The 510809-nt window shown below is 46.6% G+C and overlaps 7 protein-coding genes, 2 long non-coding RNA genes and 1 pseudogene across 23 annotated transcripts; 4 read left to right on the forward strand and 6 right to left on the reverse strand.

Annotated features, from left to right (window-relative positions):
• Window positions 1–125879: 125879 nt before the first annotated feature.
• On the reverse strand, window positions 125880–130766 carry LOC114101565 (sugar phosphate exchanger 3-like; annotated as a pseudogene).
• A 73409-nt stretch (window positions 130767–204175) lies between these two features.
• Window positions 204176–216630, forward strand: LOC139703228 (collagen alpha-2(I) chain-like). The gene is made up of 7 exons (XM_071606208.1): window positions 204176–204842; window positions 207825–207901; window positions 209523–209595; window positions 210441–210528; window positions 210809–211017; window positions 216058–216201; window positions 216542–216630. Exons 1-7 carry the CDS (start codon window positions 204176–204178, stop codon window positions 216628–216630), a joined length of 1347 nt encoding a protein of 448 aa, XP_071462309.1.
• An 11113-nt stretch (window positions 216631–227743) lies between these two features.
• On the forward strand, window positions 227744–235947 carry Begain (brain enriched guanylate kinase associated). Of its 4 annotated transcripts, none has more exons than XM_027946552.3 (5): window positions 227744–228125; window positions 229268–229334; window positions 230270–230377; window positions 233480–233563; window positions 234604–235947. In XM_027946552.3, the coding sequence occupies exons 1-5, from the start codon at window positions 227872–227874 to the stop codon at window positions 235945–235947; spliced, it is 1857 nt and encodes a 618-aa protein (XP_027802353.1). In that variant the 5' UTR covers window positions 227744–227871. The 4 variants fall into 4 exon arrangements, with proteins under 4 accessions (XP_027802353.1, XP_071463636.1, XP_071463637.1 ...); XM_071607535.1 differs by having other exon boundaries at window positions 234622–235947; XM_071607536.1 differs by lacking the exon at window positions 233480–233563.
• A 6302-nt stretch (window positions 235948–242249) lies between these two features.
• Wdr25 (WD repeat domain 25) lies at window positions 242250–376231 on the reverse strand. Of its 3 annotated transcripts, none has more exons than XM_027946735.2 (7): window positions 376175–376231; window positions 370472–371300; window positions 294287–294434; window positions 282958–283088; window positions 245884–246054; window positions 243137–243277; window positions 242250–242669 (listed from the first exon to the last, which is right to left on the reverse strand). In XM_027946735.2, the coding sequence occupies exons 2-7, from the start codon at window positions 371261–371263 to the stop codon at window positions 242448–242450; spliced, it is 1605 nt and encodes a 534-aa protein (XP_027802536.1). In that variant the 5' UTR covers window positions 371264–371300; window positions 376175–376231; the 3' UTR covers window positions 242250–242447. The 3 variants fall into 3 exon arrangements, with proteins under 3 accessions (XP_027802536.1, XP_027802537.1, XP_027802535.1); XM_027946736.3 differs by having other exon boundaries at window positions 376166–376195; XM_027946734.3 differs by lacking the exon at window positions 376175–376231 and adding an exon at window positions 373085–376140.
• Window positions 300056–310443, reverse strand: LOC114101636 (uncharacterized). Its single transcript, XR_011706519.1, has 4 exons — window positions 308006–310443; window positions 305913–306010; window positions 301679–301830; window positions 300056–300179 (listed from the first exon to the last, which is right to left on the reverse strand). It is a non-coding gene; the product is annotated as an uncharacterized lncRNA (long non-coding RNA).
• Window positions 376232–376326: 95 nt separating the features above from the next.
• Wars1 (tryptophanyl-tRNA synthetase 1) lies at window positions 376327–405544 on the forward strand. 4 transcript variants are annotated; one of them, XM_027946737.2, is made up of 12 exons: window positions 376327–376411; window positions 377238–377305; window positions 381413–381589; window positions 384700–384913; window positions 386479–386587; window positions 393655–393774; window positions 394252–394434; window positions 398479–398579; window positions 399747–399859; window positions 400017–400190; window positions 403524–403664; window positions 404339–405544. In XM_027946737.2, exons 3-12 carry the CDS (start codon window positions 381479–381481, stop codon window positions 404498–404500), a joined length of 1428 nt encoding a protein of 475 aa, XP_027802538.2. In that variant the 5' UTR covers window positions 376327–376411; window positions 377238–377305; window positions 381413–381478; the 3' UTR covers window positions 404501–405544. The 4 variants fall into 4 exon arrangements, with proteins under 4 accessions (XP_027802538.2, XP_027802539.2, XP_071463640.1 ...); XM_027946738.2 differs by having other exon boundaries at window positions 376329–376411; window positions 377235–377305; XM_071607539.1 differs by lacking the exon at window positions 376327–376411 and adding an exon at window positions 376963–377062.
• Window positions 405545–409082: 3538 nt separating this feature from the next.
• Window positions 409083–414682, reverse strand: Slc25a47 (solute carrier family 25 member 47). 2 transcript variants are annotated; one of them, XM_027946741.2, is made up of 6 exons: window positions 413959–414682; window positions 411984–412027; window positions 411644–411715; window positions 410810–410992; window positions 410310–410610; window positions 409083–409991 (listed from the first exon to the last, which is right to left on the reverse strand). In XM_027946741.2, exons 1-6 carry the CDS (start codon window positions 413984–413986, stop codon window positions 409711–409713), a joined length of 909 nt encoding a protein of 302 aa, XP_027802542.1. In that variant the 5' UTR covers window positions 413987–414682; the 3' UTR covers window positions 409083–409710. The 2 variants fall into 2 exon arrangements, with proteins under 2 accessions (XP_027802542.1, XP_027802541.1); XM_027946740.2 differs by lacking the exon at window positions 413959–414682 and having other exon boundaries at window positions 411984–413508.
• Window positions 414683–422990: 8308 nt separating this feature from the next.
• Window positions 422991–424401, reverse strand: LOC114101585 (uncharacterized). Its single transcript, XR_003584349.2, has 2 exons — window positions 423752–424401; window positions 422991–423515 (listed from the first exon to the last, which is right to left on the reverse strand). It is a non-coding gene; the product is annotated as an uncharacterized lncRNA (long non-coding RNA).
• A 195-nt stretch (window positions 424402–424596) lies between these two features.
• On the forward strand, window positions 424597–440018 carry Slc25a29 (solute carrier family 25 member 29). Of its 4 annotated transcripts, XM_071607542.1 has the most exons (5): window positions 424597–424882; window positions 432398–432441; window positions 435924–436115; window positions 437341–437424; window positions 438016–440018. In XM_071607542.1, the coding sequence occupies exons 1-5, from the start codon at window positions 424849–424851 to the stop codon at window positions 438763–438765; spliced, it is 1104 nt and encodes a 367-aa protein (XP_071463643.1). In that variant the 5' UTR covers window positions 424597–424848; the 3' UTR covers window positions 438766–440018. The 4 variants fall into 4 exon arrangements, with proteins under 4 accessions (XP_071463643.1, XP_027802487.1, XP_071463644.1 ...); XM_027946686.2 differs by lacking the exon at window positions 435924–436115; XM_027946687.2 differs by lacking the exons at window positions 424597–424882; window positions 432398–432441 and adding an exon at window positions 435646–435841.
• Window positions 431410–479761, reverse strand: Yy1 (YY1 transcription factor). 3 transcript variants are annotated; one of them, XM_027946683.2, is made up of 5 exons: window positions 478647–479756; window positions 461058–461220; window positions 452407–452467; window positions 450582–450740; window positions 445056–449787 (listed from the first exon to the last, which is right to left on the reverse strand). In XM_027946683.2, the coding sequence occupies exons 1-5, from the start codon at window positions 479317–479319 to the stop codon at window positions 449605–449607; spliced, it is 1239 nt and encodes a 412-aa protein (XP_027802484.1). In that variant the 5' UTR covers window positions 479320–479756; the 3' UTR covers window positions 445056–449604. The 3 variants fall into 3 exon arrangements, with proteins under 3 accessions (XP_027802485.1, XP_027802484.1, XP_071463642.1); XM_071607541.1 differs by lacking the exons at window positions 445056–449787; window positions 450582–450740 and adding an exon at window positions 451293–451489 and having other exon boundaries at window positions 478647–479761; XM_027946684.3 differs by lacking the exons at window positions 445056–449787; window positions 450582–450740; window positions 452407–452467 and adding an exon at window positions 431410–432760 and having other exon boundaries at window positions 478647–479761.
• Window positions 479762–510809: the final 31048 nt, after the last annotated feature.

Here is a 510809-nt window from a genome sequence, read left to right on the forward strand (position 1 = left end):
CAGCAAAAGCATTTGACAAAATGCATCACCCCTACATGCTCAAAACTCTATGAAAACTAGGGATAGTGGGATGATATCTCAACATTGTAAAAGTTATATATGCTAAACCCAAGGCCAACATCATTCCAAGTGGAAAAAAATGAAATCATTCCCTCTAAGAACTGGAACAAGAAAAGGATGTCTTTTTTTTTAACTACTTCTCTTTAACATCATCCTTGAAACTCTACCCAGAGAAATTACACAGATGAAAGAAATTAAAGGGATTCAAATAGGAAATAAAGAACTCAAACTATCACTATTTTGCTCACAACATAATTTTATACTTAGAAGATCCCAAAAATGCTACCAGAAAACTTCTAGAACTAATAAATGAATTCAGCAAAGTAGCAGGATATAAAATTAACACCCATAACTGAAATGCATTTCTATATATCAATGATGAATCCACTGAAAGAGAAATTAGGAAAACTCCCCATTTACAATAGCCTCAGAAAAAATATTTTGGAATCAATCAAATAAAAAGGTAGAAGACCTCTACAGAAAACTACAGAACACTAAAGAAAGAAATTGAAGAGAACTTGGAAAATGGAAAGATCTACCATGGTCTTGGATAGGCAGAATTAATATTGTCAAAATGGCCATACTACCAAAAAACATTATACAGATTTAATGAAATTCCAATTAAAATCCCAATGATATTCTTCATAGAACTCAAAAAAGCAATAACAAAATCTATTTGGAAAAATAAGAGACACAGAATAGAGAACAAAATTCTTAGCAAGAAGAGTGAAGTAGGAAGCATCACGTTACTAGACTTTAAATTATACTACAGAACTATAACAAGAAAAAGGCATGTTATTGGCATAAAAATAGACACAGAGACCAACAGTTCAGAATAGAAGACACAGAGATAAATCCACATAAATACAGTTGCTCATACTAGCAAAGGGTGCCATAAACATACATTGGAGAAAAGATAGCCTCTTCAGCAAATGGTGGTGGGAAAACTGGAAATCCATATGTAGCAAAATAAAATTAAACCCCTATCTCTTAATCTTCACAAAACTCAACCCAAAGTGGATCAAGAACTTAGGTACTAGAAGAGAGACTCTGCCTCTAATAGAACAAAAAGTAGGTCCACATTTGTATCATGTCAGCTTAAGACCTGACTTCCTTAACAAGACTCCTGAAGTGCAAGAAGTAAAATCAAGAATCAATAAATGGGATGGAATCAACTGAAAAGCTTCTGTACAGCAAAGGAAATAATTAAGAACATGAAGAGAGACCCTATAGAATGGGAGAAAATCTTTACCACATGCACCTCAGGTAGACCATTAATCTCCAGAATGTATAAAGAACTCAAAAAACTTAACACCAAAAAATTAAATGACCTAATCAATAAATGACACTCCATAGAAGAAGAACAGATACAGAAGAAGAAATACAATTGATTCACAAATATGTTTACATAAAACATCTCTAGCAATAAGGGAAATGCAAATTAAAACTACACTGGCAATCATCAAGAATACAAGTAACAATTAATGTTGGTGAGGAAGATGGGGAAAATGTACATTGACACTTCTATCATCAATAGAGAGGTAATCCAAACATAAATTCAGCAAAACCCTTCATATCTAAAAACTATCATGAATCAAATAGATTAACAGACATCAAATAAATATTTCATCCAAGAACATCTGAATTCACCCTCTCTCAACTGTTTGTGGAGTCTTCACCAAAAAAGATAATATTTTAGAACACAAAGCAAGTCTTAGCAAATATAAAAATAAAATTATATAATCATTTGCATCTTATATCATGATCAAGGAAAATCATAAACACAGAAAGATTGACCAGTACACTTTTGAACAATGAATGGATCATAGAGAAAATAAGGGAAGAAATTTAAAAATTCATATAATCAACTGAGAATAACAATACAACATATCATAATCTATGAGAAAGTAGGAAGACAGTTCATTCTTTTCCTTCCTCTGTGAAGTGCTTGTTGATTTCTTTTGCCCATTTATTCATTGGGTTATTTTTTATTTGTTCTGATTAGTTTTACATGACAATAGAATACATTTTGATACATCATATATAAACGGAGTATGACTTCTCATTCTTCTGGTTGGACATAATGTGGAGTTACATTATTTTATTTTATTTGTTCTTTCTAGATATGTATGACAATAGAGTTTATTTTTGACATATTATACATACATAGAGTAAGTATAACTTTTTCCATTAGGATCCCATTATTGTGGTTGTACATGACGTGGAGTTATCTTGGTCATGTATTCATATAAGGATAGAAAATTTATGTCTGATTCATTCTAATGTCTTTCCTATTTCCATCTTCCCTCTCTTCCCTTCATTCCCCTTTGTCTAATCCAACAAATTTCTACTGTTCCCCTCCCTTGTTGTGGGTTAGAGAACACAATGCTTTTGGGTTTTGGGGACTGACTTATACCACTTAGCATGATATTCTATAGTTCCTTCGATTTACCAGAAAATGCCATAATTTCATTCTTCTTTGTGGCTGTGCAATATTCATGTGTGTGTGTGTGTGTGTATTACAGTTTCTTTATCCTTTCATCTGTTGGGGGGCATCTAGGTTGGTTCCATGCTTGGGTATTGTGAATTTAGCTTCTATAAACATTGATGTGACTGTGTCACTATAGTGTGCTAATTTTAAGTCCTTTAGGTATAAACCTCAGATGGGGTGACTGGGTCAGATGGTAGTTCTATCCCAAGTTTTCTGAGGCATCTCCCTACTGCTTTCCAGAGTAGTTGCATCAACTTGCAGTCCCATCATCAATGTATAGGTGAACCTTTTCCCCTACATACTCACTAACAAGTATTGTTGCTTGTATTCTTGATAATTGCTATTCTGAGTGAAGTAAGATGAACTCTCAGTGTAGTTTTAATTTGCATTTCTCTTATTGCTATAATGTTGGACATTTTTTCATCTATTTATTGACCAATCATATTTCTTCTTCTGTGAAGTGCCTGTTGATTTCCTTTGCCCATTTATTCATTGTGTTATTTTTTATTTGTTCTAATTAGTTTTACATGTCAATAGAATGCATTTTAATACATCATATATAAACAGAGTATAACTTCTCATTCTTCTGGTTGTACATAATGTAGAGTTACAGCAGTCATGTAATCATATATGAACATAGGGTAATAATGTCTGATTTATTCTACTATCATTCCTATCCATCTTCCCTCTACCTTCCTTTCACTCCCCTCTGTCTAGTCCTAAATACCTATGGTCTTCCCCCTACCCATTGTGAATTAGCATCCACATATCAGAGAAAACATCCAGCCTTTGATTCTTTGGGATTAGCTTATTTTAGTTAGCATAATATTCTCCAGTTCCATCCATTTACCTAAAAAAGTCATAATTTCATTCTTCTTTAAGGCTGAGTAATATTCCACTGTGTATATATATATAGTTTTTTAATCCATCATCTCTTGAAGGGCACCTAGATTGGCTTCATTATTTAGCTACTGTGAATTGAGCTTCTATAAACATTGATATAATTGCATCACTGTAGTACACTGATTTTAAGACCTTTGGGCATAAACCTAGGAATGGGGTGACTGAGTCAAATAATGGTCCCATTCCAAGTATCTGAACAATCTCCATACTGCTTTTCTTGGTGGGTGCACCAATTTTCAGCCCCACAAGCAATATATGAGTGAACCTTTTTCTCCACATCCTCACCAACATTTATTATTGCTTGTAATCTTGATGATTGCCATCTGACTGGAGTGAGATGGAATCTCAGTGTGCCTTGATTTGCATTTCTCTAGTTGCTAGAGATATTGAACATTTTTATACATTTGTTGATCAATTGTATTTCTTCTTCTGTGAAGTGTCTGTTCAATTCCTTAGCCCACTTATTGATTGGGTTATTTAATTTTTTGGTGTTAAGTTTTTTGGGTTCTTTATACATCCTGGAGATTAATGGTCTATCTGAGGTGTGTAAGAAAAACAAAAGGAGACAGAAGCAAGGTGCAGGGGCCAAGTAAAAGCTGCTTGCCTGAGCTGCCAGCTTTATTTCTATCAATAGGTCACATTAGGTCATTGACATTTTTAGTACATATTGCTCATTGTATAAAGTTACTGTTATGTGGGCAGGTTTAGGTGCAGTGACACATTGGTGTTGTCTAAGAGAGTTCCTTTATTCCCAGAAGCTGAGTGTCTTAGATTAAGGTCGAGGCTAATAAGACCCTAGCACAGAGCTCCTCATGAAGGATATTACCATAGCAGCTAGGAATTGAGCATGTATGAGCTTACTTACTAGTTTTTGGGAGTAACTGCAGAATATTCCACCCATGGGAAACAGGGCAACCATTTACCCCTCCCCCCCCCAGGAGTTTGCTCACCAGAGGAATGCTACCTTGTACATTTTCACAGCCAGAATTCTTAGAGTTGCATGTGGTAAAGATTTTCTCTCTTTCTATAGGGTCTCTCTTCCCGTTTTTAATTTTTTTTTCCTGTGCTGTGAAAAAGCTTTTTAGTTTGATTCCACCCCATTTATTGAATCTTGATTTTACTTTTTTTTTGCTTTAGGGATCTTGTTAAGGAAGTCCATTCCTAAGGGGATATCAAGAAGATATGGGCCTACTTTTTGTTCTATTAGAGGCAGGATCTCTGTTCAAGTGTCTAAGTGTTTGATCCATTTTGAGTTGAGTTCTGTGAAGGGTGGGGGATAGGGGTTTAATTTCATTTTGCTAAATATGGATTTCTAATGCTAAATTAATTTATTAGTTCTAGAAGTTTTCTGGTGGATTTTTTTGATATTTTAAATATAGAATCACATCATGGGCAAATAGTGATTATTTGAATTCTTCTTTTTCTACTTGTATCCCTTATGTATCTTTCTTCTAATTGTTCTGGCTAGAATTTCAAAAATGATATTGATTAAAAATAGTGAAAGAGGGCATCCTTGTCTTGTTCCAGTTCTTAGAGGGAATAGTTTCAATTTTTTTCCATTTATACTGATATTGGCCTTGGGCTTAGCATAGATAGCTTTTAAAATGTTGAGGTATGTTCCTAGTATTCCTAGTGTTTTGAACATAAAGGGGTGCTGTATTTTGTCAAACACTTTTTCTGCTTCTATTTAGATGATCATATGATTTTTGTCTTTAAATCTGATGATGTGGCGAATTGCATTCATTGATTTCTGAATGTTGAACCAACCTGGCATCCCTTAGATGAATGAACTCTACTTGATTGTGGTGCACTATCTTTAAATATGTTTTGTATGAAATTTTCCAGAATTTTATTGAGAATTTTTGCATCTATATTCATCAGGGATATTGGTCTGAAATTTTCTTTCCTTGATGTGTCTTTGGTTTTGGGGTCAGAGTGATACTAGCTTTATAGAATGAGTTTGGAAGGGTTCTATTTTTTTTTTCTATTTCATGGTATAATTTGAGAAGTATTTGTGTTAATTTTTCTTTGAAGGTCTTGTAGAACTTAGCTGAGAATCTTCTGGTCCTGGGCTTTTCTTAGTTGGTAGGTTTTTGGTGACATCTTCTATTTCATATCTTGATATGGATCTGTTTAAATTGTGTGTGTCCTTATGGTTCAATTTGGGTAGGTCATATGTCTCTAGAAATTTCTCAATGTCTTCAAGATTTCAATTTTATTGGAGTATACATTTTCAAAATACTTTCTAATTTTCTTCTGTATTTCCTTACTGCCTGTCATGATATTTTCTTTTTTTTTAGTTTTAGGTGGACACAATATCTTTATTTTATTTTTAGATGGGCCTGTATTTTGAGCTACAGATGCATTTGCCAGGAATTGACTTCCTCAGTTACTAGCCCCCGTGCTGCAGCTGCAAACTGGCTCCTTCCTTTGTCCTCTGAACAACACCTAGAGATGGCAGCTTCTTTCTCCACAAAAGGATACCATGCAGTGTGTCCTTCAGGTTTGTTGGGTAATGTCCTTGGTCTCTACACACTCTGTACCCAGACAAACTTCAGGCCTCCCAAAAATGTGGGTTTCTTTAATTCCTTTATCCATCTACTATGCTCATGGAGGGACTACTCCTGATGGAGCTTCTGGTCCAGCTGTAGAGTTGGCTCTCCTGCTGGGGAATTTTTCCCTATTTTATTATATCCAACCTCTGTGTCCCTGGTCTGATTTGAATGTCCAGTTTTAGGTTATAGTAAAGTCCCTCCTCCTCCTCCTCCTCCTCCTCCTCCTCCTCCTCCTCCTCCTCCTCCTCCTCCTTCTTTTCTTCTTCTTCTTCTTCTTCTTCTTCTTCTTCTTCTTCTTCTTCTTCTTCTTCTTCTTCTTCTTCCTCTTCTTCTTCTTCTTCTTTTCACTCACCTTGCAGAGAAGTTGCCTGTCTGCTTTCTTGGTTTTACACCACAGAGCAGCCAGGAATGCAACTGCATCTATTCTGCCATCTTGGATCTCTCTGATTGGCTTTTTTTGTTTTTGTTTCATGATAAGTTGTTTGAGATTTTATATTTCCTGGAGATTAATGCTCTATCTGAGGTGGGTGGCAAAGATTTCTCCTATTCTGTAGATTCTCTGTTTATGTTCTTGATTGTTTCCTTTGCTGTGAAGGTTTTCAGTTTGATATCATCCCATTTATATTGGTTCTTCATACTACTTCTTGTGCTTTAGAAGTTTCATTAAGGAAGCTGATTCCTAAGCCAACATAGTGGAGGATTAGGCCTCCTTTTTATTCATATAGGTGCGGAGCCTCTGGTTTAATGTTTAGGTCTTTGATCCACTTCGACTTGAGTCTTGTGTAGGATGAGAAACAGGGGTTAAATTTCATTCTACTATATACAGAATAAGAAAAGTTCTAAGAGGAAAGTTTATAGCTATGACTTCCTAGATTAAAAATTAGAAAGATCTCAAACAAACAACCTAATGATGCATCTCAAGGTCCTTGAAAAACAGGAACAAACCAATTCCAAAATCAGCATAATTAAGGAAATAATTAAGGTAAAAGCCCAAATTAACTAAACTGAAAATGAAATAATACAAAAGGACCAATTAAACAAAGAGTTGGTTCATTGAAAAGATAAATAAGTTAATAAACCCATAGGTAAATTAATGAAAAGAAAAAGAATACTCAACTTAATAAATTAGTCATAAAAAGGAGATATCACCACAGACATCTCCAAAATCCACAGGATCATAAGGGACTACTTGGGAAACTTATATACAAAAAAACCCGAGGAAAATCTAGAAGAAACAGACACATTTCTAAACACATACAACCTACCAAAAAACCCAAGAAACTATAGAAAATCTAAACAGATGGATAACCAGTGATGAGATTGAAGCATAATAAAAAGCTTCCCAACAAAGAAAAGCCCAGGGCCGGATGAATTCACAAATGTGTTCATGCTCCTTGAATTATTTCATGAACTAGAAAGGAGTAGAAAATTCCAAAATTCATCCTCTGAAAACCACTATCACCCTCACACCAAAACCAGATAAGGACAAGGCATAGAAAAAACCATAGAATATGCCTGCTAAATAAAGATGCAAAAGTCATTAATAAGATATTAACAATTCAAAAACATGCTAAGTTGGTTTCACTCCAAGGATGCAAGGATGGTTTAATGAATGCAAATTAATAAACATAATTCATTACATCAATAGAATTAAGGGGGGAAATCACATAATCATCTTTAAAGATGCAGAAAAATCATTCAACAAAATCCAGCACCCATTCATGCTAAAAACACTGAAGAAATTAGGGATATATGAAGCTTACCAAAGCATAAAAAGGCTACCATTAAAAGGCTCTATATTATAAACCTAAAGTCTATGTCCTATTAAGTGGGGAAAAAACTAATAATATTTCCTTAAAAATCAGGAATAAGACAAGGATGCCCACTCTCACCACTCTTATTCAGTATAGTGCTTGAAATTTTAGTCAGAGCCATTAGGCAAGAGAGGGAAATAAAAGGGATACAAACAGGAAACAAAGAAGTCAAATCATCACTATTTGAAGATGATATGATTCCACACTTAAAAGACTCAAAGAACTCCACCAGAGGACAAAGAAAGTTGATAAAGAAAATTAGCAAAGTAATAGTATACAAAATAAAAATACAAAACCATCAGCTTTTCCATACACCAATAATAAACCCCATGAAAAAGAAATCTGGAAAATATTACAATAGACTAAAAAAGGTAAAATTCATAGGGATAAATACAACCAAGGAGGTAAAAGATCTCTACATTGAAAATTTCAGAACACCAAAGAAAGAACTTGAAGACCTCAGAGGATGGCAAAAAAACTTTCATGTTCTTGAATAGGCAGGATTAATATCATTAAAATGATCATGCTGCCAAAAAACATACTGATCCAATTCAATCCCTATCAAAATGCCCAATTACATTCTTCACAGAACTAAAAAAAAATGAATAGTCAAAAACTCATTTGGAAGAACAAAATACACAGAAAAGCCAAAGCAACTCTAAGCCAAGCACAAACACACACACACACACACACACACACACACACACACACACATTAATAACAATAATATAGAAGGCATCAAGCTATGTACATTAAACCCAAGGTCAACACCATTATAAATGGGGAAATATTGAGAACATTCCCTCTAAAAACTGGAACAAGACAGAGATGCCCTCTTTCACCAGTTTTATTCAACATTATCCTTGAAACTGTAGCCAGAGCAATTAGGCAAAAGAAAGAAATTAAAGGGATTCAAATAGAAAATGAAGAGCTCAAAAATATCCCTATTTGTGAATGGAAGTCCTATTTCTGGCTGCTCTGTGGCAAGAAAGCAGACAGGCATCTTCTCCACAAGGTCTCACCCAGATGGAATACAACATCTCAGAGAATGTGAGAAGACCCCTATACAGTGGATTTTCACAGAAATCACCAGCATTGCAACCACCCACATGAAAATCAGAGCCTCTGGGTAAGTCTCCGGACTCCAGACCCAAAGCCCACAGTTCTAGCTCAGGCACGGCTCACAAGCAGCTTAGCAGGACCACCTATCAGCACCTCTGCAGAACTCCAGACTGTGCTCCACTCCCACTCAGGTCACTCAACTGCTACCTATTCACAGCATAAGGCCATTGCCCAGCTCCCACCACCTCACCAGACATCCTGGTGCTGGAAGCAGACTGACTCCATCTTGGAAAACCTTCCTCACCATTTTTTGGAGGGCATGGTGATCAGATCAGATTGTCATTTGAACACCATATTATCCTACACCTGACCCCCAGTTCATTGTCCACCACCAGAAACTGTAAAACTTTTTATGAAACTACTGGTTATGTTTTAAATAATAATTGAATCCAACATTTCTGGACATTGAGATGAAACTGTAAATGTCTTAATAACAACAATTTGTTCATAGGTGATGTATTGTTGATATTGGAATCTGTTTACATTGTCCTTCCCCCAAAGAAGAGATCTTGGAACTCTACAAGAACACTACAAAACTATAAGGTAAAAACAATAACACACCAGACCACAGAGCTAGAAAGGAAGACACATAAGCAACATGAAAAGACAAGGGAAGAAAATATCACAAACAAATCAAGACAACACATCATTAGAAGCATTGGCAGCTACAGCAGAAAAAAAATTACAGAGAAAGATTTCAGGATAAACATAGTCAAAATGTTTTGGGATCTCAAAGAAGACATAAGAGAACAAATACAGGCAGTGAAAGATCACTTCGACAATGAGCTACATAAACAAATCCAAGAAGCAAAAGATCACCTCAACAGGGAGATGAGGTTGTAAAAAAAAAAAATAATTCTTGAAGTGAAAGAAATAATAAACCAAATTAAAAACTCAAATGAAAGCATCACCAACAGAGTAGACCACTTAGAAGATAGGACATCAGACAATAAAGATAAAATAAATCATCTTGAAAAAAAACATAAACGACACAGCAAAAATGATAAGAAACCATGAGCAGAACATTCAAGAAATATGGGATGGCATAAAAAGGCCAAATTTAAGAGTTATTGGGTAGAGGAAGGTATAGAGGTCCAAACCAAAGGAATGAACAATCTATTCAATGAAATAATATCAGAAACTTTCCAAACATGAAGAATGGATTGGAAATCCAAATTCAAGAAGCCTACAGGATGCTGAATGTACAAAATCACAACAGATCCACACCAAGGCATATATAATAAAAATGCCCATCATACAGAATAAGGAGATAATTTTAAAAGCCACAAGAGAAAGGAATCATATTACATATAGGGGAAAACCAATTAGAATAATGGCAGATTTTTCAACACAGATCCTGAAAGCTGGAAGATCCTGAAATAACATATATCAAACTCTGAAAGATAATGGGTGCTAAACAAGAATCTTGTATCCAGCAAAATTTAGCTTTAGATATGAAGATGAAGTAAAAACCTTCCATGGGGGGCTGGGGATGTGGCTCAAGCGGTAGCATGCTCACCTGGCATGCGTGTGGCCCTGGTTTGATCCTCAGCACCCACAAAGATGTTGTGTCTGCCAAAAACTAAAAAATAAATATTAAAAATTCTCTCTCTCTCTCTCTCTCTCTCTCTCTCTCTCTCTCTCTCTTTGAAAAACAAACCTTCCATGGTCAACAAAATTTAAAAGAATTTATAGCTAGAAAATTTACACTACAAAACATCCTTGGGAAAAATATTCCATGAAGAGGAAACAAAAAACAATAATGAAAATCAGCAGAGGGAGGTAGCACCCTAAAGGAAACACTAATCAAAGAAGAAAATCAAGTCAAGTTAAATAACAAAAATCAATAAGTATGGCTGGAAATACAAACCATGTCTCAATAGTAATCTTAAATGTTAATGGCTTACACTAACCAATCAAAAGACAAAAGCTAGCAGACTGGAATAAGAAAAAAAGACCCAACAATATGCTGCATCCAGGAGACTCATTTGATAGGAAAAGACATACACAGACTGAAGGTGAAAGGTTGGGAAAAGTCATACCACTCACATGGACTGCAGAAGCAAGCAGGGGTTTCCATCCTTGTATCAAATAAAGTAGACTTCAAGCCAAGGTTAATCAAAAGGGATAAAGATGGACACTACATACTGCTCAAGGGAACCATACACCAAGAAGGCATAACAATCATAAATATATATGCCCCCCAAAATACCCCAATACAGAGCTTGTTCATAAAACAAACTTTTCTCAAGTTCAAGAGTCAAATTGGCCACAACACAATAATCTTGGGTGACTTTAATAGAACTCTCACCACTGGATAGATCTTCCAAACAAAAGTTGAATAAAGAAACTATAGAACTCAATAACACAATCAATAACTTAGACTTAACTGATTATATATATATATATATATATATATATATATATATATATATATATATATATATATAATATTTCAATGTGCATCAAGCAGATGCACTTTCTTCTCAGCAGCACATGGATTCTTCTCTAAAATAGACCATATACTATGCCACAAATCAACTCTTAGCAAATACAAAAAAGTAGAGATACTACCATGTATATTATCAGATCATAATGAAATATAATTGGAAATCAACAACAAAATAAAAAATAAAAATTTCTTCATCACCTGAGACTAAGCAATATGCTAACTGAATGTACAATGGGTCACAGAAGATATCAAGGAGGAGATTAAAAAATTCTTAAAGTAAATGAGAACATAGACACAACATATTGAAATCTCTGGGGCACTATGAAAAGCAGTACTAAGAGGAAAATTTATTGCATGGAGTTCATTTCTTAAAAGAAGAAAAAGTCAACAAATAAATGACCTTGCTTTACATCTCAAAGCCCTAGAAAAAGAAGAACAAATAAACAGAAAAAGCAATAGAAAGCAAGAAATAATTAAAATTAGAGCTAAAAATCAATGAAATTGAAACAAAAGAAACAATTTAAAAAATTGACAAAACAAAAAGTTGGTTCTTTGAAAAAATAAATAAAGAACTTGAGCCATGGTAATGAAGAGAAGGAGAAAGAACTCAAATTACCAGCATACCCGATGAAAAAGGTAATATCACAACAGACAATACAGAAATACAGAGGATAATTAGAAATTATTTTGAAATCTTATACTCCAATAAAATAGAAGACATTGAAGGAATCGAAAAATTTCTTAAGTCATACAATTTTCCCAGATTGAGTCAGGAAGATATACACAATTGAAACAGACCAATATCAAGTAAGGAAATACAAGAAGCCATTAAAAACCTATCAACCAAGAAAGGCCCAGGACCGGATGGATACACAGCCAAGTTCTACAAGACCTTTAAAAAAGAACTAATACCAACACTCTTCAATTTATTTCAGGAAATAGAAAAAGAGGCAGTATCCAAACTCATTCTATGAGGCCAATATCACCCTGATTCCAGAACCAGGCAAAGACACATCAAAGAAAGAACACTTAAGAAAAATATCTCTAATGAACATAAATGCAAAAATTCTCAATAAAATTCTGGCAAATCGAATACAAAAACATATAAAAAAGATTATGCACCATGATCAAGTGGGATTCAAATCCTCTGAGAAAAAAATGAGGAAAACTACCCCATTCACAATAACCTCAAAAAAAAAACAAGATACTTGGGAATCAACTTAATGAAACAGGTGAAAAATCTATACAATGAAAACTACAGAACCCTAAAGAAAGAAATCAAAGAAGACCTTGGGAAGATGGAAACATCTACCTTGACCTTGGATAGGCAGAACTAATAGTATCAAAATGACCTTATTTCCAAAAGCACTATACATATTTAATACAATTCCAATCAAAATCCCAATAGCATTCCGCATAGAAATAGAAAAATCAATCATGAAATTCATCTGGAAATATAAAAGACCAAGAATAGCTATAGCAATCCTTAGCAGGAAGAGTGAAGCAGGTGGCATTGCTATTCCAGACTTTAAACTATACTACAGAGCAATAGTAACAAAAACAGCATGGTATTGGCACCAAAACAGACTGGTAGACCAATGATACAGAATTAAGGACACAGACACTAACCTACAAAATTACAATTATCTTATATTAGACAAAGGTGCCAAAAACATGCACTGGACAAAAGATAGCCTCTTCAACAAATGGTGCTGGGAAAACTGAAAATCCATATGCAACAAAATGAAATTAAACCTTATCTCTCACCATGCACAGAACTTAACTCAAAATGGATCAAGGACCTAGGAATTAAACCAGAGACTCTTATTCTAATAGAAGAAAAAGTAGACCCTAATCTTCATCATGTGGGATTAGGCCCCAACTTCTTTAATAAGACTCCTATAGTGCAAGAATTAAAACCAAGGGTCAATAAATGGAATGGAATCAAACTAAAATGTTTCTTCTCAGCAAAAGAAACAATCTGTGAGGTGAACAGACAGCTCACGTTCTGGGAGCAAATTTTTACCTCTCACACATCAGATAAGCACTAATCTCTAGGATATATAAAGAACTCAACAAGCTAAGCACCAAAAAAAAAAAAAAAACCCAATCAACAAATGGGCCAAGGACCTGAACAGACACTTCTCTGAAGAGGATATACAATCAATCAACAAATATATGATAAAATGCTCATCATCTCTAGCAATCAGAGAAATTCAAATCAAAACTACTCTAAGATATCATCTCACCCCAGTCAGAATGGCAGTTATTATGATGAAAAACAACAATAAATGTTGGAGAGGATGTGGGGGGAAAGGCACACTCATACACTGCTGGTGCGACTGCAAATTGGTGCAGTCGATATAGAAAGCAGTATGGAGATTCCTTGGAAATCTGGGAATGTAGCCACCATTTGACCCAGCTATTCCTCTCCTTGGACTATACCCAAAGGACTTAAAAACAGCATACTACAGGAACACAACCATATCAATGTATATAGCAGCACAATTCAAAATAGCTAAACTGTGAAGCCAACCTAGATGCCCTTCAGTAGATGAATGGATAAAAAATGTGGCATATATATACAATGGAATTTTACTCAGCATTAAAAGAGAATAAAATCATGGATGGCATTGGAGAAGATAATGCTAAGTGAAGTTAGCCAATATCAGAAAAACAAATGCCAAATGTTTTGTCTGATATAAGAGGCTGACTCATAGTGGGGTAGGGAGGAGTAGCATGGGAGGATTAGATGAATTCTAGATAGGGAAGAGGAGTGGGAGGGAAGGGAAGGGAGGAGGGGATTAGCAAGTGCATTGGAATGTGATGGACATCATTATTTAATTTAAAAGACTCAAATTGGCTGTCAACATAATTTATATATAAACAGAGATATGAAAATTATGGTATATCTGTGTAATAAGAATTATAATGCCAAAAAAAGTACATGTATAAAGGCATGAGTTGATGTGAGCATACTCTACATACAAAGAGATGAAAATTTGTACTCTGTGTGTAATAAAAATTAGTGCATTCTGCTGTCGTGTATTTAAAATAATTAATAAATCTTCAAAAAATCCCTATTTTCCAATGACATGATTCTATATTTAGAAGACCCCCAAAAAATACACCAGAAAACTTCTAGAACTCATAAAGAATTCAGGAAAATAGCAGGATAGAAAACTAACACCAAAAAATCAATTGTGTTTCTATACACTAATGATAAAACAGCTGAAAAGAGAAATTAGGAAAGCCATCCCATTCACAACAGCCTAAAAAAACCTTTGGGAATCAGTCTGTAAAAAGGTAAAAGACCTCTACAATGAAAACTACAGAACACTAAAGAAAGAGATTGAAGAAGACCTTAGAAGATGGAAAGATCTACCATGCTCTTGGATAGGCAAAATTAATATTGTCAAAATGGCCATTCTACCAAAAGCATTATACAGATTTAACGCAATTCCCTTTAAAATTCCAAGGATGTTTTTCATAGAAACAGAAAAAGCAGTAATGAAATTCATTTGGAAAAATAATAGGCCCAGAATAGACAAAGCAATCCTTAGTGAGAAAACTGAAGCAGGAGGCATCACAATACCAGACCTTAAATTATACTAGAGAGCTATAGTAACTAAAATGGCATGGAATTGGTACAAAAACAGACATGAAGACCAATGATACAGAACAGAAGACACAGGGACAAATCCACATAAATACAGTTATCTCATACTAGACAAAGGCACCACAAATGTACATTGAAGAAAATATAGCCTCTTCAAAACATGGTGCTGAGAAAGCTGGAAATCCACATGTAGCAGAATGAAACTGAACTCCTATCTCTCACTCTGCACAAAACTCAACTCAAAGTGGATCAAGGATCTAGACATTAGATGAGCGACCCTGTGTCTACAAAACAAAAATGTAGGATCAACTCTCCATCATGCCAGATTATGAAATAATTTCTTAAATAAGACTCCCAAAATTCAAGAAGTAATATGAAGAATCAATAAATGGGATGATGTGAAACTAGAAAGCTTCTTCACAGCAAAGAAAATAATTTAAAAAATGTGAAGAGAGAGCCTACAGAATGGCAGAAAGTCTTTGCCACCTGTACCCCAGATAGAGCATTAATCTCCAGTGTTGGGGAACCACAAATCAAGTCAAGATGGCGCCTGGCAGTTTGCCAGGAGGAGGGTTTGTGAGGCAACGCCACCGAGCCATTAAGATGGTGGAGATTCCTTGTTGGCTGACTGCTGTATCTAGATGATGCTAATTGAGTCAAGCTGTGTGTAATCAGTCAGGTATATATACCTCTGCTGTTCCGCAATAAAGCGGCTCCTGCTACCTTGGGTGCCCGCTACCTTGAGTTCCCGCTCAGTTCCCGCTGAATTTCCCCACAATAAAGCAGTTCCCGCTCCAACCTTCAAGTTGCTTGTCACCTCCTGGTTATTTTGCCCAGCCAGACTGCGGCATTCCAGAACTCAAAAAATGTAACACCAAGATACCAAACAACCCAATCAATAAATGGGCAAAGGCACTGAACAGGCAGTTCATAAAAGAAGATATATGAATGGTCAACAGATATTCAAAAAATGTTCAACTTCTCTAGCAATTAGAGAAATGCAAATTAAAACTACACTGAGATTCCATCTCACTCCAGTCAGAATGGCAATTATCAAGAATACAAGTATGTTGGCAAGAATATGGGGGGAAATTTTCACTTATACATTGCTGGTGGGACTGCAAATTGGTTCAACCACTCTGGAAAGCAGAAGGGAGACTCCTCAGAAAACTAGAAATGGAACCACCATTTGACCCATGTATCCCATTCCTACGTTTTAACCCAAAGGACTTAAAAAAATCAGCATTCTACAGTGACACAGCCACAACAATGTTTATAGCAGGTCAATTCACAATAACCATGCTATGGAACCAAACTTGGTTTGATGAATGGATAAAGAAATTGTGGCATATATACAGAATGAAATATTGCTTAGCCATAAGAAAGAATGACTTTATGACTTTTGCCAGTAAATGGATTGAGCTGGTGAATATCATGCTAAGTGAAATAAGCCAATACCAAAAAAAAACAAAGGCCAATTGTTCTCTGTGATGTGCAAATAATAACACAAAATAAGGGTTTGGAGGGAAGAAAAGAAATTCATTGGATTCTGATTCATTCAAAGAGGAATGAAGGGAAGGGAAGGGAGATAGAAATAGGAAAGACAGTGAAATGAATCGGACATAACTTTCCTATGTTCATATATGAATACACAATCGGTGAAACTCCACATCATGTACAACCACAAGAATGGGAAGTTATACTCCATATGTGTATGATATGTCAAAGTGCACTCTACTGTTATGAATTTCTAAATAAGAACAAATAAAAATGGCTGCAGAGCAATAGTAAAAACTTGTGGCACTGGCATAAAAATAGACACATAGATCAATAGGATAGATTATAAATCACAGAGAAAAACCCACATTGATATAGTTATCTGATCTTTGACAGAGGCATCAAAAACCTACATTGGAGGAAAAGACAACTTTTTAAACAAATGATGCTGGAAAACTGAATATCCATCTGTTGAAGAATGGAAAGTGGACCCCTGTCTCTCACTCAGCCCAAAAGTCAATTCAAAGTGGATCAAAGACTCAGATTCTACCAGAAATTCTGCAGCTGCTAGAAGAAAATGTAGGATCAACTGTGGGGACAAGTGCATGGAGAACTGCATACATGGCATACATTAAGGGCACATGAGTGGCAAACCACTCTCCTCCTGCTAGGTGTGTGAGTGGCGAACCTCCTACCACATAGGCACAACCCTGAGCATGAGGCCACGTGTGGCAATCCTGGCACTTGCTCCACGATCAACTCCTTGATTGGTTGCTGCAAGGACAGTTAGCAGAAATTGCATTGGTGGCTGCCTATAATCTGCTTAGGTACTCCTCGAGTATATATACATGGTAACTGAACAATAAAATCAGACCTGCTTCCAGCTTGATCTCTGGAAGCCTTGATTAGTGACTCTGCAGCCACTCCTTCCTCTACCCTGTTCTGTGGACCTCCTCGCTGGACAAGATAAAGCCCACACAATCAAAACTCCAGTTTATAGGTGCAAGCATCTACTTCCTCTATAAGAGTTTCACTAGTCATGTATTCATATATTAAATTTATGACCAATTCATTCTGCCTTTCCTATTCCTATTCCCTTCCCTTCATTCCTCCTTGAATGAATTAGAATCCAATGAATTTCTTTTCTTCCCTCCAAACCCCTACTTTGGGCAATCATCTGCATATCACAGAGAACAATTGGCCTTTGGGTTTTTTGGTATTGGCTTATTTCACTAAGCATAATATTCTCCAGCTCAATCTATTTACTAGCAAACTTCATAAAGTCTTGGTTTTATTCAGAAAATAAAGCCAAGAATTTAAAAATGGGATAACATCAAATTAAAAAGCTTCTGCAGATCAAAGAAAAGAGTAAAAAGAGAGAGTCTACAGAATGGGAGACAATCTTTGTCAGCTTTTCTTTCAACAGAGGATTAATATCCAAATTATATAAGGAACTCAGAAAACTTAGTGCAAAAAAGTAAACAACCCAGTCAATAAATGGACAATTGAACTAAAGAGACATTTCTCAAAATATAAATAAAAATGGCCAATAAATATATTTTATTTTGGTACCAGGGATTGAACTCAGGGACACTCAAACACTGAGCCACATCCCCATCCCTATTTTGTATTTTATTTAGAGACAGGGTCTCACTGAATTGCTTAGCTCCTTGCAGTTTCTGAGTCTGGCTTTGAACTTGCAATTCTCCTGTCTCAGGCTCCTGAGCCACTGGGATTACAGGCGTGTGCCACTGCAAGCAGCCCAATATATATATTGTAAAATGTCCAACATTTTTAGTAATCAGGGAAATGCAAATCAAAACTACACTGAAATTTTGTATCACTCTAATTAGGATGGAAATAATTAAGGATACAAAACAATAAAAGCTGGAAAGGATACAGGGGGATGGGAACATTATTGTTGATGGGATTGTAGATTATTAGCACAACCAACATGGAGATCAGAACTGAGGTCCCTCAAACTACTAGGAATTGACTATATAACTCAGCCATACTATTCTTTGGTATGTATTCAAAAGAATTAAAGCCAGCACACTACAGGGATACAAACTACCCATGTTTATAGCAGCACAACTCACAACAGTGAAGTTATGAAACCATCTTAGGTGTCCATAAACAATGAGTGGATAAAGAAAATGGGGGATATATGAATATATATGCCCCATTTTCATAATGAAGAACAAAATTATGTCATTTGCTGGAAAATCAATGGAATAGAGAACATCACATTAAGTAAAATAAGCCAGACCCATAAAGCCAAGGATTGTATTTTTCTCTCATATATGGAAACAAGAGGGGAAAAAAAGGAAAGAAAAAGGGCCTCAAGAAAATATAATAGAAAACCAGTAAAGAAAGAGGATCAGAGGAAGGAGGAAGGGAAAAAAATAGGTAGAACAAAATAACCAATTTATGCTATGTGTTTGTATAAGAATACCACAATCAATCCTATTATGTATAATGTTCCAGTAACAATTTTAAAGTATATGACAAATATTCCAACATTCATAAAGGTATAAAAGTTAACGTACTGAATACCTGAGTACACAGTACTGTACTTAACAACTAGTATAAGAAATAAAATTCAAATGTGTGCTTAAAAATGAAAATAAAATAATGCTTTCTTTAAACTTGAATAATTTGAGCTCCCACTTCCTATTTGGGTGTCCTTTATTTTTTATTCTTGTCTTATTGCTGTGGTTAAGACTACCAATAATATAACAGTATGGTGAAAGTAGACAGCCTGTGTTGTTCCTTATCTTAGAGGAAACAATTTCATCTTTCCTTTTTCAGTGTGATATAAGGCTATGGTTTTGTATAGGTAGCCTTTATTGTGGTGAGACATTCTTTTTATACATAATTGTTTTAAGAATTTTTTTATCATGTATCAAAATTAAAATTCTCCAAATGCTCTTTCTGGAACTAATGAGAAGTTTATATGATTTTTTTATCTATCATTCTATTGATGTGATGTATTATGCTTATTGATTTGCATATGTTTAAATATTATTGCATTTCTGGGCTAAATTCCACTTGATCAGGTTAGATAATCTTATATATGCACTGTTGGATTAAATTAGAAGTTTTGGGCCCATATTCAGCAGATACATTGGTCCAGCTCATGTGTTTGTGTCCTTGTCTGGTTTTGGATTCACAGTAATGCTAACCTCATAGAACAAGTTTGGAAGATTTCCCTTCCTTTCAATACTTTCAAATAGTCTAAGAATTCAGCAGTGAAGCCTTTGGGTTCAGGGCCTTCTTTTGTTGAGAGATTTTTATTATTGATCAAATTATTTGTTATTGGTCTGTTCAGGTTTTCTCTGTGTTCATCATTCAATTTTGACAAATTATATATCCAGAAATTTATTTATTTATTTTAGGATTTCTAATTTTGGTGCATAGTTATTCATAAGAATCCCCATCAATCCTTTGCATTCTGTGGTAATAATTCTAATATCTTCATTTTTATTTCTGATTTTGTTTGAGTCTCTCTGTTTTCTTGATTAGTCTAAATGTTTATTAATTTTGTATTTTCAAAACAAATCTTTGTTTAATTGACAGTGTTTTGTTTTGTTCTGGTTCTATGTAACTTATTTTTGATATGATCTTTGTTATTACTTTCCTCCTACTGATTTGGGGTTTGATTTGTTCCTGCTTTTCCAGTTGCTTGAGTCACATCATTAGAATATATTATATAATTATTTGAAAATTTTTATTTATTTTATTTATTTGTTCTTCTTAGTTGTACATGACAGCAGAATGCATTTCAATTCATCATACACAAATGGAGTGCAACATTTCAACTCTCTGGTTGTACATGGTGTAGAGATGCACCATTCAACCAATCATACATGCACCTAGGGTAATAATGTCCGTCTCATCCCTCCATCTTTCCTACCCTCATAATTCCTTCACCCACTCCACTTTGCCCAATACAAAGTTCCTCCATTTTCCCCATCCCTCCCATTATGGATCAGCAGCCACTAAACAGAGAAAACATTTGGCCTTTAGTTTGGGGGGATTAGCTTACTTTGCTTAGCATAATATTCTCCAACTCCATCCATTTACCTGCACATGCCAAAATTTTATTCTCTTTTAATGCTGAGTAACATTCCATTATATATATATATTATATATATATATATATATATATATATATATATATGCATGCTGGGAGCCATTAGCCAAGTAGGTATGACAATTTCCTTGCCAGCGTACCCCATGTTGCAGTGACATTGAATGTAGGTGACCTTGCTCAAGGACCAAGGCGGATTAGGGTGTTCCTGGTTTAAGATAATCGTGTTTAGGGCGTTCCCAGTTTAGGTTCCAGGTTTAAGGTTTAAGATTATTCCTGCTGGGAATAGGGCGTATCCTGCTGCCTGAGTTCCCCTTGAGTTCTCACGGGATTCAGAGTATTTTTTGAGAGATAGAAGCCCAGTGGAGGTGGATTTGGGCAGAGAACGTGATTTGGGGCAGAGAACGTGGATTTGGGCAGAGAACGTGGATTTGGGCAGAGAACGTGGATTTCCCCAGAACGTGATTGTAGACGGCTGGTGTGAGTTCAGGAATAAAGAGTTGCTGTTTGAATCTACAAGCTGTGTGGTGGCTCGTGATTGTGTGCCCAGCCAGACTGCGGCATATATATATATATATATATATATATATATATATATATATATATATACACATATATCTCCACAGTTTTTTATCCATTCATCTATTGATGGGCATCTAGGTTGGTTTTACAGTTTAGCTATTATGAATTCAGCTGCTATACACATTGGTGTGACTATGTCAAAATAGGTCCTTTGGGTTTAGACTATGGAGTGGGATAGCTGGGTCAAAGGGTGGTTTTGTTCCAAGTTTTCTGAGGAATCTCTATACTGCTTCCCAATTTGCAGTCCCACTAGCAATGAATGAGTGTGTCTTTTCCCCCATATCCTCACCAATAGTTATTATTTCTTGTATTCTTGATAACTGCCATTCTGACTGGAGTGAGATGAAATCTTAGAGTGGTTTTGATTTGCATTTATCTAATTACTGAAGATGCTGAACATATATTTCTTCATTGTATGTATATCTTCTTCTGAAAAGTGTCTGTCCAAATCCTTAGCCCATTTATTGATTGGGTTGTTTTTGTTGTTGTTGTTGTTTTGTTTTTTGTTTGGTATTAATTTATTTGAGGTCAATATATATTCTGGAGATTAATGCTCTATCTGATATTCGTGTGGTACAAATTTCCTCCCATACTGTAGGCTCTTTCTTCACCTCACTGATTGTTTCTTTTGCTGAGAAGAAGCTTTTTAGTTTGGGTCCATTCCATTTATTGATTCATGATCTTATTTTTTGTACTTTAGGAGTCTTATTAAGGAAGCTGGGGCCTAACCCAACATAATGAAGATTTGGGCCTACTTTTTCTTCTGTTAGATGCTGGTCTAATTCCTATGTTCTTGAACCACTTTGAGTTGAGTTTTGCACATGGTGAGAGATAGAAGTTTAATTTATTTCATTTTGCTGCACATGGATTTCCAGTTCTCCTAGCACCATTTGTTGAAGAGGCTATTTTTTCTCCAATGTATATTTTTGGTCCCTTTGTCTAGTATGAGATAACTGTATTTATGTGGGTTTGTCTCTGTGTCTTCTCTTCTGTACCATTGGCCCACATGTCTATTTTGGTGCCAATACCTGCTGTTTTTGTTACTATTTTTCTGTAGTATAGCTTAAGATCTGGTATTGTGATGCCTCCTGCTTCACTTTTTTTTTTTTTTTTTTGATAAGGATTGCTTTGTCTATTCTGGGACTCTTCTTTTTCCAAATGTATTTCATGATTGCTTTTTCAAGTTCTATGAAGAATGTTATTGGGATTTTACTAAGAGTTGCTTTAAATCTGTACAACAGTTTTGGTAGTATGGCCATCTTGACATTATTAACTCTGCCTATCCAAGAGCATGGGAGATCTTTCCATCTTATAAGGTCTTCTTCAACTTTCTCCTTTAGTGTTCTGTAGTTCTCATTGTAGAGTATCTACCCAAACAGAATCTGGAAGACATACACAGTTTAAACATATCAATTTTCACCTCTTTTTAAAATTAATTCCCAAGTATTTTATATTTTTGAGGCTATTTTGAATGGAGTAATTTTCACAATTTCTCTTTCAGTGGATTCATCACTTATGTATAGAAATGCATTTGATTTGTGGGTATTGATTTTATATCCTGCTACTTTGCTGGATTTATTTATTAGTTCTAGAAGTTTTCTGGTGGAATTTTTTGGATCTTCTATATATACAATCATATCATTGGCAAATATTGATAGTTCAAGTTCTTCTTTTCCTGTGAATATCCCTTTCTTTTGTCTGACTGATTGCTCTAGCTATAATTTCAAAAACAATGTTGAATAGAAGTGGTGAAAGAGGACATTCGTGTCTTTTTCCAGTTTTTAAAGAGAATGCTTCCAATTTTCCTCCATTTAAAATGATGCCGGCCTTGGGGTTAACATGGATAACTGGATAACTTTTACAATGTTGAGGTATAATTCTTGGTTTTTCTAACTTTTTGAACATGAAGAAGTGTTGTATTTTAATTCTTTTTCAGAAGCTATTGAGACAATCACATGATTCTTGTCTTTAAGTCTATTGATGTGATATATTGCATTTATTGATTTCTGTATGTTGAACCAACCTCGCATCCCTGGAATGAACCCCACTTGATTGGGTGCACTATCTTTTAAATATGTTTTTGTATGCAATTGGCCAGTATTTTATTGAGAATTTTTGTATCTATGTTCATCAAGAATATTAGTCTAAAGTTTTCTTTCCTTGGTGTATCTTTGTCTGGTTTTCATATCAGTGTGACACTAGCCTCATAGAATGAGTTTGGAAGGGTTTCCTCCTTTTCTATTTCATGGAATATTTTGATGAATATTGGTAGTTTTTCTCCTTGGATTGTCTTATAGAACTGGCTGAGAATCTGTCTGGTCCTGGGCTTCTCTTGGTTGATAGGCTTTTGATGTCATCTCTATTTCCTGGCCTGGATTTGCTATGTTTAAATTGTGTATGTCTTCTGATTCAGTTTAGGTAGATCCTATGTTTCTAGAAATTTGTCAATGTCATTGAGATTTTCTGTTTTATTGGAGTATAAATTTTCAAAATAATTTTTAATTATCTTTTGTATTTGTGTCCATTGTGATTTTCCTTTCATAATGAATTTTAGTAATTTGAGTTTTCTCTCTCTTTTCTTTTTCTTACCATGGCTAAGAGTTTATCAAATTTATTTTTTCAAAGAACAAACTTTTCATTTTGTCAACTTTTTAATTTTTTTGTTTCAATTTTATTGATTTCATCTCTGATTTTAATTATTTCCTGTCTCTTACTACTTTTGCTGTTGATTTCTGCTTGTTTTTCTAAGGCTTTGAGATGTTGATGTGTTTTATTCTTTTAATTAATGAGCACAATGCAATGAACTTTGCTCTTAGCGCTGCCTTCATAGTGTCCCAGAGATTTTGATACGTTGTATTGGAGTTCTCATTTACCTTTAGAAACTTTTTTATCTCTTCCCTGATGTTTTCTGCTATCCATTGCTCATTCATTATCATGTTATTTAGTCTCCAGGTTTTGCAGTAGCTTGTATTTTTTATTTTATCATTGTTTCTAGTTTTATTCCATTATGATCTGATAGAATACAGGGTAGTCTCTCTCTCTCTCTCTCTCCTTCCCTCCCTCCCTCCCTCCCCCCTCCCTCCCTCTTTATTTTTGTATTTGCTGAGAATTGCTTGTGGCATAATATATGTTCTATTTTATAGAAGGATACATGTGCTGCTGTGAGAAGAAGGTGTATTCACTTTATGATGGATAAAATATATATGTATGTTAAATCTAAATTATTGTGTTATTTAGTTCTATAGTTTCTTTGTTTAGTTTTTGTTTGGATGATCTATCCAGTGGTGAGAAAGGTGTATTAAAGTCACCCAGTATTATTGTGTCATGATCTATATACTGCTTGAAATCGAGAAGGGTTTGATATTGTAGATGCTCCATTGTTTGGGGCATAGATATTTATGATTGTTGTGTCTTGCCAATGTATGGCTCCCTTAGGCAGTATGAAATGGCCTTCATCATCTCTTCTAGCTTTGGTTTGAAGTCCACTATTGTTGATATTAGGATGGAAACCCCTGCTTGTTTATGTGGCCCATGTGAGTGATTTTTTTTTCATCCTTTCACCTTCAGTCTGTGGATGTCTTTTCCTATGAGATCAGTCTCTTGAAGCCAGCATATTTTTGAATTTTTTTAATCCAATCTGCCAGTCTATGTTTTTTAATTTTAATGTTAATTGTCTAGGCCATTAACATTCAGGGTTATTATTGAGACATGGTATGTATTCCCAGTCATTTTTGTTTATTTTGGGTTTTTAACTTGAGTTGGTTTCTCCTTTGATTGGACATTCCTTTAGTGTAGTTCCTCCCTTTGCTGATTTCCATTGTTGTTTTACATTTCCTCCTCATGGAATATTTTGCTGAGAATATTCTGTAGTGCAGGCTTTCTTTTTGGAAATTTCTTTTAACATTTGCTTATCATGGGAGGTTTTTATTTCATCATCAAATCTTCAGCTTAATTTTGCTAGATATAAGATTCTTTATTGGCATCCATTCTCTTTCAGAGCTTGGTATATGTTGTTCCAGGGTCTCCTATCTTTCATGGTCTGGGTTGAGAAATCTGCTGAGATCTGAATTGTTTCACCCTCTTTGTAATTTGAAACTTTTCTCTTGAGGCCTTTAAAATTCTCTCCTTATTCTATATGCTAGGCACTTTCATTATAATGAAACCTGGTGTCAATCTGTTGTAATTTTGTACATTTGGTGTCCTGTAAGTTTCTTGTATTTGATTTTCCAATTCATTCTTCATGTTTGGGAAAGTTTCTGATATTATTTCATTGAAGAGGTTGTGCATCTCTTTGGTTTGTATCTCTGTGCCTTTCTCTATCCTGATAATTTTTACATCTGGTTTTTTCATGTTGTCCCATAATACTTGGTGGTTTTTTCGTGGTTTCTTAGCATCTTCACTGTGTGGTCAACTTTATTTTCAAGATTGTGTACTTTGTCTTCATTGCCTGAAGTTCTATCTTCCAAGTGATATAGTCTCTTGTTGGTGATTTCTATTGAATTTTTATTTGGTTTATTGTTTCCTCCATTTCAAGGATTTCTGATTGGTTTTTTTACCCATAGTCTCTATCTCTTTCTTGAAGTAACCTTTTTATACTTGTATTTCTTGTCTTTTTATTGGAGTGATCATTTGTTGCCTGTATTTGCTCTCTTATATCATACTTTCCTTCACATGTCATTTTGGTTATGTACATTCTGAACTCCTCTGACATTTTATCAATTGTGCTGTCAATGGAATGTATTACTGTATCAGCTTGGTGTGTTTTGGGCAATATCTTCCCTTGTTTCTTCATGTTGTTCATGTGTCTTCCTCTCTAGCAGTGTGGTTTGGAGATATTATAGTCTCTGCTTTATAATCTTGTAGTGTCCCTGCAGATTACCAATACCTTGCCTGCTGGAACCTGGAAGATTGTCTTATAGGTCCTGGCTGTTGTCACTAGAGGGAAGGTGGCAGGGAGAGCCACCCAGTGCATTGGTAGATGAGCCCACAGTGCAGTCACTGTCCTCCTACTGCACAGTGGGCTGGGGTGGCTCTCCTCCTTCCATGAGGTGGGCTGGCCAGGGTCGCCATCATCTGCTGCTATTTTCATTTTTTAACTAGGCACTCACTGTTATAAATTTAACTCTTGGTACTGCTTATGCTGTGCCCATAATTGTTGATTTGTTGTGTTTTCATTTTAATTTATTTTGAGAAACTTTGTAATTTCCCCTTAACCTTATTGATCATTCTAAGGAATGTTGTTTGATTTCCATGTATTTGTCCAACTTATAAAGTTTCTCCTGTTACTGAGTTCTAGTTTTATTCCATTGTGGTCACAGAAGACATGTGCTGGCTCCATTTGTGTACAATGAATCAAAATGCATTCTGTTATCATATACACCTAATTAAACAAGTAAATAAATTATATACATATATACAGAAGATATGTGATATGAGTTTAATTTTTTTAATATTTGTTTAAGCTTGTTATATAGCATAATACATGGTCTGCTCTGGATAATGTTCCCTGTGCTGGTAAGAGTGCATATTCTGCAGTGGTTGCAGATGTTCTGTAAATACCTATTAGGTCTGCTTGTTCTACAGCGTAGTTAACTCTGATATTTCTTTGTTAATTTCTTTTGGGGGGTCTGGTTGAACTTTCCACTGATGCCAGTCCCCAGCTAGGTTCTACTTCTCCTTTTAGATCTAATAATGTTTGTTTTATATAATTGGGTACTCTGGCATTGGGTGTATATATTTGTAATAGCTATTTCCTCTTGTTGAATCAATCCTTTCATTATTATATGTTTACCTTCTTTGTCTCATTTTGTGGTTTTTGATTTAAAGTCTATTTTACCTGATGTAAGTGTAGCTATTCCTGCTCACTTTTGTTTTTTGTTTGCAAGGTCTGCCTTTTTCCTTCCCTTGACTCTCAGTCTATGCGTGTCCTTACTGGTGAAGTAAGTTTCTTATAGACAGCCTGTTGTTGAGTCTAGTTTTATTCCTAAATCAATTCATCTAGTCTATATCTATTAGTTAGGGAATTTAATCCATTTACATTCCATTATTCCATTTCATTACATTAGTAAATAAAGACATATTCTTGCCATTCTATTAATTTTTTATGGTTATGCTGTTAATGTTTCCCTTTTCCCCCTTCTTTCTTTATTATTCATTTTTGTGGTTGTTGCATTGATAAAATTTGATTCTCTTCTATGTATCTGCTCTACTAGTGAGTTTTGTACTTTCATGTTGACAGTTATCATCCTTTCACTTCTAGTATAGACAGTCATGAAGCATCTTAAATGGCCAGTATGGGGGTGAGAATTCTCTCAGTTTTTGTTTGTCTTAGAAAGTCTTTATTTTCCCCCAATTTTTGAAGGATATCTTTGCTTGGTATAGTAATTTCTGTTGAAAATGTTTTCTTTTATCTTTCAGAAATTTGACTGTTATCTCATTGTCTCCTGGACTATCAGGTTTCTGCAGAAAAGTCTCCTGTTCAAGTGGAAATTCCCTTGTGTGACTTAGCTCTTTTCTCTTGCTGTTTTTAGAATTCTCTCCTTATCTTGTACATTCAACAGGTTCATTACAGTATCCCTCAGAGAGGGTCCTTTTTGGTTGCATCTAGTAGGGACCCCTTGACTCTCTTGATGTCCATATTTGGAAATTTATCAGCAGTTGCTTTTGAATAAATTTTCTGCAACTTTTCCTTCTCTTCTCCTTGTGGAATAGTCATAATGTAAGTGTGTGCGTGGTTAATGGTATCCCACACATCTTAAAGGATTTCCTCACTCTTTTAAATTCTTTTCCTTTTAAAAAATCTGACTGGGTTATATTTAAAGGCCTACCTTTATACTGAGAAATTCTTCTTTTCATGGAGCTAGTGATCAAACCCAGGGTCTCCTGCATGCCAGGAAAATGCTTATTCACTAAATTTCCCCCCAGCTATACTGAGAAATTCTTTCTTCTGCTAGATTTATTCTTCAGTTGAATATCTCAACTGTATTTTATATTTCATTTAAATTGAGTTCTTAAGCTCCAAATTTTCCATTTGGTTCTTTCTTATGATCTCTGTCTCTTTATTGAATTTCTCATTGATATCATGAATTGTCTTCCTACTGTCATTGAATTGCAGTGCTGTATCCTCTTGTATCTTATTAAGCTTCCTTTAAAATCAGTCTTTTGAATTCTTTGTCAGGCAACTCATTGATTTCCTTTTGTTTGGGGTCTGTTACTAGAGAGTTATTGTGTTCCTTTGGAGGTATCATATTACCTTGTTTTGTCATGCTTCTTCAGTGTGGCCCTACACTGATACTTGTGCATCTGGTAGATCAGTTGCCTATATCAGTTTTACAATGTGGCTTTCATAGTAACAGATTTTTTGCTTGCAGTGAATCCCAGGGTGTCAATTGAATAGGCTGCATTGGCTTTGTTTCCAGCACTTGAGCACAGGGTCCACATAGCTTCTTTCATTGTAATCAGCATCTGCAATGTCTGCAGGTGTCTCAGTAGCTTAAGCTGTGGGGATAGTGGAATTGTGTCACCAGCTGGGATGCCGCTATTTTAGGCCAGACAGGTTCACTGGCATTTCTGGGTGCAATACACTGGGATGCCAATGAGAGGTGCCGTTAGTTTCCATGGATTCTGTAGGGGTAGACCCCCCCCCCATGCCCACATGGGTGTGATACAGCATGCCCAGTAGCACAGAAGGGTTTCTATCAGGGTCTGATGGCCACCTGGGGGCTGAGGATGCATCAGTGAGCCCAGACAGGCTGCATAGCCTGTCAGTGTACAAGAGTTGTATGGGTGACTTCTTGAGTTGTCCAGGGATTCATTTGCTGAGGATGTGTGCCTACCTGCTTTCCAGGGTCAAGGGTGAGTGGTAGGGCCTCCTACCTGCTTCTCAGGGCCTCTTCAGGCTGTTTCTAAGCTTGGGCTCCTCAGCTGCTTGTTGAGGCTGCAAGGTGATAGCAGGCCGCCCAGCTGCTTCCTGGAACTGCTCAGCTTCTTCATAGGACCCCCCTAGGCATTGTGCAGGACCTGGGTGGTAAATACACAGCATAGAGTGGGCTCTTCTCCAGGACAATGCAGCAGCAGAACCCACCCAGCAGCTCCCCATACTGAGCTCAGGGCCTGTGAGGCTGCAGGCATCTTCAGCGCCACATTCTTCAGGTGTCCATAGTGTATGTGTGGACCCCTGGGGGCTTCCTGTTTACTCTTTTCCCACTGAACAAAATCCCTCTTAGATCTGGGTTGATCTGGAAAAACAGAATAGGAGATGCTATCTGCCTAGGTCCCTTCTTTATAAGCTCATCTTATGTCTTCATGCTCGGCACCATCTCTGCCTAATCCCCCCTGCACCTCAACTGTTCCAGTAAAATTACTGGTTATTTCTTTGATCCTTTCTTGTAGAAGGAGGAGTGTCAGGCACCTCTAGGCAACCATCTCACCGATGTCACTTCCTCTTCTCTTCTTATAGGATACTAGTCATTGGGTTAGCACCTGCCCTATTGCAGTATGAGCTCATATTAACCAATTACATCTACAAAGACCCTATTTCCAAATGAGGACACCATCCCAGGTTTCCAGGTGGACATGAGTCAGTGGACAGTATTCAACCCACAATGGCACCCCAAAGATGGTCACGACCATCTTTGGTTTCTGGATTTTAGTCCCACCCAGGTCACACAGATATGCCGACTCAAGAATCATCTGGGCTTCTCCTTTGTCTCTCACCCACACCCACAACTCTCCCACTGTTTCTGCAGCCCTCTGGGCATATGGGAAGCTCACTGTGGTTGTCCATGGTCCACCTGGACTTATCTTCCCGTGTCCCTGGCAGCCATTGCACCTCGCCTCACCTCCCTCGGTCAGAGAAATGGGGTCTTCTGAGTTCCCCAGGCACGGCCAGGGTGTAAGAGCCCTCAGCCCTCAAGCTGGGCTGTAACCAATGCAGGTGCCACTGCTCCCGCGTCCCCTTGGGCCCCATGGTTCCCAAGCTCTTTGACTCAACAGAATCCAAACGCACTGGGACCTTAACCTGTAGCCTGTCCTGCACTCAGAGCCCACTGGGCTGAAGTCTGGGTTGATGTAGTGCCAGGAACTGGACTCTCCTCCCTCTGGGTCAGCCCTCAGCCAGTGACTGACAGGAGCCAGAGAACCCATACCCCAGCTCATTGCCCCTCACGTGGGCTGTATTATATCCCAGGTGGCAGCCCAGGGTTCCCCTGTGGGATTTGGCTCTGGGACCTCAGGACATCCTTGTTGAAGCAGCCTGCATGGACTCCCTGACATTTTGTCCTGGTTCCTCACCACCTCACCGTCACATCCTTTCAGGGTCTGCTTGTGGGGAATTCAGAGCTGGGGTTCTGACATCTTCCTTTATTCACATGACCCAGAGCCTTTGTCTTGTCCTCCTGCTCCAGTCACATCTCCTCCTTCACTCAGAAGCTCAAACCCCAACAGAGCCACACTCCCTGCTCCCTCCTCCTGCCTCCCCAGGCTCCCAGCATCCTGTCCCTCCCTCTATCCCACCATCTTCCCCACTTTCCTGTTCTGTGCCCCTCAACATTCCCTGTTTATTGCTCAAGTCCTGCCCCAGTGTCCTCTGCCCCCTCAGCTCTAGGAATTTCCGACAGCCTCTCCACCTGTGTGTCTCCTTCACTAGAACAGCAGCCCAATAGGAGCAGGGCCAAGTCTGAGCCACCTGTGTCCCCGCACTCTGCCAGGAGTGTAGGAGATATCAGTGGGTATTTGAGGACAAGGATGGCCAATATTATCCTCTCAGTGAAAGAAGGTCTGGGCACATGGTCTGACCAAAATCTTTTTTTGACTCAGAGACATTGAAATTCTCCAGTAAATATTTAATGCCCTTCCAAGCCCCAGCTGTTGTGGGAAAACATGCAAGGACACTCCTCTACCTCTAGGTCCCCTCTCCTGAGCATCTGCACATGCTGATCCCCTCTCAGGGATCATTCAAGTCACAGAAGACCATTGGATTGGATGATGGCTCCCCTACTGGGCTTAGTCGGCCCCAGGACTTGCCTCATCATTGTCCTCTGGATTAAAATTACCTGCTTAAATATAACGCTGAAGAAAGAAACTGAAGGTATTAGAAGATGGAAAGACCACCCATGTTCTCAGATAAGCAGAATTAGTATTGTCAAAATGGCTTTCTTATGAAAAGCCATTTGCAGATTCAATGCAGTCCCCATAAAAATTATATCTTCACAAAACTAGAAAAAAAAACAGTCTTTTAAATTCATTTGGAAGAAAAACAGACTCAGAATAGCCAAAGCAATCCTGAGCAAGGAGAGCAATGCTGAAGGCATCACAAAAAGTGATCTCAAGTCACACTACAAAGCTAAGGTCACAAGAGCAGCATGGTATTGACATCAAAATAGGCCTGAGGACCAATGGAACAGAAGACACAGAGAAAAACCCACGTACTTACATACAGTCATCTTATACTGGAAAAAGGCGCCAAAAACGTATGTTCGAAAAGAGAAATCCATAGGTAGAAGAAAAAAACTAGATTCCTCTTTCTTACCCTGAACAAAAGTCAAATCAAAGTGGATCAAAGACCTAGGAATTAGAAACTTTGCCCAGCCAGAAGGAAACATAGGGCCAACCCTCCATCATATAGGTGTAGGCACTGAGTTCCTCACAAAGACCCCTAAATCCCAAAAGAGAGAACCAAGAATCAATAAGTGGGATGACATCAAACTAAAAGGCTTCTACACAGCAAAGAAAATCATTAAGAGCACGAAGAGAATTGCAGAATAGGAAGATATATTTGCCAGCTACTCCTTTGAGAGTAGATTAATATCCAGAATATATAAAAAACCCCAAATGGGCTGGGGTTATGGCTTGTGGTTGAGAGCTTGCCTAGCACGTGTGAGGTGCTGGGTTCGATCCTCAGCACCAAAATAAATAAATAAATAAATAAATAAATGAAATAAAGATATTGTGTCCAACTATAACTAAAAATATGTATTAAAATCATTTTAAAAAACTACATTGAGATTTCATCTCACTTCTGTCAGAATGGCAATTATGAATACAAATAATTATAAATTTTGGTGAGAATTCAGGGGAAAGGTACACTCAAACATTGTTGGTGGGACTGCAATGTATGGAAAGCAGTATGAAGATTCCTCAAAAAACTAGGCATGATGCCGCCATATGACCCAGCTATACCACTTTTCAGTATGTATCCAAAACAACTGAAATCAGCATACCACAGCAAGAAAGCCGTCTTAATGTCTAGAGCAGCACAATTCCCAACAGCCAAATCAGGAACCAGCCCAGATGCCCATCAATAAGTGGATGGATAAAGAAAACGTGGTACATATACACCAATGCTCAGAACAACTCCACTGGGCAGGCACTCACCCCAGGAGACTTTGAGGAGTCTCGTGGCTGAGGTGTGGCGGTCATCATGTCTTGTCCTGTTGTAGCCGGAGGGTAAGGACGCCATCCTCTTGGTGGACAGTGAGGACGGGCTGATGGACTTTCCTCCATGCAATCAGCAGTTATTGACCAACTCCTGGATGCCAGGTACTGTCCCAGCAGCCCCCGTCCCACCAGTGAGCAAAACAAGAGAGAAAATCCTCTCCTGGAATTGACATTCTAGTCAGGGGAGACGGAAAACAAACAACCGATTAAACAGCAATGAGATGCCAGGTGGTGGGAATACCTTGAAGCAAAAGTCATCTGCTGAAGCAGAGTGCAGCGGTGCATGGCTAATGTCTGTCCTCTCCCACCAGCGTCACAAAGGGCCTCTCTGAGACAGTGCAGTGAGCAGCGAGACCAAGAAAAGAAACCCTGGAAAGAGCGTACAGCTGAGGAAACAGCAGTGCAAAGGCCCTGCGGCAGTAGAGGAACTGTGTGCACAGCAAGAGCAAGGGGGCTGTGGTGCAGGGAAGAGCAAGAAAGGGGTGAGGCACCTGGAGTGGAGGAGCAGTGGGGTCTGCAGTGGTGAGGGCCTCAGCAGGAGGTGGCCCCACTGTGGGAGCCTTGAGCCGATGGCTTCTGAAGGCTCCCTCTGGCTGGAAAAGAGCTTTCAGGGCCAAAGGCAGGGGCAGGAAGATAAGAAGGAAGCTACTGCAGCGGCCTCCAGGGGAGGTGGCCTGCAGCAGAGGTGACCATGGCTGGGACAGGATGGGTGGCCTGAGGCAGGGGGAGGCAGGCGGAATGTAGCCTAGGATGCTGCTGTCCCATAAGGTAGCCGCTACTTGCAGCTGGCCATTGAAGTTTAAATAAAATTAAATGAAACAGAAAAGTCATTTCCTGGGTCTCACTAGCCACATTCCAAGGGACAACGTGGAGGGGGACATTTCCATGTGACAGAAAGTCCTTCTGGTCAGTGCTGCTTGGTAGCAGCAGGGGAGCCAGGCCAGCTTGCAGGTGGGCGTGAGAGGAGCGAGGACACCTGAGTCCCCTCCAGTGCCACCCTGAGAGAAACCTCCCTGCGCTGGTTCTGTGGGCGGGATGTCCGCTCCTTCTGTCACCAAGCCTCGAACAGTGCGGGCAGTAGTGTGACCAGGGACGGCACAGCTGGACCCCTGCAGAACCCTCTCCCCTTCCCAGGCTCAGAAGGTCCCAGCAGCCCTTCCAGAGACCCCTGGGGTGGGGGACAAGCTGCCCGCCCCTAGCACGGGCCCACCCCTCCGGAAGGCGGCAGGAGAGGACACGCGCGGGGCTGGCGTGGGCCCCCTCTGTTCTCCTTGGGTAAGGCCCCCGGCCCCAGGCTCCCCACTGTGGGTCCAGGCGCCCCTTTCCTTCTGATTCCAAGGCTTGTGCCGCGGACAGAGCCCCCGCTCGGGGACGTTGGGGCCGGGTGTCTGCGGGCGCAGGGGGCGGGCAGGACTAGGAGGAGGATGATCAGCGTGCACACGGCCCGCTGGATGGTCCACACCGCTGCGGGCCAAGAGGCCAATTGCTGCCTTTCGTCACCGTGATCTGCAAAGTACAGGCCCCGTCACTCAGGCGCCGGTGGAACAGCGGAGCCCACTCTCAGCAATTATGAACCCGCCGAGCCTCCGACTCCTCCCCGCAGAGCCTGCCCCAGCTTCCCGGGGTCGGTAACCGGAGCCGTGACTAATTGCAGGGTGAAGCTCGGGGTCCGCTGCAGGGCCGCTGCAGGAGGCGGGGTCCGACCCACACCTGACCCTGCCTGGCCTCACTAAGTGACCGCGCTCCAGAAGGGCTGGCGCCTCTGTTTGGTGACACCGAACAGATGGACTGGCCTTGTCTGATGGTAGCAGGATGGCTGGGACCGGGAAATGATGGCCCCGTGCAGTGAACAGTTTCAGGTGCCCCCAGCCCCTGCAGAGACCCGCAGAGAAGCCTCTGTTTACACCATCCAGGTGTGGACAGGCCCAGGCGACCAGCTTTGCCTTTTCTGCTTTTTGGGGTGGGGGACACCTGCTGACCCTAACCCGGCCCTTAATTTTAGGGTTTATCATAAAAATCCAAAACAGAAATGAGAGCCGGCAAGGTGAAGACCAGGTGAGAGGCATTTTTACGTTTTAAGTGTGGCATTTTATAGACCAAAAGAAGTGCCAGGTTTGGGGTGTCTCTGGCCCCAGCTGACATGCAGGCATCAAGGTTTATAAGCCACATTCCATCCCAAGGCAGGTGCAGCCCACCTGGCTGGGCACTCGGTGGGGAAAATTTTGGAAGAATGGTGTTTTATTTCTCAATCGACTGCGGGGAGCTTAAGTTAGAATTTTCTTGATATAAATTCTCCTCCTCACCCCAAGAATCGCTGTTTGGCCTCCAACACTGGCTGCTGCAGGCAGACTTCAGAACACCCAGAGGAAACACAGACCATCCTGTCCCCACTCACTAGGGAAGCCTGGGGCCCCTGGGAAGAGCGCTGACCTTGGGATGGCTGCACAGGGGATCCGGCCTCTGCCGTGGGCTGCCATGGGCTCTGACAGGTGGAGACTGGAGTGTGGTCTCTGCAGGTCAGAACGTCCCGAGTCAGCGGCGGGATGGACTGACGCTTATGGATAGTTCATGGTGGACTCCTGGGGTGTTTCCACCCAGGCTACCTTGCCTGCTGGGCTCTGGTGCTGTGATCTGTGTCTCCCAGGACAGGCTTCCAGAAAGCTTCCACCAGGTTCAGAGTGGCCACCTGGCTGCTGAGACGCCAGTCCTGAGCCAGAGCAGGCCTGCCTGGATGGGATCTCTCAACAGCTCTTTGGCAGCTGAGTGCAGCTTCAGGGAATGGCTAATGAGAAGCAGCCATCAGCAGGGGGTGGTGATCAGAGTGCTGTGCCCAGGTGAAACCAGCCAGGCTCTATCCGGACCGCTGCTCGCCCTGCTGAGATTTCTAGTCTAAGCTCCATGCCCCACGTGTTCTCGTCGTCTGATAAATAAATAATCTGCACTCTGCCCTATTTGTAGGACAAGAGGCAGAAGGGCAGAGAGATCTAGAACACTGGCTGTGGTGTCAGCAAGCCCTGGGTTTGCATCTAGACTCCCTCATTCAAGAAATGACAACAGTGATGTCCATCTTAAGGGTGGTCAGGAGGGTTCAGTTATGCAAGGCCTGGGAGACCCTGGGACCAAACGAACACTCAGGAAATACTCCAAAGCAATTATATAATGTGTTGCGATGTGCAAATGAAAGTAGGCCCAGGGCTCATCACTGGATTCTGTGCTTACAATTAGAGTTTGTCTTTGAGTCATAAAAGGTTTGGGTCAATTTAGTTTCAAAGTTCACTTGGGGGCTGGGATTGTGGCTCAGTGGTAGAATGCTTGCTTGGCATGCATGAGGTACTGGGTTTGATCCTCAGGAGCATATAAAAATAAACAAATAAAATAAAGGTATTGTGTCCATCTACAACTAAAAAAATACAAAAAAAAAAAAAAAAGTTCACCTGGCAGAATCAACACTGGCCCTGCCGAGCCTCAGTCACCCACACCCTGGCCAGCAGGGAGGGCTGCGGCTCCAGGGAGCAGGGTGGCAAGCACCCAGACACATCAGGAGAGCCGCCTGCTGGGGAGGTGGCCCACCCCGGGGTGGTGCCTTATGACTCACTAAGAGGGGCACCAAGGGGTGGGGGTGGCAACGTGTCGGGAGACTCGTGAACATCGTGCATTTTTTTCTGCCCCGGAGTCAGTCTGCCCATGTTTGGAAACTGAGTCTATGCAGATGTGATTAACTGAGGCCATGCTGGATTAGGGGGGGCCTTCAATCCAGTATCTGGGGTCCTCATAAGAAGAGGAGAGGATGCAGAGAGACCCCATGGTAAGACAGCCCATGGGACTGGAGAAGAGGATGAAGCCATAGCCCAGGGACACCGAGAAGACCAGGAGCCACCAGAAGCTGAAGAGGCAAGGGAGGCCCCAGCGAGGGCCTGAGCAGGAGCCTGGCCTCCTGCACCTCGACCTCGGACTTCCAGCCTCCGGATGGTGAGAGGAGGTGTGTGCCGTTGGCCTCCACGCTGCTGAGAACTCCTTACAGCCCCAGGAAACACAGCAGGTGGGGGAGGCGTGGAGCCTGAGAGCGCAGGGGACCGGGGCTTCCATCCTGGCTCCACGTCTCCCTCCTCGGTGACCACAGGTTCCCACCTGACCTCTGTGGAGCCACCTGGGAAGCAGAGCTGTTGAAAGGGCCCGGATGGACAGTGAACGAGTCTTCTCCTTCCTCCTATGAAGAGTCCCCTCTCAAACGTACGTACCAATCCTACTTTTCTCCTGTCTTCCAACTTATTTTTTTCTTCTATAACTTTTAAAATACATTTCATTTCGAACCGACACCTAGTAAATGTACAAACTTATGGGGTCCAATGTGACAATGCATATATACAGTGTATGATGACCCCATCAGGGCAAGGGGCATCTCTGTCACCTCCGATTCACCATTTCTCTGTGTCAGGAACGAAAGGCGAGTGACTCACCCGAGTCGGAGATTCAACCAAGAGATTTTATGGGGGGGCTGCCTGAAAGAGAGGCAGAGAGCAGAGAGAGGAGAGGAGGAGGGCAGAGAGGAAGAGAGAGAGAGGAGAGGAAGAAGAGGAGGAGGGCAGAGAGGAAGAGAGAGAGAGGAGCATGTGCATACAAGCTTTGGCTTAAGAGGGTTGCCTAGGGGACGTGGCAGGTGCTGATTGGCAGGGTGACTCAGGAACAGCGAGCGGACCCTGTGTCCTGCGGGGATTGGTGGAGGAAACCTTTGAATTTGGTGCTCTTGGGCTTGGCGCCCTTTGGAGAGGAGGGGGAGGGTAAGGGGTTCCTTGATGTTCTCGCAGAGGGAAACTTAACTTCAGCGGAGAGTCTCCCGCACACCCAACCAGGAACATTCTTTACTTGTACTTGGAAACATACGATTAATTGTTGTCAGCCACAGTCCTCCACCTGTGCTACAGAACGTCGGAAGTCCCTGCTCGTATCCAGATGCTCACCTGGACCTCTCTCTCCCTCCCACCTTTCCTAGGCTCCACTAACCACTATTTTGTTCTGTGTTTCTTTGAGGTCAATTCTGAAGCTTCCACACATACAGGAGACTAAGTGGCACTTGTCTCTCGATTAACAATACCCTCTAGTTCCATCCATGTTGCAGCAGATGAGAGATTTTCATTCTTTTTATGGCCAAATAGTTTTCCAGGGTGCACCAGGTGTGTGCCGTGTCCGCCCGTTACATTTCCTGCGTCTGCTTACCCACTGATGAACGCCAAGGCAGATTCCGCGTTGTGGCTGCTGCGCTGAATGAACATGTGTGCAGAGGTCTTCACACCCTGATCTCCTCTTTATGGACACGGCATCCCATCAGGTAGTTCTCTCTCCCGTTTTCTGAGAGCCTCCACACTGGTTTTTCACAATGGCCACAGGAGTCTACGTTTCCCCAACAGTAGTCAGTGTCCCCCTTTCCAGACCTTCTCCAGCTGTGTTTTGAGTCTGTGTGAGCAGAGCCCTTCCGCTGCCGGGAGGTGGTATCTCATCATGGTTTCCATCTGCGTTTCTTTGATGGCTACTGGGCCTCTTATTTGCCGTTTGTAGACCTTCTTTACAGGAATGTCTCTTCAGGTCATTGGCTCATTTTCAGATCAAATCGTCACCCTTCTGAAGATAGTCTGCAACTAATTCCTCATCAGATGGCTCCCAGACACGTTCTCCTGTTCTGTGGGTTGGCCCTGCGCTCTGCTGTTGGTTTCCTTTGCGTGAAGGCACTTTGTAGGTTAATCCCACTTGAATTTTGCTCTTGCTGCCCGTGCTTTTAAGATCAGACCCCAAAAGTCTGTCTGACCAAGGTCCTGAAGTCTCTCCCCTGTGTTTTCTTCTGCTAGTCTGGTAGTTCAGGGTCTGACATTTCAGTCCTTGACCCGCCTTGTGTGGGTGCTTGGGTGGTGAGAAGGGATCTTGCTGCTGCCCGTGGACAGTGAGTGTCCCTGTGCTGTCTGTAGATGAGGCCGTCTGGGCTGCAGCTCCTGCTGCCTCGGTCAGAATCACTGGCTGCAGGTACAGGGGCATCTCTGCGATCTCTCTTCTGTGACGTTGGTCCACAGGCCTGTCTGATGCCAGAGTATGCTGTTTGGGCTGCCATAGCTTGGTTTTGAAGTCAGATGTGATAGCGCCTCCAGCATTTCTTTTGTTATTCATGTCTATTAATTATACTGAATAGTGGGTTCCATATGGCGTGTTCGCACATGCACATAAAATATTTTGATCATTTCCACTCTTCCACCACCCACCCTTCATCTCTTCTCTGCCTTCCCCTGTGCTTTTCACTAATAGCCCCCTCCTGATTCCTGTCACCCTTTTCCCCCTAGATTCCACGTTTGAAAGACAGCATGAGTCTGGTTTATTTTGTTTGACATGATGATCCATCTATTTTCCTGAAAATCACTTGGTTTTGATCTTTGTGGCTGAAAAACATTTTCTTTATCCATTCACCCCTTGTTGGGCAATGAGGTTGGTTCCATAACTTGGTTATGGTGATTGTGCTCCAATAAACACAGGTATGCAGGTGTCTCTGAAGTATGCTAATTCTTTCAGATACATACTGTTAGTCAGTTTTTCGTTCCTGTGTTATTACGTGGCAATAACAACTTAGAGGAGAAAGGTTTATTTGGGGCTTACGATTTCAGAGGTTCAGTCCACCATCAGTCAAATGCATTTCTCTGGGCTTCATAGGAGGCAAAACAACATGGTGGAAGGGGGTGACGGAAGAAAGATGTCAGCCAGGAAGCAGAGAGACCAAGAGAGGAGCCGGGAACCAGGCATCATCCAAGGACACACCTCCAGTGATCCACTTCCTCTAGCCATGCCCCACCTGCCTTTGGTTACCACCCAGTAGTTCTTTCTAATTATTAATCCATCAAGTGGATTAATCCACTGAGGAGGTCACAACTCTCATAATCTAATCACCTCACCTCTGAACATTCCTGAAATGCCACATTAGCTTTTCAAAGTCATTAAAGAATCAAACCATAACACATACCAAGGAATTCTATAACCAGATCATATGGTAGCTCTGTTTTTAATTTTTTTTAGGAAACTCATACTGATTTGCATAGTAGCTATACTAGTTTACATTCCCAGCTATAGCGTGTAAGGGCTTCTTTCCCCTGGAATCCTTGTAGCATTTATTGTGGTTTGTATTCTTGATGACTGCCATTCTGACTGGGGTGTCTTGGAATCAGTGTAGTTTTGATTTGCATTTCCCTGATGGCTAAAGATGTTAATCATTTTTTCAGATATAATTATTAGCCATTTGTACTTCTTTTGAGAAGTGTCTGTTCAGTTCATTTGCTCATTTATGGGTTGATTTTTAAAACTAGTAGCAGTCTTGGTATTAGTATTAAGCTTTTTGAGTCCCTCATATATTCTGGGTACTAACCCTCTGTCCAAGGAGTAGCTGGCCAAGTTCTTCTCCCCTTCTGCAGCTGTCCCACTCTTGTTCACTGCGCTGTGAAGAAACTCTTAAATGATGCCACATGTCAGCCCTTGCTGTTGTTTCCTGAGCTGTGCGAGTCCTGTTCCATATCTTGAAGAATGCCCCCTGTGTTTTATTCTAGGAGCCTATCCTTAGGTCTTGGGTCTGCTTTGATTAGACTTGAGTACAGGGTGAGGTACAGGGACCTTGTGTTGGTCTTCCCCATGTGGAGATCCAGTTTCCCCTGCTGTTTGTTAAAGAGGCTATCTTTTCTCCCACGTTTTTGTCAAGAATCAGATGACTGCAGCTGCATGGGTTTGTCTCCGTGTCCTCTATTCTATTTCCCTGGTCTGAGTCTGTTTTTAGGCCAGCACCAGGCTGCTCTAGTGATGTGGCTCTGCAGTATCATTTGAGATGGGTTTGTGATGTTCTTATTGCTCACAATTTATTTGGCTATTCTGAGTCTTTTGTTCTTCTATATGAATTTTAACATTGTTTTTTTCTACTTTGGTGAAGAATGTCATTGGGAGTCTGATGGAGGTTGTGCTGAATCTGTGTATCACGTTTGGTAACATGGCCATTTCAACAATATTAATTCTGCCTATTCAAAAACATGGGAGGACTTTCCGTCTTCTAGGGTCTTCTTAAATTTCTTCAGTGTTCTGTAATTTTCTTTGTAGAGGTTTTTTCACCTCCTTGGCTATGTTTTTTCCAGGTTTTTGTTCTTATTGTTTGTTTGTTTGTTCAGGCTATTGTCAGTGGGATTACTTTTTCAGTTTCTTTCTCAGTTGGTTCATTATTGGTGAACAAGCTACTGACTTTTGTATGTTGATTTTGTATCCTGCTACTTTGCTGAATTTTTTATCAGATCTAAAAGTCTTATGATGGCATTTTTTGAGTCTTCTAAGTATAGGATTATATCATCTGCAAATAGTGATAATTTGACTTCTTACTTTCCTGTTTTATCCCTTTTATTTTCTTCTCTTGCCTAATTAACTGCTCTAATTTTAAGTACTGTTTTAAACACGTACTGGTGAGAGCAGATATCCTTGTCTTGTTTCTGATTTTAGGGTAAAAGTTTTCAGCTTTCCACCATGATGTATGGTGTCGGCTTTGGCTTTGCCATACATGAACTTTATTATGTTGAGGTGGTATCCCTCGATGCCTAATTTCTTTATGGTTTTTATCATGAAGGGACATTGAATTTTTGCTGAAGGCTTTTTCCACATCTATCAAGATGCTCATGTGATTTTTGTCCTTGGTTCTATTTATGTGGTGCATTATGTTTGTTGATTTGTATATACTGAAACCTCCTTACATTCCAGGAATGAAGTCAACTTGATAATGGTGTAAGATCTTTTTAATGAGTTGTAGAATTTGCTTCGCAAGCATTTTATTAAGGATGTTTGTGTCTGTGTCAATCAAGGGTATCGACTTGTAGTTTTCTTTCTTTCTTGGGTCCTTATCCAGTTTGGGTACCAGGATGATAGTGGTGTTATAGAATGTGTTTGGAAGCATTCCCTCTTTTTCTATTACATGAAATCATATAGGAACCTGGGTGTTAGCTATTCTTTAAAGGTCTGGTAAAATTCACCTGGGAATCTGTACAGTCTGGACTTTTATTTATTTATTTTTTTTAATTCGTTTCCCATTATTGGTCTGTTTAGGGTTTTTATAACCCTCTTGATTCAATTTTGGTAGGTCATATGTGTCTAGAAATTTAATCATTTCTTCCAGATTTTCCCATTTATTGAAATCTAAGTTTTCAAAATAGTCTCTAATGATACTCTGATTTTAGAATTCTAGGTTTTGAGTGTTATTGGAATATCCCTTTTTTAATCTCTAATTTTTACTAATGAGGATCATCTGTTTCTTTTGGTTAGTTTGGCTAAGGGTTTATCAATCTTTCTTATCTTTTCAAAGAAACAACTCTGATTCATCGATCCTTTGTATTGATCATTAGTCTCTATTTTGTTAACTTCAGTTCTGATTTTTTAAATCTATTTCCTTCTATTATTTGGGTGTGTGGTTTATTCTTATTTTCCTAAGACCTTGAGATGTATCATTCAGTTATTTTTATGGGATCTTTCTGATTTTTTAATGTAGGCATTCATAACTATAAATTTTCCTCTTTCACTGTATCACACAGATTCTGCTATGTTGTTTTTTTCCATTTTCATTTGATTATAGGAAGGTTTAAATCCCGTGCATCTCCCAATTTCTTCAATGTCCCACTGATTATTCAAAAGTATATTGGTCAATCAATGTGAGGAGCAGTGACCTGAGCCATGGTCCCCGATTCCCTCATTCTTGTGTTGGGCTGGGAACTTCCTGTGCAAAGGTGCAGATCCTGATGGCCCAGTTGCTATGGTAACACAAGGCTACTTGCGAAGGCACACAGCTCTGTCAGTTGAAACCTTAGATTCAGACACCAACTCCCGAGGATAGAGAATTCTAGGAGCAACAAGATGACTGAATGTCTCACAAGTTTCACTGTGTCCTTCAGACGTCCTGCTTTGATCAAACTTTCTCACAAATAAACTGTTGATGATAAAATCTACATAATAAGTGTGCTGAGCTAGCTCTGGTGTCAATCAAGCCTCATCAGGGCTTGGCTACCCTCCTGCCCCCAACTTTTCCTCTAAGTGTGTCTGTTTGTCTTTTATCCATACCCTGACATGCTTCTGGTTTCTGAATTAATGGCTGTGCTGGACACGGTAGTTGGTGCATGAACAGGGACCAAACACAGGAGAACTTCTTCATTGGTCAGATGTGGGGGACACTCCTGAGACCATGGCAGATAAAGGATGGTGAGGAATGCAAGTTGATAGCTGGGTATAAAACATGGGGCAGCATGGATCCAAAGAACTGGATTTGTCTGTTGCTATGGTTATGCTTAAGTCTATGCTTGAATCAGGGAAGGCACAGTTACCACAGTTCTTAGAATCTGTTACTGAAACTTGCCCCTGGTTCCCTAAAGGGGGAGCAGTAAAGGTAGAGACATGGACAATGGGCACCCTGTTTAAAATGGTGCTTAAGGCTTAAGGAATAAAAAATAGAAAAATGGGCTCCCCACAGGAAACATAAACTATATCACCATGCTTTAAGAGAATAATTTTGCAAAAGAAAAATTACTTAAAATGTTCTATGCATGAGGTATTCCCTCTCAAACTCAAAAAAAGAAAAGCAGCCTTCCAGCTTTCCTTACTTCTTAGTTTCTGTAGATCTCTAGCTCTTCAGGCTTGCATTTAAAATGTAAATTGTGAAGGCCTACAGAGCCTACAGGATTTGCAAGACTTACAGAGAACCAGTAAGACAATAGGAAAAGACTGTCGTGTTTAAATCCCAGCCACCTGAGGCTGGGTAACTATTCCAGTTCTTCCACCCTATTTTCTTAACAACGACACCCTATTTTCTTAAGTAAGCTACAGAACTGGGAGGAAAAATGGAAAGATGCCAAATGTACAAACTTTCTCTTTCTTAAAATCCTTTTTATAAGGACTTCACAGGCTCCCACATTTTTTAAACATCTGAACTAACTCTAATCTGAGCTAAAAGTGCACTCTGACTTAATAAAGATGTTCTACATGCTCTTTTACTAAAGAATTATGGCTGTGTAATTTTTTTTGAACTCCTGTTTTTAAGAAAGTTTATATTTTTAAGCTCAAGATTTTATGGTAAATTCACATTTATTTTATGCACCTAAATTATTATATTTTTTGATCAGCCCTATTTTATCTGACTCTAAAGGTTTTTACACTCAGTCTTTGTTCAGAGTCCAATTTTTCAGAGGTTGACTCTCAAATACATTAGAAACTCTCCTTTTACTAAATCCTAAGGAGGACTTAGACATGGTGATATTGGGTATAAATCTGATAGTCATCAGGAGAAGTGGCCACCCGAACCTTTGATTTCAGTGTTTGTCATGGCTGTTAGGTTTCACACCTGGCATTTCCAACTGTACAGGCCTGCCCTTTATTTAAGTCATAATAGAAAGGTCTGATGGGATCTATTTTAATTTCTACAGGTTAAATCTAATAGAGGCTTTAACAGACATCTGTCACATTGCCTCCTACCTGTGAGCTCCACTTACAAAAAGTTACAGAATCTGTTTCTTGTCTGTTTTATGTATGTGCACACCTGTGTATGGTGTTGTTGTATCTACATATGTGTATATCATGTACATGGTACCAAAAATTGACATTTAGATAAATGAGCACTCATAATTAAAATTTAAATAAAAATGGATCCACATATCTTTTAGTTTACATAACTTAAAAAGTTCAATACAAATTAAGTAAACAGATAAGAAATAAATATGTCTTTAAAATTACTAATTCACAAGTTTTTCTAGGTGGTCAGACAAATAATAAAATCTTGGCTTTTATAAAACAGCTAAGAAGTAACATCCATTTATTTTAGGATTTTTCTTAACAGAAAAGAGATGGTTAATACTGTTAACTATGCTTTTTAATATCCTGCTTTAAATAGTTAAAAATAAGTTAAATTAGATTTAACATAAATGAGATTAATCTTCATAAATGTGTTTGTTAAAGAAAATATCTAATTAATTTACAAAGTTAAAGTGCCAAAACATCAACTGTTAAATATAAAATCAAGTATTCTTGACTTCTTAAATTCCATAAGGTAATATATTTAAACATTAAATGTGTTTTCTTAAATTGGTAAATTTTTTAAAAGTTTTGAGATTGCCTCATTTCTGTGTCTTCACTAAAAATGGTGTTGATAAGAGTTAAGGTTTTATCAGGTATAATTTTATATACAAAGAGTGTAAAAGATTTCAGCTGGGTTTCAATTAAAGTACTATAAAACACAAAAGTATTTCATCTTATTAAAATACAGTAACTAAATTCAGAAATTTTATAAAGATTATTTCAAAATATAAATTCAAAGAGATCAATAGCTAAGAAAAGATAAAAAGTTCTATATATAAAAATATTTTAATATAAAAAATAAAAGGAAAATGTCTCTGGATAAAAAGTTTTTTTATGGTAAAGTAAAAAGTTATAAAATTTTTAAGAAAGTTTGTGGAGACTAAATTTCAAAAGTTTGTGTGTAACTAAATTGGTTATAATTAGTTAGTCCATTCAATTAAAGTCATTTAAAGCTTTTTTTCTTTTAAAAAGAAAATTCCTAATCTCTGAGGCTGAAGGCCTTGTGCAGGGTCGTTGACATGGAGCATGCTTGTAGAAACATATAATAAAAAGTGGCTCTTTTCACAGACACCTGTTACATTTCAAGAGGCTAATTAGGCTTCCTAATAAAAAGGCTATGAGGGCTGGGGTTGTGGCTCAGTGGCAGAGTGCTTGCCTTGCACATATGAGGTACTAGATTCAATCTTCAGCACCATATAAAAATAAATAAACAAAATAAAATGTTGTGTCCATGTATAACTAAAAAAAAATTTTAAAAAGGGCTGTGAAAGGGAAAGAAGATTGGCATTTTCCCTAGACATAAGTTCAATATTGAGGTACTGATATAAACAAAAGTTTAACCCTCTATGTGTTAAAGTAATAAGGATTTCTTTTTTTTTTTTTTTGAGAATTTTAATATTTATTTTTTAGTTTTCGGCGGACACAACATCTTTGTTTTGTATGTGGTGCTGAGGATCGAACCCGGGCAGCATGCATGCCAGGCGAGCGCGCTACCGCTTGAGCCACATCCCCAGCCCATAAGGATTTCTTAAAACATTAATCTGCTCTTATCCAACAAGATTATTTCTTGTGTCTGTTAAGTTGAATTATTTAGAGAAACTAGTCTTAAAGGAATTGGGATTTGCACAATTTTGGTTAAAGAACAACTGTTACTTTAGAGTATTACACTATATAACTTAAATCAAAATTTTTTTTAAAAGCTAAACTTGCTTAATATAAAAACATCAGTGTAATTGTGGTGCTGTTACCAGCTTCTTTGTATTCTAAAAGTACTCATACACAAGTCTTTAAAATATAAAATATAAGATTTAGAAGACCAGTTTACCAAGCTGGTGTTTTCCAAACTAAAGTTTTCCATAACAGTGTTCTCCTACAGACTTACATAAAAATCACAAATTCAGCTGGAAATTTATTTATGTCACTTAATATTTGTAATTAGATAAAAATAATCTGTGATAAGTTATAAAATTTTGTGTTGCTCTTTACACTGGGATGGGAATTTAAATGCATTTTTGAAAGGCAATAAGGAGAGCCTAGTTTATTTAAAAGTTGACAATATGGGATGTAAAGACATTTTGCCACTTTCCAACAAAAGAGAGTTAAAAACTCTTTTAACTTGTTTGATTTATGTTTCATATGTAATGTAAAATCATGTTAACTGATTCATATAGACTCAAAAAATAAAACATAAACACTTTATAAAATAACATTTGAGAGGAGGATCCAAGAAGGTGGGCCAAAGGGAGGCAGCATTCTGTGTCGCTCTGTAACCTGGGACTCAAGTTGTAAGAATACTACTTCTCTGTGAGCAAAATTCCTACTCCCGTGTGGGATCATGGCCACAGTGACCCTCTAGGGCTCCAGGCCTTAGCATCAGAGTAGTCTCCCAACTGCTCTCCCATGTAGCATTACCAGGGGTGCCTGCCTGAGCAGGACCATCAGCAGCCGCAGAGAACTTTCAGGCACCCACCCAAGCAGAAATCACTGATGCCACTCCCAGGTGGACATCCAGCATCTTCCAACATGCAAGAACTCCAGCTGCCACTCCCTTGTGAACCCCCATCTACCAGTGTGGGGCTCGCCTGGTCACTGCCGTTTTGGGACTATGCAGCAGGGAGATAGTCCCCTACACGCAGTGGCCTGCTTGCACCCAGGAACTTCACAAGGCTCTGAAGTCAGCTGACAGCCACACACTGCACACCACAGAGCTCATCTCTGAAGTCATCATCCAATGCCATTGCTCGGTTCCCCCCACATGACCTGACAGCCCACTGCTGAAAGCAGGTTCCTCCATTTTGGGCCACCTTCATCACCATCTTCAGTTGGGACCACTCCCAGTTTTGGAACTCCAGCTGGCCAGGTACCCAGTTTCTAACTCCCCCTCTCCTCAGCAGCTGCTACCCTGGTACAGTGATATCCTGGTTAACTTCACCACCCCGAGGGTAGAGATACCAGCTAACAACAGAGAACCCACCTATTGGATGAGAAGGGAAGCAGGAAAGACATGAATTTCCAACCAAAACAATTCTGTTTCTTCTCTCAAGATTTTGTTTTTTCTCCTCTCCCTCTCTATTCTCCCACTCTCACATCCCCAACATATGTGAAACCAAGTACTATGCATGAATTAGGATTTTGAGGACTGGAATGTCTGAATAGTATATTAGAGTTGTGATTGAGATACACACACACACACACACACACACACACACACACACATATATATATATATATATATATATATATATATATATATATTCTTTTATCCCACCAATTTCTACTATTTTAACTTTTTTTTTTATTTTTCTCAATATATACATGTGTTTGTTTTATGTACTCTACTGTCTTCCCACTTACTTGTCTACCCAAAATATTACTTCCTCTCCCTTCTCCTGCTACTAATCTTCCTCTTTAGATTTCTCTTTCACACTCCCTAAGATATAACAACTCTATATCCTCACCTCATACCTCCTCAGCATATCATCTTACTCCTCACCCTCGGTTCTTTGTCCACCATCAGAAACTGTAAACCCTTTTACAAACCTACTGAGTATATTGTAGATAATAATTTAATTCACCATTTATGTACATTGTGACCAAACTGTAAATGGCTTAAGAGCAAACATTTGTTTTTAGGGTATACATTGTTTATATTGGGATCTATTAACATTGTCCTTCATCTCAAAGAAGAGGTGTTGGATCCCTACAGGGGCGCTATAAGCCTATAGCATAAAAATGATAACACCCAGGGCCCACAGTGCTAGAAGGGAAGACACACAAGCAATATGAAAAGACAAGGGAAGAAAGTGTCCCAAACATATCAAGATTCCACATTATGAATCCGTGGCCAGCTGAGCAAAAGAAATTACAGAGAAGGAGTTCAGAATGTACATGATTAAAATGTTCTGTGAATTAAGGATGATATAAGAGAGCAAATACAGTCAGCAAAACATCATTTTGAAAAAGAGCTACATAAACAAATACAGGAAGCAAAAGATTACTTCAATAAGGAGATAGAGGTTCTAAAAAAACAGAAATTCTTGAAATGAAAGAAATAATAAACCAAATTAAAAGCTCAGTTGAAAGCATTACCAATAGATTAGAACTTGGAAGACAGAACCTCAGACAATACAGACAAAATACGTAATCTTGAAAAGAATGTAGACAACACAGTGAAAATGGTAAGAGATCATAAGCAGAACTTTCAAGAAATATGGGATAGCATAAAAAGAACAAATTTAAGATTTGGATAGAGGGGGGAATAGAGTTCCAAACCAAAGGAAAGAGAAATCTATTCAGTGAAATAATATCAGAAAATATTCCAAACATGAAGAATGAATTGGAAAACCAAATTCAAAAGGCTTACAAGGATGCCAAATGTACAAAACCACAACAGATCCACATCAAGTCACATTATAATGAAAATGCATAACATAGAGAATAAGGAGAGAATATTAAAAGCCATGAGAGAAAGGAATCAGATTACATATGGGGGAAACCAATTAGATTATGTGCAGATTTTTCAAATCAGACTCTGAAAGCTAAAAGATCTTGGAACAACATATATAAAGCTCTGAAAGAAAATGGATGCCAACCAGGAAAAAATATTTATTTTTTTAGTTATAAGTATACACGAGATCTTTATTTTATTTTTATGTGGTGCTGAGGATTAAACCCAGTGCCTCATGCATGCTAGGCAAGCAATCTACCTCTAAGCCACAACCCCAGCCCCCCAACCAAGAATCTTATATTCAGCAAAATTAAGCCTTAGTTTTGGTATTGAAATAAAAACCTTCTGTGATAAACAAAAGGTAAAAGAAATTATAACTCAAAAGTCTGCACTAAAGAACATCCTTGGCAAAATATTTCATGAAGAGAAATTGAAAAACAACAATGAAAATCAGCAAAGGGAGGTATTACACTAAAGGAAAATCTAATTAAAGGAGAAACCAAGTCAAGTTAAATACCAAAAATAAATAAAAATGACTGAGAATACAAGTATGTCTCAATAATAACCCCTGATTATTAATGGACTAAACTCACTAATCAAAAGACATAGATTGTCAGATTGGATTTTTAAAAAAATACTCAACATTATGCTGCCTCCAAGAGACTCATCTGATACAATAATTCTGGGTGATTTTAACACACCTCTTTCACCACTGGATAGATTGTCTAAGCAAAAGCTGAACAAAGAAACTATGGAACTCAACAATACAATCAATAACTTAGATTTAACTGACATATATAGACTATTTCATCCTTCAATGAACAAATACACTTTCTTCTCAGCAGCACATGGATCCTCTTCTAAAATAGACCATATATTATGTCACAAAGCAACTCTTAACAAATATAAAAAAGTTGAGATACTACCCTGCATTTTATCAGGTTATAATGGAATGAAATTGGAAATCAGTGATAAAATAAAATTTTAAAAAAACTACTCCAACACCTGGACACTAAATAATATGCTACTGGATAAATAATGGGTTGCAAAAGACATCAAGGAGGAGATTAAAAAATTCTTAGATGTGAATGAGAACACAGATATATTGTATCAAAATCTCTGGGATACTGTGAAGGCAGTACTAAGAGGAAAGTTCATTTCATGGAGCTCTTTTCTTAAAAGAAGAAAAGGTCAATGAATAAATGACCTTACATTACATCTCAAAGCCCTAGAAAAAGAAGAACAAATCAACATCAAAAGCAGTAGAAGACAGGAAATAATTAAAAACAGAGGGAAAAAAGAACATGGAGGTGGGCGCGGAGAGATCAATTCTCTGACCTCTTCAGCTGCGCGGGCAAAGGGTGTCTTAAACCGTCTGAATGCTGTTTGCTCAGGATCACTAGGCAATGCTGGGCTAATGTGGACCTGGGGCGAACAGTCTGTGCCCCTCAGAACCCACACCAAGCCCGGAGTGGGTGAATTCAAGCTCCCCAATGCAGTTTCTGGCTGACCCACTGTGTCTCGCAGCCAAACCGCTGTGACTCAGCGCTACAAACGCTTCCGCTGAATAGAGAAACAACTCTTGGGTTCCTCCGTGAACCTTTTTGAGGTAATACCAACCAAGCCTTCATAGGCAGCGAGCACAGGATTGAGACGGGGCTTGGGAGAGCCGGTTAGGACCCACCGGTCACATCAGACACCCGGCAGAGGGAACGAACAGCCGCCATTTGCATGGGACATCACCATGTCAGAGAACTGACGTCACCAGAATGCGGCAGAGGGGATAACTTCATTGAAACCGGCAGCTGCAGGTGTGTAACCCCCGGCCCTCCCTCTCCACACAGAGGGGAAACCTCAAGGGTCCCTCCCAGCTCTCCCGAGAGTGTGATAGTCAGACCAAAGGAGTCAGGAGCAGTGCAGGACCGCGACGCATGACCCCCGGCTACCGCTCCCACCAGCACTGACAACCGAGGTCTCTTGCACCAGCTCCCAGGGGCTTGGCTACCGGAGGACAGGCAAAATACGCTGACGGTTCCCAGCCCCATGTTCCACAACCTTAGGGTCTGGGGGAATGGCAAGCAGGGAGAGTGTGCCCAGTCGTTCAAGAAAATAGGGCTCCCGAGAGCAGAAGACCTGGCGTGTAGCCAGTATTGTGTTGAGCGTCACCGGTGAGCAGGGCCTGACTGGAGGAAAAGTGGGGAAGTGACTAGATACCAGAAAAGGCTCTAGACACTCAGGATTGGAGACCCGCCCAGTAGGGGAGGAGGAGCTGCTTCACAGGGATTGGTTCCTGCGTATTGAGAGGAGAAGCTTGGCCCGGTGGGCACAGCTCCACCTACTGGAAGAGAAGTTAATCGAACTCTAAGACTGCATTTTTTCAAATTTTTCAAATTTTTATTTTTTATTTTTTTAAATTTTTTATTATTAGTTTTTTAATTTTATTTTTTTGTCTTTTCATTTCTTTTCAATTTCTTTAGTCCTCTTTTCTTGAATTCTACCTGTTTACTCTCATTCTCTTTAGCGACTTCTTCCCTCCACTTCTAATACCTTTCCTCCCAAGCATCACAACGCTGTTTATGTGTAACTTACTAAATGTGTATAGGTAAATGTTCCAAGGTGTTATATAGTGCTACCAATTCCCTAGCAACCCCCAAATACTCCAGACCATTCTCCTGTTAATATCCCTCATCAGTAGAGCAATTTTCCAAGGTTGCCAAGAGATACTAACCTCTATACCATCACATCACTCGACCTAAACATAAGTCCCAAGACCAAACCGCAGATCGCTATATGCCATCAGAATCCGTACACAGTTTAGGAAATGAATGAATCTGCTTTAAAGTGCAAAAAAATTCATCATCTCTAGTCATAGTCTCCCACCACAAAAGAGAGACTCCAGAGATACACAAAACCAAATAAATTTATAGAAGTAAACAGTAACTCAGCAGTCAAACAGAACCGGAAGTAACATGAGCAGCATGAAAAAGCAAGGAAGAAAAGGAGTACAAACAATGCAGGACAGCCTAAATATTCAGGAGGACCTAGAGGCATCAGAAAAATGGTCAAATAAAGAACTCAAGGAATACCTTATACAGATGGAATGGAATCTTAAAGAGGGCATGAGACAGCAAATTCAAACAATGAAAGAACACATTGAAAATGAATTACATAAACAGATTCAAGAAGCAAATAAGCAACTTTACCAGGAGATAGAGATTATTCAAAAAATCAAACAATAATCCTAGAAATGTAGGAAACTATAAACCAAATTAAAAACTCAAGTGAGAGTATCACTAACAGAGTGGAGCAAGTACAAGCCAGAATGTCAGACAATGAAGACAAAATATATCATCTTGAAAAGAGTCTAGCCAACTCAGAAAGGCTAGTAAGAAATCACGAGAAAAACATCCAAGAGATGTGGGATAACATAAAAAAAAAACAAACTTAAGAGTCATCGGGATAGAGGAAGGTATAGAGGGCCAAACCAAGGGAATGAGCAATCTGTTGAGTGAAATAATTTTAGAAAACTTTCCAGATATAAAAAAGGAAACGGATGTACAAATTTTAGATGCATACAGGACACTGAGCACACAAAATCACAGTAGACCAATGCCAAGACACATTGTTATGAAGATATCCAATATATAGAACAAAGAGAGAATATTAAAAGCTACAAGAGAAAGGAGGCAGATTACATTCAGGGGTAAACCAATAAGCTTAACAGCGGATTTTTCATCACAGACGCTGAAAGCGAGAAGATCCTGGAACAACGTATTTCAAACACTGAAAGACAATGGATGCCAACCAAGAATTCTGTATCCAGCAAAATTAAGCTTCAGGTATGACAACGAAATAAAAATCTTTCATGATAAACAAAAGCTAAAAGAATTTGCAGCCAGAAAACCAGCATTGGAAAGCATCTTGAGCAAAACTACATGAGGAAGAAATGAAAAACAATAACCAAAACCAACAGTGGGAAGTGCCTCAGTAAAGCTAGAGTGGGGAGAAAAAAAAGCTAATCATGGATAAACAAGCCAAATTAAAAAAAAGATAAATAACCAAACATGACTGGTAGTACAAACCATATATCAATAGTAACCCTAAACGTTAATGGCTTAAACTCACCAATAAAGCAACATAGGCTGGTAACCTGGATTTAAAAAAACAGATCCAACAATATGCTGCCTTCAGGAGACACATCTGATTGGAAAAGACATACACAGGCTGAAGGTGAAAGGTTGGGAAAAATCATACCACGCACACGGTCCTCGTAAGCAAGCAGGGGTGGCCATCCTCATATCAAATAAAATTGACTTCAAGACTAAGCTGGGAATGGAACCACCATTTGACCCAGCTATTCCCCTTCTCGGACTATTCCCTAAGGACCTTAAAAGAGCGTATTATAGGGATACAGCTACATCGATGTTCATAGCAATACAATTCACAATAGCCAGACTGTGGAACCAACCTAGATGCCCTTCAATAGATGAATGGATAAAAAAAAATGTGGCATTTATACACAATGGAGTATTACAGAACCCTAAAGAGAGAAATAGAAGAAGACCTTAGAAGACTAAAAAATGACAAAATCATGGCATTTGCAGGGAAATGGATGGCACTAGAGCAAGATCATGCTAAGTGAAGCCAGCCAATTCCTAAAAAACAAATGCCAAATGTCTTCTTTGGTATAAGGAGAGCAACTAAGAACAGAGTAGGGAGGAAGAGCATGAGAAGATCACCATTAAACAGGGACGAGAGGTGAGAGGGAAAGGGAGAGAGAAGGGAAATTGCATGGTAATGGAAGGAGACCCTCATTGTTATACAAAATTACGTATAAGAGGAAGTGAGGAAAAAGGGAAAAAAACAAGAGAGAGAAATGAATTACAGTAGATGGAGTAGAGAGAGAAGAGGTAGGGGAGGGGAGGGGAGGGGGGATAGTAGAGGATAGGAAGGGCAGCAGAATACAACACACACTAGTATGGCAGTATGTAAAAAAGTGGATGTGTATGGGCTGGGTATGTGGCTCAAGTAGTAGCACGCTCGCCTGGCATGCATGAGGCACTGGATTAGATCCTCAGCACCACACAAAAATAAAATAAAATATTGTGTCCACCTAAAGCTAAAAAATAAATATTTTTTAAAAAAGTGGATGTGTAACCGATGTGATTCTGCAATCTGTATAGTGGGTAAAAATGGGAGTTCATAATCCACTTGAATCAAATGTATGAAATATGACATGTCAAGAGCTTTGTAATATTTTGAACAACCAATAAAAAAAGGAAAAAAAATAATTAAAAACAGAGCTGAGATAAATGAAATTGAAACAATTGAAAAAAAATTGACAAACGTTGGTTCTTTGGAAAAGTAAATAAAATTGACAAACCCTTAGCCATGCTAATGAAGAGAAGGAGAGAGAACTCAAACTACTAACATCTGTGATGAAAAAGGTAATATCACAACAGACACTACATAAATACAGAAGATAAGTAGAAATTATTTTGAAAACTTTTACTCCAATAAAATAGAAAATATCGAAGGCATTTACAAATTTCTAGAGTCATTTGATTTGTCCAAATTGAATCAGGATTACACACACAGTTTAAACAAATCAATTTCAAGCAATGAAATAGAAGACGCCATCAGATTCCTACCAACCAAGAAAAGCCCAGGACCAGAGGGATACACAGTCGAGTTCTATGAGACCTTTAAAGAAGAACTGATACCAATACTCTTCAATTTATTCTATGAAATAGAAAAAGAGGCAGCACTTCCAAATTTATTCTATGAGGCCAATATCACCCTGATTTTAAAACCAGGCAAAGACACATTAAAGAAAAAAAATTCAGGCCAAATCTCTCATGAACGTAGATGTAAAATTTATTAATAAAATTCTGGCAAATTAAATACAAAACCATCAAAAAGATAGTGCACCACAATCAAGTGGGGGTGCATCCTAGGGATGCCAGGTTGGTTCAACATATGGAATTCAATAAATGTAATTAATCACATCAATAGACTTAAAAACAAGAACTATATGATGATCTCAATAGTTGCAGAAAAATCATATGACAAAATACAGCACCCCTTAATGTTCAAAACACTAGAAAAACTAGGGATAACAGGAATATATCTCAACATCATAAAGGCTATCTATGCTAAGCCCCAGGCCAACATCATTCTAAATGGAGAAAAATTGAAACCATTCCCTCTAAAAACTGGTACCAGACAGGGATGTCATCTTTCACCACTTCTATATAACATAGTTCTTCAAACAGAGCAATTAGACAGATGAAAGAAATTCAAGAGATACAAATAGGAAAATAAGAACTTGAATTAGCACTACTTGCTGATGATATAATTTTATACCTAGAAGACCCAAAAAACTCCACCAGAAAACTTCTAGAACTAGTAAATGAATTCAGCAAAGCAGCAGGATACAAAATCAATGCCCATAAATCAAAGGCACTTCTGTATATCAGTGACAAATCCTCTGAGAGAAAAATGATGAAAAGTCCCCCATTTATAATAGCCTCAAAAAAAAAATAAAATAAAATACTTGGGAATCAACTTAAGGAAAGAGGTAAAAGACCTCTACAATAAGAACTACAGAACGCTAAAGAAAGATTTAAAAAGACCTTAGAAGATGGAAAGATCTCCCTTGTTCTTGAATAGGCAGAATTAATATTGTCAAAATGACCATACTACCAAAATCACTATATAGATTTAATGCAATTTCAATCAAAATCCCAATGACATTCCTCATAGAAATAAAAAAGCAATCATGAAATTCATCTGAAAAAATAAAAGACCTATAATAGCTAAAGCAATCCTTAGCAAGAAGAGTAAAGCAGGTGACATCACTATAACAGACCTTAAGCTATACTACAGAGCAATAGTAACAAAAACAGCATGGTATTGTCACCAAAACAGACTTGTAGACCAATGGTACAGAATAGAGGACACTGAGACAAACCCACATAATTACAGTTATCTTATATTTGACAAATGCACAAAAAACATATATTGGAGAAAAGATAGCTTCTTCAACAAATGCTGGGAAAACTGGAAATCCATATGCAACAAAATGAAATTAAACCCCTATCTCTCCCCATGCACAAAACTGAAATCAAAGTGGATCAAGAACCTAGGAATTAAATAGAAACCCTGCATCTAATAGAAGAAAAAGTAGGCACAAATCTCCATCATATCAGATTAGGCCCCTACTTCCTTAATAAGACTCTGATAATACAAGAATCATAATAAAAAAATTAATAAATGGGATAGACTCAAACTAAAAAGCCTCTTCTCAGCAAAAGAAACAATCAGTGAGGTGAATAGAGAGCCTACAGCTTGGGAGCAAATTTTTACCACTTGCACATCAGATAGAGCACTAATCTCTAGGGTTTATAAAAAACTCAAAAAGCTAAACATCAAAAAAACCCCAAATAACCCAATCAACAAGTGCGCCAAGGAACTGAACAGACACTTCACAGAAGGTGATATACAATCAATCAACAAATATATGAAAAAATGGTTCAACATCTCTAGCAATTAGAGAAATTCAAATTAAAACTACACTAAAATCTCATCTAACTCCAGTCAGATGGCAGCTATTAAGAATACAAACAATGCATTCTTCTGTCATATATAAAAAAATTTTTAAAAGCATACAAACAACAATAAATGTTGGCAAGGATGTGGGGGGAAAGGCACACTCATACATTGCTGGTGGGACTGCAAAATGGTGCAGCCAATCTGGAAATCAGTATGGAGATTCCTTGGAAAACTGGGAATGGAACCACCTTTTGATCCAACCATCCCACTCCTCTGTCTATACCCAAAGGACTTAAAAACAGCATACCACAGTGACACAACCACATCAATGTTTATTGCAGCACAATTCACAATAGCTAAACTGTGGAACCAACCCAGATGCCCTTCAGTAGATGAATAGATAAAGAAAATGTCATATATATATATATATATAGATAGATAGATAGATAGATAGATAGATAGACAGACACACACACACAATGGAATATTATTTAGCAATAAAAAAGAATAAAATCATGGCATTTTCAGGTAAATGAATGGAGTTCAAGAAGGTAATGCTAAGTTAGCCAATCCCAACAAACTAAATGCTGAATTTTTCATAGTGGGGTTGGGAGGGGGAGCATGGGAAAATTAGACCAACTCTAGATAGGGCACAGGAGAAGGAGTGTGAGAGAAAGGCAATGGGGTTAAAAAAAAATATGGTGGAATGAGATGGACATCATTACCCTGAGTACAGATGTGAAGACAAAAATGGTGTGAATATACTTTGTGTACAACCAGAGATATGAAAAATTGTGCTCTTGAAAGACCGAAGCAATTTCATTCTGCTTGGGATCTTATTTTGCTCTGAAACTTAACCTCTGACTTATTGTAATCCTAAAGTCAAGAAAAAAATCTACAGAAAAGCTCTGTGGAAACAGTTCAGTTCTCTGAAAAGCCAGAAAAGCCGCAGATAGGCCAAGATAACCACATATCTGAAATTCCAGATGGCTTCCACCTAGGTGTGGTAACCAGTATCTAAACTAGAAGCCCTGCACTTTGGCACGTACGTACTCCCCTTGCGACATCCTCATGGTTTAAACCAATCAGTTTAAATGAATCCCCCTCTTGTAGTGACCAATCCCTCCTACCCAACTTGTTCCCACCAGTGAATGTGCTAATCATGTTTTAGAATTGTTATTTGATTTTCCCGCGGTGTGTGATGATTTGCTAGGAGATGCTATGATGTATGTGGGGGTCCCTGCCTTCTCCAAAGAATGTATAAAACTGCTGCAAACCCTGGGCTCGGGGCCTCTTAGCATCACCTGTTGCTGTGTGTGTGCGGAGGACCGAGCTAGCTCGCAATAAACACCTCTTTGCTGCTTACATCGATCTTGGGTCTCTGGTGGTCTTTTGGGGGTCCCAAATTCGAGCATAACACTCTATATATGTAATATGAATCGTAATGCATTCTGCTGTCATATATGACAAATTACAATAAAAATTAAAAATTTAACAAAAATAATAATATTTGAGAGAAAAAGATCAGTTTCAAAAAATAAAACACCTTACCTAAGTTTTGTCAAGAAGCCCCTTCACCTGAGTTAAAACTCTGGCTCTCACCTTATTTCATATCAAGATAACCATTCAGTTCATTTAAATTCAAAAGATAGATTTTTGTTATAGAATTACTATAATCTTGAAATGAAGAAGAAATATAATATATAGCTAAGTAAATGTTTGAGATTATAAAAAATGTTTTTTGGTTTATAGCTATTGAAAAACTGAGAATGTTTTTACTCTTGTTAATTTCAGTTTGTATTTTCCTTGTAAAAGGTATAATCATTGTCGGTTAATGCCTTACAAAAGTACAACTTCCAATATGACAACCTACGTCAATTTGAGAAAATAAGGCCATCACCTGTAGGACCAACAAGATGAAAGGCTGGCTTCCAGGACTTCTCCTGACCCATTTCATAATTTCACTGCTCAGCTTATTATCATAGACAGAAATCAGTCATACAGTTGGGGGCTGAGCCTTCCTTTCCTGTGGTGCCCTTTTCAGTTCAAGAACAACATGGCTTCGACAATCCTCATGCTAAACAGGTGACTTTTGCCAATTTTCCTGGCCAATGAGAAAACACTCATCAAGTCGTTTCTACCGTTTGTCTCTGTTGCAGTCCTGGTCCGTACTCCACATATTAAAACCGATAATGCTTCAGCTTATGCCGAAGGTCTTCTCTTTAACAGTTTTGTGATCAATAACACATTTATCTCCAAATTGGGATTTCTTCTAATCCCCAAGGCCAGGACATCATAGAACAGACTCACTTATCCCTTGACTTAATTTAAAAATAAATATAAAGAGTGGGTGGGGGGAGATAGAACCCCACTCTTGTTTGAATTATACCCTTTTTGTTTTGAATTTTTTGAATTGTGATCCTGAGGTTTGCACTTCTGCTGAGCCACACATGTCTTCCACTGCCGTCGGCCCATCAGGCCTAGTATAGTGGAGAAATTTACAAACAAGACAATGGAATGGACCAGATCCAGTAATAATATGGAGGAGGCCATGCTTGTGTCTTTCCAGAAGGTGCAGCTCACCCTATCTGGGTACCTGAATGTGCTGTTCAGCATCACCATGGAGGACCGGGAGACACAGTTCAAACAAATGAAGAGCCTGACACATCAGCTGAACAGATGGCCAAGTAGCAGGGAGGTATTAATTCTCCAGCCACCGTGGTTTTGACTATGCTGGCCTTATTGGGCTGTCAGGTAAGTAGGGTTTATGGGAAAACTTATTGGACCTATTTCTCAGATCCTCCTTTAGTGCATCTTGCTGTGTTGACTGAAGAATCTATTCCAGTATTTACTAATTATGCACAACCTGATGGGAGATTTTTGAGATAAACATATTACCCCCATTTAAAGAATTGGATTTAATTAAACTGGATATAGTGGGAATCTACCTATATGTTGGTCCCACAATAAAAATATCAGCTACTTAAAAGTGGTGTGGAAATAAAGACAGCATAAAGGGGAGCCATTATCACTGGCCCCTGGGATTTAAAAAAATATATCCACACAGTTAGAAAAATGGGACTCCCCAATGACATACCATGTTTCCCACAAACCATCCACCAATAACTTACTGCCCTAATTACACTACAATAGAACGGGTGCCTTTCCTAACTGGGTGGAGTTTGCCAATATTATACCAGTGCAACATAATGCCCTTGGAAGTCGTAAATTTATTCTGGACTGGTTTCATAGATTTGATAAGAGGCATCCACATTAAAAAATATGACTCCTGGAAGATTTTTTAGTAATATTTTGACCTTCAGTGATGGTGGCATACCAAAAGGTCTGTAGCATTTGATGGCTGCCTTAGATTTTATCAAATATACCAGCAACACCCAAGCTGAACTAATAAACAAGAGGTGTAAAGTGGCTTCCTGCCATGGCCCGCAGGCCTGGGTAGAATCTCCTTATGTTTTAATTTCTGGGAATATAAAAGTAAACAGGCAGGATTAAAATGCCCTGTGACTTGTCAAAGATGCAATCTAACTAATTGCATTACTACATATGATAAAGGACAGGAAGAGCTTGTGTTTTACCAACTCTCCTTTGTTATGACCCCAGCTAACATTTCAGAGCCCTGGAATTATTATGCTGGAGTTCAAGTCCTACAATAGATTTATATCCATCTAAATAGACACCAGCGTGCTCTTGGTCTTACTGTGTTTGGAGTACTCACTTTAATATCTGTTTTAGTTTTTGCCATAACATCAACCTTACTTTGGATAACAATGTTCATCACATTCCTTGTCCAAAAGCATTCAAAATGCTCATTTTCTTAATGATTTGGCTCAAAATACTTCCAAAGCCCTACAGAATCAGGAAAATATTGATGACAATATAGAAAATAAATTAAATGCACTGGAAGCTACAGTCATAAATATAGGAAATGAACTTGCTGCTCTAAAGTTCAGACAGTGGCCTCATTGCCATGCTGGCTACAAATGTGTTTGTGTTACAGCAGTAAGATATAACACTTCTCATGGCGTTGGTGAAAAAGGTAAAAAAAAAAAAATCATTTTATGGGCATTTAGCAAAGAAACAATAGCATTCTAGACCTTATGGAGTTACATCATCATGTCTAGAATATTCAAAAGTGCAGGAATGATCTTGTGGATCCTGCATAGCTTGCAAAACAAATACTTAACGATGTAAATGGTTTTAATCCTCAGAATATGTTAAACATACAATATGTACATTTTGGGAATTATGTGTTTGCTTCTAATACTCTTTTGTGTTATAACAATAGGATGCCTCATCTTCTGAAAGGTAGTCCAACAACTCCATATAATAGCTCATCATTTACACTTAAAAAATAAAAAAGGAAGGGGAATGTGAAGAGTTGTCTTGAATTATGGTCCCTGATTTCTGCCTGGCTGTGTTGATCTGGAAACTTCCTGTGCAAAAGCACAGGTTGAGATAGCCCAGCTGCTATGGTGATGCTGGCCAGAGGAGGATACGTGCAAAAGCACCAGCTCTATCAATTGGAACCTTGGATTCAGACACCAACACCCAGGGATAGTGAATTCTGTGCACAGCAAGATGACCTTAAGGCCTCACAGGTTTTGATGAATCTTTCAGACTGCCTATTTTGCTAAAAGTTTCTTGCAAATAACCTTTTGATGACAGATCCTATACAATAAATGTGCTGAGCTAGCTCTTCCCCATCAGGTGTTGGCTGAACCACTGGCCCCACCTTTTTATCTATGTGTGTCTGTCTGTCTTTTCTTTATCCCCCATCACCGCTGGGGTTTTTGAATTAACAGCCATGCTGATCATGGCAAATCTTCATGTGTTTGTCTAGTTTCTGAGGTTTCTCTTGCTGTCAATTTCTAATTTCATGAAATTCTGATCTGATAATATGCAGAAAATTATTTTAACATTTTTGTATTTTCTAAGACTTGCTTTGTACTAAAATATGAACTGTCTTGGAGAAAGTTGCATGAGTTGGTAAAAATATTGTGTGTTCTAATGTTGGATGGAATATTCTATAGACGTCTGTTAAGTTCATTTTATCTAAAGTATACTTTAACTATGTTGCTTCTGTGTTATTTATTTGGATATGGTCCCTGTGTGGATGAGCTGTCTATTAAGAACAACTGGATATTGAAGTCACTCACTACTATTGTATTGAGGCCTCTCTGTCCCCATATGTTGAGTAGGGTTCATTTTATAAAATTAGGTACACCAAAGTTCAGGCCATATGTATTTACAACTTTTATATCTTCTTGGTGGATTATTACCTTTATTAATATGTTGTGACCTTTGTCTCTTCTGACTAATTTTGGTTTGAATTATGCCTTTTTGAATATGAGTCTATCTACTCCTTGCATGTAGATTCCATTTGCATAGAATATCACTTTCCATCCTCACTTTAAACTTGTGGATGCCTTTGCAGTGAGTTGTGTTTTTACAAGCAATGAAGAGTTGGATCTTGTTTTTTAATAGAGTTTGTCAGTGTGTGTCTTTTTAAAAATTTTTTTATTTAGTTGTCAATGGACCTTTATTTTTTATTTATTTATATGTGGTGCTAAGAATCGAATCCAGTGCCTCATACAAACTAGGCAAGTGCTCTGCCACTGAGCCACAGCCCCAGTCCCGGGGTGTGTCTTTTGATTGGTGAATTAAAGCCATTTACACTCAGAGTTATTATTGGCATGTATGTATTAATTCCTGTCATTTTGTTGTTTTTCTAATGTTTGATCATTTCTAATTCTCATCTGCATATTCACTCTTCTAATAAGATTTTTTTCTTTTCTGTGCTTGCTTGTATTTTTCTTCCTCTTCTTTGTATAGGATAACTTCAAATATTTTATGTAAGATTGTGTTAATAGTCATGAATTTCTTTAATTTATGCTTATCTTCAATGGGATTTTTTTATTGATTCTGAAGTATAATTTTATTGAACATAGTAATCAAGGTTGACAATTATTTTTTCTTCTCTTTTATTTTAAATTTATTTATTTATTCTAATTTGTTATAAATGACAGCAGAATATATTCTGATTCATATTACACATATAGGGCACAATTTTTCATGTCTCTGGTCGTACAAAAAGTAGAGTCACACAATTCGTGTTCTCATACATGTACTTAGGGTAATGATGTCCATCTCATTCCACCATCTTTTCTATACCCATTCCTCCTCCCATTCCCTACCTCCCCGTTGCCCTATCCAAAGTTCCTCCATTCCTCCCATGTTCCCCCAGCCCCCATTAAGGATCAGCATCCACATATCAGAGAAAACATTCGGCTTTTGGTTTTATAGGATTGGCTTACTTTACATAGCATGATATTCTCCAAATCCATCAAATCCTGCAAATGTCATGATTTAATTCTCTTTAAATGCTGAGTAATATTCCATTGTGTAAATATACCAGTTTCTTTATCCATTCATCTACTGAAGGGCATCTAGGTTGGTTCCACAATTTAGCTATTGTGAATTGTGCTGCTATAAAATTGATGTGGCTGTGTCCCTGTAGTATGTTGTTTTTAAGTCCTTTGAGTATAGACTGAGGTGGGGGATAGCTGGGTCAAATGGTGGTTCCATTCCAATTTTTCTAAGAAATCTCCATACTGCTTTCCAGAGTGGTTGCACCAATTTGCAGTCCCACCAGCAATGTATGAGTGTGCCTTTCCCCCCACATCCTATAATCTCTAATTGCTAGAGATGTTGACCATTTTTTTTTATATATTTGTTGATTGATTGTATATCCTCTTCTGAAAAATGTCTGTTCAGTTCCTTAGCACATTTATTGATTGGGTTATTTTTTTTTTGGTATTAAGTTTTTTAAAAATTGTATATATATCCCAGCGATTAGTGCTCTATCTGATGTGTGTGTGGTAAAAATTTGCTTCCATTCTGTAGGCTCTCTTTTCACTTCACTGATTGTTTCTTATTCTTAGAAGAAGCTTTCAGTTTGAATCAACCCATCTATTGATTCTTGATTTCATCTCTTGCACTATAGATGTCTTGTTAAGGAAGTCAGGGCCTAATCTGACAGGATAAAGATTTGGGTCTACTTTTTCTTCTATTAGGTGTAGGGTCTCTGGTCTAATTCCTAGGTTCTTGATCCATTTTGAGTTCAGTTTTATGCATGGTGAGAGATAGGGGCTTAATTTCATTTTTGTTGCACATGGATTTCCAGTTTTCCCAGCACCATTATTGAAATGGCTCTCTTTTCTCCAATATATGGTTTTGGCACCTTTGTCTAGTATGAGATAACTTTATTCATGTGGGTTTGTCTCTGTGTCCTTTATTCTGTACCACACTGGTCTACAAGTCTATTTTTGGTGCCAGTACCATGCTGTTTTGTTACTATTGCTCTATAGCATAGTTCAAGGTCTGGTATACTGATGCCACCTGCTTCATTCTTTTTGCTAGAATTGCTTTAGCTATTCTGGGTCTCATTTTTCCAAATGAATTTCATGATTGTATTATCTATTTCTATGAGGAATGTCATCAGGATTTTGATTGGGATTGCATTAAATCTGTATAGTGCTTTTGGTAGAATGGTCATTTTGACAATATTAATCTTGCCTTACCAAGAATAAGGGAAATGTTTCCGTCTTCTAAGGTCTTCTTTAATTTCTTTCTTTAGCATTCTGTAGTTTTCATTGTGGAGGTCTTTCACCTCTTCCATTAAGTTGATTTCCAATTTTTTTTTTTTGAGGCTATTGAAAATGGGGTCGTTTTCCTCCTTTCTCTTTCAGAGGATTTGTCACTGATGTACAGAAATGCCTTTGATTTATGGGTGTTAATTTTATACTCTGCTACTTTTCTAAATCCACTTATTAGTTCTAGAAATTTTCTGGTGGAAATCCTCTAGGTATGGAATTATACCATTGACAAATAGTTATAGTTTGAGTTCTTCTTTTCCTATCTGTATCCCTATAATTTTTTAATCTGTCAAATTACTCTGGCTAGAGTTTCAAGAACAATGTTAAAGTGATGAAACAGGGCATTCCCATCTTGTTCCAGATTTTAGAGGGAATACTTTCAATGTTTTTTTCCATTAGAATAATGTTGGCCTGGGGCTTAACATAGATAGCTTTTACATTGTTGAGATATATTCCTATTATGCCTAGTTTTTCTAGTGTTTTAAACATGAAGGAGTGCTGTACTTTGTCAAATCCTTTTTCTGCATCTATTGAGATAATCATATGATTCTTATCAGTAACTCTATTGATGTGATGAATTACATTTATTGATTTCTGTACATTGAACCAACCTTGCATCCCTGGGATGAACCTCACTTGATTGTGGTGCACGATTTTTTTAATATGTTTTTGTATGCAATTTGTCAGAATTTTATTGAGAATTTTTGCACCTATTTTCATGAGAGATATTGGTCTGAAGTTTTCTTTTTTCAATGTGTCCTGGTCTGGTTTTGGAATCAGGGTGATAATCAGAATGAGTCTGGAAGTGTTCCCTCTTTTTCTATTTCATGGAATAATTTGAGGAGTGTTGGTATTAGTTCTTCTTTGAAAGTCTTGTAAAACTCAGCTTTGTATCCCTCTGGTCCTGGGCTTTTCTTGGCTGGTTGGCTTCTGATGGCATCTTCTATTTCATTGCTTAAAATTGATCTGTTTAACTTATGTATACCATTCTGATTCAGTTTGAGCAAATCATATGACTCCAGAAATTTGTCAATGCCATTGATATTTTCTATTTTATTGGAGTACAAATTTTCAAAATAATTTCTAATTAACTTCTGTATTTCTGTAGTGTCTGTCATGATATTTCCTTTTCCTTTACAGATGTTAGTAATTTCAGTTTTCTCTCTCCTTCTCTTCATAACATGGCTAAGGATTTATCAATTTTATTTATTTTTTCAAAGAACCAATTTTTTGTTTTGTCAATATATTTCAATTTTTTCTTTTGTTTCAATTTCATTGATTTTTAATAATTTCCTGTCTTCTACTGCTTTTGGTGTTGACTTATTCTTTTTCTAGGGCTTTGAGATGTAATGTTAAGTCACTTATTCATTGAATTTTTCTTCTTTTAAGGAATGAACCCCATGCAATCAATTTTCCTTTTAGTACTGCCTTCATAGTGTCCCAGAGATTTTGATATATTGTATCAATATTCTCATTTATCTCTAAAAATTTTTAATCTCCTCTTTGATGTCTTTTGTAATCCATTGTTTGTTTAATAGCATATTATTTAGTATCCAGGTGTTGGAGTAGCTTCTATTTTTTATTTTATTATTCATTTCTAATTTCATTACATTATGATCTGTTAGAATGCAGGGTAGTATCTCTACTCTTTTGTATTTACTAAGAGTTATTTTGTGGCAAAATATATGGTCCATTTTAGAGAATGATCCATATGCTGCTGAGAAGAAAGCATATTTGCTTACTGATGGATGAAATACTCTACACATGTCTGATAAGTCTAAGTTATTGATTGTTCTATAGTTTCATTGTTCAGCTTTTGTTTGAAGATCTATCCAGTGGTGAAGAAGTGTGTTAAAGTCACCCAGCTTTATTTTGTTGTGGTATATTTGACTCTTGAACCTGAGAAGAGTTTGTTTGGTGAACATAGATGTTCTGTTCTTTGGGGAATATATATTTATAATTATGTCTTGTTGATATATGGTTCTCTTAAGCAGTAATATCCCTCTTTATCCCTTTCATTAACTCTGCCTTGAAGTCTACTTTATTTGATATGAGGATGGAAACCCCTGATTCTTTTCACAGTCCATACAAGTTGTATGTTTTTTCCCAATCTTTCACCTGCAGTCTATGAATGTCTTTTCTATGAGATGAGTCTCTTTTTAAATTAATTTTTAAATTTTTTAAATTAATTATACATGGCATAGAATGGATTCATGCACTGAGATATATCATACATAGATGGGATATAATTTCTCATTTTTCTGGGTGTACATGGTGTAGAATTATATATATATATATATATATATATATATATATATATATATATATATATATATATCTCCAGACATTATATATATATAATGTCTGGGTCTCTTGCAGTCAGTATATTGTTGGGTCTTTTATTTTTTTAATCCAATCTTCTAGTCAATGTCTTTTGATTGGTGAGTTTAGCCATTAACATTCAAGGTTATTATTGAAATATGATTTGTGTTCCTGGAAATTTTGGTTTATTTTTGGTATTTAACTTGGTTTCTGTCGCGACCCCTTGCCCGCAAGGAAGACGCAACTCCGAAATCTTCTCTCAGTAGTTTTATTCGGGCCCTTGATATTTATTATTCTTTCTTCTTCTCCTCCTCCCGGATGCCCTCCCAGCCTTAATAAAGCATCCCAAGCCCCAATGCAAAGCTGCCGCGTGGAACTCTCTCACAGGGTGGTGAAAAATCATGTGCCAACTCTCTCAGATAAGGAGTTGTTTGTCACATACCACAGCGGAGCCAGCGCCATCTCGTAATGGCGACCATAGTCTGCAGAAACGGCAGAAGCGGCTCACCACAGTTCCCCCTTTCTGTTTTATTAAAACAATACAGGCGAGAGTAGAGGTCCTATCCCACTGTGCAGAAGTGGCTGCATAGTATGGCTCAGTCCTAAGGAGGGCCCTTCCCCAGATCCGAGGCCATATCAGCCGACGCCTTTTTTCGTGGGGCGGGGCGTGGACGCGTCTAACCCGCATGCAATAGGACATGCTCTCCTTGAGGTCCACGTCAAGGATCACTCAAGTGCAGTGCCTTGCCTCGCATCCTGTATCGTGACGATGGTGGACGAAGGGGGATAGCTGAGGCTGAACTGTGGCTGTATTAATGACAAACAAGTTGACAGCACCCTGAAAGAAAGGCACGGACTTTAAAGCGATAGAAAAGCACTAGTGTGAAAACCCATCTGCGTGCAATGGCAGTAAAACCGGCAGAGTGCAAGGGCTTTCCAACACTAAGAGAATAACAAGGAAAGTCATGTCGATCCCAGTGCAATGTTATAATAACTTGGGGTGCAACGACCATGACAAAGGTTTACTGTTTAAGATGCGCAAGCCAGACTTGAGGTGAGTTGCCATTTTCTAAAGCTGCAAGAGCTTGTATGATCATAGCCTTTTCTTGTGCATGGCGAGTTTTAAGGCGACAGAGAAACCACAAACAAAGTATAACACTGAAGCAACACATTGCACCAAAAATGCCTACTCCCACCCACTCTTTGAAGAAGGAAAAAGCAGAAGATATCCAATCGGTGAATTGACCCAAAGTCACTGGTTCGACACGGGTACTGTTCAAGACAGCAATCTGAGTTAGTTGAGACTGGATCAAGTTTTCTGCTGCCAAGGACCAGGTTCCGGATAGATATTCCCCGATGATGCGGGAGGCATTTCTGGAATCATTAAATCTGACAGAGGTTATACATAAATGTGCACGTTGGTCAACACAACCCAAAAGCACTAAGTCAGCCAATTCTTCTACCTGAGCTTGGAGTAAATCTATCCTTTGGTTGGCAGCTAAAATCCCTGACAAAATATGTTGATTAATTGAATTTTGGGATTCAAGTATGGTGGAAGTTTGTTGAATAACCTGATTAATAGTGGCAGCAGTTTGTACTTGGCTGGCCATGGCTACTCCAGCTGTAGCTGCTGCAGCAGCAGATACCGCCACAGCTGTCACTATAGCTGCCGTAATTCCAAAATCTCTACGGGTTCTAATCAATTCAACAATAGGAAAGGATTCTGGATCTGCAGTAACCGGGATCGGGACAAAGGTTGGAATTTTCATAATCACTGCCATAGTCCAGGAGCCATTCCAACACTCAGACAAGTAGCAAGTAACATTAGAACAATTAAGCATCCCCTGTAATGTAACATTAGCCAAAAGAAACAGGAACGGAGATTGGAGACAGACTGCTGCGGAGGGTAATGTAGCATTAGATAATTGTGAATTATTTGCAAAAATTTTAAGCCTCCTACCTCGCTCCGAGTCTTGGGTACTGCCAGAAACATTAAACAGCCAACTTTGGACTCCTAATATTTCCCTGGGGAAACACAAGCGCGGACTAGACTAGCCCAATCTGAGGGATACAAAATCTAGTAAGTCCCTCCACCTGAGTGAGAGTGAAAGCGGCATCTATGCCATAAGTGCGGACGGATTCTGCCAAGGTTTTAACTATCTTAAAGTCTAAAGGCTCATGATATCTTCCCCTATTATTGTCCTGAAACACCGGGTACACAAGTCCCATATCTGTATTAACTGTCCTCCAAACTTGCGCATGAAAAGACCTCCCGGAACCTTGGCTCCCCCCCACATACGGGGGTGGGGCAACAGGCATCATATCTTCTTCTAAATTTTCAACCTCCTCCTCCTCAGAATTCTGTTGACCAATATTAGATCCCTCCCCCTTCTTACAGTAGGCATGTGCGCCTTGTGTCTCCTTTTTCTTCTTTTTCATTTTTATCTTATGTAGTTGTTGTAACAATATATCAAGGTCCTCAGAACTCTCTGAGTCGCTTGTGTTCTCAGGCGTTCTGAATTCGGTCAAGTCTGGGTAGAGCCTTCTCCTATTTTTATCTTCAGGCTCTTTTGCCTTCTCACTACTGTTACTTTTGATACTCTCTGCCACTTCACTATGTGATCCTTCAGATTTTTCCTCATGTAGTTGTTCAAGAACGGCCTGACCCTCACTCACAGCTTCTTGGCATTTACCATCTGTAAGGCAACTACGGACCATTTTCCAAAGGGGTATCACCCCACCCTCTAATATGCCCTGCTCAGAAGCAAAGTCAAGATCTTTGCCTAATTTATCCCAACTAGGTACAGTAAGGCTGCCCGAAAATGCAAACCACGGTGCAGCGATATCTATCTTCTGTAAAAATCTCTGTAAAGTACTATGTTTCACTTCCAGGCCCTTGGAACGTAACAGGCCATCTAGGGCCAGGAGAAGCGGACTTGAAGATGCGGCACCCATGACACAACAACAAAGGAAGCACAAAAAACAAAAGCGAAAGTACACAGTGCAGCTGCAATAAAATGTAATGCTCTCTCTTTCTTTACAGAGGAGCTGCCCCGCTTTGGTCGCGGATCCCACTTACTAGGGACTAACCCCGCTTTGGTCGCGGATCCCACTTACCTGGGACTAACCGGTGCACCACCCCTGACTGCTGAAAGTTCTGGTTCCCGGGTCTCGGCACCACTTGTCGCGACCCCTTGCCCGCAAGGAAGACGCAACTCCGAAATCTTCTCTCAGTAGTTTTATTCGGGCCCTTGATATTTATTATTCTTTCTTCTTCTCCTCCTCCCGGATGCCCTCCCAGCCTTAATAAAGCATCCCAAGCCCCAATGCAAAGCTGCCGCGTGGAACTCTCTCACAGGGTGGTGAAAAATCATGTGCCAACTCTCTCAGATAAGGAGTTGTTTGTCACATACCACAGCGGAGCCAGCGCCATCTCGTAATGGCGACCATAGTCTGCAGAAACGGCAGAAGCGGCTCACCACAGGTTTCTCCTTTGATTAGTTTTTCCTATAGTGTAATATCTTCCTTTTATAATTTTAATTGTTGTTTTTCATTTCCTCCTCATGGAATATTTTGTAGTGTAGGCTTTCTAGTTGTAAATTCTTTTAACTTTTGTTTATCATGAAAGGTTTTCATTTAATCACCAAAACTAAAGCTTAATATTGCTGGATATAAAATTCTTGGTTGGCATCTATTTTCTTTCAGTTTGGTATATGTTATTCCAGGATCCTCTAGCTTTCAGGGTCTGAGTTGAAAAATCTGCAGAGATCATAATTGGTTTCCCCCTCTGATTTTTTTCTCTTGTGGCTTTTAAAATTCTTTCTTTTTTTCTGTGTTCTAGACATTTTTCATTATAAAGTACCTTGGTGAAGATCTGTTGTGATTTTGTACATTTGGTGTCCTATAAGCCTCTTGTATTTGATTTTCCAATTCATTCTTCATGTTTGGGAAATTTTCTAAAATATTTCATTAAATAGATTGTTCCTTCCTTTTGCTTGTTTTCTATGCCTTCCTCTATCCCAATTATTCCTTAAATTTGATCTTTTATGTTATCCCATAATTCTTGAATGTTCTGCTAATGGTTTCTTGCCATCTTCACTGTGTGGTCAACTTTATTTTCAAGATTATAGATTTTGTCTTTGTTGTCTAAGGTTCTTTCTTCCATATGATCTAATCTGTTGGTGGTACTTTCTATTGAGTTTTTAATTTTGTTTATTTTTTCTTCATTTCAAAGATTTCTATTTGTTTGTTTGTTTTTTAAAGAACCTCTATCTCCTTATTGAAGTAATCTTTTGCTTCCTGTATTATCTTTATTGAAATTATCTTTTGCTGATCATTTTAAATGATCATTTAATTCATAGAACATTTTAATTTTGTACATCCTGAACTTCTCTGTCATTTTTTCTACTGTGCTGAACATAAATTCTGATAATGTAGTATTTTGTTTTGTTTGGGGCAATTTTTTTTCCTTGTTTCTTTATGTTGTTCATGTTTCTTCCCGTCTAACACTGCAGTTCCAAGGTGTTACAATTTTTACTCTATAGGCTTATAGTGTCCCTGCAAGTTTCCAATACCTCTCTTTTAATAGGGAGAACAATATTAATAGATCTCAATACAAACAATATACAGCCTTAATCCAAACAGCTGCTATTAAGACATTTACAGTTTTGTTCCAATATATAAAAATGGTGACTTCAATTATTATCTACAATATAAACAGTAGGTTTGCAAAAGGTCTACAATTTCTAATGGTGGACAAAGAGAGAACCAGGGGTGGGATGTAGGATGAGATTTTAAGAAGATAAGAGGTGAGGATATAGAGTTATTGGATTTCAGGAAGTGTGAAAGAGAAATCTAAAGAAGTTGTCTAGTAGTAGGAGAAAAGAGAGAAAGTTATTTTGAGGAGACAAGAAAGTGGGAAGACAATAGAAGGAGTTCAAAAAACAAACATAAAAATTCTAAAAAAAAACAAAAATGTAAAAATAGAGGATAAATAATATACACAATGCAACTGTAATATACTCTTCAGATGACCCAGTTCTCAGTAGCCTAATTCTAGAAAAGTACTTGGTTTCATAAATGTTTGGGTTGTGAGGGCAGGACAAGAGAAAGAGACAGAAAAAAAGAGAAAAAATCTCAAAGGAACACACAAAGATTGTTTTTCTGTTGGAGTTCAGTATCTTTCCTGCATCCCTTCTAATCCAATAGGTGGGGTTGTCTGTTGTTTGCTGGTATCTCCACCCTTAGGATGGTGAATGTTATTAAGGTGGGAGGGTTGGTCTTGGGGGTGGAGCTCCTGAAGGTGGGGTATAGCACTTGCCTGTCCCTGGTGGGAGACTGCACCCAAGGGTCTCCTTGGGAGCCCGCTCATGTGATGTGGGCTCCTGGTCTTATCTCCTTATATTGCCTGTAGACCTCACAATTTCTGGTCTCTAATTTAGTCTCTAAACTATATCTCACTCACCCCCTCCCTTTCTACTTCCCAATCAGGAACCTCTCTCTCCAGAAGTCTTGTGGGCTGTGCTCTGGGGGCTGCACACCTGTCGTGGAGAGCTGTTTTGTATCAGGCAGCCCAGGACCAGGCTTTTTGAGCTACAGACCAACCCCATAGCCACAAGCTGTGCCCGGTTAGTGGCTTCAGGGGAGGGGGAAGTTGGGGACTATAGGTACCTTGATATTGTTTCTAGGCCCCCATCTGGTGTCCCAAGCTGGGAGTCACCCCAACTAAAAATGGAGACAAAAGTGTCCCAAGATGGAGATGGCTGCTTTCAGAGATGGGATGTGGAGTCAGGTCAGGCCCCATGGTGATGTTGGGCAGTGTGTTCAGAGATGCACTTCTGTGGCTTGCAGTTTTCTGGCTGGCGGCTATCTCTAGACCCTGTCCAGTGCTCCCAGATTCAGGCTACCACTTGTAGGGGACTATGGCAGTGGTCGCAGTGTCCCAAAATGGAGGTTACTGGGGAAGCCCCACATTGGTAAGTGTGGTGGCTGGAGGTCCTGCACATGGGCCAGATGTCCTGTGTAGCAGCAGCAGCTGGGATTCCTGTGCAGGTGCTGATGCCAGCCAACAATATTTTCCTTATGGGCTTGAAATACATCAAACCACACCTTCCCGAATGTTAGAGATTATGCTGAGAAATCTGTTATCTTGGTTTTGCCTTTATTAGTGATTCAACATTTCTCTGTTCTAAATTTCTGGCATTTTAACTATAATATGTCTTGGAGAATTTATTTTCTGGTCCTTTCTTTTGGGGGTTCTGAAAGCAACAAGTAGCTGAATGCTCATCTCGATTCCAACAGTTGAAGAATTTATGCTATTATTTTATTGAGTAGATTTTCTATACCAGTTGCCTGTATCTATAATCCCTCTTAAAGACTATGAGCCTTAACCTAGGTGTTTGAATTAACACAGGATCTTTCATAATTTTTCATCGTTTTTTTTTCTTTATCATCATCTGAATTTCTAATTTATCCACCTTGTCTTCAAGACCTAAAATTCTACTTCTACTTGATCTAGTCTATTGGCGATTCTTTCAACTGTTGTTTTTTTTTTTTTTTTAATCTGATGCATTGAGATTTTCTTTTTTATTTTTCAGTTTTTTCTTCTTTATTTTTTCCCAAAATATTTTTTTTTAGTTTTAGATGAATACAATACCTTTATTGTTTTTATTTATTTTTATGTGGTGCTGGGGATACATGCTAGGCAGACACACTATCACTGAGCTACAAACCAGCCCTTCTTTCTTTATTTGTTCTTTTTAATTATACATGACAGTAAAATATATTATGACATATGATACATACAAGGAGTATAACTTCCCATTCTTGTGATTGTACATGATGTGAAGTTACACTGGATATTTACTCATGTATGAAGGAAAGTAGGAAAGTTTTGTCTGAATCATAGAACTATCTTTCCTATTGCCATGCCCCCTCCTTTCCTTTTATTCCCCTTTGTTTAATCCAATGAAGTTCCATTCTTTCCTCCCACCCCATTACTGAGTGTTAGCAATCACATATCAGAGAGAACATTTGGCTTTGGTTTTTTGTTTGTTTGTTTGGTTGGTTGGCTGGCTTTAGTTTTGGTTTTGGTTTTTTTGTCATTGGCTTATTTCACTTAGCATGATTGACTCCAGTTCCATTTATTTACTGACAAATACCATAATGTCATTCTTCTTTAAGGATGCATAATATTCCATTGGGTATATATACCACACTTTCTTTATCCATTCAACTGTTGAGGAGCAAAAAAAAAAAAAAAAAAAAAGGTTCCGTAGCTTAGCTATTGTGAATTGAGCTCCTATAAACATTGATGTGGTTGCATCACTGTATTACAGAGATTTTAAGTTCTTTGGTTATATGCCAAGGAGTGGAATAACTGGTCAAATAGTGGTTCCATTCTTGGTTTTCTGAAGAATCTCCATACTGCTTTCCTTAGTGGTTGCACCAATTTGCAGTCCCATCAGCAATGTATAAGTGAACCTTTTCCCCTACACTCACCAACATTTGTTGTTGCTTGATAATATATTCTTAACAATTCCATTCTGATAGGAGTGAGATGGAGTCTCAGTGTAGTTTTAATTTTTGTTTCTGTAATTCCTCAAGAAATTGAACATTTTTTCATATATCTCTTGACCATTCCTGTTTCTCCTACTGTGAAATGCCTGTTCAGTTCCTTTGTCCACTTATTGATTGGATTACTTGGGTTTTTTGTTTGTTTGAGTGTGTGTGAGTGTGTGTGTTAAGTTTTTGAATTCTTTATATATCCTGGAGATTAATGCTTTATCTGGCATAGGTAGCAAAATTTCTCCCATTCTGTAGGTTCTCTCTTCACATTGATTATTTCTTTAGCTGTGAAGAAGCTTTTTAGTTTAAATCATCCCATTTATTGATTCTATTTTTAATATATTTTATTTATTCTAATTAGTTATACATGACAGTAGAATGCATTTTGACACATCATACATAAATGGAGTAGAGTTTCTCATTCATCTAGTTGTACATGATCATATAGGCACATAAGATAATAATGTCTGACTCATCCTACTATCACTCCTTCCCACATTTCCCCTCCCTTCCCTTTATTCCCCTCTGTCTAGTCCAAAATACCTCTATTCTCCCCATCCCCCTTATTTTGAGTTAGCATCTGCATATCAGAAAAGTAGCATTCAGGCTTTGATTCTTTGGAATTGGCTTGTTTCACTTAGCATAATATTCTCTTTGTCTATTCTGAGTCTCTTATTTTTCCAAATGAATTTCATGATTGCTTTTCTATTTCTATGACACATCACATCTATAGACTTACTGATAAGAATCATATGAAATCTCAACAGATGCAGAAAAAGCATTTGACAAATTATAGTCACCCTGCATGCTCAAATCACTAGAAAACTAGGGATATTAGGGTTATACCTCAACATTGTGAAAACTTTATATGCTAAAACCAAGGACAGCATCATTCTAAATGAAGAAAAAATTAAAGCTTTCCCTATAAAAACTGGAAGAAGACAAGGATGCCCTCTTTCACCACTTGTATCAAACATCATCCTTGAAACTCTAGCCAGAACAATAAAATAAATATTTATGTCCCAACAATGGAGCATCTATGTACATAAAAAAATTCTTCCCAATTTCAAGAATCAAATAAACCACAACACAATAATACTGGTGATTTTAACACACCTCTCTCACTACTGAATAGATCTTCCAAAAATAAATTAAACAAATAAACTATAGAAAACACCTTCAAAAGCTTAAAACTTAAGAAAATCCCAGGACCACATGAAATCTCAGCCAAGACCTACAAGAACTTCAAAGAAGAGTTAACACCAATACTCCTCAATTTATTTCATGAAATATAAAAGTAGGGAACCCTTCCAAACTCATTCTATGAGGCTACTATCACCCTGATACCAAAACCAGACAAAGATACATCAAGGAAAGAAAACATTAGACCAACATCCTTGATTAACACAGATGCAGAGATTCCCAATAAAATCCTGGCAAATAGCATTTAAAAACATATTTAAAAGACAGTGCACCATGATCAAGTAGGGTTCATCACAGGGATGCAATGTTGTTTTAACATGGAAATCATAAACATAATTTATCACATCAATAGACTTAAAGACAAAATATGATAATCTTAACAGATGCAGAAAAAGCGTTTGACAAAATTTAGCACTCCTTCAAAACACTAGAAAAACTAGAAATAGTAGAAACATACCTCAACAGTACAAAAGCTATATATGCTAAGTCCAACACGAACATTATTCTAAATGGAGAAAAATTGAAAGCATTCCCTCTAAACACTGGACCAAAACAGAGATGCCCTCTTTTACCACTTTTATTCAACAAAGTCCTTGAAACTCTAGCCAGAACAATCAGAAAAATAAAAAAAAATTAAAGGGTTATGAGTAGAAAAATAAGGACCCAAATTATTACCATTTGCTAATGACAGAATTCTATATTTAGAAAATCCAAAAATTCCACAAGAAAACTTCTAGAACTAATAAATGAATTCAGCAAAGTAGTAGGATATAAAATCAACACCCAAAAATTAAAAGCATTTCTATACATAAGCAATGAATTCACTGCAAGAGAATTAGGAAAACTACCCATTTACAATAACGTCAAAAAATACTTGGGAATCAATCTAACAAAAGAGGTGAATGACCTCTACAATGAAAACTATAGAACACTAAAGAAATAAATTGAAGGGCTAGGGATATATCTCAGTTGGTAGAGTACTTGCCTCATATGCACATGGCCCTGGGTTCAATCCCCAGCACCACAAAAGAAGGAGGAGGAGGAGGGGGAGGAGGAGGGGGAGGAGGAGGAAGAGGAGGAAGAGGAAGAGGAGGAGGAGTAGGAGGAGGAGGATGAAAGAAAGAAATTGAATAACTTAGAAGTTGGAAAGATTTCCCATACTCTTGGACAGGTAAAATTAATATTGTCAAAATGCCATACTACCAAAACAGTTATGTACATATAACCCAGTTTCTATTAAAATCCCAACGACATTCTTCACAGAACTAGAAAAAAGCAATCATGAAACTTATTTGGAAAAAAAGAGATTCAGAATAGGCAAAGCAATCCTTAGCAAGAAGAGTGAAGCAGGGTACTTCACATTACCCAACTTTAAACTATACTACAGATCATTGTAACAAAATCAGCATAGTGTGGACATGTACATATTGATATCTACATACAGACATATAGACCAATGGTACAGAATAGAAGTCACAGAGAGAAACCCACATAAATACAATTATCTCATACTAAACAAAGGCACTGAAAACCTACATTGCAGAAAAGACAGCCTATTCCAACAAATGCTGCTGCAAAAACTAGAAATCCATATGTAACAAAATGAAATTAAACCCCTGTCTCTTACCATGCATGAAACTCAACTCAAAGCGGATCAAAGACTTAGTAGAACAGGGACCCTGTGACTATTATGAGAAAGCATAGGCCCAAGTCTTCATCATGTCAGCTTAGAACTTGACTTTCTTAACAAGAATCATAAAGTGCAAGAACTAAAATTAAAAATGAATACATGGGACGGATTCAAGCTGAAAAGCTTCTTCTCAGCAAAGGAAACAATCAATCATATAGAGAGAGTGCCTATGGAATGGGAAAAAAATCTTTAACACATGCACCTCAGATAGAGAACTAATCTCCAGGATATACAAAGAACTCAAAAAACTTAACACCAAAACACACACACACACACACACAAACAATCCCATCGATAAATGGGCTAAGTAACTGAACAGACACGTCACACAAATAGAAATACAATAGATCAATAAACATATAAAAAGGTTTCATCATCTCCAACAATTAGAGAAATGCAAATCAAAACTACTCTAAGATTCATCTAACTCTAGTCAGAATGGCAATTAACAAGAATACAAGAAATAATAAGTGTTAGCAAGGATGTGGGAGGGTACCCTCATACATTGCTGGTGTGCATGAAAATTGGTGCAGTCAATCTGGAAAGTAGCACAGAGATTGCTTAGAAAACCCAGAATGGAACTACCATTTGACTCAGCTTTTCAACTCCTTGGTTTATACCTAAAGAACTTAAAATCAGCACACTACAGTGATGCAGCCACCTCAATTTTTATAATAACTCAATTCACAGTAGATAACTATGGAAACAACCTAGATGCCCTTCAACAGATGAATGGATGAAGAAAATGTGGTACATATACACAATGGAATATTATTCAGCCTTAAAGCAGAATGAAATTGTGTCATTTGCAGGTAAATGGATGGAACTAGTGAATATCATGCTAAGTGATATAAGCCAAAAAAAGTATATTTGAATATTTTCTCTGATCAGCAGATGCTAATCCATAGTGGGGGGGGGGGGGGGCTGTAGGGAAGAATTAAGAAATCTCAAATTGTGAGAAGGGGAATATGGGGCAGTGGAGATGGGAAGGATGGTAGAATGAGATAGCCATTATTACCCTATATACATGTATGATTACACTACTGGTGTGACTTAGCACCATATATAGCCTGAGAAATGAGAAGTTATGGTCCATTTGTGTACAATGTGTCAAAATGCATTTTACTGTCATATATAATTAATTGGAACAAAAAAAATAAATAATTTAAAAATCTTGCTTCTTAACATAGATTAATTTCTTTTGTTCTACCTTCCAGTTCACTTATTCTTTCTTCTGCCATCTCAAATCTGTTGTTAAGTGCATATAGAGTATTTTTATTTCAGTTATATTTTTAAATTCTGTGTTCATTAAGTGTTTCCTTTGATTCCTTAAATATGACTGCCTTCCAATCTCTAAATATATTTTAACAGGTGTTTTGCAGTGTTTTTCAGCTAAATCCTACATCAGAGGACAGATGCTCAGAGCTAGTTCCTATGGGCAGCTCTTTTCCTATATAATATGTAAATGTTTTGTTGAAATCTAGGTAAGTTAAGTAGTACCCTGAATTCCAATATTTTCCATAGGAATTGTTATTGTTTTTCTTATTTAGTAACTTTCCTGAACTAAGTCTGCGATATTTGTCTCCCACATAAAGTACAGTTAATGATGCCTTAAATTCTTATTTTTTTAAAACAAAATGATAAAATCTTAAAAAAATAGAAGCAACTCTAACACAAGGATTCTAAATAACTCTAACACAAGGAGACTAAATACATTATCAAATGATAAATGGATACTAGAAGATATCAAGGATGAAATAAAAAAATATTTAGAGGTAAATTACAATAGTGATATAATATATCAAAATCCCTGGGACACTATAAAGGCAGTAATCATTGCATTGAGATCATCCATTTAAAGAATAAAGAGTCAAGAAATAAATGACCTAATATTACCTCTCAAAGCCCCAGAAAAGGAAGAACAAATCAACACCAAAACAGTAGAAGACAGAAAATAATTAAAATCAAATCTGAAATCAATAAAATTGAAATAATTCAAAAAGAAGACAAAATATAAGTTTTGTTCTTTGAGAAATAAATAAATAAAGTAGATATACCCCAACCTTAATGAAGAGAAAGAGAAAACTCAAATTACTAAAATATGTGATGAAAAAGAAAATATCACAATGACACAACTGAAATACAGAAAAAAATCAGAAACTGTTTTGAAAATTTACACTCCAAAAAATATAGGAAATATTGAAGACATTCACAAATTTCTAGAGACATATCATCTATCCAAACTGAACCAGGAGGACATACATTATTTAAACAGATGAATTTCAAGTAATAAAATAAAAGATGCCATCAAAAACCTAAAAATTAAGAAAATTTCAGGACCAGATGAATTCTCAGCTGAATTCTACAGGACCTTCAAAGAAGAATTACTACAAACTCCTCAAATTATGTCATAAAACAGAAAAGAAGTTAACACTTCCCAATTCATTCTATGAGGCTAGTATCACCCTGATTCCCAAAATAGAGAAAGACATCAAGGAGAGAAAACATTAGACGAGCATCCCTGATGAACATAGATGCAGAGATTCTCATAAAATCCTGGCAAACTGCATACAAAAACATACTTAAAAGATAGTGCACCATGATCAAGTATGGTTCATCCCAGGGATGCAAGGTTGGTTCAATATATAAAATTCAAAAAATGCAACATATCATATCAATAGACTTAAATACAAGAATCATACACTAATCTCAACAGATGCAGAAAAAGCATTTGAAAAAATACAGCACCCTTCATGTTCAAAACACTAAAAAACTAAGGATAGTAAGCATATATCTCAACAGTATAAAAGCTATATATATATAAACACAAGGCCAATATCATTCTAAGTGGAGAAAATTGAAAGCATGCTCTTTAAGAACTGGAATAAGACAAGGATGCCCTTTTACACTACTTCTATCAAACGTCATTCTTGAAACTCTAGCCAGAGCAATTAGACAGGAGAAAGAAATTAAAGGAATACAAACAGGTAAAGAAGAACTGAACTATTACTGTTTGTCAATGACCTGAATGTATATTTAGAATATCTAAAAAATTCCACCAGATAACTTTTAGAACTAATAAATGAATTCAGAAAAATATCAGGAGATAAAATCAATATCTACAAATCAAATGCATTCCTATACATCAGTGGTAAATCTAGTGAAAGAAAAACTAGGAAAACTACCCCATTCACAAGAGCTTAAAAAAATACTTGGGAATCAATCTAACAAAAGAGGTGAAAGCCCTCTGCAATAAAAACTAAAGAAAGAAATTGAAGAACACCTTAGATGATTGAAAGATCTCCCATGCTTTTAAGTAGGCAATATTAATATTGTCAAAATGGCAATACTACACAAAATGCTATGTAGATTCAATGTGATTCCAATTAAAATCACAATGTCATTCCTTATGGGTTTAGAAAAAACAATCATGAAACTCATTTTGAAAAAGAAGAGACCAAAAATAGCCAAAACAATCCTTACAAAAAAGAGTGAAGCAGGAGGCATCATAATACCACACCTTAAACTATACTACAGAGCAATATAACAAAAATGGCATGGTATTGGCACCAAAATAGACATGTAGACCAATGATACAGAAAAGAAAACACAGAGAAAAACCTGTTGAGAGCCACAACCAAGTCAAGATGGCGCCTGACATTTTGCCAGAAGGAGTGGTTGAGAAGTAACGCCAGCGAGCCATTAAAATGATGATAATTAAGTTAAGCTGTGCATATTTATTAAGATAATGACTTATTGCTGTAACTGGATGATGCTAAATTGAAACAAGCTGTGTATTCAGTTGTGTAAATAAACCTCTGCTGTCTGGCAATAAGGCGGCTCCTGCTACCTCGGGTGCCCGCTACTTTTGAGTTCTCACGGAGTTCCCGTTGAGCTCCCGTTGGTTCTTGTGGAGTTTCTGTGGAGTTCTGGAGAGTTCCCATTGGGTTCTGTCAATAAAGTAGTTCCTGTTTGAACCTACAAGTGGCTCGTGACCTCCCGGTTATTTGTGCCCAGCCAGACTGCGGCAAAAACCCACATAAATACAGGTACCTCATACTAGACAAAGGCACCAAAAACATAATTGGAGGAAAGATAGCCTCTTCAACAAATGGTGCTGAGAGAACTGGAAATTCATGTGCAGCAAAATAAAATTAAACCCCTATCTATGTCTCATCATGCACAAAACTCAACTCAAAGTGAATCAAGGACCTAGAAATTAGACCAGAGACCCTGCATCTAATAGAGAAAAAAGTAGGCCCAAATCTTAATCATATCAGAATAGGCCCAAACTTCCTCAACAAGACTCCTAAAGCACAAGAAATAAAGTCAAGAATCAATAATGGGATACACTCAAACTAAAAAGGTTCTTCTCAGCAAAAAATACAATCAATGAGGTGAAGAGAGAGCCTTCATATTGGGAACAAATTTTTTTCCACAAGCATGTCAAATAGAGCATTAATCTCCAGGATATATAAAGAACTCAAAAAACTTAACACAAAAAAACCCTATTACTAAATAGGCTAAGGAGCTGAACAGATACTTCTCAGAAGAAAATATACAAATGATCAACAAATATATGAAAAAAATGTTCAACATCTCTAGTAATTAGAAAATGCAAATCAAAACTACACTAAGATTTCATCTCACTCCAATCAGAATGGCAGTTATCAAGCATACAAACAACAATAAGTGTTGATGAGGATGTGGGGAAAAGGCACACTCATACATTGCTAGTGGAACTGTAATTTAGTGCAACCACTCTGGAAAGCAGTATGGAGATTCCTTAAGAAACTTGGAATGTAACCACCATTTGACTTAGTCTATACCCAAAGAACTTAAAATCAGCATACTATACTAAGCAGCCACATCGATGTTTATAGCAGCTCAATTCACAATAGCTAAACTGTGGAAGCAACATATATGCCCTTCGATAGATGAATGGATAAAGAAGCTGTGGTATATATACACAAAAGAATATTGCTCAGCATTAAAAGAATAAAATTATGGCATCTGCAGGTAAATGGATGGAGTTGGAGAATATCATATATATATATATATATATGTGGATATATATATATATATGGATGCTGACCCATAATGGGGTTGGGCAAATGAAAAATGGAGGAACTTTGATTAGGCAAAGGGGAGAGAAGGTAGAGAGCATAGGGGAAGGAAAGATGGTGGAATGAGAGGAACAGCATTACCCTAACAACAACAACCATTACCATTTGTACGACTGCACATATGGTGTGACGCTGTATCGTGTACAACTAGAGAAATGAAAAGTTATTCTGCAATTGTGTACAATGAATCAAAATGTATTCTGCAGTCATATATACATAGTTAGAATAAATAAATAGATAGATAGATAGATAAAAGTTGTTTAAAAAAGAAATTGAAGAAGATCTTAGAAGATGGAAAGTCCTCTCATGCTCCTGGGGGATAGGCAGAATTCATATTGTCAAAATGACGATACTACCAAAAGCATTATACAGATTTTATGCAATTCCAATTAAATCCCAATGACATTCTTCACAGAATTAGAAAAAGCCATCATAAAATTCATTTGGGGAAAAAAAAAAAAGATCCAGGCAAAGCAATCTTACCAAGAAGAGTGAAGCCAGAGGCATCATAATACCAGATTTGAAACTATACCACAGAGCTATAGTAACAGAAACAGCATGGTACTGGCACCAAAATAGGCAGATAGATCAAGCAGAGATAAACCCACATAAATAAAGTTATCTCATACTAAGAAAAGCATCAAAAACATTCTATGTAGAAAAATAGCCTGCTCAACAAACTGTGCTGTGACAATCGGAAAAATCACATGTAAAAAAATGAAATTAAATCTTTATTTCTCACCATGCATGAAAATCAATTCAAAGTGGATTAAAGACTTAGAGAGAAAACCCAGGTGTCAGAGGGAAAAACATGGTGGCGGGAAGGGAGTGAACTACCCTGTGCCACATGCTGCCAAACCCGCAGATCTCACCTAGTCAGAATACTGCATCTCTGAGAGTGTTAGAGGACAGCTGCTCTCTGCAGAAATCACCAGCGCTGTGACCCCACATGGGGCTCTGGGCCTCAGAGTTTGAATAGGACACCAAGCATTGGAGCAGGACCCAAAGCCCAAAGTTCTAGCCCACATAAGACTCTGCAAGGGCCTTAGCAGAATCAACTATCAACACATCTGCTGATAGCCAAGTCTTTGCTCCACTCCCAAGCAAGTCACTCAGCTGCTACCTATCCACAATGCAACACATTCGACAAGCTCCCCCACCTCACCAGGCTTCCCCCACCTCACCAGGCTTCCCCCACCTCACCAGGCTCCCTCCACCTCATCAGACTCCCCGGTGCTGAAATCAGACCACTGCCATCTTGACTCAACATTCTCACCATATTAGCTGGGGGCAGTTCCCAGATTGGATCTCCAGCGGCCAGGTACCAGGTTTCCAACTTCCCCCCTCCCCAGTGGTAGTAACCCAACACAGTAGCTGCCCAACACAGGTGTGCAGTGTGACCAGGGAGCCACCCACGGGAGCCTGGGGGTGAGAGTTTCCTCAATTGGGAACTGCTAGGGGAGAGGGAGGTAGCTAAAGTCTGGAGCCTAAGAGAAAACCAGGAACTGAGAAATCTCCAGGCAAGAAAGGGAGATAGTAACGGGTGCTCAAGTCATATGAGTGGCCCCCAAAAGAGACCCATGAGGTGTAGTGTTTCTGCAGAGACTGGCTGGTGCCACTCCCCACATCCAGGTGCCCTGCACCAGAACCAGTCTTCCCACCCTGGTTACCTCTACAATCAAAAGGGCAGAGACACCAGCTTACAACAGATGACCCCACCTATTGGATGAGAAGAGAAGCAGGAAAGATATGGATCTCTAAAACTAGCTACAAACCTGGTTTCTTCCTTAGAGTTTTTTGTTTTGTTGTTTGTTTTTTCTCTTCTATCCCTCTATCCTCCCACCCTCACATCCCCAACATATGTGAAACCAAGAACTTTGCATAAAACAGGACTTTGAGGACGGAGTCATCTAAATAATATAATATAGAGGTGTTGTATATGCCCCTTTTTTCTTTTCCTTTTTATTCTTTCATTTTTCTTTCCCCCTCCAAATTTTGCTGTTTTAACATCTGTGTTTTTCTAAATACATATGTGTGTTTGTCTTATGTATTCTACTGTCATCCCACATACATGCCTACCCTAAATTACTTCCTGTCTATTCTCTTGCTACTAACCCTCTTCATTAGATTTCTCCTTCACACTTCCTAAGATATATTAACTCTATATCCTCACATTCTACCTCCTCAGCATATCATTATAAGCCCCACCCTGTTTATTGTCCATCGTAGAAACGGTAAACCTTTTTACAAAACTACTGATTATATTTTAGATAATAATTGAATCCAACATTTCTGTACATGGAGACTAAATTGTAAATGTCTTAATAACAACAAATTGTTCATAGGTGGTATATTGTTGATATTGGAATCTGTTAACATTGTTCTTTCCCACAAAAGAGAGGTCTTGGAACCCTACAGGAGCACAATAACCCTACAAGTTATTGTTTTTACCCTACAAACCTATAGGGTAAAAACAATAACAATCTAGACCCACAGAGCTGGAAAGGAAGACACAAAAGCAACATGAAAAGATAAGGGAAGAAAATGCTCCAAACAAATGAAGACACCACATCATTAGAATCATTGGCAGCCAAAGCAGAAGAAATAACAGAGAAGGAGTTTAGGATGTACATTGTTGAAATGTTCTGTAAGCTCAAGGAAGAGAGCAAACACAGGCAGTGAAAGATCACTTCAACAAGGAGCTACATAAACAAATACAGAAAGCAAAATATCACCTCAACAGGGAGATAGAAGTTCTAAAAAAAAAACCAAACATAAATCCTTGAAATGAAAGAAATAATAAAACAAATTAAAAACTCAAATGAAAGTAGACCACTAGGAAGATAGGATATCATACAATGAAGACAAAATATATAATCTTGAAAATAATATAGACCACACAGTGATAATGGTAAGACACCATGAGCAAAACATTCAAGAAATATGGGATACCATAAAAAGACCAAATTTAAGAGTTATTGGGATAGAGGAAGGCATAGAGGTCCAAACCAAAGGAATGAAATTATATCACAAAACTTTCCAAACATGAAAAATGAATTGGAAATCCAAATTCAAGAAGCCTACAAGATGCTGAATGTACAAAATTACAACAGATCCACACCAAGGCACATTATAATGAAAATACCCAACATACAGAATAAGGAGAGAATTTTAAAAACCATAAGAGAAAGGAATCAGATTACATATAGGGGAAAACCAATTATGATAATGGCAGATTTTTCAACACAGACCCTGAAAGCTAGAGGATACTGGAACAACATATATCAAGCTCTGAAAGAAAATGGGTGCCAACCAAGAATCTTGTATCCAGCAAAATTAAGCTTTAGATTTGAAGATGAAATAAAAACTTTCCATGATAAACAAAAGGTAAAAGAATTTATAGCTAGAAAACTGGCACTACAAAACATCCTTGGAAAAATATTCTATGAAGAGGAAACAAAAAACAATAATGAAAATCAGCAGAGGGATTTTTCCTAATGGAAAAAATACTCAAAGGAGAAAATCAAGCCAAGTTAAATAACAAAAATAAACAAATATGGCTGGGAATACAAACCATGTCTCAATAGTAACCCTGAAACTTAATGACTTAAACTCACCAATCAAAATACATAAGTAGCAGATTGGATTTTTTTAAAAGACCCAACAATATGCTGCCTCCAGGAGACTCACCTGATAGGAAAAGACATACACAGACTAAAGGTGAAAAGTTGAGACAAATCATTCCACTCACATGGACAGTGGAAGCAAGCAGGGTTTTCATCCTCAAATCAAATAAAGTAGACAAGCCAAGGTTAATCAAAAGGGATAAAGATAAACACTACATACTGCTCAAGGGAACCATACTCCAACAAGACATAACAATCATAAATATATATGCCCCAAACAATGGTGCAGCTATGTTCATCAAACAAATTCTTCTCAATTCAAGAGTCAAATTGATCACAACACAATAAACTTAGGTGACTTGAACACACCTCTCTCACTACTGGATAGATCTTTGAAACAAAAGTTGAATTAAGGAACAGGCCCAGCGGCCCGCCGGCATGGTAGACACATCACCCCAATTGGAGGAGGGGCAGAGTAGAGCCGCCGCCCGCACCTGCAAGGTAGGCAGACCTGCGAACGACCGGCAGGACAGGCCCAGTGGCCCGCCGGCGTGGTAGACACATCACCCCAATTGGAGGAAGGGCCCAGCTGCTGCCCGCAAAGTACGCAGACCATGTGTCCTGGAGAAGGGGCCCAGCGGCCAGCCGGCCTAGTTGAAAGATCACCCCAATTGGAGGAGGGGCACAGCCACCACCCGCGCCTGCAAGGTAGGCAGACCTGCAACCTGGAGAACAGGCCCAGCGGCCCACCAGCATGGTAGACAGATCACCCCAATTGGAGGAGGAGCACAGCCGCCGCCCGCCCCTGCAAGGGAGACTTTGCAACTATACAAGAGCAATATAAATATATAGAGGGAAAATTCAATAACACAACAGTTTCACCAAGCAGAAAGAAATGTGAGCAGTATCAAAAGACAAGGAAAGAAAGGACCACAAGCAATGCAGATCAACTCAACTTTAGAACAGGTAATAGCTGCAGCAGATGGAATGTCAGATAAAGAATTCAGGATTTGCATGCTTCAGATGATCTGGAGTCTCAAGGAAGACATTAGACAGCAAAATCAGACAATGAAAGATCACTTTGACAATGAATTACATAAACAAATCCAAGAAGCAAAAGATCAACTATACAGGGAGATAGAGGTTATAAAAAACAAACAAACAGAAATCCTAGAAATGCAGGAAGCAATAAACCAACTTAAAAACTCAAATGAGAACACTACCAGCACAGTAAAACACTTATAAGATAGAACATCAGACAATAAAGACAAAGTATTTCAACTTGAAAAGAACATAGACAGTTCAGCGAGACTCTTAAGAAACCATGAGCAGAACATCCAAGAAATATGGGATAACATAAAGAGAGCAAACTTAAGAGTCATTGGGATACAGGAAGGTAAAGAGGTCCAAACCAAAGGAATGAGCAATCTGTTCGACGAAATAATACGAGAAAACTTCCCAGACTTGAAGAATGAGACAGAATCCCAAATCCTAGAAGCCTACAGGACGCCGAATGTGCAAAATCATAAGAGATCCACAACTAGACACATTATAATGAAGATGCCCAACATACAGAATAAGGAGAGAATTTTAAAAGCTTCATGAGAAAGGAAGCAGATTACATTTAGGGGTAAACCAATCAGGATAACAGCTGATCTTTCAACACAGACTCTGAAAGCTAGAAGATCCTGGAACAATATATTTCAAATGCTGAAAGAAAATGGGTTCCAACCAAGAATTGTGTATCCAGCAAAATTAAGCTTCAGGATGGAAGATGAAATTAAAAACTTCCACGATAAACAAAAGTTAAAAGAATTTGCAGCTAGAAAACCATCTCTTCAAAACATCCTCGGCAAAACACTACAGGAAGAGGAAATGGAAAATAACAATGAAAACCAACAGTGGGAGGTAGTACAGTAAAGGGAAAAAATAATCAAAGAGGAAAAACAAACCATGTTAAGTAACATAAATAAACAAATATGGCTGGAAGAACAATCCATATCTCAATAATAACCCTAAATGTTAATGGCTTAAACTCACCAATTAAGAGACACAGGCTAGTAGAATGGATCAAAAAAAAAGACCCAACAATATGCTGCCTACAGGAGACGCATTTGATAGGAAAATACATACATAGACTGAAGGTGAAAGGTTGGGAAAAATCATATCACTCATATGGACTTCGGAAACAAGAGGGAGTGTCCATACTCATATCAAATAAAATAGATTTCAAGCCAAAGTTAATCAAAAGGGGTAAAGAGGGACACTACATACTGCTCAAGGGAACCATACACCAACAAGACATAACAATCATAAATATATATGCTCCAAACAATGGTGCAGCTATGTTCAACAAAAAAACTCTTCTCAAGTTCAAGAGTCTAATAGACCACCATACAATAATTATGGGAGACTTCAACACACCTCTCTCACCACTGGACAGATCTTCCAAACAAAAGTTGAATAAAGAAACTATAGAACTCAATAATACAATTAATAACCTAGACTTAATTGACATATATAGAATATACCACCCAACATCAAGCAGTTACACTTTTTTCTCAGAGACATGGATCGTTCTCAAAAATAGATCATATATTATGTCACAGGGCAACTCTTAGACATTATAAAGGAGTAGAGATAATACCATGCATCTTATCTGATCATAATGGACTGAAACTGGAAATCAATGATAAAAGAAGGAAGGAAAAATCATGCATCCCTTGGAGAATGAACAATAGGTTACTGAATGATCAATGAGTTATAGAAGACATCAAGGAGGAAATTAAAAAATTCTTAGAGATAAATGAAAACACAGACACAACATATCGGAATCTATGGGACACAATTAAAGCAGTTCTAAGAGGAAAATTCATTGCCTGGAGTTCATTCCTTAAAAAAAGGAAAAACCAACAAATAAATGATCTCACACTTCATCTCAAAATCCTAGAAAAAGAAGAGCAAAACAACAGCAAAAGAAGTAGAAGGCAAGAAATAATTAAAATCAGAGCTGAAATTAATGAAATCGAAACAAAAGAGACAATTGAAAAAACTGACAAAACTAAAAGTTGGTTCTTTGAAAAAATAAATAACATCAACAGACCCTTAGCCATGCTAACGAAGAGAAGAGAGAGAACTCAAATTACTAGCATACGGGATGAAAAAGGCAATATCACAACAGACACTTCAGAAATACAGAAGATAATTAGAAATTATTTTGAATCCTTACACTCCAATAAAATAGAAGATAGTGAAGGCATCGATAAATTTCTTAAGTCATATGATCTACCCAGATTGAGTCAGGAGGATATAGACAACCTAAACAGACCAATATCAATTGAGGAAATAGAAGAAGCCATCAAAAGACTACCAACTAAGAAAAGCCCAGGACCGGATGGGTATACAGCAGAATTTTACAAAACCTTTAAAGAAGAACTAATACCAATAATTTTCAAGCTATTCCAGGAAATAGAAAAAGAGGGAGAACTTCCAAATTCATTCTATGAGGCCAACATCACCCTGATTCTAAACCAGACAAAGACAATTCAAAGAAAGAAAACTACAGACCGATATCTCTAATGAATCTAGATGCAAAAATCCTCAATAAAATTCTGGCGAATCAGATACAAAAACATATCAAAAAAAATTGTGCACCATGATCAAGTAGGATTCATCCCTGGGATGCAAGCATGGTTCAATATTCGGAAATCAATAAATGTTATTCACCACATCAATAGACTTAAAGATAAGAACCATATGATCATATCGATAGATGCAGAAAAAGCATTCGACAAAGTACAGCATCCCTTTATGTTCAAAACTCTAGAAAAACTAGGGATAACAGGAACATACCTCAATATTGTAAAAGCTATCTATTGCTAAGCCTCAGGCTAGCATCATTCTGAACGGAGAAAAATTGAAGGCATTCCCTCTAAAATCTGGAACAAGACAGGGATGCCCTCTCTCACCACTTCTGTTCAACATAGTTCTCAAAACACTGGCCAGAGCAATTAGACAGACAAAAGAAATTAAACGCATTAAAAATAGGAAAAGAAGAACTTAAATTATCACTATTTGCAGGTGACATGATTCTATACCTAGCAGACTCAAAAGGGTCTACAAAGAAACTATTAGAGCTAATAAATGAATTCAGCAAAGTGGCAGGATATAAAATCAACATGCATAAATCAAAGGCATTCCTGTATATCAGCAACAAATCCTCTGAAATGGAAATGAGGACAACCACTCCATTCACAATATCCTCAAAAAAATAAAATACTTGGGAATCAACCTAACAAGAGAGGTGAAAGATTTATACAATGAAAACTACAGAACCCTAAAGAGAGAAATAGAAGAAGATCTTAGAAGATGGAAAAATATACCCTGTTCATGGATAGGCAAAACTAACATCATCAAAATGGCGATATTACCAAAAGTTCTCTATAGGTTTAATGCAATGCCAATCAAAATCCCAACGGCATTTCTTGTAGAAATAGAGAAAGCAATCATGAAATTCATATGGAAAAATAAAAGACCCAGAATAGCAAAAACAATGCTAAGCAGGAAGTGTGAATCAGGCGGTATAGTGATACAGACTTCAAACTATACTACAGAGCAATAGTAACAAAAACAGCATGGTACTGGTACCAAAACAGGCGGGTGGACCAATGGTACAGAATAGAGGACACAGAAACCAAACCACAAAATTACAACTATCTTATATTTGATAAAGGGGCTAAAAGCATGCAATGGAGGAAGGATAGCATCTTCAACAAATGGTGCTGGGAAAACTGGAAATCCATATGCAACAAAATGAAACTGAATCCCTTTCTCTCGCCATGCACAAAAGTTAACTCAAAATGGATCAAGGAGCTTGATATCAAATCAGAGACACGGTGTCTGATAGAAGAAAAAGTTGGCTACGATCTACATACTGTGGGGTCGGGCTCCAAATTCCTCAATAGGACACCCATAGCACAAGAGTTAATAACTAGAATCAACAAATAAGACTTACTCAAACTAAAAAGTTTTTTCTCACCAAAGAAACAATAAGAGAGGTAAATAGGGAGCCTACAACCTGGGAACAAATCTTTACTCCTCACACTTCAGATAGAGCCCTAATATCCAGAGTATACAAAGAACTCAAGAAATTAAACAATAAGAAAACAAATAACCCAATCAACAAATGGGCCAAGGACCTGAACAGACACTTCTCAGAGGAGGACATACAATCAATCAACAAGTACATGAAAAAATGCTCACCATCTCTAGCAGTCAGAGAAATGCAAATCAAAACCACCCTAAGATACCATCTCACTCCAGTAAGATTGGCAGCCATTATGAAGTCAAACAACAACAAGTACTGGCGAGGATGTGGGGAAAAGGGTACACTTGTACATTGCTGGTGGGACTGCAAATTGGTGCGGCCAATTTGGAAAGCAGTATGGAGATTTCTTGGAAAGCTGGGAATGGAACCACCATTTGACCCAGCTCTTCCCCTTCTCAGACTATTCCCTAAACACCTAAAAAGAGCATACTACAGGGACACTGCTATGTCGATGTTCATAGCAGCACAATTCACAATAGCAAGACTGTGGAACCAACCTAGATGCCCTTCAATAGACGAATGGATAAAAAAAATGTGGCATTTATACACAATGGAGTATTACTCTGCATTAAAAAATGACAAAATCATAGAATTTGCAGGGAAATGGATGGCATTAGAGCAGATTATGCTAAGTGAAGCTAGCCAATCCCTAAAAAACAAATGCCAAATGTCTTCTTTGATATAAGGAGGGTAACTAAGAACAGAGTAAGGAGGAAGAGCATGAGAAGAAGATTAACATTAAACAGGGATGAGAGGTGGGAGGGAAAGGGAGAGAGATGGGAAATTGCATGGAAATGGAAGGAGACCCTCAGGGTTATACAAAAGTACATACAAGAGGAAGTGAGGGGTAAGGGGAAAAAAGTTGAATTAAAAAATTACAGAACTCAATAATACAATCATTAACTTAGATTTAACTGACATATATAGAATATTTCAACCTGCATCAAATGGATACACTTTCTTCTCAGCAGCTCATGGATCCTTCTCTAAAATAGACCATATACTATGCCACAAAGCAACTCTTAGCAAATACAAAAAAGTAGAGATACCACCATGTATATTATCAGATCATAATGCAATGAAATTGGAAATGAATGACAAAAAAATAAATAAAAATTACTCCAACACCTAGAGACTAAACCATATGCTACTGAATGAACAATGGGTTGCAGAAGACATCAAAGAGGAGATTTAAAAATTCTTAGAGGTAAATGAGAACATAGACACAACATATTGAAATCTCTGGGACACTATGAAAGCAGTTCAATGGAGTTCATTCCTTAAAAGAAGAAAAAGTTGACAAATAAATGACCTCACTTTACATCTCAAAGCCCTAGAAAAAGAAGAAAAAATAAATAGCAAAAGCAGTAGAAAGCAAGAAATAATTAAAATTAGAACTAAAAATCAATGAAATCAAAACAAAAGAAACAATTTTAAAAACTGACAAAAACAAAATGTTGGTTCTTTGAAAAAACAAATAAAAATGACAGAACCATAGCTATACTAATAAAGAGAAGGAGAGAGAATTCAAATTACCAGCATACATGATGAAAAAGGTAACATCACAGCAGACAATACAGAAATACAGAGGATAATTAGAAATTATTTTGAAACCTTAAACACCAATAAAACAGAAGATATTGAAGGCATAGATGAATTTCTTAAGTCATAAAACTTGCCCAGATTGAATCAGAAAGATATACACAATTTAAACCGACCAATATCAAGTGATGAAGTAGAAGACACCATCAGAAGCCTACCAACAAACAAAAGCCCAGGACCGGATGGATACACAGCTGAGTTCTGCAAGACCTTTAAAGAAGAACTAAAACCAATACTCTTCTATTTATTTCAGGAAATAGAAAAAGAGGCAGTAATTCCAAATTCATTCTATGAGGCCAATATCACCCTGATTCCAAAACCAGGCAAAGACACATCAAACAAAGAAAACATTAGACTAATATATCTAATGAACTTGTACATTGCTGGTGGGATTGCAAATTGGTGCGGCCAATTTGGAAAGCAGTATGGAGATTCCTTGGAAAGCCTGGAATGGAACCACCATTTGACCCAGCTATTCCCCTTCTCAGACTATTCCCTAAAGACCTAAAAAGAGCATACTATAGGGATACTGCTACATTGATGTTCATAGCAGCACAATGCACAATAGCTAGACTGTGGAACCAACCTAGATGCCCTTCAATAGATGAATGGATAAAAAAAAAATGTGGCATTTATACACAATGGAGTATTATTCAGCACTAAAAAATGACAAAATCATGGCATTTGCAGGGAAATGAATGGCATTAGAGCAGATTATATTAAGTGAAGCTAGCCAATCCCTAAAAAACAAATGCCAAATGTCTTCTTTGATAGAAGGAGAGCAACTAAGAACAGAGCAGGGAGGAAGAGCATGAGAAGAAGATTAACATTAAAAAGGGATGAGAGGTGGGAGGGAAAGGGAGAGAAAAGGGAAATTGCATGGAAATGGAAGGAGACCCTCATTATTATACAAAATTACATATAAGAGGAAGTGAGGGGAAAGGGAAAGAAAAACAAGGGAGAGAAATGAATTACAGTAGATGGGGTAGAGAGAGAAGATGGGAGGGGAGGGGAGGAGAGGGGGGATAGTAGAGGATAGGAAAGGCAACAGAATACAACAGACACTAGTATGGCAGTATGTAAAAACGTGGATGTGTAACCGATGTGATTCTGCAATCTGTATTCGGGGTAAAAATGGGAGCTCATAACCCACTTGAATCAAATGTATGAAATATGATATGTCAAGAGCTATGTAATGTTTTGAACAACTAATAATAAAAGATTTTTTAAAAGAGAGAGGAGAGAGAGAGAGAGAGAGAGAGAGAGAGAGAGAGAGAGAGAGAGAGAATTTTTTTAATATTTACTTTTCAGTTCTCGGTGGACACAACATCTTTGTTTGTATGTGGTGCTGAGGATCAAACCTGGGCTGCATGTGTACCAGGCAAGCGCACTACTGCTTGAGCCACATCTGCAGCCCAGTCATTTATTTTTTACTTTTTCTTCTTTTAAGGAATCAACTCTATGCAATGAACTTTCCTCTTAGAACTGCTTTCATAGTGTCCCAGAGATTCCAATATGTTGTATCTGTATTCTTGTTCACCTCTAAAAACTTTTTAATCTCCTCCTTGATATCTTCTGTAATCCATTGTTCATTCATTAGCATATTAGTTTCCAGGTGTTGGAGTGTATTTATTTCTTATTTTATCATTGATTTATAATTTTATTCCATTATGATCTGATAGAATGCAGGATAGAATCTCTACTTTTTTATATTTGCTAAGAGTTGCTTTGTTGCACAGTATATAGTCCTTTTTAGAGAAGAATCCATGTGCTGCTGAGAAGAAAGTATATTTTCTCGTTGAAGGTTGGAATATTCTATATATGTCAGTTAAGTGTAAGTTATTAATTGTATTATTGAGTTGTGTAATTTCTTTGTTCAGCTTTTGTTTGGAAGTTCTATCTAGTGATGAAAGAGGTGTGTTAAAGTCACCCAAAATTATTGTGTTGTGGTTTATTTGACTCTTGAACTTGAGAAGAGTTTATTTGATGAACATAGCTGCTCCATTGTTTGGGGCATATATATTTATATTTGTTAAGTCTTAATGGCATATGGTTCCCTTGAGCAGTATATAGTGTCCTTCTTTATCCTTTTTGATTGACTTTAGTTTGAAGTCTACTTCATGTTATATGAGGATAGAAACCCCTTCTTGCTTCAACAGTCCATGTGAGTGGTATGATTTTTCCCAACCCTTCACCTTCAGTCTGTGAATGTCTTTTTCTATAAGATGTGTTTCTTGGAAGCAGCACATTTTGGGGTCTCTTTTTATCCAATCTGCTAGTCTATGTCTTTTGATAGGTGAGTTTAGGCCATTAACATTTAGGATTATTATTGAGACATGATTTGCACTCCCAGCCATTTTTGTTTATTTTTGGTAATTAACATGACTTGGTTTCTCCTCTGATTAAATTTTCCTTTATTGTATTCCATCCATCTGCTGATTTTCATCATTGTTTTCAGTTCCTCTTCTTGGAATATTTTGCTGAGGATGTTCTGTAGTGCAGGCTTTCTGGTTGTAAATTCTTTTAACTTTTGTTTATTATGGAAAGTTTTTATTTCATCATCAAATCTAAAGCTTTGTTTTGCTGGATATAAGATTCTTGGTTGCCATCCATTTTCTTTCAGAGCTTGGTATATGTTGTTCCACAATCTCCTGGCTTTGAGGGTCTGGGTTGAAAAATCTGCTGAGATATGAATTGGTCTCCCCTATATGTGATTTGATTCCTCTCTCTTGTGGCTTTTAAGATTCTATTCTTATTCTGTATGCTAGGTATTTTCATTATAATGTGCCTTGGTGTAGATCTGTTGTAAATTTGTACATTTGCTGTCCTGTAAACCTCTTGTATTTGGTTTTTTAATTCGCTCCTCATGTTTGGGAAATTTTCTGATATTATCTCAGTGAAGAGATTGTGCATTCCTTTGATTGAAACTCTGTGCCTTCTTCTATCCCAATAACTCTTATATTTGGTCTTTTGATGCTGTCCCAGAATTCTTGGATATTCTGTTCATGGTTTCTAACTTTCTTCACTGTGTGACCAACTTTATTTTCCAGATTATATACTTTGTCTTTATTATCTGACGTTCTTTCTCCCAAGTGATCTAGTCTGTTGGTTATGCTTTCTATTAAGTTTTTTATTTGATTTATTGTATCCTTCATTTCAAGGATTTCTGACTGATATTTTTCAGGGTCTCTTTCACTCTCTTGAAGTAATCTTTTGCTAACTGTATTTGCTCTCTTGTCTCATTGTTGGAGTGATCAATTTTTGCCTGTATTTGCTCATTTATATCATTCTTTAATTCACAGATCATGTTAATTATAAACCTTCTGAACTTCTTCCCTGACATTTCATCAACTTTTCTGTCCATAGTTTCTATTATTATAGTGTACTGGTTTGTTTGGGACACTTTCCTTCCTTTTTTTTTTTTCATGTTGTTTATGTGGAAGACACCATAAAATTTCTAGAGACATATTATCTACCCAAACCAAATCTGGAAGACATACATAATTTAAACAGATCAGTCTCAAACAATGAAATAGAAGATGCCATCAAAAGCCTATCTACCAAATAAAGCCCAGAACCAGCTGGATTCAAAGCTGAGTTCTACAAGACTTTCAAAAAGAATTAACATCAATATTCCTCAAATTATTTCATAAAATATAAAAGGAAGGAACCCTTCCAAACTCATTCTGTGAGGCTAATATCACCCTGATAGCAAAACCAGACAAAGACACATTAGAGAAAGAAAACTTCAGACCAATAGCTCTGATGAATGTATATGCAAAAATTGTCAATAAAAATCCTGGCAAATTTCATACAAAAACATATTAAAAGGTAGTGCACCAAAATCAAGCATGGTTCATCCCATGAATGCAAGGTTGTTTCAATATACAAAATTCAATAAATATAACACATCACATCAATAGACTTAAAGACAAGAATTATATGATAATCTCAACAGATGCAGAAAAAGCATTTGTCAAAAATGCAGCACCCTTCATGTTCAAAACACCAGAAAACTTGGGATAGTAAGAACATACCTCAACAATATAAAAGCTATATATGCTAAACACAAGGCCAATATCATTTTAAATGGAGAAAAATTGAAATCATGCCCTCTAAGAACTGAAACAAGACAACAATTTCACCACTTCTATCCAATGTTGTCCTTGAAACGCTACCCAGAGCAATTAGACAGGAAAAAGTAATTTAAGGGAAATGAATAAGAAAAGAAGACCTCCACCTATCACTATTTGTTATTAACATAAATATATATTTAGAAGATCAAAAAAAATCCACCACAAAACTTCTAGAACTAATGAATGAATTCAGCAAAGTAGCAGGATATAAAATCAACACCCATAAATCAAGTGCATTCTTATACATCTGTGATGAATTGACCAAAAGAGAAATTAGGGAAAATAACCCATTCAAAATAGCCTCAAAAAATAAAATACTTGGGAATTAATCTTAAAAAAGAAGTGAAAGTTTTCTATAATGAAAAATATAGAACACTAAAGAAAGAAATTGAATAGGACCTTAGAAGATGGAAAGTCCTCCCATGCTCCTGCACAGGCAGAATTAATATTGGTCATATTACTAAAGCATTATACAGATTTAATGCAATCACTATAAAAATCCAAATGACATTCTTCACAGAATTAGAAAAAGCAATCATGAAATTCATTTGGAAAAATAAGAGACTCAGAATAGCCAAATCAATACTTAGCAAGAAGTATGGAGCAGGAGGCATCACAATACCAGACCTTAAATTATACTACAGAGCTACAGTAACAAAAACAGCATGGTATTGGAGCCCAAACAGACATGTAGAAAAGTGGTACAGAATAGAAGGCAGAGAGACAAATCCACATAAATACAGTTATCTCATACTAGACAAAGGCACCATAAACACAGATAGCCTCTTCAACAAATGGTGCTGGGGAAACTGAAATTTTATATGTAGATTCTTCAACATCACTAGCAATTAGAGAAATGCAGATCAAAGTTACACTGATTCCATCTCACTCCAGTCAGAATGGAAATTGTCAAGAACACAAGTAACTGTAAATGTTATCTGCCCACCATTGAATGCTAAGGAAAAGTTGTCTGCTACAGAACTAGATTCACACTCAATACCTCTTTTTTGTTTTTTTGTTTATTTGTTCACTTTTTTTGGTACCCATGGATGGGGATGCAGATAAGTTAGGATCCACCTGCCAACCCTCAACCGTAGAGACTGTGAATTGATCTGGACTCTTCACCACAAGTTCTGAGCCTCAATCATTAACTTTGGGGTATGGAATCCTCCAAATTCCTCTGAGCATGGCAGAAGTGCCTGAGTCCACAGAATCTGGGCTTGGATGGGGAGATACTGTGCCACACTTTCTTCCAGTCCCTTCCTTGGAGTTATCAGATGCAGCCTTCTCTCCAATCCACACACAGCTGGTCTTCCTCCCTGTGAAAGATCTCAAACCACCAATTTTATTTTTTTAAGTTTTAAAATTTATTTTTTTATAATTAGGTATATATGACAGCTGAATGCATTTTGATTCATTGTACACAATTGCAGCACAACTTATTTCTCTGGTTGTACATGATGTAGCATTGCACCATATGTGCAGACATACCTCACATCCTACCAGCCAGGGTTCTCTGAGATACATGTTACAGTCACTCTTCTGTGTCCAGACTGACTCTCATGGTGAGAAAATTGTCCACTAGATTTTTGAGATAAAAAGGAGTTTCTGATCTTCTATGCTGCAAGTCTGGACAATGGAGGCCATCTGTGTACCTAGGGTAATGATGTCCATCTCACTCCACCATCATTCCTGTCCTCATATCCCCTCCAATCACCACCCTCCCCTTGCCCAGTCACAGTTCCTCCATTTTTCCCATGCCCCCTCCCATTATGGATCAGCATCCACTTATCAGAGAGAACATTTGGCCTTTATTTTTTTGGAATTGGCTTACTTTGCTTAGCATGATATTCTCCAGCTCCATCCATTTACTTGCAGATGCTATAATCTTATTTGTTTAATGCTGAGTAATATTCCATTGTGTATATATACCACAGTTTCTTTTTTTAAGGGAGAGGAGAGAGAGAGAGAAATTTTTAAATATTTATTTTTTAGTTTTTAGCGGACACAACATCTTTTGTTTGTAGGTGGTGCTGAGGATCGAACCCGGGCTGCACGCATGCCAGGCGAGCACGCTACCACTTGAGCCACATCCCCAGCCCCTACCACAGTTTCTTTATCCATTCATCTATTGAAGGGCACATATGTTGCTTCCACAGTTTAGCTATTGTGAATTGAGCCTCTATAAACCACTGATATGGCTGCATTAGTATAGTATGCTGATTTTAAGTCCTTTGGGTATAGACTGAGGAGAGGGATAGCTAAGTCAAATGGTGGTTCCATTCCAAGTTTTCTAAGGAATCTCCATACTGCTTTCCAGAGTGGTGCACCAATTTGCAGTCCCACCAGCAATGTATGAGTGTATCTTTTCCCCCACATCCTTGTCAACACTTACTATTATTTGTATTATTCTTGATAACTGCCATTCTGACAGGTGTGAGATGAAACCTTAGAGTAGTTTTGATTTGCATTCCTCTAATTACTAAAGATGTTGAACATTTTTTACATATTGTTGATTGATTGTATATCTTCTTCTGAGAAGTATCTGTTGAGCTCCTTGGCCGATTTATTGATTGGGTTGTTTGTGGTTTTTTGGTGTTAAGTTTTTTGAGTTCTTTATATATCCTGGAGGTTGTGCTCTGTCTGATGTGCATGTTCAAACACTACTTTTAAATGGAAGCACCCTCCACTTTCTTTTACTCAGCAGCACCACAGACTGACATAACTCATATCCTACCAGCCAGAGTTATCTGCAGATACATGTCACAGTCACTCTTCTGTGTCCAGACTGACTCTCAGGGAAAGAAAATTGTCCACTGGGTCATTGAGATAAAAAGGGGTTTCTGATCTTCTATGCTGTAAGTCTAGACATTGAAGGCCTTTTTAAAATGATTCTGTTACAGCATTATCTTAATGCACAGGGAACTGCTGGGAACCTCTTCTCTTGAGTCAGTTCACTATGCAGAACTCAGATCTAATTTCTCCTCAAACTGTATATTTGCTCAATAGGGGAGTCTGCATTCCTTAAGATAACTGGGATTATCTTTTTCACAGAGGGAAAATTCTCCTCTCCAACTGAGCTATTTGCCCAATACTGGTGCAGTCTATTTCTTCTTTTATTTATCTTATTATTACAAAAACAATATTTTAAGTTCTATCTTATCGCTGACTTTCTCAAGATGCACACCTGTGCTTTCCCATAGCCCCCCACCTAATTATGCAGCTCCATACCTATTAATTTAATTTTGGAGAAGAGTCAGTAAGAATTGAATGCTTCTATTCAGTCATTTTAACTTTACAAATTTGTTCTTTTCCCTTAGAATTTCTTTGATTATCCAGGGTCTTCCAGTGTTCAAAAAAATATTAATAAAATTATTATTTCCATTTTGGTGAAAAATGTCTTTGTTATTTCAACAACAATAACAATCCTTCTAATCCATGTACATGGGCTGTGTTTCCATATTTTTATACATTCTTCCATTGCTTTCATGAGTGTTTTATAATTTTCATAATAGAAACTTTAGCCACTTTCTTGGCTAAATTGATTCCTAGAGTTTTGTTGGTTTGTTGGGGTTTTTTATAGCCATCACAGATAGAAATGTTTTCTTAGCAATTTTGTTAGTGGCATATTAAAAAGTGTTGTGGGGTGTTTTTTTTTTTTTTTTTTTTTTTGTATTGACTTTTTTGTACTGCAACCTTCTTGAACTTTTTTTACAACCTATACAGTTTTTTTGGTAGAGATTTTAGGTTTTTCTCTTTATAAAATCATGTTGTTTGCAAACAGAAATAATTTGAGCTTTCCCTCCCTATTTGAATGTCTTTTGTCTTTTTCTCCTTTTTAAAAAAAATGGTATAATATAAGAAAATTGGGATTTTTTAAATAATAGATATTTGACATATAGAATTTATAACTTAATAGTTTACATATTTGCTTCAAATTTTTTCCCACATTTTTTATTACTGCATACATACTGATGGAACTTGTTATTATATACACATATATACACAATACATAATAATTTGGCCAATATCACTCCCCAGCACTCCACCCACCCCACCTTTCACCACTTGGTCCTTTTTCTCTGCTGATCTCCCCTTGATTTTCATGAGAACTACCCCCACCTTACTTTTCCTTTTTTCTCTCTAGCTTTCACAAATGAGAGAGAACATTTAATCCTTAACATTCTGATTTTGACTTACTTGACTTATTTCTCTCCATTTTCCTGCAAATGACAAAATTTTATCTTTCTCTATGGTTGAATAAAACATATATATATCTCCATTCTTTAGCCATTAATCTGTTGATGGACACCTAGGCTGGATCCATAGTTAGACTATTTTGAATTGTGCTGCTATAAACATGGGTATGCATGTGTCACTGTAGTATGATGACTATAATTCTTAAGGATAAATATCAAATAGTGGTAAATCTGGGTACATGGTGGTTCCATAGCTTGTCTTTTGAGGAACCTCCATACCAAAGTGTGGCATAGCTGGGTCATATGGTGGTTCCACGCCTTGTCTTTTGAGAAACCTCTATACTGATTTCTGTAATGACTGAACTAATTTGCAATCCCACCAATAGTGCAAAATTGTTTCTTTTTTTCTCCACATCCTCTTGGCATTTATTATTATTTGTATGCTTGCTAACTGCCAATGACCTTTCTTTTTCTTCTAGAAGTTGCATGGTTTCTGGTCTAATTCTGAAGTCTTTGATCCCCATTTGATTTATGTGCAGGATGAGAGATAAGGGTCTAGTTTTATTCTTCTATGTATGGAGAACCAGTTGTCCCAGCACCACTTGTTTAAAAGGCTATATTTTCTCCAATGTATTTTTTGACACATTTGTCAAGGATCAGATGAGTGTATATGTGTGGATTTTTCTCTATCTCTTCTATTCTGTACCATTGGTCTATGTGTCTGTTTTTATGCCAGCACCATACAGTTTTTGTTACTATATTTGAAGATAGGTTTTGTGATGCCTTCACCACTGCTTTTTTGGCTTAAAATTGCTTTGACTATTTTGGGTCTTCATTTTTCCAAATTGTTTTAGTTAGATTTTTCACAGCTGTGACTAAAAGATCTGATCAGAACAATTGTAGAAGAGGCAGAGTTTATTGAGGGGCTCACAGTTTCAGAGATCTCAGTTCACATACAGCCAGATTCCATTGCTCAGGGCTTGAGGTAAGGCAGAACATCATGGTGGAAGAGTGTGGCTGAAGGAAGCATCTCACATGCAGATCAGGAAGCACAAAAAGACTCTACTTGGGGCTGGGGCTAGGGCTCAGCAGTAGCACACTTTCCTGGGTTTAATTCTCAGCACCATGTATAAATAAAATAAATATCTATCAACAACTAAAAAAAAATTAAAAAGACTCTACTCACCAGATACCAAATATAGGCCCCAATATTATACCCATGGGGATACACCTCCTCCAACCACACCCTACCCAATTCAGTTACCATTCAATTAATTCCATGAGGGGATTAATTCATTGATTGGGTTCACCTAATCACAGATTAACCCAATCATAACCCAATCATTTCTATTCTAAACCTTCTTGCATTGTCTCACACATGGGAAACTCCCATCCAACCATGACACAAATGAATTTTATGTTTCTAGATCTTCAAAGAATGTTATTTGTAGTTTGATGGAAGTTTCCCTGAATCTGTATATTGCCTTTGGTAGTGTGGCCATTTTAATATAAATTCTGCCTATCCATGTACATGGGAGGTATCTCTATCTTCTGAGGTCTTCTTTAATTTCTTTTTTTCAATGTCTTTTTTTGGGGGTGGGGGGGGGTGTACTGAGGATCAAACCCAGGGCCTCATGCATGCAAAGCAGGCACTCTACCACTGAGCTATATCCCCAGCCCTCTTTTTTCAACATTTTATCATTTTCATTGTATTAGTCTTTCACTTCCTTGGTTACATTTATTTTTCGGAATTTTTTTAGAATGTTGGGAAAGAATTTTTTTTTTTCTGTTTTCTTTCTCAGCAGACTTATTGTTAGTGTGCAGGAAAGCTATTGATTTTTTTAGGTTGATTTTGTAACTTGCTACTTTGGCAAATGTGTTTATTAGCTCTAGCATTCTTTTGGTGAAGTTTTTGGATCTTCTAGACATAGGATCATATAATATGCAAACTGATAATTTATTTCTTTCCTATTTTTACCCATTTTAATTTCTCCTCTTGCCTGATTGCTCTGGCTAGAATTTCTAGCATTACATTAAATAGACAAATGGTGGTTCCTTTCCAAATTTTCTGAGGTATCTTGTCACAGATTTTAAAAGAGATGCTTTCAGTTTTTTCCCCCATTTACTATGAAATTGGCTTTGGGTTTTTTATGTATAGCCTTTACAATGTTTTATATGTAGCCTTCTATCCCTAGTTTCTTTAGTGTCATTATCAGTGTTATCATGAATGAGTGCTGAATTGAAGTCAAAGGACTTCTCTGCATCTTTAAAGATGACTAAGTGATTTTTGTACCTGATTCTATTTATGTGATGAATTATATTAATTTATTCATGTATTTAAACCATCCTTGAATTGATGGAATAAAACCAACCTGGTGGTGGCATACAACCTTCTTAGTATGTTATGAACATTATTTGCTAATATTTAGTAAGATTTTTGCATCTAAGTTCATCAGAGATATTGCCTGTGTTTATTTTTCCCCCGTGATGTGTCATTATCTGATTTTGTAGTAACTATTATAATGGCTTCATAAAATGAATTGGCAAGTGTTCTATCCCTTCCTATTTCTGGAATAATTTGAGGAGTATTGACATTATTTCTTTTTTACAGTTTTGATTGAATTCAGCTGAGAATCAATTTGGTACTGGGCTTTTCTTTATTGGATGGCTTTTTAACACTGCTTTTATCTCATTGATAGACATTGGTCTATATGGGTTTTTATTCTTTCTTTCTTTCTTTTTTTTAGCATGTCTACCCAATTTCTTGTTGTTCTAAATAGTTATACATGACAGTAGAATGCATTTTAACACATCATACATAAGTGAAGTATAACTTCTCATGCTTCTGGTTGTACAGGATGTAAAATCACACCAGTTGTGCAGGATCATAATGTCTGATTCATTCCACTATCCTTTCCACCCCATTACCTCTCCCTTCACTTCCCTAGCCCACAACCCTTTTTGTGAAATAGCATCTGCATATCAAAGAAAATATTTGGCCTTTGGTTTGGGATATTGGCTTATTTTGCTTAATATTATATTCTACAGTTCCAACCATTTACTGACAGATGCCATGATTTCATTCTTCTTTAAGGTTGAGTAATATTCCATTGTGTATACATACCACATTTTCTTTATCCATTCATCTGTTGAAGGACACCTAGGTTGGTTCCAGAGTTTAGCTATTGTGAGTTGAGCTACTGTAAACATTGATGTGTCTATGTCACTGTACTATGCTGATTTTAAGTCCTTTGGGTATAAACTGAGAAGTGAGATAGCTGGGTCAAATGGTGGTTCCTTTCCAAATTTTCTGAGGTATCTCCATACCGTATTTCCATAATAGCTGCACCAATTTTCAGTCCCATCAGCAAAGTATGAGTGTATGTTTCTCCCCACATCCTTGCCAACACTTATCATTGCTTGTATTCTTCATTATTGCCATTCTGACTGGAGTGAGATAGAATCTCAGTGTAGTTTTGATTTGCATTTCTATAATAGCTAAGATGTTAAATATTTTTTCATGTTTGTTGATCAATTGTATTTCTTCTTCTACAAAGAAGTTCAGTTCCTTTTCCCATTTATTGATTGGATCCTTTGGGTTTTTTGGTCTGAAGTTTTTTTAGTTCTTTATATATCCTGGAGATTAATGCTTTATCTGAGGGCATGTGGTAAAGAGTATCTCCCATTATATAGGATCTCTCTTTACATTATAGATTATCTCCTTTGCTATAAAGAAGCTTTATAGTTTGAATCCATCCAATTTATTGATTCTTGATTTTACTTCTTGTGATCTAGGGGTCTTGTTAAGGAAGGAAGATCCTAAGCCAACATGGTGGAGATTTGAGCCTACTTTTTCTTCTGTTAAGCACAGGGTCTCTGTTCTTGTGTATATGTCCTTGATACACTTTGAGTTTAGTTTTATGCATGGTGAGAGATAGGGATTTAATTTCATTTTATTATAAATTTCCAGTTTTGCCAGCACCATTTGTTGAAGAGGCTATCTTTCCTCCAATTATGTTTTTGGTGCCTTTATCTAGTATAAAATAACTGAATTTATATGGGTTTGTTTCTGTGTCTTCTATTCTGTACTATTTTTTCACATGGCTGTTTAGGTGCCAATACCATGCTGTTTTGTTACTATAGCTCTGTAGTAAAGTTTAAGGTCTGATGCCTCCTGCTTCACTCTTCTTGCTAAGAATTGATTTGGCTGTTCTGGGTCTCTTATTTTTCCAAATAAATTTCATAATGGCTTTTTCTAATTCTTTGAAGAGTGTCATTGGCATTTTTATAGGAGCTGCATTAAATGTATATAATGCTTTTGGTAATATGGCTATTTTGATAATATTAATTCTTCCTATCAAGAGCATGGGAGGGAGGTCTTTCCAACTTCTAAGGTCTTCTTCAATTTCTTTCTTTAGTGTTCTGTAGTTTTCATTGTAGATTTATTACAACTCTTTTGTTTAGGTTGACTCCCAAGTATTTTATTTTTTTGAGGTTATTGTGAATGTGGTAGTTTTTCTAATTTCTCTTTCAGTGAATTCATCACTGATTAATAAGAATGAATTTGATTTATGGGTGTTGATTTTATATCCTGATACTTTGCTGAATTCATTTATTTGTTCTAAAAGTTTTATGATGGAATTTTTTGGATCTTCTAAATATAGATTCATGTCATTGACAAGTAGTTGGAGGTCTTCTTTTTTATTCATTTCCCTTTAGTTTCTTCTTCTGTCTAATTGCTCTGGCTAGATTTTCAAGGATGAAGTTGGATAGAAGTGATAAAAAGGGCATCCTTGTCTTGTTTCAGGTTTTAGAGAGAATGCTTTCAATTTTTCTCCATTTAGAATGATGTTCACCTTGGGTTTAGCATATACAGCTTTTATACTGTTGAGGTATGTTCTACTATCCTTAGTTTTTCCAGTGTTTTGAGTATGAAGGGATGTGTATTTTGACAAATGTTTTCTCTGCATCTTTTAAGTTGATCATGATTTTTGTCTTTAAGTCTATTGATGTGATGAATTACATTTATTAATTTTTGTATGCTGAACCAACCTGGCATTCCTGGGGTTAACCCCACTTAATAGTGCTGCATTATCTTTTTAATATGTTTTTGTATGCAATTTGCTAGGATTTTATTGAGAATTTTTGCATATATGTTCATCATGAATATTGGTCTGAAGTTTTATTTCCTTGACGTTTCTTTGTCTGGTTTTGATATCAGGGTGATACTACCCTCATAGAATGGGTTTGAAAGGATTCTCTCCTTTTTATTTCATGAAGCAATTTTGAGGAGATTGGTGTTAATTTTTCTTTGAAGGTCTTGTGGAACTTGGCTGAGAATTCCCCTGGTCCCGGGCTTTTCTTGATTGGTAGGTTTTTGATAGTGTTTTATATTTCATTACTTGAAATTGATCTGTTTAAACCATGTATGTCCCTCTGATTCAGTTTAGGTAGGTCATATGTCTCTAGAAGTTTGTTGATGCCTATGAGATTTTCTTTCATTGAAGTATAATTTTAAAAAATATTTTCTGATTATCTTCTGTATGTCAGTTTTGTCCATTGTGATATTTACTTTTTCATCACATATTTTAGTAATTTGAGTTCTGTTGGAGGCTGCGATCAAGTCAAGATGACGCCTGGCAGTTTGCCAGGAGGAGTGGTTTGTGAGGCAATGCCACCGAACCATGAAGATGGTGGGGACCACTTATTGGCTGATTGCTGTCTCTGTAGGGGAGCAATGCTATGATTGGATGATGCTGATTGAGTCAAGCTGTATGTAATCAGTTAGATATATATACCTCTGCTGTTCCGCAATAAAGCAATTCCCACTTCAGCCTTCAATTTGCTTGTCACCTCTCAGTGATTTTGCCCAGCTGGACTGCGGCAAGTGGTAGCCGTACAGGGAACTCCGGGACGCTCGGGGGTAAGTGACAAGATAAGCTGCCTGTCCCTAGAAATAGATAGGATGGGAGGAAAGCTGCTCGCCCCTGAGGAACAGATAGGGTGAGAGGACGGATGGCCATTTCAAGAAAATAGAAAAATTGATACAATGTGTTTTTGTTTCATTTTGTTTCATTTTTGTTTTGTGTTATCTTAATGTGTTGTGTTGTCTTTGTTATGGAAATATGGGATCAGAAGTTAGTAAAAATCAAACCGAAAGGGTGTTAAGTAAATTGCTAAAGGAAGGAGGCACCCCAGTAAAACCAAGAACAGCTAGGGCATACGTTGATACGATACAAAAATGTAGCCCATGGTTCTTAGAGGAGGGGTTGTTAAATATACCACAATGGGACCATCATGGTGAAGATTTTAAAAAGATACAAAAGAAAAGCCCAGGAACTCTGCCAGTTGGCACATTACTATTATGGACATTGATACGATCTTGTTTGCTTAGTCCAAAACCTTCAGTTCAGACTATGGTAGAGGAAGGAGAAGATATCTTAGATCAAGTAAAAGAAGAAGTCTCTCGAGCTAGTCAGAAAGGGGAAGAAAGTTTAGAGGAGGAAGGGCTATCAGGAGAGGAGTTACAACAGGAGGCTGCTACTAACCCCTTTCTATCACCAAAGGGCATAAGTATTCAACCAACAGCTCCACCTATGTATATGGGGACAACATATGCTGGGTGGCCACCACCCCCCATAGTTGATAGATGGGATCCTGAGACAGGACCTCGAAGATTAGCATGCCCTGTACTTGAGGTTGCAGGAGGGCAGCGATATCACCAGGCTTTGGATTTTAAAACTGTAAAGCAGTTAAAAGAAGCTGTAGCAGCCTATGGTCCTCAAGCCACTTTTACCATAAGCATGGTTGAATCCATTGCAAGTTTAAACTTGACACCAGCAGATTGGGATAGCATGTGCAAAGCTGTGCTAAATGAAGGACAATATCTGTTATGGAAAGTTACTAATCAGGAATTGTGTATGGAGACTGCCAAGTGAAATGCAGCAGCCAGGCATCCACAGAGAAATCTAGATATGTTACTAGGAGAGGGACCTTATGAGGGTCAGCAGCAACAAGCTGGAAATGATCCTGCCATATACTTACAAATCGCTTCAGCTGCAATTAAGGCATGGAAGACTTTAAAAGGACATGGAGATTTACAAGGTCAATTATTTAAGGTAATACAAGGAGCTGATGAACCTTACACTGAGTTTGTGGACAGGCTTATGCAAACAGCAAGCAGAGTCTTTGGGGATGTAGAACAAGTGATGCCATTAATAAAATAACTAGCCTACGAACAAGCCAATAGATGGTGTAGGGAGGCTATTAGACCTGGGAAATATAAAGACTTAAATGCATATATTAAATTGTGTAGAGATATTAATGAACCAGTGGTACAGGGGCAAGTCTTGGCAGCTGCAGTAACCCAAGGAGTACAAGGTGCCAGGCCAAAAACATGTTATAATTGTGGTCAAGCAGGACATTTTAAAAGGAGTTGCCCCATAGGAGTAACAAAACTGGGGATGATCAAAAAAGAAAAATACCAGGTGTTTTCCCATGATGTCATAGAGGAAAACTTTGGGATAGTGAATGCCATTCTCAGACTACTGTAGAAGGTACTCCATTGCCAAAAAATGGATGGGGGGCCCGATGCCCCGGGGCCCACAACTACAGATATATGGGGCATTGAAGGAACCCAGCAACACCATCAGGGTAGCACCCAGGACACATTATCTGTTAACTCCCTTATCAGACAAATCAGAGGGAGCGCAGGATTAGACATCTGCGCCACCACCAGAGCAGTACTAACTCCAGAGATGGGAGTTCAAACCATTCCCACAGGGGTAAAAGGACCTCTTCCCCAAGGAACAGTAGGCTTATTATTAGGACGCAGTTCTTCTACTCTAAAAGGACTTATGATAAGTCCTGGGGTAATTGATCCTGATTATGAAGGTGAGATAAAAATTATAGCTAGTTCTCCAAGGGGTATCTCAGTAATTTCACCAGGAGATAGGATTGCACAGTTACTAATACTACCCAGTTTACATGACAAATTTTCTAGTCATACTGTAGAAAGAGGTTCCAAAGGATTTGGCTCCACAGGTATAGATTGGGCTATGCTTTCTCTAAATTTAGATTCTCGCCCTATGTTAAAGTTAACCATTCAAGGACATGATTTCAGTGGACTGCTAGACACAGGAGCAGATCTTAGAATCATCTCTCTTCAAGAATGGCCAAAAGATTGGCCCTTACAACAAGCCACTCAAATGCTTCGAGGCCTAGGAGTGGCGACTAATCCCCATAGAAGTGCAATGGTATTAGATTGGAAGGATCCTGAAGGATGTGAAGGAACTATACAGCCATATGTATTGGATCATCTTCCTATAAATTTATGGGGACGAGATGTTCTAGGTCAATTGGGATTACATTAACAAATAATATTCCACACATCAATCCAAATGTGCCCACTGTTATGGCTGGACAAGGTTTTAGGAAAGGAAAAGTATTAGAAGAACAAGGACAAGGTATAGCGGCACCAATACAAATAGATCAAAAAACAGATAGACATGGAGATTGGGTTTTCAGGAGGGGTCACTGAGACAATAAAAATTACTTGGAAATCAGAAAGGCCAGTATGGGTTCCTCAGTGGCCCATGACCTGGTCAATCAACAATTAGCGGAGGGACATATACAACCTTCTGTATCTCCCCATAATACTCCCATTTTTGTTATTAAAAAGAAATCTGGCAAATGGAGACTATTACAAGATTTAAGAGTTATTAATAATGAAATGGTTATCATGGGACCTGTTCAATCGGGGATTCCTCAATTGTCTGCTTTGCCAAAAACCTGGAATGTTTTAGCTATAGATATTAAAGATTGTTTTTTCTCCATTCCAATTCATCCTGAGGATAGTCCACGTTTTGCATTTACTGTCCCTGAGCTGAATCATGAAGGTCCTGATCAGAGATATGAATGGGATTACTCCCTCAAGGGATGGCTAATAGTCCTACTATGTGTCAAGTTTATGTTGACAAAGCAATCCAGCCACTTAGAAATCAAAATCCTGAACTACAAGTATTTCATTATATGGATGATGTATTATTAGCACACAAAGATAAAAATACATTGCTAGAATGCTATGCTATACTTACAAACTTATTAAAAAATTATAATCTAGAGATAGCAATAGATAAAGTACAATTAAATTTTCCAATTAATTATTTAGGAGTTCTATTATCCTCAACCATTGTCTGCCCACCAAAAATTCAAATATGAGTAAATCAATGTAAAACACCTAATGACTTTCAAAAACTCTTAGGAGACATAAATTGGATAAGGCCTTATCTAGGCATACCAACAGGAGAGTTGGGACCTTTATTTATATCTTAAAAGGTCCATCAGATCCAAATTTACCCCACATGTTAATGCCTGAAGTGAGAAAAACATTAAAACTCATTGAAACATATATGGAAAATATGCATCTGGATAGAATTGATATAAGTTTGCCTCTGTTATTTATTGTATTACCCACTGAAAATATTCCTACTGAAGTATTTTGGCAAGAAGGTCCATTATTGTGGATACATTTATCTTATTCTCCTAACACTATTCTTACTAGGTATCCTGAGGCTGTGAGACAATTAATACTCAAAGGAATAAAAGCAGCAAAGGGAGTGTTCGGAATTTCTCCTAATAAAATTATTACTCCATATACTATGGATCAAATTGATGAGTTAGCTAATGAGTTAAATACTTGGGCAATAATCATGTGCAAATCTATTTGTTCATTTGATAACCACTTACCATCTAACCCTTTGTTGTATTTTTGGTCCTCACATCCTGTAGTTTTTCCACAAATGACAAGAAAAACACCTATCATGAATGCTCCAATAATATTTACTGATGGGTCAAATAATGGTATAGCAGCAGTAGTTACCCCTGCTCAAGCTTTTACATTTTTAGTACCCAAACAATCAGCTCAAAAGGTAGAGCTTAATGCAGTATTACAAGCTTTTGTGATGTTTAAAGATTCTGTATTTAATTTATTTTCTGACAGTCAATATATAGTTAATGCTATAATATCCCTTGAAGATGATGGTAGGATTTCCCCTTCCTCTACAGTTTTCTCTTTGTTTTCCACTATACAAAGCCTAATTTGGGACAGAAAAGATCCATTTTTCATAGGATATATCAGGGCACATACAGGATTGCCTGGAGCCCTTAGTTTGGGCAATGACTTAGCAGATAAAACTACACATGACATACAGGTTTTTTCAATACTAGAAGAAGCTACAAATTTTCACAAATCCTTCCATGTCAATGCTAAACTTTACAAAATCATTTTAAAATAACTAAGGAACAAGCTATACATATAGTAAAACAATGTCAAAATTGTGTGACATTTTTACCACAAGTTAATCTTGGAATCAATCCTAGAGGACTGATACCTAATCATATATGGCAAATGGATGTCACACATTTGCCAGAATTTGGAAAATTAAAATATTTGCATGTTACAGTTGATACTTCTTCCAGATATTTGATGGGCTCCCTTCATGCCTGAGAAAAAACTAAAGATATTATATCTCATTGTTTACAAAACTTTGCCACTGTGGGCATTCCAAAACAGTTAAAAACAGATAATGGCCCTGGCTATACTTCTACTTCTTTTAAGCAATTTTGCTCATCATTTGGCATTACTCATATAACATGAATTCTGTATAATCCACAGGGACAATGTATAGTTGAAAGAGCTCATCAAACTATTAAAATGTACTTACTAAAACAAAAAGGGGGGATTGGGAAGGGGTATATATCCCCCAAAGATAAACTTAACATAACCCTTTTTACTTTAAATTTTTAAAATTTGGATTTATCAGGGCTCAGTGCTGTGGAAAGGCACATGTGTCCAAAAAATGTACATAAGCCCAAGGTACTTTGGAAGGACATTCTGCTGGACAATGGAAAGGTCCTGACCCACTGATTGTCTGGAGCCGGGGGGTCTGTTTGTGTGTTTCCACAGGGAGAACAGCAGCCAATTTGGATTCCAGAGAGACTAACTAAAGCGATTTCTACAGACCAAAAAGAACAGCTGATATCCAGAACTCCAGTTTAGCTATCCTTACATCTGCGACAATGGTTCTCCCACACCTGGAGGCTAATGAATAATGAGCATCATTGAGGCCTATTTCAAATGTAAAAAACCTTGAGGCTTACTTGTGGGAATACCTTCAAACCCATATGCAAGTTACAGGAAGAAGGATGGGATATCAAAAGAAGAGTCAAACCCAGGTGGTAGCCAGGATGCTTTTTTCATAATCTATTTTATTATGCTGTCTCCCACATCATAGAGTTCTTTCTTTTTTCTTTTTCTTTTTTTTTTTTTTTTTTTTTTTTTTTTTTTTTTTGACCCTTACCCTGGTCTTTTTTTAAAATTTATTTTTTAGTTTTCAGCGGACACAACATCTTTGTATGTGGTGCTGCTGAGGATCGAACCCGGGCCGCACGTATGCCAGGCGAGCGCGCTACCGCTTGAGCCACATCCCCAGCCCGTAGAGTTCTATTTTATTTTTTGAGCTCATAATTTTGATCCTACAGACCTAGGTTAATGCTTTTCTGATCAGTTCTATTTTTTGATCAACTGTGGAGTTTTTAAACATTGCAAAGGAGATTTCACCTGTGAAAAGCTACAAGGCCTTTACTATTGTGTTATGTGTGCACACTTGTGTTATGTGTTGTATGTCTGTATGTGCATAAGTCCATATGTCATACACATGATATGAAAATTGGCAGATATATGAGGAGTGCTCATAAAAAATGGATCCAAATATCTTTTATTCACGTGATTTAAACAGTTCAATTTAAATTGGGTAAACAGATGAAAGTAAAGATGTCTTTAAAATTAAACTTACAAGTTTTTCTAGGTGTTCAAAAAAAAACTAATAAAATGTTGATGTCTATGAAATAATCTACCTAAATTCAGAAATTTACAAGGATTGTTTTAAAATGTGAACAAAACTCCTGTTTGTTTACTTTCACCTTTCCTTTTCATTATATCTAATAATTCTGTTCAGGATAATGTACTAAATTGTTCAGAAAATTGTTTTCTTAGTGCCTGCTGGAATGCTACAAAATTTTCTTTAGCCATCATTGCCAGAATTCCTACCTTCATCCCAGTGCCAGTGTAGACAAAAATAAAAGAATGTCCAGTATTACTGAAAACCAAACGAGACTTCGTAATTACAGCTACCCTCATCACAGCTGTTGCTGTTTTTGCTGCTGCTGCTGCAGCTTCTGCAATAGCTATCACACAAACTGTACAAACTGCTGCATCAATAAATAATGTAACTCAACAAGTAGTACAAGCTTTACAAACACAAAACATTATTAATGATCATCTTAGAAATGGAATTCTGATGCTCAACCAAAGAGTCGATTTACTTCAAGAAGAAATAGACATATTAATGGATTCCTCTGCTTTAAGCTGCTTACAGAACCTACCTGGACTGTGTATCACTTCTATGCATTATGATAATATTTCTCGAGCAGCAGATCTTTCCAAACAACTAGGAGCCATGCTTAATGGCACACGGAATGTAAAGTTTCAAAATTTAACCAATCTATTGAGACAACAAATTGTAACTCTTAATAGTATCAGGGTGTCTTTGCCAATGGTGTCATCAGTGGTACAATTTTTCCAAGGGTTTCTCACTTGGAGCCGTCAATGGCTTGGAATTGTGGCAATTGTGCCACTTCTGCTTGTGGCAGGTTGTTTATGGTGCTTGTGTAGATTACACAGATCCACAAGTATGGCTAAATATATTGGGCCCGTAGTCAAAGATGGGTAAGATCCAATTACAATGGTACCAACCTAAGCCAGGAGGCTGACAGTTTGAGGTCAGACCATCCAGTGATGGGTAAGGACCATATGTAGTATTGGACTACCTAAGACAGGCATGGTCCCTAAACCACATACTTGTTGTTTAATAAAACAAAAATGGGGAGATGTTGGAGGCCGTGATCAAGTCAAGATGGTGCCTGGCAGTTTTCCAGGAGGAGTGGTTTTTGAGGCAATGCCACCGAGCCATCAAGATGGTGGGGACTCCTTATTGGCTGATTGCTGTATCTGTAGGAGAGCAATGCTATGATTGGATGATGCTGATTGAGTCAAGCTGTATGTAATCAGTTAGATATACATACCTCTGCTGTTCTGCAATAAAGCAGTTCCCGCTTCAACCTTCAAGTTGCTTGTCACCTCTCAGTTATCTTGCCCAGCTGGACTGCGGCAGAGTTTTCTCCCTCTTTCTCTTCAATAGAATGACTTGGGGCTTATCAATTTATTTATTTTTTCAATGAACCAACTTTTTGCTTTTTCATTTTTTTGAATTGTTACTTTTGTTTTGATTTCATTGATTTCAGCTCTGATTTTAATTATTTCCTATCTTCTACTGCTTTTAGTGTTGAATTGTTTCTCTTTCTTAGAAATTTGAGATGTAAAATTATGTCATTTATTCATTGACTTTTTATTATTTTAATGAATGGTCTCAATGCATTGAACTTTACTGTTAGTACTGTCTTCATAGTGTCCTAGAGATTTTGATATATTGTATCACTAATCTCATTTGTCTCTAAGTATTTTTATTTCATCCTTGATTTCTTCTGCTATCTATTCATCATTCAATAGAGTATTATTTTTCCCCATGTGTTAGAATACTTCTATTTTTTTCATTGATTTTTAATTTCATTCCATTATGATCTGATAGAATGCAGGGTATTATCTAATTTTTTGTATTTGCAAAGAGTTGCTTTGTGGAATAAGATATTTTAGAAATGAATCTGTGTGCTTCTGAGAAGAAAGTGTATTCATTCATTGATGGATGAAATAATCTATATATGTCAGTTAATTATTTAGTTCTAGAGCTTCTTTATTTAGTTTTTGTTTGGATGATCTGTTCATCAGGAGAGAGGTGTTGACATCACCCATTCTTATTGTGTTGTGGTCTGTTTGATTCTTGGAATTGAGAGGTATTTGTTTGATGTACGTGGGTGCCCCATTGTTTGGGGCATATATATTTACAATTGTTATGTTTTGTTGTTGCATGATTCCCTTAAGCAGTATGAAATGTCTTTCTTTGTTGCTTCTGATTAACTTTGGCTTGAAGTCCCTTTTGTCTGATATGATAATTTAAACCCCTGCTTTTTCATGCAATTCATGTGAATGATGTTTTTCCCATCATTTTATTTTCAGTCTGTGGATGTCTTTGCCTATGAGGTGATTTTCTTGGAGACAGCATATTGTTGGTTCTTGTTCTTTAATTTCATCTGACAGTCTATGTCTTTTGGTTGATGAATCCAGGCCATTAATATTCAAGGTTATTATTGAGATATGATTTATATTCCCAGTCATCTTTGTTTATTTCTGGTTTTTAATTTGAATTACTTTGTCCTTGCTGGTTTTCATTATTTTTTAAAATTTCATCCTCATGGAATATTTTGTTGAGAATGTTCTATAGTATAGGCTTCTAATTAAGAATTTTTTTAACTTTTGTTTATCATGGAATATTTATATTTCATCATCAAATCTGAAGCTTAATTTTTCTTGGTATAATATTCTTGGTTGGCATCCATTTTTTTAGAGCTTGAAAGATATTATTCCAGGACCTCCTATCTTTGAGAGTCTAGGTTGTATAATCAGGTGAGATCTGTATTGGTTGCCCCTATATGTAATTTGATATTTTTCTCTTGCAGCCTTTAAGATTCTATCTTTATTCTGTATGTTAGTCATTCTCATTATAATGTGCCTTGGTGTGGGTCGCTGTAATTTTGTACATTTCATGTTCTGTAAGCCTCTTATAGTTGATTTTCCATTTCCTTCTTTGCTTTTGAGAAGTTTTCCGATATTATGTCACTGAAAATATTGTGCTTTCCTTCAGTTTGTATCTGCTCCTTCACCTATCCCAATAACTCTGAAATTGATCTTCTCATATTATCCCATAATTCTTGGAAGTTCTGTTCATGGTTTATTACCATCTTCTCTGCATGGTTAACTTTATTTTCAAGATTATATATATTTGTCTTCATTGCCTAGGTTCTGTCTTTAAGTGGTCTAGACTGTTGGCGATGCTTTCCATTGTATTTTTAACTTTGTCTATTGATTCCTTCATTTTGAGAATTTCTGCTTGGTTTTTTTTCAGAATATCTGCCTCTTTATTGATGCGATCTTTCACTTTCTGTATTTTCTCTGTCATTTCACTCCTTATACCATCCTTTACTCTGCAGATCAGTTTAACTATGTACATTCTAGCCTCCTTCCCTGACATTTCATCTACTGTTTGGTCAATTGATTCTATTATTGGAGGATCTTGATTTGTTTGGGGTACTTTGTTCCCTAGTTTTTTCATGTTGTTTGTATGTTTTTCCATCTAGCAGTATGGATCTGAGGCATTACCATTTCTACCCTGTTGTCTTATGGTGTCCCTGAAGGTTTCTAGTTCCTCAACTTTAAGGAGAGACCAATATTAACAGCACCCAATATAAACAGTATACAGTCTTAAGCCTAATAACTCATTAAGATGCCTACAGTTTTGTTGCAATAAACTAAATGATGTGTTCAACTATTGACTACAATATAAACAGTAAGTTTGCTAAAAGGGTTTACAATTTCAAATGGTAGATAAAGAGAGAACAAAAGTGGTGTAGGGTGTGATGTTTATGAAGGAGGAGGAGAGAAGATAGAAGTAAAAATGTATAGAAAGATTGAAATAGGAATTGATAGAAGTTGGCTGTGATTATGATCTGATAAGATGCAAGGAATTGTATCTTTCTTTTTTTTCCAAGGATTTCATTCTGACCTAAAATATGGCCTATTTTGGATTCTCCAAAATAGGTTCCATGAGCCACTGAAAAGAAATTGTATTCAGCTCTTGTTGGTTGAAATAGTGAAATAGTCTTTAGATGTTTATTAAATCCATTTGATTAATGATAATCAGGGAAACATACAAGTGAGAGGAAAAATATGTACATAGTATAAAACATTAAAAAGAAAAAGCAAACGTATAAGAATACACAACAAAACTGTCAAATTTTATTCATATGTACCAGTCCTCAATAAACTGCTGCATGAAAATTACTTTGTTTCAAATATGGTAGATATGTGAGAGGGGGGAAAATCTTGAAGGAATATTGAATAATTGTTTCCCTTGGCATTCAAAAGTTTCTCAGGTTTCTTTCTCTGCTGATAGGTGGAGTTGTCTGGAGTTTGATGGTAGTTCTACTCTGGTGGGTGCTGGACTGGTTGGCTAGTCAAACTGATAGCAATATGCCCTCACACCCACTTCAAACCTTCTAACATGGTGTAGCCAGCCCTGCCCATCCCCTCATACTTCAGGACTGTCTGAGCTCAGAAAAGCCTGACTCTTCCCTGTCTCTCCAACCTGTGCTCACCCCAGGGAAATTGCCCCCAGTCTCCAACTTTCACCACCTCATATATACAGTCACTATCTCATGGATCTCGGCTTCAGATTCGCTATGCTCACCCATGTTTCAGTCCCACGATCCCAACTTGCTGAGACCACTAAGGATGTACTTACACTAAGAAGCTACCCTGCAAAGATGCTGCAGGATGGTGGTCACTAGTACTCTCAGCAGGAAGACCTCAGGTGTAGTCAAACCTTCAGGCACCCTGACACTGAACCTCCAGGCCCTGACCAGTGTCCCCAGATGGAGGTGGCCACGTGCAACCAAACCTGCAGGCACTCTGGCAATAGACCTCCAGGTGGTAGTGGCGGCAGCAGCAATCTGAGACTGAGCCTCTAGCTGCAGTTGAGACAGAGGCCCTGTACTCGATTTCTGTGTTCTTTCCTGTTCTAAAGAAAGAAATTACCCTGTTCTTCAAAATATTTCTATCCCTCATGCTTCCATTGTCTCCCCTCTTCTAGAAAGTGTTTTCTACTTAGGTTTTCTATATCCTCTTTATTGATTTGTCTAGACATGTGTTTATTTCTTCTAGGTTTTCCAACTTATTGGATAAAATTTTCAAAATAGTCCCCAGTGATCTGCTGTATTTCTGTGATGTCTGTGGTGATTTCTCCTTTTATCATCTCTAATTGTATTTATCTTGGTTTTCTCTTTTTTTGTTTCTTTGTTTAGTTTGGCTAAGGGCTTATCAATATTTTTTATTATTTCAAATAACAACTTTTGATTTCATTGATCCTTTGTACAGTTTCATGTTATTCTCAATTTCATTGACTTTTGCTCTGATGTTAATTATTTCCTTTCTTCTACCAGTTTTTGAATTGATTTGTTTTTCTTTTTCAAGGATCTTGAGGTACATCATTAGATTGTATATTTGGAATCTTTCTAGTTTTCTTATGCGGCACTCAAAATTATAAACTTGCTCTTAGAACGGCCTTCATAGTGTCTCAGAGGTTCTGTTATGTTGTGTCATCATTCTCATTTTCTTTCTTTTTTTGGGGGGGGAGGATACCAGGGATTGAACTCAGGGCACTTAGCCACTGAATCATATCCCCAGTCCTATATTGTAATTTATTTAAAGACAGGGTCTCACTGAGTTGCTTAGCACCTTGCTTTGGCTGAGGTTGGATTTAAACTTGTGATCCTCCTGCCTCAGCATCCCAAGACACTGGCCTCTCATTTGAATCCAAGAATTCTTTTAGTTTGTTTCTTGATTTCTTCTATCACCCATTCATTTTTCAAAATGCATTGTTATATTTCTATGTGTTTATACAGTTTCTGTGGGGATTTTTTATGCTGATTTCTAATTTCATTTTATTATGATCAGATAAGATGCAAGGAATTGTATCTTTCTTTTTTTTCTAAGGATTGCATTCTGACCTAAAATATGGCCTATTTTGGATTCTCCAAAATAGGTTCCATGAGCCACTGAGAAGAAATTGTATTCAGCTCTTGTTGGTTGAAATAGTGAAATAGTCTTTAAATGTCTATTAAATCCATTTGATTAATGATATCTTTCAGGTGCAATATATCTTTTCTGAGTTTGTCTGGATGACCTATCTAATGGTGAGCAATGGTGAAATCACCCAGTATTATTATCCCAGGATCTGTCAGAGACTTCAATTTGAACTTATATATAGTTGCACCCACATTTGGAGCATAAGTATTTATTGATGTTCTATTTTCTTATTGGATTATTCCAGTATGAAGTGGCTTTCTTTGTCTCTTCTGATTAGTTTTAAGTTGAAATCTGCTTTGTAAGATATGAGATTGGCTCTTCCTATTTGTTTTAAGGTTCCATAAACATTGTATATCAATTCCTATCCTTTCACTTTCAGCCTGTACCTGTCATTGCCTACAAGGTGCATCTCTTACAAAAAAACATATAGTTGGGTCTTATCTAATCCATTCTGCCAAGCCTATATTTTTAAATTTGAGAGTCAAGACCATTTACTTTCAGTGTTATTACAGAGATATGTTTATTAATTACTGCCATTTTGGTTTATTTATAATGTTTAATTTGGTTCTACTTTTCATTTGCTTAGCTACTTTTCAAATGATATTTGTTCATTTTGAATGCAGGGGTTTTTTTTCTTCTGTTTATTAAGTAAGTTCTGTAGTGACAGTTTAGTTGCCATAAATTCTTTTAGTTTCTGCTTATCTTGGAAGGTTTTAATTTCCTGTTCAGTTTTGAAGAATAGCTTTATTGGTTATAGTAATCTTTGTTCACAGTTATTTTCTTTCAAGATTTGGAACACATCACCCCAAGTCCTTCTGGCTTTTAGAGTTTGTGCTAAGAAATCAGAAGTGATTCTGATTGGCTTGTCTCTAATGTGACCTGAAGTTTTTCTCATGAGGCTTTTAAAATTCTATTCTTATTCTGTATGTTAGATATTTTAATTATAATGTGCCACGGAGAGGGTTTTTTTTTTTTTATTTTGTCTAATCAATGCTCTGAATGCATCCTGCATCTGAATTTCCTTCTAATTCACCATGTTTGGGGATTTTTCTATTGTTATTTTCCTGAAGAGGTTATCAATTCATTTATTCTGTGACTCATAGCCCTCCACAATTCCAATGATTCTTAAATTTGGTCTCTTAATGTTGTCCCAGAATTCTTGTATATTGTGTTTATGGTTATGTATTTTATTTTCTTTAATGCTGTTTGAAATTTTAAGGCTGGCCACTTTGTCTTCCTATTTTGAGATTCTGAGTTCAGCATCATCTATAAATTGACTTTCAATTGAATATTTTATTTGAGTTATTGTGTTTCATTTCCAAGGCCTCTGTTTTGTTCCTTTTCAACATTTCTATCTCCTTATTGAATTTCTTATTCATATTCTGTACTGACTTCCTTAATTCATTAAGTTCTTTTCTGTGTTCTCTAGAATCTCATTAATCATATTTATAATCATTCTTTTGAATTCTTTACCTGATATTTCATCTACCTCAATATCTTTGGAGTCAGTTTCTGGTGAATTATGATCTTTGGGAGAAGTTGTGTTACTTTATTTTTTTATATTTCTTGTATTTCTGTGTTGTGTTTTATGCATCTGTTTTTTAAAATATTTATTTTTAGTTATAGGTGGACACAATATCTTTATTTTATTTGTATATGGTGCTGGGGATCAAATCCAGTGCCTCATGCATGGTAGGCGAGCACTCTACCTCTGAGCCACAGCCCCAACCCCTTATGCATCTGTTGATAGGTATTTCTCTTTTGCACTTCTATGGGCCTTATTAGGGCACATTCTTCACTAGCCAATGTGTCCTAGAATAATCTAGATTGAGATCCCCCTTGTAGATGTGCTATCCATAGCCTTTGTGTTAATTCTCTGTTTTTTGCTGTAATTATGTTCATTGGTGGGATGTGGAGGACTTCCCCTATTCATTTCTACTTGTGGTCTAGTTTTTAGTTTAGATTTTTGTCTCTTCTATTCTTTGTATTAAAGTATAGCTGATGACTTAGTGTTATTAACTTGTGTGTGGAACAAGGTGCACTCTTTTGGTTAAGGTTAGTTCAATAGAAGAATCTCTACTTTGTAAACTTGTAGTGTTCCTTAGGTTCCCAACACTTCACAGAGTAGGTCAAAACAAACAACAGCAACAAACACTACAAACAATAGATCGCATTAAAATAAATACCCAGTTCCTACTATGACATCTAAAACATTAATTACCATGCACACACTCACACACACACACACAAAAAATAATGGTGGGGTCAGCAATTGTCAACAGTAAAAAAAAAAGAAAAGAAAAAAACATGAACTATATTTGTCTTTAATGCAAACAGCACGTGTCAAATATGTCATCCACTAATAATCGCATCAGTATTTATGGTAGTGGCCATAGTTATATAATCCAATTTGTTCTAAAAGATGGTAAAAATACAGTTAATTAAGAGAAAAGAAAAATGTGTTAGGAAGATGGAAAATAGTTTACAATTTCAAAAAATGAACAGAGAATGCAGAAAAGATATAAGGTGTGATGGCTACAGGAAAAAGAAGAAAAAATGTAAGAAATAAAATAATGAGAACAAAGAAGAGAGAATTTGGCTGTTAGTAGAAAAATAAAAAATATAAAATAAAAAGAAAAAGAAAAAGAAAAACCAGAAAGACAAACAATTGAAAAAATACAAAAAAAAAGTCTATAAACCAAAAACCCTAACCCTCAAAAGACAAGGCAAGGAAAAATAACTGCATTGAAAATGTTTAAAATGAGAAAAAGAAACAAATATGTATATAAGAAATCTCTCTCTCTCTCTCTCTCTCTCTCTCTCTCTCTCTCTCTCTCACACACACACACACACACACACACACACACACACACCACATGCACGTATACATGCACAAAGAATTAGAAAAAGAGAAAAGAACAGATTCTTAATAAAATGATAGAATTGTTTCCCCTGAGATAAGTCAAACTATTCAACAATAGATGGTCACTGTCTATGCCCAACTGACTTATTTTCTTCTTGAGCTATACAATGAGAAAAAAGGAAGAGCTGGGGGTTGTCAACCCCTTCCTCTTTTTGTGTTGCTCACTAAGCTACCAGTTGGAGTACCCTAAGACTCAGCTTCCTTTATCACTAGCATGAGGTAGATTAGAGTGGGAAGTACTGTCAGTTGGAGTTCGGTCCACACAGACCAGATTGGTGCACTTCCAGAATAAGGCTACTGCAGAGTTCTATGGGGAAAAAATCCTGGCTGGGGCTTAGGGTTAATCAGGCATTAGGAGCTTTTCTAATGTCTGCTCGGGAGAGATTAATCAACACATCCCTCGGGCCTGGAAGTTGCCAATATATGTTGGAGTTCTGAATATCAGGAGTATCCCCAAAATCCTACTCATGGGGCAGGGTAGCCGATCCTCCACACACTCCCTTTCCAGGCTTTGCCCCTGAGAGTGTTAATACCTGCCTGTTCAGTCCCCACCGCACTTCAGCTGGTCATGTGAACCACCATACTTAAAGGAGAAGTGAGTTGGTTTCCCCTTCACTTTTCCAGATTGAATCCCCCTGAGCACAATCTTCTTTGTACCAGTTTCACTCGTGTTCTTCTAGGTGCACCCTAGGCCACGTGGAAAGTGCTTGCCAGGACAGTGCAAAAGTGTTTGCTGTGGCTTTCTAGCTCCACAGCAGCTGAGCATAGCTGCCTCAAGATGGCTCTACCTCAGCCTTCCCTGACCAGTTGGGCAATAGAGAGCACTTTTCAAGAACCAGTTCAGAGTGCAGCCTCTAGATCAACTAAGTTCAGGTCTCTTTTCTGATCTTTTTTCATACCAAATCTGTGGGGGTTTTTTCTTTTTTTAATTTGTTCTAATTAGTTATACATGACAGCAGAATGCATTTTGACTAATTGTACACAAATGGAGCACAATTTTTCATTTCTGTGGTTGTACACAACATAGAGTCACACCATTTGTGCAATCATACCCATATATAAGGTAATAATGTCCATCTCATTCCACCATCTTTCCCACCCTTACACCCCCTCCCCTCCCATCCAAATCTAATTCCCATCTCCAATCCAAAGTTTCTCCATTCTTCCCTTGCTCTCCCCCATTCCCATCATGAATCAGCTTCCACTTATCAGAGAAAACACCAAATCAGTGTTTCTATCTGTGTTCTCCTTCCTCTGTAGTGAACCATCACCACTACCACTGCCACTGTCACAACTGGCTCACCTCCAATGTACTCTTTCTTCTTTGTTAAACATAACCAAATTTCTAAGTCTCTAAGACAATCTGACTGCCCAACTTTGAATTTAATGAAATTCCTCTTTCACCCACCTGTCTGATGAGCAGTAGTTTTGCTGTTTGAATCCTGAGCCATGGAGCAATTAGGAATGCAGCCTTCCTCTACTCTGCCATCTTGAATCTCTACTTTTTATTCCCTTGCTCACTGCTCTGGCTAATACTTCCAATAATATACTGAATAAGTATGGTGAATGTAGACACCCTTGTCTTGCTCCCAATCTTAGGAGACAATTTATTCTTTTCTTCATTCAATATGATGTAGGCAGTGGGTTTGCATATGTAGCCTTTATTGTGTTTAGACATATTCTTTAGATACCTATTTTTAAAAGTTTTTTAATAATGAAGCAATATTTTTATTTCACTGAATGTTTTTTCTGCATCTACTGAGATGATTATATGGTTTTATCCATCATTCTATTGATGTGATGTATTATGTTTATTTATTTGCATATTTTCATCATTCTTATATCTGTGGGATAATTTATACTTGATTGTAGTGTGTAATTTTTTCTGTGTGCTGTTGAATTCAATTAGATGTTTTGGTTTGGTTTGATCTTTGAGAATTTTTGCAATATGTTCATCAGGGATATTGACCTGTAGGATTTTGTGGGTGGAGGGGCGTCCTTGTTTGGTTTTGATGCAAGGTGTTAATTCTTCTTTAAAGGTCTGATAAATTTCAAGCCAGGCAAGATGACACACACCTGTAACCCCAGCAGCTCTGGAGACTGAGGCAGGAGGATCATGAGTTCAAAGCCAGCTTCAGCAAAGGTGAGGTGCTAAGCAACTCAGTGAGACCCTGTCTCTAAATAAAATACAAAATAGGGCTGGGGATGTGGCTCAGTGGTCAGTGCCCCTGAATTCTATTCTGGTACCCCCCAAAAAAGGTTTGGTAAACTTCAGCAGAGAAGCCATCTGATCCTGAGCTTTTCTTTGTTGGGAGACTTAATTATTGACTCAACCTCATTACTTACTATTGGTCTGCTTAGGTTTTCTATGTATCATGGTTAGATTTTGATATGTTCATGTGCCTAGAGAAATAAATATTCATTTCACCTGGAATATTCAATTTGATAACATAACAATTGTTCATAACGGATTTGCTGATCCTTTCTAATTCTGTGGCATCAGTTGTAATCTCTCTTTTTCACTTCTGATTTTGTTTGAATATTCCCTCTTTTTCTCTTGACTAGTCTAGCTAGATTGCTAATTTTGTCTTTTCAAAAAGCCAACTCTTCATTTTATAAATCTTTTGTTTCTTGGTTTTGTCTTCTTTTCTTTATTTGTTTTTAGTTTCTATTCTGTTTATTTCTCAGATCTTTGTAATTTCTTTCCTTCTACTAATTTGAGGTTTGGTTTGTTCTTGCTTTTCTAGTTGCTTGAGTTGCACTGTTATGTAATTTATTTGAAATTGTACATTTTTTAATGTAGCTGTTATTGCTACAAATTTTTTCTTAGTATTATTTTTGCTGTATCACCTAGATTTTGGTATGTTGTGTTTTTATTTTTGTTTGTTTTAAGAAACTTTTTAATTTCTCAATTGTCTTATTGGTCATTCAAGGAAATATTGTTTAATTTCCATGTATTTGTACAATTTCCAAACTTCTTGTTGTTTTCTAGTTTTATTTCATTGTGGCCCAAGAAAATACATGCTAGGATTTCAATTTTCTCAACTTGTCAAAACTTGTTTTGTGGCTTAACATGATTATCCTGGACAATGTTGCATGTGCTGATGAGAAGAATGTGAATTCTGTAGCAGCTTTATGAAATGTTCTGTGAATGTCTGTTAATTCACGTGATCTATACCATAGTTAACTCTATTTTTTTCTACATGATCTGTCCACTGTTGAAAGTTCTAAACTATTATTTGTACCAGGATCTATCTCTTCTTTTAGGTAAATATGTTTATAGATATGCATATGTACATATACATATGAATATAGATAGATATTTGTAATTGTTATTTCCTCTTATTTAATTGATCTTTTTGTCATTATATAGTTACCTTCTTTTTTTTACTACAAAAGTTTTTTTTCTCCTTCCTGTATTTTGTATCTTCCTTTTATGTCAGTAAACAAGCAATAAAGTGATCAAAAATCCCCATGATTAAATATCATTAACAAGTTCATCACACACATTTCGAAGTATAAAGCAAGAGATTGAAAAATATTTGCTAATCCAAGGCAAATTAGGTATCCCTCAAAATTGCACATTTCCCTCCTAGTTTGTTTGCATAATTTAGAATATATATAGTGACCTTAAAATACCGATTAATACAGAATTCACAGCCTTGAATACATACACTACCTTCTTCTAAAGACAACACCCCTCAGACCTAGAAGCCCATCAACGTGAGTCAACACCACGCTCTTCACACTTCTGGAACACTTCCAGGAATTTCCCCTAATTCTGTCTTCTGCTGAGGGAACTCCAGGAACCTGGTAGTGACAGAGATCAATCCTCCAAAAATAGGGCTGAGCAGATTCTCTTCCCAGAGGGCCCTGAAGTTCCCAGGCAGCAAATCTGGGGTTGAGAGCTACACAATGGAATGTTCAAGATAACTAATGTGCCTGATGGTCCTCCAGTTGTCAAAGCTGATTGTGAGTGAAGAGGCAGAACAAGTTGACAACAATTAGAAGATAGTCTGCTTCTTTAGCAAACGACTCTGAGACAGTGCCCGAGCCAACAAGCACGTGGCGCCGTCTTTCCCAGCTCAGCTGGTAGAGGTGTTCTGAGTCCATGATGGGTTTGCAGCTCAACCCTGCAGGAGCTCTTTTTTCAAGCTTTGACGCTTCAGAGGTGAGCCACTCTCTGCAAACTCGTTACCAAAGCTAAATGCCATGATCCTTTTTATTCACTATCCATGCAAACCATGCGCAGCTCTCTCCTGCTCATCAGTTCTTGAGGCTGCAGTACAGGGTCCAAGGCCAATATGATACTAGGGTTAAAGGCATAAACCTCAAAGGGCCAAACAGGGATGCAGGTAGGTTCATCCGCCATCCAGTACATTCATGAAACAACAATAAAAATCATCAAAAATAATTCCTATAGTGTAGAAAAATAATGCAGTCTTCACTCCTGGCCAGTCCAGGGTGGCTGGCAGTGTTGAAAGAGGTTTGGTAAGCCGAGGTTATATTGGCGCTCTTAGACAACCCCAAATGTAGTGAATTAAAAGATCTTATAGTCTCATGTGTCTCCCACTGTTCTTTTTTTCTTGTGGGCACCATTCATTCAATATGTGAGCTTGTCTCCTTTGTACAAGAGAGATTATTTCCCTCACTATTAATGGTGAGACAAACAGAATTGTACCAACTAGTCTGTGAAGAGAAGAAAGGATTAAATATGCAGTGACAACTTACTTCAATTAGAGCATCATGCTTTGGACATAAACAATGGGTTTGGCAATTACATTCATTTTGACTATTTAGAAAGATAATTTTGATCTTCAGTGAATTAGAAAATGACTTTTGAAAATTACAGTTAATTTCACAACATACTTAATGACATATTAGCTGTCAAAAAAGAACTTAAGTGAAGGATTTCCATTAGGTAGAGCAAAACACCCTTGCTGCAGCCCCAGCAAAAAGCAGGGTCTCACTGATGGAGATGGTCTTTCTACAACAGCATGACCACACCAGCAGGTTCTCCAGAAGCTACTTCCCTTGACTTAGCAGGGAGGCCAAGGGTGGAACCAGTCGTATGGCTCCGTCTCTGGAAGCCAGGAGGCAATTAAAAGAGAGCTCCAGAGGCTTCCTGGGGTTGCCGATCCCAGGGCTCCTCGGGCCAGACAAGAAGACAACCCCAGGTCCTAGGGTGGCTAAGGATGCCTCCAATCAGGATGGCCCAGATCTAAGGACAGGACACTACAGGCATCCTTGGAGGACAAGGCCACCACCAGACTCTCAAATAGACCTGTCTTGACAACTGTTCCACCAATAGTGTGGCAGAGTGTGTAACACACCTATTCATCACTCTGAAAGCACAAGGCCTTATTTCATATTGGCTATTTCCCAGAGAGTACAAAATCCCAGCCAAGAGTGTCTAAGGTGTAACTATTTCCTCCAGAGATGTTCATCATTCAGAACCTGCACACGGGGCAGTGTTAATCAGATCAATGCTTCTCTTTTAACTCTATGGTGCTTGGCACACACTGTAATTTCCTTCAGAAATCTCAAATTATATTTTAGCAGATACAGAGCAACCCAGAAGAGTACACTGATGAATGGTTGGCAGATCTTAAGTAACTCCCTTGTTGTTCTGGAATTATAAATGTCAACACTCATTAGACTCAGATCAAGGATAAACTGAGGACCCTTTTCCTCCTTGAGAAAAGAATGTGTATTTTTGACTAATAAAACATTGCTTTTCACAAAAGGGTCTTTAAAAGCAATCAGCAATTTTACTGCTTTTCAAAAAGTGACTTAAATAAATACTCTAAACAAAATCACCAAGAAAAATGACAAGTTTATGAAAAAAAAAGGCATACACTTACCATGAGAATGAAAAAGTAGAAAACCCACATCCATCCTAAGTTGTCCTGGATCCAAGATACCAAATACTGGCCCACCCAATGCTCCCAGTTCCATCAACAATTCCTATGACCGTTGCCAAAGCCTCACTGCTCTCTTGGATCAGCTCTTGGTGACCCAGGTCACCAAGCTCAGCTAATCATGTTAGAAGGTCCACCGATAAAAACCCTGTAACTGGCATCAGAAGCGCATGGGTGGACTTATTATTTGGAGAACGACTGTACCCAACAAGGGAGCCAACTGCAGGATCAGGCTAAGGGCCTGAAGCCTTGCAAAGTTCCACCTGTGATTCCTCCAACATTGTACCAGATGGACAACTGGTCAGCTTCAGCCTCCTTCCATCTGAAGATAAAAGGGCAACCAGAAGAAGAAGGAGTGATTCAGCAGTTTCAGGCAGGCGTAGGCCAGTGAATACGGTATGACACCAGGAAGACAGCAAGCCTGGTGGAAGCTTATCGCCTTCCCTCGGGCACCAGTTCTGGACTCTTGGATAGAGTAATTAGGCTCATATTCATCTTCGTTTCAGTACCGTTTTCTTCTGCTTCAATACCTGGGAGACCAATTTCTTCTGGTGACACCAGGAGTCCAAAGAAAATGACAATCCCACCAGCAAACTGCACAGACGCTGTCACCAGAAAGGCATACTCATAACCATACTGCAGAACAGATGAAGCTAGACATGCTCCCAAAATATTGCCCACAGAAGCACAGGCGCTCCAGAGACCAAAGGCAACTCCTCGCCACAGTGGGGGAGAACAGAAAAATAGTATCCACGTTCCAAGGGAAAGAGCAGCCTCCTGTGTACTGGGAAACACATGGTTGCTGCTCCAGATCTCTACAGGCAGCTCAGCTGTTGTGTTAAAAGCATTTGGGGTCCACTGCTTGGAGATACTAACCTTGACATTGCTAAATGTTTTTCTGGAAGCATGGAGCCACGGATAACTGGAGAAGGTGAGCAGGAATACAAAGACGTGGTGAGGGCTGAACCGCGAGAGCACAGTCCCTCTTGGGAAAACACTCGGCCAGGCCACGGGGCTCCAGATGCCTTCTCACCTCTGGCCTTGAAGTTTACTAGTGAATGATTGACATCATTGGTTCTCCCCGAGACCCGCAGGATTCCCACCTCACCTCCTATAGTCTTCTTCTTTGTCTCATTTTATGATTTTAAATTTAAAATCTATTTTATCTGATGGCTATTCCTGATCATTTTTGTTTCTATTGGCATGGTCTGTCTTTTTCATCTCTTCACACTCATTCTGTATGTGTTCTTACTGGTGAAACAAGTTTTTCATAAACAGCATATTGTTGAGTCCAGTTTTCTTGAACTGTTCGTTCAGTCAATATCTTTTAAATAAGAGAATTTTGTCCACTTACATTTTAGCTTTTTATTGATAAATAGACATACTCTTGTCATTCTGTTCATTTCTTTCTGGTTGTTGAATATCTATGTTTCTTTCTTCCTATTGTTCATCTTTGAGGTCTGGTACATAGACAAGTTCATTTCTCTTTTCTTTCTGCTCTACTGAGAGTTTTATACTTTCATGCATTTTTATCACAGTGGAGATTATCCTTATGCTTCTAGGGAAAACTCCCTTAAACATTTCTTGTAGTCAGGTGGTGACAAATTCTCTTAGGTTTTGCTAGTTTGGAGAAGTCTTTATTTCCCCATAATTTCTGAAAGATAGCTTTTCTGGTATAGTATACTCACTTTGCAAGGGTTTTTTTTTTCTTTCATAGCATTGAATATATCCCATTATTCTAACAGCCTATAAGGTTTTTACAGAGAAATCTGCTGTTAGTGTAATATAAATTGTCTTCTGTGTATGTGCTAGTCTGTTTTTATCACTATGACCAAAATACCCAACAGAACAACTTAAAGAAGGAAAAGCTTATTTGGGGGTCACAATTTCAGAGGTTCAGTGCATGTTGGGGTAAGTCCATTACTTTGAGCCTGAGGTGAGGCAGACAATGAAGGCAGAAAGGTGTGGTGGAGGAAAGCTTCTCTGCTCACGGCAGCCAGGAGGCAGATAGAGTAGTAGAAAAATCAGGGACAAGATATAGTGCCCAAAGGCATTCTCCCAGTGACCTATTTCCTTTAGCCACTCTCACCTGCCTACAGTTACCACCCAGTAGTGCATTTAAATTATTAATCCATCAAATTGATTAATCCACTGATGAGGTTATGGTTCTCATAATCCAGTCATTTTACCTCTGAAAATTGCTATATTGTAAACATTGGTGCATACTTAGAGCCAAAACACAACAATGTGACTTGATCCTTTTTCCATTTTTAGAATTATCTCTTTGTTTTGTACTTTTGACAGTTAAACTATAATATGCCTCAGAGATGGCATTTCTGGGGGTGTTTGTTTGTTTTTATTTCTTGAGCCTTACCTGAGTTTCTATATATGTTCAACTTTGGAAACTTTTTATGAATTTATAATTAAGTAGGTTTTATCTGCCCTTTCCCTTTTCCTTCTGGAATATCCTGAGAATCTTTGCTCACTTAATGATGTCACACAATTTTAAAAGGCTTCATTCATTTTTTTCATATTTTAATTGTTACATTATGATTATACAAATGGTGTCACCTATGTGCACACAACATAACAATATAAGTAGACAGTATCTTTTCCCAGCATTTTCCCCTCCTTCTCATCTTCACTCCCCCTTGTCCCTGCTTCAGTCAGCTTTGCATCACTGTGACCAAAATACCTGACAGGGAAAACTTAGATGAGGGACAGTTTATATGGGGCTCACAGCTTCAGAGACCTCAGTGCACAGGCATCCACCTCCACTGATCTGGCTCCAAGTTAAGCAGCACATCATGGGGAAAGAGCCCAGAACAGGAAATCTGCTCATCTCATGATAGGGTCAGGAAATGGGGCTCATAAGGAAGATGTACCCCTCCAGGACATGGTAGCAGTGATCCACCTCCTCCAGTCATGACCCACCTGCCTGTAATTACCCAGTCCATTTACAGTAGGTGAGGCGATTAAGTCGTAGTTCTCACAATTTAATCATTCACCTCTGAATATTCCTGCAGAAACACAGAAGTTATTTGGTGGGGGGGGTATGTTTAGATATGAGGTGCCCCCAAAAGCTTCTATATGAGAAAATGCAGGAATTCTCAGGGGTAAATGGCTGGATTGTGAGAATTGCAATCTAATCAGTCGATTAATCCACTAATATGGATTAACCGGGTGGTAATTGGGTTGGTTGGGTGTGGCTGGAAGAGGTTTGTCATGGGGGCATGACTTTGGCGTTTACATTTTGTCTCTGGTGAGTGGGGGGATCTCTCTCTCTCTCTCTCTCTCTCTCTCTCTCTCTCTCTCTCTCTCTCTCTCTCTCTCATGTTCTGAGCATTCTTTCCTTCCCAATACCCTTCTGCCAAGATGGTCTGCTTTATGTTGGGTCAGAGCTATGGAGTCAGTTGACTGTGGATTAAACCTCTGAAACCATGAGACAAAATTAACTTTTCCTACATTTTTCTTCTCAGATCTTTTGGTCACAGAGGTGAAAAAGCTAACAAAATAAAAAATTGGCACCTAGAAGTGGGGTTATTGCTATGACTCACCTGACCATGTGGTTCATAAGCCCTTGGAGCTGGTTTGTTGGGGGAGGAATTTTGAAGTTTAGAGATGCAAGCTGGAAGAGCCTTAGAATGTTGTAAACAGAGCTTAGAATTGGCAATTCTCGTGGAAGGTCAAAATAACTAAATGCTGATAGGGTTGTGGGAAGTAAAGATGGGGCTCATGAGGTTTCAGAGGAGAAATGGGACTCTATTGGAAATTGGAGTTCAGGCCATTCGTATCATATTCTGGAAAAAAAGTTGCCTGTGTCCTGAGACATTTTGCCCATGCTCTAAGACTTTCTATGAGGCTAAATTTAAAGGTAATGTACTAATTTATATGGCAGGAGAAATTTACAAGGCAACATAGCATTCAGGTGGTGGCATGAATATTGCTGTAAACTTTTATCTAAGTTTACTGTGATAATGAGGAACAGAAAGCAGAGCATAAAGATTTGAAAATCTTGCTATTTGACCAGACATGTGAATAAAACTGGGGCTAAAGAAGACGTGGATGTTAAAGACAATTATAGCCACTGAAGAAATGCTAAATACAATAGGAAACAATAGAAAAGATGGGTTGAGGGTATCTCAGAAATTGGCATGATCACACCTATGTCAGACTCAAGGGTGTAAAAGTAAATTTTCCTTTAAGAAGAGACTAAGGAGCACCTGCTTTCACAGTGGGGGGGGGGGGAGCACGAAGTTGTTTCACTGTTCTTAGTCAGACAGACACGAACATACTGCTGCAGACACTGTGGTCACAAGAAGCTAGGTTGCAGCTCAAGGTGGCTGCAGACCTTGGAGTAAACTATGTGGTGCTGTTCTGCAGGATTGCAAGATGTTGAAGTTAAGGAGTCACGGAGACTTCCACTGATATTTCAAAGGAATGCCTGGGAGGCCAGAGAAATGCAGCAGATTCTGAGTCCCTCTGGGCTGCCCCTAAGAGATGATGCATGAAGATGTAAGAAGGAAAGTAAAGCTGCAGCAGAGACCCTCAAGATCAAGAGATGTCAGTTCTGTGGGACATCTGTCAAGAAAAGATGTGTAAGAATGGAGCAGAAACAAGCCAAGACAGTGGCCATGTGGGATGGGGTCTTTTGGTCAGTTTTTTACTGCTATTACTAAAAGATTTGACCAGAACAATTTTAGGGGAGGAGATGTTTATTTGAGGACTCATGGTTTCAGAGGTCTCTGTCCATGGAAGTCCAACACCATTCCTTGGGGCTTGAGGTGAGGCTGAACATCCCAGGGGAAGTGGCTCACATGATGATCAGAAACCAGAGAGAGACATCTCCACTCACCGGGTATAAAACACGTACCCCAAAGCCACGTCCCCAGTGCCCCACCTCCTCCAGCCATACCCCACCTGCCTTCAGTTGCCACTCAATTAATCCCAGAAGGTGATTAATTCACTGATTGGGTTAAGGCTCTCGTAATCCAATCATTTATTCTCTGAACCTTCTTGCATTGTCTTACATGTGAGCTTTTGGGGGACACCTCACATCCAAACCATAACAGGCTTCAAGGTCATAGGGGCAGAGCTACACAAGTCCCTTGTAGAGAACATCACACTGTAATGTGCCTCAGATGCTGAATGGAGAGCTACAGGACTTATTTCCCAGGTGAACTTCAGTCTTGCTTTGGTCCCATCCCTGCCTTCTATGCCCCTATTTCTCCGTTTTTTGTAATGGAAATGTTTACTCTGTGCCACTGTATATTGGGTATATGTAACTTGCTTTTGATTTTTACAGATGCTCATGCTGAGAGTTTGCCTTGAATCTCAGAAGAGACTGGACCTTGACTTCTGGGCAATGCTGGAACTATTAGTACTGTGGGACTCTTAGAAATGGACTAAATATATTTTGCATCGTTATATGGGTATGAAATTTTAGGGACCAGGGATGGGATATTATGTCTCAGATATAATGTGTTCCCCAAAACTCATACTCATGTGAGAGAGAATTCAGGAATGCTCAGGGTTGAAATGGTTGGAATGTAAGAGTTGTAACCTAAATTGTAATCTCTCATGGATTAATTGGGTGGTAACTGGTGGGGCGGGAGGAGGTGGGTCACTAAGGGCATGACTTTGGAGTTTTCATTCTCTCCCCCCCCCCCCCCCCGCTTCTTGGTTCTCACATCCTGAGTTGCTTTCCTCCCCACACATCCTTCTGTCATGATGTTCTGCCTCACTTTGACCCAGAGCTGTGGAGTTAGTCAACTGTAAACTGAAACTCTGAAAGTCTGAGCCAAATAAGCTTTTCCTCTACATTCTTCTTGTCAGATCTTTTGGTCACAGGAATGAAAAAGCTAACTAGAAGAGAGGAAGCCTCATAACATTCTGCCCTTGACCCAAAAAAACTCATGTGCTGTTCACAATGCAAAATACATTTAGCTGATTTTCAATATTCCCATAGTCTTAACAGTTCCTGCATTGTTAAGTCTAGTCCAAGTCTAGTCCAAGTCCAAAGTCTCTTCTGAGACTCAGAGCAAACTCTTGGATGTGAGTCCCTATAAAGATCGAAAGCAAGTTACATATACCCAATATTCAGTGGCACAGAGTAAGTGTTCCTATCCCCCCCCCAAAAGAAGGGAGAGAGAAATGGAGCATAGGAAGGAGGGATGGGGCAAAAGCAAGGTCAAAGCCCAGGCAAACAAACAGGTCCTGCAAGTCCACATACAGCACCAAGGACACATGCCCTGTGATGTGCTCTCCAAAGGCCTTGAGCAGACCTGCCCTGGGCCTTGCCAGTTGTAGTGCACGTGGGCTCTCTTTAGCCTGCTTCTCTCCATAGCCTTCCTCTGTTCTTGGCAGATAGTCCAAGTTACTGGGATTTCTTCATTCCTGGGTCTTCATTTCAGCTTCAGCTTCACCTTTACATCTTCATCACTGCACCTTTGGGGGAAGTTCTCAGGGACACCAACCCTGCTATGTACTTTTCCTGGCCTCCCAAGCCCTCCTTCAAGATCCCAGTGGAAGTACTAGGGTTTGACTCAGTAGTAGAGCTCTTACCTAGCACATGTGAGGCACTGGGTTTGATCCTCAGCACCACATAAAAATAAATAAATAAGATAAAAGTATTGTGTCTATCTACAACCAAAAAAAATCTCAGTGGAATCCTCCATGACCATTTATCCCAAGCATCCTGCATTCCTAAAGTATCAGCACCACAGAGATGACACCAAGGTCTGCTGCCAGTGTATGCAACACCTGGGCCCTGTGGGATCATGGCTGCAGTGGTCTCTGAGTGCCTGCACAGCTCAGCATGGTGAGTCAACTCCCTGGAGCCCCCAGACAAGCAGGGTGCCCCCATGATCTCTCTCAAAGGAAATTTTCTTTTCTACATCATTGTAGAGCCTATAATGGGAGTGGTTTTGCATATTCCTGAGATGCCCTCAAGGAATCTTTCCTATTGTCTTTATGCAAAGTACTTAGCATCTTTTTAGGGACTGTAATCCCTTCAGCATGCCTTCCTTGGCCCAAAATTTACATGCACTTTCCTAGCCAAGTTGCAAGTTTTTAAAATCCTTTAACTCTGCTTTACGCTACAAATTCTTACAGTAAACCTGGCTAAAATGTGCCGGCAATATCCATGCCACTGACTGTTGTGCTTCCCTGAAATTTTCTCCACTAGTTTAAGTAGCATATCATCTTTGAATTCAGTCTTATGGTAAGTCTCATGACCTAGGGGAAAGGCAGCTAAGTTCTTTAGCAACATATAACATGAGTGGCCTCTAGTCCAATTCCGAAAAGAGTCCTCATTTTCCTCTGCAAACTTGTGAGTATGGTTCATATTCCTGTTGGCATTTTGATCTACTGAGCTTCCATTAGAACTGCCTATTAAGCTCTGCTCTCAACATTCTAATGCTTTTCAAGTCTGCATCTATAAATCTTCAAAATTTCTCCTGCAAACAATCTCCAAAGGCTACTGAACCACAAGCATGCTTCTTGACACCAATTTCTGTTTTAGTCAGCTTTGCATCACTGTGACCAAAATGCCTGACAAGAACAACTTAGAGAAGGGAAACTTTATTTGGGGCTCATGGTTTCAGAGGTCCCAGTCCATAAATGGCCCACACCATTGCTCTGGGCTCACAGCCAAGTAAGGGAAAGCTTCTCAGCTCATGGTAGGGTCAGAAAGCAGAGGTAGGTAGCCAGAGGGAAGATTCACCCTTCCAGGAAATGCCCCAGTGACCCACATTCTCCAGCCACACCCCACCTGACTAGTGACCACTCAGTCTATTCAAACTAAGATGGACTTAATAGGTTACAGTTCTCACAATACAATCATTTTACCTCTGAATATTCCTGCAGAAATACTGGCGTTTTGAGGGTGCTGCGCCCCTCCCCTGACTCAGGCAATGGCAAGGCCCTACTGAGGTGGATGGCACAAGGCGTCTATCCTCTGGAGGAGTGCAGTATGTTTCTGGGAATGGGCTGGTTTGTTTTTGTATTCCTTTAATAAGTATAGTTGCAACTTCTCATATGACCATTAAGTATGAAGGAAAAAACATGACTTTCCCAACTAATGCAACTACTTCTAAAGAATAGATCTGTTTGCTCTAAATGCAATGATTCAGCTGTGGAGCGTAAATTGTTAATGTCTAATGAAAAACTCCCTGTATTCCTGTCAAGGAAGTTTTTGAGAAATTAAATTAAAATCTAGAGAAGAAAAATTAATGTTAAGAAGACAGATTAGTGCTTGGTACTGGGAAACTTGTTCTTGTTCCTGTGCACAATGGTTTGTGCTCTTACTCTTGTTTGATTAAAATTAATAACAAGTCAACCACTTGCCGTAACCATGGCACCGGTTCCAGTCAGTAAGTCAAGAAAGAATAGTCAAGGTATAGGCCAATAGTTTGGGACATTTCTAACTATTATTAAAAGTTAACTAAGCAGAAAGAGCTCAAAGCAAAACGCGAACTGAAAGTACAAATGCTTGCTTATGCATAAGCCAAGATACATTCTTCTATTCTAATTGTAGCTACGTAATATTTTGTTTCTTTGAATAATGATTCCTGTTTTGTAACCACAAAGTACTGTGAGCCTGCCAAAATGAAAAGTATATATGATCGACTTCACAAGTAAAGATTGGGATCAACATCTTCACTTTGGTGTCTGTGTTGTTTCTCCACCCCTCTTTCGCCGACTCCTCACCATCCGTTCGTCTCCTGAGACCCCCTGTTGGAGCTGGTCTCTGACATGAGGGGACACTTCATTTAAAAAAAATAACTCCCTTTCCTCTACTCTACTGAACTACTAATCTCCCTTTGATTTTCATGAGAACCCCCCACACTTTACTTTTCCTTTTTCCTCTCTAGTGTCCACATATGATAGAAAATCTGACCCTTGATTTTCTGAAACTGGCTTATTTAGCTTAACATAATTTTTTTAATTCCATCCATTTCCTGAAAATAACATCATTTATTATTCTTTACCGATGAATAAAATTTCATTATGTATATATGCCACATTTTCTTTATCCATTCATCCATTGACAGACACCTAGATTGGTTGATTAATTTGGCTATTGTGAATTGTGCTGCTATAAACATAGATATGCATGTATCCTTATAGTACATTGGCTTTAATTCTTCAGGATAAATACCAAAAAATGGAATAACTGGGTCATATGTGGACCTATTCATTGTCTTTTGAGAAATCTCCATGTTGATTTCAATAGTTGTTTTACTAATTTACAATCCTACTAATAATGTAAAAGTATTCTTTTTTGTCTACATCATTTCAAGAATTTATTATTGTTTGAATTCTTGAAGGCTGTCATTCTAATTTAAGTGAGATGAAATCTCATGTAGTTTTTGTTTGCATTTCCCTAATTGCTAACCATGTTGAACTTTTTATTTTGGTACAGGTATTGAACCCAGGGGCACTTAGCCACTGAGCCACATCCCCAGCTCTATCTATCTATCTATCTATCTATCTATCTATCTATCTATCTATCTATCTATCTATTTATTTATTATTTTGAGACAGGGTCTCAATAAGTCACTTAAGGCCTCACTAAGTTTCTAAGGCTGGCTTGAACTTGTGATTACCCAGCCTCAGGGCATTCACCACTGTGCCTTGCTTTATCTGAGTCATTAATTTGTATAGTGTCTGTTTTATGTATTGAGGTGCACCAATATTTGAGGTATAAATATTTACTATAATTATATCTTCTTGGATTGTTCCTTTTACTGATCTGAAGGAAACTTCTTTGTCTCTTCTGATTTGGCTTAAAGTCTGCTTTGTTGGATATGGGAGTAGCTACTCCTGTGTGACTTGGGGCTGCATTTGAGTCCTATATCAATTTCTGTCCTTTCACTTTTAGCCTATGGCTGTCTTTTCCTGTAAGTCAGTCTCTTGAAAACCACATATAATTGGTTCTAGTTTTATTTATTTTTTTAAAAAATAATCTATCATGAGTCTGTTTTTTTAAAGAGAGAGAGAGAGAGGATTTTAAATATTTTATTATTATTATTATTATTATTTTTTAGTTCTTGGTGGACACAACATCTTTGTTTGTATGTGGTGCTGAGGATCGAACCCGGGCCGCACGCACGCCAGGTGAGTGCGCTACCCTTGAGCCACATCCCCAGCCCTGGTTCTAGTTTTAAATCCATTCTTTTAATTGGAGAGTTTAGAGTATTTATATTCAATGTTATTATGGAGATGTTGTCATAGTTTAGACATTAGGTATCCCCCAAAAGCTCACATATAAGATAATCCAAAAAGTTTAGAGGTAAAATGAATTGGTTATGAGAGTTTTAACCTCATCAGTGTATTAATCTCCTAGTAGGGATTAACCGGGTGGTAATCATAGGTTGTGGCTTGTGGAGGTGGGTCATTGGGGGAGTGCCTGGGGGTGTATATTTTGTTCTTGTTGAGTGGAACTATTTCTCTGCTTTCTAGTGCCATGTTATCAGCTGCTTTTCTCCACAGTTCTGCCCTGATGTTCTGCCTCACCTCAGGCCCAAAGAAATAGAGTTGGCTATATATAGACTGAGATCTCTAAAACCATGAACCCCCACTAATTGTTCCTGTCAGGCATTTTGGTCACAGTAATTTTTTAAAAATGACTAGAATAGATGTTTATTAATTTGTGCCATTCTGATTTATTTCTAATGTTTAATTTTGTTCTGAGATTTATCCATTTGTGATATCTGGATTTTGTTTTTGTTTTCTTCTGTGGGTATTATTTCTTTAAGTATTTTCTGTAGGGCCAGCTAAATAGTCATGAATTCTTTTAGTTTCATTATTTTGGAAGGTTTTTTTTCTTCTTATTCAAATTTAAAGGATAGATTTGCTGGATATAGCAATCTTGGATGAAAGTTATTTTCTTTCATGGATTGAAACACATCACTGTAAACCCTCTTGGAGTTTAGAGTTCATGCTGAGGAATCAGAAGTAATTCTGATTGGCTTGTCTCTAAATGTGACCTAATGGTTTCTCTTGAGGCTTTTAAAATTCTATCCTTGTTCTGTAGGGTAGGCATTTTAATTATAATCAGTAATGGAGATGTTCTTTTTTAATCTTGTCTATTTGGGGGTCCTGAATGCTTCCTGTATCTGCATGTCTATTTCATTCTCAAGGTTTGGAAATTTTTCTGTTATTATTTACCTGAAGAGGTTATTCATGTCATTAGCCTGCATCTTGCAACACTTTTTGATTCCAGTGATTCTTAAATTTGGTCCCTTAATGCTTTCCCAGAATTCTTGCAAATTGTGGCCATCGTTGCTTATTTTATTTTCTTTAATGTTGCCTGAAAGTTCAAGACTGGCCACTTTGTCTTCCAGCTCTGAGATTCTGTGTTCAGTATGGGCTACCCTATTAAAGAGACTTTCAACTGAATTTTTTATTTCATTTATTGTATCTTTCATTTCCAAGATTTCTGTTTGGTTGGCTTTTAATATCTTATCTCCTTATTTCATTTCTCATTCATATTGCTTTCCTTAATCCATCCAGTTGTTCTGCTGTGTTGACTTTAAATTCATTGATTGTTAGAGTCTGTAAACAAGTCAGGATGGCGCCTGGCAGCAATTGATTATTTTTATAGTCATCCTTTTGAATTCGTTATCTGGCACTTCATTCACTTTAATGTCTTTGGAGTCAGTTGCTGATGTATTATATACTTTAGTAGGTGTCACATTACCTTATTTTTTTAATATTACTTATGTTCTTACATTGTATTTTACACACCTATTGGAATGGATTTCTATTCCACTCTTATGTATGGGTATATTTAGGGCACAGACTTCGCATTCCAAAGTATTCTGTGTTATCAGATTGGTGTGAGTTTTTCAATATTATTTCCAAATGGGTTTTGTCATATAGTTTTTCTGCTAGTTCTTTGGTGATGATTAGTGTATTCTGATATACTCTTATAGTTTATTTTTGTCAGAGTTTGAGAATTTTACTTTCCCTGTAGGTCTCAAAGAGTGGGGTCCTTCTGTGGATGTGGCAATTGTGTCATAGAGAGAAGGTTATTTGGGGTGCATCCTCTGTGATGGTTCTTTTTCACTTAACTCTATATTCTAGAGGAGTGCAAACAAAAGTGATCTACATAGATCATAGATGTGTTCTTCACAGACTTTGTGTTAATTCTGTTTTTGCTGTAGAAATAGATGTCCATGAGTGGGACCTGAGAGCCCCCCTAGCTAGTCTGGTCATTTGTGTGGGGATTTTTGTCTACTTTGTATCAATGAGTTTGAGCATGGTTAGTGTTTGAAGTAAGGTGCACTGTTCTCTTTAGTTAGTTAGTTAGTTTTAGATAGACATAATACTTTATTTTATTTATTTATTTTTATGTGATGCTGAGGATTAAACCAAGTGCCTCACACATGCTAGGCAAGTGCTCTAACACTAAGCCACAAACCCAGCCCCTGCACTGTTTTCTTGACTTGTTTTTGGTGTAGTTCAGCAGCAAAGTCTGTACCTGAGAACTTCTGATGTCCCAGTAGATTACTAGCATCTCACAGAAAAGGAGGGCATAGAGAATAGCAACAACTGAAGCAAACAATATACACCATTAAAACAAACATCCAGTTCCTACTGTGACATCTACACCAATAATTACCACAAAAACATGTAGTGAGATCAGCAATTGCCAAGAGTAAACACAATAAATAGCCGTGAACTAGATCTACATTAAATAAACAACTGGGTTGGGGATGTGGCTCAAGCGGTAGCACGCACACCTGGCATGCCTGGGGCACTGGGTTTGATCCTCAACACCACATAAAAATAAATAAACAACTGATGTCAACATGGCCATCCACAGTACTAATAACTGCAATGACATGAATTGTGAGAGCAGAAGTTACATAAATCAAAGAGCTCTAAAAGTTGGTAAAAAAAAATACAATTTATTAAGAGCAAAGAAAGTATAACAAGAAAATAAAAGAGAATTTAGAATATTCAAAATGTGGACAGGGACCCATCTCAAAGCCCAAACCCAGGCCTGGGACCATCCCTGCCAACCCGTGCAGGAGCCTAGGCCCAGGTTAGGTCCAGGACAACTCCTGCCCCTGCCGACCTGCTGACCCACACCAGAGCCCAAGCCCAGGGCAAGGACTGCTCCCAACAACCCACTGGGAGCCCAGGCCTAGCCCACCTCCATCTTGAAAGACTGCAGCCATCACCATAACCTCCCCATGCAGTAGCCTCCACCTTGAACAACAGACAGGGCCTAGAAAGAAAGCTGCATCTCTGACAGGCATCCAAAGCCATTGTAGAGGACACCCTTCCAGCCCCACCCTTTCTGAAAGTGGTTGCATCCATCTTGGGACACCCCCACCGCTATCTTGAGTTACCTCTGCTATTGCTGCCACCACCATTAGTTGCAGTAGCATCCATCGAGGGACACCAGCTGGAGACAGGAAGCCCAACACCAAGGTGAGGTATAGGTAATCTATAGAGACACTACTAGCTTATAGGGTAGAAACTGTAATACTGTTGAGAGCCGCAACTGAAGCGGCCCCAGCAAACTTCCAGCTGATTGGCTCCTCTGCAATGATGCTCATTGGTCTGTTTCCTCGCCCTTTCAGACCACGGAGCTGCTCATTGGGGGACTCTTTTGGCTCTGCCCACATGATCCAGCCAATCTGCCCTTAGGTCCCAGAGCAGGGACCTAAGAGTGCCAGTTGAGATGCTCACCAGAAGAGCCGGTGGTGGCAGTTGGGCTCTCAGGGAATTCCTGGAGAGCTCGGGTGGTGCGTCGTGCATTCAAAAAATAAAGTTCGTTCCTGTTTGACAAGTGGCTCATGAATTGTGCCCAGCCAGACTGCAGCATTTAAAAAAATTATATTTGGATCCATTTTTTCATGAGCGTTTGTCTTATATGATATATGGACATACGCACATACAAACATACAACACAAAACACAAGTGTGCACACATAATATAATACATACAACACATAACATAATAGTAAAGGCCTTGTAACTTTTTACAGGTGAAATCTCCATTGCAATGTTTAAAAACTCCATATTCAAAAAATAGAAATGATCAGCAAAACATTAACCTAGGTCTGTATGAGCTCAAAAAACAAAATAGAACTTCATGATGTGGGAAAGGGCAATAATAAAATAGATATTGAAAAAAGAATCCTGGTTTCATTAGCCTCCAGGTGTGGAAGAACCACTGTCGCAGATGTAAGGATGGCCAAACTGGAGTTCTGGATATCATCTGTTATGTATTTAAACCAAATCATCTTCTTTTTGGTCTGTAGAAATTGCTTTAGTTAATCTCTCTGGAATCCAAATTGGCTGCTGTTCTCCCTGTGGAAACACACAAACAGACCCCCAACTCCAGACAATCACTGGGTCAGGACCTTTCCATTGTCCTGTTAGAATATCCTTCCAAAGTACCTTGGGCTTATGTACATTTTTTGGACACATATGCCTTTCCACAGCACTAAGCCCTGATGAATCCAAATTTTAAAAGTTTAGAGTAAAAAGTGTTATTTTAAGTTTATCTTTGAGGGATATATACCCCTTCCCAATTCCCTCTTTTTGCTTTAATAAGTACATTTTAAAAGTTTGATGAGATCTTTCAACTATGCCTTGTCCCTGTGGATTGTATGGGATTCCTATTATATGAGTAATGCCAAATGATAAGCAAAATTGTTTAAAAGAGATAGAAGCATAACCAGGGGCATTATCTGTTTTTAACTGTTTTGGAACGCCCACAGTGGCAAAATTTTGTAAGCAATGAGCTATAATATCTTTAGTTTTTTCTCCGGCATGAAGGGAGCCTATCAAAAATCCGGAAGAAGTGTCAACCGTAACATGCAAATATTTTAATTTTCCAAACTCTGGCAAGTGTGTGACGCCCATCTGCCAAATATGGTTAGGATCAGTCCTCTAGGATTGACTCCAAGATTAACTTGTGGTAAAAGGTCACACAATTTTGTTTTATTATTTGTCTGGCTTGTTCCTTAGTTATTTTAAAACGCTTTTGTAAAGTATTAGCATTGACATGGAACCTTTTATGAAAATTTGTAGCTTCTTCTAGTGTAGAGAAAATATGTATGTCATGTGTAGTTTTATCTGCTAAATCATTGCCCAAACTAAGGGCTCCAGGCAATCCTGTATGTGCCCTGATATGTCCTATAAAGAATGGATCTTTTCTGTCCCATATTAGACTTTGTATAGTAGAAAACAAAGAAAAAAACAGTAGAGGAAGGGGAAATCCTACCAGCATCTTCAAGGGATACTATAGCATTAACTATATACTGACTATCGGAAAATAAATTAAATACAGAATCTTTAAACATCACAAAAGCTTGTAATACTGCATTAAGCTCTACCTTTTGAGCTGATTGTTTGGGTACTAAAAATGTAAAAGTTTGATCAGGGGTAACTACTGCTGCTGTACCATTATTTGACCCATCAGTGAATATATTTGGAGCATTCATGATAGGTGTTTTTCTTGTCATTTTGGAAAAACTGCAGCATGTGAAGACCAAAAAGACAACAAAGGATTAGATGGTATGTGGTTATCAAATGAAACATTAGATTTTCACATGATTATTGCCCAAGTATTTAACTCATTAGCTAACTCATCAATTTGATCCATAGTATATGGAGTAATAATTTTATTGGGAGAAATTCCGAACACTCCCTTTGCTGCTTTTATTCCTTTGAGTATTAATTGTCCTACAGCCTCAAGATACCTAGTAAGAATAGTGTTAGGAGAATAAGATAAATGTATCCATAATAATGGACCTTCTTGCCAAAATACTCCTGTAGGAATATTTTTTGTTGGTAGTACAATAAATAATGAAGGCAAACATATCAATTCTATCCAAATGCATATTTTCCATATATGTTTCAATGATTTTTAATGTCTTTCTTGCTTCAGGAGTTAAGATACATGGTGAATTTGGATCTGATGGACCTTTTAGGATATCAAATAAAGGTCCCAACTCTCCTGTTGGTATGCCTGGATAAGGCCTTATCCAATTTATGTCTCCTAATAACTTTTGAAAGCCGTTAAGTGATTTGAGTTGATCTACTAGTATTTGAATTTTTGGTGGACGGACCATGGTTGAGGATAATAGAACTCCTAAATAATTAATTGGAAAATTTAATTGTACTTTATCTATTGCTATTTCTAGATTATAATTTTTAAATAGGTTTGTAAGTGGGCATAACATTCTAGCAATGTGTTTTTATCTTTGTGTTCTAATATAATATTTCTTTATATCGTCCATATAATGAAATACTTGTAGTTCAGGATTTTGATTTCCAAGTGGTTGGACTGCTTTGTTAACATAAATTTGACACATAGTTGGGCTGTTAGCCATCCCTTGAGGGAGTACTTTCCATTCATATCTCTGATCAGGACTTTCATGATTCAGTGCAGGGACAGTAAATGCAAAACCTGGACTATCCTCAGGATGAATTGAAATTGAAAAAAAAACAATCTTTAATATCTATAGCTAAAACATACCAGGTTTTTGGCAAAGCAGACAATTGGGGAATCCCTGATTGAGCAGGTCCCATAATAACCATCTCATTATTAATGGCTCTTAAATCTTGCAATAATCTCCATTTACCAGATTTTTTTTAATGACAAAAATGGGAGTATTATAGGGAGATACAGAAGGTTGTATATGTCCCTCTGCTAATTGTTGTTTGACCAGGTCATGGGCTGCTTGTATCTTTTCTTTAGTCAGGGGCCACTGAGGAACCCATACTGGTCTTTCTGATTTCCAAGTAATTTTTATTGTCTCAATGACCCCTCCTGAAAATCCAATCCATGTTTGCCTGTTCCTTGATCTATTTGTATTGGTGCTACTATACCTTGTTCTTGTTCTCCTAATCTTTTTCCTTTCCTAAAACCTTGTCTAGCCATAATAGTGGATGCATTTGAATTGATGTTATTGGTTAATGTTAGTCCTAATTGATCTAGAACATCTCGTTCTCATAAATTTACAGGAAGATGATCCAATACATATGGCTGTATAGTTCCTTCACATCCTTCAGGATCCTTCCAATCTAATACCATTGCACTTCTATGGGGATTAGTCGCCACTCCTAGGCCTCGAGGTGTTTGAGTGGCTTGTTGTAATGGCCAATGTTTTGGCCATTCTTAACGAGAGATGATGCTAAGGTCTGCACCTGTATCCAGTAGCCCATTAAATTCATGTCCTTGAACATTTAGTTTTAGTATGGGGCGAGAATCTAAATTTAAAGAAAGCATAGCCCAATCTACACCTGTGGAGCCTAATCCCCTGGAACCTCTTTCTATAGTACGACTGTATATAGGTGTATAGTACACCCCCACCGCTATCTTGAGTTACCTCTGCTATTGCTGCCACCACCATTAGTTGCAGTAGCATCCATCGAGGGATTCCAACTGGAGACAGGAAGCCCAACACCAAGGTGAGGTATAGGTAATCTATAGGGACACTACTAGCTTATAGGGTAGAAACTGTAATACCTCAGATCTGCACTGCTAGAAATGAAGATACACAGACAATATGAGGGGAAAAAACCAAAGGAAGAAATTTCCCCAAACAAACCATGATACTACAATAATAGAATCCATGGACAGCACAGTTGATGAAATGTCAGAGAAGGAGTTCAGAATGTTCATAATTAAAATATTCTGTGAATTAAAGAATGACATAAGTGAGGAAGTACAGTACAGGAAAAAATTGATCAATCAAAGATATAAGAGAGCAAACACAGGCAACCATTGATCACACTACAAAGAAATAAGGGAGCAAATACAGGTAGCAAAAGATTAATTCAAAAAAGAGCTGAAGGGGCTGGGGCTTTAGCTCAGTGGTAGAGCACACACCTCACATGTTTAAGGCCTGGGTTTGATCCTCAGCATCACATAAAAATAACTAAAGGGGGCTGGGGATGTGGCTCAAGTGGTAACGCACTCGCCTGGCATGCGCAGGGTGCTGGGTTTGATCCTCAGCACCACATAAAAATAAAATAAAGATGTTGTGTCCACCGAAAACTAAAAAATAAATATTAAAAAACTCTCTCTCTCTCTCTCTCTCTCTCTCTCTCTCTCTCTCTCTCTCTCTCAAAAATAAATAAATAAAGATATTGTGTCAAACTACAGCTAAAAATATTTTTAAAACAAGAAAGAAAGAAAGGAATGGAGATTCCTAAAAAAGAAAAAAAAAGAAATCCTTGAAATGAAGGAAACAATAAACCAAATTTAAAACGCAATAAAAAGCATCATCAACAGACTAGATAACTTGGAATACAGAACATCAGATAATGAGGACAAAATACATAATCTTGAAAATAAAGTCAACCACACAGTGAAGATGGTAAGAAACCGTGAACAGAACATCCAAGAATTATAGGATAGCATCAAAAGACCAAATCTAAGAGTTATTGAGATAGAGGAAGGCACAGAGATTCAAACCAAAGCAATGCACAATCTCTTCAATGAGATAATATTAGAAAATTTCCCAAACATAAAGAATGAATTGGAAAATCAAATACAAGAGGCTTACAAGACACCAAGTATACAAAATTACAACAGATCTACACCAAGGCACATTATAATGAAAATGCCCAGTATACAGAATAAGGATAGAATCTTAAAGGCTGCAAGAGAGAAGAATCATATAACATATAGGGAGAGACCAATTCGGATCTCAGCAGATTTTTCAATCCAGATCCTCAGAGCTGGAGATCCTGGAACAATAAATACCAAGTGCTGAAAGAAAATGGATGCCAACTAAGAATCTTATATCCAGCAAAATTAAGCTTCAGATTTGATGATGAAATAAAAACCTTTCATGATAAAAGTTAAAAGAATTTACAGTGAGAAAGCCTGCACTACAGAGTATTCTTAGCACAATATTCCATGAGGAGGAAATAAAAATCAGCAAGGAGAGGAACTACACGAAAGGAAAGGCCAATCAAAGGAGAAACCAAGTCAAGTAAAGAACCAAAAGTAAACGAAAATGTCTGGGAATACAAATCATATTTCAATAATAACCCTGAATGTGAATGGCCTAAACTCATCAATTAAAAGACATAGACTGGCACATTGGATTTTAAAAAAGGACCCAAAAATATGCTGCCTTCAAGAGATTTATCTCACAGGAAAAGACATCCACAGACTGAAGGTAAAAGGGTAGGAAAAAACATACCACTCACATGGACCATGTAAACAAGCAGGGGTTTCCATCCTCATATCAGACAAAGTGGACTTCAAACCAAAGTTAGTCATAAGGGATAAAGAAGGACATTTAATACTGCTTAAGGGATTCATACATCAACAACACATAACAATCATAAATATCAATGCCACAAACCATGAGGCGTTTATGTATATCAAACAAATCCCTCTCGACTACAAGAATGAAACAGATCACAACACAGTAATACTGAGTGACTTTAATACACCTCTCCAACCACCGGATAGATCTTTCAAACAAAAACTAAACAAAGAAACTATAGAACTCAACAATACAGTAATAATTTAGACTTAACAGATAAATATAGAATATTCCATCCATCAACAAGTGAATATACTTTCTTCTTAGCAGTACATGGATCCTTCTCCAAAATAGACCACATGTTATGCCACAAATCAAGTCTTAACAAATACAAAAAAATAGAGACATTACCCTGCATTCTATCTGACCATAATGGAATGTAACTAGAAATCAATGATTAAATAAAAAATAGAAGCTCCTCCAACACCTGGAGGCCAAAAAATATGCTATTGAATGATGCATAAATAACAGAAGACATCAGGGAGGGGATAAAAAATTTGTTATAGGTAAATGAGAACTCTGATACAACTTATCAAAATCTATGGGACACTATGAAGGTAGTGCTAAAAGGAAAGTTTATGCATTGAGCTCATTCATTAAAAGAAGAAAAAGTCAATAAATAAATGACCTCACATTACATCTCAAAGCCCTAGAGAAAAAAACAACCGAAGACAGGAAACATTTAAAATCAGGGCATAAATCAATGAGATTGAAACAAAAGAAACAATTCAAAAAATCAACAAAACAAAAAACTGGTTCTTTGAAAAAATAAAATAAAATTGACAAACCCTTAGCCACCCTAATGAAAAGAAGGAGAGAGAACTCAAATTACTAAAATTCATGATGAAAAAGGAAATAACATGACAGACACTATTGGAATACAGAAGGCAATTAGAAACTATTTTGGAAATTTATGCTCCAGTAAAATAGAAAACCTTGAAGATGCTAACAAATTTCTGGATATGATATATCCAAACTGAGTCATGAGGACATATACAATTTAAACATATCAATTTCAAGCAAGGAAATAGAAGACACCATCAAAAGCCTACCAACCAAAAAAAAGCCTGGGACCAGATGAACTCACAGCTGAGTTCTATAAGACCTTCAAATAAGAATTAATATCAATATTCCTCAAATTTATTCCATGAAATAGAGAAGGAGGGAACCCTTCCAAACTCATTCTATGAAGCTAGTATCATCCTGATACCAAAACCACACAAAGACACATCAAGAAAAGAAAATTTAGACCAATATCCATGATGAACATTCATGCAAAAAATTCTCAATAAATTCTGTAAAATTGCATACAAAAACATACTTAAAAGATAGTTCACCATGATCAAGTGGGGTTCATTTCATGGATGCAAGTTTGGTTCAACATACAGAAATCAATAAATGTAATTCATCACATCAATACACTTAAAGATAAGAATCATATGATTATATCAATTGATGCAGAGAAAGCATTTGACAAAACACAGCACCCATTCATGTTAAAACACTAGAAAAACTAGGGATAGTAGAAACATGCCTTCACATTATAAAAGCTATCTATGCTAAACCCAAGGCCAACATCATTCTAAATGGAGAAAAATTGGAAGCAGTCTCTCTAAAAACTAGAACAAGACAGGGATGCCCTCTTTTACCACTTCTATTCAACATACCCCTTGAAATTCTAGCCAGAGCAATCAGACAGACAAAAGAAATTAAAGGGATATGAATAGGAAAAGAAAAACTCAAACTATCACTATTTGTAGGTTACATGATTCTATTTGTAGGTTACATGATTCTATATTTAGAAGATCCAAAAAAAATTCCACCAGAAAACTTTGAGAACTAATAAGTGAATTCAGCAAAGTAGCAGGATATAAAGTTAATGACTATATATCAAATGCATTTCTAAACATCAGTGATGAATCCTCTGAAAGAGAAATTAAGAAAACTACCTCATTTATAATAGCCTCAAAATAATAAAATACTTAGGAATCAACAAGAGAAGGGAAAGACCTCTACAATAAAAACTACAGAACACTAAAGAAAGAAATTGAAGAAGACATTAGAAGATGGAAAGAGCACCCATACCCTTGGATAGGAAAAATTAATATTGTCAAAATGGCCATACTACCTGAAGCACTATACAGATTCAATGTGATTCCAATTAAAATCACAACATCATTCCTCATAGAAATAGAAAAAGCAATAATGAAATTCATTTGGAAAAAGAAGAGTGAAGCAGGAGGCAATATAATACCAAACCTTAAACTACACTACAAAGCTATACTTAAAAAATGGCATTGTATTGGCACCAAAATAGACTTGTTAACCAATGGTATAGAATAGAAGACAGAGACAAACCCACATAAATACAGTTATCTCATATTAGACAAAGGCATCAAAAACATACATAGTAAAAAAGATAGCTTCTTCAACAAATGGTGCTGGGAGAACTAGAAATCCGTATGCAGCAAAATGAAACTAAACCCTTATATCTCACCATGCACAAAACTCAAAATGGATCAAGGACTTAGGAATTAGACCAGAAACCCTGTGCCTAATAGAGGAAAAAGTAGTCCCAAATCTTCATCACATTGGATTAGGCCCAACTTCCTTAACAAGACTCCTGAAGCACAAGAAACAAAATCAAGAATTAATAAATGGGATGGATTCAAACTAAAAAGGTTCTTCTCATCAAAAGAAACAATCAATGAGGTGAAGAGAGAGCCTAAATTTGGGGAGCAAATTTTTGATGCATGCATATCAGACAAAACACTAATATCTAGAACATAAAGAAGTCAAAAAACTTAACACCAAAAAACAAACAACCCAATCAATAAATGAGCTAAAGAGCTAAACAGACACTTCACAGAAGAAGATATACATTAACAAATATATGAAAAAATGTTCAACATCTCTAGTAATTAGAGATATGCAAATCAAAACTACTCTAATATTTCATCTCATGCCATTCAGAAAGGCAGTTATACAGAAAACAATAAATGTTGGTGAGGACGTAGGGAGAAAGGCACATTCTTACACTGCTGGTGAGACTGCAAATTGGTGCAACCTATCTGGAAAGCAGTATGGAGATTCCTTAGAAAATTTAGAATGGAACCACCATTTGACCCAGCTATCCCACTCCTCAGTCTATACCCAAAGGACTTAAAATCAGCATACTACAGGGACACAGCCACATCAATGTTTATAGTAGCTCAATTCACAATAGCTAAACTGTGGAAGCAACCTAGATACCTTCAATAGATGAATGGATAAAGAAAATATGGTACATATACTCAATGGAATGTTACTCAGCTTTAAAGAAGAGTGAAATTATGGCATTTGCCAGTAAATGGTGGGAGTTGGAGAATATCATGCTAAGCGAAATAAGCCAATCCCAAAAACCAAAAGCCAAATGTTTTCTCTAATATGCATATTAATTTCACATATTAGAGAAAACCTTCACAATAAGGCAGGGAGCACTAAGGAAGAATAGTGTTACCTTAGATTAGGTAGAGGGAAGTGATGGGAGGGGAGAGCAGGAAATGTGGGGATAGAAAGATAGTAGAATGAAACAGACATTACTACTGTATGTATATATGTGACTGCATGACCAATGTGATTCTGCTACATGTGCACTCAGAGAAATTATATTCCATCTATGTATGATATATCAAAGTGCATAAATGAATTCTACTGTCATATATAACTCAATAAAACAAATAAAAAATTAAAAAGAATAAGATTATGACATTTGTAGGTAAATGGATTGAGTTGAAGAATATCATGCTAAGCAAAGTAAGCCAAACGCCAAAAATCTAAAAGCTGAATGTTCTCTCTGATAAGTGGATGCTGATCCATAATGGGGGGTGGGGGCATGGGAAAAATGGAGAAACTGTGGGGCTGGGTGTCGCGACCCCTTGCCCGCAAGGAAGACGCAACTCAGGAATCTTCTTTCAGCAGTTTATTCAGGTCCTTGATATTTCTTCTTCTTCTTCTCGGATGCCCCTCCCAGCCTTAATAAAGCATCTCAAGCCCCAATGCAAAGCTGCCACGTGGAGCTTTCTCATAGGGTGATAAGGGATTACGTGCCAACTCTCCAAAAAAGGAGTTGTTTATCACAGGCCACAGTGGAAGCCGGCGCCATCTTCTAATGGCGGCCATGGTCTATAGGAACGGCTCACCACAGTTCCCCCTTCTGTTTTATAAAACAATGCAGGCGAAAGTAGAGGTCCTATCCCACTGTGCAGAAGTGGCTGCAATGTATGGTTCAGACCTAAGGAGGCGCCTTCCCCAGACCTGATCCCATATCAGCCGACGCCTTTTTTCGTAGGGCGGGGCGTGGACGTCAAACCTGCATGCAATAGGACATGCTTTCCTTGAGGTCCGTTGAGGGATCACTCAAGTGCAGTGCCTTGCCTCGCATCCTGCATCGTGACGACGATGAGAAGTAGGATAACACAGGTAGCCTGGTAATGATGACAAAATTTAAGTTGGCAACACAATCCCTAAGCCCCAGAGGAAGGTAAAGAGTCTGTAGCAGAGAAGAAGTACCAGTCCTGAAACCCATCTGCGTGCAATGGTAACAAGACCTGCAGAGTGCAAGGGCTATTCAGCACTGGGAGAGAATAAGGAAGAGGGCATGCCAATCCCAGTGCAATGTGAAACTAACTTGGGGTGCAATGGCCATGCCCTGAAATCACTGTTTAAGATGTGCAAGCCAGATTTGTGGAGAAATGCCATTTTCCAAGGCCGCAAGAGCCTGTACGATCATAGCCTTCTCTTGCGCATGGCGAGTTTTAAGGCGACAGAGAAGCCACAAACAAAGCACAACACCGAAGCAACACATAGCGCCAAAAATGCCCACTCCCACCCATTCCTTAAAGAAGGAAAAAGCAGAGGATAGCCAACTGGTGAATTGACCCAAAGTCACTGGTTCGACACGGGTACTGTTCAAAACAGCAATCTGAGTTAGTTGAGACTGGATCAAGTTTTCTTCTTCCATGGACCAGGTTCCGGATAGATACTCTCCGATGATGCGGGAGGCATTTCTGGAATCATAAAATCTGACAGAGGTTATACATAAATGTGCACATTGATCAATACAACCCAAATGTACTAGGTCAGACAATTCCTCAACTTGAGCTTGAAGCAGATCTATCCTTTGATTAGCAGCCAAAATCCCAGATAAAATGTGTTGATTAATTTTACTTTGGGATTCAAGTATGGTGGATGTTTGTTGAATAACCTGATTAATAGTGGCAGCAGTTTGTACCTGGCTGGCCATGGCTACTCCAGCTGTAACTGCTGCAGCAGCAGATACTGCCACAGCTGTCACTATAGCTGCCATAATTCCAAAATCTCTACGGGTTCTAATCACTTCAACAATAGAAAAGGATTCTGGATCTGCAGTAACCGGGATCGGGACAAAGGTTGGAATTTTCATAATCACTGCCATAGTCCAGGAGCCATTCCAACACTCAGACAAATAGCAGGTAACATTAGAACAATTAAGCATCCCCTGTGATGTATCATTAGCCAAAAGAAACAGGAACGGAGATTGGAGACAGACTGCTGCGGAGGGTAACGTAGCATTAGATAATTGTGAATTATTTGCAAAAATTTTAAGCCTCCTACCTCGCTCCAAGTCTTGGGTAGTGCCAGAAACATTAAACAGCCAACTTTGGACTCCTAATATTTCCCTGGGGAAACACAAGTGCGGACTAGACTAGCCCAATCTGAGGGAGTCATACAAAATCTAGTAAGTCCCTCCACCTGAGTGAGAGTGAAAGCGGCATCTATGCCATAAGTGCGGACGGATTCTGCCAAGGTTTTAACTATCTTAAAGTTTAAAGGCTCATGATATCTTCCCCTATTATTGTCCTGAAACACCGGGTACGCAAGTCCCATATCTGTATTAACTGTCCTCCAAACTTGCGCATGAAAAGACCTCCCGGAACCTTGGCTCCCCCCCACATACGGGGGTGGGGCAACAGGCATCATATCTTCTTCTAAATTTTCAACCTCCTCCTCCTCAGAATTCTGTTGACCAATATTAGATCCCTCCCCCTTCTTACAGTAGGCATGCGCGCCTTGTGTCTCCTTTTTCTTCTTTTTCATTTTTATCTTATGTAGTTGTTGTAACAATATATCAAGGTCCTCAGAACTCTCTGAGTCGCTTGTGTTCTCAGGCGTTTTTAATTCGGTCAAGTCTGGGTAGAGCCTTCTCCTATTTTTATCTTCAGGCTCTTTTGCCTTCTCACTACTGTTACTTTTGATACTCTCTGCCACTTCACTATGTGATCCTTCAGATTTTTCCTCATGTAGTTGTTCAAGAACGGCCTGACCCTCACTCACAGCTTCTTGGCATTTACCATCTGTAAGGCAACTATGGACCATTTTCCAAAGGGGTATCACCCCACCCTCTAATATGCCCTGCTCAGAAGCAAAGTCAAGGTCTTTGCCTAATTTATCCCAACTAGGTACAGTAAGGCTGCCCGAAAATGCAAACCACGGTGCAGCGATATCTATCTTCTGTAAAAATATCTGTAGAGTACTATGTTTCACTTCCAGGCCCTTGGAACGCAACAGGCCACCTAGGGCCAGGAGAAGCGGACTTGAAGATGCGGCACCCATGACACAACAACAAAGGAAGCACAAAAAACAAAAGCGAAAGTAGAAGCAAAAGTACACAGTGCAGCTGCAATAAAATGTAATGCTCTCTCTTTCTTTACAGAGGAGCTGCCCCGCTTTGGTCGCGGATCCCACTTACCTGGGACTAACCCCGCTTTGGTCGCGGATCCCATTTACTTGGGACTAACCGGTGCACCACCCCTGACTGCTGAAAGTTCTGGTTCCCGGGTCTCGGCACCACTTGTCGCGACCCCTTGCCCGCAAGGAAGACGCAACTCAGGAATCTTCTTTCAGCAGTTTATTCAGGTCCTTGATATTTCTTCTTCTTCTTCTCGGATGCCCCTCCCAGCCTTAATAAAGCATCTCAAGCCCCAATGCAAAGCTTCCACGTGGAGCTTTCTCATAGGGTGATAAGGGATTACGTGCCAACTCTCCAAAAAAGGAGTTCTTTATCACAGGCCACAGTGGAAGCCGGCGCCATCTTCTAATGGCGGCCATGGTCTATAGGAACGGCTCACCACAGCTGGGGATGTGGCTCAAGTGGTAACACACTCGCCTGGCATGGGCGGGGCGCTGGGTTCGATCCTCAGCACCACATAAAAATAAAATGAAGATGTTGTGTACACCAAAACTGAAAAATAAATATTAAAAAAAATTCTCTCTCTCTCTCTCTCTCTCTCTCTCTCTCTCTCTCTCTCTCTCTTTCTCAAAAAAATGGAGAAACTGTGATTGGGAAAAAGGAAGGGAGGGGTGGGGAGGGGAGGGGGCAGGGGGGCAGGAAAGATGGTGGAATGAGATGGACATCATTACCCTAGGTATATGTATGACTGCACATATGGAGTGACACTATATCATGTACAACCAGAGAAAAGTTGTGCTGCAATTGTGTACAATGAATCAAAATGCATTCTGCTGTCATGTATACCTAATTAGAATAAATTTATTAGTTAAAAATGTGAACAGAATACAAAAGAGATGTAACTTTTGGCTATATAGAAGGAGAAAAATAAATAAATAAAATAAGAAAATAAATAAGAAACTAAGTGGAAAGAAAAAGGGAACAAGAGACTTTGGATATTAGCGAGAGAAGAAAGGAAAGCAAGAGAAATAAACAAACAAAAACAAAACAATGCTGGGTATGGTGGCACATGCCTGTAATTCCAGCAGCTCAGGAGTCTAAGGCAAGAGGATCACAAGTTCAAAGCCAGCCTTGGCAACTTACCAAGACTCTAAGCAACTTAGTGAGACCCTGTCTCAAAACAACATATAAAAAGAGTTGGAGATGTGAGGAGTGGTTAAGCTAGATTCAATCCCTGGTATCAAAACAAAACAAAACAAACAAAAAACCCTAGCCCTCAAGAGGCAAGACAAAGACAAATACCAATTTTTAAATGAGAAAAATGAAACAAAAATGTACATATGTCCATGAAACAATGAGCACAGTAAGAACACCAAGAAGTGAGCTAGAGAATGAGGGAAAAACATCTTAATGAAAATAGAAAGAATTCTCTCCAGTGAGGCATCAAAATTGTCAATGGATTATCACTTCCTAGGCTCAAGTGTCCTTCTTTGTGTTTACTTTTGGGGTATGTACCCCTTAGAGAGAGCAAGAACTGGAGGTTGTATACTCTTCCTCACTTTCTGTTGCCCACTCGCCTACCGGCTGGAGTGGCCTAAACTGAAGCTGTTTGAAATAACACTCTACTTCCCTTCTCACCAATGTCAGGTGGGATGGAATGGGAAGTAGTCAACTGGGGTGTTGCCCAGACAGATCAGACTGACGCACTCCCAGGATGGGACTACGGCACAGTTCTAAGTGGGGAGTTCTGGTGAGTGGGGCTTAGTTCTGATCAGGCCTTTAGAATGTTCTTGGGTGGTACCTGCTCTGGAGAAATTAGATGAACACGCCCCTGAGGTTGGGTAGATGCCAATCTCTGGGAGTCTGAATGTCAGCAGTCTCCTGAGAGACCCTCCATAGGTCTCTCACACTCTGCCACCCATAAATACAGCATTCCCAGGTTCAGTTCCTGAATGTACTCATGTCCCCCTGCTCAGTTTCCTGACCCTCTTTAGCTGGTCACTTGAGCTGTCAGATTAAGGGAAAGCAAGTTGCACTCTCCTCCATATCGCTGACTTGGATCCTCCTAGGTACAACCTTCTCTGGGCCGATTTCACTCACATTCTGCTACACACACCCTAGGCCACGTGGTAAGTGGTTGCCAGGACAGTACAGCAATGTCTGCTACGACATACCAGGCTCTCTCAGCAGCACACTGCAGCCTGGCTTCCTCAAGATGACTCCCCACCTCAGTTCTCCACTTGCCAGTTTAGAAGCACAGAGCACTTTTGAAACGACAGTTCCCAGTCAACCTCTGGATCAGCTGAGACTACTTTTCTGTGCTACAAGTTTTTCCATGCCAAAGCTGTGTTTGCATCATTCCCGCTCCTCTGCAGTGAACCAGCACCTCTACTACTGCTACAACCAGCTTTACTCCAATTTATTCTTTCTGCTTTCTTGCTCAATGCACCCAAATTTCTTAATCCCTAAGAGATTCTGACTGCCTGATATTAAATTTCAGCGAATTCCTTCTTTCACCCACATTTTGGAAAGGCAGTACTGCCACTGCTTCAATCCCAAGCTACAGAGCAACTCAAAACAAAGCCTTTCTCTAATCTACCATCTTGAAAGTCCTCATTTTATTCATCTTTTTTTAAATATTTTTTTAAATCTGATTGTTATTTCTTTTGGGGGGGGGGAGTTATTTGTTCTAATTTGTTATACATGACAGTAGAATGTATTTTGATACATTGCACACAAATGGAACACAACTTCTCATTGCTGATCATGGTACAGAGTCACACCAGTAGTGTAATCATACATGCACACAGGGTAATAATGTCTATTTTCATTCTACCATCCTTTCCATCCCCACAGCCCCACCCCTCCCCTCCCTCTCCTCTGCACAATCCAAAGTTCCTTCATTCTTTCCCACTTCTCCCACTATGGATCAGTATCCGCTGACCAGAGAAAACATTCAGCCTTTGGTTTGGGGGGATTAGCTTATTTCACTCAGCATGATATTCTCTAATTCAATTCATTTACTGGCAAATGTCATAATTTCATTCTTCTTTAAGGCTGAGTAATATTCCATTGTGTATATGTAACACATTTTTATTATCCATTCATCTGTTGAAGGGCATCTAGGTTGGTTCTATAGTTTAGCTATTATGAATTGAGCTGCTATAAACATTGATGTGTCTACATCAGTGTACTATGCTGATTTTAAGTTCTTTGGGTAAAGATTGAGGAGTGGGACAGCTGAGTCAAATGGTGGTTCCATTCCAAGTTTTATGAGGAATCTCCATACTGCTTTCCAGAATGGTTACATTCTGCAGTCCCACAGCAATGTATAAGTGTACCATTTTCCCCACATCCTCACCAACAGTTATTATTGCCTGTGTTCTTGATGACTGCCATTCTGACTGGCATGAGATGAAATCTTAGAGTAGTTTTGATTTGCATTTCTCTAATTGCTAGAGAAGATGAACATTTTTTCATATGTTTGTTGATTGATTGTACTTCTTCTGTGAACTATCTGTTCAGTTCCTTAGCACATTCATTGATTGGGTTATTTTTTTTCTGGTATTAAGTTTTTCAGTTCTTTATATATCCTGAAGATTAATGCTATATCTGAGTTGCATGTGGTAAAGATTTCTTCCCATTCTGAAGGCTCTCTCTTGTTTCCTTTGCTTAAAAGAAGCATTTAGTTTGATTTCATTCCATTTATTATTTCTTCATTTTAGTTCTTGCACATTAGGAGTCTTGTTGAGGAAGTCAGGTCCTAAGCTAACATGATGAAGATTTGGGCCTGCTTTTTCTTCAATTAGGTGCAGGGTCTCTGTTCTAGTATCTAAGTCTTTGATCCACTTTGAGTTGATTTTTGTGCAGGGTGAGAGATAGAGGTTTAATTCATTTTGCTACATATGGATTTCCAGTTTTCTCAGCACCATTTGTCAAAGAGGCTATCTTCTCTAATGAATGTTTTTGGTGCCTTTGCCTGGTATAAGATAACTGTATTTATGAATGTTTGTCTCTGTGTCTTCTATTCTGTACCATTTGTCTACATGTCTATTTTGGTGCCCATACCATATCATTTTTGCTACTATTACTCTGTAGTATAGTTTAAGATCTGGGATTTGATGCCTCCTGCTTCACTCTTCTTGCTAAGCATTGCTTTGGCTATTCTAGGTACCTTCTTTATCCAAATGAATTTTATTATTACTTTTTTCTAGTTCTGTGAAGAATGTCATTGGGATTTTAATAGAAATTGCATTAAATCTGTATGGAACTTTTGCTAGTATGGCCATTTTGACAATTTTAATTCTGCCAACCCAAAAGCATGGGAGATCTTCTAAGGTCTAAGATCATCTTCTTAGGTCTTCTTCAATTTCTGCCGCAGTCTGGCTGGGCACAAAATCACGAGCCACCACACAGCTTGTAGATTCAAACAGCAACTCTTTATTCCCGAACTCACACCAGCCGTCTACAATCACGTTCTGGGGAAATCCACGTTCTCTGCCCAAATCCACCTCCACTGGGCTTCTATCTCCCAAAAAATACTGTCTGAATCCCGTGAGAACTCAAGGGGAACTCAGGCAGCAGGATACGCCCTATTCCCAGCAGGAATAACCTTAAACCTTAAACCTGGAACCTAAACCGAACGCCCTAAACCCAGATTATAAACCGGGAACACCCTAAACCCGGATCCGCCCTGGTCCTTGAGCAAGGTCACCTACATGCAATGTCACTGCAAAATGTCCTATTTCCACGAGTCCTTCCACTAAGCAACATGGGGTACGCTGGCAAGGAAATTGTCATACCTACTTGGCTAATGGCTCCCAGCAAATTTCTTTAGTATTCTGTAGTTTTCATTATAGAGGTCTTTCACCTCTTTGGTTAGATTGATTCCCAAGTATTTTTTTAGGCTTATTGTAAATGGGGTAGTTTTCCTTTTCTCTTGCAATAGCTTCATCACTTATGTATAGAAATATGTTTGATTTACGGGTATTTATTTTATATTCCACTACTTTGCTAAATTCATTTATTAGTTCCCAAAGTTTTCTGGTGGAATTTTTTGAATCTTCTATATATAGAATCCTGTCATCAGCAAATAGTGATAATTTAAGTTCTTCTTTTCCTGTTCATAACCCTTTAATTTCTTTCATCTGTCTGATTGCACTGGCTAAAGTTTCAAGAACAATGTTGAATAGAAGTGGTGAAAGTGGCAATTTTTAGAGGGAATGCTTTCAATTTTTCTCCATTTAGAATTATATTGGCCCTTAGATTAGCTTATATAGCTTTTACAATGTTAAGGTATGTTCCTACTATCCCTAATTTTTTTAGTGTTTTGAACGTGAAGAGGTGCTGTATTTTATCAATTCTGCATCAATTGAGAACATCATATGATTCATGTCTTTATATCTATTGATATGATGTATTACATTTATTGATTTCCATGTGTTGAACTAAACTGCATGCCTGGGATAAACTCCACTTGATCATGGTGCACTATCTTTTTAATATGTTTTTGTAAGCAATTTTCCAGGATTATACTGAGAATCTCTGCATCTGTGTTCCTCAGGGATATTTGTCTACTGTTTTCTCTCCTTGATGTGTCTTTCTCTGGTTTTGGTATCAGGGTGATACTAGCTTCATTGAATGAGTTTGGAAGGGTTCCCTCCTTTTCTATTTCATGGAATAATTTGAGGAGTATTGGCACTAATTCTTCTTTGAAGGTCTTTTAGAAATCAGCTGAGAATACAACTGGTCCTGGGCTTTTCTTTGTTGGTAGGTTTTTTGATGTCATCTTCTATTTCACTGCTTGAGATTGATCTGTTTAAATTGTGTATGTCATCCAGATTCAGTATGTCTTTAGAAATTTGTCATTGTCTTTTGAGATTTTCTATCTTATTAGAGTACAAATTTTCAAAATAATTTTTAATTATCTTCTGTTTTTCAGTAGTGTCAATTGTGATATTTCCTTTTTCATCATTTTTAGTAATTTGAGTTTTCTATCTCTTTATTAGTGTAGCTAAGGGCTTATCAATTTTATTTATTTTTCAAAGAATCAACTTTTCATTCTGTCAGTTTTTTGAATTGTTTCATTTGTTTCAATTTCATTGACTTCAATTATTTTCTGTCTTCTACTGCTTTGAGTGTTGATTTAATATTTTTTCCCCTAGAGCTTTGAGATGTAATGCTGGGTCATTTATTCGTGGACTTTTTGCTTTTTAATTTATGATCTAAATGCAATGAAATTTCCTCTTAGCATTGCCTTCAGAGTTTCCCAGAGATTTTGATATGTTGTATTGGTGTTCTCACTTACCTCTAAGTATTTTTTTTTATTTCCTCCCTAATTTCTTCTGCTATCCATTCATCATTCAATAGCATGCTATTTAGTCTTCAGATTTGGGGATAGCTTCTATTTTTATTTTATTGTTGATTTCTAGTTTCATTCCATTTTGATCTGATAGAATGTAGGGTAGTATTTCTATTTTTTTTTTTTTTTTTTTTGTATTTGTTGAGAGTTTCTTTGTGGCATAACATATGATCTATTTTAGAGAAGGATCAATGTCTTGCTGAGAAGATGGTATATTCACTCAATGATGGATGAAATACTCTCTATGTGTCTGTTAAGTCTAAATCATTGATTGTATTATTGAGTTCTATAGTTTCTTTGTTTAATTTTTATTTGGATGATCTATCCGGTAGTGAGAGAGGCTTGTTAAAGCCACCCAGTATTATTGTGTTGTGGTCTATTTGATTCTTGAAATTGAGAAGAGTTTGTTTGATGTACATAGATGCTTCATTGTTTAAGGTATATATATTTATGATTGTTGTGTCTTGTTGATGTATGATTCCCTTAAGCAGTATGAAATGTCCTTCTTTATCCCTTCTGACTCACTGGTTTGAAGTCCAATTTGTCTGATATGAGAATGGAAACCCTTGCTCATATATGCAGTCCTTATGAGTGGTGTTTTTTTTTCCCAACCTTTCACCTTCAGTCTGTGAATATCTTTTCCTAGGAGGTGAGTCTCTTGAAGACAGCATATTTTCTTTGGTCTTTTTTTTTTTTTTAAATCAAATCTGCCAGTCTATATCTTTTGATTGATGAGTTTAGGCCATTAACATTCAGGGTTATTATTGAGATATGATTTTGTGTTCTCAGACATTTTAGTTTATTTTTGGTTTTTAACTTGACTTAGTTTCTCCTTTGATTGACCTTTCTTTTAATGTAGTTCCTCCCTTTGCTGGTTTTCATTGTTTTGTTTTGTTTTCATTTTCTCCTCATAGAATATTTTGTTTAAATGTTCTGTAGTGCAAACTTTCTATTTGTGTATTCTTTTAATTTTTTGTTTATCATGGAAGGTTTGTATTTCATCTTTGAACCTGAAGCTTAATTTTATTAGATATAAAATTCTCAGTTGGCATCCATTTTCTTTTACAGCTTAATATATTTTTTCCAGGATTCTCCTAGCATTGAAAAATCATCTGAGACCAAATTGGTTTCTCTTATATATAATTTGATTTTTTTTCCTCTTGCAACCTTTAAAATTCTATCTTTATTCTGTATATTAGTCATTCTCATTATAATGTGCCTTAGTGTAGGTCTCCTGTAATTTTATACATTTGGGGTCCTGTAAACCTCTTGTAGTTAATTTTCCATTTTATTCTTTATATTTGCAAAATTTTCTGATGTTATGTTATTGAAAAAACTGTGCATTTCTTTGGTTTGTATCTCTATGACTTTGCCTGTTCTTTTTTTTTAACTTAATGCCACTTTCTTTTTTTGTATGTGGTGCTGAGGATTGAACCCAGGGCCTTGCATATGCAAGCACTCTACCACTGAGCCACAATTCCAGCCCTGACTTCGTCTATTCTGATAAATCTAAAATTTGGCCTTTTCATGTTATCTCATATTTCTTGGAAGTTCTGTTCATGGTTTCTTATTATTTTCTCTGTGTAGTTAACTTTATTTTCAAGAGTATATATTTTTCTTCCTTGTCTGAGGTTCTGTCTTCTAAGTGGTCTAGTCTGCTGGTGATACTTTCCATTGTATTTCTAATTTGGTTTATTGTTTCCTTCATTTTGAGAATTTCTGCTTGATTCCTTTTTATAATCTCTCTTTACTGAAGTGATCTTTCACTTCCTGTATTTTATCTCCAATACCATCCTCTATTTCAAAAATCAGCCTAAGTATGTACCTTCTAAACTCCTATTCTGACATTTCTTCTACTGTGTTGTCTATGGGTTCTATTGTTCAAACATCTTGGTTTGTTTGAGGTGCTATGTGCCCTTCTTTTTTTCATGTTGTGTGTGTGTGTGTGTCTTCTCATCTAGCTGTATAAATCTGAGGCAGTACAGTTTCTACCCTGTAGTCTTACAGTGTCCTTGAAGGCTTCCAGTATCTCATCTTTAAGGAGGAAACCACTATTAACAGGACCCAATGCAAACAATGTACATCTTTAAATCAAATAGCTCCTATTAAGGAATCTATAGTATTATTGCAATAAACAGAAATGATGTGTTCAATTATTGTCTACAATACAAACAGTAAGTTTGCTAAAAGAGTTTACCATTGCTAATGATGGACAATGAGGGAACAGAAGAAATTTAAGATGTGATTTTATGAGGGAGAAGAAAAGATGGAAGAAAAAATTTATAGTAAGAGTTAAGTAGAAATTAATAGAGGTTGGCTATTAGAATGAGAGAAGTGAGAAAGAGAATCCAGTGAGACAGATAGGTGAGAGAAAAAATATACAGAGATTTTTGTAAGAAAAGGTGAAAATATAAGAATATACAACAAAACTAATATAATATTCAGACATCTCAGTCCTCAATAAATTGAAGAATAAAAAAATATTTGAATTTGAAGATGGTAGAGATGCGGGGAGGGAGGGAATAAAGAAACTCTCAATGGAAAATTGAACAAGTTCTTCCATTGGCTTTCAAAAATTTTATCAGCTTCCCTTCTCCACCTATGTGGGGTTGTCTGAGTCTGATGTTAGTTCCAGTACCCACCACTTGTAGCCAGCCCCTTCCATCCCCATGCACTTCAGCACTCACTGAGCTGCAGAGAACCTGATTTTCTCCAGTTTATCAAACAGGTGCCCCCACCCCACCCCCAGAACTGCCCCTAGTCTCTGGATTTCCACAGCTTGCCAGACCCAGACTGGCCCATGCAGACCCAGCTAAATCTGAGGGATCTGGTCTTCAGCTTCCCCAGGCTCTGCCCTGCTACAGTCCCAAGATCTCAATGCCCTTTCAACTTGCAGAGAGACCACCAGGGATGCCTCACACAAAGAAGTGACCCTGCAAAGAGGCAACCAGACAGCAGCTACTCGCACACCCAGCAGAAATACCTCTGGTGCAATCAGAACTGCAGGTACCCCGACAATATATCTCCAGGCTCTGGCCAATGTCCCTTGTTGGTAGTGGCATGTAACCACATGTGCAGTTACTGTGACAATGGACTTCTAGGCAGCAGCAGGCATCAGGTGATCCCCTGGCAGTCTTTGGGCAATCTGAGGCTAAGGGTAGGCAATCAGAGGTGGACATTTGGGCTGTGGGCTATAGGTAGGTGAAACACAGGCAATGGGCAGGCAAGAGGCAGGCAAATGGGCAAATGGTGGGCAATAGGTGGCGGTCAGGTGGTCAGCCATCTGTGCTCAAAGGGTGGGCAATATGCTGGCAGAGGGCAGGTGATCGCAACAGACAAATTGGAGGGTAAAGAGCAGGGGATGGGTGCACAGCAATGGCTGCCTCACACAGAAACGGTATTTCTCTGCTTGAATCATGAGTCCTGGAGTGACAGGGAAGCAGCCCCCTCTAGTTCACTGTTGTGGATCGGTCTGTGTTATTTCAAAAGTTCTGCCTTCAAAATGAGAAATTCGTTTGCTTGACCTATTCTGTTGTTTAAGAATCTCAACTGTATTTCTTATTTATTTATTGAGTTCTTTAGCTTCAGTATTTCTGATTTGTTTTTTTAGTATATTTGTCTCTTTCCTGGATATTGATTATTCATACTCTGAATTGTCTTCCTTATATCATTGAGTTGTCTGTATTTTCTTGTATCTCATTAAATGTCCATAAAATTATTACTCTTATTTTTTTGTCAGGTGATTCATGGATTCCTTTTTCTTTGGGGTATATTATTAGAGAATTAGTATTTTCCTTTGGAAACATCTCATCATCTTGTTTGGTCATGCTTCTTGCGACCCTATGTTGATACTTGTACATCTGGTAGGTCAGTTGTCCCTATCAATTTTATATGATGGCTTTCATAGTAACATTTTCTGCTTGCAGTGTGCCCTGGGGTATTGTTGGATAGGCTGTGTTGGTTTTAGTTCCAGTTGAGTGCCCTAGTGTTTGTGTGGCTTCTTCAGCTGGAACTACTGCTGGCAATGTCTGTGGTGGTCTCTGTAGACCACACCACATAGGCTGCAGTGGCTGTGGGACTGCACACCAGCTGTGATGCAGCTCCATTAGGCAGGGTGATTCTGTGCCATGCATCCAGCTCTGGGTGTAAGGGCCACAAAGGGAACAGGCCACACCAGGGGTCTAGATGGGCACAGTTCAATGTGTAAGTGAAGCACAGGTGATGTCACAGTGCCCCTGAGGACCTACCTGCTCAGGGAGACCCACTCAGTAGCTTCCCAGAGACAAGGGTTTGTGGTCAGGGCTGATATTTGCTTCTCAAGACTTCAGTTGCCTGAGATTCTGAAAACAGAATATTCAACTCATTTTAGTGCCACGGGATGGTGGGGAAACCACTCAGTTGTTTTCTAGGTGCCTCAGCAGGCCAAGTCAGGAAAGGCTAGTCAGCTGCTTCCCAGGGTTCTGGTTGGGTAGACAACTGGTCAGGTTCCCTGGGGCTCTGTGAGCCACTCAGGGATGGATGCCTGGCTACATTCCAGCTTGAGGGTGGGTTGGTAGGGCCACCTGGCTTCTTCCTGGGGCAGTGGGGAGAATGAACAAGGCCACTTGACTGCTTCTTGGGAGATCTGTCCAATCATGGACGCTTGCCCAGATGGTTCCTATGGCTATTGAGGGGAGGCAGGGCCTCCTGGGTGACTCAGGCCTAGGTCATCCAGCAACTTGACAGAGCTTCCTGGCTACTCCACAGACCCTCAGCAGGCAGGTTCTCAAAATGGTACCCTGTAGAAAGAACCTGGTTGAGAGGAAACACAAGGTGGGCTAGGCCCTTTCTCCAGGGCAACATGTGATATGGTGTCCCAGCAGTTCCCCAAACTGAGATCAGGGCTTTTGAGGACTGCAGGGTGCTCCAGCAGACAAGCATCTTGTGTCTGCAGCATGAGTGGAAACTTCTGGGTTGCCTCCTGCACTCCATCAAGCCAAGTCCCTGGGTCAATCTCAATAGAAAGAACTGCAGATACTAGGTGCCTGGGTCAATCTCAATAGAAAGAACTGCAGATACCAGGTGCTTAGATGATCCAAGAAGAGACTGGCCTTCTTTATAAGGCCATGGTGGGTCTCTGTGCCCAGCATTGTCTCTATCACATCCCCACTGCATTTCAGCACTCTGCCTCAGACACTCCAGGGGAACAGCTGTGATCATTTTCTTGTTTTGGTCCTTTGCTGTGGAGAGAGGCAGGCCGGGTACTTCTATCAGCCACCCTGCTCAGCCATCTTGCTCTGCCTTCTGTTTCCCAACTTCCTAATTTCTATTCTTAGCATCACTTTCCTTTGGCTTATGTTTTATCTGTGTCTCTTCTATCTCTTTTGTATGAAGCTCATTTGTTTCCTTTATGTCCACTCACAGTGAAGATCCTTGTGGTGTGAATTTGCCAGCAATTGCTGCTTTGTCTGTACCTATACATAGTGTTCTCAAGATCACGGTGTTTTTTTTTTAAGCATTATGCAATTGAAGTACTCTTCTTTGATTCAAGATGTATTTAATGGAGGATTAGATTATTTTCCTTTGTCTTTGGTTTTGTCATGTCTGCTTTTGCTACACTGCAAGGAGAATGTGGCTTTTGTGATGATGTCTGCATGCTGGTATTTATCGAGATCCACTCTGACTTCACACATGTACCCCTCACCTGGCTTCCTCCCTGCCCTCCTTCCCCTCCCCACCAGTCTCTTCTCAGATCATCTCCTTAAGAGATCCTCACCCATGAGTTCACTGTTCTGAGTCCCCTTCTGAATTTTTTCTGATATATAATCAGACATAACATTCCAGATGGAGACCCACGGAGGAAGCCTTTACCATCAGTCAACTTCTGTGTTATTTTATTAATAAATGACTATAACCAAATTATGCCATTATACATGAGCTCTCTTTTTTTGCATTACCATTCTTAATACACCTTTATACCTCAATTTATCATATCTCTGTTTGTATATAAGGTATGTTGACACCAAATTCACATCTTCATTCATGATATTTTGTATAATGATGACCAGAGTTATAAAAAAAATTCTGCTGTGAATGGATAATTATGAATGTAATACATTCCACTATTATCATGTAAGAAATTTTTAAAAAGAATTAAAGAAAGAAAAAGAAAGAATGAGAGAGAAGGAATGTTACAAAATAAGACATGATTCATTTGGACTAAAGTGAGAAGACTAATAAAATGAGGTACATCATTTTTACTGGGAAATTTCTAATAAAATTGAAAACAAAAAAATAAATAAATAAAATAAATGACTGTAACCACTGAGGAGCCCAGAATGTAGTAAAGGGGCCAGACAAGAGTGAAACCAAGGACTTGGGCCTCTGAGGACTGGAATTCAAACTTCAGGTCAGTGGGGCCTTCACACATGGTCAGTGGGGCCAATGAGAATGGGGTAGTAGGCAGCAACCAGGGACTTTTCCTGGATTATAGGGAACGTGCAAGGCCAGGCCCCTTCTGGCTGACTGTAACAAGATTCCCTGTTTCATGATAACTTTGTCCTTCCTCTTCTCCAGGAAGGGAGTAGGCGCTTTCCATCCTGACCTTGACACAGCCTCAATTCTGAGGGATTTGTGGAAAATGTTAGGACATCTTCTGAGGTCAATGGATACTGACAGGTAACCAAGCCACCTCTTCTCTATGACTCTTGTCCCAACAGGAGTGCGATGAGCAGACCACAGTAGGGATCTCTAACTGCATCCTAGGAGACAAGAGGCAGCAGGCCTTGGACTTCACGTCTTGTCTCGCTGTCCACCCATTATGTGATGGAGCAAGTGGCCAAGACTCTGAGCTCGGCTCCTCACCCGTGCAATGAAGTGCAATACTTACTGCATAGATACTTTCATTTTTAACTCACCGTGTCCTTCTTAGGGAAGATCCAGAGTCCAATCCAAGCCAAAGTTCAAAGGGCACAGCATTAGCTGTATGGATACTGTGTAGGAATGTTTATCTCCTTCCCACCCAAGTCCAGATACTGAAGTCTGTCATGGTTCGGAGCTAGAATGTGTCCAGAAGCCTATGAGCTGAGTACATGGCTCCAAACGCAGCAATGTCCAGAGGCAGGGAGGCTTTGGGAAAGGAACTGGATCATGAGGACTCTGACCTCATCAGTGGATGAATCCATTTGATCAGTGATAGCTGAAAGGATTACTGGGAGGTGAGCTCTAGTTAGACAAAGTAAGTCACTAGAGGCATGTGCCCTGGAGGGGTTTATCTGGTCCCTGGCCTGGCTCCTTCTGTGTCCTCCCCTGACCCCAGCTGCCATGAACTGAGATGGTTTCCTCAGCCACACCCTCTGCCGTGATGTTCTGTCTTACAGCCAGCTGATCATAAACTGAGTCATCTGAAATCAAGAGCCAAATTAAATCTTTACTCCTCTATGTTGTCCTGGTCAGGAAGTTTGGTCACAGGGATGAAAAGCTGACTAGCACAAAGCCCTAATCCTTCACACGATGGAATTTGGAAGCCAGCTCCTTGGGAAGTAATCAGATTCAGATGAAGTCATGAAGGAGCGAGAGAGAATTAATGCTAGGGTCCTCTTCTTCTCCCCACCCTCTCCCTCTCTCCCTCACCCTCTCTCCCCCCTCCCTCCCACCCTCCCTCTTCACTCTCTCCCACCCTCCCTCCTCACTCCCTCTCTTTTTTCCCTCTCTCCCTCCTTCCCTCCCTCTCCCCTTTGCAAAAATCCAGAAAAAAAAAAAAAAAGATCTACATGAGAAGCCTTACCAGCAGGAACCAGCTCAGCTTTACCTTGATCTTGACTTCTCAGCCTCCAAAACTGTGAGAAACACATTTCTGTGATTTAAGCCACCCAGTCTGTGATATTTTGTTATAACAGCTTAAGCTAAAAAAGAAATTGATACTAAGCAGTGGGATGCTACTGTAACAGATACCTAAAAATATGGAAGTGATTTTGGGTCCACACTAGAAAAAGCTGGTATTTCCATGAAAGGATGGTTAGTGGTGATTTTAGTGAAGGCTGAAAAAGAAATGAGGCAGTTGGTCATGGTGCCAACAGGCCCATAATCTCAGCTACTCAGGAGGCTGAGGCTGAAGGATAACAAGTTGGAGGCCAGCCTGGGCAACTTAGTGATTCTCAATAAAAATAATATAGAAAGTGCACAGATGCAGCTCAGTGGTAGAGTGTCTGCCTAGCATGTGTGAGGCTCTGGGTCTGTTCCCCGGTACTACAAAAAAAAAAAATGCCAAGAAGGAATGATGAGGAGATATATTGGGAAACTTCCATCTTAGAACAAACACACATAGATAATCATGTACAGAATGTTTGCAGAAATATGGGTGTCAAGGGAGATTGTGCTGATAGACAGAAATGAGAAATAGTTTAGTGGATGGGATAATCCTTGTTTTAAAATGGCAAATAATTTGTCTGAGTTCATGTTCTAAGGTTTTGTGGAAGGTAGTATCTGTGGGTGATGGAATCCCTATGAGCCGTGAACTGGATATTTCCTACAAGAAGTATGGAAGGAGGGGCTTGGTTCCTCCAGACTGCCTACAGCAAAATGTAAGAAGAGAAAAATGAATTGAAGAGGGAATTGAGAAGCCAAAATAATCAGAGCTTAAATAATTGGAAAATCCTCAGCCTATCGATACTGAAAAAGTTTTTGAGAAAGCGTATTTGCAAGAGAGTATTAAGGGGGGGCCAACCCGCAGTTGGATAGGGGATCAGCAGGTGTGTCCACAGACCCCACCAGAAACACTGCCAGCTCTAACTCAGGGACAGAGGCTGGACGGGGGAAGGCAGGCTCCAGGCTCCTTGGCTCTCACCAGCATGGGGTGACAACTCTACCTGGCTGCAAACTGGTGCTATTCTTCAGGAAAAGGGAAGCCATGAAGGTGGCTTAGAGATCACCAAGGCCAGCACCTCCTTCAACAGGCCATATGTCCAAAGCCAGCTGTGCACGGGACTCCAGGAGCTGTAGAGGTGACCCACCAACCCAGGGAACCCGAAGGGCAGAACACCTGACCAAAGCCTCAAGGTCTAATGGCCTTCGTCAGGCTGGGCCTGGTATTTACAGTGTCCCCGCTTATCTTAGGGGATATATATCATCCAAGACCCGCTCCACGGATCCACAAACCATGGAGAGTACTGAATCCCATGTTTTTTTTTCTATATACACAATCCCATGTTAAAGTTTAATTCATAAATTGGGCACAGCCAGACACTAACAACAATAATTGATAATAAAACATAGAATAATATGCTATAATAGACATTATTTAAAACTTCTCCATTCTTTGTTTCTAGAATTTTCCATTTAATATTTTCAGACTGCAGGTACGTGAAGCTGTGGAAAGTAGGATTGTGAAGAAGGAGGAGGTGGGGCCCATTACCCGTTCCTGCCTCTTGGAATGGGACTGTCTCCCTGGGGCTGGAACCACCATTTTGTTCAAAGCCAGATGACTTGTCTCATTTCGCAGTCACAGCTGGAAAGGAATTTGGCCTCAGGATAGATTGTACCTGGAGTCTCACCCATGTCTGATTTAGGTGATATTCATAGGAGACTCTGGACCGTAGACTTTAGAGTTGATGCTGGGATGAATCAAGACTTTGGGGCTGTTGGGAGGGAAGGAACGTATTTGTCTGCGAGGAGGACATGAACTGGGGGGGGCAGGGGTGGAATGCTGTGGACTGAATGCATCGCCCCAGAACTCACATCCAATGAGATGGAACCGGGAGGCAGGGCCTGTCTTAGTTCACGCCTCCTGCTGCAACAAAAATACCTGAGGCTGGGCAATTGATAAAGACCATAAACTTACCTTTTCCTGGTTCTCAAGACTGGTCATCCAAAATTAAGGTTCCGGCAGGACTAGTATCTGATGAAGGCTCTGCTTCCTCGATGGCCCGTGGCTGCTGCACCTCCAGAGAGGAGGGTCCCTGTGTCCTCATGTGGTGGAAGGGACAGAGGGCCAGTGGGAGTCTGCTTCAACCTCAAGCATTCATGGGGCAAAGCCTCCCATGGGCCACGTGTCCTCATACTGGGGAAGTTCCAGCTTGAATCTGGAGGGAACATCACCATTAAAACCATGGTGGGCACTCCGGGAGGTAATCAGGTAGTCAGTGAGGAGCCCTCGGGAGTAGGGTCAGGCCCTCCTAGGAACAGTCAGGACAGAGATGATTTTCCTCTCAGCAACGAGAAGGTGGCTGTCAGAACAGCCCTGACCAAGTTGGAGGTCATTAGGCCTAGATGTCACGAGGGTGGGACTGGTACCCTTACAAGAGACCATTCGTTCTCTCTCTCTTTTCTGTGTGAGGACAGATACAAGAAGGTGGTAGCCATCATTTGCAAGACAGCCTGTGTTTTAATCAGCTTTATTTGCTGCTGTGACCAAAAGACCTGACAAGAACAATTACAAGAGAAAAGATTATGTGGGGACTCACGACTTCAGAGGTCTCCATTCTTTGAGAGGTGAGGCAGAACACACGGTGGAGGAAAGCGGCTCAGGACATCACACCAGGACGCAGAGGGAGAAAGTTCCACCCAACAGGGACAAAGGACACACCCCAGACCCACCTCCTTCATCCACATCCTACCTGCCAACAGTTACCACTCAGCTAATCCCTCTCAGGGGATTAATGCACGGATTAGGTTAAAACTCTGGTAACCCAATCAGTTCACCTCTAACCTCTCTTGCATTGTCTCCCACAGAGGCTTGGGAGGACGCCTCACATCTAAACCTCAGCGGAGCCCTTACCATGAACCAAATCAGCAGCAGCTTGATCTCAGACTTTCAGCTTCCAGAGGGTGGGAAACTAACGTCCGTTGTTTAAGTCCACAGTCGGCCAGAGCAGGCCAGGCAGGTGAGACAGGCCAACCACCTCGGGCTTACCAAGGAGGAATTCAAACTCAAGCACATGATGTCAAAAGTGTGGGTGCAAAATTCAGTCCTCCTGGGCCTGAACAGCTCTCCATCATCCTCTCACTGCTGTGTGATAGTGGGCCAGGTATCAAGCCCTTCTGTATCTCAGTCACCTGATTAGAGAGATAGACAACCTGTGATACCACATCCCCGGGCCACATGTCAGCGCCTGGCACTCAGCAACACTCACAAGTGGCCATCAACCTACTCATCACCACGCCTTCCCAGACTTGGAGCTTCTATGCTTTATCCTGATGATGTCACTGGAGTCCCTAGGCATGAACTCAGGGGTGGCCACCAGCACTGTGCTCTGGGATCTCAGAGGAGCAGTTAAGATTCAACAAGAGGCAAAGCTAAGAGCTTCAGCTGGCCAAGAACAAAGAGCTCTTTCTTGGATTCAGACAAATGGGGGTGTCTCCCACACCAGGGTGAAGCCCTCAGGCCAGGAGGCTGAGGCTGCTGGGCAGCAGCACAACATCCGAGGGCCCCATCTCATTACTATGACCAAAAACTGAGGCAGAACACCATGTTGGAAGGGCATGGCCGAGAAAAGCAACTCGGGACATGGCAGCCAGGAAGCAGAGAGCGCTCAGCTCATCAGGGACAAAATATAAACCCCAAAGGCACACCCCAGTGACTTACTTCCTCCAGTCACACCTATCTGCCTACAGTTACACAGTTATCCATCAGTGGATTAAACCACTGATCAGGTTAAAGCTCTCATAATCTAAACGTTCGCCTCTGAAAATTCTTGCATTGCCTCACACATGAGCTTTTGGGGGACACCTCATATCTAACCCCTCACAGGCTCCATTCTTGTTGATGCCACAGTTAAACAAACATGATGTGCATTTGCTCTGCACACTCATTAAGCCGCCCCTAAAACACTGAGCGCCTTCCCCTCCCTGAGCCGCTTCCCTGCCCGATGGGCTCTGCATTCCCAAGAAGGCCTTTGGTCAAAAGCAATACACCAGCCCACGATCGAATGTTCCCCCACGTGGGCTCGCATCGGGCATCGCAGCCTCTGCCCCAGGCTGCCCCAGCTAACCCACCGTCAATAAGCACAGCACAGCACCGCACAGGACCCCAGGCAGCAGATAATCAATCTCCCACCCTTCTCATCAGCTCTGGAAAGCAGGCGATCATTTATTCAGTTGCCCAAACATTAACCTACCTTGTTTGATTTTTCTGGGTCAGTTTGAAGGCAGAATTTTAAGTCTAGGTGGATCCTCTGAACAAAAACCTACGCCACTTAGAGGTGGGCACGAGGTCAGCAGGGGAAAAACATTCAGTTAGAGCTAGGTTCAGCTGCCCCTGACCAGTCCAGAGATAGAGGCCACCGGGGAGGGGAAGGTGTGGCTGTCTCCCACACCCGGGAGAGGCCCGCAGGCCAGGAGGCTGAGGCTGCTGGGCAGCAGCACAACATCCCAGGACCCCAGGGCCAGAAGGCCTAGCTCTCACCTCCTCCTTCCAGCAGGAGGAAGAGGAAGACGGAAGGGCAAATGGATGCCTGCAAGCCAGACTGGTCCCATTAGGGACCTATCCTGGGATTTCCTGGGATTCTCCTGTCTGTGGGCCCCACAAAGGACAGGGAGGGAGCAGGTGGCCGGCCCACCTCTTCTCCTCCCTCCCTTCTTGGGGTTCTGGCTTCAGCTTCATGCCACATGGACTTCCGGGACCCCACCATCCTCCCTCCCTGTGTCTCACTGTCCCAGGCCCGAGAGAAGGAATCTGATTGGCCCATTCGGTTTTGCACACCTCGTCCTGATGCGTGGATTGGCTGCCCTCCAGGAGAGAGTGCACCCTGGGCCAATCAGCAGGGGCGGTGGGAGGGCGGGGCCACGCCGTATTCCCCGGATGGCCCTTAGTGGAGGCTGGGGGCGCGGCCGCTGAACCTGGTGCGACTCAACTCCCGATTGAGTGAAGGGGTTGAGGTGCCGCGTACGCAGCGGTGAGCGCCCTGCTGCCAAGTGGCACAAAATTGGGCAAATGATGACCTTTCTGCGCCTCCGCTTTCTGCTCTGGGCAATGGGACAATACTTGTGAGATCCTGTAAAGCTGAAGTCAAGACTGAAGGAGAAAGTTCGTGTCCCGGCCTGAGCGCAGTAAACTCGGGAACAGCTAGCTTGTTTTTGTTATTAACACTAATATCACTGTCACTGGAAAGATCGGCCTGACGCCTGTCCCCTCTTCACTGGTCTCCCAGGACCCTCTGGGTCTTTGGGCCCTAAGCCATTCTGCAGTCCCTTCAGGACTGTGTGGAAGAAGGGTCTTGGGGGACGAAGCTGGGGTCTTGGTGGGGGAGGACGGTGGAAAGCTGTGATGGATGCTCTCCCTGCGCTCGCTTGTGTGCAACCAGCCCACCTGGCAATTACCCACGGTGAGCAGGCAAGGGGCGGAGGCAAGCAGTGGGGAGAGGCAGATCCTTCCCTGTGACAGAGGGTGTTTTGGGGAGATGGCTGGGCCCATCTTTTATTTGGCCAAACCCTTCTGATTCTCAAACTCCTAGAATGAAGATCAACTGCCCCAGAAGGCTTCTGAGGCCCTGCCCAGGCTGCCCCTTGCCACATCAACACGCGCCCCTGTGTTCTCCAGCAGGCTGGCTTTCAGCCAAGCTCTGTGCTAGCTCAGGGAGTTTGCAAGGACTGTTTGCTGCTGTGCCTTCTGCCCCTTGCCTGGAAACTAATCTTACTTCAATTCTGCTTGAACGTCTTTACCTGAGTCATGTTGAATAAGCCTTCACCCCTGTCTAATGATGTCCTCAACGTGGCATTTCCTCCTGCACTGCCCAGGATCCTTTGATGCCTGCTTTGAGGTCTCCAAATCCCCCATTAGGTCCACACTCAGGGTAGCTGCAGTCTGGTGATTGGCTTTGGAAGCCCTCAATTCTCTCAGGGAGCTGGGCATGATCTGGAGGGTCAGAGTGGGCGGGACCTGCCACCACCGGTCCTTTCCAACATCTCCGCTCCACAGCTCTGATTTCTAGCTGCCAACCTCGCGCCAGCCATAGGGCAAAGTTTTACTAACGAGAGTCCTTTTATGCAGTCAGGCTGGAGCTCATGTCTGAGCTAATTAATTTCTAGGTTCCGCATGAATGCAGAACTGAGAATTAGCACTTTCAGAAGCCAGTCCCAGCCATTCCCCTACATTGCAGGGGGGCCTGGAAGCCCAGCTGACAGCTCCTGGCTCTCTACTCCCCCAGGCTAACTTCCTTTGCAGCTTGGGGCAGCAGGGGGGGCAGGCAGCATGAGGCCACTGGCACCCTGGCATCCAGTGCAGGTTCCATAGGCCCACAGACCCTCCATATATCCTTGGAGACGTGCTGTCTTCAGTGTGTCTGCCCTCTGCCTGCTATAGTTCTTCCTCTGAACTAGACTTGCTCCTTGAGGACAGGGACAGGTCAGTCCTATTTCTGATCCCCGGTGGCATTGGAAATAGTTTTGTTTACTGAGTCTCTCCTGTATCCTGAGATGTAGTGGAGATGGCTATGAACCTTGGACAAAGTGGAAGGCCCCACTTCCCCTCCCACCTGGGCCATCTGTGAGTGCTGCCACTGAGGTCTTGGGTATTACTGTAAAACAGGGATGGCGTTACCCACCCCCAGGCCATGTGGCTACGACTGGTGACAGTGTTCACGTGTTCATTGTTGGTAGTCTTGAATTAATTGAATGCAACTCTGGGAATTCTGAAAGGTACACGGTTCTACAGAGAGCTGCAGAAAACCTGTGCTTTAAGCAAATTGAGCATGGACATTAGAACTGGACCAGAATCTCAATGGGACCCTTGCAAAGTGCCCCGTTTTTGGTTTCATGAAGCTGAGAGCAAACCCCAACTCCCTTTTCTGGTTCCCATGCTTCAGGTGTCCTCTCTGTAAAATAAAGTGAATGTAGTCCCAAACCCCAGGTGTCTTTTAGAATTTCCAAACATTTCACTTTCCCAGGGCCACGTGGCATGCACCACAGTTACATAACACCCAGCAGGGCTGGGGTAGCACTCCACATAAGCCGTCGATAACCTGCTCGGGTGCACTTCCACTGCCCGGAATCGATACAAACCACAAATAGCCCAAGTGGAGTCACCCGGCTGTGCTGTCTGCTTAGGAAAATGTTCCCATGCTCAGAGCCTAGTGGGGGTGGAGGTGGAATTGGGGCCACTTTGGGGCTTCCAGGCAATGACAAGCCAAGCCACGGGCCTGGCTGCCAGGGGCCACTTCTATCTTGCAGCTCATTTTCTGGGTGTCTTGTCGGACAAGGCAGCATTTAGAGGAAGCATTAGCTCCGGCCACCTTCCCCAGGATGGGGTGGGAGGACGTGGCTGGCAGAGTCTTGGAGGCTTTATTTCTACCAAGAGTCTGGCCCTCTGGGAAGTGCGATGCGGTTCCTTCCGTTGTGGACTCAGAGCTCCATCTGGAAAGGCTAGAGGAGACCAGACTTCCCCGTTCTTCTCTCCAACCCCAGGGCAGAAAATTCCCCATCCGAGCCGCAGCTTAGAGCCTCCGATGGCGGGGCAGCCTGTGTTCCGGAGGGCAGAGATGCCGACTGAAAACCTGAGCCCGCAGTCTACTCCCGCGCGTCATGAGCAGGGTGCGCACAACTATCTGTGCCCCATTCGTGGTCCCAGAGTCTGTTTCTGCACCTGCACACCCTTCAGAGCAGCAAGGGGGGCGGCCCCTGCTTCTGAATGAGGCCCCATTCATGCCACCCCAGCCGGGAACCCTTGGGAGATTGGCCCCCGAGCCCACGCACGTGCCGAGCTGGCAGGGCACAAGCCGGCACATGTATCAAAACTCCTCTCAGTTTGCACAACAGAGCTCTTGTCTTGCTTTCCAACAAACAGTGTTATTTTAGGAAGGCGCCCAAACAAATGAGCCTCCCTAAAAGCCCGCCCTGGGTGGGGGGGCTCTTTGCTTTTAGCTCAAACTCTGCTAATTCTGGGCCAAAGTCTTCAGGGCTTCCTCTTACTAATAAAAGGGATATGTTGGTACCTCGGGTGCTCACTTAGGAAGCTGAACAGTCTGAGGAGACCCACGTGCCTCCAGCTGCTCCTCCCAGGCTCCCAGGGGAATCAGCACCTTACTCCCGGTTTCCCAGGGGTTAGGAAGCTTCGCAGCCACTCCACAGCCGTGGGAGGCAGGAGCCTGAGGAGAGCTTCTCCCTCCACCCCCCAGACACCAGCTCCACACGCTGCTTTCAGCAACTGCTCTGAAGACCTCCCAGGAGACGGCGACGGCTGTGCTTCTCCCAGACCCTGTGGGGGCACCTGGCACCGCCCCTGCCCTCACTGTGGCTTGTGGGGATGGCGACTCGACACAGGTTCCTGGAAGAGCTGTCAGGTCTGTTCTCTAGAGGTCCTGGGCTGTGACAGGAAGCCTCTGAGTGCTCCTCAATAGACAGGAGAGCTAGGCCGGTCAATGGTAGGCAGGTAGATGTGCAGGTAGACAACAGGTAGATAGTACACAGATAGGTGGATAGGTAGATACAGATGGGCAAGTGGGTAGATGATAGGTAGATAGACAATACATCTGTAGATGGAAGGGTAGACAGATGATAGATGATGGACATGTATATAGACAGATATGTAGGTAGATATAGGTCAATAGCTACAATGATAGACCATAGGTAGATGATTAATAGATATGTAGGTAGATAGAAATAGATAGATAGAGATGATAGATATGCCCCCCTCTTTCTGTATATATATATATATATATATATATATATATATATATATATATATATATACACACACACATATATATATATCAAATATATGTATAAATATAGATAGATATGCACACCTACATACATATGTATATATACAAACTTTTGGGGGCTGGGGGGGGTACCAGGGATTGAACCCAGGAGTGCTTAAACACTTAACCACATCCCCAGCCCCTTTTATTTATTTATTTTTTAAATTTTGAGACAGGGTCTTAAATGTTGCTTAGCACCTTGCTAGGTTGCTGAGGCTGGCTTCGAATTTGCAATCCTCCTGCCTTAGTCTCTCGAGCTGCTCAGATTGTGCACCACGGTGCCCTATATATGCATGTTTCTATCTGTTCTGTGACCCCTTTCTCTGTGTCCCTGTAACCACACAAGGAAAGCTTTAAGAGAAGGTAAACGCACCATTAACTGCTCCTTATCAAAATCCTGCCACAGACTGAAATCCAACCTACGCCGCACCCTGTTCTGCACAGGCACCTGCCAAGCAGGAAGGCCAATGTGATATGAGGGACAGACTGCGGGGCCACCCTCACCTCCCCCACCAACTACAAGCTTGGAGGGCCCAGCCACCATAGGACCTTCATTTCTAAAGGACTGGCGGAGCTCAGTTAGGGTTTATCCCAGGACAGGGCAGGAGAAGAAAACCAGCCAGGGAAGAAGCACAGGGGGCTGAGTCCAGGAAGGTCCAGGTGTCCTCTCCCTTGAACTCTCAAGGTCACTTTCCTGGCAGCAAATGGAGGTGCCGAGTACTGTCTACTGAGGAAGCTCACCCGAGCCTGGCATCTGGTTCTGGGTCTCTGCTGGGGGGCCTCTGTGGACATCAAGCTGATACTGTGTGACTCTGAGCCCCCGCTCTGAATGCTGTCGTGGCCAAAGCCCCCAGGTAAACAACGTCACCCTTCCTGGCAGAACATCCCACGGGCCTCGAGATCACCTCCTGGGAGCTAAGGACCAGGCCAGAACTCCTTTGGAGTGAGGATAAATTCTATCCTATGCTCCTTCAATCAGAGCAATGTCACAGTCATGCCAGTGCGTGCCAGCTATCCATCGGCCTGCGGGCCTGCAGAAGCTTCTAGAAGTTGTCAGGAACAGCAGCCACACTCAGGGTTCTGTGCCAGTGCCCCCTCCCCGTATGGTGAGCCCCATCTTTCTTCTGCAGGCCAGTCTATGGGGTCTTGGATTCAATCCTGCTGTGTCCCCCATGCCTGGCCCAGCCTCCAGGCAGCCACAGAGTCAGCGGGGTGACCGAACCAGACCAGCTGGCAGAACCACGGGGGATTACTTGAGATGTGGTGCCCATCTTTCTGCAGCAGACAGGCAGTATCCCGGGCCAATCTTGACTCAGAGAGAAGCTTTCACACAAATCTTAGACAAAAATATTACTATTTATAGCCCCCGTGGAGCACTGCCAACTCCAGGAAAGGCTATCACAGTGATCTGCTGCTCAGGCAAAGCTGAGTTTGCTGCCCTCTGCCACAGGCCCTTTGCCCGCCCTGATATGGGCAACTCAGGAACTGATAGGTACGGGGTTTGGGGGTCTGGGCTTGACCAATCTAAAACAGGCCTTTCAATATGGAGATTGGCATGTTGGTTTTTTTTTGGTTTGTTTGTTTGTTTGTTTGTTTGTTTTTGTCTTGTTTTATTTTCCCTCTGATTTTCTTTAAATCATCATTTTAAAAGCGCATAACATAAGGTAGACTTTTTATCCACTCCTAAGCGTCTGGGTCAGTGGAACAAAGTCCACTTGACATGTGCACCCATCACCTCACCCATCTCCAGAGCTTTTTCACTTTCTCAAACTGAAACTCTGTCCCCATTAAAGAGCCCCTCTCCTCGCTCCCGGGCTGTGTGTCTGTGAACCTCTCTTTTCAGGACCTCCATGACAGGGGGTGCACAGCCTTCGTCTCTCCTGACGGGCTTCTCTCCCTCGGAGTCACTTCCTCAGGGTCCTTCTCTGTGGCAGCAGGTGTTGGGACGTCCTCCTTTTCCGGCTGAATTACATTCCACTGCACGGATGACCACGTCTTGCTTATCCATCCACCCTCAGGGACATCTGGCAGGTGTGCTCTGTTGGTTTTGGGGTGTACAGACATCCCTTTGACACTCTGCTTCCGGTTCTTTGATGTGAGTGCCTACAACTGGGATCGCTGAACCAAACAGTGATTCCATGTTAAATTTGGGGGGACCTTGGCAAAGTTTGGGGGTGACAGCTTGGTTGGATGGACACAGAAGGGAAGGGTCCTGGGGTGCGTCTCCCTGAATCAACAGTTGGTTGGTGGAAAGCAGCTGTCCTTTGGGAGACCCACTGGCCCTAGAGCTGGTCCCCTGAGCTCCTGCTGTCCCATGAAGGGGGTGGCTTCAGCAGCCTGCTGCCTGGACAACTTGAATTCCACACGTCACCGATGGCAGGCAGAGTCTAAGATCCCACCTCCTGGTGTCCGTGCCCCCCTCTGTGGGGTGGCTTCTCCCAGCACATAAAGGACACACTCCTGTGTCAGGAGTGTCTGGCACACACAGGAAGGGGCCTCCGCTCTGCAGTCCTGCCAGAACAAGCAGCCGCACCGAGTTGCAACCATGGCTTCCGTTCCTGGTGAGCTCTCTCTCCCTCCTTCCAAGCCCAGCTGGTGAGGATCCCTCCTTGCCCGAGTCCTGTCCTGCCCACTGCTTCTCAGGGCTTCCGAGGCTTCTGTGGGCCAAGGAAGCCTCCTGTCACCTCTGCATGCCTTTGCACACACGCCCCTTGTGCCCGGAAGCCCTCTCCACCTCCACCCTGCGAGCCGCCGGGTCCTGCTCACATCACCTTCCTCCCTCCTGGCCCCCAGCGTCAGCACTGCAGGGTGGCTTTGCCCCAGCCCCAGGGCTCAGCCTCCAGGGCAGGGGCTAGTGGTGAGTAGCTGCTCAATAAATATTAAATGAAGGAATGAATGAAGGAGGCCCTCATGCAAAGCTAGCAGTGCACTGCCCTCCTGGCATGACCCACTTTCTCAGCCATCACCAGCTGCTCGGGAGAAGCAGCCCTGATTCCTCCGACCTGCAGAGCCTTTGCATCAATGAGCCTCTGATTGTGCTGCTCTGGGTGCTCAGGAGCCGCCCAGCAGGACTGGCTGGCTCAGACCACTGGGCTCTGGAGGACAAGGGAGAGGGCGGACCTGCCTTTCAGAGGGCCCAAGGGCCAGGCCGAGGGAGGTTCCAGGGCTTCGGGGTCACTCTGCCCGTCCTGGATGCCAATCCCCTCACACCCGAATCTGTTGAGCCTCGGCTTCCTTACCTGTAGGGGGGTCCCGTTGCTGGAGAGGGTGAGCTAGAGTGGGGAACATGCTTGTGCTACAAAAGGCCACACCGTCTCTGACACATCAACTCTGCCACCGAGGGGCCAACGCACCGTGGGGGAGGCACCAATGAGTGGGTGTGTGCCCACAGACAGTGTGGACGCTGCCTCAGGGTTTCACACGATTTCTCATTTCATGAGATATTATTCATATCTTCACTGTTTAAGAACATAAAAACCATTCCTAGTTTACAGGATTGACAGGACAGGGGGTGGGTGCAGTTTGCACCCCTGGGCCAGACTGTAGAAGACTCCCCCAAAGTGAGACTGTGCTCACGGCCTGGTTGTGTCCGTCCATCTCCAAAAGGAGGATCTTGGAGATTTGACGTCTCCATGACTGTCCTCTGTAGCCACTTCCTCGACGCGCACGCGGCCTTGGCCAAGGAGCTAATCATTTCCAGCAGACAGTCTGGCTGCTGGTGTGTTAGTGAGCTCCCCAACACCGGAGCGTGCAAACACAAGCAGAGTTCAGTGAGGGCGCAGGAAGGATGCAGGATCTAGGCACCAGGTGGGGCATGGAAGAAGGGGTCCCCTGAGCGCCAGCTTGGGGGCTGGTGCAGGCCCGTGGCCTCCAGTGGACCTGGGACTGGTTCCTTCTTCCCTCTCCCGAGTCCAACCTCCATCTCAAACTGACGGGACACTCGCCCAGAGGGTAAACAAGAAGTTGGTGCTGGGTGTTCCTGGCTCCAGGTGCGCAGGGACTCGGATGGCCGGGTTGTGGCTGTCTTAGGTTGGGTCCCAAAAGCCACCTGAGACTGGGAGCCGGGCGTTTGATTTGGGAGGTCATCCCAGGCGTGAAGGCCCGTGAGGTAACACTCGGTGGGAGGCAAGTTTGTAAAGGCCGTGTTAGTGATCAGGTCACTCCCGGGGCCTCGTGGGGCTCAAGATTGTCCCATGCAGGGACCCACCACTCCTGCTGCCTCTCGTGGGCTGTTGGTTTGTCACTGTCTGCCAGTGCCCCCTGCCACCAGCTAAAGCACATGCCTGTGGCCACAGAACCCCTCAGCAGAGCCCCGCGGGTACCAGAGGTAGAAAGGGCTGAGTGCAGCCCAAACAGACGCACATGCCGGAACCAGCCAAGGGCACAGCCAGGGAAATGTGGAGGGTCCAGCAGGTGCCAGACTCCCACAGTCCCCGTGGCAAGGGAACCAGGCACCGGCCGCAGCCAAGTCCTCTGCCTTAGGTGTGGCAGGGGCTGCGTCACTTAGCCAGTCTAAGCTGCAGCTTCCTCACTGGTCAAAGGACTGTGACAGTCTCTGGAGACTGGAGCTCAGGGGTGACGAGGGGTCACCATGCTCCCTTGGTTGCCTGGCCCAGAAATCTCAGGTGGATGTTCATGGATCACAGCCCCTTTCTCAGGTCAGCTGAGAGTCCACTCCATAATTGACCCCTACTCCAGTCCAAGAATGACCCTGATTGACTATGCCAATATGTGCTCCCCACCCTCTGCACTGTGATTGGTCAGAGGTGAGCATGTGACAGCTCTGGTCAATACAAAAGCAACTTCATGATCTGTTCGGTGTTATTGACGTGGGAAGAGCTAAGAGCATGAGTTTGCAGTCGGGTTAGACTTAGTCTCACCTCCAAGAGGGAAGCTGCTGAGGGCATCCTCTGGAGCTTTGGCTTGATCGTCTTTTGAGCTACTGGATCAAGTCTTACTGAAGCTTCTAAATGTTTTAGTTACATGAGGCAATGAATTTCCTTTTGTAAGAGTAAAAGAAAATTGAAGTTAAAGTGTAAAAGACTGGGTATTGTAAAGCTGCTTCTAAGCTGCAAAGCCTGAGTTAAAATGTAAATTCCTGAGGCAGTTAAGACAATGCCCGGTACTGACCATTTAGTTGATTAATAGCCTAGGACCCTGTGCAGTTTGGCACGTAGGCATTCAGGGCCCAAACCAATCAGTTTGAATGTACCCCCCTCCTTAGGAGTGACCTATCACCCCCGCCAGACCTGTTCCCGCCAATGAATGTGCTAATCATGTTTCAGAGTTGTTGTTTGATTTTCCCGCGCCTCATGATGATTTGCTCTGATGTATGCAAAGCCCCCGCCCTCCCCAAAAAGTGTACTTAAGCACCACTCAACCCCTGCTCGGGGCTCTGGGCCGCTCTCCCTTGTAGAGTGAGCACGGAGCTCCAGCGCGCTGGATTCTTCAATAAACCCCCTTCTGCGGTTGCATGAGTCAGTCTCTTGGTGGTCTCTTCCTCCGTCATTCGCCGGACCCTTACACTTTATGTTGAAGACACAGGGGTTGTGGGTTTGCTGCTGTTGTTGTTTGGGTTTTCGTTTGTTTGTTTTGCTTTGTGTTTGTCCTTTGCCACCTATAAAACTCTAACAAATAGAGCATCTTTCCAGGTTACTGAGGCCCAAGGGCAGAGCCATAAAATAGAGGATTCACCAAGTGGGCACAAAAAGCAAGGCTTCCCAGGCTGGACCAACAGGCTGGGGAAGAGAAAGCCAAGAAGCTCAGGGCTGGCTTCCTGGTCATCGCTATGGCAAGATCACTCAACTCGGCTACTGGGAAGCCTTGAGGACATCGAAGAGGCCCTGGTCACAGGCAGGTCCCCAGGGGTGGGTGAAGGTAGCAGGGGGGTGCCACCTACAGCCGTAGATCTGCCTGGCTGTCAGGCCCCTGGGCAAACAACCCACAAGGCACCCACGAGGCCGTTTCCCTCTCTGGGTGATTGAAGACATGGAGAAAGCCCCTGGGGACACAGCCCAGGAAGATCACCGCTCAAAGCCCCCGAGGCTGCAGGAGTCCCTCCCTGCCTGGAAGCAGAGGACAGGAGGTCCCAGTTCTCAGAGCTCAGAAATCTCCGACTTTGCTCAACTGGGTTCACCCCTTTGTGCCTCCAGATGTGTCAGCAAGGAGCACGGGTGTGAGGACTCTGGGCTTTTCCTTTTTGTGACTATAGCCACAAAAAGTGTCACTCAGGCAGCATTTAACCACACAGCAGCCGGGACAGGCAGTCCAGGAGGAGGTCGGTGCACCCGGAGGACAAGGTCAGCCTGGCGGCCTCCGCTGCTCCACAGGTAGCTGCTGTAGGGCCACAAGGCAAGATGGCAGCCGGATGACACAGCCACCCACGGAGGAAGTCTAGGGCAGGAGAAAGTGGGAAAGTCCACTTCACTTCTTTAAAAAAAAATGACTCCTATGCTGTCTGTATTAGGCCCAGTTTACAAAAGCCTAGACCTGAGGCCAGGAGGCCAGTGGCTTGTCCAGCTCACTCTGAGTCCCCAGAGGGACCAGGCCAGCTCCATGCTCCTCCCTCAGATATTCACCCGACCTCCTCAGACCTCCACCCTCCCTGAAGCCCCAGCCCCTGCACCCTCACCTGCCAACCCCCCAGCTCCTCCTTCTTGACCTAAAAGTCATCCTCTACTGAGTCCCTACTTGGACCCCACCCCCAAGGGAGGGGTACTGCAGGGGGCACAATGGCAGAGACACTGAGGACTGATGCCAGGAAAAGCCACTGGACAGAGGGACGCCCAAGCTTCCTGACACCATGCGGGTGTCGTTCTGAGGACGGCTCTTTGAGGCCCTGCTGGGGTCACCTTTGAAGCCCAGCAGCAGGGCAGTCCTGGTTTCCCTGGGCTGTCAGTCGTGCCCTCTGTCCCCGCCACACACAGAGCTGTGGTCTGCAGAGCCGTTCACAGGAGAGACCCAGCAAACCCCTGCCCTTCTCTGCCGCCAGGGCCCGGGAGCTCCCAGCTCTTGCCGAGCCTTCCTTAGCCCGCCTGGGCACAGCACGGCAGTGGGAGACGTGCTGGAGCGCGGCTGGGCACCCACAGGGCCACCATCTGCTCCTCTGCTGGAGCCTGGTGGCCGCGGGGAGGAGCAGGAGCTGGCAGAGGCACAAGGACGAGGACAGCAGGGTTGCTGAGCGGCAGTGTCCCCACCCTGGGCAGCCCAGGGACACGTACTGAAACCAGAGCAGGGGACACTCTGCTCCACCAGTGGGCCTGGAGGGAGGGCAGCTCCGGGTCCATTTTATTCCATTTCAGAAAAATGCGAGAACAAAGAGCGCAGCTGTGCGCCCGCCACGCAGAAAGGACAATCACTAGCATTTTGTCCCAATTGTTTCAACTCTTTCCCTTTTTTAATGCAAAATATAGAAACATTACAAATAATATTGAAGTCCTCTGTGTGCCCTGGGGAGGGGTGGGCACTGTCCAGCATGCACATGCTTCTTGCTGTTGCCACCCACTTCAAGGGAGGACAGAAAAGCCTCTGGGGCTTGCGGCACGGCCAGAGGCTCCTTGCCACCACCCTGTGATGCTGCCCTCCTGACGGCACAGACAGGTGGTGACTCCTGTGGCTGCATCACAGCCAGGGACGCTGACCTGCTGCTGCAGAGGGCACAGCGACCCTGGCCACGAGGAAGCGTGTTGTCTAAGGAAGGGATGCGGAGTGGGAGGGGACGTCTCTCAGCAACACGGCTCCACCAAGGACTCAGGTCCCTCCAGCGTCTGCTTTCCCAGCTCGGGCAGCTCAGCACATATGAGCGAGTCTTTGGGGAGAAGAGACTGTCCCGTGAGCCCAGAGTCTGGTCTTCTGACCACCTGGCACCTGACACAGCCTTCTGATGCTGCGGTGGGCACCCCGGTACTGCAGGGATTGCCTGGTGGTCAATTGCCAAGCAGAGGAAGCCAGGTGGCCAGAGCAGCCAGGGACCTTTCAATGAGAGGGAGGGTGAGCAAAGGGGCGCCAGGAGGGTGGTAGGTGGGCAACCTGGCATGTTGGCCACCCGTGCAGTGGGGCCAAAGTCAGGGCATCCTTGGGAAGTCACACCCTGCACACCCCGCCCCACCCCCTGCACTGCACACCCATGCCACCAAAGTGCCAGCCCAGGCAGCACCCCACACCACAGCACCACTGTGCCCTGTAAAGTCGGTGGGCACAACGGTGCTGGCCCAAGGCTGGGAGTGTCATCCAAGGAGCAGACAGGTCAGGTCTGGAGCAAAAGCCACCCCTAGGCAGCATCAAGGAGTGAGGCAGAGCCAGGACAGATCCAGCCAAGTACAGGATACAAAACCAACACCCATAGATCGATTATGTTCCTATACACCAGTGGTGAATCAGCTGAAAGAGAAACTAGGAAAACTAGCACATTCACAGTAGCCTCAAAAAAAAAAAGTAAGATATTTGGAAATCGATCTAATAAAAGCAGTGAAAGACCTCTACAATGAAAACTACAGACACTAAAGAAAGAAATGGAAGAAGACCTTAGAAATTGGAAAGACCTCCCATGTTCCTGTATAGGCAGAATTAATATTGTCAAAGTGGTCATACAACCAAAAGCAATATACAGATTGAATGCAATTCCTATTAGAATTCCAGTGATGTTCTTCATAGAAATAGAAAAGGCAATCGGGAAATTAATTCAGAAAAATAAGAGGCCCAGAATACCCAAAGCAATCCTCAGTGAGAAAAATGAAGCAGAGGGCATCTGAATACCAGACCTTAGATTATACCACAGAGCTACAGAAACAAAAACAGCCTGGTATTGGCACCAAAACAGACATGAAGCCCAATGGAACAGAATTGAAGACACAGAGACAAACCCACATAAATACAGTTATCTCATACCAGACAAAGGCCCCACAACCATACACTGGAGAAAAGATAGCCTCTTCAACAAATGGTGCTGAGAAACTGGAAATCCATATGTAGCAAAATGAAACTAAACCCCATCTCTCACCATTCAAAAAACTCAACTCAGTGGATCAAGGATCTTAGGCATTAGACCAGAGACCCTGCACCTCCTAGAAAAAATAGTAGGAAGTAGGCCCAACCCTCTACCACAACTGTTTGGGAACCAACTTCTGGTTTGCTCTTGACACCAAGATCTGCTCTTGAAAGTTGGGTTCCTCTGTGCTGGCTGGCAAAAGATGGTAAAGTGCTCCCTACTACCACCCCAGGAAAGTCAGGTATAGGTCACGTTCAATTGCACAGGCAGAGGGATGGTGGAAAAGCCGGGGCTGGAGTCAGCCCCTCCTGAGCCTGGTCACTGGTAGAGACTCTTGGAAAGCTGCTTCTGTTAGGAGGGAAACCTTGGTGGGGGATCAGGTCCCTCCCTGCTGTTTCACACACACACAAATGAGACCCTGGTTTTCAGACACTGGCCAAAGGCACCAAGAGAGTGAAGTATGCAAGCCAGGCAGCCCTGGCCCACCCCTGCACAGGGCTTCAGGCCTTCTTCCAAGATGGGAAACCCAAGCTGAGCCCTGCAGGGAGAGTGGTGTGCAGAGTTGGCAGCTCAGAGAGAGCGGCCACCTGTGATCCAAGGTGTAGGTCAAACAGGAGAGAGAGTAGCCAGCGACAAAGAGCTGCAGAGGTCTCTGGAGGGTTCTGCTGCAGTCCCCAGCTAAGCACTGATTGGTGAACATGTATGAAGGATTGGCCAAGACCATGGAGAGAGCAACCAGAGGGAAGAGTTCAGAGGGGATTGAAAATAGTTCATGTCCCACTAGCCACACAGGATGGTGTAGAGTCAGAGGGCCATCACCTCCATGTGGGTCAAATTAGCCCAGGCTGACCAGCTGACCACCTGAACCACCCTCCACACTTGGAAGTCAGCCTTGAAATGATCAGTTTATCTGCAAATAACTTAAATGTACCACAGAACAAAGCCAAAGAGAAATTTTTTTAAAGTAATAGGAAAAATTCCCACACCTAGTGAAATAAATTATAATGCCTGGCTTCCGATCAAAAATCAACAGGAATGCAAAAAAAATGGGGGGGGGGGGCAAAATAAGAAAAAACAAATCAATAGAAACAGATCCAGAAATAACCAGGTAATAGAATGAGTTAAATGGATGGTAAAATAAGTGCCTGGGTTTAAGAGGATAAAGGAAGTCAAGACTGTGAAGAAGAAACAAATAGAAAATATCTTCAACAATTCAGATTGAACTTCTAGAGTTAAAAAATAGAATGTGTGAGGTGGGAAATACACTAGATGAAAATAATAACAAATTAAACATTGCAAAATGAAAGAAAAGATTAGCGAACATGATGGTATGGGAGTCGCCACCATCCAAAATGAAATGCAAAGAGGAAAATTGCCACATAAAAACAGAATGGTTGCATTGTGAGACAACATCAAGTGGTTTAATCCATGTATAATGGACTCCCTGGGGTGGGGGAAGGAAGGAGGCAAACAGAAAAAAAAAAACAATTGAAGGAATAGTGACCAAAATTTTCCCACATTTGATGAAAGTTATGAATCTACAGATCCAAGGATATTAATAAAATCTAAGCAGAGAAAGAAAGAAAGAAAACGAGAAGGAACCCACACCAAATTACATCATAGTCACATTGCTGAAAACCCATAAAAGCAGAGTAAAGACATACATTGTACAGAGAGAAACAAAGAATGTCAGCTTGTGACTGAAACTGAGTTGGTTTGGATTTGGTGTCCCCCAAGGCTCCACGGATTGGAATTTAATCCTCACTGTGAGGTATTGAGAGTGGGAAGCCCATCCAGTTAGGGTGTTTAGAGGCAGAGCCTTTGGGAGGTGGCCATCACAGTCTGCAGGGTGGAGGTGCCCACAATTAAACCCTGGTGGCTCTGTAAGAAGAGGGAGAGAGACCTGGAGGGACAGGAGCCTGCTCCATCTCTGGCCATGTGCTGCCCTGTGCCACCTCCAGACTCTACCTGCAGGAAGGCCACCTCCAGGTGCATCCTCCAGACCTTGCCCCTCTAGAACCACGAGCCAAAATCAACCTCTTTCCTTCATAACTCACCCAGCCTGTGGTACTGTGTAATTAGCAACAGAAAACAGACCAAGAAATAGTCTACGCCAAAAGAAAAGGGAGAAACATCTTCATTGAGAGGAAAAAGAACATCCTGCCAACACTCAACACCCAGCGAAAACACCTTTTGCACATGGAGATGAACCTCTTCAGATTTCAGAATCCGAGGTGTTTGTCAGAAGCAGAACAGTTTAAAACGCTGAAGGGAGATCTTTAAGCGGATGGAAAATGAAAGCAGAAGGAACCCGGATGCACACTCAGGAAAGAGCGCAGGGAAGGGCGGCCATGTGGGTAAACAGAACAGGCCTTTTGCCCCTTGCTTTAAAAAACTCTCTTTGTAACAGTGTGAACTCTTGAAGGCAAAAATAACAATGTATCATCCACTTACAACATATGTAGAAAGAAAATTTGCCCTGGAGTCCAGGAGGGGGGAAATGGAAGTATGTTGTGGTGAGGTTCTATGTCATTTATGAAGCAATATGTATTATCTGAAGGTAATTTATCTGTGATAAATTAAAGATCTATACTGTAAGCCCTAAAAGCAGCCACTAAACAACAGTAAAAGTGAAGACACAAGTGTGTGTGTGTGTACACAAACGCAGACGCACAAAGTCCAGCTGATGAACCAAATGGAACCATAAATATTACTCAATTAAATTTGAAAAATAAGGAAGGAAAAGAAAACTAAAACCCAATGGGCCAAATAGATAATAAGCATTAAGATAATAACTTCGAACCCAATCATATTAATAATTGTCATAAACATACATTGTCAAAGCTTCCTAGTTAGGGAACACAGAGGAACAGAACAGATTAAAAGGAAGGACCTGGGGCGGGGCTGGGGCTCAGTGGTAGAGCACTCGCCTCACAAGTAAAGGCCCTGGTTTCGATCCTCAGCACCACATAAAATAAATAAATAAAGTAAAGGTATTTTTTTTAAAGGCAGGACCTAATTATCTAGTACACACCAGAATCCCACTTTATATTCATAAAGTCCACTATAAGTGTAAAGCACAGATGGGTGATCAGTAAAGAATGCGAGAAAAAATGTATTGCATAACACCAACCATAGGAAATCTGGAGTGACTGTACTAATGACAGACAGGGCAGATTTAAGAGAAACAACTAGCTGGGTGCAGTGGTGCACACCTGCAATCCCAGCAGCTCGGGAGGCGGAAGCAGGAGGATCACAAGTTCAAAGCCAGCCTCAGCAATGGAGAGGTGCTAAGCAACTCAGTGAGACCCTGTCTCTAAATAAAATACAAAATAGGGCTGGGGATGTGGCTCAGTGGTTGAGAGCCCCTGAGTTCAATCCCTGATAACCACACACACACCCCCAAAAAAAAAGCAGAGAGAGAGAGAAAAAAAGAATATTACCAGTAAGAAAGAGGAGGGTTTGTAACGATAAAGAATCAATTCTTCAAGACTTGACAAGTTTTGAATGTTTATACACCTAATAACAGAGTTTCAAAATACATGACTCCAAACCCAGTAGAATAGCAGAGAAATGAACAAATCTGCCATTTTATTTGGAAATTTCAACTCTACCCTCTTAATAAGTGATAAAAGCATACTGGAAATCAGTAAGACATAGAAGAGCGAAATGTTGTCAATGTGTTTGACATTTATACAACACTCCACCCAGTAATAGCAGAATTCACTTTCATCTTAAGTGAAACACAAAACATTTACCAAGATAAAATATGCCTGGGTAATCAACAAGTCTCAACAAATTTAAATAACTGAAATCCCACAAAATTTGTTCTCTGATATCAATAGAATTAAATTAGAAATCAATGAACGAAGATACCTAGAAAAATCACAAAATTTTGGACACTAAACAACACACCCCTAAATAATCCACAGGTTCAAGAATAAATCACAATGGAAATTAGAATGGGTTTTCTTTGAAGACAGTGAAAGTATAGCATATAAAAATTCAGCCAAAGCAATGATTTGAGAAAAAGTCATAGCACTAAAAATATTTTTATTATAAAGAAGAGAGTCTAAAATAACCCTACCATAAACCTAGGGGAAAAAAATCCAAAATAAGCAGAAAAGTGGGTAAATAATCAATGAAATGGACAACTTCAACCAATAGAAAAATCAGTGAACCCAAAATGTGATTCTGTAAGAAGTCAATGAAATTGATCAACTTCTAGCCATGCTAGTCAAAAGAAAAGGAGAGAAAATGCATATTACCAATATTGGAGAGGACAGGTGGCACAGCATGGGTCCTACAGATATTTAAAGAGTAACAAGTGAGTATTTTGAATAACCTTATGCCAAAAAATTTTAGCGAATTTGGGGGAAAAATTGTATGAAGGATATAAACCACTGGAGTTCTCTCAAGAATAAATAAATCTCCAAATGGCCAACTCAGACACATTTAAAAAATTATATTCGTAGTCTTGAAACAAAGAAAATTCCAGACCCAGATGCCATTTTTGGTGAATTCCACCAAAAACTTCATGAAAAAAAAAATAGAAACCATTCTATAGACACTCTTCCAAAAAATAAAAGAAAAAACAGTTTGCAACTCAAGACTTTAAGACCAAAAGCAGACATCAGCATTTCAGGAGAAGGCCACTCTTCCTCCTGAGCACAGTCACAAAAAAAACTTAATGAAATATGTCTATGTCAAGTCCAACAGAACAAAGAATGATACCACGTCAAAGTGGGGCTTATCCCAGCCAGGCTGGCTCCACACTTGAGCCTTCATCTGTGGTGCAACACGTTTACAGACAGAAGAAACACGGAGGTGATCTTCCCAGGTGCAAGCAATTTTTTTTTTTCACACTTCAATTTCCATTCCCCATAAAGACCCTATAACATGGGAAGGCAAAGGAATTTTCCGTTGTGGTCGTGTTGGAAGTGAGTCCTTTAAGAGGTGATCGGTCTTAATGCCTTTCCTCGGGGTCTGGGGTAACTCGCAGGAGAGAGGTGAGCCTCGCTCTTGCAAGACTCGGGTGGTCACTGGAAGAACAGCTTCTTGCGAAGGAAGCCCGCTCTCAAATTTTGTCTGTCCCAACTGCACCTGCTCACCTTGCCATTTATGCCCTGAGGTGAAGCTGCACAGGGCCCTCACCAGCCTGCAGGCTCTTGAACACCCCTTGCCTCCAGCACCATGAGCCAAAATAAACTTCTTTCCATACAAATTACCCAGACTCTAGTATTTTCTTATAGCAACAGAAAACAGACTAAGACATCATCTATGGAAGCATTTCTGAGAAATTAATTTTTAAAAAAATTTTTTGTTGTCAATGGACCTTTATTTTATTTATTTATATGAGGTGCTGAGAATCAAACCCTGTGCCTCACACATGCTAGGCAAGTGCTCTACCACTGAGCTACAACCCCAGCCCTAAATCTACTAGAACTGATAGTGAGAAGAGCAATATTGTAAGATACGAAGTGAAATGATTTCTGTACTAGCCATAAACAACTGGTTAAGAAAGATGTAGGGAAGATGTCTTAGCACAAAGAACAAAAACTGTAAGAGGAAAATTGATAAAATGGACTTTATCAAAATAAAACCTTTTCCCCTTGAAAGACACTTCGAACAAAACTAAAAAACAAAAGATTGGGAGAGAATATTTGTAAAATATACATCTGATAAAGAATTTGTTTCCAGAATATATAAAGAGCATTACAACTGAGTAACAATAATGCAAAGATTCCAATTTAAAATTGGCCAAAAGATTCGAACAGAAACTTCACTAAAGTAGATTCTTCCCATCACTGGTCATTAGGAAAATGAGAATTAAAACCACGCAGCTAGGGGCTGGGGCTGGGGCTCAATGACAGAGCGCTCGTCTAGCACGTGTGAGGCACTAGGCTCCATCCTCAGCACCACATAAAAATAAATAAATAAAATAAGGTATTGTTCCCATCTACAACTAAAAAAAAAAAAACACAATTTAAAAAGAAACTAATATACGGTTAAAGTCACAAAGACTAACTATGACAAGTGCTGATGAGCATGTGGAGCACCTGGGTCCCCCAGACACTTCGGGCACTTTAAAAACAGTCTGGCTGCCTCATGAAACCTTCCATATGATCTACTCATTCCACCTGGAGGTATTTTCCCAAGAGAAATTAAGGAAATGTGTGTGCATGCAAAGTCTTGTATGCAATGTTATACAACAGCTCTTTTTATAATAGCTGAAAACTGGGGAAATCCAACAGTCGTTTGGTAGGTGAACGGACAATTGATAGTAGTGGAATATTACTCAACAATGAAAATGACAAGCTAATGATATAAACAACATGGGTGAATCTCAAAATCACCATGCTCAGTAGAAGAAGCCAGAGTCTTCCCCAAAAAACAGCATGCATGGTATGACTTCACCTGTATAAAACTCTAGAACATGCAAATCAATCTACAATGGTGGAAGCAGATTTGTGATTGCCTAGAGAGGTGGGTGGAGGGGGGGGGGCGTTTACAAGAGCATCAGGAATCGTCTGCCCTGGAAGGAAACATTCGTTATCTTGATTGTGATGATGGCTTCACAGTGAATACATATGTCAAAACCTATCAAGTGACGCATGGTAAATATGAGTGGTTTACTGGAAATCAATCACGCCTCAATGAAGCTGTAAAAACCACACCCGGTAAAAAGGCTGCTTCTTAACGGCTTCTGCCCGGCAATTCCCCAGGACTCAGTCACCTGGCCACACCTGGCTGCAGGCACCACGGGAAACATCGCCTGTCCCTGGCTGGCATGGGACCTCTGCCCAGAGAACACAGGTTCCCTTAGCGAGGACAAGTCAGCGTGGATGGGAGACACCGAACTCAGGCCACACGGGCAGCCTCAGGACAAACTCTCCCTGGGGGCTGAGCTCCCAGGACACAGGGAGCCGACCAGTCTGCAGAGCACCTGTCCAGCCTCTACCCTCCCACTTAGGGAAGGGAATTCAGACGTTCCCAATGTGTGTCCCAGCTCCCTGCTCCCCGCGGAGCCGACATCCCAGCCTCACAGCCTCCCGGGGTGCCAGGGCAGGCGGCCGTCTTCACGAGAGCTTGCTGTGCTGCTTTCTACGGAAATAACAATCAGAGAGATTCTCAGCAGAGACCTCAGTGGGACCCTGGGTGCCACCGTAAGCCCTGGGTGCATGGAGCCCAGGGCTGTCAAAGGCAGAAAGAGGAGGATGGCGCATGGCGGGCCAGCCTGAGGCTGAGCAGGCAGCTGAGGTGACACTGTGGTGCCTCAGCGGCGTGTGGCTCCAGCCTGTGGGCCCTTGTGCCTAAGAAGCTCTCCTTCATGAGCTCCCGGCTTTCTTGATATCATGTTAACAGGTTGACACGAGTGACCCCATTTGGATTCTGATGACTCTCACAACGCCATCTCACAGACGAGAAAACCCAGGCTGGGCACCATGGTCCCTCCCAGGGAAGGATGTGGCCAGCTGGGATCAGATAACGACCTGGTACAGACCCGCGGCCTCCAGAGCTGGGCACTCTCTGCCTCCCAGGGCACCTGCTTGGTCACAGAGAGGCAGGACAAAGGGCCAAGGTGGGCCAGGTGTCCAGATGGTCCTGAAGCTCTCCCCAGACGGGGTTCTGAGACGGAGCAGAATCCAGGACCGGGGCCCAGGAAGGGCAGCCCCACTCCAATAGAGCCAGCCAGCCCTTTGGGAATGTCCTTGGGTCCCGGCAGAACCTTGTGACAGGCCATCTTCGGAAACTCCATCCCCACCTCCCTCCCAGTTGCAGGGCCAAACCCTGACCCCGCTCGGCTTCGGCTGGTGCTGGTACCTTCCTACCTCCAGCTGAACCTTTGGCCTTGAACCTTCAATAGTCCATCTCTATTCTGATCCCAAGGTGACCAGCTCATCCTGGTTTGCCCAGGACTCTTCCATTTTAAAACAGAAAGTCCCATGTCCAGGAACCTGGACAAACTGGGGAAGTGGTCACCTGGCCTGAGCCCCTGCCTGCCCAGATCTTTAGCCCATGGGCCCTGGGGCAGCACGCTGGGCTCCCGGGGCTCAGGTTCCTATACCCCCTGGTATCCTACAGGGGAGTATCTGGTTTGTCCCCCCAAGACTGTCTCATGTGGAGGTCAACACTCCCTAGTCCCTTCCACAGGGACCCCCTCCACTGCTGCACCCCCAGACCCTCCCATGCTAGTCCTGCTTGTGGACACAGGAAGCCACTGGTGCTGGAGAAAGAGCTCAGACGTGTGGCAGACGGATCTTGGCTCCCATCTGAGCCTCTTCATTCCTGAGAGCCCACCTGGGGCTGGCGGGGCTGCCGTAAGGCGCACAGGAGAATGGTGGCATCTTCTGGGCCCCTGCTTTTGATGCGTGAAGCCCAGAGTGCCTCTGTCACCCTGTTTGAGGGTCACTAATGCAGAGCCCACAGAAAGATGGGTAGGGGCTGGGAAAACTCCCCCACCCAGCAGGCTCCAGAGAACCTGGCTGGGGAGCACTGGTCAGCCAGCCCGGGCAGGACGTCCTGCCTCTTGCCCTCCCACCCCTCTGGAGCAGGACGTCCCTACCCCCCCCCCATGACTTTGAAGCTGGCTGCGGCCACTGTTCCGTAAGCTGACCAGCTAGATTTCTTTCAGGCACATGAACTAGCTGGAACATAGAGGAATCGGGAGAAATAATTTTCCTGCCCAGTGGAGTGAGGAAAATTGGTGGCCGCCTCTGCGCCCTGTTTTCAACAAGGGCAGGCTGCTCATGTCTGGGCAGCCACAGCACTGCACCACCTTGCACCCTAACCCCATGAGGAGCTCTGTCCCTGGCACAGAGGGGTCCCAGCATGGGGGGTCTCCCAGCTATTTGACCCCACGCCCAAGACGGCCACCTCTTCCTGTTCATGGCCCCATCCCCCCTTGCAGAGACTATTTCCTGAATGTGCAAGAAGGCGCACAGGGCAGGGGCTCCTGTGCCACAGAGCTGCAGGAGGACAGTGGTCTTGCATGGGGCCACTGTGGGCAGACAGGACCATGCTGAAATCTCCTGGGACCCAGGCCAGAGGCTGGGCAGTGGCCACATAGACACCTGAGGGGCTTCAGGTCAGCCATGCCTGGTGAGAACTAGAAGGGAGACACAGGACACCCACAAGGGGCCATCTGCCAGGAGAGGAGCACTTAGGGACACTAGAAGATGGAATGGCGAAATCAGGTGTCTCTTTAGGGCCAGGACACGGGGGTGCAGACGGTGAGGCCATTCAGGTCTTGCCCCTGACCCACGCCCACCGCTCCCGGGGCCCCCGAACCTCGAGCCTCTTTTTCTCATGTTCCTTCCTTTTTGAAAAGGAAAAACAGGCTGCATGTGCACTTGTGGGGATGGGGGCAGAGAGCAGTCTGGAAGGGACATGGCTCGACAGAGGAAGGACAGCTGCAAGAAGACATCACGTCAGAGCCGCGAGTGGGCCGTGGCAGACCCAGCAGGCCGGGATGGGCTCCCTCGGGGCCACTGCAGGGTCTGAGCAGGAGAGACACAGGATGACAATGGGACGCGAGGAAGGTTTCAGGTAGGGCCAGTCAGGAGCTGAAGGGTCCCTGGAGATGGGAAATGTAGGGGGGCCACCCAGCTCGCGGTACCTCCCTTCCACTCTTTGGGCCCAGTGCCTACTCAGTGTGGCCTCCATTGTCAACGCTGACCTCTCAGGGCAGCGCAGGGGGCACTGACACTCGGCCTCCAGGCAGCCCAGCTGTGGCCATCCCGAGCCCAGGGACTGCTGCTTGCTGCACTCACAGCAGCTGGACCTCGTAGAGGATGGGGCTCCACCTCCTGCCCCAGGGCTCAGGTCCCTGCAGGTTCCCGGTCCGCAGCCAGCCTGGCAAGACTTCCCAGGCCTGGAGTCGTGCCCAGAGGTGCTGGCTGCGCTGCTGCTGTCTGGGTGCCGAGCACACCTGTGTGCACGCATGGGGCGGGAGGTGGCAGAGCAGGTGGGAGAAGAAGCAGAGCGCACCATGTTAGCCCCGGAGGATTGGGCTGTGCACCTGTGGCCCGTGGCCTCCCGCCCTTGCATGGCCCTGCCTGCCCAGCCCCTCGGCACACTGGGGGGCAGCCCTCTGGCTTTTCCATGATTCAACTCATCTGGGCCCTAACTTTGGAGGCCTCTGCTCTGGACACCGGTCCTGGGGGTTGGGGAGACACTGGGAACCATAGCTGGAGGCCACAGCGTGGCTGAGAAGGGAAGCCGGGGAGTGACACTGTGAGGTCAGAACCAAGCTCAGGCACACACAGACGGCAGCCGGAGCCCACAGAGAGGGCTTCCTAGGGGAGGCCCCTGAGTGGAGGCCCCAGGCCCCCCTGGATCACAGGAAGGGAGAGAGCAAGGAAAGCTGTGCCTCGCAAAGGAACGTGCCCCGCAGCTCGGCAAAGACCCTGCCTCCTCCACAGCATGGGGTGAGGCCCAGGGGTCCAGACAGAAGGGACCAGGAGAAATGGCCAGGACAGATGAAGGAGTGCTGATGTTGAACAATGACCTGGAACACCGCCCTGCCCCGAGAGGGCCTGGGGCTCAGCCTGTTCCTGTGGGGGGGTCTGAGGATGAACTGTAGGCTTGAGAGACGGGGTGGGGGTAGCAGCCAGAGTGTCAACAGAAGGGACAAAGGCCTGCCTATACAGCTCCAGCACAGGGTCCCTAAGCCCTGTCATGTCCCACCCCCACGCACCTCCTCCAGGAAGCCTCCCAGGATGTGCCGTGCTCCAGGTGCAGTGGCTGCAGAGGCCTTCCGGGACCTGCCCATCTTGCCAGGCTCTTCAGGTGGCACCCAGAGCCTTTTCGACCTGGGGTGGGGGGCATTCTGTGGGAGGCAAGACCAGGACGGGGTGACCACTCAACCAGATTGACCAGGATATCCAAATCTGGGCTGTCCACTTCTTGCTAAGTGAACTTTGGAAGGGACTTTGTCACTCTGAGCCTCATCTTCACCATCTACAAAAGGCAGCCAGAGCCCCCTCCCTCACAGGCTCTTACAGGAAATAAGAGACCTGCTGCCATGTCCCCTTGTTCCCCTCCTTCCTATCATCAGTGGGATGGGGGTGCAGGCTTGGCAGAAGGCTTTAACGGTGGGGAAGGGAGGCAGGCCAGCATGAGGGGAAGGCTCCTCGGACCTTCCTGGCAGGCCCCTGCTCAAGTCTGCAAGCTGCCTGAGCAGAGGCAGGAGCTGCCCCCACCGCCAGCCCCTCCCCCGCCTCCCCAGCCATCTGCAGAGTTGGCAGCGAGGAGCCAGGGCGGGCTCAGAACACTCAGCACCATCTGAGCAGGACCAGCTTCTGAGAAGGGCTACAGCCCAGGAGGAGGAAATGTGGGCAGAGCCCCTCCCCTATGGACACTGCCCCGTGTCCCTCATCCATGTTTGTCCCTTGGGGACATTGGAGCCGGCAGGGAGGGCCCCTACTACTGTCTCGGGTGGGCTGCCTCCACCTCTGCACATAACCTGCCTGGTAGCAGGAGTTGAGAGGTCAGGGTGGTGACCATGGAGCCTGCTCCCGTTCACGGTGAGAAACTAAGCTCCCCAGAGCAAAGAGACCAGTCCACGGTGTGTCAGGGACTGGGTCTGGACAAAGCAAAGCTTGGCATCCCAGGAAGTAGTGGGAGAGCTCGACCCTAGCCACCACGTCCTGGTGGTCAGTGCACCCACACAGCTGGAAGCAGAAGGGCACCCTGGTTTGCTCACCTTGCCCCTGGAACCTGGAAACCTCCCTTCTGCATCTATACCCAATAACGTCCCTGGGATCTACAGGGGACGGGAGAGGAGACTGACACTAAGTGGCTCCAGTTGGCTGGGGTTCTCTTCTCTCTTCCTTGTGCTCAGCGCCTCTTCTCGGCGCTGCCACTCTGCCTGAACACGCAGCCTACTCCCTAATTAACTGAGAGAGTAGAGGCTGAAAAGTACACAACATACAAAGTAGGAGATGGGTGACAGTGACGGTCACACAGCAGCGCAAATGTACTCAAAGCCACCCGACTGTGCACTTCAAAATGGTAAAATGGTAAATATTACGTTATGCATACTTTACCACAATAAAAAATTTAAAAGTGGATTCATTGAAAGAAATTTCTAATCTGTCACATGCTTAGAAAGGACACAAACGTGTACCTATGACCCCATGGGTCCAGGGGAGGATATCAATAAAAAGCATTTGCTTGGTGACCTCTCTTTCTACTAACCAGGCCCCTTTCTGGCTCCCCTGTGCTTTGCCCTGGGTTCATCTTCTGGCCACCGCTGGAATGGCCAGAACGGAAGACTTGTCCAGCTGCCCCCAGAGGACTCCCATGCCCCCAGGACTCACACTGGTCCCTAGGAAGGATCCAGTCTGGCTTGGGCCATCAGAATTCCCAGGCCCCAGTGCTTTCAGGAGGAAAGGGCTTGGCTCACAATGCACCTTCCCCAGGGCCAGGCCTGAGCTCCTCTTGTGTGGTGCTGGGGGCAGGCAGGGGTACTCCAGCTGCTCAGGGTGGCAGAAAGTGATCCCCCTGAGGTCACCTTCCCTTTTTGGGTGCTCCCTGAGAATAGGAAAGCCCCTCCCCCATCACTTGGCTCCCCTGGCTCAGGCTGGGCAGGAGGGTAGGGCAGGTGCCCACAGTGATGGGGAGAGGGAAACTGCGGGCAGGGGGACTTCAACTTAGTGCAAATGACAGATGCCCAGAGAGGAGCAGCTGGGCAGCGACACCCTAGGAGCTCAGTTTTCTCTGTGAACGGTGCGCTGCCTGAGGGCAGGACTTGGTTCGTTCCTGGAGCGCTGCTGGCTGGCACACAGTAGGTGTCGGAAAAACGTCGAGGAACTGGATAGATGGGTGGGGGCGGTCAGGACTGAGGTCCCCAGCCTGAGGGGCCACTGGGTCTTGGCTCGCGCTCCCGCGTGCCTTCGTCCCCCTGCGCGCCGCACTCCTTCATTCACGCCCTGCCATTCATGCATGGGGTTCATTCATTCCCTGCCGGCCGCCATTCCTGCCCCCGCTCCAGCGCCGCACGGCTCCGCGCTGCCCCGTCCGCCCCGCGCCCACCACGTGCGCCCGGCCGGTCGCCGCGCGGGGAACCGCCGAAGCAGCCGCGGCTGCGCGGGGCCGGGGCTGGCGGGGAGCCGGGCCGGGGGCGGGGGGCGGGCGCTCCCTGCGGGAAGCCGGGCGGGGTGGGGAGCCCCGGCCGCGCCGCTCCCGGCGCTCGGCCTCCGAGGGGAGGGGGCGGCGGCGGCACCGGGCGCGGCGGCGGCGGCGGCGAGCAGCGCGGCTGCCCCGAGGCCATGTGGACCGGCAGCCGCCGGCCGGGCCGGCTGCGCCGGGCGGTGAGTACCAGCGAGCGGGAGGGCAGCGCGCGGAGGCGGGGCGGGCGCACCCACGCCCCGGGCGGTCCCCGCGCCGCGCCCGGTGCCCTCGGCCGGCCGCTCGGGCCAGGGCGCCTCCCCTCCCCCTTCCGCGGCGCCGCGCGCGGGGGCTGCTCCCGGGTCCGAGAGCCGCCACTCTCCGCGGGGCAGGGTCGCTCGGCCTGCGCGCGCCGCCCTGCCCCCCGCGCGGCCGGCAGGAGCGCCTGGGTCCCGGGCGCGCTCCTCGGCCCGGCGCGCGCGTCCCTGCGGCGGGAGGAAGGGTGGGACGGAACCGGGCGAGGCCTGAGGGCGTGGGAGCCGCGGCTGCTCGGGGCAGGTGGCGAGGGCGCGGGCAGGCCTCCCCCCGCCCTGAGTCAGGGGGCAGAGCCAGACCCTGCTGGGGAGGCGGCCGGAGGAAGGCCGAGGAGCGGAAGGAGGCTGGACCGGGCAGGCTCCGCGAGCGTTTGCAGTGCGTGGGCACGCACAGCCTCCCGCACCCTCCATCTCCCTCGGCGCCTGCAGGCCGGCGCTCTCAGTCTGCCCATTTACAGGCGAGGAGACTGAGGCTGGGGAGGCGAGGGGCTTGCCCGGGGCCTCTCCCTGGCGCTGTCAGGCTCCGGGAGCCCCAGCACGTTGGCTGGGAATTTCTGCTCCAGCATTTCCGCTTCCTGCCCGATTTAGAGGTGTTTCCTTCCTTGTCTGTGCCCCACCCCATCCCCAGTGAGGTTCCTTGGGGGCAGGAGCCGCGTGGGCGACACCCCGGAATCTCCTGAGCATCAGGATGGGAGCAGTAGGCACCAGCAGCAGGGGCCTGGCTGCACAGGAGTGTTGCCCGTGGGCAGCCGAGGTTGGCCCACCGGTGCGGACCACGGGCATGTGTCTCCATGGGACTGGCTCCTCTTGAGCCCCCAACGCCCTGGACCTCTGGAGACCATGGGAAAGTCCCTTCCCTTCTCCTTTGGGGGCCAGTTCCTCCATTCACCCAGGCAGCACAGGCCCCTGCCTCTCCCAGGGCCAGGCTCCAGGGAGGACTGTGGGAGAGAGCTTCTTTACACACTGGTGTGAAGGCCAGGGCCGGCAGGGGCAAGTGGCCGTTGGGGGCGGCTCCGCTTGGCATCTGTGATGCTCGGGGCGGGAGGTAGCAGCGAGGGCCCTGGCAGCCTCCCGCAAACCCTCAATTTTCCCAGCTCTCACTATAATCAGGGCGTCACTGAGAAGCAAGCACAGTGGCAGATGCGGCACGCGGGCGCCGGGCGAGGGGCGGCTGCGCTGTCGCCGAGGACCCTCCCAGGTTATTGTTTCATATTTATAGATTCCTGTGGCCCTGGTTCCGCTCAGGCGTCAAAACCTGGAGCTGTTGGCACCTGGGTAGAGGAGTGTGAGGCGGGGCTACCTGGAGCCTCCGTGTGTGGAAGTATCTTTCCGTGCTGTGGTACTGGACTGGGACACTTTCCAGACCCAGGAGGGGAAGCCAGTGTGAGACAGTTGGGATGATGAGCGTCTATTTAATAAAGACCTTTGGAGGCAGGGTCTGGCCCATGGTAGGTGCCATTAATTGAACACCTACTACGTGCTGGGCAACATTTTGAAGCAGTGTTCCTGTCCCTGTAGGCAGCTAATCACTTTGCAGAATGAATGGATTGATGAATGATTTACATGAATGAAAGACAGGCATCCATGGCTTCCCCCAGATCCCAAAGAAGTGAGACTCATGGGCTAAGTAGGAGCTGAGCAGGGCGCGGGGGTAGAGGTGAGAAGGTGTGGATCTGAGGACCAGCAGAGGCTCAGTCTTTTGGAGTGCGCAAGTCCAGGGCATGGCCATGGGGGGTAGGAAGAGGTAGCTCCTCCCTTCCAAGGAGGGAAGGAGTTCTGGGACAAATCCTAGGTGACCCCAAGTCTCCCTGTGCTCTCAGAGCTAGTCCTGACCCCGGTGGAGACCTCCGCTGGAGGTCTGGGGTCCTGGGTACCAGTTCCTCCTCTGATGCTGATTTGCTGGGTGACCTTGGGCAAGGCCCAGTATTGGAGTCTTAGCACCTTTTGCTTTCAGGAGAGTGACAGACAGGTCCCCCAGGTCAGCTGGAAGAGAGAGAACTGGCCGGAGGAGTCTCTGTTGTATCAACCCTTGTAGGAATGAGGGAGGGAGGGAGAACAGAGGGAGGGATTCTGTGTGCACCCCACACATCCTCCCTGGGTGCACGCTGTGTTGCTCACTGGGGTCACTTAGGTAGATCTGCCATAGACCCACCTTCAAGAGCTCATAGTCTGAGGGAGACATGGACTCTGACGAGTGTGGCAGGAGTTAAGAAAGGGCTTGTCTGCCCCCTGGTCAGTAAAGGGACTCCAGTGGCCTGGCCCCGGCAGGCCACAGTTCAGTGGCCTCTGGGGGCTTCCCATCAGACCTGACTGCCTGGGGAAGACCTGTTTAAATGCCCAGCCATGGCCCTGTGGTGCTGCTGGGATCTCAGGTGGAGAAGAGTGCAGGGCACATGGAAGGGCCTGGGCGGTGTGTGTGCGAGGAGTGGGCAGGAGGCACGTTGCAGGACAGACCAGCCGTGGGATAGAAAGCTGGAGAGGTGGGCGTGGGGGGAGGAGAGCTTGGTGGACCAAAGTGGTGATACGGCTGCAGGACGGGACGTGTGGAAGGCAGTAGCAGTGGAGGCACAGGAGTGGGAAGGGGAGGGGTTCTTGAGCTGGCCGGATGGAGGGTGAGTGGACGGAAGAATCGAGAATGGGTAGATGGCCGCCCAGAGTCCGTGGATGGATGGATGGATGAGGGATGGGTGCAGGAGCGTAGGCATGGGAAACGAGGGCACGACCCATGGGTGCAGTCAATGAACATGCTCGGGGAGGTGGATGGATCCTTGATATAGGTCCATAAAATCATGGCAGTAGGGATGGACAGAGGGCGGATGGACACAGGAAGAGGGCTGGGTAGGTGAGCGAGTGCACAGGGATAAGTGAGTGCAGGCATGGACTGGACAGTGCTCCGATGGACACGCTGGCCGAGTGTGCAAAGGAAGGGGCGGCTAGCTGGAGGCAGGTGGGTGGATGAACAAGAGCATGTGAGCAGGTGGCAGGTGCAGATGTGGAGGGACACGGGGACGTGTGACATAGGTGAATGGGTGCAGGAGTGGATGGGCGGAGCTTTGGCCTGCCCCTCCATTTCCCGGACACCAGTGTCTTCTCAATACCTGAGCCTTCTGGTTCTGAAAGACTGTTAGGGAGGCTGCAGGGCAGGGGAGGGGCTCGGACACTAGGTGAGAGGAGAACCAACGCAAACCAAGGGCCGTTAGGCCTCCAGCCATGTGTCAGTGTCAAGGGGTGACTGTCAGGGCAGTGCAGATGGGGGAGGACATTATGGCCTTCCCAAGAGCCTGAGATCCCTCCCCCTGTCCTCACCCAGTGTCCAGTCTAGAGTAAACACACACCAGGCCCAGGATGTTTGTGAACTGATGGCCTGAACCTGTTTGTCAATCACTCCATCCAGGCATCCATCCACTCAAGAACTGTTTATTGAGCACCTACTGCACCCCAGGCTCTGTGCAGAGAGCGGGCATACAGAGGAGATTGCATTCTGGTGGGGACACGGAAGCTTAACAAATGACCGCCAGTTGGCCATGGCGTGAGATAAGGAAGGGTTATAAGGCCTGTTGCAGAGCCGTCTGACTAATCTGGGACACACAGGAGCAGGCTGTTGGACTGGGGTCCTGCAGGTCAGCTGGGAGCTAGATGAGGAGGGGGAGGGGAACAACGAGAGTGCTGCTGGTGGAGGGACAGCGAGGCCACCTGAGCTCGTGCGTCCGGCAGCTGGACGGGAGTTCTTTGGGGGTAGCAGAGAAGACGTGGGGGTCTTGCCAGGCGTGTGACCGTGTGCCATTGTCGTGCTGCCCATTGTGGGGGAGGGCTGACTGGATGGGAGGTCAGGATCGCAGGGTCCAGGTGCAACGGGGTGGCATCTGGGACCAGCAAGGTGACATGGGCAGGATGTTCAGGTCTGAGAACAGCTGAAGCACCGGGGCTTGGTGTCAAGGTGGGGGCAGGAAGAGCAGGGAAAGGTCTGGGCAGCTCTCCTTCCTGTCTGGCCAGGTGAGCCCGCGGTGCTGCCTGGAGGGCGCTGTGGTGTCCAGCTGAGCCAGCGAGCAGGGTCTCCAGGCGCTGGACCTGGGGCAGGAGGGGAGGGCTGCCGGTGCACCGCCAGGAGCAAACCTGCTCCCAGTGACACAGAGGCCAGTGCCAGGGACGGTGGTGACAGCTGCCAGCTGGCCAGGGTTCTGGTCACGGCCCCCTAGCAAAACTTCCTAGGACTTCAGTGTCCGTGGAGCTGCCTCTGGGAAGGGGCTCTCCTGTGGGATGCAAAGGCAGACACAGCCTCCTTGATGCAAAAGGCCCTTCTCCCCGCCCCGCGTCCCTCAGTACCCCTGTGCCAAAGGCTCTCGCCTCATAGGTAGCAGCGGCTGCTCATCACCTCCCCCATGTATCATTGAGGAATTGCTCAGAGCTGCCACCAACAGCCACCAACTGTGGCTAAGCAAGTGGGCTCGTTTCCCTCTCCAGTTCAGGACCTACACAGGCCAAGGTGGCACAGCGCTAATGTGATGATTCAGTGACCATCAGGGATCCAGTCTCCCTTGGTCTTTCTGCTCCTCGGCCTTTCATATATAGCTCTTGCCACAAGGTCCAATATGGCTGCCACAGCTCCAGCCACACTTCCATGTTCCAGAAAAGAGATAAGAGGATGGCAAGTGGAGGCAGAAAGAGCACAGGTTTTTGATTGTCCAGTACTAGGGCTTGTACACACTAGGCAAGTGCTCTACATCAAGCCCTACCCCCAGCCCTTTTTCTTTTGAGACAGGCTCTCACTAGGTTGCCCAGGCTGGCCTCAAATTTGTGATCCTCCTCCTCAGCCCCCTGAGTATCTGGGATCACAGTCATGTGCATAGCTTATCTGATCCTTTTCTCAGAGCTCCCTGACTTCACACACCCAACAACTTCTGTTTCTATCTCATGGACGGCTCCCCAGCTGCAGAGGAGCCTGGGAAATGTAGTTTGTTGAGCATCTTACCTCTCAGACCAAAATGAGGATTCTTTGATGAGGAACGTGGGAGAACAGTATCTGCCAGAGGTCTCCGCCGCCCTCCCCTTGGACCAGGGGCCTGCAGCCCTGCTCCGCCCTCCTGTGCCCTGTGCCACGCTGGCGTGGGCCTGTTACGGATCTGTGTGCTGCCTTCCCCTCTGGGCCCCAGGCCTGCTCTGTGGCTGCAGAGGAGGCAGTGGGAGGGAGGCGAGCAGGGTGCAGCAGCCTTGGCCCTGCACCGGGCAGGAGCCGGAGCTCCCAGGCAGAGCCCAGGACGTGACCTTCTCCAGGATAGCACTAAGCCCTGAGGCTCAGCCCCCGCCCCATTCAGTGAGAATCGATTTGGGGGGCGGGAGGCCTCTAGGGCCTGCCACGTGCTCTCTGAATCGATGGGCAGGCGGGCACTTGGCTGGTCATCCTGGCCAGTGAGGGACAGGGGGCCTGACCTCTGGAAGGGCATAGGGATCCCAGCCCCATGGAGGGAGAGGAGTGGGGGTCGGCACGACCTTGGACTGACTGAGGAGGATGCTCTCAGGGCCTGGCTCCCTGGCACGGGGCCCTCATCCCACCAGCCCCAGGCAAGATGGCCACGGCTCCCCTGGGGGGCCCCGGGCAGAAGCCCCCATCAAGGAAGCACACGGAGAGGCTCTCGGAAGCCTGCAACAGAGCCCCAACCCAGGACACAGTCCAGAGAGCGCGGCCTCCCACCCTGGCGGCCCGACGCAGCCCAGCCAGCAGAAGGCACGGGGGTCGCCTGGCCCGCTGCCCACTCCGAAGACCCAGAGCACAGGCAGCGGGGTGGCCGCAGGCCCCCTTGCTCGCTTGGGTCGCCGGCGGGAGGCCAGACTACCCTTCTCCAGGTTCCTGGACGAGGTCGCTGTGCGGGTGCTGGACCCCGGGACCTTGGAGGCTTTCAGGGGACCCAGAGGCCGTGGCGCAGCACCCGCTCCAGAGGCACAAGGCCTGGCCCAGGAGCCTCTGGCTGGAACTGCAACCCCAGAGGAGGAGGAGGCAGCTCCGAGTCCCCAGCCGTCCTCGGAGGCCGCAGCTGGGGCTGTGAGAGGAGTGGGGCCAGGCCAGGCCGAGGAGACCAGAGGGCCCTGTGTGGGCAGCGACGAGCATGGAGGTCCATCTGCCTCCCCATGGCGGCCTCCCGGCCCGGTGAGTGCCCCCACTGCCACCCAGTGCCTCGGTAGGCAGCCGACAGAGGTCTGCTGAGGCCTGCCCTCCCCCCGAGTCCTGGCTGCCCCTTCTCTGTCCCTAGTCCCCTCCTTCCATAATACCTTGCAGCAGAAAAAGACCTTAAATACCAAAAGAATGACTCTCTGCGGTGGAGTTGGTGGCTCTGGGCAGGTAGACGGTTCTGGACTGAGGGCCTGCCATGGGCTCTTGTGTGATCAGCCCTTTGAATGTCTGAGCCTCACCTGCTTCAGGTAGGGTAGAATGTCACGTGGTCCCACCAGGAGGCAGGTGGACCAGCGTCCGTCACAGCTGTCCCAGTTAATGGAGTAGGAAGCTGAGGTTCCGAGGGGCTGCTCCCCCACCCCAGGAGGAGATGGAGGCACAGAGAAGCTGGAAGGGGGCTGGGATTGGAGCCCGGCAATCTCTGCCTCCACCTGGGCACCTGCTGCCCTGTCACTCTCCCTCCCATGACCTGCCCTGCCCCTGCCTGCAGGGACAGCAGCAGGTGGTGGTGTTGAGCTCTGCCCTGAGTCTTCCGTGGGGGGCCACCTGGGATGTCTGGGGAGAGCCTCACTCAAGGCCCTGCTGCCCACCGTGTGACTCTCTGGCCCTCCCTTTTCCTTCCGTCTGCTCAGGCCCAAAGCCTTGGTGTCCCCCTCCGGGGTTCCTAGCAGTGACCACGCAGGATCGTTTCCCCAGCCTCCTCCATGAGGGGCTGGCAGTCTGGGATCCCCACCAGCCATGGCAGTTCGCGTACCAGGCAGCCTTCCCTCTGGGGACCGGGGACCATCGGGCCTCAGGGGACTCCAGTGCAGTCAGGGCCCCTGGAGGATTCTACCCCAAGGCTGCTCACACTTGCCTGTAGGGACTGCCAAGCAGCACAGGCCCTCGGGGACTTGTCAGGGCCACCAGTGAGTATCGGGTGGGGGCAGCTTCCAGGACCAGGCCATCAGTGTCCCAGGGAGGAGCTGGCATTTGCTCCTTGAAGCGAGCAGTAGGCATTGGCCACAGCAGACAGGGCTGGGTCTTGCCTGTTCCTGGAGGCGCCCAGCCTGGCTCCCTCTGCACCCAGCCCTGCCCCACCCCCAGTCCCACTCACAGTGGGCTCCAGCTCAGCCCCACCCTCGGATCAGACGCAGCAGACCAAGAGCGAGGTAGGGGCCCACTTTACGGAGTTGGAGCTGAGGCTCAGAAGGCTGAAGCTGGCCCCAAAGCCCTTTCTGAGACGGTGCCTGGCGTGCCATCATTAGCCAGGAGGAAGCCACTGACCAGCGGAGGGCCCTGGCTTTCAGTCTGGGCGAGTGGCCAGGGGAAGTTCCTTTCATTGTCCAGCAAGCAAGAAGTCACTGTCCAAGGTCTCTGGGAGCCCGCGGTCTTGGACTTGGGACTGAGGCTCAGGAATGACTTATTCCAGCCTCCCCTGAGAACAACAGGGTCAAGGAGGGAGCAGGAGGCCCAGGTCCAGGGTCATGGCCGGGGTGGGGCTGTGACAGGCTGCCTGGGGTCCTGTCCTAGAGGTCCTGCTGAGTGACCTTGAACAGGTCACTGCACCCTCCTGGCCTTGATCTTCCAATAAAGAGGGCAGGCTTAGGCCTGGGTGGACCCCTCCTGGACAGGGGCCCCGGGTGCCTCTGGAAGGGGCAGCGCTTCCCAGCTCCCTGTCTGTTGCCACGTGGGAATGTGGGATGGAGTTGCCAGATCTTCCAAATTTTTCAGTAGAAGCCAAAAATATGGATTTTAAAATGTAAACTCTCCCAATTTTTAAAGTTGGCTCAAATGTTTAAAAAAAAGAAAAGAGGAAAGAAAGAAAGAAACCTTGCGCAGGCCAGATACAACATGCTGGTGGGACAGATTTAGCTCAGGGAGGCCAGTTTGCAGCCGCTGGCCCCGTCCGTCCATCCATCCGTCCGTCTGCGGGGCGCACAGCTGGGAAGGGGGAGGCCCTGTCAGAAGTCCCACAGGACAAGAGGCAGAGTCGCCTCTGCAGCCAGGTCCCCTGGAATCCCCAGGAGAACACTGTTGGCTCCTTCTGAGAGGAAGGAGCCAGGCCAGGGCCTGAATTTAGGTCCCCAGCTTGCTAGGTGACCTTGACCCGTGTTCACCCCTCCCCCATGGATCACTTTAGGATCCCAGGCTACGCTGGGTTGGGATTCCCTGGAGCCTATCCTCTGCCTTCCTGGAAACAACCCCCATACACTGCCCCTTACCTCCCCCTGCTCCCTCAAGGCTGCTTGGCTGGCTTCACCCCCCTCTCCCTGCACCCTGCTGTGGCAGAGCCCAGGACCCTCCTGGACCTTCCCTCTCCCCTCCAGCGAACTCTGCTGAGGCTTTTTGGCTGTAACTCCCGCTGGTCTGACCACTCCAGACCCTCTCCACACCACCTACCCATCCTCTGACAGATGTCTCCCCCTGGACACCCCAGACCTGAATCCCACTTTCTGTCCTACCCTCCTTCCATCTGCTCAGGCCAAAAGCCTTGGTGACCCCCTCCGGGGTTCTGTTTCTGCATCACCTCTAAGCAGTGGGGACCCCAGTGCCTCCCCCACCACTACCCACCCTGCCCTGGGGCTGCCCTGCCCAGGCTCACTGGCCTTTCACTCTGGTCTCCTTGTTCTAATTGTGACCTGGCCGCCCCATCACCCATCTTTCTCATGAGACTTTCCCCATGGGACACATGGGTGGGGGGGCAGTTTGCAGACTTCCTGGGTGGAGTTTGGGTCCCTGCATTAGGACTTCAGCCCGGTGAAGACAGGAGATTTCATGGAGTCTTTTCACTGTCCCTGACAGCAAGGCTCAGCACACAGCATTGTTAGTTGAATGAATGCAAGAAAGCAGGAAGTAGAGAAGAGCACCTTAGAAAGGAGTCCTCTCTAATGAGGAGCTCCTCAGGGCTGCCGCCTTCCCTGGCCCATCCTGAGCACAGCCCCATGCACACAGTCCCCTGTTGTTCACAGCATCCCTTGAGAATCTGCCATCCTTCCTTCCTTCCTAGATGAAGGATTGCGGTTCACAGAGGCTGAGAGCCTGGCCCGAGGTCCTCAGCTGCATGAGATGCCCGTGTTGCAGTCAGTGAGAAGCAGGGTCCCCAGGCCCAGGCTCATCTCCGTCCGTCCTCCACTGAAGGTGGCTTCGGAGAGCAGAGGGCGTGGAGCCAGTGTGGGTGTAAGGAGGTTCGAGGGGCTAAGCACTGGGGTGAGGGTCTGAGAGTCCAGGCCCTGAGGGGGGATGAGGACCAGGTCACACAGCAGGTGGGAGGCAAAGCCCCTCCCAGACGTGGACTTGAGCTCCTTTGCTCCATAGTTACAGGCGCAGGCAGGACGGGCAGCGGTGCTGTGGGCCAGCTGGTCCAGTAAAGGATTCGTGTGTGTGCTGGCGGGCATGGGACTGACCCACATTCGCAGTTGTGGGGTGTCCCCAGGCCCAGCTCTGTGCAGATGCTGCGCTGGGCACCCAGGGTCTTGGGCCCTCTGGCACCAGGTGGGGCTTGACAAGAGTCCTGAGAGCAGGCTGGGGTCAGAAGTGTCTCTGTTCATTCCGGCTGCCTGACCTGCACCCCAGAGACCCTTGGAGCCAACCCTGGCCCGTGGAGACTCAGGCCACGACAGGGGCCCTGCTGTCAGTGAGTGTGTGGTCAGAGAAGGAAGCCACCAGCCTAGCAAAGCCCGCCGAGCATTCCAGAAGGAAGGAAGAAGTGCAGAGCCCTGAGGCCGGGAGGAGCTGGGTTACCCGGCAACAGCGAGGTAGCCAGGGTGGCTGCTGAGTGCTGAGGGAGGGGCCGGTGGTGGGGGCTGGCGTCGTGTCAAGAAGGACCAGGACAGTGTTCACAGCCCCCCTGGGGACCCGCTGCAGGCGTGGAGGCTCCTCCTCTGTCACCTAGTATGTGCAATCCCGGGGCCCAGGGAAGGTGGTGGCTGTGGGAAGCTGAAGAGAGCCCTGGCCCCAGATCTCTGTGCTCCTGCAGATCAGCTGCCAGTGTCACCTCTCAAGCCTCTGTGTTTGCATCTGTAAAATGGGGGATAAGGAGAGAGGAGAGGGAGCAGGAGGCAGGGGTGGGGCCAAGGCCATAGGAGCCTGAGAAAGGGGCATGGGGCTCAGTCTGGTTTGGCCAACAGGGTGGGCTTATGTGAAATAAAGGTGGCTGCTGGCCTGGCCCACCCAGAGGGGATGAGGGAAGTCTAGGGTGGACAGACAAGGAAGAGGCGGGGCATGTGCAGTGGGCTGGCATGACAGTGCCCAGAGGCAGGGCTGACGGAGCCTGAGAGCACCCAGGGTGCCCACCTGTGTCAGGAGGACATGCCATTCACCTGCCCTAAAGGGAGTCCCATGCCATCATTTCACCAAGTGAACCCTGGATGTCCCACGGGCACAGGGTCTCACAGTCCCACCCAGCCCACCCTCCTGTGCAGGGAGTATCCAGTTTCCCTGCACAGGAAATCGAGCAGGTCTCAGCCAACTTGGGTGCCGCTGGGCAGGCTACTGCACAGTTTGCTCATCCAGCCCAACGGCACCATGGGAACACTGCAGAGTCCTGTGGCTAGCGAAGCTGAGGGCACAGACCTCCCTGCAGGGCCAGCCTGGCTGCTCTCCTCCCCCCACTCAGTGTCAGGCTGGTCCCAGACAGAGCAGGAAAGACAAAGGCCGTGTCCCACCTGGTGTGGGGCTTTACCAATGACTGGGTCCCCCCCCCCAGGGCTGCATGGAGGAGGTGGCCTTCAAGAGCAAGGGCCCTCAACGGCCAGCCCTGAGGTTGGAGAATTTGAGGAGTCAGTGGAGGATCAAAGTCGAGTCTGTAATAGAGTGAAAGGCAAGGTCCCCTGCACCTCTGCTACCAGGGACATCCGCAGCCTCCCCTTGCCTCTTCCCCAGTTCAATCGAATTTCTTTGTGGTGGGGAGGGGGAGGGGGTTTCCCCTTCTAGACGTACGGAAATATTTGATGTAAATAATTAATGCTGGATTCTTAAAAATTAAATTTTAATACATTCGTATTAATTTTAGACAAGCTCCCTGGCAGGTCGCTGGCTGTGAGTGATTGAGGCATCCCGAGACATCTAGGGATGTCCCAGCCTTTGGGAGGAAACCTCTTCCAGGAATGGGGCCAGGCCCAGTAGGGCCCCTTCGGCCGCGGGGCCTCCCGCGGCTCCCCTTGCCTCTGAGCTTCGCTTTCTTTTCTGTGAAATGGGGAAGGCCGCTTCCGCGTGCAGTTGCTGAGGAGGGGTCAGCGGAGGTGCTAGGGCCCTGTGGTGTGACCGCTGCGGTTCTCTGAGGGTGGACTCCCAGAACTGAGAGTGGGGGTGCACCTCCGCCATTAGCCCTGGAGAGTCGGGCTCACCTCATTTGCTGCCTCCTCCCTGGTGGGAGACCTTAGCCGGAGCTGCTGAACCAGCGGCCAGCTGTTGGTTGGTGGACGCATGAACACTTGGACTTGGGGGTTTGGTTGATCCTGATTCAGGTCTGACCCTCCGAAGGGACGGCTCCTCCCACCCTGCGCTGGCGGAGGCCAAGCCTGCTGGGTGCCGGAGTGTCCTGGTGAGAGCGCGGGGCTCCTGCCCAGGAACTCAGAGCCAGCAAGGGGGAAAGACTGGAGAAGGCACGGCTTCTATACTGTAGGACCCAGGCATGCACTGTCCGTGTTTATTGAGCGCCTGCTGTATGCTGGGACCCACTGCGATGATGGCTGTGATGGGGACCAGGACAGGTGGGCCTGGGGAAGAGGGGCGTGGGGGACGTGTGGGCCGTTGGCAAACTCTTCCTGGAGAACTCTTCGTTCTTGGAGGAGGAGGGTTTATAGAAGGGGTCCGGGCTCGTGGTCTTGGACAACTTTTAGAGTGTCCAGGGAGGGAAGCCTCCATCCCGGCGCCTTGGGGACCCTTTCCCCTGAAATTCCCTCCCCCACCCCAGCCCCTCCGCAGCCCGCCTGTGCTGAAGGGCAGCAGAGCGCCTCTGGTCCGGCTTCCTCCCGCCTCCCCTCCCCCCAGCTTTCAGGTGAGGAAACTGAGGCCGGGGGAGGCCTGCTTGAGCGTCCGGGAAGTTGGTGGCCGAGGCCCCGGGGCCGGGCTGCGCCCTCGCCCGGCGGGGCGGTGGGGGAGGCGGCGTGGGGCCCGGACCGAGCGGAGCGCGCTCCCGGCGGACGCGGCGGCGGCGCCCGGCGCGAGGGGCCGGGATGGGCAGTCATCAGTCTTCCCAGGTCTGTCGCGTGGTCCCTGGGCTCAGATCCTGGTCCTCCACAGCAGGGAAAGACAGGGAAAGCCCCCGGGAGAGGCCGCTCCCGGGCGGGGGAGAGCCCGCCCCGCGCCCCCAGCTCCGCGCAGGAAGTGCGATCCCGCCCGGGCCGCTCGCGGTCCCCGTCGCTTGCCGGAGCCCAGAGGGTTAACGGCGGCGGGTGGGTCTCTCCGCCCGGTGCGCGGAGGGGCTGCCCGGCTGCGCGGGGCCGGGCGAGGAGGGTCTCCAAGCCGCGCGCGGGCGGGTCTGCGCAAGCCCGGCAGGGAGCCCCACCGGCGAGCGGGGCGCGCAAGGGTTAATCCCTCGGGCCCGGGAGGGGCGAGCCAGGCCCGGAACCCCAGAATCTGAGGGCACTGGGGTCCCTGACAGAGAAGTCCAGGGCTCCGCTTGCCATCACCCTCGGACCGAGTGAGTGTCGGGCGCTGCAATCCCGTGCGGCCCCAATTCCCCGATTCAAACATTCTGGGACTCAGATTCTGCGACGCCGGGCTCGGCTTTCTCGGGAGGGAGCGCGGGGCTGGAAGGGTTAACGGGCGGGACGGGGGAGCGGAGGGGCCCGCAGCCGCCCGGAGTTAGCGGGGACCGGCCGGGTCCCCTCCTCCGGGCGAGGCCGGGAGCGCCCGAGGCCGTAGCATCCCGCGTCCCCAGGCCGGTCCCCTCCTCGCCCCGGGGGGCGTAACTCGGTGCCGGGGAGCGCGGCGGCCCGGGCGGGCTCACCTGTTACTCGGCCGCGGCCCGGAGCGCCCACTGAGTCACGGGGGCCGAGTCCGAGGGTGCGGGCCGGGAGTGCGCGCGGCCGGGCTTCCCACGGACCGAGCCACGCGGGGGTGCCCCGCCGCCGCGCCCCGCTGTGCCCGCTGTGCCCGGCTCCGCCCGGCGCGGCCGCGGAGCGCACGCCTCCTGCCTGCTGACCCTCTCGTTTGGTTTCTCACAGGCCTCTGCCGCAGACATGGAGAAACTCAGGTGAGTGGAGCGGCTTCCGCGCCGCGGCTCGCGGGGCCCGGGCCGGGTGGGGAGCGGGCGGGGGAGGGGCTCCCAGCGCAGCCGCGGGCCCGGGTCGGCGGGGCGGCCGGCCGGTGTGCGTGTGTGGGTGCGTGTGTGCGCGGAGAGACAATGGGGAGCCCCGCGCGGGGCTGCTCGGCCGGCTCGGCCGCTGCGGCCGGGGTGGGGTGCGCCACTGAGCGCCGGCCGCCCCCAGCCCGGCCGCGCCGGCCTCCGGGGCCCGAGCGCCCAGCCCGGGACTCTCGCCCGTCCCCCCCGGGACCCCAGGGTTTCTGTTCCCGCTGTTACGCACGGTCCCTCGCCCCCCAGCTGACAGTTGCCTGGTTTTGAGCTTTTAAGTTTCCGCCTCGTGGGGGCGGGGTGGGGGGATGGAGTCCTCGCGGCTGGCCAGGCAGTCGCGTCTTGGAGCCATTTTGGGGGAATCCCGCGACATAGTCTGGGGAGCGCCCCTCCAGTCCTGCTGCCTGGGGCTAAACTTTGAGCCCCGGTGGACTCCACCGGCTCCTTTTCGCAGCAGTCCAGGGATCAGCCTATTTGAATATTCGCGTCTAACACTGCGACTTCCCCTGGCAACCCTGACCCCTACTTTGGGAACACTCCTCCTGCGATTTCCTTCCGGAGCCCGGCCGAGACCGTGTGTGGGCGGCAGGCCTGGCTCTGGCTGCTGAGTTTCAGCACCTTCTCCCCTGGCCGGGAGGGTCTCTTAGCCTCCCTCAGCCGCTCCGGAGGCCAGAATTGGCATCCATTGGGAGGACTGTAGCCAGCAGGTGCATCCAGTCCCTAAGGGGCAGGGTTCCAGCAGAGCCCAGGCTTGGCCCCCTGGGTCTAGGGGACAGGGCTGGGGCCCTCCCTAATGACCTTCAGTGCTATGGATGAGTGGCTTGAAAATACCCAGGTGGGAGCTGGGAGACAGGTGGGCTCACAGAGGCCCCAGGTTGGTCATCTCTTGGGCCATTGAGCTGGAGGGCCATAGGACCAGGATCAGCATGTCCTGAGCTGGGAGGAGGGGCAGCCTCTTAGGTGATAGTACCTCAGACCCCAAACCTGATGTCAGTCAGCCAAGCCCACCTATCTTGTCATAGCCAAGGTCCAGTGGGGGCAATGAAGCCCTGGCTGTGGTCACATGGAAGACCTTAGGTCCAAACCCTGGCTCCACATTACCTGTCATTCACCAGTACCCTCACCTGAGTAGGGCTTTGGGGTGGGGGGGCTACTCAGCCAGCACTTGAAGGAAGACACAGCGTTCATGGGCACCCTGAGGCCAGCCTAGGGAGCCCCCTATGGTTTTCTTTCTCCTTCTCTCCTTCCCCATATCCAGCCAGGACTCTTGGGCACCTGCCTCTTTGTGCCAGGCACTAGGGACAGGGATCTGACTGGGCCTGGTTGGCGACACACCTGGGCAGGTGAGCCAGGGGTCAGATCCTCTGCCTGAGCTGTCAAGGGCTCCCCTGGGCTGAGCTGGTGGCCAGGACCTGGGACCTTGGGCTGCATTGGGCCACATGACCTTCTGGAGCTAGCAGGGGTCTTGGGGCCAGGACTCACATAGCCTCCCAGAATTGGGAAGGGGTCCTGCCCTCCTCCTGCTCTTACCTGAGTCATCCCCAAGTAACCTGGAGGCCTCCCAGACTGTCCCCTCCTAGCCGGCTAGGTTGCTCTAATGAGTTTCTGTCCTATTCTGAGGTCCAGGAGTACAAGACCAGAAGGCCTGGAGGGCTTAAGGGAAGTTGGCCACATGTCTCCCACAGGGAAGGTCACTGGGTTTGGGGTCCCACTGCCCAGCCCCTCTCTGATAAAGTCCTGATCCTTTCTGGGTCTCAGTTTCTTCAGCTGTGAACTGGGGATCCCCCTGGGCCCCAGGGTGCAGGGATGCTGGGAGGTGACATGGATGTGCTTCTTCCAGGCAGGGGGTCCTGGTGGAGCATCCTTGGGGGCCACTAGACTGCTAGTGTCCCAAGCAAGAGAAGAGGGATTTGCAATCCAGGTGAAGGGTCTCCAGTAGCCAGTGGGATGACCCAGCACCAGTCCTTCCTCCGGCCTGCAAGTGCCCATCACAGGCTGGGTCTTGGACTAGAATCATGCTCTGAGAGGACAGGCCCCGGGGCCCCATCCGCTCCTTGACCCCCTGGAGCTGGAGCCGGGCCTGGCTCACTTGAGGGTCTAGTAAATATTTGTTGAATGAGCATAAGGACTCTGCCACCTGGTGGTGTCATGGACCTCACTGGCTGCCTTGTGAGCACGTGTACACCTAGATCCCCTGGCCTGGCCCTTCTTCTTGACTCCCACATGTGACAATCCCACTGCAGAGCTTCTCTGCCTTTGCCCGTGGTGTCCCCTCTCCCTGGGCCACCCTTCCTCAGAGATCTTTTTGTCCATGTGACAAACTGAGGCTTTTGTGATTCGCTTGCCCCTCCCCCCAGTGAACTGGCCCCCCGTCTGCACAGCTGGCTCCAGGTTGGCCGTCCAGACCCAGGCCAGCCTACTTCCATGAGCAGGGGACACAGGCCCGTGACAGAGCCTCCCAGGGGGGATTGGCCTGGGGTGTTGGGGAAGGACTCCCAGAAGCCGAGACACCTGAGCCAAGGCTCAGGATGGGTGGGGGTTTTGAGGAGGACATATGGGCACCTCCTGAGACGTACAAGGGCCTGGGGGCTTGAGGAAGCAGGGTGTGTTCAGGGAGACGGATGGGTGGGGAGTGGAGATCCTGGGGCTCTCCGTGCCACCTGGAGGGTCCTCCATCCTCCCCATCGCCCACAAGGACACCCCTGAGTGCAGAGCCTGGATCAGAAGACCCCTCACACACAGGGGGACTACCCAGCCTCATATGATGCATGGCAGGTGCGCAGCCACCTCACTGATGGCCTGGCCACCTTGGCTCTGGCCTGACCCCCGCTCATCTCTGCCGGCTATCCTCCTCCACGCAGTGAGCAGTGGACTGTTCCCTGCTCGGCGGCAGGCATGCCTCTCAGTAATCCCTGGGATTAAGCCCCTTCTGCCTGGACTCCTGCTGGCACCTTGGGACAGCCCCTCAGCTCTGAGCTTCAGTTCCTCCTCTGCAGTCACCTCTGACAGGTGGCCAGGTGTGCAGAAGGTGCTCAGGAGGCCCAGGGATGTCCCCGACGGGCTCCATAGCTCTCCTCACAGTAGAACTTCTCCAAGTTCTGAACATGACAGACTTCAGAGAAAATGGTATGGCTACAGTTTAGCCATAGACTACCGTGACCACCTGGTGACCACCACCCAGGTCAAGAAGTCCAGCACTGCCAGCTCCCTGGGGTTCCCCCTAGGACCCCTCCCCAAATACAAATGCCCCTGCTCCCAGAGAGCGCCAGGACCCCCACCTGGTGATGGTTCGTTCCCTGATGGATTTGTCACCTGAGAAGACACCCAAACTGAATTTTTTTGCCGGGCCTCGTGCCTCCTCTGCGTGGGACCACTCAGCCTGCGCCTCTGGGGTAGGCTGGCCCGTTTATTCCTCGGTGCAAGGCTAGAGATTCCCAGCCTAGACCAGTGTGAGCAAAGCTGACGTGTCCATTCCCTCACAAGTGTTTTTGGGGTGTGTGCTGCATTCCTGAGGTGCACCCAGAGTGGAACTGCTGCGGCACATGGCACACACGTTACCAGCTTTGGAAGATGAGCCAAGGGTTCACATCCACATTTCTTCTGCCTGGCTCTGTCCCACCAGATCTACACATGCACTGTCACTGTCAGCAGGGGCACTCCGGAGCACTGATTCCACGCTCCCTCCAGGTCCTGCCTGTTGGGTGCCTGTTGGGGTTTCTTCCCTGGTGGCTGGGGTGTGGCTCAGCCATGGAGCACTTGGTTAGCACGGGCCAGGCCCTGAGCTGCATCCCAACTCCCCAGGGGAAAAAGCAGAGGTTTCTTCCTCGGTGGCAGCTGCAGGCACTTGCCAACCAGAGCGCTGGCTGTTCCTGGCGGGTTCCTCTCTGCTCGGCTGGACAGGAGGCCAGTACTTCCCGCAGCTGCTGGGCTTTGTTGCTTCCAGCTCGGCCAGGCCCCGGGGGCGAACAGAAGTTCCTGACTGTCCTCTTGTTGAAGATCTCAGGCTTTTGCTTTTTGGCTAAAGCTTTCTGCGTGTTGAATTCCCCCGAGACCATGAGGCCACTGGCCATAGCCCACTGGACCTCAGGTGTGGAGTGTGGTTTGAGGTGGGGCCCTTGGGTTTCACTTGGCCCATGACTGCTGTTGTCCCCATCCTGCCCTGTACTGCTTTCTATGCTGGGGTGTTGGGAGCGCCAGCCTGGCTCTGGAGACAGGCATGTGATTATCAGGTAGCCTCACAGATGTCCCAGCAGGACCTTCCTCAGGGCCATGCTTGTGCCCTTCCTGAAGCCCAGTGCTGAGGATGTACCTCCAAACCTCCATGCCCCTCTGTGCCCAGAGCCCCTTGTGCAGAAGTCAAGGCGCCCAGGCCCCGCACCTCCTGCCCCACCTCCCCACACCTGCCCCTGCGGGATCCTTCTCCCCAGGGTCTCGGCTTCAGTTTGCCCATCGGTCACTGAGTTTACTAAGTGCCACCATTTACCTGAAGGCAGTGCTGGTGCACGTGCAGCAGTGACCAGCAGGAGTGAGCCTTCTGCCCAGAGCACACGGGAACTTTTTAAAACAAATAAATACCCAGGTGACACGTGCTGTGGAGACAAAAACTGAGAGCGGTGAGCCTGTGTTGGGGGAGGGGTGTGATGCTGTGGCTGAGCTCCTGGGGGTGGGAACAGGGGAGGGAGCAGCTGCCCCCAGAGTTCCAGGCAGGGAACAGCACATGCAAAGTAACTTGTAAGGAGCTCAGGTGGTGGTGGTGGTGGGGGAGTGTGCTAGGTGACAGAGGGTACAGGTGTGAGAGGAAGGGGGTGTCAGAGATGCTCCTGAGGGCGGGCCACACTCTGGAAGGAAGGCTGGAGCTCCGTCCCCTATGCGGAGGCTGCTGTGGGGAAAAGGAACTTGTGCACAGGCACGGGATCCCTCTTATCTAGTGAACCCCGGCTCGCGCCTGCTCTGGTAGAGAGTAGGTGCTCACTGAGGTCAGGGGTCTGACTGGTACCGTGGTCCAAGACCTGCCAACTCCAGAGGAGGTGCTGGGGGTGGGGCTGGCCCCTGTTGCCGTCCCCTCCAGGATGACTGTTGGGTTCTCAGGCCTCCCCTCCTCTCCTGTCCCAGGTCCCTGCTGTCCTGCTCTGTGTCTTCCTCGCCCACTACCTCAGCAGGCCAGGGCCCTCGGGATGGAGGTCCTTCAAGCCTCTCTGTCCCGCCTCCAACCCTGACCCCACCAGAAACCCAGGGACTCACTAAGCTGTGAATGACTACCTCACTTTGATTTCTCCCTTTGGGAGTCAGGGCTTATAAAGGGACCTGCCACATGACCCGTTCTCCCTCCCTCCTGTATCTGCCCTTCAAGGGCTCCTGTCCCACGGCCCAGCTGAGTCCCACTCTTCAGCAGAGCCTCCTAGAGGGCGTCTGTGGTTAAGACAGCAGCCGTTGGACTGGAGATATAGTTGGTAGAGTGCTTCCCTCCCCCACACAAGGCCCTGGGTTCAACCCCCAGCACCACAAAAGGGGGAAAAAAAAAACAGAAGGAGGAGGCAGTCACCTGGTTTGAATCCCAGTTCTGCCACTTACTGGCTCTGTGACCTTGGGTGGATTTCTGAACCTCTCTGATTTGCAGTCTCCACGTAGTGAACTGGGGAGTCAACAGCAGCAGCTGAGCTCCCATCCTGAGGAGTATGGGCGCTGACCTGGCGCAGGGCTGAAGCCAAGTGGGCCAGCCGCTGTGTTTGTTGCCTGCCTCTCTCGGAGGTCCGCCTTTGCCCCGTGTCCTCTTCCACTGGGCAGGTGACAGCAGCCAGCCACGTGCTGTGGACCTGGCAACCCCAGGTGGACAGGGAAGTCATGTGGTGAGTTTCTCTGGGCAGGGGCCTCGGCAGCAGGAAGAGGAGGCAGAGCTGGGAGGCAAGTGGGAGGTCAGGACGGGAGATGCTCAGAGTTGGGGGCCAGAGTCTGAGGGTCACCCCTAACCTGGAGCAGCACTGAGGAGTCATCTTGGGGTGGGGCCTAGGGATGGGATCAGGGTGTCCCTGAGTCCCTCACATCTCAAGGGCATCTGCCTCCATTTGTGCATGGGGAAACTGAGGCACCAGGGGCTGGGGTGCCCCACCCAGGACCCCAGCAGCCATGGCAGAGCAGAGGGTGCTGAGGCTTGGGCCTGCCTGGCTGGGCCCTGCTTAGCCACCCGTCCTCTCCCTGGCCACTTGCCTGGGCACACCTTGCACCTTCCCTGCTGAGCAGAGCAAATAGCCAGCCCGCAGGTGACGCTCATCACCCCTCATGAGGTGGCTCTGGCTGGGGAGGCTGGAAGAGCCTTCTGGAAGGTCATGGTGGTCACAGGTGCCCCTTGGGGAAACAGGCCTGGAAAGGCAGCTCCTCCCCGGACCCTCCTCCCCCAGCCCCAGGCTGGGGCTCAAATCTGCCTTCGTAGCTGCAGTGTTGTTCTCTGAGACTGGGTTTTACCCCAGGACTGCTTGAGCGTGTGTGTGCGCACGCGTGTGCAGGCGTGTGAGAGAGAGCAGGAGCGCAGGGGTAAGGGGGCGCGAGGGTGGAGTGAGACCAGCCAGGGACCTAGGGCATTCCAGAGAGGCCCTGGGTGTGGCCGGGTCTCAGGGCAGGGGCGGGCAGCCCCGTGGCCAGCAGTCCAGGGTCACTGATGAGCATCCCGCAGCTCTGGTTAGCTTTATGATCCCCAGAATTTGAGAAAACAGGCCTCCCACTGGTACAATTAATAAGTTTTCCCACGTCTCTTTGCAGGGGTGAGCAGACGGTGGGGTGGTCAAATCAGTGAAGCCAGCGTGGGCTCCTCGGTGGCCAGTAATGAACCTGATAATCAAAGCGTCACATGGCAGCCCCTTCTCCCCTAGGCTCCTAGGAGGGGTGGCAGGCACTGGGAGGTTAATTTGGGAGCCCTGTGGGAGCCATCATTGCCCGTGAGGCCTGGTCTGTGGTCATCTGTCTCTCTGTCCCCCTTCCTCCTAACACTGGCTCTGGGCGGGAGGGATGTTAGGCCACGGCAGGCATGGCCTGCCCTCCCAGTGCCCTCGTTCCCTGGGGGGAAGACAGACAGGAAAGCAGATCAGCAGGGTCTGGCTAGGTGCTGTGAAAGAGCGGGGCCCAGGGAGCCCCAACAAAGCTGGGGGTTGGGGCGCTCCTGGGGTTGACATAGCCAGCCTTGGCTCCCTGTTCCTATGTTGCCCACCAGAAGGACAGGGCCCCAAACGCACCACAAGGCTTCCTTGTCCTGGAGAGAGAATCAGAAACCTCAGCCTCGCCCAGGGCCTGCTGGCTGACCCCAGCAGCTGGGCCTGGCGCAGAGGCTGCCTGGCAGGTTGGTGTAGTAACAGGCGTGTGGCACCGGGTGTCGGGACAGATGCTGGTAGGTGGGCACGAGGCGATGACGCCTGTGGAAGCTCCCTTTGGATAGCCTGGTTTTCTTGGTCAAGAAGGAAATGAGGTCATGTGCTGTGGCTGGAGCCTTTGATTATCAGGTTCATTACTGGCCACCGAGGAGCCCATGCTGGGTCAGCCTGTCACAGAGGGGAAAGTGAGCCTGTCACCTCCACAGTGCATTTGCCTTCCCTCTAGAGGGGTACAGGCACACAGTTGAGGGAGAGGTGGCCCTAAAGGGCGGGGTTTGCCTGGTAGCACAGTGAAGATAGATTAGGGATTTGAGGAGGCTGTGCGGTCCTTGGTGGTCAGTGAGGACAGGGCCAGTGAGGGGCTTTGCCGGCTGCTAGCACTGATGTGTCAAGGGCGTCAAGGGGCATCGGAGGGTGGCGCTGGAGAGAGTGGGAGTCGGAAGTGGGACTCCTCCATGGGTCTGCCTGGCAGAAGCACCGTGGGCCTCATGGTGGGTCTGGTAGCCCACACACACCCTGCAGGCCCTCCCTGAGTACTCCCATCCCAAGGCTGGAGTTGGGAGGCCTTCTGTGGCCCTGACTCGTGTGTGAAGCTTTGAGTCCTGGGCTACTCGGGACCTGGGAGCTTCGTCTAAAAACCAGGTCTGATTGAGACAGGTGAGGACAGTGGCAAGCCCTGACCTGCAGGAGTGAGCCTGCTGTGGGCACAGAGACGATGACCCACTGTCCTGGCAGCCAGTCCTGACCCTCCTTCCTTGGGCCCCTGCTGACTGTTCTCTGGGGACTGGGGTCTTGGGTCTTCACCTGGTGGCCTTCCCTGTGGGTACAGGGATCTGCCTGGATGTTTGGCGACTGGAGTGAGGAGAGCGGTGGCCCAGAGTCCTGCTCCTTGACCTCTGTGCACCTCGGTTCTCTTATCTGGGGACGGAGTGATGAGAGGCCCAGGCAACTGCTAGGTACCGGTCGACAGTTTCTGTCCTGCCTGCAAAGGTCCTGGCAGGGTAGATGGCACCAGCAGGGCCACCACCGAGGCCCAGGGAAGCAGACTCCTGAGACAGGCAGAAACCCATGGCCTCCGAGCATAGGGAGCGCCAGTTGGAGGTGCACGAGGGTCTCACCCGCAGTGAGAGGGTCCGCCACCCGGCTCCTCCCCTGGAAGGCACAGGGGCACAGGGCCTCCTGCATGGTGGCCTCTGCAGAGCATCTGGTGTGGGCCCCCAGGAGCTACCCCCACTGGGAGAGAAGGAGCTGGGTGGGGGCCACTTGGTCTCCTCTCAGGGTCAGTGTCAGCCAGTGGAGGTGGCCCTTGGCAGGAGCTGTGGAGTGGGCAGACGATATCCCTGACTGCCCCTGGCTGTCAGCCCTGGTGTTGGGAATGTGATGAGAACACAGGCTCCAGCGGCAAGTGGCCAGACCAGGGCAGCTGGCGCCTCCTCACGGGCCCTGCAGGGGGAAGGCAGTCTTGGGGGATCTTTGCAAGCCCCCCGACTTCATCAGCCTCAACATACCCCCCCACCCCCATGCAAGAGTGCAGCAGACCTTGCAGCCGGGTCAGCTGTCGCTCTGCTGCGCCCTGCAGTGTCCGGCCAGCTCATGCAGGCACGCCCTGGCTCTGTGCCAGGCCCTGTGCACAGTGGTGGGTCCCTGGGGAGCTGGGCTCGTGGTGTGGGTACAGTGAAGAGCCAGGGATTTTTGACCAGGGGCAGGATCTGATCTGGCTGGGTTTACAATGGGCTGCTTGGAGTACTCTGAGTTGGGGGGCCGGGGAGGGGCAGGAGGCCCTGGGACCCTGGCACTCGGTGATGAGACAGGACAGCAGCTCCGCTGAGGACCCTGCCGAGGAGCCACGCAGGGAGGGTGGGGCCAGCTGGGGCTTCAGGACCCCCAGGTGCTGGGTGGGGAGGAGTTCACCTGGGCAGGAAGGAAGCAAGACAGATCCTGGCAGAGGGGACATGGGGACAAAGTCACCAGGATGAGAAACTGGCTGCAGCATGTGAAGAATGACAAGCAATTTGGTGTTGCTGGAGCATGACTGTCGGGCCCAGGCTGAGAGCTGAGGCCACAGCTGCGCCTGCGGGTGCCGAACGGGCCACACAGCATCAGGGGCACAGGACGGGAGTGGCTTTCAGTCCCTTGGCTGACTGTGGGACGGTGAGGCCGCCACCCGGCCCTGCCCGTCGCCATGCGGACCGGTGGGGAGCTGTCGAGCAGGGTCGGGTATGATTCCCCGGGGGCCGTGCGCGGGGCAGGTCATCCACAGCAGGAGAGGGCCCCAGGGAGCACCCAGATGGAGCTTCGGCAGGGGGACCCAGATGGGCTTCCCAGGGCAGGTGGCCGAGCAGAGCCTCCTGAGGAGCAGCGCCGTGGAAGGCGGGGCGGGGGGCCAGGAGGCTGCTGGGAGGGAGCAGCAGGTGGAGTCCTGGAAGACGTGAGGGCCACGCTGGCGGCTCAGAAAGGTCTGAGCAGTTGTCCCCCAGCAGGGAGGAGGGGAGGCAGCCTGGCTGGACAAGGGCAGAGCCGTGACTGGCTGTGCCCGGGGGGTGTGCGGGTGTCTGGTGCGCTGGGCGTGGCTGGACCCCTCTTTGTGGCCTCTTGCCAGGCTAGAGCAGGGTGGGGCCCCAGCAGGGTTCCACAGGTAGCTGGCTCCTGCCTCCTGGTGGGGTGGTGAGAGTGCTGTGAGGCATGGAACTAGTCATGGCACAGCCTGAGCGTCCTGCCCTCTGCCCCTCCCCAGGGACCTGCGTCTGGTCCTGGAGCCCCTGCAAGCTGGTTAGGCTGGTCCCGGGGCCAGTTGCTCCCTTGGGGAGGAAGATAGGTGCTAACAGGGGACCCGGCTGCTCCAGGTCCCTAGAGGTGGGCTTCTGTGGGCTCTAGGCCCCCTCCTGTGAGGAGAGGTACACTCCTGCTCCCCTGTGAGGCTCCTGTGTCCATGTGGTTGTCCTGTTCACCATGGCCAAGACTTGGGGCGATCCTTTGGTGGCCCAGGTCAGCCCTCTGTCTGTTTCTCTGCCCAGCAGTCTCCAAGCCCTCCCACCAGCAGAAGGAAGAGCACCCCGTGCCCCCAGGCAGGGGTGAAGCCAGGCTGGTTGTCCCCAGGGCTGCATGGTTCCACCACACCAGCTCCTGCTGGGGCCCTGCTGGCGCTGCTGACAGCGGCTGGGAGCCGAGCGGGAGGTGGCTAATTCCCTCTCCCGCGGCTGCCAGGCCTGTCTGGGCTGCTCTCTGAGCGCCAGCAGGCCCCTGGCAGCACGGCCCTCCGCAGCAGGCTCAGTGCAGCTTCCGGCCTGCTCTTCTCTAGAAGAGGAGTCTAAGGAGGGCCAGCAGGCTGGCTCTCCCCGAGGTGGCTGTGCAGCCCCGGGCCTGTGGCTAACCCTCTCTACACCCCACTTTTCCCATCTCTAGGGTAGTGTTCCCCACATGCAGGCAGGAATGAGAATTTCCATGTCTTCCCTGGCTCAGAGCAAGAGTGGGTTGTCTCAGTGTTTAATGAATACCTGTGAGCGTCCAGAGTCAGACCTCGGGTCACCTCACAAGCCCTACCCCTTCCCTGGGCCTCAGTTTCCCCCTGGGTCCCAGCCTTTGTCCAACTTCAAGCTGCCCCACTCCTTTGAGACCTCACCAGGAGCGTCTCTGCGGACGGCTCCGTCAGTGGGACCTCAAGAATGCAGACTAGGAGGAGGACCCCTGTGGCCACGGCTGGCCTCTCTCAAGTCACCAAGGGCTGACCTGTTGGTTCTGACTGCTCCAAAGGCAACCTGCCCATTTGGCTTAGCAGCATTAGGGTCGTTTGCCAAGGGTGGACCCTGGGACAGGATTCCCAAGCCTAGTCCAACCAGAGACCAAGCACCTGCTGCTCACCACCACCTTCCTGACTCCTGCTCAGGAAGCCCGGGGCAAGGGGCCCATTTCACAGGTGAAGAAACCAAGGCCCAGAGAAGCAGTGGCCATGGTGAGGCTTGTGGCTTATGGCCAAGAGTTTCCCCTGGCTTCTGCTGCCCCCCTCAGCCCATGAAATCATTGCTTATGGTGATTTTTTTTTTTTTTTTGGTGTCCAAATTTGATCCTCAGTAAATTTTTTTCTAATTTTTCATCCATGGAAAATATGAGAAATCCAAAAAAGTATAAAAATTTTTTTTCAATTACCCAGCATTCCACCACCCAGGCGTAACAAATTGACATATCCTGCCTTCCACGATCCTCTGCAGCGGTCGTTCACTTAGACAGGATTACGCCACGCTCACGGGCACGCACCTCTGCCTACGTTCCCTCAAGGCCTGGTTTCTGGACAGCATCGGACTCTTTGGTGGTGGAACTGGCCCCTCTTAGCAGAGATGACCTCCCACTTTGGCTTCAGAGCCAGCAAGTCAGTCCTGGCACCCACGTCCCTACAAGCCCCTCAGCTGGGATGGCCACACACAGCAGTCCTCTGGGGCTGGTGTGTGTCCTGCTGTCCTCCAGTAGGGCAGCCCCAACAGGCCAGGCCAGACCTGTGCTCTTTCCCACACCACACTGTCCAGTCTAGACTGGCCTTATTCTTATGGCCATAGACTATGGCCTTATATCCGGGGAGCTTAGCCAGATCCCAGGGGAGGTGAAGTGGGTCCTGATCCTCTAACCACCCCCAGGTCCCACAGCCCACAGGACAGTCCTGCAGAGAAAAGGGACCACCTGTCTCTCCAGCATCCTGTCTCTGACCGGTGGGTCTTGCACACTGGAAGTAGCCAGACAGGAACCCAGTCCCGTAACAGGACAAGAACTGACAGCCCCAGAGCAGGGGAGGGGACACACTGTTCCACTGTATGACTCCCTCTGAGGCCTGCAGACAGGGGCCTGCCACACTGGGACTCAATGCCACAGACCCTTTAGAGTGACCAGAGAGTTCTGACAGGTGCACCGGCTGGGACCCCTCTTTGAGGTTCCTGAATCCCTTGGCCTCTGCCACCTTGAAGACAGGAGTCTTCCCATGGGGTGCACAACACATGGATTTCCCATCTCTTAGGTTCTCAGCGAGGGCCTTGGTTGGTGCCCAATGGTGGCCCCGCTGGCCTCCCCATGCCCCCAGCCTGTCCCACCTGTTCTGAGCAGCTCTGTCCTCTTCGCCCACAGGCTGCGCAGCCCCTGGGTGCCCTCGTGCCTCGGGCAGCCCCGAGTCCTGCAGGGCCGCCTGACCAGGTCCTCACCCTCGCTCTGGGACAGGTAACACACCTGTTGTCTCCCCCCATCCCATTCATTGGTGTCTGCGTCTGTCCCCGGACATCCATCCCATGTCTGTGTCTGACTCCCCAAGACAGATGAGGAGGCTGAGAGAGAAGAAAGGTCTCCCAGGCCAGCAGGACACTGCCACCCCACCCAGGCTCTGACTCCTGTGAGTGGCCAGGAGTGGCCCTCGTGAGGGGAGACTGCTCCAGGACTCTTCCTGTCCAGGGACTGCTATGGCAGGGGAGAACCCCTGAGCCCACTCTCGCTGCCAGGTTAGGGACAGCTCCATGGGCCCAGATCAAAGCGAGGTGGCCCCGCAGGTGGCAGGCTCAACAGGGCTGGCACAGGAGGGTGGCCCCAACCTGGAGGACCACGACTGGCCGCTGCTAGCACAGCACCCTCCCTTTCCCATGCATTGGCTAAGGCCTGTTTCTGGACACTGGGGACCCGCCAGGCCATACCCTGACCCAAGGCAGGACCCCGGGCCCCGGCACCTCCCCCAGGCTCTCAGTGGCCTGGAGGCCCTGCTTCCACAGCGCCAGCCCAGCCTTATCCCTGTATGCCAATGGCTTAGTGCCCACCAGACGGGGGCCAGTGACAGACCTGCGCCCATGTGTGGGCAACTAACCCCATTTACAGTTGTGGAAACTGAGGCTACAGCCAGGTGGGGTTCGGGTTAGTGCCCTGAGAGGGAGGACAGGAGGCAGGGTTGTGGCAAGACCCAGGTGACCACCCAGTATCCTCCTGTCCAGAACTTCTAAAGAAACTGAGCCTCTAGGATTGGAGTCAGCTGTGAAGGGCAGCAGAAGGGTCCCATGGCCCTCCCCACGTTGGGGTGCAGGTGGCAGTCAACAGGTGGTCTCTGGGTCTGCACTGGATAGTTGAGTGAGAGGCACAGGGGTCCGCTGGCTGCTGGGCACGGGGTGGGTGGAGCCCAAGAGACCCGGCTGGAGATTAGACCAGGAGGGGTCCGGGTGGGGCTAGATGTAGACATTTGGCCTCCAAAGGCCCCGGGCTTTGCAGAACAGCCTGGGCGAGGGCCGTGTCTGGGTGTGGTGGAGCCAGAGGGACGGAGGGGAAGACGTGGTGGGGACACCAGTGTGGGTGAGCCTGGGGCATCACAGTGGCAGGGGCTGGGAACCATGTCAGGAGCCTGAGTTGGAGGCTCCTGCAGCCAGGGGCGTGGAGGTGGCCACAGTGTGGTCTCTGCAGCCAAGGACTGGCCTGGGTGCAACTTGAGGTGGCCGGCATGAGGGGCTGGGGTGCCATCAGAGAGGAAGTCACCCAGTGTGCAGAAAGTCCCTGGGAGGCCCAGGTGAACTGAGGTTCCGGAGATGCGCCCTGGGGTGGCCTGCCGTCGGCCCGCGCTCCTGCTCACCGCCCTCTCCACTGTGGGCCATGTGGGCCAGAACACTGCTCCCTGCTGTAAAGTCCCAGGGTCGGTGGGGAAGGGGGCAAGCATGCCGGGTGGCTGGGGGACAGGGGCTGGCCAGCCCCAATGACAGTAGTGCCCAAGAGCAAGGTAGTCAAGATGGGGGAGGGAGGGCAGCCAGCTCTGAGGAGTCCCATGGAAACCAGGCCCCCGAAATGGGTCAGGGCTGGGTGAGGGCACAGTGAACTGCTGGCCTCAGAAGAATGAGGCCCCAGAACTGGTCAGAGAGTACTCAGGGGAGGCTGGAGGAGGGGTCAGGAGTGAGGCCCGACATGGCCACTGGAGCAATGGACAAGGCCCTCCCTCTTCTCGAGGAGGCGGAGCCTGTAACGAGCTGCTTCAGGGAACATCCAACCTCAGGGGCTGCTGCCTGCCCCAAACCAGACACTGTCTGCAGTGGGGAGCCCTGGTGATGTGGGCACCCAGGAAGTCTGCTGCCCTGACAGGGAAGAAAATAGGGGCGGTGGGGCCAGCTGGAGTCTGGTCGCAGGATGCTAGAGGCTGGGCAGTCCAGGAAGGCTGCCTGGAGGAGGTGGGCAAGACCGTGGAGCAGCAGCCAGCCTGCGTGGGCTCCCCCAGCTGGGGGGCCTTGCCTGAGAGCTTCCCCTGTTATTCTGTCCCCTCTTTGGGGGAATTGACTCTTGGGAAGACCCGCCCCGCCCTTCTGTGAAATTCTCAAGCATGTAAGCAACTCTTTATTTTTATTTATTTTTAAAAATGTAGACCTAGGCAGGAATCCAAGAATGCTTAAAGGAGGCTCACGGGTGCAAGGCGCGTGGTTCACTTGCAGGCCAGAGACTGAGGAAGCTCCTGATGGGGCCGGGGAAGCGGTCCTGTTCCTGGGAGTCGGAGGAACCCTCCCCTGTCCCTGCACATCCCTTGCTGGGTTTGGGTCGGGGAGGTCCTGAGGACACAGGCTCTTGCCCACATCTGAGCAGTCAAGGCTCCGGGCCCTGCGGGGTCTCCAGCATGACACCTGACCTCCTCCAGCTCCCCACGGTCAGGATGTTGCTGTGTACCCCACATCAAACCTGCCAGAAGTTGCCCCCCTCCAGAGCACTGGTGCTCAGGCCCCTACCCTGACCCCGGGGACAGCAGAGTGGCCCCTGCCCTTCTGGGAGCTCATGACCAGCTCCTGGGGCAGGTCACCCACTAGCCCCCGCCTGGTGCCCAACTTTACTTCAAGTAATCCTTGTCTGGTGGCTCAGAAGGGTAGCTGGTGTCTTGGGTGGTGCTGTGAGCAAGCAGGTGGCATCCTGGGGAGCCCCCAGTCTATGGGAAGGTGGAGCCCCAAGAGCGTCCCTGGCTTCAGGAAGGCTTCCCGAGGGGACCTGAGCAGGCAGGGCACTGCTGAGCTTCCAGTGCTGTGTGCCAACCCTGCTGGGTCCTGCCTGGGCGTGGGGTGTCACCCCAAACCTCTCTTAGGCTCAGAGAGGTAGACACAGTATTCTGGGGCCACCAGTCAATTAGGGGAAGGGAAGTCAGGTCTCAAGCATGACACTGCCAACTTGGCCTTGGCATCCCTGGCCAGCTCCCAAGGGAGGCCTGGGGGCCAATGGCGCTCCCTGTACCAGGGCCCTTTAAGCCACCCACACACACTGGCAAGGTTCTGGGGTCAGATTCCACTCCAAGGTGACCACATGGGGACTTACTTGCAGCAGAGGCACTTGGCTCAGAGCCCCTGACCCCTGGGGCTGGAAGTCCTCAGTGCCGCTGCTGGGGGCAACTGTGTGTGTGCACGAGCGAGAGAGTGCGACCTGGGCGTGGCATGCACCCACGGCACACGTCAGCTGGTCAGCTGCCCGCGTGGCCCGGCTGCCCGCTCAGTGCGCGGCCGGCCACCGCGGCATGTCGTTGCAGTGCGCTGCAGGAGCAGAAGGGTGAGTTGCGCAAGCGGCTGTCCTACACCACGCACAAGTTGGAGAAGCTGGAGACGGAGTTCGACTCCACGCGCCACTACCTGGAGATCGAGCTGCGGCGCGCGCAGGAGGAGCTAGAGAAGGTCACCGAGAAGCTGCGCAGGTGAGGCCCCTGGGGGAGCTGCCGCAGGAGGCTCCTGACTGCCCAGGTAGAAGTCAGACCTTGTGCTCAGAGCAGCAGGCCAGGACCTGAACCCAGGGTCAGCTGGTAGCAGGGACAGGCTCCTCCCCGTGCCCTCTCCATGCCCGGCTCCACTCCAAGCCCCTCATTCCTGTTCATTTTGGGTGTGGTGGCAGCACGACATAGACGCAGTCTCCAGAGGCGACTGGCCCAGCAGGGTCCCCAGTGGCACCCTGGGTCCTGATGGGGACGCGGTGTCTGGGCCTGGAGAGGAGACAGATGCAGAGTTGGGGCCCCTCCTGGAGTGGCTGGGGCTGGACGCTGGCCAGCGGCACCACTGCTCCTGTAGGATGGTGTCTCTCACCCCTCATGCACTTTCGCATCTGACACAGGGAATGGAAGCGAAGGCCAGCTTTGCTGTTGGTTTAGTTTGTTTTAAATATTTATAGAGAACCAGCTGGTACTGCCCTGAGGGGGGCTTGCCAGGAGGGCTGTTTGTCCCTCCCTGAATGGCCCCGTCCTGCTGAGCCTTCCGATGTCACCATCTTGTTGTGTGGAAACCAAGCCCGGCCAGACCCCCATCACGGCCACTGCCACTGCCTGCCTCATACCCGCCCTTCTGTGTCAGTTCCCCTGGCAAGCTGGGGCTGAGGACGCAACCCAAAGGTTGTGTAGAAGATGGAAGCTTCCCCCCAGCCCCTGACACTGGAGGGGATCCACAGAGCCTCCACCTGAGGCCTGCCTCCACTCCTCCTTCCATCTAGACTCACGCCCCGGGTCCATCCCATGCCTTCAGTCTCTTCCTTACTAACGTGCAGCTGCGCTGTCAGCTGTGTCGCGAGGACTGTAAGAGCTGTTTGAGGATGTGAGCAAGCTGGCCGGGACAGAGGACCTGACTGATCCTGCTGGGGTGGGGGCAACAAGGCCTTGGCCTGGCCTAGGAAAGCCTGGAGGAGACTCGGCCTTAATGAGGTGGTTTCTGCTCTGGGAGGAAGCGCACATTCAACCAAGGCGGGGCAAACAGGATGGGAAGTTCAGCTCCAGCCTGCTCAAAAGGCACGCGGCCACAGGGGTGCGGGAAGGCTGGACCTTGCATAGCAATGACCCTTTCCCTCCTGCCGCAGGATTCAGAGCAACTACCTGGCACTGCAGAGAATCAACCAGGAGCTGGAGGGCAAGCTGTACCGTATGGTGAGGGTCACCCCGCCGCCACTCCCCATCCAGCACTGCCTCCTAGGGCCTGTGACTCTGAGCACATGGGGGAAGTGGCCCCTGGCATCCCCTGGCTCAATCAGGAGCTGAGTCCCAGATCTCGCTTCCTGGTGGCTCCGGGACTGGGTTGGTTCTACCAGGACAAGGACAGGGCTGGGCCGGGTTGCCCGGGCTGCGCCAGCATCAGGTCAAGCAGCCTGTCCGGCTGTGCTAGCAGAGCCGCAGGACAGAGGGCCTGCGCTGGGATGGAGTCAGCTCAGCTGCCCAGGGACTGAGGGGAGCCCTCCTTCAGGTGGTGCGAGAGTCTGAGGTGGGCTTGAGCGTCAACCCACCCTTCCTGGGGACATTCCCCAGGCCCGGCCCTCGTGGGGGTTGAGACCCTTGAAACCCACATAGCACCTGGTGTTGCCTTTTCTCTGTGTGTTGGCAGGAGCAATAGCAATGGTGGCCATGGGCATCTGGTCTTGACTCTAAGGAGAAGGCATCTGCGACTCCAGCTCGGGGGTCAGGACAGGTTCCTCTCTTTGTGGTTTGGCTGGTCTGGCTCTGCTGAGACCCTGGACAGGCCCCTTTTCTTCTGAGCCTCAGTTTCCTGATCTGTCGAGTGAGGCAGGCAGGCTTTGTGAGGCACAGAACACAAGCCATCCCCAAACTCCTGGGAAAGGATGCTGTGGGCCTGTGTTGCAGATAAGAACCGAGGCTCGGCAGGCAGTGACTTGCCAGGGGTCATCGGCTTGTCAGTGGTGCAGCTGGCCTCAAACCTGGGTCAGTCCATGTTCCTAACCCCTGCAACCTGGGCCCCCAGCACCATGTCATTCAGGCTCTTGGGACACAGGAGGCCTAATCCAACAGGCCTTGAGCTAGCCTGCTAGAGCTGACCACTGACCACCTCCTTCCATTTCCCTGTCCCGCAGGGCCAGCACTATGAGGAAGAGAAGCGTGCACTGAGCCATGAGATTGTCGCCCTCAACAGTCACCTCCTGGAGGCCAAGGTGACCATCGACAAGCTGTCAGAGGACAACGTAAGTGCCGTGTGCATTTGGCCCATGGAGGGCAGTGGGGCATCTGAGGGGGCTTCCTGGGAGCACTGGCAGTTGGGGCCTTTTTGACTTGGAGGAGCTCCAAGCCAAGGGGCTTGGCCCCAACCTGGCACAGGGGACAGGTGGCTGAGCAAAGTGTTCAGGACTTTGAGGAGTGCTGGTGCAGTTGGGGAAGGACAGGTGGGCCACATGCTGCTAAGGCATCCCCAAGAGACCCTCTGCTGGGAGGGCTTGAGTTAGGGAGGGAATGGGAGGCCAGGTTATCCCACCCAGGGTGAAGCTTCCTGGCCCCAGGTGGGGTGGTGGCACTCAGGACTCGCGCCCCAGTGTTGCCCAAAGGCCTGTCCTCAGAGGCCCCATGAAATGGGTGGGCACTTTCCAGCGACCATGCTCTCAGCATTGATCGACCCCTTGCCAGATCTAGCTATCCTGAGACTTTGATATGAACAGCATGGGCAAAAAAAAATACACCCCCCCCCCCCCGCCCACATGGAGTTGACATCAGAGAGGGGATGGCAGACAGTAGCAGTAACTGCACAGCCCTGGAGATGGTAGAAGGGCTCCGCTGCAGAGAGGAGAGGAGCCAGGAGCAGGACGAGGAGCTGCCAGTGGCAAGGTCTGCAGACTTGGCTGGGTGTTTCTGGAACAGGCTGCTTGAGCCAGGACCTGAAGGCAGGGGTGGGGGGAGGCCCTGCAGACACCTGGAGAGGACTTCTTCCAGGCTGAAGGGCCATGCTGCCCAGCCCAACTTAGAGAAAAGCAAAGGGGCTGTTGCAGCTGGGAGTGGGGAGCACAGCCTCACTGCACAAGGTCCATCAGGAATCTGGACTGTAGTCTGAGGCAGGGGCCCCCGAAGTCTCCTGAACAAAGGGGCAGTGTGCCTGCACTTACAGTTCCACTGGGCTGGTAGCTAGTGAGGACACAGTGCAGGGGCTGCTGAGGGCAGCGGTAGGAAGGTCAGAGGAGACCAGGCCACAATCCACAGGACAGAGAGCAGTGGCAGCCAAGATGGTGGCAGGCAGGTGGGGAAAAGGGCTCATTCCTGGCAACATTTTGAAGATAGAGGCGACAGGACGAGCCCTTGGTGTGGCGTGAAGGCAGGTGATGAGTCTAGCGAGCCCCAGGGATCGCAGCCTGAGCAAGGCATGGCCACCTGTGGAGGGGTTGGTGTGGGTGCAGCGAGGCTTGCATCCAAAGAGAACGGTCTTGAGGGTGGCTGGGTACCAGGGTGTGGAGCTGGATGGAAGCCTGTTGCGTGTGGGTTGAGGTCACAAGGCAGTGCGTGCAGGGGAGGAGAGGGGAGGCTACAGGCCACGGGGACTCTCCAAAGTTGGTTAATAAGTTGGAACTAGCAAGGACAACTGAGAGTGAGTGCTAGCAAGAGGGAGACACCAGGCATGCGTGGTGGCCCAAGCCACGTGAGGAGGAGGTGGTCCTCAGCAAGCTGGCCAGCTGGGTGACAGCTGCTGAGAGCTCAGGTAAGAGGAGGCCAAGAGCAGCCTGGGATCTGGGGACTCTGGGATTGGAGGCTGAGTGGAGTGGGGCCTCTGATAGTGAAGAGGCAATTCCAGAGGTGGGGACGGGAGGCCCCAAGCCCAGACCACTCCTGCACGCAGTGTGGCTCTCGCAGCAGGCATAGAGAACATGGTATGGGGAGACCTTTCCTCAAGTGCAAGGCCAGGCCCTCTGCGTAAGTTGCCACCCCTTCTGGCACATCTCTGTGTGGGTAGTGCATGTGTGGAAACTGAGGCACAGCCAGCTTCAGTGACCAGATCAGCAGCGGTGGCTCACAGGCAGAGCAGACCTCGGGCTCAAGGCCACCGGGTCCTTTCAGCTGCACCAGGCTCTTAGCAGGTGCAGCACCCCCTCCTGCTCCCTCTGCTTGAGAAGGCCGTGGCTTCTCGCCTGAGAGCCAGCAACTGTTGCCCCTTGGGAAGAACCTGAACCTGACACCCTCTGACATGGACAGTGCCCAGCCAGGGGCCCTGCCAGTGTTACGTCCTCACTCTGGGGACCATGTGCATGGCAGAAACTGTCCCAGGCCTCCAAATGGCATGCCCTACTGGCTGGGCTGGTGGGGGTGCAATGGCAGAGCCAGGCTGGCTGCTCTATGAGGCAGCCTCACAAGGGCCTCACAGGGGCCAGTTCTCAGTTCTCACTCAATTTTACTATTCCTAGGAGGCCCAGGGAGTGTTGAGAGGGGTTTGCGGACCTAGGTTCCCTCCACTATGCAGGCCAGTTGGGGCACCAGCCTCAGTGAGGGTGGGGTTGCAGAAGGCTCCAGGACATGGGGGAGGCAGGAAGGAGTGCCCATGCTGTGCACCACCTTGCCTGAACTGGTCCTGGCTAAGCTGGACTTTGGCAGCAGCCCTGGCCAGGAGCACCATGGGGCAAGGCAGGTAGATGGTCAGAGCCCTGCTATGGGTCTGGAGTGGGTGAAGGCCTCTGCAGCCACAGGCACATGCAACAGAGATTTTCAAAGTCAGCCAAATCCCCTTAAGTCCTACTGTTTGCATCTGTTTTTAGCTCTGGAGGCTGACCAGTCCCTGTCTGTACCCAGAGTCACACACCTTTCCCACTCCAGCCCAGCGCCCCCCCCAGCCAGCCCCATGGCCAGGCAATACTCCTAGTGGGGCATGAGCAGCAAGTCTGAGACTAAGGGTGGCAGGGGCTGGGGAACCACCCTCATTCCTGCCTGTCACTGCCCACCAGGTCATCTTGGAAGGACCCCCCGGGGGCTGAGGGGCAGGGAGACCAGACCTGGTGGACAAGCCTGGGGCCTACACTTCCACTGCCCCACCTGTGGGAGGTTCTGTCTCAGCAGGGCCCCGGGCCACGTCTGGGCAGCAGCAGGACTGTCTGGCAGGACCCTGCACACACCAGCAGCTCCAGGTCCAAACAGGCCCTCACCCGCGGGCAGGAACGTAAAGCCCAGAGGGATGAGGCCGGGAGTCCGTCCTTGTCCTGCCAGCCACAGAGCCGGGTCTGCCCACCCTCCCATTGCCCACTGGCCATTCGGCGCTGGTCAGGGCAGCAGGGACCTGCCAGGGCGAGCTGCGCCAAACGCCTTCTCTTGTCTTCCAGGAGCTCTATAGGAAGGACTGCAATCTAGCGGCCCAGCTGCTGCAGTGCAGCCAGACCTACGGCAGGGTCCATAAGGTGTCCGAGGTAACGTGACCCCGCCCCAGCCAGGCCCACCCTGTCCCAGGACCACTCTGGGCTCCTTTTGGGCCGGCCCCACCCCGAGGCCACCCCCACCCTTGAGGAGGAAGATGCCGGGTGAGCCTGAGCCCCTCGACCTCCTCACACCTGCGGGTCCTGGCCTCCCTGCCCCCACGCATCCTGCCTGCCCTGGCTTGGACAGCCTGTGGCCCTCTCCAGGACTCCCTGTACCCACCCCTCTTCCTCTGCTTCCTCTGGGGCTGCTCCTGTTTCTGCTGCAAGCCCCCATCCAGAGCGTGCGCACTTCAGAGCAGCCCTGGGGACTGGGCACAATGACAGTCCCACTTTAGAGACAAGAAACACGCCTCAGGGAACAGGACTGACCAAGGGCCATGGTGAGCAGAGAGCAGACCTGGACTCAGAACCAGGCCTGTCAGGTGCCGAAGCAGACGGGTCAGAGCCCACCCACACTCGAGCCCTCCCACCCAGGCCCTTGTCCGAGTCCCCTTTCCCCTGGGCCCAGGCCACACCTGACACGCTCACAAAATAGATCAAACAGTAGCGGGACATCGCCCACTGGCACGGGAGCCACAGGGTGCGTGGCCCTGGCCTCAATCTTTGTTGCATCTGTTTCTGAGTCTGTCTCCTTCTGCAGCACAGGGTGGGTGCTCAGAACCCATGGGCCTGAGAGCAGGTCAGCCCCTGGGCAGGAGCAGGGAGTGAGGCCCAAGCCAGGCCCGTCCCAGCTTCTCTGGCCTGACTCTGGGTTCTGTCTGCCCCGTCGGGAATGGGTGGGGCAGGTAGAGATGACCAGGGAGCCCCAGGTGCTGACAACAGCCGTGTGCTTGGGCACTTGTTCAACCCGGCATCCTGGGCCCTGGCTCCTGCGGTGTGCTGTGAGAACCCCGGGATGTCCCTTTTCACGTGTCTGTCAGCCTGCCTGTCGGTCACGCTTGACCGTGGTCCTCAGCCTCAGGGCCAGGGCTGGGCCTCCGTGCTGACTGTGATCTCGTCCCCACCCTCCCCTCCCCTTGCACCTGTTCCAGCTGCCCTCGGACTTCCAGGAGCGCGTGAGCCTGCACATGGAGAAGCTCGGCTGCAGCCTGCCCTCCCAGCTCTGCCACCCGGCCTACGCCGACAGCGTCCCCACCTGCGTCATCGCCAAGGTGCTGGAGAAGCCTGACCCCGCCAGCCTGTCCTCCCACCTGTCAGATGCCTCGGCCCGTGACCTGGCCTTCCGCGATGGGGTGGAGAAGCAGGCCCCGCGGCCCCCATACAAAGGAGACATCTACTGCAGCGACACAGCCCTCTACTGCCCGGAAGAACGGCGGCGTGACCGGCGACCCAGCGTGGACGCACCCGTGACAGATGTGGGCTTCCTGCGGGCCCAGAACTCCACGGACAGTGCTGCAGAGGAGGAGGAGGAGGCCGAGGCAGCGGCCTTCCCCGCTGGCTTCCGGCGCGAGGCCTTCCCGGGCTACGCGGGCTCGCTGCCCACGTCCAGCTCCTACTCCAGCTTCAGTGCCACGTCGGAGGAGAAGGAGCACGCGCAGGCCAGCACGCTCACCGCCTCGCAGCAGGCCATCTACCTGAACAGCCGCGACGAGCTCTTCAACCGCAAGCCGCCGGCTGCCACCTACGAGGGCAGCCCTCGCTTTGCCAAGGCTGCGGCCGCGGTGGCAGCCCCACTCGAGGCTGAGGTGGCCCCAGGATTCAGACGGACAGTGTCTCCTTACCCAGCCGAGTCCTTCCGCTTCCCAGCCACCCCGGGCCCCCAGCAGGCCCTGATGCCCCCAAACCTATGGAGCCTGCGGGCCAAGCCGGGGTCCGCCCGGCTCCCTGGAGAAGACATTCGGGGTCAGTGGCGGCCCCTGAGCGTGGAGGACATTGGTGCCTACTCCTATCCAACCAGCACCGCGGGCCGGGCCTCGCCCTGCAGCTTCTCCGAACGCTACTACGGTGGCAGCGGGGGCAGCCCAGGCCAGAAGGCTGAGGGCCACGCCAGCCCCCTCTATGCCACCTACAAGGCCGACAGCTTCTCGGAGGGCGACGACCTCTCCCAGGGTCACCTGGCAGAGCCCTGCTTCCTGCGGGCAGGTGGCGACCTGAGCCTCAGCCCCAGCCGATCTGCCGACCCGCTCCCTGGCTATGCGCCCAGCGAGGGAGACAGGGACAGGCTGGGGGTGCAGCTGTGTGGAGCTGGCAGCAGCCCTGAGCCTGAGCACGGCTCCAGGGACTCCTTGGAGCCCAGCTCCATGGAGGCCTCGCCGGAAATGCACCCTGCCGCCCGCCTCAGCCCCCAGCAGGCCTTCCCGAGGACTGGTGGCTCGGGGCTGAGCCGCAAGGACAGCCTCACCAAAGCCCAGCTCTACGGAACCTTGCTCAACTGACCGCTGCGTGCAGGCCGCGGCCGGGGCCCACGCCCCCTACTGCCCCACCCTTGTGGAAGCCGAGAGGGGCAGTCCCTCCCCAGACACCCACACTCCCCAGCCCCCACCAAGGAGGACTCTGTGCTCCCGACACCCCCTCTTCCACAACCCAGTAGAGTCTGAGAGGGGGACCCTCGCTCCCCATCCTGTCCGTCCACCCCAGCCTCGTCACTATGGAACTCCCACTTGGAATTCCCACTTAGAACGTTGTCACGCACTGTCACCCCCACCCGAGGTGAGCATTCCCCTTTTATAAAGTGAAACTATTTTTATAGAGAAAAAGGGTCTTTCTAACGCGCTTGGCCCCAGCAGCCTGGCCGGCAGCCTTGGCGTTCTCCACACAAAGCTCTTACTTCTGGGGCGAGGGTGCGTGGGGCCTGCCCCTGAAAAGGGAAAGACCAAGCCCCACTCGTGGGGAGACACCCAGCAAGCCGATGACAAGGGGACCCCACCGCTCTGTCCACGGGGAGGGGCAGTGAACCCGCTCGGGATGTGAAATGTTTTGACTCTTTCTCCCAGTGTGGCCAGCACAACACCCTGAGCTCTTCCGTGGCCCCTAGTCCCAAGTGGGGCCGGGACGACGTCCCAGTATGGCCGGTGCTCCCTCCTCCCCACCCTGCTCCCAGCGCCACCTTACTCTACCTCAGATGTATGAGGCCCCCGACCCCTGCTCTCTGTGCCGTGATGCATGCCTGTCCGTCAGTGTTGTGTTTTGCATTCATCAATAAAAGACACAAGTGGGAAGTACTTGCGTGTGACTTATTTTTCCCCCCTTGACCTCCGTGCAGCTAAGATGGGGCGTTGCCTGCTCTCAGCAGTCCTCCTCAGCAGTCCTAGTTCTTCCCTCCTGCACAGCTTTGGCCCTGCCATCCCACGACGTAACACGGCTCCTCTCGCGCCTTACTGCTCCCACCTAAGCAGACTCTCAAACTCTCCTGAGCGCAGCTCTGCTGGTGGCTGTCTATTATCATTATCTGAGGATGCCCACTTTACCCCTGTCCCCAGTGCTGTTTTTGCCCGGGACAGACGCTAGCAGGTCTTTCCTGCAGTACCCTAGCTCCCATGGGGATGGGGAGCTCGCCTGAAAGCTAGCTGTGTTCTTCACAGTCACTTAGCTTCTCTTTGGCTTTTAGCTTTCTGCCATTCCCAAAGGTACACCTGGGTGCCTTTCTTAGGACTCACAGCGAGTCTTGAACCAGTAGATTGGTGTATTTTATCAATTCTGGAAAAACCACCCTATTGTTTTTTAAAAATATATTTCTCAGTCCATTTTCTCTCTCTCTGGGCTGCCAGCAGGCCTGTAGCAGCCCCCCAACTGTACCCCCTGCTCTCCCTTAACCATTTCCCTAATTTTGTCACCTAGCTGTAATCCACATGATGTCTTCCACTGATTCTGTGTTCATTCAGCTGCCAAATAACCACTGAGTTTTTAATTTCAATTGCCTGTGTTTTCCTTTTCCAGACATTCTGTTTGGTTCTCCTGCAAATCACTGTGCTACCATCTATGACTCCCTATTCCCTGGAGCTGTTTTCAAGCTTGTGTCTGCTCCTTCCATCTTGTGGAATCACGTGGGTCTATTTCTTTGGTTCCTGCTCATGTTGCCATGTTTCTTTATGTTCCTGGTTATCTTTGATGCATGCTCATTCTTGTCCTTGAAAGTGTACTAGGGGGGTTCTGCCAGGCCTAGGACAAAAGTTTCCTCCTCCAGAGGAGTATCATATCTGCTTCTCCAGGTGTGGTTCATGGCCTGAAGTCCTGCCCCGGCCTCCAAAGGCAGCCACAACTGGAGCTACCACTGCCTTGTTCCAGAGCACTTCAGATGGTTGGGCGCCTGCTCAGGGCTGGGTGGGGATTGTGGCTAGGAACCTACACTTGCCTTTCCAAAACCTCCTGGCTCTAAGTGGGCTCAGTAGGACACTGGGACTCCTAGGTGCGTATAGCTCTGGCCCACATCTTCTCTCCCCAAATTCCCTGGGCTGGGGCTTGGTGTTTCCCTGTTCTCCCCAGTGCTGAACCCAGCTGTCCAGCTATGCTGACCACAGGGACTTGGTTCTCCTGGGAGGCATCCGATATAACAGGGCTTCAAGTACAGAGGGCCCAGGGCTTCAGGTACAGAGGACCCATTGTTATCCAAATAGGGGAGGGTTCTCACTGTTCTAAGAGAAAGAGTGAAAGGGGTCAGCAGGAGAGACTCCTTCTGGGTGCTGAGGGATGAGTAGGAGTTCTTTGCAGACGTGACAGCTAGGAGTTCCAGGAGCTGCTGATACTCCCAGGGCCTCCCCAAGGGCTCAGGCCTTCTGACCTGTTGCCACAGCTGGATGGTTACTGCAGGAAGATCCCATCTATCCAGGCAGTCAGGCCAGCCAGGGTGAGGCTCCCTCCTCCTCTGCCTGCTCCTCTGCCTCATCTTCAGTGAGGTTCCTCCTGTGCACACACCACCCACCCACCCACCCATCCATCCATGTCTCAACCTCCACTCAACAGGGCACGGCTGGGCTCTGCAGCCAGCGGGCCATGCCGCCCCAGAAAGTACCAGGTCCCCTCTGGCCCAGTTTCCCCTTCTGCAGCCTGAGGATGCTGATCACCTCCAGGGCCCCTCTAGACAGTGGGCGGCCCCACTTTATAAAGGACCTAGCTAGACTGGAAGTCAGGCACAATCCTTAGGGTCAGGCAGCCCTGGCCCCTCAGAGATGGCTTCCTCAGTGATTGGTGGGGATCACGGTCACACTGCAGGAGCTGTGAACCCAAGTCCCACTCAGAATAAAAGCCGCAGCCACACCCGGTGCACAGGCCAGCAGGCATCCAACAGCCTGCGCAGTATCTCGGGATGAAGCTGCTGCTCCCAGCACAGATTCGGAGCTGGCATTTGGGGTTTTAAAGGTAGATAAAGGTGAGCGCTCAGCCCAGGAAGGTGGGTGGAGAGGAGCCCACGCTCTTCACTCCTGCTCTGTTTCCTAAATTTAGTTTTCTTATTTTAAAATTGCAAATGGTGAACTCCCCAACACCTTGCCAAGGATCAAAGTCAGTCTTTGCTCTTTGGAAGAACACACTTGGAAAAGGAAACAGACAGGAGCACCGAGCACACCCGCCCGTTCTTCCCAACTCCACAGCCCCACAGCCAGAGGCGCAGGCCGGCAGCCGCTCCCACACCTGTGTTCCCGTCCCAGAGGGATGGCCCTAAGAAGCCATCACAGTGGGCTTCCAGTTGTCCCCCTGCCCCAGGAGGGTCACAACTTTGGTTTTGTTTGTCACAACTTTGGGTCTGTTCAAGCTTGGAAAAGAAAGGGACTTCAGAGGTAGAGGTGTGGATGGCATTTCAGGGAGATGATCTACAAAGCCCTCACCTCTGCCTCATGTGCCCTGCTCCCGCCGACTGGCCCACTTTACAGATGAGGAAACAGGCTCAGAAGCAGAGCACCTGCACAGTCCCACGCAAGCAGGGACTGCCTTGGATCTGAACAGGTCTCCCAGCTCCAGGTCCCCAGGGTCACAGTGCTGGGTGTGTGCTCAGCACACGAGAGGTGCTGGGTGGTCTTGGTGAAGGGGAAGTAGTGCCAAGGCACACTCATGCTGAGGCCTGACTCTGCCTCGGAGCAATTCAGTGATGATGCTAATAGAAAGGACACCATCAGCAGAGAGTGGTGGACATCCCCGTCACAAGACACTCCAGGAAAGATGGAAACCCAGGGTAGTGCTGTGTGTAAGGCAGGCACCTAGGACCCAGGACCTGGGGCTGGCAGTGAAGTGGGGGCAGGAAAGGAGGTGCGAGCAGCCCCAAGAAGGCAAGGCCTCCCTTCAACTATGTCCAGTCTGCTTATATACCACTCCTCATCCAGCAAATGCGCCTGGACCTGGGGAGACACTCATGAAAATATCCATGGGGTCCTGGGTTTGGTGGGGAATCACATGGAAAAGAAAGGGACTTCAGAAGTAGCGCCATCCTGGGAACTATGATTCACAGCTCCCACGAGCCTGGCCCATGAGCCTGACAGAAGCCGGCCACTCAAGTCCTTCCCTGAGCCTCATCAAATGGGGAGGAGGAAAGAAGGCAGCCCCCAGCCCCTCAGCCTCAGCCCTGAGACCCAACATGGACAAGGCCAATGCCCGGAGAGCAGCGCGACTGCAAGGGTACAACAGGGCCCCCCAACCTCTGGCCCCATGACAAGTTCTGAGAATGGAGTCAAACCACACCCTCTGGCCTAAATTGGTGCAATGCCTACATCTGTCAAGTGGCCAGCCTGACATCAACACTGCCAACCGCCACTGCCCGAGTACCTAGCACATAGGGGACCTACAAGGAGCTGCACAGACCAGTCTTACTAATCCCCACAAGATGAGTATCCTCAGCTCCTCATTTTGCAGAAAGGGAAACCAAGGCCCAGAGTAGTCATGCAGCTTGCCTCAGGATGCAGAGCAACAAAGTCAAAGTCAATCTGACACCGCAGCATGCATCCTGCCCACAGGTCAAGTCTGCAGCCATTCCTGGAGCACCAACTGTGTACCAGAGGCCAGGGACAGAGGTTGCAGGAGCTCCAACTCAGAGCACTTGACTATGTTGGGGGTAGGGCAGCATCAAGTGCAGCCAGGTGCTCTGTGGGCTGAGTGTGAAACAAGCTCATTCCCTGAGGTCTGTGCAAGGCCCTAATGAGGGCGGGAGAGTAGGTATTTACAGGGGAGCGACAATGGCCCAGCACCTGTGACTGTGGGTGCAAAGGCCCTAAAGCATCAGTGCACAGAGGAGGCAACCGTCAGTCTGCGGGGTGGGAAATGACCTGGGCTGGCCTCAGAGCTCCCTGGGGCTCCCAGTGCCACGGATTGGAGAATAAAGGGCAAAGGCCAAGACAGGTGTGAGAAGGAGGGCAGCCATGTGAGAAGCACCCCTCTCCCTGCACCAGGCTGTCTCAGCTCCCCCAGACTGGTGGACAGCCCTCGCCCAGTGGGTGCCATCATTTGTTCCAGGGGCCAGGCACACTAGATATGGGGCACGACTACTGTTACCAAATCAGCCATTCTTGAGCCTAAAAATAGAAAAATAAGATGCTCTCAACCTAAGTCCCTACCGTGTCCAACACAGAAGCACAAGGGCTCTGGGCCCTGTGCCCCATGTGCCTGGGGCACCAGTTCATTTACCCTGAAAGTCATGGTAGGGCACACTGGGGCTCATGTCCCACTCTCCCTGCACCCCATGCTCAGCTCCGGCTTCCTCACTCCAGGCTAAGCACACGGTTGGCACTGCCTCTGCATGACATCTATTTTGCAGACTGCTCTGCTCTGACAGTGGACTAGGGACAAGGCCACAAGGATGAAGGTGGAAGGGTTAGGCCCTCAGCACAGGACAAATCAAGGCCTTTGCTCTGCTCATTCCTCTGTCTAGGATACCCTTCCTGTGGACCCCAAGAAGACCCCCCTCCCCCCCGCACACTGAACTGCCTCACACGGCAGCCCTGGGCCAGCTCAGCCTCCTCCCATAGCTGGCACCATTGTGCCCGACACCCCAAGAGAGTTGCCCTCTCCTCAGCCCCCGCCCCCAGCAAGCCTGTGGGCCAGCTCCTCTGACTTCCCACTTTGTAGACGGAAAACAGGCTGGGAGGGGAGGTGCCTTGCCACGTCTCAGCAGCAGAGTGGACAAGCTGCACGGCTCTCAGCCTGCCCCAGCCTCCTCCTCGCATCCTCAGCATTTCCTTGCTGCCTGTCCTCCAGGATGCCCTCCTTGCCAGCTGGAGGCCTGCCTCCTCCAGGAGGATTTCCGAGCCACCTGGGGTCCCCACCCTCATCTGCTGGTGGGGGGGGCCCTTGGGTTCTGCATGTGCCCTCCTAGCAGGCATGGCCCCTCAACGACAGTTCTGGTGGGATTCAGTGTGCACTGACATGCCCAGGCCCCTGAGGAGTCAAGGTTCACCCAGCCCAGCTCCGCGAGAGGCTCTGCAGGGACTGCTTCTCCACATCACCCCTTCCCCAGGACAGTCCGTCATCCCAGGGGATGCGAGTCTTGGGCAGAGCAGGGACCAGATGGACATACTGTGCGGGAGGAAGGGGCTGGGGCCCTGTGAGGCTGGCAGGGCCACAGAGCTCTGGCACAGGGTTCCCAAGGGCAGAGCCAGGCGCAGAGCCCGCTGGCCCTGGAGACACTCCTCTCAGGATCAGCAAAGCAGAATGGCCCACCTCGAGCTCCCCTGCCCTCTCCTGTCTTCAGCATCCCAGTGGGCCTGGGAGTTGGGTGGCAGGAGAGAGCTGCTAATGCACATCTGTTGCTGACATAGCCTAAGAAGTAGAAAAGCAACGTTTATTGGGCATCACCGGCCACCTGGCAGGTGCTTTCACTCATGTCGTCTTCAAAGACCTGAGACAGACTCTCGTCCCCACTTTACAAATGAGGAAACAGAGGTTCAGCAGGTGGAGCCAATTTCAGTGCCCAAACTCCCTTCCCTGAGGAAGAAGGGGGCCCCAGGCCCAGCTGGGATCAGTGCCAGATCTTGATGTCACCTCCCCAGGAGCAGGTGCCGAGGACGGAGGGCAGCACGGGGTGGTAGGTGGTGCCAACACAGGCCTGCGTGTGCCCCTGCAGCGTACATGCCCTGCTGGCTGTGCGGAAGCTGAACATCAGGACCCGGCCATCAGCACTGCCTGTCACCAGCAGGTCACCACACGGAGAACACTCACAGCCCACTGCATAGCCTTCGACCTGTAGAGACATGGGGGTGGTGAGTGGGCCACACCCAGTCCTCAAGGATACCTGTGCATCAGGATTATGACTCCACTCTACAGAGGAACACCTGAGGCCCAGCAGCCCTGAGGCCAAGCCAGTTCTTCTGAGAGGCTCTGGAATGGGCCACATTCCAAGGAGGGTCCAGAGGAAGCCGGCTGGAGCAGCCTCAGTGATAAGTCACCGAGTTTCTGGCCCCTTCTGCCCAGCAAAGGAGGCCTTGGGTGGGAAGAGGCTGATGCAGAGATGGCCCCATGCCCATTCTGGCTTGCTCCTGCCCTCAACTCCACCACTGTCCTTATGAGCTCACTAGTGCTTTCAGATTGGCCCAGGATCTGGGGTAGACAAAAGCCTAGGAAAGAGAAGGCAGAATCTACCCAGACAGAGGATCGTGCCCTGGGCCCCAAGTCCATTTCTGGTGCTGCCTACCAGGAGGCTCTGTGTACCTTGTGTCCTTCATAGCGCCGCCGTCTACTCATCCGGTAAGGCCACACAGCAGAGAAGAGGGCCAGGTAGTTTCCATTGGTCTGTGCCAGGAATACAGGCTCTCTTGGGTGCAAGGCAAGGCTGGGGCAGGTATATCTCTCCTGAGAAACAGCAAGACCACAGGAAGGTCAGAGAAGGCTGCTCCGGGGGTCTTCACCTCCAGCCTTCACTCTGCTCTTGAGGCCTGGTACCCTCCAGCCAGGCCTTGGCTTGAAGGTCTGAATGAGTTTCCTACTGCCGCTGTAATCTAGTGGCTTAAAACAACACAAAGTTATTATGCAGTTTTAGAGGTCAGAAATCTGATGGGATTCTCACTGGGCTAAAATCTGGATGTCCTCAGGGCTGTGTCCCTTCACCAGGCTGTGTGGGATCTCATTTCCTTGCCCTTCTCCAGCTCCTAGAAGCTACCTGAAACCCTGTGGCAGGATAAAAAATGGCCCCCAAATATATCCACATCCTAATTCTTGAGCCCTGGGACATTGCCTCATGTGGTCCTGCCCACCTCCCTACCTCCATGGTGAACCCCAGTCCCATGGCCCAGCCTTGCCCAACCCAGGATCTCACATAGCCAAAAGGCCCAGGAAATGAGGAGGTAAATGGCCAAATGAATAGGTAAAGTGGGAATAAACTGTTCAAATCACAAGGGGGTGGGGTCCCCACAGAAAGAACTCTAAGAACTCCCCCCTCAACTAGACCTGGCCTTTAACGTGTGAGACTTAAGTCAGAGTCTTGAAATGACCCCACTCAAGAGGACAAAGTGAGGAGCCCTCAGGACAATATACATCAGAGGCACAGAAGCCATGGTGGCCGGATGATGTGCTCCCTGGCGTGAGCTGCTGGCACAGCACCTGCTTGCCCCACAGAGCATGGAGGCAGCTGTGCCCGGCCAGCAGCTCAGGCAGGACATGCTTCATCAGCCTGGCTCCAGGTCTCTACGGGCTCCTGCAGACAGGTGCCCTCCGTGGTCAGAGGTGCCCTCCGTGGTCAGGCGTGCCCCTGAGCCCTTCCCGGGGCCTTTCCTTCCTAGTGGGCAGCATTAGAAACCCCTGTAGGGAGGAGGCAGTGGATTTGCTCAGGCCACTTGGAACCGTCAAAACAAGGAGAAGGGGCCTGCACACATGACAGCACTTTAAACTCAGATTTGCAATCTCCAAAGGCAACAGTGGTAATAATGGGGTTGGTGCTGCTGCTGGTGGCTATAGTAGTGATGACTGTGGTGCTGGTGCTAGTGACAGTGGTGCTGGTGGTGGTGACGGGTGCTGGTGGGGACAGCTGTGATAACTGGCAGTGGTGGTCATGATTGTGATGATGGTGGTTGTAGTGGTGGTGACTGTGGTGCTGGTGGTGGTGATGGTGGCTGTGGCGCTGGTGGTGGTACTGTGGTGTGATGACGGTAGTGATGATCAGGTGGTGACTGTTGTAGTGATGATGGGAGCCAGGATGGTGTCGGTGCTGACAGTAATAGTGATGGTGAAGATGATGATGGGGGGAGGACAAGGAGTGGTGGTGATGACACTGGTGCTGGTGGGGGACAGCGAATGTGGCGCTGATACTGGTAAAGACAGTGAAAACATAATGCAGCACTCCCTGCGCCTAGCATTGTGCTAGGTGCTCTTTATGAGCATTCTCCCTTAATTCTCAAAACCACTTTCTGTAGTAAAGAATATCATCCTCAATTTTCTGTTTTGTTGTTGGTGGTGGTGTTGTTGTTTGTTTGTTTTTGTTTTGTGACAGGGCCTTGTATGTTGCCCAGGCTGGTTTCCAACTCCTGGGCTCAAGTGATCCTCTTGCTACAGCCTCCTGAATAGCTGACACTACGGGCAAAGGCCATAGCATCTAACTCTCATTCTTAATTTTCTAACAGGAAAAGTAAAAATTAAAGAGGCTTAACTGGGCACGGTGGCACACACCTATAATCCCAGTGGCTCAGGAGGCAGAGGCAGGAGTATCGTGAATTCAAAGCCAACCTCAGCAAGAGTGAGGAACAAAGTAGCTCAGTGAGACCCCATCTCTAAATAAAATACAAAAAAAATTGGGCAGGAGATGTGGCTTAGTGGTCGAGTGCCCTGAGTTCAATCCCCAGTTACGCCCCTCCAAAAAAGAGGCTTAATAAGCTGGTGTAGAGGCCCTCTCAGCTTACTTGGGAAGCTAAGGCAGGAGGATGGCAAGTTCAAGGCCAGTCTCAGCAACTTAACAAGACCCTGCCTCAAAATGAAAAATAAAAAGGGCTAGGAGTGTAGCTCAGTGGTATAGCGCCCCTGGGTACAATCACCAGTATGGGGGCGGGGGGGCTAAATAATGGTCCCATGGCCCACCTTGCAGGTGATGAACGCAGGACTTTAGCAAAGGTGTTCTACTTCAAGCACCACCTACCAAAGATGCTGAGCAAGAGAAGTCAAGACACCCCTTCTGCTTGGCTGGTTGGGCTGGCAGTGGGAGGCTTAGGGCCTCTCAGGTCACAGGGCCATTTTCCCTTCATCTAGTGGGGCTGCCCCAACTGTGGTGGGTCCTGTGTAAGGATAGGAAAGCAGGAGCGCTGTTCTGGGGGCCTGTAGACAGTGCTGGCAGCTCGCTCCTGGGCCCCATCCTGAAGATTTCAGGCAGCTGAACCCTGTCCCACAGGAGGGGCCTGGGAACCCAGACAGACCAGGGATACAGGAACATGTCAGGGTTGAAACTGAGAACATTGCCAAATAGAGCTTCTCACGTGGAAAATCTGGTTGGAGATTTTGGCGGAGGTCCGGAAATCCCAGGCAATGATAGTACGGTCAGCAGAGTCCCGGGTAGAAGCGTCGGTGCTGCTCAGGAACTCAGAGCCTTCCTGGAGAAAGAGGATGTCCAAGGTCTGCTGGATGGTTGCCTTGTAGCCTCTCACCACCTGTAGGAGTAGAAACTGGTCACACAGGGCAGCCCGCGAGCACAGGGCAGGTGCCTACCCAGGCACCCAGGAGGCGGTGGGTTTATTGAAGCGGTTCTGGGCCATATTCGCTCTAGCAGAGCAGCCCCATGTGCTTGTGCAGAGGAGGAACCCCGGCTTCCCAGCAGGCCAGTGCCTGCAGCTCCTGGGGCTATTCTGTGATGCCTCCCCCATGACAGCCTAGTCCCATGACCGCGTCCCCCTGCTGCCACGTGGGTGGGTCCAACGAAGCACCAGCCTCTCCAGCACACAGGCCCCTTGAGAACAGCAGGTGCCCCATGAAAACGCGCTGAAGAAGGGCCCAGGCCTTGCTCGAGGCCCCCAAGGGCGTGGTGATACTCATCAATATCGACGTCACATAATTCCCAGCTCACAAAGGCCCGAACCATTGTCCGTGGAGGAGTGACAGGGATACAGGGAGCAAGCATTCCTGGAGACAGACCCTAAGGCCAGAGTGGCAGACACACTCCAGCTCTGGAGGCACACCTCATCTTCTGACCGTGCCCCTTCTGCTTCTTCAAGGCTACTTTCCACACCCTCTGCTACTCCAACTCCACCTGGGCTGGGCAGGGGAGAGGCCATCCGAGAACCAAGAGAAGCTCCATTCACAAACAAGGATGCCGTGACATCACTGCACCCTGACAGAAAAGGCCAGTGTGCCCAGGCCGCCGAGGTTCCAGCTCCCAGGGTGCCAACACACGGCTGCGGCACCAACACAGCTCAGTCCTGCCAGCTGTGGAATGAACTGTCTTCACAAATCAAGAAACTGAGTCTGCAAAAATTTTTGACTGGTGTTTTCTGTTTTCCCTTTCAAGTGCACACCCTGAATTCCCATTAAATACAGCCCTCCACAGACTTCATTTAGACAGGTGAGAGATACTAAGTTCAGAGAGGTAGAGACTGGCTCAAGGTCACACAGCCAGAGTGGTGCAGATCCTTTCCCCATGCCTGGGGCCCCAATTCAGTTTCTTACTGGCCAGTTCCTGGGGTTAAATTCATGGGCAAGGGTAGTAACAAATGACTGCTCTTCTCTGAGTCTCTTCAGAAGTAGCCTTCAGCTAAAGTGACTTCAAGGTGGGCCCGTGAGGCACAAAAAGTGGTCAAGGAGCAGAAAAGGTCACCCTGCAGACCCCTGGATGCAGGACAGGGAGACAGTGGAGTCCAATCTCACCTCAGCACCACCAGCTCTATGGGCCACCCCAGGCCCCGACAGCCCTGCAACAGCTATCCCTTCCCCTCTCTCTTCTCCCAAAGATGCCTGCAACAGCAGCCTAGGCAGCAGGGGCTACTTGGCACTTGCTTCCTGTGTGTTCTCCACACACCAGGCTTCTACCAGACACACCTGAGCCTCACAGGGTGGGCTGGGGTGCAGTGCCAAGCCCTGCCAGGGCCCCCAGAGCTGTGCTACTGCTGCCATGGTCTACCTGCCAGTCTGGGAGGACCTGAGAAAGGACCGTGCACATCATCACAGTGCATGATATCTGCTCTGATGAGCTGCACATCCCAGCTCCCAAGAACAGCAGCACCCCAAGGCAGTGTTACTGTCGACTCTCGTGAGAAGGGAGGCAAGGAAGCAAGGCTCTGACAGGGTGGCTCTGAAAAGACCTCTTCACTGGCTCCAGGTCTAGCAGTGGAGTCCAGTCTCACCCCAGCACCACCAGCTCTATGGGCCACCCCAGGCCCCGACAGCCCTGCACACCTCCCTTCCCCTCTCTCTTCTCCCAAAGCCTTCTCAATCGCTAAGCTTCACAGAAGGAAAAGGAAGTCTGGAGACAGTTGGGCACCAGACACCAGGAGAGAAGCAAATCTGGCCAGCACATGTCCCTGGGTGTGGCCTGTGCACTGAGACATTTCTCCTCCATGGTGGCCACAGAACAGCCCCCAGAGTATCACCAGCTCATATAAAACTGCTGTGGCCAGGCACCACGGATGTTGGGCAACTCCCATCTCTGTGCCAGAACCACGAGCTTCCATGTGGCCCATCACCACAGCTCCCCACCAGCCTCGGTCCCTCAGGCTCTGCAGCGGGTGAACAGGAAGGAATGCAGGAGGCGTTGTGAAGGCCCCGAGGAGGCAAGGTGCCCAGGAGCTGTGGCTCCTGGCTCTGTCTCCAGCAGAACTGCCTGCGTGCCCTACCCACACATCAGCCACTCCCAAGGCAAACCTCTATACATTCCCCCAGAATAGACAGAAATGGCCCAGCCCACTGGGTGTCATAAAACTGAATGGCCGGGAAACAAGCCGTGTTATGGGCGATCCCTGCCAATAACGCGGCTGTCAGTAGAAGGCTGGCCTTTGGAGCCATCGTCTAAGCGATCGTCTGGGAACATGATTGACTGCCTTCATGCTGCTCAGTCCCTGGGAAACAGCAGAGGGGCCATTTGTGTGTCTGGTTAGTGGATTTTATGGCAACCTTGATGAGATGGACAGCTGGTGCCTCCCATCCCAGGGGGAAGTCATTGCCCAGACTAGACTAGCTGCAACCAAAAGGGACTCCTCTGGCAACTTCAGGTCCTGGCAGACAAGCAGGTACAAAGCCTTGGGGACAGTGGAGGACAGACTGTGACACCTGCAGGGGTGATGAAAAACCCCTGAAGGCCCAGCACAAGGCTCAGCTGGGCCGCCAGCTAACGTGGGCAGTGCTGGGCTGCTGCTGACTCTCAGGAAGACTCGCTGTGCCTCCGTGGCTTCTGGCCTCCAGTGCACAGGCCCAGGGCACAGGCGAGGCTCCTGCCTGGAGCCCACGGCGACCACCATGTGCACAGGGAGATCCCTTCCCTCTCCAGGCCCAGAGTTGAGTCCTCAGAAAGAGGAGGGCTAGGGTGCAGGCCATTTCTCTCAGGACCTTGCCAGTGCTCTGCACCCAGGCCTGGGCATAGTGGGGCTGCGGGGGACCCTGCTCTGGGCACCTCGGGAGCCCGAGCTCCCTTCCCGCCAGCCTCGGCTCCCACTCACGCCACGACAAAAGCTTTACTGCCCAGCCTCTGAGGTAGTCTTGGCAGGCCTCAGTCAAGTGTGCTAGATTAACTGCTGGGTAAATGCATGAGTGAAAAACAGTGACTTAAAAGACAGCAACCGGAGGGCCCAAGGCCCCCAGCTCTATCCTGCAGCCAGGCCGAGGCAACTCACACGGGCCCTCTGCTGCTGGCTCCACTGGACCCCTGAAGGAGACCTCGGAGGTCATTCACAGGCCCCTCGGAATCAGAGCAGGCCAGGCCTTGCCCTGGCCCAGGGACATGGAGACCAAGAAAAGCTGCTCCAAGACCTGGGCAGAGGTGGGAGAAGGGCAGAGGGAGTGCACACAGGCACAGTGCCACATCAACACGAGAGGCAGGGGGAGGGCCTCTCCAGATGAACAGGGACAGGGCGCCAACTGGGAGGGCCAAAGTGCTTAGGCAAGTGCCCCGGGAAGTCCGAGGCCTATTACTAGTTGTGTGACTAGTAAGTTGCCTCTCTGTTCTTCAGTCTCCACACCTGTAATGTAGGACAACAAGAGACCTCCATCTTAACAAAGGCGTCACGCCCAGCTGAGCACCCAGCGCGCAGCAGATGCTCATGAGCCTCCTCTTCTGAGCCAGCCAAGAGCCGGCACCCCAGGATAGAGCTAAGTGTTCTTGGGCAAGTCCCTTCTCTCCACACTTCCATTCCTCTGCCTAGAAGATAAGCACTCCGGTCTCCTCCAACGCCAGGATGCAGGCAGTCCTCACTAAAACTGAGCTGGAGGGCAGCACGGGCCCCCTTCCAGGGTTTCCATTCACACAAGGAGCCAACACATAGTACACTGACTGTCAGCAGTGCCCTGCTGATACGTTTGAACAGAAATAAAAATTTACATGTTTAAAAAAAAAAAAAAAAAACATTAAAAATGGGAGAAAACATGAATGAATTTCTCCAGAACCTCAAACTTGGAAGAACTTTCCCAACTGTGACTCCCAAAACCATAAGCAGTAAGAGAAAACTACATGAAAATACAAAAAGAGAAAAAACACTCTCGGCTGGCAGAAAAGAAGTGAATAAACAAAAGAAGTGAAGTAAGACAAATGGAAAGAATATTTACGACTTACAGTAGAGTCAAAGGTCACCATCAATAATTCAGAGACTGTTTCTAAAAACAGATGAAAAGGACCAAGAGCTCTATAGAAAATGGGCAGCAGAACAGCTCACAGAGGCTCCGACTCTCCTGCCTTGCTCGTGACAGAGACACCAGACGCCAAGCACTACCTACCTGACGGACAAGACCACAAAGTCTGCTAACACACTCCACAGGTGACTGGGGGCTGGGCACAGACGTGCTGCACCCACACACACACGGCCCCTGCACACAGGGTCTGCACCACTTCTACCAAAATGAAGTGGTGCATAGCTACCCAGCAATGCTACAGACCAGCAACCCCACTTCTGAGAACTGACCCCAGAGTCACACGATGTCATGGAAAGCAGCACGGCCTATGAAAATAAAGAAATGGACACAGCCCAGCATCCATCAAGCAAGAAAGGCTGAGTACCCTGCAGGACGTTCAGGACATCCAGAATGCAGGCCTGTGGAGGAGAAGCAGGTGCTCTGGCCTGCCCGGGCCCAGTGGAGAGACGCCAGGCAGAGGGGCAGTGCAGCAGCGGAGGACAGTGTGCTCCTTGGGCGTGCAGCTGCAGTAAGTGTCACTTGTTTCTCGTCTATTGATCTACTCACTTATTGCAGGGCTGGGGCTGGAACCCAGGACCTCATGCAGGCCAGGCAAGCGCTTTACCACTGAGCCACACCCCAGCTGCTTACACTAGAGAAAGTGGAAAGATAAACCAAAAATGAAAATCAGTAAATAAAAATGTTTTCTCTAGAGAAGGGAAGACAGAATGGTAGAGACAGGGTTATGGGTAAGACTTTTCATCATTCTCTCATAGGACATTGGTATACTGCTGTCATTGGTATACTGCCCCTTGTTTTGAAGATATGACTTGAGAACAAAGGTCACAGTTGTTTTTTTTTTTTTTTTTTTTTCTGTAAAGGGCCAGACCACACTACTTCAGGGGGCTACATACAGTCACTGCTGAATAGTGTGTGTCAGTGTTGGGGCTGGTTAACATGTGAGAAACATTCTGCACTCAAGTGCCACGTAAAAACAGCTCACAGGCCAAACTGGACCCACAAGCTGGAGCTTGCCAACTCTTTCTCTAGACTCATGTACATATTTTATTAAATTATACAACAAAATTAACTTAAAAAGCAATCTATAAAATGTGAAAGCAAAATTAAGCAAATGAAATTAACCAAATATTGATTTGGTAGGTTAACCACACAAAGAGGATTTCTTTTAAGAGACTTTAGAGCACACTAATTTAATGAAAGAGCCTTAGTTGAATATACATTAATGGAAAACCAGTAATTTGATAATAGATCCTAATTAGATACCCATTGTGGACAAAAAGAACTATTAAAAAGTTTAAACTGCTGACATTCATTTATCATTAGTGCCAGTATATAACCCCAAAATTGTGTTAAGGTAGACAGAAATAAAATCTTTCAGGCAAAAAGAAATGAAAATATTAAAAACAAAGCAAAAGAAAATTCTGGGATCCTAAATTTGAATTGAAAGAATCAGCATAAACAACAGTGTATTTTGTTTTAAAAACAAAAATATGTCCTAGCTCTGTCCACAGAAGGCCACAGAAACAATAAGCAACCTCAGCACTCAGATGGGCACGGTACGCAGAGATACAGAAGAAATAGAGAAAAAAAAAAAAGCCTCAAATTGAACTTCCAGAGATGAAATGGGCAATGTTTGAGATGGAAATATGTTAGATAAAATTAACAGCAGATGAGACACTGCGAAAGAAACTAGTGAACTGGAAGATACTGTGATTAAAACCCTTCAGCAAGTTCCAGAAGGAAAGAAAAAATACGGAATCTAAAAGTGAACAGAACCTACTGTTGACCTCACGTGGAGTAAGCCCACAATGGCCTCTTTCCTTCTCCCTCTCCCTTTCCTTTCCCTCCAAGTACTTCCCTCTTCCTCCAAGTATTAATTAACATTTATCCAAATTTGGTGAACATCATAAACTGTGAGAGTCAAAAGACTATGCAACCACAAAGAAGATAGTTCAAAGAAAACCAAGTCCTGGCCCATCACAATCAAATTGCTGAAAAGCCCTTTTAAAAATACTGAACACACTCAGGGAAAAAAAAAAAAAAAATGAAGAATTACATGTAAGGCCAGAAGACAGTGGAACACTGAAAACAGTCAAAGAGAGGGAGTGGACCAGTGCTGCACGGACAGTAAGAACAGTGTTAGGAAGAACCCTTCAGGAGCGGAGAAGACCTGAGTGCACCGTGCAGCAGACCCGTTCCACCTAAAACCCACACTCAGGGAAGCTCTCCAGGTCGGAGGGAATACTGCCAGAGAACACCTGGGACTTCAGGGGTGAAGGAGAGTGACAACAAAGGCAAAGGACTGGGAAAACATTTTTAGAACGTTTCCTCTTTACTTAAGTTATCTGAAATATGTATGACTGTTGAAAATAAGTTATTACATCATCTGGGCAGGAGACCTTTAATTTATGTAAATATAATCCATATCTAACTCTACAAAAAGGATAGAGGGTAAGAAGATCCATCTGATTAAAAAATTTTATGCTTTACTTGAAGAGGTAAAAATATTAGAATATGTAGAATTGTGAAAAATTAGGCACGCATATTAAAATCCTTCCAGCAATTGCCTAAACATATACTGCAAAAAGCCAAAATGCTAATAGATAAAACTAATAAATCACTCAGTTTCGTGTTATTACAATGAAACACCTAACACTTTACTATCTGTAAAGAGAGGTTTGTTTTGTCTCATGGTTCTGAAGGTTCAGGTCCAAGACTGGGCAGTTCCACTGGACTGAGCCTCCTCCAACAGGGGTGGCACGTGAGGGCAGGAGTGTGTCAGAGTGAGGGAACGCTCTCATTACAAGTCAGGGAGAAGGTCAGGGAGACCTGGGTCCCCTAACCCCTCCCAAGGGTCCACCCAGGACCTAGGCTTTCCATAGACCCCACCTCTGAATGTCCACAGTATCTCCCAACAGTGGCACTCTGGGCACTAAGCATTTACATGTGCATGTTTGGGGACATTCATCTACATCATGGTGTATGATAACAATAAAAAAGAATATTAAAATCATCCAAAGAAGACAGAAAAAAAGGAAGAAGAATAAAAACAGGAGACAGAGTAAAAGTAATAATAAAAAAATGGTAAGCCCAGATTCAACCCTATCAGTAATTATGTTAACTATAAATTTTCTAAAACCACCAACACAAAGACTCAAGTTGGATTTCAACTTTTAAAAAAAAGACACAATAAACCCTAAATTCTGAAAGGCTGAGGAAGGAGGATGACTTGAGCCCAGAAATCTGAAGCCACCTGGGCTTAAATACAATGAAATAAATTAAATACAATGAAATAAATCAGAGGTAAAAGGACAGAAAAAAACCACAAGCAAGTGAAATCTAGAGAGGCTGACATTAACATCAGTCAAAGTAGACTTCAGAGCAGGTCACACTGCCAGGAATACAAGTTATTATGAAAAGATAAAAATGTTAACTTATCTAGAAGACGAAACAATCCCATATATGCATACACCTAACAACAGACTTTCAAAATACATGATCAAAAACTGACAGAACTGAAAATAGATATTAACACTCCTTTCCCTGTAACATATAATATCAGTAGTGGTCAGTGAGTTATTCAAGTGAGGAAACTACCTAAGCTCAGGGGAAAAACCCAGAAAGGAATACACAAAACAACTTCAAGGTGTCACAAAGGGTTAGGAATTGTTCATGTTTCCCCAGTCAAGGGGGGAAGACCTGTGATACACAGGACATTAGTATACTGCTGTCAGCCATGAGGCCAAATTCCCTCTAGCATAGTGGCTGTTTGGATTCCACCAAATAAAACTTAAAATCCTCAAAAAGAGCAAACTGTTTCCAAGCAATACAACTGGAACCAAGAATAATATCTCAAGAACATGTAAAGGAAGAACCAAATCTTGAGCACCCAGCAAGTAAAATTCACAATGTCTGACATCCAATCAAGAATGAGCAGACCTAGAGAGATACAGGGAAGGGCCACCGGTGGTGAAGGAACTCCATCAGCAGAGACCCAGGAGTAACCCAGGTGACAGAGTGAAGAGAAAACAACAATAGAACAGTTTCCGCTGCGTGCTACCTACGACGTGGCCAAGAAGGCGAGGAAAGCGTGAGAATGTTAAAGACAGTCCACATGGAGATATTTCTAAAAGACCCAAATGAAACACACAGCAATGAAATGAAGCAATGTCTGCTCAAGGTAGCAGATAAGCCACTGTACAAGAAATGGCCAGTACCCTTGAAGACCGGGGAAGAACCACCACCGTGAGCTATGGAACAAATCTGAAAATCCTAACATGAATGTGATTGGAGAAGGGATGGGTGGAGGCTGAGGGAAACAAAAAGAAATAACCACTCAAAAAATGCCAAATTTGATTAGAACCATAAATGCACAGATAAAAAGAACCCCCAAACCCTAAAACATACAGAAAAAAAATACACCAAGGAATGTCACTTAGACTGCTTGAAATTAATGACAAAAAAAAAAAAAAGAAAGAAAGAAAAGAAAATCTTAAAAGCAAACAAAGAAAAAGATACATTCAGAGAAACAAACACAAGAATGACAGCTGACTTCCCATGAGAAACCAGGCAAGGGAGGGACAGTAGAGCAACATGTGTCAAATACTGGGGGGAAATTCTTGACTATATCCTTTACCCATTGCAAATATGAGAGAAAGAAAGAAAGAAAGAAATAGATATTTTTCAGACAAATAAAGCTGCGATAATTTTTAACTAACAGATAAAAACACATGGAATGTTAAAAGAAATCCTTAAGGCACAAAGAAAAACATAGCAGATCAGAATTTACGCACACATTGAAAAGCAATAAGAATAATAAGAAAACACATAACAGTTTATCAAAAAAATTTTTAAACTATGAGCTAATTCTGGCAAAAGTAATAATGTGCCATGGGGACTGTAGCACATGTACAAGGTAAAAAGCCCAACAACCACAGCATACAGGCCCCAAGGGAAGAAATGGAAATCTGTGCACTGTCTTAAGAGTCTTCTGGAAGAGGAGACAGAATACGACTTGAAGGTAAACAACCACTAAAAACATCCACAAGTCATAGACAGTTAAAAAAAAAAAAAAAGATAAGATGAAATCACTAAACTACTAAGAAGGAAAGATAAAAGGAGAATAGACTGAACAGATTAATAAACACAACAATTTAAGATTTAAACACAACCACATCAATAACCACATTAAATTAAAGTAGGATAAACACTTTAATTCCAAGGAGACTGCTAGATATGAGAGCAAATTAGATCATAAGACCTAGCTCTATGCTGCCTAAAATAAACCTTCCTTAAATATAAAGACCCAAGTAGATTAAAAGGTGACCCATGCTAATAATAATCAAGGAATGCTTATGTTAATAATACACAAAAAATAGATTTCAGAGTAAAGAATATTACAAGGGATAAAGAAGGTCTTTTCACAATGATCAAAGAGTCAATTCAATTGTTCTGGAGACCATTACAATTCTAAATGTTTATGCAGCTAATTACAGGAAAACCAATCAACAAAAAAAGGAAATAGATCCACTCTTATAGTCAGAAATTTCAACCAGCTCTTCTTAGTTTCTGCTTCCATAACAAACCACTTTAGATGGGATGGTGATCAATAATACAAATTTATTTTGCACAGTTTAGAGATTGAGAAATTCAAGATCAAAGCACCAGCGCACTTGGTGTCCAGAGAGCCTGAGTCTTCCTGCTGCATCTTCACCGTGTGAGGTTAACTGTGTGTCCTCCCATGGAAAAGAAGAAAGGGCAAAGGGGGCTAACTCTCTCCAGCCTTTTCTACAAGAAAAGGACATGAGGATGGGACATGAGTCCCACTCATAAGTCAGATCCTTCATGACCTAATCCGTTCCCAAAGCCCCCTCCTAATACATCTCCTTGGGGTTAAGCTCCAACATATGGACTCCAGGACACACACTTTCAGACCACATCACAGCTGTTCTTACAGAGCAGACAGACATATAACGGTGACACCCATAATCTACACACTGTATGTTTGGATAATCCCAGTGACTCAGGAAGCTCAGGCAGGAGGACTGATAGTAGTTCAAAGCCAACTTCAGCAACTTAGTGAGGCTCTAAGCAACTTCACAAGACCTCATCTCAAAATAAAAAATAAAAAGGGCTGGGGACATGGTGCAGTAGTAAAAACATCCTTGGGTTCAATCCTTAATACCAAAAAAAAAAAAAAAAAAAAACAACCAGAGGCTAGAGTTGTGGCTCAGTGATAGAGCACTTGCCTGGCATGTATGAGGCACTGGGTTCCATTCTCAGCACCAAATACAAATAAATAAAATAAAGGTTCATCAAAAACTAATAAAAATATTTCTTAAAAAACCCCACAGATTAGATATGTGAGGAAACTACACAAGCTCGGAAAGAACCCAGAAAAAGATCACATAAAACAATTTCAAGATGTTACACAGGGCTAGGAATTGTTCATTTCCCACAGTCAGAGGGGGGGAAACCTTGTAATAGACAGGAAATTGGGTACAGTACTGACAGTGTACCCAAATCAGAATCAGAAAGGGTATAGAAAGACTTGAATATCACTATCAACCAACTTGATATGATTATTCACAGGTCATTGTCCTCAACTGCAGCAGAAAACACAATGCACACAAAACATTTATCAAGAACACTGACAAAGTACCAATAATTTAAAAGGATCCAAACATACAGTGTATGTTCTGTGACCACAATGGAATTAAATTAGAAATAAATAACAAAGATATTTGAAAAATTCTTAAGTGTTTGGAATTAAACTAGCACACTTTAAAGTAATCTATGGATTAAGGATAAATCAAAAGGAAATATTTTGAAATATTTCTATTTCAAAATAGAAAGTATTTTTAAATGAATGAAAATGAAAACATTATATTAACAGTTGTGCAAAACCCAGAGGGAAGTTAATAGCACCGATTAGTAAAAGAATACAGTTAAGCTCAAAACAATGAGCTCAACTTTCACTTAAGTGAGAAAAAGAAAATAAAACTAAATTCCACATTTAAGAAGGAAGGAAATAAGACAGAAAAATCAATGCCCTTTTTCAAAATAGAAAAGAAACCGAGAAAAACTAATGAAACCAAAATCTGGTACTTTGAAAGTGTTGATAAATTTGTAATCCTTTAGATGGACTGATAGGTAAAACAGAAAAGACACAAGTCACCAACATCAGAAATGAGTGAAATGAAGTGACATCACTACAGATTATACAGACATAAAAGTTAATATCATAAAAAATGTTATGCTAAAAAATTAGGCAACTGTAAAACAGATAAATTTCTTAAAAAGACAAAAATTACCAAAAGTCAACCAAAAATAAGAAAATGGAATAGTCCTATATTTGCTACACAAATTTTATTTAAAGTTTCAAACCTTCCGAAAAAGAAAATTTCAGGCCAAGATGACTTCACTAGTCAATGTTAGCAAATATTAAGGAAGCAATAATGTCAATTTTACACAAACGGTTCCAGAAAATTGATGAGAAAGGAACATTTTCCAATTCATTCTACGAAGCCAGAATTACCCTGATACCAAACTCATAAGAAGATACTACAAAAAAAGTTCAGATCAACAATCCTCATGCACATGGAGACAAACATTCATATACAATGGTAGATGATGGAATCCCAAATTGTGAAAAAGGGTTACCACAACTCAGGAGGTGGAGGCAGGAGGCTTCAAGTTTGAGGTCAGCCTGGGCAACAGTTAGACCTGACTCCAAAAAAAGGGAAGGAGGATCTCATGATCAATACAGTTCATCCCAGGATGTGAGGTTGTTCTAATATTTGAAAATCAGTTGAAAACATTCACAGTGTCAAAAGAAAGAAAAACCATAGGATACATAAGAAAAACCTGTATTATCTAAACAATAACACATCAGTGACAGAGATGAGAGGTTTAATAAATAGAGAAGTATACTATGCTCAATATTGTCATGAGTTCAACTCTCCCAAATTACTCTACAAATGAGATGTGATATCATTCAAAGTTCAACAAGTTTTTTTGTTCTAGAAATTTTCAAAGTGATTGTGAAAGTGAAATGTAAAAACAAACAAAAACCTGGTGTACTCAAAACAACTTTGAAAAAGAACAAAATTGGAAGATTTACACAGCTGATTTGAAAACTCATTATAGGATTACAATAATGAAAATGATAGCATAAAGATAGCCAAAGAAATCAAGGAACAGGAGAGAACAAAAATAGGCCTACACATATTCAGCCAATGGATTTCCATGGATATTGTTTTCAATAAATGTTGCAGGAATATTGAACACCCATAGTCAACAACATGTGGCTTCTCTATCCATACCTTATACCATATACAAAAATTAATACTAAATACTTTATACTTCAAGTATGTGCCATTTTAAAATATAAAAATAAAGGGCAAAATATGGCAAAAATAAGACAAAATAAACATTTTCTTGATTAAAAAAAAAATGAAAGGATTCGCTACCATCAAATTTGGACCACAAGAAAAGTGGATTGGAGAGTCATGACAATGGGGTGGTATTCAGACAGGAAAGAACAATGATGGTACAGGCACTAAAAAGATTTTTTTTTAAAAGTGAATGTTTAGAACAATTTTAGGGCAATAAGTTTGACAATTTAGATAAAATGAAAAAATTCCTTAAAAGATACAAAAACAAATGAAGAAAAAATAGAATAGCTGAATAGCCTTATACATAGTGTGTGTGTGTGTGTGTGTGTGTGTGTGAGAGAGAGAGAGAGAGAGAGAGAGAGAGAGAGAGAGAGAGAGAGAGATATGAAACTCCTTCCTACAAAGAAAACCTTGGGTCCAGATGTCTTCACTGGTGCATTCTATGTAGCATTTAAGGGAGAAAAAACACCAATCCCATACAAATATTCAAAAAATACAAGTAGAGAAGGCTGTCAATTCACTTTTTTGAAGTCAATATTTATCTCACATCAAAACCAAAGAACACAAGAGTAAAAAAAAAAAAAAGCTATGATCCTCATAGATACAAAACTCTTTTACCAGATTATTAGCAACTTGAATTAAGCCATATATAAAAAGGAAATGCATATCTTAACATTTTTAAAATAATCATTGTAATTCAACATGTTAACAGAACACAGGAAAAATGCAATAAAATCATTTGACAAAATTCATCACCAATATATCATTAAAATGTTCAGAAAACTAAGGAATATAACCTGACTTAGGATCTAAACATAATTAATGGTAAAAGCCCCATTAGATGAGAAACACAGCAAGGGTGTCTACTCTCACCACTTCCACTTAGTACCATATTGGAGGGTATAGCCATTGTAATACAGCAAGAAAATGAAAGATTTGCATATACATTAGAAAGAAAACTGTTAAACTATATTAGTCATAGACAGACACATGATCATAAAAAAGGAAATTCCTAAGTAGTATATGAAAATTTATGATGACGAAGAAGAGAATTTAGTTTAGTAAGGTCACATGGTACACAGACAATGTAAGAAACTTAGTATTATTTCCATATGCTAACAAAAAAATGAAAAATTAAATTAAAAACAAAATTTCACTCACAGTAAATATAGAAAAAAACACGAAATAGTGAGGAATAAATTGAATATAATGCATGTAACACTTGAACACTGGAAACTACAAAACACCACTGAGATAAACTAAGATCTAAAAACAGAGATGTACTGTGCTCATGAACCACAAGACCCCACATTGTTAAGATGCCCATTGTCCCCAGAATGACCTGCAGATTGGATACAGTCCTAATCCAAACACCAGCAATCTTTTTTTAAAAAATAATATCCTTATTTTATTTTTATGTGGTGCTGAGGATCGAACCCAGGGCCTCGCACGTGCTAGGCAAGCGCTCTACGGCTGAGCCCCAGCCCCAGCCCCAGCCCCACCAGCAATCTTTTTATAGAAGATATGCTGATTGTAAAGTCTAAGTGGGAAAGTAGAAAACCTGGAATTACTGGAACAATCTTCAAAAAGGAAAAACTAAACCAGAGGGCTTACATTTCCCAATTTCAAGAATTATAAGCTATAGAGGACAGTATTGATAAAAGGATTAACACCGGTCACAAAAGAGAACTAAGAGACCAGAAGGAGATTCACAAATTTTATTTTCCATCAAAGCTCCAAAAACAATCTATTGGGGAATGGAATATCTTTCAACAATGGTGCTGAAAACACCTGAGTGGTCTATGTGGCAACATAAATTAATAACCACCAGCCTCACTGCGACCATACACAAAAATCAAATGAAAATGAACCACAAAGCTGAATGTATAAGCAGAAACCATGAAAACTAGAGTAAAATACAGGAAAAAAATCTTCATAGCCTTAGGATAGGCAAAGATTTCTTAGAATACAAAATGCTAGAGAATGTAAAAAAATAATTCCAGAATATGTAAAGACCCTCAGAACTCAACAATATAAAATTCACTAGGCAAAAGATACCCAGTCAGCTGTGAAGAGGCCAACAGGCGGGCATTGTGCAGTGTGGACACACTGGAGAGAGGCATGGGTCATGGCCCAGTGGACAGTGAGATGCACAAGACTTTGCCACGTCACTCAGACTGCAGGCAACTTAGAACTTGTGCATTGTCTATTGCTGGGACACGGGAAAGTCCCAGCAGGTGCGCTCACATACAACCGTAGGGATGAGCACCAAGAGCTGACCTGCAGAGCACAAGCTCCCCAGGTGACCATCGGGCACCCGCAGCCTCAGAAGCTACTGGATGAAGCAGTTCCCAAGGCATACAGGGAACAGAGGAATGTCTTAAATGACACCACAGGGGTGCTATCAGGAAAATGAAGCATAAGCAACTGGTTTATTACCCAATAAATAAGTTACAAGGAAAACAAAGTAGAATAGAAGCCTATAGATTAAACAAGACTTAGGAGACTTATCAACCAACTGTTTGGATCCTGATTTGAACAAGGCAACTGTATAAAGAAAATTATGAGGCAACCAGGGAAATCTCAACACAGAATTGGATATTTGATAGTATTACGGAATTACTGCTCAATTGTTAGAAGGGATAATGGTATTATAATCATTTCTAAGCCTTATTTCAAAGAAACAAAAGCATTTACCAATGAAATGCTAGATTTCTGGGATTTGCTTCAAAATATCCAGTGGGGGCTGCGGCTGCTGGGGAAGGCTGGGGTTACAGGGAACAAGGCTGGCGCAGCCCCTGGCTGTTGAACCGGAATAGGGTGGCATGGAAGTTCATTAACAGTCTCTCTACTCTGGTACATATTTAAATATTTCAATAATAAAAAGTTTCTTTCAAGTGTGCTGTGGGGAGGAATTAGCTCCACAAATGTTAATTCTTCCTCTTATCAGCTGGGCCTGAAATAACAGGCGGAGAGGGGACCAGCTGGAACCCGGCAGCAGGCAGGGCAGAGCAGAGCGATTACAGCGGCCAGGCCCACAGCTGCGCGGGGCAAGGCGGCCCGCATGTCCCCGGTCCCGCCCTGCCGGCCCGAGTCCACATCTGCAGAGGCTGGGCGCTGACGGCCAGACGGCCACGTCGCGTTGCGTAAGTGAGACCCGGGAGTTCGGCGATTCTCTTACCAAGGTGCCAGTGGTTTCTATAGAAACCACCGGAGAAATGATATTTCAGAGAGCACAAAACGTCTCCACTGGCGCCACCGGCTTTGTTCACACTTGCCCATCAGCATCCGAGACCAGCGATCAAAGCGGCCCTCGCGGCTCACTTTTAAAATAGGTACAGCTCGTTAGAAAGCACCTGCTCTCAAATGTTTCCAAGGAAACAGAGGCCCCAAGACACCCCTCTCTAAATTCATTAGCATTTAACACTCCTTAATGAGGCTTAAAGATGGCGTGCTTTAATAACCATATGCTGGGGGGGACACCCTTCCCTTTCAGTCAGGTGTAACTGACAAGCAGCTCAGGCCCCGAAGACCAACTTTAAAGCAACACTGAGAACCTGGGAAGGCTTCTGTGGCCAAAGCCTCCTTGAGGTATCCAGCTCTGGGTCACAACCTATAAATGGCCTGGGAAGAGGACCTGCACTGGCCATCTGGGACCACCAAGCTGACCTTGTTTCCTGATACTCCCCTGAGTGTGTGCATCCATGCACGTGTGTGTGCACACGCACGCACACACACACACCCCTACACCTGCATGGCCTCCGTCCACACAGACCCCTTGCTGTGCATTTCCTCTCGGGCCATGCCTAAATGCCTTGACCTGATGCCTAGAAAACTCCTGTGCATCCTGCAAAGCCCTCTTCCAGCCACTCCTCCAGTGCACCAAGAAGGACCACCAGCTGCTCCTCGGGAGCCTTTCCCCACCTCGAGGGCAGCTGTCATCACCAGCACCGTATCAGCAATAGGGTCAGGGCAGACACGAGCCTCACCTTCCCCGACCTCAAGGCCACCTAACCACCCAACAGGCCCTCAGTCCTCACCCTCAGAGGAGCCTTCCAGCTTAAAACAAGCCTCTGCTCGGGCCGAGTCACAGAGACCAGCCCCTCCCTGACAGGTGTGTAACAAAGACCAGAGCACAGGGACACCAAATGCAGGGGACTCACAAGGGCCACCCTGGGCCTTTTCTACAGGGCACAGACTGTGAAAACTGCCCCTCAGACAACGCAGAGGAGGAGGATACCACCAGCCAAGAGCAGTGCAGGAGGGCAGGGCCGGTGCAGTGAGGGGCAGCTCCCTGTATCACCTGGAAACTGTGTGGGGTCCTGGCTAAAGGACCACACTGCGTCCAAGCAGAATAAGAATGTGTCCCCCAAGGACAGACTTCCCAGGTGTGAGCCCCCACAACACAGTCAGGAGCTGTCCTGGGGGCCAGTCACAGGCCCTGGGAGGGACGTGGGAAGGTATGCCAAGAGAAGCAGCCAATGTCATCTCACTGTCCAGGAAGTACCCACTCCATCCCACCAACACCCCTGGTGGGTCCTGCCTTTCAGGATGTTTACTGGCTAGTTTTCCACGTGCAGATCACAGAGCCTGGACAGTTCCTGAGGCTTTCTGGGCTGGGGTTCCCACCATGACATCTGAGTTCCCACTTCAGGATCTTCCCCTGGATTTTGAGCACCCACACTTACTCTGCAATAATTAACTCATTTCTTTTTAAAAATTAATCAAAGACACAGGAGAATGTACGTCCAAGCTTCTGATCAGCCTGTGTTATGATAACCTGTGTCATCACACAGGGTCAGAACAGCTTCAGCTGACGGCACAGACACTTCATTAACATTTTGGTCAGGTAGATGCCAGGCTGGGGAAAGTACATATCCACGCAGCTTTTAGGAAAACTGAATACGGCTCATGATAGCCACTCACTGTGATCCTGGTGTGATCATCATTTAAAAAAAAATTGAGACAGCAAGTAGCATTTAGTGAACACCCACTATGTGCTGTGTACCTTGCTAGGTGCATTCCATGTGACCACATGTATCATCACGACCACTTTGGGAAGTGGAGATTACCATGTCTACTGAGGACACTGAGATTCAGAGAGGTGAGATGCCCTGCCCAGGATCAAACAGCCAGCTGGAGGCATTGCCATTGTTGCATCAACACCTCAATCTGACATTTGCACCTGACCCCTCCATGCTGTTCTCCTTACCAGGCTGCCTGGCAGGAAGCAGAGTAGCTGCTCAATTAGTGCTTGCTGAATCTGAATTGAATGTGAACATACCACAGAGAAATCGACACATCAGAGACTGTGAAATGTTAAATTCTGGATACAGAACACAAGGGAAAGGAAGAAAAGCAGAAATAGACAATTACACATGTATCTATGTTGCTGATCCTCTCAAGTGAAAAATTGGTTTTCCTCACTTTACAATGGAGTCATGAATTAAAACTGGGCTCCAACAAAGCAGCCCCCTCAGCAGCCCCGCTCTAGAGAGCCTGGGCCCTGTGCACACGTGCATGCCAGCCCCTCTTCTTCTCAGCACTCCGACCCTCAAAAAGTAACATGGGAAATGCGCAGAAGCTCCGAGCTACTCTGGGCAGGAGAAAGGAAGGATGTGGGCCTGCATGCCTGAGCCAGCCTCAACTGTGGAGGCCCCCAAACCTCAGCCCTTTATCCAGACCAGCCACTCTTGAGGACCATGAGGGGCCGGCTCTGTCTCTCTCATGAGGCACAGAGTCAACAGGGACCAGAGTCCACTTCATGGTGCACCTGGGCTGGGCCACAAGGATGCCAAGCCCGGCTCCAACTGACCATTATCCTGGCCCTACTTTTCTGCCCTCCAAGCCAGGGCACCTGGAAGGAGATCCCCTGTCAAGACCCTGGGAGGAGGAGGAGGAGGAAAGACAGGCTTTTCTGCCCCCCAGCCACTGAACTGGGAGCAGAGCCTCTCCATGGGCCCACACAGGCCTGATCCTCACAGAACTACCCCAGGGAAAAGGGCAGAGCAAGTGAGCCAGCACTACCCACCCAGGGCACAGTGAACTAGTAGAGACCTGGCAGTAGGAGAAGCATGTAGCTGTGACCCACCAATACAGCAGGGCCAGGTTCCAGGGACCTTCTGGAGGATTGTGGGACTAAGCTGGCTGCAGGACCCACGTCCCAATGCTTGTGCCCTTCTGAAAACTACCCCCACACACACACACTATCTTCTTGGGGACACCTCTGTCTCCCAAATAACTGCCAATTTCCAATCCCTAAGCTCCAACTGACTCCAAGTTCTGACTTTTATATTCATCAGGTCTGCAATAAACACTGGCTGCCTGTTTGAAAGGTTGAGCACTTGGCTGGGCTGGTCAGTGAATACTGAGAGAGGGTGTACCATTAGATGATGGACTTCACACCCAGGACCTACTCCAGGTCCCAGGACAGCAGCTCTAGAAAGAAGACACCCTCTCCTGCCCTGTCTGCCTCCCTGCCTCCCTGGGGCTCTGACCCCAGGCTCTCTCAGCCACCCATCCAACCATCTGTCTGCCCCAGCTCCTTCCCCAGGATGGAGGAGGGCATGCAGAAGCCTGACCGATGCTGAAAACAAGCAAAGCAACTCCATCCTTCTTCAGAAGGAAGTGGGCAATGGTGTCCAAAACCTAAAAATCATGCATACCCTTTGATCAATTCCTCATCAAGGAAATTGGATGTTCGCCTTAATGTTTAATAAAGAAAAACACTAAAAATATTATAAATACCCAACAATAAAGGACTGGTTAAATACATTGTGGCATATTGGGTAATTATTAAAAATTATAGCATCCAAAAACGTTTTAACAATATGGGAAATGCTAATGATATAATATTAAGCTGGAAGAAAATCACATAAAAATGTAAATGTATATGCATAAAACACTGGAATGAAGGATACCAACTGTCAAGGGCAGCGATGGCTGGGCTGCAGATTAGTGGACTGTCTCCCACTTCATAGCACTCCATTCCAAGTGGCCAGCAAGGAGCATACACCCTCTCGTGGCCAGAGTGAGCATCTGGAAAGCTCTCCCCTACTTCTGTCCTGGGGCTTGGGTGGCAGCCAAGTCCTCAGCACCCCCCTGCACCGCTCCTTCTGAATGCTGCTAGTACCCCAAGTCACAGCGGAACCCCACCAGATGCCTTCCATCAGCTCACAGCCCTGTCACACTAAGTAACGGTCGGAAGGGGCTGCGGCTGGCCACGTGACACCAGGTCCATGTCAGGAAAAGCCCTTCGGGAGGACAGCATCCATGCCAGAGTGTGACTCAGCAAGTGGAGCCAGAAGAGATTACAGTCACCACTCACCCCTCAGCCAGGGGTCAGTGTGCAGGGGACCCACACTGCCCTACAAGTGGACAGAGCAGGGGCTGGCAGTGGAGTGTGGATCCTAAAGCTGCCACAGAGGATCCTGGCTTGGGTCAGCAGCTGGACTGGGAGTTGTGCCACAGCCCAGAAGAGGCATTTCCTGGGGCCTGAGTCCTGATGGAGGGAGATGTCCTTCACATGGAAAACGCCCAACAAATAAATAGTGAGGTGAAGCACAGGATCAGCCCTTTAAAAAAAAATTTTTTTTTTAAGTCAAAGCTATAATTAAAAAGTGAGACATCTGCTTGATGTGGCGGCATGCAGAGGGTAAGGAGAGATGTCTACAACTCACTTCCTCTCACATGGACCCTTGCCTGGTCACAGAAATGACACACCCCATGCTCCTTCTCAGCCTTCATGCCAAACCTGCTAAGAAAGCCACGCAGGCTTCCTCAGTAGTGGGGAAAGGAAGACAGCGGGTGTGCAGAACACCATGTACCCTGACCGAGTCACCAACACCACCCAACAAATCCACTCATGGGGCACAAATCTGAATTGCTGAAACTCTCCTAAAGTCATAATATCTTTGGAAATTTACAGTAGGGGATCAAGGAGGTTGCATATGATCATTACTCAAGACCGGTGACTGAGCCACCCGCCACGTGCCCGCACACGAGGTCTGAGGACACCAAGCTCTGACCTGGTCTTCATATACCAGTGGGGACAGCAAATCTCCAGGCTGCTACAGTCCCAGGGGAATCAGGCTATGGAAGAGCATCCACCCTGTTGGGCTTGGGAACACTGCTGAATGGAGACGTCAGGAGAGACCTGCACTTCGGGTAGCACCTGGCCAAAATGAGGGGAATTCACAGAAGAGAAAACAGTGTTCAGAATCAACCTGAGGTCAAACTGGAGTAAGTGCACCACAGCCTTCCTCTCCACAGACTCCAACTAAGACAGGATAAAACGTGTAAAGCAGCCCCCTGAGGACTCTAAAGAGAGCAGCTCAGGTGGCTCAAGAGACGGCTGAAAACGAGAAGTGGCCAGTACAGAGGTGACAGCCTACTCTGTTTTCCTTCTTTTTCTTTCAACCTTTTTTTCTTTTCTTTTTTCGTATTTCTCTAACATCTGTGGTCTGAGAATAAGACCTCAGTGGAACCATCGTAGCACCTTCTGAGTAGCTGAAGCAAAGAAATGAGACAACTTAAGGGGAAAAAAACCATACAAATCCGCAACTGTAGTTGGAGACAATGCTACTCTCTCAACCACTGAAAGAACAAGTTTGAAAAATCAACAAGGATACAGAAGAACTGAGCACAACCGTCAGCCAGCAGGACCCAGCTGCCCTGTGGCCACTCCACCAACCTCTGCAGGACACAGCTTCCTTCCAGGAGCACATGGGACAGGTAACAAAACTGTTGTTACCAGAAAACCATATTCTGGACAATGAAACTAGCTTTGACAAATTGAGAAGAATAGAAACCACATGAAGTAAACTTTCTGACCATAACAGAAAATATTTGGAAATTAAGGAAAATACTTCTAAACCCATACATCAAAGAGGAAATCAAAATAAAATTAGAAAAAAATTTAACTGAATTAAAATTAAAATGCAATACATCAAGATTTGTGGGATACAGACAAAGCAATGCTTAAAGGAAAATGTGTAGCATTAAAATGCTTGTATTTAAAAAGAAAACCTCAGCCAGAAATGGTGGTATGCATCTATAATCCTAGGTACTCAGGAGGCTGAGGCAGAAGGATCATGAGTTCAAGCCCAGCCTGTGTGATACATGAGGAACCAAGGAAGAAAGAAAGGGAGGGAGGGATAGAACTCAAATAATGACCTAACTTGCCTGCTTAAGAAATTAGAAAAAGATGGGGTTGGGGATACAGCTCAGGTGGTAGAGTGCTTGCCTCGCATGTACAAAGCTCTGGGTTCAATCCCCAGGACCACACACAAAAAATAATAATAATAAAGAAAAGAAATTAGAAAAAAGAGCAGAAGGAAGAAAATAAAAGGGCAGAAATGAATGAGACTGAAAATAGAAAAACAATGGAGAATCAATAAATAACCATGGTTGATAAATTTCTAGCCACCGTGACTAAGGAGGAAAAAAGACACAAATACTATTATCAATTATAAGCATGGAAGAGGAGCTAGCACTTCAAACTAAAGCTATCAAGGGAACATGATGAACAAGTTCCTGCACACAAATTTCCCGACATAGAGCCAATTATTTGAGGCACTGAACTATCAAAGCTCACTCACGATGAAATGACCTATCTGAACAGCCCTATGTCCAACTACCACTGGAGCAAAGGAGACAGCACTATGCACCCACTAGTTCAGGTATAGTCAAGAAGACAAGCAGCTGTAAGTTTTGGTGAGGATGTGAAAACCCACTGCTGGTGGGAAGGTAAGATGGCAGCCACTGTGGCAAACAGGAACAGTTTCTCAGAGGGTTACACAGCAGGCCACCACACGACTCGGCAGTTTCAATCCTTGGTCAAACCCAAGAGAAATGAAAACACATCCACACAAAAACCACAAATGAATGTTCACGACAGGATGGTTCACAGCATGTTCCCTAAAATGGACACAATGCAAATATCTATCCACTGGTGAGTGGTTTAAAAAAAAAAAAAAAAAAAAAAAAACGTGGCATATCCAATCAATAGAATGTTATTTGATCATCAAAAGAAAGGAAGCACACCCTGGCTAACAGTCTTGCATGTAAGCAGTTCATAATCAGCATTTCTTTCCTAACAGCAAGTGAAAAGCCGAACAAACTAAAAAATTCTTCTTAGACCCATAAAACAAGTTAGGTAAGAGGCAAACCTCTGCCCCCAGAAATGGGACCCAGATGGGCCAACACAGAAAGCAACAGCCACAGGAGCAGACCCCTGCAGGGCCAGCACCAGGGACGCAGACCACCTATGGGAACAGAGACTCATGTTGACCCTCTCCAAGGGCACTTTGCCACGGACAAAACTGCTGGAGGCTCAGTGTGGCAAGTCTAGAACATAGAGCTCTCGGAACCAGTCACCATAAGCCCCAAAATATTCCATGAGTTTTACGCCAAGAACTCTCCCAGGTTCTTACAATGAAGCCTGGAGAACAATCCCCTGGGCTCCTCCTGGCAGGAGAAGGAAAGGAGCTACAGCACTGAACACCTCTAGTCCAAAAATCTATAATGCTCCAAGATCCAAAACTTTCTAAATGTCGTCAAGATGCCACAAGTGGAATCTGACCTCACATGCTGGGTCACAGTCTAAACACAGGCACACTAAACACAGCAGGTAAATCATCATCACATATGTGCATAAGGTACAGTGAAACAAAATGAACTCTGTCCCCTTCCCCAGCTATATTTCATTACGTATGTGTAAATACTCCAAAATCTGAAAATATCAGAAACCCAAGACACTCCTGGTCTCCAGAAGTTTGAGTAGAGGGTACTAGGTCCTGACCTGTACTTTGAAACACCATAGAGCATATGCTCTTTATTTTTAGTTTGTTTTTTTGTGTTGTTGTTGTTGTGTTTTGTTTTAATTTATTGGTTCTTTTCAGTTCTGCTCTTCTTTAAGAGGGGTGTCCTCGGGAGGAACTCATTAATGCTGGTAAACTAGCCTGCTGGGGTTTTAATTTACCACAACCCACTGACCTGGGGCAGGGGATGCCCAACACCAACTGGCTCTGGAGAACACACCCAGTTCCGGCTCCTCTGGCCTCCTGGGGAAAGAAGGTACCAGCTCAGCCACTCTGCCCATCCTGTCCTATTTAAACGAAAGGGTGACCGAGAGGCATATCTGAAGTTCAGTGAGACCAGGCTCATCACAGGACTGGCCCCACAGGCCTCCTGGATGCCTCCTGGATGCCTCCAGGTCGCCTCCTGCCCCGACACCTCCCCCCACAGCAGGGTCCGTTTGCGACGTCCCCACTTACCTGGCATCCCGTCTTGCTACTGAGAAAAAAGCACAGGGCGTGCTAAAAGCAAAACACATGTTTGCTTTTGCTCACAGGATAGGGGTGTTGGAATAGACTGTAAATCCACCGTGGTCAATAAGCTAAGGGTGCTGGTGGGACAGACGGTGTGTCACCATAGCTGGCGCGGCCAGCAGAGGCAGGGACTCCACATGACACTCTGAAGACCCAAAGCCCTGAAGCAGAAATGAAGCGTGCCTTCAGTGGGGCTGAGCAGACTGCACACTGACCAAGAGCATCTGAGCTTCAGAATGTCTCAGTAGAAACCTCCAAAAATGTGAAAAGTGAAGAGAAAAGCCTGGGGGCAGAGGTGGAAACAGAACAGAGCATCCAAGGACTGGTGGGCACTACAAAAGGTGTAACATACACCACACGGGGTACCAGAAAGAGAAGAGAGAGCAAAAGGAACGGGGAAAAGACATGCAACTTAAACACCAAGGTTTTCCCCAGATTAGTATCAGATATCAAATGACAGGTCCATAAAGCTCAGAGAACATGGAGCAGGATAAATGCCAGATACACACACACGCACATAACATCGGGACACATCGTGTTCGAACTACAGAAAATACAAAGAAGATCCTGATAGCCACCACAGGAAGAAAAAGCATCTTATAAGCCCACAAAGGAGCCAAGAATTACATCTAGCTTCTCTGCAGAAGCCACACAAACAAGAAGAAAGTGAGACTAAATATTTATAATGTTGGATGGAAAAGATTCTACAAAACTAGAATTCTATACCCTGAAAAAATAACCTTCAATAGTTCAGGAGAAACACTTTCTCAAATAAAAAATTGAGGGAATTTGTTCCAAGTAGCCTGCCTTGTGAGAAAGGTTAAAAGAGGTTCTTCAGAAAGAGGTAGAATGATAGGGGTCAGCCACTCGATCTACATATGAAAGGAAGACAGACCATCAAGGAAGGATAGTGCCAAGGTGAAGCTAAAACTTTTTTTTTTTTTTTAGTTAATACAACAGATAATCATTTTGTTCAAAATAATAAAGCAACAATATATTCAATTATGTACCCTCATGTATGAGTGAGATGAATGCCAGCAATGACACAGGGACAGGCACTCACAGCACCCCTGAGGACAGTGTCAAGGAAGGTGGACATGGACTCATTGAAAACGTCCATTATAAACTCTAGAACAATTACTAAAAAAGGAGAAGAGGTGTAACTGATAAGCTAAGAAAGAAAATGGAACCACACAATGCTCAATTAGAGTGACAAAGGGACCTGGGCCAGCTGCACTCCAACACATGCCTTGGGTTTGATCCCAGCACCACATACACAGCAGAGAAATAGTGAAAGACAAAAACAGAAAAAGCAGGGTCACAAATGGAAAACAGTGACAAATGTGGGAGCTCTTAATCCAACTATACCAAATCACTTTGAATATCAATGGCTTAACTGTGACAATTAAAAAAACAACTGTCAGGGTAAATTTAAAAACAACACCACCCAACTATATATTGTCTACAAAAGAGACACTGTAAACATAAAGATATACATAAATTTAAAGTAAATGGTTGGAGAAAGATATACCATCTAACACTAATCAAAAAAAAGCAGAAATAGATAATCTTAATTTCAGACAAAGCAGATTTCAGGACAAAGTTATCAGGAATAAAGAGGGGCATTCATTACATGTGTACAGTGAGTGGCACATACCTGAAATAGCAGCTACTTGGGAGGCTGAGGCAGGAAGATCAAGAGTTGGAGGCCAGCCTGGAGAACTTAGCAAGGCCCTGTCTCAAATAAAATGAAAAGAGTTGTGGTGCAGCTTGGGGCAGAGTACTTGCCCACCATGTGTGAGGACCTGGGTTCAACCCCCAGTACTACAAAATAAAACAAAACAAAATGAGCCAAGTGTGGTGGCCACGTCTATAATCCCCAGCTATTCAGGAGGCTGAGATGGGGACTGAGAGTCTGAGGCCAACCTAGGCAATTTAGCAAGACCCCCAACTCAAAAACAAAAAAATAAAAAAAGAGAGAGCATTTCATAATGATAAAGGGGTCAATCCTCTAAGAATACATAACACACCTGTCATCCCAGCAACTCAAGAGGCTGAGGCAGGAGGATCATGAGTTCAAAGCCAGCCTCAGCCAAAGCAAGGTGCTAAGCAACTCAGTGAGACCCTCTCTCTAAATAAAATACAAAATAGGGCTGGGTCTAGTGCCCCTGAGTTCGATCCCAGGTACACCCCCCCCCCAAAAAAAAAAACCAAAAAACAATACATAACAAGCCTTAAAGTGTGAGCACCTTGCAACAACAAAGCATCAAAATATATGAGGCCAAAACTGATAAGAATCGCAAGAAAAGATGGATGAATCCACCAAGACAGCCGGAGACATTGCTCTATCAGAGGTGGACAGATGCGGGCAGCAGAAACAAAGGAGGCAGTTGAGCTCGACAATACCATCCAGCAACTAGATGTGACCAGCATCCAGGGACACAGAAGCCCACCACAACAGAACACATTCTTCTCAAATTCCCAGGGAACATTCACCAAGACAGACCACATTCTGGACCACAAAACAACCCAACAACAACACAACACAGAAGTCACGCAATGTCTGCTCTCACACCATGGCAAAACAGAATGAGGGCCGAGAAATCCCCAAATACATGGAGATTAAGCAACACACTCCTAAGTAACACCTGGGCCCAAAAACACCTCCAGAAAAAATCTAAAGTATTTTGAATTAAATGAAAATGGAAAGACAACTTACCAAAATTTGTGGGATTCAATAAAAGTAGTGCTTAGAGGAAATTTACAGCACTGAGTACTTCTGCAAGAAAAGAAGAAAGACCCAAAATAGACAATCTAAGCTTCTACTTTAGGAAACTTGAAAAAGAAGAGCTGGTGAAATCTAGAGAAAGCAAGAGAAAAGAAATAATAAAAATCAGAACAGAAATCAATAAAATAGGAAATTAATAGAGAAAAAGTAATGAAAATGAAGGATGGTTCTTTGACAAAGCTTAAAAAATCAACAGGCCTGGGGCTGGGAATGTGGCTCAAGCAGTAGCGCGCTCGCCTGGCATGCGTGCGGCCCAGGTTCGATCCTCAGCACCACATACAAACAAAGATGTTGTGCACCACATACAAACAAAGATGTTGTGTCCGAAGAAAACAAAAAAATAAATATTAAAAAAAAAAAAATCAACAGGCCTAAGCTAAGGAAAAAAGAAAGGACACAAACCACTAATATTAGAAATGAAAGGGGTGATATGTCACTAGGGACACCATGGACACCAAAAGAGTAATGTGACCTGATCATCTGGATCAAGTGGAGCAGCGCCTCAAAACACACAAGATCGAGTTGATTGCAAGATCCTCGGGCCTGGTGAGGTGCTCGTCCAAGTTTGAAAAGAGCTGTCTCTACCGTATTCTTGCACAGTGGACACACGATCATTTCTCTCAGTGCCTCTTGTAAGGACAGCCCTGTCTCCACACTGGGCATAAGGACTCAATCTAGGCATTTGGGGAGACACAGACAGTCAGTCCACAGCACATCATTACACATCTGTCCAAATCCACAGACACCAATGTGACACCAATGCAGCCAGGGGTGGCGGCGTGACCCTGTAATCTCAGGGGCTCGGTAGGCTGAGGCAGGAAGATCTCTAGTTCAAAGGCAGCTTCAGCAACTTAGCAAGGCCCTAAGAAACTCAGTGAGGCCCTGTCTCAAAATAAAATATGAAGAGGGGCTGGAGGTGTGGCTCAGTGGTTAAGCGCCCCTCAGTTCAATCCCTGGTACCAAAAAAAAGAAAAACCAGAGTGACGCCAATGCAAACTAGACGGTGGGTGCCAGTGACAGTGACGTGGCAGTGCAGGTCCATCAAACACGACCACACACCACTTGGGAGGGGGGGGAAGCAGGAAGAAACACACATGTGGAGACAGGGACAGGTGGCAATCCTGGACCTTCCACTTGGTTTTCCTGTAAACCTTAAACTCCTCTAAAAAACAAAGTCCAATGAAAAAGAAAAGAAAGTACTGATGCAGGCTATAGTACAGATAAACCTTGAGAAGTTTATGTTAAGTGAAAGAAATTGGCACAAAAGACCAATACTGCACGATTCCATTTATGTAAAATATCCACAAGTGCTGGGGTAGAGTGCTTGCCTTGCATGCACAAGACCTGGGTTCAATCCCCAGCACCACAAAAAAAAAAAAAAATCCACAAAGGACAGAAAGTAGGTCAGTGGTTGCTAGGGGCCAGGGGACTACTAAAGATGTGGAGCTTCTTCTTAATTATTTACTTTTTGGTGCTGGGGACTGAACCCAGGGGTGCTCTACCAGTGAGCCACATCCATCCTTTTTATTGCTTACTTTTGAGACAGGGTCTTGCTGAGTTACTTAGGGCCTCACTAAGTTGCTGAGGTTGGCCCAGAACATGTGATCCTCCTGCCTCAGCCTCCCTAGACACTGGAATTTCAGGCATATCCGACAGGGTTTCTTTTTATTTTTTAATCCTTTTTTTAGAGTTTCTTTTTAAACTGATGAAAAAGTACTAACCTCACTGTGGTGATGGTTGCATTATGCTGGAAACATACTACGAACTATTGAATTACTTTTACATACATGAATTGTATGGTATTAAAATAAAGCTGTGGGTTGGGGCTGTAGCTCAGTGGCAGAGCGCTTGCCTAGCACATGTGAGGCACTGGGTTCGATCCTCAGCACCACATAAAGATAAACAAATAAAGGCATTCTGTCCATTTACAACTACAATAAATAAATAAATAGAGCTGTTACAGGGGCTGGGGTTGTGGCTCAGTGGTAGAGCACTTATGTAGCACATGCGAGGCCCTTGGTTCGATCCTCAGCTCCACATAAAAATAAATAAATACAATAAAGGTATTGCGTCCAACTACAACTAAAAAAATATTTTAAAAAAGAAAAATAAAGCTGTTACCAAAAAATTAAGTATTTAAAGTATATTAAAATAAAATAACTTAAGCCTCATATTCATGATTTTTTGAACACTATTAGTTAGTCAAAGTTAAAATAAATTTTTAAGTAAAAGAACTGTGACTATTAAAAAAATAAATTTTTTAAACTACAAGAACAGAAGTGTTGAGTGTAGTATAGTGCTTATTTCAGTGGCAAAAACATAAAGCATTCATCAATTAGAATTATGTAAACATTGTATTTATGTAAGCATTGCAGGTCCAAGAAACCAACTTCATGCTTTCTGATATCCCCTACTGCAAGTTTAAGGCAAAGGTTATCCAGCTGGATAGGTGTCAATCAAAGTCCTGAGACACCTCCCTCGAGGCCCGAGGGCTTCAACAATCACACACCAAGCTCACTTGCAGCAGGAGTTTTCCAACCCAACCCCAAGAACAGGGAGGGGTGCAGAGTGAAGCTTAAGAGGAAGGTCTCTGAGGTTCAGGATTCTGGAAAACAACTGTTCACCTGGGTCTCAAATTTAGGACAACCTGGGAGACATACAGAGACTTCCCAGCCATTTGTAAAGTCAGCCATTGATAAATCCATCAAAAGAAACATCAAAAGAAACAGATGCTCTCAGTGGTAGCCTCTGCACGTCTTCTGCAGACTGTAAGCTCCTAGGCATGGACTGTTGAGCTGGATTTTGTCACTACATGCCCAGGAACAATGCCTGTTCACTGGTGGAGACTCAGAAAACATTTGTGACACCAAGAAATGAAATGTGCCCTCTCTCTGCAATAGGAAAAGGGAGGATTTAGAAGATCAGGGTTCACATCCATGCTCCTCCACAGCTGCCTGCCCGTGCTGATAGCAGAACCTTTCAGAACCTGTGTCCTCATCCAGACTGCAGGGACAGAAAGGCTACCCTCACGGAGGTATTGGGTTGTGTCTTCAGGCCCGAGGCTGCAAGGCTGCCCCACCCAGCCAGTGCTTACAGCAGACATAGCTGTGTAGCAGGATAGGGTGGACCTGGGCTGGCCCACACAGGCTTCTCTGAGAATGAAAGGCTCAGGCCTCACCAACTCATCTTCATTTACATCTGAGACCAACACGTCATTCATTCTATGAATGATAGGCCCTGCAAGGGTTCAGGCATCAAACCACCTGTGTTCAAGATCTGACCCCCCACTACCAACCAGGTGTGCTTGAGGTGTGCCCTGCCAGAGACCTGGGATGACCATAGCACCTTGCCTACCCCAGCACTGCCACAGAAGATGAACTCCAGCACACGAGGCGCTCCAGAGTGCCCACGCTGGCAATCACCTTCATCAGCACTGCCCCACATGATGGGCTGGGGAATGGGCACCACATCCCACCTCTCCAGCTCTGCTGGTCTCCTAGCCTCATCTGCATGGAAGTTTGGCTTGCAGCAATGTTCAGAACTGTAGAAAGTACAGAGAGTCCAAACAGAAAGGCATTTTAATATAAAATGGATGAAAGAGACAAATGGAAAGTAATCAAAACCTCATTAGGGCAAATAAGCAACCTGACTACAATGCCACAGAAGCTGATGGCGTTAAACCATGCAGGCAAATCGGAGTCTCCCCCTCAGCCGTCGTCGTCCTCAGGAGAATGCAGATGGCAAGGATGAGCAATCCACAAAGGCAGACACCCACGCTGGCTTCTCCCCTGGGCACCCAAACTATGGGCCCCAGGACTGAGGTTCCCAACTATGGCTAGACACTAGAATCACCTGCAGGGTTTTCAAAGATCTCAGTGCCCAGGAGGCTCCAGAAGGAGCCAGGGCAGGCACCTGTTTTCTTCCTAAGGCCCCCAAGTGGCTCTGACCATTGCACTAGGTCAAACAGTGCAAGCCGGGGGCGCCTTTGCCAGCTCCTATTACTCCACCCAGGGAACAACATCCACTGGGAAAGGCGCCTAGAAGAGCCAAGTCCTGAACCATGCTCAGCTTCCCCTTCGCTGGGCAGGAGAATTTCCTGGTATTTCTTAGGCTCGTCTTGTTCAGGGCTCCTAGTCATTCTGGCGAGTCTTCTTCCCCCAGGCCTCCCATGTTCTTGGCACTATGCCAGCGGCTGCGAATCAAGCAGCAAATGAGGCGAAGTCCCTGCCCCTATGGAGGTCACACTCCATTGGACTACAGCTGACCAGGGAGGGCTGTGGTCCACACAGGCCAAGGGCAAGGGACCTGCTCTGCTGTCACCTCAGGCAAGGACACACCTGCAGAGGGTCTGGGGCAACAAAGCTCCAGAAGGTCAAGAAACCAATTCAAGACCTGAAAGTCAAGACCACCTTTTAAACACTTTAAAAACAGAAGAGAAAGAATGAAAGGATGTAGAACAAGCATGAAATATTGATGATCGTGTCAAAGCAGCACCAAGGAGTAAAAGTGAGTGGGCCTGTCAGAGCTGATCTACCAGGAGAATCCCAGAGTGGGAGGGAGCCCGGGTTCCAGAGGACCAACGGGGGCCCGAGGAGCCAAGGCAACAGTCTGGCAGCACAGGCTGTCCTCCTCAAGGGCACAGTTGGAGCAGACATCAAAGAAGGCTCAGCCCTGCCTGCCGAGCGTCAGCTGAGCACCGGAAGGGAGAGGAGCTGGGGCACAGGCCCGGCTCCAGCTCCAGGAGCCCTGCGTCCTAGATTCTCCACAGCTGCTCCAGTTTCCAGTGCGCGATCTTGCCTTCACCAAGAAATAATTTGCTGAGACTGGGGTTCCATGGTTCATTCTTACAAAAAGAGTGATTCACTCAATATGCAATATAACTTTTAGGCCTCCATAGGAGCCTTCTTAACAAATTTGACTCATAATGCAAGCTTGTGGGGATACTGCTTTTTTTTCTTCTTCTTTTTGGCACCAGGAATTGAACTCAGGGGCACTTGACCTCTGAGCCACATCCCCAGACCTATTTTGTATTTTATTTAGAGACAGGGTCTCACTGAGTTGCTTAGTGCCTCACTTTTGGTGAGGCTGGCTTTGAACTCGCAATCCTCCTGCCTCAGCCTCCTGAGGAGACTGCTTCTATTACCTATCCTAACTTTTGGCTCAAAATACAAAATTGTCTCAGGGCTGGGGACATAGCTCAGTGTCAACCCACTACTTGCCTAGCACACACAAGGGCCTGGATTCAATTCCCTGTATCAAAACAAAACAAAATAAAAAACACAGTCATCTCAAGGTGAGTTGAAGGTGACTACCATGGGACATTTCCCACAGGGCTGCTGGGCCCTGGAGAGCTGGGTCCATGTCTCAGACCTCTTCATCAGCTCTATAGTTCCCGGGCTGGGATGTATAGTTCCCAAGATGTGCTGGGCACAGAGTCCCCGGCTTCTCAGAGTGTGATCCACGTGCACCTCCCTCTACATCTCCTGGAGCCGGCTGGCAATGCAAGATGTCTCCTCTCTGCCCCAGAACTGCATCCCAGTGTGAGCCCAGGGGCTCCCTACATTTGTGCAGGTTTGAGAACACTGCTGAGGAGGTCACCTCATCATGCCCTGGCCATACCAGTGAGGAAACCGTGCACTTAAGCAAAGTAACCCATGTTTCACCTCAGGTCACCCAGCTGAGCAAGTGGGAGGAAGACAAGAACCCTGTCTCCTGCAACTCAGGCCACTGGCCCTGGGGACCAGAGGAGCTTCAGGAGAGAGGGACTCCCACAGTACCATGACAGTCAGACCATAGACGTCGTGGGTTCTGGCTGGCACCCATGTCCAAACAGACTGCTGGGAGGAAGAAGAGTCACCATGTGGTACCAAAGGCATTAAGCCAGCACCAAGGAAGCATGCTTACCTAACTGGCTAGGAAGAACTGAAGTCAGGCACTTTCCAGTGATGAGATGTGCTCCAATCACCAAACTCAAGGCAAAGAGATCAGCCAGGAAAAGGAGGAAGGGGAGCCAAAAAGCTCATTTGCTGTAATGAATTGACTAGAAAAGTTCAAAATCCCACCATTTATCATTTGACTAAGTTGAAGGAACCATAAAATCTCATGATTGGAATGTAGCTGAAAAGTTATTTGCTGCAACAATTCATCAGACTCTGCACCCTAAGATCCCAGTGAGAAGCTGCCTGGCCTCCAGGGCCACCCTCCAGCAGTGGGCCTGCTAGCCTCAGTCCTGTCGGCAGAAACCCCTCAAAACATTGGCTCACTTGAACTCAGCAATTTGAGTTCAAGGAGTAAATCCCAGACGTGGGAAAAGCTGGGTGCACACCCCTGATTGAAGAACAGTTTTCCACCATCTAAAAAGACATTCTCAGAGTATTTGGTTTCTGCCAGGATACACCAAACAGATTACGTCTAGGACTTCCACCTTGTCAAGCATTCCTAGTAACCAACATGATGACAAGTGTCAGAACCAAGTCTCTCCTTACCAAGCGTCAGCCAGAGGGTAAATACTTTTGGCTCTGAAGGCCCTGTGGTCTCAGCTCTGCTCCTGGACTGTGAGGGCAGGACAGAATGGTACAAAAGTGAACGGCTATGTGTTCCAATAATACATGATTTATAAAAACAGGTAGCAAGCTGGATTTAGCTTTGGGCTGCATTTTTCTGACCCCTGATCTCTATGCTCACTTTTATTAGTTTTAAATGCAAAGAGTTTTGAAATATTCTACATATCCAACATAAATGACTTAATAAGTTAATATATTCATGCATCTGCTGCATTCTCTCGACAGATCTACCAAGTGCCTACCAGACACTGTTGAGTTTGGGGGCTAAGGCAGGGGCAAGACAGGAAGGCATATGGAGTCAAAGGAATATCACCAAAGCTTTTATAAGAGTTCATAATAACAAGAAAAATCCTTATAACCTATGTGAAAAGCAAAATCTGGAGTTGTGTATAAAAATAAGGCCAGTGTTTTTAAACTAAAAGATAAAACCACAGGGGGAAAGAATAATGAAAAAAACTACATCAAAATGCCGCTAGCTGCTCCCCTTGGGCTGGTGCACTGCCTCTCCTTTCCCGGGTTTCCCTTTCATTACATGGCTGTCTCCACTTTATAATAAACACCACTCCCTGTTGTATCTGGAAGGGGTTGTTGCTTTTCTTAAGTTAAGGCTGTCTCCCTGCTGCCGGGCCACTGCTGACCCTGATGGGAGCTCATGCCTGGTGACGGTTCAGCACCAGGGACAGAGCCACAGGCTACAGGAGCCACCTCAGCCCCAAGGGTCAGAGGCTGGACCTCCCACAGAGTCCCTCCAGCAGATATCCAGCAGGAGAGTGCCCCTGAGCCCGGCTTGGGCAAACGGAATCACCACTGCCTCCCCTTGGGACCCGGTGGGGGAGGAGTGTGGGTAAAAAGACCAAACGAAAAAATAAAACCACAGGGGAAAAGAAACAAGTGTGCACAGATCCCATCACCCCCTGTCCGAGCTTCAGAGGGCTCCAGACAAACTGATGCCAGCCGCACCAACACCTGCCTCTAACTACCTCTCCCGGGGGTCTCAGAGCCAGCAGCTGGCGTCGGCCCTGGGAGGAAATCCAACATTTTTAACAAACTCTCCAATCAGATGGTGTCTGTGGTGAGTAATTTCTTTAAGGCTAAAAACAGTGAGGGCACCTTTCAGGGTGGCTGTCAGGAAGGGTTGGGAATCAGGTGGTCCCACCGCAAGTGTCATGAGAAGAGCTTCCGAGGTACGTGGCGTGTTCAAACGTCTTCTTTGCTGATCGTGACTTTGTCCTCTGACTATAAGGCATTCTAGCATTTTTTCTTAAATATACCATATCCATTTCTTTAAGGGTAATTTTCCTCTCTTTTCTAAACATTTTTGTAAAAGTTTCTTTGTAACAGATAAACTTTTTTTTGTTTGTTTGTTTTGTTTTAAAGAGTACATGGGTCTGTGGGCACTGGTGAAGCACACTGAGTAAGAGCTGACCTGTGGACTAGACAGACTCCCTGTTCTCTTTCAAGAAAGGGACCTCTTCCCTTGGGTTCTCCTCAAACCCCAGGCAACTCCTTGGGCAGCCTGCTGAAGGAGGGCCTTCCTGGAGCAGCCAATTACCTGCCCCACCCAGACTCCCCAGAAGGGCTTCTGCTCAATACAGTGGCCAGGAGACTAACCTGCCAGAGTAGGGCCAGAAGCTCAAGGAGGGTACCTTCAGGGAGAACCTTCTGGAGCTGCAGGGACAGCCGGCTAGAGCTCCTCAGAGTGAGGCCCGAGAGGCCCTGAATCCACACAGGCGTTCTGCACCTTCCTCCGCAGTCAGCTTCCACGCAGGCTCAAGAGGGCATCAGGGGCCACTTCAGCCTGTCCCCTTCTACCCAGAGCGGCACTTCTCAGACCTGAAGTCATCAGGCCCCACAGGCAGTGGGCCCACCCATGGTCACAGAACCTCCTCAGCCCTGCTCTGGACCCCCTTGCTCACAAACTCTCCGCCACTAATCCCAACCAAGACTCAAGTATCTGTGTCCAGGCCCGTCCCACTGCCTGGAGCATACACCCAGCCAAGTCCTGCTGGTCGCCAGTCCCCACACACACCTGGTGTCCTATGCATGATGTACTCCCGCTTCCTTCACCATTCCGACAACACTGTTCTAAAAGCCAGGGGCCCACAACAAACAAGAATCCCTGGGAGCTAAGAGCTTCCACTTCAGAGGTGGAAGACCAGAAAATAAATGATCCTGAAAAATCATAGCTTGCCAGGTGATGACAAAACCTAAGGAGAGAACTAAGATAGTGGAGGGGACTACTGAATGCCAGTGGGTGGCGGCAGGGAGGCCTCACTGGAAAGGGGCGATTGAACAACGTCCAAAGGAGGGAGGATCTAGCCTCTGCATAGAAAACTGGAGGAAAAGCACTCCTGGCAGAAGAAGCAGTGCAAAGGCCCTGAGGCAGGAATATGCAGGTTGTGTTCTAGGAAAGGCACAGAGGCCAAGCAGGTTGGAGATGATCAGAGAGGTGTAAGGACATCGATGAGGCCTTTCAGTCCATTGTGAGGATATAGGCTTTTACTGTGATCAAGACAGAAACCTGGACTGCTCTGGATGCTTATTAGAAAGACTCTTAAGGGCCAGGGGAAGACAGGCCAGATCAAAAGCCTCTACGATTGTCCCAGAGAGACTATGGCAGCTGAGGCCAGAGCTGGGCAGTGAACATGAGGATGGGCAGTCAGAGTCTGAAGGTGGTCGACAGGCTTTGCTTGCAGGTTAGGGCGTGGGGTATGGTGGAAAGAGCAGTTCTGCTGTTCATACCTGAAGGCTAGGAGGAGCTGCCATCCAGGCAGTGGTGAAGGCAGCAGGTGGCAGTTGAGGGTGGGAGTGGAAACCTCTCCAGCCTTTAAGCCCTATAGGAAGGAGCACCTCCTCTAGGTGCTGTCCCCACACTTGACCCCAAGGGCCAGGTTCATACACCAGGCATGGCACCTGCCCAACACTGGCCCTCAGACTTTGCAAGTTCTCTCACAGCACAGCAGGGAGACCTCCTCTGCCTGTGGCCCCCCCTGAACTCTCCACTTGGGGATGTGAGAAGCCCTACAGGAAGTAGCACCTCCTCTAGGTGCTCCCAGGCCTCTGGAGGCAGCTGAAAGCCCTCATGTCCTCCCAATGCTGGCCTCTCCCCACCTCTCGTGCACATCATCATGCACGAAAAGCGTTTCTTTGCACCACAGTGATCTGCATCTGTAGTCATTCCTTGAGCAACCAAACTGATTGTCTTTATATATCATCTGGAGGCGCCTGCACAGAGTAGGTGTTCAACAAGGACTTCTAGGAACACACGGCCTAGGATGCGCCTGCCAGTAGATGTCCAACAAGGACTTATAGGAACACACGGCCTAGGATAGCGCCTGCGCACAGTAGGTGTCCAACAAGGACTTCTAGGAACACACGGCCTAGGACTGCGCCTGCGCACAAAAGGTGTCCAACAAGGACTTCTAGAAATACACGGCCTAGGACTGCCTGTACAACGCTTCGATAGTCAAACAAATCAATGATAGTCTCTCAGAGAAGATCTTAAAATTCTGCTAGTGCTGATTAACTTTTCAGTGGTAATTATTCCATCTTAAGGTCCCTACATAGAGGCTGACCTGTCCCCCGATATTCAAATCGTCAAGGTAAGCTCTCCCGTGGAAAGGCCAGCTAGGAAGAAGGGAGTTACCTTGCCGGTCCTTATGTCCCACGCTTTGATTTCAGAGCTGAAGCCTCCACATAAAAAAATACTGTGGTCTTTTGGGTGAAATTTCAAGGTGGTGATTCTAAAGTCACTTCGACCACTAAATAGCTGAGTTCCTACAACACAAACAGAAGAGAGGGTTAGAAAATATTTAGATCACAAAAATAAATATCTTAAAGCTAAAATACCGACTGGTAAGGAAGCTGCGCAAGAGGGCCACTCACCTGGACAAGCCCCCCATGACCAGGGGAGACCTGGAAACACAACGACGGCGGCACATCTGCCTGCATCCTCCGCCAGCCCCACTGCACCTGGCTGAGCTCTCCCCACACACAGGACCTGACAGGCTGGCGGTAAGTAAGAGTGGCCTTGAGGCAGCCAAGCCACAGAATGGACATGAGGTGTGAACCACTGGGGTCTCCCTGGTCCTATAGGACTCAAGACTGTCTGTTGAGTGCTGTGTGCAGGGCAGTAGTGTTTGTGTGCATGCAGACACACATGTGGGGTGGAAAACAGCACTAGCACTATGATCATTTAGAGGTGTGCTATGTAGACTTCAGACATGCCAATAATTCAGGGTAGGTCAAAGCCAGGGCTCCCTCCACGACCGAGGGAGGCCTCCACATCCCAGAGCACTCTAATTCTCACCGGTCACACTTAATGCTCCTGAAACTGCATCGAGAACCAAGTCCAACATGGAAGGCACTCTCCCACAGCAGAGTCCGAGTGCTGTCCCCACACTTGACCCCAAGGGCCAGGTTCACACACCAGGCACGGCACCTGCCCAACACCGGCCCTCAGACTTTGCAAGGTCTCTCACAGCACAGCAGGGAGACCTCCTCTGCCTGTGGCCCCCCCTGAACTCTCCACTTGGGGATGTGAGAAGCTGGTGGCCAAGGAGGATGCTGCTGAAATCTCACATCATGCCCACTGTAGGCCCAGGAAGTAGTGTTTGTTCATTCGATTCAGAAAGCACTTCCTGAAGGTTGCCCCGCTTGGTGTGCTGGAACCCCACATACTTCCCTCCATCTTTAGCACAAAGAAGCTTGTGAACATTTCACTTGTAAAGCTCCATTTTTCCCTTAAAAAAAAAATGGCTCCTGCAATCAATCAGAAAGTATCAGAGCTACATTCTCCCATTTTTAACAAAAATTCACTGAAAAATTCAGCTCAAGATTCACTGAAATCTTCATTTAAAGAATTTTAAAACATAGCACATACCTGTAATCACAGAGGCTTGGGAGGCTAAAGCAGGAAGATCATGAGCTCAAGGCCAGCCTCAGCAATTTAGCGAGACCCTGTCTCCAAATAAAATATTTAAAAAGGGCTGGGGACTTGGCTCGGTGGTTAAACACCCTGGGTTCAGTCTCCAGTACCAAAAAACAAAAACATATTTTAAAACAGATTAAAGAAACACTGAGCTCAGGTTAAGGCCATAGATATTAAGGTTTTTAACAGGTTATACTCTTAGACTGTTTTTGGCCAAAAATAATAATAATAATAATAATTTTATAGAGAGAGAGAGAGAGAAAAAGAGATGGGGGGCAGAAACAATGGAAAAAATTGAAAACACCTGACTTCTGGGGCTGGCGTACATTCAGTGGTACAGCATGTGCTTAGTATGCCTGAGGCCCTGGGTTCAATCACCAGTACCAAAGAAGTATCTGCTTTCAAGAAATTCTCTCCATGGTAAATGTTTTTGGAAGGCAGTACTCTCCTCCTTTGTTGGAGCGCCCTTACCTTGATGGATGACTAAATACACTGATTTTTAAAATATGCTCCAGGGGCCTACAATCAGCAGCTACTTGTCATCACAGAAAAGTTCAGAAATATTTGGAAAATCTCTCCGTCTTTAAGCTCCACAAGCCCTAAACCATTTTACTACCAAGATGTAGTAGCACACAAGGTATCCATGGCCACCCGGTGCCGGTGCCGACAGCAGACTGACTCCAGGTCACAGAGGCCATAGCAGTGAAGAGCTGCTGCACACGCCTGGCTGTCCAGCCCCAGGGAGCAGCTGTGGCAGCAGGAGCCTCTGCCTGAGAGCGCGCTGCCCTGATGGGGAGAACCGCAGCAGCGATCTGCAGCAAGATGGCTAATGCTTGACACGGGTTCTTACATCTCAGCGTGTCCAATGCAAGCCATGTGGCAAAGACAAGGAAAAGAGCAACCAAAATGAAATCCACTGTTCTGGGGTAGGAAGAGAATTTTGTAAATTATGCTAGTACTTTTTTCATAATAATGTATTTCTAACAGAATTCTTTAGAAAGTCACGCGGGAGCTGACTTCCAGGTGCCTTGGGGTTGTGTTTCTCCCTCATTAGGCCAGCAGCACCGTGACCCTTGGGTCAATGTTTTAAAAATCACTTTTGGGGTGCTGGGGTCATGGCTCAGTGATAGAGTGCTTGCCTAGCATGCAAGAGGCACTGGACTCGATCCTCAGCATCATATAAAAATAAAATAAAGATACTGTGTCTATCTATAACTAAAAAATATATTTTTTTAAAAATCACTTTTTGATGAATCAGTCTAATTGGCATTTCTCAAATTTACTCTTCTTTTCCTTTCCTGAAACTTATCTGGAAGCCAAGCTCTTCCTTATTTCTGTTCACCTGCAGACAGCAATCAGAAACCACCCATAAAAAAGGGGCAGAGGAGGGTCACTCCCTCAGCCTCCACTCCCACTCAGGCTCTAGCTGAGTCCTGAGAAGCTTGCTCCAGCCAAGTGGATGGAGACTGTGGGAAGGCCTTGGGCGTGACCAAGGGCCAAGGACCCCCACACCCTCTCCATGGAAAAGAAGGGCAAGAGCCGATGTGGCCCACACACCAGCCCAGGGCGGGGCGGGCCAGAAGCATCTCTCAGAGACAGCTGTGCCCACTGCCAGCCTGCTCAGCTGCAGCTCTCTGCCAGTCCTCAAATCTAAAAGGAAGGAAGCTCTACTTGCCTGAAGGTGAGGATGCTTCCCCGTTTCCTGGACTGCCACAGAAAGCCATATGCTGGGTTTGGGAAATGGCAGTGAATTATCCATATGTTCTTTCAAAAAGTGCAACAACACAGCCTCGTCAACAATGAGGAAGAAAGAAGAAAACTGAGTTGCTAAAAGATGATGGTTGGTGTTGGGGCTCAGCGACAGAGCACTCGCCTGGCATGTGTGAGGCCCTGGATTCGATCCTCAGCACCACATAAAAAATAAATAAAATAAAGGTACTGTGTCCATCTACAACTAAAAAATTAGGTAAATATTAAAAGATGATGATTGAAGTTTTCCTGCCCCCTAAAAAAAAAACAAAAAAACCTTGCATTCATGAATGCTATTTTTCCTCAATGCACAAGGAGATGGAGAATCTGCCTTTTAAGTACAAAACTGGTTCCTTCGGAAGACAAGCTATGGTGTATATTTTTCCTACTTTTAATAACTAGGTCTTTAAAAGATTTTTCAACTTTTGAATAAGCTTCCAGACATCTCATGGAAAACAGTAGGGGGGAAGTCTATTAAATAAAAGAGGCCTCAAAACACTTGGGTTCAGAAACAGGGGCCAAGGTGACCCTGACCTGGCCCCATACTTGTTTTTCCACACCAGGGATGGAGCCCAGTATGTTTGCCACTGAGCTACATCCCATGTCCTTTCTAAAGATTTTTTATTCTGAGACAGTATCTCACTAAGTTGCTGAGGCTGGCCTCAACTCGCACTCCCGCCTTGGCCTCCCGAGTTACTAGGGTTACAGGCTGTGCTACCACATCCACGTGGACACAATGTTTGAAGCGGGAGGAGGCCTAAGCGAGGAGCTGGCACAAACCAGCTCCATCACTTCCAGTGGAGGGACCTTGGGCTGGTTCCTCTGTCTCTGTGCTCAACTGTCGTGAGGATTAAAAGCTAAGTGGTCCATAAGGCACTCTATGGAGCAAGCAACAAAAGGGAGCTATGATAGCTTGAAAAATCAAACCCCAACCTGCTGGATTCATCCTTGGTTAAATTAAAAGCTAAAACCAAAAACTACTGGCTTTTAACAGCAGGAACCTTGAGAGATTAATGATTGTTGAGCTTTGTCGTGAGGCTCTGAGAACGCTGCCCTGGGCTGGCCTCTGCATGTGCTGAAGGGACAGGGTGGCTGGAGGACGCGCCAGCTGAACACCTTGACTATTAACAGCAGATATGCCCGAGGCCAAGGGCGTTCTAAGGTTTGCTGCCTCCCTTCCGCAGGACAGCACTGTTACCAGCTCCTCTGGGCCAGGCTTCCTGAAACCCCTGGTTGGTTGTTATTAAACCTTTAACCTGGAGACTAGCTTGCTTGTGTGTGTGTCTATTATTTTAAAAATTCTATTTCTTCACTGTATGCTTATTATAGGAAACTAAGCTCTAAAATATTTAATCCACTGGCACTGGCTTTATTGATCTGATTAGACTGAGCTCAACTAGTATAAAAATTGCTCAGATTTTATTAAGCTAAGAAAAATTACTTCTTTTCCTCCCTTAATCAATAAGGATACAAATAAAGAATAAATTATCAGGCTAGTAGTAGAGCACTTGCCTAGTGTGGGCTAGGCCCAAGTTCAATCCCCAGCACCTAAATAAATAAATAATCATTGAAGCAAAAACACATTTAAAACAGCACAGAAACTCAACATGTTCTCCTGCACCACAGCCCCTGCCGGTGCTCCCAGGCTCCAGTGTCACTGTCATGGGGCCCCGCGGTACTGGACCCTGGGCTCCTCGCACTGCCTCTCTCCCTTTCTCAGGGGCAGGCACTGAGCTCCCCCAGGTGACCACCCTATGGCTGGGGCAACACCACCTGTCTGCTCTCATGCCGGCCCTGGGGGACCCTATGGTCACAATGTTTGACCCTCCTAGCTCAGGTCCTGGCACTTAACTGGTATTTAGGGTCAAATGAAATCCCAGGGAAGAGAGGGGACATCCATACCCTCCCTCCAATGTCCCCAAGGAAGAGAGGGGACATCCATGTCCTGCCTCCAGGGAGCTCACTTTGACCAAGGAGGAGATGATCGATGTTAATGACAAGCCCATTACCTCCAGGCCTGTCTGGGGTGTGCACTTATCACACCTCAACCCCAGCTGGCTCAGCAAGGTGAGACACTATGAAACCCTGTGACATGGACATGCTGAGATCGTCTGGACCCACCTAATCCCAGAGCCCAGCTCTCTGCCCCCAGCCTGGAGCACCTGCCAGCTATCCGTGACCTTTCCTTCTCCTTAGCTCTTTGTTCGCATCCACGACTCACCAACAAGTAGGGAAGCTGTTGACAAGGGAGAGCTCGCTGTTGGATCGTGGTAATTGAGCCTGTGCTCTGAGGCAGGAGGCACATGACTCATTTCGCTAAAATCAATATCGTTACACTCATCCTCCGGGAAGTATTCAGCCAGCTGTAAATTTAAACATCCTGACTCAAAGTTAACGAGAAAAGAAGCTCACTAACTTCCAAGTCAAACTCCATGTACCAGAAATGGGCCATCCTGGCAGGCTGGGTGGAGGGCAGAGCTGGCCTGCGCCGGAAATCCTCCAGCAGGGCTCTAGCCAAGCAGCACCCCCTCGGATCCCTGCATCTGCACTGGGAAACTGGGACCATAAACCCCTTCAGGAGCAGTGTGAGAACAAGCCCGACACATACCAGTGCCCAACCAACAGCCACACCACCATGGTCACAGGAGGAACAGCAGGGACGTAATGATCTTGCTGCTATTGATGACCCGCATGAAACCAACTTTACCAAAATTTCTTTAAATGTGAGTTACCAACCAGCAATCCAGGTGTGCCTGATGGCTTGCATGTACACCAGTTTCTGGAAACCAGAACCTCCTTCTATCAGCAGGCATGTGGTGGCTGCACTGTGGTCCCGGGGCAGCCAATGAGGCACATGAGGAAAACAAAGTGTGGAGACACTTTCCAGAGTGGAAGACAAGGAAGCACATGGGGCTGGAAGCAGGCGCGAGGGCTGAGGGCCCTGCCCCAAGAGGAAAGCCAGAGGAATATTCAGTGAGAGCGCCTGCTGCCCCTCCACCAGAGCCCTGAGACCCTGGTGCTCCTGGGACTCTTCTCGCTCTTCCCCTGCCAGGTGTCCTGAAGTCTTTGGGGTTGACACTTCCCCCTGGAGCACAGCTGCTGACAGCTAGAGAAGCACCCTGGCCTGTCACTTAATCAGAGGCTTGGTCAAGATGAGCTCAGGCACTCCCTCCCAAGCCGATAGCTCCCAATAGTCGGCTGAGCACACTACTGGTCTGGGCAAACAGTTGTGGAGAGAGCCTGCCACTCCTGTGCCTCTGCAGAAAACCTCTGCCAATCCCATGGGCCCGAGTTGGATCTAGCTGTTGCCACTGGCCATGTGGACTTAAAAGTCACTAAACTCTCTAACCCTCCATGAATGAAATGGACATAAAAACACTGCCCTCGCAGCTAGAGAGTGACCAAGCGTGACACATAAGCACAGGTGCTGCTCCCACACACGCCTCTCAGTTTGATGGAGGCCAGGCAGAGTGTGAACAGACCCACACCACCAAGCCCAAGAAGGAGTTGGACCACGGGCTACTCTCTATCCTTACAGTGTCCCTAGCTGGAAGGAAGTCCCAAAATGATGCAAAAGCAAGGCTAGTACCAGAAGATGCTTCTTAAAAAAAACAAGGGAGTGGTCACGAGCTGACCACTCATTTTCACACACACCATGGCCCCCAACAAAAAACAAGGGACATCCAGAGCAAGAGGAGCTGGACAGGGGCTGGGGACAGGGGGACTGCAGGCAGTGGGTATCCCAGTGAGAAGGGCAGACCTTCCCTACCACTAACACCTGGAGCTCTGGAGAGGGCAGGCTGCAGGCTCCTGCACGCCCACCCCAGATCCCAGAGAAAGGGTGCATGCCGCCATCACCAGGGAGAGCTGCGCCCCCACCACCACTGTGGAGAGGGAAACCTGGAGGAGGATCAGAGAGATGGGCCAAGGCCTCCTCTTGTTGCACGCTTGTTGGCCACTCAGGAGCTCTCTTTGTCTGTGTTGGACGCTCTCCTGAGGTGCACCCAGTTCCTGGATGCCGTAGAAGGAATGTGGGTGGGATGCACCTTCAGCCCCGCACCCCCCACCCTGAGCCGGGAAGGCGGGGAGTGTGCCTTTGCCTTTTTCTGCAAGAGCCTGGCTGGCAGACTGTTGGGGAAGTCTGCCCTGAAACCCACCCTGACTGCCAGCTGGGGGATTCTGAAATTGACACCCTAAAGTGGCCCCATTTGGGGAACTACCCCAACAACTGGGACACCGTGGACAACTCCACAGAACTGGGGTCTTTTTTTTTTAAATGAGATTTTTGTAAAATATTTATTTTTTAGTTGTAGTTGGATACAATATCTTTAATTACTTAATTTATTTTTATGTGGTGATGAGGATCGAACCCAGGATCTTGCACGTGCTGGGCAAGCGCTCTCCCGCTGAGCCACAACCCCAGCCCAGAACCGAGGTCTTCACGGAGCAGTGACAGAGGGAAGAGGCACCTCTGCTGAGGGCCGACCCTAACCCATGAGGGGCCCTCTGTACACACTGCACCCTTCCCCAACAGTCTGCCAGCCAGGCTCTTGCAGAAAAAGGCAAAGGCACACTCCCCGCCTTCCCGGCTCAGGGTGGGGGGTGCGGGGCTGAAGGTGCATCCCACCCACATTCCTTCTACGGCATCCAGGAACTGGGTGCACCTCAGGAGAGCGTCCAACACAGACAAAGAGAGCTCCTGAGTGGCCAACAAGCGTGCAACATGGAGACCTGCGCCCCTCAACAACAGTGGCTTCACCATCAGGCTGGGAGACTGATGGGGGCTAGAACTTTCGAGAAACACCACCAGGACCGCTAAGCACTAGAGGAGCCATGGCGGGTGTGGAAGAGACAGGCTGATTTTACATGCAGGACAGGTGACTCACAAGGCTGAGGACACTCAGGTGGCGTCAGCTAGTGTCCCCTGAGGCCACCTCAGGCTAATGCACTGGAGACATTTGTTAGGAAGATTACAGACGGAAGCAGGAACACCAAAAATAATTAATCTGTGAGCAGATTTTATTAAGTGTTGATTCATGGTTGTTCTGTAAGCCAACAGCCCGTCAGAACTATAAATTAATGAGATAAAATGTGGCTGGCCCTCCATATTTCAGGCTGGGTATTGACATTTTAGAATCCACAGATTTTTAGCTGTATTGATTGAGGACACCAGGATAAATGGCCTTGGCACCAAATTCCCATTAACGACAATGGGCACCGAGTGACTAATTCCCAAAGCGCTGCACCGAGACGCCCCGCGCTGCCTTCTCTTGGCAGGAGCGCTAATGAGACTGAAATGAAAAAGGCAAATCACCAAGGGTGGAAAGGGGATAAAGCAAAACAGGAGAGCAGACTTGGTAGAGATAAAGGACAAGAAGCCAAAACAGGACAGAGGCCACAAGGGCCGCAAGTCCAGCCCAATCCAGCCAAGGCTGAAGAGAGCACTCAGGGACACCAAGGCAGAGGGTGGGTGTCCTGAGAGGAGGCAGAAGACATGGGGAGTCTACCCCACCCAGACAGCCTGTGATGGGCTTCACTGCCTAGCCAGGAGGGCCCAGCATGGACCCACTTAGTTCCAGCTCATCCCCACACACAGGGCAAGTCGATGAAGCCAGAGGGAACACCAGGATGGGCCCGTCTCAATGAGCTCCCACGGGAGCCAGGAGGTGCACAGAAACCATAGCCTGTTGGGAGCTGGAGGGCCTCTACAGGCTGGGGTGCAAGCTCTGCCATCATGCCCTCGCTGGAGACAAAGGGTGTCCAGCAAGCCCTGTGCTGCAGCCCAGCACGTTCCTGCACACAGCAGATACATGGGGAGTAGATGCTGAGTGAACCAGCAAGGCCTTCAGAAGACAAGCCTGGCAGTGAACACATTCCCAGAAGAGGTGTGGGTGGGGGGCCCACATCGCCTCACTGGCTGGGTGGCAAGGCCCCCAGAACAGGGCCCCGCCTTCCTCTCTATCCATTCAGCACCAGAGAGCTGAAGGAATGTGCCGGGCCTGGGCCAGACAAACTACCCCTCTCCTCCAGCAGGCCTGTAGAACACACAAGACAAGCTGCAGCGACCAGGGATACCCACCCAAAGCACAAATCAAACCCAGCTCTCTCCTGCCCAAAACTCAGCAGTGGCCCTACAGTAGTCCCTAACTTGTCAGGCAAGAGGGCCTCTGGTTGTCTAAAACATTCAAGACATCCCCCAATACACAGACACACACAAACACACACACACACACACACACAGGCATATGTGTCCGCTTAACATCTGTTGATTGAGAAAACAGGTAATAACCCAGGGCCACAACGAATCTGCTAATGTCATCAAGTGAATCTGAGTTGAGTATTTCAACAGCATCACCCACATCTGAGAAACGATGGCCCAGAGTTAGGTGAGCTAACCTGTCCCTCTATGGGCAGTGCAGCACCCACCCATATGTGCTCATGGGATCCATAGGCCAGGGGTACCCTCCTGCACTCCCCAGATCCTCTCTCCCATTCCCTCACACACAATGTAGCATCCTGTGTCCTTGTGGCCTTACCTGCTGAGAGCCCACTTCCCTCCCCTGGAACACACTTCCTCCACCGTGATGTCTCACTTAACTCCTGGCTCAGTGTGGGCTGTGCTTCCTCCAGGAAGGACCCCTGGGTTTTCTAAACTCCGTGCTCCTGCAATCCCTGTATCTCACTCCATCACTGCAGACGGTGGTCCCAGCACCTCTGTCCCCAACAGATGTGGCCTTCTCCAGGTGAGCCCTGGGCTGTGTTCAGCTCTGTCGCACACACAGCATGGCGATGGGGCACATGGGCACCAGGGAAGCAGGCAGACAGCTGGCTTGGTGGCCTGGCAGACCTGGGTACATCCTGGTTGTGCCACTGCCTAGCTCGTGGCCCCAGACCAGCATGTGAAAAGGCCGCCTTTTCACAACTCTGATGGTCCCTGCCTCTAAGGGTAACAGGGCCCACAGGACACTGATGTGGATGGCTGTGGAGAGACACCTGGCACACAGCGGGTACCTGGTCAGAACAGACTGCTGCATCATCATCAGCCCAATCATCACTATCAAGTGGCAGCAAACTCCCCAAGCCTTGGCACCCGTGGGCTTGAGAAGAAGAGAGACACAAACTGTCAGAGAGCTTCCCCATGAGGGAGAGGCTCTGTCCACTGGGCACTAAGGGAAGGGTACCAGTCTACAGTACAGACTCAGCTCCAACCCTGCCAGTCCCTCACCACTGAGAGGCCTTGCACAGGCCACCTCGCGCTCTGGGCCTCGGTCTCCTCACCTATGAAATGGAAATAACTACTGCCAGCTGCTGCAGGGGGAATTCCGCAGGCCTCCCACAGAGCTGGAGATACACCCCTTGACCAAGCAGGGCCCCTGACTGGCAGTCTCATCATCCCACCCCCGAGAGTGCATGGGGCCCGCCTGGGTGGCCCAAAAGAGGAGGACAGGTGAGGTGGGTTCCAAGTCCACAGTGACCTCGGCCTCCTGTGTGTTTCCTCTCTGCATCCTCTCAGACCTGCTGGGCTGGACCCCAGGGTAAGGCCACCAGCCCTGGGGCAGCCACACCAGGCAGGCAGGATGCTGTTCTCAGGGCTCCAGGGACTCTAGTCCCTCCTCTTGACCCTGGCTGTGGTACCTAGCAGAAAAGTGACCGAGGAAGGAGGAGCCTAAGAGTAGATGGCCACATGGGTGTGGAAAGAAGCTAGGCCCGGGACAAGGGCAGCATTGGCCTGCCCACCAGCTGTGTCAGCCCTGGTCTGTTCCTACCACCACCCAGCAGGAAGCCTCGGGAACTGGGGCCATAGCAGGTATCACAGTGCCTGGACACAGAGCCAGGGACAGGAAAGCTCCTTCCACTGACTCCTCCTCCAAGACTGCTCCGATTCACACTCATACCCAGCACGAATCCATCTTGCCAATGCTCTTCTAGTGTGGGCACTAAAGCACAACCTACCTGAAACCCTTCCTTGGGAGATGAAGTCATTCTTACAGCCTTCAATGGTAATGGATTGACAGGAGTCCTATACACTGGCCCCAACCAAAGAACACCACAACCAACCAAAGAACATCAAGTTAAACCTGCTTCACTATAAACCGCATGTCAGAGTTGATAAAAAGCTGCCTCGATATCCGCCCCACAGCTTGAGGCTGAGACAGCCTTGAACCTTCTGCAGAGTTGGGAGCCCCTCCTACTCCCCTAACACCCCACACAGCCCGTGGCCAGGGACCCTCCAGAGAACCCTCCCCAGTGAGAGAGCTGCCAGCTCGCCTTGGAGTAATGATACCGAGGAACCCACCTGTTTCCAGGTCTGTGAGGTGCAGGGCAAAGTCGAAGCCGCCACTGAGGATGCGCCCGCCGCAGGGAGACCACCGGGCAGCCCGCACAGCCTCGCGGTGCAGGGAGTAGGTCTGCAAGCAGCGCCCCGAGTCCACAGCGTTCCACACCTACAAAGAAACAAACAGCACCCGACATTGGAGGATGGCCAGTCTCCTGGACTGGGCTCAGACTGTCTGCATGGGGCAGGGGCTCGCTCTAAAACTGACTCCCGCTGTTTCACCATCAAAATGATATCGAGATGCTAAAATATGTCCTTGCAGAAATGTGAAGACTTTTTCTGGGATGAAGAACACAGGAAGGCCCCCTGGGTTTTCTAAAGTACACAGGCAGAATGAGGCACCTCCTCCACACACGGCCCCTTGCCCATCCTTGTGTCTCCACTCACCTACCTAAGCCCTTCTAGCCTGCTCCTGCCTGCAGGCACCATAGAGTGCTGCTGTCGGCACTCGGCCCTGCCGCAGCCTCACCTGTATCCCTGGAATCCTTACTCTTCATGGCCAGGCTAGACACATGGGCACTGCTTTAAGACTGCGGCCCAAAAAGGAGCCTGCCACGCCCAGAACAAACAGCAAACACCCACCCTGGCTTCCCCATGGGGAATGAGGCCTCACATACACTGAACACCTTCGGAAAGTGACGCAGGGCCTGAGTACAGAAGAGCACATTCTGAGAGCTGCTGGCCTCAGATCCCATCACCCTCCACACAGCCCAAGGAAAAGGCAGTGGCAACCCTGTGGCGGCAGGAAGAAGGGGACGCTCTCCTAGTACACAGTATTCCTGGCCCATCCTGTGAGTTGGCCCAGTGGCACTACCTCTCTGGACCTGTCTCCACTCCAGGAAGGGAGAAGAGACAAGCATGGCCCAAGGCAGGGGCAAGGGCTAAGGCGCGACCCTGCACAGTGTGTGGCAGGGTGCCGCGCACAGCAGGACCCTGCAGTTGCTGGATGCACTGCTTGGAGCTTGCAGGATTCTCCACGCTCCTGTCAACCACATCAGGAAAACCAAGCCTCACTTTCCTTAATGAGACAGAAACCCACTCGAAGTGCAACCGCCATGAACACGACCCTAGGGGTAGCCTCCCGTCAACCTGCCAAGTCCTGAAGATCTTCACAGAGCAAAGGGTCGAGTTCTGGAATATGTAAATATCTAAGGTCAGAAGCAACCTTCAAAGAATGTTGAGAGCTCCGTTCTGCTTTCCTGCCAGGTCAGTGGCTAGGGCTACAAGCTGGGAAACTGAGAGACAGCAGCATTCGCATTTAGAGATGTGGACAGAAGCAACAAAAGCAGCTGTCAGGACTTCAGAGTGTCCGGAGAACCCAAGCAAGGGAAGCAGGGTGCAGGGAGTGCCGCTCCTCCAAAACTGCATACAAGTACGGTATGCATAGAAAAAATAAAGTAACATGAATGAAGCAAATCTACAGGGTCAACACAGTTGAAGGTAAAAATTAATGCTGAGTACCTAAAACAAGATATATATATATAAAACAGAGTAGGACGCTAGTATTTCGTATGTTACTAAAAATATGTTTAGTAACACACGAAATTTCACCTCATACCCATTAAGATGGCTGCTAACAAAAGAACAGAAAATGGTGAGTGTAGGCAAGAATGCAGAATCAAATCCACGCACATGTGGGCAGAAATGTGAATAGTGTTGCTGTTATGAAAAACAGTTCCAGTTCCTCAAAAAGTTCAACACAGGGGCTGGGGGTTGGGGCTCAGTGGTAGAACACTCGCCGAGCACGCATGAGGCACTAGGTTCAATCCTCGGCACCACATAAATATAAAATAAAGATATTGTGTCCACCTAAAACTAAAAACTAAATATTTTAAAAAAAGCTCATGGCACACCCTATGATCCCAATTACTTGGGAGGCTGAGGCTGGAGGATTGTTCAAGGGCAGCCTGGGCAAACTGGGGAGAGACACTCTCTCAAAAAAAAAAGTATAAAAAGGATTGGGGATGTAGCTCAGTGGTAGAGCACCCTAGGTTCAATTTTTGGTACTACAAAACCAAAATGAATTAAACATAGAATCTAGCAATTCCACTTGTAGTCTATACCCAAAAAAACTGAAACCAGGGTCTCAGGGAGATATTGCACCCCAATGTCACAGTGGCATTACTTACAACAGTCAAAAGGTACAAGCAATCCCCATTGTCCATGGACTGCTAAACAGATAAACAAATGTGGCCCATCCACACAGCGGAATAGCACTCATCCTTAAAAAATAAGGACCTCCTGATGCCTCCTGACATTATAACATGGATGAACCAGGCTGAGGGGAAGAAGCCAGATGAAAAAGAGACTCCACTTACAGAAGGCACCCTGAGTGGTCAAAACCAGAGCCAGGAAGTAGAAAGGTTGCTGCAGCTGGGGGTCAGGAAACAGTTTCAGTTTTACAAGATGGTGGTGGCAGTCACACACCAATATGGATGCACTTCATGCCTCTGAACTGCATGATGGTGAAATTTTTGTTGCATTTCACCACAACTTTTAAGAATAGATACAACAAAACAAAACCCTATCTCACTTATTCATGCATTTGTAGGAAGACTATAAAACGTGTATGGGAATGTTGTTGCTCCTGGGGCTGGAGGGAGAGGGCAGGTTGGAGGAAGGGAGCTGTGAATACTGCTCAGTGTAGGAGAGCAAGAGGAGGGAGAGAGGGAGAGTGATCCAAAGAGGGAGAGAGGGAGAGTGATCCAAAGCCAAGATGCCCAAATGCTTCCTTCTGCAAAGCTCTTTGGCCTGTTCACTGGTTCAAATGCTTCCTGAGCACCTGCTATTTGCCAGGCACCGGAGAAATGAGAAACCAACAGGACTGAAATCCCTGTCCCCAAAGAGTTCATATTCCAGGGAGGGGGAGAGACACAAAACAAATAAGCGGAATCTAGAGATTTCTACTGGGGGCAGTGACAAAGACTGAAATTTTCAAAAATAAGCAGGAAAGGAGATGTTAAGGTCGGGAAAGAGGCTGAAATGGCCACCATGATGGATAGGTGCACCCCTCTGGGAGGACCTGAGGGGTGAAAAAGAGTGCTGTGCAGAAATTGCTGGGCAGGGACAATTAGTGTGTCTAAAATGACTAAGCAACAGCAAGGTCAGTGTATCTAGAGAGTGAACAGGATGGGGACAGCAAGAGATGAGGGTAGAAAATCACAAGGAGCCAGAGCATTCAGGGTGCACAGGTATAAGATGGGGAGTGGGCTGGCATCACTCTAACAGGACCCTCTGGCTGCCATGCAGGGAGGGGAGAGGCAGGGGACCACAGGAGGCTCCTGCAAGAATCCAGGGCAGATAGGAGAAGGACATGGACATGAGGAGTGGAGAAGCAGCCCACCTTGGAAGGTGGAAAACAGGAAACCCTTGGACTGGAGGTGGAATGTGAAGTCTAGAGAATAATCTAGGACAACTCCTAAGTTGGGGCTTGAGCATCAAAAGGAAAGGAGTCACGGAGTGGGTGAGCCTACAGGAAGAGCAAGCTAGGGTAAAGATGGCCAGCAGCTCCACTCTCAACCCAGAGGCAGGGAGTCAAACACATGATAAGATAATCAGAAGAGAGGTCCAGGATGGACACAGAGCTATGCAAGTCACCGTCATGAGCTGGCTGTGCTCTCCAGGGAATACATGCACACAGAGCAGAAAGGAGGCCCTGACCTCAACCTAGGGCCCCAGTGTTCACAGGATGGGAGTTGAGGAGGAGAAGGACATCGAGAAAAGGAGTCTGTGTAGAAGAGGCCAGTGAGGTGGGAGAAAAAGAGAGAGGGGCTCCCTGGAAGCCATAAGAAGGGGGAGTCTTGAGAAGAGATTCACCAAAGGCTCAAACAGCTGGTGGTCCATCAAAGCTCGGGACAGACCTCTGGATTTCATGTTCTCAGCTGCATTCACAAGTGTCTGTTTGGTTACTTTCTATGCTTCTGAGTATAATATATTCTTATAAGCATGTCCTAATTTAAAATACAGATGTTAAGATAGTGAGGAGGGAGGGTAGGAGAAGAAAAAGAAGCAATAGAGGAAAGAGGAGGACACAGAGAAGAAACGGGAAGGGGTATGGGAAGGAAGGAGGAGAAGAAGATGATGCAGAGGAGGAGCCAGAGGAGAAGAGAGGAAGGAAGAGCGGGAACAGGAGGAGCAGAGAACAGGGTAAGGATGGGGGCTGTCAAGAAAGACATATGGAGCAGAAAACACAGGCTCTGTGACACCAAGGCCAAAGCGCAGCCCGGCACCCTGGAACTCATGCCAGGGCTTCCTGAAGCACCCGTACTGGGCTCAAGCTGGACACTGGGTGATGACGCCCACAGGTGAACAGCACCTGCTGGTTCTTCCAGCTGGTACCGACAAGAACACCAGAATCAGCGCAGACCAAGTCAGCTACCTCTCCAAACTACTCAGGAAAGGGAGAGAATAATCTCTGCCAGTCGCTCTCCCTAATTGAATTTAATGCTCACAGTCAGGCTTTAAAGATTAATTCCCAAGCACTGCGGCAGCCTGAAGTGTCTGCATTTTCTCAATGAAATACCTGGAGATCCCAGACTGCCTGTGCAGAAGGATGGAAATAGGTCATCGGTCTACATGTCCAACCAGGAGACAGATCTGAGAAGATGTGACCAGCAAAACAGGGTGCACTCACTTGCACAGCCCCAACGTGCCCCTGTTCCTTTGTCCTGGTTACCAGAAACAGTGCACCAGGACTCTCTCGTGGTCTCCCAGGGTTGGAACAAGGCCAACAGCTTTCACCTCAGGTAGCATTCTTCCTGCTGCCAGACTTTTGTTTTTGAGTATATGAGAAATGCAACCTCTGAATATTTTACAAATATTCAGACTACACAGAAGTGCAGGAAGCAAAATCCTGTAGGAATTCACATCAGAACTGTTTCTCTGGTTATACTAGAAATAAGTGTGCTCTGCAAAAAAATATCTGCCCAAAACAGAAAAACACAAAGAAGAAAATAAGAGCTATCCCCAACTCCACCACCTGGAGATAATGGTTGTCAAGCTTCTTGCTCCCCAGGGAGCCACACCCTGCATCTCCTGACTCAGGAACCCTCCTTGTTCATCCCAGGCTCTTGATGCTCCAGAAAATGATCTAGAGACCACTCCAAACTTGTACAGCTGAGCACAAGCCCATGCATCCAGTGCCTAAGATTCACCCAAGAGCCAGGATCATCAGCCCAACTGCCAGCAATGCGTGGGGATCCACCATGTGCGTTCAAGGGCTGAAACTGCCTTGATCTACAGAGCGGCTGGGGAGACCTCAACTATGCTGAATATCCCAATCCAGAAAGAGGACCGAGATCTCTGCTTACTTAGGTCTTCTTTGATTTCTCTTAGAGTGTACAGTTTGAAAGTGAAAAAAACTTATACGTCTTTTGTCAAATGTATCCTGAGTAATATCATTTTAAAAAATTTTTTTAGTTATAGATTAACACAATATTTTTATTTATTTATATTTATGTGGTGCTGAGGATTGTATGCTAGGCAAGCGCTCTACCACTGAGCTACAACCCCAGCCCTGATCTCATACTTTGATGACACTGATAATGGGTTTTTTCATTGTAATTTCAGATTTTTTTCCAGTGTGTAGAAATTCAATAAATTTTTGTATGCTGACCTTGAACTCTGCAGCCTTACTGAACACTCCCATCTTAGTTCTGGAAGCTGTTTTATAGATCCAAGGGAACTTTCAACACAGCCTATAGTGTCATCTGCAAACAGCCTCACCTCCTCTCTGGGGAACTGTATGCCTTCTGCTCTCCTGATTCGCTGGCTCTCTCTCCAGCCGCGCCAATGACGTGTGCCCACCAGTGCCGCTCACCTCAATGCCTCTTACCAGCTCGAGGAAGTCCTGGCTCTAGTTTGCGAAAACGACTTTTATCAGGAATGAACACTGGCTACTGTCAAAATGCACCTACTGAAATGATCATATCATTTTTCTTTTCTAGTTGATCATTAATATTATAGTTCAGTCATTAATGTTGAGTCACACTGATTGATCATCAAATGTTGAACCAAGCTTACATTCCTGGGACAAATCCTACTCAGTCTCAATATTTTAAGGACCTAGAGTTGAAATGATTCACTCATATTTTACTTAAAAATTCAGCATCTGAGTTCATGAGAGATACTGGTCTGTGGCTTTCCCTTATCTGTTTTTCTTGGTTTGGTATCAGAGTAATGATGTCCTCATAAAGTGAACTGGACGTGTTTCCTCTCCTTCATAGTCTGGAAGGTTTGTGTAGAAGTCTGTACCTGCTAGTGCTGCTGTAACAAAGCACCAACTGGGTGGCCTGAGTAACAGAAAGTGATCCTCTGCCAGTTCTGAAAGTTAGAACTCTGCAATGCAAGTACTGGCAGGGTTGGTCTCTTCTGAGGGCTGTGAGGGAGGACCGGGTCCAGGCCTTCTCTTTGACATGTCTGGGGCTGTCTTCAAGTCTGTGTGCCATTTGCCTTCTGAATGTCTCTCTCCAGATCTCCCCCAGTCAAGTAGGATTAGGACCTACTGTGACCTCCTTGTGATTGGATTGCCTCTGTAATTGCCCTATCTCCAAATAAGGCTACAATCTGAACTACTGGGGGTGAAGACTTCAAAATACAAATCTGGGGGTAGGGCACAATTCAACCAATAACAAGTTGGTATTATTTCTTCTTAAACGTTTGGGAGAATTCATGAGTCAAGGCATTTGGCCCCATAGTTTGCACCCCAGGAAGATTTCTAACCACAAATTCAATTTTTTTTTTTTAAATAAATGAGGCTTTCTGGAATGCCTTTTTCTTCCTGAGTGGGCTTTTATTATTTGGGTCTTTCAGGGGACTTATTCACGTCACCTAATTTGTGGAATTCACTGGCATAAAGCTGATCATGTACCACCTTAGTATCATTCAACATCTGCAGGATCTGTGAGCAAGTCCTTTCATCACTCCTGATATGGATAATCTCAACCCTCCTGCTTTTATTCTGAACCCAGCTAAAGTTAGTTTTAATCTCTCATTAGTCTGAAAGAACCACTTTTTTGATTCACTGATTTTTCTCTACTAATTTTCTGTTTTCTATTTCAATTATTTCTGATCTTATCTTTGTTTCCTTGATTTTGCTTATTTGAGTTGAATTTGCTCTGATTTTTCTGGTTAGGTGGAAACTTAGATCACTGAATTGAAAATGTCTCCTCTACTAATATAAAGCATTTGATGATATAAATTATGATCTGAGAACTATTTTAAATATATCCTACAATTTTTTATATACTGTGTTTTTGTTTTCATTGATTTCAAAACATTTTCTAATATCCCCATCGGTTTTTCTACCTTGACCTATGGAATGTGTGTTGTTTAGCTGGGTGCAGTGGCACACACCTGTAATCCCAGACACTCAGGAGGCTTAGGCAGGAAGATGGCAGGATCAAAGCCAGCCTGGGCAACTTAGCAAGACTCTGCCTCAAAATAATAAATAAAAAGGGCTAGAGACATAGCTCAATTATAGACCATTCCTGTTTCGATTCCCAATACTGCAAAACAAACAAACAAAAAAGAGCGTTATTCTAATTTACATTTCTCTAATTACTACAGATGTTAAACTCTTTTTTTTTTCTTCATATATTTGTTGACCATTTGTATTTCTTCTTTTGAAAAGTATCTGTTCAGATCCTTACCCATTTATTGACTGAGTTATTTGTGGGGGAGGGTGTTGTTTTGTTTTGTTTTGGTGTTAAGCTTTTTGAGTTCTTTGTGTATCCTGCAGATTAATGCTTTATCTGAGGTGCAGGTGGCAAAGATTTTCTCCCATTCTGTAGACTCTCTCTTCATCTCCTTGTTTCCAAAGAAGCTTTTTACTTTGATGCCATACCATTTATTGATTCTTGGTTTCTACTTCTTGCACTGTAGGAGTCTTATTAAGGAAGTCAGTTCCTAAGCTGACATGTTAGAGTGTTGGGCCTACATTTTGGTCTAGAATGTGCAGGGTCTCTGGTCTAATGCCTAGGTCCTTGATCCACGTTCAGTTGAGTTTTGTGCAGGGTGAGAGATAGGGTTAAATTTCATTCTACTACATGTGTATTTCCAGTTTTCCCAGCACCATTTCACTCCACCAGAATGGCAAACATCAAGAATACAAGTAATAATAAATGTTTGTTGAGGATGTGGGGAAAAGGGTAATCTCATACATTGTTGGTGGGCTGTAAATTAGTGCAAGGAGTCTGGAAAGCAGTTTGGAGATCCCTTTCAAAAAAAACAAGAATGGAACCACCATTTGAACCAGCTATCCTATTCCTTGGTATATATCAAAGGAGTTAAAATCCGCATACTACAGTGACACAGCCACATCAATGTTTATAGCAGCTCAATTCACAATAGCTAGATGCCCATCAACAGAATGAATGGATAAAGAAATTGTGGGAGATATATATGTATAAAATGGAATATTACTCAGCCATAAAGAAGAATGACTTTATGACTTTTGCTGGTAAATGGATGAACCTGGAGGCTTTCAGGCTAAGTGAAATAAGCCAATCCCCAAAAAACCAAAAGTCAAATGTTCTCTCTGATATGTGGATGCTGACCTACGACAGGGGGAGGAGGGTAAGAATAGAATTCCGTGTATTAGACAGAGGGGAATGAAGGGAAGGGAAGGGAGGAGAGACAGAAACAGGAAAGACAGTGGAGTAAATCTGACCTAACTTTCCTATGAACATACATGAATACACCACAGTGAATCTCCACATCATGTACATCCACAAGGCTGGGATCCTAATAAGAATAAGATATATTCCTGGGCTGGGGTTGTGGCTCAGTGGCAGAGCACTTGCCTCGCACATGTGAGGTACTGGGTTCGAGCCTCAGCACTACATAAAAAATACACAAACAAAATAAAGATATTATGTTCATGTATAACTAAAAATATTTTTTAAAAAAGATATATTCCATGTTTGTATAAACACATCAAAATAGATTTTACTGTCATGTAAAACTAAAAACAACCAATAAAAAGAAAAAAAGATTTGTGTGTTGTTTAGTTTCCAAACATTTGGGGATTTTTCTGATATCTTCATTGCTGGTTTTTAATCTAATCCCTTCTTAGTTGAGAATATGCTTTGGTTTATTCCAATCCTTTTGAATTTGCTGACAGACTTTTTTAAGGCCTGTCTTGGTGGATACTCCACATGCACTTGAGAGAATGTGTGTTCTGTTGCTATTGTGCAGGGCCCCTCGAATGCCAGTCAGGCTAAACTGGGTGACAGCGCTGTTCTGCGCTTCTCTGTCTTCACTGATTTTCTATCTACTTGATCTATTGGTTATTGAGAAAGGGATGCTGAGCTCTCCAACAATACGTGTGGATTTTACTATTTCTCCACTGTGTTCTGTCATTTTTTCTTCATATAGTTCACAGCTCTCATTCAGCATGGGTATAAATGCTTAAGCACATATTCTCTGTGTTCCCAGTGCCAGGCACCTGACACCCATCCTGTGGTAGACGGCCCCCTCTGTTGTCATAAGAAGACTCTCCTCTTTGTGCCCCTGAAAATAGTCTTTGTTCTGAAAATTTGCTTTGTCTGACATTTTTAAAATTTTTTTTTTAGTTGTAGATGGACAGAATGCCTTTATTTTATTTATTTTTATGTAGTGCTCAGGATGGAAACCAGTGCCTCACACAGGCTAGGCAAATGCTCTGCCACTGAGCCACAGCCCATGCCCCAACTCTGACATTTATCTAGTCATCCAGCTTCCTTTTATCAAAAGTTTAGGTGATCTTTTTCCATCCTTTTCCATTTAACCTTTTTGTCTTTCCAATTCAAGTGGGTTCATTATAGGATTTGTATAATTGTGTACTGCCTTTTCATCTGACCTCATGATCTTTGTCTTTTAAATAAGTGTTTAGATCTTTTCATCCATTATTGATATGGTTGGGCTCAAATCTTACTATTTGCTTTCAAAATTATCCAATCTGTTTTTTATTCCTTTTTTTTTTTTTTTTGATCTTTTGTTACTTCACTTCCCGTTGCTAGACTTACAAACATAAGTCTTTCTGTCTTTGTCTAATTACCAGTTGCCTTAAGGTTCGCAGCATCCATCTTCCACATATCCCAGTCTCCTCCTGAGGAACATCACCACTTTCCTTATACACAAGAGCCATGAAACACATCATCCCCCATCCCAGCCCCTGTGCTTTCATCGTATCTTTTACATCTCCACATGTTATAAACTGCGCAATAAATTATTGTTTTTATTTTAACAGTCAATCATCATTGAAAGTGATTTTTAAAGAAGAACAAAGAGTATTTTGCATTTACCCACATAATTTAGCATTTCATGTCACCACGGCTCTGCGTACATACAGATTTCTACCTGGTATCGTTTTCCTTCTGCCTCAAGGACTCCCTTTATTAATATTTCTTGTAATGCAAGTTGCTTGTAATGCTGATGATGAATCACTTCAGCTTTTACGTGTCTGGGAAAGTATTCCACCTCTCCTTTTAAAGAATATTTCACTGGATATTAAATTCTAGGTTGATGGCAGTTTTTGGTTTTGGTTTTCCTTCCAGTACTTTAAAATTGAGTTCCTCTGTCTCTTCTGGCATTCTTTCCGATGAAAAGTTTAGGGTCGTTCTTGTCTTTGCTCCTCTATATGTAATACTTTCCACCCTGCTCCTGCCACTTTTAAGATCCCCCCCTTTATCACTGATGATAAGAAATTCCATTCTGATATCCTTTCGTGAGCTTTCTTCATGTTTCTTGGACCAGGGGTTCACTAAAGCTCCTGGGTCTGTGATTTTCATCAAATAGAAAACTTTCAGATATTATTTCTGTAACTACCTATTCTGCTGAGGACTCCCATCTCATGTGTTTTGGGTGAAAATGAACTTGTCCCACAACTCACAGATTCTCTGTTCGAGCTTTTGCTCTCTGAATTTCATTTTGGATAGTTTCTTCATCTTCAAGTTTGCAAATGTTTTGTTTTACAGTTTTATCTGAGTTTTACCTCATGTGTCGTATTTTTCATTAAAGACTTTTTTCAGTCTCATGAAGTTCAGGTTGACTATCTCCATGTCTCTTCTTAACATGTCCATTGTTTTATCTACAGTATCTTTAAAATAGTTGGTTTAATGTGCTTGTTTACTAATTACGCCTCTGTGCCCTTTCTGGGTCTGGACCTGCTGATTTTTCTTTCTCTCTCTCTCCCCTCCCCCCCACCCCCACCCCCTCCTGCTTCATGTTATTCTACTTCTTTGCATTTTCTTTACATCTTTATTTGGAAGCCAGACATGGTGAATTTTACTTTACTGGATGCTTTAAATTTCTATACTCCTATAAATAAACACTCTTTCAGTTTGTTCCGGGACATAATTAAATTGACTGGAAACATATGCTTCTTGTCAGGTATCAGACCAGCATTTAGTTTAGGGCCATTTTATCCCATCTGAGTCCACTCCCTTGTGGACTGTGAGGATCTGCCACTCTGGCTTAGGGGAAAGTGAACTTTGCTTAGAGTTATGAGATCCAGGATTGTTCTACCTGTTCCTTCCGGGCAGTTCTCGTCCTGCCTTGAGGAGCACACACACACACACACACACACAAGCTGCTCCAGTCTTTCTACCTTTTTAGATGTTTGCGTTGGAGCATAACTGCAAGCATAGTAGTAACCTCTGTGATCCTTCAGGGCATTGATCCCACGGTCAGGTCAGCCCGAGGAACCTAGGAAGATGATGTTTCAAAATAAAAATTTTAAAAGGTAAGGGTATATAGCTTATTGGTAAATTGCTCGCCTAGGTGTGCAAGGCCCTGGGTTCCATTCCCTAGTACCAAAAAATAATAATAATAATAATTAAAAATAAAAAAGACTGGAAAAAATATCCTGTCCTTATTACTCCATCTTAACTAACCAAAAGTTATATAAGTGATTTAGAAATGTGTGATTTAATTACTATCCAGAGTTTTTCTTTTTGTTCAGTATCTTATTTTTTACTTGATTCCTTTTAAACATCCTGAGACTTGTTTCATAGTCTCCTTAGCAAAGCAGCATTCAAAGCTGACGAGCTTGTGAGTATGTCTGTTCTACATGTGTAGTCCACACACTACTCTGGTCTACCCCTCCCAGCTTGTCTAGCTGTTCATCCATCTACTACTTAGAGAAGGGTATTAAAATCTTCAACTATGTGAAGGATTCTTACTTTGTTTAGTTTTGTTTTGCTTTGTGGGGGGGGAGGGGATACCAGGGATTGAACCCAGGAGAACTGAGCCACATCCCCAGCCCTTTGATTGATTGATTGATTTGTTGTAGATGGACACAATGCCTTTATCTTGTTAGCTTATTTTTATGCAGTGCCAAGGGTCAAACCCAGTGCCTCACAAGTGCTAGGCAAGTGCTCCACCACTGAGCCACAACCCCAGCCCCTCAGCCCTTTTTTTGAGACATGGTCTCGCTGAGTTGCTTAAGGCCTTACTAAATTGCTGAGGCTGGTTTTGAACTGTCAATCCTCCTGCCTCAGCCTCCCGAGCCACTAGGACTACAGGTGTGCACCATCATACCCAGCTTGTTTTGACTTTAATTCTGTGACAGATTTCTGCCAAGCGTTTGGACACTGCTACCAGGTATGTATACAAGTGTGCTGACTTCCAAAACAGTGATCCTCTCGATGCCTTCACTGAGGGAACATCTGCCTCTGCCATCCTGAGGTCCACATTACCCAGCAGTTTGACAGTCCTTCCAGACTTCTTGTGCTGGCCATTTGGATGTTCTTTGTCCCACCAATTTGCTTTTACCCTATCAGAACCTTCTCAGCAGCACGTGGCTGCCTGTGCTTCTGAATCTACCTGACATCTCTTTCCATCCACTTTTCAAGTAATTGTTGACTTGATCAGATTTACAGCTATCGTTTTGCTATTTATTTCCTTTTTTTTTGGGGGGGGGGTGCTAGAGATTGAACTCAGGGGCACTCAACCACTGAGCCCCATCCCCAGCCCTATTTTATATTTTATTTAGAGACAGGGTCCCACTGAGTTGCTTAGCCCCTCACTGTTGCTGAGGTTGGCTTTGAACTCTCAATCCTCCTGCCTCAGCCTCCAGAGCTTCTAGGATTACAGGCACACACCACCACACCCAGCTTATTTATTTCCTTACTTAACCTCTTTTTTTATTCCTCTTTTCCTCCTCTCTTTTGGAATAACTGAATATTTTCACCATTCTATTTTATCTATTGGCTTTTTTTGTTTACATTATTTTTTTAATGGTTGCTCTACGGATTAAAACATACATTCTTAACATTTTATAATCTGCTCACAGTTGATATTGTACCAATTCACATTAAAAAGCTGGCATCTAACCTAACTCCATTAAGTGGAAAACTGAATAATGACACTTATAGCTATATAAATGTACTTTGGTGTGTATGAATGTAAGTCAACACCAATAATACAAGAATGACTTAAAATGAAGGCAAGTTGTTTTTTTTTTTTTTTCTAAGAAAAAAGCGAATTATTAAAAGGAAACTACAAATAGACTTTCAAAACCTGAGAGGAAATTTAAAAAAAAAAAAAACTCTACATGTCCTTTTACCAGCTTCCATATTTTATAGTCACTGGACATATCAAACCACAAAATGCAGCTTTTTTTTTTTTTTGCTTTAAATAGTAGATGCATTCTTTTTAAGGTGAAAAAAAATAATCTTTTCTATTTTCCCACACACTTACCATTTCCAGTGCTCTTCATTCCTGGTTGAAGGTCTGAGCTCTTATCTGGCATCTTGTTCCTTCCCTTGAAGAACGTCCTTCAGCCTTTCTGTGATACAACTCTACTGGCAATGAATTCTCATTCATTTTCATTTATCCACAACGTCTGCATTTCATTTGTGTTCTCGGGAGGAGATAGAATCACAGCTTGACATGTTTTTGTGCTCAATCAGCACATCAGGGTACCGTTCCATCGCCTCTAGACCTCATAATTTCTGATGAGACGTCGGTGATTTTCATGTTATTTTCCTCCATATGACATCCATTTTTCTCTGATTTCAAGGTTTTCTCTTCATCTTCTATTTCCAGAGGTCTGGCTATGATGTGCCTGGGTGTGCTTTTCTTTACATTTATACTGTTTGATGTTTGCATGGTGTTTTTTTACATCTGTGTGTCTGTGTGTGTGTGTGTGTGTGTGTTTATTACAAAATTTGAGAGCTTTTTTGATGTTATTTATTAAAAATACTTTTTCTTCCCCATTCTCTCTTAGCTTCTGGAACTCCAATTACTTATATATTAAACAGATCTTCCAATAATGTCCACAAGTCCCTGAATATCTTTTCCTTTTTTCTGTTGTCAGGTTGAATAGTCTGTACTGATTTATCTCCAAGTTCACGGACTCTTTTTTTCTGTCATTTCCATTCTGTTATGTAATCCAAGTGCTACATTCTTAGTCTCAGATATGGTATTTTTCAGTTCTAGGATTTTTCTTACACTTTCTATTCCTCTACTGAGGTTTCCTCTATTTTCACTTGTTGTGATGAAAGTTTCCTATATGCCCCGGAGCACATCTACGATGGCTGTTTTAGAACACTTGTCTGCTAATTTCAACATCTGCATCATTGTGGGAGCAAAACTGCATTCCCTCTCCCTCCCCACCTCTCCTATGTGTGTGTGTTACTGAGGATTAACCAGGGGCTTCGCACATGCTAGGCATGTGCTCCACCACTGAGCTATATCCCCAGTTCTTTTTAAATTTTATTTTGAGACAGGGTCTTCCTAAGTTGCTGAGGCTAACCTCAAACTTGTGACCCTCCTGCCTCAGCCTCCAAACTAGCAGAGATTACAGATGTACATCACCACCCGAGGCAGCCTTTTTCTTAAATATGAATCCCCTTTTCTGTTTTTGCTTTATATAATAATTTTGGATAGAATACTGGACATTATAAAGGTTTGTTGTATTAACTCTGGATTCTTTTATGTTCTTTTGAAACATACTGATTTAAAAAAACAAAGCAGTTAACACCTCTACTCAAATTTCAAACTCCATTCTTCCTCCTCCCCGTAATACACAGCAGTAAAAATTTCTATTCAAATCTCTCAGCCTTAGTTGAGCTGCATAGTCTGTCCCATACATGGGTTCGGGAGCCATCCAGAAATTTGGATAGAGTCTATACAAAGAATCTGTGGTCTACCTCTCTGACTTTTTCTTTCTCATATTTCTATCCTCACTTTACAAGTGCTGTGGTCACCCAAGCACCCAGGTGCTGTCCTCAGGCCAGTAACATTGCTCAGGCAGAAAAATATAAAAGTAGGAAACTCACACAGAGCCCTTTCCTTCTTCTAAAAGAAACTTTGTCTGGTTTCTGCCTGCTTTTTGTTGTTATCCAGTACCTCCAAGTGTTGTCATAGGTGTGACACAGAGTTTGTGATTATTAGCCATGAGTACTAATAACCATGGCAGGGTTAGTCTGTAGATCTATTGTCTTATTACTGGAAGCCAGAACTGATTTTAAGCAACTGTTGCATGGTAATGGAGAGTAACACCTCACCCACCTCCTCCTTCATGTCAGCTCTGTATGTACTCTATTACCTCATTACTTCAGAAAACATCTTTTCCACAACCATTATCATGGCAGGAATATTTAGGAGAGCAAGGGGATCAGAGGTTTTTGTTCTGTAGGTAAGCCACTGTGTCACAGACAAGAGGAAGGCCAGTGTGATTAACAAACCAGTCTCATTCACTGCAGACATGAACCTGGAACTAGCAATGAACTGAAGAGCTCTGCCATGATATTACCCTCACCCCAACAGCTTTACAAGACTCAGAGAGCTGAGAAGGCCGTGGGGTTTCTAGCACCCACAGCACAGGAGTTTCAAGTGATTTCATTCATTCTGAAAAGCAAGGTACTCTGGCAGAAGCCTGGTGACAAGGGGCTCACATTTGCAGAAACAGCAAGAGCAAAGGAAGCGTTTGCATTTTGCACCACCCTCCTGAGCACTTCTTGGAATATTTTCTATGTCAAAAGATGCAAGATCTCTCAACGTAAAGGTTGAGGAGAAACTTGATCAGAATCTGTAAGTACATGAACTAATTATGCAGAGAATTCCAAGAAATTATTCTCTCTATTCAATAAGGTCAAAACAAAGGAAAGGAGTTTTAAATGTCAACAGAGGCTGTAAAAGGGCAAAGAAGAATTTTCTCAGAGTAAAAAGGATGAAGAGCAAGACATCACAGAGGGAGCTAAGGAGTGCAAGGAGAGCCAGAGGGTCACAAAGCGGGGTCGTTGGCCAGCAGTGCAGCTCTGAGAGGTGAAGAGTCTGTCCAATGAGGGGAATTGGGGGGGGGGGGGGGGGTTTTAAGAAGTGGTCCATCCTATTTTCAAAAGCATCCAGTCCTGGAGGTTACTCTGAGACAAGATCCATTAGCACGCCTTCACTTCCAGGTGACAGCCACCATGTCGTGAAGACACTCTGGGCCAGGAATGCTTTGACACACTCTGCAAGAATTAACTCAGTCCTCACCAGAAGCCTGTGGAATGGGTCTCATGAGCTATACAGGGAAGAGGTTCTCCTTCCCAGGTCATGCTCCAACAGGGACAGGCAGGCAGTCTGGTTCAAGAGTCTGCAGGGTCAGCCTCCACCTGCAGTGTCCCCCAAAGGTCCAGCCACAGCTCTAATCCTATGCTCTGAAGTAATACAACTTTTTAAGCCGGATGAACCCTCCTCCCTGAAGGCCTCTCAGCTGTTCCATAATGATCTCCCTCACAAAAGAAAAGTCTCATGACTTGGTTGTCCAGAGCACCGCATCCTCCTACATGCCCTTTCTCCCTCACCTGTTGGCTCTGTCTTCAAAATGTGCCCCAAATCCCACTGTCTGTCAGCATCTCTGCTGCCACTGTCTCTCCTATCCCTGTGGGGTTGCAAAAACCTCAAAGCTAAGACTCCGTTTCATTAAAAAAAAAAAAAAAAGCAGTTATGCAGATGGAGGCCGGTGGTGGCTGTCGACCACTGTGGATGCATTTAATATCCACGAGCTATGTGCTCAAAAGTGGTGAAGATGGGGAATAGTATTTGGTTCTTCCAGAATAAACTTTTTGAGAAAAAACAAAACAAAACAGCTTCTCCATGTCCACTCTTGCCCCCCAGTGCACTGCCACATGGCAAGCTGAGTGTGTCTGAACCAGGAGTCAGGGCACTTCTCTCCTCTGCGAGAATGCTCTCCAGGGGTTCCCATCATACTGGAATAAATGCCATGTCACCTTTCGGACTCCTCTCCAGCCACGATGGCCTCCTGGCTGTTCTGCACATGCATCATCTCCCCCCTGGGGGCCTGTGTACCTGCTCTCCCTCACCTAGATGCTCTTCTCGAGACAGACGCTGGCTCAGGTCACTACACCCAGATGCTCCCCAGACCACAGCCTCACCACGGCCTCCACCAGATGCCTCCAGCTCTGTGGTGACCTCCCTCAGCTGGCTCCACTGTCTTTAGTGTGTGTTTCTTCCTAATTTATATGTTTATTTAATTTTTTGTCTGTTTGGTGTCTTTTTCTCCTGCTTAAACCTAAGCTCCAGGAGTTGAGAGATATCGTCTGTTTTATTCACTTCTATATCCCAGTGCTTGAAATGAGTCTGGCACCTAAGAAGTCAATGAATGTCTGTCTGTCTGATGGATGAAGGCATGGATGGATGGATGGATGCATGGATGGATGGATGGATGGATGGACGGACGGATGGACGGACGGATAGATGGACGATGGACGGATGGATGGATGGATGGACGATGGATGGATGGTAAAGGGGTGGTGGCTGTCGGCATGGAATGGGTGGACAGGTACATGATGAAGCACTTTTAAGCACCTCCCTGGGTTGAATATCACATGTGTCCTTGGGCCACAGGCCTCTCCCCTCTGTGCTGTGCACAGTCTGAGAACAAAGAGTAAAAGGAGTGTGGGACTGCCCCTACTCTTTTAGCTTAAGAAGGACTCCTTCCTTCATTAACTGGGGGGAGGAAAGGGTATGGCCTTGTCAGAATGAGCAGCAAAAATATCACACCTTATATTTACATTTGTGCACTGTGTTCCACAGCACTTTTCCAAACTGCAAACATGCACTCTCACAGAGGCTCGTGAGGCTGCCCAGACAGTCATCATCTCCATTCTACAAATGTAGAAACAGAGGCTAGAAAAACTGGGTGACTCTCATTCACCCCCTGGGATTATTCAGCAGACATTTGCTCAAGGGCCACCATGTGCCTTGGACTTGCTCACTGCTAAATGCCTATAGAACAAAAGAACTCATGAGAACCTAGTAGAAGGGCAACACAAGAGCAATCTGACAGCTGGGCCAAGCCCTGTGGAAGAGCAGACCTGGGTTCAGGGCTCACAGCAACAAGAGGAATGGATGCACTTGTTTCCACTGGGCCGGGGGGGGGGGGGGGGGGGGGGGGGGGGCTCCTGCTGAGGAGGGTGACAGACATGGGAAGCAGGTATCTCCTGACAGTGGAGGGCATAGGCAAGGCCTGTGGAGGGAACAGCAGCACAGGCCAGAGGGACTGGCAGCCAGTTGTCTGGAGCCCCAGGTGAAGAAGCAGAGCACAGGAGCAGGCAAAACAGGAGTCCCACAGAGCCTGGCAAACAATGGCAAGAGTTGGCCATTTTTTTCTTCTACATAAAATGGAAGGCTACTATAGGGTCTTTAAGCAGCAAGCAAAGTGATAAATCAGACTTTCATTTTCAGAGGGCTCTCTGGCTGCCTTAGGAGAAGCCAGAATAACACATTGAGACCATCAGAGAGTGGATCCAGAGGGTAGAGCACAGGCCAGGGCCCTGTGGGTGCAGGCGAGCCAGAGAGTCATGGCACATGGGATGTTCATCTGGGAGAAGGACCACTGGGACCCAGGGGTAGACTGCAGTGCTAATGGGGCAGGAGAGTGGCTGAGAAGGTAGGTGTCACAACACACAAAGGAACAGCAGGTGCAGGGAGGAGATTCTGGTCACACCCATCACACAAGGCAGGGGCAGCCCAAGCCTGGGCCTTTTCATTCCTACCACCACAGCCTGGGCCCCCTTGACAAGTGACAGCACATGTCCACATAGGACAGCACTGGAAGCTGCTTTAACATCCCCCATCTGTGTCTTCCACATGTAGGGACCAGGGGCTGTTCCTGGCAGGTACTGAGGGGGGCTCCCTGAATAAGGTCTGATTTGGGGTACTGAACCCAGGGCCTCTGCTCTACCACTGAGTATGCCCCTCGCCAAGCACAGTCTACTTTAGCTCTGATGGCCACCGGCCTAATTCCTCTGAAGGCCCAGTGTGAGTGGGGCACTGGGGTCCGGTATCACACACAGCCACATCCTATGCCACAGGCCTCCTGAACTCAGCCTCTGTGGAGAACCAGCTCAGATGGCCTCCCCTGTGCAACGGTCAGCCAGGACAGGGCCCAGAATGGAGGTGACCACTCTCAAAAGTGTGAACACCCAGGTCCCACTGCCATGGTAACTCCACAGGCCAGCTCCCGGCTGCTTCTGCTCCCCGAGGAGGTTTTCCAGGGCAGGTCTGTGGGCAGAGTCCAGAAGGCCCCCCGCTGCGAAGCCAGCCTCTCTGATGGAGTTGGAAGGGATCTTTCCATGTACATGAAAATGAGTTTCAGACCCTCACCCTAAAGGCCCATCAGAGGCCCAGTGAGGAGGCACTTTCCACGTCTCCACCTGTGAGCCCTTCTGTGGCTGTGGGCTTTGGACAGGCATACCACACTCAGCGGGGCTGTGAACAGAACCAGGCAGTGGGAATGCCTCCAGTGACAAGGGGGTCCCTGCCCTGCCCAGCAGAATCCCTCCTGTCACAGACGTCATTTGACACCACTTTCTAGCTGTGTTCTTCACAACCCGTGGCCTCACACAGGCCCTCCTCTCTACCTGAAGCACCCCCACCCCCACCCCCACCCCTGATTAGCCCCAGTTCTCCCTCCAATCGCAGGTGAGATGCTCCTTCTCCCAACCTATGCAGGCCTGGTCCAGCCTGATGGATGGTCCCACAGCACCATGCACCATCTGATAAAGATCTGGTGGCTATCTGGCCTCCCCACTCTTTGGGATGAGTAAAGAGTGGCCTCGCGGTCACTGAGGTAATCAGTGGCACCATGCCGCCGAGTGAGCAGCTGAGTCTCCGTTTCGGCCACTCTCCTTCCCCTGTTGTGCCATTTGCCATGCTTTTCTAACATGAAGACACACATGCATTTTATTATCACCCCAGGGCCACCGGCTTTAAATATTCTACATGTCTTGGACAGCCAGGAGCTCACACAGGTGACAGACTCCTCTCAGCCCTCCTATCCCTAGGAGGTGATATAACTGGGGCATGTCACAGATGAGAGACTCAGGCTCCAAGCAGGAGGAAGGTGGTGACTCAGGGCCAGAAGCCCATGCTTCCCTTCCTGGAGTGCTTTTCACCTGGCCAAACATTACAACCCAGGCAGTGGGAAGGTACTGGACGGCAGTGGCATTGGAGCCGAGTCTCACAGGTGAGCACTGAGGGCCTGCAGGATCTTAGGCGCTCCATGCGGTCCTACAATCTCACTGAACATGCAAGTGGGCATTCTGCTTCCTCCACTTAACGGTTTCCAATGTTCTTAAAAACTCCAGTTTTCAAAAGTGCAGTTGTGCATCAGTTCCAGGAGCAGAGAGCATAGTTATGGCAGGTGACTTGAACCTGACCATTTTCCCTGGTGCAACAGCTGCGTGCACACAGCAGGAGGACTTAACAGCCTGATTCAGCACGGTGGGAAGGAGTAAATTGCTTGAATCTGAGAAATACATTACCTCAATCTCACAAATGGTTTTTGAAAATCATTAGGTAACAGAAATGTCTTTCTGCAGGCCCAGCATTTGCTGCCTCCCCACCCTGCTAGATGCCACTCCATGTCACTGCATCAGGCTCCACCAAACCCAGAGCACCAGGGCCTGAGGTGGCGGCAGGCTGAGCCCCTCAGCTCAGACTGCCCTCACACACATCTGAAAGACAAGCAGAATGTCCTCCCAGCCATCCCATCTCTGTCAACCCAGAGACACTGGTGAACTGCAGACCACAGCAAGGAGCGAGCCCTTTTTCCACCTGGGGTCTGGCACATCCACCCACCAACAGAGTTCCTTCTCTGCTGCCCAGCACAGCTGCCAACTCACAGAAATGATCTTTGTGGGCTCCAGGTAGGTGCCCCCAAATAAAATCAGAGCAGATTTATGGGTCTCAAGTCCATTTCTTTAAAAAAAAAAAAAAAAATCCTTGAGTGTAATCTCTCCTAAAAAGGCTAAAGACTAACTGAAGAGTCTCCAGTTCATTGACGCCCCAGAACCCAAGCTCTGCCCAGGCCTGGGGGTCTTGCGGGCTGAACAGGTATTGTTCCCTAAAAAACTGTACTTTGAGCAGATTGATATAAATGGAGCCCCCAAATTTTAAGAGTGTTGAGTGAGTCTGTATAATTACATTACTTAAATACACAAAATATTATTTTCCTATAACAGTTTAACAAGAGATTCCAAAGGTAAGAAGAATCATGTAATGTGATAACACCAAGTCTCCAGTACCTGAGTCAGGGACTTCTGTGGTAGCACAGAAGCAGCTTTTGGCATCACAAGCCTAACAGGCAGGAATCCCATCACCAACACCTGTGCTGGTGGCAACAGCACTCCTACCTGTAAGGGCCTAATGGGTTCACGAAGAGGCAGGTGTCACCAGTGACTTCGCACTGATTACAAAGGCCACTGCCTACCAGTGGATCTGTCAGTCCCTCCCATGCTCCTACCCTCAGCTTTCAAAGAAGAAACAGCCCAACTGCTGGTTCACTGTAAAGCTGCTCTCCAAAACACATCGATCCTGGTCTGTGGAGCTTCCCATTGTTGTCATCTCTTCATTGTTCCTGCTTACGACCACTGTCGTCAACGGTGTCCACGCCAAGGATCTGTGTCATTTGTGGATACAAATGGGTCCCTGAGGATCCCAGGAGCAGGTGCTCACGAAGCCCCACAGCTTCTCCTCCACTCTGATGGCCTCATCGCCCCAAGAGGCAGGTAGGACACAGTTGAAATGCCCAGGGGTTCGCGACACCTGCGCAATTGACCCAATGGTCAATTGAACCTTCTCTACATTCACCAAGACCTGTGTCCCTCAGACCTGCCCCCATCATCCCAGAGCAGGAATGCTGGGTTGGAACCACAGGGTCTGAACCCAGCTGCTCTGACCACCAGGGCAGGGTCAGGAAGAACAGGGCCCTGGTCCTGATCCTGATGTCCAAACAATTCTGTGCCCCTCTTCCAGAGCAAAGCTACAAGATGAGGCAACAGGGATCTGAAAGGAGGTGCCTGGAGTCTCCTGCTATCAGAAACAGCAGCGAGACTCAGGGACCCCCACCACTCCGCAGCAGGAAGCCCTGGGTTCGCTTCCACCCTCAGATCAGCCTTTCCTCTCCTCCCCTCTACCCACAATCCCTCCACCCCTGCTGTCTTGTATGGCTTCCCAATTGGCTTCTCATCCCTATAAAAGTTTCAAAACCTTCTTGTTGCACTTGAGTTTTATGATAAAGCAATGTCAACCTCTTTTGAAGTCATCATGGCACACAGTATAGAAAATAAAACCCACGAGGCCAAAGACACTGCTGAGAGCCACGGCCGAGTCTGTATGGCCCCTGGCATTTTGCCAACAGTACTGATTGACAGGCGAGGCATTACTATCCGCCTCTGCGGCAACTTTTGAGTTCTCGCACTATTTTGGAGTTCTCATGGGGATTTCCGGGGATTCCCCAAGAGTTCCCATTGGTTGGGGAAGTGCAGGAGGAGGGATTTCCAGGAGAGATATTTCTGGCTGGGGGTTCCTGGACGAGCCGGTGGCTAGGGAGGATTCCCCGGGAGCTGTGTGAAGTGTTTTCCTGCAGTTTGAAAATAAAGTTTGTTCCTGCTTCAGTGGCTCGTGATTTGTGCCCAGCCAGACTGTGGCAAGACACCACCTTAAAGGAGTCTTGCCTCCTGCTTCCAGAAGACATGTAGACCTGGTATCCAAAGCAGTACAAGGTGCTTTATTCTATGGCTTATCTATATGATATTCAATGACAAACAATAATGAAGTGTAAACAAATCCTCTAAAGCTAAATGCATCAGATTTTGCTACAAAGAAAGGCATTGATAATAAATCCCAAAGTTCCACAGTAAACTCCTAGGGAAGAATTCTGAGATTTCTAAGGAACAGTGTGAGCAAGACAACTCCTGGGGGAAGGGGGGGGGGGGCAGGGTGACAAGGAGGACATCAAGGCCTGATTCCCTAAGATACCTCAGGGTCTGACCCCCTGAATCTAATCAATCTACCACGTGGTCTGGATACAGGACCAGGTCTTGGGGCCCATTCTCATGGTCAGAAGGTGGTCTTGTCATATCACTCGCGGGATCCTGGGGGATGCTGAAAGCACCCCTAAGCAACAGGGCAGAAGGCATGACGAACTACTTGCTCTCGTTGCCAGCCTTTGCCCCTGGCTGCCAAAATCCCAGGGTTGGCATACACAGGGCTCCAACCCCTAAAGCCAGGTGGGGAAAGCCACGTGGTTCTCTTGGCCCTTCCAGGAGCTGCGCCAACAATGAGCATGTACCAAACGTGTCTGCAGCTCAAGCCCAGTGCCAGAGCCCCAGCCCCAGGCCTTCTCTGTGACTTCTGAGGCCAAAGGCCAAGTGGGGCAGTGGACGGGACAGGAACCATGGGGCTGGACACCTGACTCCAGACTGGCTCTCCCTCTGGCCAAATGGGAGGATCTCTACTGGTAAGATCCTAATTGCAAGACATAGGGGCAGCATCCCCTCCTTCTGGGAAGACAAGCTAAGTGTGCACGGGGCACCTAGCCCAGCGCCCACACTGAACGGCGGCGATTATTATCACTCATGCTCCTCTCATTCAACAAACACCCCTCGTGCCTTCCAAACGCACTCATTTCACATCAGCCCGGAGCACTCCCAATTAATGAGAGAACAAATTAAACTGTCATTACTTTGTTTTAATTCTGTAATTAAAGAACTTCAAGAGGCGGCAGGCTCTAAATAATGCATGCTTTTGTCAAAGAAATGTTGAGTTTTGGGCAAAGAAAAAATATATAAAGAGAGAAAAGCTTTGGGGAAAAGGGTAGAGAAAAAGATGAGGCAGGAGCCATGCTATTTATCCCCAAAGATTGGAGGGAACAACCAAGTGACAGCTGAAGAACTCAATTTGCCTTTGAATTAAGGCTTCAGCTATCCTGGAAAACAGGAGAATACACGGCTCCGCCCCCTCCCCCTCGGCATCTGCCATAAACAGAACCAGTGTCGGGAGTAATTCCATTGGTGGTTTTTCCAGTTGATGAGGAAGCGTGACAGTCATCCTGACATCTGCTTGTGTGTGACTTTCCTTTTTATGTCAGTTCAGGGAAAGAGAAATAAAGAAAGGAAAAGCATGTGGCACGTAAATTTTTTTAAATGTGTGTCCCTTATCCAGCAGATCATGCAGCTGCCACATGTCACAAACCTAACAAAGTCGATTCTGTGCAGCAAGGGGCCCAGGTAGGAAGGCAGCCCCCGGAAGCAGATCCGGCCCACCTGGCCAACACAGGCCAGGGCTCAGGGAGATGCTGCAGTAGGCAGGCCTGAGCCCTGGGGAGCAGGGCAGGGGTCCAGGTCAGGACCAGCATCCAGGTCTGCAACCCCAAATTAAATAATTTATTGAGATGTTTTCTTCCTGTCAGGCACTAATGTCTTCATAAATCCCTTACATGGTGTAACTGCTGTGTCCTAATTCTCTGAATCACATAAAGAAAATGGCTTTCCCACGTGGCCTCCATTTGTGCTTCTATTAGTTGCACAACCTGATGGGTGAAATGTTATTAAATATAACTTTTTTTCCCCTGCAATATCACCAAGTTCCAAGAACAGCTTGGAGATTTCCCTGAAAAGGCTGGCAATGTGCTTAGTACACAGAATAGCAGCTGCTTTACAAACTGCATACTTTTATTAAATTACTGCCCCTGAAACATCCTGCCAGGCACAGGATTAAAAAGGAAAGGAAATTAAACGGATGGGAAAGGTTCTGAGCAACAGGTCCAGGACACGGCAACCATTCCCCGCACGCCTGGCAGTAGGGAAACAGAGGTGGCTTCATCTGGCTCGGGCAGCCCAGTATGTAAAATCCTCGTAACACAGACCCACTATGTCAGCGCGGCAAGGTTTCCTCTCCATGCTGCTCAGTGAAAGAGGCTTTCCTCTTCTTTTCCTTCCCCACCAAGCTAGGAGCCCCAGCAGGGTGAGGATGCATTGCCTCTGGTTCACTGCCATCTGTCTAGTACCCACAGACTGCCTGGCATGCAATGAGTGCTTTCTAAATACTGGCTCAGTGCCCAAGTGGGTGCATGTACCCCCAGCAGAGGGGTGGCCACAAAACAGGTGCTCAGGAAGGGTTCAACCCTCAGTTCATTAGGGGACAGTGTGACAAGAGCACTCTCACCATGACAGGTCACATTCTAACTCCCTCTGTCACCTAGGTCACGCCTCTTAGAGAAGACTCAGGGCCACAATCACAGCCAGACTTCTTCCCTGGCTCCTGCCTGCCATGAGAAGGGCTTTGAGAGCTGCGGCCCTACCTGAGATCCTCCTTCTCCCTCTCTCTAGCTCTGTGTAACCCTGGCAACCACCCCTTGGCAAGAGGAGGCTTCCCAGCTAGAAAAAGGAGTGCAGACACTCAACAGAGAGCCAGGGTGAGGACTGCAGCCCCACACACAGTAGGCTGCCATGTGTGGCCCCCCACTGGGACTGCCCTCTGCAGCAACCTCCCTTCTCTTCACCACCCCATCACTCCAACAGAGGCTTGCTGGCCAAGTTCTCTTCATATCATCCTGTTACCCTACAACAGCCCTATGACAAGGGAGACTACAACTGTCCCCGCTCACAGACGAGGACACTGAGGACAAAGCCTGGCGACTTAGGTGACATGATGGGAAGCAGCAAAGCTCTTTTCCACAAGGGCCCCAGTTGCACACAGGGCCCAGCCAAGCTCCCCAGACCCTGCCTCCAGCCTCTGCCCAGAAACTGCCTGGTGAGACCCCCTCCCTTTAACACTCAAATGGCCTCCTTCACTATATACCTGTGCCCCAGAGGGAGGGCAGCCCAGTCCTGCCCCTAGAGTGCTCATGCAATTGCCCCACAGACACCTGTCCACTCCATCCTACCATGATAGCCCATTGAGGAAGGGCCCGTCCCACACCTAGGGACCTAGCACACAGCAGGAGCTCAGCAAACATAAGCGGGTAAATGAGCAGAGTGGCTCCTATGTGTCCATTGTGATGCTGGTGCCAGAATGTTCTGAAAACCCAAGCCAGGAAACAGAGTCTTGTCTCTCTGGCCTGGTTTCAAGACCAAATGAGGCAGGGCCCTGTCTGCCTTGGTTGATTAAAGTGATGAACAGGAAGTAAACACAAGGCTGTTTACTGGCTCCAGACCGAATCCTCGCTCAAAATGCCAGGGACTGGGTACTTTGACACAAATTCAGCAGCAGCATCTTTAATCATTTCAGGGTTAATAAAAAATGTCAATTACATTTGTCATCATGACTATCCTGGGGGAACAATCCCAGCACAATCTCTGGCCAAATGACAGCCTGGTCTGTTTGTCACATATCCCTCCAGCTGCCTCACTGATGAATTAATCTAACTGGTTACCTCCCCCTGGCCTGTCCCTTCATAAATAATCAGAGGGAATATGGATCTCCCAAATAATCCAGACTGAGGATTGCTTCTCTGACTCTCCCTAAATAAGAAAAGGGAATGAAGACGGGGAAGGAGACTCTCAGCCACCAAAAGGTGATGAGTACATGGCGGGGTGGGTGTGGTGCCTGCCACAGGGACAGGACAGGAGCTATGTTTTCATTCCCAAGTCCCTCGTTGCTCAACGCAGCCCCCAGAGAGCTCACACACCACACTGCGCTGGCCAGCCCCTCCCTACCCCAAGACCTGGAGGGGGGGTCTCATTCTATAGCTCCACTCTACAAGGCAGCAAGCAGCGCTCAGAACAGACAAGTGGTGTGTCTCCACTGGGACTCAAAGCCAGGTGTCTAGCGCCACCCCGCTGCCCGCGGCCGAAGGGCTCCCTGAGCAAGGCTGCGGTCTGCATTTTCAGAGTAGCTATTTTGCAATCAAGGAATTCCTGCACATTCAAATTGCCAGGTGCAAATGCATCCAAGAGGAAAACGCACCCCCATACACACACCGCATAAATGACACTTAACACATAGAGGAAGGAAGTCAGGTTGAAAAGGAAAAGAAAACACTGTCTTCCAGCCCAGAACCATCGGAAACACTCTGAATTCACTACATTTGGCTAAATTAAGCATTCTGTCTTCATCAGGAGTGACTTGAAGAGGACTATACTGTCACCAGAACCTTTGCAGGACAGCGTTCACATCTGCTTCCCACAGTGAATCCTCCCCTCGACATGCGTCTGCACGTGGCACATCTCACTGGCCCTTGGCACAAGGGTACCTGCTCTGTACCCCTCACCACAACATGCTGTATGAACAGGAGGCATCCTGTGGCAAAACACAAACTGTGCAAAGCCACTTTCATTTTCAGAGAACACATGGAGGGCGTGGAGAATCTGCAAGGTCTCCAAGACTGGTTTTTCAAGCTACAGCCATTCAAAGGGTGCAGCCAGGCACAACTCCTCAGGGACCACCATTAACTTTTATTCCTCCCTGCCACACAGAAAGGGCCTGCCCCCATTAGGCCATCAAGAGCTGATGACTGTCCTTCCAGAGAGTTCTGTCTCTGGTGAGAAATCCTGATGACACTTCTTTGACAGCCTGACAGCCTCAGGTCTGCAGGCTCCTCCAGAGGACAGCTCCCTCCCTCTCGCCAATCCTTTCACCTTCACAAACACCACAGGTAATGCCCCTGAACCAGTCACTGACTGTTGGCTCCTGGTGCACAAGTCCCAGGGCTGAAGCAATAGCAGCATCTGAACCAGGGTGGGAGCTGAGGGTACATTCTGATGGGCCAGCTCACACCCACCTGGAGCCAGACATGCCACTAGGCCTTCACACGTGTTATCCGTAACCCTAACAAACAATCACCTGTACTACTGAGGATGGTGAGGGTCAGGAGCAAAGACACACCTCTCCAGGGACAGAGTCAGAAAGCACCCTAGAAACATAAGTACAGCCCCAACCTCCCACTGCTCCCTGCCTTCATTACAGAACAGCACCCTAGCCACCACCGCCAGGCCATTTTCACAGGCAACAGTCATCTGTGAAAGGGAGGCCCCTACAAGCATTCCAAAAGGTACTCCAGCTTTGGAACCTGACAGACCTGGGTTCAAATCCCAGCTCTGCCTCTGTATACTGCTGTACCTCCTGAGCCTCACTTTTCTCAGATGTAAAATGGGGACAATGCAATGTACTGTCACAAGCTAGTTGAAAAGATCAAACAAGATTAAACAAAATGCCACACAAAGTCACTCAACCTATTTCTTCTTAATCAGCTCCACTGATAATCAGCTTCAGACGAAAGAGCATAAAAATCAGACCCCACCTCCCAGACTTTCCGGCTGGATGAGGGTGGGCATGGGCATACCCATGCAGGGCTTCCCCTGACTAGGTTCCCAGGGCCACCACACAGGGCAACGCAAGGGTTAAGAAGCTGGTGTCTGGCACGGAGTAGGCGTTCAATAAAAGCTCATTCAATTCAATTTGATTTAATTAAAAAACCTTACTCATAGCTTTGAGAGCGGCAGGAGCACAGAGGGCTAAAACTCCAAGCTGAAATCCATTTGAAGCCCATAAATTCTGCATCCCACCAATGATGCACTTTCATATTAGTAACAACATGATAACCCTCTTCCAAGCCCCTGCCACCGTTAGCAGTCATGTCTTCACTGGGCTGAAAGCTGCTGTCAGATCACAAAGAACCTGCGAAGCTTCTCCAAATTACCCTTCATTACATGGCTTGGGAATTAGGCCCCAATAATAGCCCGAGCCAGGGCACCCAAGTCTTCACAAATTCACCAGGTAAGATTCGGTGATGGAGCAGATCGACCTGCTGCTTTGTTTACTCTTATTAACTCAAGTTTAGAAATGGGACAATCACGTAGAACAGTGCCCTGGGGATTTGTTTCCCCAACTCAAACCATTTCTTTTCTTCTTAGGAGAAAACAATGGTGTGTCAAAAGAGAAAGGGACAGGAAAGCAAGGCAGAGGAGGCACCCTAGGGACTCAGCCCTCTGGTTGAGGCCCTAGGGGCACACACGGGCTTAGGCAGCTTCTCTTCCCTTCTCTGACGGTGATACTTGAGGGCTATGGGTAAGTAGGACCAGGTAGGGATAACCGGCAATAGCACAGTAAGACAACAGCAACTTGTGTCCCTGGGGGTACCACACATAGCACCCCAAACCTTACAACCACTTTCTGCAAACTAGGGACCTTGGTGTCCCTGTGGGTGCCACACACATCATCCCAAACCTTACAACTAGATCCCCATGTCACAGGAAGGAAACCAAGACCTCCAGAAGTTCAGGAACCACTAGTTAGGGTCCCTGCCCACAGTCACACAACTAGTAAGGGTCAAACCCAGGGTCTAAGCCCAATGCTGGGTGGCTTTTTCTGCCTCAGAAGCACCACTTCTTGGGTGCTGACTCCCACAATTGCAGTGAGGATCAGCACTCAGGGGGCATCATGCTGGTACCTCACCTGGGGATCTTGCTGAAGCCCAGCCATGGGGCCTCTGGAGGAGGTGGGCCTGGGTGGTGGGGAAGAACCTGTTCTACGACCAGGAGCAAGGCCAACCGGTGGGCTGGGCCCAAGAAGTCCCTGCTCAGGGCCTTGCCTCCCCCTCCTCCTTCTCCTCCTCTTTCGCCTGGTCCTCAGCCCTCACCTCAGCCAGGCACACTTGCATGCACTCGAAGAGCAGGAACAGAGCCATGCTCCAGCTCTAGCCCCTCGCCAAGGACTGGAAGGACCACATGCTATGCAGAGCCCGGGGCTAAAAGGCCTTCAGTGCTGCACCAGGCAAGACTCTAACTGTTTTGCCACATTTTCCAAAACAAAAAGGGAGAGCAGATGGCTCAGCATATGGCATGGCACAGGGACAACTGAAAGCAGGGCCATCCTAGCAAACCAAGGCTCTCTGGGAGCCTGTGCTCTCTCTTCTGGGCGGGCACGTTCCCCTCCTGATGGGCTCAAAGGAAGAGACTCGGGTTTTCTCTTCAGCACACAGGATGACAGCCAGGTGTTGCTAGGTACAAAACACCCTCTGAAAGGACAATATGAAACCAAGCCACACAGGAGATTGAATTCCCCTTGTCCCCAGGGCCCAGAGGTCTCCACTCCCAAGGGATGTCAAGTGCCTGAATCAGGTGGCTCAGCTGGCCTGGGGGAAGGCCTGGGCCACAGTTCACAGCCACAGCCCTGCTGCCACGTGCTGCCATTGTGCAAGGTAAGATGACGAAAGTATCTGGCAGCAAATCCATAGAGACACCATTAAGATGCCATTAAAACACGCGAGCTCAATGTAAAACTATTTCATTGCAAATTATACTGCTGTAAAATAAACAAAGGAAATGAATTCAAAAAATACATTAAAGTAACATTAAAACCAACTGCACCCCCTTCTCAAGTGCGAGGGAACTCCACGTGAGGAGAGCAGGCTAGTGCAGTGCACCCCCATGGCAAGGCCCATGTTGCAGCCTCACCTCCGCCTCCATCAACCTGCAACCTACCCAGCACTGCCACTCTCTGAGGTGCCACAAGGCACCTGCCCTGTGAGGGTGAGGGGGAAAGGGACCACAGCAAGGAAGTCAAGCGGCAAGGATCAGATTTGGCATATCCCAAGGAACAGTATGGTAGAAGAGCTGAACGCTGTGTGGCCTTGGTCTGGCCTCTGAGCAAGGCCCAGAGTGGAGCCACCACTCTGCCTCACAGGTAAGAGGGCTGGAGCCCAGAGGCATGATCTCCATGTGGCCAACTCCCCAAAGGGGCTGCGGCAAGCTCCCTCCCTCCAAGTCCACATCAAAAGCCACCTCTTCCATGTAGGTGTTAGGTGTCGCTACCTTCAAGTCAATTTGACCTGTGAAGCTCACCTGCATGCCCTACTGGTGATTCACAGAGTCCTCCCAAGAGGTCTCAAAAGGTCCCTGTCTAGATGAGACACCTTCCCTGAGGTCCAGGCAGCGTCCCCCCACCCCCCTGCTCAAGCACAAGCTTCACTACCCAGGCCCAACCTAACCCACAAAGGATGAATGAATGAATGCCTGCTGCCCCATGAGGCAGGGAGGAGAGATCCAAGCCCAAATCTACAATGTGAGGTCAGGCCAGGGCTCTTCTGCTTCAAGACAGCTGGGAGTGCCTTTTTTGGAGGTCTTCAAACTATTATGATCACAGATGGCTACTATTTTTAAAATGTGTTGTACACACACAACCATTACTACACAGATACTGTTCTCCTGATAATCCTACCTTTATAAAATGCATACACACAAATTTTAAAAAGATAAATGAACAGTAGCTATGAGAACATCTTACACTCTCTATCCCTTCCTCCCCAAGAGCATTTTGCATGACACCCAGGGTGGCATGGGCCCTGCTCCTGGCACCCCAGGCATGTGATAAACCCCAAAAGAAGGGGACAAGGACTTCCTTGTTTCTGAGACTGAGCTCTGGCACCAGTTGCCCTGACCTCGAGCTCTAGGTTCAGGCAGCGTCCTGTGGCTATGTGACACTTGGCCACACTGCACGCTGAACCTCAGCCCCTTCCTCCAAGCACACTGTCACTCTTCTAAAGTCAGATGGAAATGAAATGGGGCCCAGTAAGGTCGTACAGACATCAGCACTTAGAGATGCACAGTACAGTTCCTAAATAACAGCCAAAGAAGTGGAGTTCAAGGGACAACCCTGTGGCCAGGAGAAAGGATCCAGGGAGCTCCAGGGACCGATGTGGCCTGATTGGACATATTGTTAAGTGAAAAATGCAGACTGCAGCAGAGGATCTGTAATGTTCTACTTTTTATGAAGAAGGAGAGAAATAAGAGAGTACTCATCTGAGCAAAAAGGAAAAAAGAAAGAAAAAGGCAAAGATCAAGGAGACTGGCGCTCTACCTGCAGAGCGGGAGGTGGGTGGACAGGATAAAGGGAAAGGGCAGGGGAGGGGCACCTCTCTGAGAGAACTTTGGCACAGGTCTGACTTTCGGACTGGGAAGGAAATAAGGGAAAGAGGGAGAAAGCAGGACACTACTGGGGGGACCAAAAATAGAATACAAAAAGAAACAAATGAACCAAATTATATTTCAAATGGCTACACTAAATGGAGAAAGAAAAAAAAAGGAACTAATCCAAGTAACATCTGAAATTTGGGACTGTGTGCCCTCAGGCTACAGCGGATAAAGAACGCCAAGTTGAGTTCTGATTAGTAGACTTCTCTTTTTGCAAAGGTTAGCAACTCTGAGACTGCTTTTTGACATTCTAGGATTGCACAAGTCTACAAATACATTGTGAGACTGGAGCCAACTTTCACACTGACGGAGAAGGGAATGATAAATATGGAAATGGAGGAGGACAGAATGGACCCTGTGGCGACAGAATGGACCCTGTGGCGCCAGACTGGAACAAGAGGCAGCAGCCAGGGCAGCTACGTGTTCACATACATGTGTACATGCGTGTGTGTGTTCATACAAGCAGACTCCCACTGCCTCGTTCAGTCTGCTGAGAAACAATACTGGAAGCGCTAAGCACAGCCAACACCCAAGTCTTGCTTTCTAAATGCCTGTCTCCACTAAAAGGCCCCTGAAGCTCCTTGGAGATGGCCAACTCTGGGATTGGGCAGGGAGAGAACAAGCAGGCCTGAACACCTTGCTGCACCAAAAAAGTAAGAACATGTCCAAAGAACCATGGAGATGTCTCAACTGCACGTGGGAGCTAGTGTGAGGAGGAGAGTGTGAGCCAATTAATAGATATGGATAAAACTTATTTTTCAACCCAGAGCCCTTGAGTCTACATAGTACAAAACAGACTGATAGGGAGAAGCAATTCTCCTTAGAACCAGGAAGAAATGACAGAATCACCATCTCACAGTCATCATCTAAGGGAAGCACCCTCAATGGATGCCAAAGAAGTAACAGTACTTGTGTGGTCTCAAAGCGCTTTCCCGCCTGACACTTTCTAGTTGCAAAAGGAAAAGCAATAATTGCACAGGAGAAAGCTGGAGCTCTCTCTTAACCAGTGTTGACTGCCGCAGTCTAGCTGGGCACAAATCACCGAGCTGCCACTAAGCACTTATATCTACAAACAGGAAACTTTATTGCCTGAACTCCAACAACATTCCATTCACACTCCCGGGGAACGAACTCTCCCGAACGCCACCCACGCGGCTCCTCCAGGAACACACCACACACCAACCGGAACTCCCACACCCGGAACTTTTCCAACCAACGCAAACTCTTCAGGAATCCCCGCGAGAGCTCAACTGGAACTCAACAGGAACTCAAAAGTCATCATCTTAATGGCTCGCTGGCGTCAGCTCTCAACCACTACTTCTGGCAAAAATGCTATGCGTCATCCCGACTCGGCTGTGGCGCTCAACAGTTGACACTGCCACAACGGGACCAACCAACAGCAGGGTGCCTCCTGGTGGGTGCCCGAGGGGCATCATCACTCCTGTGGCATTCCTGCCCAGAGGTACAGAAGTGGGAAATAATCACAAGGAAACACCAGACAGTACTATTCTTGCAACTTATTCTCAACCAACATGAAGCACAGTCTATACTTTATGTGACATCATGAAATATGGGAACCATCCAAATGAAAGAAAACCGAAGAGGTACAACAATTTGGTTGTCATTTGCTCTACATAAAGGATATTCTTGGAGGCAGATATGGTGGTGCACACCTGTAATCCCAGCTACTTGGGAAATTGAGGCAGGAGGATGGCAAGTTTGAGGCCAGCTTCCTCAATTAGAGAGATCCTGTCTCAAAACTGAAATTAAAAAATGGTGGGGAGGGTTGAGGTTGGGGTTCAGTGGTAGAGCGCTTACCTAGCACTTGTGAGGCACTGGGTTCAATCATTAGCACCACATAAAAATAAATAAAATAAAGGTATTGTATCCACATACAACTAAAAATATATATTTAAAATAAAATGGCTGGGGACGTAGCTCAGTGGTAGAACACCCCTGAGTTCAAGCCCCAGTACTGAGAAAGGGGGCATTCTTGGGTCAGTTGACAAAATCTTAATAAGGTATTATAATATTTCAACGTTGATAGTTACACTGTGGTTATGGAAGAGAATCTCTTGCTTTAGGAAATACACGCTGAAGTACTTAGGAGTAAAGGACCATCAGACTTACTAGAATGATTCAGAAAAAATAAATACACACACACACATGAGATAAAATGATGTTAACATTTAGAGACTCTGTCTGGGTAGAGGGTGTCTGGGAATTCTTTGTACTATTCTTGCAACTTATTTCTAAGTCTGAAATAGGTCAACGTTTTTAAAAAGAGGAAGAAAGAAGAGGAGATGGATTTCTGTAGGCTGGTATATTTGGTAGGGTTATTTGCAAGGTCTCCTTTGGCAGGCTATGCTTTTGAAAGACTCAGCATTGTGACAGTAAGCTTTCTAAAAACAATAATGAGAGGAGCCGACTCCCCACGTGGGATGAAAACCACTGACTTACTACGATCCACAGTGCATGCTTCCTTCCGTAAGAGGCTTTTCTTTCCCCCTCTTCTCATTTTGTTCCATTTCTTCCTTCCCAAATCGCTAGCTTTGGCAGGCTTTCTAACCTAAGTGAGACAAGAATGAAACACCTGAATTCCCCTCAGAGCTCCCATTTCAACCACTGTCATAATTCACAACTTGCTGATGCTGAAATTGGGGTGCACAAATGTAAGACTTTGTATACAGAAAAAACTCAAAGAAGAAAAGTGCTCATCTCTGAAGAACTGCAAAGGAACTTATGAGCAGAAATGTACTCCTATTTCTCTGGGCAAAATAGCTCTCCAACCATTGCATTCTCCTCACATTACCCTCAAAATTAATTCAGTTCTTATGGATTTTTCCCCAATATATAAAAAGGGAAACTTTAATAAATAATTCTTCAACTGCCTTTATCAAATGTATATTACTTTTAATTTGTATTAAGCAAAATCAAACGAAAAACCAATTTCTTTCAGTTAACTAGGGAATTGAAGTACTTCGCCAGCAGTTAGCTATATGATTCTAGAAAAATCCTTTAGAAAATATAATTAAGTCTAAATGTTCTAAAACCACTAGTCTTATCAAAAGTTATTTTATTAACTAAAGCTCCAAGGACAGATACCCAAAACCATTCATGTCAATAATTTAATGTCATGCATTAATTAGCACACTAATAAAATCAAAATTCACCTAATAACGAACATCAGGGGCCAAAGAGAGTGACAAGTTAACTAGCTGAGTAACAATGACATTGATTTAAGTCTGCAAGTAAGGTTAATGGTCCTTTCACTGACTCACTCGGGGAAATGCCTGCCAACAGCCAGCCACATGGAAACCCAATTCGAGGTCAGAGGGAAGCCCTTCTATTGTGGCTTGGCCCTTCAAGTGGGCACTTCAAGAGTTGGTAGATGAAATGCCTCCAAGGAAGGGAATGGGGGGCCTCCCAGGCCCCTCTCCGCCAGCCAGAAAGCCGCCACATGGGGGAATAAGGAGCAGGCTTCATCTGGGCAGGTCAACTCAGCATGGGCCTCCTGAGACTCCCCAGAGTCCCTTTCCCTGAGCCCAGGGATGCAGGTTCCCTTCCTGGGTTAACTAGAACCAACGACCTGGTCCCTTGATGCTTCAGGGTCCTTATCTGCAAAGGGGCCCTCTGCTAAAAGCGATGACATCACATGCAGACAGCCATTCTGAACTCCACCAGGACTACCTGTTCTTCTAATCAAATCAGCACCCAACAGCTGAGCAGCTGCTTCATGTCGAGCACTGACATGCTGGAGATAAACACAGGCTAACCCCCCCCCCCCTTGCTCTCGTGGATCTGATTTATCAAAAATAAGGTATCACTGTGCATAAATAGACTGAGAATTGGGGCTGCACAGTATACAGCCCCAACAGATCCATCCACTAACCTTAACCAAAGGTCACAGTTTTTCCATGTCCTAAGGGGCTCAGGAGTCAGAAAACAGGGGCTCTGGATATGGCTCCAAATGGAAGGGCAGAGGTAAAACCAATTTGAGCCTGTTCCAGATACACCAGACACAGTGAGCAAGCCAAGGACAGGATGGGTCTTCCTAAGAAAACATACTATCCCAGGCCCTCCTGGTCATCAGAACCTGAACAAAATCTCTTGGCCAACTCCATCTCGCTTCTCTGGAATCTCTAAGAAAGTAATTAAGGTTAAACAAGGTCATCTGGGTAGAGCCCTAATCAAATAGGGTTAGTGTCCTCATAAAAACAGACATCAGAAGGAGAGCACGAGCACATGTTCTTTCCCCCGCAGCACAGATACACCAAGGAAAGGCCACATAAGCACACAATGAGCCAAAGAGGTCATCTGTGGCCAAGGAAGGGCCCTCACCAGACACCAACCCTGCTGGTACCTTGATTTTTGACTGCCAGTCTCCAGAACTATGAGAAAACTAATTTTCTGTTGTGTGTGGCACCAAGTCTGTGGTATTGTTATGGCACCTAAGCACTCCATTTTCACACACACCAAACAAGGTCTGGGGTTGGTTTTCTGAGACTCTCAGTAGCCATACACATAGTGCCTAGATCTCCCTCAAGTCATTTGGACCCGGTTTCTAAAGGCCTCTGGACAAACACTGGACTGTCATGTAAGAGGGACAGACGTGGGCTGGGGATATGGCTCAGTTGGTAGAGTGCTTGTCTTACATGCACAAGGCCCTGGGTTCAGTCTACAACACCACAAAAAGAAAAAAAGGTGGGGGGAACAGAGGTAGATGCTGAGCCACATGAACCCTGAGACCCATGAAGGCAGCTCCTCTTCCTCTTCCCATCACTGCGGTCCACACACCTGCTTACAGGTAAGTATTCTGTTAGCACAGGAAAGGGGAGCTGTGGCAAGCTGAGGCAGAACTGTAGAAGGCGGATGGAGCACCTTCAGGAAACACAATGTCACTTGGCCCTTTGGAAGCAGAGTCCAGGCAGGTCCTGTTCTCAGCCTCAGACCAATCCCCAGTGCAGAAGATGCCCCAAGTTTCAAGAATTAAGACCTGAGACGGCAGAGCTCCCCAGTGGCAGCAGCAGTGTTCACGGGCCACTAAGCGCAGAGTCTGACAGCTCACGTGGCAGGAAGCTAACCGCTGGAGAAAACCACATTAGATGAGTCACAGTGGCTGGAGACAATGACTTGGATGCCAAAGACGCAGGAGGAAGCGCGGCAATGCTGTTGTGTGCAGTAGGAAGAGCAGCGCAGCAGCACACAATTCCCCGAGAGTGCACGTGAACTCCCGAAACCCAAGTTACATCCAAAGGTCAAGAGTGAAGTGCGGCACTTCTGAAAGGTGTTAGATTTTTTAAAATGTTTGACTAAGGAGGAAGCGCAATGGCTCCTCACAGGGGCAGCTCTCAGCAGGACACTGCAGAGGAAGAAGTACCAGGGGAGCGGGAGCGTGGCCTCTGTCAGCATTGCCTAGGGACTGTCCTGGACAATACAGGGATGAACAGAGGACCAGCAGCACAGACAGTGGCCATCACAGGGGCCTAGAGAGTGAGGTCTGGCACCCCGGCACATCCTCCCTCGTGCCTCTTCCAGCTCAACTGTTGACAACCACCAGCAACTGCTGCCAAGATGCCCCCTGCTCAGCACGGAGAGGCTGGCCCATAGGAAGAGCTCCTTCTTCCACAAACGTTTACAGCGTACCTACTGTGTGCCTCCCACTGTCATCATGCAGGGGTAAAGCACACACAGTGAGCAAAGCACACACATGCCTCCCTCATAGTTAGTGGACAGTCCAAGAGGTGATACAAGCTGTGATAGAGGTCCTAGGGGCAGTGGAGTACATGGGCAGGAGGCATCTAACACCCTGTGGGGTAGTGAAGGCTCCTGTTCAAGGTGTGTCTCGGTGGAGTCCAGAAGGACAAGCAAAAATTACCCAGATAAAGCTATAAAGAGAGGAGGAAGGGACCTCCAGATAGAGGGAAAAGCATGGTGAGGGTGCGGCTCAGGCAAGGTAGCAGGCCTCAGAAGATGCCCTGGGCAATCGAGGCTCTACTCCAGAGACAGAACCCTCTACTGCCAATTCAAATAGCTGCCACTAAAGAAACCATCATGGCAGGAAATAGGACAGGGCCCCACGGCAGGGTCTCCCAGGGTGTGTGTCACTGACAGTGAGCAGGGAATGCCCAAGCCAAGCATCATGGCTAAGGCAGGAGCACGTCTTTTGTTCCTGTGTGTATGGCCTCTAGCAAGTTCTTAGTAAGCAAAAGATGGAGGGCCCTTCCTCCTCCCTGAACAACAGGATGGGTGGTCCAGGGCACTCACCCCAGAGAGCAGGGACTCCAACAGATGACGCTCAAGAGTGGCCACTGGGCCCAAGGAAGCTGCACAATAGTTAGCATCAGGGAACGCCGCTCTGACACGCTTTCCAATCCTGAACAGGGCACGAAGAGCACTTGACAAATGCGAGCTGGGTATAAGCAGGTGTCTGAGGACTTCACTGACTTCTGACGGCTCTGCACACCCGCCTAAGATATAGTACACAGGGCCATTGTCTAAGATGCACACTTTCCTCAGAGAACCTGGAGCACAAACATACAACTTGTTGTCAAATCGATGCCACTATTCCTAGGAAGGGCAATTCCATTTGAGAAAAATAGCCAGTACCTCTTTCGAGCTGGAAGTCCACTCTCAGGTTGATTTCCCAAAGCAGAAGAAAAACAAAGAAAAGTGCGATTATGGAAAACAACAGACCTGTGGACAGGACCCAACATGCAGCCCCCACCTTCTCTACACTGACTTCTCAAGAATTTTGTAATGGATTCTCCCATAAAGCTTAATTTGAACCTTTAACCACAAGAGTTAGTGGGCCAGAAGAAAAATTAATTCCAAGATTTGGCTCACGGAAAAATAAAGGACATATTTATTAATATTTTAACCTGCCCCACGTGAAGCTCCAGACTGCATGCTCCCTGTGACACATGGGAAGAACAGCCAGGCCCCCACACAGTGTGTGCACATCTGACCTGGGGTGGGAAGTCAGGAATGAGTCCTGCAAGGATGGGGCCAGCCCCGCCCACCTGAATATCCCTCAGCTCCTGCTGAGAGTCAGCCGCCCCCAAGTGACTTCTCTGGCTGGGTATCTGTGCCTGAAACGAAGCAGAAATTGTTTTATTTCTGTTCCAGCTCGTCACGACACAAGAGCTCTGGTAAACAGTCCACAGATTTCAGCCCGGGAACGCTATTAGATTAACAAAGACCCTTGAAATGAAGCCTGTCATTTTCGAGAACTCCTTCAAAAGAAGAACACAACAGCCTTCAAAACCAGCCTGCCCAGCCTACGTCATGGCAAGGCCTCACCTGCAATCACCGATAGGTGACGGTGCTGCCTGATGGGCTCTGTGCGTAGGAGAACAGGTTGCCAGGGACGCTCACTGAGAAATACGGGAACAGGCCTTGGCCTGAGCATCTGCCCTTGTCAAACTGTTTTAATAATAAATGGAAGAGGTACAAAGAACAGAGGCTGCGGAAAGTGACCAACATAAGTCCACGTCCACTCTTGGTCTTCCTCATTCCTGGCTGTGTGAATCCATATCTGCAACCAGCCTCCCCCACTATGGGCACTGGGATGGGTCAGAGCCCAGGTCTCAGGAGTGACAGGACATACACACCAAGGAGGTAGGCTGGAGACCAGTCTCTAAGGGTGAAAGGCCCACCTTGAAGACGGTGGACTTCACCCTGAGCCTCAAGACTGTGAGAACAGTGAGGGAAGCACTTGAGTATACATACATTTTTAGAAAAATTCTGGCTGGGCTGGGGCTGGGGCTCAGTGGTAGAGCACTTGCCTCACTTGCCTCAGGTTCGATCCTCAACACCACATAAAAATAAATAAAGATATTGTGTCCAACTAAAAAAATATTTTTAAAAAATGAAAAGAAAAAGAAAAAAATCTGGCTGCCTAGGGGAGGAGGGGCAGGTAGGGAAGAGCATTTCTGGGGGCTGCTCCACTTGTCCTGGCCAGAAGGGGCCACCTGGACTATAGCCCTAGGTGAAGACAGAATTAGAGAGCCCCAGGGCTCCTCAGAGGCCACAGGTGTGTCCCGAGACCCCAGGCACCACACAGGAGTGGGACCATGTGCCAGCAGCATTAGATAGGAGGAACACGTGTGTGGTGCTAGGAAAGGCCCAGCCTTGTGGAGCCTCCATTTCCCTATCAGTGCAATGGAACAACCAGACTCTTACTAGGCCTGGGAGTGGGCTCCAGAGCAGGCTCTCACTGGTGGTCACAGCTGCTGTTGCTGGAAAGATCCCTGACATTATGCAATCTCCAAATCCCACCAGCCAGGCTGTGCACGCTGTGGCTGGAGGGCAGGCAGGCACACTGCAGGCCAGGAAGGGCTGGTCCCAGAAGCCAGCTCCAGATCCCCAGGCCTGGGACGCTGCCCCTGAATGCCAAGCAGGTGACAGGCCTGGCCCTCAGGACTCTGCCCGCTGGCTAAGCACAGGCAGGTCACACCTGATACAAGGCCTGCTCCCCAGGCCCCCATCAGGTGACATTTTGCTCCTTGTTGCACAAGGAAGCCCTAGGGTCAGTGGGCAGGTCCCCAACAAGGATGTATCCTAGGAATTCTCAATATGTAAACAAGGCCCACGACGCAGGATAAGAGGCACTGAGGTTTCATGTGATGGACACAAACCTATAGACTAAGAACAGACTGCCACAAATGTGCAGCCTGATACTCTTCCCTGTGTTGGACCTGCTGGCACCACAACGTGGTATGAGAGGTGCATGGGCTCATAAAAACCCAGGTCCCTAACAGGGCGTGGGCAAGTACATGCCTGGGCTCAGGAGCACGCACCCTGCAACCTGGGAGCTTCACTCCAACCTGGTAGTTCCATGAATGAGGGGTGAACAGACCCCTAATAGCCTTTATTCCCTTAACAGCAGGAAACAACTCTGGGTGGTACAGAGATGGCCTGTGGGACGCCCCTTGTCCTGGGCATCACCACGGGTCCTGGGCCTCCCCAATCCCAGCCCAAGCCTATCCAGGCAGGTGTTCAATCATGACTCTGAAGTAGACTGTGCCCCCATCACAGGTCTGGATGGTGGCACCAGTGATGTTCCCAGGACAAGCAGCTCTTGCACAGTTGAGAAAAGCCGTCCCCCAACATATCACTCACAGATGCGGTGGACACGGAAGCTGTTTCCTGAGTGTAGGCACAAGGCCTGCGACCTGGCATGTGGCGCCTCTCATTTCCGCAGCCTAGGCTCTGCGTCTAGACACAGATAAGAAGCGGACGCCCCTTAGGAGAGAAGCGGTGCAGATAATATTCTCCAGCAAGCTTCCAGCCGCGTTCAAGTGTTCAGACGGAACCAGAGTAAATTAAAAAATAACCAAAAGTTCCCTTTTCAAGGAAAGCTTAGGCATATCAAAGAACCCCTGGTTAGACATGGTTATTTTCCGGGTGTTTTGAGAGAAGCCAGTAGGTCAGACTGATCATTTTAATAACTAAGCATTCTAAATTACTTGGATCAACAATGCCAGGATTCGTGCCAGGATCTAAAGGCAATGGATGCACCCTGTGGCCTCACAGGATCATCTAAACAAGGTGTGCTGGAGGAACTGCCTGCCAAGCAGCCCAGAGAAGCAGCCCAAATCTAGCCCGTGGGTCTGGGAAGCCCACACCGGGGCCCTCTGACCTTGGCAAACTCAACCAGGGGGCTCCTGCAGAAGCCTCATGTACATAGCACACAGCACGGAAGACCAGGTGTGGGAAACCAGTACCAGAAGTAATTAAATGGTGGCAGGAACAGTAAGAAGAAGAAGAGAGATGCCTGTTGGCACCATTTCTCATCACCGTCACTGTGATAGCACACACTAAGAACAAGGGCGCCCACGAGCAGAAGCAAGCTTCAGGGCATTCTTAAATTGAGCAAATTACAGGGAGGTGAGAGATTAAGTGAAAATCTATCACATTACAAACATAGCCTGCCGTTGCTGGAATCATACTTTTTTGTCATAAATGAGTCATGCCAATAGTGACTCCAAGGTCTTCATAACGTTTGCAATAAACTCTGTGGGATACTCACCACTTTGCTTGAAAAACTGACATCATAAGCCAAAAAATAGCACTTCGACGCTCCAGCTTTCTTTAGGGCAATCAGCTGACAGGAAGGACAACGCCATCCCCAGGAGGCAGCGACAGGGCTTGGCCTCACCCGTGGGCAAGCAGATTACAACAAGATCTGATTGCACACCCACCAGAGGGGCAAAACTCACAAACCCCGACAGCAAGCACTGCAGAGGGCATAAAGGAATGACGGCCAAATCAGTAAGCTGGTGGGAGTGCACACACTGCACACAGTAACCTGGCCATGGCCTGTGGAGAGGCCCCTCTGTCCAGCATGAGGGGTCCATGCCACACTCTCGCAGGGTACAGAAGAAAGTATACCTAGGATGTGGGCTTTAAAACAGGACTGCCAAACCTGTGACGCTTGTGTGACCAGTGACTTGCCTCCAAAGAACAGAACACAGCGAGTAGAGCACCGCCTGACTCCTGAAGCTGGGTCATAAAGCAATCTGTCTTTAGGGACACTGGCCCTAGAACCCAGCTACCATGTGGTGAGGAAGCCCAAGCCACACAGAGAGACCACGTGCAGTGCTAGGGACAACAGCACAGCCAGGGTCCCAGTTGACACTCAGTGTCACTCCTCAGATGCCCAAGTGAACAGGCCTCCAGTGCCAGCTTCTAAGCCGCTCCATGTGATGCTGAGTGACCTGCGATGAGCCAGCTCCGCCAGCCCAGCCCACAGATTCACACACATATGGACATCATTGTTTTAGGCTGAGGATGAAACTCAAGGGTGGGGCACTTGGTAGCATGCAGGAGGCCCTGGGTTCAATGCCTAGTACCACAAAAAATATATAGATGGGGGTGGGTAGATAGTTTTAAGCTACTGAGTTTATAGGTAGCTTAGTCTATGGCAATAGATAACTGGAACACATGCTGCAATACTGTTTGTGAGAGATAAAAAGAAGACTGCTTAGCCAGGTGCAGTGGCTCACGCCTGTAACCCCAGCAGCTGGGGAGGCTGAGACAGGAGGATCACAAGTTCAAAGCCAGTCTCAGCAAAAATGAGGACCTAAGCAAATCAGTGAGATCCTTTCTCTAAACAAAATATAAAATAGGGCTGGGGATGTTGCTCAGTGGTTGAGTGTCCCTGAGTTCAGTCCCCAGTTACCCCCCACCCCCAAAAAAGTAGACTGCTTAACCCCCATGAGCAGAGAGATGAATAAAATTCTACTTCATCCATATAATGGAAGGCTATACAGCTATTAAAAATAAATGAGATGGATGGATGGATGGATGGATGGATAGCAAAAAAAAATAATGTTGACTGCTTTGTGAATTCAAAAAGGACATAGAATGTGCAAACATTTCATTTGTCTTTAAAATTCAAAAACAATTTTTATATCATTCATATATACATAGGGAGCATTCAGAGGCACAATCAGCAGGGTCACTGTGGGGAAGGAGAGAGGGAGTTAGGACTTTAGCTGTATCAGCCCTATTTTATTCCTTACATAACAAAAGAGGAACCCAACATAAATATAGCAAAATGCTAAGGACTGCAACCCTGGCACTGAGTGTGCAGTGGTGTTATCTCAGCTTGGTTCTTGCGGGGAGAACAGCAGGGTGGTACAGGACTTCAGACTGTTTCTACCATCTTCTGTGAGCTCCCTGAAGACCAAGACTGCAGTTCACAATGCCCCATTGCACACAGTAGGTGCCCAATAAACATTCTTTTGCGAGACTGACCAGAGGGACAATAATTCCAGGAAGATTCTGTTCCTTTCTCTGGTTCACAGGAACCAAACAGAGAGCAAAGGATATTTTCTAAGCCCAGGGACTTTGCAGACTTGAAACACAAGGATGAAAGACAATCTCATTAAAAAGAAAGATGAGCTCCTTCCCATCCTGAGGCCGTGCTTTCCTCTCCTCTGCTAGAACACAGACTCTCTGCCTTGGCCAAGTGGGATGTCATCAACACAGGCAGCTGCAGACAAGGGACGTGTAGGAGAATGACCATATTGCTCACGATAATGGCCCAAGTCTGGAAACTGTGCTAGAGGACTGAACGCAGGCAGGCACAGACTTTATCAGCAAGGGAGGAAAAGGCTCTGGAGAGGCAGGCAGACGGCTGCGGAGGGGCGAGCCTAAGAGGGCAAAGGCTGGGGTGGACAGGCCAGCAGCGGCCAGGACACTGGGATGGAAGGTCTCATGGGCAGGTTCTCCTACAGGGCTTGGCTCAGCCCAGCCCAGCCCTCTCACCCAAGCGTCTCACCTCCCAAGGCAAGCTCCGCCCAGGCCAGCCCAGCAGCTTTTTGTCACTGGTAACACAGTAGTGAACCCTGCCTGAGGGGACGACTCATCATCTCTATTTTCTTTTTCTACCTTTTCCTATTTTCCAAATACTTCTGTATTAAGAAAATGTTTAATTTTTAAAAAGCCTACTCATAGTCTTAGCTAGTTAATTCCAGTCCTGGGAATCAGGCCTAAAACAAATAACTGCACAGAAGCTAAATATTATGTAAATAACAATGATCACTGCAGTTCTGCCTATAAGTGACAATAAAAAACCTGCTCAAACAAAAACTCCAGCATGAGGGGTACAATTCAGTAACTGTGGCATGGCCACAGAAAAACAAGACGGCTGTTTTGAAAACAGGACCCAGATTGACATTTGACAAGTCCCTACAGAATAGAAAAACACTGTTCACAGTGGAAGTCAGAATACAAAGTGGATGGTCCTTGCTGTGGGCCAAGCTGCCAGAGTCAGGGAAGGGAGCCGGGAGGTGAAAGCAGGGCCTGACTCCTTTTTAGACAGGGACTGCACGGGCAGCAACATTGGGCCCCCAGGTCCCTCAGAGGTTGACAAGGGTGGCTGGGGGCGAGAGGTTGCTTCAGCCCGGTCACTCCTGGGCTATTCTCACACCTGGGGACAAAAGAGCAACAGATACAAGAACCAAAGAGGATTTCAGCACATGGGTTACATATGCAAAAAATTTTTCAGAAAAGAGAATTTCAGGTGATGGGGTTGTGGCTCAGTGGTATAGTGCTTGCTTGGCATGTGTAAGGCACTGGGTTGGATCCCCAGCACCACATAAAAAAAATTTTTTTAAACTAAATAAACAGCATAAAGGTTTTTTTGTTGTTGTTTGTTTGTTGTTGTTGTTGTTGTTGTTTAAAAAGAGCATTTCAAAGCATTGCTGGAGGACTAAATGCAGGAGGAGGTTCTGAGCACTCACATTCCTGGCCTTCCATTGGAAGCCTAGGCCGGGGGCACGAACCGCCTGGGCCTGCAGCAACTCCCACTGTGGGAGATCAGACATGAGGATCCGCCTCCCTACCTGTGATCTTCCTCCAGCTATGAAAACAACGCTTGATGTCAGTGTCTGAAATTACTTGCTCAAAATTATAATTATTATATTAATGCAGAAGACTGTAAAACTATATCTCGCCTTCTAAATGAAAACACCAGGCTGCCAAACCCTCCAGAAGAAATTAAACCGTTAGTGTGTTAAAGACTATTACATCTTCAAAGACATTACTGTACAGTTTTCCCCCCATTTCAACAAGGAGAGATACTGGACTATATTGGAAACCTCTGCGAATTACTTAATTATAGTTAATAAGGTCATCACTTCCCATGAAATAGCCTTTCTGTTTTCCAACAGAGCTCTCAACAATTCTGATGACTTTAAGACTCCCTGAGAAGGCCATCACAAGATAGTGCAGGCAGAAGGGAATAAGGCGCAGGTGGCAAGAAGACAAGGACAAAGGACGCCACAGAGAGATGCCCTGTTGAAAAGGGACAGGACTTCCTCAGGACCAGCATTTCTAGGCCAGTATCCAAGTGAAAACAGGAGAGGCAACAGGACTCCCACGAACTGTGGGTATGGGGACCACCCTGCACCCCCACCCACCACTGCGGGCCCAATGTAGGGCTAAGTGTGACACCTCCCATCCAGGCCACATGGCAGTCAGAAAGGCTGGCACTCGCATCCATGTGTGTAGCAGAGAGTAGCACTGCAGTGTCAACGTGAGACACATTCACGGATGTCAAGAGCCAAGTTCACGGATGTGCAGGAACAGGGCAGGCAAACAGGTCATCACAACAAGCCTTCCCTGAAAGAGGTGACAGAAAGTGGCTGGCAGGGCCAGGAGCAGCTCAGGGTCATGCAGCCGGGAAGAAATAAGGCAGAAAGTGCGCTCCAGCTCTGTGCCTGTCTCCATGGTAAAGGCCATTTGTGCAGGCATATTCACAGCTCAGTCCCCGGCCCTCCCTGGCAGGCTACCAGGAAAAGCTTGGTCTCTAGCGCCCCCATCGTGAGAGGAGGAAACACAAGCAGCTCACCTCCCTGGAGGAGGAAGGTGGTGAGAGAGCCCCTCACAGCAAGAACCAGCCAGGGAAGGGTGGCCGCTGCTCAAGGCTTCTAAGGGAGGCCTCCTGGGATGGAGGAAAGAGCTTGGCCCACATCTGAGTCCATGTGGAATAGCTCACCTTCACCTGATCTCTACAGACCTGAAATGCCGAGTCACAACGCTCATTTGGGGACCAGAACACTCAAGTGTGCAAAGCATGCGGCCTGTGCTAAGGCTTCCTCCCTGCTGGAATGGGCACAAGGCCTGGCAGTGAGACCTCAGAACTTACAATGTCAGTAATAGGAATGACAGTGCAGCAGTCACCACCAGGCACCTGCCAGGAGCCATACCGGGCACATCAACGGTTCCCACTTCCTTTTGGCATTTCTGTGGAAAATGCACTTTCTACAAAGGAGAAACTAATGGCAGGGAACAAGGACTCAGGGACAACTGTGAGTGAGTCACAACCTGGTGACAACAGTACAGCAAAGGCCATGCTGGCTCATGCTGGCTCTGTGAGGGCAGCTTATCTCCACCTGACTCCTGACCCTGGACCTGCCTGGTCACATGGCAGTTACTTACATCAAGGCAGAAGTGAGAACACGCAGAGCAGGGGGACAGGTGCACAGCCAGTCCCTCTGGGCATCCCAGAGGCACCCTCAAGATGTCCTCCATCATGTTGTAATGACACCAGAGAGTGTGGGTCTGAGCCACTGCCCTGCTAGCAAGCTAACAGGCTAGACTGCCAGTTTCCCACATGCCAGGTCAGACACAACGAGGGCTTAATTGCTCACAGCAATCCAGAGAAACACTGCCGTGCCTATCCCCAACCCCAGCCCCCGGGTGATGCCATGAAGGCCAGGTGTTCCCTGAACACAGGCTGCATGCCTACAGACAGGGGTCTCAAGCCTGGGAGCCCCAACTCCCATGAGTTCGTCCAATCCCAGCTCTAGTTTATTACTCCAGACAGAGATGCTATCTCCACTCTCCAAGCTTCCTGCTATACAAACATCTTGGAAAAAATAAGCCAGAACAACTCTACTGTTCTTGCTTTTTATCAGAAGACTATGCAGAAATGTGAAACCCAGAGAGGACCACTTCCCAACAGGCACCAGGCACATTCAACCAGCATGCCTACCTCCCTCCCTCTCCAAACACAGACACCTTTACACTGCCTGCTGCCCATCCAAGATATTTCCTCCCCATCTCTTGTTTGTTCAGAAATAAGACTAATACTAATTTGCCAGTCTGATGGCTAAAACAAAAGTGCACCTCAGAGAAGTTAAGTAACATGCCTAAAGCTCCCTGAGTCTTCCCATTTCTGTAAGTAGTACCATTTCAGTTCATTTTGTATTGCCGTAACAAAATACAGAAAAGATATTTATTTAGCTCACAGGTTTGTTGATCCAAGACTATGACACCAGCATCTGCTTGCCCTGGTGAGGGCTTTCTGGCTACATACATCACTACACAATGGATGGCATCCGTGATGGGAGCACATTCGAGAAGGAGAGATCACTCGGTGAGACAGGAAGCAAGAGGTTGGGGAGGCACCAGGCTTGCTCTTATTTAACAACCCATTCTCGTGGGACCTCACTCACTCCTATGAGACCAGTATTAATTCCCTCAGAGGACAGTGTTCCAGTGACCTAATCACCTCCTACAAGGCCCTACTCTTTTTTATTTAAAAAAAAAAAAAAAAAAAAAGCTTCATTTTTATTGCTTTTTTTCCCCTTTGTTTTGTGGTACTAGGGATTGAACCAGGCACTCTACCAACTGAGCTACATTCCCAGCCCTACAAGGCCCTACTCTTAAAGATCATGACCACCTGCCCATCACCAATTGAGGACCAAGCTTCCAGCCACTGAACCTTTGGAGGACAATCACATCAAAACCACAGCAAGTATCATCTTAATCTTGATCAACAATTTAAGTAAACCCTGAAATCGTCTCTGACTCCCACACCATCAATCCATCACCTAGCATCAGCCGTTCCATCCCCAAGCCACACTTCAAAGCCGCCCCTCCCACGAGCAGCCACGGCCCCCCCCACCTGACACCATCCAGCCACGGCCTCCCCCACCTGACACCTGCACCTGTCCTTTGCTGTTCTCCCTACACCACTCCAGCCACTCTATGATCTGTCCTCCAGCCAGAAATAAAGGAACCCTCTGAAGATGTAAATGAAGTGGTGTCACTTCTCTACTCAAAACAGGTACTTTCTCATAAAGTTGAACACACAACTACCATAAAACCCCACAGTTCCACTCTAAACATCTTTCTAAGAGAAAGGAAACACCAATGTTTACAGAAGCACCATTTCTGCTAATCCCTAACTGGAAACCAACCAAATATCCATCAACAGAAGAATGGATAAACAAATCATGATATTTTCATACCATGGAATACTATTCAGTAGTAAAAAGGAATGTTCTCCTGAATAACAGATAATATGGATGAATGTCAAAAGCAACAAGTGAAAGAAGCCAGACATAAAAGACTATGCTGCATGATTCCACTCCTATGAACTTCTAGAACAGACCAAACTAATCTAAAATGATAGAAAGCAGATCTGTGCTGCCTAGGGCTGGGCTGGGGAGAGAGAGAATGACTGGTAAAGGACACTAGGAACAGGCTGGGGCAGCAGAAATGTTCTGCCTCTTGACAAGGGTAATGGTTACACAAGTGTATAGATCCATCAACATGAAACTAATGGTACTCTGAAAAATCGGTGCATTTTACTGTATGTAAACTATACCCCTATAAAGATGATTTACTTTGTTTTTAAATTTATAAAACCTTCAGTAGCTTTCCATTTCATTTTAAACAAGTCCTAAGGCTCTGGTGCCCCACCAAGCATCACAGAGCTAGGAAGCTGGGGTTCAAGGCGTCACAAGACAACACTGCCTTCAGGAAATGACTTTACCACTAAAGGGTTTACCAGAGGCAGTCTGCATGATGGGTAAACAGTTGAAACAAATCAGAATCGGGATTTCAAAAAATCCACCTGACTTTGTGGTATAAAATCAAGAGTGCACTGTTAATTTGAGAAAATTCTTAAAGACCCAAATTATAAAGGAAAAACCCCTCCATGAGGGATAAACTGCAGACAAACCTTGACGTGCCTTCCCCCCTCCCCACCCCATGCTCCTCTGAGCCTGTGCAGGTTCCAGTCTCGTCCAAGCAACCGAGTCTTTCTCAGGCTTCCCTTCTGGGCTTGCAGGTTATCTTCTCCAGGGGTCCTCCGCCCCGCAGCCAGCCACTTTTTCCTATTTCCCAGTAAATACAACTTTGCTGCTGAAAATCATCTTGTTAATGAGTGAATTTATTGGGTTGTGAGCTGGGTGCTCATGCAGTGCCTGGCCTGTGGTAGTGCCTCAGTGAGGAAGGGAAGCCCTGGTACTCCTGCACCGGGACCAAGCAGAACCCAGGAAGGAGGCTGCTAGAGGCCTCCCTGAGGCCAAGGCCTGTCCTAATGTGTGATTTGAAGGAAGCTCTGACTGTTTCCTAACCTCAGTGACTACTAGCCCCAATGCCACTTTAGAGTCTCAACTGTTTTATGGACAAGGTATCAAAAGGCCTGCCTAAGTTTGTGGTACAAAGCCAAGAGTGCACTATAACTGAGACAATTCTTAAAGACTCAATGTAAAGGAAACACCCCCTTTATAAGGGATGATCTGAGGACAAACCTTGCCTTGCGTAGACAGAAACATAGTTTCTTCCTCTAGGAACTCAGAAGGGCTCTGGCCTAAAGTATTCGTCCTTTAAAACACTTATTTTCTAAAATGGTAAGCTTCTGCAGTTACTGCAAACAATTAAAATCAAGAAAGATCCATGGAGAGATGGAGGGGGGAGGGTAATTATTATCAACAAAACCAATGAGAGGGAACAAATGTATTGGGCCAAAAATCTAATAAAATCAGTCTGCGGATTCTGGAGCAGCTCCGCAGGAAGCAAATTACTCTTCCGCGTCTTCACAGACAGCAAGGGGCGGGAGAGGCAATTTATTAACTCGCGCTGTGTTGGCCTCCACGTTAACCTGTCTCCCTAACGTACTTAACTCTTACCCGGGAAACTGCTTACTTAACTTGCATTAGGACACACAGGGCCAACGTAGGCTTGCTATTCACAGCCTCAAATTCAATTTCAAGGGATCCCTGTTCCAATTTCCTGTAGAAAGTTACTCTGTGTTCTAATACATCAGTGTCAGGAAACGCGGCCTTTACTTAATTTCTTCTCATTATTCATACAACCAGGGATCACCCGGAGCAATTTCTCCTCCTTTGTGCACCTAACAACAATGATGAGGCTTTTACTTTTCATCTTTTCAAGTGTCAGCTACTCTGAGGTATCCCCTCCCCTCAAAATGAAGCCCTTTGGAGAACCCCGATCAGTTTCCTGGGGGTCTCTGTATGGCAACATGGATTGTGACAATGACATTTAAACTAGACTGCCAATACTTCTGATTCATATTCCTTTTTTAATATTTATTTTTTCGTTGTAGTTGGACACAGTGCCTTTATTTTATTTATTTATTTTTATGTGGTGCTGAGGATCGAACACAGGGCCTCGCACATGCGAGGTAAGCGCTCCACCACTGAGCCCAACCTCAGCTCCTCTGATTCATATTCTAAAAGGCAATGCAGAGTCAGAAAGCATGAAGACTAGACCCAAGCCACTACATCGCCTTGGGCCAGCCACATCTCCCCAGTGGCCTGGAGCTCCTCGCCTGTAAAGTAAGACACAGCTGGATCACTGAGTCTCAAGCTGCAGGGCACTTGGCCCAAGGCAGCCATGAGAGGGCCCAGTCACGAGGCAGAGAGCAACAGAGCTATGGGGGATGGGGCGGGGAGTGCAGACTGGGGTTCTCAGGCCCCCAAGCTTTCCTTCCCTGGAGGCAGTCCCTAAGGGCCCCAAGAAAGCCCTTGGAGAGTCCAAAGAACAGCTACAAACCACTGACCACAGTCATCTCAACAAGCCCTGTAATCAAATGAGTCCAATGCTCCAAGTTGCCTTTGCACAACAAGCAAAACATACTTAATGAGACTGTAATAGAAAAATAATTCATGCATTTTATTTCCTATTTAATGCATTTATGTACTTTGTCAATGTGCATACATTATTTTAATAATCAGAAGAAAACAAACATTATTAAAGAGAAAATAATTCACATAGATTAAAATTTAAAAAAAAAAAAACAAACACCCCAGGCACAGAAAAGACGATCCGGAAGGCCTGCGCGCTCCTCAGGCGTCATCTGCTATCGTTAGCTGGTAATTACTTTGGTCCCTTCAGAGGAGCAAAATATCACAAGTGTTTGGAAAAGGTCTGATGAGTCACCAAACACTGCGTGGCTCTCAGCTGCGTCACCAGGCCCTCGGCAGCCTGCGTAAATATTCATAACCCCCCAGTTCACCTCCGGCTTTAGAGGCGGGTGGGGTGGAAAGGGGGGCCTAGAGGGAAAGGAGACAGCACTGAGGGGGTGAGGGCTCCAGCTCAGATCCTGGTGGGCACAGATCCTCTCATACAGAACGTGATCCTCCTGCATCACAGCTTTCTTCCACATTAATACCCACCACCACACAAGGCTGAGCAATATTGAAATTCAATATTCAGTATGCAAAATAAGTGGGTTTTCAATAAACACAGGATTTTCTAAGCCCCTAAATTTTAACTATGTTTATACTCAAATCTTGAGAATCTATAGGAAGAAGGGGAATAGTGGCAGAGCTATCTGGAGCTGGGGCAAACACAACCCTACCACCACCTGCCTGTCTTCAGGCCTAGATCATCATAGAGCCTGGGGTAAGAGGCCTCCCAAGGGCTACCCGCTCCAATTCCAAGCACACCAGTTCATGGACTTCCCACGGCTCCCAGTTCCTATAAGAAAACTCCAGATTCATCACCCTGTCTTGAAAGTCCCAATCCCCCATTGCAGACCAGGCCATCACCAGCTACCATGGCCATCATCACTGCCACCATCCTAATGACCAGTTCCCCATGGCCACTGTCACCACCACCACCCCAATGGCCACTGCTATCACCAATACCCCCCATGGCAACTGCCATAACCACCACCCCAATAGCCATTGCCATCACCAGCCATCCAACAACTGCGATCATTGCCCCGCCATGACATTGCCATCACCACTGCCCCAATGGCTGTTGCTACCACCAGCCATCCACAATTACCATCACTGCCCCCCCCCATGACCCCTGACATCACCATCACCCCAACGGCCATTGCCATCACCAACAACCCCCATGGCTACTGCCATCATCAGCTCTCTATTCCTCATGGGCAGGCATCTGTGCTCTTGCCTCCCATGACCCTCAGTCTGCCCACAGCCCCTTACTTGCCCCCCAAGAACAGTCCATATGTCCTCTTCCACTCCCATCAGGATCAGATCCAAAGGTCCTCCTATGACTCTTCTCAACTTATTTGCCTGGAAGGCCCTGCACAGTCTGCACCACCACGAGCTCTCAAGGGGAGACTGACTCTCCCCATCCCCAACCCAATCTCTGGCACCAAGACTCAACCTAGCAAAACTGGGCATCAGTGTAATACTGTGTTCCCTACTCTTAATAATTGTATGCTTTAGGGAGAGCTGCCTCCAAAGCCTACAGAAGGAATGTACCAGAGCTCCCAGGGACAGTGGCCTTAATATTTTCTTTGAATTGCATGTAATACTCAACCAACAGCAGCAACTGCCCTAGGAATGCAGTAGCTTCCAAAAGGGTACCCTGAAGACAGGAGCAGAAGAGCCTAAAGCCATCTACCTAGCCCTGCCTGTGACCACTAACCCTGGCTAGAACCCAAGACTCACTGGGTCCCAATTCCCATCTTCCCTGAGCTGGGGAGATGGGGAGGGCTCTGAGTGAATGGCTTTTCCTCACTGCCTCCTAGACTCTTGGGATGTATGAGCCTGAGTAAACGGGACTTATTAATGTCAATGAAGGGCAATTACCCTGAAAATGTGAGCTCATCAGTAAGAATCTCAAAGCAACTTCTCAGGAATACAGGCAAATTAAATATCTATGCACCAAATATGTATCAATACCTAATCTCTCAGAAACTCTCTGATTACCACGAAGAAGTTAACTGCAGTGAGCCCGCACATGGACCTTCCCCTGGAAGGACTTCATCAGACTCTTCCAGACTCTTCTACAAGGGCTGCCTGCATAGAAGCAGCCCTGACACAGGCTCCATCCCACACCTTGCCTCTCCTTGCAGTCGAAAGAGCAAGGAGGAAGGAGAGAGCCAGGGACAGAATTGCTGCTATCTTCAACTCACGTTTCTGTCTGCCTCTTGGCCTGGGGATCTTACTCTATCCCCATGGTTTCCTCGCTCGGTCATCTTCTGGCTTATAACCCAAATGTCCACCCAACACCTGCATTGTATAGGCAGGGAACACCCTCTGCTTGCAGCCTGAGCTGTACCTGACGAACATGTCAGGAAACAGACTGTACAATCTCTTCATGCCCCATTAAAGCACCTGAGAAACTCACAAGCCCATGCACAGCCACTTCCCTTAAGCTTCACTATCAACCCTTTACCAAAAAGTTCTGCAATCAAGTATGACTAAGCCTGGGCTACTGAGCTTGTGGCCCAGGGAGGGTGGCCACAACACCAATACCCACAACAGAAAGCTGGGCCCTGCACACCTACCACCTCCTCCCAGTGACGGTCTCTGCTTAGCTCTTGCAAGTAGTCCTGCTAGTGCAGGCCTCCATGCAGAGAGCTCCAGAATAAGTGTCCATTTCCCCCATAAAAACAAAAGCGGGGGGGGGGGGGTATCTACAAATGAGCTAATGCTAAGGATGTGCAGCAGCATTCCTGATCCTCCAGGGAGCTCAGCATACCCCACCCCTCCACCTTTGGTCCTGACCAGGACCCCAGGGCCTCTATAAGAGGGGGCGCAGAGGGGACTCCCAGGCCCCTTGTTCAGCTTTTCTGCAGCAGCTGATTTTCACAGCTAACATGCACAGGGGCAGTGGCAAGAGGACCGATTCCTCCAGCACAGGAAAGACAAGGTGAGTGTGAGGATGCCAGTCAGGAGGGTCAAGAGGAAGGGTCCAACTGCATCAGGGCCAAGTTCAGACACTGGAACAAGGAAAGAAGGGCCACTGTCACTCATAGGCAGGATGGTCCCAGCAAGGCTACAGTTGCAGGGAGTGGGAGTGGATACCCCTAAGGAACAAGAGAGAAAGAGTACTGCCTGGAGGAGACGAGCATATGCTTGGCTCTTTGGAGTTAGGATCTTGGCCCTAGAGAAATGTCTAGATCAGCTTCTCTCAGTCAGCAGAAGGACGCAAAAGGGGCACTTGTACATACCGTGAGTCCCCAGGACCCAGGCCTCCAGTGGACCCTATTCCTGGGAGGGAACACTGGAGAGATAGGAAGGATTCACATTTCCCCCAAAGAGTCCTGCAGACCCTACTGTCCTGAAAGCCTGAGCACTCCTTGCCCGGCCCATTTTCTAGCTAAAATTGTTAGAGGAGGGGCATTGCCCACAACAAGGTCAAAGTAGAACCAGCATGAGAAACAGTCGGTGGGACTCAGCTTCAATGGTCTAGCCCTCACTGCCCCTTGATTCTCCAGGAAAACAAGGCTCCAGTTTCCAAACCTCTGACTTACTCCTTCCAGGCAGCAAAGCAGATAAACAGACACAGGCTTTGGAAGCCAGTGACTCCTGGACTCTAGTCCCAGCTTTGCCATCTTCTAGCACTGTACCAGAGGTTCTCTGAGCCCCAGGTCCTCATCTGCAGCTCAGGCATGCCATCAGCATGTCAGGGGTTTCAGGAGGATAGGCCACGTGTGATGCCCAGTCCTACGCTGGGTGCATGGTGGGAACTGAGCAGATGTGAGTTCCCATGGCTACCAGAAGTGAACCTCAGGGAGCCGGCCACCTGGAACTCTTGTGAAAGCAGACACTGCCTGACAGTCTGCGCCAACATGGCCCCGTCCTCCTCAGGGCACTCCATCAGGCACGCCAGAAACCGGCAAATGGGAATTAACTTAATGCTCTGTTTGGCAGTGCTTCCCTGGGTCCATCATCCATTCTTATTCCCTGGAAGCTGCCAGCCAAGCAAACTGGAATATTGATCGTTGCAATCATCTCGATGGAAGTCTGAGGGCCAAGCACTTTACATGCGTTTCAATTAGAAGAGCAGGAGTGCCATTCCAGCTCTACTGCGCTCCAGCCAGCGTCACTCTGGGCAACAAATGGGCTTCTAAAAAGTTGAGTTAATCAGCAATCTATTAATGGAATCACACCTCCGCATTGATTTTACATTATCATTTCGAAATGATACATATTCATTTTCCATCTTTACTTTTAAGCCCAGGACAGGAACCAGAAGTTGTTTGGCCTGTGCCACACTGCGGGCATCGCTCCGGGCTGCCATCTTGCTGATCATGCACAACTGTCCTGCAGGCTAGCCAGCCCCACCGCTCACAAGACAGCAGGGGAGCAGCAGGGGTCCTCCCCAGGCCTAGGCTGGAGAGAGCCCAGCTCAAATACAAGACTGCCCAGCTCATTGCTGGGAGTCCCAGTGATCCCACAATTCTGAAGGCTTTCACCTCTGACTCCTACCTGACACGGGACCATACATGTTTGGGCAGGAAAAGCAGCCAGGCACACAAAGTCAAAGTGGCCCAGTCAGCTCTGCTTCCTGCAGTGGGGCAGGATGCCCCAAGACACACAGAAGCAGGTATGACTCACCAGAATCAGGGCATCGAGCCTGGTAGAGACAGGGGGGCACATTTTTCTCTGTACATCTTTTTTTCTTTTTTAATGTTCTGCTGAATTTACAAATTTCTATTCCTAAAATTAATTTTTCAAAGAAATGAGGAAGCATGGTATCTTCTCCCTGCAGAGGCTTACAATCAAACAGGGGAGATCAGATAAATCCACGCAGGATATTAAATTTACCTCAACAATTTGTTGGGCACTTCTGATATGAAAGCTATGGGGTAGGCAAGACCGGGTCACAGATACAACAAGACTCAGCTGTTGACTGCTCAGAGGGACAGACCTTTCACCAACCCCAGCTGTCCTCCTCACGCATGACTTCATTAAGAGAGGAAGCCAGGATTGGCATTTACCACAGTTAAACCATCCAGGAAAACCAGTCTCGCATGATACTTTGGTTTAAAAATCATTCATAACCTCAGCATTGGACCTAGTTAAAGAACCAAATGGAACGTAAGATGTAAGAACAAGCCACGAAACACGAGCTTGCAAGGATGGGTTGATGTGGATGCTCCCCTGGCATCTCAGGAAAGCATGAGCAGGTGCCTTGATACTCTGGCCATGTGGAGGTCCCCAGCAACTCCTTCCCATTGTCCCTGACCCATAACATGTCCTCGGAGCCTATGGCTCTGCTCCACAGTGGCTGCAAGCCATTGGGGAACTTTTTTCTCTGCTGGCTTAATGACTTTCTCTGAGGTCACATAAAGAGAAAATCAACGCAGAGTTGTGAATGTTCATGCCAACCCCTCTGCAGGAAGGGTTCAGGGCCACCTGTGATCTCCTCATCGCCTTACCATGCTAGGCCAGTTTAGAGAACACACAACCCCTCAGCCTTAAAAAGCCTCAGAGAACACAGCTGAACCTCCCTGTTTCCCAAGTGAGGAAACCAATACCCAAAGCCTTCCCAGGACCTCAGCCGGCAAGCAACAGAACCACAAGTGAACCTCTGGGTCCCGGCAGCCAGGTTCATTACTCCATTCACCCCTGGGGCCCACCTGTCTCATCCTTGCCCACAGCAATAAACTACAAAGAAATGAGTCACTCCTCGCCCAGAACATTCCTATAGTCAGAAAGTCAGGTTTTTTGTTTTTTTTTAAAGAAGAAAGTAATAACAAAGGAAAGGGGGCAAGTGTCTTAAATAAAGGTGGTACTTCCAACACGACAGATGGGAAGCTTTGGGGCACGAGATGGATGGTACATGATTATACGAAGGTAATAACGGCTGTCACATGTCACTACCTTTTGACAGAGGGCACTTGGGAAGAAGAAGTTACAAATAGAAAGCTTTCCTTTTACCTTCTGAGGGAAAGAATAATAATTCACCTGAATTGTCAAGATCTGTTTCAGGCGGCATCAGTGTAATGAAGAGGTTCGGAAAGCCTCCGCGCCATCACAGGCATTCACAGAGGCCACAGTAATGACTGGGTTTTAAAAGCCTCGAACGACTGAGCCAAAGTACTTTCAGCACTTACTCCTCCTCCATCCACACCTGCTTGTGCCAGCCGGACCCCAGGAGGGCACCCCTCCCAGCGTCCACACCAAGAGTGACATCCAGCCCCAGCAAGTCCAGAGTGAAGGGGCCTGAGGAGACGACAGAGGGTCTCAAGTGGACAGGAGCAGCCGGGGGCCCTGGGGGGAGCCCAGGGGAAGCTCAGTCGCCCTGCTTCTCACACTCTCTAGTATCTTCAATTCCTCCAGGTGATTGTTGTCCCTCTAGAACTGAAAACAAAGTAAAAATAAGCCCCCCCCCCAAAAAAAAAAAACCCAAAATTTTAAAAGAGATTGCAGGCTGGGGCTGGGGCTCAGTGGTCGAGCACTTGCCTCGCAAGTATGAGTTACTGGGTTCAATCCTCAGCACCACATAAAAATAAAGATATGAGAGAGAGAGGGAGACAGAGAGAGAGAGAGAGAGAGAGAGAGGGAGGGAGGGAGGGAGGGAGGGAGGGAGGGAGAGAGACTGCAGAATCTGTTGGTACTACCAAGCTACAGTGGAGAATTAGATTCCATCAGTGGAGTGGGGGATGCCTCCCAAGGGAGAGTTGTTTTTAACGTGAATATTCTTTTATTACTCAACTGAAGCAGCCCTGAAGGCAAAGACCTGCCTTGTGGAGACGTGGGCAGGGTGGTCAAGGCCACCCTCGCCAGGGAAGCCTAGGACACTGGGGGGAGGAAGTAGGCCAGCAGCCAAGGTGCTAAGAGTTCAATGGCAATACAGGTCTGAGCCTCCAGAATCAACCAAAGAAGGAGGTGATTAACAGGAGATGCTAAATTAGGCAGCACAAAGAGCCCTGGTGGCACTGAGGGCACCAGGACGCTGGGCAGATGCAGCGACCAGACCCCACGCTGGCTGGCTCACTTCAGCCTCCGGGGAGGCAGGAGGCCTCGCCACCCCAGGCACAGGCGAGCAGCCGCCGACGCACCCCAGAGGCCCAGAGGAAATATTATTGCGAGACAAAAACTGAATTATGAAATCCGCAAGCAATAATTAGTTTAAATTACTACTTCTACTTGAATAATTAAACACGCTTATTTTCACTCACTGATGTTTTATTCATCACCATACATCTTTCCTGAAAGTTGTTTTTAACGTGAATATTCTTTTATTTGCCAAAATCCCACAGAGATTTACTATGCTAATTTCAAACCTTTCTTCTAAAATAAAAACAATAACAAAACACTCCCAGATCACCACCATTAGTGACTGCAGCGTGTGGTCCATTACCGACTGGAGTCACAGCAACTGGCCAGAGACACTGTGGGTAGTCATGAAGTCATTCACACACCAAAGGCTCCTCCCTTGACACTCACTTCTCAAAGGGCTACGTTTAAACATGCTCGAGGCGACTATGAAAATGAAAAGACCTAGTGCAGAAAGAGCATTTAGGCACAGATGGAAAGTGCCATGCTTTTTATCACACCCTGTATTAATGAAAATGTTTTTACATTTTCACAAATAATGTTTGAATTTTATAAGTCTTATTTTTACACCCTGGAGCCAGGGTGCCCATAAGTGCAGTAATAAAGGCTTAAGGTTTTTATTAAACAAAGCTACCTCTGGGAATAAGGACTAACTTAAACGTAAACCAGGAGCTAACTCTTCCCGACTGGGCTGTTAGCTACTGTTGGCTGAGTGGCAAAACTCCAAATCCTAGCTCATGCCAACAAGCTGGGCCCCTGTCAAAACCAGGACGGAGCCGTGGCAGGCTGCCCTGAGGGGCCTCAAAGCCTAGTTAACGTGCAGGCAGGCAGATCTTCTGCAGGCGACAATAGCTGGACTCCCCAATCACTGACAAATAAGCCAGGATATCCCTGCAGGGCACAGGCTTTGCACCCTCCTGGCCCCACTCAGTCTTGGAACTGGAACTGGACACCTATTGAATAAAACCAAGTAGCTGAAGTTTTTTAAGGCCCCAACTAGACTTCTCTTCCCCCCACGTTCTTTAACAGCAATTGTTCCTTCCCACCCCCCACAATTCACAAAGGTACACAGTCCTCCCCAGTGGGCAATGAGCTGCAGTGGGGCCTGCGCCCCCCCCCCCACTGGTCCCCTCAGCTGATGTAAGTACGTGCAGGAGTCTTTCACACTGGTGGAAACTAGTTTTCTAGAGCAACAGGGAAGTAGATTTGTCAAATTTTGAAGTTTCCAAATGAAAAATGACCATCTACTGAACAGAATTATGAGCTGTGGCATCGGTTTGGCCTTTGGAAGATGAAGTGCCCCCAGAGGCCTCAGGCCAGGGCTTAGCTGGTTCTGGAAGTCAACATGATCTGCGTCATCATCATCATCCTGAGCAGCGCTGGGAAAGCAGAGCAGAGCTTCTGCTAGGCTTCCGTTTCCGTGGCAACAGCTTCACTGGCCTGTTGCTGGAAAAGGATGGAAGAAGGGAATTGGAAATGAACAGGGAGGGAGAATAAGCTGCAGAGGAGGAAAGAGATAGGTGGAGGTAGAGGGCCAAGGGAGAGCAGAGGAGGGGAAGGGGAAAAAAAAAAAAACAGAAAGGATGAGAAAGAGGGGGAGAAGGGTGAGGGGAGGAGAAAGGAGAGAGGGGAGTGGGGCAGTTGCTGACAGACACATGTGCATCTATCTGTGTGCAAAGAGCACTCTCATCACACTTATTAAATGCACAAGTGTCAACTCTCAGTTGCTGCCTCCAGACACACTCAATAACCTGACAAGCCCCAGGAAAGATGGGTAAAGACATCAGCAGGGTGAGCAGTCTAACTCCAGACTCACTAATGTCAGCGCTAGCCCGCAAGGCCAACTGGGTTAAACCCTGAAGGAAAAAAAGAAAAGGAGCGAGAAGACTGCTCTGAGTACCCAGCTATCATCAAGGACGAGGCACCAAGGCCTTCAGCAACAAGCTCCCAGCCCCACACCATGCGGCCCAAGGGTCTAGTTCATGATTCAGGGAAGAACAGGTCTTGAGAAGCAGGCACCACCCAGTCTGAACTTGGCTAGGGCATTCTGGCTCTCTCTGGTCCCCACAACAAGGGACATCAGCCAGGGGCCAGGAGGGGGGCTCAGCCAGCTCCAGTCTGTTCCTCCCCAGAACCCCCTAAACAAAACATGTTATGTAATGACAAGGGCCTTCAATGTGCAACACAGCACCCTGAATGGAGACAGCCTTGGTGGAGAACTGGGAAAGCAGAGGCGTCCGGAGCTAACAGGGCTTCAGGGATGCTTGCTCCCGGCCTGGAAAGCACTATCAGGGTTATGTAAGACGTCAACGTCGCGGAAGCTGGGTGGAGGGAGGAGGGCATATGGGAACTCTGTATTATTGTTACAACTCTTCTATAAACCTGAAATTATTTTTTAAAGTTTTACAAGAAAAATAACAAGAGCTGTTTGAAAGTAAGACTCCTGTGTTTCTAACAATGATTTATCTTTTTCATATAAAACCAATGCCCTCAATGGGGCTCACCTACCATAAAGTTTTACTGGAACACTGGCGACAATTACAGTGAAAGCTGCACTCCAGCAGCCGAGTGAATCACGGACTCCCAGCGCGTCGCTCCTCCAAGGCCAGAACACAGGGAGGCATGGAGGGGTGAGGGCTCTGTGGCCTCCTTGCAAGTCCCCCAGCCTCTGTGACTCTGCTCTTCATGCCCAGAGCATCTTAATCTCCACCCTACAGAGCAGCCATGATTTGCCCTGCCCCCTGCTCCTGCTTCCTCCCTAGGGAAGCGGTGACACCACACCCGTCTCTGAGCCCCTCTGTCAGCCTAGCACCCCTGTCTCACAACAGATGCTGGAGGAAGGAAATACTATGGTCAAGAATGCAGGCAATTCTTTCAAACAGAAAATACTAGTAACAGCCCTCCCTCTTCTGTAAAAAGGCCGGAAGGTTCTGTTTGTGGGAAGGAAAGGAAATAAGCCCCTCTGAAAGAACAGACTCTGTTGGCGAATCACACTCCAGGCCCACAGATAGCATAAGCGCTGCACAAGGGTCCTCTCCCGACCTGAGAAAAGCTTTTCAAAGGTTTTGGTTTCCTTGACAACAGCATTGCTGGAGACAAGCAGGGAAATAATTAAAAAGTATGTTCCCTTTACTTAAAACTCCGTGAGTGTTTTTAAACAGTAATGAACAGGCCACACTCGGCAGTGTCAATGTAGACAGGACTAAAGGCATGCGGGGAGACCCCATCCTGACACCCCTCCCTGCCGCAGCCTGAGTGAAGGGCTTGAGCTGTCTGCCTGGTTACAACAATTACAGCTCACATAGGTCAGACTAACCACAAAGGCTCTCTCCCAGGCCAGGTCCACTTCTCCCGATGGCAATTCTTCATCACTGCCATCCAGTAGGAAGAAACTGAGGCACAGAACAGAGCAGAGCAGGCAGGATGAGCAGGATGAGATGGGACCTCTCTCCCCAGGGTGACTCCCATAAACACTGTTCCTGTCTCCCCTCAGATCCACATCTCATCACACCACCAGGGCCCCATGGGGGCCACTCCTGTTGGCTTCTCTCAGGCAGCCTTGCCTCTGGCCCTGGACCTGCCTCGTGCACGGCAGGCAAAGGGTCAGCTCTGCACTTGATTTATGTGCTCCTTTTCCTTTCAGGGTAGCTTTAATGGCCTGTTTTATTTTAACAGCTTTACTGTGTTCCTATCTTTTATGGTAAGCTTCCTCAAATCCTTTCTGGATTTATGATTTATAAATAAGTAATAATTAAACAACACACAGCTGCAAGCATCAGCCCAAGACTATTACCTGGGAGCGTAAATACAAACATTTCAACAGAGGGGCACAATCATGGCTTGGACTCAGCCCCCTGTGCAGTTTCCTAGGCCCTTGTGCAAACCTGTCATAGTTAGCAAATCAGAGCCATGGGATGCTACCTGTGTGGACTTCAGTGAGGGACTGAAGTCAGGGAGTGTGGCTAAGCCCGCCTGAGAGTCTCCAATTCCCTGAGGCTCACAGGGCAGTCAGTGCAGGAAGATGGAGCAGGCACAATTATTCATTCATTCTCAAGTATCCTCTAGCCACCTACTATGTACCCAGGAACTAGAGATACCACAAGGGAATAAGCACATTCCCTGCTATCCTAGAACATACGAAGCGCTCGATCATCTACAGGTGAGCCCATTAGGACTCAAAAAGATGAAGAGCCTTACCACAGTCACATGACCACCCTCTGGAGCTTCCAAGCAGGGAGGTGTCTAGAACAGTTCCAGAATTCAGAGGCAAGAGGGGCTGAGTTCAAAGGCCAGCTCTCTGCTTGGTTCTCCATGTCCTTCAATGCCCCTCCTCTGGTCCTCAGTCTTCTCATCTGTAAAATGGGCACAAAGATGTTGTAGCAGGGCAGCCAGCTGACAGAGGGAGTAGTCGCCCCAGGCCTGGTACTCCCCTAAGGGTCATCCACGAGTTCTCTTGTTTAATCCTCCAAAGACCCAGGTGGGTGCCATCACTGACCCTAACTTTCTGTTGGGGAAACTAAGGCCTAGAGAATTAAATGACTTACATTGAACCACAGAGTTAGAAAGTGCAAGGCTGGAGTCAGACCTCAAAATGGGATTCTGACTTCACTGACTGCCCCTGGCCCAGCTGAAAATGCAAAGGAGTCCTGTGACAGCACAGGAAGTAGCAGTCAGCTGTGTACACTGAGCATCCAGGCCTACAGCCAGTAACAGGTCCAGGAGATGCACATGACAGCCCTCCTGGCTCCTTTCCCTCCACATGCAGTGGGTGCCACAGGGTGCTGCCCCCACACCACCCACCCCACTCTCCTCTGGATTAGCTGTCCCAACACAGGTGGCCCTTGGAGGGCCTGTCTTCAGACTTCAGACTTCTTATTCTGAAGTCTGCCCTCACAGACCTTCTTCACAGAGGAATGGATCTGGTGCCTCAGAGTCCGGGGCCTGGTACACAGCCAGAATTCATTCAGTGGCAGTCAGAAGACAGTAACCAAATGAAGAAAGAAGTGGATAGACCAGGCCTTTTGACACTGCCGTCACAGCCATCTCTCTGGTCACCTCTGCGGCCCTCTCTGTTTGCACCACAGCCAACTTCGAGCGAGGCCTGAGGAATTCCTGGCCACACAGCCTCGCAGGAGGGGACTCAGGCTCATCAGATGAATGGCCCCAAGTCCAGCACCTCGACCACCACTAGCCGACCGCACACCGCTGACCCGGAAAATAGGAAGCCACGCCACAAGGAGCCTCAAGAGGCCTGCTGGACGGGCACCACGGGACAGCTCCATCAGTGAGGCCAGGCGACGGAAGGCAAATTGGATTGCCAGCCTCACGTGCTCAGAAGGCAGCTTAGGAGGCAATTACAGAATACACCGGGCTTGCAGTTCTTGGGAGAACCTTCCATTTGTAAGGGCTTTAGATCTGCAGAGTGGTTTCACACGTCCCCCCTCGCTCAGCCTCAAAGGCATCAAGGGTGCTCTCCAAGCACTTCACAACCGCCATGTTGGCCCTGTCCATGGGAGAGCTGCCACCTGGCCCAGCCTGACACACGCATCCCCAGTTCACCAGTGACACAGGCTCCAGCCACACTCAACCCCGCTCCCCTTCCACCTACTCCCCAGAGTTTTGGCTCTGAGAGTGGGAAAGCTCTCCCTCACGACACTTCCCACCTGGGTCCTGCTTAGCCTGTGGAGCCCACAGGAGCACATCAAGTCCCCATCCCCAGGCAGCACCTGATGACAGCCACCATCACCCCAGGCTAATGGCACCACGGCAAGGCTCCAAGGTGCCAGTGCAATTCAGGACCAACTGAATGAGGGTGATCGAACACAAAGGGAGGCTGGGACGAAAACAAACAACTTTGCCAACCAAAGGGTACGATAAAAACGTGTTTTAATTCGTATTTTTGTACTTTTAAAATAACACCTGAAGTAATGCAGACAGAGCCCACTCGTGTTTATAAAGGCTCTGGTCTCCTACATTTGCTAGCTATGTAAACACGCGCAAGGACTGGGGAGGAACTGTGCTTGTGAAACTTTCAATACTAGCGTGCCTGCGAATTAAATTCTAGACCCAGCAGGTTAAAAATGTTCTGAAAGCAATTTTGGTGTTAGTCTAAATAATTATAGATCGTGCTCACTTAGATAAGGCCCTTTGCCCCCTCGGGGCTCCAAGGGAAAATTCTAGGCATGATAGTTAAGCAAAATAGTTGGTTATTACACAGGCTTTGCGGTGGCAGTGCAAATTGGCATAATCCTTTTGGAAAGCCATCTGACAGGAGACGTATCTGGGCCCATGAAAATGAACTACCCTCTGACCCCGCAGTCCCACTTCTGGGAATCAGTCCGAAAGAAATGATCCAACAGAAAAGGGTTTCATGCATGAAGATAACCACTTCAGCATTATCTATAATAGCGAAAATTAGAAACCACCTAAGTGTCCAAGGGCGGCTAAGTAAATTACAGCTAATCAACTCCATAGAGCGCCATGGAATAGGCGGAAAGCGCTGGCCCTCCAAACACACGGAGGACATGGTGCAGCAGTGGGCAGGGCAGGGGAGAATGCTGCTGGGAAAGCAGGCTGCAGAGCTGCGTGTCTGAAGAGATCCCAAGCCTGACCCCACCAGTGACAGGCTGGTGAGGCAAGGACAATCAACATCTGGGTGTGTGTTGAAGCTGGGAGATTTTCACCCACCATCCTGTAATGCAGTGAGATCATGTTGGCAAAGCAAGGAAGGAGGGGGTAGGGGTACAGACGAAGGCTTGGACCCCCAGGATCATGCTTTTGTCACAGTTTGGGCAGAAACCACTCACTTGCCCCAGAGATGGAATGTGATGCTGTCTTTACCAACATGTTATTTACATCCCTCCCCAAATGGGATCACAGACATAAATAACAGTGGTTTTCAGAGCTTTGGGTCCCTTTCCCCCTGTCTAAAATGACTAAGAAGCCGCAAGTTACATGTGTTACAGCTACTGACATCTAGCACATCCGAAATGATAACTGAGGACATTTAAGAATATTTGCCAACTTATGCAAAAGTAACAATAACAAACCTACCACACGTTAACACAAGTAACGTTTATTAAAAAAACATAAAAACAACTAGATTTTCTGAGACGAAGGGAGTCAGTGAGAAGGCATTATTGGTGTTTCCACAGATTCCATCCCTGTCTGGCTCAACACTGGCAGCCGGGCCCGTCTCTGCCTGCATCTAATCCACTGCCAGGGCACAGGCTCTACGGCCTCTGGAAAACTCCACCTGCACTCAGGAGAGCAGCAGACTGAAAAGGCAAATCACTTCTAGGTGCTGTTATGAAAACAGTCTTGACCCTTGGAAAGGGTCTGAGCCCCTGGGGTTTGCAGTCCACACTGGAAACCGATGTGGTAAATCATACAACATTAAACACAAGGCTGCGGGGGGTGGGGGCAAAATTAGATACACAGTCAGAGCTCAACCACGTTGAATTATTCCTGTTTTTAAAATGGGATGGAAACGCACCCAAAATCTACAGTCATTGCCTCTGGGTGAAGAGCCGATGGGCAATTTCCCACCCCCTCTTTATACCTTCCTGTCTTTTCCAGAGTGCGTATTTCTTTTATGGTCAAAACAATATTTCTTGTTTGAGGAAAGGTTTGGGAAGCCACAGCATAGCCATGCCCTGTGGATTAAGCCAGATAGGAAGGTCATTTTAAATCATTAGTAGCCAGTGTCTGTGTGCGGAGCTCAGGAGCAGGGCTGCTGGGGACGGCAGTGCTGCTCCTTAATATGCCGATCGATCCCTGGCACCCGGAGCACATTCATCACAGTGGCACACAGCCTGCCTTGCACCCAGTGACAAGAATTGAAACTGTCTCAAGCTAATCACTGCTAGATGAAGGTCAAATATAGGTGACTATTTATCAGATCTCGCGTGGGGACGGAAGTGCCACACTACAGAGCCACAGCACAATTACAAAGGGCAAAGTCCATAGACTTGACTACAAAAGAGGTTAGGTTTTCCCGGCTAGAAAAAAATTAATACCAAAACTCAGTCAAACAAGGCACAGGCCAGGGGGAGGAGGTGAAATATGACAAAGGGTCGATACTGTCAGTATGTAAACTGCCTGGAGAAGCGAAGCACAGGGCTGCGGGAGATTAATGGGCAGGAACCAGGATGACAGGCGTTTGTCTGGCATCCACAAGGTGCCATCCTGGGTCTGAAGGAGCGGTCCATAAATGAACTCATCTGGTCCCCAAACAAGACACCTTTAAATTAGCAGACTTGGGCTGGGGATGTGGCTCAAGAGGTAGCGCGCTCGCCTGGCATGCGTGTGGCCCGGGTTCGATTCTCAGCACCACAATCAAATAAAGATGTTGTGTCCGCCGAAAACTAAAAAATAAATATTAAAACATTCTCTCTAAAATAAATAAATAAATAAATTAGCAGACTTAAAGAAAAGCAATAACTGTCGCCACAGAGGGCCAGAAGTCGCAGTCAGTTTTACGCATAAATGACAGTGGATGTGAGGAGCAGAGCCCCTTCCCAGCTCAGGGACAAAGGCCTCAGCAGGCACGGAGCAGCACAGAGCTGGGGAAGCACCAGCAGTCCCACTTGGGGCCTGGGAGGAACACCCTGAGCTCACTGTGACAAGCCCCAGGTCAGTTCTGGAGGTTTCTCTTTTCTGAATAGCAGCAGCTGCAAAGCTCCTGTGTGGCACTCAGACCCCAAACCAACAGGCCCCAGGAACTGGAGAGGGGCAGGAACATTTCAGAGGACAGAAGAAAACTTCCCTAGAATTCAGACAGCTAAGAAAGGACTCTGTAAACAGGCAATGAAAACTGATGTGCTATGTTTAAAAAAGAACATTCAGAAAATAGGTAATGGCTCCTGGAATATAAAAACATGACAGAACAACATTTTCTGAATTTAAATTTTAACTTTTAAAACTTAAATATTGGGGCTGGGGCTGGGGCTCAGTGGCAGAGCGCTTGTCTAGCACATGTGAGGCACTGGTTCGATCCTCAGCACCACATAAAAATAAATTAATAAACAAAGATATTGTGTGTCCATCTACAACTAAAAAATATTAAACAAATTAAGTATTAATGGCAAAAGTAGAAATTAAAATTTTAAAAAAGACTGGAAAAGGATGTTCACAGAAAAAAATTAAACACAAAGGGCAAAAAGATAGAAAATAAGAGAGAAAAAGTAAAAAACTCACAGCCCAACCCAGGAATATTCCAGAACACCCAAACTGATCAGAGTCCCAGAGAACAGAGGCCTTGGCCACTGCAGGGGGTGTGGGGCTGTCTGTGTGGACTCCTCTGGGGGAGTGTGGGGCCAGGAAGACAGGCCCAGGGCAGGTCCCTGGCGAAGCAGCCCTGGGCTGCCTACGTCCTCCCTGCCTGTGCTCCAGGGTGTTCCAGGTGCAGGACAGAGGCAGAAACCCCTTTATCCTCTAAGGAAACCTCATAGGAAAGGTGTCCCAGAGCCAGGCCACCTGAGAAAGAACAGCAAAGAATGCAGACTAGAGCTACGCAAGGCCAGGAGCGAGGGCCAGGGCTGGAGCAGCGCAGCCCCATCCTCGGAGACAAAGACACGGGGGCATTTCTAAAGGCAGGTTCTGGAACAAAATGTTGACGGTGTGATTAACACTTGAAGGTGCACACAGGAAAAGGCGGGAGACGCCACTGGCAAAGCCATGGCGACAGTCCTGCTTGATGCAGGCTCAGCTCAGCCTTTCAGACCTGCCTTTCTTCGGCATTTCCCCCCAAATTTCACCACTTTCATAATAAAACAAACTAAATCCACAACAATCCTTTCTTCAGGAGCAAAAAGACCTTGCCAACACTGGGCCCTCAAAGGGCGCCTTTAAGAGCCTTCTGTGTCCAAGTTCTAAAAGCAGCAAGAAACACTTCATGAGACTGTCTCAGCTCAGATTGCCAATTTTGCAATCTGCATTTTTTCAATTACATTAAAAGCATTTTTCCAAATTGCTCTTTTCTTCCTTTAATGAATGAAAACAGGATGAGACTGGCTGAGGCTTTCTCCCGAGCACAGAGGCTTTCTCCCTTGGCCTCCGGTGGCTGTTGAGGTGCAGGCGCACACCCCGCCCAGGTACACCAGACTACCCAGCTACGTGAAGGGAAGTTCTAGAGAACAGAGCAAGCTGGGTCTGCCCCTGCCCGCTTCCTCCTCCCCTGCAACCCAAGGCTGCCTTGGTAAGGCACAGGCTCGTAAGGCAAGAAGACTGGAAAATGTCTCATTTGTTGGCTGCAGAATCATCTCTGCTCTCACTTGAGAAGAGTGTCAAAAACACTGCGCCTCCCACGACGGGAAGGTTCCAGCTCAGAAGCTCACAGCTCTTCCCAGAGGCTCAACAGCCTGGCTGTCACCCAGCCTACAGCCACCTCTGGGACAATTCAGACGACTCTCAACTTTCTCTGAAAGTGGGGAGGGAGAGGAGCAGTATTCAGAGCTATGTGCCCTAGGGCCAGCGTCTTCCCCACTCTGGGCCTCGGCATGCGCTGGTGTGCATATGTGTGCGCACACACCCTTTCTCTCCTGCCTTCACCTAATTACCCTCGATGCACTGTTCATCATTCACTCCCCAAATACCAGACGCCCACCACATAGCCCCCACTCCTTCCAGCTGCGCCTCACATCTCCAACAGATTCGCCTCGTGCCTGGAATAAATTGCCAGTCATCTGCATGAAGCTCCACTACGCCTTCCTCCACACCCCACCTCACGGCTCAATCTCATTTCCTAAACTCCATCAAGAACGACTGTCTCAGAACTGAACGGAACCCACAGCCTGGCACAGTCCATGAATCCTTGTTTTTGTGAAATCTATCACTTTCCACAGGCACCCCTAAGAGACCTAACATAACCAGCTATTCTAACAATGATAAATCAGAGGACCCTGAAACACATAAAAACGCAAATCCTACCCCAGCACCACAAAAAATGCAAATCCTGACCACCATGGAAATCGCCCTGCTCCTCACACTCCCGAGAGAAGCAGGGAACTCGCAGCTGATGGGGCTGCAGCCACTTAGGCACAGGGAGGCCTCTTGCCCTCTGTTCTCAGGGCAAGAGAGCAGAGTCGGGAGTCGGGTCCCATTTTGCCTCCATCCTTTATGAGCTGTGTGCCCTTGACCTCGTTGTGCCTCACCCTCTTCATCTGAAAAGTGGAGTAAGAAGAGCCCTGGCCCCTCAAGCCCCCTGAAAAGAGGTGATGGGCACTCGGAACTGTGCCCGGCCTGTGAACACTCAGCAAGGCACACGGGAGCCAAGGTCACATTTCTTGAGCCTCTGGCTTGTGTCAGGCACTGGTTTAGATCATCTCATCTCATATCCACAGCAACAATGCTACGTGGTAGCCATTATCCCCATTTTACCAGCAAGGAACCGGGGAATCAGAGAAGCTAAGTACTTTTCCCGAGTTACACAGCTACCAAGCAGCAACACAAAATGAGACTGAAAGTCTGCTGATCTACTCAGGTTGCACTCACCACATGAAGGCTATTATTAACTAAAGCCTGAGTGTTAACCAAAGCCCTCTGTAACTGCATTAAGGCAACAAAAAAGACAACATTTATGTTTACCCATGTTCACAGCAATACTGGTTGCTTTAAAATTTGAAAGCAGGAAATTATATAGGAAATAATACGGAAAAGATGAAGCAAAGTTTAGAATATGTCTGAAGAAAGCTTTGGGGCTTTGCTTGTTTATATTGCAGAACCCATGCCTTATGCATGCTGGGCAGGCACTCTACCACTGAGCTACAGCCCCAGCTCCAAAGAATATAATGAGATAGAAAAATTCACCTTAAGCTGGGCACAGTGGCACATGCCTATAATCCCAGCAGCTCAAGAGGTTGAAGCAGGAGGATCGAAAGTTCAAAGCCAGCCTTAGCAACTTAGCAAAGCCCTCAGCAACTTAACAACACCCTGTCTCAAAATAAAACATAAAAAGGGCTGGGGATGTGGCTCAGTGATTTAGCGCCCCTGGGTTCAATCACCAGTACAAAAAAGAAGAAAGAAAAGCTCACTTTATAAGCATTATAAAAGATGGTGGGGGCGGGGCAGATTTCAAAACTGCACAGACCATGCAGTATGAAGACAGGCAGGAACTGGTGGCCCAGGCCGGGGCCTGCAGGTAGAGATTATCAACCTGTTCTGTTTTCTCCTTCATACTTCACTGCGTTGCATCCTCCGAGCTTCTTTACAATAAGCATCTATTAAATTCATGACCGAAACTGAAAAGGGTTATTGTTTTGGTTTATTTTTTTAAGTATTTTATGGAAGCTTGTTATTGAAAACACTGCTAGAGCAAATGATTTCATAAAAGGAAATAAATACCACCTAATCCATACATTTTATTGTAAAACCTTTGTGTATTAACTTCAGGTTCCTATGCACGGATGGGGTCCCCAGAAAGAGGAAACGTGCTCTTTGCTATTGGGAATCATCTGCAGAGCCTGGCAGGGGACCCTGCATGCTTACCCTGTGCAGGGCAGACAAGAAACGTTCACTGTTTAGTAAAACACACCACGTCTGGCCTTTGCCTTCAGAAAAGGCATCAAAGTCTGAATTCTACTTTTACGTGTGGTGGGTGTTCAAACATGTAAAGCCAAACGAGTTCACTGGGAAATGAAAAGAGTATATAAAGGCTATCCACACCAGGATTACAGCCATGAAAAATCCATACAGGCGCCTCAAGAGGGCAGGAAGGGGCCATCGGGAAAGAAAACAGAGCAGCGGTGCGGAATTATGAGTCATTGTTTTATTTTACTTAATTGCTCTGGCTGTAAATTTTTCAAAACTAATATAAGCATATTTTACAGCTCACAGAACATTTAGAACATATTAAAATAAGTATCTTTCCACTGTAATATGCCCAATTGAAATTTATGAATTCCAAAGCTACACTTGAAGGAGAAGAACTGGCACTGCACGTTCTTTAGATTAATCAGATGGATTGGGTTGTTTTTCTCCTGATGAGAAAAGAAATCATTTCTCGGTAAATGTTACCTTGAATCAAGGATTCTTCCACATTCTAGAAGCTTGGGTGCGCACAGATGTGAAGTCTTACTGTGCCCCCTAGTGGCAAACTGGATTTATGTACACAAAGTACAATTTTCCCAAGCTGTGCGATACAAACCCAGAAAATGTTTTAAAATCTTTATTGATCACTTAACATGTACAAAATTTTGTGCCAGATGCTACAGAGAATATAAAAATGGGTCTGGCAGGGTTCCCAAGCTCAAGAAGCTTAAGAATCGAGCAAGCTACTAAGGCAACCTAAGCCGCCTCTGCTGGAGAAGGGAAACGATTCCTGGAAAGATCAAGACCCCAGCACACACTGAACACAGACACCAGCCCAGCACCACCCCACAGAGTTCACACCCAAGGCGTCTACTGTGCACAGAACCCACAGGGGCACGCATATGGTGCCACTTCATGGACACACAAACTGAGGCCCAGAGAAGTGAAATGACTTGCAAGAGACCACAGCCCATGACATGGCACAGAGGATTCAAGCTCAAGTCTTGGCATCCAAGTTGCTCAATCAACTTGTCCAAAACAGATCTGCCACATAACCCAATCCCTGAAAACTCCCAGGTATCCTAAAGCACAGAGGACTCCACCTGAGGTTTGCACCCACAGCGTATGAAAGCCTTGATTTCCAAACACCCCAGGAGATATAAACCTAGCAGCCATAGTCAGCACTGACCCAACCCCAGGACTGCACATGTGCTCTGCCCCTGGGGCCACTTCCAGAGCCACCCTTGGGGCTATACCCTGAGGGCTACAAAATAGAGTAGGTAGGGCTCCCTAGAAGCTGCCTGGTAGCCCCAGAGGCCCCATGCCAGCAATGTCATCTTCAGCACACAGCCCTCCTCTGGACAGGTGGGCACAGCAATAGCACAGTCTGCAGTGCTAAACCAAGGCCAGCAGCAGGGCTTCTTGCCACTCCAAGTAGGACCAACTGCGCCCTCTTCTGGTCACAAGGTGTCACTGCTGACTGGCTGCTCAGGGTTTCTGCCATCAGGTCCTCCAGGGCAGGAGCAGTCCTCCTGCATCCTCAGGGACACCAGGCCTAACATCATTCTACTCTCTAGCACCCAGATACCACTGCTCCCACTCAAAATCCCTCTGACCAAAAACTATCATGGAGATGCTTCTGTTGAGAAAACCTAAATTTCCTGGGCAAAAGCGATCCCCTGGCCAAGTTGCTCCACTCCAGATAGCACTTCAATATGCTTCCAGGTGGGGGCCGGTCCTCACTGGGCTCCAGTCCTCACTGGGCTCCGTGGCTACCTCTCCCCATCGGGAAATAGAGTCTGGTCCCCGGCAGGTGAGCCAGGTCACACTCAATCCACGCACATCTCTTCAGGGCCAGAGCCTCATCTGAAGGCACTGTCAGTGGCAGGCCTATGCTCCTGATGGCTGCCAGAATGTCCAGTCCTAGAGAAGTGACCCTCACTCCCTAGGGAGCCACGCTTTGTGGGCCAGGGATCACACTAGGTGCTGTGGGCACACAACATCAGACCTCTCTCCCACCCAGAGGCCACAGGCCTGTCCAATGTCAAAATGCTGGAGGGCTGGGGCTGGGGCTGAGGCTCAGTGGCAGAGCGCCTGCCTCATGCGTGCAAGGCACTAGGTTCTATCCTCAGCACCATATGCAAATAAAATAAAGGCATTAAAAAAAAAAAAAAAAAACCATACTTGGGGCTGGGGAGGTGGCTCAAGCCGTAGCGCGCTCGCCTGGCATGCGTGCGGCCTGGGTTCGATCCTCAGCACCACATACAAACAAAGATGTTGTGTCTGCCGAGAACTAAAAAAAATAAATAAATATCAAAAAATTCTCTCTAAAAAAAAAATACTTAAAAAAAATGCTGCTGGAGATGAAACCAGACCCTGAGCCCTGTCCACTCTAACTACACCCACACCTGCGCCCCGCAGGAGTGCCTCTGTGGTGAGGGTGCAGTGGCCTCTGCAGCAAGAGATGAGGGAGAGGACCAGGGGTCTGCAACTGACACTTGCACAGAACAGGAAGGAGTCCAGACAGCAGGGTTCCACCACCAGGCCGGGGTTTGGGGGGGGGAGCCTGGTGTGAAAACACCTCCAATGTCAGGCCCCCCAGCACAGGGCCTTGCCCGCCTGGTGCCAAACCTCTCCTGCAGCTGCAGCACGGCCTCACACACAGCCACAGATCAGCTGGCCACTCAGCAGAAATCCAGGGACCTTAGAGAGAGTGAAGAGCAGGGAAGAGGCCCCAGCACACAGGTGAGCTCAAAGACAGGAGGCACCCTGGGACTCCAGGGACAGCCAGGCACTTCCAGGACAGAGCACACCCACCAAGGCCCCCAGAAACCCTCCCAATAGGTTCCCCTGGCCTGTTGGCCTCTATAGGAGCAGACTCTCAGGGAAGGGAGCTGAGAGACCCCAAGACCCCAAATCAATCCAAGCACGTTAAGACCACCCAGGGCCTCCTGAGCAGCTTTCACAGACCCAGTTTGGCAGGAGAAGCACCTCAGACCTCGGTGAAGAGTCCCAGACTCCAGCGGATGACAGAGCATGAGCTCGGCTCCATTGGCTCTGCCAGAGAAGAGTCCAGATGAGTTCCTTCAGGACTTGGACCAACTGCCTAGTAACAATGCCCACAGATTCAGCTCATCCCTAGGACGCCACTACTCTGCAGCTTCCTCTCTTTACATGAGAAAGTGCCTCCTAGGCTGGGCACACACCTGCCACCCCACTACTCAGGAGGCTGAAGCAGGAGGATCTCAAGGAAACACTCATAGGAAAACAGGTTCAAAACATAAGTTGCAGATAAAAGGACTTAGATGATCTAGCTCCAGAACTCTGAGGAAAGGAAGACGAAAATAGCAACATTTACTAACACCTGGTGGGCACCAGCTCTGCACCAAGTGCTTTTAAAAGTATTTTTCTCACAGGATCACAACAAGGCACAATTATGGCCTTCACAGGTGACACACCAGACTCAGCACGACAGCGTGAGCTGGAGACCAGCTCCTCGTCACAAAAATTAATTTGAAGCCAAGAACCTGCAACGGGAAAGTCATGTGATTTCCAGGTTTCAGTTCAGCTAGTTAAAAGCAGCTGGTTAAGAGGTGCTTGACAGATACTGGTATTTGCCTTCCCTTTGTCTATTCTATAAATTTGAGCTCTTCAAGCCTCTGCTTTTTTTATTTTGCTAGCCATAAGTTAGCATCACAAACTTCAATTAAACACAGGGACACTGCATTTCTTGAAAACAAATGTTTAATTCCACTGATGTTTCATTCAATAGAACTTTTCTTTCTTGCGTGTACACATGTGCATGTGGTGCTAGGGATGGAACACAGGGCCTGGCATGTGCTAGGCAGGAGCCCTACCACGGAGGGGTACCCCAGCCCCCTTTTCATTTCATCTTGAGACCAGGTCTTAACAAGTTGCCTAGGCTGGCCTAGAACTTGTGCTCCGCCTTTCTCAGCTTCCCCAGTAGCTGGGATCACCGGCCTGCACCACCACGCCCAGCGTCAACAGAACATTTGCCCTACTTGTTTGTTCTTTTTTTTGCCCCCAAAGCTAGATTATAAAAACCTGAGTGCTGGGGCTGGGGCTAGGGCTCAGTGGTAGAGTACTCACCTAGCATGTGTGAGGAACTGGGTTCGATCCTCAGCAGCACATTAAAATAAAATAAAGGTACTATGTCCAACAACTAAAAAATACATTAAAAAAAAAAAAAAAACCTGAGTGCTGATTATCCTCACTAGTATTCAAGGTAATGCACAAAGAAGCATCATCATATATCATTAAAACATTAACAGTGGGTGCTGATGAGCATGGGTGAGCGGGTTCGTGCACACAGGCCACTCTTTGGAAAGGCCAGGAGCCCTACACTCCTCCCAGGAGCCATCAGAAGGAAGCACCAGGCCAGGAGGGTGAACAAAACTCGTACAGCAGCACGTTACTGCAGCCTAACTCAATACTAGAAACTTCCTCACTGTCTAACGATAGGGAAGGGGTTCAACAAATCATAACATAATCCAATGGTCAGATAATATAGCATCATTATGGAAAAAAAACAAGAGTGTATCTTCTGGCTCTACCATAATCTGTTGAATGCTCTGGTGGCCTGGGCAAGGGAGCATGAGGAAAAGGGCAGAGGGCAGGAGGCACCAAAGAAAATGACAGAAATCTCCAACAAGGAATATGGAGCCTGTGCCCACCACAAGGCTAACAAATAAAACACCCTGGGGGAATTTTTTGTTTCTTTTGGGTTTTTTGCCATGCTGGTTTTTTGCCCCAAGGCCTTGGTGCATACCAGGCAAGCACTAAGACCATTAAGCCACACCCCAGCCCACAAGTAACCCAGCAGTCTGTCCCCAAGAGTGTCTGAGAGGAGCTCACTCCAGCCTTACCTTGAAGGTTTTGTCCATAGATGTGGAGAGGAGCATGTGGCTCCTGGAGGGGACAGGACACCACTGAATGCTGTTGACGGGGCCCCTATGGCCACGCAGGTGGAAAAGCACGGTCCTGGGCACCCTGGTTTCTCTGCACTGACTGTTCAAATATGGCTGAATCAACTCGGACACTCTGGGGGTCACACAGAGAGGGGCGGGAGCACAACCTGAAGAGGGGCTCTGCAGCTCCACATCTTTCTTCTGGCCTGTTTCTGTGCTGAATGCCTGCAGCTGTCTCAGTCTCTTTGGGGTGTATGGTATGACACAGTCCTCACACCTTTTCCTCTGAAAAGAAATGCCTGTGGCTTCAGATCTGTTTGGAGAACAGAAGGATGGCTCAGGGGACTCCCAGGAGAGTCTGACTTGCTTCAGGCGGGCAGCTGCCAGGGGCATGTGGCCAGCAGGAGCACAACACGTCCACAGAGAAGAGGGGCGAGAAGGCTCACTGGTGGGGAAGGTGACTTCCGGCTCCTTCACAGGCCATTGTAGCCTCTGGCTGGGGCAAGATCCTGGATCCCTTCTCCAGAGCCGAACCAGGGGGAGACGATGCTCCCCAGGATCTTCATGAGGACCATGCTCTGTACCCTGTGCCCCTTCGTTTGTCACATCCATTATACCCGATGTAAAGTCTTGCCTGGGAGATGTGGCCACACCAGAAGCATCCTTCATCTGCCCAGGAGCATTCACACTTCCAGCAGGTTCAGCTTCAGCCTCTGAATCAGAGTCATCATATGCCACCAGCGAAGCCATCGAAGATTTGGTTTCTTGTCCTGCCACGGCACAATACCTAAAACCAGACCAAGTCAAGAATCAGAAAAGGGGCTGGGCATGTGGTGCATACCTGTGATCCCAGCAGATGAGGAGGCTGAGGCAGGACCAGACTCAGCAACTTACTGAGGCCCTGTCTCAAATAAAAAACAAAAAAGGCTGGGGATATGGCTCAAATCCCAGTACCAACAAAAAGAAAGAAAGAAAGATAGATCCATGTAATTACTAAGGGCTTTTTGAAAAACTAAAAGAAAGGGTTCTGAACGTTTGCAACATAAGGACACGTGTTTCAGGAGACGTGTGTTTCCCTGATTAAACCCCACATGATGCACAAAGAATTGGACAACAAACAGAATAAGGCTTTCCTACACACGGGTACAAAGATGGCATTTAGAGGCAGGGGTTGTGGCTGAGTGGTAGAGCACTTGCCTTACACTGTGAGGCTTTGAGTTCAATCCTCAGCACATAAAAATAAATAAAGATATTGTGTCCATCAACAATTTAAAATTTTTTTTTTTAAATGGCATTTTAGGGCTGGGGCTGAGCTCAGTGGTAGAGCGCCTGCCTTGCAATGTGAGGCATCGGGTTCGATCCTCAGCACCACATAAAAACAAATAAAGGTATTTTCTAAATGATATTTTATTTATTTTTTTTAAAGAGAGAGAGGGAGAGAGGGAGAAATTTTTAATATTTATTTTTTAGTCTTCGGCGGACATAACATCTTTATTTGTATGTGGTGCTGAGGATCGAACCCAGCACCGCGCGCATGCCAGGCAAGCACGCTACCACTTGAGCTACATCTCCAGCCCCACATTTTTTTTTTTAATATTTATTCCTAAGTTTTAGGTGGACACAGTATCTTTATTTTACATTTATGTGGTGCTGAGGATCGAACCCAGTGCCTCGTGCATGCTAGGTGAGTATTCTACCACTGAGCCACAACCCCAGCCCCCCCCCCCCCCAAAAAAAATAGCATTTTAAAATGAAGACTATGGCTGGGCATATTGGCACACATCTGTTGTCCCAGCAACTTGGGAGGTTGAGGCAGGAGGACTGCATGTTCAAAGCCAGCCTCAGCAACTTAGCGAGGCCCTAAGCAACTCAGTGAGACCCTGTCTCTAAATAAAAAGGGGTGGTTTGGGGCTGGGATTTTGGCTCAGTGGTAGAGCACTCGCCTAGCACGGGAGGGACCTGGGTTCGATCCTTAGCACCACGTAAAAATAAAGGCATTGTGTTATGTCCATCTACATCTAAAAAATAAATATTTAAAAAAAAGGTGGGGTGGTAATGGGGCTCAGTGGTTAAGAATCCCTGGGTTCAATCCCTGGTACCAATAAATAAATAAGTAAATAAGAATTGGAATCTCTGGAAATAAACCCACCAAAAGAACGCGAGGCCTACATGAAGAAAATGAAAACTTTTACATAAAAGGCCTGACCAAGGCTCAGGTTGTGGCTCAGAGGCAGAGCACTTGCCTAGCATGCCTGAGGCACTGGGTTGATCCTCAGCATCATATAAAGCAAAATAAAGACATTGTGTCCACTTATAACTAAAAAGTAAATATTAAAAAAAAAAAAGGGCCTGACCAATGGAAACACATGTCTGAGAGACTTGAGAGGATGACTGTGGGGTCAGTGTGGACGGCATGAATATAACACATGGTTTCCACCTCAATGACCCAGCCCACTTTAGAACTCTAGCCCAAACACCAGCCTACATTTTCTAAATGTTCACATCCATGGTGGCACACTTCTGAAAACGTCTCAGCACTGTTCATTAGCAACAAATGAGAAAAATACTCACCAACAGGAATGAGGCAAGGTCTGAAACACTGAAGTGGAAGGAGGCCCAGAATCCCCAGGTGGAAAGCCACACCACCATCCTCGTCCTCCCCCACAGGCAGAAGCTCTTCCCTGTTTTTCCTCTGCCCAGCGAGAAGCCAGTCATAACTCCACAACACAAGGCTAAGGTCCTAAGGAGTCAGTCTACCCAATAGTGGTGGGAGAAGTTCTGAAGGAATAACCCAAATCTACCCATTTCATGCCAAATGCACAGAGTCACACAGCAGAGGAGATCCTCTTTAAAAAAAAAAAAAAAAAAAAAAAAATTATTGGGTTGCGGCTATAGCTCAGTGGTGAAGCACTTGCCTAGCATATGAGAGGCACTGGGTTCAATCTTCAGCACCACATAAAAATAAATGACATAAGGCATTGGGTCCATCTACAATTTTTAAAAATATATATTTAAAAAACAATTCCGGGCTGGGCTGTGTGGTTCAGTGGTAGAACACTTCCCTACCACGTGTGAGGCACTGGGTTCAATTCTCTGCACCGCATATAAATAAATGAATAAAATAAAGGTTCATCAACATTTTTTTTTAAAAAATTTTAATTCTTCCTGGGGCTGGGGATATAGCTCAGTTGGAAGAGTGCTTGCCTAGCATTCACAAAGCCCTGGGTTCAATCCCAGCACCATCCAAAAAAAAAAAAAAAATTCCTTCCTGCCAAGTTGGTGGCTCATGCTACAAGGAGGCTGAGGCAGGAGGATCACAAGTTTGAGGCCAACCTGGGAAACAGAGTGGGGCCCTGTCTCAAAATAAAAAAAATAAACAGGACTGGAAATATAGCTCAGTAGTAAAGTGCCACTAGGTTCAATCCCCAGTATAGAAAAAAAAAAAAAAATCAATCCATCAATCAAATAAATAAGTAATTGTTCCTGAAATTCTGAACCATCATACATAATAAATTATTACCAACTAGTTCCCAGAAAGAAGTGCTTTGGTTTGGAGTCCATTATATTAACTCTGTTACTGGCAAGAAGCAAAAGCAGGAAGAAAACAAGAATAATAGTCACAACTCGGCCAGCAGAGGGCATGATCTAGCAGCTCTGAGAGCCCAGGTAACCATTTTCAAAATTCAAGACAGATAAGGACTATACTTCAGTACACCCTGTGGAGCCTGGCACCAGAGCCCACACCTGTAATTCCTGGCACCAGAGCCCACACCTGTAATCCCTGCGCCGCTCACCATACGCAGGAGACTGGGAGGCTGCGGCTGGAGGACTAAAAGTTCAAAACCAGCCTCAACAACTTAGCAAGGCCCTAAGTGACTTAGCAAGACTCTTTATCAAAATAAAACATTAAAAAGGACTAGGGGTGGTTAAATACCCCGGTTCAATCCCTGGTTCCCCTGCCAAAAAAAAAAAATTTAAAAACCAACCAAGCTGCGACAGGGCTGTAGATGTGGCTTAGTGGTATAGCACTTGCCTAGCATATACAAGGTCCTGGGTCAATCCTCAGCACAGTGGGGTTGAGGGGAATCCTGTGGCTCTCCACATGTGGAGTAAGGCCAGCAAGAGGCTCCCTCCAAGGCCTTTGCTACCTCATTCCAGACAGCCTGTCACCCACCTCTCCCCCTGGACACCTTTCCCCCAAATGGCCCCATTAGCCAGAAGGCTCCACTGCCAGGTAAGGTCATATTCATGTCTCAAGCCAGCCTTCCCCACCCACAGCCTCAGGCAAGTAACAACATCCACACCCAGAGCTTCTAAACTGGCCAGCCCTTCTCAAACTGAATTGAACATAATATGAAAGACTATTTCTAAACTCAAGGAACCATGCTCTACAAGTGATGTGATCTGTAAAACATCTGACCAGGTCCCAAGGCCAGCCTCCTCCACTGCACCCAAGAGCCACCCATCACAGGTCCTTAAGGCCAAAGAGAATCCACCACGCTCCCACTACCAGGGAGCTTGTGCTCAGCCTGAAGGATGATTTCCCACCTGCCCCACCCACAGTGGTCAGCTCACAGGACAGGCCTAAGGAGGAAGATCAGGGAGCAGGGAGGCCCATCAGCTTCACTCCCAAATAAGGCAAGGCAGAAAGGCTGGGATGAATACCCATAGACAGCAGGGCTCCTGAGACTCTCTGCTCCCTCCACATTCCACTCACCACTCAACAAACACTGGGTGCTTGGAAACCAGCACTAAGCAAAACAGTAAAGGATATTCGGTGCTCACCACACTCACAAGCCAGTGGGGGAAAGACACCCCAAGTCGAGTTAGCCACAGGAAGCAGTTATTGAGACATTAAAAGGAGAAAATTACAAAAAGGAACTGGGGGTACTGCAGTTTCTTAGGGAGGCTGAAGAAGGCCTTAGAAGCCATCTGGGTATCGTCCTCAAGGAGGCAGGAGAGCAGAGGTGATGAGCCAGCTGAAGCAACAGAATCAACCAACTCCAGGGGTGAGAGTCAGGGACAATTCAAGGAGAACAGACCAAAACGGAGGGTGGGAACAACAGTCGACTCAGGAAGTGTCTGCTGCCTTTTGTTTCTAAGATGAAAGAAAAGGGGAAGAAAAATGATGAATGATTCAATCAAGAGGAAGACAACCAGATGGAACAAAAGGCGCCAGCCCAGGAGAAAAGAGGCCCTTTCTCGTGCGGACAGGACCTTCTGTGGGTTCTATCCACTGTTTCAAGAGATTAGAAATATCTGCGGAAGGCAACCTGATGAGAGAGGGCAAAAGGGAGCAAACGAAATAGGATGTTTTCAATTCAACAGACATTTCCTGACGACCTACTCTGTCAAGCCCTGCTTTGGGTCTGGTGTGGGCATATGTTAAACAGAAAACACGGGTCCCGTCCCGCAGCCACAGACCGACCAAACCACGAACAACACACCACCAAAGACGGGTTTTGAAGGATGAATAGGAGTTAGCCGCGCTGTGACTCCTAAGGGTTAACGGGAGTACCGAGCACAGCCCTTTCGGAAGGAACAGGAAATGAGAGGAAGGCGAAAGACTATGAAAGACCCGCGCAGTGGGATGGGGAGCGCTCCGAGCGCCGCCCGGTCCCAGAAACCTCCCTCCCGGGGCCCGCCGCTCACCACACGCACCGGAAGCGCTGGATATTCCCCGAGGCAGTCCGGCCTGCACCGCGCCGCCCAGCCGCGTTCCGCCGCGACGCCGGGGCCTCCAGCCAATCGGAGGCGGGATCCGCCACGCCCCCCGAAGGAGCAGCCAATGACGGTGCACCGGGTCCGGAAGTTATTCCGGCCGGACTGCGTTTCCACGGACGCGCAGGAAAGCACCCGTGGTTGAGCCGGTTGCGTTGACGGGCCCGGCTGGGCCGGGTGAGTAAAGGCGGGGAGATCGGGGTGTTGGAGCCGTAGGACGCGGGGGGCACCCGGGGACCTGCCCTCTGAGGCAGCCTGCGCGCCGGGTCACCTTCCTCGAAGCCCGGCCTGCGCTTCAAAGGGCGCGGGGGCGGCCGCGATCACCCCACCCTATACCCCTGGGCGCAGCCGACCCTCATGGTCTCCGTCCCTCCCTGTCCCAGAAGGTCCCTCGTCCTTTAGTGCCTGTCGTGTCGCCTTGGTCACCTGCACGGTAGGGTCTGGAGGTTCCTTTGTGCCCATTTCACAGACGTGGACACTGAGGGAGGAGCAGGGAAGTAACGTGACTTGCCCCAGGTTTCACAACCAGGAGATGCCCGAACAGGGAGTGAAACCCGGCACTCTCCCGACCTCCGCACTCAAGACTTCCCACTGCACCGCCTCGGTGCATAATAGCCTCAGGGAATTTACAGATGCCTAGGGTGGGGAACAGGAAGAGGGTGGGGAAGTGATGTGGCTGCCAGCCCCGGCGGGGGGTGGCTGATGCAATGAGTAAAGGTATATAGGACTCTCGGTTCTCTTAAGGGTTTCATCTGTCTCAGTTCCCCGCCCCGCCATCACACACACCAGCAGCCAGCCAGCCCCTCATTGGACAGGCTCATCAAGGAGGTTGGTCAAGAGGCTAAAGTGTTTCTGAGAAAATGGGTGGTTTATAAGAAACTCCTGAGTGTACATAGCTCAAGGGGTGGGGTGACCAAACAGGATCGAAAAGTACCTATTCTAAAAAGGAAACTGAAAGAAAAGATTGAAGAGTATTAAAGACCTTCTCTGTGTGTCTCAGCAGGGCATTCTCCGCTGCTGGACTGCCTGGTGTGACCGGTGGCCACCTCTGCAGTTTGTCCCACAGCCTGGGTATGTATGAACATCTTTGCTAGGTTGGGGGTTTGTTTTTCTTAGTGTTTTAACCAGCCTTGTACCAAAGTACAGGAAACCTCAGTTTAGAGGATAAGAGATTGTGTCTCTCGGGATTAGGGCATTGTGCTTTTGATTTCATCCCACTGACCCAAAGTTCAGGAGGTTCCCTGCTTCCACAGAGAATAAAGATGGTGGATGAACAGTTGCTGCTTGGATTCACAGCTTGCCTTCAGCACCTTCTTGTTGGCTGCCATATGTTTTCCTGGCATGGCCTGCTTAAACAGCATCTGAGCATATTAGCATTCTTGTGATGTCCAAAGTACCTAATACCTGGTATATCTTCTTTCCTTTTAAGACAATGTTCATTTTATTATTTGGAGGAGAAAAAATAATCTTTCATTTTTGTGTTAATGGAACTTAATCCAGAGTTTGGGGTGTAAAGAACTACTTACCCTGAGGAAGCCGTTTCTTGTCCTCTGGGAACTTGCCAGTCCAAAACCATTAATACCCACACTCTGAAGCCATCATCCCTCCTCTGTGGTATTCCAGGCATCCAGAAACTTTTCTGGGTTACCTGTTCTTCCCAGCTGCTTCAGAATTGGTTGCCTTAATGCTATCCTTCCCCACACCAAAGAATTAGTATATTTTTATCTGTGATGATTTCAGTACAGCCCAGGGCATTATTATTTCTGTTTCTTATCCCAGTATTGTGTCCACATTCTTTATGTTCCTGTTATGCCCATCCAGAACAAAATGAGCATAAGATGAAGTTCTTGAAAAGGGGAATTAGGTGTTTTCTCTCTGAAGATCTGCTATGGAAAGGCTGCTTTGCTTTTTACACTCCCAGTATTTTTGTTTAGAGGGGATAACAGTTTACTTCATGGTTGTAACTTCAGCACCTCCTTCTTCCAGATTATAGTGTTAGTTAAATAGATGAAATAAGTAGGCTTTCCTTAACAAAAACTCAACTCTGTATTTGCAGCTTATGTGGTAAACATGTAAGGCAATGATCCTTAACTTTTCAGCATCTCAGACCCCTTTGAAAAAATAGTGAAGCCTGGATACCCTGCCTAAAATCTCATCCCAGTGCATGGGAACTTTGATGTAATTTCAGAGGTTCATGAACAGTAAGCTGATACCCTCTGAAATTAAACTTAATTATAAAAGTTAGCTAACAAAGAAATAAAGAAAGGTGTTGAGTAGGTGAGTGGGGGAGGAAGCTGCTTAAACAATAATAGGACAAATGGATGAATGCATGAAATGAGGAAGATGGTAGTTCTGTTCTCCTCATCTTTGATCATTTCTAGAAGGCTCACTTAAGAAGTTGCATCATGCTGGATGCACACCTGGAATCCTGTCACCTCAGGAGGCTGAGGCAGGAGAATTGCAAGTTCAGAGCCAGCCTCAGCAATTTAGTGAGGCTCTAAGCAACTTAGTGAAACCCTGTCTCTAAATAAAAATATTTTAAAAGGGGTGGAGATGTGGCTTAGTGGTTACGCTCCCTGGGTTCAATCCCTACTACCAAAAAATAAAGAAGTTACATAATTTATAACTTCTTTGGGAGAGGATTTAAGTAGTGTGGGTGACTCCCACATGTTGAGAGCCACAGTTTAGTGGAATAACGCCTGGCATTTTGCTAGAGGGAATGGTTGAAAGGTGACCCTGCTCCAGGATTAGGGCGGATCCTCCAGGAATAGGGCGGGAATAGGGAGGCTCCGGGATTAGGGCAATCCTGATGCCTCGGGCACCACTACTTGGGAGTTCTCCCCGGGGGGTTCCAGGAGAATTGGCTAGCTAGGAATTGTTAAAGGTACTTTTGATCTATATTTGATTTGGGTCTTACTTAAAGACTTCAGAACATTACTCCACTGCTTGTTGCTATTCATGCAGGGTACCACATTTTTGGAAGGATGGAGTTAGCCAAAGGAAAATGTAGAGAAGAGTGAGGATGGTAGACAGACATTAGTTAGTAGGTGTGGAAATCAAACTAGAGACAATAGACCCAGAGATGACTCCAGGGGACCTGCTTGGCTCTCCCCAGATCAATGTCAAGACGTTCAATAAGAGATGTTTAAAGTCCAGATGGGAGAAATCAACCTTCAACAAGTTGAATTACTTGTAAAAATATTAGAAGAGAACATACCTCGAGAAAAAAGTTGAAACACATGACTTATAGGATTCATTCAGTAAACAGTTACTGATGAGCTGTGTGCTTTTTTTTTTAAGAGAGAATTCTTTTATAATATTTATTTTTTAGTTTTCAGTGGACTAGTTTTCATCTTTATTTTATTTGTATGTGGTGCTGAGGATCGAACCCAGCGCCCTGCGCATGCCAGGTGAGCGCACTACCGCTTGAGCCACATCCCAGCCCTGTCTACTGAAGAAGGCATGAAGAGCTAAACTGCAGTGTACATGTTTGATGAATCTCTGAAGGGAATGCTCAGGGGTCTCAGAGGGTGGAGTGACCCACTTGGTCACAGAAACACAAGGGTCAGGAAAGCCTGCCAAAAACTGAGGTTTAAATTGGAAAGATACTGAGCAGTGACCAGGGAGAGGAGAGTAAGACATTCTATATGGGGAGCAGCTGCAGTTCTGAGAGCCCATAGTCACCATGGCTTTGGCATCAGATCTGGCTCACCCCCTGGTGTCGGAACCTCAAAAGAGTTTTTCTGACTGTTCCAAGCCTGTCTGCTAGTAGAGAGCTTGCACACTCACACCCACCTTTGAGAGTAGAAGAATTCTGGATAATGTGCAGTGTCATTTGTGGTTTTATTATTTTCATTGTTGTTTGATACTGGCAAAGACCCCCTGAAAGAGCTCAAGACTGAGTAATTTGGTCAGCTTACTGATAGCCAGTGAGAACCTGAGTTTATCCTGCTCTCTGCAGTAAATGAAAGTTTCTTCCATATTCCATCTCTTGTCACAGGCCTCCTAAACTTTGTTATCTAAGTCAATTGTCTCACCTAACTTTCCTTCCTGGAAATCAAGGTGGTTCCCAGCAAGGGGAAAAGACGCTGGCTGCTATCTCTTCCCCCTTTCTGTATTACAGTTTCACTGACTTACTGGCTTAGATAAAATCTACACACCTTATAAACAAATATTTAATTCTTTTTATTTATATCATTTGGATACATTTTTAAATAATCACAAAAGCATGAAATATAATTTGCCTTAATTCAGTCCCCAGCACTTCCCCTTTCTCGTTCCCCTTGCTCCCCTCCCTCTCCTCTACTGATCTTTCTTTAATTCTTATTTTGTCCTTATAACAGCTCTTGAGGTGGTGAAAAGGTTCCTGGCAGTGCCATTTTATAGATGAAGAAACTGACACTGAGACAGGGCAAGTGACTAACCCAAGAAAGGGCTTGGGTTTTTCAAGGTTAATAGAAAATAATAATTAAGAGAAGGCACAGGTAGCTGAGTGTGGTGGCTACGCCTATAATTCTAGTTACTGAGGATGCAGAGGCAAGATGTTTGAGGCCAACCTGAACAACTTGGCAAGGCCCGGTCTCAAAGTTTAAAAAAGTAAAAAAGGTCTGGGGATGTGGCAAGAACCCCTCGGTTTAATCATTAGTGCCACTAAATAAATAAATAAATTTTAGAAGCACCTTCTTCAGAGGTTTGCAGTTAAGTAAGGCAGCATGTGGAATAGTCAAGCTATATATAGTACTCAGATCAGATAAGGCCCCTGTGTCTGAGAACACAGCATCTGGACAGCAGTGAAAGCCATTTGCTCAGAGGCAATTTGTTGGGTGTGGTGGCAAAGGCCTGAGAATTCTTTACCCATGCAATTAAGATAAAGAACAAAGCAGTTTTTAGCTCTAGTGAACTTGGGTTTTCTAAAGCACATTGGTGAATGTTCCCAGAGGAAATGCAAGCCCCTCCTTGTTCTAAGGCAACTTGGTCTTCAAGTCCTTTGCTTTATTGTTTATTCTTCCTCTTATCCTCATTTTTCTGGCCCCAAATTTGTGTTTACATTTTTATTTATGTTATCCATTTGCTTTGTTAATAACTCACACCTTTTTTCTGAAAGATGATGATACAGGAAAGGAAAATCAATTGCACTCTATGAATCTCCTTCCCCACCTCCATCTCTTCTCTCCACAGTGTTGTCTCCACTGCTGCTGGAGTCCTCTGACCCCCCTGACCAGCTCTGAACCCCAATCCTAGAAGATGGCAGACATGCCCAACGGGGAGCCCTGTGCCTCTCCACTAGACCTGTTCAATAGCATAGCTGCTCAAGGCGAGCTTGTGAGGACCCTCAAAGCTGAAAAGGCATCAAAAGTAAGTGAGTTTGTTGAGGGGTCCCAGGACCCCCCCCAAAAAAATACCAAAATCCACACATGCCTAAGTCCATTTTACAAGATCACATAGTGTTTGCATATAACCTACGTACATCTTCCCGTTACTTTCAGTCATCTCTAGGTTAATTAATACAATGTAAATTCTATATAGATAGTTGTTACAGTATTTAGGAGATAATAACAAGAAAAAAAGTCTGTCCATGTTTAGTATAAGTACAGATTTTTTCTTTTTTTTTTTTTTTTATTATTTTCAGTGCAAGTTTGGTTGAATCTGAGGATACAGAACCCACAGATATGGAGGACTAGCTGTACCCCAGCCTGTCTCCATTTCCTGCTGCCAGACAAATATTTACAATTCTTTTAGCTGTGCCCCCACGCCCACCACCAATCTAAACATCACACTTCTTATATTCCTCCCTGCTGATTTTCTTCCAAAGTGTTTTTTTTTTTCCTGCAGTCCATGGACACACACTAGCAAGATCAGAGGCTACACCATGAAACAAATAAAACCATGAAAAATTCAGAAGTCAGTTTGTATCAGACCTTGAAATGTGTTTATAATAGAAGCACCTGGTGTCTTAAAAATTCACTTCTAGCGAACTTTTCAAGCCACATTGAGAGTGACAGTACTCAAGGACTGTGGTGCTTCAGGTTCTTTGCCATAAAACCTGTATCAGCAACAACTCACTAAGGCAGGAATGTCCTAAGAAACAGATGAGTCAGAACCTGGGGGCTTTGAGGGGAGACAGTGGCAGGGGGTGTGTACAGTTTCAAAGGGCTAAAGAAATTACTTTGGCTCATAAGGGGTGATAAGCCATTCCTACAGAAAAGTATGGCCATCTTAAACAGGTAGCTTACTGAATTGTCACAAAATGACCACACCTGTGTCACCAGCACCCAAATCAAGAGCCGGCAGAGTAGCACCTAGAAGCCACCCTCCCTCCCTCACCTCCACCCTAATTCCTGCCACCCCTGATGGCTCTGCCTGTGCCTGACCTAAAAAATAAAGTAGGATGGTATATCGTTTTGCATCTCTTCAGAACAGCAGTGTTTACATTCTGTTTCAGTGTCCTGGTCCATGTTAGATTAAAACCAGACAATTCAGGGCTGGGATTGTGGCTTAGCGGTAGAACGCTCGCCTCGCACAGGCGGGACCCGGGTTTGATCCTCAGCACTACATAAAAGTAAAGGCATTGCGTTGTGTCCATCTATACCTAAAAAAATAAATATTAAAAAAATAAATAAAAAAAACGGACAATTCTCCATATCTATTCAGTTCCCTTCCAGGTTACAGACAGTCCTTGAGCAAGGACGTGGGGTAAATGTTTCACCTTTGTAGAGCCTTCTGCAAAGCAGAATAAGACCAGATAGAGTATGCACTGTCAACACAACCAGTGACAAAAAGTATTGATTTCAGTGGACTTCAAAGCAAGGCAAGTCTTCCCATAGATGATTCAATAGATTAGACTTGCTAAACATTTATTTTATTGCAAACATAGAGCCTAGGCATAGCAGAAGTGAAATGAGTAGAACATGCTTGCCCACCTAACCTGGACAAATATCTTCTCTCTTATATGATTCGTGTCTATGGGACTATTTTGATGAGTTTCAAAAAATGTTATGAATTCCAAATAATGTTATGAAGCACAGATTACCCCAGAGTAATGGTCCTCTGTGGCCAAGGTGCTGTGCCTGAGGGAAGAGCTCTCTGAACGAGGTTGGCACCATGGTGGTCCTCTACTGGTAGCTCAGTTTATAGTACATTCTGTGTGAACGCTCGGTGGAAATGTTGGTATTTCCCTTGGCAGGCAAATTGGACTATGAATATTCTCTGCTTGTGATCTAATCCAACTAGGCCAATTACTGGACTAGAGCTTTAGGCATGGCATGACTAATTGGCTTAATTAGGACTGTTCTTTTAAATACCAGGCCCCCTGGGGTGGCCAGTATGGACTTCTAGAAGAGAAGAGTCTTTAATAGATTTCCAAGGTACCCAAGGATACATTTTACATTGCTTTTTTAACATTCATTTTTAAACAATGAATATACAAACACAGGATAATTGCTGAGACTACAAAAGCTAGTGGAGGGCTAGGGTTGTAGCTCAGTGGCAAAGTGCTTGCCTAGTTGTGTGAGGCACTAGGTTCGTGGGTTCGATCCTTAGCACCACAAAAAAAATAAAAGGTATTCTGTCCATCTACAACAAAAAAAAAAATAGCTAGTGGAGTAACTGTTTCCCAGAGAACCCCCTGGAGTACCTCTGTCACCCTCATCCGTCTTCAGGACGTGTATCTGAGTTGCTCTTCCTCTCTCTAGTGATGTCATTGGTTACACTTCATGAACACCTGTGAGGGAAGTGAGCTGTGCCCAAGTGGGACTCTGGAAGTCAGCAGCTCTGTTTCAGGCGCTGTTCTCTGGCATCAGAGTGCTTAAAAAGTCTGAGGCTTTGTAGTGACCACAGCGTGTGCTTGACACTGCTGCTGCCCTGGATGTTCTTGGCAGTGGTCCCCGGCATGAGGACAACAGAGAAGAGTGAAGTTCATTTGAGCCCATAGCTTCCTGCATGTCCAGGGGTGAGCTCCTTCACCTCTCAGACAGGAGGACAGTCACAGTGATGCCCACCTCACAGGGCTGCTGTGGACCATACAGAGTAATGATGTGAAAGTGCCAGCCACATGACAGATGCTCTGCAGACTCAGCCATTGGTTTATCTTTGTTTATTTGTTCTGGGGGCTGAACCCAGGGATGCTTTATCACTGAGCATCCCCAGCCCTTTTTTATTTTTATTTAGAGATAGGGTCCTTTTTTTTTTTTTTTTTTTAAGAGAGAGAATTTTAATATTTATTTTTTAGTTATCGGCGGACACAACATCTTTGTTTGTATGTGGTGCTGAGGATCGAACCCGGGCCGCACGCATGCCAGGCAAGCGCGCTACCGCTTGAGCCACATCCCCAGCCCCTTGAGATAGGGTCTTAATAAGTTCCAGGTTGGCCAGGAACTTACCATCCTTCTGCCCCAGATTGCAAGTGTGTGCCACAGCGCCTGGCCGTTGTTAATATTTTTACCTTTCATCTTCATTTCTTTTCTTAGGATGAAATTGATTCTGCAGTAAAGATGTTATTATCACTGAAGATGAGCTATAAAGCTGCCATGGGCGAGGATTACAAAGCTGACTGCCCCCCTAGGAACGCAACACCTGAGAGTAATACTGGCCCAGATGCCACAGAAGCCAGTGAGGATTTTGTGGACCCGTGGACAGTACGGACAAGCAGTGCAAAAGGCATTGACTATGACAAGCTCATTGGTATGCCCGCTGCTATCTTTCCCCAAGAATAGCCTCAGCTTTTTAGAAGTGAATCCACTTTAGTGTTTGTGAATTTATATGATATTTACAAGCATTTTTAAATTTTTATTTTTAGTTGAAATGTAATAGTTGTACATATTTATGAGATGCAGTGTGATCTTCCATATATATGTGTATATAATGTAATGATCAGATCAGATAATTATCATTCTTCACCTCAGACATTTATCATTTCTTTGTGGAGATAACATTCAAAATCAAAATCTTCTAGCTATTTTGAAATATATAGTACATTATGGTTAACTGTGTCCCCCTACTGTGCAAAAAACTGAACATCTCCCGCCATCCCAATGTGACTCTGTCCTCATTGACCAGCCCTCTCCAGCCTCTGGTAACCACTCTTCTACTTTGTACATCTATCTGTGTTGTTACAAATGACAGGATTCATCCTTTTTATGGCTTAGTAGTACCCACTGTGTGTATATCCATATTTTCTTTATCCTTTCATCTCTTTGTGGATGTACAAGTTGATTTCATATCTTGGCTATTGCAAATAGTGCAGCAGTATACAGAAGTGCAGGTATTTCTTTAGCATACTTGTTTATTTTCTTTGGAAATATATGATATTTTTAAATTTAAAATTAATCTTAAGTACAGTGCAGCTTCAACACCAATAAAAAATAGATCCTAGAATCTTTTGTGCATTATACTCCCAAAAGACTATTTTAAAATAAAATAACAGTATAACACTTGTTTCAAAATAATAACCTATAGTAGATAGCTTATGAGATGTTTTCTTTTTCCTTTTTTTTTTTTTTTGTTTTAAGCAGTTTAGTGCTTGGGAAAGGGCTACCAAAGTGGACATCTTTGCCATCATTTAAACTGTTCTCATGTGCTGATGGAGTCAGAGGCTCCTGAAGTGTCACCTCCAGTCGTGTTGATTATGGAGCTGAAGTTAGGAAGGATGCCTCTCACAGGTGGCATGTGCCCACTACCACACCCTTCCTTTAGGGTCTTTCTGCACATTCCATGAGAGGTCCTTGCTCTGAGATCAATAATTGTCAAAGAAGTAACAACTACCATGTTTTTATCTAAGTCAAAGCCATTCTCAGTGTTTTAAGTGTAGACCATCAATGAGGGAAAGTTCCCAGGAGGACAGCCATTAATTCATTTCAAAGATTAAGGAATATGGAAAGTCGTAGCTGTAGATGAATTTTGTACCTTGTCATCAGCTCTGGGGGGCGGGGGGGGGTATGTGCACGTGTCTGTGCAGTTGTCATAAATTGCAATTGGCTAAATAGAATATCAGAATCTAGTCTCAGGCAAGCAGCATTTTGTTCTGAATTTGTTCCCTGTTTAGCTCATTGTGATCTCAGCTGTTGTTTCAATACTGAGGCTCTTTTCCTGTGTGTCGAGCCAAAGGACTGCAGCAGAGTCCTAAAGAGCTTTGGGGTCATTGAGGTCATGCAAGAATCACTAGTATTTCCCTTTCATTTCAGTGATATCTGGTCTGTAAACTTCCTCCCACCTAAGAAAGTCATCTCTTTTTTCTAATTTTTTTCCAGTTCAATTTGGAAGCAGTAAAATTGACAAAGAGCTGATAAACCGAATAGAGCGAGCCACCGGCCAAAGACCTCACCGCTTCCTGCGCAGAGGCATCTTCTTCTCACACAGGTCAGGGGCTTTTCGCCACAGGCTCTCTTGCCCTTCCTCTTTTAGTTCCCTAAATCATGAGGTGACTCTTCTCTGGAACTTCCCGGTATTGTAGGCAAAGTGACCCAGCTGTCAGGAGACTGGGGTCCATCCACGTTCTTCTGTCTTATCAGTAAATCACTATGGGGTCACATCCATCTTTTCATTCTCAGACCCTTAGTTTTCATTTCTAGACTATACACCTCATAAGATGAAGGTCAAGTTCATTGCAGATAAGATCGTGCCAGATTACATGCTGTAAGCTATGTAAACAAAAAATTCCTATGTCCGAGTACAGCATGTCCCTGCAATAAACAGTAGGCTTCCTGAAATTATGAGCCTTCTTCCTCCTATTGTACCAGCCTGCTTGTAACTACTATCAAAAGAGAAACTAACAGAGGGTTCAAGGAATAGAGTGTCCCTGCCTCGGACCATAAATTCCAGCAGATAACATCAATAAATAGGCAGTTCTGCCTTCCCATCCCACAGATTCCTGGGGTTAGGATAGGCCCACTTCCAGACTTTGTTCACAGAATTTGTGATCAGTGGTCAGGGTGTTCTGCCCTGCTCACACTTGGTCACCAACAGAACTCAGCAACTGCCCAGGCACTTCACATTCAGCCTCCAGAGGACAGCAGGCCCTGCTCAGCTTTTCAAAGCATGCAAATCAGTAGGTCTCAGCCTGTTCACAAGGTGTGTAGCCTTCAAGAATGTCTAACTGCTGAACATTTCATCACCCAGAAAAAACATTCCTCCTGTGAGCAGTCACTCCCCAGTCCTCCCTGTCTCAGCTGCCAGCAGGTGCCAGTCTGCTTTCTGCCTCTGCCTTTGCAGATTCTGGGAACTTTGTGTGAGCAGCGTCCTAGGACATTCACCCTTTGTTCCTTGTTCTCTTACTTCAGTGCATGTTTTCTGGGATTCTCCACATTGTGCCTGTCTTTGTGCATATTCCAGCCTCTGATGGGTTGTGTCTTGACAAATGTACTTTATTTAACATAATGTTGGAAGTGTTCTGAGCCTACATAAACAAGCTCAGAACCCTTGTATCAGCTAACACAAAGCCTGCTTTGTAATAAAGTGTGGAGTAGCTCCTTTAATTTATTGAATACTGAACTAAAAGTGCAAAACAGAATAGTTGTGTGGGTACGTTTTTACATTATACGTCAAGGACAGTCTCTACTTCATTCTCCCCGCCTGCCCCCCACACCGAGTAGTGGGAATTGAACCCAGGGCCTCATGCATTCTAGCACTCTGCCACTGAACTACAGACCCAGCCCTCCCCACCGTTTTGGTTTTTTTTAAACAGGGACTTGCTAAGTAGCCTGGGCTGACCCAAAACTTGAGATCCTCCTGCCTCAGCTTCCCCAGTAGCTCAGACTACAGACGTGTAGTCTGCCCAGCCTTCATTCCTTTTATGCCAAAAAGTGTTCCATCACATGGATGAACCCCACATTTTGTCTATCTGTTCATTAGTTGATGGACATTTGGGTTATTTTCATTGTTTGGTTATCAGTTATGCTGCCCTGGACATTTTGCATGTAAACAAGCTTTTGGGTAGACATGCTTTAGTTCTGGATGTGCACCTGGGAATAGAATTGGTGGCTTAGGTGATAACTGTTTATCTTTCTGAGGAACCGACAAACTGTCCCACAGTAGCAGTGATCATCTTCCACTCCAGCCACCCATGTACAGAGGTTCCGATTTCTACAGCCTTACCAGCACTTATTTCCCAAGCTTTTGTTGTGGTCTTACAGCGAGCCTACTAGGTATAAAGCAGTATCTCACTGTGGTTTCGGGGATGGTTCTTTTTTTTTTTTTAGAAATTTTTGACATTTATTTTTTAGTTTTAGGCAGACACAACATCTTTGTATGTGGTCCTGAGGATCGAACCCGGGCCGCACGCATGTCAGTCGAGCGCGCTACCGCTTGAGCCACATCCCAGCCCCAAGGGGATGGTTCCCTAATGACATCTTTTCGTGTGCTTATTGGTATTCTATTTTGTTTTGTTTTGTTTATCTGTTTGTTTTTTGAGACATGGTTTCATTATGTTGCCCAGGCTGGCCTTGAACTCACAACCCTCCTGCCTCAGCTTCCTCCCAAATAGCTGGTACCATAGGCATGTACTATGACATAAATGGCTCTTATATATCTTCTTTTTTAGGGAGATTGGGGGGTAACTGTGGATTGAACTTGGGCACTCGACCACTGAGCCACATTCCCAGCCCTATTTTGTATTTATTTAGAGACAGGGTCTCACTGAGTTGCTTAGCACCTTGCTTTTCTGAGGCTGGCTTTGAACTCATGATCCTCCTGCTCAGCCTCCCAAGCTGCTAGGGGATTACAGGCATGCGCCACCATGCCCCACTTTTGTATCTTCTTGAGAGAACAATTTAGATCCTTTGCCTACTTTTTTTAACATTTTACTTTTATATATATTTATTTATTTATTTATTTTATGTATTTTTATGTGGTGCCGAGGATGGAAACCAGTGCCTTTTTTGTGTGAGGCAAGCACTCTAGCACTGAGCCACAGCCCCAGGCAAGGCCTACTTTTCAATTGGGTTAATTCCTTTTTAATGTTTATGTTGTTCTCCATACTGGGGATCAAACCCAGGAGCACTTTATCACTGAGCTACATCCTCAGTCCTTTTTATTTTTTATCGAGACTGGGTCTTGCTAACTTGACCAGGCTGACTTTGGACTTAGGATCCTGCTGCCCCAGCTTCCCAAGTAGCTGAGATTACAGGGGTGCTCATCTTTTTATTGTTGAGTTACAATAATTTATTTTTGTTAATTGGCACATTACATTTATGGATAAAAGTGGGATTCGTTGTAATATGTTCACACATGCATAGGGCATGATTTTGTCAGCTGCACTCCCAGGACCTCCCCTTTGCTTTCTCCTGAGCCCCCCTTCATTTACTCTACTGATATACCTTCTGTTTTCACAAGGTCCTTTTTTTTTAACTCTTTACATATATTCTGGAAACTAATTTCTTACCAACAGAAGAATTGCAGATATGTTCTCCTGTTGTGTAGGCTCCCTTTGCACTTTTCTGATAGTGTCCTCTGAAGTACAGAAGTTTTAATTTTGAGGAAGCCCAGTTTATTTTTTTTATTTGGTTGCTTACATTTTTGGTAGCATTTCAGAAACCATTGCCTAATCCACAGTCCTAAAGACTCACATCTGTGTTCTGTAGAGCTTTACAGTTCTGGCTGTTACGTTTAGGTCTCTGGCGCTTTTTGATTAGATTTTTGTGCATGTGTGTAACAGGGCTCCAGCTTCATTCCTTTCCATGTGGATAGCTAACTGTCCCAGCACCGTTTTTTGAAAAGACTATTCTTTTCTTGCTGATTTTTTTTCTTGACATCTGTGTTGAAAACCAACTGAACATATATTTAAGTGTTTAATTCTAGGCTCTCCACTGATTGTCGTCTTATGCTAGCACCAAAAAGCCTTGATTACTGTAACTGTGAGGGTATTTGAGTGTTCCAACTTTGCTCTTGTTTTTCAAGATTGTTTTGGTATTCTGGGTCCCTTGTGTTTCCATATATCATTTTTATATAAATGTGTGTGTATGTGTGTGTTTTTTAACTGGGGATTTAACCTAGGCTCACTCTACCATTGAGCTATACTACACTCCAGCCCTCCTTTATTTTCATTTTGAGACAGGGCATTGCTGAGTTGCTAAGGCTGGCCTCAAACTTGACATTCTCCTGCCTCAGCCTCCTCAGTCTTTGGGATTACAGACATGTTCCAGTATGCCTAGCCCCATATAAATTTTTGGATCTGCTTTTTCATTTCTGCAAAAAAAAGGCAGCTGGGATTTTGATAGAGATTTCTATTAAGTATCCAATCCTGGACATGGGATATCTTTCTAGTTATTTACATTTTTTAGTGTCTTTCACTGATGCTTTGTAGTTTTCAGTGTATAACTATTATACTCCTTTGGTTAGATTATTCCTATGGATCTCGTTTTTATGCTATTATAAATAGCATTTACTTATATCATTATTGCTACTGTATAGAAATATACAGCTGATTTTTGTATGTTGATCATCTTTCTTGAAACTTCACTGAATTTGTTTATTCTCTAATATATTTTTCTCTTTTGTGTGCATTCTATAGGGTTTTCTATTTATAGGATCATGTCACCAATGAACAAAGATAGTTCTTTACTCTTTTCCTTTCCGTTTTGGATATATATTTTTTTTTCCTTATTTAATTGTTCTGACTGGAACTTCCATACTGCATTGAATAGCAGTAGGGAAAGTATATCCCCAGTTGCAGGAAAAAGGCCTTCAGTCTCACTGTTGTTCTTCATACTGAGGATCAAACCCAGGAGCACTTTATCACTGAGCTACATCCTCAGTCCTTTTTATTTTTTATCGAGACTGGGTCTTATAATATTAGCTGTGAGTTCTGTAAATTCTCTTCCTCTTGTTAACAAACTTTCCTTTTTTTTTTTTTTAATTTTTTTTAGTTATACATGGACAATATCTTTATTTTGCTTATTTGTTTTTACCTGGTGCTGAGGATCAAACCCAGTGCTTCACATGTACACTCTGCCACTGATCCACAACCCTAGCCCAAAACTTTTCTTTTATTCTTAGTCTATGGAGTGTTCATTTGAAAGGATGTTGACTGTTAGCAAATGCTTTTTCTCTTTTCTGTCAAATGGTCACATGGACTTTGTCCTCTATTCTATTAAAATGGTTCTTCTTGTTGACGAATGTTTGTATGTTGAGTCAAACTTGCATTCCTGGAACAATTCCCACTTGATCATAGTGTATAATAGTTTATGTTGCTAGATAGTGAGTTTTTAAGGACTTTTATTCCCAGATATTTTGGTCTGGTATGTCTGTGTCTGTGTGTGTATCCTGGTCTGGGTTTGGTATGGGTTGAAAACTAGTCTCTCTTCAGTTTGCTTGGGAGAGAGCAAAGGGTTGATGTTCATTCTTTACTGAACATTTCATAGGAATAACCAGTGAAGCCACCTGGTTCTGGGCCCAGCTTTTGGGGAGTCTCTGTTACTGGTTGAGTCTTTTACTTGTTGAAGATCCACTGGATTTCATTTCTTCTTGGCCCAGGTCAGCGGTCATCCCTGGGAATTGGTCTCTTCCCTCCAGGCCTCTACCTTGTTGTTGTGCCCTTGTTGGTAGTAGTCCTTCACAATCCTCTTATTTCTGTGAAGTCAGAAATAAGTACCAGGAATTGGAGGCCAGGCACAGTGGCACATACCTGTAATCCCAGCAGCTCGGGAGGCAGGAGGATCGCAAGTTCAAAGCCAGCCTCAGCAATTTAGCGAGGCACAAAGCACTAGTACCCCAGTACTAAAAAAAAAAAAGAAAGAAAGAACGAACTTCTGGGAATTGAACTCATGGCCACTCAACCACTTAGCCTCATCCTCAGCCCTATTTTATATTTTATTTAGAAACAGAGTCTCACTGAGTTGCTTAGTGCCTCACTAAGTTGCTGAGACTGGCTTTGAACTTGAGATCCTCCTGTCCCTTTTTGCATTCCTGCTTTGATCATTATACTCTTCTCTTCCAACCCGCCTTGGTCAGCTCAAGACTTACCAATTCATTGACCATGAGACAAAGGTTTTCATCCTAATATTTCACAGTCCTCCCTGCCCTTGTGACTTACTTTTTATTTCTCCTCAGCATACTAATCCTGCAAGCTCTTTGCTCAGGGAGCTTGCGACTTGACCTTGCTCACTCTCAGATGTGAGAGTGCCTCTACCTAATCTACCATCCGTGAAGTCGGGGTTAAAGAGACACAGTGGCACTGCAAAGCTGCAGTGCTAGTGCTGCCTGGGTGGTCCTCACCACTGAGCCAGCCCCTGCTGAAGCCACCCACAGGAAGCGTTGGTGACAGCTATGCTTCCTCTCTTCTGTATGTCCTTAGAAGTTTAATTTGGCAAGTTGTGAGAACCCAAGAATGACTCTTTTCTTCCTTATTTCAAAAAACTAACACCCAGAGTACTCATTTTCTCCCCCGGCCAGCTCTGTTGACCCTTGGCCTGGGGAACAGCAGAAGCCCCTTTTAGAAACCTGTTATCCAGGCTATATACCCTGACTTCTGGGACAGGCATGTATTCCTCTTTTATTTTGGGACAGTACCCACAAACCCAGAACATTCACACATGAGTGTTGGCGGGTTTTAACATCTTTTGAACATTGCTGAACTTTGAAATCACTTTTTATATTTTAAAAATACAAAATCTCACATCCCCGCTGGTTCAGAATCTCTGAGATGGGCCCAGGCAGCCGTGACTGGAACAGCCCTGCCAGGGGTGCTGATGAACAGCCAGCAAGGGGGGTCCTCTGTGTTGTCTGTGTGCCTCCATCTCCAGGGGAGAAGGGACAGCTCCACAATGACTCACGGGTGAAGACACTTGAGTCCCGTGCTGGCTCAGGCCTCCCTACTCAGATCTCTAAATGGGAACTTCACTCTGAACCCCAAGGGGACATTCCTCCTGCTCCTCCCCAAGTCAGGCCTGCGTGGAGCCCTGTCATTTTCCTGGGCTGGGTGATTCTAACAAGAATCCCATGGTATTGGTGTGGTATCTCCAAGGGAGGTGTAAAGAGTACAGAGTATAATCACTTTGATAATCCTAGGAATTCTAGAAGAGTCCCAGGGCTGCCCATTCGTGTCCCTTTTAGACCTGTTACTCCAAACTTGAATGTGTTTTCAAACAGTCATTCACAGGAGAAATCTGTTGTAAACCAGAGGTTGAGGCAGGAGTATCTCGAGTTCAAAGCCAGCCTCAGCAAGAGCAAAGCGTTAAGCAACACAGTGAGACCCTGTCTCTAAATAAAATACAAAATAGGGCCGGGGATGTGGCTCAGTGGTTGCATGCCCCTGAATTCAATCCCCAGAACCCCCAAAAAGATATGTTCCCTGTTGTTTTTATATCATAGACACCAAAATAACATCCTAGTTATTATCAATGATGTTTTGTCTCTTTATTTTTCATTTCCAAAATGTGACTAGGTGCTTTGATATTTTTCCTTAAAAAATCATGTTCTTTTTCTTCCATTAGAGACATGAATCAAGTTCTCGATGCCTATGAAAATAAGAAGCCGTTTTATCTGTACACAGGCAGGGGCCCCTCTTCTGAGGCAATGCATGTAGGTCATCTCATCCCGTTTATTTTCACCAAGTAAGTATTCCTCAGATGACTTCTCTCACTTTCCCATGAACCCAGACTGACCTGCAAGCCGTCTCTAGAACTGCAGATGTGTGACTCTGCTTGCCCAGCAGCCAGGAAGTCAGGCCCTGTCACCCTTATACTGCTGAGCTCCCCTGGGCCTGCTGCACTCCTCTGCCTGCTCCCTGCTCATGCCCCCTTAGGCAGCCGCAGCTCAGCCTGGGCATCCCCCATTTGCAAGATGAGAACACCAACTCTTACCTTGTAAATTATCAATAAAGTGTGGAAAAGCAGCTCAGAACCTAGCTTATGAGGCCCTCTGAGTCCACGTGGTACGTGGTAGTAGATTTCATCATGAGGACTAGTCAAATTAGCAGCATAAGATCATGTGGTTTCATAGGCAGAAAATAAGCAGAAACCACATGTTCATAAGCAAAGTCACATTCTTTCTCAAGGACAACAGGCACCTGCATTCTCCCTTGTTCCCAGGTGGCTGCAGGATGTGTTCAACGTGCCCTTGGTGGTCCAGATGTCTGACGACGAGAAGTACCTATGGAAGGACCTGAGCCTGGACCAGGCCTACTCCTACACCATAGAGAATGCCAAGGACATCATTGCCTGCGGCTTTGACATCAACAAGACCTTTATCTTCTCCGACCTTGAATACATGGGGTAAGGAGAACGCTTCTGGCCACCTCTTGTGCGTAGAATTAGACACGAAACCGGAAACATCCAAAATGGCTTAAGGCTGAGAAAATGGTTTTGGGTTTTGATTTTTGGGGTTTTTTTTTTTTCTCCTTTTGAAAAATCGTAATCTAAAGGATTAGAAATTGTGAGCATTTTAGGGACATAGCTATTGCCTTCACAATTATATTTACAAAAGGTAAAAGCCCGGTGTGGCTTGGTGGTGCCATGCCTTGCCACCTCAGCCTGTGACAGGTAGGTGCTTCTGCATCATTCTGTCCTCCCAGGATGGCCAGCCTTCGAGTCCTGACAGCTTCCTTGTTTTTAGTGTCCCTTTTTCCTCATAGAGGAAAACCCCACTGGTTACACAGTTTCCCTCACAATCTAGTAATTTAAATCAGCCTTTAATGGGTCAACATATGTCATTCTGAAAATCCTTGGATTTGAACTTCTGAGGACTTGGACTTTGTCCCAAATAATTCCAAGAGATGTGTTAGAAAAATATGACTTTGATCAGCCCTCACAAGAAGAAAGCTGTTTATTTCAACAAACATTTCCTGAGGGCTGGGGTGTAACTCCATGGCAGAGAGTGCTTACCTAGCATGTGTAGGGACCCCTGAATTCCATACCCAGCACCATAAAAAAAATCATGAGTCCTAAAAACATGGCACTCCTTGGGGAGCTGATTCTGCAAAGTGATGGTCATCTTGCTGGGGTCCCTCCTGTGCTGTCTCACTCCAAGTTGCCCGGCCAAGGCAGGCATGAGGGAACACCCCAGGGGCAGCAGAAACCGCCAGCACCCAGGAGCATAGCTGTTCCAATTCCCAGAATGCTCCCTTTATGTAGGTACTTGAAGTCAAGTGCAAGCTTCATAGGCATAGGGATAATTCTTTTTCTGACGTCACCTGTTAGGTATTTTCTTAAATCTCATTCCTTTCTTCTGTCATGTGAGCATAGCTGCACTAGGGGATCCTTGAAAGATCAAAGGTTTTCCATAGAATGTTCTTCACCAACTAAGGTAGGAGGTGAGCTGTCCAGCTTCCAATGGCAGTGGTCTCCATAGCTGAGCTCAGAGGTCATGTGCGTGGCGCCATCCTTTGAGTGGGAGGAGCCACAAATAGTTTCCAATGCCAACCCTAAATCTCCTTGGCTCAAGGCCAAATGACACTCAAATAAGCTCAAATAATTCACAGGTGGCACCCTGCACATGACCAGGGCAGTAAAGAGACCACACATCACCAACCTCTTTAACAGGTTCTTTTTTTTTTTTTTTTTTTTAATTTTAATATTTATTTTTTAGTTCTCAGCAGACACAACATCTTTGTTTGTATGTGGTGCTGAGGATCGAACCCGGGCCGCACGCATGCCAGGCGAGCGCGCTACCGCTTGAGCCACATCCCCAGCCCTTTAACACGTTCTGAATGTGGCACTTGTAGCAGCCGTTTTCTGAGCCATCTTTGGTAACTAGGGTCTCAGCTCCTGGCTGAACTTCCTTTTTCTCTATAAACATAAATTAAATTTTACATGAGTGAAATGAAAATCAAACAATACATCACCCCATTTAAGAATTTCTTCCAAACACTTTTTTACTTTTGTGGATTTTACTCAAAAGCGGCGTTTTTGCTTAACAGAGCTGCTTCCTGGTCCTTAGTAGCTAGCGAAACCACGAAGTCAGACTTGGCCTCCAGTTGGGTGTGAGGAGCATAGTGAAGCCTCTGTGGGGCGAGGAGTCCTGTGGCCCTGCCTGCAGAGGTCTTGAGGAGGCAGAGTATCAAAACTTGTATTTCAGACCCAGCTCTGTCCCCACTTGGTCTGGCTCCCTGGGCAAGTCCCTGAATCTCCAGGGTCCACTTTCCTTTGAAGTTGGAGTGCATGACGATATCAAGAGGCAACACAGCAGAGGTTGCCCGGCTCTGCCAAGGTTCAAGTCCCAGCTGACACCGCTGTGGGACTCATGCACCTAAGGCATGGTCTCTGCCTTTCTTGGCTCCTCTCCTTTATTCTGCAGATCATTTACTGAGCATCTCCTCCGTGTCAGGCCAGGGTGTGTGGAAAGAGGGATCAGGAGACAAAACAGCTACCCCTGTCACCGCAGTGACAGCCAGGTGTTGGGAGGACAAGGAAGGGGTGGAGATGGGGAGAGCTGGGGATAGCAGTGCCCACTACGGGGTGTATGAGGGCTGAGCACATTTCTGCACGTGAAGTGGTGAGGAGAGTGCCTGGCACCTGGTGAGCCTCAACAAATGTGTCGCCTTCTAAAACCTCTTCTAGCGCTCGACCCTGTGTGTGCAAGGCTGGGTCACAGCTGCAACTCACAGGGCAGGCAGGTGTGTTCCTCCTTGCCCTTGAGAGGCCTTGATGTGTGCCATTGGCTGCTGTGCTGTGTCTGTCCCTGCCTGGGCTGCTGTGGACCTCCCCTCGTGGGCACTAGGGTACCTTCTTGTGGAAATCCATGTTTGTCCTGGTGATTAGTTTCAGTGTCCTCCACCCCAAGGTGCAGGGAGCCTATGGCCCCTCTGCCCAAATGGCAGATAACCCATTTTGGCAGGTGTGATCTCTGCTGCTGCTCCCCAGGATGCCACTCCTTCAGGCTAGTTCCTGTCTTAGCAGGAAGAAAAAGTGCATATCTTTCCAGTTGGTGGAGGTTGTCAGCTCCGCTGTTGTACTGTGAGCTGGGATGCTCCTGGTGAGTCCTTCCCAGCTCCTATCCCACCATGCCCGGAGCCCTGGGACTGAAAAACCAGCTGGCTGCTAAGTGGAAGCCATAGAGGAAGCCCGCCTTTGGCTGCTTCACCTCACAGACCCTGGTGGTGGGCCACTGCCTCCATTGACCCAGCCTGGCAGCCAGTGGCCCTTCACTCAGATAGCCACCTTCCCCCTGCCCAGAGGATCCAGGAGCTCTCCACCTCATGCCAGGCATCTAAACTTTTTGAAAGCTGTGAGAAGTGAAGAGAAAAGCACAGATTTGGGGGCCAGTCTCTGTTTGAGAAACAGAGGTGGTCTAGAGACTGGGCACTAGTATCTATGGAGGGCCTTTGTCCTTTGTCACCCCATAGTTGAAGGCGGAGGACACACAAGCTCTCGAGACAGAGCAAGGAAAGGGGTCCATCACACGTAACAGTCTTAACCCACTAGTGAGGGCCGGCCCCCAGCTTGTCACTTCTTAAAGGTCCCAACTCATACTCCATCACAAGGGCAGTTAAACTGCAGCATAAGTTTTGGAGGGACTACTGAGTCTGGCCTATAGCACATCTCCTGCCATGCATTCAGTGAACTTTAGACTTCACACTGTTCCCTTTCTGTCACATGTAGGGCCCAGAGAAGAGGCAGCTACTGAAGGCAGTCACAAGGCGCCATGTAGGAAGCCGCTCTGCCCCCTGTGTTTGCTTGATCTTAGCCTAATTCCCTTTGGTAGTAGATTGGCTGCCTCAGGTCTAGGCCTCATAGCCACACCCTGTACCGTCCAGAAGAGAGAATTGCGTTAAACAGCTCCTGTGGTCCCACCCTGTTGCTGGGGAGGGAGTCAGCCCTGCCCTTTGGGGTTGGGAAGCAGTGACCAGATGCCAGGAGGCCCATCAGCACTGAGACCAACCCTCCTCCTTACTGGGCCCATCAGTCCTGTCCATATGCTCTGTCCAGCTGCAGGAAGCAGTCAGTCTTGGCAGGAAAGCTCCTAGGCCTCCCACCACTGAGAACCACCACACCTTGAACTGCTGCCTGGCAGGCTTTGGACATCCCAAGGCAGCCCCTGCCAGCCCCTGTGCCTCTAATCTGCTGTGCTTCTTTGTTTGCATGACTCCGTGCTGCTCTCCCTCTTCTGGTCAGCTCCACAGGTAAAAGTGTATCTCTTCTGGCTTCTGCAGGTACCCTTGCAGGTGGCTTTTCCACACCTTCCAGTATTCACATGTTGGCTACATACCATCCCCCATGGGGTCTGGGGCCTGGGCCTGGCCCACACCATACCTCATCAGTGTCCACTTCGCCCCTGGTGGAGCTCTCCCAGCTCAGGTCTGATTCTAACTGTCTCTGCAGGATGAGCTCAGGCTTCTACAAGAATGTGGTGAAGATTCAGAAGCACGTCACCTTCAACCAAGTGAAGGGCATTTTCGGCTTCACTGACAGTGACTGCATTGGTAAGGGCCACGCCATCCGTGAACTGCCTTTCCCCCAGTGAGATGAGCAAGGCTCAGAGGAGGAGAATGGGTGCTTTTAAAAGAATCCCAAGCAAGCCAGGTTTGGCAGCATCCCCTGTAATCTCAATGACTCCAGAGACTGGGGAGGATTTCAAGTTGTAGGCCAGCCTCAGCAACTTTGGCCCTGTCTCCAGATAAAAATAAGTCAGGGGGGGGGGGGGGTTGTGGCTCAGTGGTAGAGTACTCACCTAGCATGTGCTAGGCCCTGGGGTCAATCCTCAGCACCACATAAAAATAAATAAGTAAAATAAAAGTATGGTGTCCAACTACAACTAAAAATATTTTTAAAATAATAATAAGTCACGGAGCAGTGGAACCAAAGCCTGGGCCGAAGTGTCTGCTCTTTAACTATCTGCTCCAGGGACTTAGGCTGTCTCCAAGGTGTTAGCATTTGCAGTTTATCTCTTTAAATAAGACACTCGGGTATAGGATTTCCCCGAAACATAAAGAGTTGGCATAGCAGTCAGCCACTTCTAGGCTACATGAAGCTGTGCCTTGGGCTGTAAGACTATCCCTCTCCTTAGTCATCCACTTTGAGGGTTAGAAGAAAGAGAGAAAGAGAGAAAAGAAAGAAAGAAAAAGATAAGGCTGCTGGGCGCAGTGGTGCAGCCTGAAATCCCAGCAGCTCAGGAGGGTCACAAGTTCAAAGCCAGCCTTAGCAACTTAGCAAGGCCCTATTAACTTAGTGAGACTCTGTCTCAAAATAATAAATAAAAAAGGTCTGGGGATGTGGCTCAGTGGTTAAGTGCCCCTGGCTTCAATCCCTGGAACAAAACTAAATACTGGAAACTTTTATATACCAACATAGTCGTCCTAATTTACAATAATTGAAGACAGAGAGCAATGAGGGCATGTGCAGATGTCACCGAGTGAGAAGGTCAAGGACTGGGTCTGTAAGACCAACACCTATGCACAGAGGGAAACAGGAAGCATGAGGACACGCTGGGAACAGTTTTCTTTCTCTCCATTTTTCTGTATTTTTCAGATATTAGTATAATTATTACTTTTGTACTGGGGACAAAACCTGCTCTTGTCTGTCCCTTTAGCTGGGTTAAGTGGCCAGAAAAGCAGTGGTCTCTGTGTGAAAGTGTTTCCCCTCGCTTTCAGGGAAGATCAGCTTTCCCGCCATCCAGGCCGCTCCCTCCTTCAGCAACTCATTCCCGCAGATCTTCCAGGACAAGACGGACATCCAGTGCCTCATCCCGTGTGCCATTGACCAGGTCAGAAGGCACACCCAGGTTCTGTGTGTCGGGGGCCCTCCATCTTTGAGGAGCTCGGTTTGGTGTTGGAGGAGGGGAAAGCCCGCCTCTGGCAATTAGTGAAGCAATGCCAGACTCCATGAAGGCGCTCTGGGCTTGGCTCCCTGTCTCCTCACAGGACCCCTACTTCAGGATGACGAGGGACGTGGCCCCGCGGATCGGCTATCCCAAACCAGCCCTGCTGCACTCGACCTTCTTCCCTGCCCTGCAGGGCGCGCAGACCAAGATGAGCGCCAGCGATCCCAACTCCTCCATCTTCCTCACAGACACGGCTAAGCAGATCAAGACCAAGGTGAGCAGTGGGGTGCAGGCCGTCTGGGACCAGGAGCACGCTGGAAAGGGGACACACACTAGCCCCCCGGCAGCCACGCCACCGCGATGCTGAACCACCTCTCCCTGTTTCCTGCACGCAGGGGACAGCTGCCCCTTCCCAGAAGGGTGGTTGCCTTATGTTTGTTCCCTTCATTTAGATTAAAATCTAAGGGCTGAGGCTGGGGTAGGGTGTAGGGTGCTTGCGCAGCACGAACAAGGCCCTGGTTCCGTGCTCAGCACACACAAAAACAAATAAAACGGAGGTATTTTGTCCATACCCTTTTTTTTTTTTTTTTAATCTAAGGGCTTTTTCTTTCTTTTTTCTGTTTTCCCTGCCTTTCTTACCAGTGCTCTGCTTTGGAAGCAAAGTCATAATTAATGAGGATGTTATCAGTTCATAATAAGGACTGTCACACTGCCAAGCCCAGGCCTGGGCCGGGTACCTTACTCATGGTTTCTGTTGTTCTCCTGGGAGCTCGGGGTGCTCATCCTTCTATAGGTGACAGCCACGAGGCCAAGGGTCTCTCGCAGCCCAGCTCCCACCACCAGGAAGGATCAGCCCTACCAGGGCCTCAGGCTGCTGTCCTGGAGCCCTCTGGTGGAGACAGACTCAGAAGTGCCCTGCCCGGCATGGCATGGGTACTCAGCAAATATCTGTCAAGTCACTGGGAAAGCTAAAAATAGAAATTAGTTTCCACTTCCTTATTTCCAGGGTCTGAGTCCTTTTTTTTTTGTTTGTTTTGCTTTCGATACTAGGAATGGAAGCCAGTGAGCTATCCCCAGCATCCCCACCTTTTTTCTTTTTTTTTTTTTTTTTTTTTTTTTTGCAGTTGTAGATGGACAAAATGCCTTTATTTTATTTGTTAATTTTTATGTGATGCTGAGGATCATACCCAGTGCCTCACGCATGGCAGGCAAGCATTCTGCCACTGAGCCACGTCCTCCCCAGCCGTTTTTAATTTTTTATTTTAGACAGGGCTTCACTAAGTTACAGAGGCTAGCCTCAAACTTGTGCTCCTCCTGCCTCAGCCTCCTGAGTAGCTGGGACTACAGGTGTGCGCCACTGTGCCCAGCTAAGGCCCCAGTTGTCTGACTTGGTAGTGAACTACAGTGTGGGTGTGACCCCTCACGAGTGCACACTAACATTTCCAGGGCTGTGTCCGTGGGCTGGTAGACTGCAGCAGGGCAATGGGAACCGTATCTGAGGCATGTGATGCAGCCGTCTGAGTCACTGCCAGGCCCTGGCTCTCTGGGAAGTCCCATTCAGGTTCTGGTGACGATGGGGGACTTTTCATCCAAGTTCTTCAGGAAGTGGCCTCCACCAGCCATCCTCACTTGGAAGCTGGCGTACATAGGCTTTTTCTTTCCCTTCCACTTTTGGCTCAAACTTCCAGAACACGGAGTGCAGAGAGCGAGGGAGATGCCAGCAGAGAAGCCATTGGTTTGTTTTCAAGGTTTTTTATGACTGGGCTGGGCTGGGGCTCAGCAGCAGAGTGCTGGCCTCGCATGTGTGGGGCCCTGGATTCGATCCTCAGCACCACATAAATAAAGCAAAGGTATTACATCCACCGACAACTAAAATAAAATATATATATAAAAAAGAAAGAACCAAAAATATTTTTTAAAAAAAGATTTATGACTGGGGAAGTTTCTCATTTGCTTAGAACCAGTAGAGACCCCAGAGACTGGGGCAGTGAGCCCAGGGTCAGGCTTGCTGAGGGTCACCAGGGTCACAAGCAGCCTGCAGGGAAGGTCAGGGTCAGGCCCTCCCTCTCTAAATCTCCATGTTCAACTCAGAGAAGAGAGGGCACCGATTCCAGCCCCTTCAGAACTGTGCTGGTGGTAGCCAGCTAGTGTCCCTTTTACAGGTGAGGGAATCAAGGCTCAGAGAGGTTCCTGCAGCTGGGAAGCAGTGGGGCCAGGATTGGAACCCAGGTCCACCCTGTCAAGCCCGGTGATACAGCCTCTCAGGTGACAAGGCACACAGGTGTTCCCTTCCTCTCCAACACTGAGAGCAGGCGTGGGGGTGGTACCCTCTCCAAGCCTTTCTTCAGCAGATGGAAGCCAGCGTCGTTCCATGCCACGCAGCTCTGCTGCTCCCTCCCTGCTGCACATCAGCCCACAGCTGGCCCTGCTCTCAGGGCCAGTTGCAAATCCAGGCACCCATATTTTTGACTAACCGACTGTGAATCAGGTTCCCACAGCCCCCTGCTTGGGCTGGATTAATCTGCTAGATCAGCTCACAGAACTCAGGAAACTGTATCAGATAGTTTATTGCAAAGGACCCAGATGAACAGCCAGGTGAAGAGATGGCGGGGCAGTGTATGGAAGTGGACAGAGCTTCCATGTCCCTCCCCATTGGGCACACTGCTCCCAGGAGCTTCCACATGTCGGCAAATCTCATCCAAAAGTTTTAATTAAATGCAGTCTCTAGCCGCCTCCTCCTCTTCAGCCCATGAAAAGTGGGGCTGAACTTTCCAACTCTCAGACTTGCTCAGTCCTTGGGACTTTATGGGGGCTCCACCCCAGTCACCTCAAGATACTTTTGAGGTGACTGACCTCAGGCGGATGTGCAAGCAGACCCCTACACATGCCACCGTCAGCCAGCCACAGCTGCTCAGCAGCATCCCTCAGAGGCGGAGACAGATGGCATTTATAAGTAATTAGCTTCTCAAATGTTCACTGAAGGAAAGTGGAAAGAATTCTATCTACCCTCTGGGCTTCCCACCACCCACCCCCCGCCCCGGCCCTAATTTCTCCAGGATTATCAGTGATTTTTTTTGTTAATTTCTGAGTTTTTCTTCAGCACCTAAAACTGCCTGTTTTAAGTGGGGACCTGCCTTCAGGCCCCTTCGTCCTGACCTCTGTGAGCCTTTCTTTCCTTAGGTCGTGTCCTTGCACACCCTCTTGTTGTGTCCACCTTGGCAATGGTGCTGCTCTCTGTCACCCATGAGGGCACTACCTGGGCCTGAGAGTGGCCGCCCTTTCTGGTCACCCCTTGCTGTGTAGGTGACTTGGCTCATCCTTTCCCTGAAGCCTGGCATCCACAAACTCTCAAGGCCATTTCTCCACATTTCAGCCTGGTCAGTGCTTATGTTCTCTGACCACTACGCTCCTGGGGCTCTGGGAATGGTTGGACAGTATCCTACCTTCCCCCTCACCCCTTCTCCATCCTGACTCCCACTGCCATTTTTTTGTCCTCCCACCATCCATAAACTTCGGCCTTCCTCTGGTGCCAAATCTGAGGGCATTCGGGCATGTCGTCCACCATGTGAGCCAGGTCTAACCAGCCTCTGTCCTCGTACTGTCACAGGTCAACAAGCATGCATTTTCTGGAGGGAGAGACACTGTGGAGGAGCACAGGCAGTTTGGGGGCAACTGTGACGTGGATGTGTCCTTCATGTACCTGACCTTCTTCCTGGAGGATGATGACAGGCTGGAGCAGATCAGGAAGGTGAGACAGGAGCCTGGATGGTCAGCAGCCGGGTATTCTGGGTGGGTGGAGCTTTCCCAGTTGCCCTGGCTCAGGAGCAATACTCAACAGGAGGGAGGGAGAACTGAGCAGGTCTCAAGTTTAGTTCAAAAAAGAAAAATACAAATTGAATTTAGTAACCAATACAGAAAGGTTTCATCCTACCAGCTGTGAGACAAGTATAAGTTAAAACAGGGCCATGCTGCTGTGACTGTGCTTTAGGGTCTGTGAGCCAGTTCCCACATGGCCTCGGCAAACAGGTGGGCTGTGGAGACAGTGAGCCCAAAAGTGTGCAGTCTGCACCTCAGGTTTTCCAGTTCTCAGAGTCTTTACCAAGGAAGTGACCTGGAGTAAGAAAAAGCTTTTCACATGACGAAGGGGTAATAATAATAGCAAAAAGCTACAGTCTGTCTGACACAGGAAATGTTAAATAAGAATTGTTCAGATGTATTGTTGTGCAGGTGTGGACTAATTAAAAAGTTTTAGTGAAAGAAAAGCTATGGAAACACGGGGTCTGGTGCTAACAGTGGGCATTCTGGGTGGAGGGCTGCAAGTGACCGACCTCCCTCCCTTCTTTCCTTTTCTTTTTTTTTTTTTTTTCTCCCTCCCTCCCTCCCTCCCTCCCTCTTCCTGTGCTGGGCTCTGCCTGCCACCAGGATTACTCCAGCGGGGCCATGCTCACCGGGGAGCTTAAGAAGACTCTCATAGACGTCCTGCAGCCCCTGATAGCGGAGCACCAGGCCCGGCGCAAGGAGGTCACCAACGAGATGGTGAAAGAGTTCATGACTCCTCGGCAGCTGACCTTCCACTTTCAGTAACACTCGTTTTCTGTGTGCATATAGAGATGTGTAATCAGTAATCCCACTCTGATCCAATCACCACCACCTGTAGGCTTCTGTCACGTGGTAATTCCTGGGCCTGGTGTCCTAAGCCCTGTGTGTTTTAGGTGCTGTCTCTCCCTGTGGAGCTTGTCCTTTCTGTTTCTTGTGGGCAAAATGCGAGTGATTGGGTGCTGCTAACTCTGCGTGGTCAGATAGACACCCAGCTGTAAGTCTCTCCCACATGAACCTCAGTCTGTGGAACTTCTGGCTGGAAGGCCTGACCAGCCAGTCCAGGCCCACGGAGGAAGTCCATCTGAGCGCAGCCTAGGATCCACATATACTCCCCAGATCTCTTGATTTTAAAAAGCTGTGCTTTCTGTATGCATATATGGAACCAAAATGTCATTATTATAAAAATAAAAAGGGCTGGAGGTGGAGCTCAGTGGCGGACCACTTTGCTTAGCACACACGAGGCCCTGGGTTCCATCCCCAGTACCACAGAAAAGAAAGAAATCACTTGCTCCAAAGCTTGGCATTGGCTGTGGACAGCATGCCGAGGTGGTGGGTGCAACCCCAGCTGGCTTACTAAACTCCAGACCACGCACGTCGTCCACTCCAGGAATCACGCTCATTGCCCTCAACATAGTAATTTTCCACCAAATAACCCGCACTCCATCCTGCAGAATCCAGTGGCGCTTCATCCTGACTGTGAGATGCTAAGGACAGTCTGTTGCCTTTGCAGATCCTTTTGTTTTGACACTTGACTGAAGTGGAAGTCAGCACAGAGCAGTGCCCTGGCCAGGTCTCGGCCTGTGGATGTAGCTAGAAAGAAAATCGCCACCATGGCCCTCCAGGCCCTAGGTGTTTGACCTTTAGGTGGGTCACGTTCAGTCTCCTACCATGTGCAGTCTGACCAAGCAGAACCCATGTCTCAGGGAAGCCCCTGGTTGAAGGATCTGTCCTCTCTAAAGGAGCAGGGTCCACTCTTGAGTGCTCTGCCTTTGTGCCACCTATGGGTAAAATAAACCTCCTTTGCTCCTGTTTGTGTCCCTGTGTTCTGTTCTGTCCAGGAAGACTGATGAGGGTACAGCAGCCTGCTGCAGGCCCAGGGTGGGGCCCTGCTGCTGAGACTGGAGCTATCCACTGGCCTGCAGGGCTGGCCTTGGTTCTGTGGGTCACCTCTGGGAAGAAAAGGCAGGTGCTGAGAGGCAGGCTCCTGGGAGCCATGTCACATGGCTATTGCTCCTGTTGGAAGTGGCCCTTCTGTCTGCCCTGAACAGCCTCCTGTTGCTGCTGGCCTACTGCATTTGATATTCCCAGTGACCGCGGAGAATCCCAGCAGATGTCCTCCTGGCATGCACAGAGGGCCACACGGTGACAGCGGAGACATGGCTCCCTGGAGCCCTGGGCTCACTCCACTGGCCTAAACTTATTTTGCAAGTGGAGAAACTGAGGCTTCAGACAAGGGGATGCACAACATCCAGGGCCACACGGTGACTTGGTGACAGAAAATGTCCTGACTCAGTGCTGAGGAAATAGGTTCCCACCCTGGGAGGCTGGGGGCCTTAGGACAGCACAAGCTCTCCACAGCCTCCCCCTTCTGGCCTCCATTCTCCCTGGGTGGAGCTCCCTCCCTGACCTGACCACTGTCCTGGTTGGCTGTGGCCATGAATGTGAGCCACCTACACAGAATGCAGGGTGCACTGACCACATGGCTGGAACAGCTAATGCCATTCCTCGTAGCTGTGCTACATCTGTGGCAGGAGTAAGTGTGCCGGTGAGGGACAATGTGTGGAGTCCACAGGGCAGTGGAACCGCAGCTGTCCTTGTCTACCTGGAGATAGCATCTATGGACAGGGCCCAGGGAGAGTGGCCCCTGGTTGCTCTGTGACTGGGTGGGTCACTTCACCTGGTGATGAAGCCCTCGGAGCAGGGCCTTGTGTCTGTTGACCAGGTGACTTGCAAGAGGACACACCCAGTCACAGCAGAAGAGAGCTGCAGGTCTGCCACACCCACATGCTGAAGCTCTCCAAGAAAAGCGGGCATGTCTGGTAGCGGATACCCAGGCTGAGTGCTGGGCTCCAGCCTGAGGTCATTGCCAAGCCTTTGCTCAGACAGATGATGGCCACTTGTCACCCAGACGTGGGTGCTGGACTTGCTTACAAGAACCAATGGGGGCTACTGTGGAACAGTTCTCCATCCAGGCAAGCTCTTCAGAGCTGGAAGTAGGCCTGCCTCTGGCCTCTGGCCCTTGCCCACAACCTCAGATGAAGCTGTCCTTGGACTACACTGTGGGAGCCCAGGGCGGGGGTTGGGGGTATCCTTCCTCTAGGCCCACAGTGGTAGGTGTTACAGTGGGCTTGCACTGTGGGAGCCCTGGGGGGGCAGCCTTCACCCCCACCCCATGTGAAGTTTCAAGTTCAGCTTGGACTTTGTTAGGCAGCCCCACTTTGGAAAACCAGCTCTTGCCCTATTGCATGGCACCAGCCCTTGCTCCCAGATCCTTCATTTTCTCACAAAAGAGGGAGCCAGCCAGGCGCAGCAGTGCACATCTGCAATCCCAACAGCTCGGGAGGTTGGATTGGGAGGATCATGAGTTCACAGCCAGCCTCAGCAATTTAGCAAGGCCCTAAGCAACTTAGCAAGACCCAGTCTCAAAGTACAAAAAGGGCTGGGGATGCAGCTCTATGTTTGAGCACCCTGGGTTCAATCCCTGGTACCAAAAAAAAAGGAGGGAGCTGGTCCTCTTCACTGGAGTTGTGAGAAAGTGAGTTCCGGCTCCTTCCTGCAAAGCCACTTCCCAGAGACAGCCATGGGGCCTGGGCTGGGCCAGCTGGATCCTCCTCCCTGCCCCCGGCCACTTATCTAGCATGACCACCAAACAAGGCCCTGGGCCCTGAATTTGGGCACTAGAAAACAGTAAAGAGGAAACCCTAATGAAGCTGGGGGAAAACACCAGTTCCCAAAGGCTGCTGATGGAAGATGAAGGAAGGATGTCTATCCTTAGTAAAAATGTCCTCTACACAGAGACCTCTTGAAGCATCCGAGTCTCTGGGCACAGTGTAAGTGCCAGCAGGCCTTCAGAGGATGGAGGTGCCATAGCTGAGACCCTCAAGTCCTGTCTCGCTCGTGGTCTCCTACCCCCTTGTAAGTTCTTAGGGTGGCTGTCGTCCTGATCTGTCTTCATGCTGCAGGAGTCTGGCAGGGCTTCATCCGTTTCACACCCCTGAGCACCTGTGCACCAGGCCCTGAATCTAAACAGTTTTCAGGCAGCTCACAGGTTGGCAGGTAGAAGGGAAGAAAAACAAGACCACCAAACCCCCAAGGGAGCAGAGCAAGAGACACCCAAAACACCAAAGCCTGCTGGTGGTGAGGCAGGGGAGCTTCCTGGAGGAGGCAGGGCCCGAGGTGTGGAATGAGGCCGAGGAGCAGGAGGGCCTTCCTGTCAAGGACACGGTGTGTAAGGGCAGCGCCCCCTGGCCAACCAAAACAACTGCCCTCCTGACAGGAGCAGGCCAAAAAGGGGTCCACCCTTGTTCTGGGAGTGAGAAAGTCTCCTTTAGCCATAACCCTGTGGACTTTCAGTCCAAAGACCCAATCAAAGCCGGTGTCAGCCAATCTCCAGAGGGCAGCTGTGGCACTGGCCCAAGGGCCTGCAACAGGACTTGGGCTCTTCACGTGGGCCTGCTAAAAGTATCGTTAAGCTTCCATTTTGCATCTGTCTCCTTTGCTCTGAGTCAGTCACCTTCTATTCCAGGAAGAAGGTCTCATCAGTCCTGGGATGGGCGGAGGCCCCTCCCCCACACCCAGGAAACACCAACTTTTGTCCGGGGTAATGGCCAAGGTGCCACTGACCAATCCTGAGATAACCATGGGCAGACCACAGCCCATCAGGACCAGCTGTGCAGACCCCACCCTTGCCCTAAGTCCCCTTTCTATAAAACCTCAGAGTCATCGTCAGCGCCTAGAAGACAGGGCTGCAGGCCTGGGTGCCTGGTCATCCCCGAGGAGCTGCTCTGACAAAGCTCACCTCGTGCCTCCCACCACTGCTTGTTCTGGGTGTTTCTGGGGTGAGTGAGCCCCCCTGAATCAAGCCTCTGGCTGAGACTCCAGAAACAGCTTCACATTTGACCTGCCAGCCCTCCTGGTCCCAGGGCTCCTTGGAAGCCACATGGTGCAGGGAGAGGGTGGGCTGGGCCTCAGAAGGTGGCCTACCTGCCCCTGCTTCCCCACTGAGTGCCTAGATCCCCCACACACACCCCTGAGCTATCTGCTGACCAGGGGAGGCCGCTGGGATTACCAGAGCCCTGCCCTTCCTACAGCCCCCTCCGAGGTGGCTCACAGCCAGGCAGTCGTGAGGAACTGTCCCCCTTCCACTCAGCAGTTGAGTTTGGGGTGGGGTGGGCAGGGTCCCCACCGCCCAAAAAGTTATGGGAGTGGATCTGGCCTGACCGTGGGACTAGGGCTCCGTGTGCCATCTGCACAGTGGGACACAATGGGCGGGCAGCCCTCCCAGAGCACCAGGGTGAAGGCTGAGCAGAAGCAGGGAGCAGGCCACAGACCACAGAGCAACACGACAGGCAGCTCAGGAATGCTTTATTGACAGCAGCTCCGGGTGAGTCTTTGGGTCCTCCCGTGGTGCACAGTGTCCATGGCAGAGGTGATGACTACACCCCACGCCCAGCTCCCCAGCTGGGCAAGGATGGCAGCCTTATGCCCCGGCCAGTCAAACCCCAGGTGGGTGTATTGTCCTGGCCATGCCCGCCTGGGCAGCCTGGGGCAGGGAAGGAGCCAGGCTTGAGATCAGACAGCCGGGCCTCACTGCCTGTGGCAGGGGTGCCAGTGAAGCTGCCTCAGAGGGGACAGCCGTGGGGACCAGGGGAGCTGGTGGGAGAGGGCAGAGGGTGGCCATGCGGGGCTGTTCTGAGGAGCTGAGTGGTGGCAGAGGCAACAGGAGAAGGAGAACCACTGACCAAAAGGCAGATGACCCATGTGACCCAGGCCCTCGCCCAAGGGGCTGCTCTTCTCGGGCTCACCAGCCCCTCGACCCGATCTTGTGCTGGGCAGCAGGCAGCCAAGCTCAGGCCTTGGCCCAATTACTGCAGATTGGCCCCCAGCTGTCCTGGGTGACGGCCTCATGGGGTCCCACCCCCTACTACTCCCTTTGCCTCCTCCAGCTATCACAGCGTCTGGCAGCTGCTGGGCGGCTATGTGAGCAGGCCTCTGGTGAGCCTCAGCACGGCCTCATAGGTGACAAAGACCGCCATGTTGACCGGGAAGGCCCGGCAGCAGTTGACAGCCAGGCCCCTGAAGAGCACCCTCAGCCCCTCCTCCCGCACACTGGTCACCACACAGTGCAGGAGACCCCGGTATCGCCGGTGGCCCTGCCCATCTGCCTGCAGGCGTGACTTGATCACGTCCATGGGGGTGGCCACAGCCCAGGCCAGGACTCCTGCACAGCCTCCAGCCACCAGCACACCCAGAACATCTGCAGGAGAAATGACATGTGGCCTGATTGGGGCCCCACCCCAGTGGAGCCCGCCGACTCCTATAGCCCTGTCCTCATTTCGCAAGGGAGAAACTGATGCTTCAGACAGGGAATTTGACTTGCCCAAGGTCACACAGTGACTTGGTGACAGAGCAGGTCTGTCCTCCCATGCTGGGAAGCCCAGCGCCTGGGTTCAAGTTCCCATTCTGGTACCAGTGCTCAGTCTGCACAGGCCACAGCCTCCTCCCATGGCCTCCTCTCATGGCCTCCATTTCTGCGGGGCTGAACCCCCTGCACACAGGCCCCTCTACTGCTCACCTGGCTGGCTGTGGCCCGCAGGGGTGAGCCACTCACAGAGGACGGCATAGGAGAGGAAGTAGGTGGCGAAGGAGTGGCCTTCCCGGAGAAGCAGCGCCGAGCTGCCCTTGTAGAGGCCCTGAAGCCCCTCCTCACGGGCCACCGTGGTCAGACAGTGCAGTGGCCCACGGTATTTGGGTCCAGGCACTGGGCACACAGGAGAAGAGGCTGAGGGCCCCGAGGCTGAGGGCCGCCGCTGCTGCTCCTGCGTCTGCGTCTGCAGGCGGACCTTGGCCACCTCAGTGGGCGATGTCAGGAACACCTGGGGCAGGAAGGAGGCAGGTGGGAGGCACCCGCAGCCCTCCCACACCCCTGCTGGTGCTTCCTGAGGCAGCACACTGGCTCTCCACCGGGTCCTCACTTCATGGGGTCTGCCCTCACCCAGCCTGGCTCTGCCCACCTAGAGAAATGGACCACTCGGATCCTCAGCCTCCCCAAGGGCCTCCCTGCACCCCACTCACACGGACGAGGCCCGAGGCGCATCCCGAGAGCGTGACGTCCGCCTTGGTAGGCTTGGCTTCCGCGCTGCCGTAGCGGAACTTGCAGATGTGCGCCAGGCAGTGGTGGTAGGTGCCAAAAGACACAGAGGAGACCAGGGACACCGTGCACACAGGCAGCGAGAGGCCCCGGTAGAAGCCCCGCACCTGGTGGACAGGGCCCGAGTCAGTCCAGGGGAGGGGCTGCCCAGAGGCGTGCTGAGGCTGGTCCCTGCCCCCCAGCCCTTAGTCACTCCCCCCGCCTCAGGCCTCAGTTTCCTCCACCTTAAAATGAGGGTCACGAGTGCTCAATTTGAGAGGCTGTGGTGAGGGATTAAAGAGAGGCCAGGGCTGGACCCAGGGTCGCCAGTTGATGGTGAGGACATAAGAAGCCATTCTGTCACTGCTGTTTCTTCATGAGTTAACCCTGGTTGCACCAAGCCCCAAGTTCGTTTTGGTAAGTGCCCCCAGGCCTTCCTCTGGACAAGGTCCTGAGCCCTGAAGTAACCAGCCCACACTGTCCATCACTTCCTCAAGGGGCACTTGCCTTGGAAGAGAAAGACGTGCAACACTCAGATGCCTCCCCTGACCTTCGGAACCCCAGTGCCACCTCGACCCTTTCCTGGAGGTAAGAACCCTGTTCTGAGCCCCTCTGTGTGCCAGATACCCGGGCTCTAGCCCTCAAAGAAATCATGAGATCAGCACATTTGTTCCCATTTGAAGTGAGAGGGTAGCATAGGTCCACAGTGGGAATGAGCATTCCCAGGCCTGAGGCCTGAGACCTATATAGCCCCCGCCCATCCCTGGCCCCAGACCTACCCGCTCTTGGCGATATATGTCCCGGATGCAGTGCCAGATGCCTGTGTACTTTGGCTCTGTCTGGATCCTGACCTGGGGGAGATGTGGGCTTCAGGAAGGGGTGGTTCCAGGTCTAGGGCAAGGTCAGCAGGACCTGGGGAAGGGGCAGAGTCACCCCCTTGATTGTCACAGGCATGCTGGGGTGTGGGCAGAGAAGTATGGTAAGCCCTGAGACACAGAGGTGAGAAAGCTGACATAGACCATTCTAGAAAGGTGTTCTGGCCACGGATGTGGTGTAGGAGACATTGAGGGTGGTCCAAATAGGGCCTCGGGGCGAGGCGGGGCCCTGCCATTGCCGAACCTTCACTGTGTCCAGGGGGTAGCCCACAGCAACACCACAGACACCTGCAAGGAAGTCAGAGGACAGTGAGGCTGGGGGACAACCAGGAAGCCACATGGGCCTATCTCACAGGAATGGGGCTGAGCCAGCTGGGAACAGACCCCACAGCTGCCTTCCTGACTCGAGGCCTCACTGATCCGAGAGCACCCCTTGTCTTACAGATGAGGAAGCTGAGGCTCAGAGCACCTTCCTCCAGGCTTGCCTGTGACGTCCCTGAGTCTCTGTCTGGTGGTGACTCCTCCTGTTGCCCTGCCCTGGGGGGACTTCAGCTATGAGCCAGGCAAACTTGCCTTTGGCCATCAGTCTAAGGAGGGCTTTCCTGGGGGCCGAGGAGGGCCCCTGGCCTGAGCCAAGGCTGAGAGGTGCCCAGGCTCACATGAGGCTTGCAAGAGGGCTGGGGCTGCCTGGACTATGAAGGGTCTGGGCAGAGGGGCCTGCTCTGGTTAGGCCTGGCCCCGGTTGGGCCCTGCAGCGAGCACCTGTGGCCCTGGGAGGTGGGGCCTGGTGCTTGCCCCAGTCTCTCCCTGGTCACTTTTGCTTCCTGGCCACAGGGTGAGCAGTCTGCTGCACACATAAAACCCTTCATTGCCACCTCCACCTCCACCAGAAAACCCTGGATCCATCCGATCGTGGACGGAACCTCCAACATAAGCCTTTTCTCCTCATGTGCTCCTTAACTGAAGTGCTTTGTCACAGTGAGGAAGGGCAACCGACACAAACCCATACCACGCAGGGAAGCCTCAGGTGCGAGGCCCAGGCTTTGGACCAGCCACAGGCCCGGTGCTGTCATCCCCTCCTGAGACCGGGCCTAGACCTAGAGCCCTAGCACTGCCACAGGGAAGCCAGACCCTGGGGAGCTCACTCTGAGAGTGGTGGTGAAAAGGCACACAGTGGCTGTGCTGTACCTCCTGTGTGTCCCGCACTCAGGAGTTGGCGGGATCAGGGAGTGAGGTCAAGGGAAGGGCCGGCCGACTCAGCAGCTCATTACCCTCCTGGACCTGCACAGACACTTCACCAAGCTCTTGCTCATCCATCAAAGCCCTGCCACGGCGCCATCTCCCTTCCGGAGCTTCCCTGACCGCCATCCCCGGGGCTGCCTCTGAGCCTAGGACATGTTGATCTGAGCCCTAATCACTTGCTGCTTGTGCCCCATGGGCCAGTTCCTCCCCAGAACTAAAGTCCTCCCAGGACAAGGCCAGTCCATATCCCTGTGACCTGGGGCTCAGCAGGGAACAGGCCCTTCCTGCAGGCTTCCTGGCAGGCTCTGGAGGGAGGATGTCAGCCCAGGAGCCCTCCCTGGCCGTGTGGCCCCTGTGAGGCCCTGCTCTAAACCTCCTCCCAGTACTGATACTCAAGGAGATGACCAGCCTTGGGCTGGCACAGTAGGACCTCAGAAAAGCTCCTGAAGGGACCAGGACCCTGACCCCTCCACACACTGTCCCCAGAAGCAGAGGGTTGCCAAGCTATTTCACAAGACAAGCAAGACCAAGGCCACCTCACTGCAAACAGCCTGCAGGCCCAGGGCCTGGGGAGTCTTTCGCAAGCACCCCCTCCCCAGGAGGGAAAGGAGCAGGACCCCGCGGAGAGCAGAGCAGAGCAGAGCAGAGCAGAGCAGGCCAGGGAGGCCCTCGCGGCCGCCCTCGCGGCCGCCCTCGCGGCCACCCTGCGGCGCCCTCAGGCTCTGGCCCAGACCTCCATCCACAGCCTCATGCCTCTTCCCAGGCTCATCATGCCTCATACAAGAACTCCCAGCTCCCTCTGTCGCCACCCTCTGTCCCTCCCACGGTCCCCAGCCTGCCCTCAGCATCCTGAGTCCCCTCTCCCAATCAGTGCAGACACCCCGACAAGTCCTCCCCACAGCCCGCCCGTCTGGGCCCAGCTTCCCCAGCACCCAGAAACAGCAGCCCCCAGAATGCCCAGCGTCCCTGTATGGTACCTCCAATGGCTCCAGCAACAAAATCCATGGACAACCTGGGAGGTGGGGAAGGCCCTGGCCCAACTGCCTGATCTGTGCCACCACCGCGGTGGCCTCAGCAGCTCCCAGCATGCTTCTGGCAGGCATTAAATACCTGTGGTGGGGGCAGAGGACAGGAAGCAGAAGCTTGCTAGGAAGCAGCGGTCGATGCCCACACCCACGCACCCGGCGGATGGACTCCCTCCTGCCCCACCCCCAAGGACCCTAGTCCCAGTGCCCTTGGGACCTAGGTGTCGGAAAGTGTGTGAGAGGTCACCGGAGGAGTCACGCCTCCAGAGACAGGACCACTGTCCCCACCGCCCCCTGGGTTACATCCAGAGTCTTCCTAGAGGCCTGGAGATGGGGACATGGTGGCTCTGGCCACTCCAAGCCCAAACTCGGGTCATTGCTGTGTCCTCTGGGCCTCCCTAACTCCCCTGGGTTTGCTTCAGACTCCTGCCATGGAACCCACAAACTCCCTCACCTATTCATTCAACAAACAGTTTCTGACACCACCCTCCGGCTGACCCCTTGGCCAGCCATCTGTTTGTGGGCAAGTGGTCAGTGCTAGCTGCCATGGCAGAGGGCAGAGGGCATAAGACCAGTCCTGTTGTCCATCCTGTCCCAGAGGGACATGCAACTCAGGAGAGTTGAGGCTGCCACAGGCAAAGACCTTGGCCCTGTCCTCAAGGAGCCCTATTGGCAGGGAGGAAAGGCATAGGGTGGCCACCCCAAGAGAGCCCCCTGGGTACAGCACCACCCACCCCCACAGGTTTCAGCCTTCTGCTCCCTCCAGTCTCTCCCCAGACCCAGGGCCAGGCCTGCCCCACCTGGCCCGGTTTCCCACTCATCGCAGCAGCTGTGAAAGCGCTGACCCTCACACCTGCACCTGTGTGGCTTACCTCCCAGCCCCGGGGGGAGGCAGGGCAGCGCCACAACACCCATTTTACAGAGGGAGCCACTGAGGCCCAGAAGGGGTTTGCCCAAGCCATGCAAGACAGTGCTGGACTTGACTCCCAGTGCTCTCACAACCACATGCCCTGCTGACCAGGGCCAGCACAGGGAAGCTTGCCTCATGGCCACCACCTGGGCCCCTGGAGGGGCTCAGCACAGGCCCCATGTGACCAGAAAGGGGGGACACTAGGCTCAGGGGAGCCGTGCACTGGCCAGGGTCACATGGAAACCAACCGAGGGGCCTCAGGCCAGAAAACTGGTGGTGGGGCGGGGCACAGGTGTTGACTTCTGGGGCCCAGCGGCTCTGGTTGGTTGACCTGAGGGCGGGGCAGCAGGGGCAGGAATCCACGTGTCCCCTGCTCTCCTGTCCTCTCACAGGCTGACCTGCAGGCTGGCCTTGAACAGGCTGAGTGCTGATGATGGCTGACCCCCTGGTCGGCTGTTTGTGAGCAAGTGGGCAGTACTAGCTGCCCCGGCAGAGGGCAGAGGGCAGCAGTGGCCCATCCAAGACCAGTCCTGTTATCCATCCTGTCCACAGGGAGATGAAGCTGCCCACATTCAAATACCAGCTCTGGGGCTTGGCTTTGAGACTTGGGATAAGTCCCTCAGCCTCTGTCTGCCTCCACTTCTGCAGCCACAAAATGCAGACAGCACCTGCCTCATGTCCGTGACCACTCAGGGCAAATTCCAGACATGTCCCCATGGACAGTCAGCCAAGTGCTGAGGGCTGCATTAAACGCAGCTTAGGGCCTAGAAGGAAGGAGGTGAAGGATGTGCTCTAGGTAGGCAGATAGAGCTGGGTCTCAGGTTCCACTGTGCATACTACACTCAAGAAGCCACTGCCGTGGACGAGGGAGTTCGAAGCAGGTCATATACTTAAAGGGTCAAGGACTACCTAGTCCCACATTTCCAGTGCAGTAAGGGCCACCCACCCCTGGCACTGGAGTGGCCCTGGATGCCTTTCTCCTCTGCCCCACAGTTAGAGTTACTTCACATTCAGATCCACTTACCACCCTCAGTCTGCACTGCCCTGGCTGCAGTGGTGTCTCTGGACCCTGGCCCACTTGCCTACGCCCTCTGCTCCTGAAACCAGCATTACCTGCCATGTGCCACGTGTCTGTGACCCCCTCAGGGCCCTGGGACACAGCAGTACCTCACACAGGCCCTGCCCTGGCAGGTCTGCTGTGTGGGAAGGGGGATAGAGCAGCAGATAAACAAGTAGAATCCAGAGCCTGCCAGGTTCCAGGGAGGGTCAGGCAAGGTTAGGGCAGCCCCAGCGGGTGACACTGGAGACGAGCAAGGCTCCTGGTCTCTGCGGCCAAGTTCCACCTGCCCATTGCCTCTTGAACAAATGCACAAACTTTACCCCTGCTCCAAAACCATGGCACCTCCTCGTTGAACCGCTGTGCGCCGCTCATCACTTCCTGCCAGCTATGCGCTGTGGCAGGCTGGGCAGTGCTGGGTCTGGCTCCACAGCACCCAGCTCAGGGCAACCTGGGAGGCTGAGGGGGTACATGTGGGGGAAAGTGGGTCGGTGGCCAGACGGACGGGTGGAGGGACGGTCAGACAGGTGAAAGAACAGAGGAGGAGAAGATGGACCGATGGACGGGTAAACAAACAGAGGAGTTAAAAGGAGGGGAGGAGAGAGGGAAGAGAAGCAATGGGACAAAGTCTTAATGAAGGCCAGCTCTAGGTGGTGGGCAATGGACTGTTGTAGCCCATGATAAAAAGTAGCAAAAGGGCTGGACAGGTGCGTAGTGGCCCGTGACTGTAATCCCAGCTTCTAAGGATGCTGAGGCAGGAGGATCTCAATTTCGAGACCAGCCTTAGAAACTTAGCTAGACTCTGTCTTAAAACAAATAACAAGGGCTGGGGAAGCAGCTCAGTGGTGGAGCACATGCGTGGCATGCACAAGGCCCTGGGGTTCAATCTCCAGTACTGCAGTCAGAGGAGGCAGCCAGAGGCCTTCCCCAGAGGAGCTGTGTGTTGGGGGGTCCCCTCAGCCTAGATTTGACTGGGGATTTGCCTCTCCCAGCTGTGTGACCTTGGATCAGATGCACAACCTCTCCAAGGTTTGATTTCCCAACAGACAAGGGACCTCAGATTGTACATGGTGGAGGCAGAGCCCAGGGGGTGCCTGAAGGAGCCTCCCCTCTGGGGAGCCAGGCCTGCTGGAGGCCTCCTCTATCAGTCCCAGAGCCCATTGTGTATAGCTGGCCCAGGCTGACTCCTAGGGGGTGACAACACCCCAACCATGCCTGGAGCTGCGGTGACAGCCCTGAAGGGAGGGCACAGCCCTACCAAGCAGGGCAGTTTCTGGCTGAGGCCATGGGAAAACTGGACAATTGAAAAATGCACTTTTAGGGGCTGGGGATGTGGCTCAAGCAGTAGCGCGCTTGCCTGGCATGCGTGCGGCCCGGGTTCGATCCTCAGCACCACATACAAAGAAAGATGTTGTGTCTGCCGAAAACTAAAAAATAAATATTAAAATTCTCTCTCTCTCTCTCTCTCTCTCTCTCTCTGTCTTTAAAAAAAATGCACTTTTACTTTTCATAGCAAAAGGAAAAACTACAAGTAAGAAGGAAAGTCCCCAGCCCGGGCCTGGTGTCCTGCCTTCCAGTGGCACTAGGGAAATGCCCATGTTCTTTTTTCAAATACTGCTTTGCAGTTTGCTTCCTTCCCTATCACCGTGTCTCAGTGGCCCTGCCAGCTGAGTACTGGGGGACCCCCTTCTTGTGACCATCCACAGCACTGGAGATATGGGTGGCCAAGCAGATAGGGGTGGTCGGGGCTCTGTGCCAGGCAGCCTGGGCTTAGCCCTCACCTGCTGCTCCTAGCTGCATGATCTGGAAGAATCTCTTTACCATCCTAGGACAGTTTCCTCATCTGTAAAATGGGATAAAAAATTTTGGTACTGGGAATTGAATACTCAGGCACTTTACCACTAAGCATTCTCAGCATTTTTATTTGTACCAGGGATTTTTTTGGTTCTAGGGATTGAACTCGGGCACTCAACCACTGAGCCACATCCCCAGCCCTATTTTGTATTTTATTTTATTTATTAATATTTATTTTTTTAGTTTTCGGTGGACACAACATCTTTATTTATTTTCATGTGGTACTGAGGATTGAACCCAGGGCCCTGTGCATGCCAGGCGAGCACGTTACCACTTGAGCCACACCCCCAGCCTATTTTGTATTTTATTTAGAGACAGGGTCTCATTGAGTTGCTTAGGGCCTCACTAAGTTTCTGAGGCTGGCTTTGAACTCACAATCCTCCTACCCCAGTCTCCCGAGCTGGAGCTGCTGGGATGACAGGTGTGTCACCACTTCTGGCTTTTTTTGGGGGGGGGGGGGGCGGGGGGGTCTCACGAAGTTGCTTAGGGCCTTGCTAATTTGCTAAGGCTGGCCTCAGACTTGTGATCTCCTGCTTTGGCCTCCCGAGTCACTCCACCTGGCTAACATGGAAATTTTATCATGTAGCTCCAGACAGTTGGAGAACCAAAGAGTAATGGCCATGCAGCCTCGGAGCTGTGCCAGCAGGTGTGCTATATGGCTGCAGTACTGACGCGGGATCTGCCACCATGAATGGCCACAGCTTTCTGCAGCAGGGTCAGTTGGATGACTTCAAAGGTTCCTGGCAATGGTTACTTCATTGGGAGACAGAAATGAATCTTGGAGCCACTGTTGCCTTGTTCCTAGGGTCCCCTCCCTGGCCCTGGTCTTGTCTCTTGATGTTTTCCAGGCATGGATACCCTTCTCAGGTACTTATTGCAGCACCTTCTGCTGGCCACACTTCCAGACCCTCAGGCTCTGCCCCAGGGCATCCTCAACGCTGTGCCCACTGCAGACTGGGCTGAGAAGGCCCTTCTCCTGGGCCTTGGAGTTCTCACTTGGACAAGATGAACTCAAGACATCACCAAAAAAAAGTTTATGCAAAGGGGCAGATATGTAGAGTGAACCAGTTTAGAGAGCTAGCGTAGGACATGAGGACCACAGGCAAAACAACCATACTGTGCATGGGATTCATGCCACATAAGAACATTTTATTTTTTTGGCACCAGGGGTTGAACTCAGGGGCACTCAACCACTGAGCCACATCCCCAGCCCTATTTTGTATTTATTTAGAGACAGTCTCATGAGTTGCTTAGTGCCTCACTAAGTTGCTGAGGCTGCCTTTAAACTTACAATCCATCCTCCTGCCTCAACCTCCAAGTAGCTGGGATTACAGGCGTGGCCACCAGACTGAGCCAAATAAGTTTAAATGCTCTTGCTACAAAAGCAAAAAGCTCTATAAAATGAAAATGTTAATTTGCTTTTACTATCTATGTGTATGTTATATACCTTAAATATACTCAATAAAATGCTTTTTCTTAAAAACATCATACATTCATTCTCTGACAATGTCTGAGGGTCAGGTCCCTGAGGAAGCTCGGCTGGGTGGCTCTGTGTGGTCTCTGTGAGGCTGCAGCCACTGAAGGCTTGACTAGGGTGACTCACTCAGTGACCTGAAGCCACACCCTAACCCCCCTGCACAGGGCTGGAGTAGCCTCCCAGCAGGCACCTGACTTCCCCTAGAGCAGGCAGGGGGCACCCAGCTGGCCCTCAGGACTCCGCTGTGCGGCCCTCTGTGTTCACCAGGGTGTCACCAGGCCCAGTGGGGGGAGGGGACGACTCCACCTTGTAAAGCAGGAACACAGGAATCAAGCTGCCATAAAGAGCCAGGAAAGGCTGTGGCATTCCCTGTGAGGGTCCAGAAGCCTGTCGGTCTGCAGCTGCCCTGGAGGCTTCGGGAAGGAGACCACTGAGCCCCTTCTGAGGGGGGCAGGCCTTCCTGGCAGGCAGCAGGAGAGCACCCCAGTGTGGCCTGACTGGCAGAGTGGCCTGGTGAGCCAAGGCCAGCTGGGACTGGGAAGGCTTGGGACACTGGAGTGGAGAGTGTGGACACACCCTGTAGTGCAGGTGGAGGCTGCTGGGCAGTAGCAGGTGAAGGAGGGCCAATGCCAGGGAGGCAGGATGTCCTGAACCAGGTGGGTAGGGAAGCAGCCCTGATAGGAACCCCAGGGCCACCCAGCCGGCTGGTGAGCAGGCACTCAGCATTCAGTGATGCAGGGAAAGGGTCGAGGAGGAGCTGCCTGTGCCCTGCACTAGGACAAGCTCAATGTGGGTGCCCCCTGCTGTGACACAGAAGCTGGAGGTCAGGCACTTAGGAGACCAAGGACAGGACAGAGCCCCATGCAGGAAGGGGGTGGCACAGGAGACTGGCTGCAGGAGAGAAGACTTCCTCCCTGTCCACCACCCCAGGAGGACGTCACTGGGTCCGGCCTTTTATTTTTTGGTACCAGGGGTTGAACTCGGACAACTGAGCCACACCCCAGCCCTATTTGTATTTATTTAGAGAGTCTCACTGAGTGGCTTAACGCCTGGCAGGGTGCAGCTGGGGAAGGCGGCACAGGCCATAGACTGGAACCTGAAATCCACTCCAGGATTCTGGAACATTCAGAGTTGCTAGGTTGCAGGACGTTGAGGGCACTTCTCCGGAGCCTTTTCTCTGCCAGTCTCAGGGGCTGCCTGTCTCCAGCTGCAGGGCATGCCTGCCGTGACCATGCCTGGCCCTGATGGGCTCTGTGCCTGGCACACAGTGTCTCCCTGCCAGCTGCCCCTCCCTCTCCCTCCTTCCCAGGATGCCAACTCCACTTGCCCTACCAAGCACCAACCTAGGCCAGGCAGGAGCACAGTGCCCTCCTGTGGCCCCTGCCCTCAGAGGCCTGTTGGCCTGGGACAGCCTGAGCTTCCAACATTTGCCACTGTCTGTAGGATCCTCAGAAAGCATGAAGGTGGGACCAGATGGGTAGCAAGTATCCTGTCCACAAATAAGTGGCTGAGCTCCTCCAGTCCAGCCCACACCCTGACCGGTTGGCCTGCAGACCCCTGCAGCTCTATTTTTATTTGAGAAGCATTTGGCACATCTATTCATATCAATTCCCACCTTGAGTTTCTGGCCAGATGGAGTGGCACAAGCCTGGGGGCTGAGGCAGGACTGCAAGTTCAAAGCCAGCCTCAGCAAAGTGGACAGACCCTGTTTCAAAGAGTAAAAAGGCCTGGGGATGTAGCTCAGTGCTAAAGCACCCGAGTCCAGTCCCCACACCATCAATCAAAACATGGAGTTTCTGGTCATCTCGCTCTGGCCTCCTAAAGCCAAGTGGAGTTCTGAAAGGCACTGGAGCATGCCAGGGGCCTGCAGCTCACCTAAGGGGAAACTGACAGAAATGCTATTATCCCACAGGCTGGTGGCAACTTTGGAGCTAAGGGGAAAAAAAAAAAAAAAACCCTTAGTAATTTAGCTGGTTTATCAAATAAACTCCCATCTTCATTTCCCACAAAGCCAGAACCGTTTTGCCATGGAAGCACAGAACCAGGGCAGGGTACTGCTGGGCCCCAGAATCCTCCCAGACCCCGTCCCACACAATCTAAAGCAAAGACCTGCAGGAAGGGTCTGAGCTGAGATCTTTGGAGACACTGAACCTGAGTGCTAAAGCCCCTTAGGGAAAATGTTGGCTTAAATGCAGATGCATCCTACCTGCTCCTGGGGGATGTCTCCTTAGTTTTGGGGTGGGGCCTGGGACTGTGCCTCTTAGCTGTTTCCCTAAGACATGACTCAGCCCTGCAGGGCCCAAGGGGTAGCTGATTCCACAGCAGAAGTCAAATGAGGACAGACGCCCGTAGTCAAAGCCACAGGACAAGCCTCCCCCAGGCGTCCTGCTCAGTACCCTCCCCACCATGGTGGAACGCAGTTCAGCAGGGGGGCACTCTGTTCCTGATGTTTTTAATTCTTAAAATACATCTTAGAAAAACTGGAACCATCCCTTGTGTTTCTCTCACAAGCCACATGTCCCCGGAGAAGGGTCAGCTGTCAAGCCTGCAGAGGCTCTCTTCCTAATGCCATCATGTTGGAGGGTAGGATTTCAACACATGAACACGAAGATCACAGCAGAGGGTTAGCCAAGCTCCTTCTGAGGGGACAAAGGAAGTTCTGGAGATAGATCTATGCAAGGTTGGGGGATGGGGAATGAGCTTCCCAGGAGCGGGTACAGGAGCAGCCAGTACAAAGGCCCTGAGGTGGGAGTGCAAACCTGAGTGGAGCAATTAGGGGATGAAAGACAAGCAGTGAGGCTGTAGCCAGGTCACCCTGGGCCTCAGGGGCTCATGGCACTGAGATGGGAGCCAACTGACAGCCCACTTCTCATTTAATTCAATAGATTCCAGAGCCGGGAGAGCAGAGGACTTGCTTTTCCTTTCTGCCTGCTGATGGCTGTTTCCCCACTGTCTTGTGTAAGAAATGATAAAATAAATTACCAAATAAAAATCCACCCTTATCAGTGACCTGACTCATCCCCTGAGACAGTTCCGCTTCCAGCCTCCCTCTGGTCCTGGGAGTGAAAGGCAGGCTCTGTGCGGCAGCACATGTCCATCGGGTTACTCGGTGTTGCCTTCTGCTTGCTCTCTCTCTCTCCAACCACACGGAGGCCAAGGAGGTCGAAGATTGCTGTCTGTTGTGTCCCCAGCACCAGGCACAGCCACGCCAGGATGAAGAATTCTCGGGCAACAGGGACTCTTTAGGGAGGTGATTCACAAAGCCCATCTCAGTACCTACCCCCAGTCCCCTACCCAGTGCCCACCAAGAGGCCCTGGGGCACCTGAGGTAAGCAGGTCAGATCCTGGTCCCACCTTAAGTGCCTCCCACCCCCACCTCTCCCCTGCTGACTGGCCCTAGGCAGAATGCTGTTCCCCACCACCAGCCCACCCCCACTGTCCTGCTGTCCTGGCAGGGCCACAGCTAGAGGCCTGCAGGCCTCACCTGGATCCTTGCAGGGGGCTCCCATGAGGCCTCCCTGCAGGGTTTCTGAGCTCAGCCATGGTTTGTCTACTGTGTACCAGGCTGCTGCTTGGCCCCTTCCCAAGACCCCCAGGGAGGCAGAGCTCAGTGCTACCACCCCAGGCACAGTACCCACTTAAAGGCACACATATTCTCTTAAAAAATAAAGCAAAACAGACTGTCCTTGTCTTATCAGTTTTTATGTAATATTTTTTTCCTGACTCAGTGTCTTGTTGTGCTCCGACCTTTCACAGTCTCCCCAACGCATCCCATGAGCCACCTGGCTGGGTCGAAGGCTGGTGATATTCAAACCTAGGCCTCCAGACCCCTAGTTCAGGGCCCACCAGCCATCACGAGCACTGGACTAGGAGTCAGCAGCCCTGGGGTTTGGGTCTCTGCTTAATGATGGTTAAATTTAGATCCTAAGGATAAACTGAAACACACAGGAGCAGTGGAATCCCCTGGCTTCTGTATCACCAAGTTTCACCAGTGACAGACGCTGGCATCCTCCCCAGGTAAGGTCCCTCCAGGGACACGCATTCACTGCAGTCAGTGGCTGTACTGCAGAACCTGGCAACACAGGACGAAAAGGGCGGCGAAACGTGGCACAGGGTCTTGCCGGAGGCCCTAAAGGAGGAAGTCGGCCCCACAGTGAAGAAGTCTCAGGCCTGGCCGGATCCAGGAGGACAGTCTAAACCGCCCTGAGGCCCTGGGGAAGGGCAGGGAGAAGTTGCCAACAGGACGCTGCCAGGACCAGGGGGCCCCGCCCACTGCGAACGTCAGGAGACTGGTGGGCCACGTCCGCTCAGCTCTCCACCCTACCGCACAGCTACCCGCGACCACCACGGGCTCGAACTCCGGGGCATCCGCACACTCCCTGCTCCGAGGCCCACGGGTCCAGCTCGGGGTCCCCTCCCCAGAGTCGCCCGGGCCCGACTTGCGCACCTCTGCACGGTGGCTGGAGTCCCCGCCACCAGGCCCGCAGGGCCCGGAAGTTCTCAGCGGGTCCCGGCACCTCCCTCGCAGCCTGGCGCTGCTCCGGCGAGCCCTCCCTCGGCCCGCCGGAAGGTGAGGGCCCCGGGGCTTGGCGGAGCCCCTCGCCCCTCTGCCCGCCGGTTTTGAAGTTCGGTCTCCTCTCACCCAGCACAGCGCCCGGCCCTGCCGGAAGCGCGCGGCGCGCTCAGACCCTCTCATTCCCGCGTGTTCTCCGGAGACCGGAAGCCCCAGAGGCCACCTCCAGGTGGGCGCGCAGGCAGGACAGGCGAGAGCGCTACGAGGGCGCCCTTTCGCCGCCCAAGGAGTTTCTCGACTAGTCGTGCTCGGGCCTGCAGGCCTCGGAAGGTCCCGGCGTTGCATGTCCGTTTTCACGGCAGTGTCCCATTAAACAGGCGAGGACGCTGAGGTCCCGCGGCAGACTCGGAAACGAACCCAGGTCGAAGTTTCCCAGGCCCTGTCCCCTGCATAGCTGGCCTGCGTGGCACACTAGCTGAGGTCCTTGCATCCCGCTGGCGGCCGGCTCCCAGAAGGTTATCGGCCCCGGCAGTCGCCACGGCACTCACCGCGCTTCCTCCCTCCGAGCGGCGCGGGCGGGCGCGTGAAGCACACTCTTTGTCTGCGGCACTACGGCGTCCCACCCCCACGCCCGCCACGTTCCCCCGCCCCGCCCTCCGGCCGCGCCCAGCCAATGGGGATCGGCGGCAGCGCGCGGCGCCCGGGGCGTTGTCCGCACCTCACGCGCCCATTGGCTGCGCTGTGCGCCCCGCGGAGCGGGCGGGCCGAGGGCGGGGCGCGGTCCGAGGTGAGCGGCCGCCGGTGGCAGGCGGGTGCCCGGCGGTGAGGGCTAGCCAGCTGGCCAGCGGCAGCGCAGCGCGGGAGCCGTATTTGGAGCTGCCCCTCCGCCCCGATCTCGGACGCCCGGCGCCGAGCAGGAGGCCAGGCCGAGCCCAGTACAGCACGCAGGGACCCTCGACGGCGGCCGGCCGGGTGAGGGGTCCGGGAAGGAGAAGGAAGAAGAGAAAGCACGGCCTCGCCGGTACCCGGCCATGGCGCTCGACTTCCTGGCTGGATGCGCTGGGGGTAAGGAGGCGTCGGGCTCAGGGGCCGGAGCGAGGCGTCGGGGATGCGGGCCAGCCCAGCTGTGAGCCCTCGGACCGGCGCCTGCCTCCGGCTGAGGTCTTCCGCCGGGAACGCGGAATAACAATGCCCTCTGCGGTCTCGTGGGCGTTAGTCTACTTGGGCCCCGAGGGCGCCTGGCGCGAGGCGCGCGGGGGCAGGTGTCTTTTCAGTCCGTGGAGGCATGCTGTGGAGGTCTGGAGCTCTGGAGGATGCGCCGCGGCCCCCTGCGCCCTCCCCATAGGTCCCTGGAGCATCCCGCAGCTCTATCCCGCGCCCACTCGGTGCAGGGTCCTTTCCCAGGCGGTCCGGTTGGTAGCGGACCCGACCGGGTTTCCCGCAGCTGTCCGGGCGGGGCCCTCCTTAGTGGACTCGCCTGAACGCGGGCGTCGAGCGAGGCCGGAGCGAGGTCTGCAGTGCAAGTCCTGGGTGCACGCTTTGGCTCGCCTGCCCCTACCTACGCGGTTCCGTGAGCCAGAGGCGGCGGGCTTGACACGCCGCGCGAGCAAGCTGGTGCGGGCACCCTCAGTGACGCAGGGGTGGGCGCTAGGGTTCCTTCCCCAGCCTGCGACCGGACTCTCCGACCGTGGGCGTTGGGCACTGCACTTACCTGTGTGGCCTTTAGTTTCTCTGCTTTCCCCTTAAAGGTCAGTTTATTCAACAAGTATTAGCAGAGAGCCTGGTTTAGCCCCCAGGAGGTGGCGGACCCAGCGTGTCAGGCAGAGTATCTGGCTGGTTATCTCACGGCCTGCCCAGTCCATTTGCATCTGAAGTCGGCTGCTTTTCTCCTCAATCACCTGCCCTTGTTCCCCGTTCCCCGCTGCTCATCTGCTTGCATTTGACTTTAATACAGCCCTCAGCTACCAGCCAGCAGAGAGCCCCCTAGGAAGAGGAGCAGCTGTTGGGCAGTGCCTTGGGCATTTAGCTCAGGGAGCTTCCTCCTGGGCAGAGGAGGCTAGTTGGACAGGTGCGTGTCCAGGGCAGTGATGTGTGCCGAAGGGGTTGAAGAACTTCCCAGTCTGTTTCCAATTAGACTTATGGAAGCTGCTGGAGGAAGAAGCAGCCCAGAGTTTCCTGCAATTTGGTGGGAGATTTCTTCCAAGTCCTGGGTGTGGGTAGAAGGGTAGGGGAAGTGGCCTCTAGGGATCCTGCTTCCAGATACCCAACCCTGTCCCAACAGCTCCCAAGACCCTCCTCTGCACCCTCTACCCACTTTCAACAGATGCTGCGAAGTGGGAGGGGGCAGGGATACACTTCTGCTGGCCAGGACCCACTCCCTTCTCCTGGGGAGGGTGGATTCTTTCCCTACAGGGGTGGGGTTCCTTCTGTAGTTGCAGTCCTTCAATGGAGGTGTCCTGGGAGTCCCTAAGTTTGGGAAAAGAACACTCCTAAGGCCAAGCCTGCTTAGAGACCCTAACCAACCCGACACATGTGTTGGGTCATCCCTTGGACTCTTGCTCAGGCAGGTACCCTGCCTGGAATGCACTTCTGCCCATTCTCACTGAACCTACCAGGGGGAGGTTGTGTACATGTGCTCTGCCTCAGGGCACCAGCAGATCCTGTCCTAGGGTTGGGGGCAAGGTTAGGGTGCAGCACCCTGGCTGTGGTGTAGACCACCCCCCAGGCCCTGGTCTGCAGTGCAAGCCCTGGGTGCATTGTGCTCACTTACATGGCAACTGTGCAGGCATAGGCCTGAACTTTTCAGGTGACTGAGGATGGAAGTTGGTAGAGAACCTCTCTCTTGGTCTCATCCAACAGAGGAGAAATCTAGGCCCAGAAAGGTAGAGAGACTAGTGAAAATCACAGTGCTTCTCCAGTGGAGCTGGGCCACTGGGGGATGACCCACTGGAAAGTGACCCGACCTCAGGCTTGCCTTTTGGGCTTCTGGCACCCTAGGCTGCATAGGAACAGGGATCAGGCAGAACAAACACCTTGGGATCTGGTCCCCAAGGTCCCTGGCTGGTCCTTTCTAGTTTGAGTCCCTCCCATCATGGAGGTCAAGAGTAGGAGATGGCAGTGCTTCCCTCTGTGGGCCCTGATGCACATACTCATGAAGGAGGATGGTGTGTCCCCTTCAACAGGCCCACTTGAGATGAATGTGTGAGCTGATTGGCCTAGGGATGGGCCAGGGGAGGCAGAGTAGGCACTTTGATTGGCAGGTTCCTAGGGCCCTGCATAGTGCAAGGGTGAGACTGTCTCCCTTCCCCAGAGAGGGGATCTGCCCCAGATGGGCAGTAGGGATGGGGCATGGGCAGGAGGAGGCACAGAGAAGTACTCAATTACACGAGGAGCACTGATCTGTCATTCTGATGCCTCATCCCACCACCAGGTGCCAGAGGGACAGGGGTCTCTCTCCTCCCCTGGAGGAACATGGAGTGGGGGTTGTTCCTGAGAGACAGCTTTTTTTTTTTTTTTTTTTTTTTTGCTGTTGGGGGGATACATGGGATTAAACCTAGGGGCGCTTCAACACTGAACTACATTCTCAGCCACCCCACCGTTTTTTGGATTTATTTATTTTAAACTTTTTTAAAAATATATTTTTTAGTTGTTGATGGACCTTTATTTCATTCATTTACTTATATATGGTGCTGAGAATGGAACCCATTGCCTCTCACATCTGCTGGGCAGGTGCTCTACCAGTGAGCCACAATCCCAGCCCTTCTTTTAAACTTTTGAGACAGGGTTTCTCTAAGTTGCTTGGGGGGGACTCACTGAGTTGCTGAAGCTGGCTTTGAACTTGTAATCCTCCTGCCTCAGCCTCCAAGATACTGGGATTACAGGCGTGGACCACCCCCACCTCTAGCTAAGCCAGCTTTTCATGTAAGGCAGTGGGCCAAGGCTTTGGAATTGGGAGACTGGGTTCACTTTTTCTGGGGGGCTGTCAAGGGAAGTGGTGAGGCAGGGCTTCCTGGCTCTCAAGGGGACTGTGAGGTGAAAAGGGTAAGACCCGAGACCCTGTTGGAGACAGACCCCACCTTCCACGCTCTTCCCATTGGGGGAGGTTCTGGTGAGAGGTCCAGCCCTCACAACTAAGGACATGCAGGCAGGTAAGAGGAGAAAGTAGGAATGGGATGCCAGTGCTTAGAGCTAGGGCCTCTCATCAGAGGTAGCAACCTGCCCTCTTCACCCCATCCCAGAGGTGACTAAGGCTGTTGCTGGCATCTGGGTAAGTCTGGGGTCAGAGGCATGACCAGCTACCCACAGGAAAGGAACCCCACTGCTGGGTCCAGCTAGAGGGACAGGAAGGTCAAGTGGCACCTACAGGAGACTAGGTTTCCAGGTACAGCCCACGTGAACAGCTTCTAGTACTAGGATTTATAAATTCTGAAAATTCACAGCAGGGGCTGGGATTGTAGCTCAGTGATAGAGAACTTGCTTAGCATGTGTGCAGACCTGGGATAGATCAGCATCCAAAAAACAAATAAGTAAATACAGTAAAAAAGCAATCCCCCCAAAACAGAGATTCAGAGCATGAAGTGAAAAAGAGAGTGGCTCTAGCTGGGGTGGGGCCCTCACCATCATCTCAACTATTTGGGAGGCAGAGGCAGAAGGATTGCAAGTTCAAGGCCAGCCTGGGCAACTTAGCATGATCCTGTCTTAAAATAAAAAATGAAAGAAAAAAAAAAGCAGGGGGCTGGGGATGTGGCCCAGCGCTAGAGCCTTTGCCTAACCTGGATGAGGGCCTGGATTCCATCCTCAGTACTGGGGGCGGAGGGGGGGGGCAGATCTCACAGAAGAAAAAAGGATGCCCGAAGGACCAGAAACAGATGAAAGTCAGGCGGGAAGAGTTTGGTGGAATGTTGGGGGCTCCAGAAGGAGGAAAGGAGCAGGTCTGGAAATGATGGACATGATAGATAAATAATAGTGGAGATTTTCCCTGCGTGGGGAAAATCTATAGTGAAAGGGTGGGTGGAGTTCCAGACGGGTTCTAAAGGAGACTCAGCCTTGGCATCCCCTGCTGACATTCCCCTGATATGCAGAGAAGATTGCAGAGGTGGGCTCAGTGGTAGAGTATTTGGCTAGCACATGAGGCCTTGGGTTTGATTCTCAGCACCACAAATAAATAAATAAAATAAAAGTCCATTGGTAACTAAAAAAAACATTTTAAAAAATGATTGCAGAGGTAAATAGTTTGTGACAAAGAAACACACTGGCAACAGATCTCTCACCTACAGCACTGAAGGCCTGAGGTGAAGGGAACCCTTACTGCCTGCACCCAGAAGTCTTCACCAGAGCATAGTGTCAAGAAATGTATCTTGCAAATGAGCAAGAATTCAGAGGGGCTGGAGCTGGAGCTCAGTGGTAGAGCACTTGCCTAGCCTGGCAAGGCCCCGGTTCCATCCCCAGGGCCACAAAGAAGAGTTCAGAGGGCATTTGCCCTGTGTGTTTTATCTGGGAGAAGTAACCAAGAAAGGCTCCAGCAGAACGGCAGGTGATTGGAGCAGAAACCAAAACAGGAGGAGAGAGAATGCAGGGAACTGTGAGGCTCCCTGGTTTACAGGCTCTCGTCAGTGGAAGGTGGCAGGGTGGGGCTGAAAGGGGCACAGAGAGCCTTGGGGTGGTGGGTGCTTGCCTTGTTCTCTGTAATGATTAGAAGTGTTAGACGTAAAAATAAACCCTCTGTTGGACTTAGAAATTAAAAAAGGAAGAGGATAAACAGGACAGGACTGGAGATGTAGCTCTGTGGTAGTGCAAGTACACTAGTTCAGCCGTGCGAGGCTCTGGGTTCCATCCCCAGTCGCACAGAACATTAAAAATAGAACAGGGGCTAGGGCTGGAGCTCAGTGGTAGAGCGCTTGCCTAGCACATGTGAGGCACAGGGTTTGATCCTCAGCACCACATAAAAATAAAAAGGTATTGTGTCCATCTACTATAAAAAAATTAAAGGGCTGGGGATGTGGCTCAGGCGGTAGCACACTTGCCCTGGCATGCGCATGGCGCTGGTTTCAATCCTCAGTACCACATAAAAATAAAATAAAGATGTGTCCACCGAAAACTAAAAAATAAAATAATAAAAATTTTCTCTCTCTCTCTTAAAAAAAATTTAAAAAACCAGAATAAATAGTAATTTCCCAAACTTGCAAAAATGGTTCAGAAAAGGAAAAGAAGTAAAATAAACCATTTGCATAAAATAAGATGGCATAATGTGGATCTTTCAGTTGTTTTGATGAAATCTGAGACGGCTTCAGATTGGGTTGGGAAGTGGTCCAGTTACAGGTTGTTTATAAGAAACATCTAAAACAGTAGCAAAAAGAGGTTCAGAGTTAAGAGCTGGACAAAACTCTACCAGGCCAAATAGGAAGCAGGCCTGGCAGGGTAGTACCAGAAGCACCCTGAGGACCACAGCATGGAACCGAAGAAGAGGACATCATGTCAAGATAAAGCACACTTTGAGAAGTAGATATGTAGTGGCTCCATTAACCTTCGGGCATCAGCTGGCAAAATGGCCAGCTCTCCTGCTGGGCATGGTGGTGCACACCCATAATCCCAGCAGCTCAGCAGGCTGAGGCAGGAGGATTGCAAGTTTAAAGCCAGTCTCGGCAACTGAGCAAGGCCTTAAACAACTCAGTGAGACCCTGTCTCTAAAATACAAAATAGGGCTGGGTACATGGTTCAGTGGTTAAGAGCCTCTACCAAAAAAAACAATATATGGCCAGCTCTCTGGAGACAGCAGGTCAGCATTGGGGAGGAGGCCCCAGGGCCAGAGGGTCCAGGTTTGAATTCTGGTTCATCACTCACTCGCTCTGTGCCACGAACATTCTCTGTGCCTCAGATTTTTCATCTATAAAATGGCTTAATTGTCCTTTATCAGGAATGGGAGTGGAAAAATTAGAATATGAACATATTAAGAAGCGTTACTAGGAGATCGAATGTTACTGTTTGTTATTTAGCAAATGTTAGCCCCTTTTTTGGCAGTACTGAACCCAGGGGTACTCTACCACTGAGCTACATCCTCAGCCCTTTTTATTTATTATTTTGAGACAGGGTCTCACTAAGTTGCCGTCTTCCTGCCTCCTGCCTGAGTTGCTGGGATTACAGGCATGTGACATCATGCTGGGCCAGTGTCAACTCTCTTATTTATTTAAAGATGTTTGTTTATTTTTTTTAAATTTTTTTTAGTTGTTGATATAGATCCTTTATTTATTTATTTATTTATATGTGGTGCTGAGGATCAAACCCAGTGCCTCACACATGCTAGGCGAGCGCTCTGCCACTGAGCCACAGCTCCAGCCCGTTTATTTTTTTAATTGTAGTTGCACACAATAACTTTATTTATATGTGGTGCCAAGGATCAAACCCAGGGCCTCACAAGTGCTAGGTGAGCGCTGTGCCGCTGAGCCACAACCCCAGCCCCTGGTGTTGACTCTTAATGATACAAATACACTATTAGCAACAAAGCACATGCTTCCCCCACCCCACCTTGTTGTGCTGAGATGAAACTCAGGGCTTCTTGCAGGGTTTTTTTTTTTTTAAAGTTTAGTTGGACACAATACTTTTATTTATTTATTTTTATGTGGTGCTGAGGATTGAACCCAGGGCCTTACACATGCTAGGCGAGCGCTCTACCGCTGAGCCACAACCCCAGCCCCACAAATGGAGAATCTTAACAGGTTTACACACAAGGTTCTAGGGAAGTGTGAGAGTTGGCATCAGTTGTTTGACCTTGACGAGCCTCAGTTTCTCCTGTGAAATGGGGTAACCAGGCTGTTGTGGTAGTCATGTTGAGATTCAGGAGTGATGTTGAGATTTGGACTGGAGCAGTGTTTCTGAGCCGTGTTGGAGGGGTGAACTTTATCCTTATAGCGGGGCTGAATTTTTGGCAGGCCCTGAACTAATATGTAACCAAGCATGACCACAAAGTCACAAGATGCCTCCCTAGGCTTGAGGTGGCTCCCACTCAGGGAAAGAGCAGAGGTGTCAGTTACACCTACTTCACTGCAGACAGTTCCGGGGCCTGTCCCCCTGTTTGATCATTTAATCTCTGTGATGGCCCTCAGGGAGACAGATGCTCATCACCTGCTCAGGTGAGGAGAGTGAAGCCCAGACACTGAGTCCTTGGTGGATGTGCCTGCTAAGTAGCAGAGGGAAAGTTCAAGTCTGGGTCACAGGCTGACCCCAAATTCCAGCATCCCTGGAGTAAGCTGCCCAAGCCAGAGGTATATAGGGCAGTGGACATCCTAGAAACACCGTGGGTAGCCTCAGGGCAGCTCTGGTCCGCTGCCCAGACCCCTCAACTGCAGTGTGGGGCAAGGAAAGGGACTCTAGCCTCCAGCTGGAAGATGCAGGTTTGGCCTTGGGAACCCCACCCCACACACGCCACCAGACAGGATGGCAGGAGCTCACAGGGTGTGCCTGGAGCCCCACGGGCACACAGTCAGTGTCCCCTTCCTCCCAGCAGCTACCGCCCAGTTCTCCTTGCCAGACCCCATCCCCAAGGTTCTGGGGCATTTGCTCACAAGTACACGTTTCTTCTTCCAGGTGTGGCAGGCGTGCTTGTGGGACACCCATTTGACACCGTCAAGGTGAGTCTCTGTCACTCTTGGTTCTCAGGCCCTCATGGAGGCACAGATGTTGGAAAGAGGCTGCAGCGTTACAACCTCAGGAACGAATCTGAGGGCATCCCAGGGGCTTTAGAAGAAGATAGCAGGCAAGTTCTCCAGACACCTGGGAGGGCAGCTGCTTCCCACCCACCTAGCCGACTTCCTTCTGGGCTCTTCTTCCATTTCCCAGCTGGGGCTGAACCACAAGTTGAGTTCATGGCCAAGTTCATTCTTGGGCTTGGCCAGCTGAGGTTGCTGAAGGGCAGTTTTCTTCTCACTCAGAATGAATTCAGATATTTTCCTGAAAGAAAAGTTGAAGGAGGTGCGGTGGAGCCAGCCTATGATCCTAATGACCTGGGAGGCTGAGGCAGGAGGATCATGAGTTCCAGGACAGCCTCGGCAACTTCGAAAGACCCTATCCCCCCATCCCCCCCAAAAAGAAGTCGGTCTGTAGCTCAGTGACAGAGTGCTTCCAGAACATGCACGTGGCCCTGGGTTCAGTCCCCAGTACTGCAAAAGAAGAGTCGAGGGAGAACATGTAGAAATACTGAGAAGTCAAGCCTGTCAGCTTTCCAGTGAACATGATCTTCACAGAGCAGTGATGTTCCTACTTGAGAAACTGAATCAGAACTAAGGGACTGTTTCCAGCGCTGGTGTTCACCTGTGCAGTGTCTGTGGCCAAAAACCTAAGGTATATCCCATGTGCGGCTTGCTCTGGGAATGGGCCTGGGGCAGGCACTCCCTTGAGCTGGGCCCCATGCCTGGATCAACTGGAGAGTTCCGGTTCTCAGACACCAGGACAGAAACCAAGCAAACCCATGTCCTCCCGGAACCTCACCAGTTTTTACCCTGCGGGTGGGGATTTGTGTTCTCATGCTGACCCTAGTCAGCACCCTCCCCTGCCGTCTTCCCAGGGGCCCAGGCAGGCTGCAGCGGCAGGATGGTGTTCGCACCTTCTACACTTGCTGCAAACACTGAACTCGGTCTTTCCCAACGGGAAGGCAGAGTTGGAGGCAAGACACGTCATCCTGAGCTGGGATGGGTGGACTTCCTGGTTCCATTTTTTCAGTGAACCAGGTGTTTGTTGGCAAAGGAAATAACTTGTTAATTTCAGGCTGGCATTTCTTCCAGTGCCGGCAGGAGAGCCTGGCTTTATGTACTGGCTTTGACCTTAAAAAGTTCTGTCCCTGGTCCAGGCCTCCCCTGCCAGCCCATTTGCCCCCTGACCTTGGGGTAGTCACTTCCCCGAGACCCAGATGTTCCCCTATGCAAAGCGAGGGGTTGGATGAGATCATTAGGGGCCAGACTCATGCTGTCCAGTGCTTGTCAGGATGGTTTGTGTGGGATTAAATGCAAGCTCTGAAAAGCCCAGACCTCCACCTGTTGTAGGCAAATCTGGGGAGAAGGCTAGAGGGCCAGGCTTTCTTGGTAAGCAGGAGCCCCGAGTCTCCTGCATGGGCCTGCTGTGAGTGAGGCCACTGCCATGCCCGTGCCACGGAGCTGCCCATAGGCCAGAGCAGCCCAGGACAGCCTGGCAGTGTCCATGTTACACTGTGTTTGTATCTTATGGTCATGTGTCTCCAGTGCCTCTTGCTGTGTCCAGCCAACCAGTACCTTGGCCTCTCCTCAGCCTGTGTCACAGAGGCCAGGCCTGGAAGCGCTGACTTGGCTGGGTCTGGCCAGAGAATCTGCAGGCTCCCACTCATCCCAGGTGGTCCCTGTCAGGCTTGGGAGCCTCCTAGGTATTCTGAGTTGCTGAGCCCAGGGAGACCCTGTACCTCTCACACGCAGGAGCCTCTGTACTGTCACCACCCCTCCCTGGAACAGAGGATGGCCAATGAGAAAATCATTTGCACCTTTTTTTCTTTTTCTTTTTGCCACTGTGGCCCATGGCATCACATTTGGGCCAAACTACCTTTAAAAGCTGAGCTTTTTATTATGTTGGGGAGCCAGCCTGTCCTCAGGGATCATCCTGTGCCCTCTAGTCCCGCCATGACCACTTGCTGCTGTGCTGGGCCTATCCAGGGTCCGCATCTCTGGCTCCCTGTAGTGGGCTTTTGCAGCTTTCCAGTGTGGAAGTTAAGCACTCTCATTAAAAGAAAATTGGGAAACCAGCCAGGCTGGTTTTATGCACACTGTAGTCAGGGCCTGGCCCTGGCCCTGGCCCTGAGGGCATGTGATATTTTTAAAATGTGTTTTAATCATCAGGTGCGCACACTCAGTTTAGCTTTCTATTACAAAAGTAACATACTTTGCAAAAACAACTTTAACCCTAACCCTACATCAGGTACAGAGAGCGCCCATCCTGTACTGCCCCCCCCACTGCCCCGAGGCTGCTCTGAAAAGCAGCAGTGGTGCAGCCCCTCGGCAGCCCTCGGCAGTCCCTTGGCAGCGGGCTCCTGCTCACTGCTGCTCCGGGTGCCTTTTTAACTGGCCCGAGTGGCCACCACCCAGCAATAGCACATGGCCAGTCCCTGGAGGCCCCTGGACCTCTGCTCCTATATCCGTCACCTACAGGATCCACTACTCTAACTCCCGATGTCACAGGCCCCTTTCATATAGCTGGAGCCTTGCTTGGGAACACGTGAGGGAGACTACTGAGCTCCCTGTTGGCCCACGCTGACCCATCCCTGGGAAATTCACACTTCATTCCTCCAGGTTCCTGGGCCCAGGTTCAGTTATTCTCTGTCACACCCAGAACCACAGCCAGTCCTCAGGCATGACCCTTCCCACACAGTTTTGTGCAAAGGTAGTTTTCTGCCTTACTGCATCGGACATGACAGTAAGCAGAGACACTGTCCCCAAAGTAGTGATGGCCACCCCAGGGCAGGGGAGGGGTGGTGGGAGGCTGGCTGAGGGGCTCCGCACCTGGATGTGATGTTGACATTTTGTGTTCTTTAATGCCTTTGCTGTCTGAGCTAGGGGCCATCTGAAAGTAGCAAAGTAACTTTGTTGCAGATGAGTGGAAGCTTCACCCGGAGCGCTAGTGAGTACAGACCAGGCGGTCCTCCTCGTCGCCCACCCAGGCCTGTGCCCGCACCCCACCCCCAGAGTTCCCCAGGCCTGGCAGGGGCAGGAAGGGCATGAGGCAAGTTGGGCCCAGCACAGGTCCTGGGCTGGGGGCTCGGGTGGGGCTGGTGGAGAAAAATCAGCCCCCTCTGAATCGGGGGCTCTTGTGGGGGGCGGGTCTCCCAGGCCTGGGGGAGCTGGGAGCCTCTTGGACTTGAGTGCAAATGCCCACTTCCCCAGGGCGGCTCTGCCACTCCCTTCAATCCTCAGAGGAGCTCCTGTCATCCCAAGACGTGAAGAGCCTCAGCTCTGGGTGTTCTCGGACTTGGGCCAGATTTCACTCCCAGACAGTGAGGGCTTCTTCCAGACCCAGGTCAACACCAAGAGCTCGGTTGACCTAAGCTTGACATCCCAGCTGCTGGGCCTGGGCACTCAATGGTGCCTGTGTCCTGCAGATACTTAAAGACAGCCCAGATGTCAGTGAGGCTGACCCAAGGAAGGGACAGTGCTGCTTCACATCAGTTCTGCTGAGAGCCCGCAGTGCCAGTGTCGAGGGCTTCAGGAGAAGCAGAGGTGCCCTGGAGACCCAGAACACTGAAGGGAAAGACACTCGCCTCGCGGGCCCCAGGCGAGCTGCAGTGCCTGGTGTTAGTATGGGCTAGAATTCAAGGAGGGGTTTTGCTTTTCTGCTCTGAAAATTGCTCCCCTCCCTGCCAAGTCCTGGCAGAGAGCTGGGCATCAGGGTAGGAAGGGTGCTGGGGCGAGTCGGCGCCAGGGGCACGCCACTGCCAGCTGCTCCGGCCACTGGGGGCCTGTGTGCAGAGGTGGTACCGTGTTTCCTAACAGGACTCTCTGTGGTGCACTGACCAGTGGGGAGACCCACCTGTTTTGGTGGAGAGTGTTAAGGCTTCCGAGGAAGCCTGGCTTTCCCTGGGAGGGTGCTCCCCTGCTGCACCCCTGACCTGCCCTCACCCTCCCCAGCACTGCTTGCGTCCTTGGAGAGGACAGCCGTGGCCATGTTTCAGAACATTGCTGAGCCTCCGTCTTCCCGTCTTGGAATTGGGACCCCTGGCAGTGCCCAGGGATAATGGGTGTGACGCACCTGCTCCCCAAGCCCTGGCTGTGATAAGGACTATTTCCGAGTCAGATCTAGGGAACCCACTCCTGAGAATATGATGTGACCTAGTTTTCCCAGCCCCGTGACGCGGATTCCAAGTTCAGGAAACGCCCCTCCCCCTGTGCCGGGTAGAGCCTGTGAATGAGCAGAGATAAGCTCTTGACAAAGACTGCTTTGACTGGAGGAGACAGGCCCCAGAATTGCTGCCATGGGTCCCCAAGGAGGCTCTCAGCTGTTTTCCTGTCACTACTATTAACTTGTGACCACAGTTCTCACAAGGGGCTACTGACAGGACCCAAGCAATAGTGCGACCCATGCCCATTGCCCTGAGGCCCGCCAGGGAGGAGAGCCAGCTACGGGTCATGAGGTTGGGAACTCCTTTGGCCTTGGCCATGGTTTGGGATGACAGGTGTCACCTGGACAATAGGTTGGTCCCAGGAGACAGTTCATGTCCCACTCTAGCATACTGTGCAATAGTGGCAAAAAACAAGGGGCTTGTCTCAGTTGGAGGTCTTGGGGACCTCCTGTCCCACCTACAGCTAGCTGTCCCTGTAGTGGTATCCTCCCTTGAAGAGGCGTGAACACCTGGCTCTGCCCTGCCTTAGAATCTCCAAAGCTACAGAAGGCTACTAGTTCCTGCGCCCTGTGTTGGGCCGCCTTGGGAGGCCTCCCTGGGCAATTGTGAGCACTGAGCCAGGGGACTAGGTGCTCTGGTCCCCTGCTTGCCTGCCTCTTACCGGACTCTGTCCTTTCAGGTACGACTCCAGGTGCAGAGTGTGGAGAAGCCCCAGTACCGAGGGACCCTACACTGTTTCCAGACCATCATCAAGCAGGAGAGTGTGAGTGGCCCGGGCAGTTGTAATGTAGGGTTGAGAAGCCACCACCCCAGACCAGCGTGCCAGAAAACAACACCAGGGTGACTAAGGGGCATGAAGACTTTGGAAATATAAAATCATGTTAGGTTGAGGACTTTGCTTCAAATAAAATTCTGCTTGGAGCCGGGTGTGCTGGTGCACACCTGTAGTCCCAGTCATGTTCAGCTACCCTGGAGGCTGAGGCAGGATCCGTTGAGACCAGCCTGGGCAACATAGTGGTACCCTGTCTCGAGAAAAGCAAAAAAACACTACAGTGGTCATGTGGTCCCAGCAGCTCTGGAGCCTGGAGCAGGGTCATCTCAAGTTCAAAGCAACTTAGCCCTGTCTCAAAATAAAAAGGGCTGGGGATGTGGCTCAGTGGTTGAGTGTCAATCCCCAGTACCCACAAAAACACAGTTAACAATAACAATAATTCTGCTGGTCCTCATGAACCTGGGTGGGCTAGACTGCCACCGGCTGTGTGGAGAGTCTGCGGAGGTAGGCTGGGCAGCCCTGGTCTCCAGGCAGGCACAACAGCACTGCCCGCCTTGATGGCATGTATCTCTGTCTCCACAGGTGCTGGGCCTTTACAAGGGCCTGGGCTCGCCGCTCATGGGGCTCACCTTCATCAACGCGCTCGTGTTCGGGGTGCAAGGCAATACTCTCCGGGCCCTGGGCCAGGACTCACCGCCGAACCAGTTCCTGGCTGGCGCGGCTGCGGGCGCCATCCAGTGCGTCATCTGCTGCCCCATGGAGCTGGCTAAGACTCGGCTGCAGCTGCAGGACGCCGGTCCAGCCCGTACCTACAAGGGCTCGCTGGACTGCCTGGCGCAGATCTACCAGCGCGAGGGCGTGCGCGGCATCAACCGGGGCATGGCGTCCACGCTGCTGCGGGAGACGCCCAGCTTCGGCGTGTACTTCCTCACCTACGACGTGCTCACGCGCATGCTAGGCTGCGAGCCCGGCGACCGCCTGCTCGTGCCCAAGCTGCTGCTGGCCGGCGGAACGTCGGGCATCATGTCCTGGCTGTCCACCTACCCGGTGGACGTGGTCAAGTCGCGGCTGCAGGCCGATGGGCTGCGGGGCGCCCCGCGCTACGGCGGGATCCTCGACTGCGTGCGCCAGAGCTACCAGGCTGAGGGCTGGCGCGTCTTCACGCGAGGGCTGGCCTCCACGCTGCTGCGCGCCTTCCCCGTCAACGCCGCCACCTTCGCCACCGTCACCGTGGTTCTCAGCTACGCCAGAGGAGAGGAGGCCCGGCCTGAGGGCGAGGCCGCGCCAGCTGCCCCCGCAGGGCCTGCCCTGGCCCAGCCCTCCAGCCTGTGATGCCCCTCCCGCCCTCGGGCCAGGCCACTCTGCAGAAACCCCAAAGACATCAGGCCGCCCCTTGCAATGTAAGGTTGAGAAGCCATCACCCCAGACCAGAGTGCCAGAAAACAACGTTGTCAGGGTGACTAAGGGGCATGAAGACTCAGGGCCGGTCTCAAGCCTGGGCCAGCACTCCATCAGACCCGGGTTCAGTTCCCTCATCAGCTTGACCTGAACCGTGAATCACTCCTCCGGCCTCGGTCTTCTCAGCTGAAATGGGACCCTCTTATCCACATGTGTCAGCCAGGAAGGTCAGAGATGGTGCCCGAGCCGTCTAGCACCAGGACTGCCCGAGTTGGTGTCTGGACCTGGAACTTACTCCAAAACCCCACCAACACTCCAGCCCTGCTCCCAGATCCGCTCTTCCTGCTCTTGCCCTGCAGGTTACCTGCGGGATCTCTGATTGACAGGCTGCCCAGGGAAGATTTGACCTCCTCTGTATTGGGACAGGTGGTGGCTTGGAGCTTTTGGCATGGCACAACCAGGTGCTCTACCATTGTGCCAGCCTTTCCATATGACAGCTCAGAGTACCCTAGCAGCTGCCCTTCCTACTGTAGGGTGACCTGGGACCTTGGCAGGAAGTCTGGAGTCTCCTTGTCAGCGGAAGAACCGGTTGGGGAAAGAGGCAGTGGGAAGTCTCAACAGTTAAATTGGTACAGCAGCTCGGCATGTGGCACACAACTTTAATCCCAGTGCCTCAGGAAGCTGAGGCAGGAGGATCTCAAGTTTGAGCCCACCCTCAGCAATTTAGTAAGGCCCTGTCTCAAAACAAACAAAAAATGATGTAGCTGTAACCAGAAGTCCTTTCACTGAGACCTCAGGCTTCCTGTCTGCAAATGGGGGCAGAGGTCAGTTGATATCTGGGTTTATGGGTCACTACCACCATCCAGGATTCCCCAGAGTATGTAGAGGCTTGGCCAGAGAGTGGCATGGGATCCCTTCCAGAGGCTGGGAAGCTTGGCTCGTGGAGTGGAAGTTCCATGTCTACTCCCAGCAAATGGTACCCGCCAGCCAGTCTCCTGAGTGCCTGGTGTCCCTGTGAGGGACAGAAGGGCTTGTTAGTGGGTTAAGGCAAGGCCAGTGCGGGTCCCTTCACTCTGAGGACTGTTAACTCCCCAAAGGAGGCAGACTGCTCGGTGAGGACCCCAGCTCGGTACAGCCTCTTGTTATTGTATAGAAACCAAGGGAATAAAGTGCTGATGGTTTTGTAAGTGAGGGACTTTTGTGGACTGTGGGAGGGGCTTTGTCCTCTGGATCTCCCTGCGGGTGGGGCTCAGTGGTCTGGGTGCCCCCGCTCCTGACAGCAGCCCTGGCAACGTGACCTGGGGCAGGTTAAGGTTTCACATGAGCACCTGTTTCCTCCCCTGCAAAGTGTGAAGCTCGAGATAAAGCCACGGCTTCGAGGCAGTCTCAGTAGCAAGTGCACTGGGATGTTTTCCTAGCTAAGGGAGGCCTGTGGTGGGGACACTGCCAGCAGGGAAGGGCAGGGGCGTGCCTAGAAGAGGGATGTCTCAGTGGAGCCATTGCTCACATTAACCCTGGCAACTAGTGCATGGTGGGACCTAGCCCAGCCCAAGCGCCTGGAGGGCTTCCTGGAAGGTCAGCTAAAGTTAGCTTCTGCCTGCCGTGATCCAGCCAGCCCTGGAGGCCCTTCCTTCCAAGGCTGAACCAACAAGCTGAGCCCCCAACACTATAGGGGAGGGCCCAGCTCTCCTGTGCCCTAAAGACACCTTAGTGCCCAGCACCAGCCTGTGGAGCTTGCCCAATGTTTGGGGCTTCAGTGTCCAGATGAAAATCTCCCCACCTCTCATGAAGCTTGAGTGGCTGCATGTCCCTGACCAGCCAGTGAGGGGAACTTCCAGTTGGTGCCTGGGGCTTCTGAGAAAGCTGCTTGCGGTCCGTGTGCCTGCAGCCCATCCTGTGACCCCTGACTCCTGACCCTGCTCTCTTCCTACTCAAGTGGGGACAGGGTACCTGGGGGTGCAGGGGAGACTGGCCCTGGGCGTGTGGAAGGCCAGCCAGGGCCCTATGTTCAGTGCACTGTCCTGGGTTTCTCCATCACCCATGTCACAGGCAGTGGTACACAGCTGTGTGGCATCCAACAGCATGGCAGATTTCACCCAGAGAAGTGACAGGACCTGATTTGTGCTTTGAAGATCCCATGGGAAATCGAGAAACAAGTGGGCCATGGGGACAAAGGAGCAGGTGGGTGTGGACAGAGGCCCTTAAGAAAGGGCATTGCTGGGCAGCTGTCTCTGGGACCAGGGGTTGGGGTGGGGCTTAGAGCCTGAAGGGGCAGAGAGCAGAGGACAGGCCGTGAGGAACTCAGGCCCCGCCCAGGGTTGAGGCAAAGAGGTCACCCCCACCCCATGGCGGTTTTGGGGGAACTCGGAGTCTGAAGCCTGGACGGTGCCTGTCTCTCCAGGGCTGGGGGCCAGGCCCTGCTCCCGCACCACTCTAGCTTGGCACACGCTGACCTCTCTGCCTTTGCCCTCTGATCCCTTCGGCCTTCAGAATGAAGGAGCAGAATCCCTGTGTGAAGCCCACACTGGCCTGGCCTTCAGTGAGTCATTTCTCATGATATGAGGGAAACTGTGACCCCTCATCCCACATAAGCCATGCCCTCCCGGCTTTGCCTGCACTAGGGGTGCTGGTGACGAGACAGCAGCTGGGCCGTGACAGCAGGCCTTCGCCATTCAGCAGCCTCCAGGGCTGGTGCCCACATCCTGCATGGCAGCGGGGTCAACAGCGGAGGAGAGGCCCCATCCCAGCTCACGCCACCAGCTGGTGCTGGGGCCAGAACTGCGACCCTTCAGGCCACAGCTCTCGTGTCCTGTGCTCTCCTTCATGCTGTGGCAGGAGATTCAAGCAGCCAGGCCCTGTGACTGCAAGTGACAGACTTGGCTGAAGTGCCAGTTCAGGCACCAGAGGGAGGGAACTTGGGAGGCCCTGGTCACAGCCAGGACCCAGGCCACATGCTACCTGGTCCACTTCCTCGCTCTCACCTCGAGCCTCCAGCACCCAGGTACCCACCAGAGGCTCACCAGGGAGGGCAATGGCTGTGGGTCCTCCTCTAGCTCCACTTCCCACATCCATCGGGCTAAGCTCTGTGGCCAGCAGGGTCCCTCGGAGTGGGTGCTGGCCCTGCCCTGCCAGGCCACTGACACCACTCAGGCTGTAGCAGTGGAGTTTGGATGGACACACACACACAGGAGTTCTGACCTGTGCACAGGGGTGATGGGGACATTTCTGTGGTAGAGAGACAGGATGGGAAGTGGACACAGGGAACATGATGATCTCTGGTGCTGAGAGTTCTGTTTGCTTCCTTTTGTTACTGAATGAATGGAAGGATGAGGGGAGAGGCTGCTGAATACAGGGCCAGGCAGTAGAGTGGGGCATGAGAAGGCGGGAGTGACAACTGAAATCAGGACACGCTCGGGGGGACGTGAAAAGGGGCTGGCTAGGCTCACAGGCCTTCACTGCACCTGGAGGGGCCAGGGTGGCCCTGAGAGTGGATGTCAGTATGTACCCAGCATTATGGCAGCAAGGAGGGACCCCTCCACCTCCCTGTACTATGAAGGTGTCCCAGTCCATTTTTCATTACTGTCACACACCTGCCAGGCATGGTGGTGCGCATCTGTAATCCCAGCCACTCGGAAGACTGAGGCAGGAGGATTGCAAGTTTGAGACCAGCCTGGGCAACTTAGTGAGACCCTGTCTCAAAATAAAAAATAAAAAGGGCAGCCAGGCATGGTGGAACACGCTTGTAATCCCAGCGGTTTGGAAGGCTAAAACAGGAGGATCGCAAGTTCAAAGCCAGCCTCAGCAAAAGGTGAGGAGCTTGCTTTTAACCCAGTGAGACCCCATCTCTAAATAAAATACAAAACAGGGCTGGGGATGTGGCTCAGTGGTCGAGTGCCCCTGGGTTCAATCCCTGGTACCAAAATAAAAAAGGCTGAGGATGTAGCTGCATGGTAGATGCCCATGGGTTCAATCCCTAAAACAGTACCTGTGGCTGGTACATGACAGAATAAGGGGGTTTCTTTAGCTCACAGGTTTAGAGTTTGAAAGTCACTCAGGTGGCCCCATCTGTTTGGCCTCTGGTGAGGGCCCCCTTGGTTTGGTGGCAACATGGTTGAGAGAGAAGGGAAGAGGCCTCCTACAGAAGAGGCCAAGTGTGTGGGTAGCCTTGCTTTGTAACAGCCCACTCAGGAAAGCTAACAGGGGCCACCAGTTACACCAATTCCCCACCACAGGGCAGCATTCCCAAACTAGCCCACCCCTTCCAGCTCCCACCATCTCCCACACACTACCCTGGGGACCAATCCCATGTTCCCTTGGGTCATACTCAAGCCACAGCAGAGGGAGCAGGAAAAAGCATATGGAAGCATCCAAGGCCCTGGCCCCCTTCTTCCTGAGAACCCTTCCTCCAGGGCCCCTCCCAACATCAGGTCTTCACTTCCCTGGGGGGTGGCTGGCTCTCCCCTCCCCAGCCTCTGGGGGGACAGTGGGGACCACAGGGCCCCAAGTCCAGGCCTTTCCAGTGGGGCTCTCCTGCAACGCGTCCCTCCCCTAGTTGGGCATCACAGATGGTGATCCACCCACTAGGCCACCTGGGTGTTTCCTTTACCTGGGCCCAGAATGCCTGCCCCATCCTGGGGTAAGGGAGACAAGCTCCCCACATGCCCTCATCATTTGCACCTGCCTCTGGCCTCTCCCTGCATCGTCCCAGCCCTGCACCCAAGTGGCACACAGTGCCCGCCCACGACCAAGGGCAGAGGCTTGGCAGAGAAGCATATCCAGGTCCAGGAGAGGAAAGCCAGTGTCACAGCCCCCAGCCCCTTAATCCACAGCATTCACCCCTCTTTCTTTTGCAGCACGGTGTGGGGGGTGGATCCCCGGGTCTCCACAGGCCAGGCACGTGCTCCACCAGTGAGTTACACCCCTGGTCCTATTTATTTTGGGTACCAGGGATTGAAGCCATGGATGCTCTGCCATTGAGCTACAATCCCAGCCCTTTTGTTTTTTGAGACAGGGTCTTGCTGAGTTAGCCAGGCTGGCCTCCAGCTTGCGATGCTCCTACTTCAGCCTCCCAGAATGGTGGGATTACAGGTGTGTGCTACACCCAACCACACTTATTCTCTTCTACTAGGTGCAACACATGTGCCAGGACGACTGTCCCATTAGTACCTGAAACAGCCAGACATGCAATGTGCCATGTGTGTGTGGAATAAACGAGTGAACCTGGAAACTCCAGAAGGGAAGCCTTGGCCATGAAACCCTGAGAGGTGAGGGGTGGCATCCAGCAACTGCTCTGTAGGGGCTGGAAAGCAGGTCCTTCGAAGGCTGAAGGGTGAATGGAAATGTGATTTTTTTAGTAGGACACGGGGAGCAGGCTTTGATAGGGTGCCGAGTCCCATGCTGTAGATGGCCATAGCTGATGTCAACAGGCTCCAGGAAGGAGTTGAGATGTCTGGCAGTGGGGGAGTCCTGAGGGCTGGCTTCCAAGGCCAGGAGACAAGAGTGTTCTGCACAGGCAGGTGCCCAGTCTGGCCCTGGGCAGAAAGCCATCAGAAGCCAGAGCCTTGTGTATGATGTGTGTATGTGTGTATATATATATATATATATATATATATATATTTTTTTTTTTTTTTTTGGCGGGCTCACAGAGAGCAACCCCAAAGCCCTTGGGTCCCTCCCATCTAAGATCTGCAGATGCACACACTGACGTTCCCCAGGATCGCTCCCCAAGGAGCCCTCCCTTGGGCCTCACTCAGCAGTTCTGGGCTCAGAGGCTGGGCACTTGCCAACCTCAGCAGCTTTGGCAAGGCAGCCCATCTATCACAAGCAAGCGGAAGGTCACAGGGACGATGGACAGTGGAATGCCGCCATCTGTCTTAGACGCCTGAGTTCCAGAAGGCAAATCCTAAGCAGCTTTCAGGTTATCCTATCATTTTTACGAGTCCATCCTAGTTCGTAAGCTCTTCTTACTGGCTCTGGACTTCCCGGTGGATACTGGAGATCTCAGGCCCAGCTGCACGGAGTTCCTTTGGCTACGCTTCTCGAAGTGGAACAGGGAACCAGTGGGAGCATCTGTTGCTGGTGTGACTGAGTCATGGGTGTTTCCATTCTCACCACAAGGATCTCAGGGAATCCTGGCAATTCTCAGGCCAGATGGAACTTATCTCCAAATTCAATGTGTAATGAAACTCAGAAAAGTGAAGAACAAATGAGAACCACAGGCAATGGAAAGCTTAACAGTATGCGTTTATTATATTTTATAGAGCCATGTCACACATGCTTGGTGCTTCAAACTGAGTTAATGATTTTCTGGATGCAAAGCCATCTGATGCTTGATGCGGATGCCTTAAATACTATAATATTTCTGCGTCTATGACCTATGAGCTAAGGAAAAACCAAGGACAATTCCAGAAATGGCAAAGAACACAAGAAAAAGATGAACATGAGACACAATGCTAAGTCCTTGAGCCAGGGCCTACAGAAGTTAGCAGAAAGTGAATACAACAGAATTTTTCTTGCCATCTGCAGATAACAAAGCCTAATGCTGCGGACGTGTGGAGAAAGAGGTTGCTCCGTTTGGTTCTGGTGCCCTTCTTGCCTCCATGATATATGCAGACACCAAGCAGCCCCAGACAAGAAAGGCTGCAGACAACACAGCACACAGCCAACTGCTCCTTTTCAACAATACTAAGGGACTGAGTGTCTTGAGCCCTCCATGTGGCAGCTCATGCCTTTTAGTAGTTTCTGGGAGGGTTGGTTTGCTTGTGGCCTAATGCCAATGTTCAGTTTCAGGTTTCCTTTCTTTTTATAAGGGGTTTGGGTGGCACCCATTCACACGTCTGCCACCCACCCCTCCCATCAATCCAGTCTTGCTTTAAGTTTTTCCCAGGACTATGTGGACCACTCAGGCCCAGGGTAGATGCCAAGAAGCCTCTTAGACATGTATCTGCCCTCTAACCTGATGCCACTTGTCTGAAGGGCCTGCAGTGAACCATCTTGAAGCAGCCAGGGCATCTGAATATAACCTGAGCAGTGAGAAGGGCCAAGGTCAGTAATTAGGGTGTCTTGAGACCTAGCCAGTCACTCAGTTGGATGCTGCTACGAGGCTACAGTGTGCTGGAGGCACGGAGGCCCTTCTGTCCTATGAAGTCAAAAGAGCAGGCTGTGAAACGCAGGGCCAGCACCATGAGCAAGCACATCTTGGACTTATGGCTTCCTCTCCCTCCTCTTGGGTTAAGAAAGTTTGGGTGGAATGCCCCTGTCAGTCCTGCTGGGATGAACTCTGAAGAGACGCTGCAGCAGCACTAATGCCGGGGGGGGGGGGGGGGGGATGGACCCACAACAAAGAGCTGAAAGTCAGACCAGTGACCCTGAAGGCCAGAGGCCCAAGGTAACCCAGTACCAGGGAGGGCTCCAGCCAGCGACTTCAGTTCTAACCACTGTTTTGACCTTTAGGGTCCCCGCCCTTGCTGTTGGTCAGGTGTTGAGAAAAGTGAAAGAGCCAGGCAAGGAAGTGATCAATTGGTGGGTGGAATTAGCAGGTTTCCAATTCACAGCGGGCCAAGCTCCCTGTGCAGGATCTGAGGACTTGCCACCACCCAGGCACCTCCCTCACTCTGCATTTCTTGAGCTCTTGCTCAGGAACAGGGCAGGCATGGTATAGGGTCCTCTTAAAGGGTCCTTCTCCAATCTAGTGAAATAACTGACATTTAGGAGAACTTGCACATGAAAACAAATAGGAAAAAAAACCCTGATCTTCCTCAACTCCTCAGGCCTTCAGTCCAGGCGGAGCACACACGACACCACACGAAGCCAACAGCATGAGCTTGGCGTCACCTTGGAAAATAAATGTCACTCTGGGGTGACAGTTCTTTATACAAATATTATGCCCCCTGCAACCCCACTCCCAGAGAGGGAAATTATAAGAAATTCAAAAATAGAAAACAACATCTTGTTAAGTGTAAACTTATCCTCTGGAGTTTTTATATTACATGTGCTAGAAACATGCATTCATTTCTGCTCAGATGTAAGAAAATATGTCTATCAGTATTACTATAAATCAGAGTAATTCTCGAGACAATGGAATCACTGTTAGAACACCATTTCAAATTTTAGTAAATTACATCTTTAACAAAATTATAAATTCTAACAAGCAAAGCGGGCTTAGGTTAGAGCCAGTGAGAACGATTCCACACCACTGCTCGCTCTTCAGTCACCTACACTACTGCTGTTAATCCAGTGCTACGTCAACAAGGAACCCGCTTGTTATTGTCTTGAACTCCAAATTACACTCCTCATAGAAGTTAACTCTGCAGACTGAGAAAAAGACACGAGAACAGAGAAAGGGGCAGGGAGTGAAGGCGGTTTCACTTGCAGACAAAACAGGACAAAAGAGACGATCAAGGGCATCCCCCAAGGGATGAAGGCACAGAGGAAGAGGGACCTCCTTGCACACAAGAGCCTGGCTCCCGCAGGCCACAGCGTGGCTCAGGGCTGCTGCTCAGGCTTTCCCAGGGTACAGGGCTATTCTGCTGTGGGGCCTCGGGCAAGCGTCCCGAGGATGGTGCCAGGACCAGGCTCAAGTGCAGCATAATGCTGGGTGAGGGCAATGTGGCTCCAGACTTCTCTGATGGCCACTGACTAGGGCAGCATCTCAGTACAACCACATCAGGACTGCTGGACCTGATGGTGGGAAGGAAGGTGTGGCGCTTGCAGGAAGGATGGGCACCAGTAGAAGGCTCTGTCCAGCCTTGGAAAGAATTACTTGCTCACAGGGGGTGCTCAGCTGTGAAGGGGACTCTACCATGGGCTCCTGTCTCTCCTGACTGCCAGATACAGCAAAGCCTGGGGTCTTCTGATTAACATAGTTCCACCAAAATATTCAATGGAGAACAGATTCTGGAAAAATAAAAACAAGTCTGAAGTTAAATTTTTCACTTATGGTTCAGAAGGCACTTCAAAATTCCACAGAGCCTTGGGGGTCACTGTCATTAGGTCACCAATCCCCCTGGTGAAGAAGCTGTAAGAAACTGGACTATACCTCTGACCAGAAGGTGTCCTGGCCGTTTTCTATGTAAGCATACTAGCTTGTCTGTCAGTGACCTTGCAGAGTCAAGCACTCAGCAGAAAGACTCAGAATGACTGCAATTTGAATAAATGGGATTTTGCTGTATTGTGGCAGTTTATAAAATATTTTCAATGAGTCCTATATCTGACCCTAAGCAAAATTAAAAAATTATAATCATACATTTAAGAGGTCACAACACAAGGTCAAGTACTCATTGAGTACAATTTTCTAATAATCTAATCACCTTGCCAATCTGCACTCAGTGTCCACTTAGAAGCATGAAATTAAGCTACCGGCACTCTCTTGCCACAATTGCTGGCATTTTGTAAGGCCTCCACTAAGACGGAGGAGCAAAGGCTCTCAAACCAGATACCCAACAACTGTGTTTCCTGTTGGACGAGCCCAGGGCCCACTGGAGCTGCCTCTGAAGCTGAGCAGTGGAAAGAAAAGCCTGGTCTTCCCCATGTGCCCTGTTGCCAACTGGTGCCTTTCCTCCAGAAGGCGCTAGGCCGCGCACACCTGTTTCACTCCCACCCTCACCACAGGAGTGCCAAAATCCGATCCTAGCCCCATGGGCCTGGTCCAAGGTGCTCTGAGGTAGTTCCTTAACTTGGGGTGCCTGTTGCCTACTCTTTCAGAACTCAGGATGTGTAGGGGAGTATTAAAATATCCATGCATCGCTTTCATCACAAGTCACTGTAATGGAGTGCAAAATTAAAGGAAACTTGAGTTGCTTTATTTAGCTTCCAATTTCTGGGAGGCTCAAGAATTATAAGTATTCTGGACAACAGAAGAAAATAAGACTGTGCTTACAGATCTTTTTTCTGCCATATTCTTTCTTTAGGATTGCTATTTTATTGTTGCCCTTTCTGTTACATGGGATGTACACATCAGGTGTTAAAAGGTACAATACATTCTACAACTGAGCACCACTTTCTGTAACTGAACAGGCAAAGAAATTACACTGAACATCAGCATCTGGCAGTTTTTTTGTTTTTTTTTTGGAAAAAAAAAGTGACTAAAATGGGTTTAAATTGATTAACACTATTAAATCACATCTAATATTTGATACTACATGATTCAATACAGCTATACGATACAATTATACAAAATGTGTTAACATCAAAGAATACAACCAAAATTAAGATAGCAAACAAACCTATATAACTTTTTTTTGTACAGGAAAATACTTTTGAAGTATGCATGTAACTGCCCATTCTTTTAAAGAAAATCTACTGCAAGCAAAGTTATCAACCTCCAGAAAAATCACACATAGCATTACTAAGCATATCCCCAAAAAGTGTACAATATGCACACTTGGAAAATACAAAATTAAAAAAATTGTAAGCAACAGGTGAGCTTCATATTTATAAGAATGTGAAAAGAAGTCCCATTTTTAGCACTGTTGTATAAAGAATTGTCTTTTGATGCGAAGTTCATGAATTGTCCTCCTGCTGGGACCACACTTTACAAAAACACCGTGTTTTTGAAACGAGATTACAGAGCAAGATAGAGCATCTTAGCAATGTCATCTTATTAAAGTTTTTTTTAAATTTTTACTACTTTATCAAAACATGTCCCTTAGGTGTGTAGGATTCATTTTTAAAATTCTTCCTAGAAATAATATACAAAGGAGAGGCATATTTATTCCCATTCACACTCCTGGAAGATGCTTCCTGCAGTCAAGAAGGGTCTTCTTTTTCTTCTTTTCACTGGTTGTTTTTGGCCTTAGCATGTGTTAAGATGTGAGATTTCAGGTTAGTTGACTGAGCAAACTTCTTATTACAACCATCGAAGGGGCACACATAGGGCCTGTCTCCGGTATGGATTCGCACATGTGTGCGCAAATTGAAGTCCAGTGAAAAGCGTTTCCCACAGCCTTCGAATGTGCACTGTCGAGGAAAGACCAGACATCAGCCTACTCGGCACGCATGACCAGACCCCGGGAGCCAGCGCTCACTGCTCGGGTGGACCTCAGCCCATCTGTTTTACCAAACACTCTCTTCCCTGCCTGGGAGATGCAGTCTGGAATCAGCAGTAGGGATTTCTAACTATGTATGTTGCCACCCTCTGAAGACTTGGGCTGCCCTCATGGACTGAGTGCGTACAACCGGACAGAAACACTGTCAAGCGGCAAGCTGTCCAGATCTCAGGCTAGGACCCTAATACGTCTATAAATATTCTTAAGAGTAAAATATTAATGAGTAAGAAGTCTTCTGGTGTCAATCGTCAAAAAGAATCATGTCAGATTCACCTAGTTACTAGTTTGTTAACTTACTTGTAAGCCTCTAAAAACAAGATAAAATATCATCTCTACTTAGTATCATACAATAAAATGTAAGACATTCTCGGCCAATTTGTATTTCAATATGCTATTACCTACCAAAAATTAATGATTTCCACCCCATCATTAACACACTAGAATTTAGCTCTTTTCTGTACTCTCCTACCAAAAAAAAAAAAAAAAGTGCTCCACAGACAGGAACACGCCTGGTATCCAGCCTCATCTAGATCCCGCAGGGAGGCCAGAAAGTGAGGTGAAGTGAAGTGAGCCTTGCACGCAACTCAGGAGGTATGATAGGAAGACCCTCACTCTGTGCTGGCACCTCCTGTGCCAGCCACACCGGCTAGCTTGTGGCGCCCAAGACAGCAAGGCAGTAGAAAGGGGAGGGGGAGCTGGCTCTACCTGGAAGGGCTTCTCTCCAGTATGAACCAGTTGGTGTCGTTTTAGTTTTGAGCTCTCAACGAAAGCTTTGCCACATTCTGCACAGACGTGGACTCTGGGGCCGTGGGTGTGCAGATGTTTTCTCATAGCAGAATTATCCCTGAACATCTTTGTGCAGCCCTTGAAACAGAGAAAGAAGCTTAGTGGTTCACACTGCAAACTCTGAGAAGGATTCAACCACTTAGCAACCTTTACTGATCTATTAGAATGAAGCAACCTCCCCACTCCCCATTTTAACTTTACTTAGCATTATAATAGAACATTAAATTATTTAAGACAAAAAACAGACAACTGAGAAAGGCCTTAACTTTTAATGCAAACCCCTGTTTTACAGATGAGGAAACTGAGGCTTAGAGATGTCTTGAAGTAGACTTGCCCAAGGTCACACTACTAGTAGTAGCCAAGCTGGGAATAGAACCCAGCGCCCCGGCTTCCAGCTATGCCACAGCCGCCTCACCCCGCCACGCCCCCCGATGCAGTAACAGAAGCACTGAGAAATAAACGGAGTTAAAATGACGGTAGTCCACCACTACCTTTGGTGGGCCCCATATTCTGTGCTGCAACAATGGGCTGTCATTCTCCATCGCCTACTGTTCCCTCTTCTCTCTTTGCCTCTTTCCCCTTCTTGACAGAGAAAGAAGCAAGAGGGTCTCCAAGGAATGGCAACTACAGAAGAAATTTATTTTGTGAGACACCGGGAAAAGGAAGAGGCAGGCAAAGCGATACCAGTGCGGGGGAGGCAGATGGATGTGCGGCGCCCGAGAAGCATGTCCTCAACAATTTCTTCTGCAGTTGTTGCCCATGATGGAGTGAATGGGGAAATGGTGAGACAGCATGACAGAAGGACAGCACAGGGCACCACCAGACAGCTTCACAGGCAAAAGGGAGGGAAAGCCAGACTTTTCACCTTGACCTCTAGGTTCAGTTTCCATTTACAAAATGGAATTTTAAAAAATTTAATTGAAAAGAAATATACAGAGAAGCTAGAGATGACAGGCACTTCAGTCATAACTGTTTTCAAATGCTTATTTTTTGCCCCAATGGAACTCATTTTATATTTCAAAATCACTACGTTAATAAGAGAATTAAAAATATGAAAATTTGGGAGTGTGCAGTTTTCATAAGGGCGATTCCATGAAACTAAATTTATCCTTCTCCAATTGATTTTTTAAAATTCTTTACTCCATTTATAATTTCTCCCCCTTTGTTTATCTGCACTTATGTGGTATCATTTTTCTGTTAAGTTTTACTTCCAATCAAGTTTGAAAATAGCCCCCAACTAACACCTCAAAGTACCTTCTGGGCTATCCTCTTCATGTGCAAGACTGGCTACATTTGAAAACAATTAAGTACCCTTCTAGAAACACGATTAACAGGGTAAATAAGAAAACTGAAAGAAATTATGAAGTCTTTGGCTTTGTTTTTTAGCAAATATTTCCATATTTCATTCATGAGCCTACATTTCATAAAGGGCGGTGGGCGAGGTACAGCCCAATGCCTTAAGACTTGTTAATGACCCCAAAGGAATGGAGCCCTGGCACAGTATAGTTAACAGACAGCAATCAACGCAGCTCCCTACAGTGGCCCACTTAATAAAATACAATAAATCACAAATTTAGGTGGATTTTACTAAACAACAAAACTCTTGTCTCTTGAATTTAAAAACCAAAGATTATAGTTCCTCCCTTTATCTCAATTATGAAAGTGGAAATAAATGTGCAAATTTCTTACAAACTCTCTAAGACTTCAGTAGCGGTTCCGTGAACCTCCCCCTAGCATTACTTACTTTATGAGGGCAAGCTATTGTTCTTGGAGCATCATCTTCTTTAATTTTTCTTGGCTTCATTCTTATCCAAAAAAAAAAAAAGAGAGAGAGAGAGAAAGAGAGAGAGACAGATTTGTAGGAGTGGGTACACTCAACTGGCATAAATCATATAGTGCCTAAAATGGTCTCCTTATAGCTAACAAAACTAAGCTTATAACATGTTCCCACGAAGGAGGACAAGACTGCTTCAATGAGTGCTGAGGACTTTGATAAGGGGTGACACCCAGAAGGCTGCACACTGCCACTGTGGCCTCGGAGCTGAGAAGCTGGCTAAGCATAGCACAGTGATCTGTGTGACTCAAATACCTGCTCTTTTCTCCTGCCCCTCTAGAAAAATACAAAGACCACAGCTCAATCTCCTAGTGGGAGCTGGGCAAGGCACTCAAAGCAGCTGCTGCGATGACAAAGGTACCTTATGAAAAAGGAATAACAGGCATGAAATGTCTCAAAAATATGTGTCTCTATACAGCTGCTTAAAAACACATAGACAAATGGGTCCACTTTATACTGATATAACCGAGCTTTATGACACATCAGTTTTTGGGGGGATGTGCTGGGGAGCGATACTGGCCAAAATATACTGCTAAGTTGTGTGCACGTGAATATGTAACAACAAATCCCATCAATGTGTACAACTATAACCCACGAATTAAAAATTCGGGCTGGGCGTGGTGGTGCACGCCTATAATTGCAGCGGCTGGGGAGGCTGAGGCCCTAAGCAACTCAGCAAGACCCTGTCTCTAAAATATAAAAAAGTGCTGGGGAGGTAGCTCAGCAGTTAAATGCCCCTGGGTTCAATCCCTGGTACACAAAAATGGTGGGGAAAAAAATATATCATTTTTGCAAAGTGTATGAAATAGTCCTTTTAAACAAAATTCTTTTGACACACTGAAGTATCAAATAGCTTTCAAAGGAAACACAGAAACCATCAGCACTGTTATCTGAGGGACTAGTGGGCCAGTCTAGTGAGAACCACAGACTCTCACATGGTTTCCTTTCTACCATCAATTTTGGTGGTGAGAGTAAAAGGGCAGTTACAGTTTTTAAAAATGGTGAGATAATTTTATTTTAAACTATGGAGACTTGTGGCCCTGCTTTTGTTTGGGGGCTTGGAAGTTCCCATCTGTGACAAGATACCTGGTGAGGTGGGCAGCCTGGCAGAACCCCATGCAAATCCTGACAGCTTGCTCCAATTTTAACGTACCTACCTGCTACTTGCACTGAACTGACCTTTGGTCTGCCCCCAGAACTTTCTCTCCGAATACTCCCTACATATCTGTGTGTGATTGGGATAAGAAATTAAGAATTCCTAGAAAAAATAAAAAAAGAGGGGCTGGGGTTGTAGCTCAGAGGTAGAGCACTTGCCTAGTACGTGTGAGGCTCTAGGTTCAATCCTCAGCACCACATAAAAATAAATAGATATTGTGTCCATCCACAACTAAAAAATTAAAAAAAAAAAAGATTTCAATCTCTGAAACAGATTTTCTTTTTGTTCTCATTTCTGCCATCACATACCTCTCCATAAGGGCTCATGCTTAATAAACAAACGACTAAGCCAATGGTTCCTTAAAACTAAAAGTTAATTTATCACCACCCTTTTGTTATAAAGGATTATTTCTGTTATCTTTCAGTTAATAAAGGTCCTAACAATATTATTCTTGTTCACCCTGGATTTGGGAAAAGTGTCCTTATTATGTCATAAAATCTGAATTTATGTCTTTGACTAAAATCCCATATCCTAGAAGTCTAAGAGGAACAATGTGTCTGGTAGCTTTCACTTATGTCCGTGTTGTCTGTTCAAGACTGTACATGTATTTCTACTTTAAACTGAGAACATTTTCTGAGTGGTATTCTTCCCATCCAAAACCTGCAGACACTCTTTTATTTCTTGTAAATGGATTATCACATCAGCTAGTAGGCATTTCTTAAGTTCCAGTTGCCTATTGAGCTCTGAACTAGTCTTTGTTGTCTTAAATACCAGTATATCCTGGGTGTTTTGTCTGAATTTACATACCAGGGAGGGCAAGAGCTTTGGTATCAGGGCGCCACCTGGAGGCTAGATCAGTGTGAAAAACAACATTGATTCATGCAAGGTTTCTACTTTCCTTAAGAAAAGTACACTAAGACTCAAGTTCCAATCTAATTAAGAATGCTTATTCTTTGATGACTCCACCAAAGTGCTCTGTGTGTAAACTGTGACTCGACTACAATTGTCCAAATTCCCAGAATGGTATATACCCAAGATGTTGGATTTTTCTGTAAGTAAATTATATCTAAATAAACCTGGCATAAGGAAGGTCCTCTTCATATATTTTCTGAGATTCATCGCTATAAACTTAATTTTCAAGACATTATATTATAGAAAATTTCAAATCTGCACAAGAGAGAATAGTTCCATGTGCCCAACACTTGGTTTTTTTGGTAAGTGTAAAAAGTCATTTAAAAAAATGTGTTCTAGTATTCAGAAGTCTATTTTTAGGATGAGAATTTAAAATTTGGACAAACATCCATGAACTCAAGAGGTCAACGGAAGATTAGCAGCCACTCTGAAGTTCCTTGACACATCGCCCTTCATTCTCTACAGAGTGGTCATCCCCCCCACACCCAAAGTACACTTGGATTGAAAATGTTTTATAAGACTAAAATCATATACACTATCACTCAGAATTCTATTTGGCCCTCCCAAAATATTCACAAGCGACTAGACTTCAGTGTTCATTCACTGACTGTGAGGCTTGAAGAACCCAGAAACAATGAGGACAACAGCACAGGCGTTTCAAACGAGACGGGATGGGATGTGTGACTTGGAGCTGACTCCTACTAGCTGCATGACCTTGAGCAAAAACTACACAACTTCTCCACCTCGGTTTCTTATTCTGTAAACAGGCACAATGCTCCCTACTTTATAGGGCTGCAAGATTAAAAGATGACACATGTTAAACACTTTGAAATGACAGTCATTATTACCAATGGCTAAGTGTTATACAGGACTATTTTAAAAATGAGTTCATCACCCCTATTCCCCTGCTGGCATTCTGGGGATTGATCCCAGAGCTCTACCACTGAGCTACATCCCCAACCCTTTTTTGAGATAGGGTCTCCTTTAAATTAAGGAGGCTCGCCTCCAACTTTGCAATCCTTCTGCCTCAGCCTCCCAAGTAGCTGGGATTACAAATGTGCACCACCATGCTCAGATTAATAACAAGCCCATTCTTTAAAATATTATAGCACTTGTGCTAAACAATACAGAAGGTTCTGGTGTTCCAAACCACCTTTTCAACTAAAGGACGAAGGGGACTGAAGAAAGAATAGCACAAGCAGAAAAGCACCCCTCCGTAGAGATTCTTTTGTTCCAATAAAAATGGAGAATACTCTCCCTGTGACCCAACTGCTGGACATATAAACATCTCATTCTGACATTTGTGGAAGGAACATTGTGAAGAATGGGCTCCAAACTCAAGCTTGCAGGAACGTCCGGACACAATGTCAGCAGAGAATTGTGTAAACCAAAACTCTTGACTAACTCAAATCCATGAATATCCCAGAAGCAGAGATTCTCTAATGAAAATCAGCCTGCAAAACAAGCTTAGTTAATTGCTAGACCAGCATCATCTATTCAGACCCATGCTGGGAGGACATGTTCCTGGGTAACACAGCTACGCTCTGCAAGTGCGATTCACCTCCTTTCTTTGTGCAATGAGTAGTTTCTTCAGCAGACATTATATAGTCATGTAACAGCGAGGACTTTTAAAGTCATTTCCATCTCTATTATCACACTTTACCTAGCCCTGTGAAAGTCTCAGGGTAGACAGTGATAAAAACATCACTACCTTGGGATTGCCTTTATGCTCATCTTTCTAAACTGGAGTCGTCCCCTCACCCCACCGCCCTGCTCAGGACTGGGGATTGAACCCAGGGCTTTACCCACATTCTACCACACTGAAGCTATACACCCAGTCTTTTTAAAACTCTGATTCAGGGTCTCACTAAGTTGCCCAGGCTGGTCTCAAACTTGTGATCCTCCTGCCTCGCTTCCCGAGCAGCTGGGATTACAAATGTGCTCCACCATGCCTGACAAGAACAGGGGTTTGTAAAGGCTAATTTTAGTTAATAAAATACAGAGACTGGATTTAATCAGGAAATTTACCAGGCCTAACTCACTGACTACTTTTCAAGTATTTTATTAAAGGGACATTTCAGGGCAGAATAAAGTTCCCCATGGTCCCACCTCACCAAGGCCAGGACTTTCAAATGAAAGTCATCATTCCTTCCATCTGTCCTCTCACAGCATTAACTGATAGGTAATCTGGGTGGAGCATGGCGGGAGCCTGAAACATTCTTTGGTCAGTTTCAAGTCCAGTGCAGTATCCCACCACCCCAAGTCACAGAATACAGGGGAAAGCATCCAATACTCTGCTATAAACTAACACTATAGCCCTTCAACATGGCTTGGAGTAATGAGCAGAGGGGATGAGGAAAGGCGGCCAGAAGAACCAATTATGTGGATCAGTGAAGATGTGGTCTGGCCCCCTGTTCATGACAAACTTGGGACCTCTGTATCTAACTTTCTGAATGCCAATCACCAATTATGGGGCCTCCAGAAAACCCTATTAAACTCACACAGATTCTCAAAGTGCAAAAACTTGGCAAAATAGAGCACCCAGGCTCTATTTTCTTTATCACCACTGTCCAATCAGGCAGATGTGTTAAGATGACCTTCAGGAGATGCCACATATAACTGGGATGAACCAGCCACCCCTCATGCATCCTGGCACCCAAACCCTACACACCTTTACTTCTTACATGCTCAGGACCAGCAGAGTGTCATCATACTCTAGACACAAACGAATCTTTCACTGACTGATTATAAAAGAAGATCAACATCATTTACCTTCACTTTATGATTGTGCAAGTGCTGCCTATGGTGTGTCAGATCACACTTTGGGCTCAACAAGTCCAACACAGTAGCTACAAGCACAAAATTTCCTTCAATCAGGCCCAAGAAGTTCTCTCTAAATAATGTCAAAATTATTCCTAGGTTTAGGCTGGTATTCCTTCACCCCTTTCCAGGGAATTTCTGATTGCTGTTTCCTTTTTTAGAAGATTCTTTCCCACACCAAAAGTGACTTTCAGATCACTGAGAAGATGCTTGGGTATGCATGCTAGACAAGAGCTCTACCACACAGTTACCCCAACCCCCCAGGAAACTTTCTGGCAGAAAACTTCCTACTCCACTTTAAGGGACCATGTTTTCCAGCCTCTGCACTGCTGTCCTTGAAGATCTCTCACCCCATCTTCCTTCTCATGCACATACTCATTGGCCCCGCTGCACCCTCAGTGACCTCCTCAGGACTGTATGCAATATAAAGTGATTCCTTAGGTCACTAACACTGTCTTTGTATTTGACTAGTAGCTTCGCTGGATTGAGAATTCTGGTTAGCTGGGCATAGTGGTGCACATCTGTAATTCCAACTATTTTGAGAAGCTGAGGCAGGAAGCAGACCCACACTCCTCCACGGGGACTGGGACCAAGTAGCACACAGCAAGTCTGAGGCCCATCTGGGAACTAGAGTAAGATCCTATCTCAAACAGACAGGGCTCGGATTATGGCTTATCGGTAGAGCGCTGGCCTAGCATGTGTGGGGCACTGGGTTCAGTCCTCACCATCACATTAAAAAACCAACCAACCAACCAACAGATAAACAAAAAAAGCTAAAAAACCCAAAGAGGTCTGTTTATAGGCTGGGAGTGCAGTCAGGGCAGAGCACTTCTGCAGTACACATGAGGCCCTAAGTGTGATCACCAGCACCAAACCAAACACCCTTTCATGTTTACAGTCATTGTTCCTCTCAAACACGGCTTTCCTGACTTCTATTCATCCTTCAGTCTACTGGTCTTTTGTAGATGGTCTTTTTTCCCTAGAAGTTTTCAGGTTCTTTAAGTGTTTTGAAATTTCATGAGTGGATGGCTACCTGGTACTACGTCCCAGTTCCCTTTCTACAGAGGATGTTTGAAGATAGCCCTGGGGCAGAAAGACCAGGCTGCCTTTGAACAGCAGCATGTGTCCTGGCTTTTCTGTTCAGAGGACTGTGGGAACAGGGCTGGCAAGCCATCCTCTCGGCTGCCCCAATCCTCCTGGGACAGGTGAACAATGATATGGGTCACCAAACCCTAAATACTTATGGTGCTCACCACCCCACATTTTGTTCCCTAGCTGTCGAAAGCCTTCAGCACACCACCAAAATCCTTTCCTGTTTCATGGAAAGGTTTATGTTCCTTCCTCACTGCACTTGACCAACTGATCCTTCTACTCTCACAGCTTCTTTCACTTAGACTTTGCAGCTGGGTTTTTTTTCCCCCAAAGCTATTTAACCACTTTCACATTTCTAGCCATCCCTCATAAAGGACCCCAGTCCTTACTTCCTTCCCAACTCCTCCCAAGGGCTGAGGTGTACCTTGGTGGCAGAGCACCTGTTTAGAATGCAGGGAGCCCTGGGTTCTTCCCTAGTACTGCATGCACACAGCCAAACAAGAACAACAGTAATTTTTTTAAAATGCTAAAACAACCCAGGATGTTTTATTAGCATCTAAAACCAAACAATGACTGCATCTGAACTCCAAATCAGAAACTTTCCCCAATCTCCCCCATCATTCAAGAAGTGAACATTTAACATCAATTTTTTAAAATATTTATTGTTTAGTTTTCGGTGGACACAACATCTTTATTTTATTTTTATGTGGTGCTGAGGATGGAACCCAGCGCCCCACGCGAGCGCGCTACCACTTGAGCCACATCCCAAGCCCCATTAACATCAATTTTGATTTTTTTCTTTTTTGTCCCTCCCATATACAGACGATCTGGCCCTAATTCTGTGACTTCTTTCACTGTTGACCACATTCTAGCTCAGGCCTTCGTTTGCTCCTGCTCAAGCACCATCCCCCATGTCCTGGGTACACCAGCACCAATTCAGCCTAGACACAGCTACAAAGTGACGCTCTCATTAGCTCCATCACCCAGATCACTACTTTCAAAACCTTTAGCAGCTGCCCAATGTACACTAAAAAAAAAAATCCACAGATCTTGGCCCAGTATTCATGGACCTTAATGACCTGATTTCAATTTTACATTTTGGTGGGTTTTTCCAGTCATTTCCCTCAAGTGTCCTAATTCCCAGGCAAGACTACACCCTTTTCTGTGTACCTTTCTACTGTGTCACATTGTTCTAGCATGCAGGTTCCACCACTAAAACTGTTCAAAGCTCAAATCAAATGCTGCCCCATCCACAAAACTTCACTGATTCCTCTGTTCAAGTATCCTCACAGATTCTGAAGCACATAAAAGCTGACTTTTCAGATTCAATTTTTATCTGTAATTTTTCTGAGGGAAGAGCAGTTAATATCTGATTCATAACTATCTGAAATATGAATGGCAATAAAAGTTGGGATTCAATGTCATTAACAAAAGCATAGAGCCTTAACTGGGGTAAGCCATGATAAATGAGAAATAAACTAAATTTGCATATTTCCTATAGCTACAGTTTAACTGGAGAGAAAGGGACAAGAACCCCTTTATGAAAACAAAAAGATTTGACAAGCAGGAAAACAGGTTCAGGTGGTCTGAGTTAAGTTGCCCAACCAGTTCTCAGAAGGGTCACAAGAGGAAGGGAGGTGAGGAGGGGAAACTGGGTTGTCTTGCTGCTCTGCTCTCAAGAGACAAGTTCTCTGGTTACAGAGAGTACAGGACCAGAGATGTGTCTTCCTTCCTGATCCCAACCCTTGTATATATTTCTGGGGTTGTTCCAGGCTCCATTCAAGCTCAGGGAAAGGGATCAGGCCTTCTGTGCCAGTTTATTAATTTCATTCTATTTAATCCCCCCGCCCCCATTACTGGAACTGAACCCAGGGGCACTCTACCACTGAGCTACACCCCCAGCCCTTTTTATTTTTTATTTGCCAAGGCTGGCCTGGTACTTGGTATCCTCCTGCCTGAATGACTGGGTTTACAGGTGTGCACACTGTACCTGGCTTTACTTAAAATTTTACATTTTTGTGGGTTTTTCCATATCCTTATAAAACCTACCAACCAGTAAAACAAGGCCACATCTAGTGGTTTCAGATCCTGACTGTTCACCTTGAATAGTCACAGGGTTCTGGCCACAAATATCTGACATCTCTTTCAGCCATGCCAGCTCCAATTAGCAAAACAGGGAGAGCTTAACTGATGCCACGTGCTGCAACAGGAACTGATGAAAGCCCTTCCCAGGGTCCACTGAACAGATCTAGTATAGACCCAGGTCTTCTGCAATGATTCTTCTGCAACACACCCAAACTTAAAATGCATACAAAGAGGTCAGGAGGCTGAGTCTGAACAGGCCCCTCAAAACAAACTACGTGCAATTATATCTACATCCAAGCAAGGCCAGTTATGGAATTAAAGAGCATTTGCCTCATCTTACTACTACTCAATTACTATTAAAAATAAAACTGACTGCTTTTGTTTTCAGAAGTTTCCCTAGAGAAAGAATATAAATCACCACTGTGACTTGGGCATAGAAAACCACAGATGTCAAGAAAGCACTTTCTATAATGAAAAGGAAAGTTCTCTAACTTACCTAGCAAATTCTGCCAGCTGTTTTGGATCTGAGAGGTCAATGCCAGGGATTCCTCCAGGAGGGAGTTTCTTTCCTGTCATATACTCTGAATAATCAGGAGGCGAGTTCTCTCCAATGATCTGTTCTTCAACCACTGTCTCATGGTCAATATCTTTTTTTTCATCTGAAACACATCATAAAATTGATTATCTTAGCTGAGTAAAGACATTTTTTTTTAAAGTATTTAAAAGGTATAAAAATTGCTTTCACTAGCACCTTCACCTTCTTAGATTACAGCTATCACCTCAATTTCTTTACAGCTCATTCCTTGTCCTCAATTTTTTGAACTCCTGTTTCTCCTTGAAGATCACCAGCTCTGTTTAGCCTCTCTGAAGGACTTGCTTTCAGCATCTTTGTTGCTGCACTGGCCTGGGTGACCCCACTTCTCAAACATCTGTTTTTATCCACTGCTGACTACCAACGTGGTGATGCAAATAAAATCTCATTTCCAACCTCTCACCTGTTAGCAAGCCTCTGGTCTACCCTTCCGGCCTCCTCATCCTTCCTCCAAGGATCCAACTTCACAGGCTTTACCCATGCAATTTCTAGAGTTTAAGTGTAATTACAACCATGTGATTTTCCTCAGTCTCTCCCACTAAACTGTGAGTTGGAGGAGGACAGGGAAATTAGTCCATTTTGACCCCAAGGGCCCCAGAACCTTACTTAAAGGCTGGCCCTCAATAAATTGTGTTCACAGAATGAAGGATAGCTCTACTTGTATAATTTCAAATCCACGAGGCTAAAAAAGCAATGCTGACCCCATAATTGATCTTACTTTTGCCTTTGAGGCAAACCCTTCTATTTGCTGTCTCCCTTGCACATGCCCTCTATTTTCCACCCATTTTTCTCACGGGTTAATTTGCAAGTACCTGGGGGAGAATTCAATAAATCCAAGGCCCCCACACGTCTCTCATTTCCTTTCTCAAAATCCAGTCTCCTTTCAGAGCCTCACCCAAATCTTTAAGGCTTACTGATTTCGATCACTCCAGCCTTACATTCCCACTCTTTTTTCCAAATCCGAGATCACTTCCTCATAATACTGACAGATCATATACCATTCTGCTTTTTTTTTTGGATTGGTCCTGCCTCTTAAATTAGAGCAGAAGAGCCCAAAGTCCAAACACAGTTTTCTATTACCTTCTTCTTCCCTCTTCTACTTTCATGCTTAAAGCAGAAAGTAGGGGCTCCATAATCAATGCTGAAATTTTCGGCTTTTCTATTAAAACGTGTTCACAAAGATCAGGAATATAAGATCTTCCAAAAGTGTTAACTCACATTACCATACCACCAGTGTTAAAAAAACAATACCCCTCAAACAAGAAAACAAACACAACCCTTAAGATTGATGTCACTACCAAAACCATATCCGCTCACTAATGTTAGTGCACAGGCAATGAATAAAAGAAAACACAAATACAGAATGAGGTTTGATTCAAGTGGTCACTATCAACTTCAATATCCAGCAACAAAAAGTACAGAATACAAAAAAATTTAAACTTAAAATCACAGAATAGCAGGTTACATTTTCTTGAATGTTTATGTAGGACTATTTTAATCACTTACACATCCCCCTATGAAGTGGGTGAATAAAAGATCGGCAAACTTCATTTTACAGAGAACTCAGGAACGAGGAGGGTGAGCAACACATTCAGGATCAATTGCCTCACAGCAGGTGTGAACTCACGAGATCTAAATTGAAGATCATGCTACTTCCTGTTAGGAACTAGAAAGAACACTAGGAATAACATCCTTCAAGGTTATCCTCGATGTACAGATAAAGAGTATTGATCAGTGGATGGATGAAGGGGACTAAGGAAAGAATAGCCGAATGTACTGAAAGGACAGGAAGGGCTTGTCAGCTCTCTGGAGTTTTTATTTTTTTATTTTTTTTAGTTGTCAATGGCTCTTTATTTATATGAGATGCTGAGAATCAAACCCTGTGTCTCACACATGCCAGGCAAGTGCTCTACCACTAAGCCACAACAACCCCAGCCCCTCCAGAGTCTTTATAAGGGCACTAATCCCATTCCCTTGGGCCAAATAACCTCCCCAAGGCCCCACCCCCTAACCCACCACATAAAGGATTAGGATTTCAAATCATGAAACTGGGGAAGAGGGTCATTCAACCCCTACAAACTGCATGTAGCTTAGTGGTAAAACGCTTTGGGTTCAATCCCCAGTACCTGGCCAGTATGAGGTGGGGGGGGGACAGGAAGCGGGGTGTGGATGCACACCTGTAATCCCAGATACTGAGAGGAGGCTGAAGAATGAAGAATTTGAGGCCAACCTGGGCAAATTAGCTGTGTCAAAATAAACAGGGCTCAGCATGTAGCTCAGTGGGAAAGCTAGCTTGCCTAGCATGCACAAGGCCCTGGGCTCAATCCTTGGCAGTGATGGTGGTAGGTGTCAGGGAACAGGAAATGTGGTTAGTGATCATCAGTTACAAAGCACAAACTCTGTTACAAAGCACAAACTCTGTAACCAGATTCAACCATTTCATCCTCATTCTCAAGCCTGCCTGACCTTACTTATATACCCTTTCACCCTAATGTCTCTAACTCAGGCACATCCAAACTTTCAAGTGATACAGAAACACAGTCATGGGCAGGGAATCTACTTTATTCATATTTTACATTTCTGCTATAAGACCCCACGCACGTGTGATGGCACATACCTGTAAACCCAGCGGCTAAAGAGACTGAGGCAGGAGAATTGCATGTTGGAGGCCAGTTACAGCAAGTAAGATCCTGTGTCAAAATTTTAAAAAGGGATAGGGATGTAGCTCAGTGATAGAGCACTCCTGGGTTCAATCCCTACCTAGTACCACCACTACAAAAAAAAAAAAAGATTTGAGTCTCAGCAGCTAGCCTGAACGAGATGTTTGAGCCCATTCTAGCTCCCACCCCCCCCACACAAACACCTCCACCACCAACAAAAACAACAACTGGACATAGTGGCACACGTCTGTAATCTCAACCACGCAGGAGGATCATGAGTTCAAAGCCAGCATCAGAAGCATAAAAAGGGCAGGGGATATGGCTCAGTGGTAAAGCACCCTTGGTTTCAATCTTCAATACCAAAAAGAAAAGAGAACAAAACAAAAAACCCACAACAGACTGGGTGGCTTCTATGACATTTGCTTCCCACAGCATGGAGGTTGGATTAAGACCAGGGTGCCAACATGGCTTCACTCTTCACACTGCATCCTCACCAAGCAGAGAGAAGGTCTGCAAGCTCTCTGGAGTTTTTTTTGGTTGTTGTTGTTGTTTTTTAATAAGGGCACTAAATCCATTCCCTAGGGCTCTGCTCCCAGACCAGATCACCTCCCCAAGGCCTCACTTCCTAACCCATCACATAAAGGATTAAGATTTCAAATTATGAAATTTGGGGGAGGGGGCACTGCAGAGAGCATGACTCAAGTGTGCTAAAATAGAAACAAAGTGCTTGATTAATACTACCATCAGTTCAACACATTAACTGAAGGCTGCTTCCTCGGTGCACAGTATTATCAAAATAGTATTATTCTAGGCCCTGGGAACAGAGGTCAGAAACAAGACAAAGTCTCTGCCCTTATGCAGTTTACGTTCTGGCAAGCTAAGTCAAACAAAGAAACACTTCTTGAGGCTCAGTTCGTACCATAACCGTAGAAGCTGGGGTTGTAGCTCACTGTAGAGGACTTGTCTAGCATGTGTGAGGCATGGAGTTTGATCCTCAGCACCACATTAAATAAACAAACAAACAAACAAACAAACAAATAGTATTAAAAAAAAGTATCAAAACCCTAGAGAACAATCACCAAGATAAATAAGATTTAGGGCAAAAGCCTGGTGCACACCTGTAATCCCAGCAACTCGGAAGACTGAGGCAGGAGGATCACAAACAGTGAGTCCCTGTTTCGAAAAGTAAAAAGGGCTGAGGGTGTAGCTCAGTGGTAAAGTACCCCAGGTTTAATTCCCAGCATGTTCACACGCACGTACACACATACACCAGACACAAATGCTGGCTCAGTGGCAGAGCAGTTTAGTTGCCTGGCATAAGAAAAATCAGGGTTCAATCCCCTGAACTGCAATACAGCAAGATAAAAATTAGAATACAAAAATTTAATGAAATATGCCTAAAGCACAGAGGCTGACAAGTACAGTAAATGGGCCAACTCCTGCCAGCCAGTCGCCTCCCCTCCATGTCCTATAGTTCCCTATTCTCTTAAAAGTGGGCCGGGGGCTGGGATGTGGCTCAAGCGGTAGCATGTGTGCAGCCCGGGTTCGATCCTCAGCACCACATACAAACAAAGATGTGTGTCCGCTGAAAACTAAAAAAAGAAAAGAAAAAAAAAAAAAGTGGGTCAGGTGCAGTGGTGCACACCTCTAATCCCAGCAATTTAGAGGGGGAGGCTAAGGCAGGAGGTTTGTACATTTGAGGCCAGCCCCAGAGATTTAGCTTTGAGAACTTCAGCAATTTAGCTCAGAAATAAAGCATCCCTGGGTTTGATCCTTGGTACAAGAAAGGGGGGAAGGCAGCAAAAGAAAGGAAGTGTGGTAAGAGGCACATGAATGTAACACTTATCATTCTAACCACTTTTAAGTACACAATTTGGGGGCATTACGCACATTCACAATGCTGCATTCTCATACCTTCTATATACACACATCCCAAAATCTTTTCTTCATCAAACAAAACTGAACCTATTAAGCAGTAACTCCCCTTTCCCTCCAGCCTGCCCCCAACCTCTAGTCTACTTTTTGTCTGTATAGATTTGCTTATTCTAGACACCTTAAATAGGAAGATAATGTATGATTCTACTTATCTAATTTATTTACTTACTTACTTAGGGGAACCTGAGAATCAAACCCAGGGCACACACCCTGCTCTTTGGATTTGAGACAGGATCTTACTAAATTGCCCAGGCTAGCCTCAAATATTTTATAATCCTGCCTCAGTGTGTATACTTGCTGGGCTTATAGGTGTGTACCATGCCCTATTTCACTAAGTCCATGTTTTCAAGGTCTATCCTGTTGTAGCAAGTATCAAAATTGCATTCTTTACTGAGTGTACTTACCATATTTTGTTTATCCATTCATCTGTTGAGGTACATTTGGGCTGTTTCTACCAGCTAGGCATTGTGAAAAATGCTGTTATAATGAGCCTGGATGTGCAAATTTGCCATCCACCTCTTTTTTTCCCCCTTTTTGGTCACTGACAGGGATAGAACCTAGGGTCTCATGCATGCAGGCAAGTAAGCACTCTACCACTGGGCTATATCCCCAGCCCTGCCATCTATTTTTATTAGAACAACCCTGCTCATTTGTTTATAGATTGTCTTTGGCTGCTTTCTTGACACAGGGCCCACAGATCTGATTAGCTGCAATCAAGAACATATAACCCACAAAATCTAAAATATTACGATCTGGCCCTTCAGGAAAAAGTTTGCTGATACTTAATTTTACTTTAGATTAAGTAAATGGGATTAAGCTATAGTGGTAATTTTTCTGTTTGAAATCAGGCACAATTTCTGACAGTGAAATTACTGAACAATGGGATCTTACACATGTTCAGCATGCCTTTAAAACAGGTTAAAGACTTACTTTGGAGGACTAAACATAGCTAGGTAATAAATCAGATGGCCGGGACAATAGTTTCTTGCTTGATTCTCGAGAATGGTTGTATCATTTGCTGAGATGGAGAACAGTGGGGAAGAGTTGAACTTAAGTTCCTCTCTGGTTCCGGGTACCTGTGCAACTTCCCATGAACAGCCCTACAGGAGGCACTGGATCTGCAATTTGGGATGGGGGTAAATCCAGGTTGGAGAGAATAATACGGGAACCACTGGCATATCAGAATGCATTTAAAGCCCCCAAAATACAGAACATCCAATGAAAGAGAATTTAGAGCCAGGGCTCAGAACAACAACCTGGGCAATTCCAATACTGAAAGAATAAGGAAGACTTTGCAAATACTGAAGGATATCCTCAGAGAGGGGGAGACAACTGAAACTATCACTCAGTGATATGCCAATTGGAGGTTTTCCAGGCACACCAAGAAGGACGGCATGGTTTGCTTTTTTTTGGTACCGGGAGTTGAATCCAAGGGTACTTAACCCCTGAGCCACATCCCCAGCCCTTTTTGAGACAGGGTCCCACCTAGTTGCTTAGGGCCTCACTAAATCCTCCTGAATCACTGGGATTACACTACACCTGGCTTCATGGTTTACTTTGCTTTTGATCATCACCACACAACTTTTTTTTTTTTTAGGTATAGATGGACACAAATGTGGTTGTGGGGGATCGAACCCAGTGCCTCACGCATGCTAGGCAAGTGCTCTACCACTGAGCCACAACCCCGTCCCAACACAACTAAACTTCTAAATAACACCGATGAGACATTATTCTTGCCTACTAAATTTTTTTGTTGATATAAGTTTGAAATTAATGCTGTAATTACTGTGTTTAGTCATTCCAACATATATACGTTTCATACTACTGTCACATTTGACTTATTCCTTAACAGTGAATTCTACACAGGAGTTAATTTGGAAAACTCCCTGAAGACCGTACACAGAAGAGGCCATTAACTACTCAGCAACAAAATGTAAGAAAATTAACATTTATACAGGAAAATAATTAAATTGCAAAGAAGATGGATAGAAGTGACAAGATGTGCTAAGCACGGAAGTAGGCACCTGTTATCCCAGCGGCTCCAGGAAGGCTAAGACAAGAAGAGTCCAAGTTCAAAGCCAGCCCTAGTAACTTAGTGAGACTCTGTCTCAAAAAATAAAAAAGGCCAGGAATGTGGGTCAGTAGTTAGGCACCCCTGGTTCCAACTGCTGGTACAAAACCAAACAGACAAGATGCTACCTTCTATTGTAGGGCGTAGGGGGGTACAATGAACAATTTCCGATAACTGTATGTACATTAAACGAGTACATCAAATAATAATGTCCATGTTTGCTGTCATATGGCCACTCTAAACAATTTTTGCAAGAGAAAATTTTCAAGAAGTTTTCACTAAATATCTATGATGCACTCATATTAGAGAAACTAATATTTTTATTAATTATAGAACATAAATACATAAGTTTCTCTATCTTCAAAAACTATTAAAATATATCCTAATGCTATATACATAAAACTAAAAGGAATTAATGAAAAAACTGGTCATTAAAATTGGGCTAGGGTAAAGCAGTTACTTGCTTAGCATACTCAAGGGCCTGGGATGGATCCCCAGCAGCATGCATAAATAAATAAATAAATAAAATTTACTCATATAACATGGATTTAAAAAATTCAATAAAGATTTTCACTCTCAGTCCTTGCTATTATCACATTCTTTTCATTTCATAATTACTACTGAAAGATTTGTACAATGTGTTGGCTGATTCACTCTAAATGTCAAACTATTGATTCTACCAACTCATAATGGGATAATAATGAATTCTCAGGAGGCAAAATATTTCAACCTGCTGTAGACAGGGCCAACTTTTATCAGAAGTTTCATTGCAATGGGTTTGTAGAACCAATGCAACTTAAGTTTGAATGTTCTTACCAAAACACAACTGTGCAATACAAATTAAGCACAAATCTCAGAATTCCTATTCAAAAGTAAGTCACCAATTCAAATGGGTGCAGTAGAAGATGTGAAGAAATTACACTGTTGATGGAGTTAGTATAACCATTATGGAAATCAGTATGGAGGTTCCTCAAAGACTAGGCATGGGCCAGGCCCAGTAGCCCACACCTGTAATCCCAGTGGCTTCGGAGGCTAATGCAGGAGCATCATGAGTTCAAAACCAGCCTCAGCAATAGTGAGGTGCTAAGCAAATCAGAGAAACCCTGTCTCTAAATAAAATACAAGAAAATGGCTGGGGAATGTGGCTCAGTAGTTGAGTTCAATCCCTGGTCTGTCTGTGTCCCATCCCTGACCACCTGCCACCGCCAAAAAAAAAAAAAAAAAAGACATGGAACCACAAATGAACCAGCTATGCCACTCCTCCATATTTACCCTAAAGAATCAAAGTCATCAAACTATAGTGAGATATGCATATCCATGTTTATAGCAGCACAACTCATAATAGTCAAACTATGGGATCAATCTCAGTGTCCATCAACAAATAATTTTTAAAAGGTGGTAATGTACATACAATGGAGTTTAATTCAACTATAAAGAAAAATAGAATTGTGTCACTTGTAGGAAAATAGATGGAATAAACAGAATTCAGAAGCTCAAGGGTCATGTTTTTTCTCACATATGGAAGTTAGAGAGGAAAAGGAAAAGGAGAAGGATTTCATGAAAATCCAAGGGAGATTAGAAGAGAAGAAAGGGACCAGAAGGAGGGAGAAGGGAAGGGAAAGGGAAAATCCTGGGGAATGATATTAACCAAATCACACTGTGTGCATACACAAACATGTAACAACAAATCCCACCCTTATTTACAACAACTACCAGTTAAAAAGTGTGGACAACAAACAAACAAATAGCACTCCAAAAGAGGTGCAGTGGTGGTGTCCTCCTGTTGGGAATGCCAAGTCAAAAACACCCGTTAGATGATCCCAGTGCTAACATTCTAAGTAGGACCAAATGATCTAGAACAACCAGAACAAAGCTAAATCAATACCCTAAGACAGGAGGAGTAGAGAAATAAGACCTAGCCAACACCATCTATAGATGGAACAGGACAATTCATTCATATAGAAAACACTGGTTCTGCATGTGAAAAAGGTTAAAAAAAAAAAAAAAAGTATACAAGGGCTGGGGTTGTGGCTCAGTGGCAGAACACTTGGCACTGGATTCAATTATAAGTACAGCATATAAATAAAGTCCACTGACAACTAAGAAAATATTGAAGAAGAAAAAAAAAAAGGTTACAACTATCCCTAGCCCAACTGTCTCCCAGTTGTTCTATCTCCTTTTATGTTACCAAAGCAATGATCACTACCAATCTAGCTCAAAGCTAAGCATGTCAGTAAGATATAATTAAAGAACTACAGATAGGCCAGGAGCACTTTAGAGGTGCAGAAGTCATTAAAAAAATGGAGTCTCTGGAATGGAGGTGTGATGTAGCTCAGCAGCACAGCACTGACCTAGTATGCACACAGCCCTGGGTTCAATCTTCAATGTCAGACACACAAAAAGGAGTCTTCTCTGCCCTCTGCACGCCAGCCAGATATTCTCAGTGCCAGACACAAGGCACCTAATAAACACAACTTTCTCTTCTTGCTCTCCTCTCATCATCCAGGCCCCCTCCAACACCCACCCTGAGAGCCTTCTGCCAGACGCCTTTGGTGCCTGCCTTTCCATTTTCAACCTCCACTCTCAACCTTGCTCTGTCTTCTCAACTTTTAAAGAACACCACCCATGTGATTGGCACATTACATGGCAACCCCTGTCTCTGGGAAGCTGAGTCAAGTGCAAACAAACCTTTGTTCTACTCCCTGCTCCTAGGCGAAGGAGAACAGCAGATTTATTGCTGTTGGGTAATGACCAGTCCCACATGTGGCGGGGACTTGCTAACTACATGTAGACTGAAGTGCTCAGGGCATGTTAGCATACAGACTGGTTTTCTGTTGTCTCTACAAAAAATTACCTCCAATTTGTGGCTTAAAACAACACAAATTTATCCTCTTAAGAGCTCTGGAGATCAGAAAGAGCTCCAGTGGCTGTGTGGGCTCTTCCAGGAGCCCCTGCAGGAGAACCAGCCCTGGGCTCACCACCCCTCCTCACCTGCAGTCAGTCTCTCTTGTGAAGTTAAGGGGACATTGTGCCATTAAACTTAGGCTCTCTTAAAAATCCAGGCTGCTCTCCCCATCTCAAGGGCCTCAGTTTAATCACACCTTGCAAATAAGGTGACACCCACAGGTCCCAGGAATTAGAAACCGGATATCTTTGGAGCTATTATCCAGCCTGCTACAATGTTAATCACATAAATCCAAGGCTTTACATGGAAAACTGGGATTTCCACAACTTGAAAAAAATCAAATTATCCTCCATTAGGCATAATGATTTTAAAAACAAAACTACAGCAAGTATGAAAATATAGAAAATTATAAATTCTTCAATTAGCTTTAAAAAAAGAAAAACCTGAAATGTAACCTGTCATCTTTAACAGCATTGTGAAATTTGACACTATGTTAATTGAAAAAGAAAAACACCCCCCCCCCTTTTTTTTTTACACAACTCTCTGCATTCCTACCTCTCAGGACTCAGCTTCATATAAAACAGGTTTTTTGTTGTTTTTATTTTTATTTTTTTATATTTTTCGGCAGTGCTAGGGATTGAACATAAGTGGCCTAACCACTGAGGTATACCCCAGTCCCAAAGTAGTACAGTTTAATATTCAGTATTATGAAAAGCTCGTTTTTCAGTTATAGTGGCTCATGTCTATAATCCCAGCTACTCAGGAGGCTGGGGCAGGAGGGCTGCAAGTTGGAGACCAGCCTGAACAACTTAGGGAAACCTGTCTCCAAAGGGAGGAAAAAAAATTGGGGGTGATGTAGGTCAGTGCCAGAGCACTTGGCTAGCATGTTTGAGGTTCTAGGTTCAATTCCCAGTACTGACCAAAAAAAGTTCAATTTTGTCAAGTTTTTCACATCTTGGTGTCAGTATAGGCAATGTAATTTCCCTTTTTATCCTGCTTGCCAGGAAGCTCATTAGGGGAGAGCTTAGTATTTCCCACATTTTCTGTGATCTTGATTCTCTATTTTCAGTGTGCATATTTACCTATTTATGTGTGTGTTGGCTGAATTGTTTTTCCATACCATCCATCTTAGGCCATTTACTTTGCTCTGGTTTCCTGGGCTGCTTCTGGCAAAAGACATCATCTACTCATCATTGCCATCACCTAGTCCTTCACTAAAATGGGAGCAGGTTCAATGATTTGGGAATCACTGATAAGTAGGTGGCAAAATCTGACACAGGCTATTTCTCATTTAAAGACCTTGTAAAAAGATACCATCATTTTCTAAGTACCTGTTGTATGCTAGCAACTGTCACATTTCTCAATCCAAGCAAAATCTTTTTCATTATCAAGTCTTATGGCTTGGGCATAAGAATGTCAGTCTCAGAAATGTCAAATAATGCCATGTGTACTGGTACATGCCTATGATCCCAGACACTCTGCAGGCCAAAGGCAGGAGGATGGGAAAATTCCAAGCTGGCCTCAGTCACTTTTGAGACCCTGTCTCAAAAGTAATAAAAAGAGGGAGACTGGGGTTGTGGCTCAGTGGCAAAGCACTTGCCTAGCTTGTGTGAGGCTCTGGGTTTGATTCTCAGCACCGCATATAAATAAATAAATTAAATAAAGGTTTATTAACATCTAAAAAAATGTATTTTTAAAAAAAGGAATAAAAAGGGCTGGGGATGTGGCTTTGTGGTAACGTGTCCACAGAGAAGAAAAGAAAGGGAAGGGAAGTCAGGTCAAATAAAGTATCTGAAGCAGCACATTAAGTGGCAGATCTGGGATTTGAATCTAAATCCTTCTAACAGAACCCTTCCTGCCGCAGTCTGGCTGGGCACAAATCACCTAAAAGCACTTGTATGTTCAAACAGGAAACTTTATTGCCTGAACTCCAACAGCACTCCACGAACACTCCCCAGGAACACCACCCACACGGCCCCTCTCAGGCACATCACACCACACCAACCGGAATTCCCTCCACCGGAACTTCACCAACCAATGGGAACTCCCCAGGAATCCCAGCGACAGCTCCAAAGTAGCGGGCGCCCCAGGCGGACAGCAGGGGTCTATATACATTGAATCAAATCCAGCATCATCTTAAAGGCTCGCCTCCCAACCATTACTTCTGGCAAAATGCCAGGTGTCATCCCGACTGGCTGTGGCCCTCAACACCTTCCTTCTCACCTATTTTGAGTAGTAATGGTGCTTTGCATTTAGGAATACAAAAAGGTATTTTGATCTACATACCATGATTCTACCTTATAGCACACTTTCATCCACGCAATTGTTTCCAAGAACTCAATTCAAAGTTTGATGTTCTCCTAGTGGAGAAAGGCTAGACTACAACAGAACAGGTTCCAGGACAGTAGTGCAGCCCCTTTGTCTACTCCCCAATTCCTCTATTTGAGGGGACTTAAACTTACACAAGAAATAACCATTATACACAGACACATACACTCTTTTGATGGGTGTGTGCAAAGAATCCCCTGGGATTGAAGCCGGGGCACTTAACCACTGAGTCACATTCCCATCCTGTTTTATTTTGAGACAGGGTCTTGCTAAGTTGTTCATGCTGACCTTGAACTTGCAATCATCCTGCCTCAGCCTCTAGAGTTGCTAGGATTACAGGTGTGTGCCACTGTGCTTGTCTAACTATTATAGTGTTTTAACCATTACATCATTTTAATGATTAACTATATCAAAAATCATTGTGTAAAGCTTAATTAGATGATTATTAAGAATTCTACTTGAGGGCTGGGGATGTGCCCCAGTGGTAAAGTGATTTCCTAGCCTATGAGAGATCCTGAGTTCCATCCCCAGCAAAGAAATTGAGTATATTGCTTCCTATAGTCACCCAGCAATTTGTAAAGGAGAATTTATGGATTGGTGTGGTGGTGTGCCCCTATAATCCCAGCTACTGGGGAGGCTGAGACAGGAGTACAAGTTCCAGGACAGCCTAAACAACTTAGTGAGATCCTCTCTCAAAATTTAAAACACCAAACAACAACAACAACAAAAGACTGAAAATAGTGGCCGAGGGTGCAGCTCAGTGGTAAAGCTGCCTGTTTAGTGTGGGAGAGGCCCAAAGATCAATCTCTCATATCAAAAAAAAAAAAAAAAAAAAAAAAGATTGAAAATGACTTTAGCAATGTCCTATTTCAACAACTTATTTTACAAACATTCCAAGGACAGAAGACTTGCCAACGTCATATCCTTGCTTGGTGCCCTCTAGAAAGGAAATACGATGCTGTGAATGGTGTGATTCCTGGGAAACACTGGACTCTTGCTGAAATTAATCACAGGACTGGCCATGAAGCTCAGGGTGGAGCACTTACCTACAATGTGGGGACCTTGGGTTCAACCCCAACACCACACACACACACACACACACACACACACACACACAAGAACACTTATTATAAGATATGGTGGCCAAGCCTGTAATCCCAGTGGCTCAGGAGGCTAAGACAGGAGGATGGCAAGTTCAAAGCCAGCCTCAGCAAAAAGCTAGGCGCTATGCAACTCAGTGAGACCCTGTTTCTAAATAAAATACAAAAACAGGGCTGGGGATGTGGCTCAGTGGTCAAGTGCTCCTGAGTTCAATCCCTGGTACCAAACAAAGAACACCTCACTGGTCGGGCATGAAGTGGTGGTGCATGCCTAATCCCCAAGGCTCAGAAGGCTGAAGCCGGTTTCAAAATTTTAAAAAAGAGCTGGAAATGTGGCTCAGTGGTTAAGCATCCTGGGTTCAATCCCTGGTACCTAAATAAATAAAGACTCACTGGTAAACATTCAGTTTTGAAATCATGAAACTCCCTCTTTTGCTTACTCTTCCCACTGGACATAGTAAGAACACAAAAAAGAGTCACCTGGGCAGATCAGGAGTTAATCAGAAGAATGCAGTTATTAAGAAACATTCATTATAATAGCTGTTTTGCTCATAACCTGTTATGAGCCCAAAGTTTCCCAGCTTTAAAAAAGACTGAACCTGCTAAGCAGACTTCAGAAAACGAACAAGAATCCCTTTTGTAAATAACCACGCAGCATAGGTGTTTTGTTTTTTAATTAACTCTTTTTTGAAAGCCTAAGTGCTAGTTATAGGTAAGGACAGGATCCCTTAACTTTTCCTGAGATGATTTTTTCCACTAATGAAGACAGCTGTTGGCAGGGGGAGGGGAAAGGGAAGGTTAGTAACCCAGTAGTAAGTCTAAGGCACAAGAGGCTTTCTCAATAAGCTGAGGCTCCCAAGCTACCGGATAAGGACTCAGGATCTATGACTGAGCTGCCCTATGTAGGTCATGCAGTTGACATGATTACTTTGGATGGCTTTTTGACATGGCTCCATGGAAATTTACAATTATGACCCTTCCACGTAGTGATAAATAGCACAATAAATGAGATTAAATGAATCCCAAAGGACTGGCAAATGGTCATGACTTATAATTTCTGGCAAAACCTGAGTTTTCTGTATAAAACATAAAAATTTGATACATTTTGACTTTCTTTCAACTTTCTGATTTTAGAACCAGTAGTTTTCTCATCTTAAGATGTTCTCTACTCACTCCAGCACAAAGCACTCCTATATTCAGTCTAATGGAGATAGAGTATCAACAGCTTCAAGAAGGTCACAAGGCAGGGGCATAGCTCAGTGGCAGAATGCTTGCACAGTGTGCCCAAGGCCTTTCGTTCCAACCCCAGCACACCCCCCACCAAAGGTCACAATTTCCAGCCACAGGAAAACAAGATTTTAAAGACCCACTGGTTTCTCTCAAACTAATTGTTTTAAATGCTCAGCTTTTATCTCAATTTTCCCTACTCAACTCAATGGTTAAGTGCTTTAGTTTATAATTGGCTCTATAAAACACAAAGTCACTCCTATATAATAGTAATGAATATCTAAGGAAAAAAACACATAACACTGTGCTCTAAATCTGTCATTAATCATATAGGCAAGGAAGAAAACCAAAGTAAACACTGGCCCAAAAGTAACTGATTAGGAATATTCAAAACAACCGAACTGTGATTAAATATTAAAACATAATCAGATTAAGGAGGCCTTAATTTTCTCTTCTGTAAAAAATAAGCAGGTCCTGCCAAATTATCTTCACAACTGTACTGTTCAGTTAAAAAAAAAAAAAAAAAAGGTGCATGCCACCACATGGATGGACCTTGAGAGCACAGTGCTAACCCAGGCACAAAAGGCCACAAGTTGTCTGCTTCTGTCTGTATCAAATGTCTGAAACAGGCAGGTCCATAGACAGAATTGTAGATTCCTGGTTGCCAGGGGCTGGGAGTGACTACTCTTTGAAGTGATGAAAATGTTTTGGAATAAGACAGTAGTGACTTGCACAGTCCGGTGATACAGAAGAAACTACTGAACTGTGAGAATTTTATCATTTTTTTTTAAAGGCATTTAAAAAAAGCAGACCTCAAGGAAGTTGGCATACAAGCAGAGACCTATAAAATCCAAATATTTGGTTTCCACAAACATGCTGACTCCCGCTAAAATGTTTTTTTTTTTTTTTTTAAACCAAAAAGTGCTAACAAACAAATAACTAGTACCCAGAGAACACCCCACATGTACATTATTTTTGTAAGGGCTTCAGATAACTAAGCTTGGCATAAAACTATAAAATTGGTTGCACAGCTCACTCCAATCTACATGATTAGTTGAGTAAACTGCACTATAGTTAGAATAAAATTCTCATGCTAGGATAGAATTTACATATAGGAAAACTGTTAACAGGTCAACAGACACAATCTTAGCTTAACTATCTACTTTGATCTAATTTCTTCACTTACCATTGTATCATCCTATTTCAGTTCTGAAGGTGAAATTATTTTCAGAATTTGAACTTGGGATATGCAGAGTTGAACACAAACTAGTTAGCTTCTCTTTGGTACTAATTCCAAATCATAAGGACAAGGAAGGACAGTTTACCACAAAGCATGTCTGAGAAAACAGGCCATCATCCTACGTTGCTACCATTGGATATGCATAACTAACGTTAGGCAGAGTACTCCGTAATACACCAGACAACTAATGCTTTCAAGAAATACACATTAAAATAACCCCAAATTGTGAATCCTCGTAAGCAGCCACTTCCACAGGGAAAGTGATGACTTGAAAAGCTGACCTGATGGTAAATTAACCCACATTAGGCCCCTCAGGCTTTCTTTCCCAGCCAGCTGCCTTGATCCACACACTTTATGAAGCAACTTCACACACTGTGAGGCCTTCTGGGTCTGGAAAAGTGGGTTTACAATTTGGTAAGACCATGTGCAGAAAGTTAGCAAACACCTGTTCTCTAATTTACTGTAAAAGCAACATGACCATACCATGAAATGAAGTAAATTTACATGGTTAATGTACCTTTACCTACATATCTAAATTCAAATGGCATACCAATCCAGCCAATTCACCAGTAACATATACCTCCCTCCATTATTCTACTTCTATTAGTGAGAAGTCATGGCTTTTAGCTCCAACATGATCAGTGCACAACCATCATGAGCAACCAAAATATGCAGAAGGTATCTTGCAATCACTATTAGGCACTTGCATACTTAGTTTTACTCAGTCCTCTTTGAATCACAGATCCAACTAGTTTAGTTATCCAGACACAGCCAGGACCTTTCATCTTCTATTCATTCTTGCCTGTGAATTTTAACGATCTTTTAATACTCAAAGGTCATGGATATTTTGAGGCTCCACCCAATACCAAGAATCTAGGATATAGGTTTAAGTTATGGGGGAAGGGGTTCTACCTCAAACTCAGTTACAAACAATTATCATAGTTGCTGGATTCCCCGGATACGGTAGGATTCCTAGTCGAGGGATATCCCTGCAATCAGCTAGGCAGCATATGAACCCAGTTATCGGACACCAACGTGACAAACCAGCCCAGAGTCTACGCAACCTTTTCATAGTTATAAACTGAAACTCATAGATTTTACAAGTCAGGTCAGATTCTTCCGCCGTACATGTGTTTTCTGGCCTTCGTTACAAGTCGTATAATAACAGTAATCTCTCGCTTGTTGGAATCCTTTCCACGGAGAAAAAAAAACAACGTTCTATAAAGTAAAGCCAGAAGCACTTAAAACAACTGTCCGACTTAGTTTGGTGGCAACATCCATTGCTGCGCAAACCAACCCAATCTATTTGCAGAGAGCTGAACGCTAAACCCCAGCGAAACCCAGGGGCGCTGGCCCCACGCGCGAAGGCCCTTCCGCCAGCTCCCGCCCGGCTCCAGCGAGGAGCGCGCCCGCAGCGCGGTGACAGGCTCCAACCGACGCCCGAGCCGGCACACGCGGGCCCTACGTGAGGCACCAAGTCCCGCCCCGCAGCGCCGCCGGCCGGGGCAGCGTGACCGCGGGGCAGGGTCCGGGACGCCGGGAGGGAGGAAGCCGGCCCGGTGCCGCGCGCCGCCCCCTCCCGGAAGGCCGCGAGAGGGAAGACGGGGCGGGGCGCAGCGCCCCCCCGAGGACAAGGCCGGAACGGCACCGCGCTGCCCGGCGAGGCCCGCGAGGAGACCCGCCAACGCCCGCAGCGGCCCGTACGCCTGCCGCCGAGCGCGGGACGGTGCCCACCACCGGCCGGCGCGCGTCCGTTGGCACGGCGGGCGGCGCGCCGTCCCCTCCCCCGCCGCCTGCCCGCCCGCCGCGCCAGCCCTCGCGCAAACTACGCCATTGCGGCCTAGCCGGGCGGCGCCGCCCCTCCCCCGCGCCGCCATCTTCGCGGCCCACCGCCCCCGCCGCCGCCATCTTTTGGGGCCGCCATACTTGCCCGGGCGGAGAAGATGGCGGCGCCCATCACACACATAAAACATGGCTTCCCTTCAAAACAAAAACATCCCGGGCCGCGGCGCGCGGCCGGCGCTCACCTGAGGACCACATGGTGACCGAGAACTCGCCCTCCAGGGTCTTGATCTGCACCTGCTTCTGCTCCCACTTCTTGTTGCCCGGGTCGGCGCCGCCGCCGCCCGCCGCGCCGGCCCCGCCGCCCAGGTAACTCTTCTTGCCGCTCTTCTTGCCGCCGCCCTTCTTGACGCGGCCGCCGCCCGACGACGACGAGCCGCCGCCGCCGCTCTTGCCGGCCGCCGCCACGGTGACCAGCGTCTGCTCGATGTAGTCGTCGTCGCCGCCGGCCGGCGCGGGCACCGGGATGAGGATCTGGTCCTCGAAGCCGTCCTCGGCGCGCAGCCCGTCCGAGTCGTCGCCGCCCACCACCTCCTCGCGCGTCTGCACCAGGATCACCTCCTGGTGGTGGTGCACCTGGGTCGGGTCGTCGGTGACCAGCGGCTGCAGCGCGATCATGGGCGGGTGGTGGTGGTGATGGTGGTGGTGGTGGCCGGCGTGCCCGTGGCCGCCCCCGCCGCCGTGGTCGCCGCCGCCGCCATCCTCGTCGTCGTCGTCCTCCTCCTCCTCCTCGCCCACCACCGTGGTCTCGATCGTCTCCACCGGGATGGTCTCCACCTCGATCTCGTGCAGCTCCACGATCTCGGCCGGCATCTCCGAGCCGTCCGTGGCGATGTAGAGGGTGTCGCCCGAGGCCATGGCTGAGGGCGCCGCCGCCGCCGCGGCGGCCTCGGCTCCTGGGCTGCGGGCGGGCGGGCGAGGAGGCGGCCGGCCGTGGGGAAGGAAGGCAGAGGGAGGAAGGCGGCGGGCGAGCGGGCGGGGGGAGAGGGGGCGGGCGGCGGGGGAAGGGGCGGGCGCGGCGGCCGCGGCGGCGGGGCTTCCCCGCCTCCCTCGCTCGGTGCGCCCCGCGCTCCCTCGGCCGCTGCTCGTCCCGCTCCCCGCCTCGCCGCGCCGCGCCTCGGCCGCCCGCCCTGGCCGCACCTCCTCCCGCCCTCCGGGCCGGCGCTCCGCTTCCCCCTTCCTCCTGCGCCTCCGCCTCCTTCCACACAAATACCAACTCCTCAACCCGAGCCCAGATCTCGCCGCCGCCGCCGCCGCCACACTCCGCTCGGGCTGGGACTCGCGAGACTTACGCGCTGGCCCGGCCCACCCCGCCTCGCTCTCACTTGCTCCCTAGCGCTCTCGCTCCTCCTCCTCTGCCAATCGGGCGGCCCCGCTCGCTCAGCGGCCCCGCCCCTCCACCCGGGCTCCTCCCGGATTGGGGCCGCTGGGACAGGGGGCGGGGCGGCCCCTACGCTTGCTGGCTGGCCCGAGGCGCGTGACGTCAACGCGGCGCCGCCGCCGCGCCTCCTGCCGCTCGGTGTCGCGCGGCGCCCGCCCTCCGCGGTGCAACAGCGACAAAACCGCCGCCTGGGGCCCGGGTGGGTCGCACTTGAGAGCAAGGCGACGCCGCTGCAGCCGCCGACTCGGGAGCCGGTGAGCGGTCCGCGCGGCCTCGGCGCACGGGCGCTGGAGACTGGGGAGAAGGGAGGGGCGGCCTGCCAGAGGGGGCTTCGGGCCGGGGACGTCCCGGTTATGGTGCGGGAGCCGCCGCCACACGTTGTGTGAACCGGTCGCCCCAATAAAGTCTGCTTTGACTAGAAACGCCTGTGCTTCGTTTTTCGTGTTCAGCGATTGCCCTGGGCCTCTCGCTTCGGGCGAGCGATGGCGGGTGAGTGGAGCGCGGAGCGAACGGAGTCGGGCTGGGAGGACAATGTCCCCAGCACGGTCCTCACCTCGCCGCGGGAGTCCTGGTTCCGCGCGCTGCGGGGTCCCGGGCGGCCGCTGCTGGGCGGGGCGGGCTGGCGGAAGCGGCGCGCGGGGCTGGGGTCCACCGTTGGCCGACTGTCCGTTATTCTTTTGTGACCCGCGGAAACCTGAGACGGAGCCGTTGAGTGCCTGTCTCCCCGTGGACCTTAGAACTACAGCGTCCTGACCGCTCTGGTCCTGGGGCTCGGCTGTTCATAGCTTCCTAACATTTTCTTCCGTGCTTTGCTTTCTTAGCTGTCCAGGCAGTCGTCGTTTCCCATACCACTGCCTTCACCTATTTCTCACCTTCTTCAATGCTTCTCGTGTGCTCACCGGGCTTTGCATTTATCTCATTGAAAATTTAAATTTTATTTTCGGCGTTATGCTCCATTATAACTTCACCAGAGCCTAGTTTTTCGGTTTTTTATCTTTTTATTTTGGCGCGGATTAGCAGAAAGTTAAACATTCCTAAATGAGATGTATTGCTGCGAACTGTTTTTGTTCTAATTAATACTGGTCGGCCTTACAGTTGGCTTATTAAAGCAATAAAGATTATCCGATTTTTTTTGGTGGTGGTGGGGCACTACTGGTGACAACCCAGGGGTGCTTAACCACTGAACAACATCCCAGCCCATTTTTAATTTTGAGATAGAACCTCTTTAAATTGCTAAGGCTGACCTTGAACTTGGGATCTTCAAACCTCAGGCTTCCCAGTCGCTGGGATTACTGGCATGCGCCACCATGCCCAGCAGATTATCTGATTTTTAGGAAAACCAAAAAAAAATTTTCTTGGGAAAGCGTGTCTTTGTGTGCTCTTTTGGCGTATGTAACACCATTGTGCATTGTTGAAGGGGGTCATCGTTTACTCTTGACTGTTGGAATAATGTTCATCCAGCTGAGGCCATGGTTGTTCTGAACACGTGTACACACGTTTGATCCCACTTGTTAAAACAAGCAGGAATCCTATTATTGGGAATGTACTAGGGACACGCTAATACATTCAATTAAAATGCAATTTTACAGATTTTTGTCTTATTTCTAAATGGTACTGGACTTGTGTTTGGGAAATATTAATGTAAGAAGAATTATATCTTCTTTGAGTTTTACTTTTGTTTTTATTTGCATTACTGGGGATTGAACCCAGGATCTCATATATGCTCAACAACCAGTCTACCACTGAGCTGTATCTTCAGCCCCCCTGAATCTTGGGTTTTAAAACCTAATTAATTCCCTTTGGAGTGTTGCACCCACACAGTTTGGCAAATCAAATCTGTTGCGTTAAGTCATTTCTGGCTTCATAGCTTATAAACTCTGCATAAATATTTCATAAATGAAAACCAGTTGGAGGATTTTTATGTGGCTTAATGCTTTTTAATTTCACTTTCCCTGCTCTGTAGTAGTTGATGGGGAAGTGTCTTTGCAAGTAGTTGATATTTCTCTATAGATATCCCAAAAGAGCAGGAGAAACTGGAAGTGCCCATTAGGCAACCCAGCTTCTGCGTCAGATCTGTGGATGTTCGCAGTCAAGTGGAGAAAGCCAAAGGAGGTAAAATGGCCAGGCAGGGTGATAGGTAAGAGCAGTATGATGCTCCTGAGCTGCCCTAGCACTTGCTCCAGGAATAGGTTTTGAAGCTTGCTCCAGCACAGCTAACCTTGGTTCAGCAGGCTTGAAGTTTTCTGTGGTGGGAGATATTCAGCTTCCAATTCAGCTAGGAAGAATCCATCATTAGACATGCAAAAGATACTGCATTGTTGGCTGTAAGTTAAACTGCAACATCGACCATGAGACTCTAAAGATGGGGATCATTTCACCACTTTTATTCTGTTTTTCTCTCTGGGCAGAATGCACTGGGCCAATGAGTACTTCCTCTGGAGTCCTTGGGTTTGGCCATGAGACAATGATTATTGACGTTAAAACTAACTGGCATTTCTCTTACACCAGCATTTACCCACAATTTTCCTGCCTCCTATCTGGACAGGCAAAGGTTGGTTTTTCCACGGCTCAAGCCTTTGGAGTTGTTACTTGCTTTTAATTCATTCAGCAAAACAAGATTGAAAGCACCATGGCAGAGGGGAGCTCAAAGTGATCATGTTTGACCATTTCTTATTAAGAGTTTCCAAAGCTCCAATTTTCTATTGCTATTGGGAAAGTGAGCCTCAGTGACAGTAGAAGAAAGGAGAATGTAGGAAACTTCATAACAGTTATGAGAAACTTACTAGGGTCACCAAGAAATCAGAGCTTGCAAATGACTGAGATGGGAAGACAAAAAAAAAAAAAAAAAAAATGTGTCTTTTGGCTACCTGACCAGGACAGAATCAGGAGGAAGATGAGGACTATTTCAAAATTGCCATAAGTAATATATTTGTTGCTGAATTTAAGTTTTTAGGTGTTGCCTAATGAGATGATGGGACATAATAGGTTCAATATTCAAACTTGGTTAAGAGCCTGTAGTTTAGGAAGGTATGAGTGGAGAAGGGTGGAGGGTGGGAGTGGGCAGAGGAATAAAGGTGTTCGTCAAAAGATGCCTAATAGCTCTCACTCCTTGCTTTGTTCAGAGTTAAGTTTTGTTTCTCATTTTTAATTTAATTTAATTTTTAATTTTTGGGATACTAGAGATTGAATTCAGGGCCACTGAGCCACATCCCCAGCCCTATTTTGTGTTTTATTAGGAGACAAGGTCTCACTGAGTTGCTTAGCGCCTAACCATTGCTGAGGCTGGCTTTGAACTCATGATTCTCCTGCCTCAGCCTCCCGAGCCACTGGGTTTACAGGCATGCACCACCTCGCCCGGCCTCGTTTATTGTTTTTTGAGATGCTGGGAATTAAACCCAGGGCATACCATATGCTAAGCAAATGCTGTACCACCGAGCTATATCCCAAGCCTGTCTCCTTAGTGATTATAGGCAAACAGACAATTAAATCTAATTTGACGGCACTTCTATTTCTGACAGTTTGAGATTAGTTCAAGCAATGAATTCATGCTAAGTGCTAAATAATTTTCCCTTAGAGTAATTTGGCTGCCTCATGAAATTATGATTCTTTTTTGTTGTTGTTTTGTTTTCAGTACTAGGAATTGAACAACCCAGGGATGCTCTACCAGTGAGCTACATCCCCAGCCCTTTTTATTTTTTATTTTGAGGCGGATCTTGCTAAGTTGCCCATGATGGCCTCAAACTTGTGATCCTCCTGCCTCAGCCTCCCTAATAGCTGGGATTATAGACATGTGCCACCGTGCCCAGCTATGAAGTTGCTTTCAGATTAGTTCTGATATCCAGTTCTTTTATGGTAACTTCAAATAGAAAGTCGGTGCTTTGCATCAGGTGTAGGACTGAAACTGTTGGAACTAGGCAGGGTGTCATCTTGTCCTATCCATTTTGTAGACAAGGAGACCAACTGAGGGCAGATATGCACACCAGTCACTTGGAAAGGTGGGAAGGCAGCACTAGGGCTGATGAGAGCTCAACTCTTCTACCTTTTCTGGTTTCAAAGACAGTTTGGGTGGTAGAACCCTGTTCCAATTCAGATCTGTGAAAAATCAAGAGGAAAATTCCTGTTTGCTTCTAAATTGGTTCCTCCTAGTTTTGATTCTTAAAAGTTAAATGAGAAACCATAGGTGTATTGTATTAATTGTCTAAACCATAGGTGATTTGGGGGGAAGGGTTATAGAGTTTTTGAAACCTGAGCTTCTAAAATCAGTGGAATTTTAGATTATGGTGAATGAACCTAACTGTATATGTGAACAGGTGAGGTCCCATATTGTTTAAAAACTAACGTTTTTATACAACATCATATGTGTTTTTATAAGGCCTTGATCAAATTCTTTTTTTTTTTTTAGTATTTTTTTTGTAGTTGGACACAATACCTTTATTTTATTTATTTTTTTTTCATGTGGTGCTGAGGATCGAACTCTGGGCCTTGAACATGCTAGGTAAGTGCTCTACCACTGAGGATCAAATTCTTAATCTTAGGCTAAGTGGTTTATTGTGATGATTGAATCTGATTATTGCCCATAAATATAAGAAAAGTTGAAATCCGTGGTAAAAAGTTAGTCACCATTTTTCTCTACTTGTTAACCCGTTGCCCCTCCAAAAGATCTAAATTGGCCTGTTTATACCTGCTCATGCTGTGAACATGGAATGTGCAGTTGAACAGAATGAATAGAAAATTCTTTAATTCGTGGTAGCTTTCCTAAACAGTTTTACTACATAGTTACTGCAGTGTAGAATTAGAAGGTGACTTTTTCGCATATTATGTGTGTGAGCCCCTGTTAGTAGACGTGTCCTCTCTGAGAGTGAGCAATAACATCCCCTGTAGAGCTTCCTATCTGTTAAATAGGAGTGACTCCTCAGAAGGATTAATTAGCTGAGTGGAGCACCCGCTGTGCAAGGCCCAGAGGATAGGTGTCTTTGAAGGAGAGGGATCTGCTTGTCTTAACGGGGTCTGCATACGCAGACCTAAGTTTTCATTGTGGAAGTCCTGGGAAGAAGTAGAGTTTGGGGACAGGATCAATCCTAACCTAGTCAGATAAAGATCTCACTGAGGAAGCAGTGACAGTTGACAGTTCCTCTGTGACTGGTTGCACTTTAAATGCCTACCTAGTGCTTGTCCCCACAGCAGCCTTTTAAAATGTTAATTTCTACCTGGGAGGGTGCTGAAGGCCTTTAGGGAAGCTGAGGCCAGCCCCCAGGGTCACAAGGTCAAGGCCTCCCTGGGCAATATATCAGTTGGTAAGTTTGTAAGTATTTGAGACAGGCCTGTGGCACTTAGTATAAAAGGGCTATTTGTAGCTTCGAAAATTTATAAAACTAACAAAATCAATCTCTCGCGCTCGCTCGCTCTCTCTCTCTCTCTCTCTCTCTCTTTTTTTTTTTTTTTTTTGTGGTACTGGAGCTCAGGGCTTCACTCCCAACCTGAAAATTACCAAATGAGTCTACCGAAGCAACTTCAGAGGGGGTGGATGAGTTTCTCTTAGCACTTGGTTACTACTATTAGGTCCCACTATTTAATTTTTATTCGTTTTTTATGAGCCATTCCATGTTCAGCATTCTCACTTGAACTTGGAACTTAAGAGTAGAAATCAGGCTGAGATTGTAGATCAGTGGTGGAACATGCGCCCAGGACCCACTGCTCACTTAATTCTCTGGTGGATGAGAAGTCACTGCTAGCCAGAACGTCTTTTTAAGATATTTCCTGTATGAGTTATAAGTTTTTTATGCCTCTGAGCCTGTTGGGTTGCTGTCTATTAAAAGTGAAATAAACAGGACTGAGATAGAGCTGAGTGGTAGAGAGCTTAGCTAGTGTGCAGGAGGCCCAGGTCCATGCCCAGTACCAGGGTTGGGCAGGTGGGAAAATTCATCTGCTTTAGTCTCTCATTGGACTTTTTTTGATCCAGCTACTGGTGTCTTATTCCCTTGTACCACAAAAGAGCCACAGAACACCTCACAAAGGTGTCCTGGTGGGCTCTGGCAGCTTCCACTCAGAAAAACAGTGCAGAGTGGTGAGTCTGCTAGGGGGAGACACACCAGTTTCCCTGTGTTCTGTGAACCGTGTTGCAGCGTGGAGTTACCATCTGACCCACAGTTCTTTCCTCTCTTGTGTTAGGTACAGTTTTGTTTGTTTGTTTTAATTGTTGATGTCTCACACATGCTACGCAAGCGCTCTACCACGGAGCCACAGCCCTAGCCCTTGTGTGTGGTTTTAAACTCGGATTAGACTAGGATTAGAGAGGAAGGACTTTATTATAGTCAAAATCATAGTCTCTGTGGCCGGTGCTACAGAGGCTGAGCAGGATCACTTGAGCCCTCAAGTTCAGGGCCAGCCTGGGCAACATAGCCAGACCTTGTCTCAAAAACACTGTCACAATGTCCTGTTTACTACCTGAGAAATAGATTAGCGATGTTCCTCCACTGTTTCGCTTAAATGTCACTGTCATGGTGGCCCGAATATAATTACAGAGTACCCAAATCTCTCCCTAGTGACTTCATCAGATCACACCAAACAGCCCTTTTCCATGCCAGCGAGGGCCTGGCGCTGGATCTGCTCCCTTCCTCCCTCAGTGGAACCACGCCAGGCCCTCAGTGGGCTCCCGTCACCTCGGCCTCTTCCTCCTTGGGCACCTCGGCCTCTTCCTCCTTGGGCCTTCACAGCTCCGCTTACCCGTCTTCCCACCTCTTCAGCTGCCACACCCCGGCTTTACCACTTCTGAGAACAGCACCTCACCGGAATCTTCAACTCCAGTATCCTGTCCTGCCTGTTTCTCATACCTTTTCTTCCACTGTCCCTTGATTTTGGCTGAGACCTTCAGTTTTCTAACCAGGTGAGGACTCCCTGGTGGTCCCAGCACCCTCAGCTTCTCGTGCTGCTCTGATAAAACTTCACTGTGGATCCACGCAGCTGGTACTACTTAAGTCCTATAGGGAAGAGGCACCTCGTGACTTATTTGATCCAGCATCAGCTCAGTGGTGTCACTTGCAAGTTGTTTTTCTCAAGTGGGCAGCGTAGCTTAGAGGTAGAGCGCCTGCGTAGTGTGTTGTTTTAGTCAGCGTTTTCACTGCTGCCACCAAAAGACCTGACAAGAACAATTTTAGAGTAAGAAAAATCTATTTGGGGGCTCACGGTTTCAGAGGACTCAGTCCATAGACTGTGGGCTGCATTCCTAGGGCTTGAGGTGAGGCAGAACATCATGGTGGAAGAGGGTGGCGAAGGGAAGTGGTTCACATGGTGATCTGGCAGCAGAGAGCTCTCCTCACCAGGACAAAATACAAACCCCAGAGGCTGTGCTCCCGAACCCACCTCCTCCAGCCACACCCTCCCTGCCTTCAGTTACCACCCAGTTATCCCGGACAGGGGATTAATGCCCTGATTGGTTAAGGCTCTTGTAGCCCAGTCATTTCACCTCTAAACCTTGCGTTGTCACACACGAGCTTTTGGGGGACACTACATATCTAAACCATAACACATGTATAAGGCCCTGAGTTCAGTCCCCTAAAAAAAGAAGTGAATTGTTTTGACTTAACTTCACCCCCCTCTACCATTTTGCTCAGCAGATTCTCCAAATTACTTTCCCAAGAGTCCTAAACAAATCTACTGTGTCCCCATCTCCCCAGCTCCCTTTGGTAACCCAATTCCAGGGCCTCTTTCTTCAGGAAAATTGGAGAGATCAAAGTTCATTTTCCCAAATGCCAGCTGCACCATTCCCCCATGGATTTACCAACAGAAAGCTGCTCATCTCAGCTGCACTGCCCTCTGGCCAAGCCCACCCTCCCTCCGCCTATCCCTGTGGGTGCCCCACCATCACGCGCTCTGCGGGGCCTATAACACCTCCCTCACTACAGGTGCTGTTCCTTCACATTAACGCTCTTCCTGGCCTTTGAAAAACAGGACCTGGATCTCCCTTGAGCTAATTTTTTTTTTTTTTCCCTGTTGCTAGAGATCCAACCCAGAGACCCTTTACCACTGAGCTATACTTCCAGCCCTTTTTATTTTTTTATTTTGATTTGGGGTCCCACTGAGTTGTTGAGGCTGTCCTGGAACTTGCAGTCCCCCAGCCTCCAATGCTGGGATTTAGAGGTACATTGCCGGGTTTCTGTTCTCACGACTAAAGGGCTCAGGGGTCGCTCCAGTTAAACTGGGTCAACTGGGCTGCGCAAAATAACCACACAAGAGACACAATACCTTTTTCTTCGGGGTCGCTGTGACGGGTACTCGGACCTTAAAGGTCTGCAGGAAGAGAGAGAACGCGAGAGTATGCGCTGACCCTTTTTATTGAGGAAAAGCTATTTAAATGAGGCAAGGGGTCAGGTTTCAGGGGCCTGAGTAGACTCATGATGTCCACTGTCAGCAGGTTGACTGACACCTGGGTAGGCCACACCCAAGGGCACAGTAGGAGAAGGGGACACACGCAAGGCACTTCCATGGAAGATTCTATCCTAAACAGGGCAAGGGGTTATATTACAAAGGAACAGGCGAGCATAGCTCCACCCATGGGGCTGTAGCAAGATACACCCATGCACGAGACACCGACCCTCAAACCCAAGAAGGGTAGGGAAAGCTCTGCCACATTTATGCCACTGAGCACCTCAGCACCCAGCCAGGGAGTGTAACCCAGTCACGTGTAAGGTTGGTCTCCCACAGTATATGCCCCACTACTAGTGAGCCATTGTCTTATTTTGTTCCCAGCTAAGCCTCTCAAGCCCCTGTCTCTAGGGTCTCCCATTGGTGGTCCAGACACTCTGTCAGCAACCTCGTATTGTACCTGGACAGACGAAGACTTCTAGGACCTTGCTCACCTGCCCTCCCTGAGCTTGACACCTGGTGTGGCTCCGCCCCTGGAGTCCTCTTGGCTATCCTAAGGGCCCTTTTGTCCTCTCCATCCTTCTGGCTCTTCCTCCTTGCCACTGTCCTTGCTCTGTGTGTGTTCTGCTGGTTGGCTGTCCACACTGCCTTCCCCTGCTCCTGCATCTGACCATTCTCAAGCCTCTCTCTGGCATGGATTGCCCCAGGGTCCATATCCCTGTCCCACTGATCTAAGTCACCTTTCTCTGGTCCAACTGGCACCTCCATCTTGCTTCCCTCTCTGCTCCCTGCCTGCTTCCTCCCAGCAGCCCTCTCACCGGTCATACACTACCCAGTTGCCCGTGACTGAACCCTGGACACCCTCTCCCACTCTCTCTCTTCCCCTGATCCCCCACAGGCAGTCACCAAACCCTAAGCTGTTCTCGCCATTTCTCCAATGCCCCTCGTCTGCATGTCCACTGCTCCTGCCCTTGGCAGGCCCCCGCACTCTCACCTACACCTTTGCCAAACAGCAGCTCCACTTGCCTCCAGCCCTCCTTCCCCAGGGCACTCCTCAAGGGTTCTGACCCCACTGCTCCCCTGTTGAGACTTTCTGGGACTTCTGAGGCCTCAAGATGGACATCTCTCAGCAAAACATGGCCAAGCCTTTCCGCCTCATTTACTACCCTTGCTGCTACCTGCAAGCAGTGTGCACCTTTGCCTAAATGTCCTTTCTCCTTTCCTCTGAGACAGAGCCGACTCCTCCTGCTCTTTGGGACAGCTTTCCTGGGAAGCTCAAACTGCTACCATTGCACTTGTACCTACACTAAATCGTGTCTATGAGTGTTTCTGCTTTCACACATCGAGGGCAGGGACAGTGGCCTTTCATTCCCAGAGGGAAAAGAGCCAGCCCAATTCTGGACTCTGGTGGGCCCTGTCAGAACAGAAAGGTCGCCGGATGTATCTGTAGCTCTCCATGGTTCTGAGCACTGAGGGCCAGGAGTACCGGCTGACTCACGAAGCAAGGAAAGTGCTCCTCCGCTGGGCAGGCTTCTGCCAGAGTCTGAAAGGAGCCAGACCTCTGGGAACTGAGTCTCACAAAATGTCAAGAAATTAGATGTAATTCTAGAAATTTCATTTTGAATACTGAGAAATCATTTGTCTTAGAATTCCTTTATAACATCAGGAATATGAAGAATATTCTTTGCCCTAAATTATATACAGCTGGTGTATATTACTTATTTCTTGAACACGTATTCTAAAAGGAGCTTCAAGTGGACTGTGCTTTGGGAAGATGAGCTTATTTTGTTTTCAGCTGAAGCTGGCAGCCTCATCCAGCCCTCCCAAAGCAAATGGTCTTACAAGTAAAATCTTCCTACAGCAGCCACCATAACAGCAGAAAGTCCATGCAGGAAGGCCATTTCCTGTTGAAATAAATGTTTATTGATTTTTTGGGTTTGGGTGGTGGTGGGAATTGAACCCAGGACCTCAGGTCTGCTAGGCAAGCACTCCACCTCTGAGCTACATCCCCAATCCAAAAATGCCTTATCAATTGCTATATTAATCAAATAGTTAGCAGTTGGCTGCCATTTGTTACAGAAGAGTGATGTTTTATGGATCCACTCATGCCCTCTTCTAGCCATTATGTAGCAATTTCCCTCAGACCCTGCTCACCCCTTGTTTCCTCAAATCACTGAATTCCAGATGCAAAGTTTACTAGGTGAGAGGACAGAGCTATTCCAGACTTAGCTTCCCCTTGCAGCAGGTGGTGTGTCCAGGAGTGAGGTCATGCTATCAGGCATCAGTGTCCCTTTCAGCATTCATAGTTGCAAACTAGGGCTGGGGTCTCCAGGATTGAGCACATGGCTTAGCATCGGGGGGAGGCCCTGGAGCCGATCCCCAGCCCCAGAGAACAAATGAAATCAGAGCTGCAGGCTCACCACTGCCTGTGCACACCTGTTCGGCTGTTCAGCCACATCTCTCCACCTTATATTTGGACTGTTGTTTTGTGGATCTAAATTTTGAAACTTACATATTCTATAATAAATACAGTATGTAAATCTTCATCTTGTTAGCTATACATCCTAGGAACCTACCGAGGCATGGGGAGATGACTGTAATCCAGTCTATTCACCGTCCTGCCACCTAATACCAGTAGGAGCAGCTTAATACCAGTAGTGCCCTTACTGTGTGCTGGCCACGGTTGTTCTAAGCACAACAATGTAACGCATTAAAGTGGCACAGCTTGAGGTGGAGGTGTCCTGCCAGTTCCCTTGTGTGGTTTAGGAATATTTAGATATGTGACCAATATATATTTTATGGGGAGCTTTTTGCTTTAAACTGTATGTAAGCTTGGGTTATTGTATTAGTTTTCCATTACAACAAGGAACACTTGAGACAATCAGCTTGCAGAGGATGTATCTTGGCTCAGAGCCTGGAGGCTGGGCCAGTGGCAAGGCAGCGCATCATGGCAGGCACAGGTGGGAGCACACTGTTCGCCTCAGGGTGCCCGGGACTCAGAGGAAGAAAGTTCGTGGGTCCCACTGTCCCATCAAGGAGGCCCCCTCTAGTGAAAGGAAGACCTCCTGCTAAGCCCCACTGATAGACCCAACCTGATCTTAAAATTGGGAGCCATCTCGCCACAAAGCCTTGAAAAGCTAATTTCGACTTTACTATAAATTACTGCAAATTCTGAACCTGCTTGGAATGCCTGCCCATGCCTTGAACTCACCCATGCCTGGCTCTCTGACCAGATAGCAGCTCTCTCTGAAACTTTAGTGACGCCTCACAAATCTTGGCCTTCCCTGGCCAGATACCGACCCTCTCTGAGGCTCTAATGACCTTCATAAATTCTGATGTCAGAGCCAGCAAAAATGTAAACTACCATTAGTGTCATGCTCGTCGGAGTTTTGTTATCTGTAACCCCCCTTTGTGTAACTTTCTGGGCTATAAAGCTGGGCTGCAGGAAAGCTGTGGCTGCTGTCTTGTTCTGCGGTTTTGGGTGGGAGAGGCAGCCCGGCCTGTCGAAATAATAAGCTTGATTTTACTGGAGTCAGTGGTCTTTTCTTGCGTCCTGGTCTAACACCACCTCTCCCAATAGAGCCTAACTGGGGACCAAGTCTGTAACACATGGGTCTTTGGGGACATTTCTGGTCCAAACTGTAGAGTCATACATCGTAAATACCTTCTAAAACAATCCAGGGGAGCGGCTGGATACACTACCGTGTGTCACATGTGTGAACGTGTACGCACTGGCTTGGCAGAAGGCACAGGTCGCTGTAGTGTCAGGGTGCTAACCCCACAGCTAGGTTCCCTCCTTGTAGGCCCCCATTCTTTCCTTTTCAGGAAGTGGGTGGGGATCTTCTCTGGGTGGTGTGAGGCTGGACCTCCCTGCCTTGTGTATGAGGCAGTGCTCTCTGCCGAGCTCCACCTCAGCCAGAGGGTGGGAGCCTGCCTTGGCAGGTGTGTGGGCAAGGCTTCTTAGTCCCTGCAGCCCGTGGTGGATCTGAGGAGTGGCGGAGAGTGACCCTTTCCAAACAGAGCAGTGCCCGAGGAGATGTGTATTAAGGAGAACTCGCTCCCCTAGTGGACAAATTGCTGGAGGAGCAGCTCTGTGCTGAGGCCCTGGGCTCCATCTCTAGCACCCAAACCAAAAAGGGGCACAGCCTCCCTTCCTGCTGAAAACCAGTGTGGTCGCCCTGGCCGTGGCAGTCACTCTGTGACAGTGAGGAAAAGGCTAAGAGAATTGCAGGTCCCCGGCAGGCGCTTTAGGCCTGAATTCTGCTGCTGGGCTTCCTGTGTGAGCCATTGTACTGGGGCAGTGACTGGCAATGGACTGTCCAGTCGCTCCTCCTGGGAAGCTGGTGTGTTCAGGGTGTCCGAAGTGTTTTCCTGGAGGCATCTTATGGGTTATCCATGTGGAATGCAAGGAATATTATAAGACCATAAATTTTTTAAAGAATATTTTTTCGCTGCAGATGAATACAGTATCTTCATTTTGTTTATTTTTATGTGGTGCTGAAGATCGAAACCAGTGCCTCACGAGTACAAGGCAAGCATTCCATCACTGAGCCACAACCCCAGCCCCTAAGACCGTAAATTTTATAAGTGTTTTTTATAAGTGTTGTTTTGTTTTTGTGGTGCTGGGGATAGAACCCAGGGTCTTAGAAAGTGCTGTATCACTGAGCTGTATCCCTGGCCCCTATACATGGTTTAGTAACATGACCACAAGACATATACAAAGCTAGGAAGAGAGCCCTCATCAGAACTGATCATGCTGTTACCTTGATCTTGAATTTCTAGCCTGTAGAGCTGTGAGAAAATAAAATTTTTATTGTTTAAGTCAAAAAAACAAAAAAGAAAGAAAGTGCTGTATCACTGAGCTGTATCCCTGGCCCCTATACATGGTTTAGTAACATGAGAAAGAATTATGACAAAGTGAGCAAAAATGGAGGACACTTGTATTTATAGTATAATTTCAACCTGTTCTTTGAAAGGACATAGGAAAAAATGTCAAAACAATGTAGTTTGCTTCTGGGAATTAGGATTTGGGTAATAGGTTTTTTTGTTTGTTTTACTTTATGTGCAGTAACATTTAAAATTTTTTATTGTATTAAAATACACAGAACAAAATTTGCCATCATAACCATTTCCAAGTTTACTTAGTGGCACTAAGTACATCCAAGTTGTGCAGCCATGATCACTGTCCACCCCAGTGAACTCTTCACCCCATCCCCACCCTGGACTGGGGATAGAACCCAGGGCTTCATGTCTTTTTTTCTTTTTTCTTTTGGTACCAGGGATTGAACACAGGGGGGCTTAACCACTGAGCCACATCTCCAGCCCCTTTTTATTTTTTGAGATAGGGTCTTGTTAAGTTGCTTAGGACCTGGATAAGTTGCTAAGGCTGGCTTTGAACTTGCGATCCTCCTGCCTCATCCTCCTCAGACATTGGGATTACAGGCATGAACCACCACACCAGGGCTTTATGTCTTAGGCAAGTCCTCTACCACAGAGCTGCATTCCCAGCCCTTCATTTATTTTTATCTTGAGACTGTGACTCACTAAATTGCTTCAAACCTGTGATCCCCCTGCCTCAGTTTTCTAAGTGGCTGGGACTATACCCAGCTTCCAGAACTGGCCCTGGAAAACTGAAACTATATACCCACTTGCTCTCCTTCCCCAGCCCCTGACCACCGCTATCCTGCTCTATCTCTAATTTGACTCCTGTACCATGTCCATAAATAAATGGGTATAACATTTGTCTTTTTGTGACTGGCTTTTTTAATCAGCATAATGTTCTCAAATTCAGCCCTGCTGTAGCATGTGTCAGAATTTCCTTTCTTTATAAAGCTGAATAAGGATGGGCATGGTGGGTGGCTCGTGCGTGTTATCCCAGAGCAGGAGGGTTGTGAGATCCAGGCCCAACCTGGGCTACTTAGTGAGACCCTGCTCAGAATAGAAAATAAAAAGGGCTGGGTGTAGCTCAGTGGTAGAGCACCCTGGGTTCCATCCCCAGCATCAAAGTAAAAAGCCACGTGGCTGAACACCGTTCTGCTTCTGTACGCATCCCGTTTTGCCCGAGTACTCATCTTTGACATCAGTGACACTAGGGTAGCTTCATGTTTTAGCTGTTGTGAGTAATGTCACTATGAATGTGGATGCACAGATCCACATGTTTTATAAGGAGAAGACAAAGGGGAGCTGTGGAGCCCAAGCCATCTATTTTGGATTTGTGGGGTTTCCATCGTTTCTCATCACGTCCGGCCTTTTGGCTACTTGATTCCTCTGTGAAGGAACTGATTCCTGGAACCGGGCTCCCAGCTAACCCATCTGCATCCTGGAGCTGCCGACTGCCGTGTGCTTAGCTGCTTCCCACTTCCTTGCCTCCCTCCTAGCTACAGAGTAAGTTCTCAACTCCTCACCTGTATTTTCTCCTCTAAAACAGTTGGCCCTCTCTACCTGGGACCCCGTTCTCTGCGGTCTCTGTGCTCCTGTAGCCTGGCCTTGCCGTGTGGAGCTCGCCATGCCATAAGGGAATTTGTGTCTGGCCTGGCATTGTTTAATGAGCATAAAGTTTGTTTTTCCAGAAGAGTTTTGGAAGCCCACCACAGTGGCACGCATCTACTCGGCAGGCTGAGGCAGGAAGATTGCATGTTTGAAACCAGTTTCCACAATTTATTCTCAAATAAAAAAATAAATGAAGGTCTGGGAATCCAGCTCCTTGGTACTGTGCTTGCCTATACGACATGAAGGGAACTGCCCATCTGTTTCCCCAGTGGACTGTACAGGAGACCAACAGAGCATCCTGTTGGGCTCCCTGAACACCCAGCACTCCCAGGCGGCGGCCACCCTGCTGGGTGCACAGAGCAGCCCTGTGGAGCAAGTCCCTGGACATGCCCCACTTCTGCATCCCCTCTTTCTTGAGGTGGAAGGGCGTGTTATTTCAAGAGACCTGGAACGGATGGGGTACAGCCACTTGTCCTGCACACTGGCTGGGGCTGTCAGTTGAACTGCAGGGGCTCCTGCTGTTGTCCTGGCCGGGATCTGTTGTGACGAGCTCTGGTCCTCTGGAGTCACCTCCCTGGCCCTGATCTCCTGCTTCTCAGAAGCCTTCCATCAGCCACAGCTCCTCTGCCCACATCTCTCTTGCATTCGCACTATCATCCTCCCAGGCCCAGGTTCCTCCCACCTTGCCTTCTCCCTGGGAGGCCTTCCCTGGCCCAGGCTCTGCTCTGGACACTCATCCAGCCTCTGGGCCCCTGTGCCATGAAGTCTTCCCTCCTTGAGCAGCCACTCCCATACCCAGCATGGAGTCTGTCACAGGGCTCTGTGTGTGTGTGTGTGTGTGTGTGTGTGTGTGTGTGTGTGTTTTGAAACCTCTATTCCCTTCTGCTCCCCTCTCCTCCCTTCTGCTCCCCTCTCCTCCCCTCTGTTCCCTCTGCTCCCCTCTCCTCCCCTCTGCTCCCCTCTCCTCTCCTCCCCTCTCTTTCTCTCTCCTCCCCTCTCTTCCCCTCTCCTCCCCTCTGCTCCTCTCTGCTCCTCTCTCCTCCCCTCTGCTTCTCTCTCCTCCCCTCTCCTCCCCTCTGCTCCCCTCTCCTCCCCTCTGCTCCTCTCTGCTCCTCTCTCCTCCCCTCTGCTTCTCTCTCCACCCCTCTCCTCCCCTCTGCTCCTCTCTGCTCCTCTCCTCCCCTCTGCTTCTCTCTCCTCCCCTCTCCTCCCCTCTGCTCCCCTCTCCTCCCCTCTGCTCCTCTCTCCTCCCCTCTGCTCCCCTCTCCTCCCCTCTCCTCCCCTCTGCTCCTCTCTGCTCCTCTCTCCTCCCCTCTGCTTCTCTCTCCTCCCCTCTCCTCCCCTCTGCTCCTCTCTGCTCCCCTCTCCTCCCCTCTGCTCCTCTCTCCTCCCCTCTGCTCCTCTCTCCTCCCCTCTCCTCCCCTCTGCTACTCTCTCCTCCCCTCTCCTCCCCTCTGTTCCTCTCTCCTCCCCTCTCCTCCCCTCTGTTCCTCTCCTCCTCTCTCCTCCCCTCTCCTCCCCTCTGCTCCTCTCTCCTCCCCTCTGCTCCTCTCCTCCTCTCTGCTCCCCTCTCCTCCCCTCTGTTCCTCTCTCCTCCCCTCTCCTCCCCTCTCCTCCCCTCTGCTCTCTCCCCTCCTCTCTGCTCCCCTCCTCTCCCCTCTCCTCCCCTCTGTTCCTCTCTCCTCCCCTCTGCTCCTCTCCTCCCCTCTGCTCCTCTCTCCTCCCCTCTCCTCCCCTCTGCTCCTCTCTCCTCCCCTCTGCTCCTCTCTCCTCCCCTCTCCTCCCCTCTGCTCTCTCCCCTCCTCTCTGCTCCCCTCCTCTCCCCTCTCCTCCCCTCTGTTCCTCTCTCCTCCCCTCTGCTCCTCTCCTCCCCTCTGCTCCTCTCTCCTCCCCTCTGCTCCTCTCCTCCTCTCTGCTCCCCTCTCCTCCCCTCTGTTCCTCTCTCCTCCCCTCTGCTCCTCTCTCCTCCCCTCTCCTCCCCTCTGCTCTCTCCCCTCCTCTCCCCTCTCCTCCCCTCTGTTCCTCTCTCCTCCCCTCTGCTCCTCTCCTCCCCTCTGCTCCTCTCTCCTCCCCTCTCCTCCCCTCTGCTCCTCTCTCCTCCCCTCTGCTCCTCTCTCCTCCCCTCTGCTCCTCTCTCCTCCCCTCTGCTCCTCTCTCCTCCCCTCTGCTCCTCTCTCCTCCCCTCTGCTCCTCTCATCCCCTCTGCTCCTCTCTCCTCCCCTCTGCTCCTCTCTCCTCCCCTCTCCTCCCCTCTGCTCTCTCCCCTCCTCTCTGCTCCCCTCCTCTCCCCTCTCCTCCCCTCTGTTCCTCTCTCCTCCCCTCTGCTCCTCTCCTCCCCTCTGCTCCTCTCTCCTCCCCTCTCCTCCTCTCCTCCCCTCTGCTCCTCTCTCCTCCCCTCTGCTCCTCTCTCCTCCCCTCTGCTCCCCTCTCCTCCCCTCTGTTCCTCTCTCCTCCCCTCTGCTCCTCTCCTCCCCTCTGCTCCTCTCTCCTCCCCTCTCCTCCCCTCTGTTCCTCTCTCCTCCCCTCTGCTCCTCTCCTCCCCTCTGCTCCTCTCTCCTCCCCTCTCCTCCTCTCCTCCCCTCTGCTCCTCTCTCCTCCCCTCTGCTCCTCTCTCCTCCCCTCTGCTCCCCTCTCCTCCCCTCTGTTCCTCTCTCCTCCCCTCTGCTCCTCTCCTCCCCTCTGCTCCCCTCTCCTCCCCTCTCCTCCCCTCTGCTCCTCTCTCCTCCCCTCTGCTCCTCTCTCCTCCCCTCTGCTCCTCTCCTCCCCTCTGCTCCTCTCTCCTCCCCTCTCCTCCCCTCTGCTCCTCTCTCCTCCCCTCTGCTCCTCTCTCCTCCCCTCTCCTCCCCTCTGCTCCCCTCTGCTCCTCTCTACTCCTCTCTCCTCCCCTCTGCTCCTCTCTCCTCCCCTCTGCTCCTCTCTCCTCCCCTCTCCTCCCCTCTGCTCCTCTCTCCTCCCCTCTGCTCCTCTCCTCCTCTCTGCTCCCCTCTCCTCCCCTCTGCTCCTCTCTCCTCCCCTCTGCTCCTCTCCTCCTCTCTGCTCCCCTCTGCTCCTCTCCTCCTCTCTGCTCCCCTCTCCTCCCCTCTGTTCCTCTCCTCCTCTATCCTCCCCTCTCCTCCCCTCTGCTCCTCTCTCCTCCCCTCTGCTCCTCTCCTCCTCTCTGCTCCCCTCTCCTCCCCTCTGTTCCTCTCTCCTCCCCTCTGCTCCTCTCTCCTACCCTCTGCTCCTCTCTCCTCCCCTCTGCTCCTCTCTCCTCCCCTCTGCTCCTCTCATCCCCTCTGCTCCTCTCTCCTCCCCTCTGCTCCTCTCTCCTCCCCTCTGCTCCTCTCTCCTCCCCTCTCCTCCCCTCTGCTCTCTCCCCTCCTCTCTGCTCCCCTCCTCTCCCCTCTCCTCCCCTCTGTTCCTCTCTCCTCCCCTCTGCTCCTCTCCTCCCCTCTGCTCCTCTCTCCTCCCCTCTCCTCCCCTCTGCTCCTCTCCTCCCCTCTGCTCCTCTCTCCTCCCCTCTCCTCCCCTCTGCTCCTCTCTCCTCCCCTCTGCTCCCCTCTCCTCCCCTCTGTTCCTCTCTCCTCCCCTCTGCTCCTCTCCTCCCCTCTGCTCCTCTCTCCTCCCCTCTCCTCCCCTCTGTTCCTCTCTCCTCCCCTCTGCTCCTCTCTCCTCCCCTCTGCTCCCCTCTCCTCCCCTCTGTTCCTCTCTCCTCCCCTCTGCTCCTCTCCTCCCCTCTGCTCCCCTCTCCTCCCCTCTCCTCCCCTCTGCTCCTCTCTCCTCCCCTCTCCTCCCCTCTGCTCCTCTCTCCTCCCCTCTGCTCCTCTCTCCTCCCCTCTCCTCCCCTCTGCTCCCCTCTGCTCCTCTCTACTCCTCTCTCCTCCCCTCTGCTCCTCTCTCCTCCCCTCTGCTCCTCTCTCCTCCCCTCTCCTCCCCTCTGCTCCTCTCTCCTCCCCTCTGCTCCTCTCCTCCTCTCTGCTCCCCTCTCCTCCCCTCTGCTCCTCTCTCCTCCCCTCTGCTCCTCTCCTCCTCTCTGCTCCCCTCTGCTCCTCTCCTCCTCTCTGCTCCCCTCTCCTCCCCTCTGTTCCTCTCCTCCTCTCTCCTCCCCTCTCCTCCCCTCTGCTCCTCTCTCCTCCCCTCTGCTCCTCTCCTCCTCTCTGCTCCCCTCTCCTCCCCTCTGTTCCTCTCTCCTCCCCTCTGCTCCTCTCTCCTCCCCTCTCCTCCCCTCTGCTCTCTCCCCTCCTCTCTGCTCCCCTCCTCTCCCCTCTGCTCCCCTCCTCTCCCCTCTCCTCCCCTCCTCTCCCCTCTCCTCCCCTCTCCTCCCCTCTGTTCCTCTCTCCTCCCCTCTCCTCCCCTCTGTTCCTCTCTCCTCCCCTCTGCTCCTCTCCTCCTCTCTGCTCCCCTCTCCTCCCTTCTTCCCTCCTGCCTGATTCTAACAGGAAACATGAAGGTTCAGGAGGGTACAGACCATGAGTCCATGGCTACCTTAGGGAAGGCAGAGGAGAGAATGGAGAATGAAAGATGATCAGTGGGCATGGTGGCGTACACCTGTAATCCCAGCGGCTCAGGAGGCTGAGCCAGGAGGATTGCAAGTTCAAAGTCAGCCTCAACTATTTAGGCCTTTAGCAACTTGGCTAGACCCTGTCTATAAATAAAACACAAAAAGGGCTGAGGATGTGGTTCAGTGGTTAAGCGTACTTGGGTTTAATTTTAATTCCTGCTACCTAAATAAAAAAATAAATAAAAATAGGGTTAGGGATAGTGCCAGCAGCTAGCACAAGGCCCTGGGTTCAATCCCCAGCACCACAAATATAAATAAATAAAATAAAAAAATAAAGAGGAAACAACTACGGAACGTGTAGCACTCAGTGCCTTCAGAGCTTGATACCCAGAGCTCGAAGGAGCCCAGCAGCCCACAACTCGGTCCCAGGAAGCCCTTGCATCTTGGCTCTTCCAGCTGCTCCAGGCCCAGGCCCAGGACCCAGGGATCAGAGGGCACTTCCGGAAGCATGGGGGGCGGCAGGGGCTGAGCAGCATAGTCTCTGTCTGCTTGATGCAGCTCAGTCGCCACCAGTTCCCTCCCTTCTCGCTCTTCCTCCTTCCTCTGCCCCCTTTCCCCTCCTCCTCGGTTCTCCTTTTCCCAGTCTCCTGTGCTTTCCTCTCCAAGCTTGCTGGCTTCTTGTCCCCATATGGGTCTCATCCTCCCTACCCCACCCGACTTCCCTCTGCTCTCCCAGCACAGAGTTAATGTACAGATTTCACACTTGTTCTATTTATTGGCTGTAAGTGTTATTAATAGACCTGGTAGATGAGTTGTGCTTTGGGGTGTTTTTTCCCCCCCTAGAAAAATTCCAGCCCCAGTTATTTTTTGGTTCATGGGCTTTAATTGATTTTCTCCCCATGGATCAATGGTCCTCTGTAGCAAAGCTCCCGTGAGCCAGGGCTGGGGGATCCTGCGCGTCTGGAGTCTGCATGTGACACCCAAGTCCTGGCCTCTCACCTGTGCTCCAGAGCTGCCTTCTCCTTCCTTCCTCCCCTCTGCCCACTGTGCTACCTGGAAAGCCAGGAGTGGCCTTTGTCCTTCTGCTGCATGGAAGTCTCCTGGGCCCCTGTCCCCTCTGGCCTGGAGGCTGGGCCGCTGCTTTCCTGCGTTTCATCTGGGATGGCGACTGGAAGCATAGTAACTGCTTCCCAGTCTCCACTGCTCCTGGGATTCTGGGTGTGGACTTCATTCTTCGAGCAGATGGCAGGTGGCACGGGGCATGCGTGATCTTCCTGGTACTCTGTCATCTGGCCAGCAAGTGCTCGACTGCCACGGTTTTCTGGTGCCAGGAGGCAGTTGCTGCGATGCTCAGGTTGTTTTCTGAGGCCAGGTCACCATGTGGCTGAAAGCTCTTGTGCCCACCTCCCTGACTTTCGGCTTCTTCCTGGATCCCCATCCTGTGTCCAGCCCATCCTGTGAGCCTGTGAGCTCCTGGTGCCCTGCATTAGCCCTGGTCAGGCCCGTGTTCTCCTACTTCCGCTCCTCACACGCCCTATGACCTGAGATATCTTGGAGGCAAATCCAGTCCTGCAATTTCTCTGCTTAAAACTCTTCAAAAGGTGTATTTTACTAAGAAGAAAATGCCAACCTCTGGCCTGAGCCAGGGGCCTGCACAGCCTCTCCCCTCCCAGCCCACAGCTCCTCGGTCCTCACTGCCTTAACCTTCTCCCTGACTCTGTTCTCTGTTCTGCCAGTTCCTTCTCTCACTGCAGCTTAAATATCACTCACTGTCCAAAAGCCCTCCTATCACGGGCTGTGCCGGGCTGTGCCGCCCCACCCTCCGTCACCTCTCCTGCCAGCCTAGCTGTTTCCTCCCAGGCTCACTCTTTGCAGTTAATGTGTTTGTCCCTCCCTGTTCAATTGTGTGGGTCGCTGCTTGGTCCCAGCCTCCAAAGTGAAAGCCTGAGAAGTGGGCTCAGGCCACGCCCAGTTGTCAGCAGCACTGTGACTGCAGCTGGTGCCAGCAGCTGGTTCCCCAGCCTTGCACAGAGGCGCTCGGCATCTCTAGGACAGTTAATTACTCCAGGAGCCTCTGTCCTTCCAACCCAGTGCTCAGTGGCCCTGCCCCAGGACAGGCGTGGCACTGAGCCACACTGCCACTTCCTGTTCTCTGTTCACCCCTACTTTACACACCACATGTGCCTGGGTGGGTTGAAGCTGGCGGCCCCTTGTGTTCAACCAAGTCACCAGTTTGCTTTACAGTTTCTTTTTTGTTTGTTTCTTTTTTTTTTTTTTATTGTTAGTTGTTCAAAACATTACAAAGCTCTTGACATATCATATTTCATACATTAGATTCAAGTGAATTGTGAACTCCCATTTTTACCCCGTATACAGATTTCAGAATCACATCGATTACACATCCACGTTTTTACACACTGCCATACTAGTGTCTGTTGTATTCTGCTGCCCTTCCTATCCTCTACTATCCCCCCTCCCCTCCCCTCCCCTCTCTCTACCCCATCTATCATAATTCATTTCTCTCTCTTGTTTTTTTTCCCTTTCCCCTCACTTCCTCTTATATGTAATTTTGTATAACAATGAGGGTCTCCTTCCATTTCCCTGCAATTTCCCTTCTCTCTCCCTTTCCCTCCCACCTCTTGTCCCTGTTTAATGGTGATCTTCTTCTCATGCTCTTCCTCCCTGCTCTGTTCTTAGTTGCCCTCCTTATATCAAAGAAGACATTTGGCATTTGTTTTTTAGGGATTGGCTAGCCTCACTTAACATAATCTGCTCTAATGCCATCCATTTCCCTGCAAATGCCATGATTTTGTCATTTTTTAGTGCTGATAATACTCCATTGTGTATAAATGCCACATTTTTTTATCCATTAATCTATTGAAGGGCATCTAGGTTGGTTCCACAGTCTGGCTATTGTGAATTGTGCTGCTATGAACATCAATGTAGCTGTATCCCTATAATACGCTCTTTTAAGGTCTTTGGGGAATAGTCCGAGAAGGGGAATAGCTGGGTCAAATGGTGGTTCCATTCCCAGCTTTCCGAGGAATCTCCATACTGCTTTCCATATTGGCCGCACCAATTTGCAGTCCCACCAGCAATGTACAAGTGTACCCTTTTCCCCACATCCTCGCCAGCACTTGTTGTTGTTTGACTTACTAATGGCTGCCATTCTTACTGGAGTGAGATGGTATCTTAGGGTGGTTTTAATTTGCATTTCTCTGACTGCTAGAGATAGTGAGCATTTTTTTCGAATACTTGTTGATTGATTGTATGTCCTCCTCTGTGAAGTGTCTGTTCAGGTCCTTGGCCCATTTGTTGATTGGTTATTTGTTTTCTTATTGTTTAATTTTTTGAGTTCTTTGTATACTCTGGATATTAGGGCTCTATCTGAAGTGTGAGGAGTAAAAATTTGTTCCCAGGATGTAGGCTCCCTATTTACCTCTCTTATTGTTTCTCTTGCTGAGAAAAAACTTTTTAGTTTGAGTAAGTCCCATTTGTTGATTCTTGTTTTTAACTCTTATGCTATGGGTGTCCTATTAAGGACCCCACACTCTGTAGATTAGAGCCAACTTTTTCTTCTATCAGACGCAGAGTCTCTGTTTTGATATCATTGATCCATTTTGAGTTAACTTTTCTGCATGGCGAGAGAAAGGGATTCAGATTCATTTTGTTGCATATGGATTTCCAGTTTTCCCAGCACCATTTGTTGAAGATGCTATCCTTTCTCCATTGCATGCTTTTAGCACCTTTGTCAAATATAAGATAGTTGTAATTTTGTGGATTGGTCTCTGTGTCCTCTATTCTGTACCATTGGTCCACCCGCCTGTTTTGGTACCAGTACCATGCTGTTTTTGTTACTATTGCTCTGTAGTATAATTTGAAGTCTGGTATCGCTATACCGCCTGTTTCACTCTTCCTGCTTAGAATTGCTTTTGCTATTCTGGGTCTTTTATTTTTCCAGATGAATTTCATGATTGCTTTATCTATTTCTACAAGAAATGCTGGGATGCAAGGCTGGTTCAATATACGGAAATCAATAAATGTTATTCACCACATCAATAGGCTTAAAGAGAAGAAACATATGATCATCTCAATAGATGCAGAAAAAGCATTCGACAAAGTACAGCATCCCTTTATGTTCAAAACACTAGAAAAACTAGGGATAACAGGAACTTACCTCAACATTGTAAAAGCTATCTATGCTAAGCCTCAGGCTAGCATCATTCTGAATGGAGAAAGACTGAAGGCATTCCCTCTAAAATCTGGAACAAGACAGGGATGCCCTCTCTCACCACTTCTATTAAATAGACTTCTCGAAATACTGGCCAGAGCAATTAGACGAAAGAAATTAAAGGCATAAAGATAGGAAAAGAAGAACTTAAATTATCACTATTTGCGGATGACATGATCCTATACCTAGCAGACCCAAAAGGTTCTACAAAGAAACTACTAGAGCTAATAAATGAATTCAGCAAAGTGGCAGGATATAAAATCAACACCCATAAATCAAAGGCATTCCTGTATATCAGCAACAAAACTTCTGAAATGGAAATGAGGAAAACCACCCCATTCACAATATCCTCAAAAAGAATAAAATACTTGGGAATCAACCTAACAAAAGAGGTGAAAGAGTTATATAATGAAAACTACAGAACCCTAAAGAGAGAAATAGAAGAAGATCTTAGACGATGGAAAAATATACCCTGTTCATGGATAGGCAGAACTAACATCATCAAAATGGCGATATTACCCAAAGTTCTCTATAGGTTTATTGCTTTACAGTTTCTGACCCCACTAACGACCGGGAGGGAAACTCCGTAGCGGGCGGAGCCTGGGCCAGGGACTAGCTCTGTCCTGATGGGCGGATTTGTAGTCCTTCCTCAGGGACAAAGAAGCAGCTGGCCTCCAGGGAGGCTGGAATGTCAGCAGCTTACAGGTTGTAAGGGCAGTAAGTGCTGTTTCTGAAGGGGTCCAACTGTCCACTGTCGTGCCTGTCTGTCTGTCAGGGAGCTTGTAGTGAGGACGCAGCTGGCTGGCCAGCAGCTCTGCTCTACCTGGAGGGCAGATGTCATAGGCTACTTCCTGGGGGCGACCCCATGCAGTGTTCCCAGGATCTGCCTTTAATGTAACCTTAAAGTGTGTGATAAAGATGCAGGGAGTTAGCCGGGAGGAAAACCAAATGGAGAAAAAGAAACAGACACCACAAACCAAAGAGAAGGGGCCGTGCGGCCTGATCTTGCACTGGCTCCTGACTTGCATGGCTTTACCATTGCCTGTGACAGAAGTGCAGCAGAAAGCAGGGCATGGTGACTTACACCTGTTACCCAGCGACTCGGGAGGTTGAGGCAGGTTCAAGGCAGCGCCTTAGCACTTAGCCGAAACCCTGACTCAAAATAAAAAATAAACAGCTCAGGCTGGGGCTACAGCTCAGTGGTAGAGCGCTTGCCTAGCACGTGTGAGGCACTGGGTTCAATCCTCAGCACCACATAAAAATAAATAAATAAAATAAAGGTATTGTGTCCATCCACAACTTTAAAATAAATAAATAATGGGGAGCTCAGTGGTAGGGAACCCCTGGGCTCAATCCTCAACCCCAGAAGCATCCGAGCCTTGGGGCTTCTGGGGCTTTGACCATGCCAAGGCCCTGGCCAGGGCTACAGCCTTTCTGACTTCCCCAGAGCCCGCCATTCCAGCTCTGAAATTCTTGGCTCCCATTGCTGCATCTGAAATGCTGTCCAAGCTAGAACTGGAGAGAAGGAACAAGGAACTGCTCCCGCTTGCCCTGGGTAGCAGTGTTATGGTTCTCCAAGACAGGACTAGCAGGAAATGTGGATAAACACAGGAGAGGGGATTGCTTAGGGAATTGCCCATGTGTTTATGGTGGCCAGAGAGTCTCCGAGATGGTGGTAACATGACTCAGCCCAAGTCCAGAGAGCTGAGAACCAGAATCCTGGAATCCATTAGCCAGTGAGCCGGAAGTCCTGGTGTCTAAGGCAGCAAAAAAGGGGTCACTCCAGCATTGGAAGAAAAGCACCTGCTCACACAACGGCTGAGCCAGGGCCAGAGCCGGCTTCCACCTGCATTCACAGCTGTGCCCACTCACCTCTGTCCTGTGGTCTTCTGGCAGTCCACGGAGGGTGGATCTTCCCTACCTGGGCCACTCAGACCCATGCTAATCTGGGGAAGCATCCTCATAGGCACACCTGATTGTTTCACCAGGTTTCTAGGTGTTCCTTATTCCAGCCAAGTCATACAGTTGTGTGACCTTGGGCCAGTGACCTCATTTCTCTGATCCCCAATAGGAAGGCAGGCCTGGCTTTCCAGGGGAATGTGAGAAGGAGGTTGGATGGTGGATGTAAAGCCCCTTAGCGTGGCACATGTTCCTGGCACCTCCTGAGTGTTTCCATGAAGAGCTCCAGGAGGGAGGGCAGGCCCTGGCCAACAATCGCAGAACCTGAATTCTGCTTACCTCCGATGCTCACTCTGCTGACCTTGGGTAAGTCCCCTCTGGGTTGAAATAGATTTACTTTATGATATCTGTGAGAAGTTCCCAGAAAGCTTGGCACATTCCTGCCAGCTTCATACGGGCCTTCATCTGTGCCTCTCAGGAGTAGCCAGGAGCTCACCAGGTGTGCTCAGGACCAGGGAGCACAGAGTAGGGCCAGGGTGGGTGCACTTACCTGCTTTTGCCTAGGATGGGGATCACCTGGCGGTCATGGGTCAGTGCCCAGCAATCCTTGTGAAAGAAAGCATCAGTCAGGAGACCAGTCACCAACTTGCCCTTTGTGGTTTAGATATAAGGCATCCCCTAAAAGCTCCTGTGTTGATACAAGAATGCTCGGGGGTGAAATGATTAGATTATGGGAGCTTTAGCCTCGTCAGTGGACCAATCCATCGATGGATTAATTATTCAAAGGGCCTAACTGGGTGGTAACTGTAGGTAGGTAGGGTATAGCTGGAGGAAGCAGATCAGTGGGGGGCTTGCCTTTGGGGTACCTCGTCCCAGGTATCTTGCGCTCTCTGCTTCCTGGCTGCCATGAACAGATCTTCTTTCTCCCACCATGCCCTTCTGCCATGGTGTTCTGACTCACCGAAGGCCAGAGCCAAGGAGTGGACTGGCCATGGACTGAGCCCTCTGAAACCATGAGCCAAAATAAATTTTTCCTCCTCTAAGTTGTTTTTGTCAGGTATTTTGGTCACAGTGACAAAAGATGACTAACACATGCCCGGAAGCTTCTAAGTGCCAAGGGACAGGGACAGCTCCCCCTGCCAGAGTCAGCCAGAGCTCTGGAGAGGGTAGCCGGTCTGACAGATGTGCGTGCTGATGGTGGAAGGCAGGCTCTCACTAGCCCAGGCTCATCAGGTTGTGGAAGCAGTGCTGTGTGTTGACGGGTCCCACTGCCTGCTCTGGTGAGCTGTCACAGCTGACAGAGGGCTTTCCTGGGCAGTGACAGTCCACCCTGGTAGGGTCCCTCTCAAGATAAGGCTTGGAGGTGGGTGCTTAGCAAGCATAAAGGGCAGGGGTAGGCTGGTGGAACACAGTGGGGTGCAGGAGGCAGGAAGCAGGGGTGAAGCCCTGGGAGGAGCAGGACAGTGGGATTAAGGTGCCTTGCTTCCAAAGCACCAGTGTGGGCGACCACAGCCCCACTGGCTGCAGCCACCTCAGGAGAGCTCTCTCCTGGACGTGTGGGCCAGAAGAGGGGGACTCAGCCTCCTTTCCTTCCAGGAAAGTTCTGGAACTATTGGCTGCATGCCAGCAAAGGGCCTGGATACCACTCCCTTCATGTTGCTCATGAAGAAAGGGGAAGGTAGAGAAGTAGGGGGCTCACCCCATGTCATGCAGCTGGTGAGGAAGAACCGTCGCTGGACAGCAGAGGGGCTTTGGTTCAGTGTGGCATTTCAGTGGTAGGAATAGCGTGGTGGTGAATGGCTCGTCCTCTGCTGGGTCACTTGCCAGGGAGCTGTTCCTGGATGGAAGCATGGAGCATTTGCACAACTACTGATTCCTGATTATCAAGTCTTGCCCCCAGAGAGGTGTATCAGCACACACAGCCATGCACCATGCAAGAGTGGGCCGAAAATGACCAGCCCCACGTCGGCAGAGCTATCTGCACAAAGTAGGCTTTCATATGGCCATTTTTTTTTCCAGTTCTGGGGTCAAACCCAGGGTCTCCTACCTGCTAGGCGAGCACTCTACCACTGAGCTACATCCCCAGCCCCTTGTATTGTTTAATTTTTATTTTTTGTCAGGGCCTCGCTAGGTTGCTGAGGCTGGCTTCATACTTGTGATCCTCCTGCCTCAGCCTCTGTGGGATCACAGGCGTGCACCACCACCTACCTGTGTCTTTGACTCCTTGACTTTAATATTGAGTCCCACATGCAGTCTCTTTTCTGATTTTCTCTGCATTTCATTCCTTTGCTTTTAATTTGGAGAGAAGGCAGATGTGGTAGTTAGGATCTGGACTCTCTCCCCCAGGGTCCATGTGGTCAAGTTGGACCCTGATATGCTTCCACTGGGAGGTGGAGGAACACTTAGAACTGTGGCCCAGTGGGGGTCTTCTGGGTGTGCTGTTCTGGGTGTGCCCTAGAAGGGATCCTGGGGCCTCAACCCCTTCCTCTTCTTCCCTGTCTCCTCCCTGAAATGAAGGAAGCAGTTGATTTTGCCATGAGCTGCCATCGTGAGGTGAGCAGGGAGCCCCTTTGCTGGGTGCGGTGGTGCTCATCTATAATCCCAGCCGCTCAGGAGACTGAGGCAGGAGGACTGCGAGTTCAAAGCCAGTCTCAGCATCAGTGAGGCACTAAGCAGCTCAGTGAGACCTGTCTCTAAATAAAATACAAAATAGGGCTGGGAGTATGGCTCAGTGATTGAGTGCCCCTGAGTTCAACTCCTGGTACCCCCAAAAAACAAAGAAAGAAAAAGGAAAAGAAAAGGGGTGTGGAAAAGAGCTGGGATGTGGCTCAGTGGTTAAGCGCCCTGGGTTCAATCCCTGGTAGCAAAAAAAAAAAAAAAAAAAAAACAACTTTTTTCCCTTTGTATTGTAATTTGATTTATCTCAGGTATTGGTCACAGTAAGGCAAGGGTGACTCACTGAGAATTGATTCCCAGAGCAGGGCTGTTGTTGTGACAATACCTGATGATGTGGAGAAAAGGAATTTGGAAAAGCTTCAAGAAGGGCTAGGAAGAGCCCACAGCTCTGTAAGCGGAACTTAATGCACAATTCTGGTGGTGACCCAGAAGGCCGAATGCCGACAAGACTGTGAACAGTAAAGGCTGTGCTGCTGAGGTTTCGGATGGAAATGAAGGTCTGTTAAAAACTGTGTTGACAAGCCGGGCACTGTGGCACACACCTATGATTCCAGTGGTTCAGGAAGCTGAGGCAGGAGGATCAAGGATCACAAGTTCAAAGCCAGCCTCAGCAACTTAGAGAAGCTCTAAGCAATTTAACGAGATCCTGTCTCAAAGTAAGTAAATAAATAAATAAATAAAGGCTGGGGATGTGACTCAATGGTTAAGCATCCCTGGGATCAATTCCCAGTACCAAGAAAAAAAAAATGTGTTGTCAAACTCAGGTTCCAGGACTCCCTGAATGGCAGCCAATATCTGAGAGGTGAGTGTAGGGAAAAAGAAAGTAAGCTTTTATTGGATGCCAGCAGCCTGAAAGGAGGTAGACTAGTCTTTGGAGAAGTAGGGGATATTTGTTTGAGGACCAGAGTAGGGGCTACATGCAGAAATCAGCATTTCCAGGGAGCTTGAATCAGATAGTCTGATGTTTTGACTCTGACCAGAGGTGATAATCTCTTAGTGACACACTATTCTTATCTCGAGGGCAAGATGCTCTTGGGTTCAGGGTGAAGGCCATAGCCTGAGAATGCAAAAGGGAGCAGGAATAAAACAAGACCGAGCCACTAAGGACAGCAGCTGTTACAGCCAGGACAGAGGAGCACCGAGTTTGAATGTACTGTGTCTGTGCCCTGACACTTGTGGGAGAGTGCACTGAAAGGTGATGCACGAGTTTGCTTGGCAGAGAAAACAGCCAGGCAGCACAGCATTCGGGCTGCAGCACAGATGTTCCTGGCTGCTTTACCACAGCTTACAGTGGGGCCGGGAAGCAAAGATGAGCACAACAGAAAGATTAGAAAAGCTTATGGTTTGGCCAAAAAAATAAGTGTGTGTGAAGGTGTGGCCAAGGAGGGTGCCTATAGCACTATTAAAAAGAGGCCAAGTGGGGCATAGTGGCCCACACCTGTGATCCCAGAAACTCAGGAGACTGAGGCAGGAGGATTGCAAGTTTGAGACCAATAGGGGGCTGGGTTGTGGCTCAGTCGGTAGAGTGCTTTCCTCTCATGCACAAGGTCCTTAGTTCAATCCCCAGTACTGGGAAAGAAAACAAAAAAAAAATGAGGCCCAACTTAGCAGGGCCCTGGGTCAAAATAAATAAATAACTCTTTTTAAAGGGCTGCAGTTGAAGCTCAGTGGTAAACCACCCGTTTCAATCCCCAGTACAAAAAAAAAAAAAAGAAAAGAAAGAATGAATGAATGAATGAATGAATGAATTTTGGTGTGGTGCTTAAAAATAAATAAATGAGAAACAAAAGGGGCTGGGGTTTAGCTCATTAATTGAGCACCTCTGGGTTCAATCCCCAGTACCCAAAAAACTAACAACAACAACAAAAACAGGTGCTTTGCACCCAGCCCAGAAAAAGGATGCCTTGAAGTCATCTCAGGAGTCTGAAAGGTCACCCCATTCATCGAAGGTTCAAGGCTGAAGAAATGCACTTTGTTTCAAAGGTTTTTCTTTAAGAAAAAAGCCCTGCATGCCCCCAAAGCACCTAGGGATTTGTCCCCACACCCAGCCAGCAGGGCACTAGAGGCCACTGCAGCTGTGGTTCAAGTGGTCCAGGAGGGCAGACCTTGGCGTGCCCATGTGCTGCTGGTCTTGAAGGTAAACAGAACACATGAGTTAGGAATTCGTGGAGGCTTCTGTCCAGATTTCAGAGTAAAACCCGGGAGGCCAGGCAGTATGTGACACTGTCAGAGTCCTTGCAAACAGCCCCAGACAGGGCAATGCTGTGACAGTGAATTGGACACCCCAGAAAGTTAGAGGGGCCAGCGTGAACAACTACCAATGGAAGTTGTAGACAGCATGTAAATCCTGCCCAAGAAAAAGGGTGTGTGTGCTGCAAAGCAGCAGAGCCATGGGGGTGGTGTGACCAAGCCCCTGGAAGCCCACCTTAGCCACCATGCACCCCAGATTCTGGGCATGGACTGTAGGATTTAACATTTACCCCGCTGGGTTTCAGTCTTGCTTTGGTCCTATACCTCCTTGCTGTTTTCCTGTACCTTCCTCTGGAATAGGAATGTTTATCCTGTTTGATTTTTATGTTAGAACTATGTAACTTCTTCTTCTTTTTTTTTTTTTTTTCCTTTTACTTTTACAAGAGCTCACAGCTGAGCTTGCCTTGCGTCTCAGAGACTTTGGACTTGGACTTTTGAGCAGTGCTGGGCTAGTTAATTCTCTGGGGGACTCTTGGAGATGAACTGCATGCATTTTGCACTGTGAGATGGACATGAGCTTTGAGGTGCCAAAAGCAAAATGTTGTGGTTTGGATAAGTGTCCCCCCAAAGGCTCATGGGTT

The sequence above is a fragment of the Marmota flaviventris genome, chromosome 2 (genome assembly GCF_047511675.1).
Source record: "Marmota flaviventris isolate mMarFla1 chromosome 2, mMarFla1.hap1, whole genome shotgun sequence".
NCBI classification, from domain to species: domain Eukaryota; kingdom Metazoa; phylum Chordata; class Mammalia; order Rodentia; family Sciuridae; genus Marmota; species Marmota flaviventris.

Coding starts and splice junctions, on each gene's coding strand:
- Wars1 (XM_027946737.2), top strand. CDS start 381,479: ATGGCAGACATGCCCAACGGGGAGCCCTGTGCCTCTCCACTAGACCTG. Junction 394,435..398,478: donor TCCGACCTTGAATACATGGG/GTAAGGAGAACG, acceptor CTGTCTCTGCAG/GATGAGCTCAGGCTTCTACA. Junction 400,191..403,523: donor CTAAGCAGATCAAGACCAAG/GTGAGCAGTGGG, acceptor GTACTGTCACAG/GTCAACAAGCATGCATTTTC.
- LOC139703228 (XM_071606208.1), top strand. CDS start 204,176: ATGCTCTCAGGGCCTGGCTCCCTGGCACGGGGCCCTCATCCCACCAGC. Junction 209,596..210,440: donor GAGGTTGGAGAATTTGAGGA/GTCAGTGGAGGA, acceptor TCTATACTGTAG/GACCCAGGCATGCACTGTCC. Junction 216,202..216,541: donor CATAGCCCACTGGACCTCAG/GTGTGGAGTGTG, acceptor CCTTCTCCCCAG/GGTCTCGGCTTCAGTTTGCC.
- Begain (XM_027946552.3), top strand. CDS start 227,872: ATGCACCCACGGCACACGTCAGCTGGTCAGCTGCCCGCGTGGCCCGGC. Junction 229,335..230,269: donor AGGGCAAGCTGTACCGTATG/GTGAGGGTCACC, acceptor CCTGTCCCGCAG/GGCCAGCACTATGAGGAAGA. Junction 230,378..233,479: donor ACAAGCTGTCAGAGGACAAC/GTAAGTGCCGTG, acceptor CTTGTCTTCCAG/GAGCTCTATAGGAAGGACTG.
- Slc25a29 (XM_071607542.1), top strand. CDS start 424,849: ATGGCGCTCGACTTCCTGGCTGGATGCGCTGGGG. Junction 424,883..432,397: donor CCTGGCTGGATGCGCTGGGG/GTAAGGAGGCGT, acceptor TTCTTCTTCCAG/GTGTGGCAGGCGTGCTTGTG. Junction 436,116..437,340: donor GGCGAGCTGCAGTGCCTGGT/GTTAGTATGGGC, acceptor CTGTCCTTTCAG/GTACGACTCCAGGTGCAGAG.
- Wdr25 (XM_027946735.2), bottom strand. CDS start 371,263: ATGGCTTCGCTGGTGGCATATGATGACTCTGATTCAGAGGCTGAAGCT. Junction 294,435..370,471: donor CTATGGACAAAACCTTCAAG/GTAAGGCTGGAG, acceptor GTTTCTTTGTAG/GTGTGGAACGCTGTGGACTC. Junction 246,055..282,957: donor GGGACATAAGGACCGGCAAG/GTAACTCCCTTC, acceptor CTACTCCTACAG/GTGGTGAGAGGCTACAAGGC.
- Yy1 (XM_027946683.2), bottom strand. CDS start 479,319: ATGGCCTCGGGCGACACCCTCTACATCGCCACGGACGGCTCGGAGATG. Junction 452,468..461,057: donor CAGCTGGCAGAATTTGCTAG/GTAAGTTAGAGA, acceptor TTTTTGGATAAG/AATGAAGCCAAGAAAAATTA. Junction 449,788..450,581: donor CTGGAGAGAAGCCCTTCCAG/GTAGAGCCAGCT, acceptor TTTCCTCGACAG/TGCACATTCGAAGGCTGTGG.
- Slc25a47 (XM_027946740.2), bottom strand. CDS start 412,079: ATGTGGCTTCCTGGTTGTCCCCCAGCCTCACTGTCCTCTGACTTCCTT. Junction 411,716..411,983: donor ACCCCCTGGACACAGTGAAG/GTTCGGCAATGG, acceptor CATCTCCCCCAG/GTCAGGATCCAGACAGAGCC. Junction 410,993..411,643: donor ACATATATCGCCAAGAGCGG/GTAGGTCTGGGG, acceptor CCTGTCCACCAG/GTGCGGGGCTTCTACCGGGG.